Source organism: Pongo abelii, chromosome 12 (assembly GCF_028885655.2).
Source record: "Pongo abelii isolate AG06213 chromosome 12, NHGRI_mPonAbe1-v2.0_pri, whole genome shotgun sequence".
Lineage (NCBI taxonomy): Eukaryota > Metazoa > Chordata > Mammalia > Primates > Hominidae > Pongo > Pongo abelii.
Window position 1 is genome coordinate 26281335 of NC_071997.2, and position 576716 is coordinate 26858050.

Consider the following 576716-nt stretch of genomic DNA (forward strand, 5'->3'; position numbering starts at 1 on the left):
GAGAGATAACGGCGGTGGTGGCAGTAATGGAGCATTTACCTTTAGGCCTCTTTTAACTTTCACAACAGCCCTACAAGACAGGTACCATTATCCCCGTTTCCTAAGGGAGGAAACCAAGGCGCAGAGAGGCTAAGTAACGTGCTCACGGTCCCTCAGGGTTAAGTGGCAGAACCAGAAAAGAACCAGAAGGAAAGGAGATAAAAGTCACCATTTTTCTGTACACTCAAAGGGAATCCAGGAGGGGCCCTGGATGGAGGCTGTCGTCCTTTGGGGCTCATTGAGCTGGGGTGTGACCCCTCTCGGGCCTACTGGAGCCTCCACCCCATCTCCCTGCTGCATGTCTTCCAGCAGTGGCCTGTGTCCTCTTAACTGTGCAGCCAGATCGGACCTGCTCAGCTCCAGGTGAAATGGACAGAAAGCCCCATCCTTGCTGGGTCTGAGGATTGGGAAGGCTTCCTGGAGGAAAACACGCTTAATTGGAGACCTGAAAGAGGACTAGGAGATAGGCAGGTGAAGAGGTGTGGGCAAAGACCTGAGGGAATGGGGGTGACTGATGAATTTCTTCAGAGGCTCTTGGCATGAGTAGAGTGAATGTTTACCCCAACCCAATGAGGCAAATGCACCGCAACTTTCCTAGCCCACATTTCCATCCGTTTGCCCTTTACTGTAAACATTCAGAAGATGCATCCACCTCCTTCCACTCTGGCAGAACAGAGGACCTTATCTGCATGCCGATCTCAGATTATCTGTAACCCAATCTCAGAGCTATCTGAGCACCGGGCTTTGTAGTTTCCAGACCAGCCTCTGGGACAGGAAGCAGGGGGCTCAAGGGCTATTGGGCCAGTGCCTTGCAGAGGCTGGGAATCCCCTTCTCAGGACCCGAAGACCCTGGAAACTGGAAGCCCCCCATCCACACAGAGGCACCCTGCCCAACAGCTGGCTCAGCTTCCAGCTCCCTGGGGTGCTGGCCTCCTTCGGGGAGATATTTTACAACCAAAATTTTCTTCCTTTATGTCTCACAGCATGTGGGTGGGGTCAGGCTGCCTGGGCTGCAATCCCACCTGGCCACTTGGCATCTCTTAGTTAACCTCTCTGGGCTTTACTTATCTGGAAAATAGGTTGAATGGCTTATTAATTGTGATGTGCATACAGCAATGTCTGACACATAATCAGTGCTACTCTCATTATTGTAGTATGAATGTGATTTGATGCTGTAATTTCTCCTCTCTTCAGTGTGCCAGGGTCTTCTTCTCTCAATACTCCAAGAAATGAGTGTCCGGCATGGATGTGAAGGGACGCTCTCTGCACCTGGAGTTTCAAGATGCCGCTGGGGAAAAGGGAGGCTGCTAGCAAACACCATTTTGGCGGGGGCGGGGGGGGCTCTATATAGGAGAAAAGTATCCTAGCCTAGAGGCCGGAACTCAGATTTTCTAAAGGGGATTCAGGCGGCCAGAGAATAGTAGAGGGCCAGAAAGGAGGTCCCCAAGAAGGAGGCTTCGGGGCAGGGTGTGAGGGGGTCCTCAGGCAGACTGGGGATCTGAGCCTGTTGTAACCGAGCGAGTTAGAAACGCTGCACTTTGAGACGAATTCAGGGGTCCTTTATTAGCCGGCGACTGAGAGACAGCTAGTGCTCAAAATTCTCTCAGCCCCGAAGAAGGGGCTTGATTTTCTTTTATACTTTGGTTTAGAAAGGAGAGGTGGGGGTCTAGTTAAAACAATCTTACAGAAGTAAAGCAGGCAAAAAGTTAAAAGGATAAATGGTTACAGGAAAGCAAACAGTTCCAGGTGCAGGGGCTTAAAATCTATCACAAGGTGATAGACATGGGGCTTTGGGCGTTATCAACCTGACACAAACGCCGGGGCTCTGGGTGCTATTAACTGGGCGAATTCCTGGGAACTGCGGATATAGCTTGCACAGTTAATTGCATTCTTGGATGCGCTGGGAGTCAGCTTGCACAAGTTAAGTCCTTGAGGAAGCGGGGTGGGTAAGAGGCTGCAAGGGGCTACAAGTGAGAGAGCCAAGATGGAGTCTGTCTGGCTCTCTTAGCTAAGGGAGAGTCAATTCAGGTTAAAACAAGGTAGGGTATCATAAGCCCACTTAACAAGGGCAGCAGGACCCCAAGAAGAAAAGCTTTAGGGGTCTCCACAGTGGGCCCAGGGCAGTTCCACACAGGTGTCTGAGGCCCCACAGACAGGAGAGCTGTGACAACTCCCTTAGTGCCCAAGAAAGCAAGGAGGTGGTCGGCAAGAGGCTCCCAGAGGCCTTGGGGCACTAGAGGGGAGATGGAGCCGAGAGAGTGGCTCTGCAGGCCCCCCTCTGAGAGAGTGCATGAGGTGTGGCCCCAGGCCCAAGGGTGGGTGTGTACACGGGGTGAGGGAAGGGAGGAGAGGAAGAGGAGAAGGAGGTGGTGGCCACAGCGGGATGGCGCTCAGCCAGGTTCAGCTTCGTGGGAAAGGTCCCAGGTGGGCCGGGCTAGCACTGGGGATGCCCTGGCTCTGTGTCTTGGTTGGGTGGCTGACTCCTCCTGGAACGCATCCCTGACATCCTCCAGGCTGGCTTGGGGCTCCTCTGGGGACACACAGTGCCCAGGCTTCCGGCCTCCCAGCCCTGGCTCCCTGTGGACTCAGCTGCCCCCCACAAGCCTGTGAGCCACTGGAGAGCAAGGGCAGGCTGTCCTTGCCATCCAGATGCCTGGCACAGGAGGGGGTCTCACCTTCGGGGTATGGGCTGACTCAGTGGGTTTCTCCTCCCTCCAGCTCTAACCTGCCTGTGGAATAAACAAATCACTCCTCTGGGTTGTCTAGCTGGGGCAGGCCCCAGGGCGACGCCCCTTTGTGGGGAAAATGGGGGCATTCCAGTTTCCATGAGCCCTGGGACTCCCCTCCTTCCCACCACTGCTGCCTACCCTCCCGTTCCAGGTACGCAGGCTTCCTCCCTTCTGAAGGTTCCTGCTGCTGGAGTCGTCCTTCCTGAAACCCTGCCTTTGCTTAGCCTCATTCCCATCTCTCAGTCCCATCCTGCAGCTGGGCAGGCAGTGCTGGGCCCCGGAAATGCCCTCTGCCTCCCTGGAGCACGTGGCCTGTGATTTTCCTTGAGCACAGCACTTTGTGACTTTGATGTAAACATCAAACACAGCCCCCTTTCCTGTCTTCGCATCCAGGAAATAGGTTAGTTTCAGACAAGCCTGCTTGCCGGAGCTCAGCAGACACCGGGCCTTCCGGGCAGGCCTGGCCCACCGTGGGCCTCAGAGCTGCTGCTGGAGCATTCAGGTAAGCGGCTGTCCTCGGGCCTTCTGCCCGTGTCCTGCCACCAGGGCCACCCCAGGGGGCTCTGGGAGACCTGGCAGAGGGTGAATCCCCCCATCCATGAGTGAGAAACCCTGGCGGGGTGCGACATCCTCCCCCGGAGTGTGTGCGGAGAGTGTGAGCGGCAGGGCCTCCCTCTCAGGCTGGGGGCTCGGGCTGCAGGGAAATCCAAACTGGCTTTGTAAGCCCCGATTCCTCACCCAGAACCGGCTCTCCGTTGGCGTTGGGACCAGAGACCCCACAAGTGGCCTGTTTGCCTGGACATCCACCTGTACGTCCCCAGGTAAGTGGTGCCTGGGTGGAGTGGCACCTGACCACCGTCTCCATGGTGGGCTGTGTCTGGAGGAGGAGGACAGAATATTAACTGGGAGTCAGGAGGTTGCTGGGAGGACCAGGAGAGCTGGAGGACTGGGCTGGGTGGTGACTGGCTGGAGATGGAGGCAGACAGGGCTTGTGGCCACGCTGAGGGAAGCAGCCCGCCTCCAGAGGCTTGGCCAAGTGGGGCTGTTCAGGGGACACGGTGAGGCCTGTTCGGTCCCTGGGCTCCTGCTGGGCCCTGTTTGGCTGCATTCTTGGCTCTCGGAGGCAGAGAAACCTCCAGAGAAAGCGCATGTGCACTCTGGCCCCCAGGCCCTGTGAAGATGAGGGGACTGCTCAACAGGGCCGTGAGCTCCATCAGCAGAATGCTGTGATTCCTGTGAGGAGTCCAGGGCAGGCCTGAGCCACTTGTAGGCGAGCTCGAGCCACTTGTAGGCGAGCTCAGGTTAGAGGAAGACCTGGAGAGAGAAAGAGCAAAACACCGAGTTCTGCTCAACTGCTGCGTGTTCTCGGCAAGTTGTTTGGCCTCTCTGACCTCAGTTTGTGCATCTGGTAAATGCACATGCGGATAGGGGCACCTGGCAGGTGCCTGGTTCCTGACTGTTGGCAAGAGGCTGGGAAATGTGTCCCAGGTAGGAAGCATCCCCGACAGGAAGGAACAGGAGTTTATGAGGTGAGCAGCTTGAGATGATTCATTACTCTCATCTTGGTTAGAACAGTAGTCAGACAGGAGGTGTTTAATAATGCCTTGCTGAGAGATCAGGGTCAGGGACTCCTAAGGTGCCACCTGTGAAGGTGCCTCCTGCTGAATCCAGAGCTTCCTTTTCCTCTTCTCACCCACCCTCCATTCTCAGCCCCACCGCCCTGGCAGTGTTGCGGGGGGTGGTGGTGGTGTGCACACTCTGGAGCCTGGGGGCCTAGCTTCACATTCTGGCTCTGCCACTCACCAGCTATGTGACTGGACCAGTCAACGCATCTCTCTGTGCTTCCCTCCCAGGGCTCTTGAGAGGATGAAGAGAGTGACTGTATCCACACTGCCCGGCACATACAGGTGCTGCAGAAACGTCTCGCTAAAACACTCATTATCCTCACTAGCTCTGGGTGGCCTCCGGCTCTGGACTCCACAGTTCCTGTATACTCTCCGGGGCTGCAGCACCCAGAGCACCCCGTGCTGACCACTCCCTGCCCCACCCAAGGTACAGGGTTAAGGCAGCCGTTCTCATCAGAGCCAATTTTGCCTCCTCCCATCTCCCTGGGACAGTTGATAGTGTCTGGAGACAGTTTGGGTTGTGACCCAGCGGGTGTTACTGGCATCCAGCATGTCCAGGACAGGAATCCTGTGAACAACCCACAAGGCCCAGGACAGTCCCACGCTGTCCCATTGTCTCTATCAGCCCCTATCCTCCTGACTCACACCGCCTTTTCCCATCTCCCTTTTACAGTCACAGAGCCTGAGGCCCAGAGAGGGACCGCTGCTTGCTGAGGTCACACAGGCAGTGGAGGCCGGAGTTGGGGGCCTCACTGGAGGGGCGATGGAAGGGCATTGTTCGATCAACAGACACTTAGAGAGTGTGCTGGGTTGGGGAATCTGACCCTGATCCTGCACCAGCCTGGCTCTCCAGGGTCTCCTAATAGACATCTGCTTGAGTGGTTAGTGCTGGCTGCTGCATTGGACAGACTTGAGTTCAAATCCTGGTGGCCCCTTGCAGGCTGCATGTTCTGAGCGTGACATTGACCTCTCCGAGCCTCAGTTTCTTTAGCTGAGGAGTGGGATAACAGTTCCCACCAAATGGAGTTGTGGTGAGAATTAGAATAAGTGGCTAATGCTCGCGAAGGGTAGTGCAGTCCCCAGCACAGAGGCTGTTGTTGTTGTCCTTACACACTTGACAAATATTTGTTGGGAGGAAGCAGGAGCTTCCATAGAAAACAAGACAGAGCCGTGGGCCCTGCCTCGGGGAGCTCAGCCTGGTGAGGGACCGAGGAGCAGAGACAGAGGCCGTCAGGGCTGTGATGTGGGAGGATGGGGACACTGGAAGCCTAGGGGAGGTGCCTGACCCGGGCTGGGGAGGGGGCAGGGCTCATGGGATGCTTCTGGGAGGACGAGACAACGGAGGAAGCCTGAAGCCTGAGGCCCAGGAGAAGGATGCAGCACAGTTCTGGGCTGAGGGAACAGCCTGTGGCCAGGATCCTCAGGATGGGCCCCTCCTCTCCCGCCATCCCCCACCCAAGGAAGCCCCTGTGGCCCCTCACCCCTCCCCAGGTGTCAGGTTCCACCGGCGCTCAGAGGCGTCCGCACCCATCCCAGGGGACTGCAGACCTTTGTAGGTACCTGGTATATTGAGCACCTACTCTCTGCCTTGCTGGTATAGGTAGGAGAACAAGACAAAGGCTCCACTCCCATGGTGCTTACATTCTGGCAGGGACAAAGGTACTATGTCACCAATAGATACAATATCATCTTTTAGGTGGTGAAGAACAATAAAGCTGGGTCAGGGCTAGAGAGAGAAGGAGAGGCTATTTTAGAGAGGGAGGTCAGGGAAGGCCTCCTGGAGGAGGTGACTTAGGCAGAGACCTGAATAAAGTGGAAGGTGTTGGGGGAAGAGTGTCCAGGCAGAGGGAACAGACAGTGCAAAGGCCCCGAGGCTGCACCATGCCTGGTTTGTCCAAGGGACCTGAATGAATAACACGAGGAGGCCCGTGTGGCTGGAGGGGAGTGAGTGGTGTGGGGGTGATGGGCATCATGAAGGGCCTTGGGGGCCACCCTGAGGACTTGCATTTTCACCCCGAGTGAGGTGGGAGCCTAGAGGGCTTCAAGCAGAGAAGAGGAGGATGTGATGGCATGACGGGGGGCCAGCAAGTCTCACCCCAGGGAGTCCCTGCAGCCCCAGTGCCGGGCACCTTCACTGGCCCTGCTTTCCGGAGGAGGTCTGGCGAGCTTCACTCGCTGCTCAGGCTGCACCGTGACCACGTGGTGGGTCCACGATTCCACGATTTAAATCCAATCCCTGCAGTCACGAAAGGCATATGAAGGAGGAGCCTGTCGCCATGGCTAACTGTGGCTGTGTGGCTCATGGTGTCACCAAGCTGGCACGTGCTGACGACCAGTGCCTGTGCTGCTTCTGTTGGTGGGCACAGGTGGCCCGAGCACAGCTGGGGGATTAAGGAGCAGGAAACACGGCTTCAGAGGGACTTAGGGTCTCAGGTGAGGACTGGGGGTTCAGAGAGAGAGAGAGAGAGCCAGGAGCTGGAGTGGGAACAGGGTGGTGGGGGGGCAGTAGGAGGAGGTGGGGCGGTGAGGGGCTGGGGCTCCGTTCCTGCAGAGCCTTGGGTGGGAACATGTCAAGCCTCTGGCTGGGGTGACATTCGGAGCCTCTGGCTAGGGGGACATGTGGAGCCTCTGAGCCTCTGGCTGGGGGGAAATGCGGAGCCTCTGTCTGGGGAGACATGCGGAGCCTCTGAATAGGGGGACACATGGAGCCTCTGAGCCTCTGGCTGGGGTGACATGTGGAGGTTCTGGCTGGGGGGACACGTGGAGCCTCTGGCTGGGGGGACATGTGGAGCTTGTGCTGCTCCTGCCCGGTCCCACCAGGTCCAGTGGCTTTGGCATGATACCTTTGCTCTGATGATGGACATGTAATGGGGGCTTCTGATGCCCAGAGAATGTTCTGTGAAACAGTAGACCTTCAAGGCTTTGCTGAATAGGTGGGGGAATTAAGTGACGCTGAAAGGGGTCCTTCCATGTGGTCTCCTCGGAGCCTTTAATATGCTTTTCACAGCATTTGAAATTGTATTTGACCCCTTGACTCTTTTTTCCTTTGAGGCATGTTTGGGGAATCTGATCTCTCCGGAACAGCTGTAATCTAGCACTGCCTTTACCCAGGGAGGCCGGGTGAATAGTGGGATTCCAGGCAGGTCCTTCTGACCAGGCTCCAAAGCTTCCTCCCATCGTCCTCCCAGGGCCTGGGCTGTGAGCATGGGGCAGGTGCCCCGTGGCTGCTCTGCTGTGATCTGTGTGCCGTGATCCTGGGGCTGTAAACTCTGGGAAGGCCAAACTAGGATCTCTGAACTGTGAGCTCAAGAGGAAGCTGGCTGGTGTCAGCCTAGGGAGAAACATAGGCCAGGCTTGGGGAATGAACAGGCTCACTGGGGACTGAGGGACGGGGCTCCTAACCCAAGTCCTGCCCGTTGGGGTGGCCCAGGCAGGTTGAGGGCTGGGGTGGGTCTCATGGTGGGTGTGTCTTCTGGGAGGGCCACAAGTCTGCAGGGACACAGCTGAGAACAGAAACATCTGATCCCCCGCCTGGGGTCTGGGGTCACCCCGGGAGCTGCAGATTGGTGCAGCTCACTGACAGCAGACACTCCGGCTAGCTGCTGCGTGGCAAATGCTCCTGCCTCTTGCCCCTGGACTTTTCATCTCTGCCACCTCTGCCCACCTTCTCTGGCCTCCCCAGCATCTCTGGCCATGGGGTCCCTGGGAACTTGGGCCCCATGTTTTACTAGTGAGGACAGTCCAGAAAGGCCCCAGGGGTGGAAGAGGAGGCGCCCACCACCCGACCTGCATGCTGTGGGGTGGTGCTTGTGATTACCGTTGTCCTTGTGGGAGTAGGACAGGGAAGCTGGGACGCAGCTGAGATGCACAGGAAGAGAGCCTGCCTCTGGGACTCCTTAGCCTCGGGTCACGGATGGCAGCCCTGGGCTGGGCACTGAGCCTCCCTCATCTCCTCTTCTGCCCTAACCCACTTCCAGCTACCCAGGCTGCACCTGCGGCCACGTGGGGAGGAGCTTCTCAAACTGTGTTGGCGACAGTTTCCTGCCACAGCTTCCTGCCCCAGAGACCAGCTTTGCTAACCCGCACCCATGGTCCTTGGACAAGCCCTCAGTTTTCTGCCTCATCCTGCATCCTGATGCTTTATGGGAGTGGCTTCATGAGTCTTCAAGGAAGGGCTGGCTGGGTTGGAGAAGATGGAGGGGAGAGGGAAGGGTGCACTAGGTGGAGGGTGCTTGTGGATGAAAGTATGAATGTCCATTTGAAGGAAGGCAAGTAGCACAGCTCAGCTGGGGCAGAGGGCTGGGGAGATCCAATGCAGTAGCCTTTAGGGTCTTGAGCAAGGGAGGCCTTGGGGAAGAATTGCCAAGGAGCAACTTGCAGACTCTGGAGCTCAGCTCTGTGGAAATAGACTGTGGGGTTCAGCCAGCCACAGGCAGCATGAGCGTGCCATCTGGGTCTTAGGTTGGTTGTATTAATGGAAACAGTTGGTGGAAATCAAAGGAGATGATGCCAGCACCAACCAACCTCAGTCAGGCGAGAGATCTGGGCTCTGGTAGAGGTGGGTGTGGCAGCATGTATAGCTACTGACAGGATGACCCAAGTAAGGGGATGGGGGTGGGGGAAGGAGAGTGAGCAGGATGGTCAGAGAGCAGAGGCAAGCCAGGGAGTTTGTGAAGGACCAGAGAGGTCTGTGAGGCTCAAGCAGGAGGGAGGGGTCATCGGTGTTGGCCACTCAGGGGACCCAGGATTGAGGAGGTCACAGAGTGCTTGTCTGGTGCCCACAGACTGCCAGGGGTGCTATCAGTGCTGGAGAACAGCCTAGGGGGTGGGCGCTGACCAGGTCTGGCTGAGAGGCTGGGAGTCAGGGACATAGGGACAGGAGTGTAGACAGCCCTTAATCACTTTTCCTATTTTCATTAGCATTTTTAGCGTCCATTGTGTTTGTATCTTCCAATTCCTTTCCCCCTTAATTAAAAACTTGGGGTATAATTTACATACAATAAAATTTTTATATCATTTTAGTGAAAAATTCTGAGATTTGACAAATGCATACAGCCCAGAAACTACCACATCAGTCAAGATACAGACTATTCCCCCGAATTCCGTCCTGCCCTCTGTCGTCACCCCTTCCCCGACCCCCAGCACCCAGCAACCCCTGGTGCGTTTTCCATCCCTATAGTTGTGTGTGGAATCACACAGTTTGTAGCCCTTCGAGCCTGGTTTCTTCCATGCAGCCTGAGGCCTTTGCGATGCACCCACGGAACTGCGTGTCTCCGTATGCTGTTCCACTTACTGTGGAGTAGAATTCCACTGTAGGCATGTCCCACAGTGTATCTTATTCATCTGTTGGGAAACATGTAAGTTATTCCTAATTTTTGGCAATTGTGGCTAGTACCGCTATAAATGTTCCTGTGTAGGTTTTTGTGTGAATGTAAATTTCTATTTCTTTAGAGTGAATACCTAGGAGCCTTCATGACTTTTTTTTCTTTTTTTGAGATGGAGTTTTGCTCTGTTGCCCAGGCTGGAGTGAAGTGGTGTGATCTCGGCTCACTGCAACCTCCACCTCCTGGGTTCAAGCGGTTCTCCTGCCTCAGCCTCCTGAGTAGCTGGGATTACAGGTGCCTGCCACCATGCCCGACTAATTTTTTTGTATTTTTAATAGAGATGGGGTTTCACCATGGTGGCCAGATTGGTCTCAAACTCCTGACCTTAGGTGATCCGCCCGCCTCGGCCTCCCAAAGTGTGAGCCACTGGGCCTGGCCATTAATTTTTGTATTTTAATGGAGACGGGGTTTCACCATGTTGGCCAGGCTGGTCTCAAACTGCTGGCCCCATGTGATCCACCCGCCTTGGTCTCCCAAAGTGCTGGGATTACAAGCGTGAGCCACTTCTCCCAGCCGCTTCATGACTTCTTAAAAACACTCTTGTGGAATGGTGACCTTTTTCTCCAGGTGGAGCCACAAATGCAGTCCCTTATGAATCTCTGGTACACCCACCTGTCTGTAACTGTTGGGACATCCAGGACCCCCCTCAAGCTTGGCCCTTCCAACCTCACTGTCACAATTAATTGGGTTACAATGCAGATCCTGGCCCCTCCTCCAGCTACTCTGACCCAGACCTCACCCGATTCCCATTCCAGTACCTTCCTTTCAGCTCCAGAGCCCATCCCTGGACACCCAGGGCAGAAGGGGCTTTCACAAAAGCATTCATTTTACCCCTTGGTTGCATTTGCATAACTAAGAAGGGCACTCAAAGTCAATTCTCCAATGCAAACTTATGCCTGAGTAGCCTTGCTGGGCCTATCTTAGTAGAGAAACAACTCGCAACCGCTATGGAGAGGTATTTTTCCCCAACATTCTATGAAAACTTACAAATATGCAGAAAATAGAATTAACTGTACACCAATAACTCACCCGCTAGATTCTCCAGTTTATGATTTGGTATAATTGCTTTATCATGTACAGTTGATCAACACTGTTTGTGAAGTTCTTATTTGTGAGTTCGCCTACTTGTTAAATTTATTTGAAACCCTAAAACCAACATGGTACTTTTGTGGTCATTCTCAGACATACAGAGTGGCAAAAATATGAGTCACTTGATACACATGTTCCCACCGAGGCTGCACAAGGCAAATGCTCTCATGCTGCAGATAAGTGTCTTTTTCATGTTCTTTTTTTTGAGACAGAGTCTCACTCTGTCGCCCAGGCCTGAGTGCAGTGGTGTGATCTCGGCTCACTGCAAGCTCTGCCTCCTGGGTTCATGTCATTCTTCTGCCTCAGCCTCCGGAGTAGCTTGGACTACAGGTGCCCGCCTATCCCTGGCTGATTTTTTTTTTTTTTTTTTTTTTTTTTTGTATTTTTAGTAGAGACAGGGTTTCATCGTGTTAGCCAGGATGGTCTCAGTCTCCTGACCTTGTGATCCGCCCGCCTCGGCCTCCCAAAGTGCTGGATTAGAGGCATGAGCCACCGCACCTGGCCAATCTTTTTCATGTTCTATTTGGTGGTGCCACGTATTTTATTTTTTTATTTTGTCTTTTTTTTTTTTTTTTTTTGAGATCGCAGTCTGGCACTGTCGCCCCAGCTGGAGTGCAGTGGCAGTGGCGCGATCTCAGCTCACTGCAAACTCCGCCTCCCAGGTTCAAGCAATTCTGCTTCAGCCTCCCGAGTAGCTGGAATTACAGGCGTCTGCCACCATGCCCGGCTAATTTTTTGTATTTTTAGTAGAGACGGAGTTTCACTGTGTTGGCCAAGATGGTCTCGAACACCTGACCTTGTGATCCACCTGCCTTGGCCTCCCAAAGTGCTGGGATTACAGGCATGAGCCACCACGCTTAGCCTATTTTATCTTTTTAAAGACAGAGTTTCATGCTTGTTGCCCAGGCTGGAGTGCAGTGGCCTGATCTCGGCTCACTGGAATCTCTGCCTGTTGGGTTCAAGAGGTTCTCCTGCCTCAGCCTCCCAAGTAGCTGGGATTACAGGTGCCCGCTACCACTTCTGGCTAATTTTTTGTATTTATGGTGGAGACGGGGTTTCATCATGTTAGCCAGGCTGGTCTCGAACTGCTGATCTCAAGTGATCCACCTGCCTTGGCCTCCCAAAGTGCTGGATGACAGGCATGAGCTGCCACACCCGGCCTCACATATTTTGAATGTTTGTGCTTTTTGTTGGTGATTTCACTGGTTAACATGGCCCCCAACGATAGTGCTGAAATGCTGTCTAGCATTCCTAAGGGCAAGAAGGCTGTATGTGCCTTATGGAGAAAACATGTCAGATAAGCTTATAGTTATAGTGCTGTTGGCTAAGAGTTCAATGTTAGTGAATCAACCATGTATATTAAATAAGGTGCCTTTAAACAGAAACTCACAAAAATACAAGGTTATGTCTTGATCAGTTGATGAAAATGTAAACAGAGTTTCCTAGGAACCCAACTCTGTATTTCCCCTAGGAGGGATAGTTCTATATTTGCTAATTCAGTGTTTGCGTTGACTTTATAGAACTGCAGAGAACAACAGGAATCAACTGTGTCTATCTGGCTGTCTATCCTTTTATCCATCCCTCTCGCTCTGTTCGTCCATCAGTCAGTGTTATTTTTGGGATGCTCTCAAATTAGATTACAGTCCTCAGTTCCCATCACTCCTAAACATTTCTGCACGCAGATCATTACCTAGGGTTCAATATTTTATGTTTCTTTTTTAATTGAGGGAGGGCAAATACAATGAAATGAACACATCTTAAGTATACGTTCTCTTAGTTTTGGGAAAATCAGACACTTGCATAACCCAAGCCCTGTGAATATACAGGACGTCACCATCACCCCAGAAAGTTGAGGGCAGGCAATTTTAAGTTATCTGCCTTACCAGATATCCATCTGTCTAAATAGCCTTAATTCCTCCTCCCCTCAATCACACGTTTTGTTTAACAGCTGTATCAGAGTTCACTTTGAGATTAAACCCTAATGTATTTAACCAGTCCCCTAGGGATGGATATTCAAATTAGCGTATGCTCTGTAGAAACTTGCCAAGGAAGGCAGAGGGCAGGGCGAGGGGGGCCTGCTAAGGCCGAGGGGAAAGGGTCAGCGGAAGGGACAAGGGAGGCTGAGAGGTAGGGCCCTTGGGTGAGCAAAGCTGGGTACGGCCTCAGGGCCTCTGCGCATGCCGTCCTCTCAGCCTGATGCGCTGTCCCGCACTCTTTTTGAAAAGTTGGCTCCTCCTCCTTCAGCTCTCCATTCAAATGCTAGCTCCTCGGAGAAGGTGACCATCCTAGCTAGAGCCACCTCTTCTCTCTCTTAATGTCACTCCACTTATTTCCTTTGTAATGCTGACCTCAATCTGTAATTATTATTTTTGTTTCTTTCTCAGTTTATCTCATGGCTCTCCCTCCTTAGAGTGTTGCCTTCGGGAGGGCAGGGTGGGACCGCGTCTGCCTCAAGCGCGCATATCCCCAGCACCCGGCCTGAAACACAAGAATTCAGCACGTGGTTGGGACATGAAGGGATGGGTACAAGTGTTGGTGCTTGGGGACCAGTTGGCGTGCCTGGGCGTCCACATAATGTCTCTGGAAGGTCAGATGGGGGTTTGGGACTTCTCGATCTGTGCCCAGCAGGCTGTGGCTTCTCTCCAGGTTGACTCTGGCACAGAGCAGGCTCTGCCCCCTTGGCGCGCTCAGCCTGCGGCACTGATGCCCTCCACGCGGCGTCTCTCGCGCCGTCTCTGGGCCCAACGCACCGGGTTCAGGAAGGCCCTGACGTGCCTCCGACCCTCTGTGAACCCGCAGGTTTGGGGAGGCCCAGGGGCGATGCCAGACCCCGCGGCGCACCTGCCCTTCTTCTACGGCAGCATCTCGCGCGCCGAGGCCGAGGAGCACCTGAAGCTGGCGGGCATGGGGGACGGGCTCTTCCTGCTGCGCCAGTGCCTGCGCTCGCTGGGCGGCTATGTGCTGTCGCTCGTGCACGACGTGCGCTTCCACCACTTTCCCATCGAGCGCCAGCTCAACGGCACCTACGCCATTGCCGGCGGCAAAGCGCACTGTGGACCTGCAGAGCTCTGCGAGTTCTACTCGCGCGACCCCGACGGGCTGCCCTGCAACCTGCGCAAGCCGTGCAACCGGCCGTCGGGCCTCGAGCCGCAGCCGGGGGTCTTCGATTGCCTGCGCGACGCCATGGTGCGCGACTACGTGCGCCAGACGTGGAAGCTGGAGGTGAGAGCGCGGCCTGGGGCTCGGGGTCTGGAGGGGCGTGGCCGAAGAGGGGCAGTCGAGGGTTTTGGGGGATAGGAGGGAGGAAAAGGTCGTCTTCCCCATTCAGTCCCCTTTGGAAGCTGGAGAGGTGGGGCACTGGTTGGGGAAGAACCTGAAAGGAGGCCTCAGAGGCAGGGGCTCCGTGGTGGCGGTCGCCTTCCGCAGGCTGAGCGATGCTATGGTGCTCTACTATGCCAGATGGGAAGGTGGAGAGACGCACTGGGCCCGGCGAAGGCGAGGCTTGGAATGGGGGCGGGGCTGAGAGGAGGGTGCGCGGGGGCTAGGGTGAGCCCTTAGGGTAGGGTGGCTGTTCGGGAAGTTGGGCTGTAGTCTTCCACAGCCTGAGTGACACCACCATACATAACTACCTGAATTAGGTCTTCAAGCTGGAGATGCGCTTGGGGCCGGGCTGGAAGGTGGGGGTGGTTCCCCCCTAGCTGGATTGGGGAGGGGACCACGGAGATGGCGCGGAGGTGGTCCTCGACAACTTGCCTAACAAGTGCTACGGACGCCTGGGTGGGGTGGGGAGGGGAGTCCTCTGGGACAGGGCTCCCGGAAGGGGGTTCCTCTGGCGAGCACTTGGCCACACCTACAGACCTCCTCGCCTCTCCTTTTCTAGGGCGAGGCCCTGGAGCAGGCCATCATCAGCCAGGCCCCGCAGGTGGAGAAGCTCATTGCTACGACGGCCCACGAGCGGATGCCCTGGTACCACAGCAGCCTGACGCGTGAGGAGGCCGAGCGCAAACTTTACTCTGGGGCGCAGACCGACGGCAAGTTCCTGTATGTGGGGCCCGGGATTTGGGGGCGGTGAGGATCGGGGCTCGTTGGCAGGGATCCTGGGGACTGGGGCAGACGTGAGTGTGCAGGTGGGCCGTGAGGGTGTCCCTGTGCTCACATGTGCAAGTCGGTTGTGTGTTTCTGATGTGCAAAGGGACTTGCACATGGGGAAGTAGAGGCAGTGACTAGGAAAGCCTCCAGAGTTGGTCCCTTGGCCTGGCTTGGAATCCCGCTCCCACCACCTGCTGGATGTGGCCCTTGGGCAAGTAGCGGACCGTGTTTGCCTGCCTCAGTTTCCCCTCCTTCAATCAACAAATATTTACTGAATACCTACTGTGTACCAGGCACTGAGGACATGGCAGTGAGCCAAACAGACACAGTGCCTGTCCTCATGGGGCAGGTGGACAAGAAAAGGAATCAATAAAATAGAGACCCTGTCAGATGGTGGTAAGTGCCATGTGTGCAGGTGGGGAGGCAGTTGCAATTTTAGATTAGGTGGTCAGAAGAGGCCTTCCTGAGAAGGTGACTTCTGAGGAAGTGAAAGAAGCTGAGGAGTGAGCTGTGCAGCTTTCAGGGGGAAGGGTGTTCCTGGAAAATGCAATGGCAAGTGCAAAGATCAGGAGGCAGGAGTCTATTTGGCGTGTTCCAGAAACATTGGGGAGGCCATGTGCCTGGAGCTGAGTAAGTGAGGGAGAGAATGAGAGGAGGTGAGGGCAGGGCGGGGACTTTAGCTTTTCCCCCAAGTGAGGTGGGATCCCCGGGAGAATGTTGAAGCAGCCCCCTCTAAGTGTCCTGTGGTTGACAGCAGTACCTCCCCTCAGGATCCTCTATGAGGATTACATGAATTAATACGTGTGAAGCGAGAGTACGGTAACTGACATAGGAAAAATGTGGTAAATGTTAGCTTTTATATGTGGGTGAACGTGCGTGTCTCAGCCACAGCTGAGGCCATGTGGCTATTTGTGAGTTTGTTAATGTGAAAAAAATCTCTGAAAATCTCCTTTTAAAACTCTGCTGAGTGTTTGACAGCCCTGCTGGGGCTGTTGCTCTCTGGTTTGGACACGGGATTTTTTCTATAACAGATGGTATCCAGGTGCAGCTGAGGTCACTCAGGCCTCAAGACACAGATAAATTGGTGCTGCCTCTTTCCCATGACCTCAGGAAGCCCAGTGTTTTCCCCCAAGAAATCCGTGGGGACAATTCCTGGGCCTTCCTTCTCGTGAGTGCTTCTTGGCCTGAGCCCGTGCCCAGCAGATCCCTTGGGTCATCTGCCTCCCCCAGGGCTGTTTCCTCTCCTGAGGTCAACCCACTTGGAGGAAATGACCACATCCCTTGATTTTCCTCACCCCTGTGAAGTTTCTGTAGATTGCCTGCAGGCCTTTCGCAAGATGCAGCTCCCTCTCCAAGATTCTGTTGTGGGCTGATAAAATAACTCTTTTTACCCTACCATACAGATTCAGATTTAGGCTGTAAATCGGAGTGGAGTTTCCAAGGCTTCTGAGGGAGCTCTTAGATACATGTTGCAGATAATACTTAGTTGCCACGCAACTTCTGAACAGGACAGGGCTGTTTTCTCTAAGAGGAAACCTTTGCATTTGTATCAGTTAGCTTTTGCTACATAACAAAGAGCCCTAAGATTTATTGGCTCAAAATGACAGTTTATTACTCTTCATGATTCTGTGAGCTAACTAAGCAGTTCTGGTTTGGGTCATCTAGGCTGGGCCTGAATAGGCTGGGATGGTCACACTCACACGACTGGCCATTGGCTCAGTGTCACCTGGGTGATGGGGATGAGCTGGCCCAGTGCAGCCATCATCCAGCAAGCTAGCTGAAGCTTGTTCGTGTGGTGGTGGTGCAGGGTTCCCAAGATCAGTCAGAGAGGAGAGGGCAAGTTCAAGCCTTTGTTTTTGTAATATCACTGATGTCGTAATGGACAAAGCAAGTCATACAACCAAAACCAAAGTCACTGTAGGGAAGGGACTCCCTAAGGGAGAGGAATGCAGGGAGCCATTTTTGCAAACGGTTGGTTGTAGGACTGGACGAAGGAAGTTGTCGTGAAGGTATGGGCATTGTGAACATGGGTGTTGGGGGCTGTCTCTCTTCCCTTTTGGACTGTCAGCCTGAGGGCAGGGCCTGCCCTGCTGCATCTGGAGGGCTCCATCTTGCAGTACACGGTGATGGCTGGTCCAGGTGTTACCCACCTTCCTCCAGATGTTGCATCACCCCACCCCAGGTGTGACCCTCGCCAAGATGTTACTAATGTTTGCTCACACGTCTCACATACTCATATCCCCCTCGTCCATGACATGCTACCCCAGGTGCCTGAGAGTCCAGGGGCTCTCCCCAGGCTGGACACGCGAAGAAGGCTCTAAGCCCTTCCTATTGATGTAGCCGATTCTTTCCTCCCGTCTCTGCTTTTTCTTTCATAAAATGTAAATTCATCTGTCTTTGATTTTATAATCTGAGTTTCTTCTCTGGTTTCCCCCTACATCTCCAATGTAGCTTTTCATCCCGGCCGTCTCTGCCTCTCTTCTGTCTCAGTTTTCCTTTCTTCTTCTCTCTTTCCCTCCCCACCCCCATCTCTCTTCCTCATCTTGCACTCACACACACACATACAGGTCATGACTCTACCACTCCACTCCGATGGCTTAAAAATTTCCCCCAGATCCCCTAAAGCCTCCTGAGAGTGGCAGAGGATTCTAGGGGGTGGGAGAGTGAGAGGAGGGTTGAGCAGGTGGGATTTGGGCCCCTGTTCCGGCTTGAATGATGACAGCCGCTCAGCTTTGATCTGTTTGCTATCTTAGGCTTCCACACACAATGTTGTGTGGCAGAGGTTTCACTGCCCAAAGGAAAAGTTCAAACAGTTTTTGTGTAACACAGCAGAGCTCATGACAGGCTTAGAGTTAACCAGCCTGCTGAGATTAGAGGCGTCTCAGGAGAGCCAGGGCCAACAGCTTTAAGCAGCTGTCTGCGCATTGCCTATCAAACTGGCGTGCAGTCTCCCAGGCAAATAGGACCAGCGTTGGCGGTGGGAGGGTGTGGCTAGGAAGGAGAGATGCCCAGCATCTGGGCACAGCATAGAGTGTGTGGCTGGCAGTGAGGTCCACAGCTGGCACAGTGGTATGAGGACAATGACTCATTCTGGGTAAATGTCAAGAGACCAGAAGCAGCTACAAAGAGCCAGGCTCCTGGAAAATTAGGCAAGGCACGCTTTGGACAGAAACTGTGAGAGCTTCTTCTTGTGGTTCCTGTAGTCTATAACTGCTTTCTCAGGGTTCGGGGTGTGAGAGAAAGACATGTGCTACTCAGGCCTAGAGTGAAGACCAGGACCACGCTTACCATTGAGCACAGTTCATGGTTGCCGAAGAATGGATTGAATTGTACCCAAGGCTGTGCACTGGCAATGCTGGCTTGTTTCTGTGTTATTGGCAGCAATTTTATGGAACTGGCTGATTTGACTTGAAACTTGTCCTGGAAAGGGCCTTTAAGAGAGTACATTGTCAAGTGTTTCTTTTTTTGAGACAGAGTCTTGCTCTGTCACCCAGGCTGGAGTGCAGTGGTGCAATCTTGGCTCACTGCAACCTCTGCCTCCCGGGTTCAGTGATTCTCCGGCCTCAGCCTCCCTGAGTAGCTGGGACTACAGGCATGCACCACCACGCTTGGCTAATTTTTGTATTTTCAGTAGAGACAGGGTTTTGCCATGTTGGCCAGGCTGGTCTCGAACTCCTGACCTCAGGTGATCCACCTGCCTTGGCCTCCCAAAGTGTTGGGATCACAGGTGTGAGCCACCGCGCCTGGCCTGTCAAGTGTTTCTTATCCTCTCCTGGACTGCAGACCTCTTTGGAATCCTACTGACTGCCCCTTTCACAATCCCCCAAAACATATTCACCTCAAAGACTTTGCAGACAGTTATACGAGATCATGGTTGGTCCTGAACCTCGTCCTTGGAACCCTTTTCAGGTCAAGAAGTTATGATTTAGACCAGTTACCTCATTTTATACATAAGGAAACTGAGGCACAGCGAGGATAAGCAGTTTATTCAGGGTTTCACAGATAATCTGTGACAGAGCTGGGTGTTAGTCCTACGTAGCAATTAACTGTAGAGTCAGAAATGCATTTGAATCCTGGCTCCCCCTCTTATCTCTTACCAACTCTGCAATTTAGGCAAGATAAATAATCTTGTGCCTCAGTTTCCTCATCTGCAAAATGGAGATAACAATAGTACCTACTTTGTGGGGAGTGCTGTGATTATAGGACAAATATGTGAGGAATTTAGAACCAATATCTTAATAAATAAATTGTAGCTCTTTTTTTTTTTTTCGTTTACAATCGTGAACCAGAGACAGATGTAGTTCTTATAGGTTCTATATATTATTTTAAGAGCAGAGATACAAGTTGATTTTTTAGCCTGTACTTCTGGCTTAAGTGCAAGTTCCAACTGCAAGAACAAAGAACTGCCACTACCTAGCATTTTTTTTTTTTTTGTAAATCAAGTAGAACTTATGGTACTGAAATATGTGTGGTGATAACACCAATGTGTTAGCCTGTGTGGTTATTATCTGGGAATTTGCAGCTGCTCTTTATGAACTCACATGTTTCTTTCCAAAGAGTGTAGTGGTTAGCTTTTGCTGTGTAACAATGTGCTGTATTCATACCCTGAAATGTAGTGGCTTAAAACAATGGTCATTTACAACCAAGTGTGATGGCTCACCCCTGTAATCCCAGCACTTTGGGAAGCTGAGGCGGGCGGATCATCTAATATCAGGAGTTTGAGACTGGCCTGGCCAACATGGTGAAACCCTGTCTCTACTAAAAATACAAAAATTAGCTGGGCATGATGGTGGGTGCCTGTAATCCCAGCTACTTGGGAGGCTGAGGCAAGAGAATCACTTGAACTCAGGAGGTGGAGGTTGCAGTGAGCCAAGATCGCACATTTGTACTGCAGCCTGGGCAACAAGAGCAAAACTCTGTCTCAAACAAACAAACAAACACCGGTCATTTATTCACTCTTGTTTTGCTTGGCAATTTGGCTGGTTGCTTGGTAATTTGGGCTGAGTTCAGCTGGGTGCCTCTTCTGCTGGGTTTTTGAGCTTACTCATGTGGCCACAGCCAGCTGGAAGATTTGCTGGAGCTGGATGGTCTCTGGGATGGCCTCACTCACATGAATGGCTATTGGCCACTCATGTAGGGTGCCTTGGTTCTCCTCCATGGGCCTTCTCTAGCAGGCTAGCTTGGACTCATTCCCGTGGTGTTTGGAGAGCTGCCAGGAAAAGCAAGAGAGGGCAGGCCAACCTCAATGATCAACCATTTTTCAAGCCTCTGCTTGTGTCATGTTTGCTAACTTCCTGTTAGCAAGGCACATGGTCAAGCCCTGATTCAGAAGACAGAGGAGGAGACCCCACCTATTGATGGGAAGAGCTCCCTAATATTGTGGCTGTTTTCCCCCAGTATTCCACATGGAAGTTTAAATAAACAAATAAGGAGGAAATTATTAGTTCCAGAAGAAAGAATGAAAGAGACAGACAGAGGGCCGGACTTGATGGCTCACGCCTGTAATCTCAGCACTTTGGGAGGCCGAGGCAGGCGGATCACGAGGTCAGGAGATTGAGCCCATCCTGGCTAACACAGTGAAACCCCATCTCTACTAAAAATACAAAAAATTAGCTGGGCGTGGTGGCGTGCACCTGCAGTCCCAGCTACTTGGGAGGCTGAGGCAGGAGAATGGTATGGACCCAGGAGGCAGAGCTTGCAGTGAGCCGAGATCACGCCACTGCACTCCAGCCCGGGCTGCAGAGTGAGACTCTGTCTCAAAAAAAAAAAAAAAAAAAAAAAGAGACAGAGGAGGGGAGATGGGAGGGGAGGTTTGCTGTTTACTGGTGAGTGGCTTGGCATCGAGTCTCCGTTGTCAGTTTAAAACTTCAGGTTGTGACCCTTAGGAGGTGTTTTCACTTCTCACAGTCCCTGGAGACCATCACCTCCAGGCCAGCCTGCCAGCTGCCTCTGACTTCCACAGCTCTGAGACCCCCAGGGCCAATAGCCCTCCCTCCTCACTGGAAAGCTGCACTTAATAGGAGCTTGTGCCAGTGACTCAAAAGAGAAATGTTTTGTGGGAGATGTTGACTGGTGTCACTGTGGGGTTTCACGTGATGCTGTTGCAGCTGTTGTTCCAGCCTGTTGTCTCTGTGGGACGTTTGTTTCCCAATTTGTGGTGGGGTTCTCTTCCTTGCCCTTTTGTGTGCCCTCATTGCCCCCTGCCCTGATTTCCCATCTCTCCACATTATCTCCAGATTGTTGTGGGCTAGCCTGGGAACTGCCCTACCCTTCACTGCACTGTACTTCGGGGAACGTGCTGTCCAGGAATGGAGAGGATGGTCACAGCTGCACCTCTCTCCCTCACTCAGGGGACATTTCCTAAGGAAGGGCCTTATTGCAAGGTGGGCCCATGGCTGCGTTGCTCACTGCCATATCCCTGCGCTCAGAACAGTGCCTGGCCTGTCAGTAAAGACTTATCCAGTGAATGAACATCCGCAGGCAGGGCCAGGCCTGGTCTGAGAATTTGCACCTTGGAGGATGCAGCTCGCAGGCCATCCCAAGGGCTCTTCTGTAGTGCAGTGCAATCCCTGAGATCAGGAGTTGGCTGCTTCCGGCCTCCACAGCTTCCACGGGGCCAGCTGCCCTCCCTCCTCACTGGGAAGCTACATTTGACCCTGCAATAGAGGCTTGTGCCAGTGACCCCAGACAAAACTGTTGTGTGGGGGATGCTGACTGGTGTCACTGTGGGGCTTCATGCGAGGGTGCCAGTGTCTGACACTAAGTTGGTCTGTGTTGAGGGGGGACGCGTGTACTGAGGGCTGGAGGGGATAGGGGGACAGTTTCTCACCCCACAAATGCACCACCTTTGAGGGTCTCAATTCCCTTCATAGACATGGAAGATTTATATATTTATTTTGACAAAATTCCAGCAGAAGGCAATCGAGGGTCTCATTCTAGGAAAGGTCCATCTATTATGGAACTGGTCAGTCTTGTGATGAGAAAGTGACTTGTTTTGATTTGCACAGGGGTGCCCTGTGAGCTTGTCATGGAGCTGCGCCTACCTGTGTGGGTCTGTGTGGAAAAGGCTTTCTCTCCCCAGGAGAATGGTGCTGGGTCTACCTGTTGAAGGCTCTGTGTCTGTTGTAGAAGGCCAAGTGCCCCCCATGGTTGGCTGACTGTGTGGCCGAGTGTACCCCCAATGAGTGCCTGTGGATGACTATCTCCCTGTGGATGGCAAGTGTCTGGCCATGGATGGCCAGCTGTTCAGCCATGGGGGACCAGGTGTTCCCCAGTGGATGGGTGTCCCCCTCCTCCGTGGCTGGGTGTCCCCCTCCTCCGTGGCTGGGTGTCCACCGTGGGGGGGTCAGGTATTCCCCGTGAATGGCCATCTGTTGGCTCTTGGAGAACAGTGCATTTTCCTGGGAACACAGCCATGGCCCCTCCACCGCCCTCTGCCACTTGGCCCATCATCAGCAGATCTGGAGGTGATGGGGGCCTGGCCTGGCTTCCCCAGTCCCTGCAGCTTCTCTGCAAGGCTCCGGGGTGTGGAGCCCATAGGGTGTGTGTGTGGGGGGAACCGGGGCCCAGTAGGAGGCCTCCAGGTGGCTCTAGGGGTTACATCCCCTCCCTTCCCCTGCTAGGCTGAGGCCACGGAAGGAGCAGGGCACATACGCCCTGTCCCTCATCTATGGGAAGACGGTGTACCACTACCTCATCAGCCAAGACAAGGCGGGCAAGTACTGCATTCCCGAGGGCACCAAGTTTGACACACTCTGGCAGGTAGGCCGCCCTTGCAACTTGTTCTGGGAGATGCCGTGCTCGGATGGGGTGCCGGGCTCTGGGGAGGAGAGGAGCCTCTCTGCTAGCTGCTTGCTCCCTGCAGCTGGTGGAGTATCTGAAGCTGAAGGCGGACGGGCTCATCTACTGCCTGAAGGAGGCCTGCCCCAACAGCAGCGCCAGCAACGCCTCAGGTGACTGCAGCAGGCGGGCGGGCGGCAGGCGGCAGGGGGGCGCTGCAGGAGACCTGGCCCCCAGCCCTCACTGTCCCTTCTGCTCCCCCAGGGGCTGCTGCTCCCACACTCCCAGCCCACCCATCCACATTGACTCATGTGAGTTGGGGGCACCTGGAGTATGGCCTTGGGGATGGAGCTGGGGGGTGGCTGTGGGGGAGGCTGGGATGGAGGCTGGGGTGCCTGTTCAGCGGAAGAAGCTCTCTCTCCACTGTCTCTGGGAGTCCTCAGTGGATATGGGTCTCATGAGAGGGGCTGGACATCCCCAGCTCAGGCCTTGCTGACACTGTGGCCTTTAGCCTCAGAGACGGATCGACACCCTCAACTCAGATGGATACAGCCCTGAGCCAGGTGAGCGGGCAGAGGTGGGGATGCAGGTTGGGGCTCATGCCGAGCTGAAAGCAGGGTCCCTGTTGGGGCTGTGGGGTTTCACGGGAGACGCCGTGGGCCGGGCCAGGCTGTAGCAGTTGGCTTGGTTAACACCTGTGCACACATGTGCCCACACTCATCACACCTGCCTGTGCGCATGTGTGTCCCAGTGTGTACTGACGTGCAGGGAGCACACTTGGCCTTGCCTGAGGCTCCCCAGACACACATTTGTTGAGCGCCTACTATGTGTCAGTCACGTTCTGAGGTCACTGTGTGTATGAGCCACTGAACCCTCCTGACATGCCTTATGAAGTGGCTATAGTGATTAACCTCACTTTACAGATGAGAGAGGGAGGGCTCTGTCTACGGGGATGTGAGGCAGTGGTGGAGGCGGGATGTGAACCAAGGATGGGCCCCAGAGCTCACATTCCTAAAATGGTCTGGTGCGGGTGCTCCTGTTTCTTTCTCATGGGTGGGCCCAGACCTGAACATGTGTGTGCACAGAGAAGACACATAGTTACATGTGCACCCAGAGGCTCACTTTTGGAGGCCTTGTAAATGTGGCTGTGTGCTGCATACGCAGACAGGGACAGGCCCGGCCATAGGCGTACACGTACAAATGCACACACATGCACACCCCAGCTGGCAGAGTAATGGTGCCATGTGGATACCAATACACACGCCCCTAGAGTCCACCCTCATGTGGCTTCACGGGGCACCCACAGCTGTGGCCAGGAGTGTATGCCAGTACGTGCGTGTGGATGTGCAGGAACACGCATGGGCACCCACCTGCCTGTGCATGCTCCAGGGACGGCACCCTTGTCTGGGGCAGGTGCTTGTGGGGGCTGAGGCCGCCTTGCTCCCCACGCCCCTGCCTCTGACCTGGGAGTGTACGGCTGTGTGTGCCCAGCACGCGTAACGTCCCCAGACAAACCGCGGCCGATGCCCATGGACACGAGCGTGTATGAGAGCCCCTACAGCGACCCAGAGGAGCTCAAGGACAAGAAGCTCTTCCTGAAACGCGATAACCTCCTCATAGCCGACATTGAACTTGGCTGCGGCAACTTTGGCTCAGTGCGCCAGGGCGTGTACCGCATGCGCAAGTATGGCCGCCCCTGCCGTGGTGGGAGCACCGCCGCCTGGGGCAGAGGGGAGTGGCTTCACCAGGCTGTGGGGTGGGAGCCAGGACGCCTGTCCCACAGCAGTTTGCTTGGGAAACAGACTCTGGGGCAGGACATTGCACGCTGGAGGATTCCCTGAGAGAGCTCGGGACACCTGACGGGGGTGGGATGGGGCCTGGGCAGGGGGAGGCGGTGGAGCTGCAATTCCCAACCCAGGGGAGCTGCAGTGGGGTCCCCGATCCCTGAGTCCACTGGCCCCTGACAGGCTGCCCCTGGGGAGGGTGTCACTTTGGATTCTTTTTGGCGATGGGCTGTTCCCGGTGAGCGATCCGGCTGTGAGCCGTCCTCAGCAGACGCTCCTGGCTGCATTGACATTGAGCGCCTTGGTCCCAACCTGGGTGGCAACCGCAGTTGTGTACCGCACAACTCAAGGAAGAAGAGAGATGGATGGGTGGGGGTGTGGGGCCGAGCAGGGCTGGTGCCCCTCGCCCACGTGCCTCCCGTGGCCGGGTTGGGCAGGAAGCAGATAGACGTGGCCATCAAGGTGCTGAAGCAGGGCACGGAGAAGGCGGACACGGAGGAGATGATGCGCGAGGCGCAGATCATGCACCAGCTGGACAACCCCTACATCGTGCGGCTCATTGGCGTCTGCCAGGCCGAGGCCCTCATGCTGGTCATGGAGATGGCTGGCGGCGGGCCGCTGCACAAGTTCCTGGTCGGCAAGAAGTGAGCACCGGGTGGGCCCGGCCATCGGGTGGGTGGGGCCGGGGCCCATCCTGGGCATGGTGGACACGCACCCGCATGCATGCGTGTGTGGGAAGCCGGGGCACTTTCACACCATCGTGGACACACTTGCACCCTGCACACCCACACCCATACCCACGCCTGCAAAGCAGAGCTAACCCTCAGTCCGCCATTGCACCACGGCGGTAATAGCAGCGTCTACCTCCAGAGCCCTTGCGAGGATCGAATGAGTCGGCACCTATAAAGGGCACTGCTAGGGCTGGGTGCAGTGGCTCACGCCTGTAATCCCAGCACTTTGGGAGGCCGAGGCGGGTGGATCATGAGGTCAAGAGATGGAGACCATCCTGGCCAACATGGTGAAACCCCGTCCTTACTAAAAATACAAAAGATTAGCTGGGCGTGGTGGTGGGCGCCTCCCAGCTACTCAGGAGGCTGAGGCAGGAGAATCGCTTGAACCCGGGAGGCGGAGCTTGCAGTGAGTCGAGATTGTGCCACTGCACTCCAGCCTGGGGACAGAGCGAAACTCCATCTCAAAAAAATAAATAAATAAAAATAAATAAAGGGCACTGCTAGTAAGAGCTTTGTACACATCAGCTGCTCCCCAAACTCCCTGGGCCAAATTCATGGCCCCTGGGAAAGTGCCCATTGCCAGTTATCTGGAACCTGCCCTTTGTGTATATACTGCATGGTTTTCTATTTTTAAGATTTTTTTTTTTTTTTTTTTTTTTTTTTAAGAAACAAAAATGAAGATGTGACAGAGATCACTTGTGGCCTGTAAAGGCTAAAATCCTTACTATCTGGCCCTTTACTGAAAAGTTTTGCAGTTTCATTTGTGATTCCTCATCCCCAAACTCTTACCCTCACAGAAACAAGTTCTGTGCTCCCCAAGGCACGTTTTTGCTCATCTGTGCCCTCTGGCTGGTGCACACACCTTCCCAGTGCGCCCCTGGCTCCCACATTCAGTCATTTGACAGGTGTTTATTGGACAGTTTCTCAGTGACAGGAACTGTTAGTAGCACTTGGGATTCATTAGCAAATAAACAAGGCAGAGATCCATGCTCTGTATTCTGATTGGAGGAGAGAGACAATAAGTAACAATACTGATGAAATCTAGAGCATGTGGGAAGATAGTGCGGTGGACACAAGCCTGCCGCAGCTCCAGGGGGTTGGGAGCGTTGGGGTTTGAGGTGCAGTGAGCAGGGAGGTTTGAACAAACTGAGGGAGGCCGCCATGCCCAGACGTGGGGAAGGGCATTCCAGGCAAAGGGCACCGCCTGTGCAGAAGCCCTGAGGTGGTCCCGTGCCTCGTGTGGTGCGGGCAGGGAGGGGATGAGCAGACCGTGCCAGGCCTTGCGGGCTGCCAGGTTGGCAGCCTACCCTGAGTTGGGTGGGAGCTAGGGGGTGCTGTGAGCAGAGGAGGGGGAGGACCTGACTCAGGGGCAGAGAGGACAAGATAGTAGGAGACAGTAAGGAGGGAGTGAGGGCCTGGGCGGAGCTGACTATTCCTGCCTGGGGGTCCAGGTGAGTGATGCTGCGGCTGCTTCCCAGTGACAGAGGCAGAGATGAGGAGTGTGGTGGATTCTGGAGAGATTCTGACGCCAGAACTGCCAGGGTTTGCTGATGGATCGGGTGTGACAGAAAGAGGAGCTGCTGGAGAGGACAGTGGAGGAGCCATATGTGTGTGCACATGGGGACGGGGACAATCAGGCCACGTTATCTTTGAGATGCCTGTAAGACCTCAGCACGTCCAGGGTGCAGGCAGAGGTCTAGACTTGGGAGTCGTAGTGTGTGGGTGATCCCTAAAGCCTTGAGACTGGATGAAGGCAGGAGTTTTGCCTGTTTTGTTCACCGCTGTGTCCCCAGCCTCATGCCTGGCACACAGCAAGTGCTCAATAAGCGTTTTTGAACACATGGTCACCTGGCTCATGCCCAGCTGGGTCAGAGAAGCATGCTTTGCCCCTGGAAACTTGGCTGGTCTTCTCCCAGCTGACCCCGCCTTCCCCGCCACCCCAGGGAGGAGATCCCCGTGAGCAATGTGGCCGAGCTGCTGCACCAGGTGTCCATGGGGATGAAGTACCTGGAGGAGAAGAACTTTGTGCACCGTGACCTGGCGGCCCGCAATGTCCTGCTGGTTAACCGGCACTACGCCAAGATCAGCGACTTTGGCCTCTCCAAAGCACTGGGTGCCGACGACAGCTACTACACTGTAAGCCTCTGCCCCTGTGATGCCCGGCTGGATGGGCTGGGTGGGTAGAGGGTCCCTGAGCCCTGACCCGGCAGCATCTCCCCCTCCCCAGGCCCGCTCAGCAGGGAAGTGGCCGCTCAAGTGGTACGCACCCGAGTGCATCAACTTCCGCAAGTTCTCCAGCCGCAGCGATGTCTGGAGCTACGGGGTCACCATGTGGGAGGCCTTGTCCTACGGCCAGAAGCCCTACAAGGCAGGCGCGGGCAGAGGCGGGTGGGCGGTGTGGTGGGGAGGGGGAGGAGGAGGAGGACCCTGGTCACTCACAGGTGTCTCGGCCCCGGCTTGAGCAGAAGATGAAAGGGCCGGAGGTCATGGCCTTCATCGAGCAGGGCAAGCGGATGGAGTGCCCACCAGAGTGTCCGCCCGAACTGTACGCACTCATGAGCGACTGCTGGATCTACAAGTGAGTGCCAGTGGGGAGGGGACCCGGCTGGGCTGACCCCTGGAAAGTCCTGGTGCCCGATGAGTTGATGTCAATATAACTCTACCCAATGTCATCCCACCCAAAGCCCTTCACCCAGTTCATGGCCTTTGCAGCCGCCCCCTACCCCCACACCCAGCTCTCCGACACACCAGGGTTTGCTGTCCTGCTCCAGTGTGCCACAGTCCTGCCACCCCCCCTGTGGGCCTGTGCCTCAGCATCTAAAACCTCAGCCATCACTCAACACATGGACCCTGCAACACGCCAACAGGTCCATACTCTGCTACTGGACCTATGACATTGACACTCAGGGCATGAGATGATTCTCCAGTACCCAACACTCCAGTCCCCACCAGCCAGCACGCAGCACCCAACTACCAGACAGGCGAGCACTGAGGTACCAAATACTCATCTATTCCAGCCCCCACCTCTGCCTGGTTGAAGCCCAACCTTCAAACATCTCAACTCCTAACACCATCAGTATCCCAACTTCCCATCAGACAACAGGCAACACACCCCCAGACAAGCAGACGCCCTAGACTGCCCATGCAACGTGTGGACACTCTAATGTGTGACCCCGCACCGGCCAGCACTTAGCACGCTGACACCCCAACACCCAAGCAGCCCAACAGATAGACACCCTCTCTGGCCGGCCTACCCTCCTGCGACATGTGTTAATTCTACCTCCATTAGGAAACACCCAGGGCACCACGCCCCAGTACCCAAAGAGGCTAGCACCTAGCACCCCAACACAGTCCATGGATACCCCATGCACAGTACCATTAATACTGCCGCTCCCCGCTGGCCAGACCCACTGCCGTGCTCCAGGCTTCTGCTGATCACCAGCCTTGCACTCCTTCTTGTCTAAAGCCCTCGCCCAGCACACTGATACCCTGGCCCCGGGTGCATGCGCAGAGCATCAGCTTTCTGTATCCTAGGTCCCCATGGTCAATAGCTGCCACTCTGACACCAAGTCCACTCAGTCCCCTGAGTCCTCACTGGTCAACGCTCGGTAGAGGGTCATCCCAGTACCCTGTGTGTGGGCAGCTCTGCCTCTTAGGCTGTGCGGCATTGCCCGACGCTCTCACACCCCAGAGTCCTCTCCACCACCCAATGTCCCGCCACCCCAACAGCCCTGCTGACTTTCTGAGCCCCGAAAGTCTACCTCAGCCAAGCACAGTGCATGCCCACCCACTGGTGAAGCTGGGTCCTGGGGGCATGGTCAGCAGCCTGGATGTACCCCACGCCCCGCAGGTGGGAGGATCGCCCCGACTTCCTGACTGTGGAGGAGCGCATGCGAGCCTGTTACTACAGCCTGGCCAGCAAAGCGGAAGGGCCCCCGGGCAGCGCACAGAAGGCCGAGGCTGCCTGTGCCTGAGCTCCCACTGCCCAGGGCCTGCAGCCCTCCACACCGGCTCTTTCCCGCCCTCAGCCCCACCCCAGGCCCTGCAGTCTGGCTGAGCCCTGCTTACTTGTCTCCACACACAGCTGGGCTGTGGTAGGGGGTGTCTCAGGCCACGCCGGCCTTGCATTGCCTGCCTGGCCCCCTGTCCTCTCTGGCTGGGGAGCAGGGAGGTCCGGGAGTGTGGGGCTGTGCAGCCTGTCCTGGGCTGGTGGCTCCTGGAGGGCCCTGAGCTGAGGGCGTTGCTTACACGGATGCCTTCCTCTGGGCCCTTACATTGGAGCCTGGGTGTCCTCAGGTGGTCAGGCATAGATCACCAGAATAAACTCAGCTTCCCTCTTGTCTGAGCGCCCTCATCTTTTCCGGGGTGAGGGTAGGTGTCAGGGGAGGGGTGGGTTATGAAAAGTGCATGGAGGTGACTGTTCTTGTGTGGACTGAGCCTGGAAGTGACCCCTGGGAAGATGGGGCTGGGTCCCACTCTCCACCCTAGGGGCACCTTCATGTGAGTGAGGGGCTGGGGTGGAGTGGGGAACCTGAGGCCAGGTGGTGTGGGTCCAAGGGCTGCGTGCCTGGCTGAGCCCAGCTCCCCTGTGTGGAGATGAGTGTGCTCCATGCCAGGTGCGCGTTAGGATCACCTGGAGCGATTTTAACAAACGCTAACCCCCCCTCCCCCATCCAGCTGGGGTCTTCACCACCCCAGGGGTGCCTTGCAAATCATGAGATACAATGTTTTTCATTGGTAGATGCACATATTAGTTCCCGTATGAACCGTATTACTGAATTCGAAAAATACCAAAATGCAAACATTGTTTTTAAATTAATTGTTTTAAAAACTAATGAATGAATTAAGACAAATTACATCAGTTAATTTACTGGTTTCTTAAATCATGTGGTTTGCAGATAGTTCAGTTTTATTAAAATTCACTTGGGAGTCGCTGAACGACTTACATTATTATGTAAAATATGATATCAGACAGTAAATAAATTGTGGCTTTCATTTCCTTTTTGGTCATCATTATGTTTCATGTCATCATTATTGCTGAAAGTAATCTTATTTTATAAGAAGGAGGCATTAAAAAATAGGTGTCAAGTAGTGTGATGCCTCCAGCTTTGTTCTTTTGGCTTAGGATTGACTTGGCGATGCGGGCTCTTTTTTGGTTCCATATGAACTTTAAAGTAGTTTTTTCCAATTCTGTGAAGAAAGTCATTGGTAGCTTGATGGGGATGGCATTGAATCTGTAAATTACCTTGGGAAGGATGGCCATTTTCATGATATTGATTCTTCCTACCCATGAGCATGGAATGTTCTTCCATTTGTTTGTATCCTCTTTTATTTCCTTGAGCAGTGGTTTGTAGTTCTCCTTGAAGAGGTCCTTCACATCCCTTGTAAGTTGGATTCCTAGGTATTTTATTCTCTTTGAAGCAATTGTGAATGGGAGTTCACTCATGATTTGGCTCTCTGTTGGTCTGTTATTGATGTATAAGAATGCTTGTGATTTTTGTACATTGATTTTGTATCCTGAGACTGCTGAAGTTGCTTATCAGCTTAAGGAGATTTTGGGCTGAGACAATGGGGTTTTCTAGATATACAATCATGTCATCTGCAAACAGGGACAATTTGACTTCCTCTTTTCCTAATTGAATACCCTTGATTTCCTTCTCCTGCCTAATTGCCCTGGCCAGAACTTCCAACACTATGTTGAATAGAAGTGGTGAGAGAGGGCATCCCTGTCTTGTGCCAGTTTTCAAATGGAATGCTTCCAGTTTTTGCCCATTCAGTATGATATTGGCTGTGGGTTTGTCATAGATAGCTCTTATTATTTTGAGATACGTCCCATCAATACCTAAGGCCACAGTAACCAAAACAGCATGGTACTGGTACCAAAACAGAGATATAGATCAATGGAACAGAACAGAGCTGTCAGAAATAACGCCACATATCTACAACTATCTGATCTTTGACAAACCTGACAAAAACAGGAAGTGGGGAAAGGATTCCCTATTTAATAAATGGTGCTGGGAAAACTGGCTAGCCATATGTAGAAAGCTGAAACTGGATCCCTTCCTTACACCTTATATAAAAATCAATTCAAGATGGATTAAAGACTTAAATGTTAGACCTAAAACCATAAAAACCCTAGAAGAAAACCTAGGCATTACCATTCAGGACATAGGCATGGGCAAGGACTTCATGTCTAAAACACCAAAAGCAATGGCAACAAAAGCCAAAATTGACAAATGGGATCAAATTAAACTAAAGAGCTTCTGCACAGCAAAGGAAACTACCATCAGAGTGAACAGGCAACCTACAAAATGGGAGAAAATTTTCGCAACCTACTCATCTGACAAAGGGCTAATATCCAGAATCTACAATGAACTCCAACAAATTTACAAGAAAAAAACAAACAACCCCATCAAAAAGTGGGCGAAGGACATGAACAGACACTTCTCAAAAGAAGACATTTATGCAGCCAAAAAACACATGAAAAAATGCTCACCATCACTGGCCATCAGAGAAATGCAAATCAAAACCACAATGAGATACCATCTCACACCAGTTAGAATGGCAATCATTAAAAAGTCAGGAAACAACAGGTGCTGGAGAGGATGTGGAGAAATAGGAACACTTTTACACTGTTGGTGGGACTGTAAACTAGTTCAACCCTTGTGGAAGTCAGTGTGGCGATGCCTCAGGGATCTAGAACTAGAAATTCCATTCGACCCAGCCATCCCATTACTGGGTATATACCCAAAGGACTATAAATCATGCTGCTATAAAGACACATGCACACGTATGTTTATTGCGGCATTATTCACAATAGCAAAAACTTGGAACCAACCCAAATGTCCAACAATGATAGACTGGATTAAGAAAATGTGGCACATATACACCATGGAATACTATGCAGCCATAAAAAATGATGAGTTCATGTCCTTTGTAGGGACATGGATGAAATTGGAAATCATCATTCTCAGTAAACTATCGCAAGAACAAAAAACCAAACACCGCATATTCTCACTCATAGGTGGGAATTGAACAATGAGAACACATGGACACAGGAAGGGGAACATCACACTTCGGGGACTGTTGTGGGGTGGGGGGAGGGGAGAGGGATAGCATTGGGAGATATACCTAATGCTAGATGACGAGTTGGTGGGTGCAGCGCACCAGCATGGCACATGTATACATATGTAACTTACCTGCACATTGCGCACATGTACCATAAAACCTAAAGTATAAAAAAAAAAAAAAAAAAGATAGGTGTCAAGTACATTGGGAACGCTAACGGACCCACCAGAGATGTCCGCTGAGGAACCAACGAAAGAGGGTGCAGTTCCGCAGAGCACTCTCCAGGTGGCGATGTTTCCCCAGGCCGAGGCCAGCTGGGGTCAATCCCGCCCTCACCGCCTGCCTCACCTCTGGACGGCTCGTTTTCTGCTAGCAGCACGACCTCAGGCCCTCACCTCCAGGTCCCCATTCCTGTCCCCTGTTGGGGTGATCAGACCCAACACCAGGTTGGGGGGTGACAAAGTCCGGCAGAGTCAAAGGATTGAGAAAAAGACAGTTTGAGAGATAAAAGTGGGACACCAGGGGGCCATAACCATCATGGAGGCTGCGAAGACCCTGAGCTCTGGGAGCCCACGGTATTTATTTGTAATTCAGCAAAGAAACAGGTGGTGAGAATGTGGAGGTCAAAAGGACACGTTGCATTAAGCACATGATTTACAGCTGTGATGGTTTAGCTTTTCTACGGAACATGTTCTGCTACTTGAGATAATGGGAATACAATCGATCTAGGAGCCTAGGAAGGCTAGAAGCAAGGAGCCAGCAAGTCTAGACACATTCTAGAGGACATTATTTCAGTCATGCAAGCCCTACCTCAGTTTCCCTCCCAACACTCAGCTTTTTCCCAACAGTCTCCTGCAAGGTGCTTGCAGGATCTTTTCTCTTGGCGGCTCTGACCAAGCCCCTTCACCCTCCTCCAGGGTTTCCAGTGCCCGCGCAGACTCCCCTCTGGGCCTCTGCAATCACCGCTGCCGCTGCCTGGAAAGCTCCCCGTCCCCACTGGTGATGTCCCCTAGGAAAGCTCCCCGTCCCCCCAGGTGATGTCCCCCAGGAAAGCTCCCCGTCCCCCCTGGGTGATGTCTCCTAGGAAAGCTCCCCGCCCAGGCTCCCTGGGTATGGAGGAGAGGGGCTGAGGGAGCAGTTTCTGACCACTGCTTGCACACCTCCTGTGATGGGCAGCTCATCCATTACCTCTCAAGGCAGCCTGGGCTGGTAAGTGAGTTACAGTTCTTAGAAAGGTTTTCCAGCTGCTGACACCAACCTTGACCCCCATTCCCTTTACCATTCCAAGACCATACAGAGCACACCTCTTCTCCAAATATCTCACTCCTCCTCTATTGATCATGTGCCTATTCCAGACATGCATATCATGAGGCACACAGGCCCAGGGTGATAACCACTGGCATGGTGGCAGCCCACTGGGCCCTGGAGGTCCAGAGAAGCTCCTGAGCCAGCTGAGAGGGGCCAATCTGGTGGGCTTCCTGTAGGAGGGAACGCCTTAGCTGAGTTCTGAAGGGTGAGTGACATTTGGTTGAGGACTGTAAAGAAGGTATCCCAGGGAGCAGGAATAGTGTGTAGCAGGAGAGAATGTCCTTCTGGAAACAAAGAGGTTTTGGCGGGGCTGGAAGGCTGAGTTTGGAAATGGGAAGAAAACGCAAGGCCTGGTGCGGTAATCAAGATGGGAGGTGAGTAACATCCTCTTTGTTTCATATTTCCTGATTGCTTGGCCAGGAAGCAACTAACATCCCCATCTACCAGGTCCATGACTTCCTAGCATTGGGTTTTACCATTTTAAAAACATTTTTGAATTTTAGGTGGGAAAAATATCTTATTGTGTAAATTAAGACAAATTAGCATTTCTCTTGTAAGTGGCGAAGCTGAGCAGTGTTTTCAGATGTGCGCCAGCTCAACAGATGCCACTTCTTGCTGTGAACGTCTCATGGCCTCATGCCCAGCACAGAGCTCGCCTCTTCTCAGGCCCCATCCTCTGCTCTGAGCAAAAGGCCAAGGGCGTGGGCTGCCCTGTGGCCACATGGATGAGGATATGGTGAATCAGTTTCCTGTTCTGCTTCCATTCACCTTTTGTCCCTTCAGGGTTTCAAATTTCTCTCTTCTCTGTTGGAGGCTGGGGTCCCATGTGCCTGTAGCTTTGTCCTTGTCTGAGGTATCTCTGAGCTCAGATTAGAGGGCTGTGAAGCCCCAGGAAGGTATTTGTGGGAGGCAATTCTGATGTGCTGGGTGCCTCGAACACACAACTTCCTGTTTAATTCTCAAAACATCTGCCTGGGGTGGGGACTCTTGAGCCCATTTTACAGTTGAGGAAACCAAGGCTCTGAGGACTTGGTTTACAGACCCAGCATGCCCACTATCCCATGGCCAATATGTAAGAGGCAACTCTATCGGCAGCTTTTCTGGGCTTCATTTAACAAACTCCTCTGTAGACATTAAGGTTCTGTTTAATTCATGTTCTAGAGGAGAGAGGTTGTTAGCTCTCCATCTTGAGGCGAAACTCTTTGTCCCACCCTGCCCAATCAAGGCATGGAAGCCCTGTTTCTCATCTAGGAAGGGGCTGTGGTGTTCAGCTCAGCACCAACCTTATACTTCAGGGAGAGAAATGGGAAAGAAAAAAAGGGAGAAGAAAGCACATACATTCATCCTCCTCGGAACCAAACTCCTGAGTTAGGCCTTGGTTCTGGCTCCATGGCTGCCACTAAAATCCCATGTGGCCTTGTTAAATCCCTCCCACCTCTGGCTCTCCACTTCCCCTTCTGTGGAGTTTTTATTCTAGCAACATTACTTTTCACATATGAGCTCCTGGTTCTTCCTTATATCTGCCTGCTTTTGTCTCATAGTCTTCTGTTCTTTTTTTTCTTTGAGATAAAGTTTTGCTCTTGTTGCCCAGGCTGGAGTGCAATGGCGTGATCTTGGCTCACTGCAATCTCCACGTCCCGGGTTCAAGTGATTCTCCTGCCTCAGCCTCCCGAGTAGCTGGGACTACAGGCACCCGCCACCATGCCCAGCTAATTTTTGTATTTTTAGTAGAGACAAGGTTTCACCATATTGGTCAGGCTGGTCTTGAACTCCTGATCTCAGGTGATCCACCCGCCTCGGCCTTCCAAAGTGTTGAGATTACAGGCATGAGCCACTGCACCCGGCCTCCTGTTCTTGTTTATGGCTGTTACTCCCTTCTTTATCTCTTTGAGTTTTTAATATATTTGTTGCAAAGTCCTTTAAAGGTTGCACTATTATTCTCTATTTCCTCAGACGTAAATTCTTCCAGTTGGGGAGTTTGTGGAAATTTCATGAAGTGGTTGTGAATCCATTGTCTCTTCAGAATATTTCTTGCATGTGTACCTGGTAAGGGCTGTATATGAGAGCCTGTGCTCTTGGCTTCATACATTAGGGGGCCCTGCATTGGTACTAGCCTCCTAATGGGTAGGTGGTGGGGGGCTTCAACCCTTGTCTCTGGGCACCTCTGCAGTGGTCTCTTGTGTACCTGGTGTTTTCCTGTCATTGCTAAGTGTTTGAAGAATGGTTTCTATGTGTACTTGGTCTGCCATCTTGAATGAAAGTCCAATTTCACCATCTGTAAACATTTCACAGATGAGGCACTGGAAGTTCAGGGAGGTGGCCTGACTTGCCCCAGTGCACACAACTAGGAAGGAGAATTTGAACCCAGCGAAACCCTATCCACTCCCTGCTCCTCGGCAGGCCCCGGCCCAGTGCTCCCCTCAGCTCTGACTCATTGCTAGCTCTGCGTTCCCTGGACACCTTCTTCCTCAGTGAGCTGGGAGAATGGCCTCTACCCTGTAGACACGCTAAATAAACTCAAAATTTTGCCCTGGTGGAAGAAGTGAAAAAAACCAAAACTGGCAGATTAGCTCGGTATAATATGACAAGGCCCTGGACTCTGCAGTCTGGCTGTGAGACCTCAGGGAGGTTGGGGAGCTTCAGTCTTCTCATTTGTCACATGGTGATAATAATTGTATTTACCTTTCTGAGTAGTGATGTGAAGTGAAAAAATGCATTAGTTTAGCACTTAGTAGCTGCTTATTAAATATTACTTCCTTCCATGGAGGAAAGCAAACTGGGGATGGGGCCAGGGGAATATGATAGCTGATCCATCAAATTCCTGAAAGGTTTCATGGGCCAGAGGGAGGGGAGCTTCTCCATGATCTGAAAAAGAGAACAGAGAATAACAGGGAAGGATCCAGGGAAGGTGACACAGCTGCTAAGTCTGTTCATTGGGGTAAAGAATAATCCCTTCAACAAATGGTGCCAGGACAACTTGATTTCCACAAACAAAACAAACAAAAAGTCAGACCTCTACCTTACACATATAAAAAAACTAATTAAAATGGATCAATGACCTAAATATTAACTAGAAGAGCCCAAACCATAAAACTCTTAAGAAAACAAAGGGGTAAATATTTTTGGATTTTGCAGTGGATTCTCAGGTATGACACTCAAAGCACAAGCAATAAAAGAAAAATAGATAAACTGAACTTGATCAATATAAAAATCTTTTACTTTTTGTTTTTAATTTTTATTTATTTTATTGTTTTTTTGAGACGGAGTCTCGCTCTGTCCCCCAGGCTGGACTGCAGTGGTGTGATCTCGGATCACTACAACCTCTGCCTCCCGGGCTCAAGCAATCCTCCTGCCTCAGCCTCCTGAATAGCTGGGATAGCAGGCGTCCATCACCATGACCAGCTAATTTTGTATTGTTAGTAGAGATGGGGTTTCACCATGTTGGCCAGGCTGGTCTCGAACTCCTGACCTCAGGTGATCCGCCTGCCTTGGCCCCCCAAAGTGCTGGGATTACAGGCATGAGCCACTGTGCCTGGCCAAAAAAACCTTTTAATTTTTAAATTAAAGGACATCATCAAAGGGTAGCCCAGAGAATGGGAAAAATGTTAGCAAATCACTTATCTAATAAGGATTTAATGTTTAGAATGTATAAAGAATTCCTACAATCCAACAACAAAAATATATCCAACTCAATTAACTGGGCAAAAGACTCGAACAGACATTTCTCCACAGAAACTATACAAATGGTTAACAAACACATGAAATGTGAACTTCACTAATCATAAGAGAAATGAAAATAAAAACCACAGTGACAAGGCACACCTCACACCTCCTAGGATGGCCATGTGCACACACACTGTTAACTACAGCTGCTGAGGGTGTGGCGGAATTGGAACCCTCACACACTGCGGGTGGGGATGTGAGATGGTGCAGCCTCTGTGGAAAGCAGTTTGATGTTTCCCTACAAGGCTAAACATGGGCTGACCATCCGACCCGGCAGTTCCACTTTTAAGTATACACCCCAGTGAATTGAAAACAAGGTCTTAGATAATAGTAAACCAATGTTCACTGCAGCATCATTCATGATAGCCAAAAGGTTGAAACAACACAAATGTCCATCAAATGATGAATGGATAAACAAAATGAGGCTTATACATTCCATGGAACATTATCCAGCTGATGGAACATTATCCAGCTGAAACGAGGGAAACTCTGTTGCCTGCTACAACGTGGAGGAACCTTGAAAATAGACTAGTGAAAGAAGCCAGACACAAAAGGACAAACACTGTATGATTCCACTTACAGGAAATATCTAGAACAGGCAAATTCATAGAAGCGGGAAGCAGATAGAGGTTACCAGGAGCTGGGGGGAGTAGGCAATGAGGAATCATCGATTCACGTTTACAGAGTTTCTGTTGGGGATGATGGAAAAGTTTCGGAAATAGATAGGGGTAATGGTTGCACAACACTGTGAATGTAATTGACACTGAGTTGTGCACCAAGTTAAAATGACAAATATTGTTAAATATGTTTTACTACAATTTTAAAAATAGCTTAAAAAAACTCACTACTGCCACAAAATACACAGTTACTCTCTGTAAGTCCAGTGGAGATTAAAATACAACAGAAGGTCTCTTGCTCAAGCACAGCCAGCGTTGTCTATGCTACAATTTATAGACCTGTGTTTTTAAGTTTTGGCTTCAGCAAGGAGGTGAGCAGAACTTTCAGAGGAAGTTAAGGGCTTGGCAGATTTTGCTGGTGACACACCCGGACAGGAGTGGCCTTGATCTTGGTTTTCCCAGCCTCCAGAGCTGGGAGCAATACATTTCTGTTGTTGATGAATTACCCAGTCTAAGGCATTTTGTTAACAGCAGCACACACAGACTAAGACACAAGAGCACCAGCAACAAAAGAAAACAATGGAGAAGGTGGAGTTCATGAAATTGAAACTCTTTGTACAAGAAAAGTGTATCAAGAAATTGAAAAGAGAACTCACAGAATGGGCCGAGTACTTGCAAATCATATATTGGGTAAGAATCTAACATCCAACATATATAAAGACCTTTATATAAATCAACAACAAAAAGACAGTCTAAGTGAAAAATGGACAAAGGATTTGAACAAACATTTCTTTAAGACATACCAATGACACATTAATGAGCACATGAAAAGATTCTCAACATTATTAATCATTAGGGAAATGCAAATGAGAGAGCACTTCCAAAAGAAAAAAAAAGGTAAAGGAAAAATGGGCAAAAACAACTGTGGGAGAGGATGTGGAGAAGTCAGATCACTCATGCATTGCTGGTGGGGATGTTACAAAGTGCAGCTGCTTTGTAAAACAGTTTGGCAGTTCTTTAAAAATTTAAATATAGATTAACCATCTGACCCAGACATTCTACTCCTGGGTAATACTCAAGAGAATGGAAAACATATGTTCACACAAAAACTGGTACATGAATGCATTGTGTATACAGTGGCATTATTCATAGCAGCCAAAAAGTGGAAGTAACTCAAATGTCCATCAACAGATGAGTAGATAAATGTGTGGTATATACATACACGGAAGCCTTTTTCAGCCGTAAGAAGGAATGAAGTACTGATACATATGCCACAGCAGCCACTGACCTCAAAGACTTTACCTAGGTGACAGGATCCAGACACAAAAAGCCACGTATTGTGTGATTCTATTTATATGAAGTGTTAAGCATGGGCAAATCCAGAGACACAGAAGGCAGACAGTGGTTGCCAGGGGCTGGGGGAAGGACAGTGGGTAGTGACTGCTCATGGGCATGGAAGTTATTTTTGGAGGTGGGGGAGGTGGCAGTGTTGATGAAATGTTCTGGAATGAGAGTGTGGTGATGATTGCCCATCATTGTTAATACACTAAAAAGTAGTGAGCTTTATAACTCTAAAATGGTTAAAGTGCATTTTATTTGATGTGAATTTTATCTCAGTGTGAAAAAATCCTGCTGTCAGAAGAGTGTCTATTGGACCTGGCCTGTACTGGCACGAGGGATTTTTTTTTTTTTTTTTGGCTATTGGTGACTGACTGAGCCATCTGTTGTGAAGACGGTTGCTTTGTAGTGTGGAAGGCTGTGGGCAGGACATGTCTGCCAACTCTAATGCAGACACTTGCCAGGAACTAATGACTATTAGTCCTTGTAATGCATCTTGAAGCCAAGTGTCTAGATTTTAAAACCCCAGTGTGGGAAACACTGAAGGTGAAATTTCCCAAGTAACGGGTGGCCTGTACCTAATCCACAAGGAGAGAGTGATAGGCATGTGGCTTCTCTGCCTGCCTCTCCATGTCTGTGTGGTGTAAAATATCTCACCTGAGGCCATGTTTCTTACCTGTTGAAAGTTTATTAGCACAGGGCAATGGCTACGTTAGGAATATTTATTCACAATGTTGATGATGGGGCTAAACCCAGAATGGTTGGGGAAAACCAGTTCCTTATAATCGACGTGTTGGTACAGTATTTATAATAAATGATTGAAAACTGTTAATCCACTTGGCAAGTTTAAAGCAGGTTTTCTATGATCAAGAAGAAGCTCAATTTTGTTTTTTTAAAGAAGTCATGGCTCTTCCTTCTCTCTGTAATTTCATATTGGTCTGATTTTCATCAGGTGAGGAGGCAACAGGCTGGTGGCTATGAATAGTCCGTTCTGCTTCTCCACCTGCCATGGGTTGGGCTAGTGAACTGCAGGGGTGTTCTCCATGGAGCAGAAGAACCAGGGTCTTTCTCACTTAATGATGCTGCTAGACTGACCCCTGCTGGCCTCTGTGCTGTGACTGGCTGCATGAGGCCAGGTGCGGGTTCTGGGCCATCCCCTCACTCCCTGTTCACTGCCATATGCTTGCTGGGCGGGGTTCCCTCCCACTCAGGGTGTTCTCAATGGGGCGCCTACCCAGCATGCACTCTCCAAGGTTCACGCCACCTCTAAAAGACACTGGATTCTAATTTTATAAAACATACAGCACCGTAGCACTGTAAGGCCAAATTTTAGTTTCCATATATAGCTTCCCATAACATTGCTCCTGAAAGCGGAGCCACAGGCTTTCCCTCCCGTGGGAGGCCATGATCCCGGGGCTGATGGCGGATCTCATGTGCTCTTCTTAGGTCCGTGATGGTTTAGTCTGGGTGTGCATTTGTAGAGGGAGTATTGCGTACAGTGGATGTGACACTTCCCATTTTTTTTTTTTTGAGACGGAGTCTCGCTCCGTCGCTCAGGCTGGAGTGCAGTGGCGGGATCTCGGCTCACTGCAAGCTCCGCCTCCCGGGTTCACGCCATTCTCCTGCCTCAGCCTCCCAAGTAGCTGGGACTACAGGCGCCCACCACCACGCCTGGCTAATTTTTTGTATTTTTAGTAGAGACGGGGTTTCACCGTGTTAGCCAGGATGGTCTCGATCTCCTGACCTCGGGATCCGCCCGCCTCGGCCTCCCAAAGTGCTGGGATTACAGGCGTGAGCCACTGCGCCCGGCTGACACTTCCTGTTTTTACAAAAGGGGCAGACTAATAGCACGCACAGTGCGCCGTCTGTGTGGGAAAGGAGGGAGATGGGAGTGCTTTTCCCAAAAGGACGTTTATAGAGCAGGTACAAGGGAATGATGGCAATAGGTCTTTCTAGGCAGCAGCAAGCCCTGCTGGCTTTGGAGTTCCAGGTGGGCGATGCACTGTCAGGGGTCAGGTCTGTGAGAGTTGCTGGAAGCATGCATTCTGGAAAAGCGGGAGGGGACTGAAGGCAAAGGAATTAAGTTGCAGAAGGATCCTGAATGCATGAAAACTTGCAGCCCCACATTGCCTTAACTGGAAAAGTAGGTGGTGCTTTGTGGGCATAGGAATCTGATGCAACCTCCTCTCCCTGCTGCAAAATATCTGGCTGGGAGGAATGGTCCAAATCCAGTCCCTCTAAGAGCCTTGTCCCTGGACATGCTGCCGCAGTTCTGCTGAGAGGTGGGGCTGAGGCAAAGGGCAGCCCAGGCTGGCGGTGGACCCAGTGGTGAGGGTGGGATGGATGAGGACATGGGAGGAGGGGCCCCAGGCAGTGGCAAGGAGCTCAGGAAGCTCCAGATTGGTGGCCTCATGCCCTCTGCCAAATGAGTTCCATCCCCATCAGGAAGTTGCCATTTCTAGGGGTTTAACACTGGGGAAATGTCTTTGGAATACCACAGTAACAGACAAGAATAGGAAATGCTACCATTTATTTATTCGGCCTCATGTTTCACACCATCCTCCTGAGGATGTTTTGCATATAGGGAAACTGAGGCTCTGAGAGGAGCAGAGTGTGCCCAAGGGCCATGATTAGTAAATGGCAGAGCCAGGACTGGAACCCAGGCCACACCCATCCATGCCCCTGTGCTCATGTGTACACCCAAATTGTCAACCCCCTTCCTGGAAGTGCAGCAGCAACACACCGCAGTTAAAGCAGCTGGGCTTGTTGCTCCCTGCAGCAAGGGGGACCCACACAACAGTGAGCTGGGGTGTCTCATAAGAGGGTGTCAGGAAGTAGCAATTGTAGGATGTGGGCCTTGGTTATTAGCTTATTTGGGGGGGTGGGTCTATGGAGTCAGGGGTTTGCTCTAGAGTGGAGGCTGGCTCAAGAGTGTCTAATGAACACAGTCTATAGTTACACCAGTTAACAGTTTTTTCCTGTCTGTTGTGAGTTGTTGAATCACATGATATAAGAAATGTTGTGCAGTAGCATCTAAAACTCTAGACAGGAGATACTAGCCAAGCATTTATAGGTAATTATGAGAAACACAATGACTGCTAGTCCTCGTTAACAGGTCTGCAAGACAAGGGACTAGAGCGCTTCCAGGTAATGGGCGCATGTTCCAGAAGCCAGCTGGGTTCACTTTAGAGGTCAAGGGCTTTTTCTAATAGTCATAAACTGTCCTGTTCCTCTGTGGTGTTTTTCTAGGTATAAAAAAGGAATATTTGTTATGGCATGATCTGTCCCTTTGCTGGCTAAGAGGAAATAAATCTTATATGACTGTCCTTGATAACTCTAAAGAATGGACTTGGTCGGTTGGACTTTCAGAGCAGAGTGGTCTCGTTTATGGCTTCAGCTAAAATTACCAACTAGTTTTGAACTCTCTCTCTAGTCGTTTTATTCCTTTGGTGGGAACTGTAGTTGCAGAGTATGCATGAAGAGCAAATCAAGGATCGCTACTGGAAGGTTTTGGAATCATCAATGATAATTTTACGCTGGATTGCTGGGTATTCTTTCACAGAATGGATTACTGGAGACGTGGGTGTTGTAAATATCTGAACATATCTAACCGCTCTGAATATACATGAGTGTTTGGCAGACCAATATAAGCCTGACATGGGCTAATAAGATGTAGTGTCCCACTGAAGCACAGATCGTATGCGGAGCATATTATTATGATAGCAATAAATTTCGTGTCTTTGTGTGCCTTTTGTACAGAAGCTGTAGATCATGTAGAGGTGGGTGTGTTTTGGATATACTGTATAGTTCATATTTACGTTGAGATAAAGCTGGAAATAAAATGTAATCATGTAGAATCTAAAATGGGATGAAGCTTCAAACTGTACACAGTGGCATGTTATGAATTCATAAGAAGGCAACATGGGACCTAGAGGTGGTTGATCGTATAATGCTAATGGTAATCTCTTCAGATGTAGAATTCTGGAGGTTTCTGAGAGGTATGCTATTTTTAAAAAAATTCCATTAGTTCTGTTTTTCTAGAGGACTGGAGTAAACAAGGACAGTGAAATCTCTGGATTAAAGGCACAACTTTAGTGTTTCTTAATAACAGTATGTCTTAGTCCCTTTGTGTTGCTGTAAAGAAACACCTGAGGCTGAGTAACGTGTAAAGAGGTTTATTTGGCTCAGGGTTCTGCAGGCTGTAGAGGCAGCAGCATCGGCTTCTGCTGAGGGCCTCGGGCTGGGTGCACTCCTGGTGCAGGGGAAGGAGAGCCCTGTGCAGACCACGCGGTGAGAAAGGGAGGAAGAGGGAGGTGGGGGAAGGTGCCAAGCTCTTTTCAACAACTAGTTCTTGTGGGAACTAAGGGTGAGCACTTACTCCCATGAGAATGGCACCAAGCCATTCACGAGGGCGCCATCCCTCCACCAAGCCCCACCTTCCACACTGGGGATCATATTTCAACAAGAGACCCAGCAGGGCCAAACAAACCACAGCGTTGGTCTGGAAAAAGAAGTAAGTGGGGATTTTCCAGGTTGGAAAACAAAATCAAGCACTTTTTGTCACTCTCTGGCAGGGAAATTTTCAATCCACAGTGAATATAAGCAAACAATAACCAGAATGTATTTATAATCCACAGCAGAAGGCATTCGTATGGAGTCCACTTGGAGGGGTCTGAAGGGCCTTCAAGCTCCCTAGTTCCTGCTCACGTCTACATTTAAATGTTTTATCAGGATTTCGTTTACAGGGGGACGTTTTGTAACCATTCTTGGCAATACCTCTAAAATTACCTGGCTTAATTAATATTGTTGCCAATTTATTTTTACAGCTATCTAATTATGAGTAATCTCATAAAGAATTTTTGTTAGGGTCCACTATCACCTTTTTTGATGACATCAGCTGGCCCTCCTAAGATGTAATAGGCATCAGAACTTTCCCCATTTTCTTTTTTCAAACCAGGGGCTTGTTCTGACACTAATAGCAGCCTCTGAATTTCTCAAGACCGGTGACATCACAGGAGTGTCTCGGCTGATCTTGTTTCTTTAGCACAGTGGTCAGCCCTAACACTGCCATTAGGATCTGAGTCTTTGTATTTGAATGACCTTTTACTGTTACTACAGCTAAGATAGCAAAGCATCTAAAATGTCTTTGTTATCCAACTTTTACAGGCATTTGTCAGGGTTAGAAGCCTGTTTCTAAAGCATTCAAATTTTGTGGACTAGCCCCAATCACATTTATTTATACTATCAATATAAACATTTGTTCTTTTATTTTTTCCAACCTGCCCATGTGGGAGCAAATGTTTTAGTCGTCTGCGATGACCTAATTTCTGGGATTGGTCTATATTTTAAAGGTGAATTTAACTCTGTGGTAGCATTTTGAAATAGGAACAAGTAAAATTAGGACAAGGCTACTCAAAGGCATCTTTAACAAAATTACTAAAGGGTATTTTTTACATTGAGAGTTAATAATTTGGTGACAAAAAGGAATCTTTCTTCAAATTTAGCATAACTAAATCACTTTACATGTGTGAAAATAATTCAAAATCAAAGCTGTTGGAATTTTATTTAGAGCCTTAAAGGAATGTGATTATGAGGCCTGAGTCACGCAACAGGCACCTGTAACCTCTGTTTCTCTGATTATAGACTATCCTTTTTCTTTACCTACACTGTTTTGTAAAATGTTATTAAAAACTCATGGGCAGCAGGGAAGACCCCTTCCCTCCTAACTGCTGATCGTCATTATGATTTCCCTCTTTCTTCTCTTACACAAGGACCTCACAACTACTATACTGTCTAAATCACAATGTTAAATATAGTCTTTTCCATTGGAAAGAAAAAACATCAAGCTGTAACTAATCAAATTGCTGTTAACTCATAAACCAGACTCATATGGAAAATGCTGTGATTCCACTAAATTTGTTTTCTGCCTGTATAAAAGAGACCTTAACTTTTTAGCTTCGGAACACTGACCCCTTTCCTTTGGAGTCTGTTTCCCAGATGGCTAAAACAGTCTTTTAAATGAGATTCTTTTTTTTTTTTTTTTTTTTTCTTTTATTATTATTATTATTATACTTTAGGTTTTATGGTACATGTGCCCAATGTGCAGGTAAGTTACATATGTATACATGTGCCATGCTGGTGCGCTGCACCCACTAACTCGTCATCTAGCATTAGGTATATCTCCCAATGCTATCCCTCCCCCCTCCCCCCACCCCACAACAGTCCCCAGAGTGTGATGTTCCCCTTCCTGTGTCCATGTGTTCTCATTGTTCAATTCCCACCTATGAGTGAGAATATGCGGTGTTTGGTTTTTTGTTCTTGCGATAGTTTACTGAGAATGATGATTTCCAATTTCATCCATGTCCCTACAAAGGACGTGAACTCATCATTTTTTATGGCTGCATAGTATTCCATGGTGTATATGTGCCACATTTTCTTAATCCAGTCTATCATTGTTGGACATTTGGGTTGGTTCCAAGTCTTTGCTATTGTGAATAATGCGGCAATAAACATACGTGTGCATGTGTCTTTATAGCAGCATGATTTATAGTCCTTTGGGTATATACCCAGTAATGGGATGGCTGGGTCGAATGGAATTTCTAGTTCTAGATCCCTGAGGAATCGCCACACTGACTTCCACAAGGGTTGAACTAGTTTACAGTCCCACCAACAGTGTAAAAGTGTTCCTATTTCTCCACATCCTCTCCAGCACCTGTTGTTTCCTGACTTTTTAATGATTGCCATTCTAACTGGTGTGAGATGGTATCTCATTGTGGTTTTGATTTGCATTTCTCTGATAGCCAGTGATGGTGAGCATTTTTTCATGTGTTTTTTGGCTGCATCAATGTCTTCTTTTGAGAAGTGTCTGTTCATGTCCTTTGCCCACTTTTTGATGGGGTTGTTTGTTTTTTTCTTGTAAATTTGTTGGAGTTCATTGTAGATTCTGGATATTAGCCCTTTGTCAGATGAGTAGGTTGCGAAAATTTTCTCCCATTTTGTAGGTTGCCTGTTCACTCTGATGGTAGTTTCTTTTGCTGTGCAGAAGCTCTTGAGTTTAATTAGATCCCATTTGTCAATTTTGGCTTTTGTTGCCATTGCTTTTGGTGTTTTAGACATGAAGTCCTTGCCCATGCCTATGTCCTGAATGGTAATGCCTAGGTTTTCTTCTAGGGTTTTTATGGTTTTAGGTCTAACATTTAAGTCTTTAATCCATCTTGAATTGATTTTTGTATAAGGTGTAAGGAAGGGATCCAGTTTCAGCTTTCTACATATGGCTAGCCAGTTTTCCCAGCACCATTTATTAAATAGGGAATCCTTTCCCCATTTCTTGTTTTTGTCAGGTTTGTCAAAGATCAGATACTTGTAGATATGTGGCATTATTTCTGACGGCTCTGTTCTGTTCCATTGATCTATATCTCTGTTTTGGTACCAGTACCATGCTGTTTTGGTTACTGTAGCCTTGTAGTATAGTTTGAAGTCAGGTAGTGTGATGCCTCCAGCTTTGTTCTTTTGGCTTAGGATTGACTTGGCGATGCGGGCTCTTTTTTGGTTCCATATGAACTTTAAAGTAGTTTTTTCCAATTCTGTGAAGAAAGTCATTGGTAGTTTGATGGGGATGGCATTGAATCTGTAAATTACCTTGGGAAGGATGGCCATTTTCATGATATTGATTCTTCCTACCCATGAGCATGGAATGTTCTTCCATTTGTTTGTATCCTCTTTTATTTCCTTGAGCAGTGGTTTGTAGTTCTCCTTGAAGAGGTCTTTCACATCCCTTGTAAGTTGGATTCCTAGGTATTTTATTCTCTTTGAAGCAATTGTGAATGGGAGTTCACTCATGATTTGGCTCTCTGTTTGTCTGTTATTGATGTATAAGAATGCTTGTGATTTTTGCACATTGATTTTGTATCCTGAGACTTTGCTGAAGTTGCTTATCAGCTTAAGGAGATTTTGGGCTGAGACAATGGGGTTTTCTAGATATACTATCATGTCATCTGCAAACAGGGACAATTTGACTTCCTCTTTTCCTAATTGAATACCCTTGATTTCCTTCTCCTGCCTAATTGCCCTGGCCAGAACTTCCAACACTATGTTGAATAGAAGTGGTGAGAGAGGGCATCCCTGTCTTGTGCCAGTTTTCAAAGGGAATGCTTCCAGTTTTTGCCCATTCAGTATGATATTGGCTGTGGGTTTGTCATAAATAGCTCTTATTATTTTGAGATACGTCCCATCAATTCCTAATTTATTGAGAGTTTTTAGCATGAAGGGTTGTTGAATTTTGTCAAAGGCCTTTTCTGCATCTATTGAGATAATCATGTGGTTTTTGTCTTTCGTTCTGTTTATATGCTGGATTACATTTATTGATTTGCGTATATTGAACCAGCCTTGCATCCCAGGGATGAAGCCCACTTGATCATGGTGGATAAGCTTTTTGATGTGCTGCTGGATTCGATTTGCCAGTATTTTATTGAGGATTTTTGCATCAATGTTCATCAAGGATATTGGTCTAAAATTCTCTTTTTTTGTTGTGTCTCTGCCAGGCTTTGGTATCAGGATGATGCTGGCCTCATAAAATGAGTTAGGGAGGATTCCCTCTTTTTCTATTGATTGGAATAGTTTCAGAAGGAATGGTACCAGCTCCTCCTTGTACCTCTGGTAGAATTCGGCTGTGAATCCATCTGGACCTGGACTTTTTTTGGTTGGTAAGCTATTGATTATTGCCCCAATTTCAGCTCCTGTTATTGGTCTATTCAGAGATTCAACTTCTTCCTGGTTTAGTCTTGGGAGGGTGTATGTGTTGAGGAATTTATCCATTTCTTCTAGATTTTCTAGTTTATTTGCATAGAGGTGTTTGTAATATTCTCTGATGGTAGTTTGTATTTCTGTGGGATCGGTGGTGATATCCCCTTTATCATTTTTTATTGCAGCTATTTGATTCTTCTCTCTTTTTTTCTTTATTAGTCTTGCTAGCGGTCTATCAATTTTGTTGATCCTTTCAAAAAACCAGCTCCTGGATTCATTTATTTTTTGAAGGGTTTTTTGTGTCTCTATTTCCTTCAGTTCTGCTCTGATTTTAGTTATTTCTTGCCTTCTGCTAGCTTTTGAATGTGTTTGCTCTTGCTTTTCTAGTTCTTTTAATTGTGATGTTAGGGTGTCAATTTTGGATCTTTCCTGCTTTCTCTTGTGGGCATTTAGTGCTATAAATTTCCCTCTACACACTGCTTTGAATGCATCCCAGAGATTCTGGTATGTTGTGTGTTGGTTCTCGTTGGTTTCAAAGAACATCTTTATTTCTGCCTTCATTTCGTTATGTACCCAGTAGTCATTCAGGAGCAGGTTGTTCAGTTTCCACGTAGTTGAGCGGTTTTGAGTGAGATTCTTAATCCTGAGTTCTAGCTTGATTGCACTGTGATCTGAGAGACAGTTTGTTACAATTTCTGTTCTTTTACATTTATTGAGGAGAGCTTTACTTCCAAGTATATGGTCAGTTTTGGAATAGGTGTGGTGTGGTGCTGAAAAAAATGTATATTCTGTTGATTTGGGGTGGAGAGTTCTGTAGATGTCTATTAGGTCTGCTTGGTGCAGAGCTGAGTTCAATTCCTGGGTATCCTTGTTGACTTTCTGTCTCGTTGATCTGTCTAATGTTGATAGTGGGGTGTTAAAGTCTCCCATTATTAATGTGTGGGAGTCTAAGTCTCTTTGTAGGTCACTCAGGACTTGCTTTATGAATCTGGGTGCTCCTGTATTGGGTGCATATATATTTAGGATAGTTAGCTCTTCTTGTTGAATTAATCCCTTTACCATTATGTAATGGCCTTCTTTGTCTCTTTTGATCTTTGTTGGTTTAAAGTCTGTTTTATCAGAGACTAGGATTGCAACCCCTGCCTTTTTTTGTTTTCCATTTGCTTGGTAGATCTTCCTCCATCCTTTTATTTTGAGCCTATGTGTGTCTCTGCACGTGAGATGGGTTTCCTGAATACAGCACACTGATGGGTCTTGAGTCTTTATCCAGTTTGCCAGTCTGTGTCTTTTAATTGGAGCATTTAGTCCATTTACATTTAAAGTTAATATTGTTATGTGTGAATTTGATCCTGTCATTATGATGTTAGCTGGATATTTTTCTCGTTAGTTGATGCAGTCTCTTCCTAGTCTCGATGTTCTTTACATTTCGGTATGATTTTGCAGTGGCTGGTACCGGTTGTGCCTTTCCATGTTTAGCGCTTCCTTCAGGAGCTCTTTTAGGGCAGGCCTGGTGGTGACAAAATCTCTCAGCATTTGCTTGTCTGTAAAGTATTTTATTTCTCCTTCACTTATGAAGCTTAGTTTGGCAGGATATGAAATTCTGGGTTGAAAATTCTTTTCTTTAAGAATGTTGAATATTGGTCCCCACTCTCTTCTGGCTTGTAGGGTTTCTGCCGAGAGATCCGCTGTTAGTCTGATGGGCTTCCCTTTGATGGTAACCCGACCTTTCTCTCTGGCTGCCCTTAACATTTTTTCCTTCATTTCAACTTTGGTGAATCTGACAATTATGTGTCTTGGAGTTGCTCTTCTCGAGGAGTATCTTTGTGGCGTTCTCTGTATTTCCTGAATCTGAATGTTGGCCTGCCTTGCTAGATTGGGGAAGTTCTCCTGGATAATATCCTGCAGAGTGTTTTCCAACTTGGTTCCATTCTCCCCGTCACTTTCAGGTACACCAATCAGACGTAGATTTGGTCTTTTCACATAGTCCCACATTTCTTGGAGGCTTTGCTCGTTTCTTTTTATTCTTTTTTCTCTAAACTTCCCTTCTCGCTTCATTTAATTCATTTCATCTTCCAGGGCTGATACCCTTTCTTCCATTTGATCGCATCGGCTCCTGAGGCTTCTGCATTCTTCACGTAGTTCTCGAGCCTTGGTTTTCAGCTCCATCAGCTCCTTTAAGCACTTCTCTGTATTGGTTATTCTAGTTATACATTCTTCTAAATTTTTTTCAAAGTTTTCAACTTCTTTGCCTTTGGTTTGAATATCCTCCCGTAGCTCGGAGTAATTTGATCGTCTGAAGCCTTCTTCTCTCAGCTCGTCAAAGTCATTCTCCGTCCAGCTTTGTTCCGTTGCTGGTGAGGAACTGCGTTCCTTTGGAGGAGGAGAGGTACTCTGGTTTTTAGAGTTTCCAGTTTTTCTGCTCTGTTTTTTCCCCATCTTTGTGGTTTTATCTACTTTTGGTCTTTGATGATGGTGATGTACAGATGGGTTTTTGGTGTGGATGTCCTTTCTGTTAGTTTTCCTTCTAACAGACAGAACCCTCAGCTGCAGGTCTGTTGGAGTACCTGTCCGGCCGTGTGAGGTGTCAGTCTGCCCCTGCTGGGGGGTGCCTCCCAGTTAGGCTGCTCGGGGGTCAGGGGTCAGGGACCCACTTGAGGAGGCAGTCAGCCCGTTCTCAGATCTCCAGCTGCGTGCTGGGAGAACCACTGCTCTCCTCACAGCTGTCAGACAGGGACATTTAAGTCTGCAGAGGTTACTGCTGTCTTTTTGTTTGTCTGTGTCCTGCCCCCAGAGGTGGAGCCTACAGAGGCAGGCAGGCCTCCTTGAGCTGTGGTGGGCTCCACCCAGTTCAAGCTTCCGGGCTGCTTTGTTTACCTAAGGGAGCCTGGGCAATGGCGGGCGCCCCTCCCCCAGCCTCGCTGCTGACTTGCTGTTTGATCTCAGACTGCTGTGCTAGCAATCAGCGAGACTCCGTGGGCGTAGGACCCTCTGAGCCAGGTGCGGGCTATACTCTCCTGGGGCACCGTTTCCTAAGCCCGTCGGAAAAGCACAGTATTCGGGTGGGAGTGGCCCAATTTTCCAGGTGCCGTCTGTCACCCCTGGAAAGGGAACTCCCTGACCCCTTGCGCTTCCCGAGTGAGGCAATGCCTCGCCCCTGCTTCGGCTGGCGCACGGTGCGCTCACCCACTGACCTGCGCCCACTGTCTGGCACTCCCTAGTGAGATGAACACGGTACCTCAGATGGAAATGCAGAAATCACCCGTCTTCTGCGTCGCTCGCGCTGGGAGCTGTAGACCGGAGCTGTTCCTATTCGGCCATCTTGGCTCCTCCCCCCTTAAATGAGATTCTGATCCTTTACATTATTTCAGGTTGTCATGAAAAATCCAAATTCTAGTTTCACTCCTTTGATATGCAGTTTAGGTAAAAAACATTTAAAAAAGATTATACCTTTGTTTATACATATTTATATAAACATGTAAGATACCTGGGCGTAGCAGCTCACGTTTGTAATCCCAGCACTTTGGGAGGCTGAGGCAGGAGGATCACTTGCGCTCAGGAGTTTGAGACCAGAGGGGGCAATGAAGCAAGACCTCGTCCCTATAAAAAACAAAAAATAAAAAATAAAAAAAAAAATTAGCCAGATGTGGTGGTCCGTGTCTGTTGTCCCAGCTACCTAGGAGACTGAGGTGGGAGAGCTGCTTGGGCCTGGAAGTTCAGGGCTGCAGTGAGCCTATGATTGTGCCACTGCACTTCAGCCTGGGCGACAGAGCAAGACCCTGTCTCAAAATAAATAAAGACATCCATTATCATTTCATGTGATTATATACAACCTGTAATTTTAAGTTTAACCTTGGCCTAGTACAAAGCGACTATCATGCCAACAAGTGTTCACTGTAAACAGACTGAGTTGTGTCAAATCTTCAGATTTGGTGGATATGTTGCCACTCAAATACCTACCCTTAGAGTAATTATTTGGAAAGCACAAGTAACAGAAGAGACCCTTGTTTGTATCTTCTCCCAAGTACACAGTGTTTCTCTTAGGCCTGCTGGTGAGGCTCATAGGGTGAAATTAGAACTTAAAAAAGGAGTTTGGTGTGGGCGGCGGGGGGTCTCAGGTGAGTGTTCTGATGAAGCAAGTTTAGAATCGATTCCTGAGATACTCTTTGTGAGGAAAAGTCTGCCAATACAGTTTTTTTCTTATCTTTTGAGATGGAGTCTTGCTCTGTCTGTCTCCAGGCTGGAGTGCAGTGGTATGATCTTGGCTCACTGCAACCTCCGCCTCCTAGGTTCAAGTAATTCTCCTGCCTCAGCCTCCTGAGTAGCTGGGATTACAGGTGTGCAGCACCACCCCCAGCTAATTTTTGTATTTTTAGTAGAGACGGGATTTCACCATGTTGGCCAGGGTAGTCTAGAACACCTGACCTCAGTTGATCTGCCCACCTCGGCCTCCCAAGGTGCTGGGACTACAGGTGTGAGCCCCCGCGCCCAGCCCAGTTTTTCTTTGGTTTAAGTGAGGGTTTATATGAAGCTCACCTGTATGCAGAGCTTTACACCTCATTATCTGCTTTGGTGTAGAAAGAGAATCCCAAGACTTGAATTTGTCCTGATCGTGCAAGTGCACGTAGGAAACCCTGCTGCTAACATTGTACAAGGCCTGATGTCAGCCTACACACCACAGCTCTGGTTGCACAGGAAATCTGGTGTCCCCGAGGGACAAATCACAGGTTGCAAAAACAATGAGACTTGTTCTACTGAGCTTTGGTATAAAGCAGAGAAAAAGGTCAGATTCACAATCACGCCAAATAACATTTTGACTAAATCACTCCCATCTCCATGGGGATGGATTTGATTTCATGATGTAACTAGCCTCCAACAGAACACTTATGTGCAGCATCTCCTAGTTACCTAGCAAAGCCTGGCTTTAACACAGACTGGAAACAAGACAATGAGAAAAGCAAGCTGGAACAGGCAAGATTAAACCAACTGATGCGTTGTGGCATACTGAGACTCGCCTCGTGTCTGTGTGAACTCAACAGGGACCGTGGAGGAGTTGAAAGTCTTAAAATTGGAAAAGGGTCAACACACTTCTAGTTAAAAGAAAAAAATAAAATTTAGACGTGTAGCCTTTACTACTGCACCTTACAGGCTTGGCTAAGTCATTTCCAGTCTGTACCGAGGCTCCGTTTCCAGCAGCCCCAGCTGGTATTTCCACATGGCACCCTGTGTGACTGCCACCTGTAGCTCCATTCCTCAGTATCACACAGGTTGCTTTCCATCCAGCCTGGCTTTGGGGTATAGCTGTATCAGCTGGTAAACTGCTGAAGCATTTCAACACCAGTGGGTAAATAGGTGTTTCTAGTACTCCCAGCCCCTGTGCCATAGCCCAAGGCATCCCCCATTGTCTCCAAGCCACCGTTTAGAAATCAAAGGAGCAAAGGGGCACTGCACACTGTGTTGCTGCTGGTGAGCTCCCACAGGTGGCCCCCAGAGCCCTCCCCCAGGCCGCCCCTGAGTCCCTGCTGTCTTCCTTCCGTGCCCCGCTTCTCTCCTTTTCTGTCTTCCTCTCATCACACAACTTCCTCAGACTGAAGGCTGGTAAAGGTTGGCCAGTGTTAGAACATGCAGTGGTGAGCTGGACACAGACTGTTCCTGAGAATGGTGACTGTGACCAGAAGGAAGGCAGCACAGTGGGTGCCATGTGAATCTGCAGTCAGCCTGACCTGGGGCCTCTGAGCCAGCACTGCCCAGCCAGCTTCCTCAAGTATAATGGAGTAACCCAACATATCCCAAAGTGTTAGCCAGGTACCTGACAGAGTCAGTATTCAATAAATGGTAGCAATTACTGCTTTTTATGAGGCCTTTTAGGATAGTGGCAGAGGGAAAATGCTTACTGGATGAATCCAAACAAACAGGCTTTCAAGTCGTTTTCGATCAAGGACCCTCCACGATTGCCAGGGGAACACACAGAACTCCCTTAGACTGTAGGAAGTTCCAGCAACGAGAAAGCAAACCCCGTCTTAACCTGTCAGCTCCACAGAGTAAGGCAAGGATAAGGTGGTTTACTCTGGTGTGAGAAAATCCTAATAAATACACCTTGTGTGTAAAAAAACCACAAAACAAGTCAAGGCTTTTGAAAAAAGCATCATTTATTTCAAAGTACAACACAAAGTTGTATTTTTAAGAAATACACATTCAATCTTGTATCTCAAGACTTGGCTATGTGCATTTCAGTTCATCTTTAAAATAAGTTCAGGTATACAAATGTTACATACCTCAAGTACAAACAGCACAGAAAATGCATATGGTCTCAACTGAATGTTTTTACATTCATTCACTGTTCTTAAGTTGACTTACACTTCTGTAATCTGCTTTGAAACCAAGACAGCCTTACTTTAAAAAAATACTCTGTATTTTCAGCACAAAGTCCTCATACAGTTTTAAAATTAGATCTTGGTACATAATATTGAGAAATTATTAAAAACCAAACTTGGTAATTTAACAAAATTGTCACATGCCAGGACTTCTGAATCAACTCAAATTATTTCCTTAGCTGTAATGTCAAATCTGTGTTCATACAGATAAATAAAGCATGGGGAAGACAGGTGGTGAAAACGCAGTAACGGGAAAGGTTCTCAGATGTACAGGTCTTATTAGAGTTTGTGGCTGAGTCGAGACTTTTCTCTAAAAGCACAACAGCAAATCCCATGTTATCATAATTGCAAGAAAGATCTGAAAGAAGCGAGTGGTCTGAGCCTGCCCTGCTGGGGTCTGTTTTGCAAAGATGAGGAGGGTGGGGAGGGGGAGCTGCAGTAAGAGCCTTAAAAAGATGTCTCAGAAACTGGCACATCATGATCTAGACAAGGGCCCACTATGTTTGTTCATTTTTTGCTTAATTTAATTCTCGTGAGGAAAGTGCGAATTAGACCAAGGGTCTGAGCTTCTTCTTCCAATCGTGGGGCTCCATATCCGCCACGGGTTGTAGGTCTGTCCCAAGTCGTCAGCTGGACTGGAGGTGGAGGGAGCGTGAGGAGCAGGGGAGTTTTCTGTGCCCATGAGGCCGATGCTTGCCAGCGTGTTTGCTGGAGTGGTGAAGGGAAGGGCGCTGCTAAGGTTGCTGGACCAAATGGAGCTGCTGAATGGAGTGGTGGACCACAGGCCGCTGGTGTTACCGAGGACCGACTGTGACAAAACAAAGTGTCCAGCACTGAGCCCGGCGGGCAGAGGGTCAAGTGGGTAAGGGCTAAGGGGGTAAGGCTACAGAAAAGATGAGGCTGGGGCACACGTTCCTCTTACTTTGTTTACTTTAGAACAAATGTTATATATATATATGTATTTGAGCAGATGGTTCTGATTTTTGGAGACAGGGTCGTGCTCCATCACTCAGGCTGGAGTGCACTGGTGTGATCATGCCTCACTGCAGCCTCAAACTCCTGGGCTCAAGTAATCTTCCCACCTCAGCCTCCCAAAGTGCTGGGATTACAGGCATTAGCCACCATGCCAGCTGGTTGTGACATTTTAAAAAAGACAGCCCGTGGACCAAATCCAGCTCTGTCTACTTTTGTAAAGACAGTTGTATTGGAACACAGCTGCGCCCATCAGCCTGTGCACTGCTATGGCAGCAGTGAAGCACGGCTTTCAGAGCCTCAAATAGTTATTATCTGACTCTTCATAGAAAGTTTGCTGACTCCCACTTTGGGAGGCCGAGGTGGGCGGATCACGAGGTCAGGAGATCGAGACCATCCTGGCTAACACGGTGAAAACCCATCTCTACTAAAAATACAAAAAATTAGCTGGGTGTGGTGGCAGGCACCTGTAGTCCCAGCTACTCGGGAGGCTGAGGCAGGAGAATGGTGTGAACCCAGGAGGCGGAGCTTGTAGTGAGCCAAGATCGCGCCACTGCACTCTCCAGCCTGGGCAACAGAGCAAGACTCCGTCTCAAAAAAAAAAAAAAAGAAAGTTTGCTGACTTCTCTTTTAAAGAGTGGTTAAGGTGGTTTTAAAACAGAAGGCTGAATAATTACCATGAAGACAACCTTTGGAATCTGTAAAGTTGAAATATCTATTACGAAACCTTGCATGTTTAGTTTCTCTGAGAACAAAGAGGCAAACACAGTGGGGTCATATTTTTCTGTCATAATTTTGTGGAAGCCAAAACCACTAATTATTTTCCTTGGCAAGAATACTCTTTTGGAGCGTGATCTTTGCAGAAGACTTTAGCCAAGAAGCAAACAAATGCACTCTTGAAAATCTAAGCTAAGAGACAGGTGCTTCTCAGCAACAAAGTAAATGCAGTATCTAGCTTGCTCCTGGGTGCCCAGTGGCTGTATTGCACAGATGCCGAAGGCTTCCCTCAACCATCTGAACCTGCCACAGGCCTATGGTCACCCTTGTGGTCCATTTACAGGTTGGGAAGAGGCAGAAAATGCCCTTGATCTATTAGGAGGGACTCCAGAGACCAACCCCATAGCTGTTCGGTTGTTCTTCCTAAAACTTCCTGATTGTAATGGCTCTGAAGAACATCGATCGGTCATTTTGACAGAATATGAAGACAAAGCAATGGAGACAATAAAAGTACTAACCCACCCCTCTGATGCTGCTGTTTGTTGTTTATAACTATGTCAGTGCCATCCATGTCACAGCAATGGGAGATGGCGAGTGAGTGGGCCAGGGCCAGGCCCCGGCCCCAGCCCCAAGTACTCACTGTGGCTGTGTGGGTCGGGGAGCCAGAACTGGCTGGCCAGGAAGGACTGGGATCTGTCGCTGGCGAGTCCCAAAGGTATGAAGGGCCACTGTTAAACTCGTTCCAGCTCCTCTGTGAGGCCTGATTGCACGATCGAGATAATCCGAGTTTGCTGAAAACTTCTGGAAATAAAGCAACAGTCATCAAGTCCATATTTGGTTTTGCCATGATCAGTACGGCATATGGGGCTTCACTCAACGGCATACCTCCCACCACTGCTCCTGGAGCCACCACACCCACTTCACCAGCCCCACCACAGCCCAGAGGAAGTAGGGTCAGGAATGTCCTCCAGAACTCAAACGCATAGTGCACAAGCTGATATGCCACTGATGACATCCAAATGCAAACATTCCCCACTCTCACATGATAGCTAATGCGAAGCTTCCATGGTGATCTCTAGTTCTGGATAGCAAGAAGAGGACCCCTGGCATGCTCAGGGGTCCCATTTCAGAACAGAACCCTTCTGTGAAGCCCTTCAATAGCCACCATGGAACTCACACCAACTGGTGCGCGCACACCGTGTCGAGCCTGGTCCACTGCCCCTTTGGGTTGCTGGTGTGGGTGAGGGAGGAGGAGGGGAGGGGACCCTTCCCAGGGAGCTTCCTGCGGGGCCTCTTCCACAGTGCTGCTGTGCTGTGTTCGCCAACACACAAAACCACACCTCCTCTCCCTTCCTCTGTCCACAGGCTTATTAGTTACACATCTAGTGTTAAACACTCACCACCAGTTAGATTAAAAGAGTTTCCAAAGGCGGAGAACGAATTGAGGGGAGTGAAGTCAGGGCTGCTTGGGTTGCTGACGGGACTCCACAAACCCGAGCTAAATGTTACAAGAGGAAAACGCAACACACAAAAATGTATGGTGGTTAGTGCAAACGGATCCATAGTGCACAGCTTCACAAACAGGAGACACTGCTTCAACTAGGGGTACTCAAATATTAAAAACAAAGACAAAAGAAAGAGCTGAACAATGGCTGCTTACCACAAGGGTTGAATCGGAGGGAGCCCCAGAGCTCCGGATGCCCTATCACTAGCTTACAGCCCGGTTCAAAGCAAGTGTTTTGCAGAGAAACAGACATTTTTTTCCTTCTGTTTGCTTTTTGGTACTGGAAGATTTATTTAAAAACTATTTCAAATCTAGGACTCATTTCCTATTAGTGCAAAGTAGGTAAATTGGAGCTCTATTGTTGCTTATCTGGAAAAGTCAACCAAGGTGACTGCTACAGGCCACCAAACCCACTGCATAAAAAACAAGCCTGGCTCAAGAAAGATGCGTGGTCAATGATTTACTATAAACTGGCTAGTATTTGCTCCAGATTTCCCCCCTCCCAAGTCACTTTTGCTCTTCTATTTTTAATGATCAGATCGCATCTTACCACAGACCAGGAGATGGAGGAGAGTGAAAACAGGTGTAACATGTGTGCCTGCTGGGCTGAGACAGGCATGGGGGCCCCCTTTCTCTATCTGGACCCCCTGGGGAAGGCACCGCAGCCGGCTTTCTGCTTCCACCCAGCAGACATGATTTCTTAGAGGCACTTGACCACTTCTGACAAATGCCTCCTTGTAAATTAGGGGAAGAATGCCCTGAAACCCGTTTATGGATAAAAGGTGCTAGCCCGACCTGAGAAGCCTTCCGTCTTTCTAGCAGTTAGTGGCGGCCTACCGTACCTGTCCGAGCCATCGCTGTCAACAGGAGCATGTGAAATGCCAAGGCTGCTGGAGAAACCTGTTTTGTTTGAAGAAACTTTAGCAAAGCCATTCCCACCTGTAACAATGGACGCTCAATCAATGGAAGGCACATTAGGACAGAGGTTATTCCACCAGGCCTGGCGCCTGGCGTGGCAGGTCTCTGAAGCAAAGGCACTGACCTGGGCTCTTGTCATAGCCAGCTGTAACTGCAGCAAAAGTGGGGTTGCCGTTCTTGCCCGGGAGCGAGGCTGCCTTTGTCAACTTGTGTTTGCTTCCATTTGGCTGCTTTATTTTAGGGTCACTTGAAAAAGAAGCAGAGAGAGAACTCATTCCTCATCAGCAGTGCCCTGTCTCGGGGAGGTGTGGGGCTGGCAGGACTGAGCCCTGAGTGGGCTTCTCTGCAGCGGGGCAGCTCACAGAGCATCGCTCAGCCTCATGTCACATGCTCTGGGGCCTCAGACCGCTTAATCAGATAAGAGATAGAGGGCTTTCTGGAGAAAGGTAAGAAAACAAAAGATCACTATGAAAGAGACCAGGGCAGGGATCACAATTTAGGGACTGGCAGAGGCTTCGATCACACTTTTGTGAAGAACGCTAGAGAGCCACTCGGCAGGAAATGCAGAGGGCAGGCCCCGACACTGGGAAGGGCTGGGCCTCAGGGAGTCTCCTTCCCTGCCAGGACACGGTGAGGTGCTCCTGTGGCAAGGCCCGTAAGCCGAGTGGCTCCCCCAGCCTCAGTGGTTACTGCCTCTTGGGCAACGGGGGTGAGGACCTGACCACAGGCTGGCCGGTGATGCGATGCACAGAAACCCACGCCACGGTGAGGCACACGGTGAGAGTGCCATCCGTGACCATCAGGCTTGCGCTACACTGTGGCAGGCGGACACGAGTGAGGCTCTGTGCCTCGGAGAACAGCATGGTTCCTGCATCCTGTCTGTGTGGTCAGGAGGCTGCCCTCCCGGCCGCACACATCCCCTACTGCAGCACCTCACCCAGCACAACAGTCTCGGACCAGATCCTGCCCTTCTAAGTCCTAAGCCAAATTGTCCAAAGGCCAAAATTAGTGTCACATAAACCCATATTCCCAAATCACAGGAATCCCCTTTAGGTCTTCATGTAAGGATTAGTAGATGTTCATTGGCTCAATGAGAGTATCGCTCTAGTGAGTTAAATGGTGCATTTCTCGGTCCACGGGTGGTAAGAATGAATGGATTAGAATGGGAACCAGGTTACTGTTGGAGCTGGGCACAGCAGCAGGAAGCGGGGGTGGACCCCAGGTAAAAGGGCCCACACAAGCCGGCAGCCATCAGAAGTAACACCAGACAGTGGTCTGTGGCCGCTAAGTGTTTCCATTTAAAGGGTGTGACATCGGGTTTTAGGCACATTTCAAGCTGAGGACCGGAAAGGAAGCAGCAGGCCTACCTGCTGGAGCTGCTGTTGACGATGCTGCTGTAGCTGCCCCGGGCCACAAAGGGGCAGGGCGCAGCCGGGGGAGACGGGGAGGCAGGTGTCGGTGAGGTCTGGCGTTGTTTTAAGAAAATGTCTGCATTGAGGGTTTGCAGAGAAAGTTTATAAAGACTATCAGTAGCTGGAAATTAAAAACAAAAGGGCTCGTTAGTGTGGTGTTTTGATTAGCACTCTTCCAAATCACTTTGAATGTTCTCTAAGACTACTATGCATAATCAAGCCCTTCTACAAAGAAAACAAACGAAAGCTCTTAGATGTGTTCTGTTTAACAGGTTTTAAAGAAAGCAGCCACATCTCTCTGCACTCAGGGATTTGAGAGGAGCGAGAGCGTGCCCTGTCCCTGCTGTGTTGTGTGGCAACAGTCAATGTCTTCACTTCTTCCACCTCAGGTAGGGGAGGAGGGTCTTCCACATCCTCCAGGGGTGGACAGCTGAGGCCGCTGCCTGGGGACCTGGAAAATCCTGTGCCTACACACAGGTTTACAGCTGTGGGAGGTGCAGTGTTCCGGGCTGAATCCCCAAGTTCAGTAAAGCCTCTCCGTTGGCGTGACTGGGATGTGCAGCTCTGATCCCTATTAAGTTCCAAGTATATTCCTGTGCCCTTTAAGGTAATGTCTACATAGCTGTTTTAAAAATCTGAAACAGGCTGGGCACAGTGGCTCGGACCTGTAACCTCAGCACTTTGGGAGGCTGAGGTGGGAGGCTTGAGCCAGGAGTTTGAGGCTGCAGTGAGCTATAATCACATCGTTGCACTCCAGCCTGACCCCGTCTCTAAAATTAAAACAAAAAATTTCAGTCATAAAATAACATTCTCTACTCAGTAAATGGAAATATGTATACCTTTTATCAGAAAAATGTGTCATTTTGCACATCTGTTGTGTGCAACTTGGTGCTGCTGTAGCTACTGCAAGAAGAAGGTGAGGGGAGAGCTTGGCCCTGTGAATTCCCATCACCAGAGGGCACCATCCCCAGCCCAGGCCTGGACAGCTCGCTACCTGGGCGGCCCGGCCCCTCCTGCCTTGTGAGATTTGTGTACCCTGAGTAGCCCCCGTTCCACTTCTCCCGTCCCCTCACTGCCACATTGCAGCCGCTCTGTCTGCTGCCTCTTGCTTCCCTGGTCACACCCTGTAGCACAAGCTGCTTCTCCCCCACCCCCAGGGCTCAGGGCTCAAGGCTCCCCATGTCTTGGCTAGGTCAAGGCTCCAGCATGGCCCTGCTGAGCAAAGCAGCCTTCCCTTGGAAGCCTGTGCTCTCCACTCCCCCATCCTCAGGGCTGCCTGCTACCTTCTCTCTCACCTTCCCCAGTGCTGCTGGTACTGGTGCCAGACTCCCGGTCCTGTCTCCCACCCGCCCGCTCTCACCCCTTGATGACATGGGCCCCTCCTTGCTGGCTCTGTGGATCTGCTGACCTGATGTCCACACTCAGGATGTGTCTCACACTGCTCTCCCGTATGAGCCCTGCTCGAATCTCTGTCCCCCTCACGCTCCTCTGAGGCCTCCCATCTGACACCACGTCTACACTGTTGGCTTGCTATTTGTACAACTGTCCTGACCCTTCCCGAGCCACCTTCTCTGGCCTCGCTCCGCCCCTGCAGTGACTTGTCCCCTCAGGCAGTGCCCACACTTGGAGCAGGCTGTGCTCCGTTTTGTGTGCGCTCGATCCTCCTGAGGTGCCTGTCCTGGGGAAAGGTGCGGGCAGCTCCTGTGGGTGGAATGTGTTTCACAGGGCCCAGTGCTGCAGATGCTCCCAAGACAGTGATGATGAAATGAAACAGGAAAAGCAAAGGGAAGTTAGCAAAAGCCCCTACGGAACAGTGCTTGAGGTAGGAGTGAAGGGGAGACTCAGAACAGTACAGGAGCTGCAATTAGAGAACGTTTTGATTCAAATATTATTAAAATTTTCCTTTGCGGCTTCTGATTTGCTTTTCCTTTTAATAACCCTTTGTATTTTTTGCCTTTTTAAATCATGAAATTATTCAAGGAGCATTTTCTCTGCAACTCATATGGTACAGATGGTAGAGGGCACCATGCTAAGGGGTGCTACTTGGGATGGAGAGATCTTTACACAGAGGCTGCACAACTCCCCCAGTGGCTACTACCACATGCTGGCTGCAGAGTCTTGGGTGGGACCAACGCTTTCACCCCAAGGAACTGCACTAAGCTTGGCACTGCTAACAGCGCTCGCAGAACTTCAGGTCTAAGCAAGACGAAACACCAAGGGAGGCGAAGGGATAAAAGGGGATGAGAAAGCTGGGGCAGAGCAGGAAGGTAAAAGTGATGGAGAGCATGTGGGACCGACTCTTCTGGGTTTCCTCCACCCATATTCTCTATCGAGTGGAGCTCTGCTGGAACATTTTAGTAAAGTTGGCAGTGAGGGCAGAGAGGTCACAGGGCTTAGAACCAGTGTAAGGGATTGCTTGGCTAGAAAAACACAAAAGGACTGCACAGACGTGGGCTGAGGAGACAAGCTCTGCATCTCTTCCCCCAGTGCACACTGTGGAGCTCTGCCCCGAGGCGCCATGCTCAGATGCACCAGCTGGCCTCTGCGGAAGAGCCAGGCAGGAAACTGAGGCATGCGGCACTAGGCCCTTCACAGTTCCTCCTCCAGAGGGCTGGCCTGCCATTTCCCACATTCTTGCCCCGAGAAGTGGCACCAAAATCTCCTGCCTGGGGTTGGGTCCTGTCATCCTTTCCCCTCCACACGGAGTGATGTCAACATGTGGCTCAGATGCCACCAGGTGGGGATGCTGCCAGCCAGTTTGTGGCTGTGTCTGGCTGTTGCCTGCTCTCCCGGCAGCATGATTCTGCATGCTTGTGTCATTACGTCACCAGCACAGCTCACGTCACCTCACTGGGCCTCAGAACACCCCTGTGAAACTGGCTCCAGGGGCTGTGTTCTGTTGCTGAAAGTGGCATCTGTTTAATGGGGAACTGCCTAAATCGTGGAGTGTTAAGCCAAGAGCCAATGGCCAGCAGAAACCTCAGGGGGTGCTAGGAAGCAGAAGCATCCCACTTGGTCACCTGGACCACCCACGGTCTTCTTCAAGATTTGTTGAGTGAAGGATTTAGGATTGTATCTCACCCCTGGCAAAAAGTAGTATTAAAAGGTGCCAGAAAGTCTCATGGCAAATAGGGCTACAGGATGTATCTCAGAGAGCATCTCTTTCCAGGATGTATCTACATATTCCGGCGAAAGCGTGGATGCCCTACCCGAGCCTCCAGGCTCTCTGCCCTCATTCAGCCCAGTAAGCCTGCCCTTCGTCCAACTCCTTTCACCTTCAATGACCCGACTGTTGCTCAAACCTGACTGCATCTCTGGTCTTCCTCACTTGCCCTCTGGTACACTCCAACACAGTGGTGAGTGCGGACCAATCAGTCCTAAGGCCAGGACCTCTCTTGATCCCAAATCCCTGCTGTCAGCCCCTCCCTTTTCTGGTCTCTGTTGCCCCCTATTTCAGGTCAAGTGTCTGTAGGGTGAGGATTTCTATTTTGGTTGATTGTGCCTACTGTTTTGATTTACTGCAGGCCAAACTGGAGAAACAAGGTCAAGGTAGTGAGAAAAATAATGAAACCTTTGTGTAGGTTGCTTATGTAAAAAGACGTGGGTAAAGTTGAGAGGAAATGGAATTCTTACAAAAACAATTACACTATAAATGAGGAACTCATCAGGTAAAGGATTGCTGAGTCAATGCTTTTATAAGGCAAAAAATTCTTTAGAAGATTAACCACTCCAAACAGACCATTCCATTTTGCACATGGGCAGTGGTGTGCTAGTATACCAGCTCCCTGAAAAAAAAAAAGCCCTGATGTGAATTGTTGAATGAGTCCCCTGATGTAAATAATCTTACCAGGACTGATTTCAACCTACAGCAGTTTAGCCACTGATGAGGCTAGTTAACAATGGGCTAAGCTGGCAAAGCACTGCCAATGGGTATTTTAAAGCAACATGCCCCTGAAGAGTTCCATGCCCAGAGTGGGGTGGATTGTGGGTAAGTGGAGCCCTGTGGTTTCTAAACCACTATACTTACAGCTGCCGGGTTTGTGAACTGGAACGGAATCCCACTCCGGTGGAGGAGAGTCTTTTTCACCCTCTGAGCTACTGGTGTTGCCTAATTCTTGACTATTCGGGAGGAATTTTGCTAGGGCAGGTGGTCTGTTATCCACTAACTTACTTGTACCTGCACAAAAATCAGAAAAGAACATGGTTAATGGAGAATAATTCCCTTCTTTCAGGTCTATTTCAATGAACCTTCTAATGAGGACAAGAACACAGCCTTAGCCTTGCATGACTAATAACTACTGACTGCTTACTGATAATGCACAATAATTGTTAATACAGTGCACTATGAAAAGATCCATAAGACATGATCATAGAGAACAAGATGACAATACCTTTTGTTTTCTGGGCATTTCGTGATTTGGATCCACTTGTCATTGCAGTTGGAAGAGGAATCTTGCTTGGGAGATTTCTACGTTGCTTACTTTCCAAAGGGGGAGTATATGGTAGTTCTAATGAACTGAAGGACAATCATGGATAGAAAATACAAATTTATTCCTTTGTTTTGGAGGACGGAAGTCATTAAGATTGTAATTCTTCTACAATACAACTGCATGCAGGAAGCTAATGTGGCTTCCTGGGGTGTTATCTACCCTTGGTCCTAACTCAGGACTGGCTGCATGCCCAACACTGTAGCTAAGACTGCCCAGCAGACACTCAGCACTTGCAGACTATTCTGAGTGCTGACAATGAACTGAGGTCCATTATTTAATAATACATAACGGGAGGGAGGATCTATCTCAGATAAGGCATAGAAAGAAAGCCCTTAGCACCAACTTGCTGCTCAGGGCTGGAAGTGCAGTCATTCTGCCCTTGAGTGAGTCTCTCCCAGCATCTAGACCACCACCAGTGGGATTCCTGAACATGAAGATTTTGAAAGATCTCAGATCTATAACATTAGAGGCTCCACTATTTAAAACTGAACAAATTTTTCTCATAGAAATTATGAGGTGACCACTACAAGGGAGTGGGCTAGGATGAATTTTCTTCCTTATTCTTGAACTCAGGGTTAATCTTAAGCAAAAAATTTAAATATATTTTTTATTGATTTATTTAGAGTGACATGCTTTCTGAAAGATTTTCAGATAAGCGTAAGATAATAAGCATGTATAAATATATCTTAAGTTTCCAAAGCTCAATAAGTGAGATAGGAAAACCTGCTGGGAGACAGCAGCTGGAAAGAATGAATCTCTGAGAGAAATGAACTGGGTAGCTGGCCCATGGAAGACAGCATTGTAAGTGGAATACCTATATGGGCTACAAAGGCATTCTTTATGAAGCCACATCTCTAATGCCCACCAAGACCATGTCTGGGACTGGGAGGACCTCCGGAAGGAGCTCAGCTAATCTGGTCCAAGAAGGACCTTTTCCAGCAAAGGCTGAGATGCAGCTCAGAGAGCCCAGTGGCCCCTTTGGAGAAATCTTCCAAGAATCCTCAGGGATCTCCACAGAGCTCCTGGTGACAGCTGTCAGTTCAGGGCTGAGCTGATAGCTAGCTTTTCATTACAAATCTACAAAGTCTACACAGACGGTGTAAAATGGATGCATCGCCGGCATTTTCCACGTTTCAGTGTGCTTTCTGCTCCCAACCCTCAAGTGTGTGATGCTACTCAGGACTCCCAGCCCCATCCTCCAAGTTCTTCATGCACCACGTTGCCTTCTGTCCTCCCAGCCGACATGATACAGTGCATTTCAGCTAGGTTCTGGGTCAGAGGCAATCTGCTGTGCTCATTCACAGGAGATTTCAAAGGTGAGAAGAGTTCCAACTTTCCAGATCTAATGGCACCATAACACCCTCGTTCCCCAACATCCTCAATGTAAAGTGTGAGCTCATAAATAAACAAATACGTTTAAGAAGGCTATTTACAAACATTTTATAAGGTAGTAGGGTCAAAGGACATTTCCTTTTCATTCTTTTGTTTCGTTGTATTTCACAAGTTTTCCATAATAAGTAGGTATTATATCTGGAATTAGTAAGAGAGCAAACCAAAAGCCAAAGGGTTTCCGTTAGCCGAAATAAGTAGAATTTTAGGTAGGATAACAAACTGAAGTGAAAAATCCACTGTTTATGGGCCAGATGATGAATGCTACATTATAAAATCTTTTGTATCTCTTCTACTTCTGACTGACAGGGTTATTTAAAAACCCCATCTTCTAAAAAAACCTCAAAGGCTCCCATAGTAGACACCAGTCCTCTGGTGGTGGAGATGGTGTGGGTGTGATCTATTTTTAAGTGTGCGTGGGTAGCTATTTATACAAAACTAAATTCTGTGCCACTGTAAAAGTAATTGGTTTTTAAGAAGAAAGGTGCCAGACAACTCCTGTTATTTTTGCTGATTCATACTTTCCTATATTAAGCCAGATGATCTCTATCAAGAATCCTTTTTTAAGGCTTCTGAATAAAATGGGTAACGGCCAACTTAATTGAAGCGATTCTTTTTATTTATTTTTTTGAGACAGTCTCACTCTGTCACCCAGGCTGGAGTGCAGTGGCACAATCTTGGCTCACTGTAACCTCTGCCTCTCAGGCTCAAGCAATTCTCCTGCCTCAGCCTCCTGAGTAGCTGGGATTACAGGTGTGTGCCACCATGCTTGGTTAATTTTTGTATTTTTAACAGGAATGGGGTTTCACGATGTTGGCGAGGCTGGTCTCGAAGTCCTGACCTCTGGTGATCTGCCGTCCTTGGCCTCCCAAAGTGCTGGGATTACAGTGGGATTACAGGTGTGAGCCACCGTGCCCAGACTGAAGTGATTCTTTTTAAAAAGGAAAAACAGAAAGGTGGTTCAGATGCCAGGCTTTATTTATTTATTTACTGACAGGGTCTCAGTCTAGAGTGCAGTGGTGCAATCATGGCTCTCTGCAGTCTCTAACTCCTGGGCTCAAGCAATCCTCCTGCCTCAGCCTCCCTAGTAGTTGGGACTACAGGTGTGTGCCATCACACCTGGCTAATTTAAAAGAAAAAATTTTTGTAAGATAAGGTCTTGCTGTATTGTCCAGGCTGATTTTGAACTCCTGGGCTCAAGCAATCCTCCTGCCTTGACCTCCCAAAGTGCTGAGATTATAGATGTGAGCTACCACACCTGGCTTATTTTTATAATATACTTTCCTCCATTTTTTAATGTTTTTCTTTTTCTTAATATTCTGAGATTTCGTATTCTTTTTATTTTTGCTTTTCACAAGGTTACACCTGACTCAAGCCTGGCCTATTTTTATTCCTGTAATACACAGTACACATCTCTGTCTGGGGAGGAGAGAGGCAGAGCTGAGGACACAGCTAGGGACGTGACCAGCTGTGGAGCAGGGTTTTCTCAGTGCTGACAGGTCTGGGGCTGGCGTGTGCAGTGTCGTGTTCACGGCCCTTGGTCCTGAGTTGAGCGTGTTATTTAAGCAGATTTTTACAGATAATATGATTAATCTACTTCTTTTGCTAATTTTAGATTATTACATTTATGTAAACATATACTGTTGATAAACAAATAGAAAAACAAAAGGATCAGTGAATACTCAGGGTCCTAAACCAGGGATGCCTTGGGCACTTCCTGGTTCTGCAGAAACCTTCAGTGCCTGAGATCTGATTCCCATTCCTTGGCATCTCTGCCATAGACTACAGTCTTCCGGAGGTCTGTAGGCCCATTTCTATGTTGCCACAGCTGGAAAACACAGTTAGATCAGATCTCTGTTGCTGCAGCCCCACGCTCCTATTTCCTAGCAAGTGATTTTTTTTGAGGTCAACTCTTGGGAGTGTGGATGGATGGGGCTGAGCCACTCCTCTGGCTTTATCACCTCTTATAAAGCTTCCAAAAGAAAGCCATGATATATGCCTTATTAATGACATATCTTATTAAAAGATGTGTACCTGTCCTTCAGATATGTGGGGTAACATATTAACACACTAAAAGGTGACAGGAATTTCAGGAATCACTAAAGCTAGGACTGGCTGTGATTCTGAGTGACAGTGTTTGACATTTACTATCAGAATGCAGTGGAGTCAGAAAATGGCTCTGTTCAGAAAGCCAACCTTCTCCAGTTATTAAAAAAAAAGTCTTTATTTGATTAAATGATTGATGAAGTAATAAATTCTGACTCTCAATACTTTCATCCTCGAGTTCAGAAAAACAAGACATCAGTGAGTTTAAAGAGATCAGATAAAGGAGGATAGAAGAAAGGTTGCATATAGATTTCTCCAGTTACAAAAGACAGTTTCAAATAGATTTCTCCAGTTACAAAAGACAGTTTCAAGCACACGGCTTGATTTGTGTTCTGGGAATGATTTATCTTTTAACTACATATTGAGAGAGCACGGGTTATTGCTATAACTGCCCCTTGACTGGGCGGTTCAGGACTGACCACTCTAAGCTTTTTGGTTTACAAGAGAACTAACAACCCTTGCAAAGGTAATGACACTCAAGCGACGTCTTTGACGAACTTTTCAAATGCAAATTTGCTGATGGTCAACTTGTAAAAAAAATCAGAATACAACCTAAGTCAGTGGAACAGGGATGGGGGTTAGGATTAGTTTGTTCTATCTGCTTAACAATACTAAGCTCAGGCCTGAGGGCTAATCAACAGGGCCAATTTGGTGACAGTCACCTATGGAATGGTATCTCTAAGATAATTCTTAGATGCACTGGTTTTAAAATTTATCATCATAGGAATTACTGCATGTCTGTCTACCTCACAAGATTCCTGCAAATGTAAAAATGAGGATTTTCATTATTTGGACTTATTAGCCTCATTTACTTTAAAATATCTGATCATTCACCTAAGCCTGAAAAAGGCCAAGAAGAAGAATCTCTAGCTAGTAGCCCAGTGTTATTCCTGTCCTGGGGTGCCAGGATATTGGTGTCTCAGGTGGATTTCTCTCAGGGAGAGATCCAAGTATGTGAACCTCCTCTTCAGAAGAGGTGGTCTCCTTTTCTCTCTCCCCTTCAAATGATCAACCACCTGACACCACTCTGCTTGACGTTCCTTCTACCTGGGCCAGACTGCTCTCAACAAATTGTGGGACCTGGTCACTTGAACTAACAATTTCCACAAAAGAGTAAATTTTAGGTACAAATACTTCATTACTAAGCACCACCATATACTGTATTATTTCATAAATTCAGGGACAAGGTTACATTTTACTGCAGTTATCACTAATTTCTTACTAGCTTTTGGGTTCTACAGAACAGGACTGGCCCTGCCTGAAGCCATATAATCTAGGGACAGAGTCTAGGTTAGCGGTGTTTTTGCAAAACTCAAGTATGATTCCCAGGATCAGAGTAAGAATAGACCTTTCACAAATCTATGGCCCACACTTATGACGACAGACAAGCCATGTCTTCCTTTTAAATTTACACCTAATTTATTCGACTTCCTCTATCACTTTCCACTGATCACAACCCAAAAGTGGGCAGACAGCAGCTCCCGTGCTGATGACAGTTCTATACAATGAACCAGGAAAGGTATTACTGACGCACCAACACTAAAATTATCAGGTAGATGCTGAGCCACGGTTTAATGAAAATGTGAAGTAACTTCAGTTAATAACCCAACAGTTCAACTCACTCATCTGCCTGCGGAAACAGCCTGCACAAGCCCTCCCCGGGGGCCACTGAATCCCATTCCATGGGGAGGAACTGGAGTTATTTAATGGTAGAACTGTCTGACTGGTGACACCTGCCCTGAACCATTTTTAAGGTAAGAATAAACTTTTCCAAGTTTTATGGCACAGAACTCTAGATCCCAACTGGGTTAACAATTCAACAGACTCAGAGATCTTTTGGAGGAAAGTTATGCTTGTACCTGTGGTTCAATCATCAAGGTCATCTTTGTGCAGAAGTAAAATGGATCTCAGCCTGGGACTGAATCACCAACAGAAATTTTCTTCCTAAATTTTTATAACAGATCGTGAGCTCTACCCTCTGCACATCTGACTTGAGAAGCATATGGCTATTCCGAGTCAACAACAGTACATGTCAGGTGACAGAAAAATCCCAAGAGGAATGTGACGTAGCACCTGGATTTTGCTATCAACTCCCCTAAAAGCCAACCAGCCAGCCAAATGGCCAAATCGAAACAGCACCTGGTTTTTGCCAGCAACTTCTTCATAGACCTTATTTCTCTGTACATTTATTTCTCTCACCTGGGTTTCACATCTGTTGGGATTTCTTTCTTAATATTTAAGAGTTTTTTGCTTTTTTGCTTCACTTGAGACATTTCACTTTCATGTTTTTCAGGCATGGCTTGTTTTCCCTTTTGCTTTTCTGTATCCTGTAAAAAATGGACACTTAATTGCTGAGGATTAATAAAATGACTGAAATTAGTTCCATTTTAAGATAGACACAAAATCAAAGATGTAAAAATATACACATCGTATACATAAAAACAAACTCCTTTCTTCAAATCTGTCTCACTGTGGTTCTGTCCATTTTTCGGCCTTCTTTAATTTGTCTATTTGTCTCAGCTGTGTGCGGTGGCTCATGCCTGTAATCCCAGCACTCTGGGAAGCCGAGGCAGGTGGATTGCCTGAGCTCAGGAGTTCAAGACTAGTCTGGGCAACACGGTAAAACCCTGTCTCTACTAAAAATACAAAAAACTAGCTGGGCGTGGTGGCGCATGCTTGTATTCTCAGCTATTCGGGAGGCTGAGGCATGAGAATCGCTTGAACTGGGGAGGCGGGGGTTGCAGTGAGCTGAGATCATGCCACTAAACTCCAGCCTGGGCGACAGAGCGAGACGCCATCTCAATAAAGTAAAATTTGTCTCGACTACGTTTTGGTGAGTTGGAGTTATAAAGAACGTCATTTTAATTTATACTCGTATCCTGACTGGAGGTGGTGGTGGCAGTGGCAGTAGCAAATTGGTAGCTTCTTTTCAAGCACTGGGGAGTAAAACATTGTATTTCCTTAAAAGAAAAGTTCAGTAGAGACTGCAGTATAAAGTCAAGCACTCCAGCCATGCACCCCATCCTGAGCACAACTCTCAGGACAAGAGAGCAGTGCAGCAGCACACAGGGGCCATGCTCGCCTGCCTCCGATTGCGGCAGGGTTCCGGCTGGTTTAAAGCTAAGCTAACAGCTGCTCCATCAATGGGAGGGGCTATTTGTCCAGTTCATCCACACACACTTATGGGTCACCTGCTTGGTGCCAGGCAATGGGATTACCAAGAGGGCCCAGTTTCTCCTCCTAAGGATGGTGAAGTCTAGCAGGAGGAAGACACATGACAGACGCTAGCATGGACCTCTGCTGCGGGAATGTTACTGGCCACTGTGGCAGCAAAAGGGCTGTCCTGCCCGCTCGAATGTGGAATCTGGACTGGGCGGCCACATCCAAGATGCATCTTAAAGCTGTGCTACCCAGCTGGCCCAGCCAGGACCAGGAAAGTACAGAACCTGCCCCACGTATTTCTGTGGCAATCTGACATTGTTGCAGCATCCGAGTGTGAGATCAGTGGACCTGTCTCCCGAACAGGGTATACATCTACTCATGTATTGTGTGTGTGTGGGTTTTTTTTTTTTTTTTGAGACAAGGTACTCACTCTTGTTACCCCTGGGCTCAAGCGATCCTCTCACCTCAGCCTCCTGAGTAGCTAGGACTACAGGCACATGCCACCACACCCAGCTAATTCTTGTATTTTTTGTAGAAATGGGGTTTCACCATGTTGCCCAGGCTGCACTCAGGTATTGCTGAACTCGCCTGGGGAGCTGCATGTGGAGTGGGCTGTGTACTAAAAGCAACCTGGTTCTTTGCCCCAGACAATCTGTGAAATACTGTGTTCACGGAAGCACTGGCGGGGACAGATGGGGAAGGACGTACTCAGCAAAGGGGACAGTGATGGCTGCGAAGGGGAGCTATAAGCATGTGGTGAATTAGCGTCTACCCAAGAGCTTTACAATTTATGATTATGAAGACAGCCTGGATTTTAATAGGTCACACCAGGTGAATCTATTTAACTGTCAAGAGTAAATAACCAGAGCTAGGGCTAAAACATCTCCCTGGCTCACATATCATTGAAACTACTTTGAGTTATTCATGGTCTTTCTTGAATACTTGACCCATCAGGTATTTTGTAAACCATGAGCTTTTCGAGGACAAGGATGTGGCCTTTTGTCCACTGTTGTTGCCTACGCACCTAGCACGTGGCCTGGCACGTGGGTGCTCAATTCCTATGTGTTGACTGAATGGGTAGAACAGAATTGGAAAAGACATGCAAGAGAAAATGACCTATCAAAGTTGTGATTTAGCTGGGAAGAAAATACACATTAACTGACAAACTGAGATCAGTTGCAGAGAAATAAAAGCACACGGCCTCTATGCAGATTGCTGAGCAGCAGGAATAACTCGTTGGAGGGGACAGGGTAGTAACCAGACAAGGAGGCCTCATGAAGGATGTGAGTTCTGAGCTGCACAAATAGCATGGAAGGAGCTGGGAACACAGGAGGGAATGAACGGGGAGCTAAGAATGACATCAGTGGGTGAGCACAGAACACTGGCCGCTGGGGGCCGCTGGAGAAGGGGCCACAGGGGTGTGAGCAGGAAGAGGCCGGCAGGTGGGAAGGGAAGCGGGAGAAAGTCGTGCAGAAAGCCTGTGCTGAAAATGCCTTCCGAACGCTGATGCACAGGGTTTAAACTGCTGGGATTTTACTCAAAGTTTAGCACAGGGCTTTCTGTTTCTCTGAAGTAATTTGTTAAAGTGCTATAAACTACAGAGCTCCAGAACTATTTAGGAGTTGGGCTAGGGGTAGACAGAGGACCACGGTAACGGTGAGGAAATGCAAAGGGAAAGGTGGCTGACTTGAAAGTAAGTTACATATAAATTTCATTTTAAACATTAATGCATGTGAATGACACTACTGGAAATCTGTAAGAAGTGATTCCTTGGTCACTAGACTAAAACTAAAAAAGAAAGTCTGTTCTACAACATTAAAGGCTATATTAGGATCAGTTTAGATTTGAAATCTATTTATCTAAAAATAAAAGCTCCAGAGTGGAATTATTACCCTTTCTTGCACACCCCATACTACTCTCAGCAGTAATCTGACCCCGTCACTAAGGCCCACTGGACCCGACACTTTGCAACTGCTCTTCCTGCTGTCATAACAGCCCTGGGAGCTGAGGCCTCCAACGGGCGAGGCAGCTTCTTGGCGTGCTGATGTGTCCTGGGCTGGGCTCCTCGTCCCTGGGGGCCACTAAAGCCTGGGGTCTTTCCCAGGGCCACACTCCCTCCAGGGCGGTCACCACTCTACTGCTTGGGAGTAAGCGGCCACCAAAACCCTGCTTCCAGCAGGTGCTAGGAGCAACATGACAGGAAAAACACAACCTAATTAAAATGGTAGAGTTCCTTCTCATTCTTTTGATCCTTAAAATCTGAAAGAAGTTTCATGAGGTAGAACAGTTACTATTCCAGATAGTCCCTAGCTTTCAAGCTGTGTTTCCAGTTTCTAACCATCTTACTTTATTAACACGCTTCCAACTGTTCTTCCCTGGAGGACATGGAGCCATTCATCCCCACAGCTGTGACTGTTGTCTGCAGAGGAATGACTCTGGAGGCACGCCCAGCACATGAACCATTCCTCAGTAGGTGCTCATCCTAGATTTAAACATTACTTTTGTACTAAAACCAGAATCTATGAGATGGAAGGTCTTGTGAGCTGCAGGAGACCTCTCTTTCTCCCTCGTGTTTTGTTTTGTGAGATCAGCCCGTACCTCCTTGAGGAGCGGTTCTGTGTCGGGGTTGGAGGTCTCTGTGGTGGTGGAGGAGCTGTCATCATCAGCCAAAGAGTCCTTCAGCTCATCTTCCTGCGGCTTTCCCTTTCCCTTCTTTTCCTTTTCCTCTTGCTTCTTAGGTGGTTTCACCTTGCGCTGAAGAGGTTTTCCTTTCCCTGAGGATAAAAATTAAAGTACAAGAACTCTTGATTTTTTTGTTTGTTTTTTGAGATGGAGTCTTGCTCTGTCGCCCAGGCTGGAGTGCAGTGGCGAGATCTTGGCTCACTGCAAGCTCTGCCTCCCGGGTTCACACCATTCTCCTGACTCAGCCTCCTGAGTAGCTGGGACTATAGGCGCCCGCCACCACGCCCGGCTAATTTTTTGTATTTTTTAGTAGAGACGGGGTTTCATTGTGTTAGCCAGGATGGTCTCTATCTCCTGACCTCGTGATCTGCCCGCCTCAGGCCTCCCAAAGTGCTGGGATTACAGGCGTGAGCCACCGTGCCTGGCCAGAACTCCTGATTTTTAAATTGCTAGCTTGGAAAACAAAGCAATTACAACTTTTGCTGGAAGAGGCTGGACTCTTCTGATTAAAAAAGGTTTTTTTTTTCTTCTCTAATTAAAGCTTTCCAAATTCATTTGACTTTGTGATGAGAACAATTTTAAAAATCAACTTTACTGAGATACAACTTACATATAATAGAACACACCCATTTTAAGGGTACAGTTCAGTGAGTTTGGACAAACTCGGCAGTTTTGACAAATCTGTATGTCTGTCTCAGAATGTTCTTATATTCTCCAAAGGGTGATGGAGCTTTGAAAAGTTACAGAAGTGAAAACCAGAGATCCTCTGACATCTGCTGGGAGATGGAAGCCTGATGGTGACATAAACAACGAGCCGCCCAAGTGCTTCCCTTTAGGGGCGCTAAGAGTCCCAGCAGTGTAGCCATAATGGCTGGGTTCAAACCCTGGCAGCTTTCTACAAAGCAGCTGCCTGACCATGGCCTCTCATCTGTACGGGAGAGACAAGACCATACAGGGCTGTACTGAGGAATCACATGATCCCCGGGAATGGTAACTGGCGCATGAGTGCTATGTAATGTTGTATATACAGGGACAGAGAGTAAAATGGACATACAGAAAGCCAATTACTTTGAAAAATCTGGATGCTATCAAGACAAACGAGAACCAGCCCCGAACATATTTCCCAGCAGTGTTCTGTGTGCTGGAAACATAGTAGCAAACAACATAACCCCTGCCCTCATGGAGCTTATAATCCAGCAGGACTAGACAGAGGCAGAGAAAGCCCCAGGTTCTAGCACCTCAGACTGTGCCTGCAAAATCACCTGGGCGGGCAGGCAGGTGCAAGTTGCAGAAGACACACAAGCCACATTTTAACCCAGTCTGTACGGGTCATAATTTCTAATACATCTTTTTGATAATGGTGACTCAATACAACTTAATTAAAACTCCAATATTTTATGCGTTATCCCAGAGAATGCCACCATTAATGGGAGACTCAAACCTCAGTGTTTAAAATGGGTTGGCAAACTATGGCCCATGGGACAAATCTCGCCTGCAGTCTGTTTTTTACAGCTTGTGAGCTAAGAATGATTTTTACATTTTTAAGTGGTCGAAAAAAAGACACAAATAAGAAGAGGCAACAGAAATAGTGTGTGGCCCATAAAGCCTCAAACATTTACTACCTGGCCGTTTACAGAAAAAGTTTGCTGAGCCTGAGCTAGAAAAAGAGTAAGTAAATCACTTAGTGATTTCCAGGAATGTCATTTCATCATTTATTGCACACTGATTCCAAGAAGTGTTAGATCTGAAACCGTCACTTGGATAGTAAGTCTCAAAAATTGAAGGGGCATCTCGTTTCAAGCATAGGACTGACTAGTTTGTTTAATTACAATTGTGCCACTGTGCCCCAGCTTGGACAACAGAGCAAGACCCTGCCTCAAAAAACCAAACCAACCAACAAAAAACAGGCCCCTGACCTACATCGAAGAGCCAGAGCTTCTCCCCACCATGGTAGACAGGAAGGGGAGTGTCCTGCTTTTGCTCCATGAGCTCTGGGATTTCTTACATTCTGAGAGTTCAACAGCCCAGGCTGAGAATATTTCAAAATTTCCCATACAATCAAGATCAGTTCCCCATACAATAAACTTCTCACCTGCAATTATACAATTTCATCATGCTTAGGTTCATTGGGTGAGGGGCAGTAAATCTGTATAAATAATCTATATTTACAATAACCTGAAACTTCCAAAATAAATACGAAATGGCTGGAAATGAATTTTCAAAAACTAAACTCAAAAAGTGAAGCTATGAATAGACAAAAAATACCTGACAGAACAATAGTTAAGTTGAAAACTTCAGTAACAAAAGATTAATTCGGCTCACGCCTGTAATCCCAGCACTTTGGGAGGCCAAGGAGGGCAGATCATTTGAGGTCAGGAGTTTGAGGCCAGCCTGGCCAATATGATGAAACCTCATCTCTACTAAAAATATAAAAATTAGCTGGGCATGGTGGCATGTGCCTGTAATCCCAGTTACTCAGGAGGCTGAGGCAGGAGAATCGCTTGAACTCAGGAGGTGGAGGTTGCAGTGGGCCGAGATCGTGCCACTGCACTCCAGCCTGGGTGAAAGAGCAAGACTTCATCTCAAAAAAAAAAAAAAATTATTGCATGGAAGAGTAATTTACCCTTTTTACCTTAAAATCATCACCTTATGAACTCAATATGCAGCCCTTCGACTTCTGTCCCTAGCACCTTAACAAAAGTGATTTTGAAAAGGTTGACAAGAATCTCTAACCTGTTGAAGCCCATGATGCCTACCATTCCTCATTGTACATGACGTTCCCGTTCCACTGGACACTGTAGGATGTAGCCCCTGCCAGGCCCCACCATGAACCCCTTCTTCTGACAACTTCTTTGCTGGCTCTATCTTTGCTGGTATTCCCTAGAGATCCGCCCTTGGAGCTTTTTCTCTTTTTCCTTTACATTCTCCCTAGGGCTCAATTTCATTAACATCAACAATCCAAATCCCAAATGTCCAAAACTGAGTTAACTATCCTAAAAACATCGTGTGGATTCTCAAGTTTGTGATTATGTTTCTTAACCAGACACACTTCAGAATAACACATGGAATGTTAAAAAGAAAATACTGCAGTCTGGGCCCGACCCCTCAGGGTCTAGGCCCCACCCCTCAGAGAGATTCTGACTCAACAGTTCTGGATAGAACCTAGGGATTCTACTGTGCACCTAGGCTGAGAACCACTGGTCCATGGTATCAACATCAATCCAACCACCCAGGCTAGGAGCTACTTCAGGGCCATGTATGATTTCTTCTGCTGTTTGGATTCCCAAAAGTTCAAATGTTAGTGGGAGGGGAGACAATGTGCCTTCCCTAACCTGACTGATAAGACTGGATGGCCGATGTCTAGCTGCAGGCAGTCTCTGTCCCTGCAGGCTGTGCACAGGGAGTGGCCTCTGCCTCCCACTTGCCCCTGGGTGGGCTGAAGCAGTAAGCTGACTCTCAGGGCAAGCGTGTTCCTAAGGGTCTTGTTTCTTCCTCAGGGCTGGGTTCCAGTAGAAAGACTGGGCTTCAGGGAAAAGAGAGACTCTTCCAAATCTTTTGTTAGGTCAGTAGTTCTCAAAGTGTCCCCCGTTGCCCCTGAGTCCACATCACCTGGGACCTTGTTAGAAATGCAAACTCTATGGCCCCATTCCAGACCTACAGAACCAGAACTCTGCGGGTAGGCACAGCAATCTATTTAACAAGACCTCCAGGTGACAGTAATAATGTATGGTCAATTTAGCAATCCCAGGGCTGGGCGCAGCAGTGGCCTGTAACCCCCAAAGGTTTGGGAAGCCAAAGCAGGAGGATCACTTGAGGCCAGGTGTTCCAGACCAGCCTGGGTAACATAGTGAGACTTCACCTCTACAAAAAATTTTAAAATAAAACTAGCCGGGTGTGGTGGCACACACCTGTAGTTCTAGCTACTCAGAAGGCTGAGGCAGGAGGCTCTCTTGAGCCCAGGAGTTTGAGGTTATAGTGAGTTATGATTGCACCACTGCACTCCATCCTGGGTTACAGAGTGAGACCTTTTCTCCAAAAAAACAAAAACAAAACAAAACAAAAAACAAAAAAATAAAAAACAAAAACAAAAGAATACCCTGGCTTTCAGGTATAAATTCTATCCAGGTTTATCAGAGACCTGTGTTGAGGGAATTGCTGGAGAAAATGCAGGGCCTCATTTCCTATTTCTCTGTCCCTTGGGAATCTCTGGTGGATAGGTGCTGTCATTCAGAACAGAATTGGGGGAATTCTGAGTCACCTGGAAGAAATGATCTAAACAATGCAATTTTACCATCAATCAATCGGTAGGAATGGATTCTACTTCTAAAACCTCAAATGCCTTTCTCATGCACCTCCACTGCCACTCCCTGAGCCCAGGGCTCCCTCAAGTGTTGCCTGGCCACCCATAATGGCCTTGTCTCCCCGATGAGCATCTCTTCCTGCTCCACTCTCCCACCCCACTCCATTTTCTACACTGTCAATAGCCCTGACTTCCTTTTGAAACATTTTTAAAGCTTAGAAATATTATCCTGTCCCTCATTTTCTACAGGATAAAGTTCAAATTTGGATTCACCTACCTTACCAGTGTCTGCTCCAGCCTATCCCTAACTCTTCCACATGCTCCACCCTTGACCTATCAGGGGCAATCATTGTATAACATATATAATTATTATTTGCCAATTAAAAAAACAGAATTCAGAGGGAGACTGTCCTCTCAAAGACGAATTAATGAACTCAATGAACAGTGGTGAAGGCAGGATGTCTCCCAGCTTTACGGGAACCACAACTTAACTGGTGCATAATCAGTAATAAAAATTAACCCATCTAAATAAAGGTGGTACAAGCTGAATGGAGAAGCACTTTAGAAAAACTGAGAAGTGTGTTTCCTTTGAAGTGACCAAGTGAGAAATATGCCCAAGGTGAACCTGGTGGCAGAGAAGGAATCTTAGTAGAGCAGCCAGGTTCGTTGGGTTCACACCACTGCCCGGATGAAGCATCCCTGAGGCTGGTCACCCTGCTTGCCTGCTCCCACGATCTCGACACAGACTCCTCACCTACTGAGGTCATGCAATCATTCGGGTCTGTCTCTGGACATGAAGCTCTTCTGTGACATTCTCCCTGAGATCGCCCCTTTCCAGGCTCCCGGCATGGACCACCTTGGCTCTATTCATCATACAGTCTAAGCACCTAAGGGCAGGGATAAGGCCTTACTGATCTCTCCAGCCCCAGTGCCCTGCACAGCGCCCAGCACGTGGCCAGTGCTCAGCAGCATCTGTCAGGCTGCACAAGTCAGTGTTTAGCCTTCTCAACAGTGAAATATACCAACGCTGTGACCTGCTCTGAGACTCACTAACCCAAGTCCAAATGCTTATCCCATCTCAATCCTTTATAAGTAATTTATCCTATCAATAAGTAGACTGTAATGCTCTTCTAGGATTAGTGGTTATGACCAATGAGTTTGGTTTTTGTGAGATTAGTACCAATCTGTGGCTTTACAGTGCAAATTTCTACAAATGACTTTCTAATCCCATTTCAGTCTCTACATTTAGTGGAGCCCAAGATTTTCCCTAATTGGGAAACATAAATCTCACTTAAACAAACAAACAAACAAACAAACAAACACCTGGAGACTTACACTTTTGGGAAGATGGAGTAGATCTTTTCCTTATTCTTCCTGCCAAGCATAACTAAAAACTCTAGGCAGTATACAAAAAGCAAAGATGACTCTGAAAGGCAGAGAAGGTGACAGACTGGAGGGAGACTGGGGTCTGAGGAAAGGCATGATAGTAAGGTTCCTGGGTATTCTTTTTGCCACACACATTCACTCAGAAACACCAATGTGCACAGATAAACAAAGCCTCGACAAAAGCCAGCTCTCTCTTGCCAAAGGTGCAGGAAAGGGGCAGTCCAGCAAGACAAAGGCTCCAGGCCAACATCACAGTAAGAACTGGGGTGCCATATCCACCCATGCCAACAAAGGCCAAAGTGGGAGCCAAGACTTCCACCCTTGCAAGGCTGTAACCAGACATCCCAGCATGCTGGCGATGGTGCTATCAGGGAGGGCTAAGCAGGGATCTGAGCCTTTCATTCCAGACAGTAATGAACGCCCCTTCCTGGCGAGGCACTAAGGAGCCAACTCTCTCCTCCCTTTGCCACTGAGGTGGTGACACAGGAGGCCTAGTGGACAGTCAGGACTTCTACCACTGCCCAGTGGGGTCAGCAAAGACAACATGGGAACCAGAACTCCCAGCCCTACTCAGCAGTAATGAGGAGCCTCCCTGCCCTTGTGAGTCAACAGAGGACAGCAGGAAACCAACACTTCTAACTCCACCTGGCAATAAAAAGGTGGTACAACCCCTTCCTCTTCCTCTGCTAGAGCAGTCAGAGAAAGCCAGCTAAAACAGAAGGTTTAGGTAAGATCCAGTCTCAGAACATTAATACCCAAATGGTCCAGGTTTCAATCTACAGCCACTCTTCATACCAAGAATCAGAAATTTCTCAAATCAAATGAAAACACAAACAAAACAATAAACAGATGCCAACACCAAGATGAGAGAGATGTTGAAATTATCTGACAAAGCCATCATAAAAACGCTTGTTCAATGAGCAATTATGAACATGCTTGAAACAACTGAAAAAACAGCCTCAGCAAAGAAACAGAAGCTAAAGAAGAACAAAATGGAAGTTTCAGAACTGAAAAATATAGTAACTGGAATAAAAAGCTCACTGCATGGGCTCAATAGCAGAACAGAGGAGACAGGAAATTATCAGTAAACAAATACAGACAATTAGAAATTATGAGAGAAAATGGACTAAAAAAAAGAACAGAGCTTCAGGGACCCGTGTAATTATAACAAAAGATCTAACATTTGTGTTATCAAAGTCTCAGAAGGAAAGGAGAAAAAGGAAGGGCTGAAGAAGCACCTAAAGAAACAATGGGTAAAAACTTCCGAAATTTGGTGAGACTAAACCTATATAGACTTAAAAAAAAAAAAAGAGCAAACCTCAAAAAGGGTAAACAGAAATGAATCCGCATCAAGATGCATTATAATCAAACTTGTGCAAACTAAAGACAAAAAAACCTTGAAATCAGCCAGAGAAAATGACACATTACCTATAAGGAAAATACAATTAAAATGACAGCTTTCTCATTAGAAACCATGGAGGCTAAAAGGAAGCATTTTTCAAGTACTCAAAGAAAACAAGTGTCATTCCAGAATCCTATACTCAAAATGAAAATATCCTTCAGGAATATTCAGACATTCTCAGATGAAACAAAACTCAGAGAATTCATATCCAACAGGCCCACCCTAAAAAAATGGCTGAAGGAAGTTACCAAAACAGAAAGGAAATGATAAAAGAAGGAACCTTGGAGGATTAGGAAAAAAATATAAATAAAACAAGATTTCCTTCATATCTTAAGTTTTCTAAATTATGTTTGATGACTGATGCAAAAATTCAAACACTATCTGATTTGGTTCTAAATGTACATAGAGGAAATATTTAAGACAACTGGGGGAAAGCAAAGAAACATAAACGGAGATAAGGTTTCTATAGTTCACTTGCAATGGTAAAATGATGACCCCAGGACCATGAGAAGTTATGTACATATAATGTACACCTAGAGCAACCACTAAAAAAGAGATAAACTAAAAAATGCTACAGATAAAACAGAATTCTAAAAAATATACAAGTAACCCACAAAAAGGCAGGAAAAAGAAAATAGAGAAAACAAAATAAAAATAAAATGGTAGATTTAAGTCCTAACATATCAATAAGCACATTAAAAGTAGACAGTCTACTTATATAATTAAAAAGACAGAGATTGGCAGACTGGATGAAAAATCATGACCCAATTATATGCTGTCTATAAGAAATGTACTTCAAATACAATGATATAGGCAGGTTGAAGTAAAAGGATGGAAAAAAAATCATGGGAACATTAATTAAAGGAAAGCAGGAATGGCTATATTAATACTAGATGAACTTGAGAGGAAAGAAAATTACTAGAAACAAAGAAGGACATTATATAATGATAAAACAGTCAATCCACCAAGAAGTTACAGCAATCTTAAATGTAAATGCATCAAACAAAAGCACTGCAAACTATGTAAAGCAGAAACATCTAAAAGAGAAATCCACAATTACATTTGGAGATGTCAACAACCTTCCCTCAACAGTATAACTTAGACAGAAAAATCAGAAAGGAAAGAACACCATTATCAACCAACAGACTCTAATGGACATTTATAAACTAGTCCACACAAAACAGGAGAATATACATTCTTTTCAAGTGCCCATGGGTCATAAGCCAAGATAGACCATATCCTGGGCCATAAAACAAACCTCAACAAATTTAAAAGAAGTGAAATCATTTAACACATTTAAAAGAAGTGAAATCAAAAGAAGTCAAATCAATCTCCAACTATAGTGGATTCAAAGTAGAAAGCAATAACAGACAGATAGGAAAAATCTCCAATCTTGGAAGACTGGAAACTAAGCAACACACTTCTAAATTATTCATGGGTCACAGAAAGTCTCAAAAGAAAAAAAATGGAATGGAATGAAACTGAAAGTTCCATATATCAAAATCTGTGGGACATCAATAAAGCAGGGGTGAGGAGGAAATTTATAGCACTAAAAGCATACATAAAACGTGGGGGAAAAGTCCTGTATTAACAATTAAAGCTTCCACTTTATGTAACTGAAAAAAGAGTAGAAAAATAAATCTAAAGTAAGCAGGACAAAGATAATAACAAAGATAAGAACAGAAGGCACTGTGATTGAAACAGAAAAGCAACGGAGAAAAAATCAATGAAACACAAAGCTGTTCTTTGATTAGATCAGTAAAACTGACAAACCTAGCAAGACTGACCAAAAACCCCAAAAAACGAACAAAAATAACTAAAAAAGACACAAATTACCAATATCAGAAATGAAACAGAATATTCCTATAGACCCTACAGACATCAAAATGATGGTAAGTGAATACTATGAACAACTCTATTCACATAAATGTGGTAACTTAGACGAAATGATGGACCATTGAAAAACACTACTTGATTGAAAAACACTACTACCACAACTCACTGAATATGAAACAGATGATGTTGAACAGCCCTGTAACTATTAGGAAAGCGAGTTAAAAATTAAAATCTTCCCCCCACTTTAAGTCAAAGTGAACTCCAAACTAAGTTTCACACTTCATACAAAATGAACTCAAAATGAATCACGGACTATAAAAGGATAAAAAGACACACTACAGGCAAGTAAAAATTATTTGCAAACCACATATCTGACAAAGTACTAGTATTTAGAATGTGTAAATGACGCTCAAAATCAATAGTAGAAAAACCCAAACAATCCAATCAAAACAATGGGCAAAAGACATGAAGAAGGTATTTTACCAAGGAAAACATACAGATGGCAAATAAGCACATGAAAATATATTCAACATCATTATCCATTTGAAAATAACTGCAAATAAAAACCACAAAGAGGTATCACTACACACTTATCAGAATGGATTCAACAGAAAAAATGAAGATGCTGCTGAGGATGTGGAGAACCTGGATCACTCCTACATTGCTGGTGGGAATGTAATACAGCACAGTCATCAGAGAAAACGTTTTTGCAGTTTCTTAAAAAAAATGAAATATGCAACTATCATAAGACCCAACAAATTCACTCCTGGGCACATATCCCAGAGAAATGAAGTTCTGTGTTCATACAAAAACTTGTACACAAATATTTGTAGCATCTTTATACATAATAGCCCTAAATTAGACATAATCCAAATGTTCTTCAATGAGCAAATGACTAAAAAACCTACAGTACATCCATACGATGGACTACTATTCAGCAATAAAAAGGAACAAACTGGTGAATCTCCAGAGAATTAAACTGACTCAGAAAAACCAAAACGGTACATTCCTTTTGGGGAAAAGTTCTCCTTAGTCTGGCAAGTATTAATCTCCTCCATTTCTACACTTTTGTCATTTCAAGAATGTTACATAAATGGAATCATAGTTGCCAGACTAAGGGGTAGGCTGAAGAAGGAGGGAAGTGAGTGTGGCTAGAAAAGGGCCCATGAGGATTCCTGTGGGCTTGGAAATGTTGTGTGTCTTGGCTGTATCAGCATCACTATCCTGGGTGTAATAGTGTACAGTGGTTTTGCAATGTGTTACCATCGGGGGAAACTGGGTAAAAGGTATAAGAGATCTCTGAATTTATTATTTGCACGTGAATCTACAAGCATCTCAAAATAAAAAGCTAAAAAACAAGTAAGTGGCCAGATACAATGTGGCTCACACTTGTAATTCCAGCACTTTGGGAGGCTGAGGCAGGGGAATTGCTTGAGCCCAGCATGAGCAACATAGGGAGACCCTATCTCTCCAAAAAAAATAAAAATAAAAAAATTAGGCATGGTGGTGCATACCTACAGTTTCAGCTACTTGGGAGGCTGAGGTGGAAGAATTCCTTAAGTCTGGGAGGCTGCACTGGGCTGAGATCACACCACTGCACTCCAGCCTGGGTGGCAGAGTGAGACTCTGTCTTAACAAAACTCCCAAAAACCAAAAACCAAAACTCTTTATTGACAAAAACATTTGTCTCTGACTGTGGGGTACCTTGGGGCTAACCTCAGCGTGTGGAAGAACATTTAGGCTGCTAAATATTTAGCGTAGAGAAACACCCACTAGCTATACTTACCATGGTCACCATAAATGCTGTGCATGTGGGGGAGGCTGAGTGTTCATCTGAGAGGCACGGTGTAGGTGAGGAGCTCTCATTCAATGTGAAGATGCTGGGTTTGACGGGGGGCCGATAGAAAGGATCTATGTGAAGAACATTGCCATAGTCTCTGTAACAGAGACACGATATCCGTTCTACTATTCGATGTCCTCAGATTCAGGCAGGAATTTAATGCCAGCAAACTCTGTTTTTTTCAGATGAACTCCTATGCCCCCTTTTCCTTCAGGAGAACTATATGACATTTTTCCTCAACCATAACTGCCAGAAAATTTGCAGTTCAATTTAACACTTAATGGTAACAGCTAACTTTATTCGAGGTTTCTGCTGATAGTACCATAATTAAAAAACAGATGAAACACCAAAAACCATTTCTGACTTTTATTCATTGTTTTATATGTGCTATGATAATTTAAACTACCTCTAATCTGTTTTAAATGTAGGCAAAGTATGAATTATCTATGTAAAAAGCATGTCCTAGACATTTACTTCATCTTTATCTTCACTACATGCTGTGTAATGAATTTGTCTGAGCTAGTTGCTCTGAATGAATTGCTAGTCTGAGCTAGTTAGTTGCCTCTCTCCCACTTTAAATCATTTCATTTAATTGCCACCCAAAAGAACTACTTCAGGGAAGTTTCAATCACTAGCAAATGGGTTCTCTGAACATGTGTGGTCCCACGTCAGGCCCTGTCATATCAGTGACAGCACCTGAGAGGGATATCTCTGGACAACCTCCAGAGAATCACCAACTGTGACCTCCAGAAAGAATCTCCCCAGGCTTCAGGGGTGCTGGCATCACATTTACGGACTTCCTCTTTTCCTGGACCTCCCCTTGTCTGGGCCCCAGGCCTTATACAGGTGGACAATCTCTTATCTGAAATCCAAAAAACTCTCAAAGGTTTTTTTCCCCCAACTCATTTAGAAACAAAACTTAATATGACTATATATTTGTGGTGGCTGATCTGATGTTCACCTACTTTTACAGTCTTCTGCATCGTGTGGTGCATGCACTGCATACCTTTCCAAAATTCTGAATTCTCAAACACACGAGGCACCCAGAGTGTTGCATAAGGACTGTGGACCTCACCTTTAGCTCACTCTGACATCCCATTTCCAAGGCTGCACCTACGAACCTGGTATTGCCCAGAACTGCTTTTCCTCTGAAACCTTACACTCACACCTCCTTTTTAAACCTTAGTCTCCTAACATTCCTTGCTCCCACCATCCTTGAAATTCAATCTGTTGGATTTCCCATCCCTTGACTCATCCATGTTCTCTATCTGTGAGGTTCCTTCTGGCTAAAGGTCCTTCCCAAGTTGCTAATTCCACACTGCCAGCACAGCACCCCACCGCTCTCCTGCCAGCACTCCTGTGACTTCCTCACTCACTGTCTTTTTGCTGTCCCTGCCCCACAGAACTCCAGCACTGTCCTACTCCACGAACTACCCAGTTTTCATTCTTCACCACTGGGCTGCAGGGTACAAGTGAGAAAGTGACACAAACCTGAGGCAGTGCCTCAGTGGCCCTCCAACGTTGCTGAAGGGGCCAGCGTACAAATCCAAGTTTCCTGCCCCTGCTGACTCCCCGGGCCTACGACATTCTCAGCGATGTGGAATCTGACTATTCCAAACTTTGTCTATTTTGTGTTTCTACCCTACCACTTCCCCCAGAAGTCTCAGAGGATGACTTAGTTCAAGTAAAAACTTCCCTAAACCCACATGCTGCCTCAAGTTGACTCCTCAAGTTCAAGTGAAAACCCGTATCCTGCCTCTCCATCTCTACCAACTCACGCGCATCTGCACACCTGCGGAGTGTCCGTCCTTTTATCATCTACCAAACTGGGTCTCCACCCACTCCACCATCTGGACACATGGTTTCACCAATTATCTCCTCATTTTCTTCCCCCTCCCTCTTTTTCTTTGAGGAGGTAGCACAGTGTAGGAGTCAGAATCACACAGACTGGGCATTGCTCCTCTTCTGCCCAGCGTTGCCTTACTGGAAAACCGTAGCAAGCAGTGCCATCACCAGGGTGCACGAGATATTGTGCTCACGTCTGAAACCTTGGCAAGTGCGGATCAGCACCACTGTCTCAGATCTATGGGCTTTCTGACCTTGGCCCAGAGATATTTTCAAGCACCACGTTTCCATGTATTATTCATTTTTCATAAAAAATACTGCCTTCTTGGTTGTAACTCTATACATATTTTTTTTAAAAAACCTACCATACAATACATGCACACTTTTTTCTTGTTAAAAATTAAATAGGGAAAATACACATTAAAGAGTAAAAGCTCCCAAAACACTCACTAGTTAGTGGCCACTACTAACAGTCTGATGTGAAAGTCACTCTAAGCCACAGTGACTTGGTCTCAGTCAGAGATGATGGCGCTTCACACAAACTGTTCTTTCCAAGGTCACAAGTAATGTCCTCAAGTCCAGGCTCTGCGAGCACTCTTCAGCCTCTGCTTCGCCTGGCCCTGCCTGCTGGGATGTGCTAACCACACCTTCCACTGCTTTCTGTCATGCTGTCTGTCATGCTATCTGCTGGCTGCCTTCTTGTTTGGCCTTGCCCTCAGGATTCTCTGCTTGTCCCAATTCTTACCCTTGAGACCAAGTTCCAAACAGATGCTTCTGCTGGGATGCTCCACAGCCACCTTCAACTCAGCAGGCTACAGATGGCATGTGCTACTTCCTGCCCCAATAATAACCATGGCAGTAGTGATATCCTATGATGTGGGGAGTAACTGTTCTCTTCACTTTAAAAATAACAAGTGGAGGCTCAGGGGAGTCATTTTCTCCCAAGTCACACAGTTAGTAAGGGAGCGGAGTCAAGATATAATCTGCACCTGCCTAATGGCAGAGCGTGGCCTCAGGATGCCGCACCTCTCTGCCTCTCCCTACCCTTGATAAAGCCAAAGCCAGAAACAAGAATGGCCAAAGATGCCATCATTTCTCTGGTTAATACAGACACTGAGACCCAACTGTGCCAGGCTCACGGCTTTCTTGGGTTTTAGCCCTCAATCCTGCAGTGGCTGCTGTCCAGTCCATGGAGTTTAAGTGTTACAGGTGGGAGAAACCAAAGAAGTACAGAATCTAATGATTATTCAGCAACAAGAGTCCCTGCTCAGGCCAACCATGAACAGGCGGCATTTCTGGGCATCATCTTCCACCGGAAGCAGTGACTGCAGAGATGGCATAACATGGCTGTGTGGCTTGCAAGCCATCCAACCGCAGAAGGCAAGATCCAGGGAGATAAACACATTCACTCGAAGAGGTCATTCTGAGCAGCTTCCAAAAACCAGAAACTACATAAGCTCATTATAAGAAATAATTTTAGTATGAGATACCAGGGGGAGAAAAAAAAGAACATATTGCCTCTAAAAAGAGAATGTTCCTATTTAATATAAATCTGCTATTTGCAGGGGTGTGGGGGTAAGCTTTTGAAAGATTATAAAGGTTCTGCCCAGCTGGAAGCCTATAGTTTCATAACATACTACTAGTTTGCAACCCCAAGATCAATGCCCACCTTTTAAAGTTCATTTTAAAGACTGTCTTTCTATATGCATGCTATACTTCAATAAAAACACTGAAGAAGAAAAAAATATATAGATACAGGCTCCTTCCTTTTTCCCAAACAGCATCAGTGGGAAGGATAGTGAGTAGAGAAGCCGCGCCTGCAAAGCTTCTAACCACTGTCTCCTCACAGGCTCAAGAGTCACCAATAATGTGGCATCCATGCTCCCTCACTGAGTATCTTTTAGTAGGTTGACTCTAGGACCACTGTGAAAATTAAAAAGCATTTCATTTTAAAATTTAGGTTCTCAATGAGTGACCCTGAAAATAGAATTGGACCCATCACGCTGATGTTGGAAGACTGTGTTAGACACAGGAATGAGGTAGTCAATTTGACTGCCCAACTCTTTCTTTGTGATAAGGATAATACAGATTTATTTTATTCATGCCCTAAATGTGGGAAAAAATGCTATGTAACTTGATCTAATTAAAAAAGAACTTCTAAGTATTCACTTAAGATTATTCTAAAAATTACCCTAAAATATGTAAGCTCAGTTAATAATGGGTTAGCCAAAAAGGATTTCTGTAGAAGAGGTTAACCAATCATATTCAAGACATCTTACTGTTTTACAAATCCGAATGCGTGTAATTCCAAGAGAACTCAATAGAGCTAGTTTTCGTATTACTGGGACTAAAAAATTATCTAAAACTCCTCAACTCTGGGATGTCAAGTTTCTTCTGGCCTCTTAGGGCTGCCAAGATCCCTGTTTTCTGTATAAATTGAAGCCAAAAACTCCTTGGTAAACCATTCTGGAAGGGACTGATACAGGCTTGGAATAATGTATATTAGCATGGCGGCCACAAGAGAGAAAGGAAGATGCAAAAAAGCTCAGGCTGTGAAGGGATGAAACTGCAATACAACTAGAGGCTATTTACTGGTTTTTACCTTTTGATTCTGGAGCTTACAAATTGGTCTACCTATTTGTGTGTGGTGCAGACTTCCAAGCTCCCAGTGGTGCCTACCTCTTGGTATTTATGCCCTTGTGCGGTTCTCTCTCCTGGAGTGTGGGCTGGACCACACTTCGAATGAGCAGAATACAACAACATTGATGGGATGCCACTTCCCAGATTAGATAATAAGAAACAGTGACTTCCGTCCTGCTTCCTCCTTGCCCTCTTGTTTGCTCGTTCTGGGGGAGCCAACTGCCAAGCTGTGATCTGCCCGTGGAGAGGAACCATGACAGACCTCTGGCCACAGCCAGCAAGGAGGAGCTTGGGCCCTCCGTCCAACAGTCCGTGAAGAACTGAATCCCGCCACCAACTGCCTGTGTGAACGTGGAGGCAGGTCCACCTTCAGCTGAACCTTAAGATGACATCAGCCTTGGCCAACACTTTGACTGCAGTCCTGTGAGGGCCACAGGACCCCGCTAAGCTGTACTTATGTCCCTGACCACAGAAACTGTGAGATAAGAGTATATGTTCTTTTAAGCTCCTGGGTTTTGGGGTCATCTGTTACTCAGAAACAGGTAATTAATACAGTAAGCAGAACTCTAAAGCAGGGTTGGCTTTTTTTGCAAAGGGCCAGATAGCAAATATTTTCAACTTTGTGGGCCATATTGTTTTGGTCACAATTACTTAACTCTGCCATAAAAGCATGAAAGCTGAGGATACACCAACAAATGAGCATGGTTCTATTCCAATAAAACTTTATTTATAAAACCCGGTGGTGATTTGGCCTGCTAACTGTAGTCTGCCAACCCCTGCTCTAAAGTAAAGAAATCCTAATTTGGAGTTAAAAGGCAGATGATCTCCACTTTACTCCTGCGCTCAAAATTATTTTAACAACAACAAAAAAGCTAAATCGATCACAATAACACAATCTCAGGCGGCTGAAAACAGACGTCCACAGAAGTTCTGATTTTGGTAAACAATCTAAGAAATACAAATATATCTTTTATGACAGATACCTCGAATTGCATTTTGATGGAAAAGTTGAAGTCCAACACTGGAGATAAATCTGAGCCAGAGGAACCTACTAAATTAGTTGTTTACCACAACTATAATCTTAATAGCTCCTTAAGCACGCACTGGCTTTTCCCTCACACATCACGGATCTCCGGGAGTGGGAGGAGATGATTACCTTTGCTTTTTGGCAATGGCGATGGAGGCTGCTCTGTAAACACTTCTAGGGCTGGGGAGTCATGGTGGTCGAAGTCTTTGTCCATGGCTTCTATGAGACTGCTGATGTCCGAGTCCTCGGAACTGTGCCTCGTGCTGCTGGCACGTTCTGGGTGGGAAGGGTGTGCGAGGGGGGCGGGAGACAGCCTTTCAGGCTGCGACTCCTGGGGCTGAGGCACTGGCGGTGGCGGAGGAGGCTGAGGGTGCTGCTCCAGCGGGCTGTGGGCATGGTGCTGGCTGCCGTGCTGGCTCTGCTTTGCCCCTTTGGACTTTCTGCCTGCTGTATGACCTTGAGTCACTGTGTTCGAATCTAAGACAAGGGGGCTTGTTTTGTTAGCAGACTGTGAAGAAGCTGCTTGAGCAGAAGTCCTACTAGAGGTACTTGAACTGTTTTTGGCTCTGACGTTTTCCACGTCAGCTGAGTTTCTATTGCTGTGACTGCTGTGTGGGTGGACCGATGGGCCACACTGCTTATGACTCCCGGCACTGGGTCGGGATGATGAACCGCCTGCTCCACAGAACCCCCTACTGTGACCGGGGTCACAGCTGAGTGTGTTCAAGCTGAAAAAGGGACCAACTGCAGATCAGTAAATAGCAACCTACAAAATCTAATATTAAAAAAAACCTTACTTCATCAGTACAGCCACCATAAATATAAACTACACTAGGGAAAAAATAGCAAGAAATAGGGAAATTTCTACAACTCTCTAAGATCTGTTCTATCTGAACATTTATAATTTACCGTCAGTGATCTAACTAAAAGTATTTTAACCTTTACCAATATAATAAAAACACAGTATCCAGTATGAGCTCTAAGTCACTCAGAGTTCCATACAGGGTGTTATTAAGTAATCAGAATTAATATTTTTTTCTCCTGAGCAAAGATGAAAAGAAACTTATTTTTTCTTGTAATTTTATCAGCCAAATCTATGTACACTAGGGAATTTATTGCCAGCATGTGAACATACTTTCCTTCAGATGAAATACCAACGATTCTCCTGAGATCAAATGGCCTTCCCACATCGAAGGGCGGGTTCGAGGCCTCAAAGGATAGCCGCCTTCGAAATGGCTCCCATATTCCTTGAGCTTCCAAATAGGCTGTTCCAATGACCAAAAGAAACAGTGCACTGCAGGGGTAAAAAAATTGGAAAACCAGGATTCATTTGTTAGTGAACAAGCAACAAAATTCGATGTTAAAGGCAGAGTTTCTTGGTAAAGTACAGCATGATGTAATAGAAAACCAAGTTGTCTGTGACAACTTTTAACAGACAAAACCCACAGTTTTGGCCGGGCGTGGTAGCTCACGCCTGTAATCCCAGCACTTTGGGAGGCCAAGGCGGGTGGATCATGAGGTCAGGAGATCGAGACCATCCTGGCTAACATGGTGAAACCCCGTCTCTACTAAAAATACAAAAAATTAGCCGGCCGTTGTGGCGGGCGCCTGTAGTCCCAGCTACTCGGGAGGCTGAGGCAGGAGAATGGCGTGAACCCGCGAGGCGGAGCTTGCAGTGAGCCGAGATCGCGCCACTGCACTCCAGCCTGGGCAACAAAGCGAGACCCTGTCTCAAAAAACAAACAAACAAACAAACAAAAAACCCCACAGTTTTATGGATAAAAGTTTGCACATCAGTTTTTTTCTTTCTTTCTTTCTTTTTCCTGAGACAAAGTTTCACTCTTATTGCCCAGGCTGGAGTGCAATGGGGCGATCTCAGCTCACTGCAACCTCAGCCTCCCCAGTAGCTGGGATTATAGGGATGCATCACCACATCCGGCTAATTTTTTGTATTTTTAGTAGAGACGGGGTTTCACCATGTTGGCCAGGCTGGTCTTGAATTCCTGATCTCAGGTGATCTGCCCACCTCGGCCTCCCAAAGTGCTGGGAATACAGGTGTGAGCCACCGTGCCTGGCCTGCTCATCAATTTTTATAGAATGCCATCTCACATGGAGGTTTTATATGGAGGCAATAATTATGTGTATTAGAAGAAATGCCTGGAATTTGATTTTTCTTTTACTAAGAAGAATTTTAGTTTCAACTCTCCAACCCGTTTCCTCTAAAGGATGTGTGACATAAATATGTAAACTAGAGATGAATTTATCTGACTCTTGAAACACAAAGTAATATACTGAGAACAGATGAAGACACTGAGAATTTAAAAAATATTTCTAACAGTTTCAAGTGGCCTAGGTACTATTGTGTTAAGTATATTATATATATGCCCAAGTCAAGTAACTTTATCTGAGCATTTTAAAAAGACGTTAAAATGTACTTAATTTGTATAACAAATTTCAGAGGTAAAGAACACTGTTTATTATATATGCCACCCAAGAAAGGCTCAGTTTTAACTGTTCCCACCAGTCTGTGAGATTGATAAAGGCAGAGTTCTGTCTTGTTTGCTGGCATATCCTAGCACTCAGAACAGTGGCTGGCACACGGTGGGCACTCGATCAACAGTGTTAAATGTTGAATGAATGTGAACCTTGAAACAAGACACAGTACCTCATTATTCCTGAGATGATGATATACAGAGCCAGTTCCCAGTTGGGTCTGGGTAGGGCTTCTGCACAGGTTGCTAACATATGGTAAGGAAGGGATGCATTCAATATAAACACAAACTCAGAGCCACTGGTTGTTATAAACTTCAGTTCCCGAATAACTCTAGAAGCTGTAAAATCAGGAGTAAACCTAAAACAGAATGACGGTAGTAAGGCTAAGTTTTAAAAATATCTCACAAGCAGTCTGCATATAATACTGGTCTTATTAGCCTTTGAAATATAATACAGAATTTGTGTTTGATACTTTTATTCAACTTCCGTATTTTAAGATGAAAAAAGTATTGTCCCATGGTCAATAATAGGAACAACTGTATTCTGTGAATAATTAGAGAAATTACACTAAAAAATAACAATAATCAGTTTCCCATAATTAATAATTCAGAAAATGGTCCTGAGCTTCATGTCCTTCCCTCCTTCTTTCTTCTTTATCTAAATCCACGCTCTTTTCCCAGGCTACAATCCCAATAATGTCTTTTTTAAAAAAACAAACCAACTGGCTGGGGCCTAGTGATTTTTCCATCATCTCCTGCAGTATGGATTACTGCTGCAATTATTTTATTTTTATTTTTTGCTAATTGTATGTACCTTGAGGAAAGGTGTCTTATTCCTCATTGCATCTTTAGGTGTCAAACATTATGCCTTATATGCAATAATGTAGCTACTTACTAAGTAAATATCCATTAAAGATCACAAAATTAAATATTCAATTAAGGGACAGAAGTTGCATTTTATTGCATAAACTTTATAACAGAACAAGTTATCAATTAATTGTTAAAATATGCTGCAGCTATTACTGAGATAGGCATTAAAACTGTCTTCTGACCAAAATATTACATATCCTTATACTGCAAAACGTGAAAAAACTGTACATGTATGAAACAAATCTCTGTTGCTAAGGGACTGTGAATTTATATCAACATCTTTTGCTTTAACATAACCATGGAAATAATTTTGAAATTGATTTCTAAGATTATCTGATCCACTTCGGAGATAGAGAAAATTTTGTAACTTTTGAAAACTGAGATATGAAGAAATGCCTTAACCAAAGATTAAGTGAAAAAAAAATTTACAACTTTGAAAACTAAGATACGAAGAAATACCTTAGTCAAAGATTAAGTGAAAAAAAAAAATCAAATGAATGCATTTGTGGATAGACTTTTGGTAAATATGAAAACATATCTTTGCACAGAGTTTGAGCAACTCTATAGAAAGTTAGTGATTCATTATACCTTAAAATAAAATACTTACAATATGATTATATCTCTAGAAGCATTGGCACTTAGAGCAAACTCTTGACAATTAACAACTTTAAAGCCATATCCTTCACATGAGTATCCACTGATTTCAATGGTTTCTATGTGAATTTGAAGTTGTCCTGTATTCTCTACCTTAAATGTTCTTTTCAATGTGAAATTTGGTTCTCTTAGTTTTAAACCTAAAGGATAAAAAATCAGGAATAAGACTAAATCTTGCCATCATGTGCTCCCAGTCCAAACGATAAATACATTATTCATGAATTACTATATGTCACAGGTTATAAACCATCCCTGCACGTCAGAGAGATCAGCTGTTCCTCAGATTTCATCATGAGATAATCTACTTTGATACATCATTTTAAATGGCAAAAGTTTACTATACTTTATGTTTCATACTGAGAGTAAATCAGCTAAGGTATGCAATGAGTGCAAACACTTTAAATCTTTTAAGATCCAAATCAAACAACTCTAAACACAACATGGAATCTCCTTAAGCTCTTAAGCATTCATAACTAATATACACGTGTGCACATACAGAAATAATGTTATTTTTGAAATTATTTACTGTTGAAAGCAAATGCTGAAATTAGTGTTCTTGGAACTGTTAGGAAGACTTACTATCTGTACAATCTTTTAACAAGGCTTCCGTGATTTTAAAGCGTAAGGAGCTTCCTGGACCTGGAAGCTTGCCTGCCACCCTCAAGTTCTCAGTTGTTCCTTGTCCTTGGACCATCACAGCATCCATCACAGTCAGGTTATTTCTATGCAAGAATGAGAATTACAGATTTTTCTCTCATTAAATCTGCACAATCTTTTGATTTGCAATTTCTACTGTTATTTTACAGAGCACCACATAGAAATTAAATTTAATGGTGAGAATTTATACTTTAAGAGTTCAAAAATACAGAGAAGAGCAAGTTTTTATTTTTAAGAGACACACATTACAGTAAGACACTATTCATGTTTTTGAACTATGCATTTGATAACAAAGGTATGTTTCATCAGGCATGGAGTGTGTGTGCATGTTTTGGACAAAGTGAATTCAAACTATTTCATAAGTTAGACACGCAAATTCATTTTAAAACAAGTGAGGACTTCTAAGTAAGTAGTAAAAATGAACCCACACCTATATCACAGAACCTACCTGACTATGATAAGTGAAGAAACAGTTCTGTTGTGAACTGGAGTAAACTTTACTTTGACAGATTTCTTTTCTCCAGGTTTTAAAATTAGGTTTAAAATTAAATGTCGAGAGAGGCCCTCCATAAATCCTGTTGAACTCTGCAGTGGATGAGCCTTGAATCATTGGGTAAACAAAGAGGAGTCATGAATATATTCTCTGGAAGAATGTTTCTTCCTTTACATCCCATCTAGAGCCCAGTATAGTTTCTCAAACTGATCAAATGCGTAAACAATCTTATCTGTCGTGTTTAGATATGGGTTAGCTGGAAAGCAGTGCAGAGTAACCAACGATGAGATTCATATTCTACATTAAGTCCAAAAAGGGGCTTTGTTCCCCAGGTCACCAAACAAAGTCCTCAATGTTTGCACAAGGCATTTGTTTTTGGATACATATCTTTTTTGTTTTTAACCTAAAAATTTGAAATATTACACACACAGAAAAGGACACAAACCTAAGATGATCAGCTAGACAGACACATTAGCACAAAGCAAACACTTGTGGAACCAATGCCAGCACCCCCAGGCCTCCTGATGCTTCCCGCCACTGCTCCCCTCTAAAGGGGACCAAGGCCAACACCTCAGGCCTCCTGCCACTGCCACGCCACTCCTCCCCTCTGAAGAAGACCAGGTTAAGGGTCTTCTGGCTGCACCGTACGTTTAAATGTAAAAAGATTTCCAATTCCTATAAATTTCTCCTTGAATCTTATTTTGAAGGTTACACACAATTACTGTTTCATAAACACCCAATGATTTAAAGTTTAAAGCATAGCTTAGTTTAATATTCAAAATATGACTTTTTGACAGCCAGTTATAGTTAAGGTTGAAAAACATTTGCTTTTTTATTCACAAAAACAGTCACAAGTCACATATAAGGATATACTGTTCTGGTTTTTAAGCAACATTAAATGTAAACTTTTTTGAGGGAAGGGTTGTCAATGCTTGGCTATAATCATCCACCCGTTCTTTATGGCTTCCGCTAACATGGAAGGAGGGTGAATTTTGTATTGTTTTCTACTCCCCCTGGCATAGATCGGTGTGTGTTTCACACATACAGGTCTAGCTACCTGCTTCAGCATGATTCCACAAACATTAACTTATAGTCAACAGACTTTATGAAGCACATTACTTTTAATTCTTGCTTCTGACGTAAATACGGTTGTCTCTGTACATGCCAGAGATTGGTTCCAGGATCCCTGGCATAACCAAATCTGCGATTTTCAAGTTGCAGTTGGCCACTGTGGAATGTGCCTATACAAAAAGTAGGGCTCTCCATATATGCAGTTTTGCACCCTGAAAACTGTATTTTCCATCTGCGCTTGATTGAAAAAAATGTATGCGTGAATCAGCACAGTCGAAGCCTGTGTTGTTCAAGTGTTAACTGCTATTTTTTTTTCCTTTCTGTCAAAGTCCACTAAGACAGAAGAATATTCCAACTGCTTCAAGATGGTTGGTGAGTAAGTTCCCTTTTAAATAAACTACGCTGAGTAACTGATGGACACAATGATGTACTATACATATATTCCCAGCAAGCACTAGCTAATTTAAACTCTCATGGTTTGGGGAAAACTTTAGGATGTTGTGATGCCTCCCGTATACCATTCAGGACCTTAATAATTTTATAGTGGTGGTTCTCCAAGAGTGACCGTTGGACCCCTGGGGATCTCAGGGATCCTGTCAGAGTATCCACCACAATTTCAAAACTATTTTCATAATATTACCGATAGACGTTATTTGTCTTTTTCACTATGTTGGCATCTGCACTGATGGTCAGCAAAAGCTATGGAGGGTAAAACTGCTGACCCCTTAGCATGCATCAAGGCAGCGGTATCAAACTTCCCTAGCAGCCATTGTGTTTTTCAGTGTCATGCATTTGCAGTTAAAAAAAAAAAAAAAAAAGTCCTCGATGATGCCGTAAAAACTTCAACCCTGGAGCGTGTCTTTAATATTCTGTGGGATACAATGGGAAGTATGTAAAAAGTATTTCTACAGCTACCATGTTGTTTTGAAAAGCTGTTTGAGATGGAAGCTGAACTAGCTGCTTTTCTCATGGAACACCGTTTATGTCTGAAAGAATGACTGACAGTCTATGGTTATTCAGCCTTGGGTATCTGGAAGGTATTTTCACAGAAATAAGTGAGCCTACTGAAGTATTTGTTTCCAATAAAATTCAAGCTTTTGAGCAAAATTTAGGATTTTGGATAATTTGTATTCACTGCTGTGAGCTTGACAGCTTCCCAATACTTTAAGAGTTTCCTGATGAGCCTGGTGGTTAGATTAGCGAGTATGATCATTTTTGGATAGTACATAGTGAATTGTGGCAACATTTGTAAGGTCTGCATGTCTCCGTGAACCAGTATTTTCCAAATGACTGATGTACAGTGTTATAAATAAAAAGGCAACTAAAATACTCCTCCTTTTTGTAATTACATGTCTGTAGCAGGTGAGATTTTCATTACATACTTCCATATATCAAGAGAGACTGAATGTAGAGGCAGATATGAGAATCTACCTGTCTATGAAGTCAGGGAGCCAGCCATTAAAGAGAGTTGTAAAAATTTAAAAAAATCCATTCTCCTTGCTAAATGATTTTTTAAAATATAGGTAGTTTTCATTTTTGATGTTACCTATGTTGAATGGAATAGGTTTATTATTATTTTAAACAAATTAAATCACTATTTTAAAGATCTTCCACGTCCGGCCTCGTTTCAGTTTCTAATATGGCAAGACACTGATGGATGTAAACCATATAAACAAGAAACCTCTCTACGGTCCTTAATAATTTTAAGACTGCAAGGGAGTCCTGAGACCAAGTATTTTGAGAACCACATTCTATAGCACTGTAGAGATGCCTGAGATACAATTTACTCTAAGCTCACTCTAGGACCTCCTCCTGAATTTCTTATTTAGAATACATTTCTGACCTCTAGAGTACTCTTATTTATTTTCCTATCTCTCACAGTGCTTAGTTTAGTGTTCTACATCTTGTAAATATGGCTTGTAGTTAATAAAATAAGAAAGTTAAATATTAGCTCACTTAATACTTATGTGAAATTTCTCCCTATTATAAAAGCAGAGTGGGCCGGGCACCGTGGCTCATGCCTGTAATCCCAGTACTTTGGGAGGCCAAGGTGGGCGGATCACCTGAGGTCAGGAGTTTGAAACTAGCCTGGCCAACATGGTGAAACCCTGGCTCTACTAAAAATACAAAAAAAAAAAAAAAAAAATTAGCCAGGTGTGGTGGCACGTGCCTGTAATCCCGCTACTCGGGAGGCTGAGGCAGGAGAATTGCACAAACCCGGGCAGCAGAGGTTGCAATGAGCTGAGATTATACCATTGCACTCCAGCCTGGGTGACAGAGCCAGACTGTCTCAGAAAAAAAGAAAAGAAAAAGAAAAACAGAATGAAAGGAAGTTCTGGTTACTGAGCCTTCTAGATAACTTCCAGTAACATTTGTTACTTTGGCATTTTACAGATGGGAAAAGCAAAGCACAAAAAGATTCCCAGAGCGGGGCATGAGGCTGGAATACAAGACTGTCTAAACTTTAGTCTAGTGTCCCAGCCATTATTTGACAGAAAAAAATACAACTTTGAATATTACTTTCTTATGTAAGCTCGCCTTAAAGATAGAGTTATAAAAACTATTCTAGTAAGGACTGGGCTAATATATGCCTTACAGATTAAAACATGGAGCTATGGGAAAGAATACAGTATTTCAAGAACTACAAGGGATCTGGTTTGAAAAGGCTCATAGCAATTCCTGATCCGAATGACCACATGATACAATGGTAAGGGCAAGGCTTCTGGAATCAGAGAACCAGATTTGAATTTGGCCCTGGGCAGAAACAAGGGCATGGTGGCCAAAAGGCTTGGACCAGTTTGCAGGGAGCCTTAGCTCCAAGTGTTAAGTTCCCAACACACACCCTTACATTATTTAATAACGTGTGGTTAGTGGTTGCTCAGCCTGGCCTGAATGATAGAAAATAGTTTGGTTCCTAGAACAAACCAGTTTATGTATATGTTTATAAATAAAAGATTATCCATTGAGTGAAAATCATGCATATTACCATGCTAAATACGAACACAGCCAGTCATGGGTTTAGCATTCATGGATGGCTTACAATTTAATTACGAAGTATCCAGAAAGAAAATGTAAATGACTGAGCTCAATATTTTGATGCTTAATAAAAATCAATGATGTATTAATATTTACCTCATCTATATATTCTCAGAATTTCTGTAATTATTATTACAAACCTTCATGGGCTTAATGTTTAATGCCCATAAATATGAACCTTTTACTCAATGTGCCTCACCTTGATCTAAATCCCACCTACTCTTCCTGATTTATTTGCCTCTGAAATAATTACTGGACTGCTCTGACTTCTTCAGTAACTTACCCTTCAGCTAAATTTAAGAGTAGCCAATAATTTTCTTTCATATTTATAGTGATCATATTATAGAATAATTTCTTTGGAATAGTATGAAGTTGGAATACTTACGCTGTTTCTGAAGACTTGAAATTCTAGTGTTCTCAAATCTATCTTTGCCACCTTACTCAAGTTAAACCTAAAACAAAAAATGTATACATATTTATTCATAAGCAACATCACAGTTAAGGGGGTTATGGAGTGATTATCAGGTGTGTGCTTCATTTTCAAATTTTGTCTGTCAGGTTTTGAGATTAACATGACCAGATTTATAGCCTTAAGAAAATTAAAGGCCACAACTTGTAATTAATATGTTGTTCACTTTTCAAAACTAGAATATTTGAAAGGTTTCATCTGCTTTCTCTTTACACATTTTTAGAAGGGAGTTCCATATTACTTTTGCTTGCCTTATATTGTAAGTTTTTCTGGATGCTTCACACAGTATCAACCTAAACCTCCCTAAAACCTTCTCTCAACCTTATAGATCCAGAACTTCTCGTCAAATCTATTAATCTGTATGAGCAGCAATAAGTCTTTTTAAGTGAATAAAATACTGATTCAATACTACATAGAAACACTGTGATGATCCAAAGCAATACTTACCTTGATACTAACTTATCTACAAACACTAAAGGGTTGGAATATAAAGCCAGAGGAATAAACTGAACATAGACGGGAACATCTGCAGGATTTTCTAAAGTAATCTCTTCTTCCTTAAACAAAAGAATGAAACATTAAATGAAAGATTTCTATAGTTAAAGCTAAGAGTAAATACTTTATAACCCTAGTATGTATTTCCAAAAACCAATGTCACTTTGAATACTTACTGAGGAGCAGTTTGTATTAGTAAGTGGAAATTTCAAGTGCCGGGGTGAGCTAAGTATGGAAGGCCAGGAGAGCTCAGCAGTGATTTTTGATATTATATTTTTTTGAAGGTCTGTATTTACTTCAAATATAGCACTCAATCTAGAAAAACAATTTGTAAGTCACTGTATCAAAATGAAATATTTGAGTCTTCTGAACATAAGAAATTTGATGAGGCTTACGTACTTGAGAAATTTTTTGCTGGCCGTGAAAAAACACATTTATTCATTCTAATATTTTACTATGCTTGTAATGCTACATGATGTCTCTATATTGGTGCAAAGAGTTGCCAAAATATCTGTCACAGATCCTCTGTTTCTATACTGAATATGGAAAGGATGATAAATCTTAGAATAATACCAATGGCATTAATGTAATCCTGTGTAAGTTTAGAAAAACCTTTTCAAGTATAAATTCAGTAAGAAAAGCTGGCCTATAGTAGATAACCTATTTAGAAAAGGCAGGCATATAAAGATAATACATGACGTTACACAGATCCTAAAGGATCTTATGTGCCTAGAGGAAAGATCTAGACATCTACAAGCAGGGTGCTAAAAACATTTTCAGTAGAACTAATGAGAAGGCAGTGCATTGCTTGCCATATGGCTTTTTTCCCCCTTGATATAAAAACAAAACAGAGTCCTCACATTCAATGAAGACATCAGTTGACAACAGAGGTAAAACCTATGAGGGTTTCGTGCAGACACATGTAAAATTTTCAGCAATATTCAAGACCTTATCTGAATATCTCCCTACTTATAAGTGTGTATAAGCCAGTTGCTTAGAACTCAGAACACATTCCCAAAGACACAATATTATAAATGGAGCTAAGATTCTTGGGACTAAACGCTGAAGCATATTTTAACCCCTAACTCTACTGCTGTAGTGTTATGATACTCTCTAATACTGGTAAGAGTACAAGTTTATATGACTAGTAGCAGAAATCCTCTGTAACACACACATAACAAAGTAACACAAAGGCAGGATCAGGGAGAATATCACATCTACTGTGCACTCAAGACAGACAGGGAGCCCCGGTCTTAGCAATGGGGGTGCTGGGGACACAGAGAGGAGGGCAGGCTTTTTGTGAGTAGGAGGTGAAGAGGTTCCTTAGCAGCTGAGCCTAGGACAGCACTGTAAGTTATTTGTTCATAATTGGACATTAACATTTGGGGCTTGCTTGTCCTTTATAATGTCCACTGTGGAAATACAGGGTACAAAGGAGAGTTTTAATTAGTGTTCTCTTAGCAAGTCCATTAGAGGAAATCTCTTTTGTATTCATTTTAACCATCTTTTTAAAGTAAACATTCGACTTTCTTTTGCCTTAAGAAAACTTTTCATAGCAGAGTTCAGATAAACAAACCCTCCAATTATTAATGGTTTGAGAATTTACAGTACTCTTAAATGGGAATATGCTGATACTAACAAATATATTTCAAATTAGCAGCTTGAGAAGAGCAGTTTCCATTAGCTGCCACACTATCATTACTCTAGTCAAATTCTTTTCTGAAGTACATGAAAAGATCAGATTTCTATACTACCAAATCAATACATTTTTTGTTTTTGAATCCGGGTGCGGTATTGATTTGTCATTAGATGCACATTTCCTACCTGCCAAAGAAACACTGTGGGGCCTGTCTGAATGGAGCCCTGTGTGCTCCCGAACAGCTCGGCACTTAGAAAGGAAGGGGGTGGGCCGGGCACAGTGGGTCACGCCTGTAATCCCAGCACTTTGGAAGGCTGAGGTGGGTGGATCATGAGGTCAAGAGATGGAGACCATCCTGGCCAACATGGTGAAACCCTATCTCTACTAAAAATACAAAAATTAGCCAGGCATGGTGGCGTGTGCCTGTGGTCCCAGCTACTTGGGAGGCTGAGGCAGGAGAATCACGCCACTGCACTCTAGCTTGGTGATAGAGTGAGAGTCCGTCTCAAAAAAAAAGGAAGGAGGTATTCTTTTCACAATAAGCAAACAGACACTCTGGTCTTGTACCAAGTGTCTAGGTGGGGGCAAACCTAGAAAATGTTTTCCTTGCCTTTAACAGACATCAGTGGCAGGTAAAAAACTTTCTTTCCTATGCAAATGGATGAGTCTAAGGTGAATACTGTTGTCATCCTACATAAAGACAACTTCAAATATTTTCTTGGAGTGTAAGAAATATCTAAAGCACCGCAGAAAAGAGAAAAATGACAGTATGTATATTTCCAAGCAACATACAGTTAAAATGGCAATTTAAGATGCCTCACTAATAACTTTCTGAAAATTAGGCATTCTTTCTTAGCTATAAAGCAAAATAATCTAACATAAGAATAAAATTTAGAAAGCACTATGTTTCAAGCTTGTAAAGATGGCTAAAATAAATAAACATAAACCACTCACCTATGACCTGAATTTTCCTTTATTCCTGTCCATCCCTTGAACAGGCTTTGATGCAAATCCCAGTCGGCATCCCACATATCTTCCTGCATGGCTACACCAGGCTGCACTTTGGGTTCAGCTAAAACAAGGAAACATACTTAACCTGCATCTATACTCACTTGTCAATTTTCCTTCAAATAATTTCTATAGTAACAAAAGACAGCAATGTACTTTAAAAGTGGCAGCCTCTTACTAAAAGAGTATTTTGGGTGAAGTGAAGACATGAGAGAGAACAGCAAGGTCACTTACATTTGGATAGAAAAGGCAAGCCAACATAGCAATGATCCCCACACTGTAGTCCAGGATCAAAATAAATGTTTGCAATCTATAAAGAGGCACAGGAGAACCATGAATCCCAAATCCACAGGATGTCATAAAACAAAATGTTAACCGATGGGAATTCTCAAATATAACATCTTCAAACCTTTGATTTTTTTCCTGGCTCCAAGTCTTCCTTATTGCCCCGTAGTCGTTTATAGTAAAATCGCACATCTTCTGACAAAGATCGTATTTGCTGTATTTTTACCTTCTGTGAGAAGGAATTCATAATATTTAAACTTTGATGAACTATTTTCCCCTGAAGGAAGAAAGCAAAAAACAAACTCATTTGTATATGGTTAAATTTTCTTAAGATCACAAGCTTCAGAGTAGACAAGCATACTTCTAGGAAACCAAAGCCCAAAAGACATCTTAGAATGTTCATCAATTGATAATCTCTAAATTGTAATCAACAGCCAAAAATCCTCACCAAAAAAACTTTTTTTTCTTGCTATGGCACGTTACAGAAAAATCAGGAGGACAAATCTTTGCAATATTGTGACAAATGATTGACGTAACATTCACACTTTCATGTTAAGATATTGAGGATGCCAACAAATCCTCAAGGTACAAACAGAGATAGCTTTAGATAAAGGGAATGGTTACTTTCAGTTTGGTAAGCAAGGTTTGTTTACACCCAGGCAAGGATGCCCTGAAATCACTGAATTCTAAAATCTAAAGCCAAAGGGGACAAAATCACAGTTTTTTAAAAAAGAAAGTCTCTTCATTAGGAAAAATATATGTCATTTGTATCAAAGAGAAATTACACATCTTTTGAAATTATGGGTTGTCAAGTATCTTATTAAAACAGCACACAAGCTGGGCGCGGTGGCTCATGCCTGTAATCCCAGCACTTTGGGAGGCTACGGTGGGTGGATCACTTGAGGCCAGGAGTTCGAGACCAGCCAGGCCAACATAATGAAACCCTGTTCCTGCTAAAAATACACACAAAAAATTAGCAGGCATGGTGGCACACACCTGTAGTCCCAGCTACTGGGGAGGCTGAGGCAGGAGAATCACTTGAACTCGAGAAGCAGAGGCTGCAGTGAGCCGAGATCGTACCACTGCACTCCAGCCTGGGTGACAGAGTGAGACTCCATCTCAAACAAACAAACAAAAAAAAACCCCAGCACACAGATAAAACTGTTAAATAACCAGCAATTGCTCTTATCAGTCACAAGCTTCTGTCTGTGACAGGGTACCAAATTTTAAATTAAAAAATTAAATAATTTATGTAATCCTCCAGAAGAATATTACAATCTTTCTTTTGGCCGAATACAAAATTTTATCTTTTTGTAGATTCCTACTCATTTGAAGAGGTCTCTGAAATGATTAAACCCACTTTTTAAATATTTGGAATAAAAAATACAGAAGTGAGGAGCGTGCACAGGAAAAAGTGCACGGAAGGACTGTGACACTGAGGCCAGCGCTCCTCATTTACAGCCCAGTGAGGCTAAAACACCCGACAGCCAGCAGAGGGCAGGCATGCAGCTGTGATGCTGACAGGAGCCCTCGGGCAGTCACTGCACTTGGTGTACTTGAAATAACTACTTCCCTCGTGCCTTGTCTCTTGGGGGTGTGGGGGATCAAAAGAGCTCACAGATATAAACGCTGCTCTCACAATTCTATTCAAATATTAAGCTATGAGTTACGTGAAATGTTTATTCTGAGGTATTGTTTCCAGTAAGCTCTAGTATTCTCCATCTGATAAAGAGATTGACAGGATTGGTAATATAGAGGTAATTTAGAATTCCAAGCAAGTATCTGGTCCTGTAAGCCTCCTAGAGATATCTGAAAGCTTAATCTGAAGCAGTTCAAAACCAACCCCTCCAAATCTCATGCTGAAATGTGATCCCCAGTGTTGGAGGTGGGGCCCTATGGAAGGTGTCTGGGCCACAGGGGTGGATCCCTCATGAATGGCTTGGTGTGTTCTGACCTTGTGGTAATGAGTTCTCATGCCATTAGTTCACACAACCACTGGTTGTTAAAAAAGAGCCTGGCACCTCCCTCTCTTCTCTCTTGCCATGTGATCTTTGCACATGCCAGATCCTCTTTGCCTTCCAATATGAGTGGAAGCAGCCTGAGGCCCTCACCAATGCAGACACTGGGGCCATGCTTCCTGCACAGCCTCCAGAACTGCAAGCCAAATACACCTCTTTTTTAAAAATAAATCACCCAGCCTCAGGTATTCCTTTATAGCAACACAAATGGATCCAGACCAACATCTTGTTTTTATACACATGCTTTCTCATTTATTCCACTCATGGGGCTTTTCACTGTGTCATCTGCTGTCTTCTGAACTGAACTTTTCCCTGCCAGAGTTTACGCAGAGATTAAGGACATCATTGATTGAGAAGGTAATGGAAGGAATAAACATGGCTCTTTTGGATAAATAACGAAGTCAAGAGTTTAGTATAGTTAGTACAAAGTGGAATGACAGGAAGATGAGGATTTAATTAAGACCCAAACTTAAATGTGATGAAACTAGTAATTCAAAGTTTGTATTTTTAAGGAGTTAAATGTTGAATTTAGGTTTTACTGTACAGGTTGAGTATCCCTTATTTAAAATGCTTGGGGCCAGAAGTATTTTAGATTTTTTTTGGGAATATTTACATATATATAATGAGATATCTTGGGGACAGAACCCAAGTCTAAACATGAAATTCATTTATGTTTCATATACATTTATATGCATAGCCTGAAGGTAATTTTATACAACATTTAAAATAACTTTGTGCATGAAGCAAAGTTTTGACTGGAACCTGTTACAAGAGGTCAGGTGTAGAATTTTCCACATGTGATCTCAAAATATTTCAGATTTGGGAACACTTTGGATTTCAGATTTTTGGGTTAGGGATGCTCAACTTGCATACAGCATTAGGATTTTGCAATGTCTTGTTTCTCCTAACCCACTACTGTCTCCCACCACTAGATGTGAGACACTTTTACATTTGCCCTGGTATTCCTGAATGGACTGCACCATCTTCTTGCAAAAGGCAGCATCTTCTCCTGGTTTTCTCATTTGTTTTGTCTTTGTTCTCCAGGCTCAAACTCTAAGCCATATTCCTGCCTCCTCTATCCACCCTCCTCCCCATACTTGTTTCAGTCTGTATGACCTCTTTAGGATATAAGCACAGTTCAAATTATTCACCTGCAATATCTCTTGCCTATGTTCCCTCTACATCATTTGTTCCTTCATCCATACATTATGTACTAAGTGCCTGCTATTGGGAAGAAACGATCTCTCATCCCTTTCCTAGAGGATCTCAGACTCTCACTGGGGAGGCCAACTTATAAGGAAATATTTATAGCACAATATGAGGCTTGCAGCAAGAGGGGTAATTTCAAAGTATTCTAGGATCACACATGAAACAACCAGTATTGTCTAGAGGAGTCAAGAAATCTTCAGAGAGGAGATGACAATGGAATTGAATCTTGAAAGACACGTAGGAGTTCTTTGAAGGAAGGACAGGAGGAAGGGCATTCGAGGCAGAGAAACAACAAAGGCTTGGAGGTATGAAGGGACTTTACTGCCTCTGCCACAGCCATACGCTCAAACCTCCCCTTGGCACTTTTCACATGGACTCTGGCCAGTCTGTGGATTGGCCTCCAGGCACTCTATTGTTACTTTCATCTGTGTCCTCTATTTCGTTCTGCAGAGAGCCAGTCTTTAAAGCTCAGCTCTGATGATGTCAAGTCTTCACTCAAAAATTTCATATTCCCATGAACTTAAGTGCATTTAAGTTTTTTCCATGTTATCACCCCCACAGACCATTCCATTTTCTCTCTTAAAACTTTTCTCCATTCTTGCCAAACTGGACAACTCACTATTGCCTGAACCAACTTCAGACTTTACTGCCTCTGCATCCCTGTTGAGCTTGCGCCCTGGCCCTGGATTCACATCTCTGCCACCCCTTCTCCATCTCTGTTGGAAGAAATTCTAAGCTGGCTCCCATAGCCCCTGCATCAGTGAGATGTGTATTTCCCTCACAGCACTTTATTTTCACTCCTCTTAGGGCAACTTCTACATTCCGCTTTACAGCTCTAAATTGTGGGTCCATTTCCCTTTCTAGATAGAAAACTTTTTGAGGAAAAGGACTGTATCTCTTTACGTCTTCTAAAGAACCTGGTATAATGTCTTTAAAATAAATGACTAATAAAGAATAACTGACTTTACTGTAAGATTCTAGGAACACAGAGCTAAAGGCAAAGGCAAAAAACGAGCAATAGAAAAATGTGTGTATTAATGGTCTTACTGGAAAGGAAGGTGGAAGGACCATGTGCTTAGGGAAGCAGGTCAGTGAGCCTACTGCAATCACAGCCTTCACAGGGATTGTCAGGATCTGTGAAGTCAAGAAGATGACGATAAATAAGTAGTTAAGACTTAGCTTGATCTTGATAACTATTGCATTATATTTTGGGGTTAACCTAATTTTGGGACTAACATTGACAATAACCAGCTCCATACCAATATTAAAATCACCCATAGATACTGTTTAATCTGTCCAATGTACTCCATAAAATGTAATGAAATATAACACATTTCCACAGATTTCTCAGTGATTCATTGAAAACACGTAAAAAAGACTAAACAACGGGGAAGCAATGAAGACAGATTTTTAAAAATACAAATATTTTTGTATTTCAAAATACAAATAATCTATAAAATAGATTATTTTAAAAAAGAAAGTCAAACTGTACTCCTAAAACAATGTATGTAAAATCCAGCATATGTAGAGTTATATAGCTTTTTTTTGATATAGAAATAGACATCAACCTAATTTTTAAAAATGCACTGAACATTCTAGAGTTAGAATCCCATCCCATACTGTTAGTAACTCTCAAAGCTACTCCTCTAGGGTATTTTTCTTAATTCTTATTTTCACCCATATTAACAAAAATTTATCTGAATTCTGAAATGTACTTATTTCTGTCATGAGTGATAACCATGAATTCCTCACCTGACATACTCTCAACAAATCATTTATTATTAAATGGCCAATTCTGTTTATTTTATAATTACATTTTTTTTTTTCCACGTGGGAGTTGTGTATACTGAAAACATCTATGAGGGCAAAGGTGGCAAGTTGTTGAATTTAGCAGTGCTTGACTTTCCTAAGAGCTTTTAAATATACAATTAAAAACATTTAGGTCTGGCAGAAATACATCCATTCAAAATCTTACTGAATGCAAAATAAGCTCCACACAGAATATTTTAATTAAAAGCTTAGTAACCTTTAGTCCCTTGACTTTGAATAACTCATGAAAATATAAATGTGAGCACTCAGATTAGGACATGATCTCCTGATTTTATCTTCCTTTTCAGAAATGTTAGACCCTGACTGCTATTTATGATTGTAGGAACAATCAGAGATATCTAACTCAGGACACTCAGTTGGGGTCTGTGCAATGATATAGTCATCTGTTTAAGCAGGTTTCTAACAAAGCAATTCTAAACGTGCTAAAGGCATTTTTCTGAAGTTGCTTTTTAGGTTAGGAGGATTGGGTTTTATCAAAAAACTATGAGCCTATGAACACCAATCTTCTATAAACTATTCTCGAAAGCTCAGTTTTTAAGGTATGAAACTGGTAAACTGTAACTTTATGAGTAAACTTAATTCTTTGTTTTCATAAAGACAAGAAAGGACTGACTTATTCAGAAAAACCCCACTGCCATGAATCCCCATAAAGTCCTTACCTCATAGTCTGTTGTGATCTGGATGGCTCCATCATGAATCCCCTCTAATTTTTTTGCAGTAAGTTTGACTCTGAAGACTGCAAAATAGCCTGAAGCTAATGTTACCTGTAGATAGTAGAAATGGTATCATTAATTAGCCTTGTTAGTTGAAGTTTCCTATTAAAATGGAAATGAAGGGTGAAGTGATAAAATGACTTCCAAATCCTAACATATACCAGTATGACACTAAATTACCATATCACTGTGTACAAATATCTCAAAATAGTGTCCATCCCTTGATTTTTCTCTACTACACTTGTTCCATGGGCCACTGAAAAAGCTGGTTTCTGAAAGAGGGAGGGGTGTGGTCCTCTTGCTAATAAAGCTCCTCACTCTTCACCCATGGACCTGTATGGCCAAAGGGGCTGGAGCAGAGGGACACAGCCTTCCCCCAACCTTTCAGGCACATTGGAGCCACAATTGTATACACAGCTGGCTCTGCTTCAAGCTGTGGATGTCACTCTGTAACGTTAATATTCATATCTTCAGGGCAGCTCAGGTCAGATATAACAAAACACCAGACCTATGGCATTCCACGGAAACGTGTTTGTCAACACTCTCTGTGTAAAAGCACACTTGCTTTTCCTTTTGTAAACCTGCCCCAAGAAATTCTATTCTAACCTGCAGATGAGATATCTGATGCTCCTTCTCACAGACTGTGATTCTAGTTCTTTTCCCAGTAGGTAGAAACTCCAAGTTCCCCTTTCAGTACTGGTGGAGTGCTGAAACTAATAAATTTGTTTTCTCTTGTTTAGTGCTCTCTTACAACCAACTGTAACATGTTTATTAGACAGGTAAAAATATGTAGGCAGACTCACAGTGATCAAACAATGTTTGCCTCACTGATACTGAGGCAGTAACTGGACAGACATATTATTGTATAATTGAAAATATTTTCTACCAATGTTCAGGGCCATCCCTTTTTCCCAGTAAACTAAATGAACACAAGATTAGTTTAGTACCCATGGCAATTTCTCCTGTAATGACACTTGTGTTACAAAAAGATAATTAAAAATTTGTGTGTTATAGAACTTTTTATGACAAGGCAGAATTAAACCCCTTTGGGTTTCAGTGCCCTCATCATAAAAATAGGGGGTTGAATTACATTACCTATAAGGTCCTTTTAATAGCAAGTAACCAACACTATTATGAACTGCATAAAAATAATAGTGATCCATGTAGCATAGCAATGACCTTCCGCTTGCAGTTTAGACATCCATCTTACTTTAAGGAGACAATAAGAAAGTTTACTTACCGATGATTGGTCTGATAAAGAGGATTTTTCAAACTCTGGCAGGCTTGAAATTATTGTAGTTCTATTGCCTCTTTCCATAGCTACAAGTTCTATTGATAAACCGTCTCCTATGATATGCCAACTTTTTATAGCCAACTTTAAAAGAAGATATGAAAATGATTATCACAACACAAGCATAAAATCCTTAAATGCGATTTAGAATAAAAACAGGTTTTTACCTCAATTGGATTGCTGTTTATAATTGCAAATAAAATATTACTTGCTTCTGTAGCACTCAGTACTCCAAAATCTATGAAACGTTCCTCTATTTTGGGGGGCAATACAAAGTACTGGAAAGATATAAAAGAACCAGATTAAACAAAAAGTCACATTGATGTAACAATATTATGAAGAGAAAGTAACTATATTAAAGATGTATTAAAGTTCCCCAAAAATTAGCTGGGCATGGTGGTGTGCACCTATAATCCCAGCTACTCGGAAAGCTAAGCTGAGGCATGAGAATCGCTTGAACCCGGGAGCTGAGATTGCACCACTGCACTGCAGCTTGGGAAACAGAGCGAGACTCCGTCTAAAAAAAAAAAACAAAAAATTACAGTTCCGATGCTTTCCTATGCTTTATGTATATATGCATAAAACCACACATTTATACAACATAGTTGAGGGCTTTGTATGATGAAAGTCTTTTGAGTAATCAGAAATGAAAACAGCCATGGCTTCTGCTGAGTTGCTATTCCTCCTCTGAGGGCACATGAAAGAAGCAGGAAGCTAAACTACTAAGAGAGGTTTAGTGGAACCCTAGGGGATCGGGCAAAAAGCATGTGGTCTCAGCAAGCATCACCAATGATCACTGAAACAAAATAACTGAAGCAGGAGCGAGACATTACTGAAGGTCCCTCCAGCTCTAAAATTCTAATCGATGCCAACTATTTAAAGGGCTACATTTCTAGATGTCCTAGCTTTCTTTTTATCTTTCCTAACAGTTTTATCTCTTATCTAAGCTTCTTTCATTGATCACTCTCAAGATAGCTTTGTTTGGATTTTTTCCCTCTGCTTATTTTCTGTACCAGGAGTACCTTCATTGTTTCCTTCTGTGTCATATATAATCTTCCAACTTTGCATCTTTACCACCTTATTTTCTTCTTTACTATCTGGTTCTCTTCTTTGTCCCCATATTTCTTGGTTTTGATCATCTCCTCCCTATGTATATCCCTCTTCACCTTCCTTGTATTCTTCTTTTTCTACCTATCACTTTTCTATTTAGTTCTTTTCTATATTCCCCATTATTACAATAGTTTAAAAGCATATCCAAGAGAAAGCAGAATGTGGAAAAGATCTGAGACTGTAACTAGAGAAGTCAACTGTATCACAACAGAGAGCTGCCGGAAAAGGTAAAAACTAGTTACCTGGAAAGGTAAAAACTGACTAGGAGAATTAGATCAATTTGCAGAGCACAGATAATGGCAAACCGTATGTAACACAATTGCCTAATAAGATCTGAAAACATTAAAGGTGGGCAGGGAGTTTAAATGTTAAAGGTGGATAATATACTTACATCTAAAAAGCCTGTGTATACCCGCACGGGTAAATGAAATTTAGAAGCATTGGTAATAAGTAAAATGTTGTTATCAATGTGTATGGATGATGTGGAAGGCATAAAAAGCAGGGTAAAAATGTATCCTGATTCATTAGGAAGAATTAAGACTGGTTTGCTGAAGTTGTGAACCTGAGAAACGACAGAAGAGAAAAAAAACAAAGTGTCAGCATCACCTAGTTGGTAGACCAGGAAAATTAAAAGTATGAGGGCTCCTGGACATACTTTAAACATTGTTTTGGCTTCTTCTGGTAGCAACACATCGTGAATGAGGATCGCAAAACTGAAAGTGTTAGTAAGGTAAATTGGCCTTTCCACAGGATCAGCAGGGCTGTCTCGGATGTGAAATAATGTTGCAGCATGATCAAATCCCAAATAACTATTAAAAAAAACAACAAGAACAAAATAAATCATTTTTATGTCCATGTGTTAATTTAAAATCCAAGTTCTTTTGCTGTAAGTAATAATTTACATTTAGCATTAGGGATTGTATTAAAGATTTAGACCTATAATATTTTAGTGATTGACTATATGATTTAAAACAAAATTTAGCTTGCAAAATATTGAAATTAATATACAGAACCATTCTCTAATGAATTATATGACTCATACAATTAGAATCAAAGACATATCAACAAAAAAAGCTTTACTTTGAAAAAAATCATGTTTATCACTGAATTACAAGGAGCTTTGTTAAAATGAATCTTTGCCAAATTGAGTATTAAACTACTATTGGTTAAAGTATAATAAAAAATGAACATGTTACTTCCCATTTATAAAAAGTTGTAATTCTAGAAGTGTTTATGAATTTACAAAGGAATATAAAGAATTTTGTTTCGAGTGTCAAAATACTTTAATAATAGGCCACAATCACTTACATATTACAAACAAATGTCAGAAAGGAAATGGTTCAAATGATTTAAATAATATTAAAAAAATCGTATTTTTGAATCATTAAGTCTTCATTTAAGCCCAAATCCTATCATCCCACTTACGCTTTTCTTCTAAAAAAGTAAAATATAAACAAAATATAGGAGGTTTTCTCTTTTATAGTTGGGGCTGTTCTTTTAAAAAATAATTCCATCAAGTTTATGTGAACGTGGCTAGTATTTCTGCAGGTCATTTAGCAGGAAAATATAATTTACTGATTAGTAAAAAGTTATAGAATTTATTTTAAAAAGAAACTTACCCATCTAAAACTTCTGCTTGATATGGTATTTCAAGTTTAGAGTAACTCTTTTCCTTTGCTTTAACTGTTATTTTCCCAGAAAACTGAGATGGCTTTTTTGCCTTCAATGCTGAAAGGAAGCATAAAAAATAATCTGTTACCTTTTACTACCAAAGAGAATTAGTGAATTTATGTAAACTAACAAAATCTTAATAAAAAAAAAAAAAAAGTTGAGCTTCCAAATTGGCCAACAGAACACTTTTTATAACATTTTAAATGAAACATCACATTTTTCATACAAAAGGGGGAAAATGTTTTATATTTCCTATAATAAGATAAGCAGATAAAGAATTAGCTGGTGAGCATGGTTCAGGAGGTAAAACACCGTACCTAAGCTGCTTTGCTGTAGCCACAGGCTTTGGCTTTACTTACAGCAGAATTTCTCATCCTTGGCACTGTTAACATTTTAGGCCAGATTAATTCTTTGTTGCGGAGGCTGTTGTGTGTACTGTAGGATGTTTAGCAGCATCCCGGACCTCTACTTGCTAGACGGCAGTAGCATCCCTGCAGCTGTGACTACCAAAATGCCTCTCTACATTGCCAGATACCCCTTGGAGGCAAAATTACCCCCCACTTAGCCCTGCTGATTTACACTTGAACTGAGAAAGAAATAACATTTCTTGTATGGCCAAAGTCTTGCTCTATCACCAATAAAGTAGCATAGTATAAGAAAAGTCAAGAATTCAGAGCTCTTCTCAAAAATCAGCCAACCCTAAAACTCACAGTATAAGAGGAGATAAATCCCCTCCTGTCATCATATTATATTGTCCTCATCTTAGATGAAGTAAAAACTTCAGATTTCGTAGCAGTTTTGAATAATCCTGGCTGGGTGCAGTGCCTCACGTCGGTAATCCCAGCACTTTGCCAGGCTGAGGCGGCCAGATCACCTGAGGTCAGGAGTTCGAGACCAACCTGGCCAACATGGTGAAACCCTGTCTCTACTAAAAATATAAAAATTAGCCAGGTGTGGTGGTACGTGCCTGTAATCTCAGCTAGTTGGCAGGCTGAGCCAGGAGAATCGCTTGAGCCTGGGAGGTGGAGGCTGCAGTGAGCCGAGACTGCGCCATTGCACTCCAGCCTGGGCAACAAAGTGAGACTCTGACCCAAAAAAATAAAAATAAATAAATAAATAAATAAATAAATAAGGAATTACAGAAATTGACTCAGTTGGGTCCAATCTAGGTACCCATTAGATGGTTCTTTTCAAAGCAAATAAAGAAGCTGTTTATGTTTATCCTCTTAGAGTACTTTACGAACACTTCCATTTATGTGAAGAATTCATATGTGAGTTCCGCAAATGTGTGTCGTCCAACCTCACGACAAAAAAGAACAAGGAAATGGTATGACATCTAGTGTTTGATTATGTGCAGACACAGACTTTCCATTTTAAAAATTCCCATTCAGCCTCTTATTTCTCTGCTTGCTAGTTAGCCATCTCTGGATGCTTTCAATTTTTCACTATTTGTTCTGACGTAAGACTGATTACAAGGGCCACATTTAAGCATTTCATGACATTGTATCATACACAGCAAATAAAGTGGTCAAAAAGCTCAAGAAAATTCTGTTGAAATCATGAATGGTTTTTGATGAGAAAGATGCTTGATAAATGAACACTGTAGAGTTAATACATATATAAGGTGCATTCTAACAATATTAAAAGTTAAATAACACACACTTCCTGACTGATTTTCACAGCAATCTCAGAGGTATTTTGTGTGGGGATCTAGCGTGGTGGTGGGAGAGGTGAATGGTGGGGGAATTTTCACATGATATTAAAAACCTACTTTCAAGAAATGTAGCATTTGCTCTTAAAGATGCTTTCCCTTTGCTGTTGTATTTCATTTTACATACTTCTTTAAGAAACAATTATCTTAGAGCCTACGATCTCAGAAGAACCAACGCTAATGACGTCGCATTTATCTCAAGAAGGGAAAGATTAAGTCTGTGGTCAATACAGGAGCTAGAGAAGAGTAGCTCTCCACCCTTGCAGAGCATGTGGAGAACTTTCCGGCATGTCTGTGAAGGGTGGGTCCTAAATGCTCTCATCCTGGCTGGGTGCAGTGCCTCACGTCGGTAATCCCAGGACTTTGCCAGGCTGAGGCAGCCAGATCACCTGAGGTCAGGAGTTCAAGACCAGCCTGGCCAACATGGTGAAACCCTGTTTCTACTAAAAATACAAAAATTAGCCTCCTTCTCCTCTGTAAGGGAAGGCAATGTACCTCGTGCTACTGACACTGGTAGGCATGAATGTGGTCTCTCAGCAGCATAGAGAACACTTTACCACAAATGTAGAAATAACTGTGGCATTAATGCCTGCTATAATACTATTTCTTGACAACTGTGTCATGAAGTATGCTGCCTATGTGATTTTTATTCCTTGGGAGTCCTCACTGAGCTCACAGGACGAACCCTGAGGCCAGCCCCACCTCTGTAGCCGCTCCAGACCCTCCCTGGAACTCTCCACAGTGAGCAGCAGGCATAGATACTCTCATAAACACTGTGCAAAGCGTGCCAGTGTCCTCCTACATTCATTGATCAAATACTCTCATCCAATGAGGAGCTGAGCTTTACCATGTGGACTCTGAGCAGAGATGGCTTTATCATAAAGCCAAAATTTAAGCTTAATAGCAGCTACTCAGTTGCATGGGTGCCTATGAAAAAAGCCCTGTTCAGAGGTTCAATTCTCATTTAATTATCTATATGGTTAAGCAGCCATTAAGTCATTATTTTAAAAATGTTGTGACAGCAAATTCAATGAATGTTCCAATTAAAGTAGGCAAAACTAAATAAAAACATGCTATAAAAATGGTATCGTCTGGCTTAACACTTCAAGTATCAAAATGTATACCATACACGTTAGAAATAATAGCGAATTGGACAATTCTGTCATAAAGTCTATTATTTTAGCTTAAGTAGGGGATCTGTTTTGCCTATAAAAGCCAATATATGAAAATGTTACAAAGAATACTTTTATTTTTGCTCTCAAATTCAAACATGCTTCTGAACTTCAAATATACTGTAACTTCATAATTAAGATGAATTATAATACATAATATGTGTAAAAAGGCTAGCCCAGATTATGGAAATGATTCCAATCCTAATGTATTTGCTAGTGCTTTTCTATTGCTAATACTGATTTAGCTTTATAAAGTTGTGGTATTTTCTCTCATGAATCAATCAAGTAAGAGTTCATGATGGTTTACAGGGGGGAAAAAAAAAATCAACCTAAGCAGTAAATTCTGATGGTAAAACAGTTTGGATTTCTATATTAACACGTCAATACAGATGCTTTCTAGTTTATCAAAATAACATCACTCTATCAGAGAGAAAAAGGTGAATACTTGCCATCAAAACTAATGCTTGCAACCTTGGTGTATTTACTTTCTGATGCTTTTAATGTAATTGGCTTAAAGTGTACCGTTATGGCATCATTTTGTGGTGTAGGTCGAACACTCTGCAAAGAGAACAAAAATACATACATGGCATTATTTCAGACTAATGGTTCAGTTGCCTTATACTGGAAAGTATACAGGAGGATACTGGAAAGTATACTGGAAAAGTAAAGTGGACTCTAAATTTGAAAAGTTTAACTTATGTTGTCCCTTTAAATGGAGTAGGCCACACTGGAAAACTTCAAATTAATTTCATCAGAATATCTTTATAAAAGAAAATGACCAGAGGAGAACAAGCATGACAGATTTGTAAGTGTAAGAATCTATTACATTTGGTGTGAGTACATAAAGCATTTAAAAAAGGTACTTATTTTCCAAATGAATGCCTAATTCACACACCAGTGGAGGCGACATGAAAAAGACTTATGGATCCCTCTTAAAGAAATTCACAATACTGAGGAAATATCTGAACCATATGATGGTGAAGAACATGAACTTGGAAGCTGCTGTGTCAATGCCAAGGTAGTTCTGCAGACTTCATTTCTAATGGCATTTTCTCTTTCTAGACATGGCTCCGCGAGTGAGGCGTGCTGCTGTCCAGGGAGAGGGCTATACTGCTGGCTATGGGATTGAGCACTGAGGCAGCCCACAGGGATGTTCAGCTTGAAGTCAGAATGCTTAAATAACAACAAACAGGAAAACCTTGTACTTGGAGAGCATGCTTTTTAAAAATACATTTTAAGGTACAGTTACTTTTTATTTCCTCACTGACACAAAGCCCTTTCAATTGGAAGCGACTTAAAAGATTCCAACCTCCTTCTCTGTTTTACTAATGAAATTTCCAATATTGATGTTTCAATAGCTAGGCATCAACAGGTAGGAATGAAACAAGAATCCCCGGGTTGGTGCAGGGCGTTCATCTGACATCCTGCTGCACAAACATGTATCACAAAATCGTGGTACTGTATACAACTCTTGATTAAAAAATAATCTTCCTTTATAATTACTTTGAATCTGAACCTTGGTCTGAACCCTCGTGGGTTGTATTTGTTGAATTTTGAAAGGCTTTAAAAACTTGTCAAAGCCTGCCATTTCCTGGAGAAAAGAACATTGTCCTTTTCTATGAGACTTATCAGGCAAGGCCCTTAACAGGGGCACAGTCAGATCCAGCAAGTCACTATGTTCTTCCCCCTGGATCCCTGCCTGCTCTTTTCTGCCCATTTATAAAGGTGAAATCTGCCTCAACGGAACATCAAAGGGCAGTCTCTTGAAGGTGCAATAAGCACCTGAGAAGAGCATTGAGAGAGAGAATGATCCTTGTGCCTTGTGTGTGGGATCACAGGGTACGGATCTGATTATATGATAATGATCAAAGATACTGCTGGAGCAGCTCCCTTTCCATTGGTGGGTTAGTCCTGGACTGTCAGCAAGTGTTTGTTCACAGGGTCTGAAATGAAGGCCCTAAGGATGGTTCTGTGGACCTCAGGCTCTCTTGGCATTTTAAACTCTCTTTAACTTCCTCCCTTTTCCTTCTTCAAGAACTCCTTCTCAATTGCTTTTGGATCTCTAGCTGGGGCTGGGAATGATTTGTTCACATAATACTTTTACTTATCAATAAGCTTGCTGTTATTAGCGACATTTAAAATACAAATTTCTTCATTCACTGAAAGGTGACTGTGTGTATTTTTAATAATAAAACAAAGTAGAGTTTGAACTGTAAGACAAACTGGGAAAAGTTCCATTTGGTTATACTATACTATATTACCATGCTAATACTTTTTCCAAAGAGAGGAAATCAGTACAGAAGTGTATGTGACAATCCAGTGGCATCACTTTATGCAACAAAAGGATGTTTAACTAGAGATGTGAGCTTGAGTCAGCTGCCCATCTACTCTGGGGCTCATTTCTCCCACCTGTAAAAAAAATCCTAGCTGGGCATGGTGGCTCACGCCTGTAGTCCTAGCACGTTGGGAGGCCAAGGCACATGGATCATGAGGTCAGGAGTTCAAGACCAGCCTGGACAAGATGGTGAAACTTCGTCTCTACTAAAAATACAAAAATTAGCCAGGCGTGGTGGTGGGTGTCTGTAATCCCAGCTACTCGGAAAGCTGAGGCAGATAACTACTTGAATCCGGGAGGTGGAGGTGGTAGTGAGCCGAGATTGGGCCACTGCACTCCAGCCTGGGCAACAGAGTGAGACTCCTTCTTTAAAAAAAAAAAAAAAAAGCAGCCCAGCCAAGGGGATGGGTTGTTTTCTGAGATCTCATCATCTACAACATTTTGTGAGTCAGTTAATTTTGCTTTTTTTCCCCCACAAATGAGCCACTTTTATCTTGAGGCCAAGCTTTGTTAGAGGTGATCACATGAAGCTGTATAGTTTGCAGAGGACTTCCACAGGTATTGCCCCTGAAGTTCCTCATTTGCTCTACTGAATATGATCCAGCAACAATTCAGAAGTGAAGTCAGCTGGACTTCCTAGGTTGAGTGGGTACTTGGAGAACTTTTTTGTCTAGCTAGAGGATTGTAAACGCACCAATCAGTGCTCTGTGTCTAGCTAAAGGATTGTAAATGCACCAATCGGCATTCTGTAAAAACGCACCAATCAACGCTCTGTAAAATGGACCAATCAGCAGGACGTGGGCAAGGCCAAATAAGGGAATAAAAGCTGGCCACCCGAGCCAGTAGAGGCAACCCGTTCGGGTCCCCGTCTACGCTGTGGAAGCTTTGTTCTTTCACTCTTCACAATAAATCTTGCTGCTGCTCACTTTTTGGGTCTGCACTACCTTTATGAGCTGTAACACTCACCACGAAGGTCTGCAGCTTCACTCCTGAAGTCAGCAAGACCACGAACCCACTGGAAGGAATAAATTCCGGACACATTTTGGCGACCCACATGGGATACATTTTGGTGACCAGGAAGGGACTATCACCAAGCAGTGAGCACCATTGGACCTCTTTCGCTTGCTATTCTGTCCTAGTTTTCCTTAGAATTCGGGGGCTAAATACCGGACACCTGTCAGCCAGTTAAAAGCGACTGGCGCAGCCACTGGACTAGAGACACAGGTGTCAGGCTTTCTGAGAAAGGGCTAACAACCCCCAACTCTTCAGAGTTGGGAGTGTTGGTTTGCCTGGAACCATCTTCCGCTTCTCCTGTACTTCTGGGCTGAGCTGAGGGTCAACAGAGAGGAAAGCCATTCAGCTCCGGGATCCCGACAGAAAGTTGGTTGACTGCGGCCATGAGCGGAACTCTCAAAGTTATGTTGCCCAAGCGAGACTCACCCATCTATCCTATCTATCCTGACCCTTGCCCCTTGGGTCCTAATGCCTGTCAGACAAACTTCCTCTTGCCTCTCTTCTCTGAGGATAGTTCTGCTTCTAAAAACCACTCCCTGTCTCTGGTGCTTTTCTAGTTTCTCCTATAAGAATGATTTCTAGTATAAACTCCAGGACTCTATTCTCTCCTTTAGGCACCTGGACTCACCAATCAAAGACATAATTTTTGCCCAAAGCCCCTTCGGGGGCAGGGGGACTATCTGGAATTTTAGAATCCCTCCTCAGACTAGAAGGCCTAACAAAAGCTATTTCTGAAGCTAGGATATGGGGAGCCTCAGAAACGATATCCTTCCTATTCACATGATGACAAGTGAGGATAAAAGGCGTCACTCTTCCAACCCTGGAGATCACTTCCCTTGCTCAGGGTATGGCCCTCCACTTCATTTTTGGGGCATAACATCTTTATAGGACAGGGTAAAGTCCCAATGCTAACAGGAGAATGCTTAGAACTCTAACAGGTTTTCGAGAATGCATCGGTAAGGGCCACTAAATCCGATTTTTCTTGGTCCTCTTTGTGGTGTAGGAGGACAGGCAAGGGTGCAGGTTTTCGAGAATGTGTTGGTAAGGGCCACTAAATCCAACCTTCCTTGGTCCTCCTTGTGGTCTAGGAGGAAAACTAGTGTTTCTGCTGCTGCGTTGGTGAGTGCAACTATTCCGATCAGCAGGGTCCAGGGACTGTTGTGGGTTCTTGGGCTGGGGTGAAACAAACAAACCAAAACCGCAGGCGGTTTTGTCTTTCAGATAGGAAACACTTAGGCATCAACAGGCTCACCCCTGAAATGCATCCTAAGCCATTGGGACCAATTTGACCCACAAACCCTGAAAAAGAGGTGGCTCATTTTTTTCTGCACTACAGCCTGGTCCCAATATTCTCTCTCTGATGGGGAAAATAGCCCCCTGAGGGAAGTATAAATTACAATACTATCCTGCAGCTTGACCTTTTCTGTAAGAGGGAAGGCAAGTAGAGTGAAATACCTTATCTCTAAGCTTTCTTTTCATTGAGGGAGAATCCACAACTATGCAAAGCTTGCAATTTACATCCCACAGGAGGACCTCTCAGCTTACTCCCATATCCTAGCCTCCCTATAGTTCCCCTTCCTATTAATGATAAGCCTCCTCTAATCTCCCCCACCCAAAAGGAAACAAGCAAAGAAATCTCCAAAGCACCACAAAACTCCCTGGGCTATCGGTTATGTCCCCTTCAAGCTGTAGGGGGAGAGGAATTTGGCCCAACCTGGGTTCCTGTCCCCTTCTTCCTCTCTGATTTAAAGCAGATCAAGGCAGACCTGGGGAAGCTTTCAGATGATCCTGATAGGTATACAGATGTCCTATATGGTCTAGGGCAAACCTCTGATCGCACTTGGAGAGATGTCATGCTATTGTTACATCAAACCCTGGCCTTTAATGAAAAAAATGCAGCTTTAGCTGCAGCCCGAGAGTTTGGAGATACCTGGTGTCTTAGCCAAGTAAATGATACAATGACAGCTGAAGAAAGGGACAAATTCCCTACCAGTCAGCAAGCCATCCCCAGTATGGATCCCCACTGGGATCTAGACTCCGATCATGGGGACTGGAGTTGTAAACATCTGCTGACCTGTGTTCCAGAAGGACTAAGAAGAATTAGGAAAAAGCCCATGAGTTACTCAATGATGTCCACCATAACTCAGGGAAAGGAAGAAAATCCTTCTGCCTTCTTCGAGCGGCTACGGGAGGTCTTAAGGAAATATACTTTCCTGTCACCCGACTCCCTGGAGGGTCAATTGATCCTAAAAGATGAGTTTATTACCCAATCAGCTGCAGATAACAGGAGGAAGCTCCAAAAGCAAGCCCTGGGCCCTGAACAAAATCTGGAGGCATTATTAAACCTGGCAACCTCGGTGTTCTACAATAGGGACCAAGAGGAACAGGCCCAAAAGGAAAAGCAAGATCAGAGAAAGGCCACAGCCTTAGTCATGGCCCTCAAACAAACCCTGGTGGTTCAGAGAGGAAAGAAAATTAAGCAGGCCGATCACCTGGTAGGGCTTGTTATCAGTGTGGTTTACAAGGACACTTTAAAAAAGATTGTCCAACGAAAAATCAGCCACCCCCTCACCCATGTCCACTATGCCGAGGCAATCACTGGAAGGCACACTGTCCCAGACGGCAAAGGTTCTCTGGGCCAGAAGCCCCCAACCAGATGATCCAACAGCAGGACTAACAGTGCCTGGGGCAAGCGCCAGCTCATGTCATCACCCTCACTGAGCCCTGGGTATGTTTAAACATTGAAGGCCAGGAAATTGACTTCCACCTGGACATGGGTGCAGCCTTCTCAGTATTAATCTCCTGTCCTGGACGATGGTCCCCAAGGTCCGTTACCATCCGAGGAATCCTGGGACAGCCTGTAACCAGGTATTTCTCCCACCTCCTGAGTTGTAATTGAGAGACTTTGCTCTTTTCACATGCCTTTCTTGTTATGCCTGAAAGTCCCACACCCTTATTAGGGAGAGATATATTAGCCAAAGCTGGAGCTATTATCTACATGAATATGGGGAACAAGTTACCCACTTGTTGTCCCCTACTTGAGGAGAGAATCAACCCTGAAGTCTTGGCATTGGAAGGACAATTTGGAAGGGCAAAAAATGCCCACCCAGTCCAAATCGGGCTAAAAGACTCCACTACTTTTCCTTATCAAAGGCACTATCCCTTAAGGCCTGAAGCTCATAAAGGATTACAGGATATTGTTAAACATTTAAAAGCTCAAAGCTTAGTAAGGAAATGCAGCAGTCCCTGCAATACCCCAATTCTAGGAGTACAAAAACCGAATGGTCAGTGGAGACTAGTGCAAGATCTTAGACTCATCAGTGAGGCAGTAATTCCTCTATATCCAGTTGTACCCAACCCCTATACCCTGCTCTCTCAAATACCAGAGAAAGCAGAATGGCTCACTGTTCTGGACCTCAAGGATGTCTTCTTCTTATTCCCCTGCATTCTGACTCCCAGTTTCTCTTTGTCTTTGAGGATCCCACAGACCACATGTCCCAACTTATGTGGACGGTCTTGCGCCAAGGGTTTAGGGATAGCCCTCATGTGTTTGGTCAGGCACTGGCCCATGGTCTAGGCCACTTCTCAAGTCCAGGCACTCTGGTCCTTCAGTATGTGGATGACTTACTTCTGGCTATCAGTTCGGAAGCCTCATGCCAGCAGGCTACTCTAGATCTCTTGAACTTTCTAGCTAATCAAGGGTACAAGGCATCTAGGTTGAAGGCCCAGCTTTGCCTACAGCAGGTCAAATATCTAGGCCTAATCTTAGCCAGAGGAACCACGGCCCTCAGCAAGGAATGAATACAGCCTATACTGGCTTATCCTCACCCTAAGACATTAAAACAGTTACGGGGGTTCCTTGGCATCACCAGCTTTTGTTGACTATGGATCCCCGGATACAGCAAGATGGCCAGACCACTCTATACTCTAATCAAGGAGACCCAGAGGGCAAATACTCATCTAGTAGAATAGGAACCAGAGGCAGAAACAGCCTTCAAAACCTTAAAGCAGGCCCTAGTACAAGCTCCAGCTTTAAGCCTTCTCACAGGACAACACTTCTCTTTATACATCACAGAGAGAGCAGGGATAGCTCTTGGAGTCCTTACTCAGACTCGTGGGACAACCCCAAAACCAGCGGCATTCCTAAGAAAGAAAACTGATGTAGTAGCAAAAGGCTGGCCTCACTGTTTACGAGTGGCTGTGGCGGTGGCCATCTTAGTGTCAGAGGCTATCAAAATAATACAAGGATAGGATCTCACTGTCTGGACTACTCATGATGTAAATGGCATACTAGGTGCCAAAGGAAGTTTATGGATATCAGACAACCGCCTACTTAGATAGCAGACGCTACTCCTTGAGCGACCGGTGCTTCAAATACGTACGTGTGTGGCCCTCAGCCCTGCCACTTTTCTCCCAGAGGATGGGGAACCAATCGAGCATGACTGGAAACAAATTATAGTCCAGATTTATGCCACCTGAGATGATCTCTTAGAAGTCCCCTTAGCTAATCCTGAACTTAACCTATATATTGATGAAAGTTCATTTGTGGAAAATGGGATATGAAGGGCAGGTTATGCCATAGTTAATGATGCAACCGTACTTGAAAGTAAGCCTCTTCTCCTAGGGAGCAGCACCCAGTTAGCAGAACTAGTGGCACTTACCTGAGCCTTAAAACTGAGAAAGGGAAAAAGAATAAATGTGTGTATACAGATAGCAAGTATGCTTATCTAATCCTACATGCCCATGCTGCAATATGGAAAGAAAGGGAGTTCCTAACCTCTGGGGGAACCCCCATTAAATATCACAAGGAAATTATGGAGTTATTGCACGCAGTACAAAAACCCAAAGAGGTGGCAGTCTCACACCGCCGAAGCCATCAAAAGGGGAAGGAGAAGGGAGAACAGCAGCATAAGCAGCTGGCAGAGGCAGGGAAAGACCAGCAGAAAGGAAAGAGAGAAAGAGACAGAAAGTCAGAGAGAGAGAGGAAGAGACAGAGACAAAGAGGAAGTCAGAGAGAAAGAGAGACAGTGAGAGAAGGGCAGAGACAAAGAGGGAGTCAGAAAGAGAAAAAGAGACAAAAAAGAAGTCAAAGAGAAAGAAAAAGAAATGGAAGTAGTATAGAAAAAAGTATACCCTATTCCTTTAAAAGCCAGGGTAAACTTAAAACCTATAATTGATAATTGAAGGTCTTCTCTGTAACCCTATAGCACTCCAATATCACCTTGTTGTCAGTGTAAACAAGGACATAGCCCGAAAGCACTGAGGCCACTGACAACCAGTAGCCTTCCTATCAAAAATCCTTAACCCAGCAGGTTTCCTAACAGGGGATCTAAATCTTAACTAATTACTATACAAAGGTCTGACCAGACCTAGGAGGAACTCCCTTCAGGACGGGACGATAGATGGTTCCTCCCAAGCAATTAAGGGAAAAAGACACAATGGGTATTCAGTAAGTGATAAGCAGAAAAAAAAAAAAATTTAAAATCCCAAACTTACAAGGTTTTCAACAAAAGTTTGCTAAAAGTTAACAGTGTAACATGTATTATCCTAACTTCTAATCTTATGAAATCAGACCCTATCAGTGCCCCTCAAAGCTCAAGTGTCTCAGCACAGGGCCATACAACTAATACCCCTACTTACAGGGTTAGAGATGGCCACTGCTACAGGAACCAGAATATCAGGTTTATCTACATCATAATCCTACTACCACAAACTCTCAAAGGATTTCTCAGTTTGCAAGAAATAATGAAATCTATCCTTACTCTACAATCCCAAATAGACTCTTTGGCAGCAGTGACTCTCCAAAATCGCTGAGGCCTAGACCTCCTCACTGCTGAGAAAGAAGGACTTTGCACCTTCTTAGGAGAAGAGTGTTTTTTTACACTAACCAGTCAGGGGTAGTACAGCGTTTACAGGAAAAGGCTTCTGAAATCAGACAACGCCTTTCTAACTCTTTTAATGCCTTTCAAACTCTTATACCAACCTCTGGAGTTGGGCAACATGGCTTCTTCCCTTTCTAGGTCCTGTGACAGCCATCTTGCTATTATTTGCCTTTGGGCCCTGTATTTTTAATCTCCTTGTCCAATTTGTTTCCTCTACGATCGAGGCCATCAAGCTACAGATGGTCTTACAAATGGAACCCCAAATAAGCTCAACTAACAACTTCTACCAAGGACCCCTGCATCGACCCACTGGCCCCTTGACTGGCCTAGACAGTTCCCCTCTGGAGGACACTACCACTGCAGGGTCCCTTCTTTGCCCTTATCCAGTAGGAAGTAGCTAGAATGATCATTGCCCAATTCCCAACAGCAGTTGGGGTGTCCTATTTAGAGGGGGGATTGAGAGGTGAAGCCAGCTGGACTTCCTGGGTCGAGTGGGGACTTGGAGAACTTTTCTGTCTAGCTAGAGGACTGTAAACACACCAATCAGTGCTCTGTGTCTAGCTAAAGGATTGTAAATGCAACAATCAGCACTTGGTAAAAACGCACCAATCAGCGCTCTGTGTCTAGCTAAAGGATTGTAAATGCACTAATCAGCACTCTGTAAAAATGCACCAGTCAGCACTGTGTCTAGCTAAAGGATTGTAAATGCAACAATCAGGACTCTGTAAAATGGACCAATCAGCGCTCTACAAAATGGATGAATCAGCAGGACATGGACGGGGCCAAATAATGGAATAAAAGCTAGCCACCCAAGCCAGCAGAGGCAACTAGGGTTCCCTTCCACGCTGTGGAAGCTTTGTTCTTTCACTCTTAATAAATCTTGCTGCTGCTCACTCTTTGGGTCCGCACCACCTTTAAGAGCTGTAACACTCACCACAAAGGTCTATGGCTTCATTCTTGAAGTCAGAGAGACCAAGAACCCACCAGAAGGAACCAACTCCGGACACACAATGAAGGCCTGACCATTTTTCAATATGCTTAAAGGCTAGAAGTGGGAGTTCTTCAACAACAAGCACAACATTTTTTGAGTGTTATCAGCCTGTACAACACCAAGCCAGAAATAGCAAAGCAAGGATGTTTGTTAAAATATAGTCACTGTTAGTAAGAACTTAAAATAGTTGATGAAATTTTTTTCATATGAAACATATCACTTTAAGATTTTCCTTACCGGATAAAAATTTTACATTAGTATTGCTACCTTAAAATACGCTGCAGTAATAACAAAGAAATATTCAACTGAAAACTCATGTTTTATACAAACGGTCTGAATTCTTCACTCATTATCAGTAAAAAAACAAACAAACAAACAAAAACCCCAAATTGTTAAAACTCATTTTCCAGGGAAACAAAAAGCCAACAAACTAACCCAAGACAAAACACTTAAGTAGCTGGCCCATTCTGGTGGCTTTAAATGAGAACTAATACACAATCATCACCTTGTAGTAAGCATATTTATACAACAACCTGTTAGTGACTATTGCTAACTCAAAAATAATCAAGAAGTATAAAACTATTGCAAGTTTCCCAGGAAAGGCAGCTCGCAAGCTCGCATATGTTCTAAATATAGTCCTAGGCTTTTCTCACAACATTCAGACCCAACTAATGCTCAGTAACCCTCAAGTGAAATTCAAGGGTCCGGAACATTCTAAAACTGCTTATAAAAGCACTTGAGCAAATAAGGAAAATAACCTTTCAGCATTTAACATTGTATTTCTAATAATTTGTGTACAAATTCACTAAAGCATATGTTAAGCTGATATTATGATTCCAATTTGCCAATTACCAAGGGAAACCTCATGCAAACATTCCTCTGAAGGCATCTCAGGCAAACTTACTCCATCATTTATACAGCACTAATGTTTTGTAAATGCTGAGGAAAGCCATTTTCTCAAAGTTGCATTATAGACATATTAGGAGAGTTTGGACCTGGGCATCCTGTCTGTTAGCAGGTGAGGAACTTCTATTTGGAATTGCTTGCTTTAGTAATCCTATATTTAGAAAGAGAATGAATTCCCTGAAGGGGAATTAAAAAAAAAAAATCTCCAGCTTCTAGCACTGCTTAGCAAATCCTGAAAATTCTATGTTTGTGAAACAGAAGGAGACAGGAACCCTTCTAAATATCTTATAGTCTCTAAACCTGGTGAATTATGCAGAAAATGCTGAAACACACAGGGAAAACCTTAAGAAGAGCTCTGAAAACTCAGTTTCCACGGTAGGTGGGCTTGCCCTATAGCTGATAAGGTGGGAAGTTTAAGCCACCATCATTTCTCAGGCTGATTGCTAAATCAGATCCCAACTGGTCTCCTTTGCTTTCTGCCCTTCCATGTCTGTAAGTTCACTCTCCACAAAGTAGCTACAGTGACCTTTTACAACACATAAATCAGATGATGTCACTCTCTTGTTTAAAATCCTGTAATAATTTCCCATTACACTTAGAATAAAATCTAAATATCTCCCAGAGTTCCAGAGAGCCCTGATTAACAGTGAGCTCAATGCGGTAGGGAACCCCAGTGGTCTGATTCACTGCTGTATTCTCAGTCAGCATAGCAGCTGGCATATAGTTGATGGTCATTAAATATTTATTGAATGGGTGAATGAAGGCGGGTATAAGAGAAAACTACCAAAACACTGGCAGAGTTTGGGCTTTGGATATTATAAAAGATACACACATAGGTAGGTACAGATGTATTATATTAATAGATATATAGGTTTTTAACAGAAATAGACTATGCAATTAAAATGATATATTCATAAAGATGTGATTGCTAAGTGGCACTGTATAATATACTTTCATGTTTCATATAACTTTTTTTTTTTTTTTTTTGAGACAGTCTCGGTCTGTTGCCCAGGCTGGAGCACAGCGGCGTGATCTTGGCTCACTGCAGCCTCCACCTCTGAGGTTCAGGCAATTCTCCTGCTTCAGCTTGAGTAGCTGGTACTACAGGCTTGTGCCACCATGCCCAGCTAATTTTTGTATTTTTGGTAGAGACAGGGTTTCGCCATGTTGGCCAGTCTGGTCTTGAACTCCTGATTTCAAGTGATCCACCAGCCTCAGCCTCCCAAAGTGCTGTGATTACAGGCGTGAGGCCACCATGCCTGGCCTATTTTTGCATTTTTTATAGTTGCATAAGTCACTTCCAAAAAAAAAAAAAAAAGCAGCTCTAACTCAGTTTTCCTATTTAGGAAACTAGGACCACTGCACCATATAGGTATTAAGTAATACATTTATTACATAACAGTACTAGCATAGTGCCTGACCCAGTAAGAGCAAAAATGTTCACATGTTCACTTACAATATATCCTAAAACTCCTTAGTGAATAAGAAAAAGGACAAACATGGGCCTATTTAATTCCATGTCATAAGTGAACTGAATACTAGTTCTTCATTCACATTCTTAGGGTTAATTGCCAATTTCATTTTTCTATAACATGTTTATTGAAAAAGATACTTGTTTCAGTCCATTTATTGTATGTAAAAAGTTAGGGTGGTTTGCTTGGGCTAAGTAAAAGCACTTTCCCATCAAATCCCCAAATCACATTAGGAGAAATGCTAGGTCAGATATGAGGACACTGCCTGCATCCTGGTCCCACTAGTGAGGAAGGTCACTGCGCATCAGAATGTGGTTACCTGGGAAGACCATCTCTTGCTTCCTCGCTGGGGTTTGTATATTCCTCTCTCTTTGGTCTACTCCACCAGCTGGTGATAAAATCTGGGTATGGCCATCGATGGACAAAGGTCCCTTAAATCTCAAGCCCACATGATCTATATCTCATTTTGTCAGTTCACTGAAGTTAAGTTTCTGGCATCAGCACAAATTATAATAAAAATGTTCTATTTTCCTACATAATGATTACATATGCATATATCTTGGAGACCTCATCAGGGAGAGACGTTATGGGCCAAGGCAAAACTTAGATATCCGTTTTTTTCCTAAAACTATCTAACGGCACCTCAATTCCATATGGCCTAAAAGTTACTTACTCTGTATGTGTGAGGGAGAGAGGGCCTTAGTTTATCATGTGCTGCCTACGGTAACTCAATAACTGCTAGTTACGGAGCCTGTGACAAATGTTAACAGCACTTTACCACTACCTACAAAATTTTTTTTGCTTATTTTCTTCCCAATTCATCTGACTCTTTTTCCTCTTTCCTGCCCATACCTTAACTCCAACAACCAAATCTGATGAAATCCTTATAACCTGTTTTTCTATACACATGGCCCACAGATTTTAGGATTTATCAGAACAGGCCTTTTATATGACTGTGCCTGTATAAGAAACTCATGAACTTTGGTTCAAACTTACTTTGAAAAGACTGCCTATTTCCCTCTCATCCTTCAAATCTGGGTGGCTGGGGCAGAACAGGTTTCTCACATCACACTTAGAACCAAAGTGTCACCAGGTCATCACCAAATAGAATTATTTTAGAGTAAGGGTTTAATTATTTTTAACTTTGTCATACATTTAAAAACAAAGAATATATAAGTTAGGAAAAAAAAAGAAGTAAAAACTTACTGTTATTGGTACATCTTTTGTTCCTGAATTTAATAAATGAAGGTTTAAAACTTTTGGTAGATCTGTTAAAATTGAGGAAAAGAAATATTTCTTAAAAAGGTGCTTTTTAGCCAAGTTAGAATCTTTACCTTATAACTTATCAAATTGAAGCTATCAATTTGTGAAATACAATGACAATAACATTAATAAAAAGAAACAGGTGGTAATTGCTTTACTCATAAGGACATTGTGTATTACAAGAACTGTTCCCGCTTAACCCAGATTTTTGAAAACCCCAAAATATATACTTATTTATTTATTTTTTTAAATGAGACAGAATCTTGCTCTGTCACCCAGGCTGGAGTACAGTGGGGCATTCTTGGCTCACTGCAACCTCAGCTTCCTGGGTTCAAGTGATCCTCCCACCTCAGCCTCCTGACTAGCTGGGATTACAGGCATGTACCACCATGCCCAGCAGACTTTTGTATTTTTTTTTTTAGTAAAGATGGGGTCTCGTCATGTTGGCCAGGCTGGTCTTGAACTCCTGGCCTCAAGTACCCTGCCTGCCTCCACCTCCCAAAGTGCTGGGATTATAGGCATGAGCCATCATGCCCAGCCCCCCAAATATTATTTTTTTGTGAACTCAGACATTACTAATCTTTTAGCTTTCCAGCAAAACATAATGAAGCAAATTAATAATTTACAATGTAAAAATATATTAAAAGCAAATCTAATTTTTAAACATGTGGTCTTCAATCTTAACTACATATTATTATATACAGTCCATATACATCCCCAGTTACAAGTGCTCTTAGTTTTTCGTAAGTAAAAATCTTTACTTAGTTGTTTTTAATTTTAGAAATTGAGTTTTCTGAACAGCTGCAACAAACTTTTAACATTTTGTCAAAATGAAATTTAATAACTCATATCTAAACAAAATCCGGAAGTAAAAATCAAGATTCAGCATAACTGAATCGATGAGCAACTGGATTAAGAAACTAGAAAACTACTTTCTGCCTCAATCTTCCATTTAGATGACTTAAATTATCCCATGGCCTTGTTTTCCAACCTGTTAAGCAATGCCACCCACCTCTCAGCAGAATGGGGTATAAACCTGTAAAGGCGCTGAGTCTGAAAAGGAGATTCGTACAAGATCATGCAACCAACTGAGAAATGTTTAAAGCTGAATTACATAGTAGAGCCATTCAGCACTGAATACAGGTGTTTTAAAAAAAAAAAAAAACTCCATAAAGACTTTTTTAAAAGATTTTTTTACCTTGTGTTCTTAGTGTACCAAAATCTAACATTTCAGTTGAGGAATAAATTCCAGGAGCTTGGAAAAAAGAAAAGTCAACAATTATTGTTCACTTTGCCAGAGTAAGCTATACTGAAAACAAAACAACTTTCGATTTCATCAGTTTTCCACTAACCTGTTGTAACTTCAACCTCAACAGGAAGAATGATAAACTCTGTGCTGTCTGATGCATTAGTCTTTATTCTTATGAAGGCTGTGTGATTATCTGCTTCTCTAGATGAAAAACTGGCTCTCATCACTCCCTTGGTTTCATAAGGAGGAATTTCCTGACAAGTTAACAGACCATAATGTAGCACAGCTTTTGTAATGTAGCAAAACCACCATTTTTTATTGAACTGGATGACACTGACTGAAAGATGAGTATTTTATATACCTATTAATAAAAAAAAGCATTGCTAATTAAACCAACATGTAACACACACTCCATTTCTGGAGAACTTTAAAATGTGAAAAATGTGCTGTTTAGAATTGATGAAATACGATATGTAAGGTAGGCAAAGTAAAAGAAGTCAAATGATCTGAAAACAAAGTGTCAGTTACAAAACCACCATTAAAAGGTAAAACTAATCTACAAAATCAGTTACTTTTTAATATGCTAGTTAGTGGTGTTTGGGTATATAACTCAGTCTTGAAATTTAAGCAACAGAAATGTCACCATCAGAGGAAAATACTTTTCTAGAAGTCCACAAGAACCTCCATAAATGATAACCAGCAAGGCTTACACTGCTCTTTCATGGAAAACCTAACAATGCAAAGCTTCTCAAGTAAATCCACAGTTTACCAACTGCATTCATGTAAGACAGCATACATTTTCAGTCCCGTAATGAGAGAACATTTATATACTAAAAGGAAGACTTACTGGAAAAAAAATTTTGAGGAGTAATCTCTTTCCTGGTTTTAGAACAATATGGCTCCCTGGGACTACCTGAATTTCTTCTCTGCACAAATCTTTCAGCATATTTTAGGCGATTCCTGTGTTCTACAGCTTAGTGGCCTTCACTTATCCCTACTCTCTTTTTTAGTCCCAAAGTAGAAAACAGGTGATTGGAACTCTCCTAGGATTGGAGGGATGGACCATCCACTCCCCAACTCTAGGGAGTTGACTTGGTCTCTGGGGTTTTCTCATATACACTGAAATAGGCTGGAGGCGAGGTCACAGCCCATTGGCTTTTTTCTCAGTCTAGGTTTGTAGGAATAAGAACTACCGTATCTTTTTCTGCAGCCACTAGGACTATAAAAACATTATGCTATTCTCTGTTATCATTATCATTCTTGACTATTTAAAAATCTGAATTCTCTTACGTTTATTTATTAGATACCAATTACGTTTCACAGGAAGTTCTTAGTTCTGTCTAGAATAATATATACAGATTTAATAGTCTGAATTTAATCCTCTGAAGGATTGTTTTATACATGATTTTTCCCTCAAACACCATAACTTCAAGGTGAAACATTTTTGTGAAAGGATATAAATGAGCTGTCCATTGCATATTTCTTTTTGCTAGTTGTGTTTCTATATTCTGGGAATTAACCAAATTACTGGCTGATAAATTTGTTTCTAGATGTTCATATTAACATTCTAAAAACATAATCTCCACATCTCTTCTGTGGTCAAGACTGGTCAGAAGACAGAATCAAGAGGCTGTGTGTGTGTAACAGCAGTTAATAAAGAAACTCTGATCCTCAAACCTTATTCCTGGTTGTAAAATTTGTGTTCCTCCATTACAGATGAGCAGTGATCTGAGTGAGCTGGGTACGGAACTGAATTGACCACAACTGCCTTCTCCCTCTTGGATTAAAGCATGGTAAACATTTTTAAAACTCACAAATGGCAAGAACCTTTATAAATAAGGTTCTCTTACATACTCTTTAATTTGGTTAATATTGTTAAATATCCAACAATATTGAAGGTGAACATAGATCACCTTCAAGAATTAAAATTTTTCTAAGTCATCGCAGGCACTTGACTAGGTTCTCTCTGCAAATGCCATCTCCTTTGCCAATGGCGAATCTGAACATTCAATTACTTACCGTCAAAAACAAAACAAAATCATAATGAATCCTTCCTACATTTTTTAAATCATTTACTTTTTTTATGTGTAAAGCACATCATAAATTATCAGACTCAGAGACAACTTTACCCATATAATTCTGAGGAAAAATAGCTGAAGTTACTTTCTTTCCATGTAGTGGGGTAGAACTCCCACCAATTTTACTCACTGCCCTTTCCAAAAATTACTACTTATATTCTTTCCTCCTCCATTTTTCATATATACTTGACATAAATTAACATTAAGACAATGATTAAAGAGAAGTCATCCATATTTGTTAAGCCTATTAAAGAGTTAAGTATTTTCTAATTTAAGAATAATTGGTTTCATGGGAGCACACACAAGAGAAAACTAGGTTACAACTCACCCACAGTTTTCTGGTACCTCCTTGTTGACCCGTTGGGAGTTCTAGGTGAAGGTCTCCTCCACTAGAGTACATTTCTACAACCTGGGGCAAAAGAGCACATGATGGCTACGTTTAAAGTCATATTCTCAAAGCAGGTAATTTGCTATTACACAGAAATAATTCTGACATCCTAACTGTTTATCACAAAACATTTAAAAACATTTAAAGATATAAACATAGGATATGTATAATATCACTAAATTCAGTGCTCTGTATGTGTAAGCAATAGTTGTATTTTGAATTAAAATAAGGTAACTTTGAAAATTTAACTTACAAACAGTGTAAGTATAATAGTTGTTCCAGAGACCAGATTTTAGAAAGTAACAGGATACTTTTTTTTCTTTTTTCCAAAGGGAATCATTTACAAAAATTACCAAGTTTTGGAAACATAAATTTTGTATTTCTTATAGTAACACAAAGTGCTTCTTTATCCATACATTTATAACAAGATCCAGCAGTGGATCAAATAACTACCACAATTGTGAAATGGTGAAGAGTAAAAGTATTATTTTGAGATATATACAAAACAACTCTAATGGAACATGAAAATATGTGGTTTCTACTGGTAGCAAAAATATTTCTGTGGCTTATGCCTAAGCTTATTTTTTTTTTAAACAGCTTTATTGAGTTATCATTTATGTAAAATAAATAATACATATTTAAAGTATACAACCTGATGAATCCTGACATATGTGTTTGGGCATAAAACCATCACTGTAATTAAGATATTAAATATATCCATTATCCCCAAAAGCTTCCTCATGCCTTGTGCAATCCATCCATCCTTCTCTGTCCCTTCCTATTTCTAGGCAACCACTGATCTGCTCTCTATCACCTCAGACTAGCTCATATTTTCTGGAGTTTTATCTAAATGGAATAATACAATATATACTCTTGTGTCTGGCTTCTTTTGCTCAGTGCAATTATTTTGAGGTCTACCACTTTGTTTATGCATTAATAGTTCACTTCTATTTGATGACTATACTGCAGTTTTTTAATCCACACATTGATGGGACATTTGAGTTGTTTCCAATGTCTGGCCATTAGAGAGAAAGCTGCTGTGGATACTGAGTACAAGTCTTGGTGCGGTCATCTGCTTTCCTTTCTTCTGGGTAAATATATATACACAAAATGGGTCACAAGGCAGGAGACCTTCCTTTAAAGGTAAGCTAACCCTAGCTCTTAAAAAGAAAAAAATATATTAATTCAATTAAATTTGGGGTGAAGTATGAGAATGGGTGGAAAACGTTCACTTGTTTCATCACAAGAAGTCCTCCAGGAGTAAATAAAAAAGGATAAAGCAAGAAAAATGGCAATTCTTGAGCTTAAACTTTTTTTTTTTTTTTTTGAGATGGAGTCTCGCCCTGTCGCCCAGGCTGGAGTGCAGTGTTGTGATCTTGGCTCACTGCAACCTCCGCCTCCTGGGTTCAAGCGATTCTCCTGCCTCAGCCTCCCGAGTAGCTGGGATTACAGGCAGAAGCCTCCACGCCCAGCTAATTTTTGTATTTTTTGTAGAGATGGGGTTTCACCATGTTGGTCAGGCTGGTCTTGAACTCCTGACCTCGTTATCCACCCACCTCGGCCTCCCAAAGTGCTGGGATTACAGGCTTGAGCCTGGACCCTTAAAGGGTTTTTTTGTTTTGTTTTTTGGCGGGGGCCGGGGGGTTGCTACTGTAAAAGTAATGCATTTACCAAAGACTGATAAGCTATATAGATTTTCTTTGTGTATTATTACTTGCCTCCTGATTTATTACAGTGCTCATCTACAGTGCTTATTGTGTTAATAATAATAGCACCTTAAATGATACGATGACTATAGAACTTTTTCTGGAAAACCAGAAAACATCACATTATTTCATTAATCTTTGCAGGTATCAAGCAGACAAGCATAACAATGCTTGAAAACAGAAGATTAGACCAGACTCAGTGGCTCATGCCTGTAATCCCGGCACTTTGGGAGGCCAAGGTAGGGGGGAATCACTTGAGCCCAGGAGTTGTAGGCCAGCCTAGGTAACACAGTGAGAGTCTGTCTCAACAAAAAAATAAAAAACATTAGCCAGGTGTGGTGGCGTGCACCTGTAGTCCCAACTACTCAGGAGACTGAGGTGAGAGGATTGGTTGAGCCTGGGAGGTCAAGACTGCAGTAAGCCAAGATGGCTAAGCCAAGATGGCACCACTGCACTCCAGCCTGGTGTCTGGAAAATCAACCAACCAACCAACCAACCAACCAACCAACCAACCAAAAAAAACCCCAGAAGATTAAAAAGTCGCCTACTGATAAGAGAGAAAATGAATAAAGAAATAGAGACAGAAAAAGTCTAAATTACAAAGTCAAACAAATAATTACACTAAAACTAGGAACCTGACACATTATTTTTAGTCCAGTGCTATTTGTTCTAATTTAGTATAGTTTAGGAAAAAAAGGAAGCCAAACATTATATACAGACTATATTATATGTAAACAAATTCCCACAATAAATGTTTCTGCGCCCACATACATGCATGCACAAGAGAAAGGTCTAGAATGATACATACAAGGTGGCAAAAGTGGTGTCCATGAGGAAGGGCTTGGACTAAAACTGTGCTGTCTATGCAATAGCTATCAGCTACACGTGGTTGTTTACATTTAAATTAGTTGAAATAACATTTTGGCCACCCTAGCTGAATTAAAGAGCTCAACAGTCACACGCAGCTAGCGGCTACTGTTTTGGACAAAGCAGGAAAAGAACTATTCCATCATCACAGAAAGTTCTGCTGGGCAGCTGGACTGGGAAGTAGGAAGTTCAAAGGGACGTTTTTGCTTCATTCATGTTTGAATTAACATTTTTTTCTTGAGGAGAACATACTCATGTGTTTATGTTGTATAATCAACAAACCATATGCATTTTCTCGCTTTACAATATTTTCTTATTGTAATATTGACAAGACTAGTGACACAGAATAACACTGGACTACAAGGTTAAGAGTGTCTTCCCAGGTAAACAATTTATATTTGGTTCTAAGAGAGCAACTTTGGTGTTCCATTTGCTCTCTTGTGTAAATCTTGAATTAAAATGTTTTAACTGGAAAAAGACTAGATGAATTGAATTCGAAGTGATCACTGTGCTGGGCTTGGTAACTCCAAAGGCTGAAGAGAAAAGGTACAGACTGTAAGGCGACTCCAGCAATTGTAGACTGACCAACATCTGCTGAGTCCTGCAAGCTCCATTCTTGTGGTTTGGTCACCACAATGAGGCAGCACCCTTGGGGCACTCTGTAACAGCCCTTCTACGGCACAGTGCGGCAACTCATGCAGCCGGGTCTAATGGAGTAAGAGGCCAGGCTCAGTGGCACATGCCTGTCATCTCAGCACTTTGGGAAGCTAAGGCAGGAGGATTGCTTGAGGCCAGGAGTTCAAGGCTGCAGTGAACCATGACCATGCCACTGCACTCCAGTTTGAGTGACAGAGTGAGACCCTGTCTTTTTTTAAAAAAGGAAAGAAAGCAGCAAGAATTTCTGAAATTTCTACATAGATTTGTAATAACAGCCAGAACAGGGAAACTGCATCATTACCTAAAGTATCAAAAGGACGTAAACAACAGAAAGATGGTGAGGACAAGAGGGAATACTTCCCACCTGAAAAGCAGGACATAAGAACAGGTTCTTCTGTGATGAAGATATCCAGCTACAAAAATTAAAACTGTGGCTATCTTCACCCAGTTGTTGCCAAGTGTTGGGGAGAGATTTCTTTCGTGCTGCTTTCACTTATCATTTCTAAGCATTTCACTATTCAGGCTCTGAACATTTCCCTGGTTCGTCCTCATTTCCTCTTCCATTGTTTATGAACAGTTATACCAGGATGGTCTGGGACAACAGCCATTTTAGTTGCCAAAGCCCTATACTTACCACAAAATATAGTATTTTTCCTCCACCTGTCATTTTCAAGCTGCTTTAAGTCCTGCAGTGTTGGTCCGAAAGAACTCTGGCACCCTGGACTACTCTAGAAAGCATTCACATCTACTTTTAACACAGACAACACAACTAGAAGCCACAGAGGCTGCAGATGTCACACAGCTAAGTCCCTAGGATGTAAGGTAGAGATTTCAGAAAATCTCTGAAGGAATGACACTAGCCACTTCCACTGTGAAAGAGACAAGGAGCTAGTGAGGAGGAATTTCACACTTGAAAACAATTACTGCTAGAAGATTAGGTAAGATAAGTTGAATTTAAAAAAAAAAAAACAAGTTTGCTTTTAATCATAATTCTATATTATCCTTTCCCTGAATTTTAATTTCTAGGTTGCCATCACCAAAAATTTATTATTTCCAGAAATAAACTTGAACTGTTTTAAAAAACATGAATATTGGGCCAGAAAGTGTTTACAGGCAAGAAAAAAAGCAGCCTTGTATAGCTAAAAACTCTTCTTTAAATGCAGAGCTGCCTAAACTATAACACCAGAGAAGACACAGTCGTTTTAAAAATGATTCAAAAAATTCAAAATCCAGACTACTGTATTCCAAAATTCAGACTGCAGCAAGCTGTACTAAAAGTAATACCCCTCTTCAATACATCTATAAAACCCTATTATTTTAAATAGTCTTGGAAACTGTAACAAACTGAGATTTCATGCTAAGCATTAATTCCCACCAAAATGAAGCTTATTCAAAATCACCATCATAAACTCACCTGTAAAGGCTCACTGTGAGGATTGTGGATGTTTATTATAGGTGAGAAACTGCTATTCACAGGGACTCTGGCCCCAAGGAATGGCCTCAATCGATATGGATTTGGAACTCCAACACCAAATACCTGTTTCAGTGGAGGGAAAAAATGCAATTTTAGTTGCTTTTATAATTAATATTTTTAGTTATAACTGACTGATCTAGGGAGACTGGCAAATTTAATTTATATATAAAAAACTTAACAATCCCTTTATTTAAAAAAAAAAACCCCACAAATGTCGTTTCTGTACATGATTTGGCTACATATTTGATTTACTATGTATGTGAATTTAGAATGATTTCTTTAATATATCAGAAACTGAATAATAGTCCTTCAAGAAGGCATGCAATAGACAAAAGAAGAAAATAGGGAGTCAAAAGATTTCCTGACCCCAACCATCAGAAGATGGATCTACAGCCCAGACAACCTCTCAAATACCAAGCCCAGCCCCAGGTCATTCCCACATGGGATGGCCCTAGGTTGACTAAGCAGGGTAAACCAGTAATTCAAATGATATTATTAATATATTGCTATTTATTAAGTGTCTATGAGGTGCTAGGCACATATACAATAGTGAACAATTCAACAGTAAAAAAAATAGATAATGTGCTGGGTCTCATGAAACTTATATCGTAGTATTGGAGACAGACTGGGTACCAATAAAAAGATTTTTTAAAAAAATTCCCTCTGCTACAGAGTGAGTAACAGACGGTGTTGGGGGAGAGTGGAGGGCATTCAGACAGCTAACGTGTAATCCAGTGAGAGTGGCCTGGAAGACAGCAGTGGTAGTGAGGAGGAGGGAAGTAAACAGACTGGAGATATATTTAGGAGGAAGACTTGGTGAAAGACTAGATGTGAAGAGGTAAAGAAAGAAGACAGCTTGCCATTGGGGTCACCTTGAGAACAACCTGATCATGACCCTCAATAGTCCAGACTGGCTGCCATCACCTAGATCTATTGTGGGATGCCATCGTGGGGCAATGACCTTCATTTTTATGATAGTCTTTTCATTTACTCAACAAATACATGCTAAATGGGTAAGATCTGTCTAGCACTTCAAAATTACTGAACCAACCATCAACAGCGTACTGAATGCCTACTAAGCAACTGCTAAAGATTTACTCACCATACGTAAGCAGAAGACATGGTCCTTACTGAAAGGGAACACTGACTCTGACTGACCCTTATTTTATATGATGTGTCAGAGTTAACGGGTACTGGGGAGGAAATGTTTAAAAAAAAAAAAAAAGCACAGGAACTGTAAAGTAATGTGTCAGAGCTAACACTCAAGTTCCATTGGCAGCACAGCACAGTGGTAAAGATTATGGTCTTTATACTTAGAAAGACATGAGTTTGAGTCCCCCTCAACAACTTACTAATAGCATGACTTGGGCAAATTATTTAACCTTTTAAAACTTCAAGAATAACTGTACCTATAACATAGGCAGAAGGGCATGTATAGTACACTGCTGGACAAATATGAGCAATTATTGTTAAGAATCTTTTTCTTCTTTTAGAGATGTGGTCTTGATCTGTCACACAAGGTGGAGTACAGTGGTGTAATCATAGTTTACTGTGGCCTTGAACTCTTGAGCTCAAGTGATCCTCCCACTTCAGCCTCCCGAGTAGCTGAGACTGCAAGTGCTCACCACTGTGCCCAGTTAATTTATAAAAATGTTTTTTGTAGAGATGAGGTCTTGCTTTGTTGCCCAGGCTGGTCTCGAACTCCTGGCTTCAAGTGATCCTACCACCTTGGCCTCCCAAAGTGCTGGGATTACAGGTGTGAGCTACCATACCCAGCCTTAATCTTGACATATAGAAATCTTGATTCACAAACAGAATAATGGCTGATATACAAAAAGATTTACTATATGACTCCTATATAGATTAACTTTCTTTAATGACCTAAACCAAAATTCTATGTAAAAATAAGTTTATTAAAAAAACCTACTAAAGGAAAGTAGACATGAATGTTTTGATCTTGACACTATTATCAATTATGTTTCATAAGTGTGTAAAAGTAAAAATTAAAAAAAATTTTATGTCAGTATGAAAATATTTTTTCACTATTCTTTTGTCAATCTTAAATTAACACTTTAGCTGTTGCTTTAAAATCACCTGTTCAGTCTGATTTGAATAGAGATATTGAATAGAGATATTCACTGTAAGTATAAAAATGCTCTAAGTCTAAACTCCTACATTTTCTGTTATCCTTTGAGTTCCTGATTTCTTAAAAGGCTGTCATATGATAAGGCAGAGGTAATGATTATATTGCATAAAATAAGTTTTAATTCTGGTTCTTACCTGGTAAGTAAATACCCCATGATTAGATGTATTAATAAATAAAGTATTTTCTACATTTCCTACTACTCTTGCAAGAAAAACTACATCAAATGATGTATTTCCTCCTGGAAGAATTTTCTGAAACAGAAAATAAAGTTAAATTTGTAACAAGAAAAAAAATTATACAGCTCAAGTTCCTTAAACAAGTATCTTAGAATCATTTCCATAAACTAGTTTTTCCTTTAAAAGTTTAAGCTTTAAGTTAGCAATGGAAAATAATTAAAAAGATGTCTTCCATATTGAATGTCTACAGTCACATATCTTTGTCAATTACCAGCCACAGCCTTGTACAACAGATGGTTTCCTGGATTCTGTTCATTTAACAATCACTAGGCTGGCATGAAGTACCTAATTACAGGCTGTTCCATGATGAGACAATCAGATAGGAGTTGCGTTGAGGCTGAGCTTTTCATATAGATACACTACTGTACTACTAAGCAGTGACTTGTTTTAGTCCAAAGAATAAGCCCAGGCCTCAACCTTCTGAAATCTGCCTTCCATCCACACAAGGAACAAAATGTCCCAGCAACTTAAATAGGAAAGAAGGCAGGGGTGAACGTACGTGCAGGAACTCACTCCTGTTACTTTCTGCAGATTGAGAATGTCACTATAGGTAGTAAAATAAAATGTAATTACCACAAAACAATAGGGCTACTCCCATGTTCAAGAGACTGAAATCTGACACAAAGCCTTAAAATGCATTTTAATATGTAAAGCCATCACCCCTCTCATTCTGCCTCTATGGCTGGAACCCTAAATTATAGCTCAAAATACATGGTAGTAAGACTCTGGCTTCACCTTAGTCTCAAGAAAGCTAGAGAGAGTATGTCTCCTACATTACCACCAACAAAAGAATAATTTACAAGTTGTGAATTATTGTAATTATTCTTTTGTTGCATTATATTACGGCAATGTAGTGCAACAAAAGAATAATTACAATAATTCACAACTTTTCTTGAACCCATCACAGAGTGAGATTATCAACTAGCCCGAAATTGTAGAAAAGACAAGCACCTCCAAGGACAGATGGAATGGGAATACTGGCTCACCCATGGCAGAGAAGAGAAGAAGATGAGGCTATCATACAGGAGTGTCAGCTAGAAATGCAGCTAACATGTTTACACATTGCTAGAGACTGACTGTGTGAACTTGCACGGGAGCACAAAAGCCCTGGAAGCCGTAGACACTGGTGCTATTCACACCTGAGCCAGAAATTAGCAACAGAAAGATATCCGGCAAACCCTCAAAAAGTCTGAAATTAAACAACATACTTCTAAAATAAGCCACGGGTGAAATGAGTAGTAACAAGAGAAATTATACAATATTTTGAATTGATTGGAAATGAAAGAACAATATTAAAATCTGTAGGCTGCAGATAAAGCAATACTTGGAAAAAAATTTATAGCATTACATGCTTATTTTGAACAGAAATGTTTCACATCAATAATCTACATTTCTGTTTTGAGACACTAGAAAAAGAATAAATTAAACACAGAGTAAGCAAAAGGAAGGAAAACAAAGAGTAAAAATTAATGAAATAGAAAACAGAAAGTAGCAAAAAAAAAAAAAAAAAAATCAATAAAACCGAAGCTGGTGCCTCAAAAAGTCTGTAAAATGGATAAAACTCTACAGAGTGACTGTGATAAAAAGGGAGAAGTCAAAAATATAAGGAACTAAAATGTGGACATCATTGCATACCCTTTACACACAAAAAGAATGATAAAGGAGTATTACAAGCAACTCTATGCCCACAAATTTAACAGCTAGGAGAAATGGACACATTCTTTGACAGTTGGCTAGATCTGACACAATCTGCCAAAGCTCACTCAAACTGAAATAGTCATGCACACAGTTAAAATTTAATTTGTGGTTTAAAATCTTCCCACAAAGAAAAGCCACGTGGATTTCACTCGTGGAAAAGAATTCTCTACCAACCATTTAAGAAAGAAATAATACCTACGTTACATAAACTTTCCAACATACAGGAGAGAACATTCCTAATTCAGCATTACCCTGAATCAGGACCACATAAAGACTTGAAAAGCATAAGCCAATATCCTTCGTAAACATAGAAACACAACTTTCTACAAAGTACTGGCAAACTGAATCGAGGCAAGATATAAAATGGATAACACATCATGACCAAGTAGTTTTTATCCTAGAAATGCAATTCTAGTTCAACATTCAAAAGTCAAATCAACGTAATTTACTTAACAGACTAAAGAAAAAGCACAAGATCATCTCAACAGCAGCACATAAGTTGACAAAATTTAATATCAATTCATGATTTAAAATCTCAGTAAACTAAGTCAATAGAAGAGAACTCCCTCAATACTATAAAGAACACCTACAAAAATCCTAAAGAAGCTTGTCCATCCTGCAGCCCATGGGCTGCATGCAGCCCAGGATAGCTGGAATTGGGCCCAACACAAATTTGTAAACTTTCTTAAAACATTAAGTTTTTTGGTGCCTTTTTATTTTAAAGCTATCATTAGTGTATTTTATGTGTGGCCCAAGACAATTCTTCTTCTTCCAATGTGCCCCAGGGAAGCAAAGATTGGACACTCCTGCCCTAGGAGCTACCATAGCATTTAATGGTGAATGATTGAATGCTTTTCCTCCAAAATTTAAAACAAGGCAAGGATGCCCTCTCTTATGACAGCTATCTAACACTGTATTAGACGTGCAAAGAGGGCCGGTGCGGTGGCTCACACCTGTAATCCCAGCACTTTGGGAGGCCGAGGTGGGCGGATCACAAGGTCAACAGATTAAGACCATCCTGGCCAACACGGTGAAACCCCACCTCTACTAAAAACACAAAAATTAGCTGGGTGTGGTGGCGCGTGCCTGTAGTCCCCGCTACTTGGGGCGCCGAGGCAAGAGAGTCGCTTGAACCTGGGAGGCGGAGGCTGCAGTGAGCAGAGATTGCGCCACTGCACTCCAGCCTGGCGACAGAGTGAGATTCGGTCTCAAAAATAAAGTGCAAAGAAGCGCGAAAAAGAGATGAAAGGCTCTACACATTAGTACAGAAGAAAAATCTGTTTTTATTCACATAACATGGCTTTCTACACAGAAAAATCCCTAAAAATATCTATAAAAATGCTCCTAAAAGAGTTTAACAAAGTCATGGGAATCAAGGTCAACAACATATAATGATCAATTGTATCTCCATATACTAGCAATGAACAAGTGAATTCTAATTTTTAAAAACGTACTATTTAGGATAACACACACACAAAGAAATACTGAGGTATAAATCTAATAACATACAAGTTCTGTAAGCTGAAAACTATAAAACATTACTGAAAGTAACCAAAGAAGACAAATTAATGAAAATACTGTGTTCATGGGTTAGAAGACTCAATACTAGATGTTAGTTCTCCTGAAATGGATTTATATATCTAACGCAAGTGGAACCAAAATTTCAGTCTAAGGAGAAGTCACAACTAAATGCAATATGAAATAGGATCCTGAAACAGAAAAAGCAGTATATTGATAGAAAAACTGATGAAATTCATATAAGTTCTTTAGTTAATGGTATCATACTAATGCTAGTTTCTTGGTTTGAAAATTGTACTATGATTATATAAGATGTTAACATCAGAAGAATGTTAGAGTGAGGAATATATGGAGAGTATTACTTTTCTGTACATCTTTAAAGTTAATTCAAAAGAACATTATTAAAAAAACTCAGAATTTTTTTTAAAGAAACTGACATGCTGATTCTAAAATTTAGATGATAAAGAAAGGAAATAAGGAAAGCCAAAGCAATTCTGAAAGAGAAAATCAAAATTGGAGGATTCATAGTATCTAATTCTAAGAATTAATATAAAGCCACAGTTACCAAAACAGTACGGGCTGGTGAAAGGACAGGTATTTCAGAGTCTATTAGATACATATTAGAACATAGTGAAGAGTCCAAAACCAGACTCACACATACAAGGTCAACTGACTTTCAACAAAAGTATAGTGGGATTTCAATGAAAAAGAATAGTTGTTTTCAACCAACAGTCCAGGAACCAATGAATATCCATACGCAAAACAAATCAAAACAATCCGCAATCCATATCTTATACCATAAACAAACAGTAGCTAAAAATGGACTGTAAATCTAAATATAAAATCTAAAACTATTATGGTTGTCCCTCAGTATCTGTGGGATTGGCTCTGGGACTTCATGCAGATACCAACATCTGTGGATGCTGAAGTCTCTGCTAAAAAACAATGTAGCATTTGCATATAACCTATGCCTATCCTCCTGGCTATGCACGTATCTCCTGGGGATACTTTAAATAATCGCTACATTACTTGTAATACTTAATACAATGTAATGCTATGTAAATAGTTTATACTGTATTATTTGTCTGAACATGTACAGACAAGAAAAGTCTTGTTCAGTACAGAAGCACTATTTTTTTTTTTCTCAAATAGTTTTGACCTGCAGTTGACTGGATCCATGGATGAGAAGCTCATGGATACACATGGCCAGCTGTACTTCTAGGAAAAAAAAAAAGGAGAAAATCTTTGGATTAGGCAAAGATTTCCTAGCTACAACTCCCAAAGCATGACCCATAAAAGAACAATTTGATAAACTGGACACCATGAAAATTATAAACTTCTGCTCTTTCAAATATTATATAAAAAGAATGAAAAGGTATGACACAAACTGGAAGAAAAGACTTGCAAATCACATATCTCAAGAAAGACTTGTATCCTGAACACATAAGGAACTCTCACGAGCTCAATGAGAAAACAAACAACTCAACTTAAAAAACAAGCAAAGAACTGAACAGCCACTTCACCAAAGAAAACATATGGATGGCAAATAAAAAGATGCTCAAAATCAATTTTCACTGGAGAATGCAAATTAAAATAAAAATGGCATAACACTGTACACCTAGCTGAATGACTCGCATCACAAAAAACCCAAACCTCACAATACAGAGTGCTAATAATGGTTGTGCAGCAACCAAAACTCTCATGTTTCTCATGGGAATACAAACTGGAACAGTTGTTATAAAAAACTGTTAAAATCTGTATGTAAATATTTACAGTGAGTTTATTTATAATAACTCCAAACTGGAAACACCCCAAAAGTCTTCAACTAGTGAATGAATAAACACACAGTGACATTGCCAGCCAATGAAATACTATTCCATAATAATAAAGTGGTACAAAGAACTGATACAGCCTACTACACCAACCAATATGAAATGCATTATGCTAAAAGAAAGAAGCCAGACTAAAAATGCTATATGCTACATGGTTCCATTAATACAGTCTTCTGGAATAGGCTACACTCAGTGGTTTGAGTTGACCAAATTGTTGATTATATGACCTTATGGGTTTGTCAAAACTCAGAACTATACACTAAAAGGGTGAATTTTACTGCAAGTATACTGTAATTTAAAAACAAATACATATTAAATATATCAGTGTGTGTATGTATATATATGTGTGTGTCTGTGTGTGTATCTCTCTCTCTCTCTCTCTCTTTTTTTTTTTCCACTGTTTTGGGTGAATCCACAAGGGTTGCGGACTCACTCAAGCATATTTTAGCCTGGACCTTTTTTTATAAGGGTCTTAGTGTTCATGTTCCCTTGGGGCAAGAACAAATAATTGAATGTTTAGGTTTAACTCTTGGTGGGCAAGATTAAAGCCAAATTAACTTCAAAACAACAAAATCTTGAAACGAAGTGGATAATATCACTGAGTTCAGGCAGTCCACTCACACTTTTTATTGTTGTGAATTTAATTCCACAGAATCATATGACTGGTCACCCTTTTATCATCTTCCTAACTCCCTCTGACAATATAAGGATTCACAGAACTGGCACTGAGAGACACAGAGAGGACTCTCTGGCAGTATGAAAAAAACAAAACAAAACAAAACAAAAAATGACAATATCATTTTCCCATCTAAGATGCCAGTGCTTGTAATACAGATGTTTTATACCCTACCAAGAATAAAACAAAAAAAAGAAGAAAAAGAGAATTTTCAAAAATGCAGACCTAACAGATCTTCAAATAAAACAAGGAGTGAGGATGACAAGTACAAATCTGACCCACAGAAAGGGGCAGTGAAGAAAACTTATGTGACTCATTCTGGGCACCGCAGGAAGGGAGAAAAACTAACTTATTCTTAGAATTTGTGCTATATATCAGTACTCATAGAGGTGTGTGGTCTGAATACATACCAGTGGTCTAAAAAAACCTGAAGCAGAAAATTTAATATTTCCTTGGTAGTGTTGAGACCACCAGTGCCATTCTCTCTGGAAAAACACACCCTTAATCCAGGCTGACCATGACTGTAAGGTGCCCTTGACTGTAACATGGGTCTCAATTTCTGATATAAAAAATGTGAAAAAAACATTTACCTATGTAATGAACCTGCACATCCTGCACATGTATCCCTGAACTTAAAATAAAAGTTGAAAGAAAAAAAAAGTAGCAAAATTAGTACAATAAATGCTGTGTGTATCCACCTAAAAAAAATCTAAAATGTTCTCTAAAAAAAGGTGAAAGTTTTAGAATTATGGTATTCCTACCCAACAACAGTTCTAGTGTCAATGAAGAGATTCATAAGACCTATGTTTATTACTGAAAATGTATCCAGAGGAAAACTGGTTTCCTTTAAAGTTTTTATGAGAACTTAATTTGATTTAAAAATGTCTATATTCAAACAATACCCTTTGAAGGCCCATCTAAACTCCAAAGAGTTAGAAAAATCACCATGGAATGTTTAATTTTTAGTGCAGTTTTCTGCCACTATCGGAACTGGACATCTAGTATGTAGATGATGGATAGGAGATCTGAGTTTCTAGTAATACCACTAAGAAACTGTAATTTTCCCAAGTCAGCACTGTACCATAGCTCAGTCCCTGGGCTTTTTCCTTCCTTGGTGATCTCATCCAGATCCATGGCTTCAGATCTACACTAGTGACTCCTAAATTTCTATTTCTGGTCTAGTTCTCATATACCAAACTCGAATACTAACTGCCTACTTGCCACCTCCTCTTGGATATCTAGGAGATACCTGAAATCTAACATGTCCAAATTGAACTACTGATTGTACCTCTGAAACCTGTTCTACCCTCTGCCTTCTTCAATTCAGCTGACTGCAACTCTGTCCTTCTAGTTGCTCAGGATAAAACTCTAGAGTCAATTTTGACTCTTCTCTTTCTCTCAAATCCCACATCAGGAAATCCTGTTGGGTGTATCTTCAAAACATACAGCATATCTCATTTTATTGTGCTTTGCTTTACTGCACTTCGCAGATACTGCAGTTTTTTGTTTGACAAATTAAAGGTTTGTAGCAACCACGCATCAAGCAAGTCTATCAGTGCCATTTTTCCAACACCATGTACTCGCTTTGTATCTCTGTGTCACATTTTGGCAATCTTGCAGTATTTCCAATTTTTTCATTATTATTATCTGCATGGTGATCTGTAATCTTTGATGTTGCTACTGAAATTGTTTTAGGGCACCACAAACTATGCCCATATAAGATGGCAAGCTTAAATTGAAAAATGTTATGTGTGTTCTCATTGCTCCACCAACTGCTGTTCTCCCAACTCCCTTCCTCTCCTCAAGCTTCCCTATTCCTAAGATACAATAATATTACAATTAGGCCAATTAGTAGCCCTACAGTGGCCTGTAAGTGTTGGAGTAAAAGGAAGAGTTGCACATCTCTCACTTTAAACCAAAATCTGGAATAAGGTTAGTGAGGAAGACATGCTGAAAGCCAAGAGGCTCAAAGCTAGGCCTTTAGTGTCAAACAGCCAAGCTGTGAATGCAAAGGAAAAGTTGTTGAAGGAAGTTAAAAATGCTATTCCAGTGAACACACATGTGGTAAAGAAGGAAAACAGCCTTATTACTGATAGGGATAAAGCTTTAGTGGTCTGGATGGAAGAGCTAAGCAGCCACGGCATTCTTTTTTTTTTTTTTGAGATGGAGTTTTGCTTGATGCCCAGGCTGGAGTGCAATGGCGTGGTCTTGGCTCACTGCAATCTCTGCCTTCCAGGTTCAAGCGATTCTTGTGCCTCAGTCTCCTGAGTAACTGAGATTATAGGTGCACACCACCACACCCAATTTTTGCATTTTTAGTAGAGATGGGGTTTCACCATGTTGGCCAGGTTGGTTTCGAACTCCTGACCTTAGTGATCCACCTGCCTCAGCCTCCCAAAGCGCTGGGACTACAGGCATGAGCCACCACGCCTGGCCTTGCCATAGCATTCTCTTAAGCCAAAGTCTAATCCAGAGCAAGGCCCTGACTCTCTTTAATTCTGTGAAGGCTGAGAGAGGGGAGGAAGCTGCAGAATAGCTGAAAGCTAAAAGAGATCGATTCATGAGGTTTAAGAAAAGAAGCCAGCTCCATCACATAAAAGTGCAAGGTGAAGCATTAAATACTGATGTACAAGTTGCAGCAAGTTATCCAGAAGATCTAGCTAAGATCATTGGTGAACATGGCCACACTAAACAACAAATTTTCCATGTAGATCAAGCAGCCTTCTGTTGGAAGATGCCATCTAAAGAGGAGAAGTCAGTGCCTGGCTTCAAAGCTTCAAAGGACAGGCTGACTCTCTTTCTCTTATTAGGGACTAACACTGCTGGTGACTTTAGGTTGAAGCCAGTGCTCATCTGCCATTCTGAAAATTCTAGAGACCTTAAGAACTGTGCTAAATCTACTCTACCTGTGCTCTATAAATGGACAAGGCCTAGATAACAGCACATCTATTTATAACATGGTTTACTGAATATTCAAAACCCACTGTTGAGACCTAATGCTCAGAAAAAAGATTTCTTTCCAAATATTACTGCTCAGTGACAAGGCAACTGGTCACCCAGGAGCTCTGATGAAAATGTACAAGATGATGCACGTTGTTTTCATGACTGCTAACACAACATCCATTCTTCAGCCAAGGATCAAGGAGTAATTTCAAGTTGCAAGTCTTGTTATTTAAGAAATACATTGCTTAAGGCTATAGCTGCCACAAAGGGTGATTCCTCTGATGGATCTGGGCAAAGTCCATTGAAAACCTCCTGGAAAGGAGTCACCATTCTAAATGCCATTAAGAACATTTGTAGCCGGGCGCAGTGGCTCAAGTCTGTAATCCCAGCACTTTGGGAGGCTGAGGTGGGTGGATCATCTAAAGTCAGGAGTTCGAGACCAGCCTCGCCAACATGGTGAAACCCCATCTCTACAAAAAAAAAAAAAAAAAAAAAAAAAAAGCTGGCAGTGGTGGGATGGGCCTGTAATCCCAGCTATTCAGGAGGCTGAGGTAAGAGAATTGCTTGAACCTGGGAGGCAGAGGCTGCAGTGAGCCAAGATTGTGCCAGTGCACTCCAGCCTGGGCGACAGAGTGAGACTCCATCTTGGAAAAAAAAAAAAAACATTTGTGATTCATGGGAGGAGGTTAAAATGTCAACAATAGGAGGCTGGAAGAAGTTAATCCCAACCCTTATGGATGACTTTGAAGGAAGGGTTCAAAACTTCAGTGGAGAAGTTACTGTAGATGTGGTAGAAACAGCAAGAGAAAAGAATTAGAAGTGGCATCTGCAGATGTGAATGAATTTGTGCAATCCCATGATAAAACTTGAACGGAAGAGGAGTTGTTTCTTAGGGATGAGCAAAAAAAGTGGTTTCTTGAGATGAAATCTACTCCTAGTGAAGATGCTGTGAATATGCTGACAATGACAGCAAAGAACTTAGAATACTACATCAACTTAGAGGTAGGGTTTGAAAGGATTGACTCCAACTTTGAAAGAATTTCTGCTGTGGGTAAAATGCTATTAAACAGCATTGCACACTACAGAGAAATCTTTTGTGAAAAGAATCAATGAATGTTGCAAACTTTACTGTTGTCTTATTTTAAGCAACTGTCACGGCCATCCCAACCTTCAGCAACCACTACCCTGATCAATCAGTGGCTGTCAACATTGAGGCAAGGCCCTCCACCAGCAAAGAGATGATGACTTGCAGAAGGCTGACATGATCATTAGCAGTTCTTAGCAATAAAGTATTTTTGCAATTAGGGTATGTACATTTTTTAGACACAATGCTACTGCACTTAATAGGCCACAGTATAGTATAAACATAACTTTTATATATATGGGGAAACAAAAAAATTCTGTGACTGGCTTACTGCAGTGGTCTGGAACGGAACCCATAATATCTCCAAGGTATCCCTGTATCCCAAGTCCAACTCCTTTCTTCACCTCTTCCACGTACCACTCTGGTCAGAGTAATTATCTAATCATCTTCTTACCCTGGAGTATGACAACAGCCAATGTGACTGGTGTCCCTTGTCCTATTTTTGATGAACAATGATCCTATTAAAACCTAAAGCTACAATTTCATTCCTCTGTTCAAAACCCTTTGATGGCTTTCCACATCATTCAGGAAAAAGAGTCAAGTCAAACCATAGTTTGTAAGACCCTTCATGGTCTGCCCCCTTACTTCTCCTCTCACCCGTGCTCACTCTGGTCTGGCTGTCTGTCTTTGCACAACAGGCCTGCTTTCAACAATGGAGACTTTGTACTGCTTGGTCCTTCTGGCTAGAATGCTCTTCTTCCATATATTTCACTTGCCTCCAAACAGTCCTACCTCACGCCCTTCGAGTCTTTGTTCAAATGTCACCTTCTGAATAAAGCCTACACTGACCACCCTATTTAAAATGGCGCCGCCTTCCCTGTGCACACCTAAGCCTCTGATCTTATACTCTTCTTCTGACCTTGTAACATCTTCTAAGATCTTATAAAATTTACCTATCATGCTTGCCTTCCCTCTGCTGCTGACTTTACCCAAACCCCCCAGAGTATGTATGATAAGCATCTCTGTTTTCACCGGTAAAAACAAAAGTGCCTGGCACTTTAAGTAGACACTTCATAAATATTTGTTAAATTAATTCCTTCTTTCCACATAGGTGGGGTGGCAAAATTATTTTTAATTTACATTTTCTTGTACGTTTTAAACTGCAAAAGTAACAAGTGCTTATTTTACTTAGTGATACAGTGCAAAGATGACTGAATAAAAAGCGAATACCCTCAAACTTCCTCCATTCTCACCATTGTTAGGTTATCCAGTCAACCTGGCAGATCTATCTGTGCTTTATTCCGGCTCTTCTTAATATACCCAAATAAATATACACAGATTTTTTGCTTTTTATAAAAATGGCATTATAGGCCAGGCACGGTGGCTCACGCCTGTCATCCCGGCACTTTGGGAGGCCAAGGTAGGCAGATTGCTTGAGGCTGGGAGTTTGAGACCAGCCTGGCCAACGTGGCAAAACTCCATCTCTACCAAAAAATATAAAAATTAGCTGGGTGTGGTAGCAGGCGCTTGTAGTCCCAGCTACTGGGGAAGCTGAGGCACGAGAATTGCTTTAACTGGGAGGCAGAGGTTGCAGTGAGCTGAGATCATGCCACTGCACTCCAGCCTGGGCGACAGAGAGAGACCCTGTCTCAAAAAAACAAAACAAAACAAAAAAGGGCATTATATTCTACTCTACAGTATGTTTTTCTTACATATTAGCATGTCATGTATATTATTCCAGATCAATAGACAGAGACCTATTTCATTCTCTTTATTATCTGCATAACATTCCATACTATTGCTACATCGCATTTTGTTAAATTCCCAATAACATGCATGGAATCAATAATGTCCTTCTATGTCTAATTAAAATAATCATTAATATTTATTAATGCCCTTCAACCCATGAGAAGAGATTGATCATTAAGTATACTGAAATAAATGAACTATAACATTTTAATTTCAGTCACAGACTGAAACAAAGTTTATCCTAATCTTCAGTTTATCTGAAAATTTAATTAATCAAAAGGTTCTAGTCAATAAAGAAAACATTTTTGTTTCCTGTGTGTAAGGCACCCCATTTCCACAATTGGACTTGTATAGAATATTATTATAAAATTCTGTATTTTCTGATGCAAAACATGTATTGCATATTTTATGGCCTATATACAATATGGCCATGAAAGATGAATGGCCTGAATGCAGTCTATTATGTAATTTTGAATTATAATTAGATAATTATATTCAATTAACAGATAATTATAGATAATTACAAAAACTTATATACAGAGAAATAAATTGTCATACAACCATACCCTGTACCTCTCTTAGTATTCCTATTCTTTTTGATTTTCAGGTGGTCTTAAAATCAAAACCTTAACAAGATTACTTGCATGTGCAGGTTAAAATACAATTATGTAAAACTTGGTTTGAACAATAATTAAAAAATAGTCTTTTCTGTATTTCCTACTTTTTGGTTAATGTAGAGATAATAGTTAATAACTAAAAACTCTGAGTTATAGACAACGTTTTATTGTCAAAGAAATAAGACCTGACCAGGAATTCCGAGCATGACAAAGGCAATTAGAGTAAACATACAGAAAGATTTTGCTCTCCTCGACATAAGAAACTCTATTCATCTTTCCCCAAGGCTCTTATTGTTGGCATAAAGCTGAAGTGGAGAGGAAATAGGTTAATTCTTCCCCCAAGAGTTCATTCCATCTCTCCCCTCTACTTCTTGAGCTTCTTAAGTCAGTGTCTTACTGTAGGGAAAAAAAGATGCAAAGCAAGAAGAAGAAAAAAGGATAAGAGGAGAGAGTAAAGATTTTGGCTATCTCCTTTGAGCTAAATCTTGACTATTTAAATGTGGATTTTGATAGGTGTAATTATTTTTATTGTTTAATTCCATCATCTGACAGCACAAAATAGATTGGTTAACTTGTTCCTTGATTACCTACACATTTAGTTTATCTTTTAAAAAATTTCCAGAGAAACTATTCTCTTTGCCTAACATTCATATATAGAAATAGTCCCTGGGAGAGTCTAGTTCAGAAATGTCAAGTTAGTAGCCTTTAGCCTATGTTGTTTGGCCCATACTGTCAGAATTTCTAAAATTGAATTGATTTTCAATGTGTAAAGACTGGCAGATACATGAAACTTCTTATCTCTTGACTCTTCTCGGGAAATCAGCAGAACCGCACATGGGCTTAGACTCCCAACATGGTAAACACTGGCTGGAGCCCGGTGGGGGCTGATCTCTTTGAGTGGGTCACATGTTCTCTAGGACACCCTCTCATCCCACTTGGCTTGCTTCCCTCATTTATATTGTTTACCTAGCCCAGTTTAAGAATCTGTCTGCAACTCTTGTTCTAGTCTCTGTATTACGGTAGCAATGAAAAAAATAAAAACCCTGGCCTTTAACACAGGTGAAGCTTGGAGTGTTCAGAAACAACAAAATATTGCTTGACTTAGCAAAAAGTTAAGAAGTTAGAAATAAAATGTATAGTGCAATTGTGAACTATTTTTTAACTGATTCCATTTTTACTTCACAATTTTGCCCTTTAACCTAACCTGTCTCTGCATACTGACAATGCCTGAAAGCTGGATGGTTTCATTACACATAAATACATCTCTCTATAGAAGCTATTAGGTACAGGCCACTCACTGAAGTGTAATATGATATAAATCACTGGGGATGATAATAGAACACTGACATCTTCAACCTTAGCACTTGTCACTCACTGCATGACTGGAGCAGGCCTCTCTGGAGCTTGGCCTGTGTAAACACAGGTCTCTCACAGCATTAGAATTATATTGTTGGAGGCTATTATTAATAGCACATTTATAAAAAGTGTGAAAATGTCTTTTAGGTAACAAAGAATAACTCAAGGGAAAGCTATTTTAAGAAATAATTTAGAAAAGGGATATTTCCACAAAAATCCCAAAATTAAACTTTTTATTACCAAAAGTAATATGCTGATTTATCAGTCCCTTGTTTATAAAATACCTTTAAATGAAAAAGTTATGCTTTTTTATTTTACTCTAAAGTAAACAACATATGATCAAACAGGATTTTAGAAAGGAGAAATGTAAACACCAAATAAATGATATAAAAATACAGCAACCAATATCTTATATGGCTAAAAAGGTTTCTTCTTTGTTACTCAATCACATCCCTTCAAAGGAGTCAGTGAAAACTCTGGGAAGATGAAATTCGGTCCTATTCATTTACTTCCCTCTGATCTTTGTTATTTTGTTAATTATTTTGGAAACCTATATATTAAAGTTTTAGGTATTCTCTCAAATTTAAAATGTACTTAAGATACCATTTTTACTTTTTTGGTCAGAGAAAAAGTTTTTAATAATGAGTTTACATACTTCCTATGAAAATTACAAATAAAATTTTAGAGGATATTTGTGGTAAGGAGAACCTTAAATTGGAGCCCAAGACTTTATACCCTAATCTCTGAGGCTGTGACTAAGATGTAATTAAGGCTCCCAACCAGTTGCCTTTCAGTTAATCAAAAGGGAGACTATCCAGAGAGTCCTGACCCACTGACAGGAGCCCTTTAAAGCAGAGTTTTCTCGCTGGAGGCAGAAGAGGACGCCAGAGAGGTACAAAGAGCCAGGGGAAAGATGCGCTGTTGCTGGCTTGAAGACGGATGGCCCGTGAGAAGGAACCTGGAGGCCCTGAGGAGCTGAGAGGGGTCACTGGCCAAGAGCCAGCAGCGAAACAGGGGTTTCAGTTCTACAACCACAAGGAACCTAATTCTCTCAACAACTTTAATGAGTTTGGAAGTGATTTCCCCTCAGAGCCTCTGGACAAGGACTCAGCCCGGATGACATCTTAATTTCAGCCCCTGATACACTGAACAAACAACCCAATGTGCTTACGGTTTACAGAACTGTGTGCTAAGTGGGTGTTGCCACAAGTCTCAAGTTTGTCGTAATTTATTATGTAGCAAGAAAAAACTAACACAATGCAAACGAATTACCTATTATTAGGAAGGAAAATAAAATGTACTGAATGTAAGAATGCTGCCTTTTTCAGAGTATTTAAGGTTCACTGCTGATTTGTTAAGCTGTTTCATGTTGAGAAAAACAATGTGGTTAAGGGTAGAAGTAATCATTCTTAGGAAGTGAAACAAATCTAGGAACAGATTTGAAATATTCAAACCTGATTCTAATGACAGCAAGTTATTAATCAATAAAAATCTAGATATTTCAACTTCAAACTCAGGAAAGATCATGTATAGCAGAGAAACTTACCCTATTTTGAAAAAATGATGCATGAAAATGTGATGTTGTAGCAGATATTGATACTAAAGTAATAGTTTCTTCAGAACTAGGATTATGTAAGTAGACTTTTTCCATTTTTGGCATTCCAACTGGTCTGTAAAACAAAAAGAAAATTATCACAAATATTTCACAGATAATTCTGATTGATGATTTCTAGTTGTTAAAAAATTAATCAAAATTGTTAGACAAATACATAGCTAAATATATTAAAATGCTTTCTGAATTTATATTTAAAATTACACATAAAAATGCATTTAGTCATTCAATAAATATTTCCTGAGTGCCAATTATGTCATGTACAGTGCCAGGTGCTGGGATACAATGAAGCAAGTCTCATCCCTGTGAGGCTCAGAACCCAGTGAGGCAGCGGACGGGGCACAAAATGGTCAGTTCCTTTTCTTCCTTTCTGTACCACCACCCGGCCTCCTACCAATTGTGTCCTCTTCTCAAATTCCACGGATACGTGCTCTTCATTTTAAGAGCGGAAACTGAGTAGCAAAGTTGTGTGAGGAAATCTTGCGAGTTAGGGGCTTTTACTATACTCATTTCATAGATGAGAATACTGGGGCACAGAAAAGTTAATTAACTTGTCAAAGGCACACTTGGAACCTGGATGTGAATCTAAGTCTTCTGGGTCTAGTCTGCGCTTTAACCGCCAGTACTGAACTGCCTCTTCTCAAAGCTAAACACACTCAATGGTCTGAAATCCACAAATCCATTTTAATGACTACCTTGGCATCCATGCCATGGTTTGCCTTAGAAGTGAAACTTTATTCTATAGCCCACTTACTGCTTCTGTAGCTAATCTTATTGGTACAGGCCTCCTAACTTCTACAGCTTCCTTGCTAACACACCCACTAGTTATTAGGTTCCTTCCTAATCTCACATGACCCAACCTAAACAAGTAACTCTGTTTTCAATCCAGACCTTCCACCTGAGCCAGGCTAGTTCCACGGGCAAGTCCCCCACGGCTCTGCTAATCTGCCTGCCCTGTGTTTTTTTCCCTATCCTCCTATTCCAATCCAAACCCTCATTTTCTAATTCAAATATACACCCTTCTTTCACAAGGTCCTCTCCTCATGCAATCACTTTGGTCCATGGTTTTTGAAATTTTACATTTTGTAATTCACATTTAAAGTTTGCATATAAACCTCAAATCCCAAGCAGTTGAAAACGCAGAGCCAGAACTGCATTTTATATTTGGTTCAACTGTCCACCATGCTTCAAGAAGTTCTGTCTCTACCTTTTCTTCAATTTAGTTGCTCACCTCTAATTCAAGACTTGGGAAAGTTCATAAACAGTGAACAGCTGATAATTTTCAATAGTTTAAGAAAATGGAATGCAGGTGGAAGGGCAGGGCATGATGGCCAAATAGAAGGCTCCACCTTCATTGTCCCTTCTCCCCACAGAAATACTAAATTTAACAACTATCTATGCCAAAAACATCACCTTCATAAGAACCAAAAATCAGGTGAGCACTCACAGTACTTGGTTTGGTTTTAACTTCATATCACTGAAAGAGGCAATGAAGAGGGTAGGGAAGAAAATCTTGAATCGCTGATGCCACCCTTTCCCACCTACCCCCCTCCACCCAGCAGCAGCCAAGTGGCACAGAGAGAGAGAGAGTCTGTGCACTTGGGAGAGGGACAGTGCAGTGACTGTGAGACTTTGCAGTGAACTCAGTGCTGCCCTGTCACAGCAGAACTCAGCGGTCTGGCTGAACTCAGCGGTCGCCTGCTCAAGGAGACAGCATTTAGATGAACCCTAGCTGGAGGGAACTGCCCATCCTAGCAGTCCTAACTTGAGTTCCCACTAGCCTTGCCACCTCAGGCTAAAGTGTTCTGGGGCCCTAAATAAACCTGAAAGGCAGTCTAGGCCACAAGCACTGCAATTCCTAAGAGAGTCCTAGTGCCGTGCTGGGCTTGGAGCCAGTAGACTTGGGGGGCATGCAACCTACTGAGACATGAGCTGGGGTGCCCAAGGGAGTGCTTGCACCACCCCTCCTCCAACCCCAGGCAGCACAGCTCACGGCTCTGAAAGAGATCCCTTTCTTCTGCTTGACAGAGGAGAGGAGGGGGGAAGAGAAATGAGGATTTTGTCTTGCATCTTGGATACCAGCTCAGCCACAGCAGGATAGGGCTGCTGTGGATTGGGGAGGGAGCCCAATTCCCTGAAGGGTGAGTCCCAGACCTGGCAGCATTTACCACAAGCTGACTGAAGAGCCCTTGGGCTTTAAGTGAATACTGGTGGTAGCCTGGCAGTATTCTCCGTGGGCTTGTGGTGGTGGTGGCCATGGGGTAGGGATCTTCTGCCTGTGGAAAGGGGAGGGAAGAGTGGGTAGGACTGCATCAAATGGGTTGAAGGCCAGCTCAGCTGCAGCGCAATAGAACACTAGGTAGATTTCTAAGGTGTTTGACTCCCGTCTCTGGTCTGGACTGGTCTGGACAGGTCTGGACACACCTACAGACCCACCTGGGGCCTGGGGGAACTCGCTGTCCTGAAGAGAAGGACACAAACCTGGCTGGCTTCACTATCTGCTGATTTTAGAGTCCTAGGGCCTTGAAGAAACACACCTGGAAGCCAGGGAGTGGTTACAGTGGGCCTTGGGCAAGACTCAGTGCTATGTTGGCTTCAGGTCTGACCCAGTGCAGTTCCAGTGGTGGTGGCCACAGGGATGCTTTGTCATTCCACTCCCAGATCCAGGTGGCTCAGCACAGAGAGAGACTGTTTGTCTGGGAGACAGTAAGGAAAGAGAACAGGAATCTTTGCCAGGTAATCCAGAGAATGCTTCCTGATCTTATCCAAGACCACCAAGATGGTACTTCTACAAGTCTACAAGAACCACGGTGTTGCTGGGCTTGGGGTGCCCCCTAATGCAGATACGGCTTAGATCACTACACCCAAATCCTTCTGAATATCTGGAAAGCCTACCCAAGAAGAAGGGGTACAAACAAGCCCAGACTGTGAAGATTACAATACCTAACTCTTCAATACCCAGACACTGATGAACATCTGCAAGCATTAAGACCAGCCAGGAAAACATGACTTCCTTAAATGAATTAAATAAGGCACCAGGGACCAATCCTAGAGAAACAGAGATATGTGACCTTCCAGACAGACAATTCAAAACGGCTGTTTTGAGGAAATTCAAAGAAATTCAAGATAACATAGAGAAGGAATTAAGAATTCTATCAGATAAATTTAATAAAGATACTGAAATAATGAAAAAGAATCAAGCAGAAATTCTAGAGTTGAAAAATGCAACTGACATACTGAAGACTGCATCAGAGTTTCTTAATAGCAGAATTGATCAAGCAGAAGAAAGAATTAGTGAGCTTGAAGACAGGCTATTTGAAAATACAGTCAGAGGAGAGAAAACAAAAAAGAATTAAAAAGGAGGCACACCTACGGGACCTAAAAAATAGCCTCAAAAGGGGAAATCTAAGAGTTAATGGACTTAAAGAGGAGGTAGAGAAGGAAATAGGGGTAGAAAGTTTATTTAAAGGGATAATAACAGAACACTTCCCAAATCTGGAGAAAGATATTAATATTGAAGTACAAGATGGTTATAGAACACCAAGCAGATTTAACTCAAAGACTACCTCAAGGCATTTAATAATCAAACTTGCAAAAGTCAAGGATAAAGAAAGGATCCTAAAATTAACAAGAGAAAAGAAACAAAATTAGGTATAATGGAGCTCCAATACGTCTGGCAGCAAACTTTTCAGTGGAAATCTTACAGGCCAGGAGAGACTGGCATGACATACTTAAAGTGCTGAAGGCAACAACAACAAAAAAACCCCCACACTTTTACCCTAGAACAGTATATCTGGCAAAAATATCCTTTCCAGTGAAAATATCCTTCAAATATGAAAGAGGAATAAAGACGTTCCCAGACAAACAAAAGCTGAGGGATTTCACTAACATCAGATATATCTTACAAGAAATGCTAATGGGAGTTCTTTCAAACTGAAAGAAAAGGACATTAATTAGCAACTCTCCAGGACGTTGGAGTGGGCACAGATTTCTTGAGAAATACTCTGCAAGCACCAGTAACCAAAGCAAAAATGGACAAATGGGATCATATCAACTTAAAAAGCTTCTGCACAGCAAAGGAAACAATCAACAAAGTTAAGAGACAGCCCACAGAATGGGAGGAAATATTTGCAAACTACCTATTTGACAAGGGATTAATAACTAGATATATGAGGAACTCAAATGACTCTACAGGAAAAAATCTAATAACCTGGTTAAAACATGGGCAAAGTATCTGAATAGGTATTTCTCAAAAGAAGACATACAAATGACAAAGAGGTATATAAAAAATGCTCAATATGACCATCAGGGAAGTGCAAATCAAAACCACAATGAGATATCTGATTCCAATTAAAATGGCTTTATCCAAAAGACAGGCAACAACAAATACTAGCAAGGATGTGGAGAAAAGGGAATATTGGTGGGAATGTATTAGTACAAACACTAGGAAGAACAGTTTGGAGGTTCCTCAAAAAACTAGAAGTAGAGCTACCATACAATCCAACAATTCCACTCATAAATACACACCCAAAATAAAGGAAATCAGTATATTGCAGCATTATCTGTACTCCCATGTTTATTACAGCACTACTCACAATAGCCGAGATTTGGAAGCCACCTAAGTGTTTATTACCAGATGAATGGATAAAAAAAATGTGGTACATATACACAATGGAGTACTATTCAGCCATGAAAAAGAATGAGATCCTGTCATTTGCAACAACCTGGATGGAGCTAGAGAATATTATGTTAAGTAAAATAAGACAGACCCAGAAAGACAAACTTTCCATGTTCTCACTTATTTGTGGAAGCTAAAAATTAAAACAATTGAACTCATGGAGATAGAGAGTAGGAGGATGGTTACCAGAGGCTGGGAAGGATAGTAGCGGGGATGGGTAGAAATGGGGATGATTAATATGCACAAAGAAACTGAAAGTATGGATAAGACCTAGCATTTCCTAGCACAACATGGTGACTACAGTTAAAAAAAAAAATTAACTGTACCTTTTAAATAACTACAATAATATAAATGGATTGTTGGTTAACACAAAAGATAAATGATTGAGGTGATGACGATCCCATTTACCCTAATGTGATTTTTATGCATTGCATACCTGTATCAAAATATCTTAGGGAATCCATAAATACATATATCTACTATGTACCCACAAAAATTTAAAAATAATTTTAAAAAAAGGCAACAAATTAATCAGGGGCTAACTTAGGTTCCTTAAAGATAGTGAATTAGTACATGCTGGCTCTTCCTGCCATCTTCCTTCCCCACAACAATAATGCCGAAAAAATTTAGAAGTTAGAGGGAGGTACTGACTCCAAGAAATAACCAAAAAACAGTGAGAAACCCTTGGGAGAACTGAAGGCTGCCTTAAAGTGGCAGGTGAGGGAAAGTGAGTGTCAATGGGCAGCCTGAGCTGACAATGAGAGGCTAGGCTACGAGAAGGCTTCCAAACTTTATTATTCTCCACTTTCTTCCCTGTCTGCCTTGAGATAGAGCTTGATCCTTCAACCTAGAACAGAAGAGCTTGCCAGGGTAAGGAGTTGATGAGCAGCTGCCCTTGAAATGCTCTCCTCTAACGTCTCTCTCTGGTCCTACACAGTCCTAGGGCTACTGAACTATGATTTAGGAAGACACCTTTGTCCCACGATGCTTCTGCCTAAGCATTGTCAGTTAAGAGTGGTGACAAATATGGGGCAATCAATAGTTCTTATGTGTATGTGTGGAACTGGGGCTCTCCATTTTGGGGATTATCTCTCCTTTTAAATTCGCAAGAAGAGACAAAGACCAGGGCTTGGCCTTCTGCCCTTCTCAATACGCATTACCAGACAGTAGCTCATAAGTTCACACACCCAAGTAACATGATATGTTTGGAGTAAATTAATTGGATAACACACACAATGTTGTGATAGATTGTAATGCTGTCTATTGCCATGGTCAAACTTGGAATAGAATGTTGAAGAGAAGTGACAAGAATAGATCTCCTTGTCTTGTTCTTGATGTAGGGGGATTTTTTCATTCTTTCACCATTAAGTACGATGTCAGCCTTCAGGTTATCATAGATGCTCTTTATTAGGTTGAAGAAAATCCCATCTATCCTAGTTTGTTAGGCATTATCATCATGAAAGGATGTTATTTTCTCAAATGCTCTTTCTGTGTTTATTGACATGATTATTGGTTTTCCCTGTATTCCCTGTATTGATTTTTTCTATGTTAAACCAACCCTGCATTCTTGAGATAAATGTCACTTGGTCATGGTGTACCCTAGATTCTTTTTATAATCTATTAGCATTTTGTGGAGGATTTTTTGCATCTATATTCAGCAGAAGTATTTGTCTACATTTTCTTGTAGTGTCTTTGTCTGGTTTTGGTATTAGGGTAACACAGATCTAACAGGCTAAGTTGGGAATTGTTTTCCTTTCTATTGTTCGGAAGAGTTTGGGAATAAATGGTATTAATTCTTCTTTGATTGTTTCATAGAATCCTTAAGTAAAGCTATGTGGAGCAGGGCTTGCTTTCTGGCAAGTTTTTGTTTTGTTTTGTTTTGTTTTTGAGATGGAGTCTCGCTCTGTCGCCCAGGCTGGAGTGCAGTGGCACGATCTCGGCTCACTGCAAGCTCCGCCTCCTGGGTTCACGCCATTCTCCTGCCTCAGCCTCCCAAGTAGCTGGGACTACAGGTGCCCACTACCACGCCTGGCTAATTTTTTTTTGTATCTTTAGCAGACATGGGGTTTCACCGTTAGCCAGGATGGTCTCGATCTCCTGACCTCGTGATCCGCCTGCCTCGCCTCCCAAAGTGCAGGGATTACAGGCGTGAGCCACCGCGCCCGGCCACTTTCTGGCAAATCGAAACCACAATGACTAATGCAAACATTTCACTTGTTATAAGTCTATTCAGATTTTCTATTTCTCTGTGAGTCAGTTTATGTATTTTGGGTCTTTCTGGAAATTTGTCCATTTCAACTAAGTTAATGAATTTGTTAGCATACAGTTGTTCATAATATTGCCTTGTAATCTTATTTCTATAAAGTTGACAGTAATGTCACCTCCTACATTCCTGATTTTAGTAATTTGAGTCTTTTCTGTTTATTCCCTGGTCAGTCTAGCTAAAGGTTTGACAATTTGATCTTTTCAAAGAACCAACTTTTGGTTTTGTTGATTTTGTTATGTTTTTCTATTCTGTATTTTATTTATTTCCTCTAGTTTTTATTATTTCTGTTTGCTTTAGTTAGCTCTTTTGCTAGTTTTTTTAGGGAGAAGGTTAAGTTTCTGATTTGAGATATTTTGGTGCGTATATGTTTCCTTCCCAGCAATGTTTTCGCTGCATCCCGTAAGTTTTGATATGTTTTGTTTTTGTTCATCTCGAAGTATTTTCTAATTTCCCTTTTGATTTATTCGATTCACTGATTATTAAGGAGTATGTTTATTATCCCAAGACTTTTTTGATTTCCAATTTATTTCAGTAGAAAATTAAGACAGAGAACATACTTTGTACAGGATGAGTATCCCTCTTACCTGAAATGCCTGGAACCAGAAGTGTTTTGAATTTCAGATTTTTTCAGATTTTGAAATATCTGCATTACACTTATCAGTTAAGCAACCCTAATCTGAGAATCTGAAATTCTTCAATAAGCATTTCCTTTGAGCATCATGTTGGCACACAAAAAATTTCAGATTTTGGAGCATTTTGGATTTTCAGATTAGGAATGTTCAGCCTGTATTGTTTAAATCCATTTAAAATTACTAGTGTTTGTATTATGGATTAGCATATGGTCTATCTTGGAGAACATTCTACATATGCCTGAGCTGAATAAGTATTCTGTTGTTGAGCACGGTGTTCTACAAATGTCTACAAGTCAAGTTGGTTTATACTTTTTCCAAGTCTTCTATATCTTCATCTTCTGCCTAGATGGTATAGCCATTATTGAAAATGGGGGTACTGAAGACTGTCATTATTACTGTTGCATTGTGTATTTCTGCCTTCAGTTCTGGCAGTTTTGCTTCATATATTTTGGGTGGGTCTCTGTTATTAGTTATATATATATATATATATGTATATATATATATATTTATAATTGTTATATCTCCCTGGATTGACCCTTTTGTAATCATAAAATGTCCATCTTTATTTGTAATAACTTTTTGGTTTTAAAGTCTGTGTTGTCTGATCTGCTTTTCCCCTAGTGACGCCCTGCTGTACAAGTGGTCACTGGGGAAGGGGTGGTAGACCCTGGTCTTCTCAGCTTGCTCTTCCTAGTGTGGAACTTATCCTACTAGTGAGGTGAGCAAGACTGGGTTCCCCAGGTTTCAGGCCTGCTGCATCTGGGGTACAGCATCTGTCCTAGAGTAGGGTGGGTGAAGAGAGACCCAGTCCTTTCTGAAGTGTGCCTGAAATAGAACTTCTGCAACATAAAGTTGGGGATGATGAGAAATGCTAGTAGCCCTCCCCTCTCAGGGTGAAACTGCAGTCCCAGAGTATAAACTGGGGTTAGAGGGAGCTTCTATAACAAGGAGCTGGGGCTTGAGGGGTATGTGGTGGGGAGCATAATAGAATAGGTTGTAGCCCAAATGCCAGAGACTGCCACTGTTCTTATGAAGATTTACAACATTTTTTTGAATGAATAATTTCCTGCAACTTTAAATAACTTTTAAAAAAATAATTCTCATCAGTTAAATTACTATTTGTTGAGATGGTCCATTGAGCTCCTTACTCCATTCTTAAAATCCCATGCCCTAAGGGTATATTTGCTTCAAGTATTCGGAAGCTCCATTGTTAGATGCATGCATATTTCAAGTTGTTATTTTTGTGTGTCTAAATTAATCCCTCTATATTTATGTAATATCCCCCTTTATTCCCAGTAATAGTGCTTGTTCTGAAGTTTACTTTGTCCAAATTAACATAGCCCTTTCACGGTTCTTTTGGTTAGTGTTTACATGGTAATATCTTTTCCATCCTTTTATTTTTAACTTGTCTATGTCCATCTATCTATCTATCTATCTATCTATAAAATATTGTCTATGTCTTTATATATATATACACACACACACATATATGTAGGTTTTTTGCTAGTTGTGTCTCGCTTTTTTATTCAATCTGACAACCTTGGCCTCTTAATTGATGTGTTTAGATTATGTATATTTAATGCAATTATCGATAGAGTTAAAGTCTATCATCACGCTAGTTATTTTATTTTTTTTACTAACTAGGAAAGCTGTGCCCACAGACTGCACTGGAGAGGCAGGATCCCACAGGAGAGTTTCTCTGCTTTACCCAGGGAAGCAAAATCCTGGCCAAAAATCATTCTGTAGCTGACATTCTGTGGACTGCACATTATGAGGTCCACAATCATTCTGCGGCCTAACAGTTCAGAACAACAACAACAACAAAAAGTGGAAACAGGGATTGGGTCCTGAGGCAGAGACAGACAGGTATCCAGAACAGGTCTGTAAGAACATGTTTGGAGTTAGACAGTAGAACTCCTCAAACCAAGAAGCACTCAAATTGTTGAATTCCTCTTGCCTCAGTGGAGACTCAGATCCTTTAAATGACAGGCTCATCAATCCCAGGTGGGGTTACGACACCATGAAACAATTAGGGAAATGGGCACAGACCACATGGGGCCTCACACTACAGCCATGATACTGCAGGAAGAAGCTGAATAGATACAATATAGAAGATAAAAGTCTTCTTCCTCAAGCTTCATATAGACATATATGTAGAAAACAACAGCACACAGAAATAAAAACATCCTCCTTGCATCCTCAAAGTTCACCAACTGTATGCTTTCTTAAAAAAAAAATGCTTTTACAATTCAAATAGACTTCAGGCTAACTGGCAACCATTCATGCACATCCCTGTGAATTTCTTCTCAATGTTTTTCCTTGTGTGACTTTAGTACAATCAATCTCAGCTAAGATAAAGAAGACAGGATATATAATGGACAGGTAATTTGGGGTATCCTTCTAGAAGACAGGATTGGAGATGGCCTCCTGCAGGAGAGGGCTGTGGGGAAAAGAGACAAGTGTGGAAGTGCTACGAGCCTGGAAGCAGAAGTGGATCAGAATGCTTGATCTGCAATGCTTCTGAGGCTGGCCCTGCCCTTTCTTCCAGGGATCAAAGAGGAAAAGCATGGGCCACATCCCATAGAAATGAATGAACCCTTGCTCGGAGAAGAGTCATCTACTTATGTTGTTCAAAGTAGCTTGGAGTAACAAGAACAGAGGGAAGGTGTCAGGAAGGACATCAGCAGGCTATTTTAGTTGCGTGCTCAAACAGGGCAGGCTGCCTCTAGCTCTGGGCAGTACACACCACAGGAAGCAAAGGGAGAGGGCACTCCTTGGACAGACTTTCTCACAGACCTCATAGGAACAGCTTGTCTTCCTTCTCACCATCCTCCGTTCCTTTGGTGACATGAGCAGAATCTAGACCATGGAAAGTACATGACTATTCGTAAACTCACAATGTGTTGCTTTTCTATACTATGTAACAAATTACCACAAACTTTGAGGCTTAAAGCAATGCCCGTTCATTATCTTACAATTCTGTAAGAATGCCTAGTTTATCTGCTCGAGGTCTTGCAAGGAAATGCAGGTGTCGGCAAGATGTGTCCTTATCTGAAACTCAAAGTTCTTTTAAGTTCATTCTGGTTGTTGATAAAATTCGGGTTGCTTTCAGTCTTTTGCCATATGACCCTACCATTTTCAAAAGCAGCACGAAGAACCTCTCTTGCATCCAATATCTCCCTTACCTCAAATACGCGACATTTCTGTTTCTGATTGCTAAAGCCAGATTTTAAAGGTTCATGGATTAGGTCAGGCTCACCCAAAAAAAATCTATCTCAAAGGTCAATTGATTTGGGGCCTTAGTTACAGTTTCAAAATCCTCTATAGCGACACCTAGATTGGTGTTTGATTGCATAATTGGGAGAATGTATGTACAGGTACATTAGAGGCCAGAAATTTTTGGAATTCTGGTCTATCTTAGAATTCTGCCTATCACAAGCAGGATATATGACTACTTGGCTGAACAGGTAAAATTTAAAAATAAAACAAAGATTTCCAAATGCCTGCCAGTGCTGGTCCTGTTTGTTTCCATTACTGGCTGTCCAAAGACAGAAGTAGGGCCAAAAGGGACAATGTGAGGTATTTATAAACCAAGCTGAAGCAGGCATACAGCTGTTCTCTGTGCTGTTGCAGCAGAACTACGAACTGTCCATATTTTCGAATAGTCTGAGGCTCAGAAGAATTAGAAAGCAGCAGCTATGAATTAGAGACTAGCCTGGAGAGTAAACTGCAATTTTGTGGTCAAGGGCAAGTTTCCTACACCACAGAAAGATGACACTGCAGTGCCAGGAAACAGCTGAAGAAATGGCTTAGCAACTGCCCTGAGGCAGACCTTATGAATGACAGTGACACAGCACTCTGTTAAGCATAGTTTTGGGCAGGAAGTTGGGCCAAATCAATATGCAGTACTTTGTACCACTCAATTACTGCAAAATACTACTATCCTCCTTTCAAAAACATTTTAGATTGAAGGCTGAGCTGGGGAGTTGATGTAAAATCTTTTAATGGAAAGACTGGGTAGGTAGGAATTGAAAAGCTAAGAGGCACCAAGTATCCCTTTAGGGGGCCTATTTGATTTTCTTGGAATACCAAAAAGTCATCAGAGAAAAATGCCTTTCATAAACTACATTTATCTTGACAATAAAGACATCTATTTTTAGCAATAGTCTATTCAACGTCCATTTTTTTTTATAGCCATGAAGTACCTACTTTAAACTTTAGATCTGAAATCAAGATTTTCTGAATATTTTTCTGAATATAATAATTATATAAGCCAAAGATTTTAGTAAACCAAGTTTCTACCCAAAGCATCTTTTACAGCCTGCAATGAATGTCTGGAGTGAAACCGCCTTTGCAAAATTAGAACAGTAAGAGAAATCTGACATACTTGACTCCATCTTGCTTCTGACCTCCAAGCTGTCCTTTGTCATTTCTGGGAACAGGCAAAGCTAACTTTGGGAGGAATTTAGTTTATAGTTTAATGTTAAAGCAAGGATGATAATAACCTTTCCCAAAACGAAACTGCTTCTGAAAACTAATGAAAGGCCATGAGGTTAGGGTTATGAGAGGGGCCTGAGATAACTGGACATTGTCTGGGAGATCATAAGATTTCTAAGTTTCCCAATCACTCCTGTAGGAAGCATTACTACTACAGAACCTAAGATTGGTCTTTTGAGAGATCCTTTCAGACGTTTGCATTTCTGATAACTGGCTGACTCAACCGGTCCTGTGGCCCCCACCCAGAGGCTGACTCAGAGCAGGAGGACCATATTCCACACCCCTATGATTCCATCCCCAACCAATCAACATTCCTCATTCCCTAGCCCCCTGCCCACAAAACTATCCTTGTAAAACCCTAATCTCCAAGCCTTCAGGGAGACTGATTTGAGTAATAACTCTATCTCCTGTGTGGCTGGCCTCATGTTAGTAAAACTCTTTATTGCAATACCATGGTCTCAGTGAACTGGTTTTGTCTGTATAGCAGGCAGGAAGAATCCATCAGGTAATTACAGGAGTTGCTATGGAAACAGAAAAACATTTAACAGCACTGGCATAAAAATGGGGCGGGGTGGGGGGGAGTGGAGAATGGGAGGGGAGCCAGTGGTGTCTAGATTGCCCCATGGGATTGTTACAAGAAGAGAGGAGGAGAGAAAGGAGGAAAAGAAAAGAGGGGGAGGGAAAGGGAGGGAGGGCAGAGAGAATAAAGGTAGGCTTAAAGAATAAATTTAAACAAAAAGTCTGAAAACAAAGAAAGCTAATTTGATCTGTTTATTGTGAAACAAATTCTAGAGGGGAGTAGGAATGATCAGGGTAATGACAGGAGTCAGCACTGGGGTCAAGAAAGAAGCAAGGGAAATTCTAGATGCACCCTTACTGAAGGGCCTGATACTTTTTAGAAGATGCCATGAGTTAGAAAGACTCTAACTCCATTTTTGATATTCAGCTGTTGATAGTTTTCAAGCCCCAATGATGCCCCTTTACCTTTAGCCCCACACCTTGGCAAGCCAATAAGAAAGCCCTTCTCTCTTGGAGCTAGTGAGAAGTTCCAATCATGCAAACCCATTCCAGCCTTGCTCCCCAACCACAATAAAAACTGATTGCTGGCAAGATGGCCGAATAGGAACAGCTTCAGTCTGTGGCTCCCAGCGAGATGGATGCAGAAGGCGGGTGATTTCTACATTTCCAACTGGGACTGGTTAGACAGTGGGTGCAGCCCATGGAGGGCAAGCCGAAGCAGGGTGGGGCATCACCTCACCTGTGAAGCACAAGGGGTTGGGGAATTTTCTCTTCTACCCGAAGGAAGCTGTCAGGGACTGAACTTGAGGAACTCTGGCACAGATACTGTGCTTGTCCCATGGTCTTTGCAAGCTGCAAACCAGGAGATTCCCTCCGGTGCCTACCCCACCAGGGCCCCGGGTTTCAAGCACAAAACTGGGCGGCTATTTGGGCAGACACCGAACTAACTGCAGGAGTTCTTTTTTTTCCATACCCTAGTGGCACCTGGAACACCAGCAAGACAGAACCATTCACTCCCCTGGAAAGGGGTGCTGAAGCCAGGGACCCAAATGGCCTGGCTCAGTGGGTCCCACCCCCATGGAGCCCAGCAAACTAAGATTAACTGGCTTGAAGTTCTCGCTGCCAGCACAGCAGCAGTCTGAGGTCAACCTGCGACAATGGAGCTTGGTGGGGGGAGGGGCGTCTGCCACTGCTGAGGCTTGAGTAGGTGGTTTTAGGATCACAGTGTAAACAAAGTCACTGGGAAGTTCGAACTGGGCGGAGCCTACTGCAGCTCAGCATGGCCCCTGTGGCCAGACTGCCAGATTTCTCTTCTCTGGGCAGGGCATCTCTGAAAAAAAGGCAGCAGCCCCAGTCAGGGACTTACAGATAAACCCTCAGCTCTCTGGGACACAGCACCTGGGGAAAGGGGCGGCTGTGGCTGAAGCTTCAGCAGACTTAAACATCCCTGCCTGGCAGCTCTGAAGAGAGCAGTGGACCTCCCAGCACAGCGTTCGAGCTCTGCTAAAGGTCAGACTGCCTCCTCAAGTGGGTCCCTGACCCCCATGTATCCTGACTGGGAGAAAACTCCCAGTAGGGGCCAACAGACACCTCATACAGGAGAGCTCTAGCTGGCATCTGGCAGGTGCCCCTCTGGGACGAAGCTTCCAGAGGAATGATCAGGCAGCAATCTTTGCTGTTCTGCAGCCTCCACTGGTGATACCAAGGCAAACAGGGTCGGGAGTGGACCTCCAGCAAACTCTAGCAGACCGGCAGCAGAAGAGCCTGTCAGAAGGAAAACTAACAGAAAGGAATAGCATGTCCACTCAAAGACGCCATCCAAAGGTCACCAACATCAAAGACCAAAGGTAGATAAATCCACAAAGATGGGGAGAAACCAGCACAAAAAGGCTGAAAATTCCAAAAATCAGAAGGCCTCTTCTCCTTCAAAGATCACAACTCCTCGCCAGCAAGGGAACAAAACTGGATGGAGAATGAGTTTGACAAATTGACAGAAGTAGGCTTCAGAAGGTGGGTAATAACATACTTCTCCAAGCTAAAGAAGTATGTTCTAATCCAATGCAAGGAAGCCAAGAACCTTGAAAAAAGGTTAGACAAATTGCTAACTAGAATAACCAGTTTAGAGAAGAACATAAATGACCCGATGGAGCTGAAAAATACAGCACGAGAACTTTGTGAAGCATACACAAGTTTCAATAGCCGAGTCAGTCAAGTGGAAGAAAGGATATCAGTGATTGAAGATCAACTTAATGAAATAAAGAGCGAAGACAAGATTAGAGAAAAAGGAATAAAAAGGAATGAACAAAGCCTCCAAGAAATATGGGACTATGTGAAAAGACCAAATCTACATTTGATTGGTGTACCTGAAAGTGACAAGGAGAATGGAACCAAGCTGGAAAACACTCTTCAGGATATTATCCAGGAGAACTTCTCCAATCCAGCAAGACAGGCCAACATTCAAATTCAGGAAACACAGAGAACAGCACAACAACACTCCTCGAGAAGAGCAACCCTAAGACACATAATCGTCAGATTCACCAAGGTTGAAATGAAGGAAAAAATGTTAAGCGCAGCCAGAGAGAAAGGTCGGGTTACCCACAAAGGGAAACCCATCAGACTAACAGAGGATCTCTCTGCAGAAACTCTACAAGCCAGAAGAGAGTGAGGCCCAATATTCAACATCTTTTTTTTTTATTATTATTATACTTTAAGTTTTAGGGTACATGTGCACAATGTGCAGGTTAGTTACATATGTATACATGTGCCATGCTGGTGTGCTGCACCAATTAACTTGTCATTTAGCATTAGGTATATCTCCTAATGCTATCCCTCCCCCCTCCCCTCACCCCACAACAGTCCCCAGAGTGTGATGTTCCCCTTCCTGTGTCCATGTGTTCTCATTGTTCGATTCTCATCTATGAGTGAGAACATGCGGTGTTTGGTTTTTTGTCCTTGCGATAGTTTACTGAGAATGATGGTTTCTAGTTTCATCCGTGTCCCTACAAAGGGCATGAACTCATCATTTTTTATGGCTGCATAGTATTCCATGGTGTACATGTGCCACATTTTCTTAATCCAGTCTATCATTGTTGGACATTTGGGTTGGTTCCAAGTCTTTGTTATTGTGAACAGTGCTGCAGTAAACATATGTGTGCATGTGTCTTTATAGCAGCATGATTTATAGTCCTTTGGGTATATACCCAGTAATGGGATGGCTGGGTCAAATGGTTTTTCTAGTTCTAGATCCCTGAGGAATCGCCACACTGACTTCCACAATGGTTGAACTAGTTTACAGTCCCACCAACAGTGTAAAAGTGTTCCTATTTCTTCACATCCTCTCCAGCACCTGTTGTTTCCTGACTTTTTAATGATCGCCATTCTAACTGGTGTGAGATGGTATCTCATTGTGGTTTTGATTTGCATTTCTCTGATGGCCAGTGATGATGAGCATTTTTTCATGTGTCTTTTGGCTGCATAAATGTCTTCTTTTGAGAAGTGTCTGTTCATATCCTTTGCCCACTTTTTGATGGGGTTGTTTGTTTTTTTCTTGTAAATTTGTTGGAGTTCATTGTAGATTCTGGATATCAGCCCTTTGTCAGATGAATACATCCTTAAAGAAAAGAATTTTCAACCCAGAATTTCATATCCAGCCGAACTAAGCTTCATAAGTGAAGGAGAAATAAAATCCTTTACAGACAAGCAAATGCTGAGATATTCTGTCACCACCAGGCCTGCCTTACAAGAGCTCCTGAAAGAAGCACTAAACATGGACAGGAACAACCAGTACCATCCACTGTAAAAATATACTAAATTGTAAAGAACATCGACACTATGAAGAAACTGCAACTAACAGGCAAACAACCAGCTAGCATCATAATAACAGGATCAAATTCACACATAACAATATTAAACTTAAATGTAAATGGGCTAAATGCCCCAATTAAAGACACAGACTGGCAAACTGAAAAAAGAGTCAAGACCCATCAGTGTGCTGTATTCAGGAGACTCATCTCACATGCAAGACACATAGGCTCAAAATAAACGGATGGAGGAATATTTACCAAGCAAATGGAAAGGAAAAAAGCAGGAGTTGCAATCCTAATCTCTGATAAAACAGACTTGAAACCAACAAAGATCAAAAGAGACAAAGAAGGCCATTACATAATGGTAAAGGGATCAATGCAACAAGAAGAGCTAACTATCCTAAATATATATGCACCCAATACAGGAGCACCCAGATTCATAAAGCAAGTTCTTAGAGACCTACAAAGAGACTTCGACTCCTACACAATAATAGTGGGAGATTTTAACACCCCATTGTCCATATTAGACAGATCAACGAAACAGAAAATTAACAAGGATATTCAGGACTTGAACTCAGCTCTGGACCAAGCAAACCTAATAGACATCTACGGAACTCCCCACCCCTAATCAACAGAATATACATTCTTCTCAGCACCACATCATACTTATTCTAAAACTGACCACATAATTGGAAGTAAAACACTCCTCAACATATGTAAAATAACAGAAATCATAACAAACAGTTTCTCAGATCACAGTGCAATCAAATTCGAACTCAGGATTAAGAAACTCACTTAAAACTGCACAACTACATGGAAGTTCAACAACCTGCTCCTCAATGACTACTGGGTAAATAACGAAATGAAGGCAGAAAAAAGATGTTCTTTGAAACCAATGAGAATGAAGACACAATGTACCAGAATCTCTGGGACACATTCAAAGCGCTGTGTAGAGAGAAGTTTACACCACTAAATGCTCATCAGAGAAAGTAGGAAAGATCTAAAATCGAAAACATAACTTCAAAATTAGAAGAACTAGAGAAGTAACAGCAAAAAAATTCAAAATCTAGCAGAAGACAAGAAATAACTAAGATCAGGGCAGAGCTGAAGGAGATAGAAACACAAAAAACCCTTCAAAAAAATCAATGAATCCAGGAGCTGGGTTTTGAAAAGGTCAACAAAATAGATAGACCACTAGCCAGACTAACAGAGAAGAATCAAATAGATGCAATAAAAAATGATATAGGGGATATCACCACTTATCCAACAGAAATACAAACTACCATCAGAGAATACTATAAACACCTCTACGCAAATAAACTAGAAAATCCAGAAGAAATGGATAAATTCCTGGACACATACACCCTCTCAAGACTAAACCAGGAAAAAGTCGAATCCCTGAATAGACCAATAACAAGTTCTGAAATTGAGGCAGTAATTAATAGCCTACCAACCGAAAAAAGTCCAGGACCAGACAGATTCACAGTCAAATTCTACCAGAGGTACAAAGAGGAGCTGGTACCATTCCTTCTGAAACTATTCCAAACAACAGAAAAAAAGGGAATCCTCCCTAACTCATTTTATAAGGCCAGCATCATCCTGATCCAAAACCTGGCAGAGACACAACAAAAAAAGAAAATTTCAGGCCAATATCCCTGATGAACACTGGTGCAAAAATCCTCAATAAAATACTGGCAAACTGAAAAGCACATCAAAAAGCTTATCCACCATGATCAAGTTGTCTCCATCCCTGGGGTGGAAGACTGGTTCAACATAAGCAAACCAATAAAGGTAATCCATCACATAAACAGAACCAATGACAAAAGCCACAGGATTATCTCAATAGATGCAGAAAAGGCCTTCAACAAAATTCAACACTCCTTCATGCTAAAAACTGTCAATAAACTAGGTATTGATGGAACATATCTCAAAATAATAAAAGCTATTTATGACAAACCCATAGCCAATACCATACTGAGTGGGCAAAAACTGGAAGCATTCCCTTTGAAAACTGGCACAAGACAAGGATGCCCTGTCTCATCACTCCTATTCAACATAGTATTGGAAGTTCTGGCCAGGGCAATCAGGTAAGAGAAAGAAAGAAAGGGTATTCAAATAGAAAAGGAGGAAGTCAAATTGTATCTGTTTGTAGATGACATGATGGTATATTTAGAAAACCCCATCGACTCAGCCCAAAATCTCCTTAAGCTGCTGATAAGCAACTTCAGCAATGTCTCAGGATACAATGTGCAAAACTCAGAAGCATTCCTATACACCACTAACAGACAAACAGAGAGCCAAATCATGAGTAACTCCCATTCACAACTGCTATAAAGAGAACAAAATACCTAGGAATCCAACTTACAAGGGATGTGAAGGACCTCTTCAAGGAGAACTACAAACCACTGCTCAAGGAAATTAAGAGAGGACACAAACAAATGGAAAAACATTCCATGCTCATGGATAGGAAGAATCAATATCATGAAAATGGCCATACTGGCCAAAGTAATTTATAGATTCACTGCTATTCCCAACAAGCTACCACTAACTTTCTTCATAGAATTGGAAAAAACTACTTTAAACTTCATAAGGAACCAAAAAAGAACCTGCATTGCCAAGACAATCCTGGGCAAGAAGAACAAAGCTAAAGGTATCACACTATGTGACTTCAAACTATACTACAAGGCTACAGTAACGAAAACAGTATGGTACTGGTACCAAAACAGATATATAGACCAATAGAACAGAAGAGAGGCCTCAGAAATAACACCACACATCTACAACCATCTGATGTTTGACAAACCTGACACAAACAAGCAATGCAGAAAAGATTCCCTATTTAATAAATGGTGTTGGGAAAACTGGCTAGCCATATGCAGAAAACTGAAACTGGACCACTTCCTTATACCTTATACAAAAATCAACTCAAGATGGATCAAAGACTTAAACGTATGACCTAGGACCATAAAAATCCTAGAAGAAAACCTGGGGAATACCATTCAGGACATAGGCGTGGGCAAAGACTTCATGACTAAAACACCAAAAGCAATGGCAACGAAAGCCAAAATTGACACATGGGATCTAATTAAACTAAAGAGCTTCTGCACAGCAAAAGAAACTACCATCAGAGTGAACAGGCAGCCTACAGAATGGGAGAAAAGTTTTGCAATCTATCCATCTGACAAAGGGCTAATATCCAGAATCTACAAGGAACTTAAACAAATTTACAAGAAAAAAAGATCCCATCAAAAAGTGGGCAAAGGATATGAACAGACACTTCTCAAAAGAAGACATTTATGCAGCCAAAAGACACATGAAAAAATGCTCATCATCACTGGCCATCAGAGAAATGCAAATCAAAACCACAATGAGATACCATCTCACACCAGTTAGAATGGCGATCATTAAAAAGTCAGGAAACAACAGGTGCTGGAGAGGATGTGGAGAAATAGGAACACTTTTACACTGTTGGTGGGCAGGTAAATTAGTTCAACCACTGTAGAAGACAGTGTGGCGATTCCTCAAGGACCTATAACTAGAAATACCATTTGACCCAGCAATCCCATTACTGGGTATATACCCAAAGGACTATAAATCACTCTACTATAAAGACACACGCACACGTATGTTTACTGTGGCACTATTCACAATAGCAAAGACTTGGAAGCAACTCATACGTCCATCAATAGACTGGATAAAGAAAATGTGGCACACATACAACATGGAATACTATGCAGCCATAAAAAAGGATGAGTTCATGTTCTTTGCAGGGACATGGATGAAGCTGGAAATCATCATTCTCAGCAAACTACCACAAGAGCAGAAAACCAAACACCGCATGTTCTCACTCATAAGTGGGAGTTGAACAATGAGAACACATGGACATACGGGGGGAACATCATACAGCAGGGCCTGTCAGGGGCTGGGGGGCTAGAGGGATAACATTAGGAGAAATACCTAACGTAGGTGATGGGTTGATGCATGCAGCAAACTACCATGGCACGTGTATACCTATGTAACAAAACTGCACGTTCTGCACATATACCCCAGAACTCAAAGTATAATAATTAAAAAAAAACGTAATGAACAAACAAACAAAAAAAACCAAGCCAGTCTTTCTCTGCTCTCTCCAGCCCTTTCTCACATCTGCCTACCATGGTCATCCCCTAGAAGCTTCATTCGGTGAGTACAATAAACTTTTTCATCCTGCTGGTGTGTGTGCATATGTGACATCAACAGCCTTGGTATCTGAAAATTTGGGTGGGGCTCCATCTCATCTCAGCAGGATTAACACCACCCTGGAAGCAGAGAGAAGGCAGTTTCTACCCCTGCTAGTTAGACTGGGGAAAGGCTTGCTTTACAACAGAGCTTCTCAGTGGAGGGAAGACACAGAATGCAAGGCTGAAGAGCAGTCAGCGAATTTCTTCCCATTGCTGTAGGAAAAGGATACCAGCAGTGAGAGAGAATAAGCCAATACACAGGCAGGCGGAAATAAGAGACAAAAGACTCCTGGTGGTATTAGAGCAAGTGAATGCTGTTGTTCCCAGGTGCCAGCTGCATCTCTGACTTTCCTGCAGTATTCCAATATATTATCATTTTTGCCTCAATTAGTTTCAGGTTTCTGTCACTTACAACCGAACAACTACAGCCTTGACCAAAACAGAGGGAGATTAAAAGCACTCCATAATTACTATTAATTTTCTTACAATGTCAATAATGGTACTGTAGTTATGCAGAATGTCCTTATACAGTTGACTCTTGAACAATATGGGTTTGAACTGTGAGGGTCCACACAGATTTTCTTCCGCCTCTGCCACCTGTGACAGCAAGACTATCACTTCCTCCTCAGCCTACTCAATGTGAAGATGAGGTGAAGACCTTTATGATGATCCACCTCCACTTAATGAATGAGAATTTCCTTACTGTTTTCTTAACATTTTTTTTTTAGCTTCCTTTATGGTAAAAATATAGTACATATAATACCTATTACATACAAAATATATGTTAACTGACTGCTTATATTATCAGTAAGGCTTCTGGTCAAAAGTAGGCTATTAGTAGTTAAGTTTTTGGGGAGTCAAAAGTTACATGTGAATTTTCAACTATGCAGTGTGGTGGGGAGTCCATGCCCCTAACCTGCCATGTTGTTAAAGGATCAACTGTATGGCAGTGTGTGCTCAAGAATTAGGAATGAAAGGTCATGAGGTCTGCTGCTTTCAAATGATTCAAAAACAAATGTATAAATATGCAAAAATGGTAACAACCCCTGAGTTTATGTTAAAAGTACATTCATTATTTGTTCTTTCTACTTTCCTATATGTATGAAAACTTCCATAAAAAACTATCTTTAGAGGGGAGACTCAAGGTATGAATAACACGCCCAGCCCTTATGAAGATCAGTGCTTTCAGGAAATGACATGTAGTTCTCCCCAGGTGTGGAGGACATATAAGGAAGGTAAAAAGGCAGGTTTTATAATGAATTTAGCATTTATCCTGAAGGCAAATAGGAAACAATTAAAGGAATTTTGGGGGAGGGGAAGTGGGGAAAACGACATGATCATATTTTGATGTGAAAAACATTTCCCTGTTGACAGCATGAATCCTGAACTAGAAAGTGGCAGGCACATGGTAACAGTCCAGATGAGAAATGATGCGGACCTGAGTTAAGAGGAGAGGGGTAAGTAGTGAGGATTAGAGAACAGACATGAAAAATTCATAGGATTCCTTCCTGGAACGGATTTGACGGGAAGGGGATGGAGTGCTGTGAGGGAAAGGGAGGAATCCAGGAGCCTGAAGATTCTGGCTTGGGTGACTATGGTGGTACCGTTCATGGACTGGAGATACAGAAGAGCAAGACATGGTGAGTTTAGGGTGGTGTTGGAGGCACATGGTGAGTGAGGGGGGATGACAGAGATTGGGAGATTACAGGCATATGCCAAAGGCATGGAAGAGCCCACCCAGTAAGAAAGCGCAGAGTTGGTTGAAATGAGGTGAGGAAAGAAATGCAGCCACACACAACCACAATTTGGGGATACGCAGAGGAACATAAACCCTTGAAAGATAATTTTAAAAATAGCCTCAGGCACAAGAGGAAAACATGGACAGTGGTTCACAAGGGTACAGGCAGGGAAAGATCTGAGAGGGAGGAAGAAGTCAGCGGTGCCAGGTGCCATGCACTTTCAACAGATCAAAGTGTCACCAAAAAAAAAGACCTAAAGTAGGGCAGTTCCAGGGTTGATTAATTTGGCAGTTCAACAACATTATGAAAGATGCAGGTTCTTTCCATCTTTCCACTCTGTTAGACCAACTGCCTTTGGTGACTGCATGGTATCAGTCCTCAGGCTAGAACCCCTCACTGATTGCAAGAAGATTGCCACAGTATCCTAGGCACTGCATGCAGACAGTATCTGGCATTGAAGATGGGTGTTTCTTTCTTGCCACTCTTTTTTTTTTTTTTTTTTGAGACAGGGTCTGGCTCTGTTGCCCAGGCTGGAGTGCAGTGTTGTGATCTCAGCTCACTGCAACCTCTGCCTCCTGAGCTGCCTCCTGAATAGCTGGGACTACAGGCACACACCGCCATGCCCAGCTACTTTTTAAATTTTTTTGTAGGGATTGGGTTTCACTATGTTGCCCAGGCTGGTCTCAAACTCTTGAGCTCAAGCAATCCTCCCACCTCGGCCTCCCATAGGGTTGGGACTACAGGCGTGAGCCACAGCATCTGGCTGTGACTCTTTTTAGAGTAAAAAAAACAATCCTTCCCCAGAAACACCTCAGTTGACCTGCCCTCATATTATAGAGTAAAACTGGGTTACATTCACCCTTGAACAGACCACAAGCAATAATAATGGAATTATTACAACTGACTTGATTAATCAAGATTTACCCCTAAGCTAGGGACAGGGTGCCAGGCCTAAAGGCTGGATAACTGCAAAAAAAAAAAAAAAAAAAAAAGGGGGGGGGTAGATGTTGTATAGGTAGCTAACAGGTATTAAGAGGGGCCATTCTGTATTACAGTATTCTAATCTTTTTTCACTTAATAACATTCATGTTAAAAAGAGCAGTGATTTGTGGGGGCAAAAATAAATGCAGTTAATGCAGGAAAAAACTTGAATCAAGTCGTATGTTTCTGAGAGTGGAAAAAACATACAATAACTTTAAAAGAGGATATATTCTAAAATATCTGATTTCCTTTAGCAGTCACTTTCTGAAGACATTGATAATTTACTTTCTGCAGTGCAAATGTACACATTTCATTTTCTTTGTCCCAAGACTACTTTAAAGTTTCATAAAAAGCACCTTAACTTAAAATTACTAAGCAAATTCTTTCAACCATATCTCTCTTCAATTTTTAGAGTCAGAAGTTCAAAATTTAGGAACCTCTTTGTTTGTATCTATGGGGTAGCTCTGTGATATCAACTTGGCTGGACTGAACTAAAGTCCCCAGAATTCCCTTTCTAGTATGTTTCTGGTTAGGGTGAGTTACAAGTAATATTATCTCCTTAGAGCCAGAAAAGTGAGACAGCAGCTATTCTGTAGCATAATATACCTTTTCCCAGTTATTCAAACACTAACCTAAGTGCTGCTAGGAGAGATTTTGCCAACATAATTAAAGTCCCTAATAGGCTGATTTTAAGTTAATAAAAAGGATTATTCTAGGTGAGTCTGTCCTAGTCACTGGGAAGCGCTTTCAAAGAAAGCTTAGGCCCTGTCTGAGCCAAGAGGCTTCAAACAGCAGCTAGACCTGCAATTTCTCTCCTCTCCTCAGGATCTTCCCTGGATACTTATCTGTGGACAAGAAACTTCAGTCTGTGCCCCTGGGGTTCCAGCCCGCTATCCTCCCTTCCTGACTGCCTGGCCCTGTGGGCTTTGAGCTTGCTTAACCAGCTCTCTCAAATATATAAGCCAATTCCTTATTATAAATCCATGTGCGTGTATATATACATATACATTCATTTAAAATCTGACTGGTTCTGCCTCTCTGATTGCACCCTTACACATGTTGGTTCACACCTGCCCGCAACCCCTACTTCTACAAATCCACTTCTACACTTGCGAGATATAACAAACTCCGCTCAGTGTTCTCTGACTTGATCCAGAAAAGTTTTAAATAATAGTAGAATGGTGGCTCAGTCCTTTTGGGCTGCTATAGCAGAATAAATGACAAATTTATTTTTCATAGATCTAGAGGCTGGGAAATCTGAGATCGGGGTGTTGGCATGGTTGGGTTCTGGTGTGGAGCCTTCTTTCTGGGTCACAGATGACACCTTCTAGCTGGGTCCTCACATGGTAGAAAGGGGACAGTAGCTCTATGGGGCCTCTCTTGTAAGGTCACTAATCCCATTTGTGAGATTAGGTCTGCGCTCCCGACCTAAACACCTCCTAAGACTCCACCTCTGAACACCATCACATCAGAGATTAGGTTTCAATGTATGAATTTTGGGAGGACACAAACATTCCGACTATCGTGAAGTTTGTTTGTTTGTTTCCACTATTTTGGAGCAACATGTAAATCCGCTGCTTTGGGGAACAGTCTTATATAACTATACTCCTTTGCTATGCTTCAAATAAATTTTCTTTACTGTGTCAACTGACCCTTGCTTGTACCGGAGTTCATCTATCCATTCACGCTTCTTCCACAAATCTTCCACAATTTCTCTCAGCTCATGAGATTTCAGGTTCTCTATGACTAGTAACAGTCTCTATGAGAAATCCCATTTATTTCCTCACTGGTCATAGGCTGATTCTTTTATTTCTTTAAGTTGCTCCTTGTTCATGACACCGAACTGTTCTCCATGCTAAAGGTTAACTAAAATCTTTAATATTCTGTATATCCTTTCATTAGGACTCTCTCTTGAGGAAACAGTCATGGCTGTGTTTAAATCATCAGTTTCAGCACTGATCACAAAATAAAAAGTTTAAAACAATTAAAAATAAGTGAATTTAACAAATACAATATACCCATAAATTTTGATGTTCTTTAACACTATACAATAAGAGAAAATTCAATGGAATTTTTAAGTATGCACAATATATTAAGTTTGAAAAGCAGGTTATAAAAATGGTATATTGAGATAATATGGTTAGATTTTTGTAACTCAACAAATAAATACAGATGCTCCCCACTTTTTGTAGGTATTTTTAGTCTCAATTTCATTTATTTTGATTTTGATCTTATTTCCTTCCACTAATTTTTAGGCTTTGGTTTGTTCTTTTCTAGTTCTTTAAGATGCATCATTAGGTTGTTTATTTGAAATCTTTCTAGTTTTTTGATGTAGGATTTATTGTTGTATAAATTTGCCTCTTAATATTGCTTTTGCTGTGCCCCATAGGTTTTGGTATATTGTATTTCTATTTTCATTTGTCTCAAGAAATACTTTAGTTTACCATTTAATTTCTTCCTTCACCCACTGGTCATTCAGGAACATGTTGTTTGATTTTCATGTATTTGTAGTTTTGAATGTTCCTCTTGTTATTGATTTCTAGTTTTAAATTCCATTGTGGTCACATAAGATAGTTGATAAAATTAATTTAAAATTTTTTTTTGAGATTTGTTTTGTGTCCTAACATTTGATCAATCCTGAAGAATGCTTCATGTGTTGATGAAAGAAATGGTATTCTGCAGCTGTTTGGTGAAATGTTCTGTAAATGTCTGTTAGGTCCATTTGGTTGATGGTGTAGTTTAAATCCAATGCTTCTTTGTTGATTTTCTGTCTAGATGACCTGTCCAATGCTGAGAGTGGACTGTTGAAATCCCCAACTCTATTATTGTACTGGGGTCTATCTCTCCCTTTAGAGCTAATAGCTGCTTTTTATATCTGGGTGCTCTAGTGCTAGGTGCATATATATTTCCAACTGTTGTATTCTCTTGCTTAACTGATCCCTTTATCTAATAATGTCCTTCTTTGTTGCTTTTTGTAGCTTTTTACTTGATGTCTGTTTGGCCTGATATAAGTAATGCTACTCCTGCTGGCTTTTGGTTTCCATTTGGATGAAGTATCTTTTTCTATCCCTTCACTATCAGTCTGTATAACTTTACAGATGAGGTGAGTTTCTTACAGGCAGTATATAGTTGGATGTTTATCCATTCAGCCAGTTTATATCTTTTAGATGGGGGAACTGAACCCATTTACATTCAAGATTATTGATAGGTAAAGACTTGTTCTGTCATATTGTTCTCTGGATGTTTTATCGTTTGTTCTGTACTTCCTTTCTTATGGTTTTTCTGTGCTTGGGTGGTTTTCCACATTGATACAGTTTGATTCTTTTTCCTTTCTTTGTGTTTGGGCTCTACCAGTGAATTTTATAGTTTCACATGTTTTCATAATGATGGTTGTTATTTTTTAATTTCCAGATATAAGACTCCTTTGAGCACTTCTTGTAAGGCCAGTCTAGCAGTGATGAATTCCCTTCATTTCTCCTTGTTTGTGAAAGATTTTACTTATTTCTGAAATGTAGCTTTGCAGGGTATAGTGTTCTTGGCTCACAGGTCCCCCACCCCCACTTTAAGTATTTTTAATATAACATTCCATTCTTTCCCAGCCTGTACGTTTTCTGCTGAGAAATCTGCTTTTAGTTTAATGGGAATTCCCTTACATGTGACTTGACACTTTTCTCTTGCTGCTTTTAGAATTCTTTGCCTTTAACATCTGATAATTTGACTGTAATGTGCCTCAGAGATAACCTGTTTGGGCTGACTCTAATTGGAATTCTTTGAGTTTATTGGACCTGGATGTCCATCTCGAATTTCAAGACTTGGGAAGTTTTCAGTTACTATTTCATTAAGTATGTTTTCTATGCCTTTCTCCTTTCTCTTCTCCTTCTGGAATGACCATAATATATTTGTTGACTTCATGGTATACAATACATCCTGTAGGTTTTCTTCACCCTTTTTTCTTTTTTTGTCTGCCTATATTATTTCAAAAGATCTGTCTTCAAGTTCAGAAATTCTTTCTTCTGCTTGGTTTAGTCTGTTGTTGAAGCTCTTGACTGTATTTTTTATTTCACTCATTGAATTCTTCAGCTCTAGGATTTCTGTTTGGTTCTTTGTTATGTTACCTGTCTCTTTGTTGAATTTCTTATTCAAATCATGAATTGTTTTCTTGATTTTGCTGAACTGTAAGTTTTCCTGTATCTCATTGAGATTCTTTAAGATTATTTTGAATTCTTTCTCTAGCATTTGGTATATTTTCTTATGATTGGGGTCTGCTACTGAAGAATTATTGTTTTCCTTTGGAGGTGTCATGTTTCCTTGCTTTTTTATGTTTGATGTGTCCCCATGTTGATTTCTATACATCTGGTAGAAAAGTCATTTCTTCCAATTTTATGGAGTACATTTCACAGGGAAAGACTTATTTGTATAAATGGGTCTTGGAGTGTCAGATTGGTGGGGTGCATTGGCTTTGGTGCATTTGTGTCTAGGTGGGCACTGTAGTATAGGCTCTGTGTACTTTCCTCAGCTGTCAGTCACACTTGACGTCCGCAAGTATCTCAGTAGCCTAGGTTGAGAGAGTCTGTGGTGGTGGCGGTGCAGCTTTGTTGAGGGTGGGCTCACAAGGCTGTTTCTCAGGTCAGGGATGTGTGCATCCACACAGTGGGTCAGGCAGCTTGGAATCTGGCCAACTTAGGGTCTGGCTCTAAACCACAGGGCTGTTACTCTGGACAGGAGCACAAGCACGTGTTTAGTTGGATGGTGTGGGTGTATGCCTGCCAGGAATGGCCCAAAGGGCTGTTTCTCAGGCCTAGCTATCTGTGAAACTGCTTTGTGATGTGTGGATTTATGTCACAGAGTTAAAACTTTCTTTTGAATCAGCAAGATGAAAAAACTCTTTTTGGAGAATCTGTGAAGGGACATTTAGGAGCCCACTGAGGCTGCTCAGCTGAACTGCGAGTTATGTTTGCCAGGGATGGCCCGCAGGGCTGTTTTTCAGGCTTGGGATGGCAGTCTCATGGCTTCTCAGATGGCTTGGGTGTCTGTTGGCTTGGGGTGGCCCATGGGGCTGTTTCTCAGGGTGGGGGTGCAGACACATGGGTGTTTAGTTGGCCTTGAAGTGTGTCTGCCCTATGGGGCTGTTTCTCAGGTCCAGGACACAGCTGCAAGTCTGCTCAGCTGGCCTGAGGATGTGTCTGCCAGGGGCGGCCTATGCAGCTGCTTCTCAGGTCCAGGACGTGAACACAAGGCTGCTTGGCTGGCCTGGGGACATGTTTGCTAGGGGCGACCCACAGGGCTATTTCTTAGGCCTGACACAGGCACAGAGCTGCTCAGCTGGTCTGGAGGTGTGTCTGCTGGTGGTTGCCCACAGGGCTGTTTTTCAGGCCTTGATTTCAGGTGCAGGGCCATTGGGTAGGCCAAGGAAATATCTTGGGGGTGCATTGTGGGGCTCTTTCTTAGGTGCTGAGTGCAGGTATGTAGCTGCTTTGCTAGCCCTTGGGTGTATCAGCTGCTTAGAGGCCAGGGGGTCTCTCTTGCTTGGGCAGGGTACACAGTGGTTTGCTTAGCTCATCAAGGCAGAGTTCTGTGACCGAACCATGTCTGTCTGTGCATTTGCTTTTACCTGCCATTATGGGTTGGTGATAATACTATTTGGTGATATATAAGAGCTTGTCTATTAAAAGAACATATATTAAACAAATAGAATATATTTTATTCACAAGAAGATTTTTAAGTAGTAAAAATAAAAATGAAGTGCTAATCAAAACAGCTAATTATAAGTTCTTTGCTGTTTCCAAAGATTCTCTGAACCAGAGACTACAACATGCGAGTATTTTTCAAGCTTTAAAAGTTAATATTACATGTTAAACTCCTAATAGATACTTACTTCCCATTTTCAAACCGCATTCAGTATCATTTGTTTTCCTGATGACTAGAACATGTAACTTTCCCACAGAGATGTAACACAGGCAAAAGACAAGACAAATGCATGTAAAATACATATAATAGTTTAATGGGAAAGTATAGTCCAAAAATTTTAAACTTACTGTTCATGGAAATCCAGCATCGGTGGCTCAAATCGTATGGGCCTGCAATTCCCCCGGTAGAGAGATATACTGTAAATAAAAAGCAAACAACATAAGAAGCAATTCTTCAAAATATATGTTTCCCCAAACTTTTGTCATAACAATGCCATTTTAAGAAAAATTTGGTCTAACAATCTATCAGAAATGTGCGTTACTTTTTAAATTAGCAGAAACCAATAAAGATTGCGTTTTAGAAAATGAAAAAGTGGGAGTATTTTTCTTCTTCAAAGGTATATGAAAATAGAAAATGCTCAGGCAGACTGAATGTTGAAATTTATTTGGTTGGTATAATTGGTAACGATATACTTTAATAGGTCGCTTGGATTTTTTGATACATGTATGATGAATAAAGAGTCAATACAACTACATACATTTAGCAGACAATATATGAAGACAAAAATCACGATCATATTGTAACTAGAGTGGCAAAGGACTAAACAAAAATGAATTTGGGATAGAAATTTCCAAGAATTGAAATATCGATTTCATCTGAGAGTTTGGAATACACTAGAACTGATCTCTGATGTCCTGGCCTCAATATTTCAGTAGCATCTTCTAACTAACCCACCTGACACCAGAACTTTTCAATAAAACAGATTTCTGAATAGCAAACCTCAGACATCATCAGGGCCTAACACTGATATAAAACATACATGACTTTTGGTGGGGTAGGGGGGGTAGTGGTGGTGGTTCACATGCCTAAAGTGTTTATATACTGAGAAAGGCAGAAATTCAGTCAGCCACTAAGTTTCAAAATAGTAGATTTTGATGTTTTTGTTCTAGGAAATGATGTCAGAGCAAAATCCATTTTGTGAGACTACTTTATTTCCATCATCACTGAAATTCACAGTAACATAAGCTTTGAAATGATATAGTAATTTCATTCAGGATTCAGGAGTCAGAGGAAATATTTAGGATTTAGGAGATATAGGAAATAATTAGAAACAGACAAGGACTTCATAATATGGAGGAAATTTGGCTTTAATTCAATTCTATAAAGATTAAATAATCTGAGTAGTGGAATAATTTGGCTGAAGGTAATAAAATCCAAACATGTTTTTAGCCCTACCAATTTAGAACATTCTTTTGTGTAGCTTGAGAACCCCTCTGCATATGTTGAACAGAAAAGATGACAAACAAAAAAAGAAAGCAAGCACCAAATGTAAGATTATATTTTACTAAAGCACGAAACTAAAGACACCGGGACATGAAGGCACAATTCCTTGCAACACAGTGTCAGCATCTATTCCTTCTTGCTTTCTGCCCTGTCTGTTTCTTAGATGTTACATAACAACAACATTCTTTGGCTCCTTTAAAACAAGAGATGGTCCTCAGCTCATCAGTTTCATTAGTATGAAACTCAAATTTACATAAATCTTAATCAAATCAAGGAAAAAAGTATAAGGCATAACTGTATAAGTCATTAATTCCTATATAATATTATATTCCTATATATAATACATATTCCTATAATATAATATATATTCCTATATATAATATATAATTCCTATATATTAATTCCATGGACTGTTTAGATGTTGGAGAAAAAGGAGATTAAGATACAGTGTTTTTTTCTCACAGAGCCAAGAGGCTGTTCTGCAAATTACAAATGGACATGTCTAAAGTGGCCAGGTGGGGTAAAAAAGTATATACCCCATCCATTCAATACAAATGTATGAATGTGTACTATATGCCAGGTACTGTCTATTGGCTGGGGCTACAGTGGGGAATAAAGAAAAGCGCCTGCTCTCATAGCACTAACATCCTAGTCGGGGGAACAAAAGTTGAATATATTAGGTGAAAATGTGTGTATAAAGAAAAATCAAACACAGCGGGGCTGTGGTTAGAACCGAAAATGCCTCTCTGAGGAGGGACACTGGTGCCAAGACCTGAACGACAGAGATCTAGGGGAAGAAAGTAGGAATGTATTTGGCGAGTTGAACAAGGAGGTTGAAGTGACCACTGTGCAGTGAGGGAAGAGTAGGAGGTAGGAGCTGAGCTCAGAGGTACAAGAGCCAGGTCTCCTTGTAGGAGTATAGATTATTCGAAGTGTAACAAACTACAGTGTTTTTGAGCAAGGAGTAGCATGATCTGACACACATCATAAGGTTAATTCTGGCTACTTTGTGAAGAACCAAGGAAGTTCCTGTAGGAGCCCAACAGTGGGAAGCAGGGAAGTCCTGGAGTGCTCCAGGCAACTGGTGACGGCAGCTACAATCTAGGGTGGCTGCAAGGGAGAGTAGCGAGCAGTGGCGGTTTCTGAATATATTTGGAAGCTTGAGAAAACAGGTTGTGCTGATGGATTGATTTTGAGGGATCAAGGGTAACTCACTCTAAGATTTTCACTGGATACACAGTCATGACATGGGAGGAGTTGGGAAGAGGTAGATTTTCAAGAGTATTGTTTTAGACATTTAAATTCAGATGTCTTATCTAGATGGAGATGTCATAAAGTAACTATACATGGATATTGTTCATATTAAAAAGTTACTGATTTTCACGTACTGATCTTATACCTAATCACCTTGGTGAGTTTAATTCCAACAGTTTGTCTAGATTCTCTCATGATTTTCCACTGCTGCTATATGTGCTGCCAAAACGAGCACTATCTTGGATGATCACTGTAGACAAGTCATCTGCAAGTAACAATTTGATTCTTCCTTTCAAATCCTTAGATAAGTTTTACTTTTTATGTCTTGTGCTAAGATCTCCTGTAAAATGCTTCAAAGATGTGATGTCCAGCAACTGTTACTGTGATATTTATAAAGCGCTCACAGAATGATATAGAGGAAACAGTACATCAAATATGATTCCCTCATAAATAAAAGCATATTTTCAAAACAATACCAGATCTATATCTAAGGAACAGTTTAATATCCGAGTGAGTACGATACAAGTTGACACAGGTACAATCCTATGTTAACCAAACCAAAAATGCAGTAACACAGCTGTCATGTCTCCACAGCTGATTCAAATGGTTCCTATCCATGTTTATTTATAAAGTGCATGGCACTGTTTAGTGCTTTATTAAGAGAAAGCAAATGTCTGCAAATATGTAATATTGAAAAACAAACTGGGGAAGATGCAATATAAAGAATGGTAGCCTTTGCTAATGTCATTGCAGTTTTTTCCCTGATTTTTAAAATTATTATTACTATTTTTGAGAGACAGGGGTCTCGTTATGTTGCCCAAGCTGGTCTCAAACTCCTGTGTTAGAGCCTCCTGAGTAGCTGGGACTACAGATGCAGCATGCCAGTGTGCTGGGCTCACCCTTTGACAATTTCAAAGCAACAAAATCTGAGACATTATGATAGCATATTGCATTATTTTATGCTTTCTGCAATGATTATACATGTTCTGAAGTGTCAATACAATTGGTTTTATAAATTTATATGGAGAAGAATGAAGACTATTTTCTGATTTCAAGCTAGGAAACAACTGAAGAGATACAAGAAATCTTGTGGGAAATGGTCATACTGCTTGTTGAACTGTCAGGTCAAAGTTGAGCAGGAAACTTCCAAATCAAGCTTCTTGGGTCTCTGGGAGTTTAAAATGTTTTCCTAGGATCAACTACTACCTAAACAAAAGATACTCTTTGGCCCAGCATTTTTAAAACAATTGTTTGTGATGTACCTGCATCATAAACACCTACAATGCTTGTGGAAATGCAGATTCTGGGGCCCCACCTCCAGAATCTAATTCCTTGTAAGCAGAATGGACCCCAGAAACCTGCATTTTTAAGCACCCTCACATTTAGGAGCCACTATTTTGCATCTTGATCCACAAACATTACAGCCACAAATAAGAGGTGGGGAAGGAAGTGCCTTAACTAGTAAAACTATCAAAGTCACCAGCAGTTTAAATTGATTTCAAATATGACTTTTATTAAAGAGCCAGCTAAATAAACAGTGATTTAAAAGAAATGAATAGGACTTCTCCTATATGATATATATTCTCCCATAAACACATTTTTAGTTTTAATTTGCACTTCCCTAATGATGAATAATGTTGACCATCTTTCCATTTACTTGGTGTACAATTAGGTATCTTCTTTTGTAAACGTCTGTGGTAAGTTTTTTAACTGGGATGTCTGTCTTACTATTCAGTTGTAAGAGTTCTCTGTTATGCGCTGCAAATATTTTTACCCTGGTCCTGGTTTACCTTTTCCTTTTATTAATGGTGTCTTTTGAAGAGCCTGTTTTAAATTCTGATGAGGTCGAAATGATGATCACTTTTTCTTTTTTGAGATAGGGTCTCACTCTGTCGCCCATGCTGGAGTGCAGTTAGTGGTCCAATCATGGGTCACTGCAGCCTTGACCTCCTGGGCTCAAGCCACCCTCTTGCCTCATCCTCCCAAGCAGCTGGGAATACAGACACACACCACCACAACTAGCTAATTTATTATTATTTTTTGTAGATACAGGGTGTCACTATGTTCCCCAGGCTAGTTTCAAACTCCTAGTCTCAAGTGATCCTCTCACTGCAGCCTCCCAAAGTGTTAGAATTATAGGCGTGAGCCACTGTGCCCGGCCTCATTTTTTCTTTTATGGTATGTGTTTCTGGTATTTTAAAACTTTGTCCAGTTTGCAAATATTTCTATGAAAAGCTTGGTTTTATCCTAAAAGTTTTACACCTTTAACTTTTAGACATGAGCCTATTTATTATTGTCTGTTTTAAGTTAATTGTGGCGATGGTGTGAGTTAAAGATTAAAGTTCACTTTTTCTTTCTCTGTAAATATCCAGTAGGCCTAGTATCATTTGTTGAAAAAGATTTTTTAATACACTTTAAATTCTGGGGTACATGTGCAGAACGGGCAGTTTTGTTACACAGGTATACATGTGCCATGGTGGTTTGCTGCACCCATCAACCCATCACCCGTATTAGGTACTTCTCCTAATGCTCTCTCTCCCCTAGCTGCCCAACCCCCGACAGGCCCCAGTGTGTGATGTTCCCCTTCCCGTGTCCATGTGTTTTCATTGTTCAATTCCCACATATGAGTGAGAACATGAGGTGTTTGGTTTTCTGTTCTTGTGTTAGTTTGCTGAGAATGATGGTTTCCAGCTTCATCCATGTCCCTGCAAAGGGCATGAACTCATCCTTTTTTATGGCTGCATAGTATTTCATGGTGTATATGTGCCACATTTTCTTTATCCACTCTATCATTGATGGACATTTGGGTTGGTTCCAAGTCTTTGCTATAGTGAATAGTGTTGCAATAAACACATGTGTGCATGTGTCTTTATAGCAGAATGATTTATAGTCCTTTGGGTATATACCCAGTAATGGGATTACTGAGTCAAATGGTATTTCTAGTTCTAGGTCCCTGAGGAATCACCACACTGTCTTCCACAATGGTTGAACTAATTTACACTCCCACCAACAGCGTAAAAGCGTTCCTATTTCTCCACATCCTCTCCAGCATCTGTCATTTCCTGACTTTTTAATGATCGCCATTCTAACTGGTGTGAGATGGTATCTCATTGTAGTTTTGATTTGCATTTCTCTAATGACCAGTGATGATGAGCTTTTTTTCATATGTTTGTTGGCTGCATAAATGTCTTCTTTTGAGAAGTGTCTGTTCACATCCTTCACCCACTTTTTGATGTTTTTTTCTTGTAAATTTAAGTTCTTTGTAGATTCTGGATATCAGCTCTTTGTCAGACAGATTGCAAAAATTTTCTCCCATTCTGTAGGCTGCCTGTTCACTCTTGATGATCGTTCCTTTTGCTGTGCAGAAAGTCTTTAATTAGATCCCATGTGTCAATTTTGGCTTTTGCTGCCGTTGCTTTTGGTGTTTTAGACATGAAGTCTTTGCCCATGCCTACATCCTGAATGGTATTGCCTAGGTTTTCTTCTAGGATTTTTATGGTTTTAGGTCTTACATTTTAAGTCTTTAATCCATCTTGAGATAATTTTTGTATAAGGTATAACGAAAGGGTCCAGTTTCAGTTTTCTGCATATGGCTGGCCAGTTTTCCCAACATCATTTATTAAATAGGGAATCCTTTCTCCATTGCTTTTGTCAGGTTTGTCAAAAGATCAGATGGTTGTAGATGTGTGGTGTTATTTCTGAGGCCTCACTTCTGTTCTATTGGTTTATGTATCTGTTTTAGTACCAGTACCATGCTGTTTTGGTTACTGCAGCCTTGTAGTATAATTTGAAGTCAGGTAGCATGATGCCTCCAGCCTTGTTCTTTTTGCTTAGAGTTGTCTTGGCTACGTGGGTTCTTCTCTGGTTCCATATGAAGTTTAAAGTAGTTTTTTTCAATTCTGTGAAGAAAGTCAATAGTAGCTTGATGGGGATAGCATTGAATCTATAAATTACTTTGGGCAGTATGGCCATTTTCACGATATTGATTCTTCCTATCCATGAGCATGGAATGTTTTTCCATTTGTTTGTGTCCTCTCTTAATTTCCTTGAGCAGTGGTTTGCAGTTCTCCTTGAAGAGGTCCTTCATATCCCTTGTAAGTTGGATTCCTAGGTATTTTGTTCTCTTTGTAGCAATTGTGAATGGGAGTTACTCATGATTTGGCTCTCTGTTATTAGTGTATAGGAACGCTTGTGATTTTTGCACATTGAAATATCCTGAGACTTTGCTGAAGTTGCTTATCAGCTTAAGGAGATTTTGGGCTGAGATGATGGGGTTTTCTAAATATACTATCATTTCATCTGCAAACAGAGACAACTTGACTTCCTCCTTTCCTATGTGAATATTCTTTATTTCTTTCTCTTGCCTGATTGCCCTGGCCAGAACTTCCAATACTATGTTGAATAGGGGTGGTGAGACAAGGCATCCTTGTCTTGTGCCAGTTTTCAAAGGGAATGCTTCCAGTTTTTGCCCATTCAGCATGATATTGGCTGTGGGTTTGTCATAAATAGCTCTTGTTAGTTTGAGATATGTTCCATCAATACCTAATTTATTGACAGTTTTTAGCATGAAGGGTGTTGAATTCTGTTTAAGGCCTTTTCTGCATCTATTGAGCTAGTCATGTGGTTTTTGTCATTGGTTCTGTTTATGTGATGGATTACGTTTATTGATTTGCATATGTTGAACCAGCCTTGCATCCTAGGGATGAAGCCGACTTGATCGTGGTAGATAACCCTTTTGGTGTGGTGCTGGATTTGGTTTGTCAGTATTTTATTGAGGCTTCTCGCATTGATGTTCATCAGGGATATCTGCCTGAAATTTTCTTTTTTTGTTGTGTCTCTGCCAGGTTTTGGATCAGACGATGCTGGCCTCATAAAATGAGTTAAGGAGGATTCTCTCTTTTTCTACTGACTGGAGTAGTTTCAGAAGGAATGGTACCAGTTCCTCTTTGTACCTCTGGTTGAATTTGGCTGTGAATCTGTCTGGTCCTGGACTTTTTTTGGTTGGTAGGCTATTAATTATTGCCTCAATTTCCAAACTTGTTATTGGTCTATTCAGGGATTTGACTCCTTCCTGATTTAGACTTGAGAGAGTGTATGTGTCCAGGAATTTATTTCTTCTAGGTTTTCTAGTTTATTGGCGTAGAGGTGTTCATGGTATTCTCTGATGGTAGTTTGTATTTCTGTTGGATAAGTGGTAATATCCCCTTTATCATTTTTTATTGCATCGATTTGATTCTTCTCTCTTTTCCTCATTAGTCTGGCTAGTGATCTATTTTGTTGATCTTTTGAAAAACACAGCTGGATTCATTGATTTTCTGAAGGGTTTTTTGTGTCTCTATCTCCTTCAGTTCTGCTCTGATCTTGGTTATTTCTTATCTTCTGCTAGATTTTGAATTTGTTTGCTTTTGCTTCTCTAGTTCTTTTAATTTTGATGTTATGGTGTCGATTTTAGATCTTTCCTGCTTTCTCTTGTGAGCATTTAGTGCTATAAATTTCCCTCTGCACATTGCTTTAAATGTGTCCCAGAGATTCCGGCACATTGTGTCTTCGTTCTCATTGGTTTCAAAGAACATCTTTTCTCTGCCTTCATTTCGTTATTTACCCAGTAGTCATTGAGGAGCAGGTTGTTGAACTTCCATGTAGTTGTGCAGTTTTAAGTGAGTTTCTTAATCCTGAGTTCGAATTTGATTGCACTGTGATCTGAGAAACTGTTTGTTATGATTTCTGTTATTTTACATATGTTGAGGAGTGTTTTACTTCCAATTATGTGGTCAATTTTAGAATAAATGTGATGTGGTGCTGAGAAGAATGTATATTCTGTTGATTTGGGGTGGAGAGTTCTGCAGATGTCTATTAGGTTCGCTTGGTCCAGAGCTGAGTTCAAGTCCTGAATATCCTTGTTGATTTTCTGTCTTGTTGATCTGTCTAATATTGGCAGTGGGTGTTAAAGTCTCCCACTATTATTGTGTAGGAGTCGAAGTCTCTTTGTAGGTCTCTAAGAACTTGCTTTATGAATCTGGGTGCTCCTGTATTGGGTGCATATATATTTAGGATAGTTAGCTCTTCTTGTTGCATTGATCCCTTTACCATTATGTAATGGCCTTCTTTGTCTCTTTTGATCTTTGTTGGTTTCAAGTCTGTTTCATCAGAGACTAGGATTGTAACCCCTGCTGAAAAAGAGTATTATTCTTGTGCCATTGAATTACCTTGGCACATTTGGACAAGAAGTTTTAAACTTCATCTTCAAAACATGTAGTTTAAATCTTCTGATTTGTTTATTCTTTTTAAAACTTGTTTGGTCTATTCTAGATGCTTAACGTTTTCCATCTAATCTTGAAAAGCAGCTTATCGATTTCTAAATAAAAAATTGTCTGTTGAAATTTCTATTGGAATTGCTTAATCTAAAACTGATCTGGGGAGAATTATCATCTTCACAGTCTTCCAATCCATGAACGCGGAATCTTTTTCAATATATCTAGGAGTTCTTTAATTACTCTATCATATTACAGTTTTCAGTGTACAGGTCTCAACATTTTTTTTGTTAAATTTATCCCAAAGTATGCAGTGATTTATGCCATTGTAAATGACATTTTTCTACAACATTTTATTTTTGTACTTATTATGAAGAAATCAGTTACTTCTGATTATTGACTGTATTACTTTTTGGTATATTCCTTAGGACTTTCTATGCACACAATCACATGGTTTGTAGACAAAATCCTTTTTGTTTTTCCTTTCCAACCAGATGGCTCTTATTTCTGTTTCTTGTCTTAATGTAATGACTACCACATCCAGTACAATGTTTAATGTAAGTGATGAAAGTGGACATCCTTGCCACTTTCCCAATCTTAGAAAGCAAGCATTCAATCTTTTACCATTAATATCATGTTAACTGTTACTTTTCCATAGATACTCTTTATCAGGTTAAAGACATTCCTTTCTATTCTTAATGTGCTGAACAGATGCTGAATGTTGTCACAGGCTTTTTCTACATCTATTCAAATAATTACAAAGGCTTTTAAAATTTTGTTAACAAGAAAAATTATATTGTTTTCAAATATTAATCTTGCATTCCTAGGATAAACCCCTTTTGGTCATGATGCATTACCTTGTTATCATGTTTCTGCATTTGATTTGCTAATATTCTGTTAGAGATTTCTGAATATATGTTTGAAGAGATGTAGCTTCTAGCTTTCTTTAATGCCTGCAATAATCACCTCATAAAACGTGTAAGGAAGGACATTCTATTCCTGTCTTTTCTAAAAGCGTTTATGTAAGACTAGTAATTTTTCACTAGGCGTCTGATCGAATTTACCAGTTTAGTCATATGAGCCTGCAGTTTTCTTTGTGGAAAGGTTTAAAACTGTAAATTCTATGTCTTTAACAGATATTTAAAAACTCATTTTCTAATTCTCTCTTGGTTAGTTTTAATAATTTGTTTCTTTCAAGTATTTGACCACTTCATCTAAATTGCTGAATTTGAGAATGAAGGGATTCACAATTTCTTTTGTTCTTTGAATGTTTATAAAATCTGTAGTGATATCCCCTATTTCATTACTGATTTTTTTTTGTCTGCCTTATTTTCTTAACCAATCTAGCTACATTCAAATAATCAGTTTTTGTTTACATTGATGTTTTTTCCACTTTCTATTTAATTGATTTATAGTATATCCTTTATTTTCTTCTACTTAAAGTTGATGCTCTATGTCTTAAACTGGAAATGTAAATTGTTCATTTTAAAATTTTTCTTCTATCTGATATAAACTTTTAAAGCTATAAATGTCTATTTAAATACTGCTTTGGCGAAATTCCAGAAAACTTGGTATGCTGTTCTATGAATTGAATTCTCCCCACCCCACCCGCTACCTCCCAAATTCATATATTGAAGCCCTAATCCCCACTATGACTATTATGTGGAGACAGGGTCTATAAGCAGGCAATTAAGGTTAAATGAGGTTATAATGGTGGGGGCCCTAATATAATGGGATTAGTATCCTTACAAAAAGAGACACCAGAAAGCCCCCATGCATACGTGTGCACAAAGAGGGCATGTGAGTTACACAGTGGAATGGCTGCCACCTACAAGCTAGGAAAACAGGTCTCAGTGTAAACTGACTACGCTGACACCTGATTTCAGACTTCCAGATTCCAAACTGTGAGAAAATAAATGTCTATTGTTTAAGCCACCCATGGTATTTTGTTATGGCAGTCTAGCCCAAGCAGATTAAGATATGTTATACTTTTGTTTTCAAAGCATTTTCTAATATCCCTTATTTCTTTCTTTCTTAACCCATGAGTATTGAAAAGCTTCTGGTTTAATTTCTAATTATAAAATATCTGGATTTTCATTGTTACTGATTTCTAATTTAATTTTGCTATAATCAGAGAGTATAATCTATATAATCTGCTCTTCGTGGATGTAGTGTTTAATAAATACCTATTAGGTCAAGTTACTTAATAGTGTTCTTCAAATCTACACCCTTACTGATTTTCCATCTATTTTATCAGTTACTAACAGATGAATGTTGAAATCTTCCCTTAGTTTTATTCATTTTTTTTCTTCACGTACTTTAAAGCTCCAATATTAGAATCTGGGATTGTTGTATCTACCTGGGGGACTGTCTCCTTCATAACTGTAAAATGTCCTTCTTTATCTCTGATAATATTCCCTGTCCTAAAGTCTACTTTGTCTGAGAGTAACATAACCACCCCAGCATTTTAGTGTTTACTTGTTTTCCTAGGTCTTTTTACATTTAACCTACTTGCATACTTATGAAGAAGTGCATTTCTTCAAAATCAAGACTACTGATGAACAGGAGAAGATATTTGCAAAATAGGACTAATATCTCCAATATATAAAGAACTCTTAACTGAATCAGAAAAAATTAAAAGCACCATAGAAAAATGGGTAGAACAGACATGAACAGACAACATCAAAAGACAAATATAAGCCTGGCTCTTAAATACCAGGAGATGGTTAACCTTACACATAATTAAAGACAAACTAAAATTACACTGTGATAAAATTTCTGACCTATCAGATCAGCAAAAATTAAAAATGCAACACATTCTGTTGGAAAGGATGTGGGAAACAGGCACTCTTTTTTCACCAATGAGGGAATGCAAGGTGGCACAGACCTTGAAGGAGAATCTGGTAATGCTTAATGAAACAATGTCAGCATTTATTTTTGACTCACCAACCCCACTTCTAGGAATTTATCCTAAACATAAACTTTATATCTATCCCTTTCCCTATTTGACAAGTGCCAACTGTATACATTTATGATGTACAACAAATTTTAAAATATGTACACATTGTAGAATGGCTACATTGAGCTAATACATGCATTACCTCACATAGTTATCATTTTTTATGGTAAGAACACAAAATCTACTCTCTCAGCAATTTTCAAGTATACGATACAGATGCTTCTTGACTTATGATGAGGTGACATACCAATAAATCCATCATAAGTTGAAAATCACAAGTCAATAATGTATTTAATACACCAACTTACTTTTAAGGTAGCCTAGTCTCCCCTTAAACATGCTCAGAACACTTACATCAGACTACTGTTGGGCAAAGTCATCTGGTAACATGGTACAGGTAGAGTATCGGTCGTTTACTCTCTGGATTGTGTGGCTGACTGAAAGCTGCAAGAGAGTATTGTACAGCTAGCCCAGGAAAGATCAAAATTCAAAATGTGAAATACTGTTTCTACTGAATATATATTGTGCTTTGGCACCATCATAAAGTCCAAAAACTGCTAAGCTGCACTTACACCTTCTAACTGAAATTTTGTGTCTTTTGACTAACATCTCTCAAATCTCCCTGGTCCCCACCCTCAAGCTCTGGTAACCACCATTCTACTCTCTGCTTCTACATTCTCCATTTAAGTGAGATCATGCATTATTCATCTTTCTGTACTTGGCTTATCACATTTAACATAATGTCCTCCAAGTTCATCCATGTTGTCATAAATGACAGGATTTCCTTATTTTTTAAGGCTTATCAGTATTCCACTATATATGTGTGGAATACTATTAAGAATCCAAACAGACACACACACATACACCCCCACATTTTCATTATCCATGTGTCCACTGATGAACACTTAGGTTGATTCCTCCCTGTCTTGGCTATTGTGAACAATGCTTCAATGAACATGAGAATGCAGCTATCTCTTTGACATAATTATTTCATTTCTCTTGTATATATACCTAGTGATGAATTTGCTGGATCACATTCTATTTTTAATTTTTTTTAGCAACTGCCACACTGTTTTCCATAATAGCTATACTAATTTACATTCCCACCAACAGTGAACCAGGGTTCCCTTTTCTACACATTCTTGGTCAATATTTGTTATCTTTTGTCTTTTTGATGACAGCCTTTCTAACAGGTGTGAGATGATAACGCATCTTTGTTTTGATTTGCATTCCTGATGACTGGCCATGCTGAGCATTTTTTTCATATAACCATTAGTCATTTCTAAACATATACATTCAACAATACAAATTACAGCTACATTTATCTTTTGATTGAGCAATTCAAGTTGTAGGAATTTACCCTGAATATAACCTTCAAAAGTACGAAAATACATACACAAGATATTATTCTTTGAAGCACTGTTTGCGATTGCAAAATATGGGAAACAAATGAAATGCTCATATGTAGGACAGTGGGTAAAAAAATAATGGCACAAAAGTAAATTTTTTAAATGGGGATATTTTTGTTGCTTATGCTTTTGAGATCTTAGTCTTAAAATCTTAGCCTACAGCAATGTCTTGGAACATTTCCTCTATGTTTTCTTCAAGTAGTTTTATAGTTTCCGGTCTTAGATATAAGTCTTTAATCCATTTTGAGTTGATTTTTGTATATGGTGAGAGATAGGAGTTGACCCAGCAGTTCCACTACTGGCTATTTATCTAAAGGGAAAGAAATCAGTATTTCAAAGATACACCTGCAACCCCATGTTTACCGTAGCACTACTCACAGTAGCAAAGATATGAAATCAACCTAAGTGTCCATCGATGGATGAACAAAGAAAATTGGTATATATTAAACACAATGGAATATTATTCAGCCATAAAAAAGAATAAAATCCTGTTATTTTCAGCAACATAGATGGAACTGGAGTTTATGTTAAGTGAAACAGGCAAGGCACTGAAAAGCAAATACTGCATGTTCTGACTTATAGAAGGGAGCTAAAAAAGTTTATCTTGTGAAGGTAAAGAGTAGAATGACAGTCACCAGAGGCTGGGAAGCATTTGCTTTTTGGTGTGAGAGGGAGGATGAAGAGAGGTAGGCTACTGGGCTCAAGTATACAGTTATTAATAGACAGAAGGAATAAGCCCTAGTTTTTAACAGCAGGGCAGAGTGACTATAGTTAGCAACCATATATTATATATTTCAAAGTCACTAGAAGAGAAGATTGGAAATGTTCCTAACACAAAGAAATGATAAATGTTCAAGGTGATGCATATCCTAAACACCCTGATTTGATCATTACACAGTCTATGCATGTATCAAACTATCACATGTACCCCATCAATATGTATTATGTAATAATAAAAAAAATTTTTAAAAGTAGAGTAAAAATCCTAAATGGAATATAGATAGAAACAAATAAACTAAACTTCATTTAAAATGTACAACACAGATGGGTGTGGGGGTGGGAGAAGGATGAAGAGAAAGATGAAGAACATTATAACCCATGTAAATTTAAAATACAGTATTTTGACAATATACACTCAGATTAAAGAAAAAACATGAACTCTAAACAGACACTATACTCTTTTTTTATGGCTGTATCAGTTAATTTTGAAACTAATTTATCTGTATTCTAGGATTGAACAAATCAATACACTTACTGTAGACAGATAACTGGAGCCAGATTTCTCATTGTTGGAGAATGGACAGAAACAGAATAGACAGAACACTGGTTTTGTATCAAAATTGGAGGCATCAGTAACTCATGGTTTTTAATATACACAGATACAAGAATAGGAATGTTTGTGTATACTGTACATATTTATACACGTAAACATAAACATTTTCTTCCTTTTACTAAGAGAGTCTAGAGATAATGACACCTCACTAGTAATGACACCACTTGTGATGGTTAATACTGAGTGTTAACTTGATTAGATTGAAGGATATGATACAAAGTATCAATTCTGGGTGTGTCTGTGTGGGTGTTGCCAAAAAGAGATTAACATCTGAGTCAGTGGGCTGGGGAAGGCAGATCCACCCTTAGTCTGGTGGGCACAATCTAATCAGCTTCCAGCAAATGTAAAGCAGGCAGGAAAAATGAAAAGAGAGATGGGCCTAGCCTCCAAGCCTACATCTTTCTCCTGTGCTGGATGGTTCTCGCCCTTGAACGCTGGTCTCCCAAATTCTTCAGTTTGGGACTCAGACTGGCTCTCCTTGCTCCTCAGCTAGCAGACAGCCTATTGTGGGACCTTGTGATCGTGTAAATTAATACTTAATAAACTCCCCTTTATATATTTATCCTAACAGTTCTGTCCCTCTAAGAGAACCCTAATACATCACAGTAGCAATGAGTACACATGGCACATAAAGATTAATTTTTCAGTATTATCTTCCACTAAAATGAAGCAGGAGTCTTTCGAGAAACAGGTTGTTCCAGGGCTGTGGCAAGAAAATTACAAAACAAGCCTGGAACATCCTAACATACCAGAAAGTAAGAAGTACTCAATGATTGCTGGGGACACGTAAGTGACACAGAATAGACCTAACTAAGCACGTGTGATTTTTTTATGACAGCGCAAATGATGGTGAAATACCTGGATAAAAATGAACTGTGACCTTAATCTTAACTTCAATCAGAATGTCAACTAAGAAACATAGATTAAGTGTGATAGAATTTTTAGAAAACCCAGCCAGCGCATTAACTGTTCCAGGCAAGAATCATCAATAAATTCTAAAACTAGTCAGAGTTTCATGTAAAACACAGTACTTGCACAGTCTCAAAGTACTTCCCTGCAAGACACTTATGAATTATAAGAGAAAAATGGAAAAAAGAGACACCAAGTGCTTCCTGATAGGATGCATTGGGAGAGACACAAACTTCAGTAATATTCCACCAAAAATGCAAATTCTGAATCAAATAATGAGTAAATAACAGAAAACTCTAGCTGGGTTTATTTTATTTATTTAGTTATTTATTTATTTTGAGACGGAGTCTTGCCCAGGCTGGAGTGCAATGGTGCAATCTCCGCCTCCCGGGTTCAAGCAATTTTCCTGTCACAGCCTCCTGAGTAGCTCGGATTACAGGCACATTTTGTATTTTAGTAGAGATGGGGTTTCACCGTGTTGCCCAGGCTGGTCTCGAACTCCTGAACTCAGGCAATCCACCACCTCAGCTTCTCAAAGTGCTAGGATTATAGGCCGTGAGCCACCATGCCCGGGACCATCCGGGTTATTCTATAAAATAAACAGCATCTACTCTTCAAAAATGTCAAAGTTCTAAGAGAGTAAGAAAGACAAATCAATAGTTCTACATTAGAGACTAAAGAGAAGTGAAAATTAAATATGAGGGTCTGAACCCTGGACCCAAAATTTTTTAAAAGATGTTAATGGGACAATTTACAAAATTCCAGTGAGGCCTCTAGATTAAACAGCAGTATGAGACAGTCTTAATTTCCTGAATTTGATGAGTATATGATGATCTCTAAAACAATGTTCATGTTTATAAGAAATACACACTGAAATATTTAGGGGTAAAATAGCATCATGTCTACAAATGATTTTCAAATGCTTCAGAAAAATTATAAATACATGTACATGTATGTATAAAAAGGTAGCTATGGGGAGGGAATGAAAAGGAGAGAGTTAAAAAAGCGAGATTAGGAGTGATAAAGCAAATATGAAAAAACCTTAACAAATGAGGAATTTGGGTCAAGAAGATGTAAGAATTATTTGTACTATTTTTCCATCTTTTCTCTAAAATTATTTTAAAACAAAAGGTAAAATATTAAATACAAAGTTAAAATAAAGTTCTTGTAGACAAAATATGCTTGGGTCTTGCTTTTTAAATATAATCTGACAATTGGTGTTGAAATTATTCATTTACTACAGTATCTGATATGTTTGGGTTTAAGTCTACCATACTGCCATTTGTTTTCTATTTTTCCCATCTGCTTTTTATTCCTCTTGTTCTGTTTATGCCTTCTTTTAGATCAACTGAGTATTCATTTAGTATTTCATTTTATCTTCATGACTAGTTTATTGGCTATAGTTCTTTTTTTTTTTTTTTAATGATTTTAATGTTTCGTGTGGGGCTTATTTCATACTACCACAGTTTAACTTCAAATAATATTGTACTACTTTACGTATCATCTAAGAACCTTATAACTCAATTCTTCCATGCAACCCTCCTGTCCTTTGGGCTGTTATCACACATGCAATGTATACATGTTATAAACAATCATTTTTGTTTTTAAAATGTTAGAATTTAACATTTTCTTAACCAGAAAACATTTTTTATATTTTTCCACATATTTTTGCCTTTTTGGTGGTCTTTATTCTTCATAGGATCTGTGTTTTCACCTCAAATGGTTAACTACCTTTAGCCTGTAACATTTCTTAAAAGCGCCAGTCTACTGCAAATTTTCTCAGTTTTGTCTGAAAATGTCTTCATTTTTTTTTGAAGGATATTCCTGCTGGATGCAGTGTTTTAGATTAGCAATTTTTTCTTTTGGTACTTTAAAAATGTCATTTCATTGGTTTTAGGGTTGCATTCGTCCTTAATGAACAACCAGCAGTCATTCCTATCTTTTGAACTACTATATTTAGTTTTCTTCCCTGGCTGTTTCTCTATGACTGATTTTCGACAGCTTGAATATTATCTGGCTTGGTTTGACTTTCTGTGTTACTCTTGCTTCAGGTTTATTAAAGTTCTTCAACAGCTACTCCCTTTCCCAATTCCTAGGAACTCACTTAGACATGTGTTAGACTGCTTGCTACTACTGTACCAGAGGTCGCCAAGGGTTTATTTGTTTTTTAGTCATTTTTCTCCCTGTGCTTCAGTTTAAATTACTGCTGTCACTGTCTTCAAACTCACTAAGCTTTTCTTTTGCAATGTCTAGGTTGTTCTTAATCCTATCCAGTGAAACACTCATTTCAGAAACAATATTTTCCAACTCTAGAGGCTTCATTTGTTTCTTTTTTATATCGTCCATTTTCCCTCATTATGTTCATGTCTTCCTTTAAATTGCTGAACACATAAAATTGATGTATTAAATTCTCTGTAGGGGAACAGGCATCACCTGGATGCCACCGGCCCTCCTCAAGATAAGCCTCTGTAGCACAAAGCCTGTAGAAAATGAGATCTGCCAATATCATCTGGCTGTTAAACACATCCAAATAGCTCTGGAGGATATTGGAGACACCACTTCTGATGAGGTTATAAAGCATATGTGTTGATGAAGTGACAAAACGCAATCTACTCTAAAACAAAGCAGTGCTTTTGAACAGGGTCTTATAAACAGATGCTGTAAGCCTCTCAGGGTTTAGTTGTAAGGGGTATCAAGACACCTAAGGTATATGTTAGTGGTCCATATGGTTATCAGTCTTTCATCATCATCAAAACAGTCTGCCAGGCCCAAGTCTGCAAGACCTTGATCCTAGACTTCTGAGCCTCTAGAACTGTGAGAAATAAATGTCTGTTGTTTAAGCCACTCAGTCTATGGTATTTTGTTATAGCATCCTGGGATCACTAAGACATGTTTTAGTGCTTAACCCAGTCCCATACCCAATCTGCATACTAATTTGAATTAAATATTTACCCAATTCATGATCCTGGTCACACACACACAAAATGTAAAATGTGACAGTTGTAAATTGTGTCTACAAACCTAATATTCCTGCCATCAGTAGGTAGGGAGCTCTTTCTCCCCACCCTTATCTTGAATCTAGGCCAATCTAAGTGACTTGCTGACTAATAGCATATGGCAGCAGAAGTAATATTATGACTTCCAAGGGCAGATTAAGGTGATACAGCTTTCACCAGTTTCCTCTGGGACATTCACTCTTGGAGTCCAGCCATCATACTAGGAGGAAGCCCAAACTAGCCCATGTGAAGGCCACACAAAGAGGCCTACATATAGGCATTCTAGTTGAGAGCTCAGCTGAGGTCCCAGCTAGAAACTAGCATCAACATGTAATGAACATGCCTCCAGCTCCCAGCCATCAAGTCATTTCCAGCTCTGAAATCTCCCCAGCTGAGGCCCCAGATCATGGAGAAGAGACAAGCTGTCTTTGCTGTCCCCTGCCTGAATTTCTGACAGTTTGAGAGCATCATAAAATGGTTATTTTATGCCACTAAGTTTTAGATAGAAGTAGATAATAGATAAGTAGAGCATGAGATGAGAATATAAATTATGTACTGATGTCAATTCTTCATTATACTAGGAAAATACTTAAAGCCCAAATTTTGATCACGAATGAACATCCTCATCTTCATAAATGTAGTGCAGTCTAATTCCACGCTAATTTCCTAATTGCTGGAATAAAGAATCAAGGAAGAATCACAAGATAACATATATGTTTTTCTCACCATTATTTTGGCTCTAGATGTGGTTAGAGAGTTCTAGGGTTCTTAGATGGTCCAGCCAAGGAGGAATCAGGCTAGACATGCAGTGGTTTGGAGACAACCCATGCCAGTGTTAAATATTTGGGCAAGATTCACAGACAGGGCAGGTCCCAATAGGGCATATAACATTAGAGAGAATGACAGAACAATGGGGAAAAAGGGCCATGTTACTGCAGAGATGAAAGAGTGAAAAGAGAAAAAATAGTGAATACTAAAGAATTTTCATTATTTATGAGGTAAGAAGTTTTAATTGTCCTACTAATAGTCTGAATATTTTATATTTCTCTCTCAAAGCAAAATTCTTTGTTGATGCAGTCTGCACTTCGCTAGTCTGGAGACATTCATAGATGTACTTTAAACATGAAGGCCTAGGAGGAACAAATGCTTCCCTGTTCCTGCTACATCAGAATGGAAACTGCAGTGATGATAACAAGGGTGGGGACATCTTCTGTTGCCATAGCTACTTTGGTAGCTAAGTGTCTGATTTCAGTGGATAGTAATAATTTTTAAGGATAAATCTGCCTTGCTGTCATTTAAGGAATAAATATGCTGACAGAATAAAACATACTTCTAAAAACACACACTGTAAAATAACTGGGTTCTTTAATCCATGATGTGTGCTCCTTACCTGAAAGCCCTATTGACACCACTGCCAGCCTTTCAATTGTTACTAAAGGGCGCTCACTAGAACAGGTACTGGTGCCTGACTAGTTGTTTCTGGCAAACAGGAAGAGCAACTATACCATTACGCTGAACCTTCTAAGCTAACTTCCTTTACATCTATGGTCCTCCAGGGAGCAATCATTAAGAGCTGGGAGTGAACACAAAAAAGCTGCTGGAGGGACTTCTTTATCCAACTGAAAGAAAGCTCTCACTCACCTTTAGGCACCAGAACAGACTTTCACCGCATATGGAAAGAGAATCAGCACAGTTTGTCTCTCTACAGATGTGAGAAGGTACCAAAAGACCAAATAATTTGGTTGTGAGGAGGCAGGAAAAGTGTCTCCAAATTCACATGCATGTACCTATTTTCCTTAACACCTGAGGTAAAACCATCCCCCTGTTATCATAGGGAAGCTGTATTTAAAAGCGGTCTCTCCGAGTCACAAGACTGGGTTTCGCAGGTCTGAGATCCTTCTCTGGGGGCCTGCGGGCAGACCCTGGTAACTGAGGGCAGCAATGGTCAGTACATCAAAAGCAGGGATAGCCACAAGAGAAGCCACTAAGGAGTTACACAGCTGATCCTCTCACAAAGCAAGGGGAGTTTCAGCTCTGAGTAACAGCCCTTCGTACACGACAGGGGAGGCACGCTACACAATTGCATGATGTGCACATTCAAGCTTAAACCTGGTTTCCCACACAAAATACTTAGAAATAATCATATAATGTGATTTACAATTTGCTATTCCTTCTTCACCAAAAAGAGCAAGGGGAAAGGGGGGAGAACCACAGGAATCCCCTAGAAGGAACTGAAAGTATGTTAATTATCTTACTAAATATACTTACCTTTTCTGCTGATATGAACTGAGTCCAAGTGTTGTCTCGGTCTGTAAAAGGAATAAAATAATGATTAAACTGAAGTCAAATATTTATACTACAGACATATGGAATATCCAAAATATTCTATTTTAGTTTCAACATTCATTTTATACCCACTTGGATTTTAAGGTTAAACCGGTCTCCAAATCACATACAATGACTAGATCAAATTGTAAACACACATGAAGTAACAGAAAGTAATGCGATGGATTTTTAAAAGTGTGCCAAACCGACACATCCTGAGAACAGCCCCTTTGACAATCACTTTGTGAGGCTGCTGTGCCTCGGACTGTTCCCTGCTCACTAACTGCTTGCCAGGTGCTGGTGGTAATGATTCCCACTGTCATGGAACTCAAGGTACAGTGGGTGGTGTGTGTGAGGGAGATAGTCATTAAAAAATACATATTTATATACTGAAATAGGATTATCAAAATATTGAAAAGGTGCTGTGAACAGGAATAAATAGTTGCCATACTTAAATACATCATGAAGGAAGGCCTGTCTGAAGAGACAATATTTACATAAAAACCTGAAGGATTAAAAAAAGCAGTGTGGCAGTGGGATGGGTGGTGGTAGAGAAAACAGCACATGTGAAGGCCCTCATAGAGAGCAGAGGTTGGTATGTTCAAGAAACAGATGGCAGGTCTCTCTGCTGGAGCTGGGAGAGAAGGAGAAAATGAGACTGGAGGGCTAAGCAGAGGCCAGATAATGCTCTGCCTTGTAAGGAAGTCATGGGAAGAAGTTTGGTCTACTTTAGGTTTTGAAGATAAGGAAGATAAGAAAAAGTAGGAAGTTGGAGGCAACAGCTGTATTTCAGGTGATGAAGAAAAGGAAGTTCTTACTGATGTATGAGAAAATGCCAACACTATAAGGAATACCATCAGTGAACTTATCCCAAAAGGTTATCCGCTACATCAAAATGAGAAAAAACAGCATTATTTTTTCCCAATAATATATGTTATTTTGAAATAGTATTTTGGAGACTGTTTATGCAGAAAATGTGGCAGATGTAGAAAACTGTCCTAATTTTTTCAAGGTGCATACTAGGTAAAGTGTAACGGTGTGCTTAATTTTCTTTGAGATGTCTTGGCAAAATAATTTGTGTGTGTGGGGAGGTGTATGGATAAAGCAAACACAGCAAAATGGTAATAACCGTTGAGTCTGGGTGGTAAATGAGTTGGTATTGGTTGAGCTCTTCTATTTTCTGTAAAGAAAAATTTCTTTAACTTTTTATTATGAAAATTACATCTATTCCCCATGCAATGGGAGAAAATATTTATAAATCAAATATCTGATGAGATTAATATCTAGAATATATCAAGAACTCCTGCAACTCAATAACAGAAAAACAATCAAACTAAAAGGTGGGCAAAGGACTCAAACATTTCTCCAAAGAAGACACACAAATGGCCAGTAGGCACTTAAAAAGATGCTCAACATCACTAACCATTAGGGAAATGCAAATCAAAACCACAATGATACCACTTCATACCTGTTTGGATGACTACTATTTAAAATTTTAAAAAGAAAATAAGGATCTTTGGCAAGGATGTGGTGAAACTGGAACCTTTGTGCACTGTTAGTGTGAATATTAAAATGGTGTAGCCACTATGGAAAACAGTATTGTGGTTCCCCAAAAAAATTAAACATAGAATTCCCATACGACCAGCAATCCCACTTCTGTGTATATACCCAAAAGAACTGAAAACAGGGGCTCAAAAAGATACTGTATGAACCCACATTCACAGCAGTATTATTCACAACCGTTAAGGGGTAGAAGCAACCCAGATGCCCATTGACATGTGAACAGATAAACAAAATGTGATTTATACATACAAGGGAATATGATCCAGTCTTAAAAAGGAAGAAAATTCTGACACATGCTACAACAATGTAAAAGCGTTCCTATTTCTCCACATCCTCTCCAGCATCTGTCGTTTCCTGACTTTTTAATGATTGCCATTCTAACTAGGGTGAGATGGTATCTCATTGTGGTTTTGATTTGCATTTCTCTAACGACCAGTGATGATGAGCTTTTTTTCTTATGTTTGTTGGCTACATAAATGTCATTACTTCTGAGGCCTCTGTTCTGTTCTGTTGGTCTACATACCTGTTTTGGTACCAGTACCATGTTGTTTTGGTTACTATAGCCTTGCAGTATAGTTTGAAGCCAATTTCTTACAAAGTTAAACATACACTACCATATGACCAAATCACTCCACTCCTAGATATATGCCCAAGAGAAACAAAAGCATTTGTCCGTACAATGAATGGCTTGTACATAAATGTTCATAGCAGCTTTGTTACAGCTCAGTATTGGAACAGCCCAAATTTCCACCAGCCCAAACTTCCACGTACCCAGGCGAACAGACACGAGTTGTGTTATATCCGTACAATGGAATACTACTCAGCAATAAAAATAAGCTATTGATACACAAAACAACACGGATTAATCTCAAAATAATTATGCTGAGTGGAACAACCCAGACCCTCAAAAAAGTACATTCTATATGACTCCATTTATATAAAATGTTTTAAAATGTAAACTTCCTCATAGTGACAGAAAGCAGACTGCTGGTTGCCTAAAGATGAGGAGCGTAAAGGGATTACCAAGGGGCACGAGTAGACTTTTAAGGGTGATATGCATGTCCATTATCTTGATTGTAGTAATAATTTCACAGGTACATAAATATGCCAAACTTTTAAAATTACATAATTTAAACACATGCAGTTTATTATATGTCATTTATACATCAATAATGGTTATGACAGAATTCTAGAGCATGAGAAGCTGTGGTCTCACATGAAGTCTACAGAAAAGGAACTCAGGAAGTATATCATTCATGTGCACTTTTTTGAGGAGAAAAAAATTATCATGAAGACAGAATCTGATCACTGAAATTACTCATACGAAGACTCACAAATGAGGAAGCTGTCTTGTGAAAGATAAGCAGATACTCAATGCAAAGGATCTGTGGAAATAAAGTTAGAAAAGCAGAAAATAAATATTGTTTTTGAAGTATATGCCACAAAACAGAAAAATAATCATTTAACTGTAATAAACAAGAATAAAAATCTCAGAACATGCCAACACATCCTTAAGTGTTATGAGAATAAGGAAAATCACAATAGACACTATTTTGTTTCTGAAGCAATTTGAGAAATAAAGGCATAAACATATCTTAAAAGTGTATCTGAAAATTGAGCCCCATTATCAAGAGATTAAAAACAAAACAAAAACCAATATGAATGCATAAAAAGCAGATGGAAAAGATTAAACACATCTACAGTGAGACTAAAGATAAACTCAACTGTTTATATAAAGACAAAAGGATTGCATCAAACACCTGGAACCCAACTATAACAACTTAATATAAAATGCAGAAATGTCAAAGGTCAGAGAATGGGCAAAAATAAACACTGAATAAGGATAAAAACAGGCAAATAAGGATTGCAACATTAATAACTTTACAATGTAAAGATACGTAAAAACTGTTATAATTCAACAGTGAAAAGGAAAAAAGGAAATGGGAAAACCAATGTTGTGACTGAAATGTAAGCAAAGGGCAAGAAGACAATTCACTAAAGAAAAATAAATGGCCAATAACCATATGAAAAAGACGATCAACCTCATTAGACAGTAAAGCAATCTCTAGAGGACAGGGAAATTCCATAGTTTGCCATTTGACTGGCAGGGACCTTTGAACCTCATGAATTCACATCCAGAGATAAGGGTCTATTAAGAGTACTCAGAGCCCTAGAAAATGCCCATGCCATGCATTTTTTTAATCTTCTATCAAATATAAGACACTCCTACAATGTTTCAAAGGTAATTTCACTGAATCACAGAAACTTTAGTGATTCTTAACTCGCTGCAAATTCTCTTCACCACATCTCTTTAGAACAGACAAGATATAACAGGGGTGTTGTTTCACCTCAGGTGTTAAGGAAAATATGTATATGCATGTGAATTTGGAGACACCTTTCCTACCTCCCCACCCCTAAATTCTTTGGTCTTTCGGTACCTTCCCACCCATGCTTCTGTCATACTTAAGGACTTCAGCTTCAACCTTGCTCCTCACTAGGCTGCAGATTCCAAATAATCTGAGCACAGCTTCTCTCAGAATGCACTCCCAACTCCAAATGGGGATATGCGGGAGGAAAATGGACTCTTCTTCCAATCAAATAGACCAGCCTCGGCAAAAATATATGTGATATGCTTTAAAATATTATTAAATTCTTTTATAAAACGAACACATCTGATAATTTTATCCCTGTAACTCAGTGGTTCTCAACTGAGGGCAATTTTGTTTCCCTGGGGACATTTGGCAACGTCCAGAAGCATTTCTCTGTGTGTGGGTTTTTATTAACACCAAAAAAACATGCTGGACAAATTCTAAAAGAGTTAAAAAACTAAGAGGCATTTTTGTTTGTTGCAAATCAGGGGGCCACTAACATTAAGTGTGTAGAGTCCGGCCTGCTGCTAAACACCCGGTAATGCACAGGACACTCTTTCTTCTACCCTACAATCAATTATCTGGTCCAAAACGTAAACAGGCCAAGACTGAACATTGTACTACAACCTCAATTTTATAGAGATATCAATAATTTAGATGTTCATTTGTAATAACATCTCCTTGCCTTTTAATTCAAAGTGCATTACTGTCTTAACAACTGTGTTTGTATTTCCAGTGGTCCTTGCAGTTCTTAACACACTGGAGATAAATACAGAATTCATTTTACAGATAAAGAAACGAAGCCTCTAAATGTTTTAAATTAGCAAATGGTAAGAGTTAGAATTCAAATCCTTCGATCTGGTCTAGTACTGCATTCATATAGTAACATACCCTTGACAGAACTGCATATGCCTAAAACTAACTTTTAGCTTACATGAGCTGAAGTTGGCTATATTATTGCTAACAAATTTTAAGATGGCCGTACTTTTATACTGCATTATTGTTAAACAGAAGATTTAATCTTGCTAGAAAAATAAAATGAAACTCACTTCAGAATGAGGTACATGGCAGTTATGTACACGGCATGGATGCTTAGAAATAAGACAAGGTCTGCACACCCTAGAATTTAAGCTTCTTGATGGTACAGGCAGCACACGCACACAAACCCGTGGTACCAGGAAGCCACACCAGGCACCATGTGAGTATTACTTACATACTGGGCAGCTTTCCCCAGGGATATACCTGGGAGCCAGTTTCCTTGCAGGTGATGAGACTATGCTTCTCTGTCATCTTTAGAGATAAAATTACATACTTCTTCCAGGACTGGGTTGGGGGAAGGTAGAGGATGAGGTCTGCTTTTGATTATGAAGATCTCAACATGTAATCCTACTTCTCATCAACCCAATCTCCCCCACAAAGTTCTCTGCAAATGATCTCATAGTGAAAATGGATGACATCTGTGAGGGAGTTTTAAGAATTTTTGACTCACAAAAGGGGTCTTTCCTGACTTTCTAATTGTTTTGCTTCCTGTGCTTCTCTGTGTGTATGTATTTTTAACATGAATTTTCACTGAGATAACTGTAGATTCATATGCAGTTGCAAGAAACAGTAAAAAGAGCTATATTTTAACTCAGTTTCCCCATTGTATGATTCTGCAAACACTATGGCATAATATCACAAGTAGCACAGTGACACTGGTACGATCCATCTGCCTTGTTCAGAAGGTCTCAGTTTTGTATGTCCTCATTTGTGTTTGTTCATGTATTTAGTTCTACACAATTTTCTCTGCTGTGTAGGTTCATGAACACCAGTCAAGACACAGAACAGTGTCAGCACCCTGAGGATCCAGTGTGTCGCTTTTATAATCACACTCATCTTCCTCCTGCCCTCCTCCCCAAGCCCTGGCAACCATTCCTCTATTATTCATGACTAAAATTTTTTTCATTTTAAAAAGGTCATATAAATGAAATCATGCAAATGTAATCTTTTGGAGTTGGCTTTTTTCACTCAGCGTAATTCTCTGGAGACTTACCCAGGTTGTTGTGTATGCCAACACTTCATTCCTTTTTATTGCTGAGTTGTATTCCATGGTATGAACGTATCACTGTTTAACAGTACATCTACTGAAATACATCTGGGTTGTTTCCAGTTTGGGGCTATTATAAACAGAGCTGCTATGAACATTTATATACATGTTTTAGTGCAAATATAAATTTTCATTTCTTTGGGAGAACCCCCAAGAGTGCAATTAGTAGGTCAATTGTAGTAACCGCATATTTAGATTTATATGAAACTGCCAAACTGTTTTTTCCAGAGTAGCTGTTATCACTCACATACCCACTAGCAATGCATGCATGATCCAGTTTCTCCACATCCTTGCCAGTATTTGGTGTTGTCACTGTTTTGTGTTTTGGGTTTTAATTTGCATTGCCTGGTGGCTAATGATGTTGAACAGGTTTTCATGACCTTTTTACCATCTGTATTTCCCCTTCAGGGAAATGTGTGCTCATGTCTTTTCCCTGTTTCCTTTATTTTTATACTATTGAGTTTCAAGAGTTCTTTCTATATTCCAGAAACTAGGTCCATTGTCAGATATGTGACTTGCAAATATTTTCTCCTAGTCTATATTTATCTTTACATCTTCACATGGTCTTTTGCAGAGAAAGGTTCTGTTTGTTTTTGTGAGACCAGTCTGGCTCTGTTGCCCAGGCTGGAGTGCAGTGGTGTGATCATGGCTCACTGCAGCCTTGATGTCCCAGGCTCAAACGATTCTCTGCTTCTGACTCCTGAGTAGCTGGGACTACAGGTGCACACCACCACACCTGGCCAATTTTTTATTTATTTTATTTACTTACTTTTTATTTTACTAAAGACAAGGTCTCACTATGTTGCCTAAGCTGGTCTTAATTAAACTGCTGGGCTCAAGGGATTCTCTTCCCTTGGCCTCCCAAAGTGCTGGAATTACAGGCATGAGGTACTGCGTCTGGCCCAGAGCAAGTTTTAAATTCATCAATCTTTCCTTTATGCATTGCACATCTGGTATTAATTCTTTGGTGTCAAGAACTCTTTGCCTAGCCCTGTAAGCTGAAGCTTTACTCCTAGTTTTATTCTCCCTAAAGGTTTTATTATAGTTTTACATTAAGTCCATGATCCATTTTGAGTTAGTTTTTGTTTAAGGTGTGAGATCTTTCTACATTCAGACTTTCCATACCATTTTAGTATTCTGTGGTATTCTTTATTCCTAGTTTTTAAGGCTGTTTCTTATTTTATTTTAATAAAATAAAATTTTGCCTGTCGCCCAGGCTGGAATGCAGTGGCACGATCTCAACTCACTGCAACCTCTGCCTCCCGAGATCAAGCAATTCTCCTGCCTCAGCCTCCCAAGTAGCTGGGACTACAGGCATGTGCCAGCATGCCCAGCTAATTTTTTAAAATTTTTAGTAGAGATGGAGTTTCACCATGTTGGTCAGGCTGGTCTCGAACTCCTGACCTCAAATGATCCGCCCGCCTTGGCCTCCCAAAGTGCTGGGATTATAGGCGTGGGCCACGGCACCCAGCCTTAAGGCTGTTTCTGAACCCGCTATTTATTCTTCTTTTGTACCACTTATTGTGCCACAACAGAGGGCAGGAAATAGTAGTAAAGGGAGAATCAAAACGGGGGATGAAGTGGGGAGCAGATATTTCTGAGAAGACTCAAAATTTAAAGTAGAAAATAAAAACCTGTGTTCAAACACCAGCTCTGCCCTCACTAGCCAAATACCCTTGGGGAAAGTCTGTAAAAGCAGCATTCTGCCAACTACAAGGAGCTGCAGAGCTGTCGGCCTCTGATGATGGCTTTCTAGTGTCCCACCTACTTCTCTCTTCAGCCACAGGTAATCAACTTGACATGACACGAAGTGGCTGTTTTGAGTACAAACTTAGTTGTAATATTGTAAAACTGATAATGTAGAATGAGAAATCTAGCTTTGTTTGCAGAGAGAAAAATAACTGAAAAAAAAAAAAAAAAAGCACTACCTTGTAGTACATTTAGGTAGTGGGATACAAGGGTAATGACCCCTGCTATTGCAGAGCGGTTAAAAACTTAGACTTCAGAGTCAAATGCTTGGTTTTCAATTCTAGCTTTATCACTTAATAATCATTTATTTGGTTAGGTTAAACTCTCTGCACTTTAATATGCTCACCTGTAAAATGATCATAAAATGAATACCATCTCGTGTATTTAAGAATTTAGAAGAGTACCTGACACTTGTCAATACCCAATAAATATTACTTATATTTATTATTTTTTCACATTTTTCAAATTTTCTACAACCATGTATTTCTTTCATAATAGAAGTCCTTTAATTTAAAACGAAAGATGAGTACTTCTAGGCCTCCGTACAAGTCAAAATCACAGCTCCTTCTCCATTTCCTTTTCTCCTAGGAGAACATTAAAGCCCATTTCCAAGACAATTTAGAAAAGAAGTTGGTAATCTACAGCCCATAAGCCAAATCCAGTCTTCTGCCAGCTTTTGCAAATAAAGTTTTATGCCCATTTCTCACATACTGTTAAGGCAGCTTTCACACTACGATGACCAAAGTTGAATAGTTGTGATAGAGACCATTCGCGACACAAACCCTGAAGTCGTTAATATCTGGCCCTTTACCGAAAAAGTTTGCCAACATCTGGCTTAGATCATCATAAATAATGCCACAATATCTTATTTCCAGAATCATTATGTCCCTACATAAGAAAATCTGTGACCTAAAAATCTAAGGCAATCTGGCATAACATCTGCTCAAGAAAAACACAGACAACGTACAGTCCCACTAGTGAACTGCAGTACAATTCTGATGCTAACCATCTGCATTAGTCTGTTCCACACTGCTAATAAAGACATACCCAAGACTGGGTAATTAATTCATAAAGAAAAGAGGTTTAACTGACTCACAGCTCTGAGGGCTTGGGAGGTCTCAGAAAACTAACAATCATGGCGGATGGAGAAGCAAACATATTCTTCACATGGCAGCAGCAAGAAGTGCTGAGCAAAGGGGGAAAAGCCCCTTATAAAACCACCAGATCTCATGAGAACTCACTATCACAAGAACAGCATGGGAGTAACCGCCGCCATGATTACCTCCCAGCAGGTTCTAGCAAGCTTCAGTATCCAGAGTTTCATCAGGTAGGTATGGCTGATTTCAATCACTGACCATCATGTGACCCAACTCACTTTCCAGCTTCCCTAGAGGAGGGTGGGTTGGCTCAAAGCCCAACCCTCTAATCACATGATTGGTTTTTTCTTTTTCTTTTTTTTTTTTTCCTTGAGACAGAATCTTGCTCTGTCACTGAGGCTGGAGTGCAGTGGCACGATCTCGGCTCACTACAACCTCTACCTCCCGGGTTCAAGCAATTCTGTGTCAGGCTCCCGAGTAGCTGGGACTACAGGTACATGCCACCATGCCTGGCTAATTTTTGTATTTTTAGTAGACACGGGTTTTCGCCATGTTGGTCAGGCTGGTCTCGAACTCCTGACCACAGGTGATCCACCGGCCTCAGCCTCCCAAAGTGTTGGGATTACAGGTGTGAGCCACTGCGCCCGGCCAACCTGGTTGGTTTTTCTGATGACCAACCCCCATCTTGAGTATTCTCATTAGTTATAAACTCAGATGTGATCCAAGGGAGTCATGAATAACAAAGACACTCTTATTATTAAGGAAATTCCAAGATTTAGAGCATCTCCAGGACCAGAGACAAAGACCAGATTACTGCACAACTAGCTATAAAATCTTGCCAAGAAAAACAAGTGAATTTAAACTTAATCAAGACTCTAGATTTAGCTAATAGTTTACAGAAAATTCACACCGTAAGTGAATGTTAAATGACACCAAGAGGATGAAAATAACCAAACCTAGAATGTAGGAAATCCTATAGACAAATAAGCCAATTTCATTAACAACAACAACACAACAACAACAACAAAACAACAACAAAAAGGCAGGTGGGGGAAACAGCATAAAGGAGACTTAGGAGACACAGCAACCAAATGCAATGTGTAGACCCTGTCTCGATCCTGTTTTGGACAAACCAAATGCAAAAAGGCATTTCTGAAGCAGTGGAAGAAAACTGAACACAGACCAACCAAGTCTGATACGATATCAAGCATTCTGGTTATCTACTGCTGCATAATAAACCAGTCTAAGGTTTAGTGGCTTAAAACAACAATTTATTCTCACTTAATATCTCTTTTGTATTGCAGTTACATGTGATTTCAGGCAGCATTTATCTGAAAGTTCAAATGTGTTGGTTGTCTAAGATGGCTCATTCACGTGATGGGAAAGTGATGCTGGCTGTCAGCTGGGAGCTCAGCTGGGACTGCTGACCAGAAGACTACATGTGGCCTTTCCATGTGGCTTAAGTTTCTCACATCATGGTGATTCACTTCCCAAAAGAAATGTTCCAAAACTGACAGACCCAGGTAGAAGTTGTCAAGCTTCATATGATTTGGCCTTATTGGTTCCAAAATGTTCTGCCACACTGCATTAGTCAAAACATTATTATTACTGTTCTATAGAGTATACATTCATTTAGTTACCCACACACTTAAACATTTTTAATGTTCTTTATTCCTTTGCATTTCTGAGCTTCTAAAATCATTTACCTTCAGCCTAAAGACTGTATTATTTCCTTTGGCACAAATTTTCTGGTGATAAATTCTCTCCATTTTTATCTATTTTAAAATGTCTATTTCACTTTCATTTGTAAAGGATATTTTCATTGGGTATAGAATTCTAGTTTGGCAAATTTTTTCAGTAAATTTTATTATATATTATTTTTGCCTCTCATTGTTTCAGTTTATAAGTCAGCTGTCAGGCTAATTCTACCTTCTTTGAAGGTCTCTCTTTTTCTCCAGTTGCTTTTAGAATGTATCTCTTTGGCTTTGACTTTTCTTTTTTTTTTTTGAGATGGAGTTTCACCTTTGTTGCCCAGGCCGGAGTGCAATGGCACGATCTTGGCTCACTGCAACCTCCGTCTCCCGGGTTCAAGCGATACTCCTGCCTTAGCCTCCTGAGTAGCTGGGATTACAGGCATGTGCCACCATGCCTGGCTACTTTTGTATTTTTAGTAGAGACAGGGTTTCACCATATCGGTCAGGCTTGCCTCGAACTCCTGACCTCAAGTGATCCACCCACCTCAGCCTCCCAAAGTACTGGGATTACAGGTGTGAACTACTGCGCCCAGCCTGGCTTTGATTTTCAATATTTTTTCTATGAACTGCTCAGATCTCCCTACAAGGAAGAACTTGGCATTCAGTTGTGAAAAACACTGTTGGCTACCAGCCTCCACCTATATCCTCTGGGATCAACTGTGGCATTTAAGGTAAGGTCACGTTCTTCTTGGGCTCCTCCCAGACAATGAATGAGCACAGCAGGTGTACTAGGGCCTGGCCAACTCTACCCAGTGCAGGATGCTTCCAATGGGCAATCTTTGCTCCAGAGCTCCCCACTGGGTTGGCTGAGATTCTGCATCACAGTCTGAGACTCTCCTTGCCCAATCCTGCTTTCTTTAGCTTATTTTTCACAGGCAGTAGCCCTCAATCTCTTGCACTCCTAACTCTGTCTCAGGATCTTGTTGAGAACTCAAACTGACATGTGATAAAGGCTATCTTGGGTGGGGGTGGCAAAGTGGGCAGTGAAGAAACAATCGTATCTAACCGTGAAATATTGAAGGTTATATTTCTGAGATGAGGAAAGTGTCAAAGAGGACTACTAAATAGCACTACATTAACATCATACTGGCTGTAGCTAGTAAAGTTAAGGTAAGAAAAATAAAAGGTAGAATGTGTGACAGTTGATTTTGAGTGTCAAACTGAAGAAATGTCATCAAGCTCAGATTATGATAGTTTATGGAGGTCGTTCAAAAGCATCTAGAGCTAAGTTATTAGAATCAATAAGTAATTTAGCAAGTTTTCAGGATACACAGTAAATATATTAAAAGCAACCACATTTCTACATTTTATGTTGAGTCGTATGAAATTGCCACTTTTATAGATCAATAAAGGCTGGGCATCAGCAATATGCTTCAACCTAATAATCACAAAAAGCGAACATTTTGAAAAGATGTCACTTTGGTATTAAAAAAATACCAAAGCCCCAGAAATAAATCTATTGAAAGATGTTCAAGGTCTTTATGCAGAATATAAAATTATGAGATAAAGAAGACCTAAATAAGTTGAAAAATATACTGTCTCAGACTGTCAGACTGAATACTGAAAATTCTGAAAGATTTTTAATTCTTGCCAAATTGATCTTCAGATTCTGAGTGACACTAATAAAAAATCCCAATTGTGTGTGTGTGTGTGTAAAGCTAATTGAAAAGATACATATGGAAGGCAAAGAACTGAGAATAACCAAGACATTACTGAGGAGAACAACAAAGTGTCAGGATTTGTTCTACCAAATATCAAAACTTTAAAAACTATAGTCATTAAAACAGTGACCCTGGTATTAGGATAAACAAATAAGCCAAAGAAATCCAATACAGTGCCCAGAAACAGGCTCACACATATATGGACACTTGATTTATGAATAAGGTGTCACAGGGAAAGAAAACATTGGGAAACAGTCAATAAAGGATGCTGAGACAATCAAATACAAGAAATAAAATCTTGATCTCACATCAATAACAAAAATTTATTCCAGACAGAATTTGAGCTAACTGTGAAAGGCAAAACAGTAAAATTCTAGAATACAGGAGAATATCTTCACGACCTTGGGATAGAAAAACATTGAACAAGATACAAAATAAAAAGTATTAACCATAATGGAAAATACTGACAGACTGAACTTCATTAAAATTAAGAATTTCTGTTCACTAAAAGTCACCATTACATAAGCCAAAACGGCAATCCATCCAGTGAGAGAAGCTATTTTCAATATATGTAACCAATAAAGAACTCATGTAATGGAACTGATTTTTGTTACTGGTGTGAGGTTACGGCTCCAGTAAAGAGCTTGTATTCAGAACTTATAAAGAACCTCTACAAAACAATGGGAAAAAAGACATGCAAACCAACAGCAAAATGGGTAAAAGACTTAATGGATGTCACAAAGGAAGATATCCAAATGGCCAAGTAAACATGAAAAGTTGCTCAGCTTTATGAGAAATCAGGAAACGAAAATAAAATGGAAATTACAGATCATTAGCCATTCTCCAGAATAGAAGTAGGGAAGGAAGAAAACACTTTATAAAGTTGTTGCAGAGGAATTCCTGATGACGGGTTTGCAAACTAAAACCACCACTTTGGAAAACTATATGCATTATCTATTAAAATTGAAGATACACATACTCTATGACAGTGGTCCCCAACCTTTCTGGCACCAGGGACCGGTTTCATGGAAGACAATTTTTCCATGGATGGGGGGTTAGCGGGATGGTTTCGGAATAAAACTGTTCCACCTGAAATCATCAGGCACTAGTTAGATTCTCCTAAGGCACGCGCACAACCTAGATCTCTCATGTGCAGTTCACAATAGGGTTTGCACTCCTATGAGAATCTAATGCCACCGCTGATCTGACAGGAGGCAGAGCTCAGGAGGTAATGTTCACTTGTTCACTCACCACCTGCTGTGCAGCCCCATTCCTAACAGGCCACAGACCGGTATTGGTCCATGGCATGGGGGTTAGGGATCCCTACTCTATCACCCAACAACTGCATTCTAATCCCTCAGAAAAAAATCATTTGAACACATATATTATGTTCACCAAGAGACAGCATTATTCTTAATAGCAAAAAACAAGAAGCAACCAAAATACACATAAACAGCAGAAATAATACATAAATTGGGGCATATCCATACAATGCAACATTATTCAGCAATGAAAATGAAGTAACTACAGTTACACTGAACACATAATGCTGTGAATCTTAGAAACGTAATGCTGAGAAAAAGGAGCCAGAAAAAAAAAATACAAACTGTATGAACTTCAAAAAATATGTGACCCTGTAGTATTTAGAGATATACACTCAGATGTTAAAATTACAGGGAAAGGCAATTATTATAAAATTCAGGAAAATGGCTAACTTTATGGGTAGTAACTAGGAGAGAGCTTGAGGGGAAACTTTGGAGGGTACTGGCCTGTTTTTAGTTTTTAATCTGGATGGTGGTTACACAGGCGTTTGCCTTGCATTCCCTCCCCAAATTTAAGCATCTATATGTAAATTATATCTCACAATAAACACTTTAAAGAAAAAAAAAATGAATCAAAATCGTATACTCTTGGCAAGAAGGCTCAATATAGATTCTCTAATTAAGTGGTTAGAATTCCATTTATAAAACATGGCTTTTGCCGGGCACAGTGGCTCACACCTGTAATCCCAGCATTCTGGGAGGCCAAAGCAGGTGGATCACTTGGGGTCAGGAGTTCGAGACCAACCTGGCCAACATGGTGAAACTCTGTCTCTACTAAAACTACAAAAGTTAGCTGGGTGTTGTGGCACACGCCTGTAATCCTGGTGGCTGAGGCAAGAGAACTGCTGGAACCCAGGAGGCAGAGGCTGCAATGAGCTGAGATTGCCCACTGCACTCCAGCCTGGGTGACAGAGCGAGACTCCATCTCAAAAAAAGTAAATAAATAAAAATAAAATAAAATAGGACTTTAAGTTTTAAAAGACAAAATTCTGCCAGGCATAGTGGCTCAGGTCTATAATCCTAGCATTTTGGGAGGCTGAGATGGGAGGACTGCTTGAGCCCAGGAGTTTGAGATCAGCCTGGGCAACATAGTGAGACCCTACCTCTATAAAAAATTAATAATTAGCCAGATGTGGTGGCATGTGCCTGTAGTACCTGCTACTTGAGAGGCTGAGGGGGGATGGTCACTTGAACCTGGGAGGTTGAGACAACAGTGAGCCATGATTGTGCCACTGGCCTCCAGCATGGGTAACAGAGCAAGACACTGTCTTTAAAAATAAAAAATAAAAAAAAAAAATTCTGTTTGTGTTTTCAACTCACAAACATTCTAGAGCTTGCTTTCCAAAATTTTAAAATTCTTTTTATTATTCTGGCAGAATTCTGTTTATTATAGTGAAAAAAATACAGAGCTAGCTTTTTTCCTGAGCTTTATCTTCATATAAAAAAGTTAGATTAGGCCGGGCGCGGTGGCTCACGCCTGTAATCCCCACACTTGGGGAGGCTGAGACAGGCGGATCACGAGGTCAGGAGATCGAGACCATCCTGGCTAACATGGTGAAACCCCGTCTCTACTAAAAATACAAAAAATTAGTCGGGCGTGGTAGTGGGTACCTGTAGTCTCAGCTACTCAGGAGGCTGAGGCAGGAGAATGGCGTGAACCCGAGAGGCAGAGCTTGCAGTGAGCTGAGATTGCGCCACCGCGCTCCAGCCTGCATGACAGAGCGAGACCCCATCTCAAAAAAAAAAAAAAAAAGTTAGATTAGAGGCCGAGCATGGTGACTCACATCTGTAATCCCAGCACTTTGGGAGACCAAGGCAAGCAGATGGCTTGAGGCTAGGAATTCAAGGCCAGCCTGGGCAACATAGACCTCTGCCTCTATAAAAAATACAAAAAATTAGATGGGTATGGTGGCATGTGCCTGTAGTCCCAGCTACTCTGGAGTCTGAGGCGGGAGGTTCACTTGGGCCCGGGAGGTCAAGGTTGCAGTGAGCTGTCATTGCGCCACTGCAAACCAGCCTGGGCAATAGAGTGAGACCCTGTCTCTATGACCTGTGTGGTCAGTCAGCTGTGGAGCTCCATATGCTGGCCAAGCTCTGATGTGCTCTGTGGACCTCCAAGGTCAGGACGTGGGGGTCCACTGGCCCTGTGAGGACAGGCATGCATTCTTTACCCCAGCTCAGCCACCATCTCCCTGCCTGTGGTACACCTGGCCCCTGTCCCTACCACATCCTACCACCTGTACAATGGGACCCTCGGGTACCGTGCCATCCATTGCTGGTGAGGCCCAGGTGAGTTCATTCCTGTAATGCCCTTAGGAAAGTACCTGTCACCAGAAATTTTTAAAGCTCTCAAGGTGATTCCAATGCGGAGCTGGGGCTGAGATGCTCCAGGTTTTGAGGGCTTTGTCCAAGGGCGTGAACCTCTTAGAGGAGGAATGGCTGGGCAATAATGGGGGCTTTGCCCACCACTTTAGCTCAGGACTCTCAACACCCCTTTTAAAATGAGGTGCAAAGTAAATTTAAGGGACTTGAACTCAGGGAACACTTTTTTGTAGTTGTTGATACAGGATCTCACTCTGCTGCCCAGGCTGGAGTACAGTGGCACAATCACAGCTCACTGCAGTCTCGACCTCCCAGGCTCAAGTGATCCTCCTGCCTCAGCCACCAGAGTAGCTGGGACCACAGGTGTGTGCCAACACGCCTGGCTAATTTTTTGTATTTTTTTGTAGAGACAAGGTTTCCCTACATTTCCCAGGCTGGTCTTGAACTCCTGGACTCAAGCGAGTCCATCTCAGCCTCCCAAGGTGTTGGGATTACAGGCGTGGACCACCGCGTCCACCCCCGCCTCTATTTTTTTTAAAAAGAAAGTTTGATTAGGAAGCAGATTCAGGTTTATTAAATTATGCTTGTAAATGAAAGAATCTTTTGTTATTCCATTTTATAATCTTTCAAAGGAATAGGTTAGAAGAGCCAACCATTCTGATCAGTTAGGATGGGAATGATGGTTTGAGATACCTGACCAGGGCATCCTGTGTTTATAGCCTTAATGTGGATTTCTTCTGTTGAGATGCAGATTCCTCAGAGTCTGTGTCATCTTAGGAACTGTCTGATCTTTATGTATTCTGGATGCTAAATCTTAGTCCAGCCAAACAGGAATGACAATGGCCAAAGCATCAACTATAGAAAACATGATCTATGGGGGTTATAATTTCTATTCATAACAAGTGCGAACCCATGGAATATCTGAGAGCACTGCACATGCACCGTGCCGTGGAGAGTTCTGAAATTAGACATGGTGAGTATGGTACTTACTGGACACTGAATTCCTGCTCTAGCAATTGAGTACTAAAGAATAAATTATTTAACTTCCATAAACCTAATTTTCCTTATCTAAAAATAAAGAAAACAAGTCTAATCTTTTTGGCAATTTTTAAAATTTATTTTTTACTGATTTCTTATCAGTTGATTTTTGAGGATTAAAAAAATTACTATGAGTTGGCCGGACGTGGTGGCTCACACTTGTAATCCTAGCACTTTGGGAGGCCGAGGCGGGCGGATCATGAGGTCAGGAGATTGAGACCATCCTAGCTAACATGGTGAAACCCCGTCTGTACTAAAAATACCAAAAAAATTAGCTGGGCATGGTGGTGGGCGCCAGTAGTCCCAGCTACTTGGGAGGCCTTGGCAGGAGAATGGTGTGAACCCAGGAGGCAGAGCTTGTGGTGAGCCAAGATCGCACCACTACACTCCAGCCTGGGTGACAGCGCCAGACCCCGTCTCAAAAAAAAAAAAAAAAAAAATTACTATGAGCCAAGCCACATGAATGTACATGAATTGCAGATCTAAGAAGGAATGTTCTTGGGCAAAATTCACATTTTAAATAATGTAAAACAAGGTTGTTGCTTTGACACTCTCCCTGCTTTAGCTTAAATTTAAATTAGAGAAAGGGTATATATTCTGCCATAGAAATGCTACATGTATATTTTTCTGTTCTAATCATAGCATAAGAAATCAGGAGTTATTTAAAATCGTTAAACCTATTGATAAATTATAGTCAGAAAAAGATAACATTATGTCAAAATAAAAATTGTTTCTGAGAAACACTCTTCAACATTAAAATGAACAATTTTACATCTATTCAAAAGGGTCTTATATTCAGCTATTTAGGGGCCATATACTATATTATATAGCATCTCAATATCAGACATTCTGTAGGAGTCTTAGGTTTTTTGTGGCTTAAGTAACCAATTGATACTACTTGCCCTCAACACTTCACTAGACCAAATTTACCTTTGCCACAGAATTCTGAGATCTCACCCAAGCTCCTGTCCAAGCATCTGAGCAGATCCAAAGACTATTAGTGAATCACATCCCAGTTCACAAGCTTTTCCATAACCAACTCCATCTAGATACAGATTAGCAGCCTCCCTCAGCAAAAATACAAATCATGCTCCAGAATTTTTAGAATGGATTATCAACCTGCAACCTAGATGTCCAGTTCCTAACAGACACAAATCCTTCCTCAATCAATAAAGAGCAACCACAGTTAGGGAATTTTCCAGAAATTCAGTCCTGATTTGCCTGCCATCCAGATCCTATAAACAACCACCTAAAGGGAGATATTTAAAACATTTGTTCTCATAGGTTCTCCAAGTTCTCACCTTGAAACAGATTAAAGAACTAGAAAAAAGAGACTTAAGATCATTTTTTAGTAGGAAGGCTTTATAAAATTAGAGCTCATTATGTTCAGTTTTTATTCAGTTTTAAAATATACAAAGCTGACTCTAGGCAAATACTATGCAACCACTCTCTATTATATTTCTCAACACCTCTTACGTAAAGAATGATAAATTTATTAAAAAATTTAGAAGCAAGAGAAGTTTGTCTTCCAAAAGACTTACTAGCTTCATTGCCAGAGAAAAAGATTCTTAAAATCTATCACTTTTTTTCTCACTCTCTTCATCTGGTTTAATGTATAAAATGTAATCTAAATTTATGCTAAAATGCAAATAAAAATCTTGTTCCATGTCCCTAGTATAATTATTTTCTCTATTGTCTTGATTTAATTTTAATTTTTACTTTCCTGCCTTTATTATAAACTACAGGAAATATTTTTCCAAAATTATTTAGGCCACTTACTTATAAATAAATTAAAAATACTACAGGTAGTATTACGTAATAAAGAGACTAACAATCACATCTAGAAAGAGAACACTGGGATTCTCGTGCCAGTGCCAGTACCACAAAGTCATGGGATCTTGATCACCTTTCCTAACCTAAGCATTGTTTTCCCTTGAATATAAAACTAATTAAAAAATTATCAGTCATGCTGGCAAACAGCATGTTACTTGAAAAAAAAAGTTATCATTACAAAGTTATTAAGGACAAGCACAGAATATAATAAAAGTTTGTAAGAAAGGAGAAAACACCTAGCCATAAGAAATCAGAGGGTTAGTTAAGATGGCATTTACTCTCTCTTTCAGCTCTGAAATTCTCAAACTGATTTTTAGCTGGGAAGCCTGAAATAGGCTTCATGGTGATATGTGAACTAGGTCTGAAAGGAAGGACAAGATATTTATTGTATTATACTTTCAAATTTTATGTATATTTAATGATGTGACTTAGGATGGCAAGTAGAAGTACAGTATAGGTAAAATCTATAGTACTTATTCTCTCTAGAGAGGTTCTCTTCTAGATAAATATTTTGAGATCTTCCATCTGAATTCACACTCAGAGAACCCCTGCTCCTGATCTGAAGAGAACCCCAGGTCCTGATCTGAACCCTTCCCCTCAGATCTACAGGCACAAACACTTGCCACAGACTGATGATGTACTTATTTACAAGGTTTTAATACCACAATGAGTTTGCATTTTAAAGAAATATTTAATCTAAAAGATAACTCACGTAACTATGGAGGTTTTTATATTACTAAAGACTCTACTGACCTATCTTCAAAGCTCATAAAATATAAATATATTTCAGATAAACCAATTACATTTTTAAAAGAAAAATAACAACCAGATATTATTCAAGGCTTAACAATAACTTTTCTACTTAAAAAAAAATTACCTGTAGTAGCCCTCCATCATCAAAACGCAGTACTTCTATTATGCTCTCTGACTGAATGAATGCTGTGAAGAAAACAAAATATACCATCATTTACAGGAACATAAATTTGATTTTTATAACATCTTTGACCTTAAAGTTAATTAATATAATTTTATATCTAAAAATGGACTGCTTAATGGTGATGGTTAAAAAGAAAAATATGACTAACACTTCAGAATTTTACAAACTAAGAAATACTTTAAAATAAAACAAATAACAAAGTAACTTCAACAATCTACAGGCTATATGCATCAACTTCAAAATATCCATTACTGTTATATTATGAGAAAGCACAAAATAGTCAAATTTAACAAGGTGCAACTAATTATTTTCCCTGATAGATTAATTGAAAATATCAAAAGCATACAGAAAAGATCACTACAGTATTATATTTCCCCCAAGAAATGATCAGCTGAAATTTGGTATCATCTGCTCTTTTGTAGTGATGATATGACCTGGGATCAACAGTCAAAGGGATTTGGTGACGAAGTGGGCAGGGAAAATAGCAAAAGATTATTCTGATCCAAGAAACAGCAATGCAAATGTAATATATTTAAAAGCTAACATAGTTATACCATACAATCTGGCGATCATGCTCCTAGTATTTACTGAACTGATTTGAAACCTTACATACAAAAATCTACATACAATTCCTTAAAGCAGCTTTATTCATAATCACCAAAATCTGGGCATAGTCAAGATGGCCATCAAAGGTGAATAGACAAACTGTGGTATATCTATGCAATGGAATATTACTAAAAGAAAAGGCTACATACTGTATGCTTCCAAGTACATGACATTCTGGAAAAGGCACAATTATGGAGATAGTAAAAAGATCAGTGGTTGCTAGGAGATCGGGGGAGATGGGAAAGGTTGAATAAGTGAAGCACAAATATATTTTAGGGCGGTAAAACCATTCTTTATCAAATTGTAATGGTGGATACAGGACATGATGCATTTGTCAAAACAGAACTTCACAGCACAAAAAGTGAATCTAAATGTATGCAAATTTTAAAAATTTATTTAGGAGACTGGGAGACTCCAGGATGAAATGCATAAAATGACAAAACAATTTAACTGTATTACAAATGAATGAATCAACCTTACTGAAGTGGGGGGAGAGGGGAGAGTGCTCACCTAAGTAATTCTGGAAATGAGTAGAATCTGTAAGACTAAAGGCAAAAGAAACCATACACATGCAATGTATTCTAGTTGATAATGCTTTTTCCTACAGGAGTTTGGGTTAACCATTCTGATGCCACTATACATGTACACTGAAATCGAACAATTAAGTACACAGATGGTGGATACTGGGAGCCAGGTGTCTCACTGTTGGAATAGCAATTTATACAGAAACAACGTGGGGAGGCCAAAATGATCCAGGTGGTAATGGTTGAGAGTTGGTGATATCAGTATGAATTCATGTTTAGTGAAACATATACATTATTACATACATATAATATTTATAGATGTGTATATTCATAGGTTAGTATACATACATGTATTTCGTTGCTCTGTCAGCTCTAAGAGCCTAAAGCAATGACATGCCAATAGCAAAGAACACATCTAGAACTCAGATCTTGTGTTCTAATATTATTTTCCAATAAAACAAACCAGGGCTTCCTGGAGCAATGGCTGATTTGAGGACAGGGGCAGGAAATACACGAGATGAGAATGGAGCATCCTATAGTGCCGGAAAGTAAAAAATAGAGAAAACCACCCAAATCCTACACTGATGGGGATAGAGAAAGGAAGGTAAGAATCAACAGAAAGAGCTCCCAAATGACCAAAGCTGAAACAATCTGAGCAACAAAATGAAGTAGTACTAGATGTAGCCCAAAGTATAAATATCCATAAACCCATACTGCTATAAATTGCTGAATAAATGGGAGAAAAGGGACAAATTTCACATGCAGAATTTCAACTATGTGATATTTCATTTGGCTTAATATGGAATTCGCTGACTCCCATTTGTTGGTCTTTTGGAATTCAGGGAAGACACTCACTGTCCCATATATGTACCTGGCTGTTCTGGTATGACAAAACTGGACAGTCAAGCAGCAGAATAAGATACTAGTTAATTAGATTACATTACCTCGTTGGATGCTTTTTCTGCCTGCCAAGCATCCTTTTCTCCTTAGTCTAGTAGTCACATCCTGATTTTACTTTGGGAAAACTCCTGTCCTCCATTTCCTGTGTTTCTCTTCAATGACAGTGCCGACCTGCTCCACCTCTATTCATCCCCTACCAGTCTGTGGCATATAGAGAATATTCAATAAATACTGAAAGCATGAATGATGTCCCACCTTTTTGCTCAGGTACAATAAGCACTGGCATTTGTACTTACTGATGCAAATGACCTTTTTCTGGTTATGTTATCTCTAGTCCTGGCTTATAGCGGAATTTCAATATCAAGATCAGAGCTAATGGCTCCAACAGAATTACTGACACAGTATACTTAGAATGTCTCTAAGTAAAGTGATAAACTCGTTACAAGGACTATGAATATAAAAGGCTCTGCTCAGCTCACCCATCCCATTCCTCACCTGTTCCCCCCACTTTTTAACACAAACTGAAATTTCACAGGATCCAGAGAATTTTTTGGTTATTCCCTACTGAAGACAAATTTATTGACATAAGAACACAATGAACTAACAAGAAATAACTGAACAGCCAGATGCTCGCAATATAAAAGACATAAAGTCAGGGCCTCTAATTAGAAGCTTTATGTCTAATTGGCAGAGGAAACCAACAAGAAACAACTGGAAACGAGCTACAGGTGGCTGCTATTAGAGTTCCAATAGAACGACCACTGAATGAGTTCCCACCATTGAGCCACAAAAAAATGCTGATCTAACTGAAGAGAACTACATAAAGGCAGTAGTTTGGGTATGCTGCTTTTTAAATTAGAAGCTTTAAAAATATATAAAAATTCTATTGTGAATTATGAATTCATATTTTTAAAAATACGAGTTATGTTAAAAATATCAATGTTAGTTAAAAAAATTAATAACAGCAGCTGATTATAAAGTCTCAAAAAGAAAATACTATGTTAAACATTGCTAGCTTTCCTTAAAAGATGTAGAGATAAATAGGATTCAACTCTGGCATAAAACAAATTAACATATTTTGCTTTAACAGCCAATTATAATACCTTTCAATTATATGCCTAAAAAATAGAACACTAGATATAGACTTAATCATTTCACATGCAAAGTTATTAAGCTATAAAATATAAAACGTAACAAAAGTCAGTCATCACATCTCCAGATTCAAAACCACAACTAGTAACAGCTTCCTCTCCCAAAAATATTTCCCCTAATTTTATACTGTTAATGACTCTCAAGCTTTCCTGATGTTCCCTAGTCCAAGCATCAAACAAATGTAATTGAAATAAAAATAAACTAATAATTACTGATCACTGTTGTTAAAATTCAAACTAACGCTATGACACAGACATTATGATCCCATTTTAAGGTAAAGAAATAGACACAGTGAGATATACTCAGCAAGAAAGTGGCTAGAGAAAAGTATGAATTTTGGCAATGTGAATCTGTGCTTCTAAACCCATCCCTATTTACTTTCAAAATAAACTTTACAGAATGCTCATGACTAACAGCACCTTTTAGCAACCAAATTTTTTAAATTGGGCATATATTTCTGACAATAAGTGAGGAAAGGAAGATTTATAAAGGAAAGAACATTTCTGGTTTTTATGATTCTACTCATGTTTACTCTGAAGCTGGGCTCAGTAAGATCTACTTTAAGCTCCTCACACCGAACCACATCTCTAAGCTGTCTGTGAGTAACAAAGCCATTTATAATCAGTGTAAAAATATCAATGTGTCAGTTGTTTCAAAATAGGAACGCTTGCTTTCAAAACAGAAGTTCACAAACTGTTTACTTTCCTATTTCATTTAGTTAAGATTAAAAATATCTTTCACTTTAAAGACAAATCTTTGTCTACTAAGTTTTTGTTTTTTCTTTTAGGTGAAGATATTTTTCTGAATATTACAACTGATGAATAAATATAATTTGCAATTTTAATATATCTAAAATAACTCATGAAAAAAACAAATGCTGTAAATAACTAGTAGAAAAATATATGCCATATTGTGGGGGGTGGTATCAGGCATTAGGAACCTAGGTTGTCATTGCACATCTTTACCTTCTAGGCTTCACAATCTCCTAACCCACAAAAGGAGAAGGCTGGACTAGTCAAATCAGTGATTTTTAAACTTTCTTCTACAAAAACTAGGAACAGAAGAAACGGCCACACAGGCAGGCCTCAGGAGGGTCCCCAAAGCTGTGTTACAGAGTCACCTTGCCTAGCGTGCTGTTGTTATGGCTGGCGTCTTCTCCTCCTTCAAGTCTCAGCCTTGACCCCACTCACAGTGTGGCCCTCCTTGGCTTCTCAGAGCGGCCCGGTTATCCTCTATTATATTCCCTATCTTAATTCTTATCACAATCTGTAAAAGTTCCTGGTTTGCTTGTCAATAATCTGTGCCTAGCAGCAAGTCTGAAAAACATAAGATAAGAAATTCTGGTTAGGATAATGACATTGTGCTTGAGCCCAGAGGGCAGAGGTTGCAGTGGGCTGAGATAGTGCCACTGCACTCCAACTTGGGTGACAGAACAAGACCCTGTCTAAAAAAAAAAAAAAAAAAGACACTACTATTTTAGAATTCAACATTGTTAAAGACATCAATATCTCTTTTATAGTTACACTTGCTCAATATTTTGTTTCAACAAAGGGCTCAATAGCAATTTTAAAACATCCTGGACTAGGTCCACATGGATCCCTTCAAGCTTAAAGACATTTTACGATCAAAGCTTTGTTTCTTCCCTCATTAGTTTTATTATCTGAAAAATGTAACATATACTTGTCTTCTTGCCATATTAAAAGTACAAGGAAACTCATATAAGCCATATTTTATCAAGACCACTCAATATCATCAACTTCCTAAAGAAGCTATGCCCATGTTGTTTACTAAAACTCAAAATATAATCCTATGTAATTCAGATGTGCAGGATATACACCATACATCTAAAAAGATGAGCCAGAAAGGTTTTTCAAAATTAATTTTACAGCTAAAGACAAAATACCATAATTAATTTTCACCTTATCCTAAAGTATCTAAGTCATCTAAAAAGATCTGCAAACTTCAGTTATAAAATGTAGAACTAATGCTCAAGAACCACCAACTATTCTTACCAGCTTCAGTATCAGAAAATCACTAAAACTCTGAAGCTCACACTGCAAATGCTCTAAAAACTAAGCTATTACTAGAACTACAGCCCAAAACAGTAGGCCCTAGTCAGGACCTATATGATAAACCTAAATAGGCTGTTAAAACAAAGTATTTAAATGCAGTCATGTACCACATGATGCTTCAGTCAACGATGGACTGCATATATGATGGTGGCTCCATAAGATTATAACACTGTATTTACTGTACCCTTTTCTATGTTTAGATACATGAAAACTTGCCATTGTGTTACAACTGCCTACAGTATTCAGTATAGTAACATGTTGTACAGGCTTGCAGTCTAGGAGCAATAGGCTGTATCATATACCTTAGGTATGTAGTAGGCTATACCACCTAGGTTTGTGTAGGTACACTCTATGTTAGCACAATGATTAAATGGCCTAACACCACTTAGGATGTTTTCCACATTGAGTGATGCGTGACCACAGTACCCAAAGTCTCCAAACAGAAACACCAAGTGTCCATCACAGATGAATGGATCAACATGGCAGTTACATAATGAAATATTATTCAGCCACAAAAAAGAATAAAATTCTGATACACGCTACAATATGGATGGACCTTGAAAATATTATACTAAGTGAAATAAGCTAGACAAAAAAGGGCAAATACTGTGCTTCTACTCACATGAAAAATCTAGAATAAGCAAATTCACGGGCACAGAAAGTAGATTAGAGGTTACTGGGCAACAGGGTAGGGGGAAGTGAGGAGTTGTGGCTTAATGGTTACTGAGTCTCTAGGGTAATGAGAAAAGAATGGTGGTGTTTGTATAACATTGTGATTAATGCTACTGAATTGTACACTTAAAATAGTTATAAATGGTGAATTTTATGCTACATACATGTTATTTTAAAAACTACAAAACAACTCATTAACTTAGACAAAAAAAAAAATTACAAATTGAACCCAGCAATGTATAAAATTATGCATCATGACCAAGTGACTTTTATTCAAGGTATGCAAGACTCACCCAAAATTCAAAAACTGATCATTGTAATTCACCCCATCAACAGGCTAAAGAAGAAAAACACATGACCATATCAACTGACACAGAAAAAGTATTTGACAAAACCCAACACCTCTTCATGATAAAAACTCTCAAGAAGATAGGAGAAATGTAGAACTACCACAATCTCAACCTCTAGGTAATATCCTTCTTACTGGTAGGCCCTGAGACTGGGAGCATGTCAAGGATGTGGCTCTCACTCTATTCAACATGTGCTACAAGTTCTGGCCACTTTAACAAGGCAAGGAAAAAAGACGAACACACTGGAAAGGAAATAAAACTCTCTAATTGCAGGCTACATACTTGTTTATGTAAAAACCCCAAGGACTCAAAAAGAAAAGTCCTTCTTAAAGGTAATAAGTACATATAGCAAAGTTGCAGAATACAAGGTCTAAATCCTAAAATCCAGTACATTTCTATACACTAACAATGAATATGCAAAAAGCAACATTCAAATGCCATTTACAACGCCATTTACAACGACTCCAAATAAAATGAAGTACCTCAGATATAAATCTAAGAAAGCATGCACAGGATATATGTACTGAAATATACAAAATGCTGATGAAAGAAAGAAAGACCTACATAAACAAGAAGACACACTATATTCATGGATTAAAAGACTCAAAATGTAAAGATGTTAATTCTTCCCAAATTAATCTGTGGGTTTAATGTAAACCCTGTAAAAATCCCAGGATAATTTTTTGTTGACAAGCTTATACAAAAAATTAGATAGGAACAAACCCTAGAGTTGCTAAAAACAATCTTCAAAAATAAGAATAAAGTGAGAGGAATCACTCCACCAGACATTATGTCTTACTGCATAACTTCAGTAACCAAGGCAGTGTGATATTGGCAAAGGGATAGACACATAAATCACTTGCAGAGAGTAGAACACCTAGAAACGGAACCATATATGCCTCACTGGTTTTGACAAAACTGCAAAAGCAATTCATTGGAAGAACAGCTTTTCCAACAAATAGCACAGAAGCAATGAGACATCTATAGACCAAAACAATATTTTTTTTAAAGAACCCTGACCTAATCCTTACAACTTATACAAAAATTAACTCAAAATACATCACTGCTCTAAATTTAAAATGTAAAACTATACAACTTTTTAAAAAGGATAGAGGAGAAGATGTTCAGGATCCAAGGTTTGGCAGTGTTCCTAGAGTTGACACCAAAAGCACAATCCAGAAAAAAAACAGATAAATTGTTGTACCTCATTCAAAATTAAAAACTTTGCTCTTCACATGACCCTGTTAAGAGGAGGGCAGGACAAGCTACAAAAGGTATAAAATATTTGCAAACTACATATTTAACAAAAGTCTAAAGATTTAGGCTATATAAAGAACTCAAAAACAAACAGAAAAGAACAATCCAATAAGCAAGGGAAAAGATGTTCAACATCATTAACCATCAGGGAAATGGTAATGAAAGCCACAATATCAGGATGGTGAAAATGAAATACCCATTCCTATCAAAAGATCAATATCCTGGTTGTGACTTTGTAGTATTCTTTGTCAAGATATTGCCATTGGGAGGAACCACGTACAGGCTACACAGGATCTCTCTGTATAACTTCTTATAACAGTGTATGATTCTAAAATGATCTCAATAAGAATCTGTATTAAAAAACGAAATAGCTAATGATAAATTCTGGTAATTAGTTCTACCTGCTCAATAGTTTATCTTTAAAATGTTTTTGTAATAGTGATTCTTAAATGGATTAATATTTACAATATTAAGATAATGAAATTTAATTTCAGGACCTACATGCCATTATCAATGTTAATTCAATCAACTGGTTTTGACAGCAAAAGTTGAGAATGGTTTGAAGAAACAAAATAGCACAAGAGAAGAAAAAAAAAGCAACAGAGAGTACTGTCAGTGAAAATGGCAAAGTTAGGGACATTTGAAAATTCTAACAAGAACAAGAAAATTGGCAGCATCAGAATAAACTTTCTAAGAACTCTGGCAATTAACCAAAAGCTTGCAGCAATCTCCAAAAGCTTGCAGCAATCCATGGAATGTTAATGCAATTTTTAAAAAGCTGAATCTCAACAAGAACAGTGAAATATGTGGCATTTAACTTTTCTATTCTCATTCTCTTCTCTCCAGCTCTGTGACAGCACTATAACCAACAGCCCAATCACAGTGAAAATCAGCAGCCTGACAGGCAATAAGGGTGGCAGAACAATGCTGGAGCTCCTCCAGCATTTCCAGAGAACTGTCTGGAGAACTGATTTCCAGAGAACTGTCTTTATCTGATTTGTGTGGTGAGTCCCAGTGAGACCCCACCTGGAAGGCTATTTTTATTTGACCTGACTCAGAGCTTTCCCACTGTGAAAAGCCTTGACCCTGGTAACAGTTGTCAAAAACCTTTAGGGGAAATTTTTAAAAATTTGGCTGCAGAACAATGTGGTAGATGACAGTTGGGCCAAACAATAAGCAGACCCAAAAGTTTAAAAGGAAAATTTGGGAATAAGATGTCCACAGGGGCTGTAAAAAGTGTTGACACCTTCCTGCCAATCTAGAAGGTCCTGTGTACGCATCGGGCTCGGGCTCTGGCTCTGCCTGTGCTCAGAAGCAACCTGAGACATCCCTAAGCTCTCACACCTGGGGCTGACCCCAGGCTTTGTGTCAACAGGAGGCGAAGGCTAAGGAACAGCTGTCAACTGCCTGGCTGAGTGTTTTGATGTGCCCCAACACACACATATGCACGCAAATACACAGGCCTCTCAACAAAGACTGGGAGAATTACTAGTTCCAGGTTTTTAAGGAAATCTGTTCAATCATTAGATGACTATGAAGCTCACCACACGGAGACTTCAGTAGCCATGCACCACAAATAATATAGATTTAAAATAACTTGTTCAGAAAGCCACTAAACAAACAGCAACAAAAACAACAACAAACCTTAGGGAGGGGAAAATCTAATTTCCAGAGTTGCCACCTTATATGTTAGTTGTCCAGTTTTCAACGAAAAATTGAGAGACATACAAAGAAACAAAAAAGTATAAAGGGACAAAAAGTATTTAATAGAAACTGCCCTTGAGAAAGCCCAGGTTTTAGAATTACTAAATAATTTAATTCAGCTATATTAAATATATTCAAAGAACTAAAGGAAATGATGTCCAAAGAACTAAAGGAAATGATGTCCAAAGAACTAAAAGTCACACCAAATGGAGAATATTAAGAAGAGAAAAATTATTAAAATAACCAAATAGAAAAGCACAGTAACTGAAATGAGCCCCTCCCACTACTGCCCAGTTTTCAAAGAAATTTAAACAAACAAGAAAGTATGGCTCATACATAGGAAAAAATGCAATCAACAGTAATGGTCCCTGAGGATAGGAGTTACTAGAAGACTTAAATAAGCTATTTTAAATATGTTCAAAGGAAAAAAAGAAACCACGTGCAAAACTAAAGTATGAGAACAGCGCTTCACCAAATAGAAAATATCAATAAAGAGAAAGAAATTGGAAAAAACAAGCAAATAGAAATTCTGGACATAAAAGTACAATAACTAAAATAAACAATTCATCAGAGGGGCTCAATAGCATATTTTGGCAGGCAAAGGAAAGAATCAGCAAACTCAAAAACAGGTTGGTTAAGATTATCCAGTCTGGGAAACAGAAATAAAAATGAAGAAAAATGAAAAGAGCCTGAGTGATTACAAAACACATGAAGAGTACCACCATCTGTACAACAGGAGTCTCAGAAGAGGAGAGAAAAAAAGGCATGAAGAATATTTGAAGAATAGGTGACATTAGTCCAAACTAAACTATTACAAGTTGATGTTAATTGTAATTCTCACAGCAACTATTAAAAAATAAATTTTAAAAATTCAGACTTTAAGATAAAAATTGCTACAAGAGAAAAAAGACATTTAATAATAATAAAGGGATCAATCCATTAAGATGACATAATTATAAACATACGTGAACCTAACAAGTGAGCTCCAAAATACAGGAAATAAAAACACGCAGGATGAAGGGATAAAGAAGAAATTCAATAAAAATATTTGGAGAATTCAATATCCCACTTTCAAACATGGGTAGAACAACTAGAGAGAAGGTTAATAAGAAAATAACAAGGAAATTTGAACAATACTAGAAACTAATTATACAGTCCCCCACCCAAAAACAGAATATACATTCTTCCTAAGTGCACATGGAACATTTTCCAGGATAGATCATGCTAGATGTTAGGTCATAAAACAATTCCAATAAATTTAAAAGGACTGGAGTCATACAAAGTATGTTCTTCAACCTCAATGGATATGAAATTGAAATTAGAGGGAAATTTGGGAAAACTCAGAAAATATGTGGGTATTAAAAAAACACAATCCTTCACAATCAGTGTGACAAATAAGTGAGAAGGGAAACTAGAAAATATTTTAAAATAAAAACAAAGACACAAAATATTTTATGGAATATAGAAAAAGCAATGCTAGAAGAAAATTTATAACCATTCATGCCTATATTAAAACAAAGATCTCAAATTAATAACAACCTACCATTTAAAAAGAAACTAGAAAAATAAGAACAACCCAAAGCAAGAAGGAAAGAAACAATACAGGTTGTTAGAAATATAGACCAGAAGAAAAAAAAAGAGAAAATTAATGAAAACAAAAGTTGGTTCTTTGAAAAGATTAACAAAATTGGTAAGGCTTTAAAGCTAGGCCAACCAAGAAAAAAATCATGAATGAAACAGGGAGCAGAACAAAAGGCAGCAGAAACTTCTGCAGACTTAAACGACTCTGTCTGACAGCTTTGAAGACAGTAATGCTTCTCCCCGCATGGAGTTTGAGATTTGAGAATGGACAGACTACCTCCTCAAGTGGGTCCCTGACCCCCAAGTAGCCTAACTGGGAGACAACTCCCAGCAGGGGCTGACTGACACCTCATATAGCCAGGTGCCCCTCTGAGATGAAGCTTCCAAAGGAAGGATCAAGCAGCAACATTTGCCATTCTGCAATATTTGCTGTTCTGCAGCCTCTGCTGGTGATACCCAGGCAAACAGGGTCTGGAGTGGACCTCCAGCAAACTCCAACAGATCTGTGGCTGAGGGGCCTGACTGTTAGAAGGAAAACTAACAAACAGAAAGGACATCCACACCAAAAACCCATCTGTACAACACCATCATCAGAGAACAAAGGTAGATAAAACCACAAAGATGGGGAGAAACCAGAGCAGAAAAGCTGAAAATTCTAAAAATCAGAGCGCCTCTTCTCCTCCAAAGGAAAGCAGCTCCTTGCCAGCAATGGAATAAAGCTGGACAGAGAATGACTGATGAGTTGAGAGAAGAAGGCTTCAGAAGATCAGTAATAACAAACTTCTCCGAGCTAAAGGAGGACATTCAAACCCATCGCAAAGAAGCTAAAAACCTTGAAAAAAGATTAGACGAATGGCTAACTAGAATAACAGTGTAGAGAATACCTTAAATGACCTGATGGAGCTGAAAACCATGGCAGGAGAACTATGTGATGCATACACAAGCTTCAGTAGCCAATCTGAGCAAGTGGAAGAAAGGGTATCAGTGATTGAAGATCAAATGAATGAAATGAAGCGAGAAGAGAAGTTTAGAGAAAAAAAAGCGTAAAAAGAAATGAATAAAGCCTCCAAGAAATATGGGACTATGTGAAAAGACCAAATCTACATCTGATTGGTGTACCTGAAAGTGACGGGGAGAATGGAACCAAGTTGGAAAACGCTCTTCAGGATACTATCCAGGAGAACTTCCCCAACCTCGCAAGGCAGGCCAACATTCAAATTCAGGAAATAGAACGCCACAAAGATACTCCTCGAGAAGAGCAACTCCAAAACACATAATTGTCAGATTCCCCAAAGTTGAAATGAAGGAAAAAATGTTAAGGGCAGCCAGAGAGAAAGATCGGGTTACCCACAAAGGGAAGCTCATCAGACTAACAGTGGATCTCTCTGCAGAAACTCTACAAGCCAGAAGAGAGTGGGGGACAATATTCAACATTCTTAAAAGAATTTTCAACCCAGAATTTCATATCCAGCCAAACTAAGCTTCATAAGTGAAGGAGAAATAAAATCCTTTACAGACAAACAAATGCTGAGAGATTTTGTCACCACCAGGCCTGCCTTACAAGAGCTCCTCAAAGAAGCACTAAACATGGAAAGGAACAACCAGTACCAGCCACTGCAAAAACATGCCAAATTGTAAAGACCATCAAGGCTAGGAAGAAACTGCATCAACTAACGAGCAAAATAACCAGCTAACATCATAATGACAGGATCAAATTCACACATAACAATATTAAATGTAAATGGGCTAAATGCTCCAATTAAAAGACACAGACTGGCAAATTGGATAGAGTCAAGACCCATCAGTGTGCTGTATTCAGGAGACCCATCTTACATGCAGAGACATACATAGGCTCAAAATAAAGGGATGGAGGAAAATCTTCCAAGCAAATGGAAAACAAAAAAAAGCAGGGGTTGCAATCCTAGTCTCTGATAAAACAGACTTTAAACCAACAAAAATCAAAAAAGAAGGCCATTACATAATGGTAAAGGGATCAATTCAACAAGAAGGGCAAACTATCCTAAATATATATATGCACCCAATACAGGAGCACCCAGATTCACAAAACAAGCCCTTAGAGACCTACAAAGAGACTTAGACTCCCACACAATAATAATGGGAGACTTTAACACCCCACTGTCAACATTAGACAGATCAACAAGAGAGAAAGTTAATAAGGATATCCAGGAATTGAACTCAGCTCTGCACCAAGCGGACCTAATAGACATCTACAGAACTCTCCACCCCAAATCAACAGAATATACATTCTTCTCAGCACCACACCACACTTATTCCAAAATTGACCACATAGTTGGAAGTACAGCACTCCTCAGCAAATGTAAAAGAACAGAAATTATAACAAACTGTCTCTCAGACCACAGTGCAATCAAACTAGAACTCAGGATTCAGAAGCTCACTCAAAACCGCTCAACTACATGGAAACTGAACAACCTGCTCCTGAATGACTACTGGGTACATAACGAAATGAAGGCAGAAATAAAGATGTTCTTTGAAACCAATGAGAACAAAGACACAATATACCAGAATCTCTGGGACACATTTAAAGGAGTGTGTAGAGGGAAATTTATACCACTAAATGCCACAAGAGAAAGCAGGAAAGATCTAAAATTGACACCCTAACATCACAATTAAAAGAACTAGAGAAGCAAGAGCAAACACATTCAAAAGCTAGCAGAAGGCAAGAAATAACTAAGATCAGAGCAGAACTGAAGGAGATAGAGACACAAAAAAACACTTCAAAAAAATCAATGAATCCAGGAGCTGGTTTTTTGAAAAGATCAACAAAATTGATAGACCTCTAGCAAGACTAATGAAGAAAAGAGAAGAATCAAATAGACGCAATAAAAAATGATAAAGGGGATATCACCACCGATCCCACAGAAATAAACTACCATCAGAGAATACTATAAACACCTCTATGCAAATAAACTAGAAAATCTAGAAGAAATGGATATAAATTCCTGGACACATACTCCCTCCCAAGACTAAACCAGGAAGAAGTTGAATCCCTGAATAGACCAATAACAGGCTCTGAAACTGAGGCAATAATTAATAGCCTACAAACCAAAAGAAGTCCAGGACCAGATGGATTCACAGCTGAATTCTACCAGAGGTACAAAGAGGGGCTGGTACCATTCCTTCTGAAACTATTCCAATCAATAGAAAAAGAGGGAATCCTCCCTAACTCATCTTATGAGGCCAGCAACATCCTGATACCAAAGTCTGGCAGAGACACAGGAAAAAAAGAATTTTAGACCAATATCCCTGATCAACATCAATGCAAAATCTTCAATAAAATACTGGCAAACCAAATCCAGTAGCACATCAAAAAGCTTATCCACCAAGATCAAGTCAGCTTCATCCCTGGGATGTAAGGCTGGTTCAACATAAGCAAATCAATAAACGTAATCCATCATATAAACAGAACCAAAGACAAAAACCACATGATTATCTCAATAGATGCAGAAAAGGCCTCTGACAAAATTCAACATACCTTCATGCTAAAAACTCTCAATAAACTAGGTATTGATGGGACGTATCTCAAAATAATAAGAGCTATTTATGACAAACCCACAGCCAATATCATACCAAACAGACAAAAATTGGAAGCATTCCCTTTGAAAACTGGCACAAGACAGGGATGCCCTCTCTCACCACTCCTATTCTACATAGTGTTGGAAGTTCTGGCCACGCAATCAGGCAGGAAAAGAAATAAAGGGGTATTCAACTAGGAAAAGAGGAAGTCAAATTGTCCCTGTTTGCAGATGACATGATTGTATATTTAGAAAACCCCATCATCTCAGCCCAAGATCTCCTTAAGCTGATAAGCAACTTCAGCGAAGTCTCAGGATACAAAATCAATGTGCAAAAATCACAAGCATTCCTATACACCAGTAACAGACAAACAGAGAGCCAAATCATGAGTGAACTCCCATTCACTATTGCTTCAAAGAGAATAAAATACCTAGAAATCCAACTTACAAGGGATGTGAAGGACCTCTTCAAGGAGAACTACAAACCACTGCTCAATGAAATAAAAGAGGACACAAACGGCATGGCACGGTGGCTCACGCCTGTAATCCCAGCACTTTGGGAGGCCAAGACGGGCGGATCACGAGGTCAGGAGATCGAGACTATCCTGGCTAACTCGGTGAAACCCTGTCTCTACTAAAAATACAAAAACTTAGCTGGGTGTGGTGGCAGGCGCCTGTTAGTACCAGCTACTTGGGAGGCTGAGGCAGGAGAATGGCGTGAACCTAGGAGGCGGAGCTTGCAGTGAGCCGAGATCGTGCCACTGCACTCCAGCCTGGGTGACAGAGCAAGACTCTGTCTCAAAAAAAAAAAAAAAAAAAAAAAAAGACACAAACAAATGGAAGAACATTCCATGCTCATGGATAGGAGAATCAGTATCGTGAAAATGGCCATACTGCCCAAGGTAATTTATAGATTGAATGCCATCCCCATCAAGCTACCAATGACTTTCTTCACAGAATTGGAAAATACTACTTTAAAGTTCACATGGAACCAAAAAAGGGCCTGCATTGCCAAGACAATCCTAAGCCAAAAGAACAAAGCTGGAGGCATCACGCTACCTGACTTCAAACTATACTACAAGGCTACAGTAACCAAAACAGCATGGTACTGGTACCAAAACAGAGATATAGACCAATGGAACAGAACAGAGCCCTCAGAAATAATACCACACATCTACAACTATCTGATCTTTGACAAACCTGACAAAAACAAGAAATGGGGAAAGAATTCCCTATTTAATAAATGGTGCTGGGAAAACTGGCTAGCCATATGTAGAAAGCTGAAACTGGATCCCTTCCTTACACCGTATACAAAAATTAATTCAAGATGGATTAAAGACTTACATGTTAGACCTAAAACCATAAAAACCCTAGAAGAAAACCTAGGCATTACCATTCAGGACATAGGCATGGGCAAGGACTTCATGTCTAAAACACCAAAAGCAATGGCAACAAAAGCCAAAATTGACAAATGGGATCTAATTAAACTAAAGAGCTTCTGCACAGCAAAAGAAACTACCATCAGAGTGAACAGGCAACCTACAGAATGGGAGAAAATTTTTACCATCTACCTATCTGACAAAGGGCTAATATCCAGAACCTACAAAGAACTTAAACAAATTTACAAGGAAAAATCAAACAACCCCATCAAAAAGTGGGCAAAGGATATGAACAGACACTTCTCAAAAGAAGACACTTATGCAGCCAACAGATACATGAAAAAATACTCATCATCACTGGCCATCAGAGAAATGCAAATCAAAACCACAATGAGATACCATCTCACACCAGTTAGAATGGCGATCATTAAAAAGTCAGGAAACAACAGGTGCTGGAGAGGATGTGGAGAAACAGGAATACTTTTACACTGTTGGTGGGACTGTAAACTAGTTCAACCATTGTGGAAGACAGTGTGGCGATTCCTCAAGGATCTAGAGCTAGAAATACCAATTGACCCAGCCATCCCATTACTGGGTAGATACCCAAAGGATTATAAATCATGCTGCTATAAAGACACATGCACATGTATGTTTATTGTGGCACTATTCACAATAGCAAAGACTTGCAACCAACCCAAATGTCCATCAGTGATAGACTGGATTAAGAAAATGTGGCACATATACACCATGGAATACTATGCAGCCATTAAAAAGGATGAGTTCACGTCCTTTGTAGGGACATGGATGAAGCTGGAAACCATCATTCTGAGCAAACTATCACAAGGACGGAAAACCAAACACCACATGTTCTCATTCATAGGTGGGAACTGAACAATGACAATACTTGGACACAGGGTGGGGAACATCACACACCAGGGCCTGTCGTGGGGCGGGGGGAGGGGGAGGGATAGCATTAGGAGAAATGCCTAATGTAAATGACGAGTTAACGGGTACAACACACCAACATGGCACATGTATACATATGTAACAAACCTGCACGTTGTGCACATGTACCCTAGAACTTAAAGTATAATTTAAGAAAAAAAAACACAAAAAAAATGCAAAAAAAAAAAAGAAAAGAAACAGGGAGCATTACTAATGCTACAAAAAGAAATGAACTTTCCAACCTTTCAGTAAAAGGGATTAAAAGAGAACACAATAAACAACTATACACAAATGAGACAGCCTACATGAAATGAACAAATAACTAGAAAGACACAAATTATTGAAATTAACTCCAGAATAAACAGAAAATCTTGACAAACCTAATTAGTAATCAAAGTTTCCCCGCAAAGACTAGCCTAGGGACAGGTGGCTTCACTGATGAATTCTACTAAACATTTAAAGAAGAATTAAAACATATCCTTCAGAAACTTCTTTTAAAAAGCACAAAGAAGGACAAAAAACAGGCTGGGCATGGGGAACGGCTGTAATCCCAGCACTTTAGGAGGCTGAGGCTGAAGGACCATTTGAGCCTAGGAGTTCAACACCAGCCTGGGCAACATAGCAACATACCATGGCTACAAAAAAAAAAAAAAGAAAGAAAGAAAGAGCTGGGTGTGGTAGTGCATGCCTGTATTCCCACTACTCAGGAGGCTGAGGCAGAAAGATTGCTTAAACCCAGAAGTCTGAGGTGACAGTGAGCTATGCCTGTACCACTGCATTCCAGCCTGGGCAACAAGGCAAGACCCTGTCTCCAAAAAAATTTAAATAACAAAAATTTTAAAACTCAAGAGAAAACATCACGTTCCAAATTATTATATGAAGCAATTCATACCCTGATACCTAAATCAGACATGGTCATCACAAGAAAAGGAAACTACAGATGTTCTTATGAATGTGGATATAAAAATTCTCAACAAAATACAAGCAAATCATATCTAGAAACATATACGAAGGATTATACATCTTGAACAAGTACAAGACTTGTACACTGTGAACTACAAAGCATCACTGAACAAAATTTTAAAAGACCTAAATAGAAAGATATCTGATATTCATAAGCTAGAATACTTAATAATGTTAAAATAGCAATATTCAGATCCAATGCAATCTTGTCAAAATCTCACCTTGCTCTTTTGTAAATCGACAAGTGGCTCCTGAAGTTCGTAAGAATATTCAAGAATAGCCAAAACAGTTTTGAAAAAGAAGGACACAATGGAGGACTCAAAACTTCCCGATTTCAAAACTTAACTACAAAGGTACATTAATCAAGACAGAACAGTACTGGAATAAAGATAAACCTTATCAAGGCTGGGCACAGTGGCTCACGCCTGTAATTCCAGCACTTTGGGAGGCCGAGGCGGGCAGATCATGAGGTCAAGAGATCAGGACCACCCTGGCCAACATGCTGAAACCCCATCTCTACTAAAAATACAAAAATTAGCTGGGCATGGTGGTGCGCACCTGTAGTCCCAGCTACCTGGGAGGCTGAGGCAGGAGAATTGCTTGAACCCGGGAGGCAGAGGTTGCAGTGAGCCAAGAGCACGCCACTGCACTCCAGCCTGGCGACAGAGCAAGACTCAGACTAAAAATAGAAATAAAAAAAAAAAGATAAACCTAATCAAATAGATCAAACAGAATAGAACTGACAGTCCAGAAACAAACCCTTGCATTTATGGCCAATTGATTTCGGCACTCAATTGATGAATGCCAAGACAACTCAGAGGAGAAAAGAACAATCTTTTCAACAAATGGTACTGGAATAACTAGGTATGCGCTTGGAAAAGAATGAGGACGGACCCTGCCTAACAACATATGCAAAAATTAAATCCAGAAGGAACAAAGACCTCAGTGTAAGAGATAAAGCTATAAAACTTTTGAAGATAACATAGATGTAAATCTTCATAACCTCTGATGAGGCAATGGTTTCTTAACTAGAATAGGTAAGCAAAGACAACACAGATAAATTAGACTTTATCAAAATTAAAACAGTTTGTGCTTCAAAGGGCACTATCAATAAAGTGAAAAGACAACCCACAGGATGGGAGAAAATTTCTGCAAATGATGTATCTGATAAGAGATACATACAGAGAATATAAAAAGAACTCTTGCAATGAATAAAAGACAAACCTCCCAATCAAAAAATGGACAAGGAATCTGAATAGACATTTCTCCAAAGATACATAAACGGACAATAATACATACATACACGAAAAGACGCTCAAAATCGGTCCTTAGAGAGATGTTAATCAAAAGCAAAACAACATACTGCTTCAAACACACAAGGATGGCTGTAATAAAAAAGACAACAATAAGTGTTGATGAGGATGTGGAGACATTGAAAACGCCTAAGTCGCTGGTGGTAACATAAAACGGAGCAGCCACATTGGAAAACAGTTTGGTAGTTATTAAAAAAACTAAATATAAAGTTACCATACAACATACCAATTATACTCTTATGTATATACATAAGAAAACCGAAAATACTTGTGCAAATAAAAACTTATATACTAGTGTTCATAATAGCATTTTTCATGATAGTCAAAAATGAAAACAACCCAAATGTCCACTGACTAATGAGCAGTTAACAAAATGTGGTAAATCCATTTAATGGAGTATTTTTCAGTCACAACAAAAAGGCATGAAGTACTGACACAAAGCTCACAGATGAATCTTGAGGACTAATGCTAAGTGAAAGCAGCCAGATACAAAAGGCCATATATTTTAGTATTCCATTTATAGGAAACGTCCAGAATAGGCAAAAAGAACCTAGATTAGCAGTTGTCAGGGGCTGAAAAGGAATAGGGTGTGACTCCTATTGTATAGAGGATTTCTTTTGGGGTGATGGAAATATTTTGGGATGAGACAGTTGTGATGGTTGTAAAAGTCTATGAGTATACTTCAAAAACCCACTGAATTATACACTTTAAAAGGTGAACTATGATATGAGAAATTGTATCTCAATATTTTAAAAGTCAACAACAGCAAAAAGCATGCCTTTGTGTTCTGTTCCCTAAATCTTTTCTAAAATGTTTATCTAAAAATGATATTTTAAATACTGTGTAACAACAGGACAAAATGTAATCTCTGCTCCTCAAGAGCTTTAAGCTTATAGTTCTTTCATGGATACAAATTCATTCATTAGATTGTGCATGGGGAGAAGAAAACAGCAAATGATAAAGCAAATGGGTCAAACTGTCAACAGCAGGTGAATCTGGGTAAAGAATATGAACGTTTTTGACTATTTTCATTCTTAACAATTTTCTGAAAGTTTGAATATATGCCAAATAAAAATTGGAAAAAAGAAAACCACTACTGTAAGACGTCTAAAAATCTCAATGTTTGAACACATTCACTCTTTTAAAAACATATATATCAAGCAATTGTAAATTCACTTAAATTATGCTAAGTTGGAAATACTGATTACAGAGGAGGTTGGTATCCTTACTGTAGCCACAGGTTAAATGTGCCAAGAATAAGCTGCTGACATGTCTGTGACTACAGTGGTATTATAGCCATCTTAAAACACTCAGTTAAAATGATACTTATGCCAACACAGCTATTGTGAAGGGATTTTATCTTGCATTACATCTTGTAATATAATATTTATGATTGTAAATATGGTATATCCATACAGTTATCTATATTGCATACTCACATATAATCTATAAGATCACATTCTAAATATTAGATAAGTAATCCATATCTTGTTTTTTAATAAAAAAAGAAAAGAAATAATAAAGAATATAAATCAATAAAGCAGAAAGCAGAAAATAGAGAAAAATCAAAGGAAACAAAAGTTTTCTGTTTGGGAAGATTAACAAAATTGATAAACATCTAGCTAGTCAGTTTGAAAAAAGAGAAGCCAGGTATTGTGAACATAAGAAATGAGAGACTGAATACGACTATACTTTCTATAAGCATTAGAAGACTAATCAGCAAATATAATTAACAACTCTCAGTTTATGATACGGACAAATTCCTTCAAAGACTCAAAATACCAAAGGTCACTCACGAAAAACTAGCTAACTTGAATAGGCTTATATGTACTTAAGAAATTTATTTTGTAGTTAAAATCTTCTCACAAAGATAACTCCAGGATTAGATGGATTTAATGATGAGTTCTCCCAAATATTTAAGGGGGGAAAAAAAATCATACGCAAACTCTCCCAGAAACAGGAGAAACTCTCCAACTCATTTTACAAAGCCAGCATCACTCTGATCCCCAAAACAAATAAGGGTATTAAAACAAAAAAACTACAGACCAATTTCACATCTTATTACAGATGCAAAAATTCTTATCAAAATTTCAGCAAATGTAATCCATCAATGCATAAAAAAGATAAAAACATCATGACCAAGTGGGATTTATCCCAGGAATGAAATACTGTTTAAATATTCCAAAAAAAAAAACTTCAACATATAAGACTTAAAAAACAAAAATAATCATTTCAAAAAATAGAGAAAAAACATTGGACAAAATTCATCATCCATTCATGATAAAAGATCTTGGCAAAATGGGCACAAAAAGAACTCCCTTAAGCTGATAAAACGCATGTACAAAAGATATACAACTATCATCATACTTAATGGTGAAAGACTAAATACTTTCCATTTAAGATTAGAACAAGGTAAGATTGTTCCTCCTATTTAACATCATAGTGAAAGAATAAATGAAGGTAAGAGGGCAATCTTCGTGCCAATAAAACGCAAAGAAAAAAAAGTATGTAGACTGGAAAAGAGAAAATAAAACTGTCTTTAGACACAGACATGATATCTCCTATAACACCTATAAAAATTCTACTATAATTTTTTTGACTCTGGTACAATTTTTACAAGTGTTATAGGATATAGGAAAGTAGTAAGATTAGGAAAGTAGCAAAATGCAAGGCCAACATATAAAAATCAATCATATTTCTAATAACAGCAAGGAACAACTGGAAAATAAAAATCAAAACCATTTACAATTGCATCAAAATACTAAGATAAATATTTGACAAAATACAGCTGGAAGAAATTAAAGAACACCTAAATAAACAGAAAGATATACCATGTTCATGCATCAAAAGAACCAATATTGTTACAGCAATTTTCCCCAAATTGATCCAGACAGTCAATACAATTCCAATCAAGTTTTTTTTGGTTGTAAAAATTTACAAGATGATTCTAAAATTTATACAGAAAACAAAGGACCCAAGATAGTAAAAAGAATTTTGAAAAAGAAGAACAAGACTGGAGGACTCAACATTGACTGATTTAAGACTTAAAATCATAGTAATCAAGATGGTATAAAATTGACACAGATAACAGATGTGTGAAATAGAACAGAGACTCCAAAAGTAGACCCCCACATATATGGTCAACTGATTGCAACAGGGTGCCAAGGCAATTCAATTGGGGAAAAGTAATCTTTCCAGTAAGTCATGCTGGTACAAATGAATAGCCACATGGGAAAGAAAAACAAAAGAGAATCTGGATGCTCCAAAATTTACAAAGATCAACTTGAAATGAATAACAGAATTTATGTAAGAGTTAAAATTCTAAAGTTCCTAGAAATCAACACGGGAAAATTTTAGTGATCTTGAGTTTGGCAAAGATATTCTTAAGTAGGATACAAAAAAAAGAAAATCTTGAACTATAAAAGAAAAAAGATGAATTGAGAGGTGGATTAAAAAAATTTTTTTTTAGCTTTTACTCCTGAAAAGACACTGTTACAAAAGTAAAAATACAAGCCACAGACTGGAAATAATATTTGCAAAACACTTATCTGACAAAGGACTTGTATCCAGAATATGTAAATAACTGTTACAACTAAATAAGAAAACAAACAGCTCAATTTAAAAAAATGCAAAAAAGATGTGAACAAACATTTAAGCAAAGACAACATGAATAGCACACATGAAATAAGAGGGCACATGAAAAGATGCTCAAAATCCTTAGTCATTAGGAAAATAAAAATTAAAACACCAGGAGACACCACTACATAACCAATAAAATGATTAAGATGAAAACTTCTTACCATATCAAGTGTTGGCAAGGATGTGGAGGAAGTGGAACTGTAATACCCTGCTAACGGGAATATAAAATGGTGCAACCACTTTGGAAAACACGTCAGTAGTTTCTTTTTTTTTTAAATTTTTTTTGAGGCGGAGTCTTGCTCTGTCGCCCAGGCTAGAGTGAAGTGGTGCGATCTCGGCTCACTGCAAGCTCCGCCTTCCAGGTTCACGCCATTCTCCTGCCTCAGCCTCCTAAGTAGCTGGGCCTACAGGCGCCTGCCACCACGCCTGGCTAATTTTTGGTATTTTTAATAGAGACGGGGTTTCACCGTGTTAGCCAGGATGGTCTCGATCTCCTGACCTCGTGATCTGCCCGTCTCAGCCTCCCAAAGTGCTGGGATTACAGGTGTGAGCCACCGCGCCCGGCCAGTAGTTTCTGAAAAAGTTGAACATATAACCCACCAGACATTCCATTTCTAGGTATTTGCCCAACTGAAATGAAATGTATGTGTGAATGAAAATGAAAGACTTGTACACGAATATTTAGGGAAGCTTTATTTGTAATAGCTCAAAAGGGGAAACAACTCACATTCCCATCAGTGGGTGGGTAGATAAAAAAATTATGATACAGCAACACAGTGGAACACTATGCAGTAGTAAAACAGTCAAACATGCAACATTACAGATGAATCTAAAAATAATTATGCTGAGTGAAAGAAGGGAGACAACAGAAGAGTAAATACTGTATGATTCTGCTTATACAAAGTTTTATAATATGCAAACTAATCTAAGTGACAGAAAGCAGAAGAACTGTTGCCTGGGATTAGGAAGGGAGGTGAGAAAATTCTACAAAGGGTCACAAGGAAACAGAGAGTGCATACGTTCACACAGTCTTCACTATGGTAATAGCTTCACATGGGCCATAACTCAAACTGTACACTTTAAGTGTGCAGTTTATTGTACATTAATTATACCTCAATAAATCTGTTTATTAAAAGTCAAGGCCAGGCGTGGTGGCTCACGCCTGTAATCCCAGCACTTTGGGAGGCCAAGGCGGGTGGATCACAAGGTCAGGAGATCGAGCCATCCTGGCTAACACGGTGAAACCTCATCTCTACTGAAAAAAAAAAAAAAAAAAATTAGCTGGGCGTGGTGGCAGGCACCTGTAATCCCAGCTACTCGGGAGGGTGAGGCAGAAGAATGGCATGAACCTGGGCGGCGGAGTTTGCAGTGAGCCGAGACCACGCCACTGCACTCCAGCCTGGGCGACAGAGTGAGACTGTCTCAAAAAAAAAAAAAAAAAAAAAAAAAAGTCACTATTTATTTTTACACCCCACACAGTGCTTGCTTCTTTTGGTTGCTTTTATACACAATAGCTTTTGAAGGATTCCAAATCATCAACATCGACTACATGAAGGCCTTACTCCAAAATCGCAATCATTTTCCTTGCCTTATTTCTTGTACCTGCAAACCCAACGGCCTATCATTACTAAATCCTCCTTCTGAGAAACACATCACTATGTTTTGTGAGGATGATGGCTACCAATCTCATTAAGTGTCTTTCTTACAGAATATCCAAAATTTCAGCACAAGACAAAAAACAGAAATACATCTATATATATATAGATACCTTATCAAGCCAATATTTAACCACTTCATTAAAGCAGTGAATGGAAAAAAGTACTTCCCCATGAAAAGTGTTCGCAAGGCTTTATAGTCTACATTTTTGTCTGTATGATAGTTAAAATCATTAACTATAATCAAATACATACATATATAAAGATTTAAAAAGCTACGTACCTAAGATGTGTGTGCTCTACTGTTTATAAGCTATGTTTCAATTTAAAAACACTCAAAATTTGAAGATAGCAGTGCTGTGTTTCATGGACATTCCACCTTTCCTCTCCCTGACCGTCCTTGTGGCTTCTGTAGCCCTAGTCCTCTCTCCAGTATGCCATGATCCTAATGTCCCTAAACTTGCTTCTCCCCCTGCTAGCAGCTCTACACTCTGTGGCAAAGAGCATCAGGACAAGGTCTCTTTACAGGATATTCCCCTTCAGGCAGCAAGAGACCGGGAAAGCAGTTAACATCACTGACTTAGAAATAATTTTTTTTTTTTTTTAATTACGGGTTTCTCAGAAATCATGTAGAAGTTGAATGAGTTCAGAGCCAGAACTAGGGCATGGGTCTGCTGATTCCAAGACTCCAGTACTTACCACATCTGCATTCTGATTTATCAGCTCAAGATTCCAGTCTAGTTTCTCAACACTGTGGAATGAAAAACTGCTCAGCCATCAACTTGTAACCAAAGATGACTAATATTTTAGCCAATAAGGATTAAAAGGAGGAAAACAAGCTTAGTTTCCAGGTACTAATATCCTTTTAGTAGCCTAAATTTGCAGTAAAGAAAGTACAATAAGCTGGAAATAGCCAACAAATCAAGAGGAACTCATTTCCTACAGAACACATGCACTGTTAATTTTAGGGATTTACCAGAGTTGTACATTTTAAGGTTAAAATGATAGAACCAGAGAACAGAAGCAGAGAGCAGAATAAGTCAAACAGTTCACTGACGGTGCAGACTCACATTCAGCACAACCAGACATACTGTAACAGGAAAAAAAAAATCCCTTTAAGTGAAAATAAGGATTTAAGGAAGTTAGAAAAACATGGAGTAAGTTAGGTTTGGTGTGTAGGTTCTGGTCCACTTTTGTAGTCTGTAGTTCCAAAAATTGAGTTTTGTAAGCCCCTGTGATGGTAATATGTGTCTGCTTCATTCTTCTAGCTCTGCCGGAGCTCCCACTGGATAGCTTCTGGTGACACACAGAGGGGTGGAAGGCACATCCTCAGGCTGCACAGTATGATTAGGCCAGTGGATAGGGGACTGCCAGACCTGAGGGGTGAATAACAGCATTTCCTGTGGCTTGTTCTACAGTCACCTCACTGGTAAGCTTCTCACTCTATCTCTGCTGGGCCACTGTTGTGGGCAGACTAGGCCTGCTACTGCCACTGGGTAAAATGTCTCATTGGCAAGTCCCTCCTGGGCTTCCCTTTTCCTGATCCTTTGGCCAGAGAGGACAGGGTTTTCTGGTTTTTGTTTTTGTTGCTGTTTATGCCTGTTGGCAATTTCAAGTTGTACTCCACTCCAGTCTGGGATACATGGGGGAAAAACACAAACACGCATACACACCACACCCCCCCAACACAATGCATGGAAATTACTCCAGTCCAGTGTGTTTCAAGTCCTAAAGTCCCCTAGCCAGTCTACCCTCTTTCTATCTTTTAGAGTCCTTTAATACCATACAGGATCAGTGAACTTGAAGACAGATCTAAAGAACTGTTCAATTTTGGCCAGGCGCAGTGGCTTACACCTGTAATCCCAGCATTTTGGGAGGTCAAGGCAGGCGGATCACGAGGTCAGGAGTTCAAGACCAGCCTGACCAACATGGTGAAACCCCATCTCTACTAAAAATACAAAAATTAGCCAGGCATGGTGGCGCACGCCTGTAATCCCAGCTACTTGGGAGACTGAGGCAGGAGAATCGCTTGAACCCGGGAGGCAGAGGGTGCAGTGAACCAAGATCACGCCACTGCACTCCAGCCTGGGTGACAGAGCGAGACTCTGTCTCCAAAAAAAAAAAAAAGAATTGTTCAGTCTGAACAGCTGCAGAAAAAATAGGCTGAAACAAAAAAATGAACAAAGCCTCAGGGACCTCCAGGGCAATAACGAAAAATCTAACATTAGGAGAGGAGAAAAAAATGTGAGGCTGAGGGAGGATTTGAAAAATTAATAAAGAAAAACTTCCCAAATTTGGTGAAAGACATAAACTTACAGAGCGAATTCCAGATAGGATAAACCCAAAGAAATTCATATCAAGACACATCACAAACTTCTGAAAACTAAAGACAAAAAGTCTTAAAAGGAGCCAAGAAAAATGACACATTACCTATACTAGAACACCAGTTCGAATTGGTGTTCAGTCTGAAACCATGAAAGTGCAAAAGAAGTGGCATATTTCTTAAATGTGGAAATATAAGAACTGAAATATAAGTACTGTCAATTGTGTGGGCCCAGCATGGTAGCTCATGCCTACAACCCCAGCACTTTGGGAGGCCGAGGTGGGAGGGCCACTTGAGCCCAGGAGATCGAGACCAGCCTGGGCAACACAGTGAGACCACATCACTACAAAAAAATTTTAAAAATTAGCTGGGCATGGTGGTGTGCATATGTAGTTCCAGCTACTCAGGAGGCTGAGGTGGGAGGATTGCTTGAGCCCAGGAGGTCAAGGCTGCAGTGAGCCATGATTGTGCCACTCACTGTACTCCCGCCTGGGTGACAGAGTGAAACCCTGTCTCATTAAAACAAAAACAAAACAAACAGAAAACTGTTAATTATGAATGCTATAACCAGCAAAGCTATCCTTCAAAAACGAAGGTAACATAAAGGCATTAGCAAATTAAAAACTTTGTCACTACCAAGCCTACCCTTAAAGAAAGTCTAAAGGAGTATCTTCAAAAAGAAAGAAAATAGTAAAAGGCAGCTTGGAATTTCATAAAGGAAACAAGAGCAAAGGAAGGGGTAAATATAAGAGACCATCTTTTTCCATCAAGTTTCTTAAATCATACTGATGGTTAAAACAAACTTAACATCTGCTGTGCTCAATGTATGGAGACGAAATAACTTCAGAAAATTACATTTTAAAAAACAGAGAAGACAAAGAGACCTTAATGAAAGACAAAATCCAACTACATACTGTCTAATACAAACTTATTTCAAACACATCGGTTTTACATAAAAGGTCATTAAAAGATATATCATGCCAACATTATTTTTTAAAAACAGGTATGGCTATGTTAACACAGATAAGGTAGATTTCAGAGGAAAAGAAAATTACTAGAGACAAAGACATTACATAACGATACTTTAAAAATCAATCCATCAATAAAAAAAATACTGCTCCTAAAAGTAAATGCACCAAACAACACAGTTGCAAAATAATAAAACAAAAACTGATAAAGCTAAATTATAGGTGGAGACTTCAACACTTCACTGTCAGCAACTGGTAGAACTAAAAGAAAATTAGCAAAGACAGAAAAGAACTGAACAACAATCAACCAACAGGATCTAAAAGACATTTCTAGAACACTCCACCCTACAACAGAATATTCATTCCCTTTAAGCTACCATGGACCATGCACCAGGACAGACCATACCCTGGGTCATAAAACAAACCCCAACTATTTTAAAATTATTAAAATTATTCCATTTTCCAACTATAATGTTGGTGAACCTTAGGTTCATATGATTTCCAATCACAATGTAATCAGACTAGAAATCAGTAACAGAAACACAACACAAAAATCTTCAAACACTTCTGTATAACACACGTCTAAACAAATCATTGGCCAAAAAGCAACAGAACAGCAAAAAATACATATACGTAAATAAAAATAAAACCGCAAAATATCAAAAAACAGTTCTGACCGAAACACTTATGTCACAGTGATGCTTATATTAGAAAAGAGGAAATGGTCTCACATTAATAATCTCTGTCCCCTACTTTAAGAAACTAGAAAAAGTAGAGCAAAATAAATTCAAAGCAAGTAGAATGAAAATTATAAAAACAAGCAGAAACCAATGAAATTGAAAACAGGAAAATAACAACAACAAAAATCAATGAAATCAAATACTGGTTCTCTGAAAAATAATCAAAACTGAAAAGCCTCTAGCAAGACTGACACAAAAAGGTGAAGACACAAAGCACAACCATCAGGAATGAAACAAGGGATAGCTTCATGCTATAGCCATTAGAAGATTACTAAGGGCATAGAATGAATAACTTTATGCTCATAAATTTGACAACTTTGAAAATATGGACCAATTCCTCAAAAACCACAAACTACCAAAGCTCAACCAAGATGAAGGAAATGGCCTGCATATACCCATAACCATTAAAGACAGTGAATTTGTGAAGAGAAAGATCTCAGCCAGGCGCAGTGGCTCACGCCTGTAATCCCAACACTTTGGGAGGCCAAGGCGGGTGGGTCACCTGAGGTCAGGAGTTCGAGACCAGCCTGACCAACATGGTGAAACCCCATCTCTACTAAAAATACAAAAAATTAGCTGGGCATGGTGGCATGCGCCTGTAGTTCCAGCTACTCGGGAGGCTGAGGTAGGAGAATTGCTTGAACCCGGGAGGCAGAGGTTGCAGTGAGCTGAGATCGCGGCATTGCACTTCAGCCTGGCAGACAAGAGTAAAACTCCATCTCAAAAAAAAAAAAAAAAAGAGAAAGATCTCCAAAAAAGACACTCCCAGGCCAAAATGGCTTTACTGAAAAATTTTACCAAACATTTTAAAAAGAATTAGGGCCAATTTTACATAATCTATTTAAAAAAAACAAAGAACATTTCCCAACTCATCTAATGAAGCTAGTGTATTACTCTGACATCAAAGCTAGACAAAAACATTGCAAAATTTTTTTAAAACTATAGACCACTATCCCTGATTAAGTTAGATGCAAAAACCCTCAAACAAATACCAGCAAACTGAATCTAGTAATATAGAAAAAGGACTACACACCATAAGCAGAATTTATCCGAAATATGCAAGACTGAATCAACATTTGAAAAAAGTTAATGGAATCAAATATACTAATAAATAACAAAATCATATGATCATGTCAATTAATGCAAAAAAAATCATTTGACAAAATCCAACACCCCATCATGATACAAATTCTCACTAAAATAGGAACAAACTGGAACTTCCTTTACTTGACAAAGAGCATCTGCAAAAATCTACACCTTAATGGTGAAAGAATGGTTTTCCCCTAAGACTGGGAAAAGGTGATCCACAACTTTTTTTCAGCGCAGTACTAGAAATTCTAAGATACTGCAATAAGGCAAGGAAAATAAAATACATACAGATGAGGAAGGAAGAATAAAATTGTCCGTATTGGCAAATGATACGATGGTTTACATGGAAAATCCAAAGGAACCTGTGAAAATCATCTAAAATTTCTAGAATAAGTAAGTTCAGCAAGGAAGCAGGATATAAGATTAACACACAAAAATCAATAACATTCTATATACTAACAATGAACATATGGAAACCAAAAAGTTAAAAACAAGACACTATATACTAACAATGAACATATGGAAACCAAAAAATAAAAAACAAAACACCATTTACAATCACTCTGGAAAGTGAAATACTTGCAATCACTCCGGAAAGTGAAAGCTATGTACAGGATCTATATACTAAAAAATTTTAAATGCTGATTAAAAAAAGAAAACCTAAATAAATGAACATATATAATAGAGTACTTAACACAGGAAAAATGTCAATTCTCCCCGAATTAATATACAGGTTTAATGCAATTCCTATCAATATCTCAGCAACATATTTCATACACATAAACTAGCTTATTCTAAAATTTGCATGCAAAGGTACACACCCTAAAATAGTCAAAACAATTTTGAGAAATAAGGAAAAAGTGACAGAAATTACTCTCCCCAATATTAAGGTAGAATAAGAGTAAGGGTAGTATTATTCTAGTAATAGAGTACCTGAGACAGTGTGACATTGCCAAAATGACATGCACAGACTAATGGAATAGAACAGATGACCCAGAAAGAGAGCCATACAAATATGCCCCAATGGATTTTGATACAAGTATGAAAATAATCCACTGGAGGAATTTTTTCAATTTTCAATAAATGGTGCTAGAGCAACTGGACATCCACAAGCCAAAAATACAAATATTTTTGTATCTCGGAACCAACTTGCTAAATGGAAATGTGAAATAGTTACAATGGCCCATCAGATAATTTCTTGATTATACAGAGAACAATTATATTTTTACTCCATTCTTTAACTCATGTGGTATTGATCTCCTATTACTTTGATCAAAGTTTCAGGGTACAAATTAAAATTTCAATTTTTTTCAAGGAAAGTTTATAAATAACAGGTCATACTCCAAAGTGGTAAAAGAAAAAAAAGACTTAAAGTTTGGAAAATTTTCTTGGGCATAGTACTAACTGGGGTAAAAAGAGAAAAATTTATGCCAAAGTGAGAATGTGTTATATATAAATATTTTTAAATACTTCTCTTTTTTCATTAAGTAGTGTAAACTAGATTTTTTTTTTTTTACTACTAAACATGACTTTTGTAAATACATGGTCCAAAAATTTTATTCACTATTAGTCTTTAATAGCTTATTCTCCATCTCTGATATAAATTTTAAGTTAAAAAATTATCCAACAGCGGCTGGGCATGGTGGCTCACGGCTGTAATCCCAGCAGTTTGGGAGGCCGAGGCAGGCGATCACCTGAGGTCAGGAGTTTGAGACCAGCCTGGCCAACATGGTGAAACCCTATCTGTACTAAAAATACAAAAATTAGCCGGTGTGGAGGCGTGTGCCTGTAGTCCCAGCTATTCGGGAGGCAGAGGCAGGAGAATAGCTTGAACCCGGGAGGCGGAGATTGCAGTAAGCCGAGATCGCGCCACTGCACTCCAGGCTGGGCGACAGAGTGAGACTCCATCTCAAAAAAAAAAAAAAAAAAAGTTATCCTACAGCAATAATTTTTAAAATGAAGTTAAATGTTTGAATAAATGTGAGACTGTATAAAAAGAAAAAAATGGAAAGACACCAAATTTGGCAAGTTCTAAACACAATAATGTTTACATAAAAACAAAAAGCAAAGAAACAAAAATTTTGTTGTGCCTGGTACTTAATGATTTACATAAACTAAATTTTAGCATTACTATGAATTTTAGTTTATTATTTTTAAAATTTATTTAGTCACATGTTTTACTTCTGACTACATACACATGAAACAACATTATATATTTTATTTTTCCCCCTCTACTAACTAGGCACAAATTTTAATGTACCTCTAGTCTGTCTTGCTTTGCTTCGAAGTTCAAGGGATACTATTTTGGTGCTGACCACTGACTATAAACAGAAAGTACCAGCTAACTCATAGGATGGGGAGAGGCAAGGTTATTTCATGATCTCATTGTGGGGTGGGTCAAACCTAAACTTAAAAAAAGAAACAAGTTACCTCTTTAAGACATTAGTTAAAAAAAAAAAAATGTGCTCAAGTGTTAGAATTTCTATTCCAAAGGACAAAAGTTTCCTGTTTTGAAAACATGCTGGAAAGCTTATGCCTGCTGGCATGGCTGCCAAGTATGTTGACAAACAATGAAAGTTTCAAAACTAGGCCTCTGAAATACAATTAGCTAATGTCATAGTAGGTACCTTGATTATTCCAAAAAAAAAAAAAAGATAACTTTTAACTAAAAGCTACTGTACATAAGCACAGTGCTAAGGGCTAAGGCTGGACCTCCTCAAGGAACTCATACACTGAGATGAGACACAGACGAATAAATCAAGTACTGGGTGCTGCAGGTGCACTGAAACCACCAAATTCAGCCACAAGGGTTTATGGAGTGGTTACATCTGAAGGAAGAGTCAGGTGAACACGGAGGTTAAGATAGGGCATTCCTATCAGAAAGCACAACAGTGCAAACGAATTTGAGGTATGAAAAATCATGGTTCTTTAAGAAGGTAAGTCATTTCATAGGTCTGAAATCTGGGGAGCATTGAAGAGAATTAAGAAGAGGCTGGAGAGGGGGACAGAAGCTGAGCCACCATCCACACCAAACCCTGGAAGTTGTGTGCTATTTTTCCTATTTTCCAGTAATTTGCCCAAGGTCAAACTTCTGGCAAGTGGCAGAGATGAGAGGACAGATCAGGTCTGCATCTCTACAAAGCTCAAGCTCAGGCTGTCTCTCAACGACTTTCCAATACTTAGAATAATCTCCCAACAGGAGCAGCTTCCTGAAGACAGAGAAAGCCCATGGTGAAGTAGAACAGTAACAAACCCTGAAACTAATCATTAAAGTAGCTGTTCTCAAAGTGGAGTTCTTGGACCACTGCATTAAAACGCCTTGGTACTCAGCAAAAGGTAGATTCTGGGCCTACATTCAGACATACCGAATCACATTCTCTGAGACTGAGCCTGGGAGTCTGCATTTTATGATACCCACAAGCTTTGAAGGCTGTTGATTTAAATGCCTGTTACACCCAGGGCAAGTGACCAGATTTGAAGGGGCATATGAAGAAAGGAAAGGCTTAATTCAACTTCAGATAAATGGGATCTGAGTTAAGGAAAAATGCCGAAGCAGGCAGTTCCAAGGTAGTATTTGAACTTGGGGAAAGGGACACCAACAGAGGGACAAAACTGAAGCTCTCAGCTTTCAAAAATCAAGGAAGAAATGGTAGAGGGCTGAGCTCTGCAACTTAATTACTAGGCAGAACCTCCCTCCAGCAGCAGTGGAGCACTGACAGTGGAGGTTTATGAGGAAGAGGAACAGAAGAGGGCATGTGTCATGGAAGCCAATCAAGGGCTCAATAGTGTCAAAGACTATCCCACAGAGAAAAGGACAGAGGGGCAGAGACTTGAAAATAAGCCACCAGAGTTGGCCAGTTGGAAGCCACTGGTAAGTCTTGAGACAGGTTTCTGAGTGGCAGAGAGAAGCCAGACTCTAAAGTAGATGCCTCGGAAAGTCAAGAAAACAGGAGGAGGGAAAGGAGAAGAAATGCTCTAATCTGAAGACTGAAGTAAAGAAACGTGGGGGGAGACACAAACTGAGGTTACAAGAAGGGAGAAATAGAAGATGCTGACGCTGGAGGGTCTGTTTCAATGAGCTAAGATACAAGGTCATCTGTGTCTGAGGGGAGGTGGGGAAGAGCTGGACAGGTGTGAAGAACCAACTGCTTCAGCCCCATGGTCAAGGCCTGGAAGAGCCACTGTGGTCCTGACTCTCAAACAGGGAAGTATCTTCTTGCCACACCTTTTACTGTAGAAAAGGTTAACCTACAGAATAGTTAAAACAACTGTATTTATCAGATTTGTTTCAGCACATTCTCCCTTTCTCTCTCATATATATGAGAAAATATATATATATGTCTGTGTGTGTATATATATGTGTATATACACACACATATATATACATATGGCCAAACCATTTGAAAGCAGGCTACAGACACCACAACACTTCCCAGTAAATACTTTCAACACAGATCCTTAAGAACAAAGACATTCTCCTACATAATCACAATTCTATCACCACAGCCAACCATTTTAATACTGACATATAATATTTTAAAAATACAGTCTGTATTTAAGTTTCCTCAATTGTCCACCCCAAAATGTCCTTTATAACCTTTTTTTTCAGTCCAGCATCCAATCAAGGATCATGCATTACAGCATTATATTTGGTTGTCACTTTAGTCTCCTTTGAATTACAACAGTCCCCCTCAAAAGTTTTTGTCTTTCATGACATAATTTTTGGAAAATCAAGACCTGGTGTTTTACAGAATATCCCACAATCTTGATTTGCTTTACTGTTTCCTCATGATTAGATTCAGGGCAAATATTTTTGGTAAGAATAATATAGAAATGACATGCATCCCAACAAGAGAATGATATTTCAATTTGTCACTACTGGTGATATTAAATTGGATCACTTGGTTAATGTAGTATCCACCAGATCTTTCCATCACAAAGATGTATTTTTCCCTTTGTAATAGATAAGTAATTCATAAAAAGAATTTTGAGATAGTATACATATACCCAATAACGTTTACCAATAATTTTTAGCATCCATTGACAATTCCTGCCTGAGTCAATGATTACAGTGGCGGTTGTAAAACGGTAACTTTCTAATTCAATTATTGCTTGTACATTTACTAGAAGGCATTCTTTGGTAATGTCATTTTTATTTCCATCCACCTTTTTCATGTTTAAGTATCACTATGGACTCATATTTTCCTCCAATATAACTGATTACTTTTTTTTTTGATGTTCAAAATGTTCCAAATTTGGCCAGTGAGAATCCCTTCAAGCCAGTTTTTGTGTTGTTCTAACATGTTTCCATTAGTCCTTGAGCACGTCTTTGCTTTATGACACAAAATGATCCAGTACCATTTTGCAGTTTTCCTGTCTGAGCCTTAGATGGTTTCACCGGTGAATTCTAACAAATGATGCTGAAATGGCTTAAAAGAAATAAGACTAACTCTATAAAAATGATTCAACATTGTAAGAAAAATCCTTCCCAACTCATGTGATGAGACCAGCATTAATCCAACACCAGAAATAAAAGTAGCATACAAAAACTAAAACCAACAGACCTCATTAATGCAGACATAAAAAATGCTTAAAGGTGTTTTACCAAATTGAGTCCAGCAGTATGTAAAAATGAGTAATATATAACATCCAAACAGAGTTAATACCAGAAAAGCAAGGATGGTTTACATTTTTAAAAAGTAATGTATTTTACCATATTAACATTCTAAAAAAAGAAAAACTAGTTACTTCACCATCTTAATATAGAGAAAAAGAATTTGACAAAATTCACCAATTCATGATGAAAATTACCAGTAAGCCAATAGAAAGAACTTCCTCAGCAATTATGAACACTTATTAAAAACTTACAACTGATATCACACTTGATGGTGAAAGACTGAATGTTTCCCCCCAAAACTGGGAACAAGAAAAGGATGTATATTTTTGTCACTTTTATTCAACATTGTTCTCTATTGTACAGAGGCAATAAAAAGAAACAGAAGGTTTACAGATTGGAAAGGAAGCTGTAAACACTATTTAAAAAAAAAGGTGCTATTAGAACAAGTAAGGTTATAGCATGTAAAGTTAATAACAAATATCAATTACATTTCTATATACAAGCACTGAACAACTGAAAAATAAAATAAAATATAATTTCATTGTATTTGGAAAAAATATAATTGGTTGTATACAGAACAAATATCCTATTGTTTGTACACTTGTATACAATTGTTATATATGGAAGAAATACAATTCCCTATACAACAGCCTCCAAAAACATGAGAGATAAATACTGTTTAAAGAAATTAAAGAAGATCTAAATAAAGAGATGATTCTTGTTTGGGATTAAAAACTCAATGTTGTAAATTCTCACCAGTTTGATTAGAGTTAATGTGCTCTCGATCAAAATCTCAGGTTGTTGTTGTTTTTCGAAATTGACAAGTCTGAAATTTACATGGAAATGGAAGTAACTAAAACAGCCAAAGCAGTTGCAGTATTCATACTGCCTCCCTTTAAAGACTTACTAAAAGGCTGCAGTAACCAAGCTAATACAGAACTGACAAAATGATATGTAAATCAACAGAACAGAATTGAAAATCGAAAAACAGACACGCAAATATATGGTTAACTGAGTTTCAATAAACGTGCCAAAGCAACTCAATGGAGGAAAATGAAAGTCTTTTCATAAATTGTGCTGCAACAGCTGAATATGCAAATGCACTTTAAAAGGTGAACTTACGGGAAATTGTATGTCAATATTTTAAAAGTCAACAACAACAAAAAGCATGCTTTTGTGTTCTATTCCCTATTGCAATATGCATTAGTTACATATTCCCATTATATGAATATGCAAATAATGAATATTGACTCCTACCTCCTACCATATATAAAAATTAGCTCAGAATGGATTACAGACCTAAATAAACAGCTAAAACTATAATATTCTAGAGAAACACATAGGAGAAAATCTTTGTGATCTTGTGGTAGGCAAAAATTCTTACAGGATACAGAATATACACAGACCTGTAAATGAAAAAATTGAAAAACTGTACTTCATTAAAACTTAAAATATTTACCCTCAAAAAACACTGCTTAAAAAATGAAAAGGCTGCCTGGCGCAGTGGCTCACGCCTGTAATCCCAGCACTTTGGGAGGCCGAGGCAGGTGGATCACGAGGTCAGGAGATTGAGACCATCCTGGCCAACAGGGTGAAACTCCATCTCTACTAAAAATACAAAAAAATTAGCCAGGCATGGTGGCGGGTGTCTGTAGTCCCAGCTACTCGGGAGGCTGAGGCAGGAGAATGGCGTGAACCCAGGAGGCGGAGCTTGCAGTGAGCCGAGATAGTGCCACTGCACTCCAGCCTGGGCGACAGAGTTAGACTCCGTCTCAAAAAAAAACTACAATGAAATACCACTAAGTACCCACTGAAATGACTGACAACATCAAGTGTTGGGCAAAGACATACTGTAAAATCAACTGGAACTCTCACACACTGCTGGTAATGATTTGACAGTTTCTTCTGAAGTTAAACATAATCTTACCATACAACTCATCAATCTACTCCTAGGTATTACTTACGAGAAATGAAAATATTTGTCCACAAAAAAACTTTTACTTAAACCTTCATAAAAGCTTTAATCATAATAGCCCTAAACTTGAAACAACCCAGAAATCTATTAACAGGTAAAAAACTAAATTGTAGTTTACTTAGCAATAAAAAGAAACAAACATGATAAATGTAACGTGAATTTCAAAAGCATTATGCAAACTGAAACAAGTCAGAACAAAAGACTGCATGTAGTATGATTCCATTTATTTACAATTCTAGACCAGGCAGCAACTACAGAAAGTGACAAACAGCAGAGCAATAGTTGTTGCCTGAGACCAGTGATGAGGGAAAGGCACTGATTGCTAACAGGTACAGGGGAACTTTCTGAGATGATGGAAATGTCCTACATTAAGATGGTGGCATTTTCACAACTGTATGTTTGTGAAACTAATCAAAATGCACACTTCAAACTGGTGACTATTACTGTATGCAAATTATACCTCAATAGAGTTGGTTAAAACATAAAGGAAAAAAAAAGAAAGCTGGCACAAGTTTAGTCATGTTCAACCTTACAGGATTGTTTTAAAGTAGGTTATTACCCCAGGCTCTTAATACCCTGAAGGCACATAGATGTCACTCATTTCTGTCTTTTATTAATCTCTTGTATGTTAAAAGTGGGAGAAAAGGAGCTTTACTAATTTTTGATAGCTTTTTTGTTTCCTTAAGGTCCCAGGAACCAGTCAGCTTTAAGAATTTTTGACACTGCAGGCCAGGTATGGTGGCTCATGCCTGTAATCCCAGAACTTTGGGAGGCTGAGGTGAGCAGATCACTGGAGGTCAGAAGTTTGTGACCAGCCTGGCCAACATGGCTAAACCCTGTCTCTACTAAAAATACAAAAATTAGCTGCGCATGGTGGTGGGCACCTGTAATCCCAGCTACTCAGGAGGCTGAGGCAGGAGAATCGCTTGAACCAGGGAGGCGGAGGTTGCAGTGAGCTGAGATGGCACCACTGCATTCCAGCCTGGGTGACAAGAGTGAAACTCCGTCTCAAATAAATAAAATAAGAATTTTTGAGATTGCTAGAATAATTTCCCTTTGTTGTTGTTATATATAAGCTAGAATAATTTTATCTTCACTTATAAATCAGATGTTTATACTACATCACATATTTTAAAAAGTTTTTCTTCTATGCAAATGCATAGTGGTAAATTTCTATTAAAAGTCTGAAATATCTAGATACAGAATGAATTAATATTTGGAAGAATAAGTTATCTTCTCAAATATAAATGTTTTCCAGAATCCAGTTCTAACAGGCTTACATAAAAGTGGCACAGGTATACTGTATAGTAATATTCTAATACTCCAACCTACTTCTAAGGAAACTGGCAAATCAAGCATTCACATTCCTGAATGTTCTACCAATAGAATGACAGCAATCCCTACACACTTATTACCACATACAGCTGCAGTTAAAGGTCTTTCTCAAGAAATCTCCTATGTCCCCAGACAAAATAATAATAATAAAGGAGACCACCACCTACAAGGTCAAAAATACTGCTGTAATACAATTTAGGAAATTAGGAGAACTGCTATGGCATTCTACTTTTATACTGGATTTATTCAAGGCTGGTCTCTAATCTCTATTTCCTTGCAATTTTGCTCATGTCACTTCCTATTACTGAAAATGATATGCAAGCCACATACCTCCTCTTTAGAGTAAATTCAGTTCCACTGCAAACAAACTGCAGGGAAATATAGTTGGGAAAGAAGTCAATGTTTTCCATAATTTCTTTAAAACAGTCAAATAAATATTACAGAGGAAAGCAAAAATCACATACAACTAAGAACTGGATCTATTTTTTATCACATCAAGCTTGTTAAACACACATTTGAAATATATGTCCTTGACTAAGTCAGTTCTACTGCAATCAAGATTTTTCCTTAAACCACCTGTTTACTCCCAGACAGAAAAACACTCGAAACAGAAATAACCCGAGTAAAATGTCTAACCATATCTCCTAAATGCTTTCTACATCCTGACACTGTACTATGCAATCTGCATGCTCTATTCTTATTTAATTCCAACAAATCCTGGGAAGGAAGATACTAATCTATAAAACAGAAATAAGTTACCAAGCAGTAAATTAATACACACTATTATCAGCAAACTTTGGGAAAACACTGACCTTGGTCTTTACAACCTCAGTCTCTTCATCTATAAAATATAGATACAATTCTTTTTTGTGGGAAAGAGAGTTTCTAGGGTGCCAGATGAGTTGGTTTCCCCTGTGTGAGACACCCATTGGGAGCCATGGGCGGCCTCTGAGGAGAAAAGTCTCCTTATTGCCTTCATGTCTTTATGCCCCAAGAGCGTAAGAGCTCCGCGGCATGCCACAGGTTGCTCAGGGAAATAACACTCCCTTGAAGCAGTGGAGTATAATCAAACATCTTGGCTCCTCTTGAAACCCACTCCCACCCATTTCAGTCCTGGTAAGTTAAAGATCTTAAACCGTTTAGACACACGCCTTTGCTCGGGGAAATTCACAGAAACCGCCACTGCTATACATCTTATTGAATGACTGATGAGTTCTCCTTCACCGATTAATTCTTTTCCTCATCCCTTCGTACCCCTCCCATCTACCCTAAGAACAAAGAGCTTGTAAACCAATAAATTGGGTGGAGGCTGAGAGTTCCGGGCTGTGAGCAAGCCTCCGACACTCTGGTCCCCTGGACCTGCCTTTTAAACTCTTATTCTGTCTCTTTCTAACTCCTTTGTCTCCGCTGGACTCAGGGTACCCGCCAGGTGGTGTGGGGCTGGTTTCCCCAACATTTTTAAAACAGGCACTACTGCATAGATTACCTGGCACATAATAGCTACTACCACTTACTACCAAGGGCCATGCTGCTAAGCACCAAGTGGACACCAGGAATGATGAATCTGGATGGCTGTGACAAGCCCCATGGCTGGGCACCAATTCATCTAATCTCACAAACACCACAGATTATTTAAAAATTTCCTAATGAAATTAGGGAATCTGTAATGAAAATTACTGCTCCTAAAAATCTGAAGAAATTCTGCAGTGAATTTAGATTGTGTAAAACTTACCTACTCCTAGACAGGCTAACTTCAAAAGCTATTTTCTACCTTTCTTTTGCCTGCCCATGGAGAAGTGATTTAAATGTAACCCTGAAATTCACATAAAGGTAGAACTAGATTGCATTAGTCAATTTTCCTAGGGTGGCTTTTGCTGCTAGAGCTAAAAATTTGAGTAGAAAAAGAACAGCAATGCAAAGATAATTCAGTAAAAGAGAAAGTAAGCAAAGCCTAGAAACAAAAAAATTGAACAAAAGCAATTTTTTTAAAAAAAACCTTAAATTGCAAAATTATCAAATTTATTTGCTATCATTTTGACAGGGGTATATTTTTCCCTTGTCATAAAACAAATTTCTATCATGAATATCTAGTATGTTAGAATAATTACTAGAGCTGACAATGCATACACTGACCATGTAAGCCTCACAGGGTAAATCGGCTGTTCTCTGCTCACTGCAACATAACTTAGCAGTAGTTAAACCAACAAGGTGTCTGGCATTCGACTCAGACAAAATCTTTCTGGGTGGTTAACAGAGTCTGGAAGGGACAATTTCTCCCTAAATTACCTAATACATTACTTTAAAAGAACCCTTTCCTAATTTTTTAAAATTTCTTCCACTCTTCAAATCTTAATTCTTTGAATGTCTTGATCTTAAAAGTATTTTGAGAAACTAAAGAGAACACAATAAATAAAAGGTATAAACTACTTGAGGCCAGGAATCACCCCTTCTTCATCTCTTAGGCTCCAACGACCAATCCAGTATCTGACACAGTAGCCCTCAATAAATGTTTGTTGAGCTGACTACATGGAATACCTTCAGACTAAGGAGTTGGTCTAGTCCAACTGAAAATAGCTTCAAGCTGGCTCACCTGGGATTACACAAGTAGTCCAGAGTCAAACATAACATGAATATGCAACAAGAGCTAGCACTAGTCTAGCACTTACTACATACCAAGCCCTACAGATGATTCAATACTCACACCAACCCTAGCAGACAGGTACTCCTATTATCCCCATTAAAACAAATTAGGAAGCTGACACATGAGGACTAGGTAACTTGCTCAAGGTCACAGTCAAGCCCATATTCCAGGTCAGCAGTCTGTTTACTCTCTACACCACTGAGAAAGGTAGCCAGGCAGGTCCCTCATATAAGATGACAAGACTAATCACTTACGAAGACAAGTGCTTGCTTTGACCAAACTTGTTCCAGGGGTGTTCACAGGTGTGAATTCAACCACACCTGCCCACCACCTAAAAACAAACAAACAAACAAACAAACGGCACACTTCTTAGATGGGGGCGGTGAGTCAGATGGAACTTATGGAGTATTGTTTTGACTCACCATAAAAGGGAGTTACTCGGATCCAGACCTAATGCCCCATTAGAACTGTCCTCTCTATTTCATAAGCTGACTGATACACAGGTCTGTCTATACAGTCAACCTAGCTCTCTCCTGTGGCACACACATATTAATATGTACCTTTAATCTTACACTGTAATTGTTTATGCCTGTCTCTAACAAAAAAATTCTCGGAAGCTAATTACCATCTTACTCATGAACATATCCAAGGGCCCAGTGGTGTATTGAAAAATATACTGGCTGCATGAAAGATGCACACTGACAGAAAACAGGAAGTGTAACATAAAACAGTATAGTGTGTAAATTTATTCATATGTGACTACAAAATGAAATGTTTGTTTTATTTATTTAAATTCCCTGGGTACAGACTAATTGGCAGAAAGGAAAGAGGAATAAAAAATAAAGAGTATAAAGATCACATGGAAATAAGAAATTTAATAAGTAACAAACTGCTTATAATAAAAAACTGTATACTCAACTAATTCAAATGGTGCAATGGAAAATTTTTCAAGAGGGTTGATAGTGGGGGGAGAGAAGATGAAGCTAAATAGATTAAGGATTCTCAAACCAAAAGTTTAACCTCTTCAACATTCCACAGAATACTTTTATTCCCTCTTAGTCTAAGAGGAAACAGACTCTCAGGGATAAGTAACTTGTACAAGGTCACAGAGCTAGTAAGCACTAGAGCCTCGATGCTCTTCTTATCATACCATGTTGTCTTCCCACATAACACATCCTGTTGGGATGTCTCACGCCACTTTTTTTTTTTTTTTGGACAGGTTTTTTAAGGTGGGAGGCACAGAAGAAAAATCTCAGAACTCTGAGACACGGACACATAACAAAGCTATAATGTCTTACTGCCTAAGACCTCAAAATCAGTTACTTATTCTAAGTAATGCCCTAGTAGTACACTAAGTCCTGTCCCCAGCACCCGACCTATCCTGGCAACCACTTATAACTCAGCATCCATCTGTAGGCCTGTTCACTCCACCACACTGAAAGCTCTTGCAAAGCCAGAATTGTGTCATTACCTTTCTATACCCAGCCTAAGACATGGCACCTACTGAATAAAAATTAACGAATTAATTTGCTGGTGTTCTGTCAAGCCTAGTGACCAGATAAGAACTGAGGAGTGACTACCAGATAAGGGTGCAGAAGGTCTATGTTTCCTTTATTATATATATATAATATTATATATATAATATCTCAATTTGTATATCTCAAAAATTATGTATTATGTATATCTCAAATTTTTAATATTTTAAGTGTTAACACTTTGAGACACCAACATGAACTTCAGACGTAAACATGGGAATAGTCATGAACCTGCCTGTCAGTATGTAATTCAACTTTCAACTGAATTGAGACTTAATGAGCACTTGCTGTGTACCACACACATTTCAGACAACACAGTGGGCACTCCTATCTCCCTGCAGTAGGGTCTCGGAAAATGAGTTCTCCCTTTGGGGGGGCAATGTTCAGACAAAAACATAAGTTTCAGGAAGTATGCCAAGCAGTGCTGACATGTTTGTAGGGAAGCCTGCACAAATCAAGAGTGACTCCCGACATCTCCCACTCATCTGTGTGTAGTGAAGATGAGACCTGGCAAGCTTCCTGGCTCCCATTATCCAGAAGATTATACTCCTTCCCCAACTTGTCGTTTGAACTGGTTTGCTAAGGCACATCCTTCCCATCAGAATAAGGATATCGGGCAGGCGCACTGGTTCTTGCCTGTAATCCCAGCACTTTGGGAGGCCAAAGTGGGAGGATGGTTAGAGGTCTGGAGTTCAAGACCAGCCTGGGCAACAGAGTGAAACCTCATCTCTACTAAGGAAAAAAAAAAAAAATTAGCTGGGCCTGGAGGCACACCTCTAGTCTTAGCTACTTGGGAGGCTAAGATGGGAGGATCACATGAGCCTAGGAGATCGAGGCTGCAGTGAGCTATAACTGTGCCACTCAATGCACTTGAGTCTGGGTGAGAGAGAGAGACCCTGTTTCAAAAAAAAAAAGGAAAAGGATATGACAATATTTATGTTAGTTAATTCAGCTGACAAACTAACTCATTTAAGAGCAATTTGTTGATGTATTATGACCACTAGGCATGTATAAATTAAGCCTTTAATCTTCAATTGTACAAAAGAGAAGTTACCCTGTACATAGTACATATCATAAGGCCAGCCACCTAACGATAGGGGCAGGGTAAGGGTGTGTGTGCTTAGGCAGACAATTGTTGCTTTAATCATCAGTTTCTTCCAGGCCCTCCACCAAGCTCCCCTTGTTTGGGCCCTTCTGCCCCACCACCTCCTTCCCTGACAACTCCCCTCCATTAGTCTGTTACTTCTTTCCTTCTCTAACTCTCTGGCTGCAGACACCTAACCGCCTGTATTATTTATGTTTTCCAAAATATTTCCTTTTCAGATTCTAATTAATGACACTTGCAGGTCTTCTCAGATATCTATGAATGATGTATCTTTCTGTGCTGACATTTGTCTTCCCAGGCTACTATTCTAAGGCCTTAGAGTACTTATTCTGCCATGAGTCAAAAACATATCTACACACTATTTCATGAAGATTATTCCATACATTACTGTACACAAACTGCTCAAATAAAACAAGTTATGCAGTAAAAATCTGCAGGAATAGAACTATGAAACTGAAAGCCACACATATTCTCCTACAAGTAGCCGGTATGTAACCACATGCTCTTTATTAACAAGCAGTGTTTCATACAACACTGGACTTTCTGATGTTACTGTAAAAAATGCAAAATCATCCACTTATCTAAATGTTACTCAGTGCCTTTCACAACGATCTGTCTGATGTGGAGTTGTTCGAGGTCCCAGGAAGGTCAAAGTTAGTACCTCTGTGAACCAAGACCCTGGCAACATTCCATTCCATTCCATTCTCCTTGTTGACGAAGAATGACTGTCATAGTACTGCTGAAACACAGAAATGTTTCCAGAAACGTGCTATTGTGAGCTCTAAGTACAAAGCATGAGACACATCTTAAGGTGTATCCACTTGGGAAAATTTGTTTTTCTACTGGAACCAGCATGGATACAGAAATGGAATGCAAAATTTGAATAAATAAAACACAGTACCTTAAAGAAATGGCTACCTCTTTTGGGGATGGCCTTAGACTCCCCGTGCCCCCAAGGAACTGCTCAGTAGGGAGCATAAGGGTATTAAGGCTGATCCAAGAGACAAATGTTCCATGCCTGGTTTCTTTCATTGGAGGCAAGGTGTGGGAGGAGGTAAATAGAGACATAGGCCAAAAGAAACAGTACAGAGAGAGGAGACAAAAGATAGCATACCTAATCTGCAAACATAACTGAAAACTAACATTTCAAGACCTACAGCAAAGTGCCTAACAACTCTATTAAGCATGTTTATGCCCACTGTACAGTTGAGAAAGGTCCACAAATAATTTGCCCAATGACACACACAAGTAAATGATAAACCAATATGTGAAGAAAAGCCATCCATCCGCAAAGCCTTGACCTCATCTATTCACCACTCACTCCAGGCACAAACCAGCCTAGTGGAAGAGCAGGTGCTCTGCTGATTGGGCTTCTGGTCCCAGGACTGTGGCCAGAGAAGAGTAATGATCTGGGCCTATTCCTGAAGCAAGGACAAAGTGCTGAGTGCTTTGGCCAACTTCTGGTGGTCTGCCATGCTGGACATATCTCACTCACTTTTACCTAGGAGTGTGCAAGTAGAAGCAAGCAGAATGCAGCAGAAGAGAAGGTATTACAAATACCTGCTGGCTTGTCTATGTGCTCTGGAACTGGCTCTACTGAACCTACTGACACTCAACCATTCTTGGACAAATAAAAGCCTGGTTTGTTTTAAATGTAGCCTATGGTGGGGGGAGTATAAAGAATGATTAAAATTATTATTCACCTTGCACACTAACTTCTGGCTTAAATAAACTACTACTTTAGAATTCTATCAATGATTATTTTAAAGATGGGAGTCAAATACAATATGAAGACAGTTATGGAAGCAAAAGTGATAACCTCAGCTCAGAGCTGCTATACATAAATTATTCCATCAAATCAGGTATACATAACCCTTTACAAAGGACACTGGGTAAAGGTCAGGGAGAAAATCCTGGGCTTTTTCAGAGATCACTGAAATTGTTGACAACGTGGGGGATGACATGCTGAAGGCCTGACAGGAAAATAGCACACAAGGAGGTGTTCCACGTGACAAAGGCGACAAAGAACATAAGGCATTAGCTGTGATAAGCGGAGGAAAGGAGGAAAATATACCATTCTTCAATTTTAAAAGGAAAAAAATACTGAAATATAAGATAGTTGATACTGATCTAAAATTACATTTGTGGCTATCAATCAATTTCCCAAGCTTGAAAGTTTCTATACATTGCCAAATGCAATGGGCTGAGAAATTCTTAAATCAAAACTTTGTGAAATAATCCATAAAGTTTTCTGAATCATATCTGAAATTAAAATAAGCTCCTTCTAAATGCTATGTATGACAGACAAGCTATATATAACCAACACATTTTTAAAGTATAGGTTTGTAGTCTCATTGTTTCTAATAATGTCTTACTGTGTGTAGGTTAAGAAGAAAATCCTAATTAGCTGGGCAGGGTGGCGCATGCCTATAGTCTCAGCTACTCAGGGGGCTGAGGCAGGAGGACTGCTTGAGCCCCAGAGGTTGAGGCTGCAGTGAGCTGCGATCATACCACTACATTCCAGCCTGGGTGACAGAGCAAGACCCTGTCTCAAAAAAATAAGCAAAATAAAATAAAATCCTACATAGACAATTCTTCACTGTCATCAAAAGAAAGGAGCAGGCACAGTGGCTCACACCTATAATCCCAGCACTTTGAGAGGCCAAGGTGGGCGGATCACTTGAGGTCAGGAGTTTGAGACCAGCATGGCCAACATAGTGAAATCCCGTCTCTACTAAAACTACAAAAATTAGCCGGGAGTGGTGCCACATGCTTGTAATCCCAGCTACTCGGGAGGCTGAGGCAGGAGAATCCATTGAACCTGGGAGGTGAAGGTTGCAGTGAGCCGAGATCTGCCATTTCAGAAACAGAAACACAGGGTCAGAAACAGTGCCTATTTCTACCAACTGGAAAAATCCAGAACTCATGACATACCGGAAAGAGTGCTCAGGAGGGCCTTATCTCAACCGTGGGGAATAATCAGTCCAAAACTGAACAACGTTCCAGGCCCACCTAACACATCTTAAAAGCAAGACCCCCCAGAAACTGCACTACTCCCACCTGGGTGACAGAATGAGATTCCCTGTTAAAAAAGAAAGAAAAGAAAAAGGAAAGAAAGGAAAGAAAGGGGAGGGAGGGAAGGCAGGAAGGCAGGCAGGCAGGCAGTCTTAGGCAGAGATCATTCTAAAAACCATCAATCTGTGGTGGGCAAAATAATAGTCATCAGCCCACTCCAAGATGCCCACATCCTAACCTCAGGATCTTGTGAATATGCCAAATCACATGGCAAAGGGGAATTAAGCTCCCAGATGCAATTAAGGCTCTAATCAGCTGATGTTAAAATAGGGAGGGAGGTTATTCTGGGTTATCTGGGTGGGCCCAATGTCCTTAAAAGTGGAAGAGGGAGGCAGAAGAGGGTGACCCAGAGAGAAGGCACATAAGGACGACTTGGCCCAATGCTGCTGGCTTTGAAGGCAGGGGAGGGGGCTACAAGCCAAGGAATGTGGGTGGCCTCTAGAGGCTGGAAAAGTCAAGCAAACAAATTCTCCCCTAGGGCCTTCAGAAAGAAACACAGTCCTACAAACACATATTTAAAAAGTTTTTTTTTAATTTTGTGGGTATACAGTAGGTGCCTACAAACATCTTGATTTTAGCCTGTGAGACTCACTACGTACAGACTTCTGATCTCCAGAACCATAAAATAATAAAAGTTGTGTTGTTTTTAAGCCACTAAGTTTGTGGTTATTTGTTATAGTAACAGCAAAGGGAAACATGCACCATACTATCTCACATTAATTACCAAAAATTTTCTGTACCAAGAGGTTTAGGAATAACACCTGAAAATAACAATGGCATTTACACTGTAGAATAATAACTGATGCAGACATATGGACTTCTACTTCTGGGCATGATGCACCCTCCCATCCTGAAGCAACCAAACACTCACACAAAATGCATTAATTAAATGATCATTTTCAGACCCTAAACATCAGTCAACGAAGGACATGGGAAACCAACAAGGTAAACCCTATGATTGGCCCAGCTTACTGCCTCGAGGGAGTTACTAGGCCACAGTGCAGGGAGGGGAAACAGTGGTAGAACTTGGTGGACTTTCCAAATTGATGAGACAAAGCTGAGAGTCCGGGGAAACCAAGGCAATGAGAGTTCATAGAAAAGAATACCAGAACGGAGTGAGCTGCATAAAGAACCCTGGAGAATTACGGAGGGTCCCCATTGAGTCCTCGGTGAAGTACTGATCAGTGCATTTGTGTGAGGTAACTCCCCAAGGCTGGGGAAGGAACCATCCAAAAGGATTAGAGGAACAATGCCCACTATTCAAACAGGGTCAGAAACAGTGCCTATTTCTACCAACTGGAAAAAAATCCAGAACTCATGACATACTGGACAGAGTGCTCAGAAAGGCCTTACCTCAGCTGTGGGGAATAATCAGTCCAAAACTGAACAATGTTCCAGATCCACTTAACACATCTTAAAAGCAAGACATCCCAGAATATCAAACTGTCAAGTAACTTAACTGCATCTTAAAACAAAGCTCAAGAATATTTATGGGCATACAAAAACAGCAGCACTCAACAACGTAAAATTTGCAGTATCTGGCATCCAATCAAAGATTACCAGGCACACACAAGAGACAGAAAAACATGACCCAATATGAGAATAATCAATTGAAACCAACCTAGAACTGGCACAGAAGTTAGCAGACAAGACAATAAAACAGGTATTATAAATGTGTTCCATATGTTCAAAAAGTTAAGTAGAGAGATGGAAGATACAAAGACAAATTATACTTCTAGAGATGAAACCACAATTTGTGAGATGAATAAAATGTGATGGATGGGATTAAGGGTGGATTAGACATGCAAAAGAAAAAATTAGGGAACTTGAAGGAATAGCAGTAGACCCATCCAAAATGGAACACGCAGGAAAAGATCCAAAAAACCTAAACAGTGCAATGTGCTGTGGGATCAACTTCAAGCTGCCTAATGCCTGGAGAACTGGAATCCCCAAAATGGGGCTGGGAGGAGGAGGACAGGAAAAATGTTTAAAGAAATAGTAAGTGAAAATGTCCCAAACTTAATGAAAACTATAAATCCAGAGATCCAAGAAGCTCAACAAACCCTGAGCTCAATAAACATAAAAAAAACTATACCAAGAGATAATCAAATTATTTCAAACCAGATTTACAAAACAAATCTTAAAAGCATCAAGAGAAAAAAAAAGACATGTTATACACAGAGGAACAAAGATAATGATGACATCAAATTTCTTCTGGAAAACAATGCAAGTGGGAAGACAGTATCTCTTTAAAGACTAAAAGAAAAAGAAAAAAAAAAATGTCAACCTGTAATTCTACAGCAAATAAAAGTATCTAAGAACAAAGGCAAAATGAAGACATTTTCAGAGATATAAAAGCTGAAAGAATTCATTACTGGTGGATCCACACTACAAAAAATCCTTCAGGCAGAAGAAAATGATACCAGGTGGAAAAAGATGTGTTTCTCAATAATTGATGAATAAAGTAGGCAAAAAATCAGCAAGAAAATGGTGAACTTGAACAGCACTACAACCAACATGACTGACATTGACAGAGTACTCCAACAACAGCAGAAGACATATTCTTCTCAAATGCACACATTCACCAAGATAGCCTATATTCAAAGTCACAAAACAAGTCTCAAAAGAACTAATGTCATACCAAGTATGGTCTCTGGCCAGAATGGAATTAAATTATGTATCAATAACAAAAAGATCTTTGATAAATACCCAAAGACCACAAATCAAAAACCTCAGTATCCACCTTAAGAAACTAGAAAATAAAGGACAAATTACACTCTAAGTAAGCAAAGAAAAAAAAAAAAGAAATAAAATTCAAGTGAAAAAGTCAATGAAACAGAAAAAGTGAGACAAATACAAACATATACAGAGAATAATAAAGCCAAAAGATGCTTTTTGTGAGACTGAAATTAATAAACTTGTAGCCAGTCTGATCAAGAAAAAACCAACAGAAAACACAAATTATAAGTTTCAGGAATAAGAGAAGTGTCATCACTACAGTTGCTACAAATATTCAAAAGATAGTAAGGGAACATTATGAACAACTTTGCCAATTAATTTGACAACTTAGATGAAATGAACAAATTCTTTGAAAGATATTAATTACCAAAGTTCACTCAGGAAGAAATAGATAACCTGAATAGCCCTATTTCTTAAAAATTGAAATTGTGGTTAAAAAAATCCCCATAAAGTAAACTCCAAGCCTAGATGGCTTCAATGGTAATTCTTACCACACATTTATGGAAGAAATAACACCAGTTTTATACAGATTCTTCCAAAAAGTTAAAAAGGAAAAACACATCTCAACTAATTTTATGAGACCAGCATTACTCTAATACTGAAAGGGAAGGCATTACAAGAGAAAAAAAAAAAAAGACCAATATTCCTAATGACCAAAGATACAAAAATTCTAAGTCTTAGCAAACAAACAAACAAAACTTTAAAATAAATTGCATAATACCTATTATGACCAAGTAAGAAATGCAAGGTTAGTCATTCACCATGTTAACCAAAAAAATCAGTGATACAGACAAGGCATTCGATAAATATCCATTCCTGTTAAAAACTCTCTTCAAACCAGACATAAAAGAACTTCCTCAACCTGGGAAAGGGCATCTATGAAAAACCTATGGCTAACAGCATACTTAATGGTGGAAGACTGAATGCTTCCTCCCTAAGATTATGAACAAGACAGAGATGTCCACTTTTACTACTTCTATTCAACATTGCACTGGAGGTCATAAGCAGTACAATCAGGTAAGCAAAACAGAAGGTACCCAGACTGGAAAAAAACGTATTTGCAGACATGATCATCTATGTAAAAAGTCCAGTGCAATCTACAGAAAAGCTATTAGAACTATTAAGTCAGTTTAGCAAGATTACAGAATGCAAGATCAACATAAAATTTACTTCTATATACTAGCAATGAACCAGAAATTGAGATTCAAAAAAAATTCATTTATTAATAAACTAGTATCAAAAATATGAAATACTTAGAGATAAATATGACAAAAGATACTTTAAAAATTTTATACTGAAAACTACATTAAAGACCTAAATACATGGTGAAAATATCCCTGTTCATGTGTCAGAAAACTAAATACTGTTAAGACGTCAGTTCCCCCCACAAATTCATCTATAGATTCAACACAGTCCCAATCAATACCCAAGAAGGCTTTGTTGTACAAATTGATAAGCTGATTCTAAAATTCATAATGAAATGTCAAGGATCTTGAATAGGCAAAACTCTGAAACTGAACAAAGTTGGTGAACTGACACTGTTTCAGTAACTATAATACAGCTGCAGTCAAGACAGTGTGGTACTGGCATCAAGGTAGAAAAACAGATTAACAGAACAAAAAAGAGACAACCAGAAATAAACTCACACATGTACATGCAATTGATTTTCAACAAGTACAAGCACAATGCAGTGGGAAAAGGGTAGCAGTCTTTTTAATAGACAACACTAGAAGAACTGGTTATTTATATGCAAAAAAAAAAAAAAAAAAGAACTTGGGTACAAAACTCATATCATACGTAAAATTAACTCAAAATCAATCACAGATCTAAATGAAAGACCTACCACTATAAAACTTCCAGAAAAGAATACAGGAGAAAATCTTTGTGACCTTGAGTTAGGCAGAGACTTTTTAGATACGATACCAAAAACATGATCTATAAAAGAGCAAATTGGTAAACTAGATTTAATCAATTAAAAACTTCTGCTCTTCAAAAGACTGTTATGAGAATAAAAACACAATCCTCAGACTTGGAAGGAATCCTTGTAAATATGTATCTCCAGAATACTGGTACCCAGAACATATAAAGAACTCTCAAAAATCTCAAAAATAAGAAAATAGCCTAATAAAACATGGGCAAAAGATGTGAAAAGACACTTTACCAAATGAGATATATGGATGGCAAATAAGCACATGAAAAGATGCTCAACATCATTATTCACCAGAGAAATACAATTAAAATTACAATGAAATGCAGGAATGCCTCAGAGATATTGCAGGTTTGGTTCCAGACCACCACAATAAAACCTACATCACACAATAAAGCAAGTTACGTAAGTTTTCTTGATTTCCCAGTGCTTATAAAAGCTACATTTACACTATATTGTAATCTATTAAGAGCACAATAGCATTGTATCTAAGAAAGTATATATCTTAACTTAAAAATACTTTATTGCTAAAAAATCCTAACAATTATCTGAACCTTCAGCAAGTCATAATCTTTTGGCTAGTGGAGAGTCTTGCCTCAAGGTTGATCAGGATCAGGATGATGGTTGCTGAAGGGTGGGGGGGCTGTGGCAATTTCTTGAAACAGCAATGGGCCAGGCGCAGTGGCTCATGCCTGTAATCCCAGCACTTTGGGATGCCGAGGCGGGCGGATCATGAAGTCAGGAGTTTGAGACCAACCTGGCCAACGTAGTGAAACCCCGTCTCTACTAAAAATACAAAAATTAGCCAGGTGTGGGGGTGCGGGGGGGCGCCTGTAATCCCAGCTACTCGGGAGGTCATGGCAGAAGAACTGCTTGAACCCGGGAGGTGGAGGTTGCAGTGAGCCGAGATTGCGCCACTGCACTCTAGCCTGGGTGACAGAGCAAGACTTGGTCTTGGGGAAAAAAAAATAATAACAATAATAATAAACAGCAATGGAGTTTGCTGCCCTTTCATGAAAGATTTCTCTGTAGCATGCAATGCTGTTTGACAGCATTTTACCCACAGAAGAACTTCTTTCAAAACTGGAGTGAATCCTCTCTAACCCTGCCACTACTTTATCAACTAAGTTGATAATACTCTGAATCCTTTGCTGCCATTTCAACAATGTTCACAGCATCTTCACCAGGAGCAGATTTCATCTCAAGAAACCACTTCCTTTCATCTATAAGAAGCAACTCCTCATTTGTTCAAGTTTTATCGTAACACTGCAGCAATTCAGCTACATCTTCAGGATGCCACTCTGTTGCCCAGGCTGGAGTGCTTACTGCAGCCTCGACTTCCTGGGCTCTAACAATCCTCCCACCACAGCCTCCTGAGTAGCTGGGACAACAGGTGAGAGCCACCAAACCTAGCTAATTTTTGTAGTTTTTGTAGAGACAGGGTTTTGCCACAGTGCTCAGGAGGTCCTTGAACTCCTGGGCTCCATATTCCTCCCGCCTAGGCCTCCGAAAGGGCTAGGATTATAGGCATGAACCACCATACCCAGCCCAAGCTCCACTCCTAATCCTAGTTCTCTTGCTATTTCCACTGTATCCGCAGTCACTTCCTCTACTGACGTCTTGAACTCCTCAAAGTCATCCATGAGGGTTGGAAGCAACTTCTTCCAAACTCCTGTTGATATTCTGACCTCCTCCTATGAATCACAAATATTCTTAATGGCATCTAGAATGGCAAATCCTTTCCAGGAGGTTTTCAATGGACTTTGCCCAGATCCAACTGAGGACTCACTCTCTGTGGCAGCTATAGCCTTAAGAAATGTATTTTTAAAATAAGACATGAAACTTGAAATTACTCCTTGATCCTTGGCTGCAGAATGGATGCTGTGTTAGCAGGCATGAAAACAACATGCAGCTCCTTGTACATCTCCATCAGCGTTCCTGGGTGACCAGTTGCCTTGTCAACAAGCAGTGATATTTGGAAAGTAATATTTTTTCTGAGCAGTAGGTCTCAACAGCACACTTAAAATATTCAGTAAACCATGTTATAACAGATGTGCTGTCATTCAGGCTTTCTTGTTCCAGTTATAAAGCACAAGTAGAGTAGATTTAGCATAATTCTTAAGGTCCCTAGAATTTTTTCAGCATGACAGATGAGCATTGGCTTCAACTTAAAGTTACCAGCTTCATTAGTTCCTAACAAGAGTCAGCCTGTCCTTCAAAGCTTTGAGGCTAGGCACTGACTTCTCCTCTCTAGCTATGAAAGACCAAGACGGCATCTTCCACAAGAAGGCTGTTTCATCTACATGGAAAATCTGTTGTTTAGTGTGGCCACGTTTATCAATGATCTTAGTCAGATCTTCTGGAAAACTTGCTGCAACTTGTACATCGGCACTTAACCACTTCACCTTGCACTTTATGTGATGAAGCTGTCTTCTTTCCTTAAGCCTCATGAACCAACCTCTGCTGGCTTCCAACTGTTCTTCTGCAGCTTCTTCCCCTCTCTCAGTCTTTATAGAACTGAAGAGAAGAGAGGGCCTTGCTCTGGATTAAACTTTGACTTAACAGAATGCTTGTGGCTGGTCTGATCTTCTACCCTGAACACTAAAGCTTTCTCCTATCAGCAATAAGGCTGTTTTGCTTTCTTATCATTCATTTGTTCACCAGAGTAGCACTTTTAACTTCCTTAAAGAACTTCTCCTTTGCATTCACAACTTGGCTAACTGTTTGGTACCAGAGGCCTAGCTTTTGGCCTATCTCAGCTTTGACATGCTCCCCTCGCTAAGCTTAATCATATCTAGCTTTTGATTTATAAGGGAGAGATGTGTGACTCTTCCTTTCACTTGAACACTTGGATGCTATTTAGTACTACTAATTGTCCTAATTTCAATATTGTTGTCTCAGAGAATAGGGTGGCCTGAGGAGGGGGGAGAAGTGGGAGAACAGCCAGTTGGAGCAGTCAGAACACGGGCATTTATCAGTTAAGTCTGCAGTGTCATATGGGTGTGGTTTGCGGGCATCCCAAAACAATTACACAATCACATCAAAGATCACTGATTGCAGATTACCATAACAGATATAATAATGAAAAAGCCTGAAATATTGTGAGACTTACCAAAATGTGACATAAAAATAGAAGTGAGCATATGCTATTGGAAAAATGGTGCTAATAGATTTGTGTGAGGCAGGATTGCCACAAACGTTCCATTTGTAAACAGCATATTGGCTGCAAAGGAGGCAAAGTGCAATAAAATGAGAAATGCCTGTACCACTACACACCTGTTAAGATGGCTAAAATGTAAAGGACTGACCATACCAAGCACTGGCAAGCATATGGAGGAAATGGAACTCTCATACACGTCTGATGGGAATATAAAATGGTACAGCCGCTTTGGAAAACAGGTTTGCAGTTTCTTAAACATACAGCTACCATAGGATCCAGAAATTCCACTCATATGTACTTACCTGAGAGAAAATAAAATACATGTGCATACAAAGACTTACACATGAATGTTCAAAGAAGCTTTATTTATAATAGCCCCAAACTGGAAACAACCCAAAATTTCAACAGATGAACAAATAAATTATGGTGTAGTCATACAACGGAATACTACTCAACACTAGAGACTAACTATCAAGACGCACAAGTTGGAAGAATCTCAAGTGCCTCGTGCTGAGTAAAATAAACCAGTCTTAAAACCATACAATCTCAAATTATACACACTGTCTAATTTCATTTATATGACATTCTCAAAAAGAGAAAATTACAGTGACAGATAACAGATCAGTGGTTGACAAGAGTCAGAAGTGGACTATATGGAGATAGCACAAGTTTTGGAGGGTAATGAAAATGTTCTGTATCCTGACTATGGTAGTGGTTATTCAAATCTATACATGTGCTGAAACTCAGAACTACACACCAAAAAAAAAAAAAAAAAAAAGTTTAAAAATCTGTTAAGGTAGCTATCCACACACATACACTCTTTATAACCTTGCTGCTTTCATTTATCAATGTACTTGGGAAATCACTAAAAAGCAAATTCTAGAGGTTTTCCTCATTCTTTTTTAAGGTGCATAATGATCCATTTGTGGATGTAACAATTTATTCAACTATATAGGGGCATTTAGGTCATTTCCAATAGTTTTCATTTACAAATCATCATGATATGAATAACCTTATATATATGTATTTGTATTGTTAAAACAGCCAATTCCTAAAAATGAGATTGCTAGGTGAAAACCGTAACGTACATGTAATTTTGTTAGACACTGTGCCGAACTTCTTTCCATTAAGGTTGTATCTTTTTTGCATTCCCACTAACAAGGTGTGAGAACACGTGCTTTCCTGCAGTCTCATCAAAAGTGTTGTGAAGCTTTTAGAACTTTGCCACCCAAATAAGTGAGAAATGGTATCTCATTTAGGTTTTCCCCCCTTAGATGAAAAGCCTATCAATTTTTAATAAAGCTTGTTTAATAACAGCTCCCATTTTAAGTATATAATGCATAGTTTTCAGTGTATTCAGAGTTGTTCAACCACCATCCCAAAGAAAAACCCTTGTACCCATCATCAGGCACTCCCTACACTGCTCTCCATAGTTCTAGACAACCATGTTATCTATTTTGTCTCTGTGGATTTGCCTATTCTGGACATTTCACATAAATCGCTTCTATGGTCCTATACGGTCTTTTGTGAGTGGCTTTGTTCACTTATCACAATGTTTTCAAGGTTCACCTGTGTTGTAACATGCATTCGTAATAATACTTCACTCCTTTCTACGGCTGAATAATATTCCATTTGATCTATTCTTCAAACATTTCAGTTGTTTCCACTTTTTGGCTATTATAAATAATGCTGCTATGAATGTTCCTGCACAAGTTTTTATGTGTAAGTTTTTGTGTTTTCATTTCTTTGGAGTATATACTAAGGAGCAGAACTGTGGGTCATACAGTAACTCCGTATTTTCAGGACCTACCAAACTGTTTTCCAAAGCAGCTGCACCATCTTATGTTACCCATAAAGTAACAAGACATTCCAATGTCTCCGCACTCTTGCCAACATTTATTATCCATCTTTTTGATTGTAGCCATACTGGTGGGTGTGAAATGGAATCTCATTTTGGTTTTCATTTGTATTTCTCTGATAGCTAATGATGTAAAGCATCTTTTCATATGTTTACTGTATATCTTTATTTGGAGAAATCCCTATTCAGATCCCCTGCCCATTTCTTAATTGCATTGTCTGTTTTTACTGAGGTTATGAGTTCTTTATACATTCTAGATACATATCCCTTTATCAGATACATGATTTGCGAAAATTTTTCTCCCATTCTGTGGGTTGTCTTTTTGCTTTCTTTATAGGGCCTTTTAAAGCACAAAACTTTCAAATTTTGAAGTCTATTTTATCTATTTTCTCCCCTTTTGTTGTTTGTGCTTTTGGTGTCACATCTATCAAGAAAGCTCATTAGAAACTCAATGTCTGTGGCAGGCTGAATAACGACTCCCCAGAATGTCCATGTCCTAATCCCAGGAAGCTGTGAATGTTACCTTACATGGCAAAAGGAATTTTGTAGATGTGATTAAATTAAGGATTTTGAGATGGGGAGATTATCCCAGATTAGCCAGATGGGCCAAATATATTAATAATCACACTCAGAGGAACAGAATGTGATATGAGGATGGGAGCAAGATGTTTGGATTAGGAAAAGGGTGAAGTGCTGTCAGAGGCCATGAACCAAGGAATTCAGGAAGCCTCTAGAAGCTAAAAAAGACAGAAAAAGATTCTCCCCTGAAGCCTACAGAAAGAGCACAGCCCCAACACCCTTGTTGGAGGCTACACAAATGTTTCTTGTAATTAGGTACATCTGAAGCCCGTTAGTAATAATATGAACCTGTGATCGATTAAGCAGCCAACCAATCGTTATCTCCTCCTCCATGCTCTTGTTACCCAATAAATACAAAAGGGCTGTAGAAGCTCAGGGGCTGCCTTTGCTCACTAGAAGCAGGGAGCCCTTTTATTCTTTTCTTCTCTCTTCTTCTTCCCCATGCTAGCCTTTCCTTAAAAATTACTTTTGTTTTTTGTTATCATTTCTACGCTTGTCCCTTCGTTCAGTCTCATAATGACGGTCCCAGGCAGTAACAGTAGTAACTGCTGTAGTGACAGTCTCAAGTAGTAGCAGCGACAGTCAGCTACAAGTGGTGCCTGAATTCCAAAGGGAGGAGGGTATAATGAGGCATGTCTGACCCCCTCTTCCCATCACGGCCTGAACTAGTTTTTCAGGTCTCTTCGGGTCTCTTCAGTTCTCTTCAGGTCCCTTTTTGTCCCTGATAGTCCCTTCAAGTTCCTGTCTAGGCGCCACTAAGGGTTGCACAACCTGCAATTGTCTTGCTCAATTAATTTAAAAACAAAAAGGAGGAGATGTTGGAGGCTGCACAAATGTTTCTCATGATTAGGCATAACTGAAACCTGTCAGTAACAATATGAACCTGTGATCAATTAAGCAGCTGACCAATGGTTACCACCTCCTCCTTGTTCGTTACCCAATAAATACTGAAGGGCTGTAGAAGCTCAAGGGGGCTGCGTTTGCTCACTAGAAGCAGGGAGCTCTCTTCTTCTCCCCATGTTGCCTTTCCTTAAAACAGTTTGTCTTTTTTCATTTCTATGTTCGTCCCTTCGTTCAGTCTTGTAATGACGGTCTCCAGTGGTAACTGCTGTAATGACAGTCTCAAGAAGTAACAGGAGTTAACTGCTGTAATGATTGTCTCAAGCAATAACTGTGGCAGTTAACCACACACCCTGACTTTAGATTTCTGCTCTTTGGAATGATAAGAGAATAGACTTGTGTTTTAACTCGCTCAACTTGTGATAATTAGCTACAGGCACAATAGGAAACTAACACAGAGTCCCAAGGTTTTTACTTGGAGCTAGCCACATGGTACCCCTCTGCCTAACACATACCAAAGTTCCAGACTCCCAGAAGAAAAGTAGGTTAACATAAACTATATATACTTAGGTCTATTACTAGAATTTCTATTCTATTCCATTAATTTGTCTATTTATGTACCAGCACTTATTCTAATTATACCAATTACATAATAGTTTAAGAGCAGGTTTTAATAACTTCTTGTGCTAGTCATTCTTCATAACTTTTCCAGAATTTTCCCAGTATTTCTACATTTTCATTTTTTCATAGAAAATTTAACAGCAACTTTCCTAATTCCATAAAAAGTTCTGTTGGTATTTTTTTTTAAAATATCAAATTAAATTGAGAGCAAACTGATGTCTCAGTCCATTTGAGTTGCTTTAAAGGAATACTGGAGGCTGGGTAATTTATAAAGAAAACAGGTTTACTTGACTCATGGTTCTGCAGGCTGTACAGGAAGTGTGGTACCAACATCTGCTTCTGCTGAGGGCCTCAGGCTGCTTCCACTCCTAGAAGGCAAAGGAGTGTGCAGATCACATGGCGGCAAGTGGGGTGGTGACAGGCTCATTTTAATACCAGGTCTCAGGTGAACTCTCTTGGAAATTAAATGTGAGAATTTAGTTCCCCATCCCCCTGGGAAGGGCATTAATCTATTCATGAGGGATTATTAATATATATTATATATAATGATATATTACTATAATTACTATATATTGATACATCAATACTCATGAGGGATTATATCGATATAATAGCTTTTTAAAAAGATTTTTGGTTAAAAACAAAACCACAATATAAAAATATGCACATTAACTAAATGGAGCAAATGTGTAAGTGTGTGAGTGTAGCCTGGCAGCTGCAGGCAGCCCAAGTCCAATGGGTATCCCTGGATGAGTTTACTAGAGGGAAAACAGACATGGGTATAAATTCACCAAGAGAGTTCAGTGCAGCTGAGTTAAGAGGACTGCTCCTACAGCTTAAGGTAAAAACGTCATGGGATAAAATGTAGTATCTGTCCCTAATAACTCTTAAAACTAAAACTCTTTAAAAATATAAGAAATTTCCTATTATTAAGAACATCTAACTTCAACCAACTACCCCAATCATACTACACAATGAAACACTTAAGGTATTTTTCTCTTAAAAAAACAGAAAAACATAAGGATGCCTGCTTTTTCATCACTCTTATTTAACAGTGTTCTGAAGCTCTAGCCAAAGCAATAATGCATAAAAACATACATATTAATATTAGATTGAATAACTAAGTTGTTACTCAATTATGTTGGACTGACAAAAATTATAATTTCATACAGTTTTACTTAATACATATGTATATACACACACACAGACATAGGAGAAAGACAAACAAAATGGAAAACCCTATAAAGATGTCAAATTCCAGATTTATCTAACGTTTTAATGTAATTGTAACCAAAAAGCAAATAGCAATTTTAAATTTTCTTTACAAAATGATTTGAGGATTCATAGGGAATAAAATACAAGATAGATAAGAAACTGCTTTTTGAAGAATAATCATTTAGGGAGAGGGGATGACCTGCCAAGCCAGCTAATGAAATGTATAAATAAGCTATATTACCTAAAATAAAGTTAAAACAGAAATGTACAAATACTTAGACATATATATGAGAAAAAAAATACCCTGGGGAAAAAAAATCAAGAAATAGATCCCAGTACATAACAACCTGAATGCAACGAATTACTGTATAAAATTCAATAAGTGGTGTTAAGGCAATTGACTAATGATTTGAGGACAAACAGATTCCCTACCTAATGCCAACGGATTGAAGAAATAGAGATTTGCATTTAAAGATGGAAGCATGGACATAAAATATTGCTGAATATATAATCTTTAGGGTTGTTAAGGTATGAGTAAGGCAGAAACCATTTTAAAAAAAAAAAGACAGTTGCCTGACAAGTATAAAAATAATAGAAAATAAAAAATTCAAATGCAAATAGAAACTCAGAAAAATATTAAATCCTTAAAGTCAAAAGACTAAGTCAAAAAGAAAAATTCAAACATCAATGGGAAAACTGACAAAAGGCTGATCAAACAACACAAAAGAAATACAAATGGCCGCAAATGTATAAAAGTATTCAGTCTTAGTAGTAACTGTTTTAAAATAAATTAAAACAACGTGACAACTTTATTGGTAGACTGGTAAGAAAAGAATAACAGCCAGTGTGGGGAAGTAAGCACATGCATAAAGTATGGTTGAGATGTGAACTGATTGCCTTTGAAGAAAACTATTGGCAGTATCTATTTTTTTAAATGGGGAATAGGGGCAGGAAAAGAGTGAGGAGAGGGAAGAGAGATGAGGAAGGAACAGAGACCAAAGTATGGATGACTCATGTTAGTTCCTGACTGGTTACAGTTTTTCACCATTATTAATCTGCATTTTATAATTTGTTTTATTCTTACAATCAATTTATACAAGAATCTCTAGGATTCCAATACAACTGGACCTAATTCCTTGCCTGTTTTTTCCTTCCTACATCTCTCTTCAAAACAATTCTCAGTAACCTATTTTCATGCCCAGCCATAACTCAACAGAAGCCACCCATGATAATGAGGTGGACCCCTAAATACCTAAGAACTCCCCTATATCTGAAACATAACCACTGCTGCACCCATTCTGAAAGATACACTACCTCTTGGTAGTGCTGACCATTACTTCATTTCCCATTTGCTAATCAAGAAGCAATACTTTAGATGAGCCCATGTCACCAATCCATAGAAGCATTTCTAAAGGTGGTCCAATTTCGCCCAAAGGTTTGAAAGCACACTACCCTCTCTTGTACGCTGCTCTACCTAATAACTTTTGGAATGACAAACATAAACTATCTCAAAGCTCTTTATAAATACAGTTAGGTTTCACAGAGCACCTTTGTACCATGAATAATTGCCTAGAAAATCTTCTGCTACCAATTTAATCATTCTCTAAAAAGAAAATCCATGTAGGGCCCTTGCCATACCATGAATACAAACCACTAATTAACTTGAATCCATAAAGTTGGCTATGCTATTTCTCAAACTTCACTGCCGAGACAGTTTTTAACTAGCGCATCCTTTGATCCAAATGTAATACTAGAACTATACAGAAAAAATTAGCTTTCAAGAACCAAACTGCCATATCACTTTGCAATCATTATAACTGATTTAAAAAATAGTCACAAATTGGCCAGGCACAGTGGCTCATGCCTATAATCCCACCACTTTGGGAGGCCAAGTCAGGCGGATCATGAGGTCAAGAGATCGAGACCATCCTGGCCGTGAAACCTCTTCTCTATTAAAAATACAAAAATTAGCTGAGCGTGGTGGCACACACCTGTAGTCCCAGCTACTCAGAAGGCTGAGGCAGGAGAATCACTTGAACCCGGGAGACAGAGCCTGCAGTGAGCTGAGATCGCACCTCTGTACTCCAGCCTGGCAACAGAGTGAGTCTCCGTCTCAAAAAAACAAACAAACAAAAAAACCCAAAACAACAAAAAAAAGTCACAAATTGTTAGAACTAACGAGGGCTTAAAATGTCTTTCATTTTATAGGCAAGTAATTAATGAAATACCTTAAGTATGCAGCATTTTTTCTTGTTTCAAATATGGAGTGTTTACTAAAAACTATATATTTACAATTATTAATGATACACTGATTAAAATCATTAGTTCAAAAATGCATGTTTTATTTACAATGACATCAAAAAGAATAAAATACTTAGGAATAAACCTAAGCAAGGAAGTGAAAGATTTGTACACTGAAAATTACAAAACACTGCTGAAAAAATTAGACACAAATAAATGGAAAGACATCCCATGTTTATGGGTTAAAATACTGTTAAGATATCAATACTACCCAATGTGATCTATAGGTTCAACACAATCCCTATCAAAATCCCAAAATCCCAAGGGAAGTAGAAAAGTGCATCCTAAAATTCATACAGAATCTCAAGGGACCCCAAATAGCCAAAATAATCTTGAAAAGGAAGAAGATAATTAAAGGTCTCACATTTCCTCATTTCAAAACATATTACAAAGCTATAGTTTCAAAATAGTCTGGTACTGGCATAAAGACACACAGAGCAATTAAACAGAATAAAGTGTCCAGAAATAAACCCTTGCATATATAGCCAATTAATTTTCATACAAGAACACAAAGACTACTCAGTGAAGAAAGGACAGCCTCTTCAACAAATGGAACTGGAGAAACTGGATATCCACATGCAAAAGAATAGAGTTATATACTTTATCTTACACCATAAATAAAAGTTAACTCAAAATGGGTTAAAGACTGAAACATAAGACCCAAAACTATAAAATGCCTAGGAGAAAGCATAGGGAAAAAGTTCATGACATTGGATTTGGCAATGATATCTTGGATATGACACCAAAAGCAAAAGTAACTATATGAAACAAAAACTTTTGTTCAAAGAATATGATCAACAGAGTGAAAAGGCAACCTGCCAAATGGGAGAACATAGTTGCAAATCATCTGATAAGGGGTTAATATCCAGAATATATAAGGAACTCCTATAACTCAACAACAACGACAACAAAAACAACAAAACCTGAATATAACATGGGCAAAGGATGTAAATAGACATTTCTCCAAAGGAGATATACAAATGCCCAAGAAGGATATGAAAAGATGCTCAATATCATTAATCATTAGAAAAATGCAAATCAATACCACAATGAGATAGCACCTCACACCACTATCAAAACAAAACAAAACAAAACAAACTGTTGGCAAGGGCATGGAGAAATGGAATTCTTGTGCATTATTCATGGGATTCTAAGATTATGCAACCACTATGGAAATGTGATGGTTGCTTAAGGAATTAAATCTAGAACTATCACATGATCCAGAAATCTCTCTCTTCTGGGTAGATATGCAAAATAGTTGAAACCAGGGTCTTGAAGAGATATTTGCATACTCAACTTCACAACATTAGTCACAAGAGCCAAGAGGTGGGAGCAAGCCTAGCGTCCACGGATGGATGAATGGATAAACAAAATGTGGTATATCCATACAATGGAATATAATTCAACCTTAAAAAGGAAGGATCTATAAATGTTGTCTTTTTTATATTTTTATGAAAAAGCAGTAGAAAATTTCTTTTGACGAAAACAGGCTATTTAAATATTGAAATATATGTATGTTGTGAGTTTAAGGAGTCTGTAATTGTCAGTTTTACAAAACCATCTGTGTTCAATGGTTGTAAATAAATTCTCAAAACATCGTTTCAAAAAACAAAACAAAAAAAAAAAAGGAAGGAACTGTCACATCCTACATCATGGATTAACCTTACAGATATTATGCTAAATAAAATAAGCAGGTCACAAATCCTGCATTATTCCACTTATATGAAGTATCTAAAGTAGTCAAATTCATAAACATAGAAAGTAGAATGGTGGTTACCAGGAGCCTGGGGGTGGGGATTAAAGGTAGGGAGAGAGATAGGAAGTTGTTTAATGGGTATAGAGTTCCAGTTTTACATAAAGAAGTTCTGAAGGTCTGCTGCACAACAATGTGAATATACTTAACACCATTGAACTGTACATATAAAAATGGTTAAGTAGTTTGTTATGTGTTTTTTTACCACAAAGTTTCTAGAAAATAAATAAATGAAAATAAAAACGTAGGTTTCATACTCTATCATGACTGACCATCTAAACGATCCTCTTAAACCTCAAACCTCTGCCCTAAAACGGCAGAGTTGTATGCAACAAAATCAATCAGCCAAATGGCAAAGGCTTTCTAGAAACCTTCCAACTGTGGTTTTAAAAGTAATCACATGGGAATTAAAAAACAACAACAACAACAAAAACAGATTTGGAACTACATATGAGAACAAATGACCACCTAATTCCAAAATGCCCTAATAAGAACAAAGCACCTTTGAACTGCTTCTGGAGCCCTTGGACCTCTAATGGAAGTCTGCGAGAGATTTCTGCCCACCGAGGCAAATGCCACTACCAGCCCTTGCATTATCTCCAGTTTCTGTTAATCCAGGGCCAGCTTCTGAGAATATTCCACAAGTCTAGACTAACTCTTCACACCAGTCTGGAGCTAAGCAGTATCTACAGAAGGCAATATTGCTTAACCTTAGCAATACAATCAGGTATCTAAGTCATCAAGAACAAAGAGACAGTAGCTTCCAATACCAAATATTCATTTCCCTGTATTATCCACTCACTGGTTTCCTTTTAAGAACCTTCATGATCCAGAATGGCCTGTGATTACTTAAACTGTTAACAAGTCAAAAGAAAGTGATATGAAAGCTTGTGGCTGTTTAAAAAAAAAAAAAAGTACATTTTACTTGAATACTAATACATGGGTTTTGCATGAACTGTCAAGTCTGTTCTTTTTGCATTTGGTACAATATAACAAAATCTAATTCCTGAAGTGCTCATTTGGGGTTACATAGTTTGGCTCAACGGACAGATGTCTTAGAATGGAATCCTGGCTCCACTATTTACCAGCCCTATCACACTGGGTATATTACTTAACCTCTCTAAGCCTCAGTTTCATGATCTCTAGATTAGGGTTTTATGAGAATCTGAAAATCTTAAAATCAAGAAGTTATAAAAGTGATGGTTTAGATAAGTGTATACAACTCCTTTTAGTTACAAGGAAAAGCAACATGTGGGGAAGAAAAAACTGGTGTTACTCAATATCCTACTATAGCAGACTTCCTCATGACATCTGCACCAGAACTGAGTTTTACCTGTACTTCTGACTCTCAACCCAGGTTCTCAGGTACAAAAAGTCCTATGCACTTTTTTCATATGCTTTGTAAATAGTTTTGTACTGTGTTTTGCACCTACGTCACAAATACAGCTTAAAACAAAAATTTGTGCATGAAACTATAGTACACTGGCAAAAAATTTTAAAAGTCCTAATAATGGCTGTCAAACGTTACCCTGCCATTTAATTGCCAATTGATAAAACATGTGACTATGAAATTTAAATTGTCATAGGTTGAAACAATCACTCTTGAAAATTTATTCGAATTTACATTTACTAGATACATAAACTATAGCTTCTCATTTATAATAAATGCCTTCCAAAAACCCACTTCACAATGAAATTATATTACAATGAAAGTTTAGGCAAACTTTCATTCAAAACTGAATGCCTGCTATTTATGTACTACAGATGTTGACAAAGGTTCTGCCCTACAGAAATTCCAGTCTAGGTGAAGAATGACACCCCTGAAATCATTTAAGTAGCTAAACAAGGCAGTACACAATTAGGTGTCACAATGAATGATGAATGATTAACAAAGACACCACAAATTCAGAGGGAGCATGCAGGACTGAACAGAAATGGGGAAAGGTGGTAGGAGAGAGGCTGCTGCAGTGCCCCATAGTGAAGGCAGTGGGAGAGTGATCAAAAGAGGATGTAACAGGCACTGATGCCACTTGGTGAAGGGTCAAAACTGAATCCAGTGGAGCAGGCAAAATAATCATAGCATTAATAAAAAACTGAAAACTGGAGGTGGCGCAAGATAATTCTGCCCTGGACATATGCAGTGTGCACCAGCACCTAGACACACACTGGGAGGAAGACAACCAACAGGCAATTGGAGAGCAGCAACTGACAGCTAGGGCACAACCAGAACCGAGAAGTACAGTCACCAAAACAATGCCAGATGCTGCTTACAAGAGACAGTGGGGGAAAATTCAGCTGTAGGAAAAGGGCCTCTTGGTCTGGCAAGGCCAATCACAGCGCTTGAGTCACATATAGGCAAGAGAGAGAACACCTAAAATATCAAGCACCTAGCAAAGATTTTATTTTCCTCCAAGAGTAATTTGGCTTATTGCTACTCTGGATGGTAACAATTAGATGAGTTTACATCTACTCCCAAAGCAATCTTTCTGGCAGATGTCTATGAGGGTCCACTGTAAGAATTAGAAAGAGGAGGAAAATGGTCATTAGCAGGAGGAAAAGAGGACACACTTTTTCCAACTACAAAACTCCAATGCTCCGTCAGGCAACAGCCTTTAGTAAAAGCAGGCTACAAACGTTCATTAGTGAAGCACTTATTAAATAATATTCTATTTACTAGGCCCTAAATTAAAAGGTACCCACTCTACCCCATAGAAAGGGTTAACACCTCACTCTTAAGAAAATCACTTTCAAAAACATTTTAACATTATCGCGTAATAAGTAGGTTAAAAATAATTTGGTTAAGAAAAAGTAAATAACATTCCTAGTCAATTTGGCTACCCTTAGAAAACTATTAGATTCTTATCTGTTTTCTTGTGGTCTTTAGTCCTATGCACTTTTCTCATATGCTTTGTAAATAGTTTTGTACTGTGTTTTGCACTTATGTCACAAATACAGCTTAAAACAAAAATTTGTGCATGAAACTATAGTACACTGGCAAAAAATTCCATAAGTCCTAATAAAGGCTGTCAAACTGTACCCTGCCATTTAATTGCCAATTAATAAAACATGTGACAATGAAATTTAAATTGTCATAGATTGAAACATTCTTGAAAATGTATTTGAATTTATATTTACTAGATACATAAACTACAGCTTCTCATTTATAATAAATGCCTTCCAAAAACCCACTTCACAATGAAATTATATTACATGATATATGATGCTTTTTTAAAAAAGGTCTTATTTGCCAGTCATAATGGGCTGCTTTATAATTCAAAAGACTACTAAAAGTATACATTTAATATATATATACACACATGTATTTTCACTATATATTTTAAAAATATATTTTCACAACTCACACACATTTTTGCTATTCTCAGTATCTAGATATTAGACTCAAGAAAAAAATCTTGCCACCAATCTAGAACTAGTTATTTGTAGTGATTATAATAACTTCTATCTCTGGAAACTCTTTCAAAGTCCTTACAAAATTTACATCACAGCCAAAACCGTCTCAAAGGTACCTTTCCTCTGGACCAGTGATAGCACACTCCCATAGCTCAGTTAAGACATATAGGATGTTAAGACAAGGAATGGTCCATGCTTCTGACTCAAGAAAATCAACATCAAGTCCAAACATGAAAAACTACATTAGGTAATTTATTTCTGCGGCTTTTCTTCAGGAGACAATGAGTTTTATTGTCTTTTAAAGATTTTGCAGTGAAATTATACAGTAATGAAGGAAAAAAAATACAAACATACAAAATACCTGCAGAATCGTCATTAAAACTGCAGGTAAATCTTAACTTTGAAATTTTAAACTAGTTTATGCTACTTCAATAGACACAAAATTCCTCCGGGTGTTAATGATCAAACTGAACTCAGCCATCTTCAGAAATCTGCCCAGACTTGCTGAAAAACTCAACAGTACCTTTTAGGACAAATACTGTATTTGTGCCTCATCAGATGCCAAACTCACAGTGTCACAATCACGTAAGAAAATAAACTGCTTTTCCCCTACTAACTCAGAAACAATACTGGAATATGATCAGTTTTAAAGGAGAAGCTATTTCTGGAGATACCTTCACAGAATATTTGATTAGAACCGGATCTGTTTATGATGGGTAGAGGCCTATGTTCTATATCAGCATCATCCCCACTAATATCTTGGATAACTGCACACACAAATTGTTCATACAGATAAGCATGGGCCACAAAGGATATCTGATTCACCCAGGCCACTGGCTGATTCAACCACCCCTTTAATACATACTTAACACCCTGACAAGTATTCTCCTCATCCAATCCTTACACACATTTATGGGTATTAGAGAGGTGCACTAACATGTATAAACTAGGCAAATGAGAAATTAGCAAATATATTTTAGGCTGACAGTTCTCAAACAAAAGGTTTACTTAACTTTACCCAGAGTAAAGTTTTTATTAGCATATAAAATGGCTGTTGGAAAAATCAGCAGCAGTAGAAGGAAAATACAAACTTAATGCTTTACTAGATTCAACCATTATTTCATTTCCCTGTGCTAAGGGCGCATGAAGACAGTCATTCACTCAAAGGCTAAGCGCCAGTGTGTCTGGCACTGTGCAAGGTAAGCAAAGGAACAGAAAAGCAAGGACACAATACCCACCAAGATCTACTTGAAGTCCCATCCAAAAAATGTCCATTAAATTACTGCACTATTTTGGGTTCACTGAACACCCACTACATGCCAAAATGCTAGGTGCCACGATCACACATAAGAAAGAATACTCAACTAACTGCAGATCTGTGGCCAATGATGTATTATGACAACCCCAGGACTGACTAGTCCTAAAGCGGCAATATTTTATTCTGGAAATAATTTTGCTTCCATCAATTAATCCTTTCTATAGACGGCAATTCTTTGAATAATTTCCACCAATGTTAACCCAGACTAAGGTTGCTTAGAGAGTTAAATAAGGGAATGTAATGTGGACAAAAATAAAAGAAACAGTATATTGAAGCACATTTGCACTTTAATACTAATTTGGTTTGTATTTGCTTTTACCTTCAATAACAATAAAAAGCAAGTGACTTTAGTCATAAAGTAGAATGTTAACTCTAAAGTTACCGGGGCAAGAAATTGTTTTCTTGTACGGGCAGTTTCATGTGCAATGCTAAACTAACAAGTTTTGCGTAGTTTTTTTTTTTTTTAAACTATTCACTTAGTGAATTCTTCACGAGGGCTCTGTGACCATTCACACGTCCCTTGGCTCAAAAAGAGGTAGTGTAGATGAAATTACACTGATTTGGTCTTCGAGATTACAAAATAATTTTTGACCCTGTCCAAGTACCCGTTTTGCAGCAGTACAATACTAATGAGATTTTTAAAATAGGGGCCAGCCCTTAACTGTAAATTATAGATAAACGCTTGCAAGCTGGCAACTTCACGTTTATTTTTAAAGGCTTTCATATCAAAGATAAAGGCACCGAATCACGTATTTTAAAATAAGAAATGTAAACAGGCTTTCAACAGCTTACTAAAGAGTTAAATGGAATTGTATTTAGGTCTAATAATAAAGTCATCAATAACGCAGAGACATTAAAGGAGGAAGCTACAGGACCAAGATTCCCCTCGAAGAAATGTCTGAACAAATTCAAAGTGAAATTTTGTAAGCTGTGTCTCGCTATTTTTACCACATTTTAAAGTAAGCTCTGTCTGCATGCAACCAACCGCAACCAAGAAAACAGAAGTGTCCTAAAATGTACCTATTAGCCGTAATAAAGCCAAAAAATATGCCCCTCCTACCTAGCGGGCCAAGTGGCAAGAACGTACGAGAACTCAGGAAGTTTTGAAATGGCAGTGACAGGAGACAGGGGGAAGGCAGGGGAAGGAATCACGGAGAGCGAGGGCCACTCCGTGCGGCGGGCGCCGCGAGGTCCTGGCTCGGGACGGTACCCGACCGCCCAACTTCGCGCCGGAGCCCCGGCCGCGGCTCTTCCTCCCGGCCCAGCCCGCCCGGCCTCCGCGAGAGCGGGATGACAGCCCCGCCGCAGGGACGCCGCCGGGGGACACCCACCTTCCTTCTCGGCCCGCGCCGCAGCCACTACGAGGGTCATCACCAGGTGGAGAGCTCCTAGGAGGCCGGCGGCCGCGCTCCGCGGGCCCCCGCTACGGGCGGCCGCAGGTTCCAGCCCGGCCGCGGCGGACGTGGAGACGGCGGCGGTGGTGGCTCCGGTTGCTCCTCCTCCCGCCCGCTTCCCCATCCCTGCCGGCCGGGGGCCGCCGCGCTCCAGGTCCGGCGCGGCCCTTCTCGGCGAGGCGGCGGCGGCGCGGAAGCCGTGGTCCGGGCTCTGGCCGCGGCGCCGGGGGCGACAACGGTTGCAAGCCCAGGGCTCGATCTCCGGGCGTGGGCCTGGGTCCGTGCGTGCGTGTGAGCGAGAGTGTCAGTCACGGTCTTTGCCTGGGCATCGCCTACAAGCAGTCGGAGCGGAGAGGCCGCGGGTCAGGCGCGGCGGGCGGCCATACTGGAAACGGGCACGGACCGCGGGCCCTGAGCGCCGGCCTGCGAGGGGCGGGGCGCGGCTCTGGGCACCGCCCACGCTGTGCCGACACCTGGGCTGTCCGGCGGTCAGTCTGTGCGCCCCGGAGCCCCTGGGCCCCACCTCGTCGTCCCGCTCTCGGAGGCCTGCGGCTTCACGGCCAGACAGAACCAGGACAGAACAACCACAGCCCGTTACCGCTGCACGGCGCAGGAAGAGGAGGGAGGCAGGCCCAGGTCCAGCTGCCAGGACTTATGATGGCTGCTTCTGCTTCGCGGAGGCGGTGACGGCAATCACGTGGAGACGGGGCGGCCTCGCCGCGCAGCCGCCGCATTGCGTGGGCGGGGCAGGGGCGGAGTTGCGGGACGCTGGGAGGCTTGGCCGCTTCTCCGGCGCCTGGACAATCCTCCGTGCTCTGCCATACAGTGCTGGAGCCTTCCAGGGTTGTGAGTGCGCATCCAGACCGCGAGACGAGCGCGGAAGGTCCGTTCCAGTGACTCCTCCTGGTGGCACCCCCACCTCTCGGCCGCTTTGACGTCGAGAATACCACGGGCCTGACTCAGTTCTGGTTGGTGCTTCCTTGAGGATGGTGGCCCGCTGAACTCATCCTTGGGTCTTCCAAATCATGGTACCCAGGGGGCGCTTGATGGAGTCCTCTTGCCTTGGCTTGTGCCCACATTGGCGCGGAACACCTTGTGTGCAGAAAGCGTCAGTGACTCTGGATGGAGAAGGCAGGGGCAGACAGACTGCTCTTTAGAATATCCAGTAGCCGGCTTCCTCTCTCGAGGAAGAATTCTTTTTTTTTTGTTTTATTTTTTAATTATTTATTTATTTTTGAGACAGGGTCTGGTTCTGCCGCTCAGGCTGGAGTGCAGTGGTGCGGTCTGGGACTACAGGCACCCACCACCACGCCACGCCAATTTTTCTTTTTCTTTTAAGAGACGCTGTCTCACTATGTTGGCCGGGCAGGTCTCGAACTCCTGGGCTCAAGCAGTCCGCCTTCCTCGGCCTTCCAGAGTGCTGGGATCACAGGCGTGAGCCACTATGCTGGGCCCGGAAAAATTCTTAAGACAGTTTCCTGCGCGAGCCATCTCGCGCCTCTTAGATGCGCTTTTCATCTTAGGTTGAGCTTCTTGGTGCGCATGGCTATTGTCTCCAAGACTTAATTTAAGCTCTTGGAGGGGGTCCTTCTTTACTCATCTTAGTAATTTCCTCCCAGCTCCTAGCCCAGAGACATTTTACTTTCTTTCCTCAGCTGTATTTGTTGAGTGAGTCGATATATGTGTAAGGCCAAGTCTGCCCACAGTACGTCTGAGAATAAGCTAGATAGAAAAATAAGGTTTCAGAAAGACAAAAGGAACTCCAGAATCTATTCTATGAAGTAGTCCCCTGTGTCAAGCAAGCACTTAAATTTATTCATAAATTAATATATATTTAAATATGACCTTACCCTAATTTTAAAAAGCAATTTTAGGGCAGGGCGCAGTGGCTCACGCCTGTAATCCCGCCAAGGTGGGCGGATCACCTGAGGTCAGGAGTTCGAGACCAGCCTGGCCAACATGGTGAAAACCCGTCTCTACTAAAAAATACAAAAATTAGCCGGGCGTGGAAGTGCATGCCTGTAATCCCAGCTACTCCGGAGGCAGGAAAAACGCTTGAACCCGGCAGGTGGAGGTTGCAGTGAGCCAAGATCGCGCCACTGCACTATACCCTCGACAAGAGCAAAACTCCGTCTCAAAAAATAAATAATAAGCAATTTTACTTTTTTGAGTATTAGCCTTAAAATTGAATAGTCCAATTTTATTTTGATGTAATGAAATAGGAATAATTATCTCTAAGTTGGCGTTTAAAATGTCTGAGGCAAGAGATTTCTGGAAGGTTTTTGACTCACGGAAGAGATCAAACCCAAGGATATGTAACTGAGCGCTTTTGCTTAGCCTCCAACGTGCCAGCTCTGCGAGTCAGCAGCCCTTCCCCCATGGCCAGATTCAGGACAAACAAGCCTTTCCAACCATGAAGTGCTCAGGTTCTCTTACACAGCAATCAGCCACATCCCCTGGTTAGCCCGAGGCTCAGCAGCTCCATGGGAAATAACTTGCACCTGTCTGTAACTGGATCTTAGACGTATACAGGCATGTTTGATCAGAGTTCGATTTCCCATGCAGCTAATGAGGCTTAAGCCGCAGGGCCCCCTCTCTTGCACAAGTTCCTTCCAAGTCCCTGAACCTAATTGTGTATTTATAAGCTTGTATTCTTGTTCTTAAAGGGGCCCTCCCAATAGTTGGGTAGACTTTTAAGGCCTACCATACCTGAACCCTCCCCTGTGCCTGAGGGACACTAGGAACAGGAGGGGTGATGATGGAACTTTCCTCCCAGGAAAGGACAATGAGACCACTGAGAGTCTAACAGTGAAAGACGTTTTGCTAGACAGCATGGCAAACTGTGTTAGAGAGAACCTGGCATGGAACCACCATCACCCTATGATCCTCTACCCCCACTCCCCAACCCTCATGTGTCTCAGGAGAGAACTAGGAGTTAAAATTGAAGGAACCATCACACTAAGGACTCTCAAGTAGTTCTGATTAGTTGTGAACTTTTCTCTTTTTCCCTTTTGGAAATTGGAGAGACCTGGCCATTTGGCAGGTGGAGGTATTAGCTGGCAGAGTCAAGGAAAACTCGCTAAACCAGTGGTTCTCAAGGTGTCATCCCCAGACCAGCTGTAGCAGCAACACCTGGGAACCTGTTAGAAATGCAAATTAGCAGGCCAAATCCCAGACCTGTGGAATCAGGAATTCTGGGTTGAGGTCCAACAATCTGTTTAAACAAGGCATCCAGGTGATTCTGATACAGGCTAAAGATTGAAGACTGTTGCACAGTGATATATGCCGGGAACTACGAGCTTTTGGGACTCCTCACTTTCTATTCATTTTGCTCTCTATGCAGGTTAGTAATTTACCATTCAAGGCAGAATTTTAAGAGACTCAGGCAAATTTGAACTTAAATCCCATCCCTGCCTTTACTAGCTATATGATGCTGAGCAAATGACTTTTCTGGCCTCAGATCCCTAATCTGTAAAAATGGGGATTATGATACAAATTTGGGGAGATTAAGCATATAGGTTTGTGAAGCATATAGACTACTGTCTGGGACATAGGAGACTGTCAAAAGTAGCTGTTAGTGAGCACTCACTCTTTTCAAAACACCACATTAGGCACGAAGATCCTTGATCCATTGATACCGCCACTTCATTCCACAAAATACTTAAGGAGGTGTGCAAGAATGCCTTCTATGAATTAAAACTGGAACTAGGAGGGAGTAAACTGTTGGGCTTTCCAGGGTTCTATCTCCTTTGCTGCATAGGTGAATGCCCCTGGTATCCTGCCATTCAACACCATCTATACACTTTCAGGTCCCCACTTCATGTCACCAGCCAGACCTCACTGTCTCTATTGCTATTCCCACTCAGGTGTATAATGGAGGTGTCTTAAACTCACATGAACTCCAAATCTTCCCCCGCAAACATGCTCCACCCACAGCCTTTCCTATCTCCAGGGCAACTCCAACCATCCAGTTGCACAGGCCAAAAACCTGGGAGTCATTCTTTTACCATCTCCACATGTACCCAAATCTAACTGCTTCTCACCACCTGCACTACTCCACTCTGGTATGAGCCCTGTCATCCGCTGCCTGGATTTCTGCAAGAGCCTCCTAACAGGTTTCCCTGCTTCCACCTGTAAGAGAAAATTTTCCACTTACAGCACTTGCATAGTAGATATCAAAACGGAATGCTATGCTGTACCACAACTGGTTCTAACCAACTGAAGCAGATCAAGGACTGTGAACTTTGAGTGACCCCTGTACCAGACCCTTGTTAGACCTAACCAAAGACTCCTTTCTGTCCAGTTAACAAAGGGACATGTTTTATCAACACTATTCCAACCTATCCAGAGCACTACTTTCCAGCCCTTAATTCGCATAACCTCCAAACTCCCTTCTCTCTTTCTCACACTTAAAAAACCCTGACTTTTCCTAATTCATGAGTTGCTCAGTGAACTTTTTCACTGGTGTGTTTACATCCACGCCTGGCAGTATATAAACTCATCTTTGATTTTTTTTTTTTAGTTTTGTTGGGCTTTGCTTTATATTTTGACATAAATTTGTACTTTTATAGTCTATTGTCAACCTGACAGCCAGCATGATCCATTTAAAACATAAGACATGTCACGTCTCTCAATGTTCACATCCTGCAGTGGCCTGCTTAATGTTTTTAAAAGCAGTTGGGGAAATTGAAATTTTAATTTTTAGAGACTGTATATTAAAAAAAGCAATAACAGGGAATATTTGAATACCCATCTCAGGGTAAAAGCTTCCCTGATTTGGCTTGTCCCGGTCTTTCCATTCCTCCTGGATTCCTCCAGGCTCTGTCTGTTTCAGCTGAAATGACCACCATTTTGTTCCTGGAACATATCAGGAATGCTTCTACTCCAGGGTCTATGTTCTAGCCCTCCACCTGAAGTGCTTTCTCCCCACCCCCTTCTCCCTGGTTCTCTGCTGGGCTCACTGTCATGCTTCCTCTCAGTCTTGGCTCAGTTATGATTTTCTTGGCGAAGCATACCGTGATCACCAGTGTTAATACTGCAGCTTATTACACCTACCCTCAAGTCCCAATCCTCCTTACCTTGCACTCATTTTCCCCCCATGACATTTATCACTTTCTATAATACTATATACTTTACTTACTCATTAAATGTATTGTTATTACCAATCTTTCCACCCATTCATTTTGCTCACTGATGTATTCCAAGCTTCTACAGTATTGGCATATATTGGGCACTCAATAACAGTTATTACATGAAAGGATAGATGAATGGATGAATGAACAGAACTAAAAGATAAAGATCATGAAGACATAGTCCTTCTCCTCCAGGGAGCTTAAAATCTGGTAGATAAGACAGACATATACAAAATATGGTAGAATAGGAAGAAATCAATCAAAGGAGGAAAGAGGAGGAGTATTAAATGAAGGCAACTCTGGGTTCTACTCATTTCTTTATTTACCCAGCCTTTTTAAGTTCTTTAACTGATTTTTCTTTATTTTCAGTTCTCTGTCTCTTCCATCTAGTCTGAAGCCCACAGCAGTTAAGCGAGTAAGAAGGAATATGGTGTCTTGTCTGTCTTATTCAAGATGAAGTGTAACCTTCTCATTTTGTCTCCTGTGTCCCTTATTCCTTGGGAGGTTTCCCTGGGTGTTATTCTTAAAAAGAAGTCAGCTCACGAATCCTAAGGTTTAAGTCTGTTCAACTTAGTGGTAAATTATGGTAACCTAGGGTAAGGCAAATAGACCTCAGTCAGGTTCATGCAGCAGAATGAGGGTAGTAGCTTCTGAGCAGGTGGGCCGAGCTCTGTATCAATGTGGATCCCATATTTGAAGATCCTTATTCATATATTCCTCAAGAAAACTAGATTCCTTTGCAATTTCTAAATCTGCATGAACTAAGGTCTCATCAATGACCACTACCACAACACATATATACCTTTACTAATAAACATACTGGATTTAGATGTGAGAATTAATGATGGGTTTGTTCAATATTTTCCTTCCAAGCTGACTGACACAGTTTATAAGCTTATACTTATCTTTCTGGCATTCTTTAGAAATGTTTTTGGGACAAACAGCCAAGTTTAACATGAATCAAAATCTTGGCCTGCCCTTTCAACTCCTCCACAACAGGCTCCAGCGCCACTCTGACTTTTTTCTCTCCTGCAACATTTAATTGTTAATCTTGTGACTTTTGAAAAATGTCATGTGGTTTGGTAGTCTTTCAATTAAAAGGAAGGAAATAATACCCTAGTATTTTTCTTGTTCCTTCCACCTCCCCTTACCATTGTCCTCTCTAGTACTGATAAGTACTTTAAAGTTGATTTTTAGGCTGCCCTGAGTTTCTGAATGTTCCTAAACACCATTATTAAAGAAGCCTGCCTCACCCGTCATTCAATTGTACTTAATATTGCATTGCTTGGTGGAAACTAACAGCCATGGAAAGCCATTCAGGGGAAAAAAAGGCCATTGAACAATGTATTGAGGGATGTTTGTGTTTCTCCCTCTCCCTATTATTTAATTGCTTGTAACTGTAAAATTCCCAGCAATAGTAAGTAAAGGCAAAGATCAACATATTCAAGATGCAGATAAATACCAGAAACAATGAAAAAATTAAAACAGTAAAATAATGACAATTGCAGAGACAAATATAAAGTAGGAGAGACACAATTCTCTCTGCCAAGTCTAGTGTGAGTTCCCTAAATGAAGAATTGAGAATTGGCCATTTTGCATGGCCTCTGCAGGGTGGTATGAGGGCAGGCATCACAGCTAGCGCACACACATACCTGTGCAGTGTTTTCCAGAAGGTAAATTCTACTTCCTTTAAATGTTATTACTTTAATTTCTGGTACTTTAACAAGTTAAATTTAGTATTTTAAATCTGATAGGCTGGATGCAGTGGTTCACGCCTATAATCCTAACACTTTGGGAGGCCGAGGTGGGTGGATCACCTGAGGTCAGGAGTTCAAGACCAGTCTGACCAACATAGTGAAATCCCGTCTCTACTAAAAAAAAAATTACAAAATTAGCCGGGTGTGGTGGTGCATGCCTGTAATCCCAGCTACTTGAGAGGCTGAGGCAGGAGAATCGCTTGAACCCAGGAGGCAAAGGTTGCAGTGAGCTGAGATTGCACCACTGCACTCCAGCCTGGGTGACAAGAGCAAAACTCCCATCTCAAAAAAATAAAAATAAAATAAATAAATAAATAAAATAAATCTGATATTTTAAAACCACACACCATGGCTGGTCAGATGTCTTTAGGACCATGAATTAACAAGTGTTTGAATTATTCTTAAAAATGTTAGCAAAGAAATAGTCTGTGCAAAATCTCAAGGGGAATAATTTTGTTTCACCTTTAGTCTACATTACGGTGAGCATCTGTATTCAGTCCTAAAGTTTTTAAAACTAATTTTTTAAATTAACAAACAATAATTGTATATATTTATTGTGTACAGGATGTTTTGAAATATGTATATGTTGTGGAATGGCTAAATTGAGCTAATTAACATATGCAATACCTCACATACATTCTTTTTTGTGGTGAGAACACTGAAAATCTACTCTCTTTGCAATTTTCAATAATACAATACATTATTTTAACCATGGTTACCATGCACTGTCATAAAAGTTTGATGCTTCGAAGCCCTTTCATATTTTATGCAGGCAAAAGTCTTTAATCTCCATAAAATATGTGTTCTATCACACTGGAAAATATGATTGCCAGTGCGAGAACTGCTCTTCTTGGTGGAGTAAATATGATTTTCATTTTGACAATATAATTTTGCTTCTTGTGAATCATCTTACACCAAAATAGCCATAGGATTTTAGAACGAGAAATGAATCTTAAATATTTATTTGAGTCTGGCTTTGGAAGTATCCCCTCCACTTCCAGCTATGGTTTGACAAATTACTCAGCCTGTCTAAACTTCAGTTTCCACAGTTTCACGTTTTTAAAAAAGGGTAAAAATAACTACTGAAGATTAGTTGTAAGAATTGAATAAACTAAAGTACCATGGAATTACCTAGCAAATGGCAGATATTCAACAATGTCACTGTTATAATAATAACCATTATTATAAAAAAGAAAACTGAGGCCCAGAAATGAAGAAACCTATCCAAGACCATGGCAGGGCAGAGACATGACTTCCAGGCCAGGGTCTCGTCTTTTGTTTCGTCTTCAGGTCCATTTAATTAAAGTTGTATATATCTTTGGTATTTTATTTGGCAGGGCACTCTTATAATTATTGTTTTAATCTCATAATAATGTTGAAGACTACAGAATTAAAATTCTACTCCTCTAGTAAAATGATAGCAGTAATATGATACAGTAATATCATAAGAGGTGAATGAGATGATTCCTCAAGAGGACTGACATTGAAAGGTTATTAGCCATAGCTTGGACTTCCCTGAAATCACAAACTTAAGCCTAGCCACTTTCTACAGGTCAGGGTAGGCCAAGTTATGCTATGATGATAAAGAACCTCCAAATCTCAATGGCTTAACACAACAATTTGTTTTTTTCTCTCCCACAACATGTTCATCCAGGATCCTGGCTAGTGGAGTAACTTGGGTCACTTGTAGCAGAAAGAAAAGAGGGTTATGGAGGGTTTCCTAATGTCAATTTAAATTTTCTGGTAAGAACTGCCGTTTCATCACTTCCACTCACACTCATTGGCCAGAACAAGTCATGTGACCACACAAACTTCAAGGTACCGGGGAAGTTCAATCTTCCCATTGGCTGGAGGGAAATAAGTGGGCCCATCTGTGAACAGCCCTAGTGACTACCACAGGCTTTGACATATTTTCTTTTCTTCTTAGACAAATAAAAAACAGCAGCCTGAGAAAGGATGGAAACTATTTTCATTTTCTCATGAATTATCAAGTTGTAAAGAGCAGATTTAAGTTTTTATCATTTATACATTTTTGTTTGTTGGCTTTATACATTTTTGTTATAGTCACCAATGAAATATGAATGTTTTTAAAAGCAGTTGGGGAAATTGAAATTTTAATTTTTAGTCTATGTATTAAGAAAAGCAGTAACAGGGAATATTTGAATACTGATTTTTTTTCCTTCCTTCCTTCCTTCCTCCCTCCCTCCCTCTCTCCCTTTGATCTTTCCTCCCTCCCTCCTTTCCCTCCTTCCCTCCTCCTCCTCTCCCTTCCTTTTTTCCTTCCTACCTCCCCTTCCTTCCTTCCTTCCTTCCTTTCCTTCCTTTCCTTCCTTCCTTTCGTAGAGTCTTGCTCTGTCACTCAGGCTGGAGTACAGTGGCATGATCTCGGTTCACTGTAGCCTTGAGCTCCTGGACTCAAGCAATCCTTCCACTTCAGCATCTTGAGTAGCTGGGACTACAGACATGCACCACCAAGCCCAGCTAAATTTGTGTGTGTTGGGTGGGGGATGGGTCATAGGGATATTGGGAGGGGTGTGTCTTGCTTTCTTTCCCAGATGGGTCTCAAACTCCTGACCTCAAGTAATTCTCCTGTCTCAGTCTCCCAAAGTGCTGGGAATACAGGCATGAGCCATGAAGCACAGCCTCTACTATACTTCTGATGAGAATTATTAATCATCTTAGATGTAATAATGGCTGTTTTGGATTTTGTAGATGTTTTTAAAGATTTTTAAAATTTGTTTTATCTTTCAGAAATATATACTGAAGTGTGAATCAAATGATATAATGAGATTTATTTCTAAATAATCTGCAGGGTGGGTGGGGAGAGTGGGCAGGGCTATAGATGAAAGAGGATCAGCCATGAGTTGGTGATTGTTGAAGCTGGGTGATCAGCGCATGGAAGTTCATTATGTTAGTCTCTCTAGTCCCTCTACTTCAGGTACGCTTGGAACTTTCCATAATAAAAAGTTCAAAAAGACAAAAGAAGCAATGATGGGCCTACAGCTACTTCAGATCTAGATGAAGCTCCACTAGAGATGGCTAGCAAGGATCTTAGCCCGTTGCTGGTGCAGGTGGGGCCTGCCTGAGGGTGCATCAGGCCCTAGGAAATATTTCCTCCACAGAATTTTCACTGTTGCCAAACGTCTGAATCAAGCAATCTTAGCCCGCAGTGGCAGCCAATGGTGCCCATGCTTTGCAGCATCTACTGGGACCTCAGGACCACCTGCTCTTGTCCTCTAAAGAGACAGTGCTCAGGAGCCTCCTGAGGCCATGATTGCTTGTAGAGGTTAGCACAGAAGGCTTGAGTCCAGCTCTGAGCTAATTTCCTCTTCTCTGGTTAGTCTGAGACCCTGGTAGGACACTAAAGTTCGTTTGTTCACTAACATGGTACGCACAGACTTTTGATGTCTCTGAGGCAGGCAGAAGCGTGTGAGGCATTAGCCTGAGCCAAACACGGGCCTAGGATATGACCTGAGAGCTGCTGGAAATGCACCTCCCTGCCTCCTGAGGCCCCTGCTTTCATCACAGCTCCTCTCCCTTGAGCAGCCTGCTCTCAGCTCTAGCTGCTGCCAGCCCCTTCCTATCAGAGATGCAGGCTGTAAGCATCACCAGGGTGAAGTCTGGTGCATCACCCGTTTGTTCTCCCTCTGAGAGCACGGCTCCCCTGCCCACAGCGGTAGATCTGCGGCACACAGGCTTGTTCTTCATGGTCTTGCCTTCCCTGCCATAGTTAATTGGCCATGGACTCCTTTCCCACATTGGCCCAACCAGATTCTCTTGAACATTTTCTCCAAGAAATATGGACGTTGAAGATGAGTCTGAATTATGTAAAATGTGAAGCTTACACGACTGTCTATGAACTTTTGCTACAGAAGTGCCCTGAGCCCCACCCTGCCAAGAACTGGTTGCTCAGCATTTCCATGGATGCCACTGAAACTAGACTTTATATATATGTAGTTACATACATATATAGTTTCGTAGTTACATATATGTATAAATAGATGTATAGTTACATATATATGAAACTATATATGTAGTTCCAATGACATATATATATATATATAGACATATATATATATATATATATATATATGAGATTGAGGTTGCTTTCTTTGCCAAGTGCCTTGAAGGGTATGGTAGGAAGCCTCTAAGATAGCTCCGATTATCTCTACATTCTTCTGTAAACACCCCCACCCCTTGTGTGGGCGAAAGCTAATAACGTTTTTGTTGAATTAAATATGGCTAAAGTGGTGTGTTTTTACTTCAAGGTTAGTTTTAAAAAATCTCTGTGTCAGCCTGATGTGGTGGCTCATGCCTGTAATCCCAGCACTTTGGGAAGCTGAGGCAGGTGGATCACCTGAGGTCAGGAGTTTGAGACAAGCCTGGCCAACATGGCGAAACCTCATCTCTACTAAAAATACAAAAATTAGCCTGGCATGGTGGTGGGTGCTTGTAATCCCAGCTACTTGGGAGGCTGAGGCAGGAGAATTGCTTGAACCCAGGAGGCGAAGGTTGAAGTAAGCCGAGATTTTGCCACTGAACTCCAGCTTGGGCGACAAGAGCAAAACTCCGTCACTGAGCCCCTGTTACATGCCAGGAGATGTAATAGCATAGGAGATACAGTGCTGAGCAAAACAGCACAGTCGCTGGCCCTGCAGACTCCACCACTATTCAGCAGGACACTTCCTTGGAAGGTGAGGAAAACGAACTCAGACCAGATTGGCCAGAAAGGTAGACATTATCATGAGGAAAAGGAAGTGTGCCATGGAGACCTGAGAAGGGGGCTGTGGCTGGGTCCCAGAAAAGGATAACACTTGGAAGAGGAATGTCTCTGAGGACACTTTTTCTCTATGTGCCTCTCATCAGCTTCAGTCCTGTCCCTGAAGATGTGTGTTCCTGTTACTCCATCCCCATGGCATAAAACATGTCAGCTGCAGTCTGCACAGAACGGACAGAACCAGAATTTCAGACTCATTTTCAGTTGCAGGAAGTAGAGGCAGGGCCCACCTACTGTGTTTGGGAGGGGGTGGGGCTGAGGGTGGAGTATTTCATTGCACCCACAGCCCTGGGTGCTCTTCTATTCCTGTAGGTAACAAGGGCAGTGAGAGGATCACTGTGAGCTTGGCCGATTCCCCCACATATTATACCCACCAGGCCTAAGTCTCACACGTAGGAATCTGAAAGTCTTTGCACTGACTGCTGGAGGCTATAAAATCACCAACAGTAATCCATTTTGGGGTTCATCAGAAATTAATGGGAAAGTCTATTTCCCCTACCCCTTTTATGTTTTGTGTTTTTGAGACGGGGTTTGCTCTGTTGCACAGGTTGGACTGCACTGGCGCCATCATGGCTCACTGATTCTCCCAACTCAGCCTCCCAAGTAGCTGGTACTACAAGTACACCCACCACACCCAGCTAATTTTTATTTATTTTAACAGAGACAGGGGTCTCACTGTGTTGCCCAGGCTGGTCTTGAACTCTTGAACTCAAGTGATCCTCCCACCTTGGCCTCCCAAAGTGCTGGGATTACAGGTACTTAATAGGAAAGTCTGGAATCAAATGCAAACACTAAAAAGCAGGAAAGGGAAATGAACTACATGTCAAATCTTTGCTCAAGTCATCCTCTCCTGCGCTCTGCTCTGGCACCATACCCATCAAAGCTCTTGTTATTATCACCTGGCACCCAGGTCCTGGGATGCAGACCATGCAGCTGCCTGAGGCCCAAGAGCAGAAAATGTTTCTCATTGATAAATTCTCAAATTTACAATGAAAATATTATTTAATTTTTTTCTCAAGCAATCTCTTCCTATTACAGGAAGGGAGAAGGGGCAGGCAGAGTAAGTGAAAGAGAGCCAGGTTTTCCAGAGCTGCTGGTGCGGCCCCCCAGGCCTGTGCCCTGTGACTGTCCCTAAGCTGCCTTGCTTGGGGCCAAGAGGATCTTGGCTCTCCAGCTCTTCCCAGGAGTTCATGGGTCGAGCTGGTCCTTTCCCTGCTCTTGGGTTCCCCAGGGCTCCCAGGCTTCTCTGGGGGAATTAATTTCCCCTCCTCCTTCTCAGGCCCAGGTTTGCATTCCTGGATCACAGTCTTGCCGGACTGTTCTGCCTCCTTGCCTGTGGTCTCTGCAGAGCCAGGTCACCATCCTGTGTTATCTCAAATTTGCTTCATAAATGCTTGTTTAAAAATATATTTTCCCACAATTAAGCATAGCAGTTTGCGCAGATTGTTGCTGTACATACGATATAGTATCCTCCAGAGCCTAAAATGTAAAATTTCAGAAAAATCTAAACAACTAAAGGTGAACAAAAGGGATGTTACTTTTACTATGGATTTGGGGGACATTTGTAGAAGGTACGCTGAGCAAAGGCACTCCTTTCTCCCTACAGCCTTCCACAAATGCAGTAGAAACACGCGAGTGTTACATGGACAGTTCAGTCCATGGTGCTGGACAATGAGGATTATTTTTTCTAATTTTTTTATTTTTTGAGACGGAGTCTTGCTGTCGCCCAGGCTGGAGTGCAGTGGCGCAATCTCGCCTCACTGCAACCTCTGCCTCCCAGCTCAAGTGATTCTCCTGCCTCAGCCTCCCCAGGAGCTGGGATTACAGGCAGGCGCCACCATACCTGGCTAATTTTTGTATTCTTAATAGAGACGGGGTTGCCCACCTTGGCCTCCTAAAGTGCTGGGATTACAGGCATGAATCACCACACCTGGCCAAGGATTATTTTAAAGCTTTTGCTTCCTGATTACTTTTCTATCTATAGAAGTTTGTATTTTAATGGGGACGTATGAAAGAAATGCAGATATTTTAGAAGCTGTTTTCTCCCCTTATGTTGAATCGGGATGTTTTATGTGGGCTATATTATGAGAAAGTAAGGGTTTAGACAAAATACTCAATACACGCATTTGAAAGCTATTTTAAATTAGATTTATTTTCCTTGTGCATTAAAAAGGTAAAGAGAACATTGCAGAATAATAGAAATTGGTAAATATTATATTGTTTAATTAAAAAATCTCTTGATTCATAAAAGTTTCACAGCTACTGGCCCTACATCATGGTTAAGGCTTAGGCTCAAGCCTACAACTGCCTGAGTTGCTTTTTGTTTGGTTGGTTTTTAACTTTTTATTTTGAAGTAATTATAGATTCATGCACAGTTGTAAGAAATAAAAACAGAAATCCTGTGAACCTTTCATTCAGTTTCACCCAGGGGTAATATCTTGCATACTACTGAACACTACTGAAACCGGGAAATTGACATTGGAACAATCCACAGAGCTTTTTCAGATTCCACCAGCTTTAATACATTCGTGTGTGTGTGTGTGTGTATTTAATTCTGTGCAACTGTATCACACATAGATTTCGGTATCACATCACCACCACAATCAAAACCCAGACCTGTTCTATCACCACGGGACTTCTCATCGTACCCTGCTATGGCTTCAGCCACCTCCCTCCCTACCCCTCTGACCTGGAGCCCATTCTCCATTTTGATAATTTCGTAATTTCAAGAATGTTACACAAGAATGTTATGGAATTAGACAGCATGTGACCTCTTAGGATTGGCTTTTTTTTCTCCCTCAGCATAATTCCCCTGAGATTTGCCTGAGGTTTAATACTGGCTTCCTGCCTCACTGGCTGTGTGCTTTTGGGCAAGTTATTTAACATCCCTGTCTCAGTTCCATTCAGACATAGGCCCGCCTGACCACAAAGTCTCACTGTCTACCCTCCACACACCTTGTGCTTCTCACGTGCAGTTGAGAAGAGGCCTTCCATAAGCCGTATTGTGTGTCTCTGTGGAATCTCGGAACATGACTGCGACCTTGAACTTCTATTTTTGTTTAGAGATGAGGTCTTGCTCTGTTGCTTGGCCTGGAGTGCAGTGGCACAATCAAAGCTTATTGCAGCCTCGCACTCCTGGGCTCAAGGATCCTCCCACCTCAGCCTTCTGAGTAGCCAGGATTACATGTGCATGCCACCATGCCCTGATAATTTTAAAATTTTTTTGTAGAGATGGGGTCTTGCAATGTTGCCCATGCTGGTCTGGAGCTCCTGGCCTCAAGCGATCCTCCTGCCTTGGCCTCCCAAAGTGTTGGGATTACAGGAGTGAGCCTCTGTGCCTGGGGGAGCATGCATTTCTAAACCTTTCCTCGACATTTTCAGATCAATGCAGTATAAGGAAAAACATGGTTGGGAAATACTCTTTGGATAGTTTTAGGTATTTAGATTTTGTCAGTCTATTCTTTTGATAAGTAATTCAATATATGTTTACAGGAACATTGTTTTGAATGGGAGCCCATTTCTACAGCTACCAGTTTTTATTTTTGGTCAGTTTCTCTTTCATCAGTGGGGATGCATACCCAGGTGGCATTTACGCCTCTTTTAGAGGTCATTTGATTCAGCCTTACACTGTGACAAGGCTCTGGGTGTGCTGCTGAGGGAATAGTTCCCCTGCTGTGCCAGTTGGCTGGTTATCTGTGGTTATCCTGTGTATAAAGCATTTTTATAAGTTCACAGACCTCTCTACTCAAATGTCAGGTCAACATAGAGGCCTCCCTGACCACCTCTAAAATAGCATCTGCCTCCTGTCTCTCTTTATTCCTTTTCCCTACTATATTTATCTTCAGAGCACTTGTCACCACTTGACACATTATATATTTATTTGTTTACTGTCTGTCACTCACCTTCAAAATGTAGTCTTCAGGAGGAAAGGAACTTGTCCTGTTCTCTGCTTTTCTTCTTTCTTTCTTTTTCTTCCTTTCTTTCTTCCTTCCTTCCTTTCTTTCTTTCTCTTTCTTTCTTTCCTTCTTTCTTTCTTTCCTTCTTTCTTTCTCTTTCTTTCTTTCTTTCTTTTTCTTTCTTTCTTTCTTTCTTTCTCCTTCCTTCCTTCCTTCATTCTTTCCTTTCTCTCTCCTTCCTTCCTTCCTTCCTTCCTTCTTTCTGTTTCTTTTTTTTTTTTTTTTTGAGACACAGTTTCACTCTTATTCCCCAGGCTGGAGTGCAGTGGCATGATCTTGGCTCACTGCAAGTTCTGCCTCCCGGGTTCAAGCGATTTTCTTGCCTCAGCCTCCTGAGTAGCTGGGATTATAGGCACCCACCACCACACCTGGCTAATTTTTGTACTTTTGGTAGAGATGAGATTTCACCATGTTGCCCAGGCTGGTCTTAAACTTCTGACCTCAGGTCATACGCCCGCCTCGGCCTCCCAAAGTGCTGGGATTACAGGCATGAGCCACCACGCCCAGCCTCCTGCTATTATTTCTATTGCCTGAAGTGGCCTCTGACATGTGGTGTTATTGAATGAATGAATGAAATGAGGGAGCGAATGAATAAATTCTCCCACTGCTAATGGAGGGAGGAAGGAGCAATCTATACTTGAAGAAGTAGAAGGAGCAGGACGGCCGGGCGCGGTGGCTCACGCCTGTAATCCCAGCACTTTGGGAGGCTGAGGTGGGAGGATCACCTGAGGTCGGGAGTTCAAGACCAGCCTGACCAACATGGAGAAACCCCGTCTCTACTAAAAATACAAAATCAGCCGGAGTGGCAGCACATGCCTGTAATCCCGGCTACTTGGGAGGCTGAGGCAAGAGAATCACTTGAACCCGGGAGGCGGAGGTTGCGGTGAACCAACATCACTCCACTGCACTCCAACCTGGGCAACAAGAGCAAAACTCCATCTCAAAAAAAAAAAGAAAAAAAAAAAGAAGGAGCAGGAAGGTACTCAGGGTATGCCAAGATGTCCATTTGAGCCAAAGAGCAGAGTTAAACAAAGGTAATGGCCACAGCGACTCTGTGGCAGGGATATATATGTACCAGTCCACAAATGTGCAAAGAAAAACAACTTCATTTTTCTATGAGTCAACTCAGTTTCTATTCTGAGGCTTGATTTTGACAGGATGAGGCACTTAATAGCTTTAGAGTTGTAATCTTGCCCCACCTTTGCCCAGAGGTGAGGAGTGGGAGTTGAGGTGCGTCCTGCCTGTGCTGAGGTGTAGTGTCTAGTTCATCCTTAGATGCTGAGACAGTGCTCCTGCCTCTTCACACAGGCCAGAGAGACCAGCACTCAGCGGCACCCTGAGCCTCGCCCACCAGGATTTTCCTTTCGTCAGTTCTTCCTTGCTCACCCATTGGGTGCTATGACAAGAAGGTGCTTTCTCTATAGCTATCTTCTGCTTTTTAGCCATGGCTTCAGTTTCTGTTCTCAATTCCAGGGTAAGTTTCAGTTCTTTATTCTCATCCCTGATGTAAGACCTGATTCTCAGGTCTAATGATTTGGTAATGAAATGAGGTAGTTTTGCTTGGAGACTCCTACGCTGCCCTTTTTTCATCATAAATGTTATAGAACATTTCCGAACTAAGGCATTTCTTAGTCGTATTCCTCCTAAACCAAGTACTTTCTTTCACTTAAATGATGAGTATATATATATTAGAGCCGTATTGGTTAACACAGCATTGGTACTTGGATTTCTTTCATTATAAATTAATTATTTATCTAAGGTTTCTTTTCTTTTGAAAAAATCCAATTTAAATGGAATCATAGTACTAAAATTTTGTGAGGGAATTTTTAGCACTATTATTAGACACTGTTTTACTTTGTCTACAAACTGGGGGTTTTAATATAAAATGTTAGGAATTAAAATAATCGAGGTCAGTAGCCAGCAGTGTATGTCAGTGTCATCTGTGGGGGCTTCTTAAAATACAAAAGCCTGGGTCTTATCTGCAAAGGCCCTGATTTGGAGAGTTTCCTGGAGGTCTGAACCCTGTATCCCATTGACCACCAGCCAAAAGTCCAGTCCAGCCTCCTCATTCCTTTTACCGATGAAGAAACTGAAGGTCCAAAAACCACAGGAATTTGTGTAGCCTCCCACATGTGAAAGAAGTGGTTTCAACAAGTACATCCCAGCAGACTCTGACTCCAAAGCCGGGGTAAACCTTTCTGGGTGACGACGTTTAAAACAGAACGCGATGTTTGTCATCTCTTTGTAATTCTGCAAGTGAAAATGATGAAGATATTCTTTTTACTGGAATCAACCCTTGGGTGGTCAAGTTAGCAGTTCCCAAAGGTCATATTTACATTTTAGCCGAGCCATTTGTCTAAAGAGAAAGTCTCTTTCTTCCCTGCCGTGCGGTGAGGCTTAAGTTTACAACAGGACTGGGGGCATGCAGTGGACACAACCATGATTACGAGAGGGTGGAGAACGCAGGGGACCAGCAACCCCATCACAGCTCGGGGACCCTCACGGGACTTGACGCTCAGAGAGGCAGTTGACACATATTGCAGGCACACTGGCTGAGTTCCTTCAGGACATGGACAGAGGAGGAGGCCTCGTGACACAGACTCATCTATATCATTGATGTCACTCTCCAGAGAGTTTAAACACGGGCCCGCCTGGGCATCAGGATTGAGAACTTTTGCTTTGGGAGACTTTCATTATCCTTTTATGTACATTACTAAAAAAGAGGAGATGGATTGCAGATAATTTAAGATGCCTGACACCACTGCCCTACATGCACGCACATGCATGCCCACACATGTTAAAGAGTGAAAGCCCAAGCCCACGTTATCAACAAATCTTAACAACGAGGCCTTGTAGAGTGGTTTGGATGAAATCACCACCTTCTTCTTGGTCTAAATGTCTCGCTCAAGTAGCCTAACCTTAACTTGGAGAGTAACTGGCTACTTCTCAGTTCTTGCTGCATTCTCTGGCTGGAAGCTGAAGACCGCCAGCCACCAGCCCACCAGTCCACCAGCCCACCAGCCACTAGCCCACCAACCACCAGCCCACCAGCCACTAGCCCACCAGCCAGCAGCCACTAGCCCACCAGCCCACTAGCCACTAGCCCAGCAGCCCACCAGTCATCGGCCCACCAGCCCACCAGTCACTGGCCCACCAGCCACCAGCCACTAGCCCACCAGCCCACTAGCCACTAGCCCACCAGCCCACCAACCACCAGCCACCAGCCCACCATCCCACCAACCCACCAGTCACCAGCCCACCAGCCCACCAGCCCACCAGGCCACCAACCCACCAGCCACCAGCCCCCAGCCCCCAGCCCACCAGCCCAGCAGAAAAGACAGGATATAGCTTCTCAGTAACGTACATTATTTCCCTTTCTTAAGAAAATCTTAATATTTGGTCTTTGTATTTGACACTCCTCAGCGTCACTACGGTGCGACTGCAGGTGGATTTATTTTCATGTATCCTGCTCATAATTCGTGTGCCTTTTCAGTTTGAGCACTCACCCTTCTTCAATTCTGGTGAATTCTCCTCCATTATCTCTTCAATATGTTGCCTCTCCCTCACTTTCCCTATTCTCTCCTTCAAATCCCTATTCAGATTTATATTGAATTTGTCATTCTACTCTTCACATTACATTGATTTCACTTTTGTAATTTCTGCTCTTTCTCTGTGTTTTGGTCTGATTTCCTTAGACTCATCTTCCAAACTACAAGTCCTCTATCTAGTCATCTAGTTTAACTTGCCTAGGGAGTGTTTTAACCTTAATGGCTATCTATTTTATTTCTATTTGCTTCCTTATTTTCCCCAATATCCTCTCTCTGCCCTGTGGATTCTGTCCTTTCCTTTATTTCTCTGAGCATCTTAAGCCTCTCAGACTGTTTAATCATCATTAGGTCTTGCAGTGTGGGTCCCACCATTGGCTGTGTCTGCTGAGTCTCTCTTCCTTACGATCTCATGTGGACATGAATAGTCACCTTACGCTTCTTCAGTAACATAATTCCAGTTTTTCAAGATAATATTCACTGTCTTCCTACACTGAATGCTCAGTTTACAGACTATTCTTCTCACTGATTTCCAGACCTCACATTTCGTGTGAGATAGCTCATAGTGTTGGTGGGCTCCATAGCCCTGATTGGAGGAGAGTGCTGTGGGCTGGCTCTTCTATAATTAAGATTGGGATGGGAGAAAGGAAGAAGAAAGCACATTTCCAAATAAATTTATCAACAAGGTTTAGCAGATGGCAATTTGATTTTTTTTGAAAAAACAATAACAACGGCTTGCTAGGATGTTGTAGCTACATCACTATGAATGCTAGATTTTAAGGTTAAAAAAAAACCCTAACAATCTTTATTAAAGTACATCACATGATTATATTTTCTTAATGGAAAATTCTTATGTTTCTGGCTGTTACCCATCAGAGGTCGTTTCTAGACTACTAGACATTGGGCTTCCCTTTTTTGTGTGTTCTTGGTGTTGCTACGACAGTCCATCAGTGTGCAGGGATGAAACACAATGTCACACCAGTTGAGAAGACACAAAACTCTTGCCTTTGTCCTAGAAACTGAGCTTCTATTCATGCAGCCCAAGATCATCAAACCATTTTAGATAACATCACACCACTGAGTATAAGGTTTAGTTATCTAAAACCTTGAAGATCTCACATAGAACCTGCTGCCTGGACTCTGGAAGCAGCTAGTTGTGGGACTCCTGCTATCTCATCATTGTGACCTCAAGGGACACCTATAGAGATGGCGTGATGTGCTGTTGCACTCTCAGTATCCTGCCATGGCCCTTGCCTGGGTCTTGAATTTAGGAGCCAGTCACACAAGGAAATGGGATGAACTTAGGCCTCTGCCCAGAAGGACTGTCATCTTTCTGAGGGAGGAACTCTGGCCTATGTGAAACAATGGGGGTACACGGCCAAATGCTCATCACGTGGGCCAGACAAATGCTACAGGTGGGAAGGGAGAGACCAAGGGTTGGTGAAGCTTCACAGGCAGACTCAGCTTGAATCTGGCCTTGAGGGATGAGTTGGGCCTGTGCATACAGCTCTGGAGGTACATGTGAGGATGGGTGCATGCTGGCAGCTCAGGCTGCCCCTGGGTATGAATGGGTGGACAAGTGTTGGTCATGGGTGATAGTGACAGGCAGGAGGTCAGGGGTAAGGAAGCTAGAGGGGAACCTGCTGATAACTGACTGAACATAGGAGGGGAGGTGGTGGCAGGCAGGTGACAAGCAGGAAAAGGTAATAAATAAATAGCCACTGCTCACTGAGTGCTTTCTATGTGTTGGGCTTGGTAGCTCTGTTACATGAATTATCTCATTTAATCCCCACACATCCCATCAGGTAGAGGAGGCTACTATCCTCATTTTCCAGATGGGGAATCTGAGGCTAAAAGGAGTTAAATGAGTTGCTCCAGGTTATACAGATAGCAAGTGATAAAGTGTAGATATGAACCCTGGCCATCAGGCCCCAGAGTTTGTGCTCCTAGTCATCATGAAATACTGTGCCTCAGAGGATTGCAGTGACTTGTCTTAATGCTGCTAAATATTGCAGGGTGGATCATCTGGGTCATGATCCTTGATTTCCATTGGCTGTCATCTTTGGAAGTAAGACATTGCTCACTCAACAGTTATGATGCTGCCAATCCCTGGCCTTATATTGTGTGTTGAGGACATCTAGATGAATCAGATTGGTCACTACTCTTGAGGAGGTGACAGTCCCCACAAGGAGGTCACAAGAAGAGCCATGTAAACATATAATTATATTGCAGCATGGCAAATGATGACTCAGTGGATGTTTCTACAAAGTGCTCGGGAATCTCAGGAGAAGGAGTGGCCAATTCTATGAGAGGGAGCTGAGGAAGGCTTCAGAAAGATGAAGATGGTTAGGATAAGTTTTGAAGGATGAATAGTTAATCAGATAAATGTGGGAGCGTAAAGGGTTTCAAAGCAGAGGAAGTAGGGTTCAGAGGTGTGGCAATATGGGAGAGCACGGCAGGTCAGAGAATGGGCACAGCTGGAACATAACCAAGCATAAAGTCCAAGTCTCAATTATGTTCTGCAGATTACTGTCTCTGGGCGAGTTGAGTTCTGCAGTCAAATGTGTGGCAAGCCTTGTATCTTATCATCTTTTTTTAGAGATTCATCATGCGTGTAGCATACTAAAGGCGTTAAGAAGTACTGCAGTCAGTCAACCCATTTAAATCTTTTTAAACATGAGTTTCCCATTTTAATTGTCCACAAAATCCTTTTTTAACTCCCAAATAACACTTTAGCTTTTTCATTTCAAGAATTTTTATTTTACATAGTTTTCATCTCTCTGCTGAGATTCCCTACTTGTTCACTCACCAAGACCACATTTTGCTCTAATTCTATGAACAGAAGTTTGACGGCTGCTTTAAAGTCTTTTTTGCCAATCCTAAAATCTGGTCCATTTTAGGTTTGCTTTCAATTGACTGCTTTTTAGACAATAATAACTATGGTTCACATTATCCTGTTACTTTGTATGTCTAGCCCTTCTTGATTATTTATTGGACATTGTGATAGTGCACTTTAGAGAACACTGGTTTCTGTTCTTTCTCCAAAAAGTGTTGATACTTGTTTTAATAGGGTTATTAATTAGTGTCTAATCAATGTGAATTTATGTAGGCTAATTTTTATACTTGGTTAGTGCAGATCTATGGAAAGTTCAAGACACTTTCCAAGCCCTTCTAACTTGGCAGGACTCATCTGCCAATCTCTTTATCCCATGTGAACCTTATTCTAAAACCATTCGACTTCAGATTTTGATAGGACGGGTTTAGAGTAGATGTTACTCTAGGCCTCGTTTGGAGACAGAAGTGACTCCATCTTGGATACTAATCCACCATGTTGACTTCTGATTAGCCCCAGCCCTGTGAATTCCTCCTGATGCCTACTTTATTTACTGTCCTTGGTGGAAGAACATGTCCACCTTGGTGTCATCACACAGAGTGTAGCTTTGACACAGACGGCATTCTTGCCTGTTCTGGAGGATTGTCCTTCATTGTCTTACACAAAGCACATCCCCCCCACCTCCCTAAGGCATGTAATCCCTGAGTCTAGGCACTAGCAGTGCAGAGATCTATCTGTCTTGCTGACACCTAAGATCATGCTTCTTTTTGTAAGTTCCCCTAACAAAACACCTTTTACTGACAAGCTGAATTTGGTCTGCCTCATTATTTGGCTTCTCAGTGCCTTTGGCATTTGGGGCCACTTTGCATCTAAGGCCCCTTCTTTAATAAGCTTTGTTCTTGCTCCTAATGAGCAGGCTTTCCAGTGTCTCATCTGGATGCCACGGGTGTCAATGAGGTGTGAACAAGGTCTCTTCACTCTGGCAGGCTGGACTCTAATGTCAAGTACTTTTCAGCCTCTAATATCTCTGTTCCACTCTCAATATGATAGCAATTGCTGTCTGGTGAGCCACAAGAGGTCTTGCTCTGCACGTGGACAGCTCATCCCTCAACGGATTCATAGAGTTTCCCTATGTGGACTATTGGTGCCCCCTTTCTGCATAGCTCCCTCCTCTGCTATGTCCCGCCACAGATTCTGGCTGTCTTGGCTGACCCAAACTATCATTTCTGCCTCCTCAGCTTACAGACCACAGTGCTCAGGTTGGACTCCTGCTCTCCGCTGCGTTTAGTTGGAAAGGTTTCCCCAGGCAGTTATTTGGATAGTCATGAGACTCACCTTGTAAGTTTCCCTTCTGTCAGGGATTAGTGTTGTGTTGCCTGTTGTTCGCTGCAAAAAAACAGTTCCTCTATACTTTCTCCAGTTTTATAGTTGTTTATGGAGGGAGGATTATTCCGGCATCAGTGGCTCCATCATGGTCAGAAATGGAAGCCCAATGTAATACTGTTCAACAGTGTACAAAACCAGCAACATGAAAAATATACTTTGAGAAACATTGAGATAAGTTTATGTTTAATTTCAGTGCAATTTTCAGCAGTAAGAATTTGTGTATTCCAGCAGCTTGCTTTATAACTCTCCTTTGATCTCCAATAGGCCTCATAACTTAATATGTCTAAAACAAAAGTCTTAATTTCCAAAGACTCATTTCCAAGCCTGCACTTTCCCCAGACTTTCTCATTTCAGCAAATGGCTGCTTCACCATTCTAGCTTCTCAGGCCAAAACTCTTGATGTTGGTGTTATCCTTGACTATTTTCTTTCTCTTGTACCCTACATTCAATACATTGGAAAGCTTTTGCTCTATCCTCAAAATATAACCAGGAACTGACCATGTCTTACCACCTTTACATACCAGTTTTGGTCAAATCATCATCATCTCTCACCTGCACTATTGCAAGACTTCCAACTTGGTCTTGCTGTTTCTTTCTTGGCCATTTTAATCTATTGTTCACCTGGCAACCAGAATGACCCTTTTAAAATATAAGCTTATGTTATGCCTCTGCCCAACCCTCTCTAGTGGCTTTTCCTCCCATTTAAATTCGAAGTTATTTCCATGTCCTCAAAAGCCTGAATTGATTTGAACCCTGGATATCTCTCCTTCCCCTCTTCCTTCTGCTCTATCATGGCCCTCAACCACACTTCCCTCCTTGGCAACGTCTCATGAATACGCCAGGCACACGCCCATGAAAGGGCCTTTGTACCTGCCAGCTCTTCTTCCTGGAATGCTCTCCCTCCCAGCTTCCACATGGCTCCCTCCCTCACCTGAATACCCCTGTCACTCTCTATTGCCTCTCACTGCTTCATTGTCTTCATAGCATTTATCACTGCCTGACATCTTCTATCTCTTTGTTTGTTTTTCTTGCCCACTCAAAGTAATCTCAGTAAAAACAGGGGCCTTTGGCACTGCTGTATCACAAGCATCTAGAGCAATGCCTGGCAATTGGTGGGCCCTCAGTAAATTAAGTTGAATACATAATATGCATTATGATAAATGTATTTAAATTGAAGTTTTGTGAGGTGGTTCAGAGTGATAAAGAAAGATTGAAAAAAGATATCCTCAATTGCAAGTATGTTGGAAAAAAGCTGAATAATTTATTGACTCTATGAACAAAGGTCATTAATATAAAAGCACTTGTAGGTTGCTTTACCTGGGGAAAGTATTTTGGCTATTTTTATCTAGGTGAAGTTTTCTGGGCTCAATCATCTTTTCCCAACAGGTCAATTTCAATAACAGCCCAAACTATTCCAAAAAAACACTATTTTCCTCTCAAACAAAAACAACGGCATTTCGAGCTGAAAACAGCCTTCATTACATGAAAAGTTTGTGAGGCACAGGATTTGCTCTGGAGTATGAAAAATGTGTCTGGAACTTGTGTTTATGTTCACATAAAACGAGCAAAAATCTATAGGCCTCTTGAGAAAGAGATTACCTGATGAAAATCTACGAAGATACTTCAATCTTTCTAAGTCCTGGAGATTTTATGAAATCAAAGGGCACTCCTCGAAGAAAATATGGGGCCAAGGAAGCCAGGGAAGTTTAATTACTTCTTCTTTGGTATGAATTTCCACCCAGGACTATTCCATTTGTTCACTATCCTAGAAGGACAAACTATGATAACAATGGACATATTATTGCAAGACATTGTAATCAACATCGCAAGGAATGTTGGTTCCTGATCCCACAGAGATCAGGAAAGACCCTCAGGCACTTGTATTTTTTGAGGTTTCTGATATATCTTTAAAAAGATAAAATTCCAAAACAGGGCTATAAAAATGTGGTATACTTTAAATGCATTCATTTAACAAAGGAATGCTTTTTTGAAAAGAACACACAATGTGCTATCATTACACTATTTGGGGTATCTCTGTGACTGTATAGAGTGCCTTATTTGAAGATAATATCAAAAATCTAAACTTCAGCTGCTTCAGGAATGTGACCCTCTTTGTGATGAATCCTGTTCACTCTCTGAATGTTACTAGGGTGTTTCACTGGTCAGTCAATGATTCTGAGCCTTTAAAAGTTGTCTCTTTAATCTGCACTCATTTCATAGCCATTTGATGAATAAATAGATGCCTCAATTTGATGAGGCTTGCCTTGGTGGGTAGAAAAAATTAATTATTTGACTAGCTAGTCTCAGGAAAGTGATGAAAATATTCCAAATAATTTAAAATCTCTCTTCTTAAAATCTCATTACCTGCTAAATACAATAAAAGCAGATGAAAGATTAAAAGCAGGACTCATATGGAAAATAGTATGGAGATTTCTCAAAGAACAAAAATAGAACTACTATCTGACCCACTAGTCCCACTACTGGATATCTACCCAAAAGAAAAAAATCATTATATAAAAAAGATACATATATTCGCATGTTTATGCAGCACTATTCACAGTAGCAAAGATACGGAATCAACCTAAGTGTCCATCAGTGGTGACTGGATGAAGAAAATGTGGTGTATATACCCAATAGAATACTCTTCAGCCATACAAAAGAATGAAAGCGTGTCTTTTGCAACAACATGGATGGAATTGAAGGTCATTATCTTAAGTGAAACAACTCAGAAACAGAAAGACAAATACCACATGTTCTCACTTATAAATAGGAGCTAAATAATATATACACGTGGACGTAGAGTGTGGAATGACAGACAGTGGGGATTGGCGAGGACGGAGGGTGGAGGGAGAGGGTGAGGGATGAGAAATTACTTAATGGGTACAATGTTTGTACACTGTTTGGCTGATGGTTACACTAAAAGCCCAGACTTCACCACTATACAATACATCCATGTAACAAAACTGCACTCATACCCCTTAAATTTATACAGATAAAATTTTAAAAATTAAAAACATTGAAACACATATGTAGACAAAATTAAACAACAACAGCAGATAAAAGCATGGCTCGTAAAACTTACATTTTGAAGGGTGTTGGGGATTTGTTGAAGGTAAATCTCAGTGAGATTATAGCTGTATACACACAAGAGGCTTATGGAAGACTTTAAGGCATGGAGTAAGAAAGTGATCCCATTGGGAGAATCATGTGGTGCAGCATTGACTGAGGATATTAATTAATTAATTAATCCATCTATCCAACAAATATTTGTTCCTTGTGTCCATCCATTCATCCAGTCATCCATCCAATTCAACCTTTATAGAGTGCCTATCCCGTGCCAGGCATTATGCTAAGTGTTGGGGGTACAGAGAAGAATATAGGACCGGAGCTCACTGGGGGTGGAAACAGAACCCACAATTGCAGGCCAGGTTGCCAGTGACCTAACAGAGGTGAGCAGGTTTCTATGGTGTGTAGATTAAAGGCAGCTAACAGTCTGGGGAGATGAACAAGGGCATGACCCAATTCCTAGTTTTTTTCCACTTTGTTTTTCAAGAAGAATGCCCTTGAAGCTACAAATAATAGGATATTAGTATGAAGAAACTGATAATCTGAGAAAGAGGCTCATATTTACTTATTCGAAGTAAATTTAGAGTTCTTTGAGTGTTTCATGGGGTGTCAGGAGTAAAGAGGTTTTACTTATTCTGTATATTTCCTGGAGGCAAAAGTAGACCAATAGGAAAAAAGTAAGAAAAGGGGCGATTATAGCTCAGCATATTTGAATTGCCTTTGAATGGTAAGAGGGTTTTTTTTTTACCCTGTAGAAAAATTAGAATATGCAAGAAAAATATTAACATGAAGATAATTTAAATTATACCCAGTCTCACAACCCAGTCATAAACATTGTTGACAATGTGGCATATCTCTATCCAGCTCTGAAATGCATTACAGGGTCGAGATTACATAATGTGAAAATTCTATCTTTTTTATTTATGTAACATTAAGCATTTCCCACATCATTACAGATCTTCACAAAAAGCAATTTCAGAGTTCTGATTCCAGCCAAGAGGAATAGCTGCATTCCTTCCAGGTCTTTCCTCTTGCAACTAAAAGGCTCTGCACAGAATGCAACAAACACGCTTAGGAAAATTCTGACAGGTGGAAAGAAGTCACATTGACTAAGGGCTTTGGGACTTGGGGAACAACATGGTGGTAAATTCCCTGGTTTTCCTTTCTGCCTCCATCTATCTTGAATGGAGCATTGATGAAACCTACAACCTGGAACCACCAGCAGGCACAGTAAAGGGAGAGAAAAGGCTCCAAGAAAAAGCCTATTCCCCTTGAATAAATGATCAGGAAAAGAGAAACAAAAGACAACAGAATATCAGCCCTGCTCCAGCAAAAGACCAATGAGAAAATATTCCCACCCAAGGTTCCCACCTGGCCCAATGGGAAGCTCATCTTCTATCTCCCCTAACAGCCCCAAGGAAGCAGGAGTGAAACTCTGATTTACCCACCCAGTGGTGTTGGAAGGTCCGAAAAGGGAGCCAGTTTTCCATCTGCCACCCAGTGAAAGCAGACAGTACTCCAATTTTCCTGATTTGGTCTTGTCAGTGGGGCTGAGTGCTTCACTGAGCATCCACCCCCTCACCTACCATCAAGACAATGCAAAGATTCAGTTTGTGGCAGGGCTAGTCAGCCATCCCTGTCCTCCTGCCTCTGTGTCAGCTAGGTCTAGCAGGGAGCTGAGTTTATACCCCATTTGGAGACAAAGAGGCAGTGTGAGTTGGTCCTAACAGGGTTGCTGCACTTCCATCCCACTCACAAGCACTAATAGGCAGTATGAGCTTAACCTTTGTCAGGATGGTGTTAGCAAGGTCCAGGAGACAGCTGAAAACCCACTTACAGCTTGACCTGCATGCTACACCTAAAGTGGGTGACTGTCTGCTACAAAAAAAGATAAAATATTAAATGGATTCAGAGTCTTACAATGTTAACAACCAAAATGTCCAGGATATAATTGAAAATCATTCATCATACCAACAATCATGAAAAATCACAATTTGAGCAAGAGAAGCAGTCAACAGATGCTAACACTGAGATGACTCAGATGTTGAAATCATTTGACAAGGACTTTGAAGCAGCCATCATAAAAATGTTTCAACAAGCAATTATAAACATATTTGAAACACATGAAAATATTGATAATCTCATAAGATATATAAAGTAGATTTTAAAAGAACCAAAGGGAAATCAAATTATAGAACTGCAAATACAGTCAGCAAAAATGTTTTAAAAACTCACTCAATAGACTCAATGCCAGGAAAAATATGACAAAGGAGTGAATCAATGAGATTGAAGATAAAATGATAGAAATTACCCAATCTGAACAACACAGAGAAAATAAATTGAAAAGAAAAAGAACAGAGATTCAGGGACTATAATGAAAAAATTTTAACATTAATCTTATTACAATCCTAGAAGGAGAGGAGAAAGAATATGGAGATGAAAAATATTCAAAGCAATAATAACTGAAATTTTCCCAATTTTGGAAAAAATATAAAACATTCGAGAAAACAAGGGAATATCAAACAAGATAAAGAATTTTACATCAAGACACATTATAGTCAAACCTCTGAAAACTAAAGGCAAGTAAAAAAATCTTGAAGTATTTTCTCAATCTATTTTATGTTGCTATAAAGGAATATCTGAGGCTGGGTAATTTATGAAGAAAATAAGTTTGTTTGGCTCATTGTTCTACAGACTGTACAAGAAGCATGGTACAAGCGTCTGCATCTGGCGAGGGCCTCAGGCTGCTTCCACTCCTGGTGGAAGGTGAAGAGGAGCCAGCATGTGCAGAGATCCCATGGTAAGAGAGAAGGCAAGAGAGGAGGGGAAGAGGTGCCAGGCTCTTTTAAACAATCAGTTATTTGGAACTAATAAGGGTGAGAAGTCACTCACCCCCAAGGGAGGGCATTAATCTATTCATGAAGAATGCCCCCATGAGCCAAACATCTCCCTTTAGGCCCCACATACAACATTGCTACATTGAAGATCAAATTTTAACAAGAGATTTGATGGGGACAAACAAACCATATCCAATCCATAACAAGCATCTAGAGAGAATTAATGCTTTATGCGTATGGGAAAAAACAATTTGAAAGACAGCAAACTTCTCATGAAGAACCAAAGAGACCAAAAGGAAGGGGTACAATATTTTTTAAGTGCAGGAAAAAACCCCTGCCAACCATGAATTCCAAATCTGGCCAAATTATCTTTTAAGAATGAAGGGATAATAAAGATATTCTCAGATAAGAGAAAAGTAACAACACTTGTTGCAAATAGATCCAGTCTAGAAGGATGGCTACAGGACATTTAGACATGACTAAATAAATAGGAGAAGGCTTGGAACTACAGAAAGGAAAGAAGAATGACAAAATGGGTAAAAAAAAAAAAAAAAAAAATCAAACCACAAAGTGGTGAGGGAGCTAAATATAATAGACTATCTCATTCCTCAAGAGATTTTTTTTTTTTTTTTTCTAGATAGAGTCTTGCTCTGTCTCCCAGGCTGGAGTGCAATGGCACCATCTTGGCTCACTGCAACCTCCGCCTCCTAGGTTTAAGCAATTCCCCTGTCTCAGCCTCCTGAGCAGCTGGTACTATAGGTGCCCACCACCACACCCAGCTAATTTTTGTATTTTTATTAAAGATGGGGTTTCACCATGTTGGCCAGACTGGTCTGGAACTCCTGACCTCAAGTGATCTACCTGCCTTGGCTTCTCAAAGTGTTGGGATTACAGGCGTGAGCCACCCTGTCTGGCCCCTCATGAGTTTCTTAAAAAATATGTACTCACTGAAGCAAAAATCGTATACCATTGATGTGGTATTCAATGTCTGTATAAGAAATATCAAAGAATTATATGTATATTTTTAGGGGTTAGGTGGAAGTAAGGTTCCTACACTTCACTTAAAGTAGTAAAACATCATTAACAGTAGACCATAATAAGTTAAATGTCCAAATATATTGTAGACTTATAGACAAATCCACAGATGTACTTGGGAATGTAAACACCCCACTGTCAGCAACTAACAGAACTACTAGACAGAAAATCAGCAAAGATGTAGAGTATTTGAACACAACCACCATCCAACAAGAGCTAATTGACTTTTAAAGACCATTCAACCAGACAACAGAATAATACACATTCTTTTTAAGTACCCATGAAACATTCATGAAGACAGATCATTCATATCTTGGACCACAAAACAAATCTCAAGGCACTTAAAGGACTTAAAATCATACAAAGTAAGTTTCTTGAAGATAATAGGGTCAAGATAGGAATCAGTAATGGAAAATCAGTCGATAGGAAAATCTCTAAGCACTTGGATATAAAACAATAGAATTCTAAATCATCCATGGGTTAAAGAGGAAATCCTAAAAGGAAAAATACATGTAACTGAATGAAAGTAAAATATAGCATATCAATATTTGTGGAACGTGTCTAAAGCAGTGCCAAGAAAAATAATAACAAGACCAGAAACCAGTGAGATTAAGTAATGTCAGTGAAAATGGCAGAGTAAGACTCTACAAAACTCCTCTCCTCCAAAAAAGTAAACAGAAAGAGGCAAACTTTTCTTTTATTTTCTTTCTTTCTTTTTTTTTTTTTTTTGAGACAGAGTCTCACTCTGTTGCCCAAGCTGGAGTGCAGTGGCCTGATCTTGGCTCACTGCAACTTCCACCTTCTGGGTTCAAGCGATTCTCCTGCCTCAGCCTCCTGAGTAGCTGGGATTACAGGTGCCCACCACCATACCTGGCTACTTTTTGTATTTTTAGTAGAGATAGAGTTTTGCTATGTTGGCCAGGCTGGTCTCCAACTCCTGACCTCAGGTGATCCACCCGCCTCGGCCTCCCAAAGTGATGGTATTCCAGGCGTGAGCCACCACACCTGGCCCAAACTTTTCTAAATCAACATTTTTCAGAACTCTGGAAATTAACCAAAGGTTTTCAGCAATCCAGGAGTATTTATTCAATAAAAAAGGCCGAGTTCAAGTAAGAACAGTGAGTTTTCTGGCATTTAAAGTATCCCTATTCTCATCTTTCCTCACATCAGTTCTGTGGTAGCTTTGTAAACCAGCTGCCCACAGTGAAGATGAAAACCAACAGCCTGGCAGCCCCCAGAGAGTTCAGAACAGGACTGGATCTCCTCCCACGCCTCATTCCCTGAGAATTGTCATTATTTGACCTCTCAGAATGTTCCCTGCAAGGCTGTCTTTATGTACCTGACTTGGTGCTTTCCCAGTGTGAAAAGCCTTGTCTCTGAGGCCATTTGTTGAAGACATCCAGAGGGAATTGCTTAACTTCACTGCTGCCTGAGGTGGTAGATACCAATAGGGAAAATAAGAGCTAACCAAAAAGCTTAAAAGGAAAAGGTGGGGAAAAAAATGTCCCCAGGGGCTTTGAAAAGCTCCAACATATTCCTAGGAGTCTAGAAATCCACATACATGCATAGGGTTGTGCACATGCTCAGGACAGACCTGAAAAATTCCTAAACTCTCACCTCAGGCTGATCATGAGACTGCAAAAACAGGAAACGAATGGAAATGAAGAGTTGTAAGCTGCCTGGCTGGGTGTTTACCCTAATATATGTACATGAAGCCTATCCTCAAAGACTGAGAGATGTATTGGTCCAGAAGTTAAAAGAAATCTCTCCAGTTATTACCCAACCATTGAGCTAAACAAGCAGAACCTCAGTGGCTACTCGTGATGAAGAATACAGATTTTACAGAATCAATTCAAAAAAGCTGGTAAAAAAAAAACCCCATCAAACAGTAACAGCAAAAAATAGCAATAATAATAAACCCTGGGGAGAGGAAAGAATCAGATTTCCAGAGTTGCCATGTTATATTATTTTAAATGTCCACTTTTCAACAAAAAATTGTAAGACATTAAAAAAAAAAAAAGACAAGAAAATACGGCCCATATACAAAGAAAAACAGTATTTAGTAGAAATTGTTCCTGAAGAAGCCCAGATGTTGGAATTACTAAATAAAGACTTTAAGGCATCTATTTTAATTATGTTCAAAGAACTATAAAAAGAACCAAACAGAAAAGTACAATAACTGAAATGAAAATTCACAGGATTTGAGCAAGCAGAATAAAGAGTCAGTGATCTTGAAGATAGGCCAATTAACATTATTCAACCTGAGGAATAGAAAGAAAATGGAATGAAGAGAAATGTACAGATACTTCCAGAGTCTTCCAGAGTACCAGATGAAGAGGAGACAGAAAAAGGAGAAGAAATGATATTTTAAGAAATCATGGCTCAAAACTTTACAAATGTAATGAAAAACATTACTTACATATCCAGGAAACTCAACATACTTCATTCAGGTAAGACAAACTCAGAGAGAGGCACATCTAGAAACACAGTCAAACTGTTGATATCCAATGATAAAAAATGAATCTTGAAAGAGCCAAGAGAGAAGAAATTCATTATATACACTAACAGCTGATTTCTCATCAGAACGCACATAGCCAGAAAGCGGTAGGATAAAATATTCAGATTCCTGAAAGAAAAGCACTGTCAACAAGGAATCCCATCTCCAGCAAACTATCCTTCAAAAAAGAAAGCAAAATTAACACATTCCTAGGTAAACAAAAACTGAGAAAATTTATAACTAGCAAACTCACTATGCAAGAAATACTACAGGAAGTCCTTCATACTGAATAAAAAGACATTACATAGTAACTTGAAGACATAAAGATCTCTAGTAAAGGTAATTACAAAGGCAAACATAAAAGACAATATTAATTTTTTTTGTTTGTAACATTTTTTCTTATATCTGATTTATTATTATTATTATTATTTCTTGAGATGGAGTTTTTGCTCTGTTGCCCAGGCTGGAGATGCGATGGCGCGATATCTGCTCACTGCAACCTCCGCCTCCTGGGTTCAAACTATTCTCCTGCCTCAGCCTCCTGAGTAGCTGAGATTACAGACGCCTGCCACCACGCCCGGCTAATTTTTGTATTTATAGTAGAGATGAGGTTTCACCATGTTGGCCAGGTTGGTCTTGAACTCTTGACCTCAGGTGATCCACCCACCTCGGCCTCCCAAATTGCTAGGATTATAGGTGTGAGACACCGCACCCGGCGTCTCCTATCTGATTTAAAAGACAATTGCAATAAAGCAATAATTATAAAACTATGTTGATAGGTACACAATGCATAAGGATATAATTCACATGACACAGCACAGAGGAAGGGGAGGGAACAGAGCTATATATAAGCAAAGTTTTTGAATCTGATTGAAATTAATTTGGTATCAATACAATTTGATTTTTATAAATTAAGACGCTAATAGTATCCCAAACGCAACCACCAAGAAAATAACTCCCAAAAATATAGTTAAAGAAGCACCAGCCAGGCACAGTGGCTCATGCCTATAATCCCAGCACTTTGGGAGGCCAAGGTGGGTGGATCACCTGAGGTCAGGAGTTGGAGACTAGCCTGGCCAACATGGTGAAACCCTGTTTCTAATAAAAACACAAAAAAAATTAGCCGGGCATGGTGGCGTGTGCCTGTAATCACAGCTACTTGGGAAGCTGAGGCACGAGAATGGCTTGAACCTGGGAGGCAGAGGTTGCAGTGAGCCGAGATCATGCCTCTGCACTCCAGCCTGGGTGACAGAGCGAGACTCTGTCTCAAAAAAAAAAAAAAAAAAGAATGTCATATATCATATAAAGGAATCATGCAGTATATAACATTTTGAGGTTGGCTTTTTTTCTTTTTTTTTCCTTTTTTTTTTGGAGACAGAGTTTCACTCTTGTTGCCCAGTCTGGAGCGCAATGGCGCAATCTTGGCTCACCACAACCTCCGTCTCCGAGGTTCAAGCAATTCTCCTGCCTCAGCCTCCCAAGTAGCTGGGACTACAGGCATGCGCCACCACGCCTGGCTAATTTTTGTATTTTTACTAGAGACGGAGTTTCTCCATGTTGGTCAGGCTGGTCTCGAACTCCCGACCTCAGGTGATCCGCCCACCTCAGCCTCCCAAAGTGCTGGGATTACAGGCGTGAGCCATCTCGCCCAGCTGAGGCTGGCTTTTTTTCAGTCAGCATAGTGCCCTTGAGGTCCATTCAAGTTATCGTATGTGTCAGTAGTATATTCCTTCTTACTGCTGAATAGTATTCCGTGGTATGAATGTACCACAGTTTGTTTAACCAGTTACCCATTAAAGGACGTGTGGGTTGATTCCAGTCTGGGGCTATTATTTAAAAAGCTGCTAAGTTGTCTCTTCACTTTCTTGGTAGTATCCTTTGAAGCACAGTAGGTTTTAATTTTGGCTAAGTCCAATTTATATGTATATTCTTTGGTTGCCTGTGCTTTCAGAGTCATAGCTAAGAAAGCATTTTTCTAATCAAAGCCATAAAGATTTACCCTTCTGTTTTTTCTAAGAGCTTTAGAGTTTCAGATCTTAGATTTATGGCTTTGATCCATTTTGAGTTAATTTTTATATATACTGTGAGGTAAGGATTCAGCCTCATTCTTTTTGCAGGCGGATATCTAGTTTCCCAGCATTATTTGTTGAAAAGAATCTTCCTTCTCCCATATCAATTTTTAGAATCAGCTTGTTAGTTTCTTCAGAGAAACCAGTTAGGATTTTGATAGAGATTTCACTGATTCTGCAGATCAAATTGGAGAGTACCGCCATCTTAACAAGATTGAGTCTTTTTATTAAACTCTCTCCAAGTATACAATGAAGAACTTTTTCCCAGGTCCATTTGACAGTAAGTTGCTGATCTGATGCCCCATCACACATGCATGTATTATTTACAAAGACATTCTCTCTCTTTTTTTTTTTTTTTTTTTGAGAGAGGGTCTTGCTCTGTCGCCCAGGCTGGAGTGCAGTGGTGCGATCTCGGCTCACTGCAACCTCTGCCTCCTGGGTTCAAGTGATTCTTCTGCCTCAGCCTCCCAAGTAGCTGAGACTACATGCGCCCGCCACCACACCTGGCTAATTTTTTGCATTTTTAGTAGAGACGGGGTTTCATTGTGTTAGCCAGGATGGTCTTGATCTCCTGACCTCATGATCTGCCTGCCTTGGCCTCCCAAAGTGCTGGGATTACAGGCGTGAGCCACTGCGCCTGGCCCGACTCACTTCTTAATTTTAAATTTCTAGTAGCAGAATTTCATGGACTTAGAGTAAGGAGGAACATTTTAACATTTAAGCTGTTGAAACTGGGATGGGCTGTGCAGGGAGCTGGTAGAGTGCGGTCGTTGGTCAGGGTCAAGCACTGGCAGTGTTTTCGCGAGTCAGGAACAGTGTAGAGGAGACACCCATGCTAATGTCCTGGAGCACTAACCAGGTGCCAAGCATGGTGCCAAGTTAACCGCTAAGCCCTCAACAACCCTATGAAGTAGTGATATTATTGTTGCTCCTTTGCAAATAAGGAAACTGAAGCACTAAAAATTATTCAAAAAAAAAAAAAACAAAAAAAACCACAAAGACCAACTGACATTGGGGTGCTCTCATGTAAGCAAATTTTAGAAATCAAAAATTGTACGGTAGATGTTGGAGCTTTGCTCTACACTAAGGCAGACTAAACTAGTTGGCCTTGCCACCCCATCTCTCCTTACATTTTTTAAAAAATTATTCTTTTAAATAGTTTTTCATTTTCAGTGACTAGTCACCTAGGGGCATGTCTAAACTCTGTCAGGTGTGACAAGTAACACTGTGATTCTGACATGGAATGAAAGGTACAAATTAGTTATAATTGGCTATTTGTATTTTAACATAAAGTTAAAATAAAATGTTATAGACTATGTAGAAAAATGGTTAGTCAAAGACATTAGAAACTTTAAAAAACAGCCAAAAACCCAGAAACAAGTAGAGCATTGATCAGGAAATGGGAAGTCTTTCTAAGACTGTGAGTGAACTGAAATTGCTGTGTGTGTGTGGTCTCCTCCCATTCCTTGTGGTACAATAGAAGTGAAATTAATGGTGAAGAAGGTTTCTAGAGTTAGGAACAATCCCTGTCATTGACACATTCCTCCTTTCCCCACACTGGGCACCTTCTGCTATACACTCTCCCCGGGCTCCTGACCTCACAGGCTCAGCCCCTCACATGCTCCCAAGCTGTCCCTCATTCCAACAGCCTTTTAAGCAGCAAGTTGTGAATCAGGGTGTGTCTGAGCCTCCCAGAGCTGCTATAACAAAATACTGCAAACAAGGTGGCTTCGAGGAATGGAAATGATTATCTCACAATTCTGGAGGTTGAAAGGATGGAATCAAGGTGTGGACAGGGCCACCTCCCTCTGCAACCTGCAGGGAAAAGACCTTTCCTTGCCTCTCCCTGGCTTCTACCGGTTTGCCAGCAGACGTTGGTATTCCTTGACTTGTAGATGCATCGCCCCAATCCTCCCTCTTCACGTGGCCATCTTCTTTCTGTGTGTCTGTCTCTGTGTTCCAATTTCTCCTTTTTATAGGGATACCAGTCATACTGGATTAGGGCCCACCTGAATGACTGACTTCATTTCAACTTGATTACATCTGGAAAGACCCCATTTCCAAATAAGGTTACAGTGCTCACACTGAACAGGGGGCTAGGATGTCAGTCAATATATCTTTTCCGGGGAACACGATTCCACCCATCACTGGGTGCTAGGTCAACGGTTCAGTTCTATGTCCTTCAGCACTTATGAAACTGAGAGGACCCCATGGTTCTGCTTCCTCAAATTACTCCCATCTTTGGGCCTGCCCAGGACCAGGCTGCAGTGATGCCAAGTGTCTGGGGTCCCAGATAACACAGTGGGCAGGCCGTCTCCATGTGAATAATGCATCTGACGGCTCCCCGGGGCTGGAGATTACCCTGGAGCCCTCTGGCTACATCTGACCAAGTCTCCTTGCTTTCCCTTCACTCGAAGGGCTATTTTTATCCTGTTGTGCTATGCGTTTGCTCTCACAATTCTCCTCAACTGTTTTAGGGAGGAAATAAGGTATAAAAATAAATTACATGAATGGCAATTCCCTACCACAGTTTGGTGGCTTCATTACATAGCAGCACAGGGGCAGGCTGTGAATGCCAGGGCCCCAGTGTTGCCATGACAACTGCAGGGCGCCGCCTCCTCCACTTGGCCCTTCCCCAACCTCCATTCCCAATGCCAGCTCAGCCTCATGCCTCTGCCTTCTGAGAAGCCACCCCTGAACAACAGACAGGGCTGCAGCCCTCCTCGTGCTGTCCCAGAACCCTGGGCCCCTCTGGCCACTGCACTCACCGAGTGGCCTTCCCTTAGTTCTGTCTCTCTAGAACACAAGCTCCTAGAAGTCAGGGACCATGCCTGTTCCATTGTTTACTCCCATCAGCATCAAATTCAGAACTCTACCCATAGTAATTGCTCAAGAAATGCTAACGAATGGTAGACAGGAAGAGCCTATGGGGAATTGCCACAGCAGACTGGAGGACCAGGAGCTGTGATCATGGAGGGTGTCCCCAGAGTTGCTGTTATGTATTGCCACATGTACCTATTTAAATTCAAGCTTAGTTAAATTTAAATTAACTGAAACTAAAAATTCACTTCCTGGCCGGGTGTGGTGGCTCACGCCTGTAATCCCAGCACTTTGGGAGGCTGAGGCAGGTGGATCACCTGAGGTCAGGAGTTCGAGACCAGCTTGTCCAATATGGTGAAACTCCATCTCTACTAAAAAAACACAAATTAGCTGGGTGTGGTGGCACATGCTTGTAGTCCCAGCTACTCGGGAGGCTGAGGCAGGAGAATTGCTTGAACCCGGGAGGCAGAGGTTGCAGTGAACCGAGATGGCACCACTATACTCCAGCCTGGCCAACAGAGTAAGATTCCATCTCAAAAAAAAATTCACTTCCTCAGTCCCACTGGCCATAAATGCTAAATGGTCACATACAGCTAGTGACTATCATATTTGACAGTGTAGCTGCTGAACATTTCCATGATCACAGAAAGTTCTGTTGGGCAGTGCTGCCCTAAGAGGACTCCATAACCAGTGCCCCTGGGGTGCTCTTGCTGCTTGTTAATTGCACTCCTAGCCCATTGGAACCATTTAACTAGATTTAACACTAGGAACCAAAGAGAAAATGTCAGCAGTCTATCCCTCTGTCAGGATCATGAGCTAATGTCCCCTCACCAGAGAGAGGAACACAAGTGACTCCTTAGTTTTTCAACAAGCCTCGACCTTTATGCCTCCGTGTCTTTGCATATTCAGTTCCTCTGCCCGGGAAGTCCACGCTGATGAGAACTCCTGAGTTCTTATCCATGCTTCAGGTGAAGGCACCAATGCCTGTACATGCATAAATCCTTTCCCCCCTCATCCTCCCCTCAATTGTGTGTGCATGTGCGTGGGTATGTAGAATCTATCTTCTCACACTACATCCTCTCTATCTATTATGCAGTGGCATTGAAATTGATGAGCAGATAATGTGTCATAATTAGCCCAGGGGCAAAAATCAAGCGGAACCAAAAGTGCCCTAGAAAATCTCTTAAATCTGCTGCAGAGCCTGCATCCTTAGTTTCATTTATGCAAAGCTATACAGAAATTCTTATCCTCATAAGAGAGGGTTCCACATGAAGAGAGGTAGTCATTGGATGCAGGCGGGCTCTAATGATACAGTCCATTAAAATGGAGACCAGGTCTGAAGAACCCCTGAGCAGACAGAACCGTAAGTCAGGCCTCACAAATGACCACAACCTTGCTTGATTTGTAAACATAAGCAAAACTTAACTCGAGCTATTTCTTGTAAATGTTTGTATTAAAGGAAAACAGAACTTAAGCTCAACCAGTCAGAAGCATCCAACAAACTTGTAATTATGTAACTAGAGACTTTCCAACAGGATAGACTAGGGGTCCCCAATCCCTGGGCCGTGGACTGGTACTGGTCCGTGGCCTGTTAGGAACTGGGCCATGCAGCAGGAGATGGGTGAGCAAGGAGTATTACTGCCCCAGCTCTGCCTCCTGTCAGATCAGCGGTGGCATTAGATTCTCAAAGGAGCACAAACCCTATTGTGAACTGTGCATGGGAAGGATCTAGGTTGTACGTGCCTTATGAGAATCTAACTAAAGCCTGATGATCTGAGGTGGAACAGTTTCATCCCGAAACCACCCGGCAGCCTTCCCATCCGTAGAAAAATTGTCTTCCACGAATCCAGTCCCTGGTGCCAAAAAGGTTGGGGACTGCTGTTCTAGTGGATTCTTTTTAAAGTAAACTTTTTGGCCTGATGCGGTGACTCACGTCGGTAATCCCAGCACTTTGGGAGGCCACGGTGAGCAGATCACCTGAGGTCAGGAGTTTGAGACCAGCCTGGCCAACATGGTGAAACGCTGTCTCAACTAAAAGTACAAAAATGAGCCGGGCATCGTAGTGGACGCCTGTAATCCCAGCTACTCAGGAGGGCTGAGGCAGGAGAATTGTTTGAACCTGGGAGACAGAGGTTGCAGTGAGCAGAGGTCGCGTCACTGTACTCCAGTCTGGGCGACAGAGCGAGACTGCCTCTCAAACAACAACAACAACAACAACAAACTTTTTAACTGAAGTTTCAGGTTGTGATAAAATTTATGTTGTGCTGGCCTCTTAATCTTTTTGTCTTTTCTCTGTAAAGGTTTACATAGTATCGTGGGATATTGGGAGAAATTTTCTATTGGCGCCATCAGAGCTTGGCGTATTCTTTGTGATAGATTTTAAATTATATATTCATTTTTACTTAATAAATGTAGAATGACTTATATTTTTTATTCCTCATTGTGACTATTTTGGAAAATAGTGCTTTTCGAGGAATTTGCTCATTTCATCTAAATGTCTAAGTTTATTGGTATCAAGTTATTTATATTGCCTTCTCATTATCCTCTTATTGTCTTTAGGATCTTTATAACCATATATTGGTGTTTTATGCTTTTTTTTCTATTTTTCTTCGTTGGTTCAGGTAGGAGATTATCAATTTTATTAGTCTAAAAACTAATTTTAGGCTTCTTTGATTTTTCAGTATTATATGTTTGTTTTTTATTACATTGATTTTTGTTCTTTATTATTTTCTTCTTTATATTTCTTTTGGTTTTAATTTGATGATTGTCTTCTAGGTTTCTTGAAATAGTTACTTAGGTAATTGCTTTTCAGCCTTTTTCTCCCATTGTAAATGCATTTAATGCCATAAAGTTCCCTCTAAGTACGGCATTAGCTAAATACCATACATTGTCTATTTTTATTATCATTTAAAATATTTCATAATTTCCATTGTGATTTCTATGTTGACTTATGGATTATTTAGAATAATCACATTTTCTTGTTAAATTGACTCTTATTATTATAAAATGTTCTTTATCTCTAATAATTGTTCTTGTCTTAAAGTCTACTTTGTCTGATATAGCAAAGCTACACAATTTACTTTTGGTTATATTTTTTCTATCCTGTTAATTTCAACCTTTCATAGTTTCTATATTTAAAATATTTCTTTTAAGCAGCATAGTTTTTGGCTCATTTTAATTGAGTCTGACAATGTTTTCAGTTTTTAATTACTTAGTTGATTTACATTAATATAATTACTTCTATATCTGGGTTTAAATCAACTGTCTTATCCATTTTTCTATTTGTTCTATATTTTCATTGTTTTTTAATATTTATCCTTTCTTGACTTTTTTTAGATTAACAACCTTTTTTTGGTTGTGTTTTCGTTATTCCATTTCATGCCCCTTCCTTTATTATTAGTTACATATTCTCTTATTATTCGCTTGCCTTAGAGATTGCAAAATGCACTTTTGACTTTGTGAGTCTCCCTTAAATTAATGCTTTCACCACTTTTCAGACAGTGCAAGGACCTTAAAATGCTTTATTATATGTAGTTTTGGAGACAGGGTCTCAGTCTGTCACTGGGGCTAGAGTGCAGTGGCACAATCACAGTTAACTACAGCCTCCACCTCCCGGGCTCAAGCAATCCTCCCACCGACGCCCCACCCCACCCCAGGGAAGCTGGGACTACAGGTGCACATCACTGCATCTTGCTAATTTTTTAGATTTTTGGTAAAGACAAGGTCTTGCTATGTTGCCCAGGCTAGTCTTAAACTGGGCTCACGGGATCCCCCCACCTCAGCCTCCCAAAGTGCTGGGATTATAGGCATGAGCCACCACACCTGACCAGAACACTTTAATTTTATTACCTTCTTCTTGCCTTTTGTACTATTGCTGTTATGTGTTTTAATTGAACATACAAGATCCTCAATTAAAAATACTATTTAAAACTCAGTATTGACTTAGATTTATCCTCATGTTTCTGCTGGTTCTCTTCATTCCTTCTTGCACCTCCAGCTAAGATCAATCTCTACCTGCTTAAAGAAAACCTCTTCAGTTCTCTGTTAGTGGACTCTGCTGGTAATACAGTCTCTCAGGTTTCTTGATTTTTTGTTTGTTTGAGTTTTTGAAAATGACCATCTCTGCAGCTTTTGAATCCTGTTTTCTCTGGGAAGAGAATTTCAGGTTGGCAGTTGTCTTCTTTCAGGACTTGAAAGATGACAATGCATTTCTTTGGGCTTTCACAACTTCTGTTGAAAGTTAACTAGAAGTGTCATTGTATCTTTGAATGTAATGTGTTTTTATTCCCTTTTCTGTTTTAAAAATGTCCTTAAAATTTGCCCTTTATCCTTTTTACAATGTGCCTGGGTATGGTTTTCATTACGTGTATCCTGGGAGGATTCTTTAACCTGTGACTTGATATCTTCTATCACTTTTGGAAAATTACAAGCCAGATTATCTGCAGTCACATTTGCTCCTCTTTTTTTCTGGGACTTCAATTTCATGCATGTCAGACTTTTTCACCATGTCCCAGATGTCTCTTATGCCCTTTTTATATTTTCTATTCTTTGTTTTTCCTTTCAGGACTTCAATTTAGGTATTTTCAACTTACTTATTTTCCCATTCCTTAATTCCCTCTCCTGGGCCCAATCTGGTGGTATTCTCATGGGGAAAGCTGGTCTGATACTAACTAGCCCATCGTAACTGAAGATATCCTCTGTAATCATTTTAAACTCTCTGGCCATTTTAATTTCACTTTGCTCACCTTTCTGAATTCTCTCTCCCTTTTATCTTACTGTGTTTCCAACTCAGTTTCTTCTCTTGCGTGTTGCTTCACTTCTGGGCTCAAGTGATCTTTCCACCTCAGCCTCCCAAGTAGCTTGGACTGCAGGCATGAGACACTGCGCCCAGCCTGTGTTTCTGAAATGGTTTCACTTTTTATCTCCCGGCTTTTCCATGCTCTGCCAACTCACATTTCATCTCTCTCTGTGCCTTGCCATGTCTTTCCTGGGCTCTCGAATTTGTGTTTCATGCTCTCCTTTGAGAAGACTAAGTGCTTCATTAATTGCTTTTTTACATTTCTGGCACTGCGTTTGGTTAACTTTTCATCTGTTTCATGGCAATGGCTTTTTGGTGAGGGTTTTTCATGCCACTTCTCGACTGTTACTTTCATCTTTTCCTTTATTGTGGTATCTTTGTTTAGATCCTATGACTTTTAAGAAAAAATATTTTGTAAAGAGGTGAATTCTTCCTAGATGCTTAGATTGAAGAGGGGCTAGTGCTATGTTCCTGGCTAAAGATGGCTGTGTGTGTATGTGAGAAAGTTTTTTTATCCTCTATTTTTCCCAGACACCATAAGCAGGGTAAGACAGTTTGCACCACGCTGCCTCACCATCAGAATGCCAGCCTAGCTTGTCTGTGTTTTTTCTCACTCAGTCCTGCCTTTCTTAGTTGTTCAGACTATGGATTTAACCAGCCTAGGGAGTCTCCAGTCACAAACTTGTAGACTGTTCCTATTGGTCCAAAAAGGGGCTGTTGGCTTTGCTACACAGGGCGTGTCCCTTACTTTGAGGAACTAGGCTTTCCTGGTTTGACTGATGGTTCCAACTGTGGGCATCCGCTCTCATTATCTTCCCACATGCCTGCTTGACCTTCACTGTATTTGGAAGTCCTTCCTCTTCTATTTTGGTTCAGGGTTCAGATGTCTCTTAATTTCTTTCAAGATAGAGTTTTGTTCCTGTTTCTTATTCTCCTTCTCACTTTTAGGTGATTTCTCAGAGAAGAGGGAAATGGTCCTCTTTATGCCACATTTAAAAACCACAGGCTTACCCTCAGAGTCTTTTGCATTCTGCATTATTTTTAGTTTCAGTTCTGTATCACATATAATATTTTTATGTTTTTAGAGACAGGGTCTCACTCTGTCGCCCAGGCTGGAGTGCAGTGGCGTGATCATAGCTCACTGCAGCCTTCAACTTCTGGGCTCAAGTGACCCTCCCACCTCAGCCTCCCAAGTAGCTGGGACTACAGGAATGAGCCACTGCATCCAGCCTGCATCATACATAGTCTTTTAAGAGTCATTTAAGATTAGGATTAGGGACCTGAATTCAAGTTTAAATTCAGTCTTGCCTGGTGCTACCAATGCAAATAGCTCAACTGAAGTGACAGTCAAATCATCCGATACAGTCACACATGGCTAAACTTGCATATGTGCAGGCAATGACAACCCCCTCGCAGTATACTTCTCTGTCTGACTGCTGGTAAGTGTCATTTGACATGAATGTAAGATGCTTCCCGAAAGCAGGAATGTAAAAATGTGAAAAAATGGTGTATGGTATTTCAGCTGGGGCTGAAGAATGGTCCAGCAGGCTGGCGAGGACGGTGAGCATGGAGCAGACAGATGCAGGCAGACAGAGCTGCAGTAGCATGGGGCTTACCTGCCTTCCCTGGAGCAGCATCAACTTTTGAAAGGCTGAAATTTCAGGGTGGGTTTAGGAATCAAATAGGAAACAATCCAACTGGGGAGGAAAACAGTATTCTGTGACACTTGACAGCTCATTTTCTATTGAATTGAATGCCAATTCTTTGCCTCAGAAATGAGCTCTGCCCTCAACTTTCCAACACACCTATTGTCTTCTCATTGTCTGTAGAACAATGCTTAAATTCTATAGCCTGCCATTCAAATCCCTCCACTCCATGAAGCCAAAATGAAAGGGAAGGAATCAGGTTAAAGAGCCAGGCAAATTCCCTTCCCTCTGAGATTTGACAGCATCCTCTCCCCTCTGCCCCTGCTGCGTGCAACTGGTCTAAGCTGTTCACCAAGCATGCCTTGCATTTGTCCCATACCTGTGCCATTGCTCATTCTGACTCTTTCACCATGATTCCTCCTCTTCCCTCATAACCAACTCTGCTGCTCAAAACCCTGCTTATCCTTCAAAGCCCCACAGGCCTTTACTGATTCCCCAACCGGATATGAACTTTCTGTCTACCTCTGGGAAATTTTTCACAATCTTTTTAGATCAGGTACTACTCCCTAGGGGGCAGGACTATTACTCTGACACCTCATCTCGCTCCTCTGCCCTGCCAAACCAGCCTCAAACTCCTGCTCTTCTGGCTCTTACTGCCCAAACCCATCTTTTATGCTCAACTGGACTTTCAACTTTGTTCCTCTATGCTTCTTGCTTTGACCTGGAACTTTCAGATTTGGAGCCTCCTGTTTCCATCAGTGTCTTGGTAGTCCTAGCTCCTGCCTGTAAATGTACATATATTCCCTTGATACTACTGTACTGACAAACCAGTCAACGAGTTTCCAATTTCCAGAGCCCTTTACTCCAGCAGCCATTGCTGCTGCCGTTGTCAGACCCCGGGCCACAATCTCCCAGCTGCCCACTGAGCACTGCTGGCCAGGATTTAGCCATTGGATCATGTCATTAACTTCAAGGACACAGGATATTTTTCTTGGATCTTAATTCTTTGTGTGTTTGTCTCACACTTTTGACCTCTGAAGGGTGGAGTATGCAATGCCCGACACAGAGCCTTGCAAACAAGAGCTCAGAAGATGTTAACTCAACACTGTTTGAACACGGGCACCTTAAGGTGACTCAGGCAGCTCCCAGTGGGTTCCAGCCATGGCCACACCTCAGGGTGCTGCTCACCCACAGCTAGGCACAGGTTACGCTGTCTCTTAAGGTTGATAACTGGACACTTCCAGAATGAAAAGGACCAAATATCCCCATTCTGAATGTATGTCCCCTGCTGTGTTCCTAGGACCCGTCAGTCTCCTCCTTTCCTGCATTTCCTCAACTTGTACGTGACCACCAGTCACACCAGAAAAAAAGAGACTCTCTCTGGCTAGTCTGTAGGGTCCCTGAGGCCAGGTGCTGGGCCTTTTTGTATGTCTGTACCTCCCCAGGGCCAAGCCCCTGCCTGCTCCGTGCTGGGCCTAGAGTTTGCACTCATTACAGTTTGTGGCTTGAACACCTTCTGCCCCAGCCGTGCCCTCTGTTCTTGCCATGTTTGCTTTCGGTGGTTGCTAGAATCTTTTTTCTCTCCTTTAAATTTCTGCCTGAACATTTAATAACATTTGCATTTTGATTTTTAAGTATTAATGTATTCTCCATTTATTATTGATAAGAGAAAAGGTGGAAGACAGAAGGGCCTGTGGGAAACTGATGGCATCACCCAGGGCTCAGACAAGCTTCTGTTTGAACCCTGCTGTGCTAGTTCTCTATGCTATGCAGCTGATTACCTCAACGTGATTCATGATAACACAAGTATTTCTTATTTCATTTTCAGTGAGGCAGGAATTTAGGGGTGACTTAGCTGGGAGGTTCCAGTTGAGAATTTCTCATGTGGTTGCAGTCAAGATGTCAGCTGAGGCTGAGTTGTCTGAAGTCTTAACTGAGGTTGGAGGATTCACACTTAACATGGTTCACCCGCTTTGCTGCTGGCAGGAGACTTCAGTTTCTCACCATATGGGCCTCTTCATAGACAGTGTGAATGTCCTCATGACATTCGGCTAACTTCGCCCTAAGCAAGCACTCCGAGAGACAGAAGGCAGAAGCCGCATATCATTTATGGCCTAGCCCCAGAAGCAAGATACCATCACCTCTGCCATATTCCCTTGGTCACATCGACTGATCCTGATTCAATGTGGGGGGCTGGGACTATGGAAGGGCATGAATACTGGGGGTAGGACTCATTGGAGGTCATCTTGGAGGCTGGCTACCACACCTGCTTATCCGGGGAGTGTCTTTGTGCAAGTTATTTAACCTCCCTAAGCCCCAGTTTGCACATTTGTAAATAATAATATTTACAGAGATTTGTGAAGATTAAATACTTATGAAGTCCTCTTACAAAGTGCTTCGAACTGCCCCAAGGTCTTCCCACATTACCCAGGACTCCTCCAGGAAAGCCAATTGCAGCTTCTCTTTTAGAAACCCTCCATCCTCTGCTCTCACCTCCTCCCCTCTTCATCCTTTCCCTCCTCACTTGTCAGGAAATTTTCTAATCTGACAGGGTTGTTGTGGGGGTGAGCCTCATTCTTCAAACCTCATGTCCCCAGATACATGTCTATGCTTTGGTCCTCCGTGTTCCCCTAGGGACCACGCTTTGGAATCCATGCCTTCAGATTACTGCAGCCCCAGCTGACACTTTGACTGTATCTACAGGAGAAATTCTGGACTGGAACCACCCAGCTGAGGGACTCCCAGATTCTTGCCTCATGAAAGGTGTGAAATAAAAATCTTGTTTTAAGTCACTTTGGGAAGAATCTTGCTGGTAATTTCCACCATCCCCCACCATCCTATCATCTCCGTGACCATATCAGGACTGATTATTTGCTTGGGAAGAACACCAGAAAAGAAAAAAAAAAAGTTTTTTTAATAATAATAACCCCAAAATTGGTTATTTTAGAAATCTTATTTTACCAAACACAGGATAAATATAAGACATCGTAGGAGTTTCACTCACGTCTGTGTGAAGAGACCACCAAACAGGCTTTGTGTGAGCAACAAGACTGCTTATTTCACCTAGGTGCAGCGGGCTGAGTCCAAAAAGAGAGTCAGGGAAGGGAGATAGGGGTGGGGCCGTTTTATAGGATTTGGGTAGGTAAAGGAAAATTATAGTCAAAGGGGGTTGTTCTCTGGTGGGCAGGGGTGGGGGTCACAGGGTGCTCAGTGGGGGAGCTTTTGAGCCAGGATGAGCCAGGAGAAGGAATTTCACAAGATGATGTCATCAGTTAAGGCAGGAACAGGCCATTTTCACTTCTTTTGTGATTCTTCAGGTACTTCAGAGCATCTGGATGTGTACGTGCAGGTCACAGGGGATATGATGGCTTAGCTTGGGCTCAGAGGCCTGACAAGAAGTATCTCCTAAATTTGACTGGCTTCTTGGAGGAGATTACTATCAAGTACAAATGAGAGCCACCCAGTGTCTTAGTCAAGATTCTCCAGAGAGACAGAACCAATAGGCTAGACACATAGATGATTAGATAGATGATAGATAGATAGATAGATAGATAGATAGATAGATAGATAGATAGAGTAGGTAGACAGATACAGAGGAGGGATTTTATTAGGGAAACTGGCTTATGTGATTGTGAAGGCTGAGAAGTCCCACAACAGGCTGTCTGCAAACTGGAGACCCTGGGATGCCAGTAGCCTGGCCCAATCCAAATCCACAGGCCTGAGAACAAGGGAAGCGGATGGTGTAACTCTCAGTCCAAGGCCAAGGACCTGAGAACCCAGGGAGCCTCTGGCGTAGGTCCTGGAGTCCCAAAGCTGGAGATCCTGGAGTTCTGGTGTCCACGGGCAAGAAAAGAAGGGTGTCCTGCTCCAGGAGAGAGAGAGGAAATCACCTTTCCTTTGACTTTTTTGTTCTTTCTGGGCCACAGCTGATTGGATGGTGCCCACCTACATTGAGGGGAGATCTTCCTCATTCAGCCTATCAACTCACATTCCAGTCTCCCGGAGACATCCTCACAAACACACCCAGAAATAATGCCTTCCTAGTTCTCTAGGTATTCCTTAATCCAGCTAAGTTGACACCTAAAATTCACCATCACATGCAAAGGATCAGTTTCCTAGGCTGCTGTAACAAAGCATGACCAACCGTGTGGCTGAAGATAGAACTGTGTTGCCTCACAGTCCTGGAGGCTGGGAGTCAGAGATCAAGGTGTCAGCAAGGCCTGCTGCCTCTGAAGCCTGGAGAGGAGCCCTTCCTTGCCTCTTCCTGGCTTCTAGGGGTCACCAGCGTCTGTGCTGTTCCTCGGCTTGCAGTTGCATCGCTCCCATGTCTGCCTTTGTCATCCCATGCTGCTCTCCCTGTGTGTCTGTATCTTTGCATGATGGTTTTAAAAATAAGGACATTATCATATTGGATTAGGAACCTACCCTACTCCAGTATGACTTCATCTTAACTAATTATATCTGCAAAGACACTCTTCAAATAAAGTCACATTCTGCAGTACTGAGGGCCAGAACTTCAACACATCTTTTTTGGAAGAGCACAATTCAGCCCATACACTTGGAGAGGGATGGGGCGGGCCCTGGATTCGGTTTCAGCTCCTTGTGTAGAAAGTGACTGTGTAAACTCGGGTAGGTGTGGAATATTTCTGCCCCTGCTGCCAGCAGGGATTGAGCCGGGGTGGGGGTGGTTGGCCCCAAGCTACAGGGGGAAGATAATTAAGGAGGCTAGGTGATCAGGGTGACCCAAAGTGAGTCAAAGACAATAGTCAGACAGTGAAAAGGAAGACTGTCCCAAATGGAAGCTGGGACAGGAAGGGAACAAAGAAATGAGTATGTTTAGATTACCAGATACTCTTATAAGTTGAAATGTTGAAACACTTGAAAAATGACAATTAGTTAGGATGGTAGGAAGAGGGAGGCCCAGGCAGAAGCTTCAGATACCTTTGTATGAGATAGTTATGGGAATAGAATAGACTTCCAGAGGCATGTTCTCGGGACTTCTGGAGATGGTGCGTGTTGTCAGGGCACAGTGTGGAGAAACACTCACCTCTTTGAAAAGTAACAATGGAACAATTTTTTCTCTCCTGGGAGGCAAAGATGAAGGCTTATGTGCCCCAGTGTGGAGCCCTCTTCAGCTAATACTCACTGTCTCACCTCCTTCCCCACGTGGCTTAAACCGGTCAAAGTCCACTTTTGGCTTCAATAATGGCTCCCAGACTGCACTTGCGACTTAGCCTACTCCCATTATCAGCCAACACTCACATTTCGTTCAGTTGATTTATTTAATTAAATTAATTAGTTAATTAATTTATTTACAGACAGCGTCTCTCTCTGTCGCCCAGGCTGGCATGCAGTGCCATGATCTCGGCTCACTGCAACCTCTGCTTCCTGGGTTCAAGCGATTCTCCTGCCTCAGCCTCCTGAGTAGCTGGGATTACAGGCACCCTCCACCACGCCCGGCTAATTGTTGTATTTTTAGTAGAGACAGGGTTTCACCATGTTGCCCAGGCTGGTCTTGAACTCGTAACCTCAGGTGATCCACCCGCCTTGGCCTCCCAAAGTGCTGGGATTACAGGCGTGAGCCACTGTGCCTGGCCGGTTTATTTATTTTAAAAAGTCACTCTGCAACTCCAAAGTGGCTGCTTGCTATCTTGTGAGCAAAACTTGCTCATGTGAAAGGAAAAGAAATCTCAAGACCCCAAAATCACAAAGCCAAGGGAAAAGTCAAGCCAGGAACTGCATCAGGCAAATCTGCCTCTCATCTTATTCCTAAGTAAGATAGCTACAAAGATTTAAAAAAAAGCTACATACCTTCCTCACAATTTGTCCACAAGAAAATTCCTTGTAGGCCTTAAGATCTTCACCCTAAAACAGTTCTCTTGAATTTCACCCTGGCAGTGTAAACTGATAGCTTATCTTCACAGGTGCGGGACAAAAGTCATCCTTCTGCTCACCTGAGACAAACGCATATTTGATTGCTTCCTCTGCCTTATTGTTTATGTAAAAATGCAGATTCACTGAGCCAGACTAAATTGTGTATTCATTGAAAGGCTGATCAAGGACTCAAAACAATGCAACCTTTTGTCTCTTTTCTACCTTTGTCTCTTATCTACACCCCCCTCCCCTTACTGGACCAAACCAATGTACATCTTACACATATTGATCGACGTCTCCTGTCTCCCTAACATGTATAAGAGCAAGCTGCACCTTGACTACCCTGGACACATGTCGTCAGGACCTCCTGAGGCTGTGTCATGGGCACGCCCCTTAACCTTGGCAAAATAAATGTTCTAAATTGATTGAGATCTGTCTCAGATACTTTTGGATTCACATCCATCACTAAAGGCAAATTTCATACTGACTGCTTCATGTAGTAATTTAGGCAAGTTTGGAGAGACATCTGTTCCTGTGAATTCTATAAATATTTTCAAATTCATCCAATCTTTCAAAAATTACTTGAGTGTCTACTATGTACCTCAAAATGGAATGTAAGGTCAGCCGAGAGAGAAAGGACAAGACAGAGAGAGACCCAAGTTCAGGCAAGCCTTTATTAACCTGCCGGCTGCCCTCTTAACAGTCAGAGGAGCAGCCCTGAGCTTACAAAATGAGGGGTTTATAGTGGGGAGGGGAGTTTGGGGGAGTTCTTTGGCATGGCCGCATCCCGGGGTTGTTTGCTGGTTAATTTTGCCACATATTGCCTTGTGACGTTTATGGTAGAATTTGCAGGAGGGTGTAGGTAAAGTTGGTTTATGATTCCCACGACCTCCCCCGTGCGGTCCGATGGCTTGTAATTGGGGTTTGCTTATCGCAGCAAGGCCTGGTAGGTGAAGTCTGCTGGCTTCACCACGGCAACTAGATAAGGGCTTAGAAGTGTAACAGGGCTCAGGGGGAAGGGTGGGCGGCACGAAGGGTTGCAGAGCATAAGTGGGAGGAGTGGGCAGCACAGAGCGGTTTGGGGGAAGTGTCGGCAGTACCAAGAAGCTTTTTTGGGGCGGTTTGTCCCTAACAGGAATATTCTGCCTTTCCTAAGGAATTACTCACCTGGTTTGTAAACTTTACATATGTGATATCTTTGGGTAAGTTTTTTAGTTTAAAATACTTCTATCTTAGCCTGTTTCTTTCTCTCTAACCTAAGTCCCTTCTTGCTGTCTGTCTCTTTTTTTTTTTTTTTCAGTTTAGCAAGGGTAATTTTAGAAAACGATTTCTAAATTAGAAGTAAAATTCTTAACAATAACTTAATAATAACTTTTTATTTATCTGAGATGAAATCTCGCTGTTGTTGCCCAGGCTGGAGTGCAATGGCGCGATCTCGGCTCACCACAACCTCCGCCTCCCGGGTTCAAGCAATTCCCCTGCCTCAGCCTCCCGAGTAGCTGGGATTACAGGCATGCACCACCACGCCCGGGTAATTTTGTATTTTTAGTAGAGACGGGGTTTCTCCATGTTGGTCAAGCTGGTCTCGGACTCCCGACCTCACGTGATCTGCCCGCCTCAGCCTCCCAAAATGCTGGGATTACAGGCATGAGCCACCGTGCCCGGCAACAATAACTTCTTAAGTTTGGGTCCTCTTCCAAACTCATCGTTAAGAAAAACATTTTCAACCAAAAGCCTTAGACTATTGAAGCAAAGTTGTTTCCTAATTTGGAAAACTTGTTCTTGGAATAGAGAAATCTTTTTCGCATTGGAGAACTCACCAACACAAATTGTTTTGTTTTTAAAGGGGAGCACAAGATGCATCTCAAAAACATTATGCTGGCTAAAAGAAGCCAGACACAAAAGAGTATATTTATATGAAATTCTAGAAAAGTCTAAACTAATCTATAGTGACAAAAAGCAGATCAGTGGTGGCCTGTGGCTGGGATAAGGGAGAGGGCTGACTGCAGAGAGCCTAGAGGGAACTTGCTGGGGGAGTGAAATGTTCTATATCACAATTGTGCCAGTGGATACATAGATGTCTACATTTTCCAAAACTCATCAAAGTGCACATTTAATTCTATGTAAATTATACATCAGTAAAATTTAAAAGCAAGAACATAAATGCAACCTGGAGCTAGGATCTGACTAGACAGGAATTTTGAAAGAAATGAAAGTATATATATATATATATATATTCTCTTTCTGTTTTTCTTTAAAGAGTTTTATTGAAGTATAATTTATGTACCATAAAACTCGCCTGTTTTAAGTGTACAATTCAATAACGTAGTAAATGTATGGAGCTGTGCAACCACCATCGTAACCCAATTTTATAGTGTTTCCATCACCCCAATAAAATCTCTCATGACCATTGGCTGTCAGTCCCCATTGGGCTAAGCAAGCACTTTTAATAGGCTCAGCTCATGTGCCAGGGAGCCTGTGCAAGACTCCAGCCTCCGTGGGCTCGGCTTTCTTTGGGGCAGCTTCAAGCACCGTCCCTCAGGGGCCCCACACAGGCAGGCTCTTCACCTGCTTGCAGTCACAGGTGTGATGTCTACTCTGCTCCTTGGGTCCCCAATGCACAGGGCATGAGGAAGACTGTGGCTGTCCTTTGGGGGCATCCTGCTGCTCTCTGCACCCAGCGCTGTCCAGTCACAGGGCAGCAGAGCCTCTCACTCCCTGCTGTCCCGGCTCCAGGCCACCTGCTTCCCTTCTGTGACCAGGTTGCTACTGGACAGGGCTCAAGTTCACAGCCTCTGCTCCTGCCAGCTGCCTGAGAGCAGGCCCAGGAGGAGCCCGTCCTGCCTGTCAGCTGTTGCCTGGAGCAGTGACAAGCGCTGGGCTGAATCTCCCCGCAGCAACACGGTAGGTAGAGAGAACACACGCACGCTCACGGTAGACTTGGAACAAAACTTAGCCCCACTTCACGCAATAATTGTGTTTAATCTAAAAAGGCTGACACATACCCAGAAACAAGTGGTAAAGCTGCAACCTTAATCTTTGGAAGACAAGGGCAACCGGCTGGCAGGAAGGTGGAGGACAAATGAGTCTCCCCTTCCACACTCCCATTGAATCATAAAATTAAGGCAAGAGCTCACGACTGACTTTTTAAGTATGTCCCTGGGATTCTACCGGTAGAATTTAGAAATGAACAAAATAACCATAATTTACTTATGCATAGACTATCACAATCTAAGAGTATGTGTAAAGAGGATGAGTTCCGTTGCAGGAGAGGGTTAGCTCTTGCTCTTTTAAGGGAGCTGATAACTGGTTTGCTCAGAGTTCTGAGCTATGGACCAGCTGCGAAGACTGGTCCATCTTTTGAGAGCAGTGTGACAGGCTGAGTGTCCCTGGAGAGCTACTTTTAGTATTAAAAATAGGTTTTAAAAATCTGGAATGTTGGGGCTGTATTAAGTCAGCCAACAAGCAGCTCATGGGCTCCTGGGCACATTCATGTTGCTTTTCTAGACAGTATAATAGATCACTGCTATCAAGGCTGGTTATATAATTTTCAAGGGCCAGTACAAGATAAAAACATGGATCTACATGCTTATAAAGAAGGAAAAAGGCTTGTTTCCTTTCCTTTGCAGTCTCTCTTTTTCTTTCTTGACCTGATAAGGCGTTTTTAAAATTTGCTATATAATATGCTCTTTTGGTCGTGGTGGCATGCCCAGGCCCCCAGCAGGAGTGGAGGGCAGTGGCAGCTGCTGGTTGAGGGTGAGGAGTGGGCAACTGAGCCCAGAAAGGCTGGGAGGCAGCAGGAGTGGGACCGCATGTGAGCTGAGGCTCCAAGCCCCCCTGGAGCATGTTGCATTGGCCTTCACTAATAGAGCATAGATTCAAAGATCAAATTATTAGGAATTTCAACATGCCAGTTGCAAAGCACCAAACCCCAGGAGAGGCCCCCTGCTTAGCATGTGGTCCTGGGTGGCTGGCTGGTTGCAGGCTTAGGCAGCCGGCCCTCATGGCTATTTATTTTTTATCATTTCTATGGAACCTCCTGCTGGCAGGATTTGTACGCAAATGGGCCAGGAGCCCCTGGGGTGGCCAGCAAGTGTAAGCCTCTGAAAAGAAGTTGGTTTGATGCCAGCTCTCCTACTTGCTCCTTAGAAAACTAACTTAATCTTTATGAGTCTAACCCTCCTGTCTATAAAATGGACATGTAAATAGCTGCTTTTCAGAGCTCTTGTGAGCAGTATCAGAGATATTGCTGCAGGCCTGTATGGACTCACCATCAGTAACAATAATACATTTGATCAAATAACTTTTATGTTTTAACCCAAGAAGTAAGCCAGCTAGAATTTCAGCAATTTCAGAAATAAGAAGAAAATACATATATTTAAATTTATGATTTTATTATTTTTGGGTCTCTGGCATCAAGCCAAATGCCTTAGCATTATTTAGATATAGCGTTTCTCTGCCAGGTCTCCTTCTTCCTTTTCTTTTCTTTCTTTCTTTCTTTCTTTTTTTTTTTTTTGAGACAGAATCTTGTTTTGTCGCCCAGGCTTGAGTGCAGTGGCACAATCTTGGCTCACTGCAACCTCCACCTCCTGGGTTCAAGTGATTCTCCTGTCTCAGCCTCCTGAATAGCTGGGACTACAGGCGTGCACAACCACACCCGGCTAATTTTTGTATTTTTAGTAGACATGGGGTTTCAACATGTTGGCCAAGCTGCTCTCGAACTCTTGACCTCAGGTGATCCACCAGCCTTGGCCTCCCAAAGTGCTGGGATTCCAGGCGTGGGCCACAGTGCCCGGCCTCCTTCTTTCCTTTCTACATAACTTTCCTCCTCCTCATGGTGCATGCCTCTCCCCAGCTGCCGGGTGCCTTATCCAGTGTTGTTCTGCCTGGACCGTGCTCCCCAAGCAGTGGCCTGTGCTCCAGCTCTCCTGATTCCCCTACCTAAATTGAAATGTACCTGTCAAATGTCCCCTTTGCTCAAGACTTTGCAGGGTCTTCACAGAGATTAGGCGATGGTGTAATCTGTTAATCTACCTATATTATAGTCCTTGATGACAATGTTACAGTAGGTAACTAGTCAGACGTGAGCAGGGCAGGAGAGGCCCTCACCACCCACCCAACCAGGAATGTCAGACAACCATCAGTTGATGGTCAGGTGGTTGTTAACTGTCTTCTCTAAAAGAGTAATTGGTCACAGCCAGTGCCAGGGAAAGGCAGTCTCCCAATAGATAGAAAAAACCTGGAACCGGTGATCAGCAGCTTCTGGATAGGATCTCAGGAATTGGGTGAGTGGGCTCAAGCATGCATACTAAGAGGCAAAATGGTGGAATTTAACTGGTATATGGCCTATGGAAACACTCAACTGGTAAGGAAAGAATGCCTCAAGTGAGCACGGGTACAACTCCAGTAAACAAACTGCGCATGCTCCCCTCCCACGTGCTGGCAGGCAGGTCACTGCACATATGGACAGCCCCCCACCAAAGGAAGAATCAGGGGAGAGCCGATGCAAGACCCTGGAAGCAGGCCAACATATAGAACCTCAAGTCAAAGTTCAAACCGTGCACTTGATCTCTCAAGGCGCCCATGTGGCCCTCTTCCAAGTGTACTTTACTTCCTTTTATTCCTGCCCTAAAACTTTTTAATACACTTTCACTTCTGCTCTAAAACTCACCTCAGTCCTCTCTCTGCCTTATGCCCCCTCAGTTGAATTCTTTCTTCTGAGGAGGCAAGAATCAGGGTTGCCGCAGGCCTGTATGGACTCAGCGCCAGTCACAATAATACATTGGAGCAAATAACTTATGTTTTAACCCAAGAAGTAATTTGGCTAGAATTTCAGAACCCCTAGGGCCAGCGGGGGAGGTTTTTGTGAATAGCTGAGAACACCATCTATATAAAGGTGTTGTGAATAAACCCAGCCTACTTTGGAGGTAGAAGAAACTTCACCCCAGGGAGCAGCTGTAACGTGAGGATCAGCTGAGTCCCTGGAGAGCTTCTCAGCTGGATATATAATTTCCAGGTCCAGGAGCTGAATTGGGCACTCAGACGTGCTTGTTTGGTTGGCATTGCTCGGTTTTTAAAAATCTGAATGTGAATGCCTTCAAGTGGCTCCAGCTGTCTCTGGTTCACTGGAGGCCCTACCTCCCCTATTGTCTGAATGCCTCCCTTTTAGCTGGATCATTAGTCCATACCCCCATATTAGAGGTGCAAAGTTGGTCTGGTTCACTGAAAGATCAAGGCCAGAGGGCCTGGCTGCAGCTGGGCTCTGCCTTTGCCCCTCGGATCCTTTGCTGTTTTTCTGGCACGCCTGTTCAGATGTGCCTTGACTCCCAGCAGCCAGCACCCGGAGTTGACCTGGCTTGGTGTGCTGGTTTATTAGGGCTGCTGCAGCAAAGTTCCACAAACTGGGTGGCTTGAAGAAGCAGACATTTATTCTGCCACAGTGAAGGCAGCTGTAGCCTGCAGTCAAGGTGTCGGCAGGGTTTGTTCCTTTTGGAGGCTCGGAGCCCGATCTGTCCCATGCCTCTTTCTGAGCTTCTGGTGGCTGCCAGCGATTCCCAGCATTCCTTGGCTTGTGCCTGCTGCTCTGCAACCTCTGGCTCTATCTTCAAATGGCACTGTTCCGTGTGTGTGTGTGTGTGTGTGTGTGTGTGTGTGTGTGTCTGTCTGTCTGTCTGTATTCTCTCCTTATGAGGACACTGGTCAGTGGATTAGGGCTGCCCTACTCTAGTATGATCTCATCTTAACTGTTTACATCTGCAAAGACACTTTTTCCAAACAAAGCCACATTCTGGGGTTCTGATGAACATGAATTTTGGCGGGGGACATTATTCAGCCCAGGAACCCCAAGCTCAGGAAGAATCCAGAATGCCTAGGAATTTATACCCCTCCAACTCCTTTTGGGGGAGGAAGGCTATAAGTACTCTACACCCTTGTCTAGGACTGGCTACCTAATTTACTGGGCCCAATGGAAAATAAAAACATAGAGCCTCTTGCTATTAATAGAAAATTGTTGAGAATTTCAAGATGGTGAGAGCAGAAGGTTAAACCAAGCATGGGCCCTTCTGACCACAGGGTCCTGTATAATTGCATACTCCCATGAAGACCCTCACCCTCGCCTCGGATCAGAACGACTCAGAGAGGACGCTTGTACTGTCCCTCCTGCTCTGCACAGGATCAGGCCAACATCACCCTCTGTGGATCATGCCCCCTTGTTTGGCCTCCCTCACTTCTTAGTCACACCTCCTCATTCCCCTACTGGTTATTCAGTTCTTCATAAATCCCTTTCACCCAGATTCCATCTCAGGTCTACTTTTGGGGAACTGAATGTCAGACAGGCAAGGGCAGCCCTGCTCTAACTGGATAATTATTAAAAAAAAATGTGCCTCAGCAGTGTGGCCTTAATGTGGGGGAAGGCAACGTGCTCCATTCCTTTTCTCCGTCTAAAGATAACTTCCAAAATAAGTCTTAAAGATGCACTAAGGGGCCGGGCACGGTGGCTCACACCTGTAATCCCAGCACTTTGGGAGGCTGAGGCAGGCAGATCATGAGATCAGGAATTCGAGACCAGTCTGGCCAACATAGTGAAACCCTGTCTCTACTAAATATAGAAAAAATTAGCCGGGTGTGGTGGTGTGCACCTGTAATCCCAGCTACTCAGGAGGCTGAGTCAGGAGAATCATGTGATCTTGGGAGGCGGAGGTCGCAGTGAGCCAAGATCACGCCATTGCACTCCAGCCTGGGTGACAGTGTGAGACTCTGTCTCAAAAAAAAAAAAAAAAAATACTAAGGGACTTCTGCCAAGAGAGAGTAGGTGGACTTTGCATATTCTTCCTGTGAAGCACAACTAAAAACCTTGGACATATGCAAAACAAACATAAGAAGACTCCGAAAGGTGGAGAGGAGAAGAAAGACTGGCTAGGGACTTCACGACTGAAGGAATAACATGATGATGAGTTCCCTGGATTTCTCCCCCTCATATATACCAAAGTTAGAACAGAAGCTACTGGAAAACTAGAAATGCCAATGGCACAGACAAAACAAAACATAACAAAAGCCTCAACAATGCTTGATCTTCCTAGTCAAAGAGCCAGGAGAGGGACAGCCTAGCAAGATAGGAAACTGTTAGACAATAATTGCTCTACGCCAGCTAAATGCTACAGAAAAGACTGTGGTCCCCCTCCCACTTATGCAAGCAAAGGATGACTGGACAGCCAAGAGTTCTACCCTCATTGGGCTGTGAAGGGGTGTCCCAATCTCCCTACTCAGGTGGTGTCAGAGAAGGTCTAGTGGAAAGTCAGGATGTTCACCATCACCTTGTGATGACAAGGCCACCCCCAATGGTGTCACTGGAGACCGTGTCGGGAGAGTATGGACAAACTCCTATTCTTTCCAGTGAAGAAGGTACAGCCCAGTGGGGGAGCCAGAGCTTCCACCATACCCAGTAGTAATGAAGACCCCTCACTCCCCTAGTGTCAAAGGAGGCCACCTGGGGGACCTGGGCTTTGATCCTCACTAGGCAGGAATGAGATGGCAATAACCTCACTTCTTCTGCCAGAGTGGCATCAAAAGAAGGAAGCTAAAAAGAACGTTTAAATAAAATCCAAAGTCTCATAGTGTAACAACCAAAATACCTAGGATTCGATTTAAAAAACTCATCAAGAACCAGAAAGATCTCAGAATGAAACAAATCAATAAATTTCAACACCTAAGATGACAGATGTTAAAGTTATCTGACAAAGATTTTAAAGCAGCCATAAAAAATGGTTCAGTGAGCAATTATAAACCTGCTTGAAGCAAATGAAACAATAGAAACTCTCAGCAAAGAAATAGAAGCCATAAAGAAACAAATGGAAATTTTAGAACTGAAAAGTACAACAACCAAAAAAGCGATAGAAAGGCTCAAAAGCAAGTGGAAGAGACAGAGGAAAGAATGAGTGAAAATGAAGATAGCACAATAGAAACTACCCAATGTGAAAGGAAAATAAATCTCTGGGCTCACAAATCACTAAGCCAAAGGGAAAATTCAAGCTGGAAACTGCATCAGGCAAACCTGCCTCTTATTTTATTCCTAAATAAGATAGCTACAAGGATAAAGAAGCTACATCCTTTCCTCACCATTTGCCCTCATGGGAATTCCTTGTGGGTCTCAAGATCTTTATCCTAAAACAGTTCTGTTGAATTTCACCCTGGCAATGTAAATTGATAGCTTATCTTCACAGGTGCCGGAAGAAGGACAAACAGAACTCAAAGTCATCCCTCTGCTCACCTGAGTCAAATGGATATCTAATGGCTTACTCTGCCCTACTGTTTACGCAAAAATGCAGATTCACTGAACATGAAGAAGACATGACTATTCCTCTGTCTTCACCCCCTCCCCACCCACATATAAACTGTGTATTCAATGAAAGGCTGATCAGAGACCCAAAAGAATGCAACTGTTTGTCTCTTATCTACCTATGACCTGGAAGGCCCCACTTTGAGCAGTCCTGCCTTTCTGCACCAAACCAAAGTACATCTTACACATATTGATTGATGTCTCATGTCTCCCTAAAATGTATAAAAGCAAGCTGCACTCTGACTACCTTGGGCACAAGTCATCAGGACCTCCTGAAGCTGTGTCACGCAGGGCTCCTTAACCTTAGCAAAATAAACTAAATCGATTGAGATCTGTCTCAGATACTTTTGAGTTCACACCCAAGGTGAACAACAGAGTAAAGATAGACTAAAAATAAATAAATACATAAACAGAACCTCTGGAACTTATGGGACTATAACAAAAGATCTAATATTTATCTCATCAGAGTTCCAGAAAGAGAAGAGAAAGAGGGCAGGGCTAAAAAAGTACTGGGAGAAATAATGTCTGGAAAACTTCCTAAATTTGGTAAGAGATGTAAACTCACAGATTGAAGAAGCTGAGCAAACTCTAAATAGAATTAACATAAAGAAATCCACACTGAAACACATTATAGTTGAATGTCTGAAAACTAAAGTAAAAGAATATAAATCTTTAGAGCAGCCAAAAAACAACAATACATTTGCTGTAATTTAATTACAACAAATTTCTCATCCAAAACCATAGAGGCCAGAAGGAAGCGGCATAATATTTTCAAGTAAATAACTATCAACCCAGAATTCTATATCCAGTAAAAATAGCTTCCAATAAATGAAGAAGAAATCAAGACATCCTCAGATGAAGAAAAACGAAATAATTTTTTACCAGAAGATCTACCCTAAAATAATGAATAAAGGAAGCTCTCTAAACAGAAAGAAAATAATAAAAGAAGGAACTCTGCAAAAGCAGAAAGCAAGAAAACACAGTAAGCAAAAATACAATATACTCATTTTTTGATTTTCCTAAATGACATTTGATGATGGTAGAAGCAAAAATTGTAATGTCACCACTTTTTGGAAGTAAAAAGTGTAGCCACTATTGTGGTTTTAAATGTATGCAGGGGAAATATTTAAGACAATTTTATCATTATTATCTATAATTATATCATTATTGTCTTAAATATTTAACATATTACATAAAAAAAGCTATTCAAAGATATACACTGTCACGTGCATCCATGTGAAGAGACCACTAAACGGGCTTTGTGTGAGCAATAGAGCTTTTTAACCACCTGGGTGCAGGTGGGCTGAGTCTGAAAACAGAGTCAGCAAAGGGTGGTGGAATTATCATTAGTTCTTATAGGTTTGAGCTAGGCAGTGGAGTTAGGAGCAATTTTTTGCGGGCGGGGGTAGATCTTACAAAGTACGTTCTCAAGGGTGGGGAGAATATTACAAAGTACCTTAAGGGCAGGGGAGAATATCACAAAGTAGCTTCTTAAGGGTGGGCAGGGTGTATCGTACAAAGCACATTCACAAGGGTGGGGCAATATCACAAAGTACATTATCGCAAGGACAGGGAGGGTGTATTGTCACAAAGTCAATTGATCAGTTAGGGTGAGGCAGGAACAAATCACAATGGTGGAATGTCATTAGCTAAGGCAGGAACTGGCTATTTTCACTTCTTTTGTGGATCTTCAGTTGCTTCAGGTCATCTGGATGTATAAGTGCAGGTCACAGGGGATATGATGGCTTAGCTTGGGCTCAGAGGCCTGACAGTAGGTGGATCTCCTCACGGAGTAAGTGCAAGGACAAGGGACAGGTCTCCTGAAGGAGTCCCCCTGTCCTGGATCTTTGGCACCTAAATGTCATGCGTGTCCATGTGAAAAGACCACCAACAGGCTTTGTGTGAGCAATAAAGCTTTTTAATCACCTGGGTGCAGGTGGGCTGAGTCTGAAAAAAGAGTCAGCAAAGGGAACTAGGGGTGAGGCAGTTTTACAGGATTTGTGTAGGTAGTGGAAAATTACAGTCAAAGGGGGTTGTTCTCTTGAGGGCAGGGGTGGGGGTCACAGGGTGCTCGGTGGGGAGCTCCTGAGCCAGGAGAAGGAATTTCACAAGGTAATGTCATCAGTTAAGTCAGGAACTGGCCATTTTCACTTCTTTTGTGATTCTTCAGTTTCTTCAGGCCATCTGGATGTATACAGGCAGGCTCGGGCTCAGAGGCCTGACATACACTTTTAAAAGGCATAGATAAATCAAAATGGAATTCTAAAAAATGTTCAAGTAACCCAAAGGAAGTAAGGAAAAAAGAAAACAGAGAAATAAAAAGCAGAGAGAAAAACAAAAAGCAAAAAATAAATAGCAGCCATAGCCCTGAGATCTACCATGTTAAACACTAATCAAAAGAAATCTGGATGGATTAGTTTGCTAGGACCACTATAATAAAATACATAAGCTAGGGCAAGGTGGCTTAAACAACAGGAATTTACAGTTTTCTTAAAGTTTTCTTAGAGTTGTGGAGGCCTCGCTCAAAGATTCAGGCTTTAGGAGGGCCACCCCTCTGAAGGCATTAGGAAGGGCTCTGTTCCAGGACTCTCTCCTACCTTCTGCTAGGGCCTTGGCTGGTGGCAGGATAACTCCAGTCTTCCCATGGCATTCTCCCTGTGTACATGTCTGTCTCCAAATTTCCCTTTTATATAAGGATATCACGTCATATTGAATTAGGGACTCTATTCCAGGGCTGTCTTAACTTAATTAATTGTATCTGCAACAACACTATTTCCCAATAAGATAAAATTCTGAGATACTGGGGTTAGGACTTCAATATCATTTGAGGGTGTCAGAGGCATGTGAACCAGAGCAACTCCATCTGAAATATGAGCTGGGTAAAATGAGACTGACACCTACTGGGCTGCATTCCCAGATGGTTAAGGCATTCTAAATCATAGGATGAGATAGGAGGTCAGCACAAAATACAGATCATAAAGACCTTGCTGATAAAAACAGGTTGCAATAAAGAAGCCAGCCAAATCCCACCAAAACCAAGATGGTGATGAGAGTGACCTCTGGTCGTCCTCACTGCTACACTCCCACCAGCACCGTGACAGTTTACAAATGCCATGGCAATGTCAGGAAGTTACCCTACATGGTCTAATAAGGGGAGGCATGAATAATCCACCTTTGTCTAGCATATCATCAAGAAATAACCAAAAAAATGGGCAACCAGCAGCCCTCGGGGCTGCTCTGTCTATGGAGTAACCATTCTTTTATCCCTTTACTTTCTTAATAAACTTACTTTCACTTTACTCTATGGACTCACCCTGAATTCTTTCTTGGGTGAGATCCAAGAACCCTCTCTTGGGGTCTGGATCGGGACCCCTTTCCTGTAACATATTTCTGGTGACCACAGAAGGGACTTACAGTGCAGAAACCCTGACCCAACAGCTACCTTTGGGTAAATGTTGGGGTCCTGTAACATATTTGTAGCAACCACGGTAGTGACTTTACTGCAGAAACCCCTGACCCAAAGGCTAGCTTTGGGTAAATGGTGGGGTTCGCTAACATTTTTCTTGTGAGCCACAAAAGGGACAATACTGAGGAACCCCCCCAACCCAAAGGAAATAGACTGCATCACTGATTGGACAACTTTGGGTAATTGGTGGGGTACCTGGGTAAAGGTAAAGTGATTGGACAACTTTGGGTAAGTGGCGGGGTACCTGGGTAAAGAATGGGATTGGGTTACAGACCCAACTAGGGGAGTTACAGGCTCTCCTAAAACAGAGTGGGTTAGAGGTCCCTCTTAATAAAAGGCAAGTACGCTTGACCGACCTTGGGTTAGAGGCCCAACTTAGTAGGGTTAGAGTCCCTTCTAAGATTTAGGGAGTTAGAGGCCCCTCTCAGTATAAGTCCTTCTCGGCTAAAAGCAGGTTTGGCACTATGGGATGCTAACTGCTATTCTCTTTGGATTAATCTGCCTTGCACTCTTTGCTGATGGCTGTGGGTGACAGGGTTAGGCATGTACAGGATCATGGGACATGGGGAGCTTTTTCCTCCCTAAAAGGGGAAACTTAAGAGCTGATGGGACTGCTGGAAAAGGTCCCTTTGCTACTGAAAAGCGGCCACCTGAACTTTTCTTTCGTTTTTTTGAGACGGAGTATCGCTCTTATTGCCCAGGCTGGAGTGCAATGGCGCGATCTCGGCTCACCACAACCTCCGCCTCCCAGGTTCAAGCAATTCTCCTGCCTCAGCCTCCCAAGTAGCTGGGGTTACAGGCATGCACCACCACGCCCGGATAATTTTGTATTTTTAGTAGAGACAGGGTTTCTCCATGTTGAGGCTGGTCTCGAACTCCTGACCTCAGGTGATCCTCCCACCTCAGCCTCCCAAACTGCTGGGATTACAGGCGTGAGCCACCGCACCTTTCCTTTCCTTTCCTTTTCTTCCTTCCTTCCTTCCTTTCTTTCTTGTTTTTTGAGATGGAGTTTTGCTCTTGTTTCCCAGGCTGGAGTGCAATGGCACGATCTCGTCTCACCACAACCTCCGCCTCCCAGGTTCAAGCAATTCTCCTGCCTCAGCCTCCTGAGTAGCTGGTATTACAGCCATGCGCCACCACACCCGGCTAATTGTGTATTTTTAGTGGAGACAGGGTTTCTCCCTGTTGGTCAGGCTGGTCTTGAACTCCCGACCTCAGGTGATCCACCCGCCTCGGCCTCCCAAAGTACTAGGATTACAGGTTCGAGCCACCACACCCGGCCTTGAACTTTTCATTGTCGGCTGCAATGAGTGGGTGTTTTCTCTGGCTTCCCTGAGCTCCTCACCTTCCCCACCCTACCACAGGTAACACTTTCCTTCTCTACTTTTCCTTTCCTATATTTTCTGTTAGTCAGGGTGACCATCTTGCCCGGAGACCATATGTTGATACTCCAAGTTGGAGATTGGATTAAAGATGATGGGACTCATCTGGGGGAAAATTTAAGCCTTGCCAGTTTGATATTGGGTGCTAAGCAGAGTGGCTAATGTCTGTCTTTTATCACATGTATTTTGCTCTGGCCAGAATGAAAAAAAAAATTTTTCCTTTATAATGTGGCTTGGCCCCAGGGTGATGGTGCCACAAGCTAGATCGCTATGACTGCTCAGAGAAAGAGAACTCAGAAGCTTGGCATGCCAGCAAAAGGGTAAAAATTTCTTACCAGTCAGATTTCTGACTTCTCTCTGTGCAAACGATTGAAGGAATGGTAAAACAAATCTCTTCTGTTTGGATTAATGCAAAAAAGAATTCTAAGGCTAGTCTTAAACTGGTGTACTTTGTGCTATGAATTCATTTTTCTTGTCGAGGGGAACTTCAGGATAAAACATGGGCTTAGAACACCTGTAAGCCCGCTTTTCAAGATGACTCAGCAAGCTGGTCAGTAACGAATTTGGCTGCAGGTCCCTGAAACAAACAAAAAAACTGGATGAAGTTTCCACCTTATTTTATGTCCTTGGGAGCCTGACCTTTTAACCACATGGCAATACTTTCTCTTGGTCTCTGCCTTCCAGGGAACAGAAATTTTTGGGTTCATGTCATAGTTAGCGCTAAAAATCATATTAAATAGTTAAAAGCCTTTGCAAGCTCAAAATTAACTACTCTAGACTCCATCTGGGAGAGGAAACAGAGGCTGTCCCATGCTGCACCTCTGTTGCTAAGGTTTTTGCACTTTCACAGTAGCGGTCCAGGTTCAATTCCCCACCTGGGAAGTAAGTCGTTTCTGGTTTAATACCTGCATGACCTTGTCTATTCTCTTCTCCTCTGTGGACTGTCTTAAATTTTCCTTTCTCTAAGCACCTGGGAGGTTACCTTTGGTAAAGTCCAAAAGTCAGAAATATCGGCCGTTTGGCATAAGAAATTCTAAAAGGACTTTATTTAAGAGTGCTATGGTTAAAATCAGTTTTATTAAAAGTGGATATTTAAGCTCTAACAGCCTAGACTCCTTGGGAAAAACAGGAGGAAACAGAGACCACTTTCCTGGCCCTGTTCTTCCAGGGGCTCCATCCTAAAGCCAGTAATCCAATTAAGAAACTTAAAAACTGGCAAATGAAAAATTTTACAACTACTGTAGTAATCTTCTGTTTTTCTGTGTAGCTATATATGTGTTGTGTGTAATGTTTATATACAAGAGCTCTAATTAATTGGCTGAAACAAAAATAAGCACTTACATCAAATATTTTAAAAGCAAAATAAAAATTGTGATGCCTTTTAGTTCATGTAACTTTAGTAATCTTTGGGAAAAACAGCTTTTAAAATTATTGTTAAAATAAAAACATTTAGTCTAAATTATGCAGGTGAGATATTAAGTTTGCTAAAGGCTTTAAGGTCATAAACTGCTGCTTTAACTTTTCCAAAATTGTTCAATTTACCTACCTTAAAGCCATTAGATTCTAGATAAGGCCTGGGGACATGTGGAATTAGACATGCCCCCTTCCTATACAAAGAAGATTATAAAGAAAGCGATTTTATGTAAGAAAGGATCTTGTATGGTAAATTCTTGTCCTAAAGTAAAATGACTGGTTGTCTAACAGGAGGGATGTTTAGGGCAAGTCAGAAAGTCCAATAATATCTCAGATGGTCTGTGTAAGTCATGAAAGGATTTGTGAAAAGGAATTTATGCAAGAAATGTTGTACAATTCAAAGGTTGTTAAGCCTTGTAAATGCTTCATAAAATGCCACTATGACTCTTGCTGTACAACTTGCCTGCTTTATAGCTAGGTAAGGCCTGGGGACATGTGGAGTTAGTCATGCAACCTAGCTATGCTGGAGAGTCAGCTCTTATCTACACTTCTGTCTGTGTGTCCTAGGCTAGGCACCACACCTAGTATATAATTAAAATCCCAAACTTACCAAGTTTTTCACCAAAAATAAAAGTTGCTAAAAGTTAACATTATAATATGTAACTAAAACTACTAAAAAAAATTTTACATGCAAGGTGTATAAAGAAAGTGAAATGTGTTTTTGGTGAAAGATTACAAGAAGGCATGGGAATGTGAATTTTTTTGCCTAAAGGGTTAAAGAATTGTTTTAAGTTAGAATAAAGCTAAAGGTTTGAACAATTGTGGAGGGTTTGTAGAAAATTAATTGTAAAAGAGATTCTGTGTGTGGACATTGGCTAAATTAAAGGAGTATTATTCAGTTTTTCTATAAATTAAAAATCATAATAAAAGCACAACAGATTTTTCTTAGAGCAAAAACCTGCTTATGATCTGCTATTTAACAAAAACTTGTAAAGGGTTTTAAAAGGTTTATAAGAATCTTACCTTATGGTCAAACTGATTAAGATTGGATCGATATATTTATAAGGTTTTATTAAGAATTGGGTTTGACATCGATAATGCACTAATGCAACAGTGACATTTGGCTTATTTGGTACAAAAATCATACAGGGAGCATTGTCAAATATAAAATGGTGTTTGGTTTTCTTTGGGCTGTATTTGTATAAATATGTTATTGGTACATATATTCCAAAATCATGGGAAACTCCTATAATTCTGATATGATTTAGTGTACATTATCAGTAATAATGATAATTGTTACATAAAATCATTGTATGCCATGGAGGTAACAAATTTCCTTGTCAATTGTTTCTTTAACTGTGGCTCCCCTAAAACATTTTGTCAGCCACAGACAATTGTTACCTGTTTTTTTTTTTTTTTTTTGAAACAAAGTTTCTCTCTTGTTGCCCAGGCTGGAGCGCAATGGCACAATCTCAGCTTACTGCAACCTCTGCCTCCTGGGTTCAAGTGATTCTCCAGCTTCAGCCTCCTGAGTGGCTGGGATTACAGGTGCCCACCACCATGCTCAGCTAGTTTTTGTATTTTTAGTAGAGATGGGGTTTCGCCATGGTGGTCAGGCTGGTCTTGAACTCCTGACCTCAGGTGATCCAACTGCCTCGGCCTCCCAAAGTGCTGGGATAACAGGTGTGAGCCACCGTGCCTGGCCCAATTGTTACCTTGTTTTAATCCTCTTTAAAAGGTGATTTATAATCAATTATAGAACTCTAATAGGTGTTCTTAAATGCAGGTTTTCTGATAACTTTGGAGATTGTGTCATCAGAATAAAGGAAAAAACTTTCAGAACTCTAATGGAGAACTGAAATATTCATAACTATCAAACAGAAGTTAACTATATGGACTAAACTGAAGAAGTCTAATCTTTTTAACTTTGCTTAAAACATTGCTGATCCTTTGTTTTGTTTTTCAGAGTCAAGGAAGCTTTTCTTTTGAGGTATTTACAGCTTTTAACAGTTGAGTGTACTCCTATGAACAAAATTTGGAGCATATTTATTTTTATTTCTCTCTAATTTCTCTAAAATTTGGAAACTATTTGTAAGTATTCTTAATTTATGGCAATATAGTTATTTGCATAGGTGCAATAAAAATCTGTTTTCTTTTGTAACAGGACACAACTGGAGACATTGGTTATTTTGCTAAGGCTTTGACTGGAATAGCATGTTTTCCTTTAGGGAATTAAACCTAACATATAGAGCCAATAAAAGCCCCCTGGGGGACTGGCCTCATACCTTGCCTATAACAGTCTCTGTGCAGAATTTCTGACCTGTGGTGAGTAAAGAATGTCACTTTCTGACGGGTCCAGGAGCCCCAAGTTATCTTGTGACATCAAGAGGAAAAAAATTTACCCAACTCAGGTGTTTGAGGGTACAAACCCATGGCTGGGCTCGGCTTTAAAATAGTCTTACCTGAGGCAGAGCAAAGTGGATCCCAGCAGTTTGGGAAGCCGAGGTGGGCACATCACTGGAGGTCAGGAATTTGAGACCAGCCTGGCCAATATGGTGAAACCCTGTCTCTACTAAAAGCATAGAAAAAAAATTAGCTGTGCATGGTGGCAGGGCCTGTAATCCCAGCAACCCGGGAGGCTCAAACAGGAGAATCACTTGAACCTAGGAGGTGGAGGTTGTGGTGAGCGGAGATAGCACCACTGCGCTCCAGTCTGGGTGACAGAGCGAGACTCTGTCTCAATTAAAAAAAAAAAAAGTCATATCTGAAATTCCTTCTATGGAACAGAGTTCAAAGCCAATTTAAAAAGAGCTTATGTGAAAAATAGTTATTCTTGTTGTACAAATAATCAGGTCAAGTATAATAAAGCAAATTGGTCTTACCATGATTTGTCTCTAGTAAAAATGGGAAACTGGAGAGAGAAATATTACATTTCAAAAACTGGTATACTTTTTATAAGATTCTAGTCTTATCAGTTGTTTTTAAGTTTGTTTCTGCAATTTAGTCTAACCCTGCATATTCCTGTGAACCAACCAGTGATGTCTAACTGCTGCTTAGAAGAAACAAGAGGGATGGGTAATGCAAAAATCTGGATCAGTATTCTAATTCTGGGCACATTACAATCAGGTAACAACCCCATATCAGCTTAGTTCCAACAGTTGCCCAGTTCATGAAAAGCCTTCTAATATAGTTTACTCAGAATAACTTTACTTATTTTGCTTTACTCTTGTGAAATATATTACTGTTATACTCTGTGTAGGAATACAGGACAAGCTTACTAAAAGTTTTCTTAAATTAAACGCTTATTAATTTTCCAAATACTCTTTGTGTAGGAATACAGGACAAACTTACTGAATGCTTTCTTAAATTAAACACCTATTAATCTTCCACGTATTACCTTTTGTTGAAACTCAAAAGTTATAAATGGACCTTACCATACTAATGCTTTCTGACTGAGCTCCTCTCTACCCTGAACGCAAGAGGCCCTCATAGTTAGGCAGGAATATCATCGCCCCTATTCAGCATGAAGAAGTTACAGAAGATGGATCTTTATGCCTCTGCAAGCCTTAGGATTAAGTGTTCTCTTATAAAAGGGTGGGGGGAAATGTCAGAGGTGTGTGAACCAGAGCAACTCCATCTGAAATAGGAGCTGGGTAAAATGAGGCTGAAACCTACTGGGCTGCATTCCTAGACAGTTAAGGCGTTCTAAGTCACACGATGAGACAGGAGGTCGTCACAAAATACAGGTCCTAAAGACCTTGCTGATAAAACAGGTTGCAGTAAAGGAGCCAGCCAAATCCCACCAAAACCAAAATGGCCACGAGAGTGACCTCTGGTCTTCCTCAATGCTACACTCCCACCAGCACCGTGACAGTTTACAAACGCCATGGAAACGTCAGGAGGTTACCCTATATGTTCTAAAGAGGGGAGACATGAATAATCCACCCTCTGTTTAGCATATCATCAAGAAATAACCATAAAAATGGGCAACCAGCAGCTCTCAGGGTTGCTCTGTCTATGGAGTAGCCATTCTTTTATTTCTTTCCTTTTATTACTTTCTTAATAAACTTGCTTTCACTTTGCACTGCGGACTTGCCCTGAATTCTTTCTTATGTGAGATCCAAGAACCCTCTCTCGGGATCTGGATCAGGACCCCTTTCCTGTAACAAGGGGATAAGATTCAACCTATTAAGACTGGAGTGGTGGCATTAATTTCAGACAGAGCTGACTTCAGAGCAAGGAAAATTATCAGGAATAGAGACAAACTTATACAATAACAAAATGGCCAACTCTCTAAGAAGAAACAACAATCCTTAATGTGTTTGCCGATTATGAAATTGATAATTTAAATAATTCTATAAATGTCATGAAATTGGATTAATAATTTTAAAGCTCCGCCAAAGTGGCCAAACTCCCACAGATCCTGACAGTTTCATCTGGATCCACTGTACCCTGCTGAGCCACCAGTGGACTGGGGGCTTCCTGTGTGGTGGTTGGCTTCTGTGTTGTGACCGATTTCTACCTTCCCACACCTTATCATGAAAACACTACGTCCCTATTGTTCTGACCATGAGGTCTCAGGGTTTGGGCTGCACTGTGAGGGTCAACCTTACCTCATTGCTGATGGCTTTCTTGTACACAGTAGGCTGCTACTTCATGTTTCTAGAGAGAGTGGAATTTGAATCTGCTAAGAGGGCTATCCACTCTCCTGGGACTATGCACGCTTCATAATGCAGCCATGAGCTTGTCTCTGTGCCTTTGAGTTTCATGAGCTTTTTCTATAGCAGCATCCTGCAAAAAAGAAAAGAAACAGCCCATCTGGAGGTCAAGAGGTCAGTCTCTAGCTGTGTTTTTCTCATTGAAGTAATATATCTTTGGTCCTTGAATCTTTTCAACCTATTTTCTTAAATTCCTCCTAGAAAGCAGGGAATGAGAATTGGATTTCTGTAAGAGAGGGCACAAGTTTTCTGGGCACGTCACCTTGTTTTTGATGATGTTTGGAAACAAGCTGGATCTTGGTTTCTACACCCTGCTCTCCAAAAACACTTGAGAAGAACTGAAGGCCTTGTGTACGTGTTGTGTCCTTCCTTTGGAGGAGGGATGGAGACACTAGAGGAAGGTTCTGTTGAGGCCCCTGTAAATGATAAAGGAGCATTTCTCACACGAAGATCCAGGCACACATCTTCAAGGAACTGTGAATTTATGAAAAATTTTTAAATTCTTTTTGTTTGTTTGTTTGTTTTGTTCTTAGAGCTTGGGGTCTTGTTATGTTGCCCAGGCTGGTTTTGAACCCCTAGGCTCAAGCCATACACTTGTGTAGCTGTGACTACAGGCAGATGCCATTATGCTTGGCTTAAAATCCTTGTGTTTTTATTTCAGTGATAACCTAACAAAAATATTAGTGTAAACACTTTTGAGGTTGTCTGGAGGACCCATATGTAGATATGGCCATTGATTACAGCATCATTTGGTGTCTTGTAATTTTACTTTAATAATTGCAGGCTTAAGAGGAAGGAACAAAGGAGAATGTAAAGTATAAACAGTGCATTCTTCCAATGCAAAGGCCAAATGATGCCAGGGCTTGAAGAAAATTTCACAGTGGTTCAGAGGGAGACAGTGATGGGAGACCTGAGTCATCACATGGCACACAATGGTGGAGGAGTTCTCTGTAGCATATTCCAGTGTGAGCAGCAGTTTGGGTCCAGCAAAACCAGTAGTATTCATCACATGGAATTAATAATGTCAATTATCAATGAGGAAAAGTAATTAAAATTTAATAGTATATATTGGTTAAAATTTTATCTCATCTGTTGTTTTGTTTGTCTCAAATCTCTAAAATTATTTACATAAGGAAATCCATTATTCAGTTTTAACGTTACATGTTTAAGAAACATTTTGACTAAAATAATCAAAAACAATACTGGAGGGCCACACAAATGCTTTTCCTTTATAAGTGTTGTGCTGCCATAGAATAATTTTTGAACTGAAAAGTTCTTGGGAGATTTAGTAGAGAGGAAGCTGAAACCCCAAGAGATTAAAAGACTTTTCCAAGGTCAGACAACACATCCTCAGCAGGGCTATGATTAGGCCCTAGGTCTCCTGATGTCCACCCCAGGCCCCTTTCCAAGGCACGGCTGTTCAGAAGAGGGATCCAAGAAGGTGGATTATTCAGGCCCAGATAATTGGATGGCCATGCCTTCTCTAAAACAGAGGCTGGGAGCTCTACTTTTTCCTTTGCAGGCCACTGGCACATGGAATATATCAACTGTGGGCCAGGCACAGTTGAAAAACAAGAAGAGAAATTTAGAGACAAGATTGAACATCAGTCTCCACTCCACCCCCAGCAACCCCACCAAAACCAGCATTACCATATACTCCACCTCCAGAAGAAGATGACAGAGGATGTGCTAAAGGGCTATTTTGAACATTTCTAAATGGATGCCACAGATTATATGCATTAGAGAATGAGCTTCACAATGGTTCTTTACTGGTAGGTTTTTGTTTGTTTGTTTGTTTGTTTGTTTTTTGAGACAGTGTCACTGTTGTTGCCCAGGCTGGAGTGCAATGGCTCGATCTCGGCTCACCCCAACCTCCGCCTCCTGGGTTCAAGCGATTCTCCTGCCTCAGACTCCCAAGTAGCTGGGATTACAGGCGCGTGCCACCACAGCTGGCTAATTTTGTATTTTTAGTAGAGATGGGGTTTCTCCATGTTGGTCAGATTGGTCTCGAGCTCCCGACCTCAGGTGATCTGCCCGCCTCGGCCTCCCAAAGTGCTGGGATTACAGGGGTGAGCCACCGCGACCAGCCTGGTTCTTTTTTTTTTTTTTTTTCTTAAAAAAAAGAGATCCATTTCTGAGGGCATCATCACTGAACTGGGATGATAAATTCTGAAATTTAAGTTCCTGTTTCTTAACCTTGAGTAGACAGTGAAATAACAGCGCTAGTGTAATTATTGTTTTCAAGTACAGGTTTTCAACTTGTACTTGTACTGTTTGTAGAGGAAACCCATCTGAAACGTTCTAATATAACTTACATTTCATTGGTTCTGTCCAACCACCAAATAATGCAGGAATTTCTTCAGACATTTTATAGGGGTGCCCAGGCTACCTTGCAAGCGTTTACAAACACGTTGAATTAGTTACTGGGTGAGGTTAGCCATTTCTGCAGTTTAATTTCTTCTGCTCTGGCCCCATCATCTTCACTTCCCAATTGTTTCTTAGGTCCACTCCTGCTCTGCTTCCAGCTGATTGTACTACAGCTTCTCCGACACCCCCACTCCTCCCATATGTCTACCCCCTGCGTCTGCAGCCCCCCATATGGTGCCTGCATGGCCCTCATCTCCCAGAATTCTGTTGTGAAGAGAAATGCCTTAAAGGGTCTATAACCTATTTTAAGATGATTCTGCGTAGACAGTGTCATAAAACGAAATTTTTCTTCCCCCCGGTGCTGTAAGTCACCTTTTGAAGCTCCCTAATTAGGAATCCACTTTCCACATCCACTGGAGGATTCTTCACATGAGGTCCACTGACCACCCAGGAGTCTCAGGATAGAATTTAGGAAGTCCATCAACCGGAATGGAAAAAATTACATACTTATTTCACTATCTTTAAACTGAAAAACTGCATTTCCTTCCATTACAAAAGTAGGCAGCAAACCCCAGCAGGAGAGAAGCAGTAGCTCTGCTGTGCAGGAGTCCCAGGGACTCTCACTGATGTCCCAGTTGCTGCAGCTATCTCCAAATATTTTTTACATATATCATCACTTCTAAATGACGCTAATTATTAGATTTTCCACTACAGCTTATTATTTCAAGGGATAATCATGAAGCACATATATTACTATAGCACAAATTTGATTTTTTCTAGTATTTTGAGGACTATATTTCAAAATAATTGCCTTCCTTTGCAAACCTATGTATTTTATTTTAATTTAAAAGATTACAATAAAAGAGTAAATGCATTTTCTTTTCAGAGAAGAGAGTCATAGGCTTCTCAGGGTGCCAAAGGAGTCCATGGCACAAAATTTTTAAGAAACCCTCATCCTTAGAAGGTTAATTATCTGAGGGATGTTAGATACTATTCTTCATTTGTAGAACCAGAGATGTTCAAGTTACGAGCTTTGCTCCTGTATCACTGGGACACAAGCATGAGAAGACCCGGTAGTACCACACTCACAAGTTTCACTTAGATCTTGGACCCCCTTTACATACGTCATCGTCACCTGGTCCTATAGTTGGGATGTTACTGTGTTGGCTTTTGAGTTACCTTTTCTGGCATGATGTGGGTTGACTTGTGCTCCCCCAAAATATATATTGAAATCCTCACCCCTGGCACCTATGAATGGGACCTTTTTTGGAAACAGGGTCTTTGCAGATGGAATCGAGTTAAGAGGAAGTTGTACTGGAACAGCATGGGCCCTTGATCCAATATGACTGGTGTCCTCATAAGAAGGGAAGAGCCACACTGAGAGAAGAATGTCACGTGATGATAGAGCAGATACTAGAGTGATGCAGCTGCAAGCCAAGGAATGTGAAGGATTGCTGGCAGCAACTCAAAGCTCGGAAGAGTCAAGGAAAGATTTTACCCAGAGTCTGAGAGGGAGCCTTGCCCCGCAGACACTTTGATGTCAGACTTCTAGCCGCCAGAACTGTGAGATAATGAATTTCTGTTGCTTTAAACCATCAAGATATCATTACTTTGTTACTGCAGCCCTAGGGAACGAATCCAGTGTATCGGTGCCAATAAATGGAAAGAGGTGGGAAACCACTGAGGTCACAAAACTGGTTGTGTGACTTTGGGAACCTAGTTGCTAATGAGACCTGTACATTGCAGATTCCAGTCTGAGACGTACAATGATTGGTACATACCATCTGGTTGTGAGGTTGTGGGGAGTGAAATATATAGCTTCCGCCCACTTCGAAATGGCAGAGCCTAGAGATACCCAAAATAGCAGTACAAATGTTGGGCCTAAAGATGGGTTTAGCTCAGCTGAAAACAGAATGCCTCTCTCCCTTTTTGTGTTACACTCGGCTAAAGCTGCCTCCATCTCACAAATGCTTCAAGGAAAATTGCCTCCTTCCATTTTTACTTATTGTCCCTTCTTTCCCTGGGGCCCAGATATAATAAGTTCAGGGAAGGCCGGGTGGGGACCAAACTCAGTAGCAAATCTATGCTAGTTCCATGCCACTCTGCCTCCTCTTCCTTTGTATGAGTTCTCTCCTAGGGAGAGCTCTATCCCTTAGGCAGAGACATAAGCAAATCTACCTAGTAAGTGTGCTAGACTTCCATCTTGTCTGCTTCCCAGGGGTAGGCAGGGTCTCCTCTAAGTTGGAAAATACAACAGCCTTGTTTACCTGAGAAGACAAACCATATCATCATATATCACGCTACTAATTCAGACACTCATTTTAGAAGACCCTTTGAGCTTCCAGCCTCAAAGTTCTAGGGCTTTGAACTTCTTGCCTCCCTGGTTTGGACACTCAAGGAAAGGATAGTGGGGATCAAGAATCACTAGGGACAAGGACATCTCGATGCTTGAGTCGGCCAGTATGCTATAGCTGCTGCTTCCTCCCTCTTAAGTTCTATTTCCTTCGTGCTTGACTCCCTATGTTCAATATAGACCTCCCCACTGCGATCACTACTTTCTGCTCTTGCCTGGAGATGTATCCTGAAGTCTATCCCCACTCCCAATAGATTTATATATAAAGCCTTTAAAATACATGAGAGCATTCATAAGAACCACCCAATCTTTCAATAAATAGTTTGTCCTGGACTAAATGCAAAGTCAAATATTGAGCTCAATGAACTTATTATACTCATGTAACCTAATCTTCAAATGTCAGAAAAATAACCTTCAACCTTTTCCTCCATTCTGGAAAGAGAAACTGCAGCTCCTTTGGCCTCACATAAAACCTTCTTCGAAGTCTCCAGGCCTGCCCTCAAATAGAGTTTGCAGTTGTTGCTCAGAATATCTGCAATCTAGACTTTCATGTTACTAAACTACTCTGCTCCATCTGGTATTTTTGGCCACTGAAGCAGCTCTCATTATTGATTGATCGATTGAGATATAATTCGAATACCATGAAACCCATCTGCTTAAAATGTACAATTCAGTGGTGTTTAGTATATTCACAGTGTTGTGCAACTCTCACCACTATCTAATTCCACAACCTTTTCATCACCCCTAAAGAAACCCGCACCCATTAGCAGTCACTCTTCATTCTCCTCTACCCCCAGCCCTTTGCAACCACTAATCTACTTTCTGTCCCTATGATTTATGTTCTTTATGTTTTTCAACCCATTTCCAATCCCAATAATCCAATCCAGTTCTGTTACAGGTAGTTAGACAGGCATGAGCGGGCAATGCCCCTCAGTTGAATTCTTTCTTCTGAGGAAGCAAGAACTGAGGTTGCCGCAGACCTGTACGGATTCATTGCCAGTAACCAGGACAACTTCCACCAGTAACAGTTCCAACTAATTACTTCTGCAGTGAAGGCCTACTATACCAGAGACTTGTTTGAAAGGCCAACCATATTAAATCCTTCTTACTCAAAATGTAAAGAAAGAGGAGCAGGTGGCCTTACCCATCCCTAGGAGGAGCTGGGAGACAGGAGCTAAGAAACTGTGCAGCAGCAAGTGTGAAAAAACACTGGACACCTTCACTTTGTCAACTTAAGCCAACATTCTTTATTAGCAATAAGGTTTCTGATAACCATGGAGAATGTTTGTCAAGCTCAGGAACCTTTGTTTCTAACTCCTGGAGCATTGCTGTAGGCAGTTGCTAGCTTCCAATGCAAATAGAAACAAACTTAAATGTTCATTGGATGACTGGAAACTTGAGTCTCTTGATACAGTCCTCTTGGGCTCCATTTGTCTTCACAGCAACCGTTTGCTGGATTTATTGCTCAATTGACATCATTTATGCATTCCTTATGCCAGTACCATATTGAGTTGATTACTATAGCTTTGTAGTAAGTTTTGAAATCAGGAAGTGTGAGTCTTCCAACTTCGTTTTTTCCTTTCAAGATTGTTTTGGTTGTTTTGATTGTCTTGCATTGCCACATGAATTTTAGTATCAGCTTGTTAATTTCTGCAAAAAGCTGAGATTTTGATAGGCATTGCAATAAGTCTACAGATATCAGTCTAGGTAGTGCCACCATCTTAACAATATTAAGTCTTCTGATTCTTGGACATGATCTGTCTTAACACTTAATTAACTCTTCTTTAATTTCTTTAAAAAATGTTATGTTGTTTTCAGAGCATGAGTTGTATACTTCTTTTCCTAATTTTATTTCTAAATATCTTATTCTTGATGTTATTATAAATGGAATTGTTTTAATATCATTTTTAGTTTGTTCATGACTGATCTATAGAAATACAATTGATTTTTGTACCTTGATCTTGTATCCTGCAACTTTGCTAAACTTGTTTTGTTAGTTTTTAATAGGCTTTTAATGCATTTCTTAGAATTTTCTATACATAAGACAAAAATCCTCTGAAAATTGAGTTTTATTTCTTCCTTTCCGATCTGGATTCCTTTAAGTTCATTTTCCTGCCTAATTAACATGGCTAGAGGTAGTAGTGCAACACTGAATATAAGTGCCAAAGCAAATATCCTTGCCTTGTTCCTGATGTTAGGGAGAAAGCAGATAGTTTTTCAACATTAAGTTTGATATTAGCTGTAGGTTTTTCTTTTTCTTTCTTTTTTTGTATTTTTAGTAGAGACAGGGTTTCACCATGATGGCCAGGCTAGTCTTGTCTCGAACTCCTGACCTCAGGGGATCCACCCACCTTGGCCTCCCAATATGCCAGGATTACAGGCGTGAGCCACCACACCTGGCCAGCTACAAGTTTTTAATATGTGCCCTTTGTCAGGTTGAGAAAATTCCCTTCTATATTTCTAGTTTGTTGGGTGTTTTTATCATGAGGGAATGTTGGATTTTTTCAAATGCTTTTTCAGTATTGATTGAAATAATCGTGTAGTTTTGTCTTTTATTCTATAAAGGCACATTGCATTTGAGGTAGTAGGTGGGACTGAACTCTGCAGGCAGGGCTCAGACATCAGACCAAATTGAGGACTATCTAAAACAGACACAGGGCAGAAGCAGCTTTTTGTAAGCCACGCCCACCAGTGTGCCATGTCAGTTTACCATTGCCATGGCAACATCCAGCAGTGATTGCCCCTTTCCATGGCAACAACCCAACAGCCTGGAAGTTACCAAGTTTTTTCGAGAAATTTATGCATAATCTGCCCCTTAATTTGCATATAATTAAAAGTGGGTACAAATAGTACTGCCTCTGAGCTGCTGCTCTGGGTACAGTGCCTATGGGGTAGCCTTGCTCCACAAGGAGCAGTACCTCTGCTGCCACTATACACTGCTGCTTCAATATAAGTTGCTGTTTCACACCACGAGTTCACACTTAAATTCTTTCCTGAGCGAAGCCAAAACTCTCCCAATTTTGGGGCTGGCCTGCCCTGCATCACATTGATTGAACTAATCCTGCATTCCTGGGACAAATCCCACATGTCTATGGTGTAAAATCCTTTTTATACATTGTGGGATTTGGTCTATTAGTATTTTGTTGAAAATAAATGTTTGTATCTCTATTCATAAGAAATGTTGGTCTCTAGTTTTATTTTCCTGTGGTGTCTGTCTGATTTGGGTATCAGGGTAATTCTGGTCTCATAGAATGCAGTGCAAAGTGTTCCTTCCTTGTCAATGTTTTGGAAGAATTTTTGAAGGATTGATATTAGTTCTTTAAATATTTGTTAGAATTTAACATTAAAGCAATCTGAGCCTGGCCTCCCCTTTTTTGTTAGTAGCTTTTAATTAATAACTCAATATCTTTAATTATTATAGGCTTATTCAGATCTATTTTTTCCTAAGTCAATTTTAGTAGTTTGTGTATTTGTAGAAATTGTTCAATTTCACTTAAGTTTCCTAATCTGTTGGCCTGCAATTCTTCATAGTATTCCCCTATAATCCTTTTTATTTTTGTAAGGTTAGTCACAATGTCCCCTCTTTCATTCCTAATTTTAGTCTTCTAGTCTTCTCCTTGGTCAGTCTAGCTAAAGATTTGTCCATTTTGTTGATCTTTTCAAAGAACCATCTATGTCATTAATTTCTGCTCTAATCCCTGTTATTTTCTTCCTTCCATTTGCATTAGTGTTTAGTTTGCTCTTCTTTTCCCAGTGTCTTGAGGTAGAAAGCTAGGTTGTTAATTAGAGAGGTTTCTTCTTTGTTTAGTGTAGATGCTGACAGCTATAAAAATTTCCCTCTGATCACTGCTTTCCCTGCATCCTGCATTCCACAGTATTATTATGTAGTGTTTTCATTTTTATTCACCTCAAGGTATTTTCTAATTTATCTTGTGATTTCTTCTTTGACCTATTGATTATTTTGAATTATGTTGTCTAATTTCCACGTATTTGTGGATTTCTCAAATTTTGCTGTTATTAGTTTATATTGCACTTTCAAGTATTTATACTGTCTTTTAAAAATACATAATCACCTTTACCAGAGCTTTTTTTTTTTTGGGGGGTGTATGTGGCTTTGAATTCCCATCTGAGGTCACTTGTAGACTCTCTTAAAGGAAAAGGGCCAGGCATGGTGGCTCACGCCTGTAATCCCAGCACTTTGGGAGGCTGAGGTGGGCGGATCACAAGTTCAGGAGATTGAGATCATCCTGGCTAACACGGTGAAACCCCGTCTCTACTAAAAATACAAAAAATTAGCCTGGCGTGGTGGCGGGTGCCTGTAGTCCCAGCTACTCAGGAGGCTGAGGCAGGAGAATGGCGTGAACCCGGGAGGCAGAGCTTGTAGTGAGCCGAGATTGCACCACTGCACTCCAGCCTGGGGGACAGAGCGAGACTCCGTCTCAAAAAAAAAAAAAAAAAGAAAAGAAAAGAAGACAGCTACTATTCCCTTACATTAATTTTCTTTTCCTTTCTTTTCTTTTCTTTCTTTCTTTCTTCTCTCTTGCTCTCTCTTTCTTTCTCTTTCTCCTTTCCTTTCCTTTCTTTCTTCCTTTCTTCCTTTCTTTCTCTTCCTTTCTTCCTTTCTTTCTCTCTTTCTGTTTTGCTCTTAGTGCCCAGCCTGGACTATTCCTTTACCTTATGTTTCCTTTTTTCAAACAGAGTTTTGCTCTTGTTGCCCAGGCTAGAGTGCAGTGGTGCTATCTCGGCTCACTGCTACCTCCGCCTCCGAGTTCAAGCAATTCTCCTGCCTCAGCCTCCGAGTAGCTGGGATTACAGGTGCCTGCCACAACGCCCTGCTAATTTTTTGTATTTTTGGTAGAGACGAGTTTTCATCATGTTGGTCAGGCTGGTCTTGAACTCCTGACCTCAGGCGATCCACCCACCTCGGCCTTCCAAAGTGCTGGGATTACAGGAGTGAGCCACTGTGCCCAGCCATATTATTTTTCTTATAATATTTTTTAAATATGCATCAACATAAAGCTAGTAATAAACTCTTCATGCATATAACACCTATTGCTATTTTAAAACAAAAAGAAATTTACAAATTGAACACAAAAGACCACCAAACCCAACAAAATTCAAGTTGCCATTTCAAGGGATACACTGCTGTTCTGTGGAGACTACGCCTCATCCTGCAGTGAGGCCATGCTCTGACTTTCCCTACCACAGTCTCCATGACTGCATATGACATGATGATCTCATTTTCCCACCGCTGGTCTCTATCAAACTGCTATGAAACCTTCACTCACAGACATAGCCTTGACAGCCATTTGGCTTTCACTTTACCGAATGCATCACTTACATATTTATGGTATTTTCCCATTTCTTTTCTAATTAGTTGAGACATTTAATTTCTGAACACCAACACATAAATACACACATGTAAACATGGTCACCCAAATCCCACTGGTTAGCAAGGCTTCCTTCAGCTATTCATTCATTAATTAATAATAGAGTTAGATATTTTTAAGTAGACCAATGATCAAAATGAAAACACAATATTAACAAACTTTTATAGAACATCCATGGACATCCAAAAAAAATTTAGAGAATGTGGGATTGGGAATTCACTCTGAGAAACATTGCCATTGGCTATTCTTTGATGCATTAAAAACGTGTTGGTCCCTTCTATGTTTAGACATGGCTAAGCATGGGCATTCAATGGGAGTGACACGGTGGAGCGGGTAGAGGGCCACAGCAGTCAGTTCAATGTGAGAGTGCAGCTTGCGAGGTGCTCTGGAGACTAGAGGGAAGATTTAGATTCAACAAAACCCAGTGACATCAGTTATTGTGCTTTGATGAATGGCAAGGAATTCCCCATGTGTGGAACAAGAGAGGGGGAACGTAAGGCAGAGAGAGCAATATTCCTGGAAAGAGTGTGTGTGTGTACATAGTCTTATGTTATTATAGTTAGTCAAATAAGCAATAATGAGTATCTACTTTATGTTTGGCTCAGTAGGGGGCCCAATATAGTTCATGGTCCTGCCTTCAGAAGCTGAGAATCTAGTTGGAGAAACAAATCACAACTGACTACACAGTGAACATCCAAGGCAGTATATTATCACCAAAGAGTGTGGCCCAGAGTTTAGGTGCTATAGCAGTGCTGAGTGGCCCAAGTGGCTCAGGAGAGGAACAGTGAGAAAAAGTTTCATGGGAGGGACGGCTGAATATGGATCCCAGGAGGACAGACCAGAACAGAAGCAAACCCTGCAGTCATATGCCTCCAAAAGGGAGGTCAATGAAAAGGTGGGACTGAGGGTATCCCAAGACTGATAGAGTAACCTCACACATGGGAAGATCCGGTGTGGCCGTTAGAGTAATGGTGCCAAGGTTAGCCTCAGTTTTGATTATCAAGTTCAGTATATTTCACCACATCAATGAAATCAGTGACTTTCCTTCACCCTCTATTCTCTCTACCCCCATGATCAACAACTGTGTAGCAAGCAGGATAGAATAACTGATAGGTTACTTTGTCAACTGTAGCCCACAGAACACATTACATTTAACATTCTGCCCATAGCAATCAGGTTCTTGAAAAGAGTATCCATGACTGAGCTTTAGGAATGTGTAGACTCTTTATGCATTACTTTTTTTCTTTTTTTTTGAGACGGAGTCTCGTTCTGTCACCCAGGCTAGAGTGCAGTGGCGTGATCTCCGCTCACTGCAATCTCCACCTCCCAGGTTCAGGTTCAAGTGATTCTCCTGCCTCAGCCTCCCGAGTAGCTGGGATTACGGGTATGCACCACCACGCCCAGCTAATTTTTATATTTTTAGTAGAGATGAGGTTTCACCATGTTGCCCAGGCTGCTGTCGAACTCCTGGCCTTGTGTGATCTGCCCGCCTCTGCCTCCCAAAGTGCTGGGATTACAGACGTGAGCCACCACGCCCAGCCCCGTATGCATTACTTGTAGTGAGTAAGTTGGAGAAAACCTTATGGGATATGCTGGTTGAGGTCCCAGGCATTGAAGGCTTGCCAATGACAGCAAGGCAAGGACTTGACTAATGTTGATAAAGGTAACTTTCAGTTAATATTGATTAAAATTTTAATTTCCAAGCTTTAATTAAATTAATTTTTGAATAGGTTACACATTTAGAAGATATAAAACAATGTTGGGTGAAAAGCCTTCTATCTACTTGTGTCCCTAAACACTTATTTCCCCTCCCTGGAGGCAATCAATAATACTGCTATTTCTTGAGTCTCCTTCCAGAAATAGCTTATATACAGACAAGCAATCACATATAATATTCTTAAAGAAAATACTCGAGGCTGGGCGTGGTGGCTCACGCCTGTAATCCCAGCACTTAGGGAGGTCGAGGTGGATGGATCACAAGGTCAGGAGTTTGAGATCATCCTGGCTAACACGGTGAAACCCCATCTCTACTAAAAGTACAAAAATTAGCCGGGCACAGTGGCAGGCACCTGTAGTCCCAGCTACTTGGGAGGCTGAGGCAGGAGAATCGCTTGAACCCGGGAGGTGGAGGTTGCAGTGAGCCAAGATCGTGCCACTGCACTCCAGCCTTGGCAACAGAGTGAGACTCCATCAAAAAAAAAAAAAAGAAAAAAAAGAAAATACTTGATTAGCATCAGATTTTTATATTGTAGATAACATTAGGGATGCATTTTTCTTTCACTTAAGGGGGAAATAATGCATATTTATTATAGAAAATATAAAAAGAAAAAGGAAGAAAATGAAAATCACCCATTATCCTTCCATTTGGAGATAACCTCAGGTGACCTATGATTATTTGTACTTCCTTCAGCACGTTTACACCATATATGCAGTGTATTTCATTGGTGTTTGTTTTCACTTACTATACTGTTTCCAAATCATTAAGTGTGTCTTCTACACCATTTTTATAGCTGGTTTGTGTATAATATAATTTATTTAACCAAAGTGTCCTGTTTGAAACTCAAGTTGATTACAATTTTGCATCATTATAAAACTTCACTTGAAGCTGGGCACAGTGGCTTACGCCTGTAATTCCACCACTTTGGGAGGCCAAGGCAGGTGGGTCACCTGAGATCAGGAGTTCGAGACCAGCCTGGCCAACATAGCGAAACCCTGTCTCTACTTAAAAAAAAAAAAAAGCCAGGCGTGGTAGTGTGTGCCTGTAATCCCAACTACTCGGGAGACTGAGGCAGGAGAATTGCTTGAACTTGGGAGGCGGAGGTTGCAATGCACTGAGATCACGCCACTGCACTCTAGCCTGGGTGACAGAGCAAGACTTCATCTCAGGAAAACAAAACAAACAAAACAAAACAAACACTTCACTTGATATATATTTACCCTTTGTTTATTGGTTTTATTGATGATTTTGTAATTTAGGTGCAAATCTCCTAAGACTGAGAACTACGCTTGTCTTGATGACTTACATCCTCTGAGCACAGTACTTGAATAGCTGAATTTAGCTATTGAAGGCCATAGCTGCAATTAAAAAACTGCAAGTTTTGTTTCTGTTTTTGGTTTTTTTTTTTTTGAGACAGGGTCTCCCTCTGTTGCCCAGGCTGGAGTGCAGAGGCGCGATCTTGGCTCACTGCAACCTCCACCTCCTGGGTTTAAGTGATTCTCCTGCCTTACCCTCCTGAGCAGCTGGGATTACAGGTGCCCGCCACGACACCCGGCTAATTTTTCTATTTTTAGTAGAGATAGGGTTTCACCATGTTGGTCAGGCTGGTCTCAAACTCCTGACCTCAAGTGATCTGCCCACCTTGGCCTCCCAAAGTCCTCGGATTACAGGTGTGAGCCACCGCGGCTGGCAGAAAAAAAGTACAAGATTTTAGTGAAATTAACTTCATAAAGGGTTGGGCTGATGTTTAGCTGCTTTTTGGAAGATGGGACAACATTCTTTCCCATATAGCTACAAACCTGTTGAGAATATGCCAAGGGTTTGCTCATGCTCTTCTACAGAAAAAAAGAGTTGTGACTTGGGGTCTTAAATATATGAACAAAGTTGCAAAATGGGCTTCTGTTTTTAGTAAGCAGCATCCTCTATATTAGGACAAAAAGTACATTTTACTGCACTGGAAGAGACTAGTGGTAGGGCACTCACATGTGCTGAAAAACATCTGATAAAACGCTCTCTGTACAAGTAACCATAAAACAATGCCATTTAACACATTCCTAAAAGCTACTTTCTCAAAACAGTCCCCAGTTCCTCAGGGAAGGTTTATTTTAAAAGATCATGCTCACTAGACAATTGTGGTCTTGTTTATTATTATTCTAAATGAGGTAGCAGAATCCTTGTAGCTTGTTCGGTCTGTAAAAAAACTTTCTCTGTCCCTGTGAGCCTCCACAGCAAGAATAAAGAAGGGGGCACCCAGGGCAAAGGAGGGCTGACAGAGCAGGTGTTTATGGGGGTCCTACTGTGACTCAGCCAAAGGCTGCCATTCCAAGTCAGAAAGACCGTCTGGAGATCATCATTGTTGTGCTGACGAAGCCCCATGCTGGCTGCAGAGATGCCATGAGGACCCACAACTCTGAGGGCCCAGTTGTAATCACAGTATCAGGAACCGTCACACACTTGGGTGCCTGATGCCCTTCTTCCCTTTAAGGGAAACTTGCATAGTCAGGCCCAATCTATGTTTAGATTTGTGCATGGGAAAGAATTCTCCTGCAAATCTTTGACTTTGAATGCATTTACAGAGACAGAAGCAGAACAACCACAGGTTTTTTCTTCAGTGGAAACTAGACCTTTGACTATGATCCGCAGAAGAATGCTCTTAAGTTTGTCCTTTCCTGAAAGTATAAAAAGCACTTCTACCTGTTAATGTTTTTTTGATTGTCCTTTAAACACTGTTGGAGGAAGTTCCAATACCCTGGAATGATACTTTTACTGCTAATTTGACCCTTATTTGCTCCGTAATTCATCTGACCTCACAACAGACCCAACATCCCAGAAAAATTACCAGACAATTCTATCTGTGTCAGGAACAAAGTATAATCAGCAAAAGTTTATAAAGTCAACTGTATAAACTTTGAATCATATGCCACTATTCTTTTTTTAACTTTTATTTTAAAATAAGTGTAGACTCAATTATTTAAATTGTTGTAAAAGTAGTACTGAGAGTTCCTTAGTCTCTTCCCCGAGCTCCAGTGGTAATACCTTACATAACTGTAGTACACCCCAAACCAGGAAAATGGCATTGATGTTGCTACTATTGCCACTATACTTTTTGACATCTGACAGTAGAGAAACTGACAACTCAAACTCCTAAAATCTAAGAAAAGCAATGAGTCCATCTCCTGCTAAGATCTACTACTCTCAGGTTCAAGTTCTCTGCACGCCACACTGCTCAGGCAATTTTGGCTTTGTAACACTCATGCCCTTTTTGAGCAGAAAAATGCTGTGTCCTCTAAGATTTGTTAATCCTAGTCTTGAATACACAGAGTAACCTCCTTTGTCCCTTGCTCCCTGTCCCAGACAATTTTCCTTTGTCCTACTGGAAAGGGAAGGTGGTAGTTTTGGGAGTCTCTACTAGTGCTGTACTTTAATGTACTTTTTAAGAAATTTTTATTTTGAAATAATTATAGATTCATAGGAAATTGCACAAATATTACAGGGAAGTTCTAGGTATGCTTCACTTCGTTTCTCCAAATAGTTACATCTTTAATGCTCATTTTTCCAGATTACTACATTTAGAAAAGATAATCAATTCCTGTGTTGTTTCCTTTTGTTTTGAACTAGAAAACAACAAACCTTTTCTTTAACCATTCCTTTTGGCCAGTGAAAGAAGGTGTCTTACAACTGAGATTCTCTAATTCAAAGGATTGAGGCTAATTGTTAACCAGTTAATTGGTAAATATAGAAACCATTAAAAACGATACATAGACCTTACATAGTTCCTCTAACTTGCCTCATATAAATGTGTTCATTCTCCAATCTTCTGACTTGGGTTGTAGAAGAACATGTTGTACTTCAACGGGAAACTTTGCATCCTCTATAGCACAACCTTCTGCCTTATCAGGCTGAATCTATGGGAGCTCTTGTAGAAATCTCTACATTGTAGGTAACTGATAGACACACAATTTATGTCTTGTCTGCTGGAAACTGGTTTCCCACTCTCGTGGGAAAGCCTACCTGTGTCCATTTGCACATTTAATTCAACATTTCTGCTTATAAATGTGTTTCTTTTTTGACTTTTCCTTTGAAAGTTAGAACACTTACCTGGTTCCTTCATTTAATAAGTTTAATAAAATCTTTAATATGCGTTCTTTTTTATATTTGAATAAGAGTCATGATTTTACCTTTTCTTGAAAATTATCTAACAGGGTCAACGTAATTTCTCTGAATATTTATCCACTGGTTAGAGTTTCTTCTTTCTTTAGAATATTATACTGGTAATCCATCACAGACAGCAAAGATTTCCAGTTTTACTCTTATGAAGTGAAGGTAGAGCTTAAAGATAGGTGCCAGACAATGAGAGCTGAGTACTTCTAGATTTGTCTGACTTCTTGTCCCCCCACCCCCAGTCCTTTATTGAGGTCTCACCCACTCCTAATTCAGTAGCAGTGTTATTTAGTGACCTACCTCATGTAGTAACCCCAAAGCACTCATTCATCTTTCAGTTTCACAGACATAATAACTTTTCCTCTTTTAGTACTTATATTTCATTAATTTACAACATCTAATTAAACTACATATCAGTGTAGCCAGCATAAATAGATTTGAGAACGAATATACGTGACAAGATAAACATGCAGCTCAACTGGCTGAAGCAGCACCTACACCTGGCTGACTAGCTTGCTATTCGCGGGAGCTGATGGCACTGTGGTCAAGTCTGTGTGCTCCCTGTTGGTTAATTGGTTAATCGTGTAAGGGCGCTGCCGGCAGGCCAGTGAAGAGAGGGTGTGGCAGAGGCTAGCTGCCTGTTTGCACATTTCTTTCTCTTCCTGGGCACACAGCTGGACCTCATATCCCAATCTCATTTGCAGTTAGTGTGGTCATGAGACTGAAGTCCGGTCAATGGAATTTAAGTGAGAGTGACAAATAATTCCTCCAGGTCTGCCACTGCCACTCTCCAGCTTTCTTTCCCCTTCATCTGGCTTGATGGAGACATTCACCTTAAAGTCAGTGATAAAGATGGTGCAGCCAGAAGACATAAGGAGCCTGGGTCTCTAAATCACTGCTTGCAGGGCCTGCTGACAATGAATATCCAACTTTTGGAGAGATTGGAGAGACTATCCTTTCTCCACTGTATCCTCTTGATGTCTTTGTCAAAAATTAGTTGATTAAGTATATTTTGACTTATTTCTGGGCTCTCTATTCTGTTCCATTAGTCTACACGTCTGTTTTTATACCAATCCCATACTGTTTTGATTACTGTAGCTTTGGAATATAATTTAAAATCAGGAAGTGTGATGCCTACAGCTTTGTTCTTTTTGCTCAAGATTCTTTGGGCCATTTGTGGTCTTTTATGTTTCCATACAAGTTTTAGGATTTGTTTTTTCTATTTCTGCAAAGAATGCCATTGGGATTTTGATAGGGATTGTGTTGAATCTGCATATTGCTTTGGGAAGTATGGATATTTTAACAATATTAATTCTTCAGATTCATGAGCACAGGAAGCTTTCCACTTATTTGTGTCTTCTTCAATTTATTTTCTCAAGTTAGGTTGGCATTCGTGAATAAAAATGCTACCGATTACTGTATATTGATTTTGTATCCTGCAACATTATTGAATTCATTTATTAGTTCTAACAGTGTTTTGTGGAATCTTTGGATTTTTTACATATGGGATCATGTCATCTTCAAATAGAGATAATTTTACTTCTTTCTTTCCTATTTGGATGCCTGTCCCTTTATTCATAAGTCAATGAGTAATGAATAAAAGAATAATGAATAAAGAACAATTTGTCCTGCCTTAGTCAGTTTGAGCTGATAGAACAAAGTACCATACACCTGATGGCTTACAAAAACGGAAATCTACTTCTCACAGTTCTGGAGGTTGCAAGTCCAAGGTCAGGGTGCCAGTATGCTCAGGTTCTGGTGAGGTCCCAGTTCGAAATTGCAGACTGCCACCTTCTCATAGTGTTCTCAGATGGCAGAAGGAGAAAGGGAGATCACTCTGGCCTCTCCTTATAAGGGCACTAATCCTATCACGAGGGCTCTACACTCATGACTTAACTACTTGCCAAAGGCCCCACCTTCAAATACCATAATATTGGAGATTATATTTCAACATATGAATTTTGGGGGACACAAACATTCAATTCATAACATGTCCCATATACCAGGCCCTTAATTTTATACAGCCAATTAATTGATTCATTTCAGTAAATGGAGGCAGTTACTGTGTTAGGCCCTTCTCACATTGCAATAAAGAAATACCTGAGACTGGGTAATTTATAAAGAAAAAAGGTTTAAGAGCTCAGGTTTTACAGGCTGTACAGAAAGCATGGCAAAGAAAGCATGAAACAAAGCTGGCATATGCTTGGCTTCTAGGGAGGACTCACGAAACTTCCAATCATGGCAGAAAATGAAGGGGTAGCGGGTGTCTCACATGGCAGAGCAAGAGCAAGAGAGAGAGAATAGGAGGGAGGTACTACACACTTTTAAATGACCAGATCTCATGAGAAGTCACTCACTATCATGAAGACAGCACCAAACCATGAGGAATCTGCCCCCATGATACAAACACCTCCCACCAGGCCCTGTCTCCAGCATTGGGAATTATAATTCAAACATGAGATTTGGGTGGGGACAAACATCCAAACTATATTATTCTGCCCCTGGTCCCTCTCAAATCTTATGTTCTTTTCACATGGCAAAATACAATCATGCCTTCCCAATAGTTCCCCAAATTCTTAACTCTTTCCAGCATTAACTCAAAAGTTCAAAGTCTCATCTGAGACAAGGCAAGTCTCTTTCATCTATGAGCCTGTAAAATCAAAACAAGTTATTTACTTCCAAGATACTACGGTGGTACAGGCAGTGGGTAAACATTACCATTACAAAAGACAGAAGTTGGTCAAAAAAGGGGACTAGAAGCCCCATAAAAGTCTGAAACCCAGCAGGTCATTCATTACATTTTAAAGCTCCAAAAAGAGAGAAGAATCAAATAGACACAATAAAAAATGATAAAGGAGATATCACCATCGATCCCACAGAAATACAAACTACCATCAGAGAATACTATAAACGCCTCTATGCAAATAAACTAGAAAATCTAAGAGAAATGGATAAATTCCTGGACACATACACCCTCCCAAGACTAAACCAGGAAGAAGTTGAATCCCTGAATAGACAAATAACAGGCTCTAAAATTGAGGCAATAATTAATAGCCTACCAAGCAAAAAAAGTCCAGGACCAGACGGATTCACAGCCAAATTCTACCAGAGGTACAAAGAGGAGCTGGTACCAGTCCTTCTGAAACTATTCCAATCAATAGAAAAAGAGGGAATCCTCCCTAACTCATTTTATGAGGCCAGCATCATCCTGATACCAAAGCCTGACAGAGACACAACAAAAAAAGAGAGAATTTTAGGCCAATATCCTTGATGAACATCGATGCAAAAATCCTCAATAAAATACTGGCAAACAGAATCCAGCAGCACATCAAAAAGCTTATCCACCATGATCAAGTGGGCTTAATCCCCGGGATGCAAGGCTGGTTCAACATATGCAAATCAATAAATATAATCCAGCATATAAACAGAACCAAAGACAAAAACCACATGATTATCTCAATAGATGCAGAAAAGGCCTTTGACAAAATTCAACATCCCTTCATGCTAAAAACTCTCAATAAATTAGGTATTGATGGGACGTATCTCAAAATAATAAGAGCTATTTATGACAAACCCACAGCCAATATCATACTGAACAGGCAAAAATTGGAAGCATTTCCTTCGAAAACTGGCACAAGACAGGGATGCCCTCTCTCACCACTCCTATTCAATATAGTGTTGGAAGTTCTGGCCAGAGCAATCAGGCAGGAGAAAGAAATAAAGGGTATTAAATTAGGAAGAGAGGAAGTCAAATTGTCCCTGTTTGCAGATGACATGATTGTATATTTAGAAAACCCCATTGTCTCAGCCCAAAATCTCCTTAAGCTAATAAGCAACTTCAGTAAAGTCTCAGGATACAAAATCAATGTGAAAAAATCACAGGCGTTCTTATACACCAATAACAGACAAACAGAGAGCCAAATCATGAGTGAACTCCCATTCACAATTGCTTCAAAGAGAATAAAATATCTAGGAATCCAACTTACAAGGGATGTGAAGGACCTCTTCAAGGAGAACTACAAACCACTGCTCAACGAAATAAAAGAGGACACAAACAAATGGAAGACCATTCCATGCTCATGGATAGGAAGAATCAATATCATGAAAATGGCCATACTGCCCAAGGTAATTTATAGATTCAATGCCATCCCCATTAAGCTACCAATGACTTTCTTTACAGAATTGGAAAAAACTACTTTAAAGTTCATATGGAACCAAAAAAGGGCCTGCATTGCCAAGACAATCCTAAGCCAAAAGAACAAAGCTGGAGACATCATGCTACTTGACTTCAAACTATACTACAAGGCTACAGTAACCAAAACAGCATGGTACTGGTACCAAAACAGATAGAGACCAATGGAACAGAACAGAGCCCTCAGAAATAATACCACACATCTACAACTATCTGATCTTTGACAAATCTGACAAAAACAAGAAATGGGGAAAGGATTCCCTATTTAATAAATGGTGCTGGGAAAACTGGCTAGCCATATGGAGAAAGCTGAAACTGGATCCCTTCCTTACACCTTATACAAAAATTAATTCAAGATGGATTAAAGACTTAAATGTTAGACCTAAAACCATAAAAACCCTAGAAGAAAACCTAGGCAATACCATTCAGGACATAGGCATGGGCAAAGACTTCATGTCTAAAACACCAAAAGCAATGGCAACAAAAGCCAAAATTGACAAATGGGATCTAATTAAACTCAAGAGCTTCTGCACAGCAAAAGAAACTACCATCAGAGTGAACAGGCAACCTATGGAATGGGAGAAAATTTTTGCAATCTACTCATCTGACAAAGGGCTAATATCCAGAATCTACAAAGAACTCAAACAAATTTACGAGAAAAAAAACAAACAACCCCATCACAAAGTGGGTGAAGGATATGAACAGACACTTCTCAAAAGAAGACATTTATGCAGCCAACAGACACATGAAAAAATGCTCATCATCACTGGCCATCAGAGAAATGCAAATCAAAACCACAATGAGATACCATCTCACACCAGTTAGAATGGCAATCATTAAAAAGTCAGGAAACAACAGGTGCTGGAGAGGATGTGGAGAAATAGGAACACTTTTACACTGTTGGTGGGACAGTAAATGAGTTCAGCCATTGTGGAAGACAGTGTGGCGATTCCTCAAGGATCTAGAACTAGAAATACCACTTGACTCAGCCATCCCATTACTGGGTAGATACCCAAAGGATTATAAATCATTCTGCTATAAAGACACATGCACACGTATGTTTACTGCAGCACTATTCACAATAGCAAAGACTTGGAACCAACCCAAATGTCCATCAATGATAGACTGGATTAAGAAAATGTGGCACATATACACCATGGAATACTATGCAGCCATTAAAAAGGATGAGTTCATGTCCTTTGTAGGGACGTGGATAAAGCTGGAAACCATCATTCTCAGCAAACCATCGCAAGGACAAAAAACCAAACACTGCATGTTCTCACTCATAGGTGGGAATTGAACAATGAGAACACTTGGACACAGGAAGGGGAACATCACACACTGGGGCCTGTCAATGGGGTGGGGGGAGGGGGAGGGATAGCATTAGGAGAATTAGGAGATATACCTAATGTAAATGACGAGTTAATGGGTGCAGCACACCAACATGGCACATGTATACATATGTAACAAACCTGCACGTTGTGCACATGTACCCTAAAATCTAAATTAAAAAAAAAACCTCCAAAATAATCTCTTTCACTCCGTGTCCCACATCCAGGTCACACTGGTGCAAGGGGTGGGCTCTCAAGACCTTGGGCAGCTCCACCCCTGTGGTTTTGCAGGGCGCAGCCCCCAAGGCTGCTCTCACTGGCTTGAGTTGAATGCCTGTGGCTTTTCCAGGTGCAGGGTGCAAGCTGCTGGTGGATCTACCATCTACCACTGTCCTCAGGTCTTGAGGACAGTGGCCCTCTTCCCACAGCTCCACTAGGCAGTTCACCTGTGGGGACTCTGTGTGGGGCCTCCAACCCCACATTCCCCCTGACCCCAACTGCCCTAGTAGAGGTTCTCTGTGAGGGCTCTGCCCCTGCAGCAGGCTTCTGCCTGGACACCCAGGCTTTTCCATATATCCTCTGAAATCTAGGAGGAAGCTACCAAGAATCCATCACTCTTGGAGCACTCTGTGCACTTGGAGGCTTAATGCCACGTGGAAATTGCCAAGGCTCATGACTTGCATTCTCCAAAGTGGCACCTGGAGATGTACCTGTGCCCCTCTGAGCCATGGCTGGAGCTGGAGCAGCTGGGATGCCAAGAGCAGTGTCCCAAGGCTGCACATGGCAGTGGGGCCCTGGTCCTGGCCCATGAAACCATTCTTCCCTCCTCAGCCTCTGGGCCTGTAATGGGAGGGGCTGCTGGGAAGACCTCTGAAATGCATTCAACGCCTTTTCTGCATCATCTTGGATATTAGCATTTGACTCCCATTTAGTTATGCAACTATCTCTAGCAAGTGGTTGCTTCACAGCATGCTTGAATTCCTCTCCTGAAAAGCTTTTTCTTTTTTGCTACATGGCTGGGGCTATAAATATTCCAACCATTTATGCTTTGCTTCCCTGTTAAAAACACAATTCCAACTTTAAGTCATTTCTTTGTTCCCTCATCTGAGCATAGGTTGTTAGAAGCATTCAGGCCACATCCTTATAAATTTCTTCTGTCAGATATCCTAAAACATCACTCTTTAGCTCAAACTTCCATAGATCCCTAGGGCGTGAACAGAATGCATGAACTAAACTCTTTGCTAAGGCATAGCATGAGTGATCTCTGCTCCAGTTCCCAATCAGTTCCTCATTTCTATCTGAGACTTCAGCATCCTGGACTTCACTGTCCATAACACTTCCAGCTTTTTGGTCACAACCATTAAATTAGTCTCTAAGAAGTTCCAAACTTTCCCTCATCTTCCTATCTTCTGAGTCCTCCAAACTCTTCCAACCTCTGCCTGTTATCCGGTTCTGAAGCTACTTCCACATTTTCAGGTATCTTTATAGAAATGCCCCACTCCTCAATATTGATTTTCTCTGTTAGGCCATTCTTGCATTGCTATAAAGATATACTTGAGACTGGGTAATTTATAAAGAAAAGAGTTTTAATTGGCTGATGGTTCTTCAGACTGCAGAAAACATGGCACTGACATCTGCTTGTCTTGTGGGGAGACCTCATGAAGCTTCCAATCATGGTGGAAGGTGAAGGAAGGGCAGGCATCTCACATGGCAGAGCAGGAGCGAGAGAGAGAGAAAGTGTGTTTGTGTGTGTGATGGTTGCGGGGGGGTACCACACACTTTTAAATGAACAGATCTCATGAGAACTCACTCATTTTTGCAAAGACAGCACCAAGCCATGAGGGATTTGTTCCCATGTTCCAAACACCTCCCACCAGGCCCCACCTCCAGCCTTGGGAATTATCATTCAACATGAGATTTGAGTGGGGAAAATATCCAAACTATATCAGTTACTTTTTGCTGATCTTATTTAAGTAAATTTATTCTTTCACAGCATGGCTCTGTGGAATTTCTTTTTCACATGATTAGGAATTTACTCCTTGTCCTGTTCTTTCAGGAAATTCATTTGGGATCCTAAAGGCTGGGGGCTGCAGCCTTGCCAGGGATTAGCGCTGAGTATTCATCAGAAGTTGGAAAAGCCCTCCACAGAGGGAAGAAGCCTACCACTTCTGTAACCTTTTAAAACCATCCTTTCAGTTAAGGAGGACCCAAAAAGACAAACAATGACTTTTAGGTAATGACTTTTTGGGAATTTTGTTTAAACCTTTGCTACAGTTAAAAATCAATAATTTCTCTTTCCATGATTGCTTAATGACTTAAGAATCTGGCTCATTCATCAACTGGGAACAAGGACAAGTGTAAAGCTGAGTGAAATGACCAGGCTTTGAGGGTGGAGGCAAATTCCTGCCAGCTTGAGTGAGGAGGTGAGATCAGGGGCTCCTTCCTGTGAAGAGCTCTCCATGAGTGAGGCCTAAGGGGGCTCTGTTTGCCCCAAAGAGATCTTGGGCACTATGAAAGTCTTCAATAACCTCAAGGAGTCGTAAGAGAAGGACAGAATCCTTTCTCCCCCAAACAATTGAGCTCTGAAACACGTATAGCCCATTCCTGGGGGTGGAATGGCTGCTGTGTACCCCCTTATCATGCAGTTCTTGCTCAGCCCCTCTCACTAACAGTCTAGGCTTTGGAACACACTGTACAAAGATGCCTCTGCTTTTCTGTTTGAGATTTTATTTATGGCTGTCTGAGTCCATTTTGTGTTGCTGTAACAGAATATCTGAGATTGGGTAATTTAAAAAGAAAAGGAGTTTAGCTTACAATGCTGGTGGCTGGGAAGTTCAAGAGCATGGCCCTAGCATCTGGTTAGCTTCTGATGAGGGCTGTGTGCTGTGTCAAGACATGGTGAAGAAGTGGAAAAGCAAGCGTGTGTGAAGAGGCACTAAACAGGAGGAGGAACCTCACTTTATAACAACCCATTCTCACAGGAACTAATCCCTTCTCTCCAGAGTGAGCACTCACTCACTCCCTTGAGATGGCCTTATTCTATTCATAACAGATCCACTCTGATGTTCCAAATACCTCCCATTAGGCCCCACCTCCCAATAGTGCTGCAGTGGCAATTAGCTTTTATGTGAGTTTTGTTGGGGACCAAACACATCCAAACCATAGCAATGCCCTAATCACATTGTGAAAGGCACTGGGTTAAACTTAAAGGCCCATTCTATATGAATCTACCAAAGCCATTAGGATCAGACTAGATCTTAATGTTAGTAGATCTAATACTAGTTGAGAGTTGAAAGAGGGGAGGGAGGCTAATTATATCAGAAAGCTACTCTAGGTAAGTGTATTAGTCCATTTTCACACAGTTCCACATGCCTGGGGAGGCCTCAGAATCACGGCAGGAGGCCAAAGGCACATCTTACATGGCAGTGGCAAGAGAAAAACGAGAGAAGATACAAAAGCCAGAACCCCTGATAAAACCATCAGATCTTGTGAAACTTATTCACTACCAGGAGAACAGTATGGGGGATCCACCCCCATGATTCAAATTACTCCCACCGGACCCCTCCCACAATATGTGGGAATTATGGGAGTACAATTCAAGATGAGATTTGGATGGGGTCACAGAGCAAAACCATATCAATGAGCTTCAAGCATAGTTCTGAGCCTCTTGGCTGTCACGACAAGAAGAGACATTCTACTAAAAAAAAAAAAAAAGCTACCAACCCATCAAAAGGTGCTCAGTTCCATAGCCCTAAACTCCAAAAAGTTTGTAGGGAATTTGAATCAGGACTTATGACAACATAATAGTGTCTTGAATAGATGCTTTTAGAACATAGAGAGATAATCTTTAGATGATCATTATTACATTCATATTTTACAAAACCTTTTGGTATAAAATATTGTAAATCTCTTCTCTGTTACATCATTTCTATTTGAGTAAGAAAATCTTAGTATATAACCTTTTAACTTAATTTTATTTTTTGAGACAGGGTCTCGCTCTGTGGCCCAGGCTGGAGTGCAGTGGCACGATCTCGGCTCACTGCAGACTCCGCCTCCCAGGTTCAAGCGATTCTCCTGCCTCAGCCTCCCTAGCAGCTGGGACTACTAGCGCCTGCCGCCATGCCCAGATGATTTTTGTATTTATAGTAGAGGGAGGGTTTCACCATGTTGGCCAGGGTGGTTTGTAACTTCTGACCTTAGGTGATCCACCTGCCTTGGCCTCCCGTAGTGTTGGGATTACAGGCGTGAGCCACTGCGCCCGGCCTTTTTATATAACTTTAGGTGCAGCTGGACCGTGCGTGTGCGCGTGCGCGCGCGCGTGTGTGTGCGTTTCCCACTCTGTGCCTCCCACATACCCTTGAAGCAGAGGGCTCCTTCGCTTCACTTCCTCTACTTCACCACGTTGAAGCAGAGGCCCCTACTTCACTTCCTCAGGGGTTGTGTGCAGCACAATGGAAAGCAGCTGCGTCTGCAACTCCTTCTGGCTGTTATGCTCCGAGAACCTAAGCCTTGGATTAATACGGCAGAGAAAAATGCCCACTGCTCAGGGACTATCCCATGTTCTCCAAACTTCCCCATTTCCTGGTAATTAGGTGGGGGTCATGTGACTTGTTTTGGCTAATGGGCTGTGGGTAGAAGTAAACATATGAATATATCAATATAATTGCGTGTATGTGTTGATGTAAAATGCAATGTCCTGCACATACACTCTGCAACTTTATTTTAAGGAAATACTTAATCTTGGAGACATTTCTATATTATTATACATAAGTTTATCTTTTTATTTTAAACTATCATATCACAATAAGAATATAGCATAATTTCAACGACTCCCTTCTTGTTGGACATTTAGATGCTTTCCATTATTTTGCAATGATAAAAACACTTCTGTGTGTTTTCTAGGAAACCTAGAAATGAAATTGTTTGGCAGAAAGATATCTATTTTTACAAATTAAAAAAAAAATCATTCTTTTAAACATATTTCATTTAATTCAATTTGTTGGAATTTTTACCTAGGATTTTTACAGTTATATTGATCAGTGAGAATGTGCTAAGTTTTTTTTTTTTTTTTTTTGAGGCAGAGGTTGCTCTGTTGCGCAGGATGGAGTGCAGTGGCATGATCTTGGCTCACTGCAACCTCCATCTCTCGGGTTCAAGTGATTCTCCTGCCTCAGCCTCCCAAGTAGCTGGGATTACAGGTGCCTGCACAAAGCCCCACTAATTTTTTGTATTTTTAGTGGAGACGGGGTTTCACCATGTTGGTCAGGCTAGTCTCGAACTCCTGACCTCATGATCCACCTACCTCGGCCTCCCAAAGTGCTGGGATTACAGGCGCGAGCCACTGCGCCCGGCCCTAATTCTTTTAATGTTAAACTCTTTCTCGCTTTCCTCTCTCTTCTTCACTCCTCAAGAAGGGGGAACACTGACATAATTGGATGAGATTCCAGGATGTTGATGGTGCCAAGTTTATGAGCTACAAACCCTTGTGTGGCTCTCCCTTTGGTACTTTGCTCTTTCTCCAGGGAGAAAGGAGGACAAACAAACCGGAGCTGATCTCTTATTATGGACAGAACCTCTCATCTCTCTTCCTCCCTCATAAGCAGTGTTGCTCATTCACCCTCCCAGTCTTGGCAAGGAGCTGGTGGAAAGATCTGAGTTTAGAATGGAGAAAGGCTCCAGCCTAGTGCCCAAGTCCTGTGCCCACATAGCCAGGTCACCCCGTACTAGAGTTAGAGGCACTTAAAGTAAGGAAATTCCTTATCTCCTTCTGCTATTGTCTATCGTGCTGCTCATCTTCAGGAACTGCAGAAAGATGATGACCACGCCAAGGCAAGACTGAGTCCATTCCTGAATATCATTCTCGTAAGATCAAAATCTCATTCTAAGAGTATTGTCTTTGCTAGGTTTTAGTATCAGTAACTATTTGAAGAGTGATTTGAAATTTCCAAATATTTGAGAGTTTTTGTTCATATAAAATATTGTTGTTCAGTTCTTCTTAATTTGCTGTTGGGATATGTTAGTACCCTAAAAGGCATCCAGCTCATTTTAAAATAATGCCACATTACAAAGGAATTGGTTAACAAGAAGTATGGGGGGGAAGGGTAATTTTTTTTTTTTTTTTTTTTTGAGACGGAGTGTCACTCTGTCGCCCAGGCTGGAGTGCAATGGCACAATCTCGGCTCACTGCAACCTCTGCCTCCCAGGTTCAAGTGATTCTCCCACCTCAGCCTTCCAAGTGGCTGAGATTACAGGCACCCGCCATCATGCCCAGCTAATTTTTGTATTTTTGTAGAGACAGGATTTCACCATGTTGGCCAGGCTGTTCTTGAACTCCTGACCTCAGGTGATCTGCCCACCTTGGCCTCCCAAAATGTTGGGGTTACAGGCGTGAGCCACTGTGCCTGGCTGGGGAGGGTAATTTAAAAACAGACCTGCTTTATGCCGTTTAAAATGGAAATATGTCCTGTTAAAACCCCATTTAAATCCAGGGAGGTTTCTCTGTGCCGTTAGTATCAAGCACTAAATGAACACTGTATGACTGAGATGACAGAAATTTCCTTTTGGAGAAAATTGAAACCAACAGTTGATCAACACAGCATGTAATTAACAGGGCAGGGTGTGGAGTCAGGCTGCCTGGGTTCAAATTCCGGAACCACCACTGAGTGGCCTTGGAGAAATAGCTTAATATTCTGTCTCAGTTTACTTATCTAGAAAATGGAGATAATTATGATGTCTCCCTCAAAGAGCTTTTCTAAGTATTAAATGATGTAACATATTTAAAGAGGTTAGAACATGGTCTGACATTCAATACATTCTAGCTATGATTAAGTGTTAATTCAGTCTGGTAAAAGTGAACGTAGTCTTTGCCAAGGGTAGTAAAAAAGTTCTGATCCCCATCAAAGATGTTAGATTGAGAGCCATGAGTCTACATTCATTGTCCCAAATAATGAACTCAAATGCTGTCCCAAATGCTGAACTCAAGAACATCACAGCATAGAGAAACCTCTGTTTGATCTCTACCTCCCCTGATGGCCCCTGTCCCCACCCACCTCTCCCAAGGCTGCCCCTGATGGCCAAAACTCCCTTCACCACAAGAGCTAACAAAGGTTCAGCAGGAACTGCCTCACTCTCTCAGTTTCTCCTTCCTCTTCAGAGGGAGTGCCTCTGTTTTAATTCCAGCTCAGGTTCTTTCTCACACATATATACAAGGAGTTAACATTCTCCATTTCCTCTGGTTCCAGTTTTTGCAGTGGGCTTAGGAAAATTGCTTTTCCTCCCTTCATTCCTTTATCACCCTCCCTCCCCCACCAAACATTCTGATCATGGCCATAAGCCCAAGCAGTGGCAGTGATAGACTTGTATAAAGAAAAGGAAAACCCATTGAACCTGAAAAGTAAACAGTACAAAGGTCAAATAACAACGAAAGGCTTGTCAAAGGCTTGTACATGGTTGCCAAGAGTGTGGTATTGGCAAGCGATGCTTTGAGACTGTACAGGTAGAGAGAAGTTATTAGGGCCGCAGCATCCATGGGAAGGCTTTGGGGAGAGAGAGAAGAGCTAGAGCTGATCCTGAAGGGGCGGTGATTCCCAAACTGTGGCGATCTGGGTGGCCTGAGTAAAGTCATCTGTGCTCAGAGGCAGGGACCAGGTGGGTCTCTCTGGGATGGGGGTTTGTGTTGGAGGCAATGAGCAAAAAGTCTGAAAGTATAATTTGAGCCCTTAATGGTAAAGTCCAGAAGTTTGACATCAAGGATGGCAGTGATTTGATCAATGTCGATTACTGAGGTTTAAGGAAAGATGCAAATTATCTGTAAAAATGTAAATTCAAAACAAATTTGTCAAAAGTTCAGTATAATAGTGTATCACCACTGTGCTAAAGGTTTTCTTATTTCAAATAACTCAATAAAAATGAGGCAAACCATTCTGTAACTAGCTAAACTCAAGTCCATATCAACTATTTAATGCTTCAAAATGACCTTAAACTTCTACTCACTTATCATTCTACAATTTAAGTAAGTAATGTTTCACATTTTCAACAGAACATATGCTTATAGACACATAAACATGAAAGACAGGGACAGATCATCTTGGTGACTTGCACGTATGTGGCAAGTGTCCTAGGGAAAGGAGCAGGCATGGGGTGAAGGTGGGAACAGGAGTGCCTGGCATGACCATGTGAGGCAGGGCATTTGGCTGTGTGTTACTGTGTGCTCTGTCTCACCCCTGTAACCCAAGAATATTAGTGTGGCAGGGTGTGGACAGCAAGGATTAATGGGTCATTGGCAAACATGGGCGAGGCTGGTGTTTTACTCCCTTCTGAACAGTCTTCAGTACTATCAAGCTTTTGCTTGTTTTTTGGTCGTGTGGATGGCAGGTTTCATTTGCAGGGCCAAACATATATAAACTAATAACTGCCAGGAATGATTTGTGATATGGAATGAAATCTTTCAGTACTTTTTAAATGATAGAGGCATTAAAAGAATGCAGGAGAAATAAATTCCTGTGGATGAAGCAGACTTATTTTGGGGACAGAATTACTCAGTTGCAACATTAACTATGTTTTATTAGTTCTTAGAAAAACCTGCAAATGATCTGGTCAGTTCTTCAATTTTAAAATCTAAAATCGTTTACTATCCCAATACCCTAAAAACAATACTTACTGTGGGGTCTTTTATTAAGATTTTAAAGATACTTTTCGTAAGCACAATTTTATTTCCTAGTGACTGGAAAAATAGGAATATATTTAGAGCCTTTTGCTTAATTGATAAGGTAACACTGAAACAAAGGTTAAAAACAAAGCTGAATGGAGAAAATAATGCCTATAGAAATATTCATGTCAAACAGGTAAGAATATCCTTGGCAACTGCAGCCCCTGCCTCCACAATTGCAAAATTGCGGCTCCCTGTCCCTTCTGTCTGTCTCAGCTCCGCCCACGTCCAGTGGCTGAGCTACAACGAACTGCCCCGCCTCTTTTAAAGCTTCTTTCTCTGAACTGTGCAAGGAAGAGAGCATCGCCTGACAGTGCTGAGGTGAAAATTAAAACTACACAGGAGTCAGTGCTCTGCTGAAAAGTATGAAAAGAAGTTCGTTTGTAGCGTTTCCCGCAGTCTCCTCGCCTCTCCTCGGCCTCTGGCGCCTTCCTCCCCCATCTGCTTGCACCCTATATTTCTACCCCAGCTCATCAGTGTATTTGTTTGTTCATTCATTCATTCATTCATATTCTCCGCTGTTGTTAATTTTCCCATTGACAGTAGGCGCAAGGGGCAACGCCACTCGCCCTGTCCCTCTAGCGTGGCCTCTGCTTGGGCCTCTGGCGCCTTTCTCCCCCATCTGCTCGCACCCTATATTTCTACCTCAGCTCATCAGTGTATTTGTTTGTTCATTCATTCATTCATTCATATTCTCCTCTGTTGTTAATTTTCCCATTGACAGTAGGCGCAAGGGGCAACGCCACTCGCCCTGTCCCTCTAGCGCGGCCTCTGCTTGGGGGTCTGGGGTGGAGGTCGTCCCGGCCCAGGTGGTTCCGGACCCCGGCTTTCCGCACCTGGCTCGGTGACGGCCTCGGCGCCCCGCCCCCTTGGCCACGGTCCGCAGCCATCGCCCCTGTGAGGGCCCGCTCTGTGGGCGGGGCCGGCTCCAGGAGCCGCGCTGTGATTGGCCGTGTCCAGGCAACCGCGGAGACGCCGTCGTCTACAGACCGCGCTCAGAACCAGAGGCGTGGGTCACAGAGACCTAGAACAGCTGGAATCCTTCGCCGCCGGCGCGCAGCATTCGCCCGCCGGAATCGCTGCCTTATCCACCAGCGGGATGCTTACCTCGCCCGCCCTCTCGGGTCAGGCGGGCCCAGGAGGATGGGAGGGTGGCTGCTGAGCGGGAGCCGCCACGTCTTCCACCCGACATATTGCCTAGTAAGTGTGGGAGCGATCCCTGCCGCGCCAGAGCCGCCGAGGTGCCGAGCCTTCCAACAAGCGGCCTAGGGAGGTCTTGGAAAAATGCCATTTCCGAGCTGGACTACACGCCCACTTTACAGATGCGGAAACGGTACCAGGAAAGCTCGGTGACTTGCCCTGGCCCACGTAATCGTCCGCTACCCAGGGCAAGCCGAGGGTCAAGGTACCGACCCCTCCTACTCTAGAGCTCTTTCCATCACACCTCACCCGAGCCCACGCCCAGCCGCTCTGGTGGAAAAGCGGCTTTCCTAGTTTCTGTCTATGCCATAGGCCAGCAGTTCAAGGTGATGAATTCCATCTGGGCTTTGGAGGGAACATAGGAACCAGAAGAAACACATTTCCTGTACATCATGATAAATATGTACAGTCTAAAAGCCAAAGCAACACTTACATGGTTTCACAATCATATCACTTTCTTTCACCCTCCTTATATGGAAATAAGACTTAATAAGTAGATTTAGTTTCCATTTGGTAGAGCTTTTCCTTTCATTTTCTTGGAAGCTCTGTTTCTTCTCAGACCTTCCTCCTAAAGCACTCCAATTATTCTCAGATTTTGTCTTCTTGACTATTTTCTCAACCGTGGGACAGTCCGTTTCAATATCCTTGTCTCTGTCCACATTATTTGAGCCAATGATCACAGCCAAGCCTTGTCCCTTAAGGGCAGAAAAAATGGGAGGAGGTTTAAGGGTTTCTGGGGAAGAGTTGCGTCAGGATCCATCATGAAGCTTCGTCCCAGTTTCCTTTCTTCCTGGAAAAAGCATCGTTCACAAATTCACCTAAATCACAAGATATATATCCACCTAGCCCACACTTCTTTTTCAGAAACTAACAGGGGTATAGGAAGTTTGGGGTGTTGATAATAAAGTAGCTAGAAGCTTATTGAATGTCTAAACTGGATTAATGGACTCTCAACCCTGCACTGTCCCTGAACCTCTGAGCACATAGGACCTTTTCTCTGAGGGCATGCTGACTTCACAAGACTGTCGCCCAGGGCAGCCCAGGAGCATCCGCCTCCGGTAGCCTGGGCCCTTGTACTGTTGCCAGCTTAACCTTTCTATTTTCCCCAAAGCTTTGCCTGCCCACATCTTCAGCTCAGACTTTCACTTCCTTGTTTTTCCTTTTACACTTCCTCCTTCTTCTAAGGAAATACTTTCCTATCCAAACTCTATGTATGGTTCTTGGGATGGCCTCTAAAACTTAGGGCAATGCTCAACTACGGTATGTTGTTGTTTCTGACTTCTGGGTTCCTTGGTTCCCCAATTTATAATAACCTCAGCTGAGGAAACTCTGAATAATAGTAAATAAATAAATAAATAAATAGCATAGTTTTATCAGAAAATAATATATCCCCGTTTATTTTTTTTTGAGACAGGGTCTTGCTCTGTCGCCCAGGCTGGAGTGCAGTCGTGCAGTCTTGGCTTACTGCAACCTCTGCCCCCTGGGTTCAAGCAATTCTCCTGCCTCAGCCTCCCTAGTAGCTGGGATTACACGTGTGTGTTACCATGCCCAGCTAATTTCTGTATTTTTAGTAGAGACGAGGTTTCACCATGTTGGCCAGGCTGGTCTCAAACTCCTGACCTCAGGTGATCCGCCTGCCTTGGCCTCCCAAAGTGCCAAGGGAGCACTTTGGCACTTTAAGGGGGCATTACAGGAGTGAGCCACCGTGCCCGGGCAATATATCCCTTTTTTAAAAGAGCTGTTTCCTGATATTAGCCTTATTAACACTGTGGATATTTGCCTTCTTTGAACAAAATCAGGATTCTCTTAGTAGCTCTGAGTGATCAGTTTTATTCATCTCAACTCTCACACAAAGTGCCTGCTGTGTGTGAGGCCCTGTGCTGAGAATCTTCTTGTAGTTTGTCTCCGTAGTCATTGAACTGTCTTTAAGTCTAGTGAGGACAAGCCTAAAGTGCCTAAGACCTTAGTGATAAAGTATCACAGCAAAAGTTAGGGTTTTCCCAGGGAGGGGCTGCGGAAGGTTGTGAAGGGGTTTCGGGGAGGCTTAATGGCAGAGGCAGCATTTGAAATGAGCCTTGCAGGCTGAGAGTCCGCATAGGAGAGCCGTCTGAGACCATCCTGGAGGTGGGAAAGCAGGCGGGTTAGTGGGGGTGGGGTGGGGCGAAGGGGGCTACTTTGATAGGTCCCGGCTCGCAGCAAGCAGGCTTCCTTGCTCTGACAGAACAGTTCCTATCCCACTTGAGTGGAACAATTCCTTCTGTTGGGAGATGGTTTTTCTCCCTCTCCCCCTTTCCTTCCTTGTTTTTTTTTTTTTTTTTCCAGACAATACAAATATTCCATTTGTATTTCAGACAATACAAATATTCTCAAGCTACAAAACCCTGGAGGTAAGATCTGAATCAGACTGAACTGTGCAGGTTCTCAGATCCAGTAGAGCCAATTACACTTTTTTTAAAAATTAATTTTTTAAAAAGTCATATGAGTGCGAAAGGGACTGGGGCGTGCACCTTAGCTATGCTGGAGAAGTTTTGATTGCCTTTTTTTGGGATCAAAAACATGTCCCTTTAGCTTAAAAACAATACCTGTGACTATTCTGAACCCCTCTTTAAGGCTCCCCAATCCACTTTACAAAATCTTATTAGGGCAGTTTATGTAAAAGTGCTCCCTTTTAAACCTAGTACTCCCTTCAGCAAGAATATTGTAGGAGGTGGGTGTGTTTCAGGGAAGAGAAAAATTAACTGGAAATGATGAAATAGTAAAGAAAAAAATTTCTTCTGAGCTTCCCTTTCTTGTTTCTTGGAACAACTGATCAAATTTAAAAGGCTTTCAGCTCCAGTCTTTGTGGACAGATCCTCAAAAACAAGTTGAGGCATATTAGTCTGCCCTTGTTTTCATGTTCTGTGATTCTAAACTTTCTAGCTCAATATGATTGGAGACTTGGGAATAAAAAGTGCTTGGGATGAAAGTGGGTCTCATGAAACAAAATACAATGACTAAAGAACCATGACTTTTAGATCATTTATTTGCACATAGCTGTTTCCAATATATAAAGTGCTTATCCATGCATAACTTATACATCAGCACAGTTGTTCCTTGAATAGCCCTGGGAGTTAGGGTGTGCAGGTGGTATTACTATCCTAGAGAGGTGGAATCACCTTAAAGTGGCAGAATGGGCTTATACTGAGTTTTGATTCTAAACTTTTCCACTCCTACGTGATGCTCTCCAAGCAATATTGCAACATTCTCATCAAATTGAGCCTTTGTAGAAAGAAGGCCAGATCTTCACCAATAATAATAATTCGTATACCCTTGCAACTCAACATATGTGGACAAATTCACATAAGCCTTGAAATGGAAATTATTATCTTTTTTTTTTTTTTTGAGACGGAGTCTCACTAAAGACAAGTTCTCGCTCTGTTGCCCGGGCTGGAGTGCAGTGGTGCAATTAGAGCTCACTGCAACCTCGAACTCCTGGGCTCAAGCAATCCTCCTGCTGCAGCCTCTCGAGTAGCTGGGACCACAGGCATGCACCACCATGCCTGGCTAATTGGAAAATTAGTAGAGATGAGTCCTCCACTATGTTGCTCAGGGTAGTCTCGAACTCCTGGGCTCAAGAGATTTTCTCAACGTGCTGGGATTACAGGCATGAGCCACTGCACCCAGCCTCGTTAACTTTAAAAGTTTGAGAGTGATAAGCCAAGAAGCTTACTGAGTCTGAGCTCTGAGAATAAAGATTAGCGTTCCGGACGAGGACCCAGGGCCCTACTAGAATGCAGTCCTACTGGAATGCAGATTGCCTTGTCCCATAAGACCTGGCTGGAGGAGATTAATTGTAAAGATAGCAGAATGGTTAAGAAATGGCTTTGACTCCTGCTTTTCTCACTTACTGGCTGTGGCAGAACCTATGAGCAAGTTCTTTAAATCCTCGAAGCTTCCAATTCCTCAAATGTAAGTGGCGTGTTAATAATGAGTAACTGATATGGTTATGAAGAAGCTGTGAGCTAGTGCGTATAAAAGGACCAACAGATGGAAGTTGTTCCATTGCTTCTATTACACTAAAGATCACAGAACACAGATCCTGGAGCTGAATGGCCTGGTTTAGAATCTTAACTCCACCCCTTACCAGATGTAAGATTGTGGACAAGTTAATTAACCCCTCTCTGTCTTGGTTTCCTCATCTATAAAATGAAAGTAAGAGTAGTACCTACCTCATGAGGTTATTATAAGGATTAAATGTAAATTGCACACAACATGATGTTAAATAAGTGCTTGCTAATGACAATACTTCTAACTCCTTTTTATAAAACCTCCCTGACTTGGTCCAACTGATTTTTGTGTTTGACTGAATTTCCATGTCATGACAGTGAAACTTTTAGGAAATACAGTTAATAGGGAAAGAACCTATTTTCATTGTTAAAAAGTTTTACAATTCAGGGTATCAGTTTACATGCATTGTGAATTCTGGATACAGAAGTAAGCAAAACTTTCTACACTTCCTCCAGGTCACCAGGCCCTGCCCATTTGTGGTGAGCGGGTTAAGATTGCATTATAGTTTGGCCCCATCCTTTCCTCTTGCATACACTAGCTATATTTAGGCAGGTCTAGCTAAGTTTAATATGTTGCATATGGCCCTGGGTCCAGTTGATCCCAGAACAGATGGCTACATGGGCCAGAATGCTTAAGTCCAATTGTAGAGCAAAGCCCCAGACAATAAAACATTCGGAAAGTGGATACATGTATTCCAGCTGGGCTGAGCTGTGGTCTGGTTACCAACCGCCACCAGCTCCCAATTAGCCACTACACCTGTTCGACAGGTAAAAACCTGTCAGAGTTTTATCCTTCTCATCCTCATTGGGCGCAAAATGTCAGGTGTGATTGTAATTGGAATACAGATGTGTAGTGAAGGTTCTCGGGCTAGTGTTTATTTTTTTCCAAAATGGAAGAGGTTTGCAGTTTTCTGATTATAAAAGTAAATTCCAGCTGGGTGCAGTGGCTCACGCCTGTAATCCCAACACTTTGGGAGGCCAACGTGGGCGGATCACGAGGTCAGCAGTTCGAGACCAGCCTGACCAACATGGTGAAACCCCATTTCCACTAAAAATACAAAAATACAAAAATTAGCATGGTGGCACGCGCCTGTAATCCCAGCTACTCAGGAGGCTGAGGCAGGAGAATTGCTTGAACCTGGGAGGCGGAGGTTGTAGTGAGCCTAGATTGTGCCATTGCACTCCAGCCTGGGCAACAGAGTGAGACTCCTTCTCAAAAACAAACGAACAAAAAACAACAACAACAACAACAACAAAAAACCAAAGTAAACCCCATTTTAGAAATATTCCAATAATGCAAAAATTTCAACAATATAGAAAAGGCAAAAACCACACATACTACCCCCACACAGAGAAAACTACTCTAAACCTGTTACGGTATATCTTTCTAGATGGTTTTGTATATATATATATATTTGAATGTTGAACTTTATGGATACCTCTTAGCAATTCATGTGACTATCCTCTTTTCCACCAAATATACATCTATAATTTTAATTGATAAATAGCATTCCACTTCATGGGCGTACTTTATGTTAAGCCAATCCCCTGTTGGCGTTAGATTATTTCCAAGTTTTCAGGAAGTCTGAGTTTACAATTGCCCTTACAGGAGTTTGCTGTGACTTAGATCTTGATTCAGAGATGGAGAAATCAGGCTCATCTTCTACCATCTCTGAGCAGCAGCTGCAGAGGCAAGAGGGATGGAGTAACACCAAAACAGACTTGGCTGAGCAGAGTCTCATTTCATCTGAGAAATGGCTTCAACTGCATGGGCTTAAGAGCAACAAACTGACCTTGAAACAGATTTTGTCACAGATCGGATTCCCACATTGTGAAGGTACAGTACTCACAAACAACCAGCATGCTGCCATTTAGCCTTTCAGGTGGCTGCATCAGCTCTGAAGGCCCCTCAAAAACCACAAGTCTCTGAGCTTGCTTTGATCTTATATCCCTATCAGTAGAAAATGCTTGCACGTGTGCCCCCAATATATGTGTATTAAGTGGACGTACAATTGTCAATCCATGTATTAAATAATGCTTAATTTCATCCTTTCTTTTTTTACTTTTTAAATTGACAGATAAAATTGTATGTATTTATCATGTACAACACGATGTTTTGAGGAATATATACATTGTGAATGGCTGTATCTAGCTAATTAACAAATGCATTGCTTCATATAGTCATTTTTTGTGGCAAGAACACTTACCCACTCTTTCTGTGTTTTTCAAGAATGCAATCCATCATCGTTAACTATGATCACCATAATGTACAATAGATCTCTTGACTAGATGTCCTAATTGTAGTGGTATATCCTTTGACTAACATCTTCCCGATTCCCACCGCCGCAACCACCCCAGCCTCTGATAAGCATCATTCTACTCGCTACTTCTATGAGATAAGCTTTTTAAAATTCCACATGAGTGAGGTTATGTGGTATTTGTCTTTCTGTGCCTTGGTTATTTTATTTAACATAATGCCCTCGAGGTTCATTCACATAGCAAATGACAGGATTTCTTTCCTTTTTATGGCTGAATAGCATTTAATTGTGTATATACACTATGTTTTCTTTATCCAGTCATCTATTGATGGACACTTAGGTTGATTTCGTATCTTGGCTATTGTGAATAGTGCTGCACTAAACAAGAGAGTGCAGATATCTCTTTGACTTACTGATTTTATTTCTTTTGGATATATATATCCAGTAGTGGGATTGCTGGATCATATGGTAGTTCTATTTTTAGTGTTTTGAGGAGCCTCCATACTGCTTTCCATAATAGCTATACTAATTTACATTCCCATCAACAGTGTGTATGGCTATCATTTTCTCCATATCCTTGCCAACACTTATCTTTTTGATATTAGCCATTCTGACAGGAGTGAAATGGTATCTCACTGTGGTTTTGATTTGCATTTCCCTGATAATTAGTAATATTGAGCACTTTTTTCATATACCTGTTGGCCATTTGTATGATTTCTTTTGAGAAATGTCTATTCAGGACTTTTGCCCATTTAAAAACCAGGTTTTGTTTTAATATTTAAGTTCCTTTAATATTTTGGATATTAACCCCTTTTCAGATGTATAGTTTGCAAATATTTTCCCCCATTCTGTAGGTTGTCTCTTTACTCTGTTGATTTTTTTCCTTTGCTGCAGAGAAAATTTTTACTTTGATGTAATCTCATTTGTTTATTTTTGCTTTTGTTGCCTGTGCTTTTGAGGTCATATCCAAAAAATCATCGCCCAGATCAATGTCATGGATCTTTTCCCTTTTTCTTCCAGTAGTTTCATATTTTCAGGTCCTACAATTAAGTCTGTAATTCATTTTGAGTTGATTTTTGTATATGGTGATGATAAGGGCCTAATTTTATTATTCTGCCTGTGGCTATACAGTTTTCTCAATACCTTTTATTGAACCGATTGTCCTTTCCCCATTGTGTGTTCTTGGCACCCTTGTCAAAAATCAGCTGACTGTACATATGTGGATTTATTTTTTGGCTCTCTGTTCTATTCCATTGATCTGTGTGTCTGTTTTTATGCCAGTATCATGTGGTTTTGATTACTACAGTTTTGTAGTATATTTTGAAGCCAGGTAGTGTGATGCCTCCAGGTTTGTTCTTTTTGCTCAAGATTGCTTTGGGTATTCTGGCTTTCTTTGTGGTTCTATACAAATTTGAGGATTGTTTTTTCTATTTCTATGAAGAATGTCCTTGGTATTTTGTTAGGGGTTACACTAAATCTGTAGAGCACTTTGGGTAGTGTGGACATTTTTAACAGTATTCATCTTTCCAATCCATGAACATGGAATATCTTTAAATTTGTGTCTTTTTCAATTTCTTTCATCTATGTTTATAGTTTTCCTTGTAGATATATTCCACCTCCTTAGTTAAATTTATTCCTAAGTACTTTATTTATTTGTTTTTGGTAGCTATTGTATGGAATGGTTTCCTTTTTGTCTTTTTTGGATAGTTTGCTGTTAGTATGTATATCACTGCTGATTTTTGTTGTTAATTTTGTAGTCTGCAACTTTACTGAATTTGTTAATTAATTCTAACAGGTTTTTAGTGGAGTGTTTAGGATTTTCTCTGTATAAGGTTGTGTCATCTGCAAATAGGGACAATTTAACTTCTTTCTTTCCAATTTAGATGCTTTTAATTTCTTTCTGTTGCCTGATTGCCTTCGCTAGAACTTCTACTACTGTGGTGAATAAAAGTAGTGAAAATGGGCGTTGTTTTCTTCTTCCAGAAGTTAGAGGAAAATCTTTCAACTTTCCTGCCATTCAGTATGTTAGCTGTGGGTTTGTCATATATGGCCTTTACTGTGTTGACGCACATTTCTTCTATACATAATTTGTTGAGAGTCTTTATTATGAAGATATATTGAGTTTTGTCAGATGCTTATTCTGCATCTATTGAAATGATTATATAGTTTTTTGTCCTTCATTCTGTTAATATGATGTATCACATTTACTGGTTTGCATATATTGAACCATCCTTGCATTTCTAGGATGAATCCCACTTGATAATGGTGAATGATCTTTTTAATGTGTTATTGAATTTGGTTTGCTAATATTCTGCTGAGCATTTTTGCATCTATGTTCATCAGGGATATTGGCCCCTAAGTTTTCCTCTTTTGTTGTGACCTTGCATGGTTTTGGTGTCAGAGTAGTACAGCCTCAGAGAATGGATTTGGAAATATTCTCTGCTCTTCAATTTTTTGGGAACAGTTTGAGAAGAATTGGTATTAGTTCTTCTTTAAATGTTTGGTATAATTCAGCAGTGAAGCCATTTAGTCGTGGGCTTTTCTTTGCTGGGAGATTTTTTTTTTTTTTTTTTTTTTAGATGGAGTCTCGCTCTGTTGCCCAGGCTGGAGTGCAGTGGCATAATTTTGGCTCACTGCAACTTCTGCCTCCTGGGTTCAAGTGATTCTCTTGCTTCAGCCTCCCGAGTAGCTGGGATTACAGGCGTGTGTCACCATGCCCAGCTAATTTTTGTATTTTTAGTAGAGACGGGGTTTCACCATGTTGGCCAGGCTGGTCTCAAACTCCCGACCTCAGGTGATCCACCCTCCTCGGCCTCCCACAGTGCTGGGATTACAGGCGTGAGCCACCACGCCCAGCCAGGAGATTTTTTATTGCTGGTTCCATCTCCTTACTCATTATTGGTTTGTTCAGATTTTAGATTTCTTCATAATTCAATCTTGGTGGAATGCAGGCATCCAGGAATTTATTCATTTCTTTTAGATTGTCTAATTTGTTCATGTATACTTGTTCACAGTAGTCTCTTATGATCCTTTGTATTTCTGTGGCATCAGTTGTAATTTTTTCTTTTTTACCTCTGATTTTATTTGAGTCTTCTCTTTTTTTCTTAGTTTAGCTCTAGGTTTGTCTATTTTGTTATCTTTTCAAGGGACTAGCTCTTTGTTTTATTGATATTTTTATGTATTTGTATTCTGTATTTCTGCTCTGATCTCTATTATTTTCTTCCTTCTACTTGTTAAAGTTGTTTGTTTTTGTGTTTCTACTTCCTTGAGGTGCAACATTAGGTTGTTTATTTAAGAGAGATATTTTTTGAAGTAGGTGTTTATTGCTATAAACTTTCCTTTTAGACTGCTTTTGCTGTACCCATAGGTTTTGTTATGTTGTATTTCCATTTTCACTTGTGTCAAGAAGTATTTTAATTTAATTTAATTAATAATTTTTTTTACTTCAATAGATTTTGGGGTTCAAGTGGCTTTTGGTTATACGGATGAATTGTATAGTGGTGAAGTCTGAGATTTCAGTGCACCTGTAACCCAAGCAGTGCACATTGGACCCAATATTTAGTTTTTTATTCCTCACCCCATCCTCCCCACTTCTGAGTCTCCAAATTCCATTATACCACTCTCTTTGTATACCTTTGTATACCCGTAGCTTAGATCTCACTTAAGTAAAACACATGGTATTTAGTTTTCCATTCCTGAGTTTCTTCACTTAGAATAATGACCTGCAGCTCCATCCAAGTTGCTGCAAAATACATTATTTCATTCTTTTTTATGCCTGAGTAATATTCCATGGTATATATATACCACATTTTCTTCTACCACATTATCCACTCATTGGTTGATGGGCACTTAGATTGGCTCTATATCTTTGCAATTGTGAATTTTGCTGCGAGAAACATACATGTGCAGGTGTCCTTTTAAGATAATGACTTCTTTTCCTTTCAGTAGATACTCAGTAGTTCAGTAGTAGGATTGCTGGATAAAATGGTAGATCTACATTTAGTTCTTTAAGAAATCTCCATACTGTTTTCCACAAACGTTGTACTAATTTGCATTCCCATATATAAGCATTCTTTTTTTCTTTTCTTAACCACATCCATGCCAACATCTATTGTTTTTTGACTTTCTATTAATGGCCATTCTGGCTGGGGTAAGGTGGTGTATCATCCTGATTTTAATTTGCATTTCCCCAGTGATTGGTGATGTTGAACATTTTTTCATATGTTTGTTGGCCATTTGTATATCTTCTTTTGGGAATGTCTATTCATGTCATTTGCCCATGAAATATTTTAATTTACCTTTTAATTTATTTATAGACCCATTGATTGTTCAGGTGCATGTTGTTTAATTTCAATGTATTCATTAATTTTCCAAAGTTCCTCCTGGTGCTGATTTCCAGTTTTATACCATTGTGGTCTGAAAAGATACTTGATACGATTTGAGTCTTCTCAAATTTGGTAAGACTTGTTTTGTGACCTAACATATGAGCTATCCTAGATAATATTATGTGTGCTGTTGAGAAGAGTGTGTATTCTGCATCTGTTGGGTAGAATGTTCTGTGTATATCTATTTGGTCTAGAGTTCAGTTTAAATCTAACGTTTTCTGGTTGATTTTCTCTCTGGATGATCTGTCCATGTGAAAGGGGAATACCGAAGCCCCCTACTATTATTGTACTATTATTGTATTGCAGTCTATCTCTTCCTTCAGATCTATTAATATTTTCTTAATTATTAATTAGATTAGATGCATATGTTTGCAATTTTTATACCCTCTTGATGAATTGACCCCTTTATGATTATATAATAACTTTCTTTGTCTCTTTTTACAGCGTTTGACTAAAAATATATTTTATCTGATATAAACATAGCTACCCCTGTTCTCCTTTGGTTTCTATTTGTAAGGAATATCTGCTTCTATCCTGTCATTTTCAGTCTGTGTGTCCTTGCAGGTGAAGTGAATCTCTTGTAGGCAGCATATAGGTGGATCTTGTTTTTTATACAGCCACTCTATGTATTTTAATTGAAAATTTAATCCTTGAACATAAGTTCAAGGTAATTATTGGTAAGTAAGAACTTACTGCTGTCATTTTGTTAATTGTTTTCTAGTTATTTAGTGGATCCTTTTTTCGTTTCTTACTCTTTCTTTGTGATTAAGTGATTTTTCTCTAGTAGTATGTTTTAATTACTTGCTTTTTATTTTTAGTGTATCCATTATAGGTTTTTGCTTTGTGATTACCACAAGGCTTACAAAAACCATCTTATAGTTATAAGAAGTTATTTTAAGCTGATAACAAGTTAACTTTGATCACAAAAACCTTCTAAACTTTAACTCTGTCCCCCAATTTTGAATTTTTGATATCATGATTTGTATCTTTTTCCATTGCACATCCCTTAACAAATTATTTTAGTTATTATTATTAATAGTTTTGTCCTTTAACCTTTATACTAATGATATAAGTAATTTAAAAACAACCATTGCAGTATTAGAGTATTCTGAATTTGTGTACTTAGTGAGTTTTATACTTTTAGATGTTTTTGTGTTGCTTATTAGTGTCCTTTTCTTTCAGCTTGAAGAATTCCCTTTAGCATTTCTTATAAGGCAGGTCTGGTAGTGATGAACTCCCTCAGCTTTTGTTTATCTGTGAAAGTCTTTATCTCTCCTTCATTTGGGAAGGACAGCTTTGGTGAGTACAGAATTCTTGATTGGCAGGGCTTTTTTTTTTCTCCTTGAGCTCTTTGAATATATGACTCTATTCTCTTCTGGCCTGTGAAATTTCTGCTGAGAAGCTGGACATATTGGAACTTCCTTATATGTTATTAGCTTCTTTTCTCTTCCTGCTTTCAGCTTTCTCTGTTTGTCTTTGATATTTGACAGTTTGATTATAACATCTTTTGGGGTAGTCTTATTTGGATTGAGTTGGAGGATTAGAGACCTTTGACCTCTCTGTAACCAGATATTTATATCTTTCTCCAGGTTTGGAAAGTTTGCTGCTATTGTTTCTTTAATCTTTCTACCACTTTATCATTCTCTACTCCCTCTTGAACATTTGCTCTTTTGATGCTATCCCATAAGTCCCATAGCTTTCTTCATTCCCTTTCTTTCTTTTTTATTTTTTCTGCTCTGTATATTTTCAAAATAACCTCTCTTCAAATTCCAGATTCTTTCTTCTGCTTGTTCACTTCAGCTGTTGATACTCTCTATTGCATTTTTATTTGTATTCAGTTATTTTTTAGCTCCCTGGTTACTGTTTTGTTATTATCATGCCAATCTCTCTGTTACATTTTTTATTCTGCTAACTTATGGTTTTCCTCATTTTGTTGAATTGTTTCTCTGTGTTTTCTTGAAGTTCATTGAGCTTCCTTAAAACAGCTACTTTGTAATCCCAGCACTTTGGGAGGCCGAGGCGGGCGGATCACGAGGTCAGGAGATCGAGACCGTCCTGGCTAACATGGTGAAACCCTATCTCTACTAAAAATACAAAAAATTAGCTGGGCATGGTGGCGGGCGCCTGTAGTCCCAGCTACTCGGAAGGCTGAGGCAGGAGAATGGCGTGAAACTGGGAGGCGGAGCTTGCAGTGAGCGGAGATTGCGCCGCTGCACTTCAGCCTGGGTGACAGAGCGAGACTCTGTCTCAAAAAAAAAAAAAAAAAAAAAGAAAATGTTGTCAGGCCGTTCTTACATCTCCATATTTGTAGGGTCAGTCACTAGCATGTTACTGTGTCCATTTGGTGATGTCATGTTTCCTGGATTGTTCTTGATCCTTGTGGTTGTACATCAATGTCTGCATTAAAGAAGTAGGTGCTTATTCCAGTCTTTGCTGTCTGGCTTTGTCTGGGAATATCCTTCGTTAGTAAGCCTGTCCACGGATTCTGGGCAAGTCATCTGGTGTGGTCCCTAAGCATGTGGCCACTACAGACATTGCAGCACTAGGGGGTGTCCTAAGCCCAGGACCACCATGATGATTGGCACAATGCTGGGTTAGAATCTCATGGCCACCAAGGCTGGTACAGCACTGGGCTGGAGTCTTCTGGCTGCTGTGGCTGATACAGTGTTGGGGCACACCAAAAGTCCATGGCCACTGAGGCTAGTGCCACACAGAGGCATGACTGAAGCCCATGGCAACTGAGGCCTGCCTGTCACTGTTGGTTATTTTTAGCCCATGGTCACTGTAGTCAGCCAGTGGTGATATGGGCTACAGCTTGCATTCATATCACAGCAGCTATGGGTTCTGTTTGGCACCAGGGTAGGTCTAGAGGCTTAGTCCACAAGTACCGGCCTGTAGTCAAGGGCCATGTGGATCTGCCCGCTGCTGGATTTTACTGTGTCAGGCCCTGTATTAGGGTCCAAGGTAAAGTCCTATTCTTTCTTCCCTGTCTTTTGCCCAGGTAGTGGTATTTTTCTGCATTGTGCTTCCTGGGGTTCAGGGAGGGGTGATGCAGATAAGGTGAAACTATCCTTTATACCCTCATATTATGCTGTAACCAGGTACCGTGATCTGTCACCTGGTTTTCTTAACTCTTGTGAAGGTATTTTTGTGTGTAGACAGTTGTTCAAATTGATGTTTCTGTAGGGGACAATCACTGGAAAGTCCTATTTTGCCATCTTGCTCTGCCTCATCTCTGTTCTTTCTTTTTTAAAAGACAAAATAAAAAATAAATAGAAGTTATTTGTATTTACTGATACCCCAGCCAATGTCTTGTTCATCTCCTGGGATGTGCAAGTCCTTTTTGGAGGCCACTGATTAAAGCAATAGCTCTGTGAAGTTTCAGGGAAAATGTACTGTTTTCCTACTGTGGCCTGCTTTGTGTTATGGTCTGCTTTTTCCTAAATGCATTGGCCAGAATGTTGGTTCTTAACTCCCAGTAGTGCCACCCACCACAGAAAGCATGAAAATGTGTGAGGGTATATACAACATATATATATTTTTGCATGATGTATTGTTGGGATGCCATTGAAATATAAGGCCTGGGAATCCAGAGTACTGAGTGTCTTACAATGTATGAGACAGCCCATTCAGCAGGAACTGCCCTGTCCAACATGTTAGTAACATTGCCCCTGAGGAGTACTCCTTCAATCAGGGAAATTTCCATTACTAGGATTTTACTCAGTAATTCTGAATTAGTCAATTAATTAATTAAACAAATATTTATTGAGCAACCATTAATACCATTTTTTAACCAGATTATTTACCAATTCCTTGCCAGCTTTGTTCTATTCTGGTACTAAGGAAGATCTGGGGGATGTGGTTGTTGTAGATTGATTTGGAGGCCCATTCAAATGGCAAGGCCTTGTTCTTCAGGGCTCAGCCTGTGCTTTTTACATATACATCCTTTCACATGGACTGCTGCCCTGTGCCATCTAAATATCTTTTGAGTAGGGTCTCCCAGAGTCAGGGCCTGTGGAATTCCCATATAAGGAAAAATACTATAAGCAATTTTATCCCTTATTTCAAATAAACCTAATTCAGTCATGAATGTTAGCAAAAATACCAATTTCTTACATTTTGTTAAGAATTTTTTCATCTAAGTTCATGAGAGATATTGCTCTGTAACTTTCTTTTCTTGTAATGTCATTGTCAGGTTTCAGCATCAAGATTATGCTGGACTCAAAATGATTTGGAAGTGTTCCTCCTTCTCTATGCTCTGATGGTATTTGTACATGATTGGTATTTCTTCTTTAAATGTTCGATACAACTGACAAGTGAAATTTATCTGGGCCTAGTTTTGTTTGTGGGAAAAGATTAATAAAAAATTCAATTTCTTTAATAAACAGAGGGCTAATCAGATGTTCTGTTTCATAATGCCAATTTGGAAAATTGTGTTTTTCAAGGAATTTCCTCAACATTTTCTAATGTGCGCACACCAACAGTATTTTCCTCAACAGTGTTTTCTAATATGTTGGCAAAGCATTGATCATAATATGCCCTTAATAGCCTTTTAATGCATGTAGGATCTGTAGTGATGTCACCTCTTTCATTCTTTTTTAATGCCTGTAGGATTCTTTTTTAATGCCTGTGGGATCTGTAGTGATGTTACCTCTTTCATTCCTGATATTGATAATTTGTGTTTCCTCTCATTTTTTTTCTTGCTAAGTCTTGTTAGCAGTATATAATAACTCTTTTCAAAGAAACACATTTTTAGTTTGGTGGTTTTTAAAATTCTTTTGTGTTCTATTTCATTGGTATCTGACTTAATCATCATTATTTATTTCTTTCTGCCTACTTTGAGCTTGATTTGCATTCCTTTTTCCTGCTTTTAAAGATATAAATTTAAGTAATTATTTTTAAATCTTTCTTTTTTTCTAATATAATCATTTAAAATTATAAGTGTTCCTCTAAGCATTGTTTTAGCTGAATGCCACAAATCTCAATCAGTAGTGTTTTGCTATTAATATTATTGCTTTAAAGTTTTTCCCTTATGATTTTTTTTCTTGAATACACTTTAAAAAATGTGTTGTTTAATTTCCAGTTATTTCAGGACTTTTAAAAATACTTGTTTTTGTTGGATTACTAATTTAATTACATGGAGGTCAGAGAATATAGTCTGTAAGATTTTGATCTTTTGAAATTTACTAAGATTTGTTTATGGCCAGAATCTATCTTGGCAAACATTGCATGCACACTTGAAAAGAGTGTGCATTCCACAGTTGTTAGGTAGTATTTATAAATGTTAATTAGATCAAGATGGTTGAAAGTCTTGGGAGAAAAATTATATATATTTAGTGCTTTTTTTGTCTATTGGATTTGTTCATTTCTCCCTTAGTTCTGTAAGTTTTGTTTATGTATTTTGAAGTTCCAAATGCATACACATTTAGGATTGTTATGTTGTTCTAAGGACTTGACAAATTTTAATAATTCTGATATGTCATATTTATCTCAGATATTAGTCATTGTTTTGATGTTTATTTTGATATTAATATAGCCACTGTAGCTTTCTTATTCTTAAGTTTTACATGGTGTATGTGTTTATAATCTTTAATGATAAATATCTATAGTCTATATATTAAAGAGGGCTTCTCATAGACAGCATATAGTTGGAGTTTGTGTTTTTAATGCAGTTGCATATGTCTTTTAATTAATTACTTCAACCAATTAATTAAGTCAGTTAGTGTCTTTATCCATTTGTGTTGCTGTAAAGTTATGACTGAGGCTGGGTAATTTATAAAGAAAAGAGGTTTATTTGGCTGATGGTTCTTCAGGCTATACAAGAAGCATGGTACCAGCATCTGCATCTGGTGAGGGCCTCAGGAAGCTTCCACTCATGAGAGAAGGCAAAGGAGAGTTGGTGTGTGCAGATCACATGTCAAAAGAGAAGGCAAAAGAGAGAGCGGAAGAGGGACCAGGCTCTTTTCAACAACCAGTTCTCATGAGAACTATGAGTGAGAACTCACTCATTCACATGAGAACGTCACCAAGCCTTTCATGAGGGATCTGTCCCCATGATCCAAACACTTCCCATTAGGCTTCACCTCCAACATTGGGGATCAAATTTCAACACTAGGTTTAGAGGTCAAATATCCAAACTATAGCAACTAGCATTTGATTCTGTATATTTAATGTAATAATTGATATATTTAAATGTAGGTCTACCATGTTACTATTTGCTATTTGTCCAATCTTTTTCTTTCATCTGTGTTTCTCCTTTTGGCCTTCTTTTGTGCTAAATGAATATTTTTTAGTGTTTCATTTAATGAAATCTTTATTTTTCATTTAATTTGCTTTCCTTGTTACATCCTTAACTTGTTACAGTCTACTAAAAGTAGATTTCATATGACTTCATATAAAATGAAACAAGTTTTCAACACTTATACCTCCCCTTACTCCTCACTCTTGTCCCTGGTGTTACTGTTTTAATATATTTTATTTCTACATACATTATAAATCTCACAATTCAGAGTCATAATTTTTGCTTTTACAAGTCATCTGTTTTTTAAAGAAACTGAGAAGAAAAACTATACACTGCTAAGATCCACATGTTTACCACTTATAATATTCTTCCTCCTTGTAGGATTTGAGGTTTCAACTGATGTTATTTCCTGAATAATTTCTTTTAAGCATTTCTTATAGTGCAGGTCTGCTGGTGACAGCTTTTTTCAGTTTTCGTTTATCTGAAATTATCTTTATTTCACCTTCACATTTATTTATTTACTCATTCATTCATTTATCCACTTGTACATCCATACTTATATATTCTGAAGTAATTGTAAACTGTAAAGATCCCATGTAACTTTCACCCAGTTTTCCCAATGGTCATATCTTGTAAAATAATAGTATAATATCAAAATGAGGAATTTGACACTTATGCAATGTGTTTGCAAGTCTATATAATTTTATCACTTGTGTAGATTTCTGTAACCACCACTACAATCAAGACAGAGAACTGCTTATCACCACAAAGATCTTCCTATGTTACCCCCTCCTATGTTTTTTTCTAAATGTTTCATAATTTTACATTTAGCCTATGATCTATTTTGAATTAGTTTCTGTATAAGGTTCACGTTTTTTTGTAATCCCAGCACTTTGGGAGGCTGAGGTGGGAGGATTGCTTAAGCCCAGGGGATGGAGGTTGCAGTGAGCTATGATCACACCACTTCACTCCAGCCTAGGTGATAGAGTGAGACTGTATCTCTTAAAAAACACACACACACACACAAAAGCAAATGGTTCATTTTTTTTTTTACTATGGGTGTTCAGTTGCTCCAGTGCATTTTACTTACGTGACTATCCTTCCTACTTTGAATTGCTTTTGGATTTTTGTTAAAAGTTGGTTGTGCCTATATTTCCAGGTTCTCTATTTTGTTTTTATTTATTTATTTATTTATTCAACTTATTTTTTTTGAGACAGAGTCTTGCTCTGTCACCCAGGCTGGAGTGCAGTGGTGCGATTTTGGCTCACTGCAAGCTCCGCCTCCCAGGTTCACGCCATTCTCCTGCCTCAGCCTCCCAAGTAGCTGGGAATACAGGTACCCCCAACCATGCCTGGCTAATTTTTTGTATTTTTAGAACAGACGGGGTTTCATCATGTTAGTCAGGATGGTCTCGATCTCCTGACCTCGTGAACTGCCCATCTCAGCCTCCCAAAGTGTTGGGATTATAGGCGTGAGCCACCACGCCTGGCCCCAGGTTCTCTATTTGTTCTATTCATCTGTGTTTCTCTGTCAATATCACACAGTCTTGATTACTATAACTATAGAATTTCTTGAAATTGGGCAGGGTGAGTCCTCCTACTTTATTTTTTTTTCAAAATTGTTTTAGCTACTCTAGTTCATTTCCTTTCCAAATAAATTTTAGAATAACTGTGTTCATGTCTACAAAAATATTGCTATGATATTGATAGGAGTTGCATTAAACCTGTATGTTAATTAAAGGAGAATTGATATCTTTACTATGCTGACGAAAATGCTGAGTCTTTCAGTTCATGAATATGAAATATCTTTCTATTTATTTACATATTATTTGATTTCTTTCATCAGCTGTCTTAAAATTTTCAGTATACAAGGCCTGCACGTGTTTTGTTAGATTTATACCTAAGTATTTTATTTTTTTTTAGCAGTTGTAAATGGAATTGTATTTTAAATTTTGGTTTTCACATGTTCATTCCTAGTATATAGAAATATGACTGACTTTGGCATGTTAACCTTCTATCTTGTGATCTTGCCAAACTCACTTATTTTGGAAGATTTCTAGGTAGACTATCATGTCATTTGCAAAGAGGAGAAGTCTTATTTCTTTCCTTCTGATCTATTTGTCTTCTGTTTCCTTTTCTTGCTCTGTTATGCTAGCTAGAACTACCAGCACTATGTTGAATAGCAACGGTAAGAGTGGGTGTCCTTGCACTGAAAGCTTTCAGTCATTCACCACTAAGTATGATGTTAACTGTAGGTTTCCTATAGATTTTTAAAAATTATATTGCAGAAGATCCCTGATATTCCTAGTAATCTGAGAATTTTTATTATTAATGGGTGTTGAATTTTGTCAATTTTTTTCTCCATCAATTGATAGCATCCTGTGATATTTCTTTGTTAGTCTGTTACTTTAATGGATTATATTAATTTTTTTAATCCAGCCTTGCATCCCTGGAATAAACTAGAGCATATTTTGAAGTCTTTTTATATTATACATTGCAGAATTCGATTTGCTAATATTGTGTTACGGATTTTTGCATCTGTATTCTGGAAGAATATTGGTCTGTAGTTTTCTCTTTTTTAAATAATGGTTTGTCTGGTTTTGGTATGACAAGGCTAGCTTCATAAAATGAGTTGGGACGTATTTCTTCCTCTTCTGTTCTCTAGAAGATGTTTTGTAGAATTGTTATTTTTTGTTTCTTGTTGAGATAACAGGAAACAATATGGAATTAATATTAATTATTCTTTAAACATTTGGTAAAATTCTCCAGTGAACTCATCCAGGTCTGGAGATTCGTTTTTGAAGAAGTTTTAAGTCAAGAATTTAATTTTCTTAAACAGATATAGGACTATTCAAATTATTTTATATTGTGTGAGTTGTAGTAGTTTGTTTTCTGAGGATTTAATTCATTTCATCCAAGTTGTGTGATTTGTGAGGAGTTGTTTGTAGTATTCTGTTATTATTATACCGTCTTTTGTGGTATTTCCCATTTTATTCTTGATATTTGTAATTTATACCTTCTCTCTTTTTGTCAGTCTTGCTAGAGGTTTGTCAATTTATTGATTTTTTTAAAATACCAACTTTTTTGTTTGATTTTCTCTATTGTTTTTCTGTTTTCAATTTCATTGATTTCTACTTTGATCTTTTTTTTTTTTCAAGGGGTTTGGAGAAGTTTAATGTCTCTCTATTTATGACATGCATAACAGATGTTTCTTTTTTTTTATTTATTATTATTATACTTTAGGTATATCTCCCAATGCTATCCCTCCCCCTCCCCCCACCCCACAACAGTCCCCAGAGTGTGATGTTCCCCTTCCTGTGTCCATGTGCTCTCATTGTTCAATTCCCACCTATGAGTGAGAATATGCGCTGTTTGCTTTTTTGTTCTTGTGATAGTTTACTGAGAATGATGATTTCCAATTTCATCCATGTCCCTACAAAGGACATGAACTCATCCTTTTTTATGGCTGCATAGTATTCCATGGGGTATATGTGCCACATTTTCTTAATCCAGTCTATCATTGTTGGACATTTAGGTTGGTTCCAAGTCTTTGCTATTGTGAATAGTGCTGCAATAAACATATGTGTGCATGTGTCTTTATAGCAGCATGATTTACAGTCCTTTGGGTATATACCCAGTAATGGGATGGCTGGGTCAAATGGTATTTCTAGTTCTAGATCCCTGAGGAATCGCCACACTGACTTCCACAAGGGTTGAACTAGTTTAAAGTCCCACCAACAGTGTAAAAGTGTTCCTATTTCTCCACATCCTCTCCAGCACCTGTTGTTTCCTGATTTTTTAATGATTGCCATTCTAACTGGTGTGAGATGGTATCTCATTGTGGTTTTGATTTGCATTTCTCTGATGGCCAGTGATGGTGAGCATTTTTTCATGTGTTTTTTGGCTGCATAAATGTCTTCTTTTGAGAAGTGTCTGTTCATGTCCTTCACCCACTTTGTGATGGGGTTGTTTGTTTTTTTTCTCATAAATTTGTTTGAGTTCTTTGTAGATTCTGGATATTAGCCCTTTGTCAGATGAGTAGATTGCAAAAATTTTCTCCCATTCCATAGGTTGCCTGTTCACTCTGATGGTAGTTTCTTTTGCTGTGCAGAAGCTCTTTAGTTTAATTAGATCCCATTTGTCAATTTTGGCTTTTGTTGCCATTGCTTTTGGTGTTTTAGACATGAAGTCTTTGCCCATGCCTATGTCCTGAATGGTATTGCCTAGGTTTTCTTCTAGGGTTTTTATGGTTTTAGGTCTAATGTTTAAGTCTTTAATCCATCTTGAATTGATTTTTGTATAAGGTGTAAGGAAGGGATCCAGTTTCAGCTTTCTCCATATGGCTAGCCAGTTTTCCCAGCACCATTTATTAAATAGGGAATCCTTTCCCCATTTCTTGTTTTTGTCAGGTTTGTCAAAGATCAGATAGTTGTAGATATGCGGCGTTATTTCTGAGGGCTCTGTTCTGTTCCATTGATCTATATCTCTGTTTTGGTACCAGTACCATGCTGTTATGGTTACTGTAGCCTTGTGGTATAGTTTGAAGTCAGGTAGTGTGATGCCTCCAGCTTTGTTCTTTTGGCTTAGGATTGACTTGGCGATGCGGGCTCTTTTTTGGTTCCATATGAACTTTAAAGTAGTTTTTGCCAATTCTTTGAAGAAAGTCATTGGTAGCTTGATGGGGATGGCATTGAACCTGTAAATTACCTTGGGCAGTATGGCCATTTTCACGATATTGATTCTTCCCACCCATGAGCATGGAATGTTTTTCCGTTTGTTTGTATCCTCTTTTATTTCCTTGAGCAGTGGTTTGTAGTTCTCCTTGAAGAGGTCCTTCACATCCCTTGTAAGTTGGATTCCTAGATATTTTATTCTCTTTGAAGCAATTGTGAATGGGAGTTCACTCATGATTTGGCTCTCTGTTTGTCTGTTGTTGGTGTATAAGAATGCTTGTGATTTTTGTACATTGATTTTGTATCCTGAGACTTTGCTGAAGTTGCTTATCAGCTTAAGGAGATTTTGGGCTGAGACAATGGGGTTTTCTAGATATACCATCATGTTGTCTGCAAACAGGGACAATTTGACTTCCTCTTTTCCTAATTGAATACCCATTATTTTCTTCTCCTGCCTAATTGCCCTGGCCAGAACTTCCAACACTATGTTGAATAGGAGTGGTGAGAGAGGGCATCCCTGTCTTGTGCCAGTTTTCAAAGGGAATGCTTCCAGTTTTTGCCCATTCAGTATGATATTGGCTGTGGGTTTGTCATAGATAGCTGTTATTATTTTGAGATACGTCCCATCAATACCTAATTTATTAAGAGTTTTTAGCATGAAGGGATGTTGAATTTTGTCAAAGGCCTTTTCTGCATCTATTGAGATACTCATGTGGTTTTTGTCTTTGGTTCTGTTTATATGCTGGATTACATTTATTGATTTGCGTATATTGAACCAGCCTTGCATCCCAGGGATGAAGCCCGCTTGATCATGGTGGATAAGCTTTTTGATGTGCTGCTGGATTCTGTTTGCCAGTATTTTATTGAGGATTTTTGCATCGATGTTCATCAAGGATATTGGTCTAAAATTCTATTTTTTGGTTGTGTCTCTGCCCGGCTTTGGTATCAGGATGATGCTGGCCTCATAAAATGAGTTGGGGAGGATTCCCTCTTTTTCTATTGATTGGAATAGTTTCAGAAGGAATGGTACCAGTTTCTCCTTGTACCTCTGGTAGAATTTGGCTGTGAATCCATCTGGTCCTGGACTCTTTTTGGTTGGTAAGCTATTGATTATTGCCACAATTTCAGCTCCTGTTATTGGTCTATTCAGAGATTCAACTTCTTCCTGGTTTAGTCTTGGGAGAGTGTATGTGTCGAGGAATTTATCCGTTTCTTCTAGATTTTCTAGTTTATTTGCATAGAGGTGTTTGTAATATTCTCTGATGGTAGTTTGTATTTCTGTGGGATCGGTGGTGATATCCCCTTTATCATTTTTTATTGTGTCTATTTGATTCTTCTCTCTTTTTTTCTTTATTAGTCTTGCTAGGGGTCTATCAATTTTGTTGATCCTTTCAAAAAACCAGCTCCTGGATTCATTAATTTTTTGAAGAGTTTTTTGTGTCTCTATTTCCTTCAGTTCTGCTCTGATTTTAGTTATTTCTTGCCTTCTGCTAGCTTTTGAATGTGTTTGCTCTTGCTTTTCTAGTTCTTTTAATTGTGATGTTAGGGTGTCAATTTTGGATCTTTCCTGCTTTCTCTTGTGGGCATTTAGTGCTATAAATTTCCCTCTACACACTGCTTTAAATGCATCCCAGAGATTCTGGTATGTTGTGTCTTGGTTCTCGTTGGTTTCAAAGAACATCTTTATTTCTGCCTTCATTTCGTTATGTACCCAGTAGTCATTCAGGAGCAGGTTGTTCAGTTTCCATGTAGTTGAGTGGTTTTGAGTGAGATTCTTAATCCTGAGTTCTAGCTTGATTGCACTGTGATTTGAGAGATAGTTTGTTATAATTTCTGTTCTTTTACATTTGCTGAGGAGAGCTTTACTTCCAAGTATGTGGTCAATTTTGGAATAGGTGTGGTGTGGTGCTGAAAAAAATGTATATTCTGTTGCTTTGGGGTGGAGAGTTCTGTAGATGTCTATTAGGTCCGCTTGGTGCAGAACTGAGTTCAATTCCTGGGTATCCTTTTTGACTTTCTGTCTCGTTGTTCTGTCTAATGTTGACAGTGGGGTGTTAAAGTCTCCCATTATTAATGTGTGGGAGTCTAAGTCTCTGTGTAGATCACTCAGGACTTGCTTTACGAATCTGGGTGCTCCTGTATTGGGTGCATATATATTTAGGATAGTTAGCTCTTCTTGTTGAATTGATCCCTTTACCATTATGTAATGGACTTCTTTGTCTCTTTTGATCTTTGTTGGTTTAAAGTCTGTTTTATCAGAGACTAGGATTGCAACCCCTGCCTTTTTTTGCTTTCCATTTGCTTGGTAGATCTTCCTCCATCCTTTTATTTTGAGCCTATGTGTGTCGCTGCACGTGAGATGGGTTTCCTGAATACAGCACACTGATGGGTCATGACTGTTTATCCAATTTGCCAGTCTGTGTCTTTTAATTGGAGCATTTAGTCCATTTACATTTAAAGTTAATATTGTTATGTGTGAATTCGATCCTGTCATTATGATGTTAGCTGGTTATTTTGCTAGTTAGTTGATGCAGTCTCTTCCTAGTCTCAATGGTCTTTACATTTTGGCATGATTTTGCAGCGGCTGGTACTGGTTGTGCCTTTCCATGTTTAGTGCTTCCTTCAGGAGCTCTTTTAGGGCAGGCCTGGTGGTGACAAAATCTCTCAGCATTTGCTTGTCTGTAAAGCATTTTATTTCTCCTTCACTTATGAAGCTTAGTTTGGCTGGATATGAAATTCTGGGTTGAAAATTCTTTTCTTTAAGAATGCTGAATATTGGCCCCCACTCTCTTCTGGCTTGTAGGGTTTCTGCCGAGAGATCCACTGTTAGTCTGATGGGCTTCCCTTTGATGGTAATCCGACCTTTCTCTCTGGCTGCCCTTAACATTTTTTCCTTCATTTCAACTTTGGTGAATCTGACAATTATGTGTCTTGGAGTTGCTCTTCTCGAGGAGTATCTTTGTGGCATTCTCTGTATTTCCTGAATCTGAATGTTGGCCTGCCTTGCTAGATTGGGGAAGTTCTCCTGGATAATATCCTGCAGAGTGTTTTCCAACTTGGTTCCATTCTCCCCGTCACTTTCAGGTACACCAATCAGACGTAGATTTGGTCTTTTCACATAGTCCCATATTTCTTGGAGGCTTTGCTCATTTCTTTTTATTCTTTTTTCTCTAAACTTCCCTTCTTGCTTCATTTCATTCATTTCATCTTCCATCACTGATACCCTTTCTTCCATTTGATTGCATCGGCTTCTGAGGCTTCTGCATTCTTCATGTAGTTCTCGAGCCTTGGTTTTCAGCTCCATCAGCTCCTTTAAGCACTTCTCTGTACTGGTTATTCTAGTTATACATTCTTCTAAATTTTTTTCAAAGTTTTCAACTTCTTTGCCTTTGGTTTGAATATCCTCCCGTAGCTCGGAGTAATTTGATCATCTGAAGCCTTCTTCTCTCAGCTCGTCAAAGTCATTCTCCGTCCAGCTTTGTTCCGTTGCTGGTGAGGAACTGCGTTCCTTTGGAGGAGGAGAGGTGCTCTACTTTTTAGAGTTTCCAGTTTTTCTGCTCTGTTTTTTCCCCATCTTTGTGGTTTTATCTACTTTTGGTCTTTGATGATGGTGATGTACAGATGGGTTTTTGGTGTGGATGTCCTTTCTGTTTGTTAGTTTTCCTTCTAACAGACAGGACCCTCAGCTGCAGGTCTGTTGGAGTACCCGGCCGTGTGAGGTGTCAGTCTGCCCTTGCTGGGGGGTGCCTCCCAGTTAGGCTGCTCGGGGGTCAGGGGTCAGGGACCCACTTGAGGAGGCAGTCTGCCCGTTCTCAGATCTCCAGCTGCATGCTGGGAGAACCACTGCTCTCTTCAAAGCTGTCAGACAGGGACATTTAAGTCTGCAGATGTTACTGCTGTCTTTTTGTTTGTCTGTGCCCTGCCCCCAGAGGTGGAGCCTACAGAGGCAGGCAGGCCTCCTTGAGCTGTGGTGGGCTCCACCCAGTTGGAGCTTCCTGGCTGCTTTGTTTACCTAAGCAAGCCTGGGCAATGGCGGGCGCCCCTCCCCCAGCCTCGCTGCCGCCTTGCAGTTTGGTCTCAGACTGCTGTGCTAGCAATCAGCGAGACTCCGTGGGCATAGGACCCTCTGAGCCAGGTGCGGGATATAATCTCCTGGTGTGCTGTTTTTTAAGCTCGTCGGAAAAGTACAGTATTTGGGTGGGAGTGACCCGATTTTCCAGGTGCCATCTGTCACCCCTTTCTTTGACCAGGAAAGGGAACTCCCTGACCCCTTGCGCTTCCCGAGTGAGGCAATGCCTCGCCCTTCTTTGGCTCGCGCACAGTGTGTGCACCCACTGACCTGCGCCCACTGTCTGGCACTCCCTAGTGAGATGAACCCGGTACCTCAGATGGAAATGCAGATATCACCCGTCTTCTGCGTCATTCACGCTGGGAGCTCTAGACCGGAGCTGTTCCTATTTGGCCATCTTGGCTCCTCCCCTCTACTTTGATCTTTATTGTTTATTTCCTTCTGCTTGTTTGGGTTTATTTTGCTTTTCTTTTTTCTAATTTCTTCAGTTGAAAGCTTTGATTATTGATTTGAGATTTTATGTTTTCTTATGTAAGCATTTAGTGCTACAAATTTCCCTCCAGTCAGTGCTTTAGCAATGTCTCAGAAATTTTTATATGTTGTATTATTATTTCCACTTACTTTAAAGTCTTTTATTTTCATCAAGACTTCCTCTTTGACTTATGGACTTTTAGATGCATATTGTTTAGTTTCTAAATACTTGTAGATATTCCTGTTATCTTTTTATTTAGTTTTGATTTCTAGTTTGTTTCCATCTTGGACAGAGCACATACTTGTTTGGTTTCAGTTCTTGTAAAATGTTTAGGATATTTTATAGCCAAATATGTGCTTTGTTTTGTACATGTTCCATGAATACTTGAAAAGAATGTGTATTCTGCTGTTGTTTTATAGTGCTTTCTATAAATGTCAGTTAGATCCTGTTCATTGATGGTGTTGAGTATCCTTCCTGATTTTCTTCTTCTTGTTCTATCAGTTATTGAGAAAGCAGTATTGAAATTTCCAAGTATAATTGTGGATTTGTCTATTTCTTCTTTCAGTTATTCTGTTTTTTTGCTGCAAATATTTTGCAGTTCTATTGGGTGATACATACACATTTAGGATTGCTATGTCTTTCTGGTGGATTGACACCTTTATCATTATATAATGTCCTGCTCTGTCCCCAGTAATATTCTTTGCTATGAAGTTTATTTTTCTAATATAGCCAATCCTATTTCCTTTTTATTAATATTCGTATGGCCTATCTTTTTCCATCCTTTTACTTCTAACTTATATATATAATTATATTTGAAGCAAATTTCTTGTAGATAGTATATTGTTGAGTCTTTCAAAAAAAATCCTCTTTGCCTATCTTTATCTTTTACTTAGTATATTAGACCATTTACAATTAACGTGATTATTGATATGTTAGAGCTTGTTGACCATTTTATTTTTTGTTTTCTTTTTCTCTGTTTTTGGCTTGTCTGTTTTTTTCCTGCCTGCTTTTGGGTTACTTAAACACTTTTTAGAATTCTGTTCTTATTTATCTATAATGTTTTCTATTGTATATCTTCATATGCCTTTTTTAGTGATTGTGCTAGGTGTTACATTATGAATACATAAATTATCAAAATCTACTGATGTCAACATTTTACCAGTTTGAGTGATGAGCAGAAACCTTCTTTTCCCTTTATAGCCCTTTGCCCTTCCCATTTATAATAAAATGTATTATTTTATCTTCTTACATTGAGAATTACATTAGACTGTGCTAGAATTTTGGTTCAACCATCAAACATCATTTGTAATACTCAAAAGAAGAAGGAATGTCTATTTTATTTGCCTACAGTTTTGCTTACTGTGTTCTTCTTTCCTGATGGTCCAGGGTTCCTTCTTTTGTTATTTTCTTTCTGAGTAGAGAAGTTCTTTTATTCTTTAAGAGTAACTCTGCTAGCCACAAATTCCTTTAGTTTCTTTGTCTGAGAATGTCTTTATTTCTACTTTATTCCTGAAGAAGAATTTCACCAGACATAAGATTTAGGGTTGATAGTTCTTTTTTTTTAGCATTTAAAAAATATTGTGCCAGTTCTTTCTGGCCTCCATGGTTTCTGATGAGAAAACCACTATCGTTAGAATTGTTTTTTCCCTGTTAATAATGTGCTTTAAAGATTTTTTTATTTGTCTTTTGGTTTCAGATGTTTGAGTATGATGTGCCTTGGTGTGAATTTATTTGCATTTATTATCTTTGAATTTCACTCAGATTCTTGAATCTGTTGCTTTATGTTTTTTGTTTTTGCCAAATTTGGAGAATTTTCAGCCCTTATGACTTTGAATCCTTTTTTTTTTTTCTATTTTTTCCTGCATTCTCTTTCTCTTCTTCTTCTGGCATTCCAATAATATGAACATTAGATCTTTAAAAAAAATAATCCTACATGTCTGTAAGGCTCTGTTCAGATTTTTGAGGCTATTTTCTCCATCTTGTCTAGATTGGGTAATTTCTATTGTTCTCCAAGCTTACTCATTCTTCTTTTTTCATTTTGCTGTTGAGTTCATCCATTGAGTTTTTAATTTTTATTATTCTGTTTTTTGCTGTAATATTTCCATTTTATTCTTCTTTATATCTTCTATTTCTTTACTGAGACTTCCTATGTTTTTATTCATTTTGAGAATGTTTGTAATTGCCATTAGGTATTTTTATGGTTGTTGCTTTAAAATCCTTGTTAGGTCATTCTATGACATCTCTCATCTTGGTGTTGATACTGTCGGTTGTCTTTTTTAATAATCTTCCTGGTTTTTTGAATGATGAATGATTTTTTATTGAACCTGGGACATTTCTAAAATTTTGTTTATATTTTTGGATTTAGGTGTACAAGTGCAGTTGTGTTACATAGATATATTGTGCAGTGGTGAAGTATGGGCTTTTAGTGTATCCATCATCTGAAGAGTGCACATTGTACCCAATAAGCAATATTTCATCCTTCACCCTTGATACAGTCTGGCTGTGTGTCTACCCAAATCTCATCTTGAATTGTAACTTCAACAATTCCCACGTTTGTGGGAGGGACCCAGTGGAAGATAATTGAATCATGGAGGCAGGTCTTTCTCTTGCTGTTTTCGCAATAGAGAATAAGTCTCACAAGATCTGATGGTTTTAAGAAGAGGAGTTCCTTCACACAAACTCTCTCTGCCTGCTCCTATCCATGTAAGACATGACTTGCTCCTCCTTGCCTTCCACCATGATTGTGAGGGCTCCCCAGCACATAGAACTGTAAGTCCATTAAACCTCTTTCTTTTGTAAATTGCCCGGTTTCATGTATGTCTTTATCAGCAGCATGAAAATGGGCTAATATAACCCCTGCTCCCCCTACCTTTTGGATTCTCCAGTGTCTATTTTTCTCTGCATGTCTGTATGTTCACATGCCACTTAAAAGTGAGAAGATGCAATTTTTCACTGTTTCTGAGTTATTTCATTAAGAATAATGGCCTCTAGTTCCATGTATGTTGCCGTAAAAGACATGATTTCATGTTTTGAAATGGATGAGTAGTATTCCATAGTCTATACACACCATGTGGTTTATATATATAAACCACATTTTAATAATACTACAATAAACATATAAGGGCAGGTATCTTTTTGATACAATGATTTCTTTTCCATTGGGTAGATTACCAATAGTGGGATCAAAGGGTAGTTCTATTTTAATTCTTTAAGAAATCTCCATCCTGTTTTCCATAGAGGTAGTACTAATTTACATTCCCGCCAACAGTGTATAAGCATTCCCTTTTCTCCACAATCTCACCAAAATCTGTAAATTTTTGACTTTTTAATAGTAGCCATTGTGACTGGTGTGAAATGGTATCTCATTGTAGTTTTGATTTGCATTTCTCTGATGATTAGTAATGTCGAGCATTTTTTCTTGTTTCTTATCCACTTATGTGTCTTCTTTTGAGAAGTGTCTATTCATGTCTTTTGCCCATTTTTAAATGGGGTTATTTGTTTTTTTGCTTGCTGAATAGTTTAACTTCCTTATAGATTCTGGATATTCAATCTTTGTTGGATGCGCAGTTTGCAAATATTTTTAATAAATATTTTAATAAATATTTGCAAATATTTTCTCTTACTTTATAAGTTGTCTGTTTACTCTGTTGATAGTTTCTTTTGCTGAGCAGAAACTCTTTAATTTAATTAGGTTCTACTTATTAATTTTTGTTTTTGTTGCAATTGCTGTTGAAGACTTAGTTATAAATTATTTGCCAAGGCCTATGTCCAGAATAATATTTCTTAGGTTTTCTTCTAGGATTCTCTAGGATCTTATGTTTAAATTTTTAATCCATCTTCAATTAATTTTTTTATATAGTGAAAGGTGGGGGTCCAGTTTCATTCTTCTGCATATAGCTGGCCAGATATTTCAGAGCCATTTATTGAATAGGGAGTCCTTTCCTCATTGCTTATTTTTGTCAACTTTTTGAAGATCATATGACTGTAGTTGTGTGGCTTTATTTTTGGTTCTGTATTCTGTTCCATTGTTCTATATGTCTGTTTGGTGTGTCTCGTGTGTGTGTGTGTGTGTGTGTGTGTGTGTGTGTGTGTGTTTTACCAGTACCATGCTGTGTTGGTTACTGTATCCTTGTAGAAGTCATTACCTTCATTCTTGAAGAACACTTTTGAAGTGTTCTTCACTTCAAATAATTCTTGAAGAATTATTGGTTGAAGTTTTTTTTTTCTGACCTTTAAACATGTCAAGCCATTGTTTTCTGATTTCCACCTTTTCATCTGAGAAATCAGACATAATCTATAACATTTTCTTTCTACATGATGTATATAATGTATCTTTTTTCTATAACTGCTTTTAAGATTTTTTCCTCTTTATTCTTGGTTTTCAGCTATTGTGTTATTACTTGTAGTGTGATATGCCTTCTTTTGGTTTTCTTTGTACATACATTGCATTGGATTTATCGAGGTTCTTGGATCTGTAGGTTTGTTTTTAATCAAATCTTGGAAATTTTCAACTATTATTTCTTCTAATCTATTTTTATGCCCTATCTGTTCTCTCTTTTTCTTCTGAGACTCAAATCATAGTTTGCTAAGCATCTTGATATTGTCCCACATGTCACTGAAACTCTGTTCATTTTGTCAATATTTTTTTTCTCTTTGTTTATCAGATTAAGTAATTTCTCTTGACAGATTTTCTAGGTTACTAACACTTTATTCTGATACCTCCAATCTGCTGTGAAGCCCATATAGCTATTGTACTTTTTGTTCTAAAATTTCCTTTCTTTTCAATTTCTCTGCTAAGGTCCCCATTTGTTCACTTATTATGATCACAGTTTTCTTTCCCTCCAACATTTTATATATATATATGTATATGTATATAAGTATATATATGTATATGTATATATGTATATAAGTATATATATGTATATGTATATATGTATATATATGCACACATATATGTATAATGTTTATAGTATACTTATAATATATTGAGGCCTTTTTCTTCTAATTTCAACATCTGGTCCATTTCAGGGTAAGTTTTATTGATTGCTTTTTCTTTTGACTATTGGTCACATTTTTCTCTTTGTTTATATATCTGATAATTTTTTGTTTTATGCTGGACAATGTGGATGGTTGTAGAGACTTTGGGTTGTATAGTTTTCCTTTGGTATATGCAAAAGATTGGTTCCAGGACCCCCTGTGTATACCAAATCCATGCATACTCAGTTCCTGCAGTTGGCTCTTCAGAACCCACATATGTGGAAAGTTGGCCCTCTGTATGAGTGGGTTTCACATTACACTGATACTGTATTTTTATCCACATTTGGTTGAAAAAAAATCTGCATATAAGTAGACCCATGCAGTTCAAAACCAAGTTATTCAAGGTTCAACTGTGTAATCCGTCTTCTAGGAGAAGTGATTTTTATTCTTATAAAAATTGATATATATATAATTTATAACAGCTTTATTGAGCTATAATTTACTTACCTACAATTCAATGGTTTTAGTATATTCACAGATATGCGCAACTATTTAGAATGTTTTTATCACCTCAAAAAGAAACTCTGTACACTCCTTAGCTCTACACTTTCCTACCCCTAAACTGTCTCTATAGATTTGCTTGTTTTGAGCATTTCATTGACATAGAATTTATAATATGTGGTCGTTTGTGACTGGTTTCTTTTACTTAGCTTAATGTTTTTAAGGTTCATCCATGTTGTAACCAGCACCAATACTTTATTCCTTTTTGTGGCCATATGTATTCCATTGTATGGATGTACTATGATTTTCTTATCCATTTATCCATTGATAGATGGAGAGCTGATTTTCATTCTAGTAGGCAGTTAAGTTGGCTGGACTCAAACTCCAAACTCTCTCTCTTTCCTGCTAAATATATACAAATAACAAATGTCCTCCTTTTTAGGATGGATGCCATTCCAGTTTCTGCATGTTCTAGATTGCTGTCTAATGCCTACAAATAGCTCTTTTTATATTTTATCCAGAATTTATCATATTTTTCTGTGTGAAGGTTAGCTATACAACATACTCCACTGTTATTGGATGCAGAACTCACAATACCTTGCATTTCAATTCCCAGTACAGCTTATGAAGCCTTCCATAGTCTTATTTCCTTCAAGCCTCAAAAAACAGCTTCCTCTCCCAACTCCAGATAAATGTCTTAGGTAAACAGAGAATGCTGCTAGTGATATTTAGTCACTTCATCAGTGTCAGCCAAGAAGGTGAAATCTTGGAAACACAAATTTTAGAGCTGGAGTGGTCTATTGAGTGAGATTATTGCTGATGGAATTCAAGCATCCATTCTTTACTCTTTACTATTGTGAAAGTTGCACTTCAAGACTTGAAATCACCCCTTGTGATTGGGGAGCAAGCCTGGCCAGGGTGTCTGTAAAATTCAGCCTTGCTCTTTTTAGCTTTCCAGAGGAGGCTGTTATCCTGCCTTCCTAGTAAGGCAGAGGGAAGGAAGTACCAGCATCACAAGTACCACCATTCTGTCTCCCACCTTTGGGACTTAAAAATAATAATTAAAATTACAATAAAATAATCATCAGATAAAAAACATCTCTGTGAAGCCTTACCTTATCTTCTGTCCTGCCAAATCCTAGTTAGTCTTTGAATCCTCTCCATAGGCTTCTGAGAGTTCCATGAAGGAGTAGGACTATGTTGTAGGTAACAAGAAGGAGTAGGACTATGTTGTAGGTAACAATTGTATTCCCATCCTGTAAGCATGCCTAGTACATAGTAGGCACCCAATAAGGGTTTATGCAACAGATATTTGAACAGCTGAGCATATAATCTGATAAGGAGAATATCTTGTAGTTCTGACATTCTGTATGGCAATTCTGAATCTGTGACTGGCTGGCTTTATTTCAGTGATTTAATTATGACCCTCCAGTTGAGAGTACAGTTGAAATATCTAAGTGAAATTTTAAAAACCCTGAAAACCAAGTCCAAGTCATGAATAACTTTCTACGTTACTTTTTTTTTTTTTAACCTCTGCTGTAATTATTCTGGACCAAAGTACAAGGAAACTAGGACACAAATTCTATTCTTCCTGTTTATTCACGCATTAAAAGATTACAATGCCGTTCTCACTCATAGGTGGGAATTGAACAGTGAGAACACTTGGACACAGGATGGGGAACATCACACACCTGGGCCTGTTGTGGGGTGGGGGAAGCGGGGAGGGATAGCATTAGGAGAAATACCTAATGTAAATGACGAGTTGATGGTTGCAGCAAACTAACATGGCACATGTATACATATGTAACAAACCTGCACATAGTGCACATGTACCCTAGAACTTAAAGTATAATAAAAAAAAAGATTACAATGCCATAGACAGTTACATTTATCACAGCACCTAGAAATACTTCATGATTTAGAACAGAATAGAAAGCATCACAAATTATTGATGGCACAAGATATAATTTGAATGGTGTCAGAGAAAAACATTTCAAAATAAAAATAGGAAGGTTCACTCATGTACTACTGTTTTGATTGTTTTTCTTTATAAAAATGCAGATTATGTGGCGTCTCTGGGGAGACCTGTGGCTTCTCGGTATGCTGATGGTCTGTTTCCACAGCTCTGCAGAGCAGAAGATGGCAGAGTATACAATGTAAGTCAGAGTTCCTTCAATGCGCAGTCCTGTGACAGGGTGCTGACATCACATCGGGGAGTGTGGTGTGGGGAGAGACTTGTGTTGCTTGGCAGGGATGCAGCTGAGCCAAGCCCTTATGAGGCCAGGGGTTTTCTTTTGGCCTTGGTAGGGTGATGAAAATCATGGCCAAGGAAGGAAGTTTTTGATCCGTTAGAAATTAGTGCAGAAATCTCTTGATGAGAGATGAAAACATTTGCACATTACCACTTCGTTTTGCTTTGAAAATAAAGGAAAAAAAAAACCAATATGACAGAGATGATCTGAAAGCCAAGAGCAAACTGCCATTATCTGAGAGAAGCATTAGGAATAGGGGCAGCATTTGCAGATAGGAGAATGAGCACCACCTCTGACCAGAGGCCTTTACTTCCAGCAATTCAGCTGGAAGAGTTAGGAGAGTTACCTGAGTCTCACGTCTCCTACATGAGTCTCACGTCTCCTACATGCCAGGCCCTGTGCAGACCCTGGCCAAACACATGGAGCTCAAAGTCTGTTGGAGACACATGTCCCATCACGTCCATTTATGGATATTTGTTCATGTCCATGTACATCCATGTACCACCTGGACTACTGTTTCCTAATATTTAGAAAACTTAAATTACTTTTATTGGTAAATTTTTTTTTGAGAAAATTTTTGTAGACCCTATCCTCGAATATGTCTTCCAGTTGTTTACTCTCCTTCTCTTTCAGGAATGCCAATGAGTCACAGGTTTGGTCTCTTTACATAATCCCATATGTCTCAGAGGTTTTGTTGATTTTTTAAAATTCTCTTTTTCTTTTGAGACACGTTCTTGTTCTATCACCCAGTCTGGAGTGCAGTGGTGTGTTCATGGCTCACTGCAGCCTTGACCTCCCAGGTCCGAGTGATCCTCCCACCTCAGCCCTCCAAATAGCTGGGACCACAGGCGTGTGCCATCACACCCAGCTAATTTTTGTATTTTTTGCAGACAGGGTCTCGCCATGTTGCCCAGATTGGTCTTGAACTCCTAAACTCAAGCAATCCACCTGCCTGGGCCTCCCACCTGCCTTGGCCTCAACCTCATGCCTCAGATTACATGTGTAAGGCACCATGCCTGCTGCTTTTTCTTTATTTTTGTCTGCCTACACTGATTCAAAGGAGTGATTCTTCAACTTTGAAGTTCTTTCCTCAGCTTGGTCTGTTTTGTTGTTAATGATTCTGATGGTATTATGATATTTCTGTAGTGAATTGTTCAATTCCAAAAGTTCAGTTTGGTTCTTTCTTAATATGGCTATATCATCCAATTCTTGGATTATTTTACTGTTTTCCTTGGATTGGGTTTCCACCTTCTCCTGTATCCTTATGAGCTTTCTTGACATCCAGATCCTGAATTCAATGTCATTTCAGCCATTTCAGTCTGGTTAATAACCACTGCTGAGGAGCTAGTGTGATTGCTTGGAGGTAAGAGGACACTCTGGACTGAGAGTTTCTGGAATTCTTGCACTGGTTCTTTCTCATCTGTGAAGGCTGATGTTTCTTCATCCTTTTAAGTTGCCATCCTTTGGATGGGCCTTTTGGTTTTTATGTTATTTCCCTTGAGGGTTTGACTGTGGTGTGAGTTGGGTATAGCTGATTGGCTTTGTTTCTGGATGCTTTCAGAGGGCCAACGCTCAGCTCAGCATTCCTGGGCTGCATGCTGTAACCCTGGGGCCTAGGACTGGGCTGTGGCTTTGTCCTCTGGCCCCTTGAGGTCGAACACTGGCTGCGCTGCTGCTGGCAAAAGCCTTCCATTAGGGGCTGCTGGCAATGCTCTGGTGGGGCAGCAGGGGGGCCATAGGTGAAAATACCCTGGTGGGGTGTTGGGGCTGCCCAGGAAACAGTAGAGAGCCTGGAGGGATACTGTAAGAGGGACAGCCAGGCCATTCAGCCCTTGGAGAATCCTCCATGATGGGGGTGGTAGGTTGCCTTCAGCTTGAAGATGCACCCACTACTTACTTTTTCCAAAGCTTAAATTACCTTTTTTTTTTTTTTTGATGGAATTTCACTCTGTCACCCATCTGGAGTGCAGTGATGCCATCTCAGCTCACTCTGCCTCCCGGGTTCAAACGATTCTCCAGCCTCGGCCTCCCAAGTAGCTACAGGTGTGCGCCACTGTATCCAGCTAATTTTTGTATTTTTAGTAGAGATGGGGTTTCACCATGTTGGCCAGGCTGGTTTTTAACTCCTGACCTCAGGTGATTCACCCACCTTGGCCTCTCAGAGTCCTGGGATTACAGGCATGAGCCATCATGCCAGGTCCAGCTTAAATTCCTTTTTAAACTAAGCCTGGTCCTAAGCAATACTATCTGTGGAATCTTGAGTTTGATGTGCTAAGTATATTTTTTATCTGAACTACATTAAAATCAATGCCAAACTCCTAAAAACATCTGTCCCTTTACCTTCAAAATCCACCTCCACATTCCCTGTGATGTGCCCACCCTGGCTTCTGTGTTGTAGCAGTAGCTGTGGATGCTGGTGAAGGAGCTGGTAATTCTGTCTTAAGGGGCCATGAGAAGCCTCCAAAAAGTGATGCTGGAGCTTGAGGAATGAGCTTGACCTTGACATACACATGGGACAGGGAAGGAAGGAGCCTGAGCCAAGGCACAAAAATGTGGAATGAGGTGATGTGGTCTGAAAGCACATTTTCCAAGATAAAGTACCGTATCTTCTTTTAAAATGTGCTCTAAGAATCTCTAAGCCTAGCTGGGAAGGTGACCGCATCCACCTTTAAACACGGGGCTTGTAACTTAGCTCACACCCGGCCAATCAGATAGTAAAGAGAGCTCATTAAAAAGCTAATTAGGCAAAAACAGGAGGTAAAGAAATAGCCAATCATCTATTGCCTGAGAACACAGCGGGAGGGACAATGATCAGGATATAAACCCAGGCATTTGAGCCAGCAACAACTACCTCTTTGGGTCCCCTGCCTTTGTATAGGAGCTCTGTTTTCACTCTCTTAAATCTTGCAACTGCTAAAATAAAATAAAATAAAATAAAATGTGCTTTGTCACAGAATAGGGCACAATTTTTTCTTGTTCCTTGTCTATGTCTTCTATTGCCTCTCTACCTCTTGAAAGGCCTTGCACAGTGTGTCTGATCTATGTGAAGGATGGTTTATTTGTACATACAAGAAACTTCCTGCAAGTCTCTGTCACCATTTGGGGGCAGCCCAAGGGCTGTTGGTAGCAGCAGTGAGTGATCAGGTGGTCCAGGTGCAGGAGACCTTCGCCCGAGAGAGGAGGGCATGAGGACAAAAGTCATGAGCAGAAGGATGTGTAGCTGGGATGGCATCCTTTAGAGGAAGCCCGGAAGGTGTGCTGGCATGTTCAGTAGCATTTTCAGAAATATTTTTGGAATGTTATATTTAGGAAAACGTTTAGTGAGACATTATTTTCCATCTGCCTTTGTTGGTCTTTTCTTCTACCTAATTTCTCAAGAGTGCCCTGGGCTTTTTCTGATAAAGATAATCTGTAACTATAAATATAAAACATAATCTGGAAAGATATTTTTTAAGGACTGCTGTATTTTGAGTAGATCACATTATCATCTTTTCTTCTGTGGAGAATCCAAGCATTTTTCTGTTGAAAGACTGGAACCTTTTCTCCTGGATTCTGTAGTGTTTGGAGGGTCATTGACAACACTGTTATGAGTGCACAGTTCTCGGTGGCAGCACTGTGGTTCAAATGACTTATTTTGGTGTTGTTTTATTGTTTTCGTCTTTTATTTTCATTAAGCTGACAGCTAAATCAGAACTGATTTATCAGTTTGTGGAACATTTAACACAAGCTGTGGAGAGCTACAAGCAGCGAATGGACTGGCTCACCAGCAAAAGCCGGCAGATTTTTGGTGTCATCTTGGAACAGTGCGTCACCATAGTTCTGGATTTTGGCGGCATTCTGGAGGGGGAGCTTGATCTGTGCCGAGAGGCTCTAACAATGGTTCTCCAGGAGCAGGTGGCTCACATAACCAAGTTCAATATCATACGGTGAGTTCCCATAGGAAGGAAGTATTTTAGTGAAAGTTCATAGTAATCTGTACATATTTGGAATTAAGTAGCACAGCTGACACAGTTAGCTCTCTGGTGAGGGAAAAGGCATTATCTTATACTTTCCTAGAAGATGTAATTTCAGCAGCAATCCCAAAGTGAATAAATCTTAGGAACTTTTATCTGCTTTGCACAGGGTGTCTTAGCTTTCACATTAAAAGAGATTTAGAAACATGCATTTCTTCAGTGCATGGGAAGGTTAAAATATAAGAATATGAGTTATGGCAAATGAATATTTAAGGCCATAAATCTCTTCATTCATTTTAGCTTTTAACTTGGGTAATGAATTCAAACGTCACTAACTTCACTGATTTTCCAGACTGAAGTTGCAACTCAAGTTGACCTCCCCCATAAGTTGACCCCTTTCACCAGAACAACAGGTGGCTGGCTTTATAGAATTTCCCATATTTCAGAGTTTTCACAACCAATTATTTATGGATTCTTGGATTCAAGAGAATTTGGACCTTAGCACTAACTTCTCATCTGGAAAAGTGATTGCACCTCCCTGACAAAAAACATCTGGATAATGGTTGGGGAAGGATCTACCTCATTCAGTTTTTCTGTTTTTAATCAAATACTTTCAGCTAAATAGAGGACATCTTTGGGGACAATGCCTAATTATGTTCTATCTAGATTCCTATTTCTGTCACAGGTATATTACTGAAGGAATCAAGTGCTTAAGTCTGCAAAGCTTTTGCTTTCTTGGAAACCTCTGTACAACATAGATGCCACTCAGCCAGATTCTCTACCCAGGAAGCACACAGCAGACACGAGTGTGAGCCAGCCCTGCTTCTGGTGGCGGGCCATGGGGGGCAATCAGGCCAGTTTATTTGCAATTATTAAGTGCAAATAAATTGAGATAATTCAAATGGCTCTTCTTTTTTTGGAATTGGGGGTTCTACCAGTCATTTATAAGCCCAAACTAAATGGTTTAACCAAATTTTCTCAGGATTTAAAAGCTAATACTATCTTGAACTCAAAACAATACCAGTATTAATCCAAAAGAAGGCAACCTATGGGAATCTTTCAGGACAATGAAAACAATGTCACGAAAGAATTAGAAATAAAATTTTAGAGCAATAGAATTGCTGGTGATTTGCAAATCTTAATACTGTGAATTATTATAAATTTACTATTAAGAGAAGCCAGTTACATATAAACTTGCCTGTTTATAAAAAATAACTTCTCTTAATGTTTTAAAGGACTCATTATTAGTGTTTACCTATCTGTTTCTCATGTAAACATTGTTTTTCCTAGTCAGCACGGCTTATAGAAGATAGTGGTGCTTTGAGAACCTGTCTTAAACAGCTTGCTGGTTTTGTTGGTAACATCAGAGGGCTGGGAGCTATGATTTCTTTCTTTTTCAGCTCTAGAGATGGATGTTGGCAGCTTGCTGCTCATGGCTGTGAGACGGAGGGTTGGCATCCCCAGTAGCATTGATCACTGCCCGGTGACCACTCCATGTGATCCCTTTCAGGGTTTCTCAAGAGCCTGTGAAGTGGCAGGAAAATGCTACTCCTGTGACCGAACAGTCCATAGCTACTGCTGTCAGTTGGGTTGAGAAACTGATGGTTGAGCTGACTGTGAGCGAGGCTGGCCGCCTGGATGCTCTGCTGGAAGCCGGGAGAGACAAGACTGTAAGTTCGTGTTCATGGCTGGCCCCAGGCCATGGAGGTGGCTTCCAGCTTAACTCTTCACACTCAGTGACTTTACATGGCCCTTCAACTGATCTTGGGCCCCTCCCAGCAGGATCCGACAGAGATCCCATCAGGCACTGATGGTGATGGCATAGCTGGAACAACCCAAATGAGGTCCCTGAATACCTGTCCCCTGAACCTGGCTAGGCTCCCTCTGTGGGGTGACTGGGGATGCAGGGTAGACCCTTGTTTAGCCAGTGTCAGGAGAGCCGAGTGCGACTCACACCCACCGAGCATAGAGAAAGGACAGGAGTGAGGCCATAGTAATGCATCTTTGCCATATTAACTTCACTCTTGCTCTCCTGCCAATTAGATCAGTCAGTCTATCTCTTATGGGGAGGAGAGATTGGAAGACTCCTCATAGAACCCTGAGGATGAGGAAATAGGATTTTCCCAGCATCCACATTCTGAATCTTTCCTAGTTACTCTTCTTCACAGATGGATCTGTCGTCTGTCACACACTTTCCAAGGTGAAGTACATGCAAGCTGATGACTCCATCCATTTTTGGATGTCAACGTATTGACATGAATTTTGATAGGGACCTTTTGGAAATAAAGCTTTACCTGGAAGAAGTGATTAGATGGTGGTGTGTTATGTCTCTTTGAGCCACAGGGTCTGTGTTTCTGGGAGTGACTCCAGTGATGGGAGTGTTGGGGCAGTGGCAAGCCGGTGGAGACACACTCTGGGCAGGTGGGGTCTTTGGCCAGCCTGGTCTCCCTGTGGGAAGGTCTGCTTGCCTTTGGGTACAGTTACTTAACAGTTATGTGCTTCCTCCACTCTGGAAGCCTGGGGTTTCTGTAGGTTTCAGACTTCACCCAGCTGCATCAAGAAGTCCATTGTTGGAAAAAGAGCCCACGTGTTGGCATCTTGAAAGATAGCCCCCAGTGTTCACCGGCCTGTGTTTATCAATACTGAGGGCGATGGTTTGTAATTGGAAACACATTGTTTTTCCTTCCAAGGCCAAAGGAACAAATGTTTTCCATTAAGGAAGAACCAGATACCAAGATAGTTTGTTCCTTGGTCCTTTGAGTTTGTTTTAACATCTGTAAAATTTCAAGTGTCTGGACACCTTAATAAGCGTTCAAAAAAATGGAACATACCCAGGCTCAGGGTGTGTGTGCATGAGCCTGTGCACACAGCTGTTCTCTTTGTCTATGAACCTGGCTATTGTGGTCACAGCTGACTGTGGCCCCCTGACCTGACTGCAGGATCCCCCAGTGACCCTGCCTTTCTGTTTCACTTCTTCTGGTTCGTGCCTCTCCTTTCTCTGGGGTTCATTCCTATTCCAGGAAGTAAGGAACAATTCAATGAGTTCCAGGGAAGTCCTATGGAAGAAAAGGAGCTTTCTTGGCTCCCAGGCGCTGATCATCAAATGCAGCCTGAAAGCTTTTGAGAAGAGACTGTGGAGCAGCACATGCAAGCCCTGCACAGACCACTGTGCCCCTCCGCCTTGATCTGGGGGTGGTCTCAAGGAAAATTCTAGTAAATGCAACTGCCTTGCATATAAAAATGCCATGTCCTATGTTTTATGAGGAGTTAAAAAACACATGTGTGTGTGGCAGGGGCTGGGGGGAGTGGGTTCCCGTAAGTCCTGCTTCTCTGCTCCATACCTGTCATGCCCATCCCAACGAGTTCTGAATTCATCCAGATGGCTGCAGTTTGCTCTGAACAGAAAAGATGGAAGGCTTAAAGAATTTTTTGAATGCAAATATAAACACCTAGACTGTTCCTACTGATGACAACCTGCTGCAGGTTAGCATCTTCCTCCATGAGTGGGTGCTGAGAGGAGTCAGGAAAGTGGGCATTGTCTTGTGCCCGCAAATTAACATGCGAGTCCCGTTTCTGTACCAAGCCCACATGAGGAGTAGGGCTGAACCACGTGCTTGGTCATGGAGAAGGAAGATGCCCAGAGAGGCTCCCGGCCCCCTCCAGGCGCAGGCTTTGTAACCACCGCGGGCCAGGAAGACTCAAATAGGAAGCAACGAGAGAGGAGAGCCTTGAGGTCTAAGAAGAGCACGTGCGGAGTGGGAGGTCTGTTGAAATAACTGCCTCGACTCATAGCACTCGAAGAGCACTGTTGATAGATGAATTACTGTTGCGTCTCATGAAAAGGAACCTGGCTCATTGGGAGGGCAGCACGTGGGGTCCTGGGGACATGTTTGGTGGTGGAGGGGGTTGACATCCTCAGAGACCAGGTGTGCAGACCGGCACAGAGTTTCTGCTCTTCAGTAGCCCTGGTGCAGGACATGCATCTTTGGAAGTTAGTAGCTTTCCAGGCCTTACGAGGAAGGGTGGTGTACAGGATGAAAGGGAAGGCTGTTTACCCAGAGCCCTGGTTCTAAGCTGCCTAAGAAGACCGAGGGGCTTTGCTTCTCTGCCAGGACAAGGCCACCTACCCAGAAGATACCTGCATTTCTGATTCTGTTCTCGGCCTCTCTTCCATCCACCTGCTGGAGCACATTTGTGTAGTTTTTGGTTTCTTTTAATCATATTTCCTGGGAGACCAAGTGAGTGGATTAAAGACAGACCCACATGATTTCATAAAGAACCTTCACTGCTGGACTGAAAGCCGAAGTCCTGGCCACATTAATCCATGACCCTGGCAGTTCATTTATTTCCTTGTAGTGGTTCAGGCAGGCATCAGATCTTTTCTTTTTTGTGTCTCTGATGCCTAACAAGGGCTCTATAAATGCTTGTTGAACAGTAAAGGGTTGGAAAGGAAATAATTTTCATATTCTTGTGTTTGACGGGAAGATGTGGGTCCCATTTCCAAGCTATGGCATAGATTTGAGTTTTGTGAATTGAAGTGATATGGTCTGTGTGGGATTGAAAAGGTGAATTTGCTGAGTCTTGTAGGACCCTGGTGGGGATGGCAGGTGGGGACAGAGACCCTGAAACCTGGGAGGCCAGAAAGTCAGTGGTGGTCAAGGATCCTAGGAAGGATCTGAGAGGTGAACTAGATCAATACCATGGGGACAGTCACTACCATGGAGGGAATCAGATCAAATGGGCTGAGACAGCAGAGGGCTCCCACAGGTACAGGGAGGATTTGGAGGTCAGATCCAAGGACTGGAGTTGGCCAGAAATGTTGCAATGTTCAAAGGTGTATGCCGAACAAGACAGAATTTTGCTGGATCTTTCCCTGCTGTTCTGGTTGACTTTCTTTTTGCTCTTTGAAGAGTGAAGATTTTTAAACCTGGAAGCCTAGGGGATGAGAGCACAGGCTCTGGCCAATGGAGCAGAGGACAGTCAGAGTAGAAGCACACACTCCTAGTCTGTTTCTTTCTTCCCCCAAAAGCTGCAGCTTAGGAAGATGTCAAGGACTCTTTGGCGGGGCAGAATGCATGTTACTGTGTGAAGCTCCTGAATGAATGGCCCAGATAGAATAAGGAATTTCAAGTGAAAACATAAAGGCTCCTCCCTACTTGATGTAGTATGAAGTGGCAAGAGCTTTTTACTCACTCTAAAGGAGCTGAATGGAACTCATGTATTTTATCAAGTTCGGTGCAAATCAGCATTTAGGGAAATGTGGTCCGTGAGGAAGCTACTCCTGGACTGAAGGCTGCTACTGAGCCTCAGGACTAGCCTTTACCTTCAAGGAGCTCAAAGACACTGGTTAAGGTAGCAGATTCCCATGAGGATAACTCCTTTAAGCCACACAATCTCCTGGGCCCAACTTTTGGTCAGTGATGTTGGTATCGGGGGTAGGAGCCTGAACCCTTGGATGGTGGGGTAACCACAGAAGTGAAAAAAGTGCCTGTCCAGGGCCACCTTCTATTGCTTGCTCTTACTTTCAGAATTCTGGGGCTCACATTCATCTCTAACAGGTGACCGGCCTTGCCACGAACAGCACAGCGTAGCCGTGGACAGCAAGGGCAGGGCTTGTGGGGCCAGGCAGCCTAGGCTTACCAGCTCCAAGGCCAACTCAGTTTTCCTTTCCAAGCCTCAATTTCTTCATCTGTAAACTGGGCATGGTAATAATTCATGCTCCACAGGACTGTTGTATTGAGTGAAATAATTCATTTTGGTTTATCATCCCAAATAGCCAACAGTATTAAAGCCATTTTGCTTTAAGAGGCATTGTGCCAGTTTGATGGCAGACAGGAATAGGCAGCATATTTATCCTCCTTTCTGTTTTTCTAAGTGTCATCACGTGAGCAGAAAGGAGAGGCAGAAAGACTGCGTACAGGAGAGTAGGGGGGATAGGTGGTCTCAATGTAAAAGCTTGTCTCAGGAAATCTGTAGCACAGAGTTGACTGAAAATGTGTATGATTAAGAAGCCGAGTAATGAACTTAATGAATAGTGAATAATGTCATAACCTTAGTAAAGGAAAATAAATCCTGACTCACTGTTGGCTACAGCAATTTTCAGTTTGATGAAATCTCAAGGGAAAAACATTTCTGCACAAGAACTTCAGGTTTTTGGATTAGTGCCAGAGCAAAGAAGCTGCGTTTACCTGACGTGCATTGGATGTGTGTGGTATCAGGAGAGGCTGACAGACCACCTCGAGATGTGTGTCCTCACCTCCCTCTTCATCTGACCAACCCTAGAAAATACTGTGTGTCTGCTCCCCTGTCTCAGGCCATGTGTCACTTAGATCCTTGCAACAGGATGAACCTGTCCCCTTGCTGAACTTGGGCACTGACGCGGCTGGAAAACTTGGATAAATAATAGGCCTGCTAAGTGGAAGCCGTTTAAATGCATCTCCCACAAGGTCATGCATCAGACCAGGAAAAGAGTGAAACAGAACACATCTGCTGGAAGAGCAGTATTGGCTGGCTACAAGGAATCTGGAGAAGATGGTTTCTTCCTTCTTTCAGGGTTTTTCTCGCTTCCAGTTTATGGACTTGAAGAAATTTACAATATTCCTCAGTCTTTTACTGCTCGATCGGTACTTTTTAGAATCAGGAGCTGGCATTGAAAGGCCTGAGACAAAGAGGCCTGGGAGGGGCCGGGGCTTTCTGTGCCTCGTTGGTGGAAGGATGTTCCTCAAGTGGCCTGATCTCAGCTCCCACTCTGTCCTTCTCCTAAGTCCCAGTCTGGGCCCCACCCACTGCCTCCCACCCCCATCTCTTCCACCTCCTTGGCACAGTCTGCTCCATCTGCTGCAGGCAGAGCACCCCAACCAACTAGAAATCAACCATGAGGGCTCCCGCCCCCCACCCTCCCGGCCAGGTGCCTTTAAGGCCTGGGATAGACGTTGAGGTGAGGCCATTTGGTGACTATCTTCAGCTCATCGGGATTTGGGATTAGAGCAAGGAGAGGGTCATGAATCCTAAAGGGATGGTGACATCTATTTATCTCCTAACACAATACATTTGCTGGGGTTTCTTCCCCAGTTATGTGTGGACACAGTCCTTCGGGACATTATTAGGACAGGTTGAGAGGATACGGATTCCTGGCTCTCCTTGGGTTTTTTACTTTCTGAGATGTATAGAAATGCACACGTAGTTGGAAGTCATCCTATTTCAATTCCATCATGAATAATAAACTGCATTATCTCCCTTTTAACAAGGGAAGACACTGAAGTTAGGTCAGTTGCTTGAGGTGACAGAGCTCCTGGGTGGCGGGGCGGGGAGCACTGTGGAAGCACCGTCCTGGGAGGAGCGAGGGTGGCAGGGCTGCAGCAGGGCAGGAGGAGCAGCTGCCCTGAGATAGAGAGTTCTCTATCTCTCAATTCAGCAGGTGGAACTTCTGTGGGATTGACTGCTTACTGGGGGAGTTGTGCATCTTCCAGAATCACTGGTTTAAGCTGTGTGTGTGTGTGTGTGTGTGCGTGTGTCCTGACACAGGGATTGCTTATTCCCCCATTCTTCTCATGTCCTGGTTTGGTGGCAAGAGGCAGGGCACTGCAGGCGGACCTGGCATCTGACCAGCTGTGCACAGTCAGGACAGCCTCACCCCAGTCCCGGGCGTGTGAGTCCCTGCTGAGGTGAGCTCAGAGGTGGAGCCAGCTGGGGATGTGCCCTCCTTTCCACGTTCTGCCTTAGACGGAGGACGCATGAGTTTGCATTGTAGGATTCTGGCACCGCCGTGGGAAATGGCAGATAAGCTTCCTGCCTGCAGTGGCTGTGCCAGTCCTTCCTTCATTGCTTGACTTGAAAATAACCACTCCAAACCTGTGCGATATATTTGTGGCCCAGAGGAAGTTCTCCAAATCTGCCAACCATATTCTCCTCATGCCATACCCGAGACAATAGCCACTGTTGACAGACCTCCTTGGCACCAAGCCTTGAATATCTCACTTCCTGACTGGCCCTGATGTCCTCAGAAAACCCTGGGCAGGGCTGCTATTCTTTCTGCCCATTTTTTCTAAGAGGTCATTTTGTAGAAAAGGTATTACTGATGAGTCTAGTACCAAGCTAGGGCATGTGAGGGAGATAAACCGTTGGCACCACTGTTTTGCAGATTGAATCCATTTACTACTTTGTGGTGGGGGATGTTCCTGAAGAATCCAAGGAGCTTCTCCTCCAGAGGGCCTTGGAGATCCCGTGTCCGGTCTACACAGTGTCCTTCAACGCCAGAGGAGAAGGCACTATAGCTTTTCTAAAGGATCTGAGTGCCAAGACCCACAGCAGGTAGGCAGAAAATGTGCTCTTGAGTGACAGCAAGCGGGTTGCCTGCTCACACAGGATCAACAGTGGGTCTTGCATTCTTCGTGGCTTTAACCAATCTGTTGCTGTGTTCTCCTCTTTCCAGTATAGTATTTAGTCTCTGCATCTTTTCTTCTCCATCCTGTATTCATCATGCGTTTCTATTTTCTGCAATTCTTATGCTTTGACCTCTTGGCGCCTTGCTGGTCCAGGAGACCCTGTCCCTCCCAGGGCTAGCCAATTCCTAGAGATAGCAAATTACTCACTGGGGCGTACTTGTATATGCAAACCAACCAGAGCCCACACTGCCAATCCAGCCTCTCTCACTTAGAACCACTGTTCTCTACCCTAATCACTCCAGGGCCACACACCAGAAAACTCAGGACAGCCCCTACACCCCAGAGCCCAGGGAAGTTATTCAAATAGCCAATCCTAAGCCTGCTTACCCTTCCTCTCCTGTTCCTTCCCTTGGAATCCACACTAAAGGTCCTCACCTACCTTTCCCCTCACTCCCTCTGCCTCCCGGCTGACCCAGTGCTTCTCTGTGTGGCCTGCGTGGCACGCTGTGCCCCTCTCTCCTGGGAACCGGGCTAGTCAGCTTGGGCTGCCATAACAAATTGCCACAGGCTGGGTGGCTTAACAAGTATTTATTTCTTACAGTTCTAGAGGCTGGGAAGTACTAGGTGAAGGAGAATTCGGTTTCTGGTGAGGGCTCTCTCCCCGCCTTGTAGGCAGCTGCCTTCTCACTCTGTCCTCACATGGTGGAGAGAGAGAGAGTGAGAGAGAGAGAGAGAGGAGAGAGAGAGAGTGTGTGTGTGTGTGGAGAGAGAGAGAGAGGGAGGAGAGAGAGAGAGGAGAGAGAGAGAGGAGAGAGAGAGTGTGTGTGTGTGGAGAGAGAGAGAGAGTGTGTGTGTGTGTGTGTGTGTGTGGAGAGAGAGAGAGGGAGGAGAGAGAGAGAGAGAGAGGAGAGAGAGGAGAGAGAGAGGAGAGAGAGAGTGTGTGTGTGTGTGTGTGTGTGGAGAGAGAGAGAGGAGAGACAGACAGAGAGTGAGGGCGCACTCACTGGTGTCTCTTCCTCTTCCTATAAGGTCACTCATCCTATAGAATCAGGGCCCTGCCCTATGACCTCATTTAACCTTTATTACCTCCTTGGTAACTTTTATTACCTCCTGTTCTATCTCCAAAGACAGTCACATTGGGAATTAGGGCTTCAACATAGGAATTTTTTTGGCTTGGGGTTGGGAGAGCACAATTCAGTCTACAGGGGAACCATGAGTAACAAACTATCTTTTCAATGGCAGTAGGCTCCTTATCTATTGGCCTCACAATACCCGAATAGTAATAAAACCTGCATTTTAAAACATATGCCCCTGCACCCTGGGTCTGTGTGTGTGTGTGTGTGTGTGTGTGTGTGTAAGTTTAGGTCTCTTGTGGAGAAAGACCAGCTACTTCTGTGGTTACAAGGAGAATTATAAAATCTTTCCTAAGTTCTCCTTGAAATGGGTACAAGGTCTTCCCAGAGCACTTGTTCTTTAAATATTTTTAAATGGATACATATTTGTACATATTTATAGGGCCCATGAAGGGGTGGGTTGACCCTCCACACCTGTGGGTGTTTCTCGTTAGGTGGAACGAGAGACTTGGAAAAGAAAGAGACACAAAGTATAGAGAAAGAAAAAGGGGGCCCAGGGGACCGGCGTTCAGCATATGGAGGATCCACGCTGGCACCGGCCTCTGAGTTCCCTTAGTATTTATTGATGATTATCGGATGTGGCAGGATAATAGGATAATAGTGGAGAGAAGGTCAGCAGGTAAACATGTGAACAAATGTCTCTGCATCATAAACAAGGTAAAGAAAAAAGTGCTGCGCTTTTGATGTGCATATACATAAACATCTCAATGCCTTAAAGAGCAGTATTGCTGCCAGCGTGTCCCACCTCCAGCCCTAAGGCGGTTTTCCCCTATCTCAGTGGATGGAATATACAATCGGGCTTTACACCAAGACATTCCATTGCCCAGGCACAATCAGGAGACAGAAGCCTTCCTCTTATCTCAAAACTGCAGAGGCATTCCTTCCTCTTTTACTAATCCTCCTCAGCACAGACCCTTTACGGGTGTCGGGCTGGGGGGCGGTCAGGTCTTTCCCTTCCCACGAGGCCGAGGCCGTATTTCAGACGGTCACAAGGGAAGAAACCTTGGACAATACCTGGCTTTCCTAGGCAGAGGTCCCTGCGGCCTTCTGCAGTGTTTTGTGTCCCTGGGTACTTGAGATTAGGGAGTGGTAATGACTCTTAACAAGCATGCTGCCTTCAAGCATTTGTTTAACAAAGCACATCTTGCACAGCCCTTAATCCATTTAACCCTGAGTTGACACAGCACATGTTTCAGGGAGCACAGGGTTAGGGGTAGGGTTACAGATTAACAACATCTCAAGGCAGAAGAATTTTTCTTAGTACAGAACAAAATGGAGTCTCTTATGTCTACTTCTTTCTACACAGACACAGTAACAATCTGATCTCTCTTTCTTTTCCCCACAGGCCCATGTGATATTCTGTTGTATGCATAGCATGTGGAATGATCAAGTCGGGATTTAGGATGTCCATCACCTTATTTATCATTTCTATGTGTTGGAAACATCTTAAGTCCCCTCTTCTGGCTATTGTGAAATATAAAATACACTGTTGTTAACTATAGCCACCCTACTTTACCATCAGAACATTAGAACCTACTCCTTCTATCTCACTGTATGTTCGTACCCATTAACCAACCTGTTTTTATCCCCCTGATCCTCACACCTTTCCCAGCCACTGGTATTTATCATTCTACTCTCATCTCCATGAGATCAACTTTTCCACCTCCTACCCATGAGTGAGAACATGCGATATTTGTCTTTTTATACCTGGCTTATTTCCCGTAATATAATGACCTCCAGTTCCATCCATGTTGCTGCAAATGACGGGATTTCCTTCTTTTTGTGGCTGAATAGTATTTATTATGTATATACCACCTTTCTTTATCCATTCATCCATTGATGGACACTTAGGTTGATTCCGTATCTTGGCTATTGTGAATAGTGCTGTAATAAACACAGGGTGCAGATATCCCTTTGATATGCCGACTTCCTTTTCTTTGGATAAATACCTGGTAGTGGGATTGTTGGATTGTATGGTAATTCTATTTTTAGTTTTTGAGAAATCTCCATAGTCTTTCCTATAATGGCTGTACTAATTTACATTCCCACCAACAATTTATAACAACCAACAATTTCTCTGCCTCCTCAGCAGCAACTGTTATTTTTTCTTTTTGATAATAGCCCTCCTAACAGGGTAAGATGGTATCTTGTTCTTAAGTGTAGGTGCTCATCACAGTCACTGGGGAGCTTGTTAATGACACAGAGGCCAGGCTTCACTTTGCTGGTTCATTCCACATCATAGAGAGAGCCCGGGAATATGCATTTTTCCCATCACTTTGCATAATAACTGCCCAGAGAGCTTGATTGAAATGCAAATTTTATAGCCACAGCCCCAGGAATTCTAATTTTCAAGATCTGTGAAGGGCTAGAAATTTTCATTGTTAACAAGACTTTGGGACTCTAAGGACCATTGCTGTGGCTGCTCTTACAGCACTTTGAAATCTTTTAACATCAGGTATGTGGCTCCCATTCTTGGTTCCTGAGCCCCTAAGTACAGAAGGGGGCTCCCTCCTCTAACCTCACTAGTTGAAAGAGAAGAGGCAACTGACCAGTCACCTCTCTTGCTGTTCTCTGCTTAGCTCATCTGGGGCACGCTAGAGCCCAGGGAATAATTTCCTGTGAGAGAAGCTGTGGTTCAGCTACTTAACGAGGCCATGCAGCCATGGAGGTGGGTCTTGCAGAAAAGGATGAGGTATTGATGTATCCTCCTGTCCACGCTCTGGGCCTTTGTAGGCAAGCGTAACCCATCACGAGTAGTGCCCCTGCCTTCTCTACTCCTTGCCTGGACACTCCATGGCTTCTGGTTGGTCTTGGTGCACCTTTGGCTGTGGGGCCCCAGCTGGAGTGCAGTTATTCTCCAGCTGCAAGTGGCATGTCCTGAGTGTCTCAGGTTGCAGGAGGCTGCCTGGTCTGGTGACCCTCCAACTGGACTCTGGCTTCCCCTGTGCCAAAGGCTGTGTCTGGGTAGAACCACCAGTCCAAGCTCAGCGCTGTGCTCTAAGGCTCAAACAGCCCGTCATAATGCTGAGTTGCTTCTGCACAAGCGAGACTGTATCAGCTAGAGGAAATTTCTGCCCTGCTCCCTTTTCTAATCTAGAAAACAGATCAGAGAGTGGAAGGTCCTGGGCGCTAAAGGCCTTGACACTCAGGGCATGGGGACTGCTGGGGCAAACCTCACCCATCTCCCCTCCTTGCCCTTCAGGGCAAGGGAGCCGGACATTTCTGCTCTGGATGAAGCTCCTGCAGGAGTTGGGAATGACCAGACTAAGAGTTCATTGGCTTTAGGAAGGCCACCAGAATGAGGCTGACATTTTAATTGCCATCAAGTCATTATTCCAGTCTCGCCTGAAACCCTTTAGTAAGAGACTGAGGCTTTCCATAGCCGAGGTGGGTTCCCTAGACTTCTCCCACCATTTCCATCCTGAGCGGTGCTTGGGATTTTCTCTGAGTTGAGTGTGTGGTGCTAGGCAGAGACGGAACTCCTGCAGGGCTGGAGGAGCATTACTTGTGACTTCCTCTGCCCACCTGAAAAAATATCCTGCTATTTATGGACTTTTTGGATTCCAGTTAAGTGGCTTTGAGGGTGTGACTTAGCCCATCGCCCTGTGCACTACACCAGTGTTTGCAAACTTTCATGTGCCTGTCAGCCCCTAGGGGACCCTGTTAAATGGATATTTGGACTCCACAGGGCTGGGTGGGGGCCTGGGTGTGTGTATTCCTAACCTGCTGCTCCTTGGACCATGCTTTGAAAAGACAGGTCCTAAAAACTTGTCCACACAGGAATGCTTCTCATTCGTGCTTAAGCTTGGCTCCTGGGGAAGTGTGTGTTTGCTGAGTTAAAGTTGACTGATGCCCATCAGCAGCAGGCAAATTAGGCAAATGCTCTCTGTGTCATGAGCTGTCCTCACTGAACCCACAGAGCTGATGGGTGTTACTGGGGCCCCTCATTAGACCCCTGGCTTGGTTAAGCTGTGTTAACACGATGGAACCCTGGGAACAAGAGAAAGAATATAAGCATAGAGCGTCATTTTCCCAGGACCAAGAAATACCATTTGATTGAGCTAATTTACCCTCTAATGAAAGGATGAGTTGTCAGTTAAAATCCCACATCATTCACAATTCTCTGTGCTATTCTGCCTCCCTGTCTTTTGCTTGTGGAATTGACAAGGTGCAGGGAGAAGCAGTGACCATGGCTAAGAAGATGAAGATGCCCAGTGCCGCCAAAGAGCACGTTCAGTCCCAGGAGAAGGAACAAGCATGCACAGACACCTGCGTACTGCCTTCCTAATGAGCATCTCTTCATGTTTCAGATTCCATGCATTTGCCGAGAGAACAGAGTGTGTAGAATTTCCTGCATTCTCCACAAAGGATGGTGACGATGTAATGACTTGGAATTCAAGGAAACTGAAAGGAAAACTCCCTCCAGGTACCTGGAATCCAAAAGAAGTGGCATAGCTTATGTCCCGAATAGCCTCAGACGACATGGATCATTAGGAAGTAAAGTACGAGGGAGAGACTCCCCATGTCTTTTGTATAATATTATTAATGTGGTGCAAGAGCAGAGTTAATGGATATTAGTGGTGAGTTTGTCAGCATAGCAACCAGGCATAAGTTTACAATCCAGGGAAATGGCCTAAGGGATGTGTGTTTACTAACTTGAGAACCTGCTGGAGATGTGGCCCTGGGCCTGTCGATGCCGGAGTTAGTTCTTGGCAAGGCAGAGCCACTCTGCTGTGTGGATTAGTTGGGAGGCTGCAGAGAGGGTTCCTGCGGTTCTTGAGGGGGTTTCTGCTGTCCTCCCTGTGATGAAAGCAGGGCCTGTGGATGCAGCTTGAGGGACTGGCCTGCCCCTTGTGAGGGCCGAGGCCACACAGGAACCTTCACGGAGGCGGAATGAACTTCCGCTTTCATTCAGTGAATGTGATCAGAGAACTTAATGAGCACAGAGAATGAGGTCACCAAATCAGCGGGAAATAGGCTGTGATTCAGAAAAACAGTGAAAGGTTACTCAGAAAGCCAGGAGATGGGAGTTTCTTTTAAGCTGATGAAATTGCAAAGTGCTGAAGACTGAATAAACCCCACTGAGAAAAGGAGGGAAGGAACCCCCTGTTCGATTGTTGGATGAAGGGACCTGGTGGGTTGTTAGAAGTCTAAGAAAGCCCACCCCCACTCTCCCTCCTTTTAAATTATCAAACAGATTTCTAGCTTCATTATAAGGCAGAGGCTACTCTTTAGGGATAAGAGAGAAGCTGTAGCAACAGCTGCTTGAAAGATTTACGTAACGGTGCTGCAAAGGCTCCCAGGAGAAGGTTAGGTTTTCAGATGGAGATAAAAGTGAAGATGAGTCATGAGCCTGTTCCTGACACACACTTTGTAGATTCAAATTCTTGGTGTCCAAGCAGAGGAGGGGAGACGTTCCCATAGAGTTCACTGGAGGCACTACTTCACGTAATGGAAACCTTTGTTCCAATCATGAAGGGGACATCTCCAGAGAATTCGAGAAAATGCCAACATATAGGCAAGATCGATGCTAATCTAAGAAGAAATTAATTCAGGATGTATGTCATGCCTATTGAAAGTAATTTACAAGATTAGGCCTGGTGGGCAATGATTTAATCAGGGCAAAGAATGTGAGATGTTACTAGCAAACCAAGGTGGGCCAATTACTGGAAATGGGGTTTAGTCTTGGTCTCTGGATTCCTTGGCAACTTAGTTATAAAGGGAAATACAAACTGCATAGCTTACATTTTCAGCAGCTACCATCTTACCAGCCCTTTGAAGCATGCAAATTACATACAAAAACATTTTTCTTAGAATAAAATGCTTGGCATGGATCGTTGTTCTCAATCCTTTTCAGTGATCACATCTGAATTTGGGGGAAGAATCCCAAATCCTAAATACGTGATCTTGTCTCCTCTGTCCATCACAATGTCCCAGAAATGCCAACATTTTAAAGCCTACCTCTCCCACTCAAACTGCCCAGAAATCTTGACAGACTGTTTTGATTTGGAAAATGTGTGATTTCCCACCTCATCTGGGCCTCAGAGGCAGGTTTCTTCCCTTTATCTGATCACATCTCTCTCCGTTGCCATATCAGCCGTTTCAAGCATTTTCCACAACACTTTCCTCAGGCCATCCTCTCATTTGGTGGGGGAGTGACTTCTTACATTATTTTCTCCTCTATTGTATAGAAAATAGAGACTCTCAAGTAAGGGGTTGGAGAAGCATAGGTCAGAGGACTTTTCTGGCAATCTGAAGGAATTTCCTGCTATTATTGACTTTTTGGATACCAGATAATAGACTTTCAGGGTATGACTTACCATGACCCCATGCTCTGTACCAATGAAAAAAACTCTGCAGTTAAGATAAAGAATGTTTTTAAAAAAATTATAGTAGATTATATATGCCATAAATTTACTATCTTAACCACTCTTAAGCTGACAGTTCAGTAGTGTTAAGTACATTCCCATTGTTGTACACCCATCACCACCCTTTTCATCTTCCCAAACTGAAACCCTGCGCCCATTAAACAGTAACTTCCTATGTCTTTGTCTGTTCATGCTGCTATAGCAAAATACCCAAGCCTGGGTAATTTATAAAGAGAAACTTATTGCTCACGTTCTGGAGGCTGGGGAATCGAAGATCAAGGCACTAGCCGATTTGGGGTCTGGTGAAGGCTCACTCTGCTTCCAAGATGGTGCCTTGCTGCTGTATCTTTGGGAGGGGAGGAATGCTGTGCCCTCACAAGACAGAAGAGATGAAAGGGCCAAAAAAAAAAAAAAAAAAAAAGCCTCTTTTATAAGAGCACTAATCTTATTCAGGAGGGCTCCATCCTCATGACTTAATCACTTCCCAAAAGGCCCACTCTTAATACTGTGACATTGGGTATTAGGTTCCAATGTATGAATTTTGGAGGGACACATATATTCAAATCACAGCTCCCCATTTGTCCCACCCTCACCCCTAGCAACCGTCATTCTACTTTCTTTCTGTCTCCTTTCTGAATTTGACTACTCTAGGTAGTATCTCATAAATAGGTGCAATTACAGAGTATTTGTCCTTCTGCCACTGGCTTATTTCACTTAGCATAATGTCCTCAAGCTTTATCTATGTTGTAATATGTGTCAGAATTTCCGTCCTTTCTAAGGCTGATAATAGTCCATTATATGGATATACCACATCTTGTTTACTGATTCATCCACCCATGGACTTTTGGGTTGCTTCTGTCTTTTGTCTGTTGGGAACAATGTTATGAATATGGGTGTACAAAATAGCTCTTTGAGATTCTGCTTTTCATTCTTTTGGATATATACTCAGAATGGAAGTTCTGAATCATATATGGGGATTCTATTTTTAATTTTTTTTCCAGAAACCTTCATACTGTTTTCCATAGTGGCTGTACCATTTTACATTCCTACCAACAGTGCACAAAGTTCCCACATCCTGGCCAACACTTGTTATTTTCTCTATTTTTGATAGTAGCCATCCTAATGGGTGTGAGGCAATATCTCATTGTGGTTTTAATTTGGATTTCCCTAATGATTCATTATTTTGAGCATCTTTTCATGTGCTTGTTGAAATTGTGACACAATATTTTAAAGAGTCAAAGTTAATGCCACAAAAATCCATGATGATGAAAATATCACAATTTCAAATAAAGACAGGCTCCAACAAGACTCTATGAGGCCATATTGGAGGCTGAGGCAAGAGGAGAAATGTGTACCACTCTCTATATATATGGTTTTATTTATTATTTGTAATGATAATTTGTTTCTGGGTTATTAAGTTTAAAAATATTGAACAATTAAAAAGTGTATTAATACATTATTTTAAGTTTGAGTATTTTGGGAGTATATTTCTATCTCTCACTAAAGTTTTTATTCATCACACATACTTTCAAAGTTACTTTCTCACATTTCTTATAATTTACAACTCTGAATTGAAAATGAAATAAGAAATAGACTTAGAACATACTTTTTAATTGATGAATTTGTTTCCATCAAGATTAGGAGTGTAAAATAATGACAAATTCTGTTTTGGTACAAATAAAATAATGTAAATTATTTAAATTAAAAACATTCCTCCTTTTTAATTTTCTAGTATTTTTTCAACTACTTTAATGTTGGGAAAAAATTACCCATTGCAAATCCATGCCATCATGTGTGCAGGGGTGCACATCGCATTGCTCACCTTTGCCTCTGGCTCCAACATGGCTCCATGTGGCCCTGCTCAGCAGGCTCCTCCCCACCTTCTAACACCATCCACTTTCCTCTTCCACATGCACCTCATTTTCAAGCTCTGTCTGAATGTCTGCCATCTCTTAGGCCATGTGAACTTGCTCTCATGTAAGCTCTGGAAGATGCTCCTTTGCTTGCCTGCTTCCTTCCATGTAAACATTACCTTTCTGGGAAGCCTTCCGTGGCCAGTCTCTCCCGTCTGCCCTTTTAGGCTGCTTGTTGAGGCATCTGCTGCAGCATACAAGCCATAGACAGGACAGTACCTTTTAATGGTAATTTGGGAAGGTCCAGAAACTAGAGCAGGCAAGAAGGTCTGTTCACAAAGTCCTGTATGCTAGAGAGATCCATTAAAAATTCCATAATTGTATTTTTTCATGAGCTCGCCCGCATTTTCTTACACACTGGGGGAAAACGTGCAGAATTCCTGTTTTCCCCTGCTGCGTATGCCCCCTAAGCCCGGGAAGCACAGAGTGATGACAAATATGTGTGGGGTGGGGGGCGCAGATCTCATAATATCTCATGACATGGTCTCCACCATCTGCAACTCCTGAAGCAAATCTTGATGTTTCTAGAAAGGAATAATTACTCACCTGCGTAAGGGTGGGGCTAGGTTGCTGGCCTGCGCTGGGCTCCCAGGCCCTTGGTGCAGCTACCTGGCTGGGTGGTCAGAATCCCAGGGCCCCAAAAGCTGGGTGCCTGAACCTGGGCACGTGGCGGTCGTCTCACCTTTTACTTCCAGGGATGACTGCATGCCTTAGAGATTCTGCTTCCTCCCAGCACCGACCCATCCCATCCAGGAATGCTCACCAGCCTCAGATGAGCTCCCCTCCCTGGGGAGAGCAGGATCTTTGGCTTGGATGACCCGAAGCTGCCACTCATCTTCTAAGCCTCTCCTCCTCATAGCTGTCCTTCCCCTTGGCTTTCAGCCCAGAGTTGGCTGGGTCCCTGCCCGTGTTCCCACTCCTGGGGCATTGAATGGGGGAGGTGGGTGTTCTGTTAAGGAGCCAGCACCTTCCCTCCCATACTTCTCTGCATGAGAGCATTCCTGCCTCTTTCTCTCTTTATGATGGGCTTGGCTGTCTGCTGGAGAGGGTAAGGGGCACCAATGGAACGTAGATTATTATGGGACCAGAGCGATGCTCCTTTTTGGTGCTCCTCTGAACCACCCAGCCCCCAGCAGCTTGTCTTCCCTTCTTTGTTAATATGTGTGGATTTTCTTCATGGCCTGTGTCTACCATGAAATATTAATATTCATCTTACCCATAAGCAAAATAAGACAGAGTCACATTGAGCTTCCCTGAACTCTAGGAATTTTCCTTGGAAAAGATCCCTTTCCAAGACCGGACAACATTTTCCCCATTCTTGCCCTGGGGTCTGAGTTTCCCCTGTCCACAGTCTTATGGCATGTGCCCCAGGCCCCCTCACCAATGGCCAGTTAAGAGGTGGGACTGATGGGCAGGTAGCAGGGTCTCCTTGCCTTGGCGCCTGGCTCTCGGGGAATCTGTTGGACATTCCTCCTACCCAACTTCTGAAAGCCTTTTAAACATGGCAGCCGCCCATTGACTGTGGTGACACTTTTCATCTGCTCTGGTTGGCAGGGTTTCATGTGGTGCTGCTGAAGGAGACCTTTTTGCTTCAGAATCTGAAACAGAGGCCTGAAAAATCATCTTCTATGCTCCTCTGTTTCTGCGTGTATGCGTCCGTTTTGCACTGTGATAAAGGAACACCTGAGGCTGGGTAATTTATAAAGAAAAGAGGTTTATTTGGCTCAGCGTTCTGCAGGCTGTGCAAGCAGGGCACCAGCATCTGCTCAGCTTCTGGTAAGGCCTCAGGAAGCTTCCAAAAGCCTTTTAAACATGGCAGAAGGCAAAGGGGGAGCCAGTGCATTACGTGGAGAGAGAGGGAGTGAGAAGGGGGAGGACTCAGACTCTTTTTAACATCACATCTCATGGAAACTCATTACCACAGAGAGGGAGGGCACCAAGTCATCCAGGAGGGATCTGTCCTTGTCACCCACACACCTTCCACCAGGCCCCATCTCTGATACTGGGGATCACATGTCAACATGAGATTTGGAGAGGACAGACATCCAAACTCTACCACTGGGCATTCTTGGGAGTCAGGGAAACTCATCTTTTAAGCAAACTCCAAATGGCCTTCCTGCTGGCCACTTAACACCTGACCAGGGCTTAAAAGTATTCTGTGATATTCTTTGAACCTTAATCTTATCACGATGTTCTCCAAGTCAGCAGTGACTTCCAGGAGGCCACACCCCTCTCTGCCCACCAGGTAGTCATGGTCTTAGCTGTCCCCTCCGGAAGAACTGGCTCCAGTGCATTGGTTGTGTAGGTGACACTGCCTGAGGTCCTGGAAGACCCAAGTGAGGCCCCCTAAGTGGCAGATTTGAATTTCTGGTCACCAAAACAAGGCCGATTACTTACTTTGATTTCTAGAATTCAGTTTAACTTTTTATTCCAGTCTCCTCTCCTCTGGATGGGTGGGAAATAAAGCTCAGTCCTTGTCCCCATCCCGAGCTTTACCCACAGTTTGGAGACCCTAGGCAGTGTTTATGCATCAGGGGGTGGGGTCTAGTCATTGGATATCTGTTCTGGAAAGTCACCCCATAAATACCCCTTGTCCCTGCCTTATTGCCGCTTCAGGCTGAATAGCTCTCTGCTGCTCCCGTGCTGGGCTGTGGATGTGGAAATCTTTTGTAGACCCTGCCCCGCCTCCCTGGGTTCCCCCCATGCAGCCTTCCTCCCAGGGTGCTGCAAAGAACTGAGGCCAGTTCCTGTCTTCTCTTGGGGCCTGTCTCCTGTTCTCCTCCAAGCCAAAGGCAAGCTCCCTTTTATCTGAGAAAAAGCCTGGCTCCTTCCAGCTTCTTCAAAGCTACCTGCTTTGTAAACCGTAATACCTCTCCTAGGGGTTTAGGCTTAAAAAAACCTGAATGTCTTGCAGCCTACTTCATCTTTCTACACTGCCATAGGCTTCCCTGGGGGCAAGTTTGCAATGAGCCTGGTATCTGCTCAAGTGTGGAGGAGGAGATAGAGAGGGGAAAACAGATTATTATCGCAGAATATGATCCCTCCATGTGCATAAATGTGACCTTCTGTAAGTGCCAGGGGTATGATGTTAAATCCTAACAGATGGCTCTTCTGTGGAGGTGGAGACCACTGAGATAACTTAATTAGTTACTTTGTTTTTTGATGTTCTAAAATAACACTTCAAGAATAGATGCTGGAGAATGATAAATGAAGAGTTGGCAGTCTCTTGAGTGAGGCATGCAGCTCTAGAGTACGATTTGGAAGCCACTGGCCATATGTGGCTGGAGAGCACTCGGAATGGAGCGAGTCCAAATTGAGATGTACTGTGAAAGTAAAATACACACTAGATTCCAAGGATTTAGTGTAAAACATATAAATCATCACATTAACAATTTTAAATATAGAGGATAAATCAAAATGATAACATGTATATGTTGAGTTATATCAAATATATATATATATTTGTTTTGAGAGGGAGTCTCTCTGTCACCCAGGCTGGAGTGCAGTGGCATGATCTTGGCTCACTGCAACCTCCATCTCCTGGGTTCAAGTGATTCTCCTGCCTCAGTCTCCTCAGTAGCTGGGATTACATGCGCCCGCCACCACGCCAGGCTAAATTTTGTGTTTTAGTGGAGACGAGGTTTCACCATGTTGGCCAGGCTGGTCATGAACTCCTGACCTCAAGTGATCTACCAGCCTTGGCCTCCCAAAGTGTTGAGATTACAGGCGTGAGCCACCATGCCTGGCCAAGTTATATCAAGTATATTAATAAAATTAAGTTCACCTGTTTCTTTTTACTTTCTAAACTGTAGCTACTAGAAAATTTAAAGTTATATATGTGGTTCACATCATATGTCTATTGGGTAGCACTGCTGTAGCTGTGTACCCCTGAGCATGTTATTTAAGTTTTCTGCCTTATTTTCTTCATATGTAAAATGGGAATAATATGTTGTTTCTATTATGCTATATTAGCTGTGTTACATGGTGGGGAGGCAGAGAGGAATGAGGCACTGTCCTATATTCAGGGAACTCAAATATAGTAAAATAAAAAAAACCTGGGCTTTGGAGTCAGACCTGTATGAATTTGTCACTTATTAGCTGTGTGATTTCAAAGTACTTAGCTTAACTAACTGGAGCTTCTGCTTTCTTTTCTTTTCTTTTCTTTTTTTCTTTTTTCTTTTTTTTTTTTTTTTTTGAGACATGGTTTGCTGTGTCACCCAGACTGGAGTGCAGTGGCACCATTATAGCTCACTGCAGCCTCAACCTCCTTTGCTCAAGCAATCCTCCCATCTCAGCCTCCCGAGTAGCTGGGACTACAGGTTGTGCACCACTATGCCTGGCTACATTTTTTTTATTTTTTGTAGAGACTGGGGTCACTATGTTGTCCAGGCTGGTCTCGAACTCCTGGCCTCAAGGAATCCCCCCACCTTGGCCTCTCAAAGTGCTGGGATGACAGGCTGCTTTCTCCTTTATGAATGGGGTAATAATGTTTACCTTATAGCTTGTTAGGAATTTATCTCTATATAAGAATATATATTAATACATGTATGTATGCATATATATGTATGCATGGATGGATATATATGTATGTATGCATGGTTATATGTGTGTACGTGCATATATATGAAAAATGTTTTCTATGGTATCCAGCACACAGTTAACCAATCAATAAATTATAGTTGTCATTATTGTCATAACCATCATCATTTGCAGTTACCCTGTTAATGTTATTATCACTAGGTAAACAACTTAAAAACTAACTCTTATTATCTTTACTTCTCTTCTGTAATCATAATTCCTACTTTTATTTTTTAGTTCTGTCACTAAATATATTGTACTCAGTTCCCAATTCTAGTCCATTCCATTTACTTTGGTTTCCTGAGTTCTCTCTTGGTTGGCTGAAGTTCCTCTTCTAGTCATTTCTTCAAGAAGGGTTTCCTTCCATTCAAGGAATAATGGTGCCCGCAGGGTTTTCTTTCTTTCTTTTCTTTTTTTTTTTTTGTTGAGCTGGAGTCTTGCTCTGTGGCCCAGGCTGGAGTGCAGTGGTGTGATCTCGACTCACTGCAACCTCCGGCTCCCAGGCTCAAGCGATTCTCCTGCCTCAGCCTCCCAAGTAGCTGGGCTTAACAGGTGGCTGCCACCACGCCTAGCTAATTTTTGTATTTTTAGTAGAGACGGGGTTTTGCCATGTTGACTAGTCTGGTCTTGAACTCCTGACCTCAGGTGATTCACCCACCTCCGCCTCCCAAAGTGCTGGGATTACAGGCGTGAGCCACCCACGCCTGGTTATCCCCAGAGTTTTCAAATGTCCTTCTCTGCAGTCTTTGCACACTGAAAGGACAGCCTGGCTGCTATGATGCCCTTGGCTCACTTTTCTCCCTTGAGTGGCTCAGGAGCTGTGCTCCCACATCCTCTCTGCTGCGTGCTGCTGAGGCGAAATCTGAGGCCAGCTCGATTAGTTTTTCTTTTATGAGTGACTTTATCTTTTTTGATCTTTAAAGTCCATTAAGTGTTAGGATTTCTCTCAATGCTGGCTGCTGTGGCCGATTTTCCCTGGCCTACAGTGTACCCTTTCCATCTGTATACTCCAGACTTCTATTTTAGACAAGATTCCTTAGATTGTATCTTTAAATATTTGTCCTGTTCCATTTTATTCTTATTTTAAATTGGACACATATATTACATGTTGCTTTGTATGTGCCAGGCACTCTTCCAGCCTCTTACCAAATTCCAGCTCACTCAGTCTTCATAACATACTCCCATGGAGTAGGTACCGTTATTATTTTCATTTTAGTGATGGAGAAACCAAAACAGAAGGTGGTTGAGAAACTTGTCCAAATTCACATAACTATTAATAGCACGTGGCCGAGTCAGGATTCAAACTCAAGACTGTTTGTTCTCATAACCATTGTGTTATGCTGGTTTTCTTCAGAGACTCATTTTATCTGTCTGGTGTATCTCCTTTAACAGTCTTCTACATCTATTATTTTCTCTCTGACATTTTTAAGCACTTTATTTCTGCTTGCGTTCACCCTCTGTGGTTTCTCATAGTGAGTTCCATAGCACTTTTTTTTCATTGAGCTTACATCGATTTCATCTTAACTGCTGTGATTTTTTTTCCTCTTTCCTGGGTGGTCTTTTTTTTTGAGACAGGTTCTCTGTTGCCTAGGCTGGAATGCAGTGACGTGATCAAAGATCACTGCAACCTTAAACTCCTGGGTTCAAGGGATCTTCCTGCCTCAGCCTTCTAAAGCCCTGGGACTACAGGCACATGCCACCATGCCAAGATAATTTTTTATTTTTGCAGAGATTGGGGTTGGGTTTGGGGGGAGTCTCGCTATGTTTTCCAGGCTGGTCTCAAACTCCTGGCCTCAAGTGATCTTCCCACCTTGGCCTCGCAAACTGCTGGGATTACAGGTATGAGCCACTGCACCTGGCCCTTTCCTAATTTTTTTTTATATTTCATCTTTTCTTGTTGCCTTCCCATTTCATTTTTGAGTTCTTGAAATTCTGCTTTGTGTTCTTTCCTCAAGGAGATGATGGCTTCATATAGATATTTAATTCACAGAAAAAATATTGGATCATAATTGTAAGGACTCCTTGGTAACATTTTTAGTGAGTGTTCTTCTTCTTGGTAGTTTTACTGCTCTTTTCCCTGTAAGTTTCTTATAGTATTCTTGTTTGGATGCTGTGTACCAGCTTCCATTTTATTGATCACCATGGAATGGACACAAGCTATCTGCAGGCATGTCCTAGGGGAGGAATGGTAGGGAAGGGGCTAAGATAGCCATCTATGCTTCACAACTCAGGGGCTCTCTGCTTTTTTGCTGCTGCAGGGACAGAGTGGTTCCTGCATGTAAGTTTGCTCTGGGTGATGCTTTGCGAAGCCCTACCTCTTTGCCTCTCTTAACCAAGTAGGCAGATTTTGCTGTTAGCACTTGTCATTGAGGTTCTGGCATCCAGGTTGCCAACAAGGCTCACCTTTGACTGTGGGTGAGGCACCCCCACTTCCTCAGAGCTGCCACAGCCCTCTTGACCACTCTGGGTACACATTCTCTGTGCTTTCTTCTGCATTGCTTCTGCCCCATCTCAGCTGTTCTCCACAGCCCTTATCAGTATGTTATTTTTGTCTCCTAGTTTGGAGGAAAAACGGTGTTTCTGTTTTCTTTTCCATTCTCATTTCCCCTCATAATTTCTAGAAAAGGGAAACAGTATTGACTTATATAGCTTTGTTCATCCTGGAAGTAAAGGCTAAGTATAAACGTTCCAAGATGTATGAAGGCGTGGGCTCTAAGAGCAAATGTGGAACCTGATGTCTTCATCGACTGTGTGGAGTGGACAGTGTCAGTCACTTTTTTTGGTCATAGGGTTATGTGGCATACATTATGTTGCCACTCACTTAAATAAAATTGATAAAGTATCATTTGAATACTTAGCCCATCTATTCCTAATTTTGCAAATTCCAAAATAACTTTTGAAAGCATGATATACAATTGTGGTGTTTTAAAAGAGAATATAATTTGTAATATTAGAAAATAACTTTCATCTTTTGTTTTGTTCTCTTACTACTACATCAAATATCTCCTGATGTAATTAATTAGAAACCATGATGTTTCTAATTATTGGACCAGGGAAGTGTTGCTAGGTGCATGCATACATTATCTCATTTGTATGAGGCTGGGGGTCTGAACCCAGGGTGTCAGGAGCACCTGACTATATTGCACTCTGCAGACATAATACAGACAATTTGGAAAATATGGAGAAGAAAGGAAAAGAAACATTCTTGCCATCCAGATATTTACACCTTTGAATATTTTGGTATATTTCCTACCAGTCTTCTTACTATATACTTAAAAATAATTAAAGCATAAATATATTATTGTACAAATTGAATATTGAATTTTCTACTTAATGTAGAATCAAGTATTTTCCCACATTACTATAAAATTTTTGTAGTTGACATTAAAAATATCAAATACTTCATTAAAGTCATATATTAGAGTTTTGTCAGTCATTTCCTATTAGACATTTGGGTAATTTCAATGTTCTTTTGCTATTAGAGATCATACTGCACTTACCTTTTGTGTGGTGTATTTTTTTCTTTTTTTTATTATTATTATACTTTAAGTTTTAGGGTACATGTGTACAATGTGCCGGTTTGTTACATATGTATACATGTGCCATGTTGGTGTGCTGCACCCATTAACTCGTCATTTACATTAGATATATCTCCTAATGCTATCACTCCCCCCTCCCCTCACCCCACAACAGGCCCCCGTGTGTGATGTTCCCCTTCCTGTATCCGAGTGTTCTCATTGTTCAATTCCCTATTCAATTCCCTATGAGTGAGAACATGCCGTGTTTGGTTTTTAGTCCTTGAGATAGTTTGCTGAGAATGATGGTTTCCATCTTCATCCATGTCCCTACAAAGGACAGGAACTCATCCTTTTTTATGGCTGCATAGTATTCCATGGTGTATATGTGTTGTGTGGTGTATTTACTCCTGTAGTTTAGATTTTTTAAAACATAGATTTCTGGTAGTGAAAATACTGAATCAAAATGTTTGAACATTGTGGGGTAATCTCTCATGTTTAATTGCTTTCCAAAAAATATTTTAAGACAATACAATTCACACCCATTTCACAGAACCTGAATTAGCATAAAAATAGTATCTCATTGTTTCCACCTGAATTTCTTTGATGATGAACTTAGTGTCAATTAGTATTAAACAGTAGTGAAGTTGAACATTTTTGGATTTGTTAACTTCTTTTGTAAACTGCCTGTTCGTCGATTACCCTTTTACTTGTGGGGGTCTTGTGTTTCTTATCACATCGTGTGAACAGTCTTTGGTGTATTACATATGGATAATTTATGTTGGTCATTGTGTTCCTTTTCATTTGGGCTATTTTTTACAGGCAACCATAAAATTTGCACAGTAACTGTAACCTATAAATCCTGCAGCTCCTTCGTAACTGTATTTCTTCTGCTTTTGGTTCCTTATGGCCTGAGTTTAAAACAAAAGCAAAAATTGTTTTGGTCCTTCTAGATTTATTTTGAAGTATGGTGTGATGTGGGAATATAAGTGGATTTTCCCTAAAATATGTAACAACTGCCTTCACACCACTCACACACCCTTTCTCCACTGACCTCTGTGCTGCTTTTGCAATATATTATATTCTTCTATATGACGCTTGCTCCTGGACCATCTGCTATGCTTCAGGGCTCTTTCTCTTTCTAGTCTGAGGTTGGTCATGACCATTTGAACATAATTTGTTTTTCTACCTACCCTGTATATTTATCGTAGATGTGAAGAATGGGCTTCACGTTATCCAAATAAACGTTCACTTTGAATGTCGCTTGCTGGACTGACTCTTCTAAGGCGAGTGCACATGTGCTTGGTTTCTGTGCTGTCTCATTCAAGGCACACTATTTTTCTCGTAGTATTTATTGACATTCTAAGCTTTTTGGGTTTTGCTCCAAGTACATTTTTCTTCTCTCTTCCTTGGTTTGTTGACATAATTTGGTTAGCTCCAGTGATACACTTTGAAAGAAAAAAGATTGAGCTGTATCAGCAGTTTGCTTACTGCAGCTTTGCTTTTTGGTGTATTAAAGCCTTAAAAATTTTGAAACAATAATATTATTGTTACTGGTGGAGGGCATCCAGGTCCTTGGCCTTTTGAAGAAAGAATTGGACAAAAGTCATAAACAAAGCAAGGAAAACATGAAGCAACAAAAGCAGGGATTTATTGAAAATGAAAGTACCCTCCACAGCGTGTGAGCTGGCTGAGCATAGGGCCTCAAGAGCCCAGTTACAGAATTTTCTGGTGTTTAAACACCCTCTAGAGGTTTCTCATTGGCCACTTGGTGTACACCCCATGCAAATGAAGTAGTGGCCTGCAGTCAGTCTGATTGATTGTGGAAAGAAACCAGTCAGAAGCTGACATGAAGTTGCAAAGGTTACACCTTATGCAAACATCTGATCGATTGTAGAAAGCAACCAATCAGAAGTACTTTCAATTTTCCATCTGCCAGGCAAAAAAGGTGTGTGAGGGTGGGGTTTACAAAGGGAGTACCTCTGGTTCTTCTGTTACTTAGGTGTGGAAAGTTGGGGTTTTCCTTTTGATTTAGTTCTAGGAAGTCACTGTGAATCGGCCTTAGGTTCCCTGCCTCCAGACCCTATTCCCCTGCCTCATTATCAATTATCAACTGGAGATTTAAAAAGCTATAATTGTTTTTGAAAGTTTTCAAAGGACTTTGGACTGCTCTAACCTAAATTACTAAAGCCTAGATAACTAGATAGATGCATTGCTACAAGTTCTGATTTCACTTAATTTTGATGTTTGATACTCATTGGTAAGTAGATATTTGTATGAATCTTCATTTCTTATAATGGGTTTGATAAATAAATTGTAATGGTGTCTGCAAATAAATTAGTTATATATGAATTATTATCAACTTTTAGGCCTCATATTTTAGGATAATTCCTTATATCAGTGCTTCTTCTAAGGAAAACAAAAAGTAGTTGTAGGCTGAGAGCAATTTTATCTTGTTTCTTGCTTCATTGTAAAGGCAAAAATAGATGTATCATCATGTAAAATTATTTATTTATTCTGTGCTTGCTTTAGAGTCCTATAGGTACATTAATTCCTTGGAGAGATTTCTCCCGAAAGTTTTTTCTGTGTGTTTGTTTTTCCAGGACTGCTCTTTCCAGGTGATGGAAAGCTTTTCCAGTGTTTTGACTCTGACAATGTGAGCCGCTCAGGGGGTGCATTAGGTAGCGCGTTACATTTTACGTTTTTCTTATATTGCCCTTCAGGAGTTCGCGGTCATTCTTCTTTGACTATAAAGAATATGAAGGCAGAGGACAGAAAGCAGACTCAGGTTCATAGCACCTGCTGAGTCAGGAGCCCTCTGAGCACATGTGCAGAGGTGGCTCTGATGTGATGCTGGTGCCTGCCCCTAGGGATCAAGTGAAATTGCCTCGAACCTTGAGTCTGTGGCTTGGTGGTGTCTAAAGACCCTTTTGCCCAATTTCTGTGAACTTCTAGAGCAGGAGGCATACCCTTCTATTCCCATCACCCTCTGGGATCCTGTGCCTGCCTGCATGGTATCTGGTTTCCCCACATTAGTCTGGAAGAAAATTCTATTCTAGACTATCTATTCTAAAATTCGATTCCTCTCCACACCATCCTCTGACAGTCTGTAGGTGTGATTTCAACAGATGCCACTGACTCTCTGGAGGGTGAGGAAGGACTGACATACATCCTCCCTGGTTCCTCCCTTCTATTTCCGTTTGCCTTCTGAAGCTTCTCACCTTTTCAAGAGCAAAACATGCCACTGAGTCTTCTTGCCACCTGATGGCATATATCTTGCACTTGAGGTTTGCTGAGCTTCTTGTACCTGTTGGTTTACGTTTTCATCAAATTTGGAAAAATGTCAGCCATTATTTCTTGATCACAGGTCTACATGTCACCTGCAGTTTAACAGAATGGACTCTCCTTTAACTAGTGCTAATTTTTTGTTGTTGTTTTTGAGATGGAGTCTCTCTCTGTTGCCCAGGCTGGAGTTCAGTGGCACGATCTCTGCTCACTGCAACCTCCACCTCCCGGGTTGAAGCGATTGTCCTGCCTCAGCCTCCTGAGTAGCTGGGATTACAGGCACCCGCCATGATGCCCAGCTAATTTTGTATTTTTAGTAGAGACGGAGTTTCATCATGTTGGCCAGGCTGGTCTCTGACCTTCAGTGATCCGCCTGCCTCGGCCTCCCAAAGTGCTGGGATCACAGGCGTGAGCCACTGCTTCCGGCAATCCAGGGTATATTCTTATTGTGGTGAATGCATAAGCACGAGCTGAGGCCCACTATGTGCCACGTTTAAGGCCCCTGCTCATGTCGTATCCAATTGGCCAGAGCCAGTTACATGATCATGTCCTACAGCAATGGGTGGGGAGGTCTCACACGGAGGTGGGCAGGAAAGTGAACGTTTGATGAACAGTTGTGATTCCTCTTTTGGCTTCGAGACAGTGTTTGCTGGAAGGTGAATCAACTTTGGGATCAGACCTGGATTCAAATTTGAGTTTTGCGGCTAAATACTTGTGTGACCTTGGGCAACTTACCTAATCTTTCTGAGCTGTGTTTCCTCGTTTATAAAAATGGGAATAATAACATCTACTTCGTACAGTTACTGGGAGAATTAAAGCATACGACACACATGGAAATGCCTAGCACAAAATTGACATTCCATTAATGGTAGTTTCCGTTTTTTCTTCTTGAGATTCCAAGTGGGCTTTTATTGTAGATATTGGTTCTGGAAAGTGAAATAATCCAAAAGGATTTGGCAGCCTGTGTCACAAAGAGCATTTTTCTAATGGTCATGGTAGTAACCAGTTTATCTGCATGCATAACGATGGATGAACTGTCATTTGGAACAAGGGAGTGAATACTGTACTATTAAACTTTGTTCTTATGGGAAATGAGTCCATTTGTCAAGGTGGATCCTAGGAGTAGGCCGCAGGGGCCTTTCTAGAGGAAATCAGGAGTGCCTGTCCTTCCTCTACCACAACTAGAATCTGACTCAGTGGTAAGTAGGGTTATGCCATGGGGCCTGTTCTGGGCGTGAATTTCACCTACCTCTCTGTTGTCAGACTGAGCTCAGTAAGAAGTGTAAATGGTGCAATAATATTTATAAATTGAACATGGTAATTTTCAATTCTCAGAAGCTTTCATGGAGGCATGGATTGTCCCAGATGTGGGCTGGGCTTGATGCTGTTTTGGGGAAGGAACTTTAACTGCTGGTTAAAGCTCTCCGGGGACTGTGTCTTTAAGGCAGACAGTCCCAATCTTCTGAGTAGCTGCTTTTTAGGTTGTGAAGGTCCTGTCGGCATAGGAGGAGGGAGTCTATTTAGTGGTTTGGGGACTCCTTCTCAGTAAGGAAAAAGACTTCTGATCTCTTGGGTTTGGAGAAGGCTTCATCTTTTATTTTGGTTCTCTTCCTGTATATCCTTGAAAATTTACTTAAACTGAAATAGTAAGTATGGATTAGTAAAATTACATTAGAGTAAACATCTTCCCTGAGGTCCTGGCATCAGGCTAAAAGAGGTAAACAATTTTGGCATTGATGCATCTAGCTCAGGATCTAGACTCAGCAGTGGAGCAAACAGTGGAATTTTCTGAGATGGTGTGATGTCAGGCTTCTCAGACTTGGAAATTCAAGGAGCCTGGTGATGATGGGATGAACACCCAGGCTGAAAGCCATGGTCAGAACTCTACGCTGTCACTTCAAGCCAGAGCTTTGTACTTTATACACAAGGGAGAAGAGGAAGCATATTGCAAACAGTTGGTGCATAGTTTCAACTTTAAGGTGGTTTCGTGTATATAACCCAAAGTACCAACAACACAGAACCCTCTCATAGTTTGGTAGACCAGGGTTGGACGACATGGCATACCTTTCACCCTTTCACTTCTAGGCCTACCCCAACCACCAGAAGCATCACTAATCAGTCCATCATTGCTCTCCTGTCTAGCGTGTACTCACCTGGCTTCATCTCCTCTCAGCTCAGCACTCTGGCCAGTCCCTGCTCATTGTTTAGAACTATCAAATAGCACTCACTCTGCTCACCATCATATTTTGCTTATGGGACAAGAGAAAGGCTGCAACAAATGAATCAAAAGAATAAATATTAGGTATTAGCAAAAGGTAATGTTTTTCTGAGAGTATTTTTGTTTGTGTCCAGTACTCCTGGCAAATGTCCTTAGAATAGCTACTATACCTACCAATATTATTCTTAAGTCCAAAAATATTGTAGCTGTAAAAATGTGGTTGATTCTACCTTCAGAAACTGTACTTTTTGTGTTGGTGGAGAAAAATGCATGAACTAAGACCAAATATTATGAAACTGAATTTTATTTACATAAGGATACATTCAGGCTGCTATGCTTAAAGGAAAAAAATAACCAAGTCCTGTTCCTGGCAGACACCTGTGATCTCTAATTAGATATTTAGAGTGTATTGGCCCATCACTTAGGCTTGGCGTTGCTTCTTTGTTTCTAATCTTCAATTTAATTTAGAAGCACTGATTGGTGCCTGTTTATGGCTTACTGGTGGCAGGAGATTCTTTCAGAAGTCTCCTTCCTTCTAGCTAAAATTCAGTTGAATTCAGCGGATGGAACCGGAGCAGCTGTGTATCCAAAATTCTTGCCACATTGCGATTGACAAGGCTGAGAGACTTTAATTACCTTCAAAGTCCTGCCCCTTCTAACAATGGGCTGCCTTGGATTTCTTTTCTATTTTTTTTAATCTCTTGAGACAGAGTCTCACTCTGTCACCCAGGCTGGAGTGCAATGGCGCAATCTCGACTCTCTGCAACCTCTGCTTCCAGGGCTCAAGCGATTCTCCAGCCTCAGCTTCCCGAGTAGCTGGGATTACAGGTGCCTGTCCCCACGCTCGGCTAATTTTTATATTTTTAGTAGAGACAGGGTTTCACCATGTTGGCCAGGCTGGTCTCAAACTCCTGACCTCAGGTGATCCACCAGCCTCGGCCTCCCAAAGTGCTGGGATTACAGGTGTGAGCCACCGCGCCCAGCAGGGTTTCTTTCTGCTGCTCTGACACAGCCCTCTGGTTGTTAACAAGCATTTATTAAACATCTCCTGTGTGCTTTAGAAACTTACTAGGGTTGAGGAGGAGATTCAAAAGGAATAAAAGACAAGGTTCCCGGTCGGCAGGGAGCCCCAGATTCTCAGAATGTCATTTTTGCTTCTGCCTTATGATTTAGGGGTTGTTCCTTCCCTCCATAACTGCAGGATCCCAATTAGCTTAAGAACTGTCCACCTGCACCTTGCCCTCTTCCGTTAGTGCACACGTTTATCTGAAGTGTTTGCAGATCTCGTTTTCCCAACTAAGGAGAGTAAGCCCCTAAGCCCAGGGAACCCCTCTGTTCCCACTCCCGTCTTGGGCTTATGTCTGGCGTACCTAGTTTTATTCTAGGCTCTTGGCTGCACTACATCTTGTTCAAAGTAGCCCTCTTGACACTGGGCAGGGGTGGGCTCAGCCCAGGTCTTGGGTCAGCCAGTGCAATCAGCTCCTTAGAATTGTGCTGAAATAATCAAGGGAATCTGGGCATCCTGCATCACCTAACACATGGGGCAGAGAGAAACCCTCAAAACTCTTAAATATGAAATTGAATTGCCAGGGAAAAGAGCCAGTGCAGATTTCTGATTGCATTTGAATTTCTGATTTTAGGGTGGTGGCTCTGATTCTAGGGTGACAGATCCATTTCACATTTACTATTGCGAAGTTGGGTGCTGTGCTGGGCTCTGGGGATACAATGATGAAAAAAGGAGGTCCCTCTCTTCAAGGGACCTGTGTTCTGGAATAGCCTATTCGGAAGTCTCGACCAGGTGTCAGGAAGGTACCAGGGAGAGTGGTTACAAAAACAGATAAACATAGTTCTGTCTTCAAGGAAGTCACAGTTTAATGAAGAAGTCAAACTTGCAGATAGTGGAAGCCCAGCAAGAGCTCTCAGCCTTGATAATCTGGCGGGCCATCCCTGTGGGTGATGACCAATTCCAGTGCAGGCAGATCACTGCGGAGCCAGCAGGTGTGTCACTGCTCATGGGAATATCACCGGAGGCCCTAACCTTGGGGACACAGCTCACCCACCATCACCACCTGCATCAGAATTACAAACTGGGTGGTTTCAGACGTAGGAAGAGATAAGTCTATAAGCCCCTTGAGGGAAAACTAAAAGTGATCAACACAAAACAGATGGGTTTGCTCACGTAGATCTTGTATCATGAGAATTTTCCAGGATACCCAAGGCCAGCAGCGTTCCAGTGTGGCGGTGGGGGGCTTTGGACACTAACAGTCCTGAAGCTGAATCCTGACCTCACCACTTATCAGTTGTGTGGCCTTGGGCAAATTTCTCTGAGCCTCGGTGTGCTCATCTGTAAAACGGGGATGATGATCTGGATTCAGGCAATTGTTGTGAGTCAATGTGGTAATGTGTTTAAGTGCCCAGCACAGTGGCACATAGTAGATACCTAGTAAATTTTCATTTTCCCCTCTTTCTCCTCCATTTATCAGCAGGAAGCAGCCATTATAACATATATCAAAATAAGTGACACTTAGAACAGTAGAATGTTATGAAGATATAGATGAGAGGTGGCGTGGAATGGGTATTAGAAGATGGTGTCGGGGGTTCTCAGCACTGTGCAGGGGAAAGGGAGTGCTGCCTTCTTTTGTGAGCATTTCTGTAGGGCAGACATGGGGACATTCAGGCATGAGAATATTGCTCCTGGAAGTCATCCAACTTTTTTTTTCTCCAAGAATATTTTGGAGAGTGATCATTTATTTACATGCCTCTCTCATGTCTTAGACTAAAGCTTTGTGAACTTTTGTTGCAGAGAATCACTGGGACCCTTTAAGAATATAGCTCCCTGGGGTTCCACCCTCAGAATGAGTCTGGGGTGGGGCCTAGGAATCTGCACTGACAAGCATTTCACGGGCGTCTGCCACAGGTTCTGAGGACCACACTCTGGGAAGACCACACTGGAGTGAGGGCCTCCTCAGAGCTGGGATGGTTTCCTGTTCATTTTGTATTTCCAGTGTCCGGATATAATCGGCAATGATGGGGTGTTGTTGAATAAATGAGTGGATGATGATTCTCCGAGTAGACTGTCCTACTGAGAAGGGGATATTTTAAAGCATTGGCTTCCTAGTTTCTAAGTCAATGTCTTCTGAGTTTGAAGAAGATAATTAGCCTCCTAGAACTTGCTCATTCCTGAATGACCTGGCAGAGCTGGGAGCAGACCTGTCTACATGAGTGATATCCAGCCCCCAGTAGCCCATCCACACAACTGTCCTCACAAAGATAGGGCCGTTGTTGAGGACAGAGGCTGAGCAGATGCCAGTGCGGGGTTGCTCCCCAGTGACAATAGTCCTAGCCCTGCTGTTTGTGGTTCAGAATTGGTTGATGGGAAATCAGGGAGCAGCCCTGCCACCATCTTTGTTATTTTTGTGCGCTGTAGATCCCTTAGAACAGAAAGAGGTTGAGGCCTTTTCTTGGATGGAAAAACTGAAAAAAACTCTTTTTTTTGTAAATTTGCTCTAAAGGAAACTCATAAAGTTCTTCTGAATTTACATGTCAATAAAACATTTACCCCTGAGTTGATGCCTTATAAATGGTATCACTTATCCTAAGTAGAATAGACTTATTCAGCTAAACTTTGTTGATGAGCATCTTTGCATCTGTTCCTTAGATATTGTTTCTCTGTCTCCTTGCCTGGGTCTTTATGGTCTACTAGCCCGGTAGCATTCTGAAGCCTGGGGTCATTTTTCTTAGCAAGTTTGGGGGAGCACCTACCCTTTACCATGGGGAGAATGGTGATGGTTTATTTTTGGGTTTTCTAAATGAATTTTGGACAATTAGACTGCATTGCATTTGCATTTTATAGTGTGCCATTTAGAAGAGACAGAGAGGGCCCAGAGGACCATGCCACATTCACATATTAGATGATAGCTCAAGTTGCCCATTCTTCATATTGAAATTGCTTCTAAGATAACATAATGGCTCTTGTGAAACATATCTGTTCATTGCCCCAAGAAAACATTAGATGGTTATCCAAATGGCGAAATGACTCTATATTCACTCTAAATTAATGAATGGTTAATTTCCATAGGGTGGGACTGAGAGCAGCCCCACACTGTGCCTCTGTGGTTAGGGCAGTGGGGCCGGATCAAGCCAGCAGGTGTTTAATTACTTCTCGACAACAAAACATCTTAACGTATAATGTAATAGAAATAACTGGGAATTTTTTTATTATGACAAAAACCACTGATTGTACTCCTTTCATTCCCTTTATGGATGCAATGTGGCCCTTTTACCAGATCCTCATGGTAATTTTAGGTCTCTGGGGATGTTTAGCACCTCACAGTGTATTATATTTTTTAATTTTATATCGCTTTCTGAAAATAGTAGTATGTGCTACTTTTTCCTGAAAATACTGCCTTTTCATAATTATATTCAGGTCTTTCAAATCTGCATGACTGAATAGGAGTTTGGGGGTCAGGCAGACTGCAAGCTCCACCCGCCCTCCCCCCCACCTGGCAGGACCAGTTCTTCACCGGAGAGTCCTGGGGTTGGGCAGGGCCGCAAACAATGAGCCACAGTAGGACTGAGGGGATGGTCTGGGACTCAAGGGTCCCCGAGGGTGGTTTTGTTTCTGGGCTGCCCTCTCCCAGGGCAACATTGAATTGTACCTTGGATCGGCACTGCACCTGCCTAGCTTTCTAATTGCTTTTCTCCTCCTGTCCTGGAAATGGTAGTACTTCAGATACTTGGGGGGAGTCTTGCTTACTGTGGCATGAACCTAGAAGGAAATGACTTCGTGTTTTAAGGGATGTTGCTGTCAGTGTCTGGAATACCTCAGGCATAGCCATGTGCTCAGATGATCTGAGTCTGTTGCACACCCCTCTGAAGAGTTTCTTGTAATCATGAGGAAAGAGTGTATTAGGTGCTACAGATCTGTTTCTATGTAATAAGGAAAAATAAAAGGAAGGACAGAAATTCTTGCAGAAAATACTAGATAGAACCTGGGCTGAGTGCTGTAGAGGATACAAAGAAAGAAAAGACACTGTCCCTACGCTTAAGACGTTTACCATCCAGTGGGCAAAGTCAGCCGGTGCACACACACACAGCAAGTGCCCGAGCACTGCAGGAGAGCTGCAGACCCCAGCCCACAACAGCTGGCAGGCCGGGGACATGTTGCTGAGTGCTGAGCTGTGTTGTAGGCAGCTGCCTACTAAAAATAAGCACTGGGTTTATGGAAGGCTGACTTAAATTAGACTGGACTCAAGGTCATGCACAGAATGATGTCACCATCACAGGCTCCTAGTTCTTTGTGTTCTTGGGAATTGGAGGCTGAGTGACAGGCAGCCAGGAACTGAAATGCACACATGGACAGGTTCACTAACGGTGTGGCCCGAGCGTGTCCTGACAGCAAGAGGATGGAGTCCAGTGGTGCCCTGGTTCATTCCACGGGACTGAGAAGGGCGAGTAGGAGGCAGCTCACCGTTTCCTGGGGTGGTGGAGTCAAGACTATGTCTTCAGTGAAGGGTGGGACGGGGTGAGTGCAGCAGAGGGCTCAGTCCTCTGATACAGAGGACAGGGCTGGGAGGACAGTGCTCTGACCGGGTTCATGGTGCAGAGTGTTAGAGGAGTGTCATGGGAGCCTTGAACCCTGACCTCAATGCCAGCCCAGGGAGCTAGGCCCTGGTCACTGCATACCCAGCACCAATAGGACCCACCCACTGCAGAGGAGATGCTCAACACATGCTTGCCAAATGACCGTATTAATGAACTGGACTCTGGCAACTGGGTTTTATCCTGTAGGTGAGATGTGGAAGATTGGACAGGGAAATGGCATTTGGCAGCAGGTACCCTGTGGACTTTTCTCCTTGACATCAAAACTTCCTGTCCTGAGTCTTATTTTATTTGTCAAACTAGCCAGTCTGAGAAGTCAATACTAGATGCTAATGAAAAACAGCAGTGGACTGTGACATTGCTCCCAGGTATGTTAGCATTTTAACACGAGCCTGCAAATTGGTTTTTTTGTTTTGGTTTGGTTTGGTTTTTTTGTTTGTTTTTGAGAGGGAGTCTTGCTCTGTCACCCAGGCTGGAGTGCAATGGCTCTCTGCAACCTCTGCCTCCCAGGTTCAAGAGGTTCTCCTGCCTCAGCCTCCTGAGTAGCTGGGATTACAGGCACCTGCCACCACACCCGGCTCATTTTTGTATTTTTAGTAGAGACGGGATTTCACCATGTTAGCCAGGCTGGTCTTGAACACTGGACCTCAGGTGATCCTCCTGCGTCAGCCTCCCAAAGTGCTGAGATTACAGGCGTGAGCCACCGCGCCCGGCCTTCAAATTGCTACCAGATGTCTGGCAGGCAGCAGTCATGCAAGGCGGGGGATTGGGCAGGCATGCATTCTGGTTGGAGAAGCCACTAGGTCTCCTGAATGACTCCATGAGGAACCGTATCCAGCTTCTGTTGTCAGGCAGACCTTAGTTGGCTTCCACCTTGACAGTCAAGATACATACAGCTTTGGTTGGGCGCGGTGGCTCATGCCTGTAATCTCAGCACTTTGGGAGGCCGAGGCGGGTGGATCACCTGAGGTCAGGAGTTCAAGACCAGCCTGTCCAACATGGTGAAACTCCATCTCTACTAAAAAAATACAAAAATTAGCCAGGTGTGGTGGTGATCCCAACTACTCGGGAGGCTGAGGCACAAGAATCGCTTTAACCTGGGAGGCAGAGGTTGCAGTGAGCCTAGATCGTGCTACTGCACTCCAGCCTGGGCGACAGACCAAGAATCCATTAAAAAAGAAAAGATACATAAAGATACATACAGCTTCCTGTTGTTTCATCTCCTCCCTGGTGTAGCCTGGAGAATTTCATATTCGCGGAGGTCTGAACAGTGGGGTTTCCTGTGCCCCCATTGTCTTCCATGTCCAATGGGGCTCTGTCCCTCGGCTGTGGCTATCTGAGATCCCAGCTAAGTCCTTAAAAGTGACCTTGATAAAACCGGCAGTGCTTCCTGACTGTGTGAGGAATAACTTGAAATAAAACCTGTGCATTGTCATGATGCTTTTACTGCTCTGTAGCTTTCTTTTTCACTGTTTTTTTGTTTTGTTTTGTTTTGTTTTCTTTTGTTTTTAAGCAAAGCAGATCAGATGGACTTGTGTTGCTCTCTGATCACCGACATAGCAGTCTGTAGCTGCTTCATCGTGATCACTAGACTGGGGTAGTGATAATCCTAGATACTGCCTGCACAGAGAGCACGTCCCGGTAATTGCTGTCCCAGAGACACATTTCCCTGTCCCTGGATGACCAAGAGCCAACTGGGTTTCCTCGGAACTTTCTCCTTTGACCCTGCCCTGTGGTGTACTCCCTCTTAAGATATTATTGACAAGTCTAGAGGAAAGCCTTGACTCATTTGAAACTTTTAAGAGACTCCTGCTACTTAACACCTCCAGGCTGAAGCAAGCAGCTGGCAGTCCGTCTTGATTTTACAGCGTGCAGAGGGCCTATGGGCTTAAGGTTCGCATTTGGCAGCAGCCTGCGTTATTTTTGGAGTTTCAACATGGAGCTCAGGACACATCACATTTCACTTCCTGGGCTATCGATGGCCGCGGAGCCATGGTAGCCATCCGTCTCTGTCAGGGCTTGTCACTTGCCCCTTTAGGAACACAGCTATTAATACTCTCTCACTTGATTTGTCCCACTTCAAGAGGCTAGAACTTTGATGTCCCTTTTTTCTGCCCTAACCCTTCTTGACTATATTTTAAAATTCAGAAACATCAACTCTGGTCTGCCCTAGTCTGCCTTGTTGGCTTAGGATCAGTCCTTTGGCCCTTGGTGGATGAATCTCCTGGGGTGCCCCGTAGACTGGAGGGTGGTCTCTCATCATCTGTGGTTGTGGGATATTGGGTATCAGTTAATTATCATGCAGACTTGGGAAGTGGGAGGAAGGGGCTTTTGGGTGCATTTGGTGACAGAACATGTCTCAGCCAAGGGGCAGGGAATGCCAATTGCCACCCGGATACACTCCCTTGCTCCTTAGGCTGTGGCCCCGATTTTACTTAGGGTTGTAGTGTACCCCGCCTAAAAGCATTTCTCAGTTTCCCTTGCTGCCAGATGGGGCTGCGTGATGCCATTCTGGCAGTGGCTAAGTAATGAAGCTGTGGGGTGAGCCTTCTGGGCAGGGTGCCTTGAAGGAACTGACTCCGTCGGGGGGTGTGCTTCTGTGTCCTCCCAGTGGCCCTGCTGCTCAGGACGTGCTGCTTGGCACTAAGGACACCATGTTGAATCATAAGTTGGCTGAAGACGGAAGGATGTGCTGAGATGACTGAGGAGCAGGATAGAAAGAGTGTGGATCTGTTTTCAAGATTTTAAAAATTAACCTTTTTATTTCGAGATAATTGTAGATTCACAGGCAGTGGTAATAAGTGATACAGGGAGATACCCATCTATTATTTATCTATTTATTTATTTATTTTGAGATGAAGTCTCACTCTGTCTCCTGGGCTGGAGTCTCACTCTGTCTCCTGGGCTGGAGTGCAGTGGTGCGATCTCAGCTCACTGCAGCCTCCGCCTCCCCAGTTCAAGTGATTCTCCTGCCTCAGCCTCCTGAGTAGCTGGGATTACAGGCACGGGCCACCACTCCCAGCTAATTTTTGTATTTTTAGTAGAGACGGGGTTTCACCATGTTGGCCAGCCTCGTCTCGAACTCCTGACCTCCATTGATCTGCCCGCCTCGGCCTCCCAAAGTTTTACAGGATTACAGGCGTAAGCCACCGTGCCCAGCCTGCCCATCTATTCTTTACCTACTTTCCCCCATAGTAACATAGTACCACAGCATGGCTGGGACCTTGACTTTGATACAGTTAAGGTAGCAGGACAGGACCTCTCACCGTGCACCTCTGCATGGCACACCATGCAGTGCACATCCATTTCCCCCCGCCCCACCCGCCCCAACCTCTAGAAACTGCTCATCTGTTAGAGCCTGGATCTCGATGAAGGCAGAGCCTCTATCCCAGACCTAAACCACTCTCCTTGGCGTGAACTTCGATTGATTGAAAGACATAAATATCTAAATTAATGGTGCCACGTCATTTTAAAAAAATGTTATAGAGTCAAACCTACCCCTTAACTGAGACAGTAGAGGTCCAGAAAAGGAGACCAGGCAATCACTATTACATTGGGGGAAATATTATACTTGTGGTTTCAAAGAAGCAGGACACCTTGGCTACATGGCGAAAGGATTAGAGGTTGTTGCTTTCACAGCATGCCATTGCATTTCCCTTCCTCGCAGCAGTGACCCTGGCTTGCCTGAGGTGCTTTTGAATGTTTTTATTCCTGTCTTATTTGGGTATTATCAATAATTCATTTTAAATATTCTGGCTGCTACAAACATTTACTTTAGAAGGATTTATTGTATCCTAAAGTCTGCATTTATGACTTCTTGAGATGATATCACTTCCTTGGGGATTTCAGTTCTGATTCTCAGAAAGAGATTAGTGGGGGAAGCGGAATTTGATGTTCAGAAATGTTCCAGAAACTTGGCTGCAATGCGTCAGGCCTGCTAGGCGGGCTGCCACATTTCTGCTCATGCTGTGTCTCCCCTTTTAGGAGCCGGAGTCAGAGAGGATGTGTTTCTCGTTTGGCGAGAGATGGAGGAAGCCTGCAGCACGCTGGCCCAGATCCAGAGGCTGGTGGCCGAGCCTCCCAAGCCCGACGTGGCCACCGTGGACTGCGGTTGGTGCTATTTCTGGTCACTGGTGTAAAAGATTCATAAATGTTACTAGCTGGGGACCAGGGGCTGCTTCCATGTTCCTGACCAGGGAAGCTCCAGAGCCCAGCTGCGAGGAGCTGCTGAGGAGAGCCGCCAGAGCTGTGTGGGGTGAGGGTTGGGGAGGGGGCTGTACACACACATGCATGGACACGTGCGTGTGTGTGTGCCCATGCGCTCACATGTGTGCATATGTGGAGATTGACAGTACCCAGAGCTGGACAGTAAAGTGGTAAAAACAGATTCTCGGGCCGGGTGCAGTGGCTCACGCCTGTTACCCCAGCACTTTGGGAGGCCGAGGCGGGTGGATCATGAGGTCAGGAGATCGAGACCATCCTAGCCAACATGGTGAAACCCCGTCTCTACTAAAAATACAAAAATTAGCTGGGTGTGGTGGCAGGTGCCTGTAATCCCAGCTACTCAGGAGGCTGAGGCAGGAGAATGGCTTGAACCTGGGAGGCAGAGATCGCAGTGAGCCGAGATCGTGCCACTGCACTTCGGCCTGGCAATGGAGCGAGACTCTGTCTCAAAAACAACAACAACAACAATAACAATAACAAAACAGATTCTTGACAAACTCTTGTATACTAAGGGAAACCAGACCTCTGTATAAAACTGGGCTCAATTCTGAGTACAACATGGACAAGTGGGGATTCACAGCCAAGGATCAGGGGGGACGCCAGTGGATAGAAAATTATTAAGAGGTGATGTTAGGGGCAAGGGGGCTTCTGGCTAAACCAACTTGACAGGATTCTTTCAGGAGAGAGGCCAGTGTGATCAGATGTCACCTGGTGGACGGTGGGAATGAGGATGCGAATCAGATAGCAAAGTGATCAGATACTGAGGGTGGGGCATTCTGGCTACACTGACTTAGGCTTTTTGCTAAAATCAGGCGATGCAGAGATGAGCATAGAAGTGCAAAGGTTGAGGCCTCACTGAGAAGAGCATTCAGAGGAGCCTGGCTGAAGGCTGGGCAAGCGGAGACTGTCAAGTTGCCGGTGCTCTTCCAGGGAGGGAGGAGCAGGAGAGCTCAGTGATTGGCTCGGCCAGCCTTGACCCTTGCCTGCAGACAAAATCCCATCCACGCTGTCTGTGTCTGTGCAGGCAACCAACTGACTCGCTCTCGGATGCCTACAGGAAGGCGTAAATCAGTTTTCTTTGAGCAGGGTCCAGGACCTTGCGGCAGAAGGGGGCACAGGCTGGGGAAAAAGTGTGTCATGTTTACTTAGGAGTAGTGTGAATGGGGGTTTGAGTTATTAATATTAAAAAGAAATTATTAAAATCTAGTTGCATTTCTGGTATATACTTAGCACTCTTCCATCTAATTTGGAATAGCCACTTGGAACTTTGGAGTTTGGAAGACTGATTTGCATTCCCTAAATGGTAGTAACAGCAATATGACCACTGAGTGGGCACATACTATGTGTCAGGTGCTGCCCTGAGGGGTAGGCTTATATTTAGCTCATTTAAGCCTCATAACTCTATGAGGGAGTTTCTTATTATCTCCAACTGACAGGTGAGGAAACTGAATTACAGAGCGATTAAGTCACTGGCCACGGTCACATAGCTAGCAAACGTAGTCTGATTTTGAACCCAAAATGCAGAACAGCAACTTTCCTGCCTAAACTTTTACAAAAAAATGTTAGCAGTGAGGCTGTACTCATCTTGATGTTGGTTTCCATGATTTAATTAGCACCTACCCTATTCTGAGTAAGTGAAAGCACTTCTTGGTGTTTGATGGGTTCCAGCCCCACTACTGCACCACACAAACAACCTCACTGTATTTTTACTAGTGAATGACATTGAGACTACACAAAATATTTTCTCCCTTTTTTTCTTGTAAACCAAAGCATTTTTCATAACAATGGACATGAGTTTGGGGGTGAGAAAGACCTGGTTATAAATCCCAGCTCCATCACTAGACCTACCTGAGTTTGTCTCTTTTAGCCTTATTCTTCTACACAACGACTATCATAATCTTGATGCTGAGGAACCACTGTACAGACAAAATACAATTATGCATGCTCCACACCAAGCAGGGACTTGATGTCAGCTCATTCTTTGCCCTTTCACACTTAGGGGAGTTGGTACACGGATTCTCCTGCATGGCCTTTCCTCTGTAAGGTGCTGGTTTCCTTTGGGGCACACCTGGTGGACGCACATACCTTACACATCAGGCGCTGTTTAAGGCTCCTTAGCTCATTTCATATTTGCTATAATCTTAAGAGACAGGTGCTACTGCTACTATTATCTCCGTTTTGGCTTCAGTAACTTGCCCAAGGCTACACAGCTAACGAGTGATGAAGCCTAGATTCAAAACCTAGTACGCCAGTAAAAATACTGATGTCTGCCTCCCACCCATCGGACATGTAATCAGGATGTCTGATTAAATCATCCTGATTTAATCCCTATGGGATGACATTGGGACTTTTGAAAGCTCCCCGGGTGATCTTAGTGTGCAGCTAATTTTGGAACCACTGCCAGGCTGCAGTGCCTCCTGGGTTACAGAGGTGCAGAGGGCAGAGAGCAGGGAGGTCAGGCCGGCTGGGAAAGGGATGCAGTTAGAGGAGAAATGGGGACGGGGACTTGTGTAGAGGGAGAGAGAGGTTGAGGCATGGGCAAGCCTGCTCTGTGTGACTTGATAAATTCCTGGTGACTGTGGCTTTTTCCTGTGACTGGGTGTCCTGACTTGGGCTTAGGGCACTGGCTGCTGTGGTTACATTGCCAGGGTTGGCTCCCTGGGTGTTCCTGAGAGGGACCTAATAGGCTTGTCTGGAGGAGCTGCTCACGTCTAGTGACACCCGCTCGAAAACCCAGATGGTCCCCTGTCATCCTGCAGATGAACAAAATGAACACCAAGCAGGGGACCCAGGCCAAACCCAGCACCTCTGCCCGGCAAAGAGAATGGGGAGCCTGCTGCTAAGGCATTTGTTTCGGGGAGTGTGTGGCCTGAATTGTGCCCCCCCAGTTCATATAATGAAGCCCCCACCATGAGATGTATTTGGAGATAGGGTCTTTAAAAAGGTAATTAAGGGACCAGGTATGGTGGCTCACGCCTGTAATCCCAGCACTTTGGGAGGCCAAGGAGTGTGGATCAACTGAGGTCGGCAGTTCGAGACCAGCCTGGTCAATATGGCAAAACCCCATCTCTACCAAAAATACAAAAATTAGCCAGGTGTGGTGGTGCATGCCTTTAATCCCAGCCATTCGGGAGGCTGAGGCACAAGAATCACTTGAATCCAGGAGGTGGAGGCGGCAGTGAGCAGAGATTGCCCCATTGCACTCCGGTCTGGGCAACAGAGCAAGACTCTGTCTCAAAACAAACAAACAAACAAACAACAAAACAGTAATTAAGGTTAAATGAGGTCATAAAAGGAGGGCCCTAATCTGATAGGATTGGTGTCTTTATAAGAAGAGGGAGAGACACCAGCGAGCCCTCTCCCCAGAAGCACGTGGAGGAAAGGTTGTGTACAGCACAGAGAGAAGGTGGTCGTCTCCTAGCCAGGAAGAGCAGCCTCATCAGAAACCAGCGCTGCTGGCACCTTCATCCTGGACTTCCAACCTCAAACAGAGAGAAAATAAATGTCTGTCCTTTAAGCCCCCCAGCCTCTGGTGTTTTGTGATGGCAGCCCAAGCTGACTAATACAAGGCGTATTTAAGTTTGGTGTGGTTAGTCTTAAGAGTTAACAGAAGGTCTTGGATGTCATTCCTAAAGGAAACAGATGAGTTATAAGCCTCAGATATTGGACAATTATGTATCAGTTCCCTTTGTTTCAATCTAATACACACACACACACACACACACAGACACACACACACAAACACAAACTAAAACCCAAAATAACTCTAAGCAGAAATTTTCAAAAAATTCTTTGAATGTACTATCTCTATTTAAAAAGGAAAGTTTGGCCGGGACCTTTCATCATTGGCTAGCCATCTCAGCTTTCTTAACTTCAAGAAAGATATTTAAAAAGACACATACTGAACTTTTAGAGACAAGAAAGATATTTAAAAAGACACATACTGAACATTTAGAGAGGAAAACTTAAGAGAAGAAAATATGTTCGATGAAAAGCTTACTGAATGAAATCAATGGCAGATTAGACATTGCAGGAAAAGAGATGAGTGGACTTGAAGACAGCAATAGAAACTATCCAAAATGAGACAGACATACGAAAAAAAGCATTTAAAAAACCCAAAAGAAGATCTGTGAACTGTGGGACAATTTCAAGTGGCCAAATAGACATTAGATGGGATTCCTGAGGGGAGGAAGTAGAAGGGACAGGGAACAGAAAAATATTTAAAGAAATGTGTTGACAAGTTTCCAAATTTGATGAAAACTACAAACCCAGAGATCCAAGAAGTTCAGTGAATGCTAAGCACAAGAAAATGAGGAAAACTACACCCAGAGACATCTTAATTGGTTTGCTTAAAATCAGTGATACAGAGGAAATCTTAAAAGCAACTAGAACAACAACAAAAAAGATATGTACAAAGCCACAAAGACAAGGATGACAGCAGATTTCTCACTCAAATGAAGACAGTGGGGCAGCATTTTTTCTTTCAGTACATGAAATATGCAGCCTGGAATTCTATACAAAGCAAAAATATCTTTCAAAAACAAAGGCAAAATAAAGACATTTTCAGACATACAAAAGCTGAAATAGTTTATCATTGGCACATATTATACATGAAGTGATGTAATAGTACTTGAAGTTAGACTATGATAAGTTGAAGATGTGTACTATAAACCTGAGATAACCACTAAAATAACAAGACAAGCTGACAAAAGAAATAAAACGGAATTAAAAATACCCAATCCAAAACCTGTCAGAAAAAAAAAAAAACAAAGAACAGATAGGGCCAATAAAAAACAAATAGCAAGATGATAAACATAAATCTAACCATACGTATGTCAAAACTTACCAATGTGTACACTTTAAAGATGTATGAGATATTATATGTCAATTGTAGCTCATTACAACTGTTGGTAAAGTGAAAGAAGAGGACAAAGTAGAAGAGAAGGAGAATCACTCCTCTGGCACTGAGCTGTTCAGAGACGTGGGTGGGACACACCTGGGCATTCTGTGTGTCTGTGTGTGTGTGTGTGTGTGTCAGTGTGCCTGTTCTAGGCATGACCCTCAAACACGAAGATGGCTTTTCTCACAAAACGTTAAAGGATTTGTCCAGGCTGGGCATGGTGGCTCACACCTGTAATCCCAGCACTTTAGGAGGCTGAGGTAGGGAGATCACTTCAGCCCAGGAGTTTGAGACCATCCTGGGCGACATGGCAAAACCCCACCTCAACAAAAAAAATGTGAAAATTAGCCAGGCATGATGGTGCGCACCTGTAGTTCCAACTACTTGGGAGGCTGAGGTGAGAGAATCGCTTGAGTTGAGAAGTGGGGAGTCGAGGTGGCAGTGAGTGGTGATCGCACCACTGCATTCCAGCCTGAGTGACAGAGCGAGACTCTGTCTCAAAATGAATGAATGGATGAATGAATGAATGAATCAATCAATAGAATTTGTCCAAAGCTTGACCCTTCTTTGATGATGCTGCCTCTCAAAGCATTTTAGGAACTCCTCATTTGGAATAACCTTCACAGCCATTTTGTGACTCAGTAGAAATCATTAGTCTAATCACATTGTGTAGTCATGCTTTAATCATGAACAAAGACAGTCCAAAAGATTACCATCTGAGACTCAAGATTTGACTCTGAATACTTGCTTGTTTCAAAATACAAAATTCAGTTTCAAAAGACAAGGAAATGGCTGAAGGTTCATTCAGGCTCTGCTGGCAGTTGCAACCTACAGTAGGTCTACAGGAGTTTAGAGCACATATTTTTTGAACAAATGGAGAGGGGGATGGTGCTTATTTTCATTAGTATTGTATTAAATAATCAGCAAGATGTCTTTATAGTCCTGGGTGGTGATGAAGTACACAGACTCAGAGTTAGGAAGATTTTTTTTTTTTGAGACGGAGTATCACTCTGTCACCAGGCTGGAGTGCAGTGATGTGACCTCGGCTCACTGCAACCTCTGCCTTGTGGGTTCAAGTGATTCCCCTGCCTCAGCCTCCTGAGTAGCTGGGGCTACAGGTGCGTGCCACCACACCCAACTAATTTTTGTATTTTCAGTAGAGACGGGGTTTCACTGTGTCGGCCAGGATGGTCTCCATCTCTTGACCTCGTGATCCACCTGCCTCAGCCTCCCAAAGTGCTGGGATTACAGGCGTGAGCCACCGCGCCTGACCAGAAAGATATTAAAACCTGGCTCTGCCCACTCCTGTTGTGTGATGCTGGGCAAGACACTTATTATCTGTGCCTCCGTTTCCTTATTTGCAAAATGTGGATGATAATGATAACACCTACTCCATGGACTGTTATGAAAATTAAATCAGAAAACACAAGTAAAACACCTAGAAATGTGCTGTCACGTACTTAGAATGTAATGATGGCTTAAGAAAAGGTTAATCCACTTGTCTATTCTTTCATTTATTTAGTGCTTACTCTATGTAGCACTATGGTAGGTGATGACATAATGGTAAATAAGAGACATGGAACGGGCCCTCATAAAGCAGGACCTACATGAACCGTCTCTTGCTCCATGAAGGTAGAAAATTGGATGAACACAAATGGGGTATTTACGATTGAGGAAAAGTGGGAGCTTCTGAGCTATTCCTGGCGTCAAGGAAAGGTTTCCTGAGGAAGCAACTTTGGAGCTGATATCTGAGGGTTGAAGAGGTAAGTAAATGAGGTGAAAGGATGGGAGAGAGCCGGGAGTGTATGCCAGGAAGAAGAATAGCATATGCAAAGGCCCCGAGGCAGAAAGGAGAATGGCACTTTAGAAGAACTGGAAAGAGGAGTGTGGCTGAAGCGCAGTGTCCAGTGATGAGTCTGGAGAGGGAGGCAGGGACCCGATTGTCCTGGCTCTGGAGGCCGCGGTACAGGGGTTCACCCTCAATTTCATACCAATGGCCAGCCGCTAGAGGACTGTAAGCAGGGAATGTTAAGACCAGATTTACATTTAGAAAAAAAAGATCACTTTGGCTACTGGGTGGGAAACAAGTTGGAGATGAGGGGACAAACAGGATGAGGGAAGAGAATAGAGATGTTAGTACAGTGATGGTGGCGTCCTTGACAAGAGTAGGAGGAGCCTGTGAAGGTGATAAATCAGCAGGTATGAGGGAGAGTTTGGTTGTTGAATTGACAGTGAAAGAGGAAAAGTTCCCTTGTCCCCTTGCAGGATGTGTGATGGGGGAGTGGCTCACTTCTTCAGTGCCCTGCTGCTCCAACTTCTAGGGGAGCATACAGATGGGCAGGCTGTGGGGTGCCAACACAGGCTGTGGGGTGCCCTTACAGATGGGCAGGCTGTGGGGTGTCTAGGAGTGAATGTTTACAGCTCCTGCAGCCCCAAAGGGCATGTGTTACAGAGTGCTCTTTTAGTTTGCCGTCTATAGGCGGCTTGTGTTAACCAGCTCAATTTGACCCTCTACCTTGTCGCAAGGACAGAGGCTTTCTGTATCCTGGGTTCTTGCCTTGTACCAGAAGAATCGGATCACACGTGGGCTTGGAGAATGAATGCCAGGTTTTATTGAGTGGAAGTAGCTTTCAGCAGATGGGGGAGCTAGAAGAGTGATGGTTTTCCCCTGGAGTCAGGTGGCTTGGCAGCCCGGGCTCTCCTCTGACTGCCCCAGCCAAACTCCGCGTCATTCTGCTGGTCAGTGGCCTGCTGGCATGCCGGTGCATTCCTCCCGACATCCAGCTGCCTGTGTGTTCCTCCTCCGATATGCTCCTCTCGATGTCCAGCTGCTCCTGTCTCTGCACAGAATGGGGGCGTGACAGGCCAGGGTGGTCTTGGGAAATGCAACATTTGGGCAGGGAAACAGAAACGCATGTCCTCACCTAGGTCCATGGGGGTGGAGCCCTAGCCAGGGTCCACACCCTTCCTGTACCCAGCACTTTCCTTCCCCACTTCCATATCATTTAAAGGGACCAGCTCTTCCCTTCCCAGCACTTCTGTATCAATAGGACTTGGGGGTGGGGGAGATGGAGGTGTCAAAAGTAAGCTCCTAGATGGATATGGTGTCATCCACTACACTGAGAGAATGCTGGAGGAGAACCAGGTCGGGGTAGGGAATGACACATTTTGTTTGAAACTATTGAGACTGAAGAATCCTTGAGAGCCCGGTAGAGAAATAAAGGAGGCAATTGACTATGTAGGTGGAGAATTCAGATACACTATTGGGGTGAAGTGAACATTCTTAGTATAAAGATAAATATAGACATATCAAGCAGGAACCCCATGTTTCTGAATCTTTGACCCCAACTTCTTTGGACTCTGATATGCACAGAGGTGAACATACCATCTGAGTTTTCTGTTGTGCACCAATGCTGGATGTTTAATAAGTGTACTAGATGAAGACTATTTTACCAACAGGATGACTTGCAATTTGAGAGCAGAACAAGCTAATTTACAGAGTACTTGTACATGTTTATCTTTTCAAGAGTGTCTTCCCTTTTTGCTCAAAGAAGGCTGCAGAAGAGATCTGGGGCAGGGCGCAGCTGGTTTCTTATGCAACCAGAAGCAAATGGCACACTTGTCAAAGTGTTCACACTTCAGGCAAGGCAAAGGATAAAATAATATTTCTTCCTAGAACTCACATTTTCTTCAGAATGTCTTTATATCTGTAGAGCTGTCTGTATAGTCAAGTGAACTTTGACAAGGTTGATCAATAAGCAACAAATGAGAATGCTAGAAAGGACCAAGACTGTGTTTACTCAAATATGCATTTTCCAATGGGCACTGAGCTTTGTATTTTCCAGACAAAAAGCACACATGGCAAAACATTTGCAGAAAAATACCACGTAATTCTCCCATGATTCAAGATTAATCGCTCAAAAATTTCTCCCCAAATTTGGGAGAATTGGTTGATTAGCATTTTGTAGATGCTATATATTTAACTTGGGAAAGATACCGGAATGTGATACAGGTATGGTGAAATGTCAACGTTAAAAATCATGTTGTTAAAAAATGACTGTGGAGGGCTGGGCGCTGGTGGCTCACGCCTGTAATCCCAGAACTTTGGGAAGCCAAGGCGGACGGATCACGAGGTCAAGAGAGGGAGACCATTCTGGCCAACATTGTGAAACCCCGTCTCTACTAAAAATACAAAAATTAGTTGGGTGTGGTGGCGTGCGCCTGTAGTCCCAGCTACTCGGGAGGCTGAGGAAAGGAGAATCGCTTGAACCTGGGAGGTGGAGGTTGCAGTGAGCCGAGATTGCACCACTGCACTCCAGCCTGGGCGACAGAGCGAGACTCTGTCTCAAAAGAAAAAAAAATGACTGTGGAAAAACACAACAAATCTATTGAGGAATTATATTTCGTGTATTTGGACCCCTAATTATGGAAACACCAAAAATATCAGGGCAAAAATGGCAGAGTTAAGGACCTTCAAAACTTCTCCTTCATAGAAGGCATAAGGACCTTATCAGAATCAACCTTTTTCATAACTCTAGAAATTAACCCAAGGTGTGCAGCAATCTGGGAAGTGTTTATTCAAGAAAAATAATTAAATCTCAGTAAGAATAGTGAGCTGGTAGCATTTTAGCTAGTCCTATTCACATTCCCCAGCTCCAGCTCCTCACTAACCTCAAAAACCAACAGTTTGTGATCGCAGTGGAAACCATAGGCTCACAGCCACTGGAGGGGGCAGGATGGGGTTGGAGTTCCTTCAAAGCCTCATTTCCAGATAATTCTCATTATTTGACCTGTTCGCTGGCTCTCTGGAAGACCCCAATTACAAAGCTTTCTTTATTTGACTTCACTCAGTTCTTCCTTAGTGGGAAAAGCCTTTTCCCTGGGAACAGTTGTCAAAAACAATGAGAGGTGATTGATTAATTTTGTGGCTGTCTAAGGTTGTAGATAACAGTCAGGACAAACAAGAGGTAAACCAAAACACTTAAGATGAAAAACTGGGGAATGGGATGTCCATTGGTCTTTCCAAAGCTCTGAGGTATTCCTGGGAATCTATCATACATAGCCCAGGCAGACACATGCACAGGGCTGTGGGCATGCCCAGGCTATGCGTATGTTTAAAAAAAGACTCAGGAGGGCCCTAAGCTCTCATCTTGGGCTGACCTTGAGGCTCTGCACAAGCAGGAAGTAAAGGCTGAGGGAGAGTTGTTAACTGCTGCAGCATGGAAAGTGTGGCCTGATACACACACAGCTCCTCAGCAAGGAATAGTCCAAAAGATTTAAGGAAATCTCTGTTCAATTATTAGCTGACCACTGAGTTAACTGAGCAGAGACTCCAGTGGCTACAAATGACAAAAAATGCAGATTTTACAGAATTCAGGAGTGATAAACAAACAACCACTGAATCACAACAAACTCTGGGCAGGTGGGAGAATCTGATTTCCAGAGTTGCTGCATTTTATTATTTAAAATGCCCAGTTGTCAACAACAACAACAAAAATGAGGCATGCAAAGAAACAAAGTATGGACCATACAAAGGAAAAAAGGCAATCCACGGGAACTGTCCACGAGGAAACTGTCCATGTCCAGGAGGAAGCCCAGACATTGACCTTACTAGATAAAGATATTAAATAAGCAATTTTAAATATGTCAAAGAACTAAAGGAAACTATGTCTAAAGAACATAGGAAGTATAAGAACACTGTCTTACCAATTACAGATATCAATAATGAGAGAAATTTTATTTAAGAAGCAAATAGAAATTCTGGAGTTGAAAAAAGTTCTGGAGTACAAAGTATTGAAATGAGAAACTGACTAGAGGAGTTCAACACCCAGATTTGAGCAAGCAGAAGAACAAACCAATGAATTCTTAGATAGCTCAATTGAGGTTACCCAGTCTGAAGAACAAAACGAATAAAGAATGAAAAAACCAAACAGAGTCTTAGAGACCAATGGCATACCATAAACACAACAACATGTGAACAATGGGAGTCCTCAAAGGGTGGGGGAGAGAGAGAAAGAATATTTGAAGATGTAAGGGCTGGAAACTCCCTACATTTGATGAAAACATTAATTTACCCATCCAAGAAGCAAAATGGATTCCATGTAGGATAAAAGACACCCACACCTAGACACATTATAATCAAGCTGTTGAAAGCCAACAACAAAAAAAGAAATTTGAAAGCAACAAGGGAGAAATGACTCATCATGTAAAAGGGATACTTGATAAGATTAACATCTAATTGTGCATCAGAAAGCAAGAAGGCCAGAGAGCAGTGGAATGAAATTATCTAAGTGCTGAAAGAAAGAAAAACCTGGCTAGGCACAGTAGCTCATGTCTGTAATCTCAGCATTTTGGAAGGCCAAAGCAGGCAGATCACTCGAGGTCAGGAGTTCAAGACCAGCCTGGCCAATATGGTGAAACCCCGTGTCTACTGTGTCTACTAAAAATACAAAAGTTAGCTAGGCATGGTGGCACATGCCTATAATCCCAGCTACTTGGGTGGCCAAGGCATGATAAATGCTTAAACCCAGGAAGCAGAGGTTGCAGTGAGCCAAAATCACAACAGTGCACTACAGCCTGGGCCATAAAGTGAGACTCTGTCTCAAACAAAACAAAACAAAACAAAAACAAAAAAAAAGTATCTACCAAGAATATTATCCTCTAAAGCTATCCTTCAAAAAAGGATAAATTGCCAGGTGCAATGGCTCATGCCTGTAATCCTAGCCCTTTGGGAGGCCAAGGTGGGCAGATCACCTGAGGTCAGGAGTTTGAGACCAGCCTGGCCAACATGGTGAAACGTGTCTCTACTAAAAATACAAAAATTAGCTGGGCATGGTGGTGCTTACCTGTAAGCCCAGCTACTCAGGAGGCTGAAGCAGGAGAATCACTTGAACCCAGTAGGCAGAGGTTGCAGTGAGCTGAGATCATGCCACTGCACTCCAGACTGGGTGACAGAGTGAGACTCCATCTCAAAGAAAAAAAAAGGAAAAATTAATATAAACAAAAACCAAGAGAAATTACTTTCAGCAAACCTGCCCTAAAGAAATACTAAAGGAGATCCTTCAGGATAAAATGAAAGAATATTGGAGAGTAACTTGAATCCGCAGGAAGAAATAAAGGGCAACAATAGAGATAACTATGTGGGTAAACAGAAAGGATAGTATAAATGTATTTTTTTGTTTGTAAGTATTTTTTCTCCTATCTGATTCAAAAGACAACTTTATAAAGCAAAAATTTTAATCTGTTCTGATAGACACAGATGTATAAAGGTATACTTTATATGAGAATAACAGCACAATGGAGGGGTAAGGCAGTGGAGTTATATAGATTTAATGTTTTGTATATTATTGAAATTAAGTTGATTAATGAGTGATAAATTAAGATTTTGATTAAAATCTTCATGGCAGCCACTAAGAAATAGTAAAAGAAATTCCAAATAACTTAAAATTGAATACTAGGAAATATCCATTTAACACAAAATAAGGTAGTAATAGAGGAATAGAAGAATGAAAAAGATATAACATTAGAAAACAAATAACAAAATGGCAGGCATTAATTTTACCACATCATTTATTATACGAAGTGTAAATGGATTAGCTGGGCACAGTGGCACACACCTGTAGTCCCAGCTACTTGAGAGGCTGAGGTTGGAGGATTGCTTGAGGCCAGGAGTTTGAGGCTGCAGTGCACTATGATTGCACCTGTAAATAGCTACTGCATTCCAGTCTGGGCAAGATAGTGTGTGCATAACTCTGTATCAAAAAAAAAAAAGAAAAGAAAAGAAAAAAGAAAGAAAGAGTCAATGAATTAAACACTTTAATTGAATGGCAAATGAGTAAAAACAAAACAAAACACACACACACACACACACACACACACACACACACACAAAAAAACAACCCATGATCCAACTATATGCTGTCTACAAGAGACACATTTTAGATTGAATGGCAGAAATAGGATGAAAGTAAAGAATGGAAAAAGATATACCATATAAATAAGTAACAAAAAGAGAGCTGAATAGTTATACTAATTTCAGACAAAATAGTCTTTAAGACAGAAATTCTTATTAGAGACAAAGGACATTTGGTAATGATAAAAGTGTCAATTATTTACCAGGAAGATGTAACAATTATAAATAGATAAATATATGCACCTAAAAACAGTTTACCAAAATATAAGAAGCAAAAACTGACAGAATTGAAAGGTCTTCTATAGTCTGATAATAGTAGATGAAGACTTCATTATCTCAGTTTCAATGTGGGATGAAACAATTAGGCAGAAGATTGACAAGGAAATAAAAGACTAAACAACACTTCAAACCAACTAAATCTAATAGACATCTATAAAAGATTATATGAAGCAGCAGTAGAATACATATTCTTAAGTGTACATTCTCTAGAATAGGCCATATGTTAGGCCACAAAACAAGTTGCAGTAAGTTTAAAAGGATTGTAATCATACAAAGTATCTTTCTGACTACAATGGATGAAATTAAAATAAATAAGACTAGGACATTTTGAATACTGACAAATATGTGAATACTAACAACATACTTCTAAATAACCAGAGGGTGAAATATATTAAACAGGAAATTTAAAAATACTTTGAAGTGAATGAGAACAAAAAGTTTGACATTCCAAAACCTATGGGGTGCAACTAAAGGAGTGCTTAGCTGAAAATACCTACATCAAAAAAGAAGAAAGATCTCACATCAATTATGTAAACCTCTGCCTTAAGAAATTAGAAGAGTAAACTAAAGTGAAACAAGCAGAAGGAAGGAAATAATAAAAAATTAGAGAAGCTATAACTAAAATGGAAAATAGAAAAACAATAAAATTAAAACATTAAGTGTTGGTTGCTTTAGAAGATCAACAAAGTTGACAAATCCTTACCTAGACAAACCAAGAAAGGAGAGAGTGAGAGAGAGACCCATATTACTAAAATCAGGAATGAAAGAGGGGGTATGAGTACCAGCCTTTTGGAAGTAGAAATGATTATAAGAGACTACTATGAACAATTGTATGTTGATGAATAAGATAACCTAAATGAAATGGACAAATTCCTAGAAAGACACAAACTACCAAAACTGACTCAAGAAGAAACGGAAATTCTGCATAGATCTGTCATAAGCGAGTGAGTTAGTAATTTTTTAAAAAAGTCTGCACAAAGAGAAGCCAGGACCAGATATGGTGACTTCTTTCAAGTGTTTTAAGAATAATTAACACCAATTCTTTATTTTTTTTTAAATTTGGCAGATAACATTGTATGTATTTATCATGTACAACATGATGTTTTGAAGTATATGTACATTGTGAAATTGTTAAATCTAGCTAATTAAAAATTAGATTACCTTACGTAGTAAACATTTTTGTGGTGACAGCACTTAATAGCTCTCTTTGGATTTTTCAAGAATATAATTTCAAGAATATAATTTATCACCATTAACTATCGTCACCTTGCTGTTGAATTTTATGATATGTGAATTATATCTCAAAAAGTTTTTGAAAGAATATATAAAATAAATATGCTGACTAAAGATTTTTTAAAAACCTCAGCAACAGTGATGCAAGATCAAAAAGGTGACAAATATTTTAATTTTCCAAAGGAAGCAGATTTAGCTTTCTGTCTTGGTTTCATTCCAGCATTCACACTCTGTTTCAGAGCTCTCATCCTTGCCACTTAACATGTGAATTTCAGGTCACTCAGTCTAAATTTCCCTAACTCCATCAATCCTTTCTCACTTCCTAATCTCAATTGTTCCATATCGTACCAAACATCTCGAATTAGTCTGTGTTTATCTTGTGATGCCACAGCTATTTTTAAAGAAGTAATAGCCTAAGGTACAGTTTGATGCCTACCTCACTGATCCTCAACTATTTTCAATCTGTTTTAAATGCTAGTTAGATGTAGACACAGTAAGATGTGGCTTTTACAATTCTTCTCTTGCAGTCCATAATCCCTTTAGTGGTTTCTTCTCAGTCTTCATGCAGGCTTGTCACTAAATTAACTGCTCCTTATTTCTCCGTAGCCAGCTGCAGGTGCTGTAGTTTAAAAATTCTTCCTTCAGCTGCATCATTCACACCTTACACCTAAGATAATTCTTTTAAGATTCTTTCTTTCAGAATCACAAGGCAGAAGAGAAAGTGAGGGAAATGTTGAACCATGTCTTTAGGGGGCATTAGCTCCTCTTCCGTGTTCTTTCTGTTATTGGTGTTTGATGTTCTTTGTTTTTATGTCTGCTTCTTTTTTGCCTCCTTGTTTTTTATTTCTTTTCTCTCTCTCCCACCTCTACCTCCTGAGGATTATAGGAATTGAGAACACTACGGGTTGGAATCATTTTTCCAGCTGGTCAAGCCATGGAGCCCTTCTTTATAGCAGAGGTTTTATTTGGGCCTCAGCCCTTGTGTGTAGCCCGTGGGGTGCTCCAGAGAACATTTACCTGATCTCCACAGTGAATCAGTTTGGTAGAATGTTGGAGGGTTACCATCCTCCATCTCCTTTATCCCCTCCTCCCCATTTCTCGGCTCCCCTGCAGTGCCAGGCAGATATGCTTATTGCATGGTACTTTAGCAAGTATAGGTTAACAGCAGGTTTAGTTAGCAACTGCAGCAGACAAAGGGCTTGACTGCTCAGAGCCCTAAGAAAGTCTTAGAGAAGTCCCGTGATCAAGAATCCTTTGAAACTTTCCTTTCAAGCTCCCCAAACTTTTTGTCTAAGGAATCCTCTTCCTAAGTAGAAGCTACCGACATGCAGTGGAAGCAGTTTCTGTGGGACCTACTCTTGGAAACATCAGACTTGGTCTAGAGTTCTAGTTTATTCATACGCTGACAGCCCCCCTGAAAGGCATGTGGGCTAGCGTGGCAGGAATGAGGTGCCAGGCAAGTAACATTCAGTGGAGGAGGCTGGGAGAAGAGGGTTATAGTGATGAGAAATCCCTGATGGCTGTGAGCCCCTCTGGAGCTGAATCTGGAGGGCGGGTGGATGAGGGACAGGAAGAGGAGTGGGCACTGATAACTATGCCCAATTTATCCATTTGTGTGTGGCCCTGGCTATAGCAAGGATGGTTTTCAAAAGCATTTTCCCAGTAGGTCTTTTTCATTGAAAAAATGTTCTGAGATTGACAAGTGGAAGGGGGGGACAGGGCTGGTTAATTCTGTGGCATAGATGTGCTCCCTTCTCATAACAGGAAGAACATCTTTAGCAATCTGTCCTGTGGAATAGGAAAGCCATGTAATCAGGATTAGCTGTGAGCTCATACTTCTATAATAAATGAATTCTCTGTGGGTGAGAATTCATGTAACATTTTTAATTAAGATAACTGCAGGGAAAAGGAAAGGACCCCTTAGTAAGTGATGCTAATGAATGGATGATGCCCTTCCCTGCCCCTCCCAGGAAAATGAGACTCAGCCATTAATTGGTGTAATTAACACTGGAAGTTAAAAGATTTCCCTCCTTTTTTTTTTTCTCCTTTCTTTAGCTTTAGAGTGCCTGGGTTCTTTGGTTTTGATTGCTTGGTCATCCCTTCTTTCCTCTATGAAAGTTCAGGCGGCTCTGGCGGCTTGCCTGAACCCCCTTTTCAGATGGTAATTGGGAGCCTGAATCCTGCCCTCAGGACTGCACCGCCTGGTCCACTGTGAAGTTGGAGTCAGAAGTTAGTCTCTGACTCTTTCAAAACCCTTGCGAGGATTGGTTCGAATGTGTTTTTAGGAAGTTCTGTGGTATGCTTGAATTTATACTTGATAGAGGGCTCTTAACTTTTTTAAAAGAAGGCAGCCCAAAACAGAGCAGAAGGATATAATAAGGTGTGTGTTGCTATGGAAATAATTGAATGAAAATTTAATTTCCTACTACACCTATTGATCAGGAAAAAAAAGGGGAGAGGAGAAAAGGAAAGGTCTTCCTAAGCAGAAACACAATGAATGGGAATATAATTAATAATAATTGAAGAAAATGTCGCCCCAAGGGTTTCTCCAAGGAGGCTGATCTCCCTGACAGAAACGGCGGCATCCTCTTTTTGCTGCCTCTTTGTGATAGGTGAGAGTGTGCAGGCGAACCCCAGGGACTCGGAGCTCTGAGAAGCCTCTGGCTTGAGCTCCTGGAGAAGGGTGAAAAGATGCTTTGTGATTCATGGAGAAGCCAGGTCCTGGTGTCGGGGATGCTGCTCTGAGGGGTTTTTGATGCCAGGTTGGTTTAAAGTTCAAAATCCAAAACAAGCTTCTTTGAGAAGTCCCCACTCTAGTAGGTTTCAGAGTGAATTCTTTCAATGGTGTTCTATTAAAATTCAAGGACATGGGTCTCATGAAGCATTAATGGGCAGATCCTTTACATATTATACAGAAGGAATTGGCTCTAACATGATTTATGTCTTCCAATCTTATCCTAATTCTATATCCCCTTAAATAGAGTAATAGGAAAGCCTGGGTCATATTTTTGTTTCCCTAACAGTGAGTGCTACTTTTTAATTCATAGTACTTAACTTGCATCTGTGTCTGATGGAAGCATCAGCTGATGGGGTTACCAAGTCATAACTGAGAAGCCCTTTCCACCTTAAGCCAGTGTCAAAGCTTGGCTTCACTATACAGTTGCCCGGGGAGCTTTGTAAAATCCCAATGTCCAGGCCACACTCCCAAACCAGTTAAAATAGAATCTAGTGGATGGGACTCAGGCATCAGTATTTTTTTTAAAGCTCCTCAGCAGATGCCACTGTGAAAGGTTGAGAGCCATTAATGTAAGCGGAGTTAAACAAAACTCTATAACGCTGGTGGACCTCCTACGTGATAGTTCATGTTAGAAAAAAACATTTCCCTGCCAGGAACCCCTTCCGCGTCTTCCTAGAGCTCCCATGGTCCCAATGGGGCCAAAATCTCAGGGTCCTTTCTGCCTTCCTTCCAGTGGTGTGCAAGTGTTTAACAGCCCACTCCCGGGAATGAAAAAAGGCCCGATGTGTAGCATGTGCTGATTTCCAGATTCCATAAATACCCGCACCATGGTTTCTTTCATGCTACCAAGCGGCCATCGCCCAGCATGGAGTTGGGAGATGTGCACAGCCAGCTCCAGACACCAGTGCCTCCTTCTCAGCTTCACAGTTCCTCACCCCTCCTTTGTGTCCACCCCTGAGTAGCTCATTCTCCCTTAGGTGCTGTTCCAAGTTTCGAGTCATCTGGAAAAATAGTTTTCTGCTTGTGTGATATGCTGGCTTGTCCCGCTCAGGTAACATAACACAGTCTTCTCAGTTAAGAGTGTAGATTACCTCTGGAAAACACCACGGGAATGTGCCTGAGGCTGGAGATGTTTAGGCACTTGGCATTCTGGGTTATTCTTTACCCTGTGAAGCTAAGGTGAGTTGTCCTAGATAGGGCACGTGAGGTTTCTGAGCCTGCAGGGTGGAAAGCCAGGCTGTGAGTCAGGACACACTCACCAAGGTAACAAAGGGGCTTCATGGGAGGCAGCCTCCTAGCCTTTTTGTGTTGATCGCCTCCACCTCATCACTTCTCTTTCCACCACATTACAAAGCATTTTTACGTGACCTACCTTCCTTCCTTCTTTCCTTCCTTTCCTTCTTTCTTTCTTTCTTTCTTTCTTTCTTTCTTTCTCTCCTTTCTTTCTTTCTCTTTCTTTCTTTTTCTTTCTTTCTTCTTTCTTTCTCTTTCTTTCTTCTCTCTCTCTCCTTCCTCTCTTCCTCCCTTCCTCCCTCCCTCTTTCTCTTTCTTTCTTTCTCTTTCTTTTCTTTCTTTCTTTCTTCTCTCTCTCCTTCCTCCCTCCCTCTCTCTCTCTCTTTCTTTCTTCTCTCTCTCTCCTTCCTCCCTTCCTCCCTCCTTTCTCTCTTTCTCTTTCTTTCTTTCTTTTCTTTCTTTCTTCTCTCTCTCCTTCCTCCCTCCCTCCTTTCTCTCTCTTTCTTTCTCTCTCTCTTTTTTCTTTCTTTCTTCTGTCTCCTCCCTCCCTCTCTTTCTCTCTTTCTTTCTTTTCTTTCCTTCCTTCTCTGTTCTTTCTTTCTTTCTTTCTTTCCTTCTTTCTTTCTTCCTTTCTTTCTTCCTTTCCTTTCCTTTCTTTTTCTTTTCTTTTCTTTTCTTTTCTTCTTTTCTTTTCTTTCTTCTTTTTTGATGGAGTCTTGCTCTCTTGCCCAGGCTGGAGCGCAGTGGTGCATTCTCAGCTCACCACAACCTCTGCCTCCCGGGTTGAAGCAATTCTGACTCAGCCTCCCAAGTAGTTGGGATTACAGACACCTGCCACCACACCTGGCTAATTTTTGTATTTTTAGTAGAGATGCAGTTTCGCCATGTTGGCCAGGCTGGTTTCAAACTCCTGACCTCAGGTGATCCACCTGCCTTGGCCTCCCAAAGTGCTGGGATTATTGGTGTGAGCCACCACACCTGGCCTCACATAACTTTTCTCACTGGATTGCTGCAGTTTACCTAGGAAGGCCGAGCAAATACTATCTTCCAGCTGCAGGTAAAGAATCCTGCCTAAGCTCAGAGAGGTCAAGTGGAGTGACTCACCCAAGTTTGAGCAACTTGCTAGAAGGTGATGGAGCCAGGACTTGAAGCCAGAGCTTCTGACTCCATCCTTACACATACATGGTTCCTGACACACAGCCTTGGTCTACTGGTCACCTTCACCGAGGCTTGGGGCCAGTCAACTTAGGTAGAGGAGGAAGTGAAATAAAAAGTAACCCTGCTTTGCAGTCTTTTGAATTATTATGTTGGTGCAAAAGTTTTTGCCATTAAAAGCCTAATAATTCTTTGCCAGTCCTGCTCTGGAAAGCTGTTTTCTAAAATGAGACATGGGCTTTGTGGTCTAATAAAGAACACGTTCCAAGTTGGTCAATATTAAGTTGGGGGTGTAATATGAATGGCTCATGCAGTACGAATGGCTGACGAGCTGTGATTCTACAGAGTCAGAAACAACCTCTGTTGAGATTGCATCGAATCCGGAAGACACCTGGGACTCTAAGACATGGCTGCAGAAATACGGCTTGAAGGCCCAGAAGCTATCCTTGTATGATGTCCTTGCCGACTGCTCTTTCCGCCACGCTGATGGGGTTGTGGATATAAAAGCCAAACCAGAGAATGAGTCCGTGCAGACCAGTGCGGTAGGTGAAGTGCACTCCTGGGAGGGGCTGGGGCCTCCCCTCAAGTCCTGGGTGGGTGAGGCCTCCCTCGGGTCAGAAGGTGAGGGAAGGGGCAGCACGGAGAGAAACCAGCTTGGGTTTCTCTGAAGAAGAGGGTTCCTCTGTTTCCCTCCTCACCCTTCTCCAAAGGGCGTCTGTGGGAGTGGAGGTCAAGGCTGGGAATGAGTTCTAGACATCAGTGAGTTGTACATAAGCCAGGGGCTGGGCTTGTAGAAATCAGGCATTATGAGTTTCAGAATTATTCAACATTATGCAAATAGAGAAGCCCTTTGTTCCCCCATATTGAATGGAAAAGAGAAATTGCTGGTGAGTATGCCCAGCGCAGCAGGCGTTTCTGTGGTCCTCTTGTGTTTTCCCTCATTATTCCAGTGACTAGCAGCCAGCATACAGCGCAATCCCAGCAAATACGGAATCAGATTCTCCAAAGGGCTATAGCCATTAAAAACTTTGAAAGCTGCAGTTCTATTGTGGGTTTTGTAGGAATACAGCTTCTCCTAGTGCCCGACTGTGGTTCCCAATGAAGGACAGTGCTCGACAGCAGTGCTGCCTAAACTCCAGCATCATGCATATGAGTCAGTAGATCCGAAATGTGGCTCAAGAATTTGCATCCATAACAACCCTCAGATGACGCTAACGCTGCTGGTCCAGGGGCCACACCTTGAGAAGCAGAGAGGTGTAGAACAGGAACCAGAAGATGAGGTGTCAAAGGTTTAGAAGCATGGAAAGACTGAGAAGTGTCCCAATATGAAATAGAAATCAGGATAAAATGAACATGGCAGATTTGCAAAACCAAAAGCAGGCTCTTTCAGGAGGTGGCAAAGTCCCAGGTACATGCTGTGAAGTGAACCTAAAATGCAAGTCCCGGGCAGACAGGCAGGTGACAGGCGGGTGACCGCAGCCCAGAGGAGACACCTGGGAAAGAAAATCAAGGCCCCCCTCAAATACAGTGTCACCTCATGTATTCTTGAAGGCTCCGATTCAATGTCAAGGTCATTACTGAGATGTTGTAACTCCAGCAGAGGTGGAACTCCAGTCCTGTTGCCACTTGTTATTAGGCTGGCTGGCCACTGAGCCCTACATGCCCTGCATGGAAAGGGCACTGTCCTTCGGGACTATGTGAGCCACAGCATGTTATGTTCTTGCCCCCTCACTGCTGTGCATTTATGACAAACTGCAAGGAGGAAAATATAAAAACTGAATTAGAAAAATGCAGAATTGATGCAAGACTTGTTTCCTGGCTTACCCTAGGATGCAGGGTAATTGCTACAGCACAGGGAAAATCTCATTTGTGGGTTTCCTCCCCCAGCACAGTTTTCTGGTTTTGTAGACATTATTCAGTAATGTTCAGGAAATCATACATAACTAAATTTTCATTTTAAAAATAGGCCAGGAATGGTGGCTTACGTCTGTAATCCCAGCACTTTGGGAGGCCAAGGCGGGCAGATCACTTGAGGTCAGGAGTTCGTGACCAGCCTGGCCAACATGGTGAAACCCCATCTCTACTAAAAATACAAAAATTAGCCATGCATGGTGACACGTGCCTGTAATCCCAGCTACTTGGGAGGCTGAGGCAGAACCCGAGAGGTGGAGTTCTCAGTGAGCCGAGATTGTGCCATTGCACTCCAGCCTGGGCGGCAGAGGGAGACTTTGTCTCAAAATAAAATAAAATAAAAAATACATTAGATTCTGGATGTTTCAAAATATTAATCCCCATCAATTTGAACATAGCTTACTGCAAACTGATGACAATGTAGTATATTCAAGCTAGCTCTAATACTGATCATCTCCTAACTAATTCTTGTCAATTTTAAATAAAATTTTACAGGACCACTTTGAATAATTTGGCTTACAAGAGGCAATTTTACCTCAATTTTTTTGTGCTAGTCAACTATATTATGGTAAAGATTGAGAATTATTAATATGTCGTACAGCTACTTTTTTTTTTTTTTTTACAAATACTGATGAGAAAGGGACAGTTTTATTTTTAGTCTTTGGGACTACATACTGAAACTGGATTCACACCTAAAATTGTGATGTGTATAAAGTAGGAAGAAACTAAGGCTGTGAAATAGGTAGATTATTTAGGGTTCCCCCAGACTCCCACTGGGCAAGACCCCCTAAATATTTAACAATACAAACTAGTTTATAGGAACAGACCCAGGAAACTCATTAACACAGAAATGAATGGCTAAAAAGACCTTATTATGTAGCAGTTCAAAGACGATGAACAATTGGGAGGAGGAGACAAACACGCATTTCTAATAAGAGAATTTCAGGCCAAGCCTAAGAACTTGATATTTCAGGCATCCCTGAAATCACACTGCATGCACGGTTGCTTGAGCTTGTGCACAAAACCAGGCCTGATGTTCAAAAACCCATTCTTGTCTCTTCGTCTATTTTTCAAACAAATATTTATGGAGCCGCTGCTATGTACCAGTCCATGTGATATGGCGGAAGGCACACTGGATATGGAACGAGAACTTCTAGGTATAAATGCTGCTTCTAGTAGTTACTGATGATGAGATGTTGAACAAATCATGTGACTTCTTTGAGCTTCACCCTTCATATTCGTGAAATGGGTAGTGTAAAGTGCAAATTTACAAATGCATGTCTGAGCACAGTGCCCGGCACATAGAAGATGCCCCACAGATGTTGCCTTCCTTTTTTTCTGCACTACAAACATTGTGAGTCAGAATTGAGCATTTACGGAACGCTTTTATGCCTTATATACAAGGTAAACATTTGTGCTCTCAGTTTACACAGGAGAAAACAGTAGCGGGACCTGCGAGAGGTTAAGTAACTTGCTTGAGACTGATCTTGTGGCAGATGAAGGCAGGGTTTGAACTTGGGTCCACTGGGCTTTCACCCTGTGCTTTTCCCATTCCGACACACTGCTGCCTGACACAGAACCTGCCTCTCTGTGGTGTATGGTCTGGTGGTTTTCCATTTGGCTGTGCATGAGGCACACTCAGGAAATGCCCTGTGATGGGGATGTGGTGAGCATGAGAGACAAGACACCTTTCTCCTTCCATCCTTGCAGGGCAGCGGAGGTGTCTACCTCTGCCTGCCTTGAGAGCATAGGACAGATCTCATCATGCCCTTCAACCTCTTTCCGCCTTTTCTGGCTTATCTCCATGCAGTTAACTGTACTGGCAGAAACTGGAGGAAAACAGCCACAATGCAATGCCTGGTTTCACCATAAATTCATGCCCGCTATTATCAGTGGATCTTTTGTGCTGCCCAGCAGTCTACTCAGTCCACTCGTTCTCACCAGTCATCACTGGACTCGGGAATTCTCATTGCCATGCGGCTCTGAACATCCCATTTCTGACCCCACTCCACCCCTCTCTGACTCCTAAAATCCCTCCACCCCGCCCTCTGGGCACATCATCAGCAAACCCCTGATCGCCTCCAGGCCTCTGAAACGTTCCCATTGGATGCTTATCGGGGCTCCTCTCTGAGAAGCCCTCCCTGCAGCCCTCTGGAGTGGGGGCTGGTTTCTCTCCCGTTCCCTTTGGTCCTGTGGACCTGGGGCGGGTGGTGGCCTCCTTGCTCCTCTTTTCTGGTTCTTGACTTTCTCTCTCCTTCTTCCCACATCATCAGACTGTGTCACTGAAGACATCTCTTGTGGTTGTCACTTACTGAGCTCACCCTTGTCAGTCCTCAAAGATTATGGGGCTTCTGTCTTGCTTTCATTGGCTCCAACACCTGCTTTAGTTCATAGTGACTTCAGTCCCATATGGAGGACCCTTCCAATACACCAACCTCTCATTTCTTTGACGTTCTCTTCCCCAGTGACTTCTCCCCAACTGCATCTCTACCACTCCCGCCTTAGGCATGCCCTTGGCCTTATCATTACAAATAACTGTGTAATCATAAGCCACATCCTCAGTTCCAAACTGTCTGACCAGCCCCCCATCTGACCAGTCATCTGTAGGTTGTTTATTCTCTTGCGCTATTCCCACCCATCTGTCTCCTCCACCAGGATATAAAAGTTACTCTTTCTACCACCTCCTGTCTGTCCTCTCTATCCTGCCATGCATCCTCAACCATTTTTCCCTTCTCTTAAACTATTGCACTCATCTGGCAAAACCCCAGATTTAACCCTGGCTAACGCCAACTTTCCGTCTTTTCTGGCTTATCTCCATACAGTTAACTGTACTGGCAGAAACCAGAGAAAAACAGCCACGATATAATGTCTGGTTTCACTGTAAATTCATGCCCGCTAATGTCAGTGGATGTTTTGTGCTGCCTAGCAGTCCACTCAGCCCCTCACTGGCTGTCCTCTCCTCCTGAAACACCTAGCACCTTCCGCTCCATGCTCACTCCACTCACTCTTTGCAGGTGAGCTTGCTTCCCATGCCGTGAACATCAACGGGAATGTCATGAGCTTCTGCCTCCACATCTCAGCCCCCAGTGTCTGCCATCTACCTTTATTTCTCCCAGGCCAAATTGTCCTTGTTCTGTCTAAGGCCATTCACTGCATAGATACATGGCTCTCTCTCCACTCGTTTATTCACTCTCCCTTTCTACATCACAGCCTGCTATTGCCCTCATGTCCAGATCATTCTCATCAGCATGCACACATTCTGCCATTTCTCCAGGCTTAAAAAGTTTTTTGATCCCATGTGTACCTCTGGCTGTGCCCCCATGCCTCTGCTCCTTTTAGAATTCAATTCCTCAGTCGAGTTGTATACGTTTCCTTTCTCTGCTTCTTCGATTCTCCTCCCATGCTCCTGGGAGCCACTGCCATCAGGCAGAAGCTCCCCCACTTCCGCCTCTCCACCAAAACCCACGTTTCGCAGGGATCCCTGAATTGCTAAATCCAGGGGTCCATTCTCAGTCTCTTTCTTACTTGACCTGATAGTAAGTTGATCTAGTTGGTCACTTCCTTGAATTTTTTTTTTTTTTTTTTTTTGCAGAATATACACTGCTGGTTATCCTCACACCTCGCTGGCTGTTCCTCTCTGTCTTCTTTGTGACTTCTCCTTGTCCTTAACCTGTCAATGCCGGAGGACCTCGAGGTGCAGTGCTCTGATCGCTTCTCTGTCTACACTCATTTCCCAGGTGGTCTTCTCCAGTCCCATGGCTTTTAAGCCCCTGTCCGTGCTGGCCGGTGACTTCAAAATGTACCCCTCCAGCCCTGTGGCCTTCTCTGATCTCCCGACTACTGCCGTGCTACTTAGATGTCTAATAGGCACCTTGAACCTGATACATCAGATGGTAAATCTTGATCTTTCCCATTCAAAGCTGCTCTTCCACAACCTTCCTCCTATCAATTGATTGCAACTCCACCCTTTCAGGTCCCGGCCTGAAAACCTCAGGGTCATTCCTGACTCCTCTCTTTTCTCACATACACACATCTGATCTCTCAGTGAACGCCGTCGGTTCTGTTTTCAGAACGTGCCTGTCATTCAGGATCTGACCACTTCTTACCATGGTCTTGGCTTCCCGGGGCCATGCAACTCCGTGACCTTCTGGCTCTTTGCTTCTGCCCTTGGTCCTCGGCCGTCCAGTCTGCTTTACAGAGTAACCACTGTAAAACTGTGAAACCGTAAATCAGACATGTTGCTGCTCTTGTGAAAGCCCTGGGAAGAGTCCTTTTTCACTCAGAGCAAAAGCCAGCTAATTTCCGACAGCTGTCAGGCTTTATGGGACCTGCTCCTGGCCCTCCTCTTCGTGTGTCCCGGCTTCTCTCACTCTCTCTTCCCTCTCTCCCTTTCCTTTGGCAATATTGGCCTTCCTAAAATTCGACAAGCATGCCGGGTGGACTCCCAGCTCAGGCGTTTGCTCTTGCTGCGTCCTCTGACCTCCTCCCGGCCTCGCTATGGCCACACTCTGTTCCTCCAGGCCTTCTCTCCTAGCTCACTGTCTCTGGGAGGCTTTCCCTGCGAGGTTCTAACTTGTCCCGTCTCTCCCCTCTTTCTCTGCTCTCTGCTCTTCCTCCTTGCCTTCCTCCACGTGTCATCCTCTGACCTGATGTGTCATGATTTGCTTATTACTGGGCTCCCCTCCTGCACTGTGAGCTCCATGAAGGCAGGGGTTTGGTCATTGTGTGTGTTTGTATTCCTGGTGTCTTAGAAGGTCTCCTAGAGGAGGAGCGCAGGATGAGTGCCTGTGGGCCAAGTCATGGAGGTCGACGGAGGAGGGCTCGCACCGTCTGTCTTGGTGGAGGGTGCTAGATGTGCAATGGGGTTCTTGGTGGGAAAAGAGGATTCACGAGAATCTCAGTCCCACCTCCTCCAGAATGGTCTCGCTGGCCGTCTAGTCCACTGTCGCTCTCTCTTCTTTACCAGGACTTCCTAGGTCCTTAGTGTCTCAACCGAGTGCCAGGGACTGAGTATCTAATTCTCCGCATTGCTCTCTCTCGCTCTCTCTCTCTCTCTCTCTCTGTGTGTGTGTGTGTGTGTGTGTCGGTTGGGGGTGTCTCTATGCTGGAATCATTAGCTTTTCTGGGGCACACATGTGATCTCATGTATCTTTCTGGCCTATGTTCATGACATCTAGTGCAGGGCTCCATAGGAAGCGGGCAGTGGAACATATTTGGTTGAACTAACAAAGGAATGATTGACGGTAGAGTGGAGTGCTAAGAGCCATTTGAATATGACAGAGCTTGAGGTGCCATCTGGAGGCTCTTCTCTTTGGACAGTTTCTGAGTGGCTTCTGTCCTTTGTCCTCTCCTTAGGAGACCAACAAGAAGACAGTCCATGCAAAGTATTGCAGCAGGTTTGTCCATGCTCCCTGGAAGGATGGGAGCTTGGTCCACGTCAACATTACCAAAGAGAAGTGCAAGTGGTACAGCGAGAGAATCCACACAGCCCTGGCCCAGATCCGAAGGAGGTTGGTGTTATTTGCAGGAAGTTACAAGTGGTCTCCTCGCTCTGGACACTCTCATCTGCTTGATCTTTTTTCCTCCCTTTTATTTTTAGTTGACACATAATGATTGTACCTATTTATGTGATACAGAGTGATATTTAGGTGTGTGTATACAATGCACAAAGATCAAATCAGGGTAACTCACATAGCCATCACCTCAAACACACGTCATTTCTGTATGTTGTGAACATTCAAAATTCTCTCATTTGGCTTTTTAAAAATATACATAAATTATAGCTGACCATATTGACCCTCCAGAGCTGCAGAATACCAGAGCTATCTCTGGTTCCTATCTAGCTAAACTTTTGTACCTCCTATCTAGCTAAACTTTTGTATTCGCTAACCAACCTCCCTATCCTCTCTCCCTACCTTTCTCAGCCTCTAATACAGTTCTACTCACTACCTCTATATGCTCAGATATTTTTAGCTCCCACATATGAATGAGAACATGTGGTATTTATCTTTCTGTGCCTGACTTAATTTGCTTAACATAATGTCCTGTAGGCTCATCCATGCTGCTGCGAATGATAGAATTTTATTCTTTTGTATGGTTTAGTAGTACTCCATGGTGTATATATACCAGTAAAAGCTCAACTGAGAGAAAGTGCCAACAAACGTTGTTAAGTCAAGGTTGCCATCTGATGGTTTGCTGATAGCCTTGTTCAAAAAAAAAGGGGGGGTTGTTTGGATTCAGGTCCCAGCTGCCTTGATGCCGGTGCAGTTTATTGAAAACAGCAAGCCGACGTGTAGCTATCACGCTGGTCACACATTGCTGTAGGAGGCTAAAGAATGCTTCTGTTTCATACCTCACATTCTTTTCTAGGCCACATGTGTATTGCCCAATGTGTTATACCTTTCTTCTGTACTCTTTAGCTGCCTCTCACAGATTTTGATATATTGTATTTCATTTTCAATCACTTCAGAATATTTTCTAATTTTCCCCATCATTTCTTCTTTGACTAAAGGGTTATTTAGAAATGTGCTGTTTAGGCCGGGCGCAATGATTCACGCCTGTAATCCCAGCACTTTCGGAAGCCGAGGGGTGGGTGGATCATGAGGTCAGGAGTTCGAGACCAGCCTGGCCAACATAGTGAAACCCTGTCTCTACTAAAGATTCAAAAAATTAGCCGGGCGCAGTGGCAGGCGCCTGTAGTTCCAGCTGCTCGGGAGGCTGAGGCAGGAGAATCGCTTGAACCTGGGAGGCGGAGCTTGCAGATCGCACTACTTCACTCCAGCCTGGGTGACAGTGCGAGTGTGTTGTTTACCTCCCAAATATTTGTGGATTTTTCTGATAGCTTTTGTTATTGATTTCTGTTTTAATTTCACTGTAAACAGAGAAATACTGTGTGATTCAATTCTTATAATTTTATTGGGACCAGTTTTGTAGTACAGATTTTGGAAAACAAAATTATGGTTTTGTTGGGTGGAGTATACTACAGGTATCAATTAGCTCAAGTTGGTTGATAGTGTCGTTCAAGTCTTTCATATTATTACTGACTTTCTCTAGTTGTTCTATAAATTATTGAGAAAAGAGTGTTGAAATCTCCAACTGTAGTCTTTAATGCTCATTTCAGTTCTGTTTTTTCTTCATGTATTTTGAGGCTCTATTAATAGTAGAATGTACATTTAAGATTGTTATGTTCTCTCAATGAACCAACTTTTTTGTAATTATGAAATGTCCCTTTTATATCTCTGGTAATATTCCTTGTTCTGAAATTTATTTTGATAGCAGTTTAGCCACCCTACATTATTTTTTATTATTCTTTTTTTCTATCATTTCATTTTTACTTGTCTGCATCCTATATTTAAATGGATTTCTTACAGACACAAGATATATAATTATATGTGAGCATTGTTTTATTAATCCAACCTAACAATCTTTGCCTTTTAATTGGAGTGTTAAGATCATTTACATTTAATGTGATTATTGATTTGATTGGATTTAAATCTAAGATTTTGCTATTTGTTTTCGGTTCCCTTTTTACTCGTTTTTTGCCTTCTTTTGTTTGAGTATTTTTTATTACATTTTGTCTCCACTATTGTCTTATTAGCTCTACCTCTTTGTTCTGTTTTGATGTGTATGTGTGGCTATTTAGGATTTACAATATTTATCTTATCAGTCACCCTACAAATAATATTATATCACTTCACGTATATTACAGGAATCTTACAACTTTCACTCCCACTTCCGTCGTTTCTACTGTTGTGCACTTCTATACATGCATCATACAATACATTCTAAACAGTCAATTGTCTTGTAACTAGATTAAAAACTAGAATAGATGTATTTTATATTTAATCACATACTTGATATCTCTGTTGCTTTTTATTCCTTTGTATGCATCCACATTTCCATTTGGTATCATTTTTTTTCCACCTGAAGAGGTTTCATTCATATTTCTGGTAGTGCAGGTCTATTGGTGATGAATGAGCTGTTTCAGTCTGAAAAACTCTTTAATTTACCTTTATTTTCGAATGATGTGTTGGCTAAGCATAGAATTCTGGTTTTACAGTTCTATCTTTCGGTACTTTGAAAATCCTTCTCCATTGCCTCCTGGTTTGCATGATTTATGATAAGAAGACTCCTGTCATATTTTTGTTTGCTCCCCTACACATAATGTCTTTGATAATTTTTAAAATTTCTCTATTTATCTCTAGATTTTATCAATTTGATTGTGATATGCCTGGGTGTAGTTTTCTTTATTTTTCTTCTTCTTGGGTTCTTTGAGCTTCTTGGATCTGTAGGTGCACTGTTTTAATCAAAATTAAAACATTTTGGTCATATTTTTTCAAATATTTTTTCTGCCTCCCCCTCTCTTCTCCTTCTTCTACTTTGATTACACATGTGTTAGACTCCTTGATATTGTTCCACGGGCCACTAATTCTCTCTGATGAAAGTGCTTTTGTCTTTTTTCTGTCTGAGTTAACTTTAAATTGTTTCCTTTGCTTTGTCTTTTGTTCCCTAATCTTTTCTTCTCCTAATGTCTAATGTACTATGAATACCATGCAGTATATTTTAAATTGCAGATATTGTATCTCTCTACAAGTTTTATTTGGATCTATTTAAATATCTTCCATTTCTCTCCTCATTCTGTTTATACTTTACCTTTTTGACCATATGGGTTATATTTGTAATAGCTGTGTAACATCCTTTTCTGCTAATTCTATCGTCTGTGTCAATTTGGGATCTGTTTCTGTTGATCAATTTTTCTTCTGGTTTGGATCATATTTTCCTGCTTCTTTGTATGCCTGGTAATTTTTTACTGGATTCCAGGCATTTTAACTTTACATTGTCAGGTACTATATTTCATTGTATTTTTATATATGTTCTTGATACAGTCAAGTTACTTGAAACCAGTTTGATCTCTCTAGGAATTGCTTTTCAGTTATGTTAGAATAGATCTAGGGTCGCTAATTTGGTCCTGCTACCGAGGCAATACTCTTTCAAGAACGCTACTTGTTGCCCCATATATTAAGGAGATTTTCCCACTCTGGCCGGTAGATGAACTACTCCTCGCCATGTGTGAGCCCTGAGGGGTTGATCAGCCTACTCCTTTGGTGATTTCTTCCTTGGCTTCAGTAGTTTCTTCATATGCATGCCTTGATCATTATTTAGCCAAAATTTCGAGCACACCCTTCTGCAGATCTCTGGAGCATGCTCTCTCTCCCTTTCTCCTGTGCAGTAATGTCCTTTCCATATTTTGCCATGCAAATTTTAGTTTCTTAGGCTTTGCTGAACTCTGAACTCAATTCAAATATTTTTTCCATACTCTTTCCTTACCTCCACCCCCCAGGCTTTGCCTGCGGCTACGAATTTCATTTATTTACATCCTGTGATGGGAACCTGATCATGGACCACAGACACAGTCCTTCTCACGTAGCCACCTGGGCCTTGGTTATTACAGAGCTCTGGGGCTGCTTGATGCTGTCCATAAGTTTCACTGAAGCTTCAGGAATGTGCTGGCTTCACTAGCTTGACTGCAGTCAGCCAGATTAGAAGAACAAATAGTCTGAAGTCCTAGCTGAGGTCCTCAAAATATCAGATGACTAGAAGTAATTTATTTTTGACTTTGGCACCTTTCATGCACGTCCGTGTGAAGAGACCACCAAACAGGCTTTGTGTGAGCAATAAAGCTTTTAATCACCTGGGTGCAGGTGGGCTGAGTCCGAAAAGAGAGTCAGCGAAGGGAGATAAAGGTGGGGCCGTTTTATAGGATTTGGGTAGATAAAGGAAAATTACAGTCAAAGGGGGTTGTTCTCTGGCGGGCAGAGTGGGGGTCACAAGGTGCTCAGTGGGGGAGCTTTTGAGCCAGGATGAGCCAGGAGAAGGAATTTCACAAGACAATGTCATCAGTTAAGGCAGGAACAGGCCATTTTCTCTTCTTTTGTGGTGGAATGTCATCAGTTAAGACAGGAACCGGCCATCTGGATGTGTACATGCAGGTCACAGGGGATATGATGGCTTAGCTTGGGCTCAGAAGCCTGACAGCACCCCCAGTGGATTTATTTTTCTGTCATACTGATTTTCTTAGTTTTGTTTTACTTGGCTTGATGATGGATAGTGCATCCTACAGCCCAAATGTAGGATTTTCTACAGAAAAACTTCAAAGCAAATGATCTACTCACAGAAGATTGGGTATAAACAACATAGCGCAGCTCTGTCCTCTGCAGATGCATTGTTAAGTTCTTGGGAAGATGCTCTTGTTGCCTGCAGGCTCTCACCATTCACTTTCAACCTACTTCCTGCCTAGGATTAAATGGCTACAGGATGGGAGTCAAAGCCTCTTTGGAAGATTGCATAATGATTGCATCTACATTCTCATTGACACATCTCACTCAATGAAGAGCAAACTGGACTTGGTGAAGGACAAGATCATTCAGTTCATAAAGGTTAGATGGAACCGTCGGTTCATGCATTTGGGGCTTTGTGTATCAGATGGTTATGAGCAGTGGACAGGGGCTTGTTGCACTAAAAAGTTCCTAAGAAAGCCAAATTCAGAGAAGTACTCCCTTTTGCTAGTTAAAGAATCATCAGTTCTCTTTTGCAAATAGACCCTTTCTCTGGTGGATTCTTTCTGTCACACATGAGTTGCTTAAGGGAGTTGCTATGTTCATTGTTGCAGATTTTCTCTGTCCTGAAATCTGTGGTATACACACACTTCCATTGTCTTCCAGAAACTCATCTTAGCATTTTTAATTTCAAATGTTTATTAGGGATGCTGTGTACCCTGGTGCATGGGAGGGGTACAGGCTGGTGTTTAGAAGCTCCCAGTTCTTATTCTGCCTGTGCTGCCTCTGAGCTGTGGGAACTGAAGCAGGTTGCCCAAGTGCCCTAACTCCTAGTGTCTACACCTGTCAAATGACACCACAGTAATGTTGTGAGTTAGTAGTATTGATGTATTATAAACCATATAAATAATAGCAGGGAGTGTTTGAGAAATACAAAATGCACTTTTTTTTTTTTTTTTTTTTTTGAGACGGAGTCTCACTGTGTCGCCCAGGCTGGAGTGCAGTGGCGCCAACCCGGCTCACTGCAAGCTCCGCCTCCCGGGTTCACGCCATTCTCCTGTCTCCCGAGTAGCTGGGACTACAGGTGCCCGCCACCACGCCTGGCTAATTTTTGTATTTTTAGTAGAGACGGGGTTTCACCGTGTTAGCCAAGATGGTTCCGATCTCCTGACCTCATGATCCGCCCGCCTCGGCCTCCCGAAGTGCTGAGACTACAGGCGTGAGCCACCGTACCCGGCCAAAATGCACTTTTTAATTTAACAAAGCTCTACTGGAGAAATATGAGCAAGTGTATAAAGTTGTAACTGAATAATGGCCTTACTTAAAAGAGAATGACTGAAATGATGATGTTGTTTTAGATTTCTTTTCTTCAAGCATATTGTATTTGGTGTGTTTATTTGGTATATCCTTAATGTTAGTATTAAAATCAATATTTAATGTCACATTATATATATAAACTTTTACATATATGTGACATATATAATGTATATTCATATAATCATATATACATTTGTAAAGATCTTAACACACAAACTGGATGAATTTTATTTAAATGCCCTTATACTAGATAGGATATTCTCTATTGAATATAATTTTTTGCTTCTTGAACTGAAAATAGAGATCATCGTGATTAAAATATATCAAACTGTGGCCTACCCTAACCCTTTCTAACATCTGAGTGGTTTTATGGTTAAATAATCATTGTCTCTTTTAGGAACAGCTGAAATATAAAAGTAAGTTTAATTTTGTGAAGTTTGATGGTCAAGCAGTTGCTTGGCGGGAACAACTTGCCGAAGTCAATGAAGATAGTTTGGAACAGGCTCAGTCCTGGATTAGAGACATGGAGGTAAGATGGAGACTAAGCTGGGAGAAGCAGCCTAGGAGTCTCTCACCTGTGTACTGAGTTCATTCACAGGACAGACATTCCTGAGAGGTGTTTTGCACTTCCAGGATGGAAGTGGCTTAGCATGTAGACTTTCATTTTGCTTGCAGTGGTCACGTTAATCCAATCTCATTCTGTCAATATCATAAGGTTTAGATGAGCCTCTTATTCTTATCTATTCACAGTTCTCCATTTCCAGCTCTGCCCTTGGCTCAGGTTGAAGCTCCCTTATGAAAACACATTTCAAAACAGAGTTTTTTTGTACTCAGACATTCAGATTTTTTTCTTCTGAAATTTCATTATTGTTGCAAAAGATATATTGCAGCCATTCTTATCAGTGGGCTTTGTTCAAAAGTAAGGAGCATGTGGAAATACACAGTACAATCTGAGTGTTTAGGACTGAATGCAAGAAGAGAGCTAGGGCAGGAGAATATAGTAAGAAGGTGAAATCATTTCCTCAGAAGTGACTGCCCGTGGCATTTACACAGACTACTGGTAAGGATTTTCCTTGCCCTGAATTTTGTTATCTTGAACTTACCTTAATTTTTTATAGCATATAGTGTTACAACCTTCCAAATATTTGAAATATACTACACTTGAGACCAAGAGTTGTTCTTAAAAAGTCAAATATAGGAGCTGGACATCGTGGTGCACACCTGTAGTCCCAGCTCCTTGGGAGGCTGAGGTAGGAGGATCGTTTGAGCCCAGCAATTTGAGACCAGCCTGGGCAACGGAGCAAGTCTCCGTATCTTTTTTTAAAAAGGCAAATATGTATCAGAAACATCTTTAAAATAGTTTAGTGTCTAGTTTAGAATCTTAGATTTGACAGAAAGTCACAAATAGACATTAGCAGATCATTGAGATGCACCAGGGCTCACTTTTGACTTGTTTTTAAAACTGGGAGGAGAAAATCTGTTCTATAAGAAATAATAATGCCTGTAAGATTTTAATTTAACTGGCCACCTTATCCTGGGAAATAGTGTTGAATCTATACCCAACTTGTTAAATTTCCAGGATTAACCAATGAAGTTACTTGTGACATATGTTCTGTCCTTTTTTTTTTCTGTCCTTTTATGACACAATAATAGGAAATACCTTGTTAACTCAGAGCCTACTAATTTAGGGTTTATGATAACAAGATATTATATATATAATCTCATTGGATAAAAACATCACTGGGTTCTGCTTTATATAAAAATCACTAATGAATAGAGTCAGCCATCTATTCAGATTTTAGCCATTTGGCTAAAAACACATATTCCTATAAAGCATAATTCTGTTCTCTTTACAAATTTTCACTGATGCTCCCTTGCTGGCTTGTTGAATGTCCAAAATTCATTTTCAAAAGGACCAAGGATAAAGAAAATATGGCATATATACACAATGGAATACTACACAGCTTAAAAAAGAAGGAAATCCTGTCATTTACAACCACATGAATGAACCTGGAGGACATTATATTAAGTAAAATAAACCAGGCAGAGAAAGAAAAAAACACCACATGATCTCACTTATATGTAGAATCTAAAAATGTCAAACTCATAGAAGCAGAGAGTAGAATGGTGGTTACCAGAGACTGGGAACAGGGTGCCGGGTGGGGATGGGGAGTTGTTGGTCAAAGGGTACATAGTTTCAGTTAGACAGGAGGAATAAGTTCTGGAGCTCTATTGTACAACATGGTAACTGTAGTTAATAACAATGTATTGTATACTTGAAAATTGTCAAGAGAGTAAATTTTAAATGTTCTCACCACTCAAAAATATGTCAGGTGACAGATTTGTTAAATAGCTTGGTTTACTCACTGCACAATGCATACATATATCAAAACATTACATTGTATACCATAAATATATACAATTTTGTCAATTAAAAGTAAACTAATTTAAAAAAGATAATAAAGAAAGCCAAATTCTATCATTCTTTTGGCAGGTTTGATCCAGCAGTCAACCCGGTAGCACTCAGGGTGGTCTGAGCCTGCTTTGTGCTTGTATCATGCAGCAGTAGGTCCCCAAACAAGCACAGGCATTCCTAAGGCCGGGGAGCACAAGCTGTGGCAGCGCCTGCCCAGTAGTTGAGCGAGGGAGATGGGGGGAACAGGTGCAAAACAGGTGCCACCCCCAGACCATGTTTCCCCGGGCTCTCTCTGTCTGGCTCTTCCCCAGCTTTGCCACCATCTTTTCAGCAGCAGACTTTTCAACAAAAGACTATTGAGAATGGGCTCAGAGGGAAAAGTTGTTCCGTTTACCCTCTGGAATACATTTCTGCTGCCCAAATCCTGCAAGAGGGTTTTGTTTTGCTTTTAACTTTTAAATTTGCAATAATTTTAGACTTACAAAAAAGTTGCAAAAGTCGTACGGAGTGTTCACACTTACCCTTCACCTAGCTTTCTCCAATGTTCACTTCTAACATAGCCATGGTCTAATTGTAAAATTAAGACATCCACATGGCTACTATGAGCTAAATTGCAGACTTTATTCAGCCTTCATCAGTTTTCCACTAATGTTCCTTTTATGTTCCAAGATCCAGCCAAGGATCTCACATGACATTTAGTTGCAATGCCTCCTTAGTCTCTTCCAATCTGTGACAGTTCCTCAATCTCTCCTTGTCTTTCGTGATCTTGACACTTTTGAAGAGTACTATTCAGATCTTCTGTAGAATGTCCTTAAGTTTGGTTTTGTCTAATGTTTTCTCATTATTAGATTGGGTTATGGATTTGGGGGAGGGAATACTCTTCCCAGTGGATCACCTAAAGGCACACATGATGCCAATATGCTCTATGACCAGCAATGTTTACTTTGATCATTTGGTTAAGGTGACATCTGCCAGGTTTCTCCCCCAAAAGTTACCATTTTTTTCCCTTTGTAAATAATAAAAGTTTTGGAGGAGATGCTCTGAGGCTATGCAAATATTGTTTGTTCCTTAAGCTTTTGCCCACAATTTTAGCACTCAATGGTGGATCATCCTTACAACAATTATTACTGAGCTGAGGTGATTTTATATTTCCTCTATTCCTTTTACATTTCTATGTTGGAATTATTCTATAAGGAAAATATTTCCCTTTCCCCCTTTTACTTATTCATTTATATATTTATTTCAATGTGGACTCATGGAAATTTATTTTATTCTTGGAGTTATAATCTAATACTATCGTTATTTATTTTGTTACTAAAATTTTGTTACTTTGGCCATTGGGAATTCTTTTATGCTGCCTCTAAATATTTAAATATGAATCCACCTTTTTCCCCCTTTAGCATTTCTTGATTTTCTGTCACTATAAGATGTTTTACGATCATCTTATATTTTCCCAGCCTCAGCCCTGAAATCTGCCACTCCTCCAAGGAACCTTGGTTTCTTTTATTACCGAATGGTATTTAGAAACCAAGATCTGGGCACCCGGGTATGGTTATTGCTACTGGATTGTATCACTGCTTTTAGGCCCTCTCAGTGGACAGAGATAGAAATATATATACATAGAAAATATCTATATTATATATTGATATATATGATAATATCTATTAAATGTATATTTCTATAGCTACTCCATGTATCTACAAACATCTATATTTATCTGTATATCAGTCTGTATTTGTGTTAAATAAGCAAACAAATCATGCGTTCATACTGATACCTCTAATTCCAACACAGAGCCCAGGGTTGATTTGTAATGAACCTATTTGCAATTTCTTCAACAAGGAGAAACCTGATTCTCGTTACCTATAACATATTTACTTATATTTTTAACCCTACTGTACATGCAGTTTCAGTATTGCTAGTTCATACTCTACGAGAAACAAATTAATCAGCTATAGTGTTTGTATACAGTTTTTTTTTCCGCTTTAACTTCACAGTATCCATTCAAAAAACTGTCTTCCAAAGCTGTGAAGTCAGGTAACTTTCTTACCCAATCTCTTTAGCGTGCTTATGTCATTCATTAGTGACACAGTTAGACTCATTGGTTAGTCTGCATTTCACCTTGGTTTCCTCCACATCCTAGTTGAATCTTATTTTAATTCGCATACAGTAAAAAAAAAAAACAACACTCTTTTTGGTGATAGTTCATGGATTTTGATAAATGCATAGAGTCATGTGTCTCCACCACAGTACCAAAGGGAACAATTCTATCACTCCCAAAATGTCCTCATATGCCCCTTTGTCACCAACTCCCCCTCCCTCCTGGTAAACACTGCTCTGTTTCTCTGTCCTTATGGCTTTTCCTTTTCCAGAATGTCATATAAACAAAATTATGCAATAGAACTTTTGGGTTCTAGCTTCTCTCACTTACCAAAATAACACTTGACCCTTGCCTGTAATCCCAGCATTTTGGGAGGCCGAGGCAGGCGGATCACGAGGTCAAGAGATCAAGACCATGTGGGCTAACACAGTGAAACCCCGTCTCTACTAAAAATACAAAAAAATTAGCCAGGTGTGGTGGCGTGCACCTGTAGTCCCAGCTACTCGGGAGGCTGAGGCAGGAGAATGGCATGAATCCAGGAGGCAGAGCTTCCAGTGAGCCGAGATCGAGCCACTGCACTCCATCCTGGGCGACAGCGCGAGACTCCGTCTCAAAAAAAAAAAAAAATGGAGTTTCTGGATATAAGAACTTTATCAGTTCTTATAAGTTCATCCAACTTATTTCATGAATCAAGAGTTTGTTCCCTTTTATTGATAAGTAGTGTTTTTATTAATGAATAGTGCTGTATTGATGAGTATGGATGCAAAACTGTTTACCCATTCCTTGTTGAAGGCTATCTGTGTTATTTCCTCTTTTGGGTTTTATACATAAAGCTGCGGTAAACATTTGCCTACAGGTTTTTGTGTGAAAAGGTGTCGAGAACTGTGAAGGGTCTGAGATTTTACCTTTCTTGCAAACTAATGTGGATGCCGGCAGAACACCAAGGCTTTTGGGTCAGAGACAAATGTCTTTATTACCCACAGCAAAAGCAGTAACCAGAGCATCAGCATTTTCTTGTACTAGCTCCCTGAGCCCCAGTTCCCACAGGGTGAAACAATGAGGACCAGGTGACACTTGCTCATACATTAGGTTGTGTTAAAGGAGGGGGCCCTGAACTTAAGAAAACCAAATCTTCTATAACGGACTGTGAGCATGCCGGTCCTTCGCTCCAGAGTTAGGTATTATCTTTACACAGGACAATAAGCATGCCTACTCTTTGCTTTGAAGAGAGACAGTATTTCTGTTTTCCAAGGCTGTTCCCTATATATACATCTTGAAAAGATAAACCAGAGCAGACAGCACGTCTGTTGCAAGATATGTAGAAATACATGAGACCCATGGGAAATGGTTTCCAACAATAAGTTTTCACTTCATTTGAATATAAATAAATATCTAGAAGTGAGATTGCTGGCCAGTATGCTAAGCGTATGTTTAACTTTATAAGAAACTGCCAAACTGTTTCCCAATGTGGCTGTACCGTTTTGCATTCCCGTCAGCAATATATGAGAGTTACAATTACTTTACATCCTTTCCAGCTTTTGATGTTGTCAGGTTGTTTTATTTTAGACATTCTAATATGGCTGAAAGATGTCTCGTAGTAGCCTATTGTACTTTCAATTGCATTTACTTAACACTCATCTTTACATGCTTATTAGCCATCTGTATGTATGTCTTCTTTGGTGAAATATCTGTTCAGATATTTTGCCCATTTTTTAATTGAGTTGTTTGTTTTCTTAAGATTGAGTTTCTTCAGGCTGGGCGTGGATATGGATAATAGCTGGAGTCAGGCCAGGCACGGTGGCTCACGCCTGTAATCCCAGCACTTTGGGAGGCCGAGGCAGGCAGATCATGAGGTCAGGAGTTCGAGACCAGCCTGGCCAACATGGTGAAACCCCATCTCTACTAAAACGACAAAAAATTAGCTGGGCGTGGTGGCAGGCGCCTATAGTCCCAGCTACTCAGGAGGCTGAGGCAGGAGAATGGCGTGAACCCGGGAGGCTGGAGATTGCAGTGAGCCGAGACCACGCCACTGCACTCCAGCCTAGGTGATACAGCGAGACTCCATCTCAAAAAAAAAAAAAAAGATTGACTTTCTTCATATATTCTGCACATAAACTTTATCAGACTTACAATTTGCAAGTATTTTCTCCCAATCTATGTCTTTTCATTCCCTTAATAGGGATTTTCACTGTGTATAAGTTTTTAATTTTGATAAAGTCCAAGTTGCCAAGTTTTCTTTACGGATTGTGCTTTTAGACCCATAGCTAAACACACTGCAGTCTTGCAGGTTTTCTCTTGTTTTCATCCTCAAATGTAATGGTTTTACATTCTGTGTTTAAGAATAGGGTACATTTTGAGTTCATTTTTGTATAAGGTGTGCGGCAGGATCCAGCACTGTTTGTCTAAGTAACTATCCTCTCTCCTTGGAATTACCATTGCTTCTTGTCAAAAATCATTTGACTATATCTGTGTGGGTCTATTTTTGTTTCATTGAACTATTAATAGGTGTCTGTTCTTTTACCAACATCACATTGTCTTTACTATTGCGACTTTATACTGAGTCTTGAAATCAGCTAACCTGAATCCTCTAGCTTTGTATTTCCCTCCAAATTTTTTTGGCTGTTATATAGTTCCTTTGACCTGCCTTGTACATTTCAGAATCAGTTGTTGAAATCTACAAAACAGTATGCTAGGATTTTGATTAAGATTGCCTTAAGTCTATAGATCAGATTCAAGAGAATTGACATCTAACACTGTGTACCTCTAAATTTATTTGGGTCTTTTTTGTTACTATTGTAAATAGTACTTTTTAAATTATAAATTTTAATTCTTTATTACGATTGATTTTTGTATACTGACCTTATTTCTTTTGACATTGCTAATCTTACTTACCTGCTCTGGGAACTTTGTTGTAGATTACTTGGGATTTCCAATGATGTTAGGTATGAATAGAGATAATTTTATTTTTTCCTATCCAACCCGTATAGTGTTTATTTCTTTCTCTTGCCTTAATGCACTGGCTAAGACTTTCAGTATGATGTTTAACAGGAGTGGTGAGAGAGAACGTACTTGCCTTGCTCCTGATATTAGAGGGGAAACATTCAATCTTTCACTATTAAATACTTTGCTAGCTGTGAGTTTTTTAGTTTTTTTGTAGACGTGCTTTATCTTGTTAACCAATTTCCCTTTTATTCTTGTTTTTTGAGGATTGTTACCATAAACAAATATTGGATTTTGTAAAATGTGTTTTCTGCGTCTGTTGAGCTTTTAATTTTGATGAAGCCAAGTTGCCAAGTTGAACTTGGCAGATCTGTTGTCTTTTAATATGGTGAACTACATTGATTTGTTTTTAAATATTAAATTGGCTTTGCATTCTGGGATAATCTCCACTTGTTCAAGATGTATTATAGATTGAATATATTCTGCATTAAATTTGTTAACCTATCTTGTTGAGGTTTTTTGTCTATATTCATGAGGAATATTGGTCTGTAGATTCTTTTCTTAGAAATTGTTGTCTAATCTTGGTATCAGGCAATGCTGGCCTCATAATATGGGTTAGAAAATATTCCACATTCTTTTTTTCTGAAAGGGGTTGTACAGAATTGATATGATTTTTCCTTAACTGTTTGGTAGAATTTACCAATGAAACCATCTGGGCCTCTTTTTTTTGTTAGAAGTTTTAAAACTATGAAATCAATTTCTTTAATTGATATAGGACTATTCAGATGATCTGTACCTCTGTGAGTTAGTTTTGGTCATTTGTTTCTTAGAAGGAAGCAGCCCATTTCTTCCATAAGGTTGAATTTATGAGCATAGAATTGCTCACAGCATTCCCTTATCATTTCGTTAATGTTTGTGGGGTCTGTAGTGATGTTTGATATTGGTAATTTTTGTCTACTGCCTTTTTTTCTTTGTTAGTTGGAAGAGCTTTTTTTATTTTTCTTTCAATTTTGTTAATTTTTTCGGGAAACCAACTTTTTGTTTCTTTGATTTTCTAATTTTTAACAAATGTTTTAAATTGTATCAATTCCTGCTATCTTTATTATTTTTCTCCTCCTACTTGCTTTGTTTTTTTAAATTAAATCTCCATTTCTTAGATCTAAGAATTTAATGATATAAATACCACCCCCAGCTACTGCTTTAGCTGTTCCAACAAATTACATTTTATAACTATTTTTGTTCAGTTCAAGATGTCAGTTCTAAAGACTCTGCCTAATCTTAGGTCCTGAAGATGTTTTCCCCTGTCCTTTTTTCTAGAAGTTTTATAATTTTGTTTGATAGTTAAGTCTATGATCTGTTTTGAATTAACATTTGTATAAGGTGTGAGATCTAGGTTGAGGTTTATTTATTTATTTATTTATTTGAGACGGAGTTTCACTCTTGTCACCCAGGCTGGACTGCAGTGGCATGATCTCGGCTCACTGCAACCTCCGCCTCCCAGGTTCAAGCGATTCTCCTGCCTCAGCCTCCAGAGTAGCTAGGACTACAGGCATGTACCACCATGCCTGGCTAATTTTTGTGTTTTTAGTAGAGACGGGGTTTCTCCATGTTGGCCAAGATGTTCTTGATTTCCTGACCTTGTGATCTGCCCGCCTTGGCCTCCCAAAGTGCTGGGATTACAGGCGTGAGCCACCGCACCTGGCCGGTTTATTTATGTTTTGCCTATGAATGTGCAATTCTTGTGACACCATTTATTGAAAAGGCTATTCCTCCTCTATTGAATTGTTTTTGCTCATTTGCCAAAAATCAGTTGAATATGTCTGCAGGTCTTTGTATGGGTTCCCTGTTCTGTTCTATTGTTACATGTGTTAATGTCTCCATTAGGACCACACTTTCTTGATAGCTATAGCTGTATAGTGAGCTTTAAGATCAAGAACAACTACTCCTACTTTACATTTCTTTTTTTGAATTGTTTTGGCTATTCTTGGGCCTTTATTTTCCATGTAAAAATTGAAAACAAACTTCTTTATGCCTATTGAAAACCTTGCTGACATTTGGATAGAAATTGCATTAAACCTATAGCTCCAATTAGGAAGAATTGGCATCTTTATTGTGTTAATTCGTCTATTCCATGAATACAGTACGTCTCTCCGAGTATTTAGGTCTTTGATTTATTTCATCAGAATTTTATAATTTCAGCATACAGCTCTTGTACCTGTTTAAGTATATACTAAGTATTGTAATTTTTTGGAGCAATTGTAAGTGGTGTTGCACTTTTTATTTTGGTTTTCACTTATTTGTTTTCAGTGTGTGGAAACGCAGTTGGTTTTCATGTGTGGATTTTGCATCTTTTGACCTTAGTAGGCTTACTTACTATTTCGCTTTTTGTTTTTTGTGTATGGTTAGCCCTCCATATCTGCAAGTTCTGTATCTGTGGATTCAACCAACTATGGATTGAAAATATTTGGGAAAAATAAATGGTAAAAATCATAACAATACAACAATAAAATATAATACAAAACTTAACAGATATAACAACTACTTACATAGCATTTACATTTTGTTAGATATCATAGGTAATCTGCAGATTATTTAAAGTATACATGAGGATTGTGTAGGTTATGTGCAAATACTATGCCATTTTATATGAGACTTGAGCGTCCTCGGATTTTGGTGTCCATGGGGTTGGGGGCGGATCCTGGAACCAGTCCCCCACAGATACTAAGGGACAACTGTAGTTTTCAGGATTTTCTATGTAGATAATTGGGTAGTCTGCAAATAGACAGTACTATTTTTTTTTTCCAACCTCTATGATTTATTCCTTTGCCTTATTGCAGCGGATAGAACTTCCAGTACTACATTGAATAGGTATGTTGAGAGCAGACATACTTGCCTTTTTCCCAATCATAAAGGACAAGAATTCAGTCTTCTCCCATTAAATATGATGTTAGCTGCAAGCTTTTTGTACATGCTCTTTATGAAATTGAGAAAGTTTCATTCTATTCCTAATGTACTGAATTTTTATACTGAATGAAGGTTGCATTTGCCAAATCCTTTTCTGTGCAAATTGATATGCTCACATGATCTTTTTTTTGAATTTTGAACCAACTCTGAATACATAGAATGTGACTTGGTCATGATGTATTATTCATTTTATACATTGTTGGATTAAATTTGCTAATATTTGTTGAGAACTTTTGTGTCTAGGTTCATGAGAGATGTTGGTTTATAGGCTATTTGTGTGTTTGCTGTCTTTGTCTGCTTTGCGTATCAGTGTAATACTGGCCTCATAGAGTGAGTTGGGAAGTATTCCCTCCCCTTCTATTTTCTGGAGGGGATTGTGTAAAACTTGTGTTAATTCTCCTTTGAATGTTTGATGAAATTATCTAGTGCGGCTAGGCGTGGTGGCTCACACCTGTAATCCCAGCACTTTGGGAGGCCAAGGCAGGCAGGATCACCTGAAGTCAGGAGTTCAAGACCAGCCAGGCCAACATGGCAAAACCCCATCTCTACTTAACATACAAAAACTAGCCGGGCATGGTGACAGATGCCTGTAATCCCAGCTACCTGAGAGGCTGGGGCAGGAGAATCGCTTGAACCCAGAAGCAGAGGCTGCAGTGAGCCGAGATGACGTCACTGCACTCCAGCCTGGGTGACAGAGAGAGACTCTGTCTCAATAAATAAATAAATTAATCAATTCTCTAGTGCAACCATATGGACACAGATACTTCTTTTCGGGGGCTTTTTAATTACAAATTCAATTTCTTTAATAAGCATAGAACTATTCAGGTTGTCGGTTTCATCTTGGTAGAGTTTTGATAGTTTGTGGTTTTTGGAAAAGTGTTCAGTTTTTTCTAAACTGTTGAATTTATGAGCATAAAGTTTTTCATAATATTCTCTTATTGTCCTGTCAGTGACTGCGAGAGATGTTGTAATAGGCCCTGTTTTATACTTGATGTTGGTAATATGTGTCTTTTTATCTTGCAAATCTTGCTAGAAGTTTGTCAACTTTATTGATTCTTTTTAACAACCAGCCTTTTGTTTTATCAATTTTCTCTATTGTTTTACTATTTGAATTTTATTAATTTCTGTTCTTTATTATTTACTTCTTTCTGCCTGCTTTGAGTTTATTTTGCTCTTGAGTTTAATTTTCTAAGTTCTTGAGGTAGGAACATAAATTATAGTTTTGGCATATTTTTATTTTACTGTAAGTAAGTTTTTAGTACCATAAATTTTCCTGCCAGAATTATGTTGGTATATCCCACAGATTTTAAGCAAAACAGCTTAATTTTCATTCAGTACTATTTAATTTTTAATTCTCTTTGTGATTTCACTTTTGGGCCATTAATTATTCAAAGCATGTTTTAAAATTTCCAAGTGTTTGTGGAAATTTTCATGTTGTCTTTCTGTTATTAATTTCTATTTTGATTCCACTATAGTCAGAGGGCATACTCTGTATGATTTCAAATCTTTTAAATTTGTTAAATGTTTTTCTGTGACTCAAGATATGGTCTATTTATGCAAATGTTCAATGTTTGTTTGAAAAGAACGTGCAGTGTTTTGTTGGGTGGAATATTCTATAAATCTCAATTAGATCTGGTTAGTTGACGGTATTGTTCAATTCCTTTCCATCCTTGCTGATTGGTTAGTTGTTCTGTCAATCATTAAGAGTGGGATATTGGGCAACACTCAGTCTCCACCCAAACTCTACCATGTTGAGTTCTGTCGGTCATGTCTGCTGCCTCAGCCTCAAGGGCCTTGCAGGAACTCAGCCCTTCAGTGTTGCTACCCCAAGCTCAGGTCTTGCCATGGGCCACTCTGGCAGCAATCCAATCTACCAGGAAATATGGGCATAAACATCACCTTTGCTGAAGACAGGCACCACCACTGGGTGTATTGTGGTGGTCATTGATGCGGTAGTGGATGTCCAGTTTGATGAGGGACTACCATCTATTCTAAATGCCCAGCAAGTACAAGGCAGGGAGACCAGGCTGGTTTTGGTGGTGGCCCAGCATTTGGGTGAGAGCACAGTAAGGATTACGCTATGGATGATACAGAAGACTTGTTTAGAGACCAGAAAGTCCTGGACTCTGGTGCACCAATCAAAAGTCCTGTTGGTCCTGAGACTTTGAGCAGAATCATGAACATCATTGAGAGCCTACTGATGAAAGAGGTCCCATCAAAATGAAACAGTTTGCTCCCATTTATGATGAGGCTCCTGAGTTCATGGAAATTAGTGTTGAGCAAGAAATTCTGGTGGCTAGTATCAAAGTTGTGGATCTCCTTGCTTCCTAGCCAAGAGTGGCGAAATTGGGCTTTTTAGTGGTGTTAGAGTTGACAAGATTGTACCCATCATGGAGCTAATCAACAATGTTGCCAGAGCCCATGGTGCTTACTCTGGGTTTGCTGGTGTTTTTGAGAGGACCTGTGAGGGCAATGACTTATATTATGAAATGACTGAGTCTGGTGTTGTCAACTTAAAAGATGTTACCTCCAAGGTAGTGCTGATGTACGGTCAAATGAGTGAACCACCTGCTACTCATGCCCAGGTGTCTCTGACTGGACTGACTGTGGCTGAATACTTCAGAGACCAAGAAGTTCAAGATGTACTCCTGTTTATTGATAATATCTTTCACTTCACCCATGCTGGCTCAAGGTGTCTGCCTTATTGGGCAGAATCCCTTCTGCTGTGGGCTATCAGCCTTCCCTGGCCAATGACATGGTGGGTATGATGTGGGGAAAGAATTGCCACTACTAAGAGGAGATCTATCACCTCTGTACAGGCTATGTACCTGCTGATGACTCGACTGCCTCTGCTACTTCCTTTGCTCATTTGGATGCCACCACTGTGCTGCCCCATGCTGTCACTGAGCTGGGCATCTATCTACATGTGGATCCTCTGGACTCCATCTCTCACGTCATGGATCCCAACATTGTTGGCAATGAGCATTATAATGTTGCCTGTGGGGTGCAAAAGATTCTGCATGGCTACAAATCCCTCCATACATTATTGTCATAATCCATATTGGGTATGGATTAACTTTCTGAGGAAGACAAGTTGACTGTGTCTTGAATGTGGAAAATACAACATTTCTTGTCTCAGCCATTCCAGCTTGCTGAGGTCATCACAGGTCGTATGGGGAAGTCAGTACTCCTGAAGGAGCCCATTAAAGGATTCCAGCAGATTTTGGTAGGTGAACATGACCATCTCTCAGAACGGGCCTTCAGTGATGGAACCCATTGAAGAAGCTTTGGCAAAAGCTGATACGCTGGCAGAAGAGCACTTATTAAAACTAAGCACTCATCTGCTGTACTGTCCCCCTCCTTCCCCTAATCCAAACAGCTTCAAGTTTCTGTGTAAGCCACATGAGAACCTTGATTGAAAACATGTTCTATCTGAAGAGTATTTAAGGTTTCCAATAAAATGTACACCCCTCAGAAAAAAAAGAATGGTGTATTGAAGACCCGAGCCATAAGACCCTACCTATTTTATCTATTACAACTCTATTATAAAGTAGATAAAAATAGATTTATCTATTTTTCTTTTCATCTCCATCAAATTTTGCTTCATGTATTTTGAAACTTTGTTGTTTGATGTATACACATTTAGGGTTGTTGTCTTCTTGGTGGATTGAGAATTTTATCATCCTAGTGTCCCTTTTTGTCCTTAGTAAATTTTCTTTGTGTTAAAGTCTACTTTATATAATATTAATATACTTATTTTTGCTTTTTTAAAATAAATATTTGCATAATATGTTTTTTCCATCCTTTTACCTTTAACCTATCTATGTTGTTATGCCTGACGTGAGTTTCCTGTAGACAGCATGGATCGGGTCATGTTTTTGTTCACTCTTCAATATCTGTCATGTAATTGGTATATGTAGGTCATTTATATGTAAAGTAATTATTCATATTTAAGAATTAAGTGTCTCATTTTATTTATTTATTATTTTTGTGTGTTTCCTCTGTTTCTCATTTTTCTCTTTTGTCTTGCCTTCCTATGGGTTATTTGAGCATATTTTGGTGTTTCATTTTGATTTATTTATACAGTTTTTGAGTGTATTGCTTTGTATAATTTTCTTAATAGTTCTATGTATTTCCTTATACATATATGTAACTTATCACAGCCTATTATGATATAACTTATCACAGCCTATTGGTGGTTTGCTACTTCAAGTTAAGTGTAGCAACCTTACTTCTATTTAGGTCCCTTTACACTCACCATTTAAAATATATAATTGTCTGAAGTATTTCCTTTGCATGCATTATATGCCATCTTAGATGGTGCCAAACTTTTGCTTCAATCATAAAATGTAACTAAAGAAATCCATGGTGTTAAGGATTATCTATTATGCTTACTTTTATATTTACTCATTCCATTGTTCTTTTTTCTGAAAGTCCAGGCTTTTTTCTTTTCTCGTTCTCTTTCTATATGGAAAGGTTTCATGAACCATTCTTTAAGGGTAGGTCTTCCTGTAATAAATGCATATAGTTTTCCTTCTCCTTCAACCCTGGAGGATATTTCACCAGATAGACGATTCATGGCTGGCAGTTATTTTCTTTCAGCACTTGAAAAATGTGGCACCCCTTCCTCTGGTCTCTATAGTTTCAAATGAGAAACTGCTGTCATTTGAATCGGTGCTCTTTTATAGGTAATGTGTTATTTCTCTTCAGTTTTTTTAGGATTTTTCTTTGTTTTTAGTTTCAGAAATTTAAATACAGTGTGTCTTGGTGTGGCTTTCTTTGGTTTTATCCTATTTGGAATTTGCTTAGCTTCTTGAATTGTAGTTTCTGTATCTTTAACCAAATTTGTTTTTTTGTTTGTTTGTTTTTGAGATGGAGTCTTGCTCTGTCGCCCAGGCTGGAGTGCAGTGGCACGATCTCGGCTCACTGCAAGCTCCACCTCCTGGGTTCACGCCATTCTCCTGCCTCAGCCTCCTGAGTAGCTGGGACTACAGGCGCCCGCCACCACACCTGGCTAATTTTTTGTATTTTTAGTAGAGATGGTGTTTCACCGTGTTAGCCAGGATGCTCTCGATCTCCTGACCTCATGATCTGCCCGCCTCAGCCTCCCAAAGTGCTGGGATTACAGGCATGAGCCACCGCGCCCAGCCAAAATTTGGGGGTTTTTTTTCAGTCATTACTTTTTAAATGCTTTTTAAGTCCCATACTCTTTCCCCTCCTTTTTCTGAAACTTTAATGGTATGAATAGTATTAGCTCTTCCTCATTGTTCCGGAGATTTCTGAGGCTCTGTTGGTATTGGCATCAGTGGGTTGCTTTTCTCATTCAAATGTGATATTTCTGGTTCTTGGTATAATGAGAGATTTTTAAATTATATCTCAGACCATTTGGTTATTATGTTAGAAGACTTTATTTCCACTTATGTCTGTTTATTCGGCGCAGTCGCTGTGTTTGGGTGTAGCGTGTTTGCTCTGGCTTACTTCTGTGGGCTTTTGTTCCAGTGACAATCTCTTTCCCTGAGCCATCTTGTGCTGCTGGGGCCTCCTCAATTCCTGTTTGGTGCTGTCTGCAGGGGTGGAAGACATGTCCCTGGGCTGTGTGCTGTTGCTGGGTGACCTTCCGGGATGGGGAGCAGACCACAGACTAAAAATACAGGAAAAATAAGCCCTTAGCCTAGTAAGTACTCAATAGTTGTTTTATGATTAACATTACTACCGTCGTTTTCCTGGCCGCCTCCTCCTATGGGCTTTACAATTATGGAATTACTTGCTGAATCCTGAACAAGAAAGGAGTCTGGAGCATGCACCATCCTTTCTGTGGTTTCCTGCCTATCCTACTCATCCTTTAAGAGTCTTCCCTGCTGTCTCCCCCAGAAGATGTATTTAGCAACTCACCCAGCTAGAGTATGACACATCCTACACTGGGCATGAACTTTTACAGCTTTTGGCACAGTGTTAGGTCGTCATCTTCTAGGCATCCAACACCATCCTATGAACCCCCTTCAAGGCACAGAATTCGGTCTGGTTTTGTAAGTTATGTCCCAGATCTATCAAAATGCCTGGCACATGGTACTTATCTGCTTACTAAGTATCTATTGAAATGAAAGGGAGTAAAGCTGATGAAGGAGCCTTAGGTGAGAGCAGCTGGGTAGGTCAGGGCATGGGGTTCCCCATCACGGCTGAGTCCGAGAAAGTCTTAATGGGAGGGTGCCCATGGTATATGGTGAGGCTTGAGATGCCTTGGGTGGGGTGGGGGCCGGATGTGTGCTGGATCTTTGTCATTCCTTAGGCTGTCAGTCTCTGCTCCCTTCTTATCCTGATTCTTGGGATGGGGGCAGAGTCTGTTCATCTATGGAAGTTGAAGGGTCTGGCCTCGCTTTAGCTAGGGTGTGGGTAACATGACCCAGGCACCATCAGTCAGAATAACCTCGTAGGCTTTCACTTGAGAGATTGTGACTCCAGATGGCGGGTCCAGCAGAGACAACCTTGGCAGTGGTGGCAGATGCAGACTGATGCAGCTCCTGGGGTGGCAGTGGCAGTGAGCTCTGGTCCATCTCTTGTCAATACTCCCAATGCCAGCGAGGAAAGCCACAGCGTCCAGCACTCTGCAGTGGAACTGCAGCGGGGCCCCCACCAGGCAGCCCTGCAGCAGCCCTGGGGGTCTCGTTCCTGATGAGAGGTCCCAACCCAGGTTATCCTGTCCATTTGTGATGCTGTGAGCCATCCCAATGTCCTTTATCATAAATTCCTTCCTGTTTGAATCAACCACAGTTGGTTTTCTTGTTTACAACTGAAGCTGGAGTGATACAATGGAACTGAGATGAGGGGGATGTTGAAGGAGGCTTTTGGACAGTTCGAAGTCCTGTATCTCTACTAATGGTCCCTTGGTAAGGATCATTTTTGCATATTAAGGAGAGTACATTCCAGTAAATTAATAAGTATCTAAAAATCCATTCCTTTCTATATTGATGAAGTATTTAAGAGATTTTCTAATTTTTAAGTGTTTACTATGATTTGAGAGATTGCTAAAAACAGAACTTGTCAGGTAATGTTAGATATGCCCACATGTACATTGTTAGATTGCTAATGATACCACGCTCACGTTTACCAAATATTGGGTATCATGAATAAATCCTGGTTTGAAACCATTACGGTGCCACAGTGTATTTAGGCTGCATGTTTAAGCTCTGTTGACAGACGAGTGAGCAGTAACTGAGTTAGCATCTCATGTAGAAACACAAAAAAATAAAATTGCATTAAGAGCTCTGTTGTCAAGACAGGAAATCCACAGTCCTGACTTCTAGCAGTCCTTTGACTGCCTGGAAAGAGACTTTTAGGCATACCCTGGGATATGTTTCTTGGAATCACTGGGGTTAAATTATTATCTCAATGTAATTTTAATTTATCTTTCATCTCACAAGTACTTTTTCTTCTTTTTTGGAAGCAGAAACTAAATACTTGTTTGTGAATTCTTTTTTGGGATTCAAGTGTGTCCTTGGTATCTCTTTTTTCCGTAGATTGGAAGCTCCACAAACACCCTGAGTGCCCTGAAAACTGCTTTTGCTGATAAAGAAACACAAGCAATCTACCTTCTGACCGATGGGAGACCTGATCAGGTACTTATCACAGCTGGGAACAAAGAGGGCCTCACTGATGCTCTGAAAGCAAATGCTGGAAATGGGTCTGGGGGACCTTTTCTGCTGCCACCAAAAATCCGTGGAGATATACTTCCTTGGCTTAGGGACTCAGAACTGAGGTGAGAAAATACACTGAGAGATTCCTTTGTCTCTGGAAACTCTGAGGAGAATTTATGAGACAGCAAATGTTGCCTGGTGAGTGTGACACACACCCCTAGCCTGGAGACCAGCCCCACAAAAGGAGACGTCTGCTGTCCACTGAAGACTGGTTTGCATTTTATTACAAATGAAAAGCGAGGAGATTCTTTTTGATTGTTTTTCCTCTGCAGACTCTGAATCTAAACATGTCACTGCATAATGTCCTTGGCTTTACCTCTAACGCTAACTTAGTACTCATTTAAACAAAAACATGCCTTTCTAGCGAAATGTCCTTTGTTTTGTTTAGCCCGACTGGAAAATATTTGAAAAGCTGTAGAGGAGTCTGTTCATCTTCTTTTGAGCTTTGTGAATGAAAGACAAGTACTCCAGGCATCAAATAAATAGAAGGATTTTCAGGCCTGCATAATGTAAATTAGCAGCTAAAGTGAATTAGTGTCAACTCGTGTCCTTCCTTGTGAGATGTTTGCATATGCAGACTGCTAGGCAAATATTCTAAAATATCCTGGGCAAAAAGTTCAGGGCTTAAAGAGAGTAAGCATCTGGATTTTACTGCAGCTTTAGATTTATGGCAGAAAGGGAGTGTGTAAAGTGAAAATTTATTTAAAATTTTTTTTCCTATCAACTTCACTGTGTTTTCTCTTTGGAAGCAGTTCATCGTGTCTCTCTTCTGTTCCATGTGTGGTGCTAGGGTCTGAGGCTATAAAGATGAGTAATAGCTCATCCCTGCCTTTGGGAAGTTTGTGCTTTGGGGAATGTGCTAGATGTATACAGTTTAATACAACACGGGAACAGGGTTGCCTGTGCTATGTCTAGGAGCACAGAGTGATGGATTTTGCTGTACAGATGGAGGGAAGGCCAGGGCAGGTTCCAGCGAGGCGGGGACATTTGAGCTGTGTCTGGAAAGAGAAGAAGGAATCTTTGGAACAGAAGACACTGTTGATGTCCTGGGCAGAAGGGACACAGAGGTGTGGAAATATGCGGGGAGCTCAGAGAAACAAGCTGAGGGCAGGGGCAACGGAAGAAGATCAGGGTGGAGGTGAAAAACGTTGGGTTGAGGGAGAATGTGGAAGTCCTTGAATGCCACATTAGAAGGATAGTGTCACCACAGAGAGGAACTCTTGGAGGAGCCGCCCATCCTACCCATCTGCATCTCAGAAACATGCCTCAGTTGTGCCAAGGAAAGGCTGGCGCTGCCACGGCCTGCTGCTGGGTCCTTGATGAAAGCTGGGAAGGACCTAGCCTCAGGTGGGAGCAGCAGGAATGGGAGGAGGGGACTGCCTCCAGACGTGAGCCGCAGGAAGCAACATCAACAGGACCCCATGGCCAGTTTGGAAGCAGTGAGCAAGAGGTGAGGAGAAGGTAGGAACAAGGCAGAAAGGAGTCAGGATGACTGATTCCTGGTTTACAATGATTTTGATATTAACGGATTGAAATGCAGATTTCAAGAAGAGGCAAGTAGGCTTGGGGGTGGCTGGTGGAGGAAGCTGTGTTTGCGAACCTCTAGTGAGTGCATGGGTGTCTAGAAGTCCCTAGAAATATGGAGCTGGAGTTTGGGGACAGTTTGGGCTGAAGATTCTGACTTGAGAGACATCTAGGCAAGTCAAGGTGTATTTTTCTTTTTAATATACTCTTACTGGTTTTTAAAATTGTTTACACTATGGACAATTTGGAAAACACAGATAAGCATTAAAAAGGAGAAAATGTGGTTGGGTGGGGTGGCTCACTCCTGTAATCTCAACACTTTGGTAGGCTGAGGCAGGAGGATTGCTTGAGCCAGGAGTTCAAGACCAGCCTGGTCTTGAACCCTGGTATTGAGACCCTGTCTCTACAAAAAATTTTAAAATTAGCTCGGCATGGTGGTGTGCACCTGTAGTCCCAGCTACTCAGAAGGCTGAAGTAGGGGGATCATTTGAAACCAGGAGTTCAAGGATGCAGTGAGCTATGATCGCGCTACTGCACTCCAGCCTGGGCAACAGAGCCTGTCTCTAAGAAAAAAATGAAACAAACAAACAAACAAACAAACAAAAAAAGGAAAAAATTTAAATCACTGATAATTGAATTTTGTGGTTTTTTTCCCATCTAAAATATCCCATGCATTTTTCCAAGTCATGAAAAATTCTTCAGGAGCATCCTTCTCAATGACTGCATCGCATTCTGTTATATGAATTTAATAAAACTTGTACCTTAAAGCTATTTTTGTTTAAATTTTGAATAGTAATGCATTCTAATGCATTCTTTTCTACCTTCGTAGAAAAGCATAGGTAGAGAAAATTCTCCCTCTCACCCCTTTCACCAGCTAGGAGGCAACTGATGTAATTAGTTTTTTTGTATCTCCTTTCAGAGATGGTTTCTGTTATACAGCAAAAATGTATTCATATATATTTCCTCTTTTTTACAAAAACAAATGTTAGCCTATTATACACATGATTCTGCACCTTTATTCGTCAAACAGTATACCTTGGAGATGGCTTCATATCATTTCATAAAGAGCGTCCTCATTCTCTTCTAGGTTCCATCACATGGCTATCCCATCACTTATTTAGCTAGTCCCCTGCAGATTGTTTTTGAGCTTTCTGTTTTACACAGTCTTGCCAAAGGAACTCTGTGCATATATTGGTTTGCATGTGAGTGAGTATATCTGTAGTGTAAATTCTGAGAAGTGGACTCAGCTGCAAGGTCCATGTTTTGATCGATACTGCCGAATAGCAACCCCCAAAGAGGATTTCACAAGCAACATCCCCACAAACAGTGTATTGACAAGAATTCTTGATCTACAGTCTAGTACGGACTTCTGAGGCTCTGGAATCTCCCAATAATATATATGAAAATACACTCAAAATTTTTTTTTTCTGGAGAGAAGATTGATATATTTCACCAGATTCTGAAGGTCTACTCAAAGATGGAGAATCAAGGATATGGATAATACCTGGAGTCAGGCCAGGCGTGGTGGCTCATGCCTGTAATCCCAGCACTTTGGGAGGCTGAGGCGGGCGGATCACAGGGTTAGGAGATCAAGACCATCCTGGCTAACACAGTGAAACCCTGTCTCTACTAAAAATACAAAAATTAGCTGGGCGTGGCAGCGTGCGCCTGTAGTCCCAGCTGCTGGGGAGGCTGAGGCAGGAGAATGGTGTGAACCCGGGAGGTGGAGCTTGCAGTGAGCCGATACCACGCCACTGCACTCTAGCCTGGGCAACAGAGCGAGACTCCATCTCAAAAAAAAAAAAAAAAAGAAAAAGGTGGAGTCAGAAATGTGCAAATTACCCCAAACATAATTTAGAAACTTTTTTTTTTTTTTTTGAGACGGAGTCTCTCTCTGTTGCCCAGGCTGGAGTGCAGTGGCACGGTATAGGCTCACTGCAAGCTCCACCTCCCAGGTTCACACCATTCTCCTGCCTCAGCCTCCCCAGCATCTGGGACTACAGGCACATGCCGGCACGCCCAGCTAATTTTTGTATTTTTAGTAGAGACAGGGTTTCACCGTGTTAGCCAGGATGGTCTTGATCTCCTGACCTTGTGATCTGCCCGCCTCGGCCTCTCAAAGTGCTGGGATTAAAGGTGTGAGCCACTGCGCCCGGCCAATTTAGAAACTCCTGAGGACTTCCGAATTCAACACCGGCAAAAGGACTGCCTTTTCGACACACGTGGTCTATTTTTGCATTATTCCTTGGATTCTCTCAAAAAGGCAAATTGATATTTGATATTCATGTTCTGTGTAGAATATATTGAGATGTACCACTCAATTTCCATTTTTTGCTTTTGAATTTTCACTGGCTTTATAGGAACTGAATGTGTAAGGCCTGCATTATTATTCCAAATATTCAGCAGAATTTTCTCCTTGGGAGAATAGACACAGATGCTGTTCTGGATCAGTTACATGGACACTAGCTTCCTGCCTGCTTATTAAATGTCTGAGAGAGCATTATAAAGTGACATAGTCTTTAAAATTAAGCAGGTCAAAAATTAAGTGGGTTCTAGAAATATTAGTCTTCATTAAAATGGAATCATATACACATTGGATAAGTGTCCTTTGGTGGGCATCCATAGTGTAAGCTGGCAGGGTCTTTGCTGGGAACAGCCCCATGAAGCTTTGGCTGTGGTCATTTTGGGAATTCTTTGAAGTTAGGGGCTGGCCTGGACTGGAATCAAGAAAATGGACATGATAAAGGCATGTGCACCATCCTAAATAAAACTAATGGCTAAAGCCTTAGCATAGGGTATGTGAGGGCAGGAGGATGGGGAAGGTGCAGGTTGATCAACCTGCACATGCACAAACAGACCTCCTTCCGGCAGGGAGGAGATGGAATCTCGGCCTTTCTTGCCACTCCAGCTGATGTGTGTGGAGCCCTGGATGCACAGCTGTTTAGACTCGGAGCAGAGGGAACTGGGGAAAGTGGCTCAGGTGTGCCGCCTGGCCTTATCCTAGGCTGACAGCAGCTCCTGGCAAATAAAAGGTGCTCAACAAATATTTGTGGAATGCCTTCCAGGGAACATCACCTCATTTACTCCTCACAGCAGCCATTTAAGGAGGGAGTATCAGTTCTGAGCCACAAATGAGGAAACTCACATTAGACAGGACATGCCCTACGCCATTCAGATGGGCAGTGCTGGATGAGCTTCAAGCCCAGGTCTCTTAGCTCTGGAGCTGTTTCCATCATTCCATACAGCTGAAGACAGTGTAAGTGGGAGAGACTGTCATGTGTATCACTGTAAGCCCCACACCTGCACCCAGTCTCAGGTGGTCCCTTCATGCTAAACTGGCATGATGTTCAAGTGCCCCAGGATGGTGCTGGGGAGCTGGGCAGAGGGTGGGGGTTCCCCTCAATGGCAGAGGGAGATCCATCCCTACAATGGGAAACAGCCATTCCTGTCCTCCTGCCCCCTCCCTGCTGAGGAGTCCTTTCGCTGGTTTATATCCTCAGAGCTTTGAAGAGAAGAGTCAGAAAGTTGAAGCAAACCTCTCACCACCGCAGACTGACTAACCATGCCCCTTTCCAGCACTCATTCCAGCAGCTTCTCTGGGCTGTGGAGTGTGGGCCCACTCCCTGTCTAGCTCCTGTGTATAGTGAAGAAGCCTCTCTCAGCTCTTGGACTCCTTAATCTATTCCTCACAGAGCCTGCCTGCTTTCTTCAGTTTCTAAGATGAATGCCCAGCACATGGGAAGACCTTTAATAAACATGTCTTCCTTCACTCTCTGTGGGAAGCAGTTGACCATAGCATGTTGGAAGCCGGAAATTGCTCTTTTGTAGCCCAGCACTTTAAATGCATGGACTCTAAGTTCAGGCACACCTAAAGTTGAGTGACTTGGTTGGCCGAATCTTTCTCCTAGCTTCTTTGTCCCACCCAACTGAGAGACCTCAGAGCCAAGGCCCATGTCTTATGGATCATTGTACTCTCACCATTGGGCAGTCTTTATTTACTGAACTGAATCGACATGTTTTTAAGAAGCCACTCACCACTGTATATGGAATTACTATTTGAGTATCTGTAGTAAATACTAAGGATTTTCATATTCTTTTCTTTTCTCTTTCCATCTCCCTTCCCCCGCCCCCCCAAAACTTATTGTTTCAGCCACCTGAAACGGTTATAGACCAGGTCAAACTTTTTCAGGAAATTCCTATTTATACCATCTCCTTCAATTACAACGATGAGATTGCAAACAGGTTTTTGAAAGAGGTTGCTGCTTTGACTGGAGGAGAGTTCCATTTTTATAATTTTGGTTGCAAGGATCCCACTCCTCCAGAGGCTGTTCAGGTAAGAGCTTGGTGGGCCAAGAAGGGAGTGTTCATTTATTTGAGCATTACAGGCTGGCGGTCCCTGGATAATACCTTCGTTGAGAAAATAGCGACCATAAAGATAACTAAGTCAAAAAAATGATTCGCTTAACAATGAGTGTACCAGTGTTTCTCAGAATGTAGCCCAAGGACCACCTGAGCTAGGGCACCTGAGTAGATTCCTGCATCCCATTTCAGAGATGCTAAAGCAGGTTGTAGGCATAGAGGCCCAGGAATTATAAATTAATGTATATTTTTTTATTCTAAGCTTTTTATTACAGAAAGTTTCAAACATTACACAAAAATAGAAGCATATACAGACCTCCATGTACCTATAATTTAAATTCAACAATTATCAATATTTTGCCAAACTTTAAGAATCTGTGTTTTTAACAAGGATACCCAGGGAGCTATATGTGAAGTTTGTTAATCACTTCTATACATAGATATTTGTAGAAAACGAAACAATGTCAGATGTAGGTGGTTAGTTGCTTGCTGACCTCTCAGACTATATAACCATTTGACCACCTGATAAAGCAATTTATTCTAATAGGCTAATGGGAGAAAGCAAATAAAATTCTGTTCTCTCATCCTTCAGACTTGGCCTGTGCATATGCATTTCACGGATGCCCTTCTAGGGTGTGTGTTTTTTGTTTTATGTTCTGATAAGTGACTTTAAATCCAGATTCAGTGGGTAGCAGGACAAGTCAGAATACTGATCAGTGCTTCATGTGAGTGAACTACCTGAGACTAGGGAATGAATCATCCAGAAAGCACTGGAGGGACCAGTGCTTTAAGCTCACAGAGGGCTGGGAAGAGTGCTCCCATTAGCGAGGACTGAAAACTTCATAACCCTTTGGGCATTGGGTAAAGTACACAGGAGGGTCTTGCCTTGGTAGTGGGAGCAACCAAACACTCTGCTTCCACCTAGCAAATCTTAAATGCAAGGCCTGAAAGGATCAAACTGTTTCCAACTAACTTAACTGCATCCCAGAATAAACCCCAAGAATAATTACAAGAAAACAAAAATATTCACCACCTAAAAAAGTAAACTCAGCAATGCCTAGCACACAACCGAATATTACCAGGCATGCGAAAAAGTAGGAAAATCCAGACCCATAATGAGGAGGAAAAACAAACTGAAGACTTAAAATGTACCCAGAACTCAATGTTACTATTAGAGCATTAAAACAGTTCTTGTAACTGTGGGGGAGACATGAAAGGTACAAGTAAGACAAAAATTAAACTAGCAATGAAAAATACATGGAATGGGATGAACAGCAGATCAGACATTGCATAACACAAGACTAGTGAATTGGAAGGCAGCAATAGAAACTATCCAAAATGTAACACAGAAGAAAGAGAATTCAAATTAAAAAAAAAAAAGAAACAAACCAAAACAAAAAACAGAGCATCAGTGAGTCGTGGAAAAATCCAAGCAGTCTAATAAACACAAAACTGAAGCAACAGTGGCCAAAAATTTTCCAAATTGGATTACGGCTGTAAACACACAGATTCAAAAGAACCTCAATGAATCCCAAGCACGAGAAACATAAAGAAAACCCGAAGGCAGAATCAAACTTTCCAGAAGCAATGACAAAGAGAACATCTTAAAATAATAGAAAGAAGACACACTGTGCACAGAGGAACAGTAGTGAAGATGACAGCAGATGTCTCATCAGAAATAATGCAAGTAAGGAGACAGTGGAGAAACATGTTTAAAATACTGAGAGATTGTCCACATAGAGTCTATGCAGACTGAAAATATCTTTCAAAGCAGAAGATAAAATAGACTTTTTAAGATATATAAAAACGGTCAGGTGCAGTGGCTCACACCTGTAATCTTAGCAGTTTGGGAGGTTGAGGTGGGCAGATTGCTTGGGCTCAGGAATTCAAGACCAGCCTGAGCAACATGGCAAGACCTCACCTCTACAAAAAATATAAAAAGTAGCTGGGCATGGTGGTTTGCACCTGTAGTTCTAGCTACTTTGGGGGGGCTGAAGTGGGAGGATCACTTGAACCCGGGAGGCAGAGGCTGCAGTGAGCCGAGATCGCACCACTGTACTCCGGCCTGGGCGACAGAGTGAGAACCTGTCTCATAAAAAAAAAAAAAAAAAAAAAAAAAAAGATACAAAAAAACTAAAAGAATTCGTCACCATCAAGCGTGCGGTACCAGAAACATTAAAGGGGAGTACTTTAGACAGAAGGAAAACCTTACCAGATAGAAATATGAGTCTATGCTAAGGAATAAAAAGCATTGGTAAAGATGATGCTAACTGCATAGGTAAATATGTAAAAAAAATTCTTATTGCACAATTATAAGAAAAAGTGCAGGATAGACTTCCAGTTCCAGCAAAGATAGAGTAGTGCCATCCCTTGTAGGTTCACCATCTCAAAACCAGAAAGCCCTGGTTATAACTCCAAAAGAGGACAAAGGACTCATTGTCCCATCATTCTTCAACCATTGTGGAAGACAGTGTGGCGATTCCTCAAGAATCTAGAACCAGAAATACCATTTGACCCAGCAATCCCATTACTCAGTATATATCCAAACGAATTTAAATCATTCTACTATAAAGACACATGCACACATATGTTTATTGCAGCACTATTCACAATAGCAAAGACATGGAACCAACCCAAATGCCCATCAATGATGGACTGGATAAAGAAAATGTGGTACATATACACCATGGAATACTACGCAGCCATAAAAAGCAATGAGATCGTGTCCTTTTCAGGGACATGGATGAAGCTGGAAGCCATCATCCTCAGCAAACTAATACAGGAACAGAAAACCACACACCGCATGTTCTCACTTATAAGTGGGAACCGAACAATGAAAACACATGGACACAGGGAGGGGAACATCACACACCTGGGGCCTGTTGGGGGTGGGGCAGAGGGACGGAGAGCATCAGGACAAATAGCTAATGCTTGTGAGGCTTAATACCTAGGTGACAGGTTGATAGGTGCTACAAACCACTGTGGCATACATTTACCTATGTAACAAACCTGCATGTTCTGCACATGTATCCTGGAACTTAAAGTAAAAAAAAAAAAAAAAAAAATGACACTCATTGTTGTATCGTTCTCCAAGTTCTAAGGTCCCTTGGCAATGAGTCCTTGGGACTTTATTTCTATTCATATATCCCAGACAAGGCACTGCAGAAGCCTCTCCAACCTGGGATCTCCAACAAGCACTGACAAAAAATGCTCCAGGAAAAGCCTGTTCCCCACGACCCCTGCCCCAGCCAAATGACTGGGAAGAGCACGGCTTAACAACAGAAAACCTTTTTGGCAATACCTGTCCTGCTCCAGTCATATACCATGGAAAACTGCAACCTCTCCCCTGGGATTTCAGTGGTGCCAAACAGGGAGCTAATCTTTCACCCACTCTCTTGCGTCATGGAAGCGAGTGACTGTGCTCTGATCCCCCTGCCAAGTGGAATAGTAGAGCTGACCGGGGAGCTAAACTTCCATCCCTACGTGGTGGAAGCAGGCAGCAATGCTCTGATTTCCCTGCTGAGGCTGTGTCAGTGAGGCTTAGTGGAAAGCTCATTCTCCTTCTGGAAGCAGGTGGTGCTTACATTCTCCTACTAGGGTAATATCAGAGGAACTGAGTGGGAAGCTGATCTTTCATCCCTGCAAGGGCAGGAGCAGCAGTGCTCTGAGTCCCCCACCAGGGTAGCGTCCATGGTGCCCAGTGTCAAGCCAACCCTCCACTCCTCTCAGGCAGCACAACAACCTAATCAGGCAGTGTCAGGCCAGTCTAGTCACTGTTGTGCTTCGCCAGAGTCCTCATGTCAGCAGGACTCAGCATGAAGCTGAGCCTCTACAAAGACCCATTATCAATGAACGTGAAAAAGGAAGCAAGCTGGGGAAAGGCCACACTCTGCTTTCCCCCATCTGTGGTGTTAGTAATGGGAAGCCTCACCTCCACACTCACACAACAGCATGAGACCAAAGGAGAAAGTGTGAAACAGGACTAGCCCCCACGGTGGTCCTCCCCGTAATGTCAGCAGGGCCCCAGTGGAGGACTGAGGCTCTGCTTCCATTCAGCATCGACGAGACTGAAGGAGGTAGCACTCGGTGGGCTACTCAGTACCCTATCAACTCCCTACCCTTAAGAGAAAACTGTCCCACAAAAGAAAACTGTCCCACAAAAAGACAGTTGAACTCTTAATCCCGCCACTCTGACAGCTCACCTTGACAAAAATAGCTGGGAAAGCTCACCAGATACATAGTTATGCCCAAGTGAAAGTGAAATTGATCTATAACAGTCCCCACACATATAAGAAGTACACCAGAGGAGGACGTTTACTTGGATAGGTGGGCAGAGCTTGCTAAAGGGACACAGCTGCCAGTGGCCCATCTAGGAAGCCTCGTTGTCTCTGCAGGCCTGAGACTCTCCTCTCCTGCAGAGACATATCAGAGTGCATGGGAAGAACAGGCAGGAGAGGCCCAGCTAGAACCAGTGGCCCCTTGCAGAAGGCTCTTTGTCCCTGTGGGCCAAGGGCTCTCCTACCCTACCCAGTGACACGGGAACACCTGGAGGACAGCAGGGGAGGTTCCAAGAGACACCTGAAAGCCTGATGGAGGGAAACCCCTCCTGTCTCTTCAGGCAGCACCAGCAGGGACCAGTGGGATCCAGAATGGCACCAGATTAGCAAAGAAGACCAAGATAATACCAAAAGCTTCTGAACATCAAACTGCCATTGGAGCAGAGACCCACAAAAGTAGGACAAATCCCACATGCTAAATTTAAGCAGGGCAACTACCAAGTAAAATAAAAGATTTTAAATAGGACCCAGAATCTTCTCACACAATAGGAAATGCCTAGGATCCAGTAAAAAAAGTGCCCATCACATAAAGAGCCAAGAAAGCCCCAGTTTGAATGAGAAATGACAAACAAATGATGCCAACACTGAGATGAATCATATGTTGGAATGACCTGCAAGGATTTTAAAGAAGCTGTCATAAAAATGCTTCAACAATCAATTACAAATCCTCTTGAAACAAATGAACAAATAGGCAATCTCAGAATATAAGTAGGAATTATAAAAAAAATTCCAAGTGGAACTTTGAGAACTGAAAAATACAAGAACAGAAATGTTTAAAACCTCAGTAGACAGGTTCAATGGTGAAGTGGAGATGACAGGATAATGTCAGTGAACTTGAGGTCAGAACAACCAAATTCGGTCACTCTAAACAACAGAGAGAAAATAGACAAAAAAAAAAAAAAGGTAAATAGAGCCACGAGGACCTGTGAGACAATGACAAAATATCCAACATTAGTATCATCAGAGTCCACCAAAGAGACAAGAAGGAAAAATGGGACTGAAAAAAAAGTGACAAAATAATAGCTGAAAATTTCCCAAAGTTGGTGAAATATACAAATATACAGATTCAAGAATCTGAGTAAACTCCAAACAGGATAAGCCCAAAGAAATCCAGGCCAAGACATGTCATAGTTAAACATTTGAAAATTAAAGAAAAAGAAAAAAATGAGAAAAATGACACCAATTCAATTGCAGATTTGACAGTAGACTTTGTGTCCAAGACCAAAGAAGCCAGGGGAAAAATGGCACGATATTTTTCAAGTATGAAAGGAAAGAACCATTAACCATGAATTTTATTATTTTACTTTTATTTTATTTTATTTTATTTTTAGAGATAAGAGTTTTACTCCATCACCCAGGCTGGAGTGCAGTGACACAATCTTGGCTCACTGAAGCCTTAAACTGTTGGGCTCCTGTGATTCTCCTGCCCCAGCCTTCCAAGTAGCTAGGACTACAGGCGTGTGCCACCATGCATGGCTAATTTTTTTATTTGTAGAGATAGGGTCACACTATGTTGACCAGGCTGGTCTTGAACTCCTGGCCTCAAGCAGTCCTCCTGCCTCAGCCTCCCAAAGTGCTGAGATTACAGGTATTAGCAGCCCCAAACTTTATATTTCACAAAACTATCCTTCAAGGATGAAGGGGAAATAAAAATATTCTCAGATAAATAAAAATTAAAAGAACTTATTGTTAGAAAACTTATTTTTATTGATTGTTTACAGGAGGATTTTCAAGTGAAAGGAAATTATAAAAGAAATAATTGGAGCATCAGAAAGAAAAGAAGAAATTATAAAAGAAATAACTGGAGCATCAGAAAGAAAAGAAGAAATTATAAAAGAAATAATTGGAGCATCAGAAAGAAAAGAAGAAATTATAAAAGAAATAATTGGAGCATCAGAAAGAAATTATAAAAGAAATAATTGGAGCACCAGAAAGAAAAGAAGAAAGAGCAGAAATATGGGGAGATATAATAGATTTACCCTTTTCTTCATGAGATTTACAAATCATATTTTTAATGATTGAAAGAAAAGTTGTAACATCACCTAACACTGAAGACAATAATATTTAAAGCTGGAGAAGGTAAAGGGACCTGAATGGAAGTGATGTTTACATATTTTCATTGAAGGAGTAAAATATTGGTGCTGGGACTGTTATAAGTCACGTATATATGCTGTCATACTGACAAGATTCATTACAAAAGTAATACAAAGGGCTACATTCAAAAACTCTGTAAATAAATCAAAACAGAATTGTAAGAAAAAAAAAGTTTAAATAACCTGAAGGAAGGCAAGGAAAGAGAAACAGAGGAATGAGAAAACAAACCATAAAATACTGGAAGTAAGTGCTAACATGTCAATAATACTTTTTAAATTAACGGTCTAATCACACCAATCAAAAGACAGATACTGGCAGTGTGAATAAAAAAAAAAAAAAGAACACAACCAAACTATGTGCTGCTTTCAAGAAACTCACTTTAATTCTACATATGTAGGTTCAACTAAAAGGATTTTTTGAAATATATCATGCAAAAATCCTCAACAAAATATTAGTAAAATGAATCCAGCAATGTATTAAAAATTATACACTATGATCAAGGGGGACTTACTCCATATATACAAGAATATTTGTTCTTTTTTTTTTTACCCAGGCTGGAACTCAGTGGCACAATCTTGGCTCACTGCAATCTCCACCTCCATGGTTCAAGCAATTCTTCTGCCTCAGCCTCCCGAGTAGCTGGGATTATGTAGGCACTGGCCACCATGCCCAGCTAATTTGTATTTTGAATAGAGATGGGGTTTCCCCATGTTGGTCAGGCTGATCTCGAATTCCTGACCTCATGTGTGACCACCCGCCTTGGCTTCCCAATGTGCTGGGGTTACAGGCATGAGCCGCCCCATCTGGCTATTTGTTTTTGTATATTGGAAATATTTATTCATTTGTTTCAAGAAATTTGTAATTGATTGTTTCAACATTAGAAAATCTATTAGTATAATCCAGCATATCAACAGGCTAAAGAAGAAAAATCATATGGTTGTATCAATTGATGCAGAAAAAGCCTTGACCAAATTCCACACCATTCATAATAAAAACTCTCAGCAAAATAGAAATAGAGGAGAACTTCCTCAACTTAATAAGAACATCAATACAACACCTACAGCCAAAGTCATACATAGTAGTGAAAGGCTGAATGATTTCCCCTTAAGATCAGAAGAAAGTCAAAGACATCTGTTCTCACCGCTGTGATTCAACATACTACTGGAAGTTCTAACCATGGCAACAAGACAAGAAAAGAAATAAAAGGCATACAGCTTGGGAAGGAAGAAATAAAACTTTTTATGTGTAGGTAACGTATTATCTACATAGAAAACCCCAGGAGATCTACAAAAAAAAAAAAAAAAAAAATCTAGAACTTTTACGAGATTTCAGCAAAGTCACAAAATTAATACACACACTTCAGTCATATTTTGATAAAGTAACAGTGAGCATGCGGAAGTGAAAATTAAATACCCAATACCACTTACAATTGAGTTTCAAAGAAGATGAAATATTTATGCACCTTAAAAAGTATGTACAGAAGTTTTATGTTGAAAATTACAAAATGCTGAAGATATCAAAGAAGATCTAAATAAATGGAAAGACATGTCCTGTTCATGGATTGAACGACTCAACATATTAGAGACGTCAGTTCTCCCCAGCTTGATCTATAGGTTTATTAAAATTTCTATGAAAACCCCAGAAAAGTTTTTTACAGACATAGTTAAGCCTATCTGAAATTTATATGACAAGTCACAGGCTCTAAAAAAGTTTAAACAATCTTGAAAAAGAAAAATAAAGTGGGAAGAATCATTATACCTAGCATTAAGGCTTACTATGTAGCTGCATTCATCAAGATGTATGGCTTTGGTGGAGAAACAGACACGTATACCAATGGAACAGTTATAGAAATACACCCACACAACATGCTCAACTGATTTTTGACAAAGATGCAAAAGCAATCCAATAGAGGAAGGATAGCCATTTCAATAAATGGTTGGAGCAATTGGATATCCAAAGGCAAAATAATAAACCCCAACCTAAACCTCATACCTCATGGACATCTTAACTCAAAATGGAGTGTGGACTTAAATCTAAAACATAAAACTGTAAAACTTCTAGAAAGAAATGTGGGAAACATTTTGGGGATGTTGGGCTACCAAAGGATTTTTAGTCTTGATTCCAAAGCATTATCCATAAAAGGAAGGATTAATAGATTGGACCTCATCAAAATTAAAAGCTTTCACTCCGTGGGAGACCCTGTTAAGAATATAAAAGGATGAGCTGCAGACTTAGAGAAAGTATCTGCAAATGACATATCAGACAAAGGTCTTAGTATCTAGAATATATGAAGAACTCTTAAACTCAACAGTAGAAAACAAACCGTCTAATCAGAAAATAGGCAAAATGTATGCACAGACATTTCACTGAAGAGAATCTACAGATGGCAAAGAAGCACATGAAAAGAGAGTCAACATCGTAAAATTCAACATCCCTTCAGGTTAAAAACTCCATAAACTAGGTACTGATGGAACATATCTTAAAATAATAAGAGCCATTTATGACAAACCCATGGCCAATGTCATACTGAATGGGCAAAAGCCAGAGGCATTCCCTTTGAAAACTGGCACAAGACAAGGATGCCCTCTCTCACCACTCCTATTCAACATAGTACTGGATTTCCGGCCAGGGCAATCAGGCAAGAGAAAGAAATAAAGGGTATTCAAATAGGAAGAGAAGAAGTCAAGTTGTCTCTGTTTGCAGATGACATGATTGTATATTTAGAAAACCCCATCGTCTCAGCTCAAAAACTCCTTCAGCTGATAAGCAACTTTAGCAAAGTCTCAGGATACAAATTCAATGTGTGAAAATCACAAGCATTCCTATACTCCAACAACAGACAAGCAGAGAGCCAAATCATGAATGAACTCCCACTCACAATTGCTATAAAGAGAATAAAATACCTAGGAATACAGCTTACAAGGGACGTGAAGGACCTTAACATCACAAACCACATGGTCCAATCATTCTACTCCTAGATATTTATTCAGGAGGAATGAAAGCCGATGTCCATGCAAAGACTTGTATGCAAATGTGTGTAGCTTTATTTATAACAGCCCAAACCTGAAAACAACATCAACAGGTGAATGGAAATAAATTGTGGTATTAAATAATAGTATACAATAGAATACAGCTCAGCAATAAGAAATGAATGAAGTATTGATTCATGCTACAACATGGGTGAATCTTAAAATAATTATATAAGTGAAGAAAGTCAGGAAAAAAGAGTAATTTCTGTATGATTCCATTTGTATAAAATTCTAGAAAACTGAAACTAATGTGTACTGACAGAAAGCCATGAGTAGTTCCTGGAGAATTGAGGGAGAGGGCTTGTAGGAGGGTGTGCAGATTTACAATGGGGCACAAGGGAATTTGGAGGGTGACGAATATGTTCATTATTTTGACTGTAAGAATGACTTTGCAGGTGGGAATGTCAAACTTTTCAAATGGTACATTTTACAGATGTTCAGCTTATTGTATGAATTACACATCAATAAAGCTGGCTAAAAATGGGATAATATAAGAACAACATAAAATTCTTTAGATTCTTCTTTTCCTGATACAGTTGGCTTTCTGTTAGAAATGTTTGACATTTTCTGGCCGTGTGCTGTAGTCCCAGGTACTTGGGAGGCCAAGATGAGAGGATCACTTGAGCCCAGGAGCTCAAGACCAGCATGGACAACATAGTGAGCCTCTTGTCTCTAAAAAGAAAAGAAAAGAAAAGAAACATGTTTGGAATTTGAGCTCTTTTTATCTAGTCTTAAAGCATATTCACTTCTCATTTTGGCAGAATGAAGATCTGACTCTTTTAGTTAAGGAAATGGAACAGGGTTACCGTGACCTGGAGAAGATGCAAGACCTTTATTCTGAGTCCTTGATCATGGACTGGTGGTACAATGCAGAAAAGGATGGAGACAGCAAGTGAGCACCCCTGCCCGCCTGTCTCCCTACGCTGGGGCCTCTTGAGAGCTGGGCTTGCCCCCTGGGCCCTTGTCCTTTCTGAAATGCTCTGTGAAATTTCTTTTAGTGAAAAGAATCACATAGTGTGATTAAGTTAGGATTTTTTTAAGCAAAGAGAATTAACAATTTTATAATAATCTAATTTAATTGTGGGCTCGAGGAGGCCACATATTCCCCTTTATGTTCTCCACGCTGTGTGGACGAACCCCCAGACCCAAGCAGTGAGAGGGCGGAGAGGAGCGCTGTGTGGGGAAGGAGCTCTAACTCAGGGATCAGGAGGCTGAGGCCTGGACTTCCCTCTGTGACTGTGGCGAGGCCCGAACTTCCCTCCACACCTCTCCATTGTGTGGGTCTCTGTTTCCTCATCTTTAAAATGGTGGCCGTGGTGGTGGGTTTGGGACAGATGACTTCTCATGTCTGCCCCCATCCTATATTCTTAAATGTTTCTAATTCGTGGTTTTTAAACAAAATCAAAACCACTGCCAAACACTCCGGAAATTGGTCAAATCTTATTAAAATGATTTAATATTTTCCAGATATTCAAGTATCACAGCCTACCCTGCCAGGAGATGTCTTTTTTATTTCAAAGAATGATAGAAAATTGGAGGAAAAAAAGAAAATACATTTATTAATCAGAACTTATTGTTCAACAAAATGCACTGTCTTCCTGTTAGCAAATTAAGCATTTGTATGGGCTTAACATAGGGCATGACTGTGGAATCAGTAAAAAGAGGTAAATGTTATAATGGCCATCTTATAATGAGATTTTATGGCATTTTTTAAGTATTTGGGAAAGCACAGATACAGCTTCTAAATTTCAAAAATTTGAACAAATAAACTAAGAATCAAGTAAATGAGAAGCCATTTACTGAGTACAAACCATGCAGTAAGAGAACCAGGGTGCACAGATGAATGTCAGCCTGGTTCCTTCTGCCATGGGGGGTACAGTGTGGACACAGACCCACAGAGGGCCATGGAACCCGGAGCAGGTGCTCCACGGAGGCGTCGAGGGGCAGTGGTGCAGGAGGGAGGGCACACGTCACAGTGTTGGAGCAGAAATTGCTCTGGAAGTTTTCCTTTGTATGGCTGCTGTCTTCAGAGCTTCAGAGAAGGTCATATCTGGGAAAACACGCAAGCATTTCTGGGATCCCTCCATTCTCCAGAATGGTTCCCTGGGATCTGGTGCTGGCATGGGAGGTTCAAGGCAGGAGTTTCTTTCTTAAGCTTTTATAGGTGCTTGCTGGTAGATACTTTAGTTAGACAATGGGTTTCTGCAGTGCTTACTTGTTTATAACCGGCTTTCACTCCTATGAATCCTCCCATCAGCCCCAAGTAGTTACTATATAGGTGTACAGGTGACGTTTCCTGCAGTTGATGGATGAGGAAAGTGAAGAAGTTTAGAGAGGACTGAGTGACTTGACTGAGGTCACAGAGCCAGGAGGGACCAGACCTGTGATGTGAGCTGTATCTTCTGACTCCAAGGCTGGGCCCCTGTCCACTATTCTGCATTGGTCAGGGATAAATGACTATTTTTATATTAACCCAGATGGGGGAAGGCTCACTTCTTTAAGTTTGCAGTGTTCAACATGAATGTATTAACTTAACTCTGCCTTCTTGATGGAAATTTTCTTTTCTCTCTCTTTTTTTGCTCTACTTTTTATCTAAATCAAAACAGGCATCAAAAGGAAATCTGTTCTATGATTTCAACCCCAGAAAAGTGTGCAAAGCCTCAATCTGATGTCGATTCAACACAAACTTCATCCCTGAATATGTTGAAGGGACCATGGGGCCTTTCAGATCAAAAGGTTCAGAAAAAGAAAGTCCTTCACGCAGGTATCAGTGAACAAAATGGCTTGACTCTTTGCTGGTTTCTCTTCAAGGCAAGAAGATAGAATAAAACTAAAGCCACATAATATTTTTAAGAAGCACTAAACCTGTGGGTTTTTTAAATTAACATTTTTATTAAAATAATTGTACATTCACATGATCTTATATATACCTACGCTTCATCCTGTTTCCCCAATGGTAACATCTTGCAAAATAATAGTCCAATATTGAAACCAGGATATTGATATTGATGCAATCCACAGGTCTTATTCAAATTGTCCAGTTTTACTTGTACCCATGTGAGTGTGTGTGTGTGTGTGTGTGTGTGTGTGTGTGTGTCTGACAGTCTGTGTTTAGGTCTACATGGTTTGATCACATGTATAGGTTTGTGTTTCCACCACTACAGTCAAGATACAGAAGAGTCCCATCACCTCGGGAATCCTTCCTGCTGCCCTTTTATAACCACACCCACCTCCCTTCCTACAGCTAAAATCAAACTAAAAGGTGAAAGACTGAATTATTTCCCCCTAAAGTTGGGGGAAAGGATGCCTACTCTCACCACCCTTATTCAACATAGCATGGGAAGTTCTAGCCACTGCAACAAGGCAAGAAGAAAAAATAAAGCCAGAAAGATTGGAAAGGAAGAAATAAAACTGTCCCTATTTGCCGATATTGTATTGTCTATGTAGAAAACAGCAAGGGATGTGCCAAAAATACAAGTCCTAGAGCTACTGAGTTCAGCAAGGTCTCTGGCTATGGGACACACAAAACCAATTGCATTTTGATATACTAACAGTGAACATACAGCAACCTATATTAAAGTCATTCATAATTGCTCCAAATAAAATAAAATAATTAGGTGAACATGTAACAAAGTATGTGCAGAATCTGTTTGCTAAAAATTATAAAATTCTGCTGTAAGACACTAAAGAAGATCTAAATAAATTGAGACACCGTGTTCATAGGTTGAATGAATTGGTGTGATAGATGACAATTCTCACCTCATTTATCTATAGGTTTAATGAAATTCCTAATAGAATCCCAAAAATGTTTTTATAAACATATACAAGCATATTCTAAAATATATAGAGAAACTTCAGGTTCTACAATAGCTAAAATAATTTTGAAAAAGAGACTAAAGTTGGAGAAATCACTGTACTGGATATTAAGGCTTACCACATAACCACATTAATAACACAGTGTGGTATTAGCAGAGGGATAGGTGGAATAGGGCCTAGATTTAACCCACACAAATATACACAAATGATTTGACAAAGGTGCAAAATTAACTCAATGGAGAGAGTATAGTCTTTTCAACAAAGATGCTGAAGCAATATCTACAGTCAAAAAAGGAAAAGAAACTTGACCTTAACCTCACATGTAGCATGGATTTAAATGTAAAACAGAAAACTGTAACACTTCTAGAAAAAAATTAAAGAAAACCTCTATCCAGTTAAGGAAGTTCCACACATTTCTAGCTTCCTGAGAGTTTTTATCGTGAATGGATGCTGGATTTTATCAAATGCTTTTTCTGTATCGACTGATATAGGCTTTTTCTTCTTTAGTCTATTGAAATGGTGGATGACATCAATTGATTTTCAAATGTGGAAGCAGCCTTGTATATCTTGGAATATTTCCCACTTAGCCTCAGTGTATAATTCTTTTAATACATTGCTGGATTCCGTTTGCTAGTATTTTGTTGAGGATTTTGGTATCAAAGTTCATGAAAGCTATTGATCTATAGTTTTATTTACTTTTCTTCTTCAACACTGACTTCATCCAGCTTTGGTATCAAGCTAATAGTGTCCTCACCAAATGGGTTGGAAAATTGTCCCTCCTCTTCTATTCCTGGGAGAAATTGATGTAATTCTTCTTTGAAAGTTTGATAAAGTTATCATGGAGCCATTTGGGCCTAGAGATTTCTTTTCCAGATTTTTCATGATGAATGCAATTTCTGTAATGGTTTTAAGGATATTGTCCATTTCAGCTTGGTCGAGTTTTGGCAGTTTGTGGTTTTTGAGTAATTGGTCTATTGTTTCTAATTTATCAAATTTACGAGGGCAAAGTTGTTTATTATATCCCTTTGTTAGCTTTTTAATGGCTGCAAGATCTTTAGCAATGAACTCTCGATATTAGTGCTTTGATCTGTCTTCTCTCTTTTTGTCTTTTTTCTATCTAGCTAGAGGCTTTCTTGCTTTTCTATTTGTTCATTTGTTTCCAGAGAATGTATAATTAATTGTTGAAGCACTTTTATGGGTAGCCTCTTTAAAATCCTTGTCAGATAATTCCAGCTCCTGATTCTTCTTGGTGTTGGCATCATGCATTTGCTTTTTCTGATTGAAGGTGTGATTGTTTTTCTAGTTACTGATATGATGGGTGATTTTTGATAGTATCTTGGACATTTTGTCTGTTATGTTAGAAACTCTGCATCTCATTTAAGTATTTTATTTTATGAAGTAGTCACCCTGTTTAAATTTAGCATGTGGGCCTTGACCTACTTTTGTGGGCTGTGGTTCTGATGGCGATTTAATTTTCACAGGCTCTGTGGTATTGTTAATATTTTGGTGCTTGTTTTTCTGGTGTTTCTGGGGCTCCTACTGGTCCCTGCTGGTGCTACCTGAGGTGGCAGCAGGGATCCCCTCAGACCAGGATGTTAGATGTCTCCGAGGGGAGAGTTGCAGCAGCTTCCCCCAGTGTTGTCTCTGGGGTGTCCCCACATTCCTGGCAGGGAGGAGGGCCTTGAACCCACAGGGACCAAGAGGCGTCCCGGAACGGGCCACTAACTGGAGATTGGCCCTCTTGCTCCTGCTATCTCTGTACAAGGGAGCAGCATCATACATGGGAACAAACAGGCTTTCCACACTGGCCACTTGTGTGGCTGAATCCCTTTTTCCAGTCCTGCCTGCCTGCTCCAGTGAACCTGAGTTTTGCCAGAGTTGCTACTTGTCTTAAACATTTTAATGGCCAATTGTCACTGCCACTATTTCACTTAGATTTGGGATGCTCGGTATTGGGAGACAATCATATGCTGAGTTTCTATTTTGTTTCCATTTGTGAAGTAGAGGAATGGTGAAATGCCATGACTGATCCTACAGAGTCGGGAGAGGAACTAAATGTTTGACTCCACTGCTAGATAAATGTTTCGTTCCGTATTTGTGGCCTTTGGGAATGGTATAGTTTTTATGTTTGGAGACTTGGGGAGCTAAATTTCATTTTCATTTGGCTCACGTAAATCTGATTGTTTTGCCTGGTAATGTTGGTCAAGGTGGCCTGCCAGTGTGGACAGTGGCAGGAGCTCAGCTCTCTGATTTGGATTGTTTATCTCTTTTTCTCACAGACATAGCTTCTAAGAAAATTTAGCTTTCTTAATTCCTGGGTACAGAGACAATCAAGGTGGGGCTTACCCTTTTGTTGCCTAGAAAAACAATGATTACCATGTAGCATACTCCTTCTCTATGCATGGAGACCACTGGTGTTACTGTTCTGTGTGAAAGCTACCCATTTGCAGATTGCTAGCTAATCTTCGCTCTAACTATCTAATTTCTTGTAGGAGAGGGTAAGTCCTCTCAGTGAAAACACAGACACATTTCATTCACAAATGCTCACATAAAGCCTTGGAACTAGGTACTTCTAAAGCCTCCAAATTATGAAGTACAGACTACATTACAATTAGTGTGGTTTATGTTATCAAATATAAAAAGTAATCAAGATGACTTGGCACAGGCTCATTGTCCTCTAAAGCATACAGATTCAAGGTCAATATTTGCTAAGTTGTCATTTGCCTGTAGAAGGGACACATCAGAGGGTAGAAAAAGACATAAACAAAGATCTGGACAGCAATTGTGGTGGGCAGAATTTCTAGAATGGCTTACCAAAGATGTCCTGCCCTGAACCCTGCAATCTTTGAATATGATGACATGTCACTCTCATGACCAGGTTATGCTGACCTAGACAGGGTTATCTAGGTGGGTCCAGTGTAACTGTGGGAACCGTGAAAAGCAGGAGCTATTTCCAGCTGGTGGCAGAAGAGAAAGTCAGAGAGATTTGAACCACAAGAGGAATTCAATGTGCTATTACTGGCTTGAAGATGGAAGAGTTGTGTGAGAAGTAATACAGATGCCTTAAGCAGCTGAGAGAGGCCCCTGGGCTACAGTCAGCAAGGAAATGGGGCCTCAGCCCTACAACTGCAAGTAGCTGGGTTCTGCCAGCAGCCGAAATGAGTGTGGAAACTGATTTCTCTCCAGGAGGGGTCCAGCTTAAATTCAGATAAAGGGAGCAGGGCATCCTGGCAGCATTCAGTTTGTGGCAGCACCATCCTCAGAGGGTTGGGAAACAAAGGTTGCATTCTTACTTTAAGGAGCTGATAAAATAGTTGTATCTAATGAAGCATCTCCTTCCATCCCCAATTCCTTTAACTCTTCCCTCTGTGATACCAACAGAATCAACCAAAACCAGCCTGCTCAGAAGCCAGATGTCCTCCCTCAGGAGCTCAGCTTGCAGTGAAAGGAAGGATGGCCTCTCCAATGCCAGCAGCCGGAGGACTGCTCTAAGTGACAAAGGCAAGCCAGAAAGGGTCTCTGTGGCCGGCCAGCCTTCCTTTCCCCAGTGTATCTGTTCCAGAAAGAGCTGCGTGTAGAGATGTTGGGGAAATCATATTTTAAATGGGCCCAGATTGCTTCCTATTCAAAGGAATCCCTTGTAAGTCAGGTCTGCCTGCTTTATGACCTGGATTTTCTGAGAGCTGGCCTTGTGCTTATGGTGCCTGGGTGTTTAATACACACGTGGCTCACATAACTATGGTCATGCTGCTGCCCCTCCATGGTTTGATTTTGAAACTGTCATATTTCATAGTTGATTTTTTTTCTTCCCTTTCTTCAATGGATGATGCTATCAGATGAGCCCCTCTCTGGTCCAAATTGTCAGCCTTTTGGGGACTGCATATGAGGAAAATGTGATTTTTCCACTCAATTTTTATTACTATTGATAAAATTATTAATCTTAAAGTAATAAGGTTTGAAACGTTTGATGCCTGTAACATTTTTCTTATATTTCAAACTGTTGATACATTTAAAATCCCAGTTAAACACACACATACACACAATCCCGTAGGGAGCAGGAAGTGGCCGAGTGGCAAATGTACCCCTGTGGCTACACAGTCATAGTTTAATTTAGAACTCTGTTTTCTTCAGTGCTGATCTGTGTGATATCTTTTCCTCACTTTTTTTTTTTTTTTTTTTGAGGCGGAGTCTCACTCTGTTACCTAGGCTGGAGTGCAGTGGCGTGATCTCAGCTCACTGCAACCTCTGCCTCCCCGGTTCAAGTAATTCTCCTGCCTCAGCCTCCTGAGTAGCTGGGATTACAGGCGCCCGCCAACAGGCCAGGCTAATTTTTGTATTTTTAGTAGAGACAGGGTTTCACCATATTGGTCAGGCTAGTCTCAAAGTCCTGACCTCAGATGATCCACCCGCCTCGGCCTCCCAAAGTGCTGGGATTTTGGCCGGGCACAGTGGCTCCCTTTCAATTAACCTGCCATATTTCCTAAGTTGTCTACGTGCACATTCCTTAAAGGGCTTATCAAATGATAATTGGGATATGATTTCTTAGCTATTTAACTAGCTCACATCCAAACACGCCTTCTTCTGAAGGCTGCTCATTCAACAAATACCCCTTTTCATTTATAAATACATGTTTATATAAGGATATATTTAAAACCCCAAATATTAATTTGAAAATTTGAACTTACAACTAAACAGGACCTAACAGGTTTTTTGGTTTTCTACAGAAAGCTGAAGAACCACAAAACAATCTATCAGAAATTAAAATGTTGATCAAGGCTCTCTTATATAATTTGGGGGAGTCCAAAAGGTCAATATTGAACAGTCATTGGTTAATAGTATTTTTATTGCACACTTTTTAGAGATGTGTTTTCTGAATGAAAGAATGAATATGTCTCATTGTCTCAAAACAGTGGTAGTGCCATATTTACCCATGCATTGGTCTGTAGTGTAAATTGCAAAGGAATCTTGCCTGAGAGCCTGCTCTGACAAATCAGGATATGTTCTCTGAAATGTGGTCCATTTATTAGCTCTCAGTCACAGCTGAACTGAGACAAGCATGATCCCTTTGCATTTTATGTAAAATCCATATGTGAGGAAAATATACAACTGCCACTTCCCCTTCCACAGAAATGAGCATCCTGCTGGCTGAGGAGTGGCTGGATGACAAATCGTCAGAAAAGGTGACGCGAGAAGGAAGCCAGGTTTATGACCACCAGTGAGTTCTTTAATTTGACAAAGACAGTTCTGTTTTGCTTTTGTTGGTTAACCATCAAGTTGTAAATTTTAAAACATCACCTCCTTGTGTTCTTAGTTCTTCAGATGTGTCTTCAGAAAACTGGCTGAAGACCTATGGCTTGGTTGCCAAGAAACTCACCCTCATGGATGCCTTGTCAGTGGCAGCGGTCCCCCACAGCTCCACCTATGTTCCCGTCCTGGACAAGCATGTCATGTCTAAGGTCTTTGATGAGGTAAACTGATTGTCTATACGTCCCTACTTGAGGCCATTTTCATTTTCTGCTCAAATAAAAAGTAGTCCAATTTCTTGTGTGGTTGTAACAGAAATGTATTTTAGCCACTGGGGGAAAAAGTATTTGTAAAGGCAGTAAAAGGGAGAGAGAGAGGCTTTTAAGAATTTGAGCACGGTGGCTCATACCTGTAACCCCAGCACTTTGAAAGGCTATGGTGGGTGGATCCCTTGAATCCAGGAGTTTGAGACCAGCCTGGGCAACATCGTGAAACCTTGTTTCTACAAAAAATACAAAAATTAGCCAGGCATGATGGCATGCACCTGTAGCCCCAGCTACTTGGGGGACTGAGGTGGGAGGATTGCTTGAGCCTGAGAGATCGAGGCTGCAGTGAGCAGTGATTGCATCACTGCACTCCAGCCTGGGTGACAAAGCGAGATCTTGTCTCAAAAACAACGAAAATAAGAATTATCTTTTTAAGCTGAGAGGAAACTGATCTTGGTTGGGTTGGCACTTTGTGGTTCGTTGCTAACGGGTAGAAGTGTGGGGCTGCAGAAATGATTGAAAACTATAGGTCAGAGTCATGAGTGAACATCAAATATCATTCCTTATGAAAGGAAAGGGAGGACTTGCGAGAGATTATGTCCTACTTTTGCTTACCTTCTCTTCCTAAATTGAGTGGCACCTTTTGTATCTAAAGAAAAAAGTTAAGAGAGCAAACGAGCAAGCCGCATGTTAGCAAAAGAGCCACCAGATTGTCCTAGGCGGGTCCCGAGAGGAGAAAAACAGCTTCCAATGGGAGGGCGTGTAGGGTTAAATGTGGAGGAAGGCCAAGGAAGCACAAAAAACTTAACACTGAATTTGGCAACAAGGAGGTGCTCATCTTTACAAGAATAATTCCAGTGGAACGGCTAATCTCGGGTCAGACTGCAGTGGGATGAAGAACACCAAAAACACGAGAACGTGAAGACCGAACCTCAGTGCTTCCTGGCAAATACAACAGCAACTAACGATTTAAATAGAAACATTTCAGTCTTTGCAGTCACTGAATGGAAACAATATCCTTAAAACACCTGTCTCATGCTGAAATCTTTGTAGAGAAAATGATAGGATGCTTGGGGATGCTTGGGGTTTGCTTTATTGTAATTGGGGTGGTGGAGTAGTGTGGGCGGGGGAGAGTAGATGAAATAGATAGACCACACGTTGATCATTGTTGCATTTGAATAAGACTTGGTGAGAAGGGTCGTTTTACTCTTCTTTCTGCTGTTTTGTGTATTTGAAATTTTCCATAAAAAGAAGTTGAAAAGATCAAAGGCAGGAGAAAGTTTTTTAAAAAATGAAAAGACCTTTTCTAACTGGCCTTGAAATAGCTGAGATTTGATGTATTGGGAGAAGCAGATGAATTGGTGAATTTTTTTCTATTAGCACATTTAAAAAATTATCACCCATGGAGGCTCACCTGCCTGCTGGTTTGGGATGACCAGCGATTCTCCCTCCGGAGGCTGTGTGTGTGTTCTCCTCTAGGCTGGTTCCTGGCTACTTTGCCTCAAGGTGAGTGCTCCTGTCCCTGGCTGTTACCTTGTGATTGGCAGATTTGATTTATACCTGCTTAGTCAGATGTCAACTCACCACTTGAACTTGACTTCTTCTAGAAGCAACAGGGAGAAACTGAACCCTGATTTATTTCTTGTGGGAGGTTTGGGGACAGCTCCTTCATATTCTCTGCAGTTATATTACTATTCTTGAGTTTTATTTGGGATGAAATATATTTGGTGAACTCTACTTAGAAATAGAATATTCTTGGGCTTATTATGCCTCCTTCTAAATGTCCCAACAACTTGAGGTAGAGTGAAAAGTAAATTTCTTGAAAAAAATATGGTAGGATAGGGAAGCAGAAGCATAAAATCCAAAGAAGAAACCATAAAGGAAAGATTTATAGGCTGAGGAAGTAAAAATGTTATTTTGCCTAAAAACATGTAATTAAAATGAAGACAAATCTCAGAAAAATACCTGCAACATATATGACAGACAGAAAGGGCCATAGGAGTGATATTTTACATGTGTGTATCAGTATAAAGCACCGTGTTTGTATGAATCAGTGTTCAGTATGCAAACACACATGCACATACATCCATACCATAAGGGAGTGAGAAAATGACAAATACCCCAGTGGAAAATTTAGGGAAAAAAAAGAAAAAAAGTCAAAATCATATACAAAAATATTTAAGTTTACTGGTAACCAAATATATGCCTTAAAAATGCAAATTGATAATCAATTAGACACCACCTCCCCCATCAAATTGGTAAGGTTAAAAATCACCAATAAACAGTAATGGCAACGACAGGGTGGGATGGACACTTATATCCTGCTAGTGAGAGTATAAATTGGTGCATCCTTAGTGTAAAATGTTCAGAAGCCTTAAGAGCTTATAGTTACCCCAGTGAATTCATATATTACTAGGAATCTATGTAAGGAAATAATTAGAGATACTGAAGTATATGTGCAGAGAATAATTACTACTGCCTTTAGCCAACAATGGAAAACAACACAATTCATATAATGGAATGTCATACATTCATCAGATATCACATTTCTAAAGAATAAGTTTCACACGATGAAAAGCCCTCATGCTAAATGAAATATCATGCTAAATGAAAAAAATCGGAGTATATAGTGTGTTAGAAATTTGGTTGTACATGTGACTGATGATATAGGCATGGTGGTACTTTCTCCTTCCCTCCCTTTTTTCTTTTACCAAAATGTTAACAGTTTAGCTGGGTGGTGAGACTGTTGGAAATGTTTTTTTTTTTTTAAATTTATGTAGTTTTTAATTTTTATTGTAGTACTTTTAACTCTGAACATATATTAATTATATGCTGAGAAAAATGTTAAGAAAAACAGACCTGGCCAGGTGCAGTGGCTCACACCTGTAATCCCAGCACTTTGGGAGGCCGAGGCAGGCGTATCATGAGGTCAGGAGACTGAGACCATCCTTGCCAACATGGTGAAACTCCGTCTCTACTAAAAATACAAAAAAAGTAGCTGGTTGTGGTGGCGTGTGCCTGTAGTCCCAGCTACTCGGGAGGCTGAGGCAGAAGAATTGCTTGAATTCGGGAGGCGGAGGTTGCAGTGAGCCGAGATCACGCTACTGCACCCCAGCCTGACAACAGAGCGAGACATCATCTGAAAAAAAAGAAAGAAAGTGAAACAGACCTGAAAGCAAATGATAAAATGATGTAAATGTAACGGGAATTTAATTTTTAATTAACTGCTTTATTTTTATCTGATAAGTAATATATGAATAATTCTCAGTATGTGAGATTTAAGCCATACTTAAGTCTTTAGAGGAGGCTTCTCTCACCACTATGCCTATCCATGAAAGAAACATGTTGAATAGTTTGGTGAATTTCCTCCCAATCTTTTTTCTACATATGCATATGTAAGTATGTGCACACATAACATATTTATACAGAGACACATAAGAACTTTAATAACCATGAATAAGACAATACCATATACATTTACTATTTTAAAAACTATTTTAAACATTTTGTCTTAGAGCCTTTTCCATACAGGTAGATGGTCTCATGCCTATAGTTGCAAGGCTCTTCCCCATTATTAATGGATATTTACATTGTGTCCTTCCTTCCCCTCTTACAAACATTCTTGTAACAGGTGTCTTTGCACATAGATTTTTGGGCACATCTATAAGTCTGTCTTTGGAATAAATTCCCTCAAGTCAGATGGCTGGACCCAAAGGGTATGTGCATTTTAAATTTTGACAATTCAAATCATCCTCCAAATTCATTGTGCATTTTCACTAGTATGTATCCTCACAGACAGAGTAAAATAGTACTCTCTTCCTAAGAAGAACTCTGTATAATACTTGGTAATCATTAGTCCCAGGTGTGTAGAAATGCTTTGAAAACCCTGAAAGTCATATGCAGACATAAGATCTTTATTCAGCCTGTTCTTTCCTCATTGGTTCATATGCTAAAGAAGAAAACTTAATATTCAGTCCAACATTTAGAAATTTTTTTCTCTGAGATGTATGTGATATATCCATAATCTGTAAATAATAATATGCCTCCTCTGAGGTTGTTATGGAATTAAAAGAAGTAATGCATACAGTGTAAAGTACTTAGCAGGCACTTAAAATGTTGACTTTCATTGTAAAAATATTCAACAAATTTATGCCTATTATATATGCCTGTGTTGGGCTCTAGAATACAGTGCCAAACAGGAAAGCCAACATCCCTACCCAAGCACAACCGACAGTCTCAGGAGGAAATAGCAATAAAAATGAGAGAAGTTCTAGTTAAATGTGACGAGTGGGAAGTGCTGAATGAAGACTCTGGAGATGCCCCTCACCTGGCTTCAGTGGCCACAGAAGGCTTGCCTTAGCTAGTGGCATCCGAGTTCAGACCCAGGGGAAGAGAAGGAGTTATGAAGGTGGAGAGATGGGAAGAGAGCCCCAGGCAGTGGGGGAGCTCTGGGGAAGCCTAAGGGACAGAGAATGTTTGTCATTCCAGAGAAGTTTAGTGTGAGTGGAGAAGGTGATAAAGCTGGTGAAGGAAGGGCCTTGATTGAATTAAGGATTTTGAACTTCATCCTGGGGGGAATGGAGGGGTTGTTAGCAGAGGAGAGATTAATTTGGGGTTTGAGCTGGCACACAGAGAATAGTTGGAGAGGTGGGCAGTCAGGAGGCAGCTGGGGAGATGGGGGCAGTCAGGAGGCAGGGCTGGGTGGCTGGAACTAGGCTGTGTGGCTGGAACACTGGGGATGGACCCAAAGCTCTTTACAAAGTCAAGTCAACGATGTGGGGCTGAGAGACAGAAAAATGCCAAGAGTGATTCTCCAGACTCCAGCCTGGAATATCAAGCAGGGGAAAAATGAAGGATGAGTAGTGAGGGTCCTGTTCCTCAGGGGGGCATCCTAGTCGTCTGCCTGTAGAACACAAAGCCCAGGGGAGGGGATGAACAGTTCTCAAGCGCATCCTATGGGCACTTGTGCTTGGTGCCTTCTGCGGCATTGTGAGTTCTCAAGACGGCCTGCACGTAGGTAGGCACTGCACAGCACACTTGCCCTCCCTTATTCATAGTAAGAATCACTGTGATGACAGGCATATACTGCAGTGATCTCCAGTCTCACATCCAAAGCATTTTTGTATCTTTGATTCCCTAATATTTTCTCTGACTGGAAGACACCTTCAGCTATAAATGGAAAGAATAACAAAATAATAATCTCAAATATCTCCCACCTCATGGGATGTATACCTTTTTGATGGTTGGACCTTTATGAAAAAGCAGACAAAAAGTAGAATGGAGTTGAAAAGGAAACACACTAGAGTCTTACTTCACTGAGAATCTTAATTGCCTCCTCCTCCTGTGTTCTGTGCACAGCCACATCTGTCTGCATAGAGTTGTAAAGCAGTGTCTGGCTTTGTCCCCAGCTCTTTGTTTCATTCATCACTTATGTATGGGCTCTTTCTTCTTCTGGAACACAATGCTGTTTTGGTTTTCAGTGTTTCCCGGACCAGCCTCAAATCGGTCACCTTGGAAATGAGGTATTGAGCAAAGAGGTTGCCCTAGCAACTCTTCATTACAAGATGCAAAATGGACTCGATAATTTTATCTTAGCTCTTTCAAAAAGATTAACTTGTCCCCAAGTCATATACACAATAAAACTGATTTAGCTATGTAATGAACCTAGAATTGAAAGCTCTTTATTTGCTGGTTGATTTGAAAAGCATTGAAATAATTTGGGAAGATTGGTCTGCACCACTGGAGAGTCTACATCATCACCCATCATCATCATCGTTATTGTAATGTCTTTTACATCATCTCATCAAGGCTTCCTGTGTTGTCTGTCCTTCTCCGAGTTCTGCACATAGCTTTGTGGCCAGATAACCTGGATTGGTGCTCCAGCTCTGTCGTTTACTCCTGAAGGACCATGGCGAGCTCCCTAATCTAGTATGCGATGCACCCTCATCACATACTGGGTTCTGAGTAAAGCATTTGATATCATCAAATATCTCATCTAAAACTTAGAGCGACCTGTGAAGTGACTATTCATCTCACCATTTAGCTGACAAGGAATATTTGGTGCAAAGAGGCTAGGGGTGCTGTCAAGTCATGACATTTTGTTGCTTTTAAATATAATAGCAATGAACACAAAACTGTATACTGATAGAAAAGCTTTTTAATTAAAAATTTAAAAACAGTTATCACAAAACCTACCTATGTATATATTCAATGTATAGAAAGATTAGAAAATGTAGATAAGTGAAAAAGAAAGAAGCAATAGTTATCATCCACCCCATCATCTCATGGTTATCTGGCCAGATCTTCTTATTTTCTATATATAGATATCTAGACCCTTTGTTCTATCATAATGAAATCAAACCGAACATCCTGTTTTGTACCTGCATTTTTCAACCACTTATCCATGAACATTGTTCCATGCTGGCATATACTTATCTACTATACCAGTTTAAATGCTCAGCCTTTTAATTTAAATATATTAATTTAAACTTAAATTGAGAGTAGAGTTTTATTTTCTAAAAGTTTAGATTGAAAAACTGTGAGATGTATTTTTTTTTTTTTTTTTTTGAGATGGAGTCTTGCTTGCTCTGTCGCCCAGGCTGGAGTGCAATGGCACGATCTCAGTTCACTGCAATCTCTGCCTCCCAGGTTCAAGCAATTCTCCCGCCTCAGCCTCCCGAGTAGCTGTGATTACAGGCACGCACCACCATGCCTGGCTAATTTTTTTGTATTTTTAGTAGAGATGGGGTTTCACCATATTGGCGAAGCTGGTCTTGAACTCTTGACCTTGTGATCCACCTGCCTCGCTCTTCCAAAGTGCTGGGATTACAGGCAAGAGCCACCATGTAATTTACACTGTAGTAACATATTCTCATGGGTTTATGAATGATCTTACTGACATGCCATTTGGCCAGCTGTTTTGTGGCCCTGCTTTCATTTTGTTCTATGGAGCCTGCAGGTGTTTCAGTTTGAAAGGCAGACATTTAAGTTTTGGCACTTGGCCATTTGCACAACTGTAATATCTATAAAGCTATTGCACCTACGTTCAAAGATTCCCTGTGTGGGATTTACACAGCTATTACATTTCCATTACACACATCCAATCAGAACCTCTCTTTGGCCAATCTGCTAGGAAGCTCTGGGATATTTACTAGAAGAACTGATTTAATTGAAAAACAGTGGAGTTGGAGAATTCAATCAGAGTTGAACAATAGATAATCACCAGTTTCACACTAGTTTTTCAATTTCAAAATGTTTTGTGATTGCTTTTAAACACAGCTAGAATGTTGTCAGGTGGAATTCGACCTGTTCTACTTTAACAATCAATAGCTGTGGGCACAGTTCTGTATTCTATGTTCTTAATTTAGCATATGTTATGAACATTTTTCCTTACAATAGCCATTTTGGGATGAATTTTAGTGATTACATTAACATTCAGTAATATAAATTACTTAATGTAAATTATTTAATTATTCCTCCCAACTGGGAGCAGTTTACTTGGAATTTTAAAGAATGCTCATTTTCCTGTATCTCTTTGCTATCCCTTAGAACAGTTAACAGTAAAAACAAAAAACATCAAAAAACGTTGCTAAATGGTATTTCAATTTCAATTCTTTTATCATTTGTGAATAGTTTTCTTATGTAAGCTAAATATATCTCTTAAACTGTTTTTCACTTTATTCATATGTTTAGGAAACACCTCTTAAATAGCACAGTTACATTTCATCCCATGCCTCAACTACCAAGAATTCAAATTTGGTGGAATCCAAACAATTATGTTTTATAATATGATAAATTTAAAAGAAGTTTTGAATCTCAGCCATTAATTTATATATAGTTTTAGTCTTTCATTTATTTAATAAATGATTATTTGGGACATGTTTTGTTCCAGAAACTAGTAATTTTAAAGGGGAATAAAGGATTATAAAGTTTGATGAAGAGGAAAGACATACAACAAAACTGCAATTAAATGCATTTGTCTATAAAGGAATTGAATACGAAAATATGTAGAGTGGTCAGTGCCTGGCAGAGAATAAGGATAAATAGTATCATCACTATTGATAATCACTATTGAGTACAGTGGTTGCTTACAGAGTATTTCATCTCACAGTGGGGAGAATTCTAACAGAATCGGCCCAAATTGGCCTGTTCATGCATCCCGGCAATTCCTTCTGCCTTTATGGTCAGTGACTGTCTCTCTGTACCCTCCATCCCCATCTCGATCGCTACCTCTACCTCTCTACTAGTTACAACCTTGTCACACATGGTGTAATTATTCATATCAATTTGATAAGGCTTCTAGGTTAACCTCAAGAGAATTGAATTAAAGTAGGTAATACCTTAAGCCTCCCTTTTTTAAATCAAATATTATCCAGAAGAGTCCCTCGTTAGCCAGTTATGCTTGATTTGCATCATAACAGTAATAAGTAAACATTTTCCAAGGTGCCGTGATCAGGTGGTTTTATTCCCTCTCAAACAGAGCTCTCAATGTCTTCATTAACCTCAGCTTCCTCGCCACTTGCTTTCTTACAGAAGCTGGGGGTGCCATGATTCTGTCCCCCAAGTCCTTATGAGAATGCCCCTTATGACCTCATAGTCACACTAAATTTGACATCATAAAGAAAATTCCTGTGATATCCACGCAGCCACCATGTTGTAAAAACTAAGATGTCAGACTCGAAGTGTGGGGTATGACTTTATCTTTCCCTGGATCTGCATGAGGAGAGGAAGGAGAGTGGGTGCACACAAGCCAAATCTGAGCTACTATCACACTGAAGACACAATGGCCATGAAAGGCATGAGGTTGAAATCCACAAAACAGGGAAGTAGAACACTAAGCAGTGGGTTTTTCTTAAGTACATTAAGCCAGGAGACAAGCTGATCATGGTGAAATGTTATAATGTTGCTTAGCATTCTGTGGTATTGATTCACAATTGTGCCATACTGGGCAAATTTGGAAAGCTATTTACAGACTTCTAACGGGGTATTTTTTCCAGGGAAAGAAAAACCCAAGGGACTTTCATTTTGTTGAGACTGATCCTTTTTTTCTTCTAAAAGTTTATGTGACATATAGCTCTATTTTGAGAGATGGTTTGATTTTTTTTAAATTTCTACAAGCTTCATTCTGTTTTCAAAGTTCAGTCCTCCCACCTTTCAGCCCACTGTCTGGTTCCTTCTCTTTGACAAGAATTGTTTAGAAGCCACATGCTGAATTCATGTGGTTGTTAAGTAGCAAGATTGGACTGTGCAGTTTCTTAACTTTCTTTCTCTTCAGTTTTCTAAATCTTTGCCTATTGTTTGTTTGTTTTGGTCTTTGGTGGTTTAATTACCGAATTAAATATATGTAGTTTTTAAAAAATGAAACAATACAGTAAAAAGTAAAAGTCTTATCTACCTTCTTCACTTGTCTTGAAATCTCAATTTTTAGAAGTAACCACTATTGATAGTTTTAAACCTGATTTTTAAATTTTTCCATTATTTTAAAAATAAAGCATTTCAAATAAAGTTGCAGCCACCTGTGCAACTCCTTTTGGTTCCACTTTCCATTCCTCCTTCTCCAGAGATAAACCCTAGCATGAGTTTCCATATACATTTTATTTATTTATTTATTTATTTATTTATTTATTCATTCATTCATTTATTTTGAGACGGAGTCCCACTCTGTTGCCCAGGCTGGAGTGCAGTGGTGCAATCTCTGCTCACTGCAACCTCTGACTCCCGAGTTCAAGCGATTCTCTTGCCTCAGCCTCCCAGGCAGCTGGGATTACAGGCACGTGCCACCATGCCTGGCTCATTTTTTTTTGTATTTTTAGTAGAGACAGGGTTTCACCATGTTGGCCAGACTGGTCTCAAACTCCTGACCTCAGGTGATCCGCCCACCTCGGCCTCCCAGAGTGCTGGGATTACAGGGGTGAGCCACCCCACCCAGCCTATTTTAATATTCCTAATACAAAAGAACTAAAACATGGTCCTACAGGTTTAAAACTTTATAGAAATGGTATTACATTGGAAGCACCATTATGAAACTTACTATTTGTTTTAACATTATGTTTTTGAGATTTTAGCTATCTTGATTTATTTTTCTTGCCCTATTTTTCCATTAAGTGCAATACCATTTTTTGTAAATACGAATATATTTGAACTTTTTTTAACCTCTTATTTTTTATGCTTTCTCTTAAATGTCATTTTTAAATGATCACTGCTTGTATTTCTATTCCTTTAGTGATCATTTTAAAAGTTTTAATGTAATGACAATTTTTTTTTTGAGACAGAGTCTCGCACTGTCGCCCAGGCTGCAGTGTAGTGGTGCGATCTCGGCTCACTGAAACCTCCGCCTCCTGGGTTTAAGTGATTCTCCTGCCTCAGCCTCCAGAGTAGCTTGGATTACAGGCACCCGCCACCTCCCCCAGCTAATTTTTGTATTTTTAGTAGAGATGGGGTTTCACCATGTTGGCCAGGCTGGTCTTGATCTCCTGACCTCAAGAGATCCACCCGCCTCAGCCTCCCAAAGTGCTGAGATTACAGGTGTGAGCCACCGTGCCCAGCCAACAATTTTTTTTTAACTAAGTCTGAAGATATTTTGTATTTTTATTCTCCTCCCAAACACAATGGGGGATTTTAGTACCTTTTAATTAGTCATTAAAAACCTTTCCCCCAAAAATCTTGTCACTGTGATTTAGAGTTTAACTTTTGCCTTTAGAACATGTAATCTTTTTTAACTTTCAAGAGTTAATTAAATTTTTTAACAGTTTCAGCTGTATATCTCTTTATATCTAAAAAGCGTCTTTAGTTTTCTCTTCACTGTTGAGTGATAGTTTAGCAGGATGTAAAAGTCTCTGTTAACTGTAAATTCCCCTTAGCAGATAAAGATATTATTTTCACATATCTATTATCTGATATATATACTACTCCTTTATACAGTCTGTTTTGTTTGAGTTGCTTTTAAGATTTTCTTTTAGATTCAGTATGCTGCAGTCTTATGATGATGTGTCTGTGTGTGGATTTATTTTTAGTCTTTTGTTGTGGGCTGATTTTTGATCTGAGGACTCATTTCTTTCATTAAACTCTAGAAAACTCAGCTATTATGGTTTCAAATGCTGATTATCTAACCATCTTTCTATTCTATTCTTTTAAAATGTCTATTAATATATATTGAAGTTTCTCAATCATCATCTAGTTATCTATATTATTTTTGTCTCTCTGTGCTATACTCTGGGGAAAGTCTTCAGTACTATCTATCACCCAGTTCACCAGTTCTTTTTTAAAAATTTTGTGTAGCCTAGAATTTATTCTATTAAGATTATTTTTTGTTTCAATTACAATGTCTTTTCTTCCAAGATAAATTTTTTTCTTGTTTTTTTTCCCATCCATTTCTTCTTATGACACTTTAGTAAGTTTTTGTACTTTTATATGGCTGTAACATCTTTGAACAACCTAATAATAAATAAACAATTTTAATCATAATTAATTTAAAGTCATCGTTAGATGGCTCATAAAATTAATTTATTATCATGTGAATTGACATTCTGATTGTTAATTTGCTCAGCTATGATTTTGGCATTTTTTGGTGTGTACTTGGGAATTCTAGTATGTTGGCTCATTTTCACAAGATTCTTTAAAAATCTGCCTTTTCTCTTTCTCCTTCTATTTGGCAGTTGCCTAAATCCATCCCCTTGATCCATCCCCCAACCCTCATGGGCATTTACAGCTCTTGTTCCATGGTGATGTTGTAGATATCACAGATTCAAAGAGTGCCTTGATTTAGGTCTTGTGAGGCTACATCAGTGTCCTCTCTCCCTAGGCAGGACCTTCTTTCAGGGATGAGAGACCCTCATACCAGTGCTGACGTCAGGCATTGAGCCTGACATAGGCCTTTGTTTTTCAGAACACTCCTAGTCCCACTGGCTTTCCAGGAGTTGAACTCCCTCTGCCCTGCCATCTTTGGACACACAGCTTAACAAGCCGACAGCTTCAACCCGGCTCATATGTTTACATTTCTGCTCAGCTTTTTGTCTGTAAAAACCTATCAGCATGTGTCCCTTTCTCTCTCTCTCTCTTTCTTTCTTTCCTTTCTTTCTTTCTGTTTCTTTCTTTCTTTCCTTCTCTTTCTTTCCTTTCTTTCTTTCTTTCTTCTTTCTTTCTCTCCTTCCTTCCTTCCTTCCTTCCCTCTTTGTATTATTTTCTTAAACATAGTAACAACAATAACATTATTGTATCATTTTGGAGGCAAGAGGAAACATAAAAGCATAAACTATGTCACCTCAATTAAAATTAAAAATTTACTTCTTAAAAATAATTTCCGACATTTCTAAAATGCCTACATGCTCCTTATGGGTGGAATCATTTTTGAAACAATGACAGTATAGCTTGGCATTTTCCTGTTAGGCTTTTTTGCATTTTTGTTTAAATATTAATATATGGAATATACCTTTTTGGGAACATGCATTTATTCCTTTATCAACAAACATTTGTTGAGGGAACACTGTGTGCCAGGTACTATTCTAAGTGATAGGAATACAGTAGTGAATAACACAAAATTTCTTGTCTTATGGAACTTATATTCTGATAGAGAGAGGTAGGTAATATGCAAATAGGTAAACATAAAGTTACAGTTACTATTAAGATTAAAGAAGAATTTGGAAAAAAAGATTGAAGGAGGGTTTCAATTCTAGAGAAGATGAGGTAAGCATCTGTCACCCTGTTTCTGCCTAATACAACTGTAAATCTTGGATAGAATACATGGAGAAGCTAACAGTGAACTTTGAAATTGAAAGGGTTCCCCCAAAATTGGGGAAGGAGACCAGAATTTGAAGTTCCACCAAACCAATACATTTACCATCTTTTCCCCCCTGGAGCCGCTTGGCATGAAATCAAAGATATCCCAAAACCCAGAAGTAAGTACCAGGCACAGAGAGAAAGAACTCAAAAAGAAGCCTCATTTATTGATCACTAAGCATTCTTTCACATGTGTAAGACTCTCTTATCTGAGATCACACCATTGCACTCCAGCCTGGGCTACAAGAGTGAAACTCCATCTCAAAAACAAACAAACAAACAAAGGATAACAAAAATAGTCAAAATATAGTAACTATAATCAAATATTCTCAAAAGAAAATCAAATGTAAAATAAATATATGAAAAAGGCGTTTAACTCAAATAGCAATTTACAAAGAAGCAACAATGAGATCTATTTCTTATTGCCCACTCTTACCAATTTTACAGAGACTTCTGAAGATAATTCGCAATTCTAATTAAGGTTTTCTGAAATAGTTTTGGTGGTGGTTGTTTTTTGGTGTGTGTGTGTGTGCATGTGTGTATGTGGTGGTGGTGATTTCTAAAATATATAGTTTTAAACATTGAACAGTAAAGGTTAGCAATGATATCTCTGATTCTTTTTTCTCTGTGATTTACTGTGTTTTCTAATTTTCTACATTTATTGTATATTGACTTTATAGTCAGAGAAAACATATTATACAACTATGTAGATATATTTTTGAAGGCACGCGTTAACCTATCAAGTGACACTTTCCTTTCCTTTGCCATTGACATGCAGGTGTTCCCTCTGGCACATGTGTGCAAAGACACAAATAAGATGACATTAATTAACCCCCAAGGAGCCAAACTCAATATCTACAAGCAAAAAGTGGAACAGGCAATTCAATCCTATGAAAAGTGAGTATTACTCTTGGCTGCTCTTTAATGGATGTGGAATTTATTTTATGGAGAAGGAGACTTCTCTTGTTTTAGCTTAGCTTTTTTTTTTTTTTTTTTTAAATGAAGCAGCTATTTAAAAATTGTTCAGGCTGGGTGTGGTAGTTCATGCCTGTAATCCCAGCACTTTGGGAGACTGAGGCAGGAGGCCAGCTTGAGGCCAGGAGTTTGAGATCAGACTGGGCAACAATAGGAAGACCTTGTCTCTACAAATAATTTAAAGAATGATATCACAACAGGATGATTGCAATCAACAATAATTTATTGTACATTTAAAAATAATTAGAAGAGTATAATTGGAGTATTTGTAACACAAAGAAAGGATAGATGCTTGAGGTGATGGATACCCCATTTACCCTGATGTTATTATACATCATATGCCTGTATCAAAATATTTCATATAACCTACAAATATATACACCTACTGTGTACCCACAAAAATAAAAATAAAATTCTGCAATGAAAAATAAATAAGTAAATACAGGCTGGATGTGGTGGTGCGGGCCTGTAGTCCCAGCTACTTGGGAGGCCAAGAGGGGAGTTGCTTGAGCCCAGGAGTTGGAAGCTGCAGTGAACTGTGATTGCACCACTGCACTCCAGCCTGGGTGATAGAGTGAGACCTCGTCTAAAAAAAATTGCTCATAAGGAATATAAACAACAGTGGCAGCAGCTATTGTAGGGGCTTCCTACATGCTAGGCGCTGCATCAAGTACTTTACCTGAATATCTTCAACAAGATTTTAAAGAAACTATCTTCCCTTTCTAATATCCATAAAAATCTCATGTTTCCATGAGATCTGTAAAGTTTTCCTTTTAGCAGAATGCATCTGATTGTTTTGGCATCTAACATTCTATAAAGTGACTAACAAAACTTGACAGTAATGAGAAAATGGAAATAACAGTTTTTGTTAATTTTAAAATTACTTTTATCAAGTTCAAGATGATGATCAAGTTGACGACAGTGAAAATCACCCTTGTGTCCTTGCTGAGACAGGAGACTCTGCTCACAGGCTGGTCCTTGTCCATGCTGTAATCACCTCCCTCCCCGGTCCCCAGCCCTTAATTAATCCTGGGTGCACAAACTTAATTAAACTCTGAGCATTCGGCTCCTTCAGGCCAGCGTGTCCTCGGTTCTGGGAACTGTGCAGTTGGGTTGTCATTTGCCAGCACGTGGGCGGGTGAAATAAAGTTCAGAAAAGTTAACGATTGGCCCAGGCCAGCATGTGTTGGTCTGCTGTCGTTTTGCAGCGTGTCTAGCATATGCTCAGTCAAACAAATATAAGGCCTGATCCTGCCCCAAGAAGGATCATTCCAACGGGAGGACTCGCCCCACTGTGCCCATCCCAGGCCTCTCCAAACCCCCTTTAACGTGAGCCTCCATCGCTGCCCTCACCCGAGAGTGGAGGCCGCCTTACCAGGCTCCTCAGCAGCCTCTGTGGGCTCCTCAGTATTTCTGAATCTTTACCTGAGAGGAAAGAAGAACCAAAGATGAGCGTTTCTTTGGGAAGCAGGATGAGCTATTCAAGGTTCACCCTTCCCCGTGGGTCGGAGACTTCCAGACAGGCCTTGCCTCCCAGCTCGGCGCCTCTCCGGTTACGCTGCTGTCCCCAGCTGGGTCTTTCATCCCTTCTCGCCTCGGCACCAATGATCCTCCTCAGAGAGACCTCTCGGGAGCTCCTCTCCGCGCCCACCCTGCGTGTGGCCCTCAGAGCACTCACAGCTTCTGCAGGGGCGGTGGCTTGGTGACCATCTCTGCCCTCTAGGATGTCAGCTCCCAAGGCCAGGGCTCAGCCAGCCTTGCTTCCTCCTGCATCCCCTATTCCTAGCAGGTGTCTGTATGTATATGACTATTCAAATTTTATATAGTTCAATTCTTCAAATTCAGTCATTCAAAATGCAATATAACAATACCATTCACACTCTAATGTAGTTTGCTTGAATAATTCAAATATTCGAGTCCTGTAATTACCCGGCCTGTGAAAGCCTGATGCAGGGCCACGAGCTAGATAGAGCTCCACGGTCAGATGGTTCGCGGGGGTTTCCTGCTTGGTTCTGACACCAGCTCTGTTCCAGTGTGTGACAGTCGTGAGCCTCAGATTCCTTGTTCACAGAATCTATCTCACAGGCCTGTTGTGAGGATTATGTAAATGATATATAAAGAGGAACTGATGTTCATTACTTCCCCCTTTCACTCCCGACTCTGCTGACCCTAAAATAACCACAGGTGCGTGGAGTGAAATCGTCATCTGGTTCTTCCCACTGCATTGACCTTTTCCCAAGGATTTCAGGAAAGGACAGGGACCCCCCTCCCGGGCAAAAGAGAGGCCTCTTTTCTTAGCAGCAAAACCAAAACAAACATAGTAAGTCATTTGTCCTCCTTCTTACTTTCAGTGAGTGAATCTGGAAAAGCCTTTTAGTGCCCTCTAGAGAAATATTGTCACTATATTGTTATTAATTATATTAACTTCAAGTTATTAACAATTTTAACATAATTGATATTATTTAATAATTAAGTTACTGATTGAATTGTTATTATTTGGAATCACTAATTTGATGTTTGTATCAAGTAAATTATTTAACATTGTTATTTAATATTAATAGTAACATGAATATTATATAGAACCAAATTTCCTGATCATTTGCATTCAATAGTGTTTAAGAGTGTTGTTGGTATAAATGTCAATTTCTTTTTCCATTTTGCTTTACTTTTCTCAAGATATTCAGAATATGAAAAGTAATTAATGACACATTTACCACTCCCATCCCCAATATAACATTTCTAAGGAGTTTCCCAACAAAGATAAGCGAGATGTAACTTTAAAAACATCCTTTGTGTAATCATAAATCCATATGTTTAAGGATGACCAGGCATATGGAAAGCTCACAGTCCTTTGGTCAAAATAATGACATAAACTTGTTATTGGGGTCACACTTAGTGCCCATGCATGGGAGTTCTTTTGTCTCATTTTAAAAATCGAGGCAGCAATTTTGGCTTTGTGTGTCTGAGTATAAGCTTTGAGTGGATATTGCCAGGGCTGGCTGGATTCTGGAGTGATTTTTCTGCTGCTGACTTTCATTGAAAGTCCTCAGATCACAGAAGCAGCATCCATTCTAGCCTGTCTTGGGGACCATGCTTAGAAACCTCTCCTTACCGTCTGCAGTTTGCTGGGCCGGCTGCTTCTCGGCCTTCTGAAGTGTCACTAGTTACAAGTTGCTTTGCAAATGAGTCAACTCTTGGCACAAGCCGATTTGAGAATTAGAGATACAGAAAGTTGGCGAATGCAATCCCTCAGCCAAATTTCACTCTCCTACAAAAAACAAAGAGGGAAACTTTGTTAGAAAAATCCCTGAATCATGGGGCTGGACCAGCCGCGGAGAGGCCCTCAGGTCCAGTGCCGGGCCCGAATCCCACAGGGACTCCCTCATCCCATGTGCTGACTGGCTTTCCTGCAGTGGCCTCCCTGGTCAGTAGAGCCATTGAAGTATTTTAGTGAAGATGGAAAATAGGGGAATAACAAAGGCTATGAAAATGTGCTCCTGGAAAAATATTTTCTAAAGAAGTGAATTAAAATTAGAGACCTCTGCTAGCAAACTGGACCCACATTTACCAATGACTACTCAGCGTTTCTAAGCCTTGCTTTTCAGAACCTGGAGGGAATAAACATTGAGCTATTCCTGGTCACTTTATGTATGCATCTCACTTAATCCTCTCAAGGATTCCAAGGGCAGGTGGTGTTAGCCTTGCCTTATCAATGAGAAAACAGTTTCCAAAAGCTATGTAGCACAGGATCACACAGCAGCAAAATGAGGACACCAAGGTTTGAACCCAGAGCCCTTACCACACTCCCAGCCTCCCCACCACACTGCCTCCACTCTCTACATTTACATTTAAGGGGATTGTGAATGGGTTTTTTGTTTGTTTGTTTGCTTGTTTGTTTTTCAGAGAAGCACAAAGATACCTAAAATGCGTACTATAAGTCCTTTTAACAAATCTTGGCAGCCTTAATCATTATTACCTGAATCACACGATTCAAGAAAGCCAATTTCCAAATAGACCTCAAAGAACCAAACATCTCAAGTGAGACAGAAGCACTGAGCTGGCTTATTTCCCTCTTCCCGACTCTTTTTCTATCACTTAGAGCATATTTACCTGGATCGGACACAATTTATGTGCTGTGTACACACTAGCTCAAGTCCTCATGGCGACACTAGGAGTGGAGCGGTACAATTAACTATCCCCACTTTACTGAAAAGTTGGGCACTGGCCCAAAGCCTTATGGCAAGAAGGAGAAGAAGCTGACTGAGCTTTGGGCCCTGGCATTGTGGCTCCGGAGTCTACCCTCTTCACCACCATGCAGACGCCCTTTCTGTGTTCTCACCAGGCTCATGATGGGAGGGCAGGGCAGGAGAATGCAGCCACCTGAAATGTGTCCTCTGAGCCCTGTCCAGCTGATACTGGGTCCAGTGGTTAGAAGAATGCCTCCTGAAGAGCAGTAGCATTCTCCTACCTCATTGTATGGAAGCAGTGTTTTTTGTTTTTGTTTTTTGTTTTTTTTGAGATGGACTCTCGCTCTGTCACCCAGGCTGGAGTGCAGTGGCGTGATCTTGGCTCACTGCAACCTCCGCCTCCTGGGTTCAAGCTATTCTCCTGCCTCAGCCTCCTGAGTAGCTGGGAGTACAGTCGTCTGCCACCACGCCTGGCTGATTTTTGTTTTTTTTTTTTTTTTTTTTTTTGGTACAGACAGGGTTTCGCCATGCTGGCCAGGCTGGTCTCGAACTCCTGACCTCAGGTGATCCGCCCATCTCAGCCTCCCAAAGTGCTAGGATTACAGGCGTGAGTCACTGCGCCCGGCCGGAAGCAGTGTTTTTTAATGGAACATCAGCTCACAACCCTGGAGCCAGTGTTCTCTGCCCTGCAGCTCAGAAAGCCTGCTTTTGGGTAATGATGTCCTGACACAATGACTCGGAACTGGGCTGGGAACTCAAGAAGCAACACTGATTAGTAGCCAAAAGAGCAGCTATGGCTACCCTGTAGGAACCACTAGCTCCAACCTCTTTCTTTGCTCTTGGGTCGACAGCTTCCCTCTGAAAACGTGATCAGTCTCAGCACCGCCAGCCAGCAGCTGTGGGTGAGCAAGGTGCTTCATCCAGCTGCCCCTCCTAGCAGCCTCATTTGGAAAACAAGGCAGCCAGGCTGCTTGATCTCTAAAGTGTGTCCCAATCCTATTATTTATGACCCTGTTAACCTCTTTTGATCTGAGAATCCAGGCAGAAGAGTGTCTACAGAAAGCGAACTAAAGAACACAGTTATGTTTCCATAAGAAGAAAAATGGTGGGTGTTTAGAAACGACTTAAAACAGAGATAATGAAGACCAGTTTGTCAACTGCCTTTACTCAGTCTGAGTTTTACCTGACTGAGCTGGGGACTGAGCCCTCCTTTAATATTTGACACAATTGCCACAAAACCATGAGGCTGCTGCAGTGATGCTGAGGTGACACATCCAGTGTCTTTAAGCACATGACAGTGGCCTGGCTCAGTGGAGATGATGCTTAGATGGGCTCCCACTGCGGTGCCTTTGGTTAACCTTTTGCCATGAAATTAAGTACTGCTACAAAATTATTGTTGACTTTTTTTTTTAACAGGCACTTGAATAAAATTGTTTGGCGAGCATTATCTCAAGAGGAAAAAGAAAAGTAAGCCATTCCATTCCCTCCTCACTTTTTTTTTTTTTTTTGGTGAAATTTACGTAACATAAAATTAACCATTTTAAAGTGTACAATGCAGAGGTATTTAAAATATTCAAAATGTTCTGCAAACCACTACCTTTTTCTAGTTTCAAAACTTTTTCATTACCCCAGAAAAACACTTTGTAACCATAAATTAATCACTCCCCATTCCTGTCTCCCCGTTTTCCGGGTTACCACCAGTTTGCTTCCTGTCTTCTATGATGTTGGCTACTCTGGATATGTCATATGAAGGGAATCATACAGCATGTGACCTTTTGTGTCTGGCAGCTTTTACTTAGTTAATGGAAAAGCCTCATGTTTTCAAGGTTCACCCAGGTATCAGTACTACATGTGTATATATACACCACGTTTGTCTGTCCATTCTTCCACTGACGGGCGTTTGGGTTGCTTCCGCTTTTTTGCTATCACGAACTATGTTGCTATATGCGTTTGTGTAGAAGTTTCTTTGTGGACATATGTTTTCATTTCTCTTGAGTATATACCTAGCAATGGATTTACTTGTCACATGGTAATTCTATGCTTAACTTTTTGAGGAGCCACCAAACTGTTTTCCACAGTGGCTATGCCATTTTTAGAACATATCTATTTATTTTTATTGGCCCATAATAATTGTACATATTTCGGGGTACATGTGATATTTTGATACTTTCACACATGTAATGATCAAATCAGGGTGTTTAGGCTATCTATCACCTCAAACATTTATTATCCCTTTGTGTTGGGAACATTTCAAGTTGTCTCTTCTAGCTATTTTGAAATATACAATAAATTATTGTTAACTATGATCTCCCTACTGTGTTATCAAGTGCTAGAACTTTTTCCTTCTACCTAGCTGTATGTTTGTATTCATCAACCAAACCTCTCTTCATCTCCCCTGCCTCCACACACACTCTTCCCTGCCTCTGGTAACTATGATTCTATTTTCTGCCTCCATAAGATCAACTTTTTTTTTTCTTTTTAGCTCCTACAGATGAGTGAGAACTATTTGTCTTTCTGTGCCCAGCTTATCTCACTTAATATCATGACCTCCAGTTCCATCCACGTTGCTGCAAATGATAGGATTTTGTTCCTTTTTTGGCTAAATAGTATTCCATTGTGTATATATACCACATTTTCTTTATCCACCCATCCGTTGATGGATACTTAGTTTGATTCCACATCTTGCTGCAATAAACATGAGGGTGCAGGTGTCCCTATGATACATATTGATTTACTATCTTTGGATAAATATCCAGTAGTGAGATTGCTGGATCACGTGGTAGGTTCTTATTGTGCCACATCCTCACGAACACTTGACATTTTCCTTTTCTTTTTTTTTTTAAGTCATTCTCATGGGTGTGAAAGGCTATTCTCTTCTGGTTTTGATACACATTTTCTTAATGACCAATGATGTTAAACATCTTTTCATGTGCTTGTTGTCCATTTGTATATCTTCTTTGGAGAAATGTTTATTCAAGTTCTTTGTCCATTTTCAAATTGGATTGTGTTTTTGTTGTATAACTTCTGAGGATTAAGTCATTATCAGATATTTGATTTGCCAGTATTTTCTTCCATGCTATGGGTTATCTTTTCATATTCTTCATAATGTCCTTGGATGTCCAAAAGTTTTTAAGTTTTAGGAAGTGAATTCACCTTTTTTTCTTTTGTTTGTGTTTTTAGTGTCATATCTAAGAATCCATTGCCAAATACAAAGTCATGAGCATTTATCCTTTTGTTTTCTTCTAATATGTTTACGGTTTTAGGTCTTACATTTGGGTTTTTGACCCATTTTTGAGTGAATTTTTGTATCTGGTGTGAAGTAGGGTTCCAGCTTCATTCTTTTGCATGTAAATATCCAGTTTATCCAGCACCATTTGTTTCAGAGACTATTCTTTCCTTTTGAATGGTCTTGGCACCCTTGTCAAAAATCATCTGACCATAAATGTTTGAGTTTATTTCTGGACTCTCTATTCTATTCCACTGGTCTATATATGACTATCTTTGTGCAAGTTGACACTGCTTTAATTACTGTAGATTTGTATTCAGTTTTGAAATTAGGAAGTATGAGTCCTTCAACTTTATTCTTCTATTTCAAAATTGTTTGGGCTATTCAGGGCCCCTTGAAGTTTTGTATAAATTTGAGGATTGGCTTTTCTATTTCTGAAAAAAAAATGGAATTTTTATAGGGATTATATTTAATATAAAAATTGCTTTGAAGAGTATTACCATTTTAACAATATTGTTTTCCAATCAATGAACATAGGATGTCTTTCCATTTATTTAGTGGATCTTTAATTCCTTCAGCAATGTTATATAGTTTTCAGTATACATGCCTTTCACATCCTCTGTTATTTTGTTCTTTTGGGTGCTATTATAAATGGGATTGTTTTCTTAACTTCATTTTCAGATTGTTCATTGCTGGTACATAAAAACACAGCTGAATTTTGTATTTTGACTTTGTACCTTGCAACTTTGCTGAATTTATTGGTACTAGTAGCTTTGTGAGGAATCTGTAGGGTTTTCTATATATAGAAACATGTCATCTGCAAGTAGAAATAACTTTACTTCTTTCTTTCTAATTTCTAATCTTTACTCCTTTTATTTCTTTTTCTTACCTAATTGATGTAGCTAGTACTTCTAGAACAACATTGAATAGCAGTGGTGAAAGGGGACATTCTTGGCTTGTTCCTGATCCCAGTGAGAAAGCAAGGAAGTTCCCTGTATTCCTAGTTTTCTGATTTTTTTATCATGAAAAGTGTGTGTTAAATTTTGTCAAGTGCTTTTTCTGTATCTATTGAGATGATCATGGTTTTTTTCCCTTTGCTCTACTAATGTGGTATATTAAATCATTTGATTTTCTTAGGTTGAACCACTCCTGCATTTCTGGCATAAATCCTATTTAGTCATGGTGTACAATCCTTTTAATGTTCTGTTGGATTTGATTTGCTAGTGTTTTATTAAGAATATTTATGTCCATATTTATAAAGAAAATGGTCTGTAGTTTTCTTTGACATGTTTGTCTGGCCTTGGTATCAGGGTAATTCTCTTCTTGTTGACTGTTAAGAAGTATTCCCTCATCCATTTTTTGGAAGAGTTTGAGCAGTATTGTTGTTAATTATTTGTTTGGTAGAATTCACCAGTGAAGGCATCTGCTTCTTAACTTCCCTTTGTTGGGGGATTTTTGATTTCTTATGCAAAGTATTTAATTGTTATATAGGCTGTTGAGATTATCTATTTCTTCTGGAGTCATTTTGGTAATCTGTTTCTAGGAATTTGTGCATTTCATCTAGATTATTTATTTTTGGCATAGAACTATTCATAGTATTCTCTATAATTCTTTTTATTTCTGTAAGCTGAATTGGTAATGTGCCTGCTTTCACTTCTAATGGTGGTAATTTTGTGTTTTTTCCTTTTAGTCAATCTAGCTGAAGATTTGTCAATTTTGTTGATATTCTCAAAGAATAAACTTCGTTTTGTTGATTCTCTCAATTGTTTTTCTATTCTGTAATTTGTTTTTAAGTGCTCTCCTCTTTATTATTTCCTTCCTCTGCTGGCTTTGGGTTTAGTTTTCCGTCCTTTTTCTAGGTCCTTAAGGTGTAAATTTAGGTTGTTGATTTGAGAGCTATCTTTTAATGAGGAATTTACAGTCATAAAACTTCATCTGAGCACTGGCTTTGCTGCACCCATAAATTTGGGTGTGTTATGTTTTCATTTTGATTTATCTCATACTGCTTTCTAATTTCTCTAGTAATTTCTTCTTTGGCCTATTGGTTGTTTGAATGTGGTATTTAATTTCTATGCATTTTCCATTTTTCCAGTTTTCCCTTCATTATTGTTCTAGCTTTATTCCATTGTGGGTGAAAAATATACTTTGTGTGATTTTAACCTTTTAAATACCTTGAGAATTGCTATGGTTAACATATGGTCTACCCCAGAAAATGTTAAATGTGCACTTAATGTATATTCTGATGTTGCTGGATGGGGTGTTTTGGATACGTTTGTTAAGTCTAGATCATTTATAGTGTTTTCTAGTCCTCTATTTTCTTATAAATTTTCTGTCTAGATGTTTTATCCATTATCTAAAGTGAGGTGTTGAAGTCTCCAACTATTTTTACACAGTAGGCCCTCTGTATATGTGGGATCTGCATTCATGATTCAGCCAACCATGCATAAAAAATATTTTTTAAAAAAGAAAAATAATAATACAATAGAAATACAAGTAAAGATAAGTATAGTGCAACAACTATTTATGTAGCATTTACATTGTATTTGGTATTATAAATAATCTAGAAATGATTTAAAGTGTGCAGAAGGATGTGTGTAGGTTATATGCAAATATGACACTATTTTATTTAAAAGGCTTGAGCATCTGTGGATTTTGGCTTCCATAGGGGGTACTAGAACCAATCTCCCGTGGATATCAAGGCATAACTATACATAACTGTCTATGCCTCCCTGTGATTCTGTCAATATTTGCTTCACACATTTTAGGAATCTATGCATGTATGTTTCTAATTTTTATATCTGCTTGATAATTTGAGACTTTTAGCGATATAAGATGTTACCTTTTGTCTCTTGTAACAATTTATAACAAATCTATTTTACTGGTAATATTATAGCCACTCCAACTCTCTTTGGTTACTATTTCCATGGAATATCTTTTTTCATCCTTTCACTTTTAACCTATTTGTGTCTTTAGGTCTAAAGTGAATCTCTTTTTAAGCAGCATATAGTTGGATCATTATTTTCCTCATTCTGCCAGTCTTTCTGTTTTAATTGGTGAGTTTAATCTATTGACATTTAAAGTGATCACCAATAATGAAGAATTTACTTCTGCCATTGTGCTATTTGTTTTGCATGTCAAAATTTTTGTTCCTCAATTTCTCCAATATTTGTTTCTTTTATTTTTGATTTGTTCTAATGGGTCGTTGTGATCACTCTTTATTTCCTTTTCTGTATACTTTTTAGTTATTTTCTTAGTGGTTACCATGGGAATTATAGTTAACCTCCTAAATTTATAACAATCTTGTTTGAATTGATATGAAGTCAGTTTTAGTAGCCAACATTAACTGTTCCTATTCAGCTTCAACCTCTTTTATATAGTTATTGTCACAAATTATATCATTTACATTGTGTGCCCATTAACACTGATTTATAATTATTATTTTATGCATTTGCCTCTTAAAGAATAAAGAAAACAACAAAAGGAGTTACATACCAAACATACAAGAATATTGTGTTTGTATTTACCTATGTAGTTATCTTTAGTAGTACTGTTTATTTCTTCATGTGGCTTAGAATTATCTTCCAGTATCCTTTCACTTGAACATGAAGAGCTCTTTATAGCATTCCTTTTAGGACAAGTCTACTAGTAACAAACTCTCTTACCTTTTATTTATCTAGAAATGTCTTAATCTTGTCTTCATTTTTGAAGAATAGTGTTACCAGATAGAGAATTCTTGACTGATATATTTTTTTTCAGGACATTAAATATATCAACCTGTTGCCTTCTGGCTTCCATAGTTGATGATGTGAAATCAACTGTTAATCTTATGGAAGAGTCCTTATTTATGACAAGTCACTTTTGTCTTGTTCCTTTTAAGATTCTCTTTGTGCCCTTCAGTAGTTTAATTGTAATGTGTGTTGGTGTGACTCTCTTTCAGTTTATCCTGCTGGAAGTTTTCTGAGCTTCATGAATCCTTCTCCACATCCTTGGCAACACTTCTTATTTTCTATTTTGTTTTGTTTTTGTAGTGACCATCCTAATGGATATGAAGGATATCTCATAGTGGTTTTG

General features: G+C 41.3%; 3 protein-coding genes, 1 non-coding gene and 1 pseudogene across 14 annotated transcripts in view; 3 read left to right on the forward strand and 2 right to left on the reverse strand.

Annotated features, from left to right (window-relative positions):
• The first annotated feature begins 1419 nt into the window (after positions 1-1419).
• LOC100451782 (tyrosine-protein kinase ZAP-70) lies at positions 1420-29591 on the forward strand. Its single transcript, XM_024242378.2, has 14 exons — positions 1420-3270; positions 3511-3589; positions 13666-14088; positions 14747-14907; positions 22578-22716; positions 22820-22907; positions 22999-23045; positions 23246-23297; positions 24226-24418; positions 24956-25162; positions 27193-27385; positions 27477-27617; positions 27715-27827; positions 29100-29591. Exons 3-14 carry the CDS (start codon positions 13687-13689, stop codon positions 29221-29223), a joined length of 1860 nt encoding a protein of 619 aa, XP_024098146.1. The 5' UTR covers positions 1420-3270; positions 3511-3589; positions 13666-13686; the 3' UTR covers positions 29224-29591.
• A 24582-nt stretch (positions 29592-54173) lies between these two features.
• Positions 54174-295642, reverse strand: TMEM131 (transmembrane protein 131). 6 transcript variants are annotated; one of them, XM_054547227.2, is made up of 43 exons: positions 295103-295122; positions 229683-229878; positions 227455-227611; positions 225321-225382; positions 205593-205633; positions 185058-185126; positions 155622-155745; positions 140501-140617; positions 138161-138283; positions 133457-133537; positions 131154-131304; positions 131000-131056; positions 129745-129806; positions 116388-116496; positions 113004-113112; positions 112040-112193; positions 111776-111946; positions 110442-110552; positions 110224-110358; positions 108930-109034; positions 107488-107574; positions 103338-103490; positions 103163-103238; positions 102875-102992; positions 100458-100596; positions 100234-100343; positions 99703-99769; positions 95166-95317; positions 94640-94782; positions 94014-94200; positions 92710-92895; positions 91180-91338; positions 90174-90772; positions 73685-73860; positions 70124-70251; positions 64331-64455; positions 63967-64116; positions 59895-60060; positions 58652-58773; positions 58452-58548; positions 57506-57603; positions 56746-56906; positions 54174-55224 (listed from the first exon to the last, which is right to left on the reverse strand). In XM_054547227.2, exons 6-43 carry the CDS (start codon positions 185075-185077, stop codon positions 54940-54942), a joined length of 5313 nt encoding a protein of 1770 aa, XP_054403202.1. In that variant the 5' UTR covers positions 185078-185126; positions 205593-205633; positions 225321-225382; positions 227455-227611; positions 229683-229878; positions 295103-295122; the 3' UTR covers positions 54174-54939. The 6 variants fall into 6 exon arrangements, with proteins under 6 accessions (XP_054403202.1, XP_024098296.2, XP_024098295.2 ...); XM_024242528.3 differs by lacking the exons at positions 227455-227611; positions 229683-229878 and adding an exon at positions 208547-208597 and having other exon boundaries at positions 56746-56903; positions 295103-295642; XM_024242527.3 differs by lacking the exons at positions 227455-227611; positions 229683-229878 and adding an exon at positions 208547-208597 and having other exon boundaries at positions 295103-295641.
• On the reverse strand, positions 209981-210041 carry LOC112132170 (U7 small nuclear RNA). Its single transcript, XR_002913978.1, has one exon. It is a non-coding gene; the product is annotated as a U7 small nuclear RNA (small nuclear RNA).
• Positions 295643-396508: 100866 nt separating the features above from the next.
• The window catches only part of VWA3B (von Willebrand factor A domain containing 3B), a 224625-nt gene continuing 44417 nt past the window's right edge, over positions 396509-576716 (forward strand). For 4 of the 6 annotated variants that reach the window (XR_008522064.1, XR_008522066.1, XM_024242354.2 and 1 more), the window contains exons 1-21: positions 396509-396924; positions 402580-402807; positions 430608-430702; positions 434474-434724; positions 436262-436421; positions 442892-443061; positions 448579-448694; positions 475731-475856; positions 495765-495961; positions 502686-502840; positions 507628-507766; positions 509100-509231; positions 526638-526736; positions 532489-532671; positions 542919-543049; positions 544764-544921; positions 549355-549474; positions 551101-551188; positions 551285-551441; positions 565036-565154; positions 570836-570886. Coding sequence is in view for 3 of the 6 variants with exons in the window: in XM_024242354.2 (XP_024098122.2) it covers positions 402612-402807; positions 430608-430702; positions 434474-434724; positions 436262-436421; positions 442892-443061; positions 448579-448694; positions 475731-475856; positions 495765-495961; positions 502686-502840; positions 507628-507766; positions 509100-509231; positions 526638-526736; positions 532489-532671; positions 542919-543049; positions 544764-544921; positions 549355-549474; positions 551101-551188; positions 551285-551441; positions 565036-565154; positions 570836-570886 (2843 nt within the window). In the remaining 3 variants the exon portion in view is untranslated. The remainder of the gene's footprint in view (positions 396925-402579; positions 402808-430607; positions 430703-434473; positions 434725-436261; positions 436422-442891; positions 443062-448578; positions 448695-475730; positions 475857-495764; positions 495962-502685; positions 502841-507627; positions 507767-509099; positions 509232-526637; positions 526737-532488; positions 532672-542918; positions 543050-544763; positions 544922-549354; positions 549475-551100; positions 551189-551284; positions 551442-565035; positions 565155-570835; positions 570887-576716) is intronic. The other 2 variants (XR_008522065.1, XM_054547229.1) reach the window with 1 other exon arrangement.
• LOC103889497 (ATP synthase subunit beta, mitochondrial-like) lies at positions 517069-522542 on the forward strand (annotated as a pseudogene).

Excerpts from the sequence above, each read along its gene's own strand:
- LOC100451782 (XM_024242378.2), top strand. The coding sequence starts at position 13,687 with ATGCCAGACCCCGCGGCGCACCTGCCCTTCTTCTACGGCAGCATCTCG. Across the intron at positions 22,717-22,819 it reads AGTTTGACACACTCTGGCAG|CTGGTGGAGTATCTGAAGCT; the intron begins GTAGGCCGCCCT and ends TGCTCCCTGCAG. Across the intron at positions 23,046-23,245 it reads ACCCATCCACATTGACTCAT|CCTCAGAGACGGATCGACAC; the intron begins GTGAGTTGGGGG and ends TGTGGCCTTTAG.
- TMEM131 (XM_024242527.3), bottom strand. The coding sequence starts at position 295,289 with ATGGGGAAGCGGGCGGGAGGAGGAGCAACCGGAGCCACCACCGCCGCC. Across the intron at positions 91,339-92,709 it reads ATCATCTCAGGAATAATGAG|TGCACTGTTTCTTTTGGTCA; the intron begins GTACTGTGTCTT and ends TTACCCCTGCAG. Across the intron at positions 64,456-70,123 it reads CCAACAGATGTGAAACCCAG|TTCATTAGAACTACCATATA; the intron begins GTGAGAGAAATA and ends ATTGTCCTTCAG.